The sequence below is a fragment of the Bufo bufo genome, chromosome 9 (assembly GCF_905171765.1).
Source record: "Bufo bufo chromosome 9, aBufBuf1.1, whole genome shotgun sequence".
Taxonomy (NCBI): domain Eukaryota; kingdom Metazoa; phylum Chordata; class Amphibia; order Anura; family Bufonidae; genus Bufo; species Bufo bufo.
In genome coordinates, this window is record NC_053397.1 from 19,382,049 (window position 1) to 19,939,710 (window position 557,662).

Here is a 557,662-nt window from a genome sequence, read left to right on the forward strand (position 1 = left end):
TTCTTGCTTTGTGACACCACTGTGTGCCTTACCTCTGCACTAGGACATTACAGTGTGCATTATACCTGTTCTGTGACATCACTGTGTGCAAGCGTACATATGTTGTGACATCACTGTGTGCATTATCCCAGTATTGTGACCTCACTGCGCACAGTATTCCCTTTCTGTAACTTCTTACGGTGACATCACACTGTGTATAATCTGATCTCTATCCTTTTACATATCTTTTTCTTCCAGGGACCCTCTTCTCGAAACCTAAAACTAAAATCTCTGTAGCAAACTAATTACTGCCCTTGTTTTGGGCCTTTTAGTCCTTGACCCGATTGATATGTTGTAAAAATAAAAGTGATGAAACCTGAATATCCGGCGCAGGTTTCTGGTCTGTGTGTAGGATTAACAGCTGTTTATTTTCCCTGTTTTAGTCTCCAGTTGTTGAGACCACCCAGGGGGCTTTTCTAACCCTGGCCGAGTCCGCTAGGTTCTATATGGGCAATAGTAACAGCTTTGATATGGACATCAATTTAATTTTTTTTTGCTTTTATTTGGAAACCCAATTTGAATAAAATGTTCAGTTCAGCACATGTAATAATTCTAAAAAAAATGTAAAACACTTTGATGAAAAATGAAATAATGAAATAAATTTCATCTTGCATGTAACAGATGTGGTAAAGTGCAGTGGTTGAATATTTGCCTCCCGAGCCCTGCAGAGATGAAGGCGCCAAGTGCTAAGAAAACTTTTCATCTCCCCCCTGTTCTGAAATTCGGCAGGCTTCCTGTGAAGATGGAGATGTCTGCTCGTGGTTCATATTTGCCCTAAATTCAGGGATTGTGCAACTATAGTCCTGAAGGTTCTGTGCCAATATTTCATTAGCACATTTTATTATAAAATTATATCCAGTAAAGTGTAACAGCAAAAAGGAAGTGGCTTATACGGATTGTAAATGCTGTTAAGAAAAAACCCTACTCAACTATTCAGTCCCCCGACAATCCAGTGCAGAAACTCCGGCAGCCCCCTAATCTGAGTTAACAACAGTCACCACTAGAGGGAGCCCACTGCATACAGATTTATACAGGTCCCAATAAATTCAATATTGTAGCCATATAAATCCATTAGTAGTGACCTCTAGGTAGTGGTGGCTACAGGCAAGAAATGAGAGCTAGAATCCGATTTGTTTCTATGGATAAAATGCTCCACTGATATTTGGGTTTGCCTGGTCAAATATCAAGCCACCCATCCCTCCTGAAAACACATTTTCTCTTTACTCCGAATGGCAATTTGCTTCTCTGCAGTCAACTCTTGTTTGCTCTGTTGTGGTAACTGCCTCCTACGAGTGCCTTTGAACTTCTCTTTGTTGGATCCTGATGTAATAAAAATGGACGGGGAGGGATGTGTGCAATTACTTACACAAATCCTATTATTTAAGCAATTTAGGGATTTCCTTTGGTTGAAAAGTCTATTATTGATGTGCCACCTCCCCACCATATAGTGGATCGAGAAACAAATAGCATGCATGTGTGCAATATGTGTATCATTTACTCAAGCTGCAGCCTCATGCGAGCATGAATGTAAAATATTGTCCTCTCTGAACAATAGGAATATAACTACTATAATACTGCCCCTATGTGCAAGAATATAACTACTATAATACTGCCCCTATGTGCAAGAATATAACTACTATAATACTGCTCCTATGTGCAAGAATATAACTACTATAATACTGCTCCTATGTACAAGAATATAACTACTATAATACTGCTCCTATGTACAAGAATATAACTACTATAATACTGCTCCTATGTACAAGAATATAACTACTATAATACTGCCTCTTATGTACAAGAATATAACTACTATAATACTGCTCCTATGTGCAAGAATATAACTACTATAATACTGCTCCTATGTGCAAGAATATAACTACTATAATACTGCTCCTATGTGCAAGAATATAACTACGATAATACTGCCTCCTATGTACAAGAATATAACTACTATAATACTGCCTCCTATGTACAAGAATATAACTACTATAATACTGCTCCTATGTACAAGAATATAACTACTATGATACTGCCTCCTATGTACAAGAATATAACTACTATAATACTGCTCCTATGTACAAGAATATAACTACTATAATACTGCCTCCTATGTACAAGAATATAACTACTATAATACTGCTCCTATGTACAAGAATATAACTACTATAATACTGCCCCTATGTACAAGAATATAACTACTATAATACTGCCCCTATGTACAAGAATATAACTACTATAATACTGCTCCTATGTACAAGAATATAACTACTATAATACTGCTCCTATGTACAAGAATATAACTACTATAATACTGCTCCTATGTACAAGAATATAACTGCTATAATACTGCTCTTATGTACAAGAATATAACTACTATGATACTGCCCCTATGTACAAGAATATAACTATTATAATACTGCTCCTATGTACAAGAATATAACTACTATAATACTGCTCCTATGTACAAGAATATAACTACTATAATACTGCTCCTATGTACAAGAATATAACTGCTATAATACTGCTCTTATGTACAAGAATATAACTACTATGATACTGCCCCTATGTACAAGAATATAACTACTATAATACTGCCCCTATGTACAAGAATATAACTACTATAATACTGCTCCTATGTACAAGAATATAACTACTATAATACTGCTTCTATGTACAAGAATATAACTACTATAATACTGCTCCTATGTACAAGAATATAACTACTATAATACTGCCCCTATGTACAAGAATATAACTACTATAATACTGCTTCTATGTACAAGAATATAACTACTATAGAAACATAGAATGTGTCGGCAGATAAGAACCATTTGGCCCATCTAGTCTGCCCAATATACTGAATACTATGGATAGCCCCCGGCCCTATCTTATATGAAGGATGGCCTTATGCCTATCCCATGCATGCTTAAACCCCTTCACTGTATTTGCAGCTACCACTTCTGCAGGAAGGCTATTCCATGCATCCACTACTCTCTCAGTAAAGTAATACTTCCTGATATTACTTTTAAACCTTTGCCCCTCTAATTTAAAACTGTGTCCTCTTGTGGTAGTTTTTCTTCTTTTAAATATGCTCTCCTCCTTTACCGAGTTGATTCCCTTTATGTATTTAAAAGTTTCTATCATATCCCCTCTGTCTCTTCTTTCTTCCAAGCTATACATATTAAGGTCCTTTAACCTTTCCTGGTAAGTTTTATCCTGCAATCCATGTACTAGTTTAGTAGCTCTTCTCTGAACTCTCTCTAGAGTATCTATATCCTTCTGGAGATATGGCCTCCAGTACTGCGCACAATACTCCAAGTGAGGTCTCACCAGTGTTCTGTACAGCGGCATAAGCACTTCACTCTTTCTACTGCTTATACCTCTCCCTATACATCCAAGCATTCTGCTGGCATTTCGTGCTGCTCTATTACATTGTCTTCCCACCTTTAAGTCTTCTGAAATAATTACTCCTAAATCCCTTTCCTCAGATACTGAGGTCAGGACTGTGTCAAATATTCTATATTCTGCCCTTGGGTTTTTACGCCCCAGGTGCATTATCTTGCACTTATCCACATTAAATTTCAGTTGCCAGAGTTCTGACCATTCTTCTAGTTTTCCTAAATCCTTTTCCATTTGGCGTTTCCCTCCAGGAACATCAACCCTGTTACATATCTTTGTGTCATCAGCAAAAAGACAAACCTTACCATCGAGGCCTTTTGCAATATCACTTATGAAGATATTAAACAAAATTGGTCCCAGTACAGATCCCTGTGGAACCCCACTGGTAACATGACCTTGTTTTGAATGTTCTCCATTGACTACAACCCTCTGTTGTCTGTCACTCAGCCACTGCCTAATCCACTCAACAATATGGGAGTCCATGCTCAATGACTGCAGTTTATTGATAAGTCTTCTATGTGGGACAGTGTCAAAAGCCTTACTAAAATCTAGATATGCGATGTCTACTGCACCTCCACCGTCTATTATTTTAGTCACCCAGTCAAAAAAATCTATAAGATTTGTTTGACATGATCTCCCTGAAGTAAACCCATGTTGTTTTTCATCTTGCAATCCATGGGATTTTAGATGTTCCACAATCCTATCCTTTAATAGGGTTTCCATTAATTTGCCTACTATTGATGTCAGACTCACTGGTCTATAGTTGCTCGATTCCTCCCTACTACCTTTCTTGTGAATGGGCACGACATTTGCCAATTTCCAATCTTCCGGGACGACTCCTGTTACTAATGATTGGTTAAATAAATCTGTTAGCGGTTTTGCCAGCTCCCCACTAAGCTCTTTTAATAATTTTGGGTGTATCTCATCAGGCCCCTGTGACTTATTTGTCTTCACTTTAGACAGTAAACTTAGAACATCTTCCTCTGTAAAGATACATGCATCAAACGATTTATTAGTCATTCTTTCTAGTGGAGGTCCTTCTCCTTTTTCTTTTGTAAAAACTGAACAGAAGTATTCATTAAGGCAGTCGGCTAGCCCTTTATTCTCTTCTACATACCTTCCGTCCTTTGTTTTTAATTTAGTTATTCCTTGTTTTAATTTCCTTTTTTCATTTATATATCTGAAGAATGTCTTATCCCCTTTTTTCATAGACTGAGCTAGTTTTTCTTCTGCCTGCGCTTTTAGAAGTTCTTATAACTTGCTTGGCCTCTCTCTGCCTAATCTTGTAGATTTCCTTATCTTCATTGCTCTGGTTTTTTTTATAATTACAAAATGCTAGCTTTTTATTTTTAATGATTTAAAAATAAATATACTATAATACTGCTCCTATGTACAAGAATATAACTACTATAATACTGCCTCCTATGTACAAGAATACAACTACTATAATACTGCTCCTATGTACAAGAATATAACTACTATAATACTGCTCCTATGTACAAGAATATAACTACTATAATACTGCTCCTGTGTACAAGAATATAACTACTATAATACTGCTCCTGTGTACAAGAATATAACTACTATAATACTGCTCCTATGTACAAGAATATAACTACTATAATACTGCTCCTATGTACAAGAATATAACTACTATAATACTGCCTCCTATGTACAAGAATATAACTACTATAATACTGCCTCCTATGTACAAGAATATAACTGCTATAATACTGCCTCCTATGTACAAGAATATAACTGCTATAATACTGCTCCTATGTACAAGAATATAACTGCTATAATACTGCTCCTATGTACAAGAATATAACTGCTATAATACTGCTCCTATGTACAAGAATATAACTGCTATAATACTGCTCCTATGTACAAGAATATAACTACTATGATACTGCCTCCTATGTACTAGAATATAACTACTATAATACTGCCCCTATGTACAAGAATATAACTACTATAATACTGCTCCTATGTACAAGAATATAACTACTATAATACTGCTCCTATGTACAAGAATATAACTACTATAATACTGCTCCTATGTACAAGAATATAACTACTATAATACTGCCCCTATGTACAAGAATATAACTACTATAATACTGCTCCTATGTACAAGAATATAACTACTATAATACTGCCCCTATGTACAAGGATATAACTACTATAATACTGCTGCTATTAACAATACTTGCTCTTATACTGCTCCCTAAAGGCATATGTATAGATAGTCCATTACTGGAAGTATACGTCTTTCATTATGGATATACCTATAATTGCTCTGATCCATTTAAATTTTTGTGAGATGTTTCTGTCCCATCATAGATTTAAAGTGTTGACCTATTTTTGCTGCTCTTTAGCTCATACACAGGTTCTGTATTTTCCATTAGGAGCAGAAAGAATGTGAGATCCGGTTTCTGCGCACCAGAAACGCCCTGTTCTTGGTAATATAATGATATCTACGGCAGAGGTCGTGTAACCACATGAAAATATAACACACTGTAACGAGTTAACCAGTTGAAAAAAGCCCAGTTTTCTCAGATCCTTCGCTCCGTGTCAGTACAAAGCTACTTATTTTCTAGGCCATGAAAATTTCCATGTAATACCATCTGCTGACATTCTTTCAACCAGTAATTTTTGGTTTTATGCTATTTCCAGCTTTTTTATTTTGTATTTTCAATTTAATATTATAACCAGTCACTGACATATTTTATTTATCCTATTACTCTTTAACGGTATATTAACTTCTGTGACCACCTTTTTATTGCTCCAGTGGATGTCAACTAAGAAATTAAGTGACTTTGCAAAGAGGTTTGAATAAAAATCTCCCAAAGTTTTGTGTATTCAGCTTCTATGGAGATCTTTGGGTTCCCATGGTTACAGACTACAAACAAACTCAGTGTAGTCAGAGCATGCCGCCTTGTATTATTACATTTCCTCAGCCCGTTGTGAGGAAGTGGAGAGCAGTTGTAGAGGAAAGGCTTAGTATATTGCCCAATTAGGGCTCATGCACACGAACCTATTTTCCTTCCGTGTCCGTTCCATTTTTTTGCGGACCGTATGCAGAACCATTCTTTTCTATGGGTCCTTAAAAAAAAACGGAAGTTACTCAGTGTGCATTTCCATTCCGCAAAATAATAGAACATGTCTGCATTACGGACAAGGATAGGACTGTTCTATTAGGGGCCAGCTGTTCCGTTCCGCAAAATACAGAATGCACACAATCATCCGTGTTTTGTGGACCGTAAAATACATACAATCGTGTGAATGAGACCTTAGTAGGAGAAACTGGCTGAACTTGACCCCTCCCCGCTCCCAATTAAAGGACTTGCTCCCTGGAACTGGTGCAGTAATACTACTGGTAATAGCCAGAGCGATCTCCAGGTGTGTGACAGAGTCACAATTGGGGCAGGATTAGAAAAACATGGCTGCCTTCTTCTAAAAATGGAGCCATATTTGTCTGGAGGTTACATTTACTGTAAGTCCTATTCACTTCAATAGAGCTGAGCTGCAATACCACACATGACCTGTAGAGAGATATGGCGCCATTTTTTTAGAAGGAAGCTGCCATATTTTTCTAATCCTGGGATCAAATTGACATGAAGACATGGACACCACTGCAGTTCCCGTTTCCATACAGATTTTTAGTTTATTGTACATTTGTTTTTATCTACAATGCATACATTAAGGTTTTGGGATATCTTTTGTTACATTTGTGTATTATTGAAAAGTTATTTGATACATGACATATACAATGGCAACTATACAAGACACATACTGGTTTAAAAAGGTTGTAATATGGATGCATTTTAAATCAACATTGTGGCCTCCCGCCTTGTTCTACTGTACCAACCTTACACTACCAAAGATACCTATGGTGATGTAAGTTCTGTTCAGTAGAACCTCATTAGGAGGTCTGGATTTTACATCAGATGTCCAGAGATCCAACAATAAAACACGACATATTGAGAAACGACTAAACCATCAGCTGTAGGCCACAGTAATAGGTGCCCTCCTTTATCTATGCATTTACATGTACCCAGCAAACAGGAAGACATGTTTCTATACTTTGTACCATTATTGAGTTTCTTCTGCAATTTTTGAGAGCCTATTGGGACCATTTTACATTGAGGTGGACCATACAGATGATGTCACACTACTGGTGATCTACTTTCAAGGTAAATACTTGATGTATACTTACTGCATATAATACTGATATTTTATAAATTTACGGCAGAGGAACCGTAACACAAGATTTATCCAAACTTCACAGTGTCCATTAAGTCTCCAGAAGCCACTGCCACTTGGTGCGATGTTCCTCCAAAACAAGTTTCCATAGGATTAGACCTGACTATGAATCCATAGTGTTCCCTGTTGCTTTCTTAGTTGATTTTGATATGACCTTCTTGTGGTTGGTCTGTTTTGGGTTATCGTTATGAAGACTTTTGTCTTTCTCCAAGAGGTGTTTGGATAGGACGTCTTTCTTACTGTCCTCTGTTGCCTGACGCAAGGCTCGTTTTAGGTTCTTCACCTTCTCTCTAAGATGTGCATTGGCCTTTTCTAAGAACCGAACTTTTTGGGATAAAGTTTTTGACCGTTCCTCCTCTTCCAGTAAGGCTCTTTGTACTGAATCACACATGAGCTTTAAGAAAGAGGATATAAGATAAATGCATCATGTATTTTGAGATCACTGTATGAAATGTGTCAGAAAACTATGAAATAAGTACAAAAAATAAGAAATTAAAAATTTCAGAGTGATATATCAAATTTAGAGAAGCTGGAGAAAAATGTTAAGATGCTAGAGAAGACTGTATGACATGAGTCAAGTATTTGGAAGTCCGAGATGTCACCGTGATAGGTTACATTTTAAGAATGTAGAGAAGACTCAACGAAATGTGTAATGTGTTGTGAAGTTGAAGAAGACACAGAGAACGGACTCAAGTTTTAAGCTGGAAAACGTCCACAAATTCTATCATGTGGAGCTGTAGAGGAAAGGTATCAGACTTGTTGGATGAGACTCTTGTTGTTTGTGAAGACTTCATGAAGTGTGTCAAGTTTTAAGAAGCTGAAGAAGACTGTACAAAATGAGTAAAAAAAAATTAAACGATTTAAAAATGTCAACATATGTCAAATTTTGAGAAGCTGGAGAAAAGATGGTAGAGAAGACTGCAAGAAATGAGTCAAGTATGTAGAAGTCAAAGATGTCACAGTGATAGGTTACGTTTTAGGAAGCTGTAGACTGCTGTACGACATGAGTATGAAAATAAGAAATTAAAAATGTCACCATATGTCAAGTTTAAAGAAGCTGGAGAGAAGTGTCAAGAGGTCAGAGATATCACCATGATATGTTAAGTTTTAAGACTACGTGTGAAATCTGTTAAGTGTTATTGGTTGAAGATGACCGTGAATGGTATCCAGTATTAAGAAAATAGATGATATGTTAAGATCACTGGAAATCTGTCCAATTCAAAGTTTTAGGACATCTCTTGTTGTGGAGTTAAGAAAGGCTGTATGAAATGTCAAGATGTTGGAGAACCTCGTGAAATGCATCACAAATATGGAGAACACACTGCTCAAACATTTGCTGTTGAAGAAGAGTGCCAAGTTTTCAGAAGGTAAGGAAGATGATCTGAAATGAGTTAAACAATAAGAAGTATCAAGAAGATCAAGCAGATCCTAAGAAACTGGTACTAACGAACCTGGAGAAGACTTGGTTGCATGTTGTGTAAGTAAGAGATCATGATTTGTGTCAAACGTTCTCAAGATAATCTAGAACAGTGGTTCTCAACCTGTGGTATGAGTACTCCAAGGGGGATATGATGGATGGCGATACAGTTGAATGCCGCAGTGAGGGAGCGATATCTCCCTGCCCCGCCATTCACTCTGATAGTCTTCAGGCCTAGTGCACATTATAGGGGGGAAAAAATTCTACTGGCACACTGGGCATTATTACTTAAGGAGCATTATTGCAATGGGGGCATTATGGTGGGCTTTATTACTAGCGGGGGACTATGGTGAGCATTATAGTACAATTTATTACTACTGGGGGACTATGGGGGCTATTATTACCTCTGGGGCACAATAGGGAGCATTATTACTTTTGGGGGCACTCTGAGAGAATTAATACCATTGGTCGGACTTTTGGGAGCACTATTAGTGTGGGGGGCACTCTGGCACAGTATCAACTTGGCATAATTATTTTGGGGGGACATGTTTATGGCATAATTTTTGTCAGATTTGCAGAACACAATTTTTTATTTGAAGGCACTGTGTCAATAATTTTTGAAGGAGGCACTTGTGTGGTACTCTGATTCTGCAGTATACTATTGGGCACAGTATTGGGGGTGGCAGGATGGGGTGTTTAGAAGGTAGGAGGATGATGGGAACCTAAGATGCCTGTGTGACAAACTTTGCAGAGATGAGACTTGGCTGAAAGAAATCATCATGGCGTTCGGGTCTGAATGGAGAAGACGAGAAAGGAGAGAGTCTACATCAGAGGAAACGTCACTGGATGTAAGAGGTATGACGTGCTGTATTCTCCTGTATGTTTGGTAGTGCAGAATGTAATAGTCATCCATCATGGGTCCTAATGTGATGTGTGTCATTTTGACAGGAAGATCAGTGCTGCATGCTGCGCTATTCTTTCTGTCAAATCTGAAGGAACTGCTGACAGAGGTTTAGAACAGAGCTTAGGACAGTGGTGCGATCACAGCCTTATTTCGTTAACATGTATCACTGCTCGCTCCTTTGGGGTACTCGGCTCGAACCTCTTGTCACTAGGGGGTACTTGGCGTGAAAAGGTTGAGAACCACTGCTCATGACCTGATTGTCATAAGGAACAAAAATCAGATGGCGATAAAGAACAGATGAACCTACAGGCAGAAGACATCATGTAGACAAAATGACACAAATCTCAAGAAGGTACATCATGATTGGAAAATATCAAGGCCCAGCCGTTTGCCCTCTCACCCTGCTGTCCTCTTGGGCCTCCCAGTCCGGGGAGTAAATCTGTGGATCTATTCCGGTCACACAATTGGAGAATTGGAATATACTTGCAAATATGCGATTGTTCTCTGGTGTGTTGGGGAAGATGGGATCTTGAAAATTGACTCCATGTGGAAGCAGATTATAATTTTCATCCATCCTGAATGGAGAGAGAAGATATTAGTCTGGAAAGCCAATTAGACAAACTGGACTTTATTAACTCAAGGCACGACTGAGTAGAGCTTATTTTGTAGATATCAGGTTTCTTCTCCTTTTGGGTGGCAAGTGCTTTAAAACCGTCCCGGGATTCACTCTGCAGTCATCCCAGTAGTTCAGCTGTGTCAAGGCCTAAATCTCTAGGATAATAAACACCCCAAGCAAAAGAATTCCAATGGCAGCAACCAAAAGCCTTGAGAAAAGCCACAGGAGGACCCCTGGAAGTACGTGATCTAGAAGATAACACACTGTGCTGTATAAAAGGGACGTGATAAAAAAATGTTCTGCTGTTGTTCCTACAGGCGTGTTGCTATAAAGGCCCCTTTCACACGGGTGAGTTTTCCGCGCGGGTGCAATGCGTGAGGTGGACGAACGCATTGCACCCGCACTGAATCCGGACCCATTTATTTCTATGGGGCTGTGGACATGAGCGGTGATTTTCACGCATCGCTTGTGCGTTGCGTGAAAATCGCAGCATGCTACTCTTTGTGCGTTATCCACGCAACGCAGTAAATGGGTCTGCGTGAAAATCGCAAGCAAGTGCGGATGCGGTGTGATTTTCACGCACGGTTGCTAGGAGACGATCGGGATGGGGACCCGATCTTTATTATTTTCCCTTATAGCATTCTTAATACAGAATGCATAGTACAATAGGGCTGGAGGGGTTAAAAAATATAAAAAATAATTTAACTCGCCTTAATCCACTTGCTCGCGCAGCCCAGCATCTCTTCTGTCTTCATCTTTGCTGTGCACAGGAAAAGGACCTGTGGTGACGTCACTGCGCTCATCACATGGTCCATCACATGATCCATCACCATGGTGATGGATCATGTGATGAGCGCAGTGACGTCATCAAAGGTCCTATTTCTCAAAGATGAAGACAGAAGAGATGCCGGGCTGCGCGAGCAAGTGGATTAAGGTGAGTTAAAAATGTATTTATTTTTTTAACCCCTCCAGCGCTATTTTACTATGCATTCTGTATTCAGAATGCTATTATTTTCCCTTATAACCATGTTATAAGGGAAAATAATAAAATCTACAGAACACCTAACCCAAACCCGAACTTCTGTGAAGAAGTTCGGGTTTGGGTACCAAACATGCCGATTTTTCTCACGCGTGTGCAAAACGCATTACAATGTTTTTGCGGAAAAATCGCGCATTTTTTCGCAACGCACCCGCATCTTATCCGGGCCAAAAACATGACGCCCGTGTGAAAGAGGCCTAAGGGATATACAAATGGCAGCCTAGCCCTGGTTCTTGATGGGATCCAGAATTACCAGTATTATAAATGGTCCAGGTAGGTTGAGGTCTCTGTTACAAATTTTGGATTGGGACCAGGAGCTTTAAGTTACATCTCTGTGTGCCAATGAAATCCCCACACGTCTAATCTTAAAAGTATTAGGCCCCTTTCACATGAGCGTGACGGATTGGCTCCGGATGCGTTCAGTGAAACTCGCACCATTTTGCAAGCAAGTTCACTCAGTTCTGTCTGCGATTGCGTTCAGTTTTTTCTGTAATGCGTTTTGATACGTTTTTCACGCTCGTGATAAAAAAACTGAAGGTTTACACAACATCTCTTAGCAACCATCAGTGAAAAACGCATCGCATCCGCAAGAATATAGAACATGCTGCGATTTTCAATCAACGCAGAACTGATGCGTGAAAATAAACGCTCATGTACACAGACCCATTGAAATGAATGGGTCAGGATTCAGTGCGGGTGCTGTGCGTTCACGTCACGCATTGCACCCGCGCGGAAAACTCACTCGTGTCAAAGGGGCTTTGTTTGTTTCGTTTGTAAATAAAGCTTAAAGGGGTTGTCCACTCCTTTACTATTGATCACCTGTCCGCTAGATAGGCCTTAAATAACTGATTGGCGGAGGTCTGACACCCTGCACCACCGCCAATCGAATGATCTCTGAGTAGCTCCGTCACCGGAACTACACAGCTTCGTCCACTTCAGTGGGAGCAGCACTGCAGTTATGCATCAGTGGATGGATCCGTGTAGTTCTGATCGGCAGGAGTGGGGGGCGTCAGATCCCCGATGATCAGATACCAATGGCCGATCTTGAGGATAGGTCATCAGAAGTAAAGGAGTGGACAACCCCATTAATCACAGTATAAATGAATCTTCAAATGAATGAAAACACCATTGTTTACATTCAGAGGCTGCAAACAGCGTTGGTCTGAAATTCCTTGGGCCCACCTGAGGAGATGATTCTCGGGGCCCACCCTCTGTGTATATCTGACGTGTGCCCACTTTTAAGTAATTCTTCTTGTCATTGCATATGCAGGACTTATCAATAAGGTTTAGGCCTCCCGCACACGAACGTGTGCTGCCCGTGCTGCAGACCGCAAATTGGCGTCTGCAATGCACGGGCACCGACTGTGGGGCAGCTGCATGCGGATCGCAGACCCATTCACTTGAATGGTGTCCGCCATCCGTCCGTTCTGCAAAAAGATAGAACAAGTTCTATCTTCTTGCGGAACGGAACACCACAGAAGCACTCCGTGGGGTTCCATTCCGCACCGTTCTGCATCTCCGGATTTGCAAAATGCACACGGAACGTTGCCCGTATATATTGCGGATCCAAATATGCGGTCCGCAATACGGCAGCGGGACACCTACGGTTGTGGGCAGGAGGCCTTAATAAGATATCTGGGGTTCCAAGGTCAGCTCCACGTGAAGCTGTCTTATGCTAGACCAGTGATGGTGAACCTTTTGGAGACCGAGTGCCCAAACTGCAACCCAAAACCCACTTATTTATCGCAAAGTGCCAACATGGCAATTTAACCTGAATACCAATACAGTATGTCTTCCATGTATCATTTGGCTACAATAGCCTGCTTACATTGAATGCTCTGCCTGTGCTGTTCATAGCGTGCCCTGTGCTGATAAATGGTAGGAAAAGTCTAAGGCAGGGATGCCCAACCTGCGGCCCTCCAGCTGTTGCAAAACTACATCTCCCAGCATGCCTGGACAGCCTATAGCAGGGCATTGTGGGAGTTGTAGTTTTACAACAGCTGGAGGGCCGCAGGTTGAGCATCCCTGCTCTAAGGCATATTGGTACGCCATAGATTTTTCCATGGTACGGATGCCCACAGAGAGGGCTCTGAGTGCCGCCTCTGGCACCCGTCCCATAGGATCCCCACCACTGTGCTAGACCTTAGGTGTCCTGTTTTATTAGGGGTTCATTACTGTGTCAGAGCTTGGGCCCACCAGAGGATCTTCTAGTTCTCTGGTGGGCCAGTTGGACTCTGGCTGCAAACCTGTAGCTAGTTCTGTTCTCAGTGGATACATTTGTATCCAGTCTAGACAATGCACTGTCTGGTCTCCAGATTGATACAGTGTAGCAAACTACCAGAGAGATTGGTGTAGCTATTGCTGATGTGTCATTGGGTACACTTCTCCGCTGAGAGCAGGACCAGCTATGGACAGCTTTACTGCCTGTGAATGTAACCAAGAGCATTCTCATTCACTGACAGCAAGAAAATATCTTGACAGCGGCAAAGAGCTAATAAATAAAGTATTTTAAAAAGTTGTAAAACTCATTTTTATAGTGATTAAGCTTTATAATCTTAGACACCACTTGGCTAGTGCTACAGGCTCACCCCCTCCGAAATAAAGGAGACAAAAAGGCCACACAACCAGTCTGACTCATGGTTCTGCCACCATACAGCGGCCACTCAAGGCATTTTGAGGGTTGACGGTGCTCAAGAGAACTGAGGGCATCTCTGTGGCTCTTAGGTGGCATAGATCCCACTGATGCACCCTATATGATATAGTCACTGAATGTGGTACTAGAACATGAGTGTGGGAGATGCGCTACCTACCACACGGGCACACGTACACACAAGTCCCTGCACTGATATGTTGCAAAGAAATTTGTAACCATCCCTGTCTCTGGGCCTATGGATTTCTACACACAACCGATGGTGCATCCTCAGGTACAATAATAGGGGACAGTTTAATAGTGTGAGACACCACCTGGTGAGCAGCCATGAAGCCCAGCAGACAAACCACCTTTAAATAGGATTCCCTCCGCCCCCCCAGGAGAGTCAGGTGGGCAGGCCAGCCAATGAGTGAATGACGCTTCACTATGACATCATCCACTGCTGCCGTCCCATTGGCTGAATGGGGGAAAACAGAGTGGAATATAGGGAAGCGTCCTAGGTTATCATGGGGATCTATAGGGGTGGCGTAAATATAAATCAAGACCATCCGGAAAATGGGTGCCAGAGACTACGTAGGTGCTAAGAGCGTGTAAAAGAAGAAAAATAAATGTGAAAATCCAGGATAAATAGGAAAGGGCCAAGATGTCTGGAAAAACATCTAGGAAGAACGGAGGACACTTTTGCCACACATTGGGGGCATGCATGAGTCTCCCATCCCAGGCAGAACCTCACACCACCCTGCTTAAAGGGGTTCTACAGTTTGTTTTAACTGATGATCTATCCTCTGGATAGATCATCAGCATCTGACCGGCGGTGGTCCTACACCCGGGACCCCTGCCGATCAGCTGTTTGAGAAAGCAGCGGCGCTCCAGCAGCGCCGCGGCCTTCTCACTGTTTACCACTGGCCCAGTGATGTCACGACTAGTATCAACTGGCCTGGGCGGGGCTAAGCTCCATTCAGCTGATCGGCGGGGGTCCCGGGTGTCGGACCACCGCCGGTCAGATGCTGATGATCTATCCAGAGGATAGATCATCAGTTTAAACAAACTGTAGAACCCCTTTAAGGGTTAATAGTTGCTCCTTATGCGAGTATAGGGTGTGCTGGTATGCACGTTTATGGAGATCGTCAAGGTATTACCTATAAAGAAATCTCTTTCTAAGGCCTCTTGCACACGACCGTATGGCTTTTCCAGTATTTTGTGGTCCGCAAATAACGGATCCGCCAAAAATACGCATGACGTCCGTGTGCATTCCGAACGGAACAGCTGTCCCCTGATAGAACAGAACTATCCTTGTCCGTTATGCGGACAATAATAGGACATGTTCTATCTTTAAACAGAAAGGAAAAACGGAAATACGGAAACGGAAGGCATACGGAGTACCTTCCGTTTTTTTGCGGATCCATTGAAATTAATAGTTCTGTATACGGTCCGTATACGGAACGCAAAAAATGGAACGTAAACAGAAAAAAAAAAAACGTTTGTGTGCAAGAGGCCTAAGGTTGTCCACTGCACAATCACGCAACATTGAACAATACCTTCTGGTCCTGACAGATGTAAGGGCCCTAGGATGCCAGATGTCCCATCTGAGTAAACTATTAGTCGTGGTGGATTTCCAAAAGATGTTGTTAGTAATCTAGCCATAGGACCACTAGTCACAGATACCACCAGAAGCTCATGGCTGAGGAAACTTAAGAAGCCAGAGATGGCATTGCAAAATTTAACCAGTTGCTGGAATTGACCAGTTCCTGACCAAACCTCTAGCCCGAGGATTATAGGACCTTCTACAGTTTTTATCCCAGGATCAGTTATAGTCATGGTTCAGCCTAGATTCCAGATCCACAACTCAAATACTCAATGCAAAGTTAGCTACATAATAACAGCCTAATTTTCCTGGATATTGTAACTCGTAGACTTATAGACCTTCTGGTAATTCCAGCTCTTTATTTTGTCTGGCACAGAAGTGAGGCCTTTAGATACATGGTCGGCACCACACATACACGGACAGGCGCATACTGAGTGCAGAACTCCAAGCTCGAAAATGTGTTATGTATCAACCTGCAAGTCATAAGGAGTCCCAGAGGGAGCTGAGCGCAGCTTCCTGCCCAGAGACTGAATGCTTATAGCAATTCTACACTGATGGGAAACAGAAGTTACAGGAGCCAAAGGGAGAGCAGAGAAGCCCTGAGTATTGCATGAAAATTGTATTTTTATAACCAAACTGGTATAACTATGATCAGTGTAGTGTACATGTTATGTGAGATTGTCAAAAGAGAGCCTGGGACTTCTGCCGATGACTAGAAGGAGGGGATTAGGGATTCAATGCCCTTAGATACAAGCTATACCCCCACATAATGGTAGCCTCCTACGTACAAGAATATAACTACTATAATACTGCCTCCTACGTACAATATAACTACTATAATACTGCCTCCTATGTACAAGAATATAACTACTATAATACTGCCTCCTACGTACAATATAACTACTATAATACTGCCTCCTATGTACAAGAATATAACTACTATAATACTGCCTCCTATGTACAAGAATATAACTACTATAATACTGTCACTATGTACAAGAATCTAACTACTATAATACTGCCTCCTATGTACAAGAATATAACTACTATAATACTGCCTCCTATGTACAGGAATATAACTACTATAATACTGCTCCTATGTACAAGAATATAACTACTATAATACTGTCACTATGTACAAGAATCTAACTACTATAATACTGCCTCCTATGTACAAGAATATAACTACTATAATACTGCCTCCTATGTACAAGAATATAACTACTATAATACTGTTCCTATGTACAAGGATAGAACTACTATAATACTGCTTCCTATATACAAGAATATAACTACTATAATACTGCCCCTATGTACAAGAATATAACTACTATAATACTGCCTCCTATGTACAGGAATATAACTACTATAATACTGCCTCCTGTGTACAAGAACATAACTGCTATAATACTGCTCCTATGTACAAGAATATAACTACTATAATACTGCTCCTATGTACAAGAATACAACTACTATAATACTGCTCCTATGTACAAGAATATAACTACTATAATACTGCTCCTATGTACAAGAATATAACTACTATAATACTGTTCCTATGTACAAGAATATAACTACTATAATACTGCCTCGTATGTACAAGAAGATAACTACTATAATACTGCTCCTATGTACAGGAATATAACTACTATAATACTGCTCCTATGTACAAGAATATAACTACTATAATACTGCTCCTATGTACAAGAATATAACTACTATAATACTGCCTCCTATGTACAAGAATATAACTACTATAATGCTGCCTCCTATGTACAAGAATATAACTACTATAATACTGCCTCCTATGTACAAGAATATAACTACTATAATACTGCCTCCTATGTACAAGAATATAACTACTATAATACTGCCTCCTATGTACAAGACTATAACTACTATAATACTGCCCCTATGTACATGAATATTACTACTATAATACTGCTCCTATGTACAAGAATATAACTACTTTAATACTGCTCCTATGTACAAGAATATAACTACTATAATACTGCTCCTATGTACAAGAATATAACTACTATAATACTGCTCCTATGTACAAGAATATAACTACTATAATACTGCTCCTATGTACAGAATATAACTACTATAATACTGCTCCTATGTACAAGAATATAACTACTATAATACTGCCTCCTATGTACAAGACTATAACTACTATAATACTGCCCCTATGTACATGAATATTACTACTATAATACTGCTCCTATGTACAAGACTATAACTACTATAATACTGCTCCTATGTACAAGAATATAACTACTATAATACTGCCTCCTATGTACAAGAATATAACTACTATAATACTGCTCCTATGTACAAGAATATAACTACTATAATACTGCTCCTATGTACAAGAATATAACTACTATAATACTGCTCCTATGTACAGAATATAACTACTATAATACTGCTCCTATGTACAAGAATATAACTACTATAATACTGCCTCTTATGTATAAGAATATAACTACATTTATGCAGCTATTACTGTTCAGTATGTTGTCTACAGAGATAATGTTCCTTTCTTCTTGCAGTATAGTCCACATCAGTGCTCTGAGATGTGCGGCTAGCCGTTGTGACACTACCACTCTCTCAGCGTGTTGTTAGTGCTGCACTGGTTGCCATTCCCTGATGTAAACACAGAGCAGGTGGACACTTCTCCATGTCTCGCTGGCCTCTCTATGCATTAGGTTGATAAGCCCCTGTACATCTGTCGGGTACACTTGTCCTGTCCACCCTGCAGCCATAGCACGGATTACTCTGCATTCCTGAGGGATTTATCTACCATTTATTTTGCGCAGTTGTTTTACCTTTGATCCTATGTATTGGTTTAGACGCTAAGATGGGCGCTGTCAGCTAGACTTAGTGTCCAATTACCAACATGTCTGCACGCTCCACAGTCTTCCCATCAGGTAACAGGACATTGTCCAGGATTACATGAACACATCCACTTTCTTCCCAAAACAGTGCCACTCCTGTCCACAGGTTGTTTGTGGTACTGCATCTCAGTCTCATTCACTTCACTGGAGATGATCTGCAATACCAGGTGTGACCCATGGACATGTGTTGGCGCTATTTTAGAAGAACCGTTGGTCTAATCCTATACAACCCCTTTAAGATAAAGCGTATTCTCACAGATTACATCGAAACCTGTCTATGGTCTGTGCGGTAAAAACAGCGGACCCTTATTTCATGCAGTTATATCAGCTACATTGATTTCTATTGGAAGGAGGAGAAGTTAGCTACTTCCTGCCGCACTGAATGACATTTCCCAGCATTCCTTGTTTAAAAAAAACTGTACAGACCTAATCCTTCTTAAAGTTGAAGGTTTGCTACAGTTGCATTCTATCTCGACAGTAGTCTGTAGAGCCTGATACATTATATCTGCACTGATAGGATTAAAGACTTGTTCCGCAGATATTTTAAAGGGGTTGTCCACCCATTAGAAAAAAAAAGTCTCGGCATGATATAAAATATCAGAAAAAGCGATACCTTACCAATGTCTACAGCTCACCAGTACACGTTAACCAGAACCTTGTGCTTCCGGCCCTGTGCATTGTATAGTTTCTGGTGCCGGCGACTGCCCAAAAAAGCTGATTGGTGAAGTATTGGACCCCCCCTGATCTGATATTGATGGCCTATTCTGAGGATAGGCTATCAATATCTAAGTAGTGCTGGGTTTAAAAATGACCCCTACGCACCATAGCCTTAGGGCTTCCAGTGCTTTAAACAGCAGATACCAGGGGCTAATGTCTGCGATCAGCGATAACACCTATCGCAGAGCTTTTAACCCATCAGATACTATCAGGACAGGATTAAGACTTGTTTCGCAGAGATATTAAAGGGGTTGTCTGCCTGTTTGCATTTTTAAACAAAGTCTCTGTATGATGTCAAGTATTAGAATTGGTGATACCTTACTGATCCCCTGCCTTTCCTGTTTTCTTTACTTCCTGGTCCATCTCCAGCCAATCACTGGCAGCAGCAGTGACCTGCCTCAGCTAGTGATTGGCTCAGCAGTGATTTCCTGTGTGTCAACAGGGACCAGGTAGTAAAAAGAAGTAGGGCACTGTAAAGCATCGTAGTGGGAGCAGTGGAGGACCGGTAGCATTTATTTTATTTAGATTTTTTTTTTTATGGATAGACTGGATACCATTGCTGCAGATTCTCAGTGTATAACGGCCTTACCCACAAAGAAAACTAACTGTGGGGCCGCTGATGAGTAACACAACGTATAACATAAACCTTCCCCTACTGTAAATATACAAAATATATACATGCAATGATTAAAGACTCCATTTGTGACATGTTCCTGGTGCAAAACCTGCCCGAGGGGGGTCACCAGGGAGGTCCTCTGTTAATTTTAAGGTCAAGTCAAGAATACATAGACGTAAATTATATGCAACTGAACTGAAAACCACAAAAGAAATCCAGAAACCCCACCGATCGCTGCTGAAAGGATGTGTTTATAATGTCCTTTTCCTGCTCGACATCTATGAATGGAATGGAAGGCGGTGGGACGGCACCATCAGCTGAAGGCACCTTCCACCCTCACACTACTTAGGTCTACTGGTTTGCCATGTCCTACTGCAACTTTACCAAAAGAAGGGAATTTTTTTAAAATAGTTTTTACCCCGGTTTTAGACATTAAAAAAAGTCAAACATTTCAGTGAGCGCCATATTTGTGCACAAAAATTTGCCACTTTTCCACTTTCAAAAAGTAGCAAGAAAATCGGGCGGAGTTTACCTGGGATGGGGCATGGCCAGGAACGTCTGCCAAATTTATTAAGTCTAAGGACAAAAAATGGCAAAAATTCAAGCGTGTACAAAATACCAGTCTTAGGGCTCATGTACACGACCTTATGTATTTTGCGGTCCACAAAAAACCCGGATGACGTCTGTGTGCATCACCGTACATATTTTGCGGAACAGAACAGCCTGCCTCTAATAGAACAGTCCTATCCTTGTCCGTTCTATTTTTGTGTGAAAAGGACTTACGGAAATGGAATGCACATGGAGTAACTTCCGTTTTTTTTGCAGACCCATTGAATCTAATGGTTCCGCATATGGTCTGCAAACAAAACGTAACGGACACGGAAAGAAAATAAGTTTGTGTTCATGAGCCCTTAGGCTGGATTCACATCACGTTTTTGTCATATGTTTAACGTATACAAAAATGTATACGTTAACGGATGACTCAGACTGATGCCATACACTGGCACCCATCCATTGTAAAAACAAAAATAAATTTAAAAAAAAGTATACTTTTTTTTTTTTTTTTGCGGGACTGGCTTAGTTTCCCCTTAGCGACCAATCAGATTCCATCTTTCATTTTTCAGAGCTCCTTTGGAAAATGAAAGGTTGAATCTGATTGGTTGCTATGGGCAACTGAGCCAGTTTTCTGTTGCATTAGTTAGATAAATCGGGGCCTATGACATCATCTTGACTTTGCGCTGATGTCTCATGCGTCCTGACGTTCTTTGGGTCAAGTCTCTCTAGTAATTTCAGAGTTTTTATCACTTGTGGAAATGGAAAGCCGTTCCTGGTGTTTACTCAGGGGGCTCATTATACACCGTATTATATGGTGTGCTGCATCGTGTAGGAAGGAAGCCGGGGTTAATATCCCCCCTGGTGCAGCTATGGGGAGAGGTTTGGCCTCTGCTCACGTTATTTCGACAAGGCCCAACAAGCTACTTTTTTACTGACACTGACTTACGTATAAACGTAATCACTGAACATCAGAAGTAACCGCACTCTAACATACCGTTATTGATATACACTAAAACCACGTGCAATAGAAATGTCAAATAATCAAAAATCTAATTATAAAAGTGTTAAGCAGGGTGGAGCTGAGTCAGGTGGGGCCCCTAACAACCAGATACGGTCACTTGAATGGGTCCGCAATCTGGAACTGCGCTACGGAGTGCTTCTGTGGTGTTTCTCTCCGTGCCTCCGCACCGCAAAAAAATAAAACATATTCTATTTTTTTACGGTGCGGACCGATCACGGACCCATTCAAGTTGAATGGGTCTCGATCCGTCCCGGCCGCCGCACGGACGTTTGCCATGCATTGGGGATCGCAAATTGCGGTCCCCAATGCGCGGAACGGCCGCACAACTGCTGTGTGCATGAAGCCTTAGGCATTCATGGTTGGGACAATCACCCTAAGGCTTGGTTCACACCTGAGCGTATTCGATAAGCACTGTTTACAGGCGTTTTTATCGGGCGTTTTTGAGGCGTATTTTGGGGCGTTTTTGTATTTTGGAAACACGCGTCGTACGCGCGTTCTTGCTATTGACCACAGAGGCGTACAATGAAAAACAGAGGTGTTACGCGCGACAATATGCCCCAAGGAAGCTCTTGTACTTCTTGGGGCGTAGAGCGTTTTACAGCGCGTTCGTACGCGCTGTAAAACGCTCAGGTGAGAACCATGCCCATAGGGAAACATTGGTTTTTGCCTGTACCTAGCCTTAGGCCTCCTGCACACGACCGTATGGCTTTTTCAGTGTTTTGCAGTCCGTTTTTCACGGATCCGTTGTTCCGTTTTCTGTTTCCGTTGTGTTTCAGTTTCTGTTCCGTTTTTCTGTATGGCATATACACTATACAGTAATTACATAGATAAAATTGGGCTGGGCATAACATTTTCAATAGATGGTTCCGCAAAATTGGAACGGAAACGGAAGACATACGGATGCATTTCCGTATGTGTTCCGTTTTTTTGCGGACCCATTGACTTGAATGGAGCCATGGAACGTGATTTGCGGGCAATAATAGGACATGTTCTATCTTTAGGCTCCATTCACACGTCCGTGGTGTGTTGCGGACCCGCAACACACCCGCCCCCGGCACCCCTATAGAAATGCCTATTCTTGTCCGCAAGCTGCGGACAAGAATAGGACATGCTCTATCTTTTGCGGAGCTGCGGACCTGAAGATCGGGGCCGCGCTGTGTGCTGTCCGCATCCATTCCGTCCCCATAGAAAATGAATGGGTCCGCACCCGTTCCGCAAAATTGCGGAACGAATGCGGACCCATTTGCGGACGTGTGAATGGAGCCTTAAACGGAACGGAAATACGGAAATGGAATGCATACAGAGTACATTCAGTTTTTTTTGCGGAACCATTGAAATGAATGGTTCCGTATACGGACCGTATATGGAACGCAAAAAACGGGCAGTAAACGGGGGGGAAAAACGGTCTTGTGCAGGAGGCCTAAGGGCCAAATCACACCAGTGATTTTGAAATTCACGCTTAAAAATAATCAGCACGGAATACACGTGTCTTTTTTTCAGCACAAAAAAGAGTGTTCACTTCAAGACAAAGCTGAATTTTTCAGCTTGAGGATTTTGAAGTAGATCTGCACCAAAAAACATGCACAAAAAACACACAAAAAAAAAGCATGGACTTTCATGGAGCTGTTTTATCTGCTTCCTATCCATTTCCATGGGAGATTCAGCGCTGATTCTGCCCCGAGATAGGGTGCGCTGCTGCTCTTTTTACACGTTTCTTTTTTACACGTGTTGCTTCCTATTGAAATTAATGGGAGGCTGTTTTGAGGCGTTTTTGGAGCTGAATTGACGCTGATTTTGAGGCAGAAATTCAGTGTGAACTGGTCCTAATATTGTCAAATGCCCCTGCCTAAAAGCAGAGTATTCGCCCCGAAAGGGTAGGCTCCACTTATAGGAGACCCCGCCTAACCAAAACACCCCGACGCTTTTCCCCTGTATAAGCAAGTGCAGGTTCATCAGGGGACAAAAGTTTTAGTGCGCAATCGCAAGAAAAATATCCATCAGCAAAGATGAGCGCTGCAGCCGGTCAGACAGCGCTATGTTCATTTATATAGTCTATGATAGAATTGACTACATTGACTATATAAGTCGACATAGCGCTCTCTGACCGGCTGTAGCGCTCATCTTTGCTGATGGATATTTTTCTTGCGATTGCGCACTAAAACTTTTGTCCCCTGATGAACCTGCACTCACTTAAAGGGAGTCTGTCACCACATTTGGGCATATTAGACCGATCAAATAGTGTTATATGTGCCACCCAGAACTTAAAAACAGTACCTTTGTTGTAGAAAATGGACCTTTCTTTTAGCCGAAAATGAACTTTTAACATTATGTTAATGAGCCCTCTCATGTGCCCAGGGCGGCGTCTCAATCCTCCGAGCCCCAGGCAGCACCTCCTCACCGGCTCATAACCCCGCCCTCCGTGTGCCTCTGCCCGCCCGTTTACTCCCCTCCTCTGTCCTTTTCCACTGCAGCTACGCGGTCAAATTCGTAGCGGGCGCATGCGCAGTAGGTATTGCGATGCCCTGCCAGGAGCGGGCATCGCATTGCACATGCGCCCGCTACGAATTTGACCGCGCAGCTGCAGTGGAAAAGGACAGAGGAGGGGAGTAAACGGGCGGGCAGAGGCGCACGGAGGGCGGGGTTATGAGCCGGTGAGGAGGTGCTGCCTGGGGCTCGGAGGATTGAGACGCCGCCCTGGGCACATGAGAGGGCTCATTAACATAATGTTAAAAGTTCATTTTCGGCTAAAAGAAAGGTCCGTTTTCTACAACAAAGGTACTGTTTTTAAGTTCTGGGTGGCACATATAACCCTATTTGATCAGTCTAATATGCTGAAATGTGGTGACAGACTCCCTTTAAGCCTCATTCACACGTTCGTGTCCATGCTCAAATCCGTGAGCAGGTGGTCAGTGATGCATCCGTGAAGCTGTCCGTAAATGATCCGTGTTGGGTCCGTGTGTCCGTTTTTTGCTGTCTGTGTTGCATCTGTGTTTCACCGACACTGAACAGCTGAAAAATTATTTTCAAAGAATCTCTTCTTGATGAGCAGTGAAACACGGACGGCATCCTCGGTTTTCATGGACCCATAGACTATATGGGTCCGTGATGGATGGGTGTGATGGATCTGTGAACACGGACAAAATAGAGCATGCATCCGTGCTAAAAAAAAATGGACCCACGGACCGTGCTAAAACACTGATGTGTGAATACACACATTAAAATGAATAGGGACGTGTGCTGTCCGTGGAGAACACGCACAGCACACGTCTGTGAAACAGTGATGTGTGAATGAGGCTTTATGCAGGGGAAACGCGCTGGGATGTTTTGGTTCGGCAGGGTCTCTCTTTTCCTAAGGGACAGCCACTGATAAGTGGGGCTGACCCTTTCGAGGCCATTACTCCACTTTTAGGCAGGGGCACTTGACAATATTAGGGCCAGTTCACACCGAGTTTCTTCCTCAAAATCAGCATTAAATCAGCTCCAAAAACGCCTCCAAACAGCCTCACACAACCGTATGTTTGTGTCCTCATCCGTTCTGCAATTTTGCCATGTATTACACCGTGGGCTATCTGCATCAGTATGTCCGTTCAGTAGCCCCGCAAAAGAGATGGAACATGTCCTATTCTTGTCCGCAATTGTGGACAAGAATAGGCATTTCTATAAAAGGGCTAGCCGTTCTGTTCCGCAAAATGTGGAACGCACACGGCCGGTATCTGTGTTTTGCAGATCTGCAATTTGCGGACCGTCATCTGATTGAGCCCTTAGGGACAGCCACCAATAAGTGAGCCGCCCCGAAAATTTACTCTGCTTTTAGGCAGGGGCACTTGACAGTATATAGGCCTCATGCACACGGCCGTACCCTGTTTTGTGGTCAACAAATGGCGGATCCGCCAAACACAGATACCGGCCGTGTGCGTTCTGCATTTTGCGGAACGGAAGGTCTGGCCCTCAGTAGACCAGTCCTATCCTTGTCTGCCATATGGACAAGAATAGGACATGTTCTATTTTTTTTTTTTGCAGGGCCGCGGAACGGAGGTACGGATGCGGACAGCACACGCAGTGCTGTCCGCGTCTTTTCTGGACCTATTGAAGTGAATGGGTCCGCATCTGAGACGCATTTTTTGCGGACCCAAACAACGTTCGTGTGCATGAGGCCTTTGACTGTCCCGACCATGATTGACTAAAGGGGATTTTTTAGATCCAGTTTTTTTTTTTTTGTGGCCACTCCATAACCTGCAGAAATCACAGGATTTGGACTGTGTGACTGACACCCTGACACCCTACAGGATCCTGAAAGTGCTCCAGTCCAGCCCTGTGGAGCGTCACAGATAGAATATACGCCAAGAGCCCTCAATATACCAATATACTGAGAGCCACTAATCAAGTCGGCGGACAACGAACCGCGAGTAACCGCCAGAAAGTAATACGTCCTAATTATAACCGTATCTGGTTGTTAGGGGCCCCACCTGCCTCAGCTCCACCCTGCTTAACACTTTTATTATTCGATCTTTGATTATTTGACATTTCTATTGCAGGTGGTTTTAACGTATATTAATAACGGGTATGTTTTAGAGTACGGTTAATTCTGACATTCAGTGATTACAAGGCCCAGCAAGCTCTCGTTTAGGATAAGTGCCATCTTTTTACAATCTTGGCAGCGTGTGCCACCTGTATCTCACTCTGGGCCTCAGATTACACTACGGTTTCTTGCCCGAAAACAATGGCACATTATAAAGAGGTAAAATCTGATTTATGAAACTGACTAAAAAAAGAAACCATCTTTGTTGCCCATAGCGACCAATCACAGCGCAGCTTTCATTTCTCAAGAGAAAAATACAAAATGAAAGCTGAGCAGTGATTGGTTGCTACTGGCAACAGAGATGGTTTCTCTTTTAGACATTTTCTTATATCTACCCAAAGGGGGTGATTTATCGAAACTGATGCGAAGGAAAACTGGCTTAGTTGCCCATGGCAACCAATCAAATTGATCCTTTCATTTTCCAATGGGGCACTGAAAAATAAAAAGTGGAATCTGATTGGTCATTATGGGCAACTAAGCTAGTTTTCCTTTACACCAGTTTTGATAAATCTCCCCCATAGTTTCTAGATGATATTGTAAGCTGCTTAAACCTAATAGATTTAAGAATAGGAGTGTTGTGCTCCTCTGTTACTGTAATGCCCCAGAGGTGCATTACCACTTCTGCACCCCGCCACTATCTCCTATGGTTAACATGAAGTCTTTCTGTGTATTAATTTCCAGGTCCTGCAAAACGTGTATTCATAATCCTGTGATATAACTGTTTATGTGTTATATGCCTGGTTCACCAGCAGGTAAAGGATATGGTAGTGAGCCAAATTAGGGGGACTGGTAGGTAGAAATACCCTCCAGGTCTCGCCTATTTGAAATATACCCTTTTGTTAATGGTTGGTATTTGGGCTTTGTATTTGTAAAATGAGCAGATTTTAAGGTGTAGGGGTGTGTATAGAGGTATCAATGTGTGTGGTAAAGACACATATATATATATACGCACATATAAAATCTGCACAAAAGTTCAAAAGATTGTACACATATAAAAGATCTAAAAAGTCTGCAAAAAGGATTAAAAGATAGGTAGGATCACTGCAAACCGTCTCGAGTGCCTAAGAGACCGTGTTCTGCAATATCGTACACTGTATAGTATGGTACAGTATGTAATAGGTTAAAAATCTGTATAAAAGGATACCAATATATATATATTAATAATATATTTAAAATAATGTGGTATCGTGGGTTCAGTTACGGCCGACCGCACAGATAGGCTAGAGACGCCTTCTCCCACATATGGGCGGTCCCCGAATGCTATTTTGGCGCCGTTTTTCGGCGCTCTTTTGCCAATTAGTGGCCATCTTAACAAACAATTCATTAAGACACCTAGGGTATATATACCTGGACCTATAGACAGGGACACTATTGCTCCTGATGAAGGGATGTGCCTGTCCCGAAACGCGTTGAGCCGGATTTATATGTACATGCAATAAAGACCTTTGAAGAGAAGCACCCGTGTGATTGGCTGCCTTCTTCCGTTAAAACTCTACAAGCGATCCAGGCTGGGGGGGTACTCGGTTTACAGGTGTATTATGCTTATCCTGGTAAACCGCCCAAACCCCCCCGTGAAGTGAGTAACTGAACCCACGATACCACATTATTTTAAATATATTATTAATATATATATATTGGTATCCTTTTATACAGATTTTTAACCTATTACATACTGTACCATACTATACAGTGTACAATATTGCAGAACACGGTCTCTTAGGCACTCGAGACGGTTTGCAGTGATCCTACCTATCTTTTAATCCTTTTTGCAGACTTTTTAGATCTTTTATATGTGTACAATCTTTTGAACTTTTGTGCAGGTTTTATATGTGCGTATATATATATGTGTCTTTACCACACACATTGATACCTCTATACACACCCCTACACCTTAAAATTTGCTCCTTTTACAAATACAAAGCCCAAATACCAACCATTAACGATCAACTGCTATTGGCGCCCAAAAGGGTATATTTCAAATAGGCGAGACCTGGAGGGTATTTCTACCTACCAGTCCCCCTAATTTGGCTCACTACCATATCCTTTACAGGCAGACACCTATGTCGACCTGACTATACCCGGAGCAGCCTCTAGTATCTAGCACCCTACCTTCTTTCCACTCCACTCCTATAAACCCAAGGCGCCTCAAGTCTTTCAGATCTAGTGGAACCCTTTCCAACAGATCCGTCCGACCCTCACACTTTCTTTCTCTCTCTTTCATACTCACCAGCAGGTGGCAGCATCAATGGCAGAGCTACAGGTCCATAGAATGGAGCTTTTCCTTCCATTCTACCACCCCCCTCTGTGGTGTGGTGGGCGTGTCCCACTTGCTGCAGGGAGGGAGGAATGTAGTTAGAGTTAGTCTAGCCTACCCCTTCTAGGGGAGAGGTTGAGTCTAGTATACCCCCTGCTAGGGGAAGGAAGCAGGAACATATCCGTGTTGGACCAGCCCTGTCTGAACCAGCTTGAGCACCTTCAGCTCAGCTGGATATGGAGGCCAAAGCTGGAAGCTTCTGAAACCAGGAGTAAATGTTGATTTACCTTACGGTAAAAGCTTACACTGGCGCTGGTAGGTAGAAATGTGACACATAAAATACAGTGGCTGGATGAATACGGCTCAGAAACGGCTCAGAAACGCGTCGGATGAACTTTGATCTCTGGGAGCACCAGTAGTACTTCGCGGTGACGTCACACGCACAGAAAATCCTGGACGCCGAAACCATAGTCTGCTCCCTCGCACCACGCAGCTACCGGCCGGAGCAGTGTGAATGCTAGCAGGTGAGCAGTGAAGTTCTTGCCTCTCTTCACACCCCTCTACACACAGGAACGGGAACCGTGCAAATATTTAAAGAACTTAGACTATTTCTCCAGCCCACATCCAGAGAAAAGGTAATTATCATTGCGGTGATTAATTCATTGGATTGTCAATGATATCCATCTTTTACTAAATCGGAATATTCATCCAGCCACTGTATTTTATGTGTCACATTTCTACCTACCAGCGCCAGTGTAAGCTTTTACCGTAAGGTAAATCAACATTTAATCAATTTTGTACCCTGGGCGTTAGCAGCAAAGCCCATTATATACACTGTGCAGCGGACCTTCAACTATAGGTTGGTAGATTTTTTTGTATGGGAGCGCAGGAGTGTTTTTGATTTTCTCTAATATTTCAATGAAACCAGGAGTAGTTACCTGGACAAGAGACAGACCAGACTACAAAGTGAAGTACAGCATAAAGAGGAAGCTGAGTTCCATAGCCATCCTGTTAGCACAGCAGAGTCAGAGAGCAACTGATGGAGCAGAGAGGAGTTTGTCTGCCACAGTTAATGCCAAAGCCTGCTGGAAACCAAGATAAAGCCTGTAAACCGTTTGGAAGAATGTTTATTGAAAGTAAAGCTGTAATCAACTTCATCACAAGGTCTGGACTATGGACATTTATTCTTCATCCCCTACTACTACTACCCCCTTTTTCTGCTTCGGACGAAAACGCCTGGGTTCCAGCGCCTGGGTCCCATTCATTTCAATGGGTCCGCAAAAAATGCAGACAGCGTACAGTGTGCTATCCGCATCCGTGTTTCCGTTCCGTAGCCCCGCCAATTTTTTTTTTAACATGTCCTATTCTTGTCTGTTTTAGGCATTGTTACAATGGATCCACCAAAAAAACGGATGGCATATGGATGTCGTCCGTTTTGTTTTTTTTGCGGACCGCAAAACACATACGGTAGTGTGCATGTAGCCTTAGCCAGATAGTCAGCACCTTACTTCTTTGTTTATGATGGACTGCCTCTGAGGACCTCTGGTACGTCACAAGCACGTCTTACATCACTATTGCTCATTATTGACTGCCTCTGAGGACATTAAATACTAATGATTCTTATGTGACCTTGTGTTAGATAGATTGTATTGCTACACAGGGGGAACCAAGTGGGAAGTCACAAGCAGATCTAAGATCCTCAAGAGTAATCCGGTGCTATTATGTGTCTGGAGAGATTAGAGAGCTCGGCCTCATCCTCCTAATGTGTATATGTTTTAAGGCCTTGTGCTTTGTCAAGCCTAGGAAAATGTATAAAAGCTACCTGGTCAGACATCAAGGTGACGAAGCATAAAGCATTACTAGACCTTGGTGCTAGGAAGGGAATACATGATGAAGTCATCCTTCTGTTTGCGAGCGTATCATAGCATGTGGAGGGATTACAGTATATGACACCCCCACGCTCCATATACGACTATGGCCACGTTGTGGAGTATTGAGCGCTTAGTGCAGTATATTTGGTTGGTCGGTTCACTGTGAGAGGGAAAACCGTGGTTAGACACCCTACTCACCCTACCCATAGGTAGCCGTCTTATTTGTCAGTCTATGTATGTATTTTCATGCAGCACTTACATTTTTCCCTGGTACACTTAGAGAATACATATATATATATATATATATATATATATATATATATATACCCTAAGCACAAGCCGAGGGCGGCTTGACTTTTAAGTAAGGGGGTATGTAATGCCCCAGAGGTGCACTACCACTTTTGCACTCCGCCACTATCCCCACATGTCACCCTGTGTATTAATTTCCAGGTCCTGCAAAACGTGTATTCATAATCCTGTTGTCACGGTGGGGAGTGGGGGAAACCCCCCACCGTGCGGTGTCAAAGGGTAAAAGGGGATCAGCCTGGCCAAAAGGAGTAATAAGGGAGCTGGTCACCTCCTACAGCGTCCCTAATCCTCTCCCTGACTCCTCACCGTATGAGCGGACCCCGATGGTAGGACGACTCATACTCAGGATTCCTAGAGACCCTAAGTCGCCCTGGTAGTCCCTCACCAAAGAGCAGGGGAGAGACGACCTGTTCATCTCAGTAATGGAGGAACAGGAGTCTCTATCTGAGGCCAGGCTGCAAGGAGAGGGGGACACATACAGCATAAGGAGATGGCAGGTAAGCGAAACCAATAACACACTTACCTGCCACAGACACACTGACTGGAACCCGTGCACTAGTGCTGCTGTCCACAGCAACATTAAAGGACACAGCACACAGCACAAACCACACAGGAACCCAGGACACCATAGCTGCAATAACATGAGACAGGGGAATGTCTGGTAAACAAGCTGGACACCAAACACCACCAGACATGTAACACCAAACTAGACATACAAACACCCTGAACATAACCCACTCCATACAAATAAGGACAGGAAGGGAAGGAGACACCGGGATAACATTGATGACCACAAGGATGGCCCTCACTGGACAGATGGTAAAAGCCAGGAACAGAGAACCACCAGCACACACCAAGGCTGGAGGAACACTCTGAGCGTCAGGCATCCAGCAGAGGCTAAATAACCCAAGCAGCCACACCCACACACACATAAACCCAGTGTTCACAAAGCACTAGGAAGGGAGTTAACCCTACCAACACCAGACAGAGGAAGGAAGCCACTAAAGGGGAAGGGCACACACAAGAATACCAAGCTACACGTTATCACCGGCAACAGCATGCGTGGCAACCATGTCACGGCAATCACCCAGAAGGCCAAGACACTGCCACCACATGCTCTCACAGCAACACGTTGCCGCGGGCAACCGCAAGTGTGGCAACAGTGTCACAGCGTACACCATAGGCCGTGACACCTGTGATGTAACTGTTCACGTATTATATGCCTGGTTCAAAAGCGGGTGGCAGCATCAATGGCAGAGCTACAGGTCCATAGAATGGAGCTTTTCCTTCCATTCTACCACCCCCCTCTGTTGTGCGGTGGGCGTGTCCTACTTGCTTCAGGGAGGGAGGAGTGTACTTTGAGTTAGTCTCTAGCCTACCGCTTCTGCTGGATGACGAGCCCTGTCTGAACCAGCTTGAGCACCTTCAGCTCAGCTGGATATAGAGGCCAAAGCTGGAATCCTGAAACCAGGAGTAAAGTTCCCTGGACAAAGCTAGAGACAGACCAGATTACAAAGTAAAGTACAGCATAAAGAGGAAGCTGAGTTCCATAGCCATCCTGTTAGCACAGCAGAGTTAGAGAGCAACTGATGTAGCAGAGAGGAGTTTGCCTGCCACAGTTAATGCCAAAGCCTGCTGGAAACCAAGATAAAGCCCGTAAACTGTTTGGAAGAATGTTTATTGAAAGTAAAGCTCTTATCAACTTCATCACAAGGTCTGGACTCCATTTATTCTTCATCCCCTACTACTACTACCCCCTTTTTCTGCTTTGGACGAAAACGCCTTGGTTCCAGCGTATCCAGGTAGGAGCACCGTGAGACGTGCACGCCAACATTAAGGGACATTTAGGCCATCGTTTATCACTCTGGCATTCGTACACCTGGGTACCACCATATCACTTGTTGCTTCACTGCAACTGGCGTCACGAAAAAACATTTACTTTAAGGGACCCATGGCCGTTGGCCCGTCCGTTGCATTACATCCGAAGAAATTAATAAACAACCAAGTTAACAACTGGTGTCACCATTCTCAACGGGTTTTGTCCCTGTACAGTAAAACATTATCAGCATTAATTGGACTATGGAGGGATGCACCCCATTGACAAGCACAGTGGTACTGTCAGTTTCTTCATTCATTTCCAGGAGGAATAATAGAAGAACGGTAAGAAAAGATAACCCCGAATTGTTATTTTTACGGGGGAACAGAAGCATATACTAAATCAGACATGTCAGGTGCTTTATAAAGGGGGATTCCACTTCATGTTAGAGTGCCTGTCTAATTATTGGAAGATAAATTAAAGGGGAAGGGGTGCGACTCCAGCACTCTGCAATATGGCACTAAGTATAGATTGTCATAATTCAGAGCTCTCACGTCACCTCTTCAGCGGGGCACAGGGGGCGTGCCAATGTGAGGAGAGGCAGGCATTTATAATTGATAACCGACACGACACTGTGGATTTCCCACAGTGGATATCTATTGCCTATTCACAGGACAGGGGAAAAAGTTACGGTTACTGGGACCCCCAACAGTCATTAGAATGTGGGAACTGAGCCACCGCGATCAAACGAAGTGCTGGTTACACATGCGCACTGTTGCGCCATTCAATGTCCATGGGGCTGACGGAAACAGCGGAGTACAGCGCTCTATGCTGCAGTTCTCCCTTATAATAACGGTCCCGCTCTCTTCTCCATCTCCCTCTCAATGAATCCCCATGACATGGTATTGCCCACGAGGCGCGGTAGAATTGCTGCAGCGCTCATGCTGCAGCCTGATTTTGCTGCCTCTCGTGGGCGTTCCCATGTTGTCATGGAAACCTATAGTAACCCTGCGATGGCAAATTCCCACAACCATTATAGCCCACGGCCTGTGGTATCTAATATCATTATACAGATCCTGGGTTGATTACTTAGTACAGTATAGCACTCACAGAACCCCCCTACCCCCCTCCACCGCCAAAATAGCTGCCCCCTTCCTGCAGTCCTATTAAGTTAACAAGCCTATGACTTATGGCCTGAGACGAGACTCATCACATGTGAGATAATTCAGCCTGATGTTTACTGTCCCGGGAGTCCCATCCCCGTCTGTGGATTTATGTCCCTCTGTTATAGGCTGCGTTGGTTGCTCCTCATTAAATCTCTGCTTTCACGTTTTTATGAGATCATCGCCGCCTAACAGGTCAAATATCGGGATCTGTCGAGGATCAGTCAGTCGTCTGCTGTCTGGAAACCAAATGTGCAGGCAGGTAAAGGTCTTTGGAGGTCTACCAGATGTTCTCCTGTTTCTAGCAGACATCATTTTAGGGATCAGTGACGCGGCCAATGCCGGGAAAAAAGACAAGCACTGGTCGATGATATAGTTGATCGGCGATCGTTTAAAATGCCTTTCGCACAACCCCATGCTAAGTGAAAAGGGAACGAATGATCGCAATTACGATCATTGGTCCCCTATACACTTTTTTTTTTAATTATGATTTTAGGTGCCGCATGAAAGATGTGATCACCTGGAGAAAATTAGTGTTTTGCTAGTTTTTTTGGTAATTGGCGGCACTTCTACATAAGACTATTATTGAGAACGAGCATTCATATTAACGTTATTTTATGATAATTGACCCGATCCTTGGCCGGTATACAACGCCCTAAGAAGTACTCCATGCCCTCATGATGGTACGAACCACAGAGTCGCAATGTTGCCTCATTAGTATCACGAAGTGGTGTAGTGGTGGCTCAGTAGTTAAGAGCACCAAGTATAAAGCCTCATTCACACTCTGTGTCCGTGATCAAATCCATGAGAAGGTGGACAGTGATGCGTCCGTGAAGTATCCGTGTGTCTGTTTTTTGCTGTCCGTGTGCCATCCGTGTTTCACTGACACTGAACAGCTGAAAAATGATTTTCAAAGCATCTCTTCTTGATGATCCGTGAAACACGGACGCAACACGGATGGCATCCGTGGTTTTCATGGACCTATAGACTATAATCGGCATGATGGATCCGTGAACACGGACAAAATAGAGCATGCATCCGTGCTCAAAACACGGACCCACGGACCGTGCTAAAACACTGATGTCTGAATACACACAATAAAATGAATGGGGACGTGTGCTGTCCGTGGAGATCACGCACAGTACAAGTCCGTGAAACACTGACGTGTGAATGAGGCTTAAAACAGTTTAGACTAATGGTGGACATGAATGGTGCCATATTTTGACCTGATGGTATAAAGTATATAGTATATACGGTAAGGTATCAAGATCTTCTGGTTGTTCTACCTTGGCGCAGAAGATTGGGGACATGTCCTGTTGGGCCACACTCCTGTGTACGACTGTGTATATGTCACCCAATTTGAATTTCTGACCTGACGAGAAGACTTTTCTATGATCATGGGTGGAGTAACTGGCACGGGTTTTGCAAAACCTTGAAACGCATCTCAGAAATGACCAAAATGTGTTTTGAATTTAACGAAAATATCATTGGCAAATGCACCAAACCAAACAACCACGTGTCCTACTGTTTAGTAATTTATGAAGGAAGTTCTCCCTATCTGATACAGAGCTCCAAATCTCCAGCATAGACAGAATGTGCAATGATAGAATTCTGTCTGCCCTCAGCCACCACTAGGGGGAGCTCAGGAGCTGACTGCATACTGTGTCATTATTGAGTTTGTCGTAGTAGTAGAAATCCATATGCAATAAGCTTCTCCTAGTGGTGGCTACAGGAGGTCTGAATTTTAACCATTTAATCTATGTGGGGTATTTGGAGTTCTGCATCAGAAATTAGGCAAAGTATGTAAAGAAATTTACATTTTTACTTTTATTTACTTTAAAGGGAGTGGTCCCCTTTTGGGGTGGTTTTGGCACCCCCCCCCCCCCCCCTCCTCCTTCCTGGGCACACATGCAAAGGGAAACATAGTTAGCTACTTCCCGGCACTTGGTCCCAGCTCCTTCGCTTCCCGGCCTTGGCTGCCTCGCTCAGGTCCCTCGCTGTCAACATCAACTTTGACTGGCCACAGCGGTGAACCTGCCCACCTTGCATCATGTCAATTGGTCACGTGACACAAGAGGGGCAAGTCCCCGCAGCAGCCAGTCATTGGCTGCAGCAGCATCAAAGCAGATGCTGACAGTGGGGGACTTGAGCGAGGCAGCCGAGGTCGGGAAGCAAAGGAGCTGGGACCCAGCAGAGTGGAGCAGGGAAGTATACTTCACTTTGCCATTCTGGCCCGGGAGGGGGGTTTTCCAACCTCCACAAAAGGTGGTCAACCCCTTTAAGGTCCACCAACAATAGAAAGTAAGACTAACCCCTTGTGAGACTGCACCTACTACTTGACACCTGCAGAGAAGTTCCCGGTATTCCTATCCGTTAAAACACACCTAAAATACTATTCAGACTTGTCTGTTTCTGGGAAAGCTGAGTGACAGACACATCAGGTCGCCACAACTGTAGTACTTTACATATTATTCAGAAAACTAAGAAAGCATTGTGCAAACTCCTGTGGGGGGCATTGATGGTGGCCATGTTGGATGTCACCCAGCTTTCCCGGAAGGAATAAGGAAAACAGTCGGATTATTTCGAATCTGAAGAGGACGATTCAACTTTAATCTCCCATTTTAATTAAATTGGGTGTAAAATGAAGCAATTTTGTTTAAAAGTCTCTCGTTTTGTGTGTACAGCACCTACGCGGACCCTGCATTCTTCGATTAGTCAGAAGTAGTGGACAGAGAGGTCTGAATGCAGGACACGGACTGGCGTGTAGACTGTCCCCATGGAGCTATATAGGACTGCAGAGGAGCTGTATACACAAAATAATAGGATATTTTTTAATGATGATTTGCCAGATGATTGCAAAAGTATAAGCACCCTTTAAAGGGCTATTCCTGTTGTGAGAAGTTATACCCTATCCACAGTGGGGGTCTTACGGCTGGGATTCCCACCAATCTCGAGAATGGGGACCCCGTGCTCTCGGAGCCCCTAAAAATGAAAGGAGCGACAGGTTGAGGATATGCCCTGCCGCTCCAGTCATCTCTATGGGAGTTCTGAAGATAGCCGAGTACAAGGCACTGCCGTTTCCGGAACTTCCATAGAGATGAATGGAGTGGTAGTTTGCATGTCTGACCTGCTCTGTTCATTCGGGGGGGGGGATCCAAGGGGAGTTCCAGAAATACCTATGTGCTGTAATCGACTGTCAAAGACATGGAGCGGTGGGATCGTCAGTGTGCATGCTCCACCTGCAGCTCCGAGGCTCCCTGTTCTTGTGATCGGTGAGAGTCCCAGCAGTAGGACCCCCACAATGTAATAGCTATCCCCTATCCACAGTATAAGGGCAAATTGCGGTCTGCAATGCACGGGCACTGTCTGTGGGGCAGCCGCATGGGGATCGCAGACCCATTCACTTGAATGGGTCCGCGATCCATCCGTTCCGCAAAAAAGATAGAGCAAGTTCTATCTTTCTGCGGTGTGCGGAGGCACGGAACGGAACCCCAGAGAGCACTCCGTAGTGCTTCGGTTCCACACCGTTCCCTATCTCCGGATTTGCGGACCCATTGAAGTGAATGGGTCCGCATCCGTGATTCGGAATGCACACGGAACGGCGCCCGTGTATTGCGGATCCGCAAATGCGGTCCGCAATACGGCAACGGGCAGCACGCGTTCGTGTGAATGAGCACTAACTTTTAACAACCAGAATACCCCTTTAAATTATTGATTTGCAAAATTGCTTTATTTAGGTTTTGAGATGCGTTGGAGAAATACAAAGATGGTTGCAAAAGTAAACACACCCTCTATGTAAAATCTTAAAGAGACGACCATGTCAGACACTTAAATCCCTTTCTAGACCTGGTTAAGGCAAGTATATATCATAGAATTATGTTACCTTAGAAATAAATAATAGGAGTTGTTCTCCATCACAGTGTACGAGTGACAGTTGAAGTAGCCCAGTCCGGTGACATTAAGTCGGGATCCAGCAGGAACCTCCAACATGCTCCCCCAGCCCTGGTCACACAGGAGTTCAATCTCTGCCGAATAGAATAGGTCCGAGTTGTACTGCCAGGGCAGGTAGTTGTAGACACTATAGCTATCCTGATGAAGAGCCAAGACCTTGGCAAAAACCACCGTCTCCACCAACTCCGCTCTGCAGGCTTCAGTCTGTGGTCTCCAATCTTGAGGCATCTGGCATCCTTTAAGGGCTCCAACCATGATGCCACCAACCACGATGAGCCCAAAGACCAGCATTTTATCTCCGACAGATGCCAAGAACAACGCTCTTCCTTCCTAAATCTCCTCTAAATAAATGTTGGCAAACTATCCAAGGACATTCGAGAGGAGCCAAGGACTCGTCAAGTTTAAAGAAACGGTTCCAGATGTCAAGAGCGATGCCAAACGAATATCAAAACCTGAAGGAATTCCCGAGATCAGTCAATGTCTTGTTTCACTGAAGGACTTTTCGAAGATGGGAAGATATCTTTTGTTTCGTCAGAAAGCGTCTAGCTTTGTCAACCGGCCAAACATGGACCGACCATAGGATGAAGAAAGTTCTTCTCCTCCAGGCTATATGGGATAAGTGTGCCAAGAGCTGTCTTTGTGCTCCAGGTCTCTGGCGTCCTTCCCTGGCTCCTTACTCCATCCCTATGAAGACAAGGACAGGGGGCACGAGAGGAGACACTTGTGGTTATGTTTGGAACACGTTCCAGGGTCTGTGTGATGCTGAGACTCTCCTTATGGCTAAAGTCTGTCGCTCATTAAAGTCCATTCAATCGACTGCAAATTCCTGGCCAAACAGGACAGATCAGTTTTCAGCCTCAGCCTGCTGCGTTTTGCAGCCTCCAGAATGTGGGTCGTCTGCAGAACCTTTCCTAAGGAATTACAGAAGCATCTCGAGAACTCTCCTCCTTGTTTGAGGACCCTATGGAGACAAAGAAATCTCCATTACACATCTTCCATGTTCCTTGAGATGGTCCTGACAGGCTGCAGACCTATTTAGGATTCAAGTGTAATAGGAGCCCCATCATCTACCCTCCCACTTTCGTCTATGAAACATGCATATTTTACTGATTAAGGGGTAAAAAAAAAAAAAATCTGTGCGACTCTTTAAGAAGTTGCTTCAGGACAAGAGACTGTAAGTCATGGGAGCAGAAACTTAGGCAAGAAACGTCCAAATATTAACCATACCAGTACCAAACAAAGGGGGGGGGGGGGTTCCTCCTTGGCATAGATAAAGTAGAAATATGGGCAAACAGAACAGATTCGTTCCCTTGTTTCAAGCAGTTTTACGGCAAATAACCTCTGAAATAACACCAGATCCCCCCCCACTCTGCAGTAGACGATTTATGTTCACATAGTCCTGTGTGGTAGACTGGTCCTTTGTTTCATAGTAGTCCGAGTAAAATAATAAAAATAACGGAAAAGTTTTGCAACTCTTTAATACGCTTTCTGATTCAATTCTTCAGCATCTTCAAAATCTCTGATTGCAGTCAGCGGATGGACTTCAGAAGCTATAGAATGCAACTGTATCCAGTCTAGACAATTCTCTGCAGGCTGGTACTTTTCACTTGCACTGATACACTGTAGCAAACTATCAGCACAGGAGATTTGTATTCTCAAAGAGGATTGTCCAGACTGGATACATTGTTAGCAAATCCTTAGCCGTGAGGAACATTAAAGGGCTTGTTCATGTTTCCAGCATTTTTTCAACAGACCCCACAGCGTGACCGACCGGACGCACAGCGGTTATCACACTTACCTGATCCCCGCCGCTGGGTTCTGACTCTACTTTTACTATTCGGGTCATGGATCTTCTGTGTCAACATCGACTGGCTGCAGCGGTCAAGTGTCCCCCATGTGGCTGCAGCGGTCAAGTGTCCCCCATGTGGCATGTCTCTGGGTCACGTGCCACATGCGTGATATGTGACCACTCATTGGCTGCAGCGGTCATGCGGCCTGGTGTCAAACCGGATGTTGACGCAGGAAACTCAGGACCTGCAGAGCCGGCGAGACAGCGATGGAGATGGAAGCCATCAGCGGGGATCAGGTAAGTATGATTAAAAATGCTAGAAAGGTGAACAACCCCTTTAAGTCAGGACAGTTTTACAATTCTAGTTATAAACACAGATGTTCCAATTCACTGACAGCAAGCGGAGATCTTGAAAATGTTGAGGCATTGGAATGCAAAGAATGCAAGAAAGTTGCAGAACTTTAACTTTTTCTCAGGGTTGTATGTATTAGGCCTCTTGCACACGACCGTATGTCTTTTTCAGTATTTTGCGGTCCGCAAAAATTGGATCCGCAAAAATTACGGATGACGTCCGTGTACATTCCGGTTTTTGCGGAACGGAACATCTGGCCCCTGATAGAACAGTCCTATCCTTGTCCGTTATGCGGGCAATAATAGCACATGTTCTATCTTTGAACGGAATGGAAAAACGGAAATACGGAAACGGAATGCATACGGAGTACATTCCGTTTTTTTTTGCGGAACCATTGAAATAAATGGTTCCGTATACAGGATGCAAAAAACGTTTGTGTGAATGAGCCCTTAGGTACATGTCCCATAAATAAGGCATTTCCCCCTTTTAAGTGGCTTGGTCAACGGGGATGCACTGACGCCCCCTAAATCCCTCAGAGATGATCTCAGCTGCAGCACACTAGGGGTTAACATTAAGCTGCCTTTTCCGGATTTATTGCAATAGTTGCAAGCATTATAGCGATATTTTATTTCCTATAGGAAAGCACTTATGTTTTCGTTCTTTATCACAAACTGGGGGTGACCTCATGTGGTCATGGGCATGATGGGGTCTGTCACACGAGATTTTGGTTTGGAGCCCAGGGCCTTGAAGTTACAACTCAAGGGGGCACTCTGTCTGTTTAGGGCAGGCATGCTCAACCTGCGGCCCTCCAGCTGTTGTAAAACTACAACTCCCACAATGCCCTGCTGTAGGCTGTACGGGCATGCTGGGAGTTGTAGTTTTGTAACAGCTGGAGAGCCGCAGGTTGAGCATCCCTGGTTTAGGGGAACACAGATTGAGGTTGTGATGGATGCACAGTAGTTGTCATGGGGGCAGGAGAACAAACAGAGGCCGTGTGGATGTTATTTATCCACAGGTGTCTGATCTTGGGGTTCTACCACTGAGCCCCCACCAATCACACTAACGGGGTCCGGAGTGGCAGTCAAACATGGGCCCTGCTCCTCCATTCATCTCCATGAGATTGCCGGAGAGTGTTGTTCTCGGCTATTTCCAGCAGTCCCATAGAGAATGAATGGAGCAGCAGTGTGCAGGACCCCTGTTCTCATGGTTGGGGGTCGGACCCCCTCCAATCAGACATTTATTTGGAAAGGGGATAAGTTTATATCTTGGAACAATCCCTTTAGGCATATACATTAATGCCCCGTGATAATAGCAACTGATCCGGGGATGGGGGCATCGGTAGGACCCCCATAGATTCTGCAATAGACAAATTGCTCCCGTTTGTAAAGAGAATAGTGGATAATTATTGGGAAAATACCGAAAATGCAACCCCCCTAAGGCCTTGTTCACACATCAGTGAATCACGGACGCGCACTGTCCATGTTCTCCGTGGGACATCCCATGTACCTATTGATTCTAATGTGTTTAACCACTGACCGTGGATCAGTGAAAAAACCACAGAGACATGCACTACTTTGGTCCCTGATGCGGAGCAAAAAAGCCCATTGAAGTCTATGGGGCACATTTATCAAACTCTGCAGTTTTTAGGGGAAAAAAATCAAACTGGCGCATTTTCTTCGTCTGTCATTTTTGTTCTAATAATCTTTTAAAGGTCGCGCAGAACTTCATGAATTAGACAAGGAGTATGGTTATACCTCTGGTGGTTCTTTTTCATTTCGACAGGTTCATATTCACTTAGACTGGTCTACTTTATTTGCGCAGGGAAAAAAAAGTTGCATCTGTGCGGAGAAAAGTTGCACGTCTCCCGGAAAGTGCGACTTTTAATGTAAAAAAGGTCGCACTTCACCACTCAAAACCGACAATAAAAAGTACGGCGGCCCCGGGGTGGAGTAGGAATTAGACTGTTTTTGTGACTAATTCAGGCTTAAAAAAAAAAGGCGGACCTGCATAAATGGATCGGTAAAAAGTTGCAAAAGTTAGAAAACTTCTGAGTTAGGGCTCATGCACACGACCATATGTATTTTGCAGTCCACAAAAACCGCATTTGCAACAAATATGGGTGACGTCCGTGGGCATTGCGTATTTTGCGGAACGGAGCAGCTGGCCCCTAATAGAACACTCCCATACTTGTCTGTAACGCGGACAATAATAATAGGACATGTTCTATTTTTTTGCGGAATGGACATATGGAAATGTAATGCACACGGAGTAACTTCTGTTTTTTTTTGCAGGCCCATTGAAATGAATGGTTCCGCATACGGTCCGCAAAAAAAGTGGAACGGACACGGAAAGAAAATACGTTCATGTGCATGAGCCCTTAACGTCAAAGGTCGAACGAGGCACAAAATCCTTCAAAACTGGCGCAATCTCAGTAATAGATGTGTAAAACAGCATTTGTACACCTAAAAAAAAGACGCAAACACTATAGTAAATGTGGCCCTATAAGTCTGTGAAAAACCAGACACTACACAGACCGGCATCCGTGTTCTGTCTGCGTTTCACAGAGCATTGGCAGGAGACGCTCCGGAAATGAATCTGCAGCCTAGCAATGCATATGGAATATGGATGACACACGGAGGGCAAAAAAACTGAGACGTGGACCAAATACGAATTCTTCACTCGCATCTTCGTCAAATAGAAATGGAAACCTGAATGAGGCCTAATAGGAGGAACTACCATTGATACAATGTAGCAATTATAACATAAATAAACCAGTGCAGTAACAAAGTATCTTCCTAATGTTTGATACATAGGACTCTGTGGGCAGTATCAGGGGAATTACCTGGATAGCATGCAGAGAAGAGACAGGAGAAGCCACAAGGAGCTGGCACAGACCTTAGAAGTTTCTTGATTCCTGCAGATCCTCTTCTGAGTGCACATCAACCTCCTCTTCCTCCTATGCAAACATTTGTGGCTCTGGTCTGGTTTTCATTTTTTATTTTTTTTATTGCTGCCTTTGTCCTCTTTGTAATTCATAAAGCAGATCCATGGACTTGAAATTCTCTCACCCCAGGGCAATGTGTAAGAATGCAATGTGGAATGTCATAGGGCGAGGTGCAGTTATGTTTTGTGGCCACTAGATGGGGCTCTTTACACACGCACAGAATAGCAAGGAGTATGTGTTGCCTTAGGGCTAGTTCACACTTCAGTGATTTCCATCAGCGATTCTGAGCCAAAACCAGGAGCGGAGCCTACAATGAGAGGAGGTAGAATGGAAAGATTGGCACCTGCTCTGTGTTTTTGACCTGCAACCGGTTTTGGCTCGCAATCACTGATGGAAATCACTAACCAAACCACTGAAGTGTGAACTAGGCCTTAGGCTACATGCACACGAACGTTGTTTGTTTCTGTTCCGTTTTTTTTAATTTTTTTTGCAGATTGGATGCAGACCCATTCATTTCAATGGGTCCGCAAAAAATGCAGACAGCAAACCGTGTGCTGTCCGCATCCGTATGTCCGTTCCGTAGCCCCGCCAAAAAAATAGAACATGTCCTATTCTTGGCCGTTTTAGGCATTGTTACAATGGATCTGCAAAAAAAAATGGATGTCATCCGTTTTTTTTTGCAGATCCGCAATTTGCGGACCGCAAAACACATACGGTCGTGTGCGTGTAGCCTTACAGTGACATAATTCCAGATCCCTTTAAATGGAGAATAAATTACCTCTGATGGCAGGTCTCTAGATGTGGCCCTTGCAAGATGCAAGCCAGAAGATATGATGTGTGAACCCTAGGGTTATTTGGATAAATCTGTCTTTGGGAAAGCGGGGTGACAAGCAATATGGCTTCTAGTACAGCTTCCATAAGTCCCGTCACCCAGCTTTCCCAGGCTCCTGAATAGCACATCTTTGCAGACATGCAGAGTGTCCAGAATAGGGCATGCGGCTCTGCATAAGGGCTCACGACCGTGTCATAATGGCACACGACACGGTCCGCACAACATGGATACCGTTCGTGTGCATCCCGCATTTTGAGGAATGGAACTGCCACCCAACAGTCCCATCTTTGTCTGTAAAGCGGACAATAATAGGACATGTTCTCCTTTTTTGCGGACATATGGACACAGAATGCACACGGAGTCATTTCCGTTTTTTTTTTTTGTGGCCCCGTTGAAGTGAATGGTTCCGCATACAGGCCTCAAAAAAACATAATGGACACGTGAAAAAATAAGTTTGTGTACATGAGCCCTAACTAGGCATATTTACCATTCAGACCTCTAGGAAAGCCGGTGGGGCGGTAATGGTGGATACAAGATGTGTAGAGGCAGATTTATGAGCAGGCAGGCCTGGGCGGATGAGCAGGCAGGCCTGGGCGGATGAGCAGGCAGGCCTGGGCGGACAGGTGCAGAGATAGCTGCGGGTATAAAACTACCAGGAGGATAGGAGCAAAGACATAGGCCCTGAAGGTAAGGGGCCTGCAAGAAAGTCCCAACATGTCCGCCCAGCCGTACTAACAGCCCCCTGAGACCCAGAGGTAACCGCCATGACAGAGTGGAAACCGCACAAACTATATACCGGCATGTGCACTGTAGAGACAAAGTAGTGGGTCTGGAGTAAAACCATGAATTTTTTTTTATTTCAAATATTTTCCAAAAAGTCCAAAAATGGCACATAGCAGGACGTCTCCCCACACCAGTCAACGCGTTTCGGACTGCACTCAGAGAGGTGCAAATGTCACATGATCCACTAATTATAGGGGAGTGAGGCGTTGGGTGGCAGCTAAAGGGGAGATAAGGGTATTAACCCTTGCAAATCCAGTAGAAAATCTAGTAAAACAAGAAAGTATGGTTGTAAACTGATACTGATCCAAAAATATGTGACTGCAGATAGACTGGTCTACCCGTATATCAGAACTTAAAATACATCGGCATGCTATCTTAGAGCCTGTTCAGACCATGTGAGTGGCGGCTTTGCAGAGTATCAGCTTTAGACCCCTTGCAGACGAGCGTTCCTCCCGCAGCGAGTCCGCAGCGCAGCTCCCAGCACTGATGGGGGTCACATAGCATTATATTGATTTATGATGGTGGCATTATGTTAGTGTTAGCCAATACATTCCAGAACTGTAAGGGTTACATAGCATCATAAATCAATATAAAGCTATGTGACCCCCATCAGTGCTGGGAGGTCAGGACGGGAGCTGCGCTGCGGACTCGCTGCGGGAGGAACGCTAGTCTGCAAGGGGCCTTATAGCCTGAATCTTAAAGCCTGTTCAGACCATATAGGTGTTGGCTTTATAACCTGAATAACATAAAATGGTATGCTGATAAGAATAATAAAATAAATGTGTATGACTGCAGGCAGACTGCTACACCTGTATAACATGAACTGACATGCGGATGATGATCTTGGAACCTGTTCAGACCATACGGGTGTCGTGTCGGTTTTGTAGCCTGAATAACATAAGCTAGTATGCTGATAAAAACAATAAAATAAAAGTGTATGACTGCCGGCAGAATGCTACACCTGTGCTACATGAACGGACATGCTGATGATGATCGCAAAAAATACATCACATCTTGTATATACAGTTTATAGGATGAAAAAGTTTGGGTTTTGTGGCCCCATCCAAGTCCCTCCTCGAGTGACGGTCTAATGGAAGCGGATAGAGGAGGTGCAGCACTTCTTTAGGGCTCGTTCACACAAACATTTTTTGCGTTCCGTATACGAGCCGTTTTTTGAGTTCCGTATACGATCCGTATACGGAACCATTCATTTCAATGGTTCCGCAAAAAAAAAGAATGTACTCTGTATGCCTTCCGTTTCCGTATTTCCGTTCAAAGATAGAACATCTCCTATTATTGCCCGCAAATCACGTTCCGTGGCTCAATTCAAGTCAATGGGTCCACCAAAAAAAAACGGAACACATACGGAATGTATTCCGTATCCGTTCCGTTTTTGTGGAACCATCTATTGAAAATGTTATGCCCAGCCCTATTTTTTCTATGTAATTACTGCATACTGTATATGCCATACGGAAAAATGGAACGGAACGACGGAATGGAACAGGAAACACTACTGAAACAAAAAATGGAAAAACTGATCCGTTAAAAACGGCCCGCAAAAACACTGAAAAAGCCATACGGTTGTGTGAACGAGCCCTTAGGCCTCCTGCACACGACCGTAGGTGTCCCGTTGCCATATTGCAGACCGCATTTGCGGATCCACAATACACGGGCACCGTTCCGTGTGCATTCCGCATCACGGATGCGGAACCCATTCACTTCAATGGGTCCGCAAATCCGGAGATGCGGAATGGTGCGGAACAGAAGCATGGAACGGAACACTACGGAAGCACTACGGAGTGCTTCCGTGGGGTTTTCGTCCCGTACTTCCGTTCCGCAAAAAGATAGAACATGTCCTATCTTTTTGCGGAACTGCTGGATCGCGGAGAAATTAAAGTGAATGGGTCCGCGATCCGCTGCGGCTGCCCCACGGTCTGTGTTCGAGCAAATTGAGGGCCGCAGCACGGCCACGGGGCGCACATGTTCGTGTGCAGGAGGCCTTAGCCTTAGTGGCGACAAACGCAGATCTGTTGCATATGCATGAGGTCAATCAAAGACGACATGCCGATTCTCCTGACAGGTCTACGGATTGTAAATAATTGTATTTCCTATCCTAGAACAATTCTGGATGGTCTTAGAATTCTGCGTCTGTTCCTCTGTTATTCCTCCTAGAAAAGCATGCATAGATTCAGATCTGAGTGTTACCAGTTAAGGGCGCGTCCCTGTACACTCTGACACGCTCCAATCAGTGCCGATAGTTCCAGACTGTGTAAGGACACATCTTTTTGACGAGGAAAATAAGCAACACACAGATGTCAATGTATGCATACATTTCTAGGAGGATTAACAGAGCAATGGCACAGCGCAGAGCTCTGAGAAGAGATGCTCCAGAATTGCTTTCGTTTTTGAGGATTTACTAAAACCAACATGTCAGGAGAGCGGACGGGTCCTCTGTAAAGCCTCTGTTGGCTGTTCCTTCAGATTTTGCAGAATCTGAACCCCATGATGAGTCAGAGGGGTCCGTCGGGTTATATTGAGATATGACGTGTGTTATGATCAGACACCTATGTGAACTGAGCACAAAATAACCCTCAAAGGCTGAGTGACAGGTTTAGAATTTATTGATATAAATACGGACATAAAACATCATATAATCAGAACAATTCTAGTGTAAAACGATATATTACAGGCGATCACCCATTGCAGTGTTTATACGTGGACGCCCCCCCCCGTCCAGGATCATACAGGAGCAACTCTGCGATTGTTTGCTTTAGGGCTCATGCACATGACCATGGTTTTGGTCCCCATCCGATCGCATGTTTTGCAGACCCTATCACTTCAATGGAGCTGCAAAAGATTCGGAAAGCACACCGTACGCTATCCGCATCCGTATATATGTCTTTTCCGTTGCACCCGGGGGAAAAAATACAACATGTCCTATTCTTGTCCGTATTACGGACAAGGACAGGACAGTTCTATAGAAGACAGTCTATCCATTCCACAAAATGCAGAACGCACACGGCCAGTATCTGTGTTTTGCGAATCCGTGTGCACGAGCCCTTACTCTGACCGTCCAATAATCCAAAATATTTGCTAACCTGCTTAAAATCCTGTTAATTTTACTATACACACAAAAATGCTTATTTCTGCGAGAGGCGCCATTATCTGTAGAGGTCAATAGATCTAGATGATGAATATAGCAAACATCCTAACTATAAAATAATAATAATAATAATAATAATAATAATGATGTGAAAAACACAAACATAGAAAAACAAAAATTAAGTGAAATTAGTTCAAACGGGGCCATTGAAATAAAATCCATGCTCTCTGGCGGACCACTCACCCGAACCGAACTAAGTGCATTCTACAAAGGCCGACCACGTTCATTGCTATGGGAGTTCCAGAGATAGGTGAGCGCTGGCTATCTCCAGGACTCCTATAGAAATGAATGGAGTGGCCAAACGCATGCGCAACCGGCTTCTCTCTTCATATCTGGGGGGCTGCAGGGAGTACGGGGCCCCCCTTTTCGCCATCAGCAACCAGTGAGGTTGAGGCAATCACTTTCCAAAGGACCGCTAAAAAAAAATGAGAGGAGGCATCTGATTGGTTAACAAGGAGCAATCAGTGGTTCTGAATCACATAGGAAAAAGGAAAGGCGAACTCTGATTGGTTGCTGTCGCCAAGTGATGCTGCCGAAGTTGACCAATCAAATGACATCTTTCATTTTTCAAGTTCAGTTGGACAAATTAAAGCAGTTACCTGATTGGATGCCTTAGGCACCTCCTCCACCAGTTTTTCTAAGTAAGTCCCAATGGATCTACTCCCATAAAGTCCTATCAGAAATAAGTACAAACAATACAAAAATAGAATATTTCTTAAGATCTGTCCTTATATGAGATCTAGATTAAATTACGTAAAAGTCACATGAACAATGTGGACACTGTTTGCTTTTCCTTAAAGGAACTGTCTTTTTTTTGGTTACAAAGGTCCTCTAAAAGTTCACTGATCTCAGGGTGCCCGGCTTCTGAGACCCTCAGAGATAAGTTGTAAACTGAAGGGGGGACTTTGCACTCACTTTGCTTCCAAACTTCTGCATATATTGGTGGACCTGCCATTTACGAGTCTGGCAGAGCTGTGTGGCTCCCTCTATAGTCCTTCAGAAAAGTCACGAGAATGAGATTCTTCCTAAACGTCATCACTTCATGCATATCTTATAGCTGGATGTCCATAGAATTACAATATAACAGTTAACAATAGGCGTAAGTAATCTTCAAGGACTTGCGTTTTTGGTTCTCAGATGGGGTCGTTGACCATAACTCTCACGACCTTGGCCGGTTCTTCAAATCATTGAGCGCCTCTAGAAACTCTTGGCTGTAACTGTAGCTATCGGCGCCACTGAGCCGGCGAAGCATTGGTGGAAGAGATCCATCCTCATCGAGGAAGACCAGCATACCATTGTGGGTGATGGGCGGGAAGTACAACTCTCTTTGCCAAGGAAGACTACAAAGAGCCGACAAGCCCACATGGTCTTTTTGAGGTGTTGGTGGGTCATAGACCATCGAAACTGAATGTCTTTTCTTTAAGATCGGCTTGGGCAATCTGTTTATGGATTCCTCTGGGGCGGATAGACGTCTTCTGTTCACCACCAACTGTTGGGAGGGTTGGAAGGAGACCTTTGCCTTTCTTGGGGTGGAGGAACTAATGGTTGGCAGAAGAGGAACTCTGGAAACATTGTTTTTTTCAAAATCTTCGGCCGTCCTTGGAGTTTTTTCAGAATTTAACGGCACTCTTGACACAGTTTTGGAGGTCATCTTGGCATTTGGCTTCTGCTGGACAGATACTGTACCTTTGTCCAGTTGATGGAGCAGGCTGGTTGGTTGTTTGGACACAAATCCTGAAAACTTCCTCCCAGACTTGGCAAAGAGGGATGTAGAAGTTTCAGTCCGCCGGTCATTAACCATATCTACCTTAGTTGTGTCTTGCTTTTTCAGTCTTGTCACAAGAGTATCTGCAGGAATGATCCAATCCCTGCCGTCCTGCCCTTAAATACTTTGTGTAAACTGGAGTCATAGGTCTAGAGGGTAGGTATTTGGAACAGGTACAAAGAGATAATCAGTACCTTTCAAAATGACTAATTGAACCTACTATAAATAACTCAGTCATGCTTGAAGACAATGGCCAGTATGAAGTCCCATTTATTCTCTTCACATGATCTACTTGACCCCGAGGGCAGAAAACAAATATCTTCCCTCAACCCATTCCTTATACCAGAATGTTCTGCTGAAGATTACATTCGCCCCCATATTTGCTCGAGGTACAGACAGATAAGATTATTGACATAACTTCCTGCTGCCCTGTGATATGTGCTCTCCGTTTATATTTGCGTGCTAACTCGTAGAAGCAAGTGACAATGATATAAGTGACATCCACATTATGTTTCTGGATTTACAAATACAAAAATGCAACAATAAAAGATTAACTAGTCCGTCGTCAAACACCAACTCCTGTAACTGCTTTAAAAAAAGGAGGAGGGGGGGGGGGGTGTAAATTTTTGCAATGAGCATTTATATTGCTCTGATGCAACTAAAATAAAATAAAAATGAAGCAAGTTTGCATATAGTTTTGTGTGTGTATATGGCTTTCATACAGGTTTATGTGTCTCTGTGGTTACAGACAAACAAACCGTGTGGTCTGATCCTACAATCTCAGGACTGCGCACATGGAGGCTGCACAGCTTCCTAGTATTGAGTGCAACAGCCTCCATGCCCCGCTGTACTGAGTCTGTCTGGCACTATATATAAAAATGTCAAAAATGAGGAAAAACAAAAAATGTAGACAGCACGTCCAAAGAATTGGAATTTATTCCAGATGCAACGTTTCGGCTTAGTGATAGCCTTTGCTTGACTGATGTTCCTGTCACTGCTGCCGGGTGTTCTACATTGGGTTTGTAGTTGGTGGACAACCAGCCTCGTCTGTCTCCTGTCCATTCCGGAAGCCCAGTCCAGGCTCTTCTTCTCATTAGTATTGGGTTGCCAAAGCTCCTGGTATCCAAAGTTGACATCATTAGTGACCTATTTGACCCTCGTTCCTGTCTCTGGACGCAGCCTGGTGATAAAGTATTATCCTAGAAGGTTGTGGACCTTGGATTTTCTTCTGCCGTACCTCTTGTATTACCACATGGACTTGCGCTTGTACTTCTGCACTCTTTGTCCCTGATACCTCTGCTGACCTCCTGTTGCTGACTCCTGCCTATTTCTGACTATTTTTCCATACTGCTACACTACCACCATAGGGCCCCATAGCAAAATTTAGTATGGGCTTACCATGCACCTAGTTTCCCAGTGTACACTTGTCAATTACTTCCAGGCAATGCAGAACATATGCAAATGCACCAGGTCTCTGACGAATTTACGTTTTTCTTTTTTTAATCAAGTGGAAATTTTAAATACAAATTGCAAAAAAAAAAAAGTTGCCTTTGACCTCAACCGCATTTTCCGACTTTTATGGCAGAACAGGTGCTTCAAATATATGGCGCTCATTCTGAACACAATATTTCTCAATCTAATTAGGTCATAAAAACTGGCAAAAATAAATTGAGAAATCTCCTGCTTCTCTTCTATTATAAAGCTGTCTGCCTGCAGCCACCACTAGGGGGAGCTCACTGAACTGGAATTAATACAACTACCATGGAAGCTTTAATAATCTCTTTGCATTGAGCTCCCCCTAGTGGCAGCTGTGTGAAAATGCAGCGTTTTCATGCGGGGAAGAAAATAGTCTCTGTCCCACAGGTGTCCCGGATTTGCTCCGGATGCGTCGCGTGTGCACTGCGGGAAACCCGCGCGAGTGCGCACGCAATTTCAGTCAGTTTTGCATTGCATTGCGTTGTTCAGTTTTTATTGCGTGGGTGCAGTGTGTTTTGCACGCGCGTGATAAAAAACTGAATGTGGTACCCAGACCCGAATCCGGACTTCTTCACTGAAGTTCGGGTTTGGGGTTATGTAGATTTTATTATTTTCCCTTATAACATGGTTATAAGGGAAAATAATAGCATTCTTAATACAGAATGCTTACTAAAATGTCGATTGAGGGGTTAAAAAAGAAAAAAAAAATAACTCACCTTATCCATTTGATCGTGCAGCCGGCATCGTCTTCTTTCAGGACCTGGAAAAGGACAAAAGGACCTTTGATGAAGTAGAAATCTTCTATCTTTATTCAGCAGGACCTGCGCTGACGTCACTGCTCTCACCACGTGGTGAGCGCGATTACTTCATCAAAGGTCCTTTTGCAGGTCCTGAAAGAAGAAGCAAGAAGACGATGCCAGCTGCGCGGACAAGAGGATGAGTTCATTTATTTATTTTTTTAACCCCTCAATCCACATTTTACTTAGCATTCTGTATTAAGAATGCTATTATTTTCCCTTATAACCATGTTATAAGGGAAAATAATACAGTGAATTTACTTTAATGGGGTCCGGGGTTGCATATCCTTATCATCTCCTAGCAACCATGCGTGAAAATCGCACCGCATCCGCACTTGCTTGAGAAAGCTTGCGATTTTCACGCATCCCCATTCATTTCTATGGGGCCTGCGTTGCGTGAAAAACGCTGAATATAGAACATGCTGCGATTTTCACGCAATGCACAAGTGATGCGTGAAAATCACCGCTCATCTGAACAGCCCTATTGAAGTGAATGGGTCCGGATTCAGTGCATTGCACCCGCGTGGAATTCTCGCCCGTGTGAGAGGGCCTAAAGGGTTAAAAGGTAAAAATCACAGGATCCCTCAGGGCCTAGTTCCCTTTTTATTGCCCCTTGGTCATCTGTCTCTTGGTAACTACCCCCCCCCCCCCCCCCCCCAATCCTATAAACATCACCTAACTGATTAAGTAACAGGTTAAACTTGTTGACTCCGAAGAATAAACAATAAAAGACCATGTAATTATATGTAACATTATCGTAATTATATGTAACTGATCTGTATCTGGAATGTATCCGAGGCCGGCAACTTATGTCAGCGGTGCGATTATGTCACCCAAATAACCAAACGTCCTTACACCTGAAGAAGACGCTGCCGAGGTCACAGTCAATCCTAACACAAGTCCAATGTCTATATTACTATAGAGCTCTTTCATTGGAGGTGCTGGTGATTATAAGTATGTGAACCCCCCCCCCCCCAACCCAGTAATAAGAAGTCAGTGACACACATGTATATACACTGCTCAAAAAAATAAAGGGAACACTTAAACAACACAATGTAACTCCAAGTCAATCTCACTTCTGTGAAATCAAACTGTCCACTTAGGAAGCAACACTGAGTGACAATCAATTTCACATGCTGTTGTGCAAATGGGATAGACAACAGGTGGAAATGATAGGCAATTAGCAAGACACCCCCAATAAAGGAGTGGTTCTGCAGGTGGTGACCACAGACCACTTCTCAGTTCCTATGCTTCCTGGCTGATGTTTTGGTCACTTTTGAATGCTGGCGGTGCTTTCACTCTAGTGGTAGCATGAGACGGAGTCTACAACCCACACAAGTGGCTCAGGTAGTGCAGCTTATCCAGGATGGCACATCAATGCGAGCTGTGGCAAGAAGGTTTGCTGTGTCTGTCAGCGTAGTGTCCAGAGCATGGAGGCGCTACCAGGAGACAGGCCAGTACATCAGGAGACGTGGAGGAGGCCGTAGGAGGGCAACAACCCAGCAGCAGGACCGCTACCTCCGCCTTTGTGCAAGGAGGAACAGGAGGAGCACTGCCAGAGCCCTGCAAAATGACCTCCAGCAGGCCACAAATGTGCATGTGTCTGCTCAAACGGTCAGAAACAGACTCCATGAGGGTGATATGAGGGCCCGACGTCCACAGGTGGGGGTTGTGCTTACAGCCCAACACCGTGCAGGACGTTTGGCATTTGCCAGAGAACACCAAGATTGGCAAATTCGCCACTGGCGCTCTGTGCTCTTCACAGATGAAAGCAGGTTCACATTGAGCACATGTGACAGACGTGACAGAGTCTGGAGACTCCGAGGAGAATGTTCTGCTGCCTGCAACATCCTCCAGCATGACCGGTTTGGCATTGGGTCAGTAATGGTGTGGGGTGGCATTTCTTTGGAGGGCCGCACAGCCCTCCATGTGCTCGCCAGAGGTAGCCTGACTGCCATTAGGTACCGAGATGAGATCCTCAGACCCCTTGTGAGACCATATGCTGGTGCGGTTGGCCCTGGGTTCCTCCTAATGCAAGACAATGCTAGACCTCATGTGGCTGGAGTGTGTCAGCAGTTCCTGCAAGACGAAGGCATTGATGCTATGGACTGGCCCGCCCGTTCCCCAGACCTGAATCCAATTGAGCACATCTGGGACATCATGTCTCGCTCTATCCACCAACGTCACGTTGCACCACAGACTGTCCAGGAGTTGGCAGATGCTTTAGTCCAGGTCTGGGAGGAGATCCCTCAGGAGACCGTCCGCCACCTCATCAGGAGCATGCACAGGCGTTGTAGGGAGGCCATACAGGCACGTGGAGGCCACACACACTACTGAGCCTCATTTTGACTTGTTTTAAGGACATTACATCAAAGTTGGATCAGCCTGTAGTGTGTTTTTCCACTTTAATTTTGAGTGTTACTCCAAATCCAGACCTCCATGGGTTGAAAAATTTGATTTCCATTTTTTTATTTTTGTGTTATTTTGTTGTCAGCACATTCAACTATGTAAAGAACAAAGTTTTTCAGAAGAATATTTAATTAATTCAGATCTAGGATGTGTTATTTTTGTGTTCCCTTTATTTTTTTGAGCAGTGTATAAAGCCAAGCCCCACTGGTTTATTATGCTGCCCCCATGTATTGCACTGCTCCTTGTAAAATTCAAGCACATACCGTGGATGTCCAGGATTACAAAAAATAAATAAAAAATCTGCATTATTCCAAAAACAGCACCACACCTGTCCACAGGTTATATGTGGTATTGCATCTCCGCTGCATTCACTGTAAGGGCTCATGCACATAAACGTATTTTGTTTCCGTGTCCGTTCCGTTTTTCATGCAGATAGGATGTGGACCCATTCATTTCAACGAGTCCGCAAAAAATGCACCATGTGTTGTCCGCCTCCGTATGTCCATTCAGTAGCCCCGCAAAAAATAGACAGAACATGTCCTATTTTTGTCTGTTTTTGCGGACGAGGATAGGAATTGTTACAATGGATCAGCAAAAAAAATGGATGCAATACAGATGTCACAAGGACGCCATCCGTATTTTTTGCGGATCGCAAAATACCTATGGTCGTGTGCATGAGCCCTAATGGTGCTGCAATACCGGACATAACCTATGGAGAAGTGTGGCGCTGTTCCTCATAGATTGTAAGCTCTTGCGAGCAGGGCCCTGACTCCTAGTGTATCAGTTGTATATTAGCAGAGTGCTGGATGCAGTGTGCGATCACATTTGCATTTTCCGTTTGTATATTAGCCAGTTACTTTTGTGTCGTACATGAACCCTATGAATTTGTAAAGCGCTGCGGAATATGGTGGCGATATATAAATACATTTTATTATTATTATTATTAATAAGGGTGACCACTTGTCCTTGTCCCTTTTCGGGCCTTCTGTCTCTCTCATCTCCATCTACCACCCTACTCCTGCTCTCCGTTCTGTTAGTGACCTAAGATTAATAACCTCCATAATCCGTACCTCTCACTCCCTTCTTCAAGACTTTTCTCGAGCTGCACCTACTCTCTGGAATGCTCTGCCCCGGAATACTAGGTCAATCCACGACTTCTACACCTTCAAACGGGCATTAAAAACACATCTTTTCAGGCAGTCTTATCGAGCTACCTAAACTGACTATTCCCCGACTAAACCTCTCCCCCAACTCCTCTGGCCTAAACTCGAGCCTCTAGTCCTCTAGTAGTCCCAAACCCCAAGCAGATCGTCCGGCACCGCTCCTGTCCGTTCAATAATAATGGCTCAAATCCTACTTATCACAATCAACTACCTTGTGTGTCACCCCCAAGTCCTCATAGATTGTAAGCTCTTGCGAGCAGGGCCCTGACTCCTAGTGTTTCAGTTGTATATTAGCCAGTTACTTTTGTTTCGTACATGAACCCTATGAATTTGTAAAGCGCTGCGGAATATGGTGGCGCTATATAAATACATTTTATTATTATTATTATTATAAGGGTGTCCACTTGTCGTTGCCCCTTTTTGGGCCTTCTGTCTCAGAGGGCTCTGGAGAGACCCAGCAGGATAACTTCATTTGGCCCAGCTTCAGTCTTGTTGGCGATTTTTTGTTCAAGTTCCAGCACCGCCGCTTCAAGGATGTCCCTGCTCCTGGCCATGCATTTCTTAGGCAACTTGCGGCATCCATCTCTCCCGTTCCTGTCACTGCTGCCACGTGTTCTACATTGGGTTTGTAGTTGGTGGACAACCAGCATCGTCTGTCTCCTGTCCATTCCAGAAGCCCAGTCCAGGCTCTTCTTCTCATTAGTATTGGGTTGCCAAAGCTCCTGGTATCCAAAGTTGACATCATCAGTGACCTATTTGAACCTCGTTCCTGTCTCTGGACGCAGCCTGGTGATAAAGTATTATCCTAGCAGGTTGTGGACCTTGGATTTTCTTCTGCCGTACCTCTTGTATTACCACATGGACTTGTACCTCTGCACTCTTTGTCCCTGATACCTCTGCTGACCTCCTGTTGCTGACCTCCTGCCTATTTTTCCATACTGCTACACTACCACCATAGGGCCCCATAGCAAAATATAGTATGGGCTTACCATGCACCTAGTTTCCCAGTGTATGCGTGTCAATTACTTCCGGGCAATGCAGAACATATGCAATGCCCCAGGTCTCTGACGAATTTATGTTTTTTTTTTTCTAATCCAGTGCAAATTTTAAATATAAATTGCAAAAAAAATAAATAATTGCCTTTGACCTCAACCGCTTTATCAAACTTTTATGACAGAAAAAGTGGAACAGGTGCTTCAAATATATGGCGCTCATTCTGAACACAATATTTCTCAATCTAATTAGGTCAGAAAACTGGCAAAAATAAATTGAGAAATCTCCTGCTTCTCTTCTATTATAAAGCTGTCTGCCTGCAGCCACCACTAGGGGGAGCTCACTGAACTGGAATTAATACAACTACCATGGAAGCTTTAATAATCTCTTTGCATTGAGCTCCCCCTAGTGGCGGCTGTGTGAAAATGCAGCGTTCTCATGCGGGGAAGAAAATAGTCTCTGTGCGGACCCCACAGCAGTCGAGTGGTCTGCCTCTATTGGAGTTATGCCACTGACCACCGCAAATCCGAGACTACTCCAGTCATCATGACCTGGAGTGAAGGCCAGATCCCTGTAAAGGGTTAAAAAGTAAAAACCACGGGCCTATTTCCCTTTTTATTGCCCCTTGGTCATCTGTCTCTTGGTAACTACCCCCCCCCCCCCAATCCTATAAACATCACCTAACTAATTAAGTAACAGGCTAAAGTTGTTGACTCCAAAGGATAAACAATAAAAGACCATGTAATTATATGTAACGTTATCGTAATTATATGTAACTGATCTGTATCTGGAATGTATCCGAGGCCGGCAACTTATGTAAACGGTGCGAATATGTCACCCAAATAACCAAACGTCCTTACACCTGAAGAAGACGCTGCCGAGGTCACAGTCAATCCTAACACAAGTCCAATGTCTATATTACTATAGAGCTCTTTCATTGGAGGTGCTGGTGATTATAAGTATGTGAACCCCCCCAACCCAGTAATAAGAAGTCAGTGACACACATGTATATATAAAGCCAAGCCCCACTGGTTTATTATGCTGCCCCCAAGTATCGCACTGCTTCTTGTAAAATTCAAGCACATACCGTGGATGTCCAGGATTACAAAAAATAAATAAAAAATCTGCATTATTCCAAAAACAGCACCACACCTGTCCACAGGTTATATGTGGTATTGCATCTCAGCTGCATTAACTGTAAGGGCTCATGTACATAAACGTATTTTGTTTCAGTGTCCGTTCCGTTTTTTATGCAGATAGGATGTGGACCCATTCATTTCAACAAGTCCGCAAAAAAAATGCACCATGTGTTGTCCGCATCCGTATGTCCATTCAGTAGCCCCGCAAAAAATAGACAGAACATGTCCTATTCTTGTCCGTTTGGCGGACAAGGATAGGAATTGTTCCAATGCATCAGCAAAAAAAATGGATGCAATACGTATGTCACACAGACGCCATCCTTTTTTTTTTTGCGGATCGCAAAATACATATGGTCGTATGCATGAGCCCTAATGGAGCTGCAATACCGGACATAACCTATGGAGAAGTGTGGCGCTGTTTCTGGGGAAAATCAGTCATGTTTTTCTAATCCTACCCCTTTTATTAAAAAACACTGCACTATCCTATAGAACAGGGGTCTCCAAGCTGTGGGCAAAACTACCACTCCCAACATGTTGGGACAGTTACACAGCTCGTAGCTGTAGATGGCGGATATAAGACCAGTCAATAATGCAGAAGTAGATAGATCTATATTGTATCATACTGAGTCTATAAGACCCCTAATGCAAAAATCCTATCTGAACTTTCTACAAGTACAGTGGATATAAAAAGTCTACACACCCGTTATAATGTCAGGTTTCTGTGATGTAAAATAAATGAGACAAAGATAAATCATTTCAGAACTTTTTCCACCTTTAATGTGACCTATAAACTGTACAACTCAATTGAAAAACAAACTGAAATCTTTTAGGTGGAGGGAAGAAAACAAAAAAAAACTAAAATAATGTGGTTGTATAAGTGTGCACACCCTCTTATAACCGGGGATGTAGCTGGGTTCAGAATTAAGCAATCACATTCAGACTCCTGTTAGATAGGAGTCAGCATACACCGGCCATCATGTAAAGTGCCTCTGATTAACCCCAAATAAAGAGCGGCTGCTCTAGTTGGTCTTTCCTGAAATGTTCTTAGTCACATCCCACAGCAGAAGCCACGGTCCACAGAGAGCTTCCAAAGCATCAGAGGGATCTCATTGTTAGAAGGTCTCAGTCAGGAGAAGGGGACAAAAGAATTTCCAAGGCATTAGATCTACCATGGAACACAGTGAAGACAGTCATCATCAAGTGGAGAACATATGGCACAACAGTGACATCACCAAGAACTGGACGTCCCTCCAAAACTGATGAAAAGACGAGAAGAAAACTGGTCTGGGAGGCGACCAAGAGGCCGACAGCAACATTACAGGAGCTGCAGGAATATCTGGCAAGTACCGGCTGTGTGGTACATGTGACCACAATCTCCCGTATTCTTCATATGTCTGGGCTATGGGGTAGAGCGGCAAGACTAAAGCCTTCTCTTACCAAGAAAAACACCCAAGCCAGGCTACATTTTGCAAAAACACATCTGAAGTCTCCCAAAAGCATGTAGGAAAAGGTGTTATGGTCTGATGAAACCAAGGTTGAACTTTTTGGCCATAATTCCAAAAGATATGTTTGGCGCAAAAACAACACTGCCCATCACCAAAAGAACACCATCCCCACAGTGAAGCATGGTGGGGGCAGCATCATGTCAAGGGGCTGTTCTTCTTCAGCTGGAACTGGGGCCTTAGTTAAGCTAGAGGGAATTCTGAACAGTTCCAAATACCAGTCAATATTGGCCCAAAACCTTCAGGCTTCTGCTAGAAAGCTGAACATGAAGAGGAACTTCATCTTTCAGCATGACAACGACCCAAAGCATCCAAATCAACAAAGGAATGGCTTCACCAGAAGAAGATGAAAGTTTTGGAATGGCCCAGCCAGAGCCCAGACGGAATCCGATTGAAAATCTGTGGGGTGATCTGAAGAGGGCCGTGCCCAGGAGATGCCCTCGCAATCTGACAGATTTGGAGTGTTTTTGCAAATAAGAGTGGGCAAATCTTGCCAAGTCCAAATGTGCCATGCTGATAGACTCATACCCCAAAAGACTGAGTGCTATAATAAAATCAAAAGGTGCTTCAACAAAGTATTAGTTTAAGGGTGTGCACACTTATGCAACCATATTATTTTATTTTTATATTTTTTCTTCCCTCCACCTAAAAGATTTCAGTTTGTTTTTCAATTGAGTTGTACAGTTTATAGGTCACATTAAAGGTGGAAAAAGTTCTGAAATTATTTATCTTTGTCTCATTTTTTTACATCACAGAAACCTGACATTGTAACAGGGGTGTGTAGACTTTTTATATCCACTGTATTTATTCAGTTATTTGATTTACTTTTAGCACTCTTTCACATCAGCGAGTTTTCCGTCCGGAAAAGTTGCTGCTTAAGTTTTTAAAATAGCAATTTGCATATACTCCAGAATGGTATGAAGAGTGATCAGATGAATTGCATAGTCCTTGTTTGCCATGAAAATTAACTTAATCCCAAAAAAACCTTTCCACTGCATTTCATTGCTGTCATTAAAGGACCTGCTGAGATCATTTCAGTAATCGTCTTGTTAACTCAGGTGAGAATGTTGACGAGCACAAGGCTGGAGATCATTATGTCAGGCTGATTGGGTTAAAATGGCAGACTTGACCTGTTAAAAGGAGGGTGATGCTTGAAATCATTGTTCTTCCATTGTTAACCATGGTGACCTGCAAAGAAACGCGTGCAGCCATCATTGCGTTGCATAAAAATGGCTTCACAGGCAAGGATATTGTGGCTACTAAGATTGCACCTCAATCAACAATTTATAGGATCATCAAGAACTTAAAGTAAAGAGGTTCAATTCTTGTTAAGAAGGCTTCAGGGCGTCCAAGAAAGACCAGCAAGCGCCAGGATCGTCTCCTAAAGAGGATTCAGCTGCGGGATCGGAGTGCCACCAGTGCAGAGCTTGCTCAGGAATGGCAGCAGGCAGGTGTGAGCGCATCTGCACGCACAGTGGGGCGAAGACTTTTGGAAGATGGCCTGGTGTCAAGAAGGGCAGCAAAGAAGCCACTTCTCTCCAAAAAAAACATCAGGGACAGATTGATCTTCTGCAGAAAGTATGGTGAATGGACTGCTGAGGACTGGGGCAAAGTCATATTCTCCGATGAAGCCTCTTTCCGATTGTTTGGGGCATCTGGAAAAAGGCTTGTCCGGAGAAGAAAAGGTGAGCGCTACCATCAGTCCTGTGTCATGCCAACAGTAAAGCATCCTGAGACCATTCATGTGTGGGGTTGCTTCTCATCAAAGGGAGTGGGCTCACTCACAATTTTGCCCAAAAACACAGCCATGAATAAAGAATGGCACCAAAACACCCTCCAACAGCAACTTCTTCCAACAATCCAACAACAGTTTGGTGAAGAACAATGCATTTTCCAGCACGATGGAGCACCGTGCCATAAGGCAAAAGTGATAACTAAGTGGCTCGGGGACCAAAACGTTGACATTTTGGGTCCATGGCCTGGAAACTCCCCAGATCTTAATCCCATTGAGAACTTGTGGTCAATCCTCAAGAGGCGGGTGGACAAACAAAAACCCACTAATTCTGACAAATTTCAAGAAGTGATTATGAAAGAATGGGTTGCTATCAGTCAGGAATTGGCCCAGAAGTTGATTGAGAGCATGCCCAGTCGGATTGCAGAGGTCCTGAAAAAGAACAGCCAACACTGCAAATACTGACTCTTTGCATAAATGTCACAGAAACAACTGAAACAAAGATCTAAAAGCAGTTTAGCAGCAAATTTTGTGAAAACGAATATTTGTGTCATTCTCAAAACTTTTGACCACGACTGTAGATTGTTATTTTGCAGTTTTTTGTTTCATGCGTGTGGAAAAAAAAAAAAAAAAAACGCATCAAAACTGATTAGACCCACGTGGAAAAAACTGAAGCACTGAACACAATCGCAGACAAAACTGGACTGAACTTGCGTGCAAAACCATCAAATTTTTGCTCAACAGATCCAGGCAGAATCCGTAACGCTCGTGTGAAAGAGGCCTTACTGCAGTAACCACAGAAACACCTGGTTCTGCACAGGAGCTGTATACACAAAACGGGAACGGAGCTTTTTGATCAAGGCTATTTGCAAAGTCACTTGATTTTTTTTTTAATCGGTTGCAAAAGTATGCACACCCCCTGCCAGACACAATATAGAAAAAAACGTCTTCGTAAAGTTAGATTTCCCCTGGAAGGGGATGACACGTCACGCTGCGCTCATCTGACCCCAAGGCCGAGCATCCGCTCTATTACTGATAATCGCAGGTACTAATGGAGCATGTATTTGCTGAAGGTTTGACTTGTACAAGTCGGGGCGAGTAGAAATGGATTAATACCATGTAAAGACGACAAGTATTGAGCAACACAGAACATTTCTCACTCCTCTACATCCGTCCAGTGTCTGAAGTGACTCCGTGTATAACCAGGGGCGTAGAAAGAAGTAATTGGGGGGGTGTCTATAGCAGCCATAGAATTAGGGGCTCCTCCTGGTTCATAGCATTAGAACCCTACATCCAGAGACAGCGCACCCCCAGTTCCATAGGCACAACTAGAAAACACTCCATAGGCAAATTTTTGAGTGACTGGCTGTGGTGATCATGTGGCGTCATCACTGCAGCACCGGAACCGTAGAGTGCCAGGAACGGTGGGGGATTGCGCACGTATGTAAGAGTTCTTTTTATTTCTAGTTTAGAATATTTTGCAAAAAAAGGTTTAGGGTCTTGGAAAATCCCTTTAATTATTGAGTCAGAGTAATCTTATATAACATTGACACCCAGGGGATATTACCGCCACACAGTGCTCCAGTACATGCAATACACACTTGCACTGTCAACATTCTTGCACTCACACTATTACATAAACAGGGGTGTCATTTGAAGCTCTTGGGGGCCCAGGATATGTAACAGGACGTCCCCACTTATCATGTGCCATTTATACTGGCATCTTATGTGCCTGAGGAGCCTTCGTGGCACACCATGGTCCTGGTGCGGCTGCTCTCTCTGCACCTAGGTTACTTTATATATACAGTGCCTTGCAAAAGTATTCACCCCCCTTGACTTTTTTCGTATTTTGTTACATTACAGCCTTACATTCAATGTTTTGTTAATCTGAATTTTATCTGATGGATCAGAACACAATAGTCTAAGTCGGTGAAGTGAAATGAGAAAAATATATAAATAAAACTATTGTTTAGAAATAGAAAACAGAAAATTGTCATGTGCGTATGTATTCATCACCCTTTGTTAGGAAGTCCATAAAAAGCTCTGGTGCAACCAATCACCTTCAGAAGTCACATAATTAGTGACATGATGTCACCTGTGTGCAATGTAAGTGTCACATGATCTGTCATTACATATACACACCTTTTTTGAAAGGCCCCAGAGGCTGCAGCACCTAAGCAAGAGGCATCACTAACCAAACACTGCCATGAAGACCAAGGAACTCTCCAAACAAGTAAGGGACAATGTTGTTGAGAAGTACAAGTCAGGGTTAGGATATAAAAAAATATCCAAATCTTTGATGATCCCCAGGAGCACCATCAAGTCTATCATAACCAAATGGAAAGAACATGGCACCACAGCAAACCTGCCAAGAGACGGCCGCCCACCAAAACTCACGGAGCGGGCAAGGAGGGCATTAATCAGAGAGGCAGCACAGAGACCTACGGTAACCCTGGAGGAGCTGCAGAGTTCCACAGCAGAGACCAAAAGTTTGGACACACCTTCTCATTCAAAGAGTTTTCTTTATTTTCATGACTATGAAGGCATCAAAACTATGAATTAACACATGTGGAATTATATACATAACAAACAAGTGTGAAACAACTGAAAATATGTCATATTCTAGGTTCTTCAAAGTAGCCACCTTTTGCTTTGATTACTGCTTTGCACACTCTTGGCATTCTCTTGATGAGCTTCAAGAGGTAGTCCCCTGAAATGGTCTTCCAACAGTTCCCAGAGATGCTTAGCACTTGTTGGCCCTTTTGCCTTCACTCTGCGGTCCAGGTCACCCCAAACCATCTCGATTGGGTTCAGGTCCGGTGACTGTGGAGGCCAGGTCATCTGGCGCAGCACCCCATCACTCTCCTTCATGGTCAAATAGCCTTACTTTCAAAGTTTTCCCAATTTTTCGGCTGACTGACTGACCTTCATTTCTTAAAGTAATGATGGCCACTCGTTTTTCTTTACTTAGCTGCTTTTTTCTTGCCATAATACAAATTCTAACAGTCTATTCAGTAGGACTATCAGCTGTGTATCCACCTGACTTCTCCTCAACGCCACTGATGGTCCCAACCCCATTTATAAGGCAAGAAATCCCACTTATTAAACCTGACAGGGCACACCTGTGAAGTGAAAACCATTTCAGGGGACTACCTCTTGAAGCTCATCAAGAGAATGCCAAGAGTGTGCAAAGCAGTCATCAAAGCAAAAGGTGGCCACTTTGAAGAACCTAGAATATTACAAATTTTCAGTTGTTTCACACTTGTTTGTTATGTATATAATTCCACATGTGTTAATTCATAGTTTTGATGCCTTCAGTATGAATCTACAATTTTCATAGTCATGAAAATAAAGAAAACTCTTTGAATGAGAAGGTGTGTCCAAACTTTTGGTCTGTACTGTACATAGGACGACAATAAGCCGTACGCTCCATAGAGTTGGGCTTTATGGCAGAGTGGCCAGAAGACAGCCATTACTTTCAGCTAAAAACAAAAAGTCACGTTGTGAGTTTGTGAAAAGGCAAGTGGGAGACTCCCGAAATGTTTGGAGGAAGGTGCTCTGGTCTGATGAGACTAAAATTGAACTTTTTGGCTATGAAAGAAAACACTATGTCTGGTGCAAACCCAACACATCACATGACCCAAAGAACACCATCCCCACAGTGAGACATGGTGGTGGCAGCATCATACTGGGGGGACTGGGAAACTGGTCAGAGTGGAGGGAGAGATGGATGGTGCTAAATACAGGGATATTCTTCAGAAGAACCTGTCCCACTCTGTGCGTGATTTGAGGCTCGGACGGAGGTTCACCTTCCAGCAGGACAATGACCCCAAACACACGGCTAAAGCAACACTTGGGTGGTTTAAGGGGAAACATGTAAATGTGTTATAATGGCCGAGTCACAGCCCAGATCTCAATCCAATAGAACATCTGTGGTCAGACTTAGATTGCTGTTCACAAGCGCAAACATCCAATCTGAAGGAGCTGGAGCAGTTCTGCAAGGAGGAATGGGCAGAAATCCCGGCGGTAAGATGTGGCAACTGCTCCTAGAGACTTATCCAAAGCGACTTGGAGCTGTGATTGCTGCAAAAGGCGGCTCTACAAAGTACTGACTTTAGGGGGGTGAATAGTTATGCACATTGACTTTTTCTGTTATTGTGTCCCATTTGTTGTTTGCTTCACAATAAAAAAAATTAAAAAAAAATCTTCAAAGTTTTGGGCCTGTTCTGTAAATTACATGATGGAAATCCTCAAACAACCCATGTTAATTCCAGGTTGTGAGGCACCAAAATACGAAAAAAGTCAAGGGGGGTGAATACTTTTGCAAGGCACTGTATTTGCTTAATGCCTACATATATGGTTTGGGTCCCTCCAACCTACTGGACCCATAGCAGTGTCATGGTCTGCCTTTGGAGGACTGAGGGGTAATACAACCATTGGAACTGTTGACAGGCATGGGTGACCTTTCCTCTGGATAGGTCATCAGTATCTGATCCCCCACCGATCAGCTGTTTGAGAAGGCACCTCTGCTTGCAGCAGCACCACAGCCTTCTCACAGCTTTTCCGTAAGGCCATACGTTTACCGATCACATGGCCTAGGGCGCAGCTCAGCCCCATAAAAGTGAATGGGCCTGGGCTGCAATACCAAGCACAGCCACTATACAGCGCTGTGCTTGGTGAGCAGAGAGAGGGCCACGTCACTACGGTGAGCGCCGATGCCTTCTCAAACAGCTTATTGGCCGCGGTCCCAGGTGTTGAACCCCCACCAATCAGGTACTCATGACCTAACCAGAGGATAGGACACCAGTAATACGCCTAAATAAAAAATAATGAAGCAACTTTGCAAAAAGTCTTGATGAAAAATCTATGGTTTTGTGCTTGCAGTTGGTATGTCTCCATGGTAACAGACTACACAGAAGTCTGACCCTGTAGTCCAGCGTTGCTCCACTCAGCAGATCATCAAGAAGGGACTAAAGGTCTGAAGTATTAGACTACACGCTGGGTATGTTGGCGTCTATGGAGAGACATCAGTCTGCACAGGAGCCGTATACACAAAAAGGTCAGATATCTGCAAAGTTTATTTATTTATTTTTTAAAGATGTATATAAATTATTGCCCAAGTAGACACGTGAAGATCAGAGATTTAGATTTGGGTGACCCCAATGTCTCATCTCTTGCAGAACACACAGATTCGCCTGCAAGGTCCAATAGGGAGGAAAATTCCACAGGGTTTTTTTTTTTTTTTTTTGTCAATTATGCCAAAAATATATAAAAGAAAAGTAAAAAATTAAACAGAATGAAAGGATAGGGAGTGCGACTGACTTCAAAGGATGCCTGGTCCACTTCTCCAGAAATATGTGTCGGGGCCATAAATCCTTAATGTTTTCTAAAAATGCGTAGGAGTGAAGGAGGAGGTGGAAGCGTCTGAACCGCAGCCACACCGCCATTACTGGCGCTTACTTACTGATAAGGTGGTGAACAGCTTTTCAATGTGAACACTGACTTTTCAGAAAAAAAAGCAGTATTTACATTACTGACCAGGAACGCCTCTAGTGGCCGCTCATCATTAAAGTTTACTACTCTACCAGGTGCGTGGATTTTTTTTTTGTGTGTGTTGTGGTGGAGGGCGTGATTGCATGCTAGGGTGTGGGAAGGCGGGATCCAGGGGGCCCAAGTAAATTCTTGCCCAGGTTCCAATCAATATTAAAGACGGCCCTGGGTCTGTCCGTTTTGCCAAACTGAAAGTAGTGCTCACCCGCTTCACTACGGGCTCCTCGGCAGTCGGCAGCCAAGTGAATCTTCCCCCGCCCATCTCAACTGCTATTGGCTGAGAGGGAGAGGGCAGCACTGCCATTGGCTGCCTGTGTATTTCAGCTTAGCAGGGCCTGCAGAGGCAGAAAAGAATGCGGCTTTACGATTTAACCTCACGAAACATCGTTGCGCGCCCCTCCCCCTTCCACCACGCCTAGAGGAAGAAGGCACGAGGACAGAGCACATCAGAACTGTAAGTACCTTTTCTATCTGTGATGCACCCCTGACGAGCGCTCCCTGCGTTACAAGCACCCCTGACCAGCGCACCCTGAGTTACATGAACCCCTGACCAGCGCACCCTGCGTTACAAGCACCCCTAACCAGCGCCCCCTGCGTTACAAGCACCCCTGACCAGCGCCCCCTGCGTTACAAGCACCCCTGACCAGCACCCCCTGCGTTACAAGCACCCCTGACCAGCGCCCCCTGCGTTACAAGCACCCCTGACCAGCGCCCTCTACGTTACATGCACCCCTGACCAGCGCCCCCTGCGTTACAAGCACCCCATACCAGCGCCCCCTGCGTTACAAGCACTCCTGACCAGCGCACCCCGTTACATGCACCCCTGACCAGCGCACCTTGCGTTACAAGCACCCCTAACCAGCGCCCCCTGCGTTACAAGCACCCCTGACCAGCGCACCATGCGTTACATGCACCCCTGACCAGCACTCCCTGCGTTACAAGCACCCCTGACCAGCGCACCCTGCGTTACACGCACCCCTGACCAGCGCACCCTGCGTTACACGCACCCCTGACCGCCGCATTCTGCGTTACAAGCAGAATAAGTAGTATTAGTTGCACAAACCAACAACACCCACAGGGTTATTTCACAAAAAGGTGAAGAGTTTGGGTCGTCAGGAGAAGTGAACAATATAGAACAACATAGTGCATTTGAAAAAAATTCTCTAATTCAGCTCACTTTCCTATTCAGTTATGTTGTCCTAGATTGTTCCCTTCTCCAAACTCTTCACCCTTCTGTGAATAAGCCTGTGAGCGTCTGCTCATTGGTCTTCTTCAGTGACATGTTTAACACATGGGATTATTTACACAGCCCTGGTGTTTGCTGAAACTGCTTTAAACTATAAAGAAAAGTTTTGGAGAGTGTTTCTCTCTTTCTCAGGTCTAAAGCAAAACCGAGGAAGAAAGGAAAACTCTTAAAAGCTTGTCTTTAAAGTATTAGGTTAGTGCAATAAAAAGGTATCCCTGCATACCGCAATAACGAGATTTTTGTGAACTCACCTGTAAAATCCTTCTCGTGCAGTTCATTGGTGGACACAGGACCGTGAGTATAGCTGCTTGCTGCCACTAGGAGGCGACACTAGGCTGAAAAGTGATAACTCCTCCCCTGCAGGCTATACCCCCTCCAGCCTGGAGAGAGCATATCAGTTTGTGCCCAAGCAATAGGAGTAGGAGAAAAAAAACATACGGTAAACAACCAATAACTGACAAACGTCAGTCGGATTGAACCAGAACTGAGGACCATACTGGCCCACCAACCGCCATAATTTGCGGCAAACAGAACACTGGGTGGGAGCTGTGTCCCCCAATGAACTACGCGAGAAAGAGATTTTACAGGTGAGTTCACAAAAATCTCGTTTTCTCGCTCGTATCATTGGGGGACACAGGACCGTGGGACGTCCTAAAGCAGTCCACGGGGAGGGAAACAAATCACAGGCCCATGGAGAAAAACGCCCTTGAGTATGCGTAATCCGCTGCCGCCTGCCAGACCTTGCTGTCCGGAGCAGCATCCGTCGATGCCTAGGAAAGCACCCGGTAAAACTCAGTGAACGTGCCGGAAGACCAAGACGCTGCCTTCTAGAAGCAATGCCTGAAGTAGATGAACCCGAGAAGTGCCGACCGCTGGTCGGGCAGGCCAAAACTCCGCTGGGCGGTGCCACGTCCTAGGAAGCAACTGTCAGGCAGACATCCCTGGAAAAACATCCCTTTGGAAGTAGTCAACTATGACAAGGACCTCCAAGAGAACCAGGTAAGGCCTCTTTCACACTTGCGTTGTCCGGATCCGGCGTGTACTCCATTTGCCGGAATTACACTCCGGATCCGGAAAAACGCAAGTGTACCGAAAGCATTTGAAGACGGAACCGTCTTCCAAATGCTTTCAGTGTTACTATGGCACCCAGGACGCTATTAAAGTCCTGGTTGCCATAGTAGTAGTGGGGAGCGGGGGAGCAGTATACTTACAGTCCGTGCGGCTCCCGGGGCGCTCCAGAATGACGTCAGAGCGCCCCATGCGCATGGATGACGTGATCCATGCGATCACGTGATCCATGCGCTTGGGGCGCCCTGACGTCACTCTGGAGCGCCCGGGGAGCCGCACGGACGGTAAGTATACTGCTCCCCACTGCACTTTACCATGGCTGCCAGGACTTTAGCGTCCCGGCAGCCATGGTAACCATTCAGAAAAAGCTAAATGTCGGCTCCGGCAATGCGCCGAAACGACGTTTAGCTTAAGGCCGGATCCGGATCAATGCCTTTCAATTGGCATTAATTCCGGATCCGGCCTTGCGGCAAGTGTTCAGGATTTTTGGCCAGAGCAAAAAGCGCAGCATGCTGCGGTATTTTCTCCGGCCAAAAAACGTTCTGTTACGGAACTGAAGACATCCTGAACGGATTTCTCTCCATTCAGAATGCATTAGGATAATCCTGATCAGGATTCTTCCGGCATAGAGCCCCGACGACGGAACTCTATGCCGGAAGACAAGAACGCAGGTGTGAAAGAGCCCTTAAAGTCCGTACAGCGGAAAGCGCTAGATATGGACCAGCAAATCTCAGAGGCCAAATTAGATGGCTGATGGAGAGCCCGCTCTATAAAATGTGAGGGAGAAAGAAGAGAAAACCATGTCTGAGATGACTTGGAAAGCGGCGACTACCTTCTGTAAGAAAGAAGATACTGGGCGGCGCACTGCCTGATGCAAATGACAAAGGAAAAATGTACGTACAAGAAGGCGCTATCAACTCGGAAAGCCGCTGGATGGAAGATCCCGTCACCCGGAATGCCGCCTTCCTAGAAATAAAAAGGAGAAGAAGTCCCAGAGCGAGAGCTTGTTTTTCACTGAAACGCCTCCAGCGATCCACAGGTCGTTGGGACGAAGCCGGTTGCTGGCCACAACTGTGGAAGCAGAACCAAAATCCAGGTCCGCAGGATCCTCCTCTGGTTAAAAGAACACCCCTTAGGAAGCGGTAAATTGGTAGACTAATGCCCCTAGAGCCATCGGGCTTGTGGTGAGACTTCTAGCGAGAGAAGCTGCTTGAGAAACTACTGAGAAAAAAATTCCTGAGCCAGGCATGCCCAACTGCAGGCCAAAGAACCAATACCTCGGATAAAGGTAGAAGCAAAAAACCGATGTGAGCATCACCGGTGATGGAAAGCCCCATAAGTGACATATATTGACCATGCGTAGGCACTGCCTGGAAGGGCAGATGACCAAGATAAGAGAATACTCTTCGTGAAAAAAAATTTATCCCGGATTCCATAGCCCATTGCTACCGGTCGAGTAGACCGAAGGGAAAGATGGTCAGCCATCCAGCTAGAGGAAGGACAGGAAAGAAAAGGGTTTTCCGTTCCAGGAATGAAACCCCTACCAGTGGTGGCAAGGTGTGACAGACACCCGCTCAGCCCGGCGTGGGGGGATCAGTAGTCCACCCCCGGAATGAGCAGTGAAAGGAATGACCACCATCGGCTTGAGGTGACACAGACAGTAATCATATCTGAAGAAAGGTATCACTGTAGTGGTAGACGAGTGCCGCAGGGACTAAGCTACCCAGTAGAGCGCACCCAAAGTAAGGTGCTGATAGCTATGGCATTTACGCCAATGCAAAGCCCGAGTTGACGACACAAGAACAACAGTTGTCAGAGCAACGGTCAATTAACAGTAGTGTAGACCATTAAGAGGCCAGGGCAAAAGCCCATTGCCATAGAGACTGGCACTTTACAGAATCTCTTGGTAATGCAATACACCGCCTGAGGAGGAGCCCATACAAGGGAAGCCACAAGAGTAATGATAACGCCATACTCCAGCTGAGGAGGAGGCCACACCATAGAGGATACCAATTCCAGAGTCAGAAGAAACCGCCATCTGACGAAGGGACTGTGCAGTAGGAACCCTAGCATGTAGTGGAGGTGCAAATACCCCTTGTACAGTAGGAGCTACAGCATGCTCCTTCAGCGTAAAACTGAGGGAGAGGCCTAAGGACACCCAGAAGTAGCATGGGACCATGCTGTCTCAGTCAAGTAGAGCCATCCTGAGGCACTCAGTCTAAAAAGGGGGTTGAACAGGAGCAACCGCCGAAGCAGTGCCAGGGTGAAACCCCTATCTGAGGGGGCTGACCCACTGCAGCGAGTACGATCTCCGGCCCTAGTGTGAAAACTTCCCTGCTTAGAAGAACACGCTGTAGTAGCCATTGCAGAATGCCAGCAAAACACCCTCACCTAGATAAGGAAGAGTGGTGACCCAGAATACAGAGTCAGTGCAACCTTGGGCTCGCTGGATCATAATCACAATACTTTGTATAATGGCGTGCACACCACACGTTGTAGAGGACCAATTCATGACCGACCTGAATGGTGAAGGCCCATGGGGATGGGGGTCTCTAGGGCACCTAAATGTTGCTGAGTGACCCCCCTGAGAGAACAAAGGTCGACATATCTGCGCCCCCAACCAGCACCGGAAGAAAAGGGAGGAATAGTATTCAGTGGTAGCACAATCCTCCGGTCAAGGAAGGGGTGGTAACAAGATAATCAGAACCGTATCCAACGGTAGTGTAATTACCCCTCCTATGGAGGGGGGTAATACCTACGGTAAGCACTGCACTCAATGGAAGAGCAATTACTCCACCTATGAAGGGGAGAAAAATATATAGGAAGTACTGTATCCTGAGTTAGCGCAAGTACCTAACCTATGGCAGGGAGTAATGCACCCAGTAGGAACTGAACCCAATGGTAGAGAATTACGCCCCTATGGAAGGGGGTAATTCATATGATTAGTCCTGTACCCGGTGGGAAGAGAAATTCCTCCACCTATGTAAGGGGGGAATGCTTACGGTAAACACTGCCACCAGTGATAATGCTACAACGTCTCCTATGAGAGGCTAATGCATACGGCCAGTACTGTACCCAGTGGAACAGCAAATCCGCCAACTACGGAAGGGGGGAGGCGAATGGCTGGCACTGAGACCAGTGCCAGTGCAGTCATTCCACCTATCCAGTTGTAGCGCAAATGCCGCCTAAGGAAGGGGGTAATGCATACCATCAGTACTGCTGGTCAGTATGGATGCAATCATAGAAGATTCCGCAGAACTGATCCCCCCCTTCCCTCAGAACCAACCCCTGCCGGAAGGGAGGGTTCTGAATATAACCCTATTAAGGAAGGGTGGAGGTGCGGAGGAGACCGAGGAGGAAATATGTCCTGCTCTGGCCCGCTCGTGCGCAGTTCTACCTCTCAGCATCTAGCCATGGCTGCTGCAGGCTGTGTCGGTGGTGATATAACAATCAAACCACCCAGGAGGTGGAATCGGCACCTCTACAGGACCACTCACTGGATTGTGTGGGCGGTACGTAATCAACCCACGACCCAGGAGGGTAGATTGGGAACTTCCAGAGGTCCTCAATTGGATTGCGCAAGTGGAGAATTATCCACCAAATGACCCAGGAGGGCGGATTGGGAATCCTACAGATGTGCTCCCCTGGATTTGCGCAGGTGGAGCATTATCAACCAAACGGCCCCGTAGGGCGGATTGGGAATTACAGAGGTCCTCCACTGGATTGCACAGGTGGTGGCATATCAACCAGATGACCCAGAAGGGTGGTTTGGGAATTCTTCAGGTGTCCTTTATCAACCAAACGGTCCCGGAGGGCGGATTGGGAAACTGTGAGCAATCCTCCACTGTCCGGATAGGACATGGGCCCAGTCTGGTATCACACCATCAGGGTGGTCCTGCGGTGATGTGGGCAGGACTACCTGTGATGCCCCCGTAAAATGAATAAGAGGCAGGAAGGGGTTACATTTCTTAAACTTAAGGTGTTTGGTCTGCAGAAAGGGGACACTGGAAAATCCAGTGTCGGCTGCAAAAATGCGGCTTACCATGAAGGGTTAACCCAGCTCAGAGGACCGGAGGCGGCGCTCAGCTGGCACCTGGGGGAGGGGGAAAGCTAGTCGGGGAGAATTCGCGCCTGAAGGATGAAACCGCCCCCTCCATAACCGGAATGAAAGTTGCGGCCCAGTAGGCCGCAAAGCCGGGACAAAGTTGGCGCCCGGCCAACCGGGACGTACTGCCGGCCAGCTGACTTGGATCGGTGAGCGGATGTGCCTGCTTGTGTCCACCTGCAGCGGGCCGCAAAAACAGCGCGGGCCGAGTACCGGAAGGCCCGAAGAGAAGCCGGCCGGGAAGCGGAGTGTCCGGAGCGGCACTCAAGCGCCCTGGTTGCATACCGGCCACGGGTGCTCACCCCGCAGGCCGGATAACGTGAGGCCGCGGAATGTTAGAAATGCGCCCTTTAGAAGATAGGGGAACCCAGGCCCCCAGATATGGACAGAAGCCCACACCTACATAGGGGGCTGAGGTAATGTGGGGATACTCACCCAATCCGGACTACTCACCGGCCTTCATCTGTGTTCTTCACCCTTCTGACATGGACCAGCAGAGCCACCTCTTCAGTCCCTGGCACAAGTGACAGGGACCGGGTTGAAGGGCAGGAACAGGTGGCCCTACGGCTGGGGGGAGCAGGAAGGTCAAGCCCTCCTGGTCCACTTTGTCTTCTTGTGGGAGGCAGAGCGGTGGAATAAGCATCACCGGTCAGCCCCCCCCCGGGATGCAGAGCTCTTAGTAGCCCTGGACCCCCAACCTAAAAGGAAAAAAAATAAAAATAACACTAAGCTAAAAACTGATATGCTCTCTCCAGGCTGGAGGGGGGTATAGCCGGCAGGGGAGGAGTTATCACTTTTCAGCCTAGTGTCGCCTCCTAGTGGCAGCAAGAAGCTATACTCATGGTCCTGTGTCCCCCGATGATACGAGCGAGAAACTCTCATATTTTGTAATCTTATTTGTGTAAAGGGCCGATTCATTGGCCTGTATTTGTGGGAGGGGCTTGGCCACCTACTTCAACGGCCGGCACCCTCCCACATGCGTACGACGTGCAGAGTTTCGCAGGAAGCGTGCGCTCGTACCTGGCTGTCCTTGGTCGGAAGTTTAGGTGAGTGGACGTCCGTGCGGTGGTTCAGCCCTTGGGTAAGTAGGGGCCGCCATGCGCCGGGCCACTGCGTGCCTAACTGTAGACAGCGGGGGGGGGGGCCTCGGCACTACGGGGGGCCCCTCCTGCCCGTTGCAAAACGGCGGTACTTCTTAGCCGCCGGCGGGGGTGGGGGTCCGAGCCTACCGAGACGCACCTCTCTCCTCCGCCGCCCAGGTCCGGTCACGGCTTCACTCCCCGGCGGGGGGGCGGGGCTCGTGGTCACAAGAGGACCTCCCCCCGCCCGCCTCCCCGGCCACTTCCGCCTCCCCGGCCGCTTCCGGCCTTCCACCTCGCACACACTGCCAGTGCTACCCCGCTCCCTCACGTGGTGGGCATACGCAGTCTGCGGTGGGCCGGCCCCCTAGCTAGGGGAGGCACCCCTGCGACGAGCGCCCTGCCGGGGAGCGGGGCGGCACCACGTGGCTCCGCCCATCACGACACGGAGTTGGGGATGAGCCACACAAGCTCCCCCGTTACCCCAAGTCTGCCAGCGGGCACCACCGTTCTCCCCACGTGGTGGAGGGGCCCAGCCGGCGGTGGGTCGGCCCCTCATGGAGTAGGGGGGCACCCCCGCACTGGGCACCCCATCAGGGAGCGGTGGGCCCCCCACGTGGCACGCCTTCACATAAGAAGGGGGGAGGCTGTGTCTGATAAGGCCTCCCCCCATGCCAGGGGGCAGCACCGTTTCCCCACGTGGTGAGGGGCCCAGCCGGCGGTGGGTCGGCCCCTCATGGAGTAGGGGGGCACCCCCGCACTGGGCACCCCATCAGGGAGCGGTGGGCCCCCCACGTGGCACGCCGTCACATAAGAAGGGGGGAGGCTGTGTCTGATAAGGCCTCCCCCCATGCCAGGGGGCAGCACCGTTTCCCCACGTGGTGGAGATGCCCAGCCGGCGGTGGGTTGGCCCTCAGAGGTAGGAGGGCTCCCCCGCACTGAGCTCTCCATCAGGGACCGGTGAGGCCCCCCACGCGGCATTTTCTAGTTTTGGCTAGGTGAGGCCCTCGATGCCGGGGGCCCCCCCTGTGTCAACTTCATGCCAGAGGGCTGCGCTGCTCCCCACGCGGCAGTAGTGCTCAGCCGGCGGGCGGCCCAGCCCCGGGACGGCGGGGGGCCCCCGCACTGAGCACCCTGTCAGGGACACGCGCTGGCTCTCCACGTGGCACCTGAGACATGTTGGCGTGGGGTGTCGGCCGTTGCCCAGAGGACCACCCCCACTTGGTTCACGGTGCCAGGGAGCCCCGCGCTCCCCACGTGGTTACCGTGAAGCACGGTGGGGCTCGCAGCGGCCCCGCTCCTCGCCCACACCAAAGTCTGGCACAGGCCGCTGTGCCGCTTAGACAGGTAGGGGTTTTCACCACCAACGTCGGGTAGTGGTCAATGTCAATCAGTACACCTACTCTCGTTAGCCGATCATACCTTCTACTCACAACCCACGTTCTACAATTGAGCCTTACGCATTGACTGGTTCTTTCGTTGTTCCGTTGTTGTTTTCCAGGTTCAAAGCAGTTATTAGTCAGAGAGAAGTTGGTTTGGATCTCAGTTGATTTTCCTTATCAACCAAGGTAGTGGGGGTACACCTTGGGGGACGGGTAGGTGCTGCCTTTGTCAGGCTTGTGTCTCATGCATTACTTTACGTACAGGTTGTTCTGTGTTCATTGATACTTACGCGAAAGTCAGAGTATAGTGCTTCTCAGTTGGTAAGTACGACAGGTCTCCTTGCATGGACTACCGGGTGGCGGTTCCTGGCCTCTCCTTCACGGCTCTTCTGGTGTCACGTACATTCCTCACGGGGATAGTTCACCCTTTCGTTACGTGGTTTAGACTGCTGCACGATTACCGGCGGTCATTTAGGCTAGACGGTCATTTTACGTTACTGTTTTCACAGCCACGATGTCACACGCGTCAGACATCGTCGAGGCGTCAGTGGACGAGGTCGTAGCAGAGACATCTGAAGGGGGCAGTATACCGTCCCTACGTGCTTGGACCATCCCCAGGCTTATGGCGGCGCTGACAAAGCAGGGCGTCCCTTTACCGGCATCTGCCAGAAAAGCGGAACTGTATCGCCTATGGAAGGACTCCCTGGTACCCAGTACCAATGATCCCCCTGTGGCCACGATGCAAACTTCGCTGACTCAGATACATGTCATGCTAAACAGTCTGACGTCTGCCGTCACGTCCATGCAGGCGAGGTTGGAGTCTATCAAGGCTCGCAGCGCAGTCCTACCAGTTTCCTCCCTCGAGGTTGCGGTCGCCTCCACCTCTGCCGCCGCAGACATTCGCTCTGTCCAGTCCGTCCCCAACGTGACTCCCTCCCACTTTGTCCCGATCAACATCAGGAAGGACATCCTGGAGGGTAGGGATGTCAATCTTGCGTCTCTATTGATAGCCTCCAGGGACCTATCTGACAACAAGGTCATAGCTTGCGGGGAAGTGTCAGTGGTACTGAGAAGCCGCGACCACCGGCTCAACCGCAAATTGTCCATACCGGAATTCGTCATGGCGTTCAGCCTTTTCAGGGATGTGATTTGCACTGCCAGGCCGGACAGGAGGGAGGAACTAGACCTGTATCTCTTTAGGGTCACAGAGTTGGGTCACAGGTATGGAGGGAGCGCATTCTATGACTACCACTGTTCGTTTTCAGCTAAGGCAGCAGCGGGTCTCTCCCAGTTCCAACAAGTTACTGACTGGTCCAACCTGGACACTGAGCTTTTCTGCAGGCATTTTGCAGGTCTGAAGGCTCCCTCCTGTTCCGCCTGCCAGTCTATCTTTCACTCTGTCGAGTGGTGCGACAAGTCCGCCGTCAGCACGGCATCCTACCCCTCCAGCTCTACAGCTGGTCCACTCGACGTCTTCAGACCCCCGAACTCAGTAGACAAGCTGGGCCGACCCATCGTTCAGCTAGGGAGGGCACAGATATGTAACAATTTCAATTACGCGTCTTGTAATTTCGGTCAATGCCGTCTGTTACATATCTGTACCAACTGTTTTAGGGCCCACCCCCGAGTAGCGTGCTCATTAAAGTCGGTGAAAAATTATATGAGTGTGGTCAATATTAGCCGTCTACAAGAGTACTTGCAAGGTCATCACAATCCAGGGTTCGTACAGTTCCTGGTGTCAGGATTTCATGAGGGTTTCCATACGGGCTTGATCACGACTCCGGAGTTCACACACGAATGCAGGAACCTTCAGTCAGCCGAAAGAAATCCCGCTTCGGTAGACACACTAATAGAGGCCGAGTTAAGCAAAGGGTTCTTGATCGGTCCCTTTAGTGTGCCCCCTTTTCAACGCTGGAGAGTCAGTCCCGTGGGGGTAGTTACAGGCAAGTTCAGTAAAAAGGAGAGACTCATTATTGACTTATCGGCCCCACACGGCTCCCAGGTCCCCAGCCTTAACTCCCTCATTCCTTCGGAGGAAGTGGGCATGAGATATGCTTCGATCGATCAGGCTATCGCCATCATCATGAAAACGGGCCCAGGGTCCATGTTGTCCAAAGCCGACATATCGGATGCCTTTAAGTTGCTTCCCATCATGCCAGCCCTCTGGCAGTGGCACGGCATCAAGTGGAGAGGCCTGTATTATTTCTCCACCAAGCTCACCTTCGGTTCCAAGAGCAGCCCCTGGCTCTTCGATCAGTTGGCTCAGGCGCTCCACTGGGTCTTGGTTCACAAGGTCCTCTGTGAGTTTGTCATCCACTATCTGGATGACTTCCTGCTGATTGAGAGGCCAGGGGCAGTTCCCCTAGGGCTGGGGAAGTTGCTGAGGTGTTTTTCCCAGTTAGGTGTCCCGGTTTCCCCCAAGAAAGTAGAAGGCCCGGCCACAGTCATCACCTTTTTGGGCATTGAGTTAGACTCCCAGCACATGTTAGCTAGGTTGCCTGCGGATAAGTTAACAAGGATTAGAGAAGTCATCCACAGGTTTACAGTCACAACCGTGGTCACTAAGGCTGACCTTCAGTCTCTACTGGGTATGTTAAACTTTGCCATGCGCATCATCCCGCAGGGCAGAGCGTTCATATCCCGCCTACTGGCGCTCTTAAGTTCCGCCCCGGAACAGGACAGCCCAGTGTGCCTGGACAGTCAAGCCCTAGCGGATCTCCACATGTGGGACCATTTTCTGAGCCAGTGGAACGGGGTGTCCTTATTCGTACCCGAGCTGTCTTGTCGGTCGCCTACAGTCTTTTCGGATGCAGCTGCGGGCTCAGGGTTTGCCGCCATTTTTGGCACCCACTGGGTTGCAGACGAATGGCCTGCCGAGGTGGGTCAAATTCCGGGGTTCCTCCAAACCTCGGCGCTGTTCGAGCTGTACCCCATCGTGGTAGCCGCCCACATTTGGGGCAGTCTTTGGGCGTGTCAGTCTGTTCTGTTCGTAACTGACAACGCAGTCGTGGTAGACATCCTTAACAGTGGGCTGTCTAAGTCTAGCCAAGTCATGTGTTTTCTCAGACTGTTAGTGCAGCTCTCCCTACGTCACCACTTTCATGTTTTCAGTGCCCATGTGCCAGGTGCGCAAAACGGGGCTGCTGACGCCTTGTCGAGGGGTAACTTCTCCCGTTTCTTTCAGATCATGCCAGAGGCAGACGCGACAGGCACCACCGTCCCTCCTCTCGAGTCCTTAAGGCTAGTGTAACCAACCACCTTGAGACAGCTCACGCTCTGATACGCAATTCCCTCTCACCTAACACAACCAGGGCATACAACACCGGGTGGAAGACGTTCTGCAGGTTTCGAGGGGAATGTCCTCAAGGGGACTCCAGTTTTCCAGAGTACATCCTGGCGTTCATTGGTTACTGCCACTCAGTGCGCAGGCTCTCCCACGGTACAGTGAGGTCGTACCTGGCGGGAGTGCAACACTTCCTCTCTGTTAGCCATCCCGAACTAGCGTCAGTGTTTACCATACATGCTGTCAAAGCCGCTCTCAAGGGTTTGAGCAAGTGCGGGCCGCAAAGCCAAGTACGCAGGCAAGCGGTCACCGGCCCTCTTTTCCGCAAACTGTCCGACGCCTTGGACGGTAATCCTTTCGGGGTTTTGGCCAGCTTGGTACTCAAATCCGCCATCTATCTAGCCTTTTACGGCTTCCTGAGACCTGGGGAGTTCACCTGTTCGCCAGGCAGTAGCAAGTTCCTCACGGTCAGTCAGCTGGTCCAGAACTCCGACGGGTTCATATTACTGCTCAAAACATCCAAGACCTCCCAGATGGGCCCCCCTGTTCCGGTATCCTTCTTTCCCACAGCACACCAATGGTGTCCGGTGACGGTGCTTCGTCAGTTACGGTCTGCCTTGTCCGAGGCCGGACCGAATAGTCCATTGTTACCCTTCGGGGGGGTTCCACTCACCACCCATCAGTTCATATCCCATGTAAGGTCACTCGTGGCCAGCACGGGCGGTGACCCTGCCACTATTTCGGGTCATTCATTTCGCATAGGTGCCGCATCCGCGGCCTCCAAAAACCGAGTGCCTGCGCATGTCATACAGAAACTGGGGCGTTGGCACTCGTCTTGTTTCAATCGTTACATACCTCACCCCGAAACAGAAATGTCGGCAGCCTTTCAAACTTTGGCTTTGTAATGACTTTGCAATAAATTACTTCTGCCTATCAGTATGTCTTTTTGCCCTCTTTCAGGCGTCCCTCCACGACGCGGTTACGGCACAACTCTGACCGCTTAGGGATAGGGTATACTAGGTAGGATAGGTACGTACTTGGTTGCCACGACCACAAGTGTAAAGGCCGGTTCATTGGCCTGTATTTGTGGGAGGGGCTTGGCCACCTACTTCAACGGCCGGCACCCTCCCACATGCGTACGACGTGCAGAGTTCTCCCTCCCACCCACCCCTTTCTTCTGTTACTCTCAAAGGGGATGCCCTCTTTTAGGCGTCCCTCCACGGCGCGGTTACGGCACAACTCTGACCGCTTAGGGATAGGGTATACTAGGTAGGATAGGTACGTACTTGGTTGCCACGACCACAAATATATACTTATTTCGTTTTTTTCAGTAGTATAAGTGGTGAAAATTATTAGTGCCCCCCCCCCTGTTTGACTGTGGTATCTTATGTGCCCCCCCCTCCCCCTATATATTGTTCCTAGAGTCGCCACTGCCCTGGAATTACACATCAATGGGTCACGCGTCCCTTGGGAGGACATGTCACCACTGCAGCCGGTCATTGGCAAACATGATCCCCGTCCATGCCACAAGTTTACAAGTGGGGACTAGCGCATGGTCAATGCAGCCGTGAACCAAAGGAGCCGGAAACCGAGCTGAACGGAGGAGGTAAGTATCCTTCCCTCAACAGGTATGGTGAGGAGGGGGGCAGACCAAATTTGTTAAGAAGCTGGAGAACCCATTTAAAGGTGTATTCCAGTTGTCTGAAGTTATCCCGTATCCACAGAATAAGGGATAACTATTAGATAGGTGGGGGTCCTACACTGATCACGAGAACCTTGAACCCCGTCAAATGAACGGAGCGGCCGGTTGCATGTGGCCGCTTCATTCATTTCTATGGCAGGTCTGGAGTACAGCGCTCACCTATCTCTGGAATTCCCATAGAAATTAATTGAGCCGTTGCACATGTGCCTGATCGGCGCTCTGTTCATTTAAGGGGGGCTGCACAGGGGTATGGGGCTAGTGGATAATTCAAAATAACCGGAATACCCCTTTAGGCCTCATATACTAGGTGCGTATGTACTGATCCCGTGGGACAGAGGGATAAAACTTAACATTTAATAAAGATAATATCTAAAATAGGTAGACACTAGAGGATGAGCCTCTACAACAAACAATATGAAAGACAGCCCTAAAGGCATAGACTGTACATATATATACACAGTGTGGCAAAGATGGTATAAAAAACAGGAACGTTCTCACCCAATTGTAGACCAGCGGTTCTCTCAGAGATGGTTAACAATGGAGACGGACCTGTAGTGCTTGGTAGCCACACTGGAAGGAGATAGGTATATGTGCCCCTTTCACGTGGGTGGGTGACAGGGTAATTAACGCTAGACAGCCCTAAGAAAAGGGCCAGGGGCTATTATGCCCTACCTACCTACAGAAGGAACTTGCCCCGCAAGGAGCGTCCCCGTCCGGATACCTGACCCTGTGGGGGCAGAATCCCTAATAAACCCTAAAAGAATGCTCCCTACGTGTCACGTTTCAGTTCGTGAAAGAAAATCATCAGGGGAGATCAATGGTGGTCACAGGGCTAAGGATGGGGCCTGTGCGACCAAAGAAAAGGGGGAAAAAGATGGTACATAAATGGATGGTATAGGTCAAATGTCAAAAATACTTCAATTACTCTTACCGGTAATATGTTTTCCATGAGCCCATGACAGCACCTGTGAGAGATCCTCCTCCTTCCGGACAGGAAACAGGAACTTCCCAGATCTTTAAATTGGTCCCATGCCTTCCACCTTCAGTATTTGACAAGATTCCTGGGACCAGCAACGCACCTATATATAGTAAACACTAACAACATAGGCGAGAAAACATAATAGAAAAAACTCTGCACCAAATATATGCCAGGCATATCTCTTCTTTGGCACTATACTAAAGAGTAAATTTCTCCTTCTCTCTTTTTTTTTTTTTTTTTTTCATCATCATTCTTTATAAATAAAAGTCTTATTATTATTATATATATATATATTTTTTTTTTAAATAAGGGAGGGAATTATGTAGGTGCTGTCATGGGCTCATGGAAAACATATTACCGGTAAGAGTAATTGAAGTATTTCCATTACGCCCCATGACAGCACCTGTGAGAGACTAGACTAGATAACTATTAGGGAGGGACTACAGCCTGCAGCACCTTTCTCCCAAAAGACATATCCTGCACAGATGAAAGGTCCAACCTGTAGTGCTTGTAAAACGTAGAGGGAGAACTCCACGTTGCAGCCCTACAGATCTGTTCTATAGTAGCACAACCTTTTTCTGCCCAGGAAGAGGCTACTGCCGTGGTAAAATGGGCTGAAAAATCTGAAGGGACCTGACACTCTGATAGTGAATATGCCAAACCTATCGCTCTCTTGATCCATCTGGCTAAGGTACGGCTTGTAACCTTTGAGCCCCTGTTCTGACCCTGAAATTGAACAAAGAGTTGCGGGGTCTTTCTAAAGTCCTTTGTAGACTCTAAATACTCACAGACGCACCTTCTAACGTCTAAAGTATGAAAGGATCTTTCTCCCTCATTCTTTGGGTCCTGACAAAAGGAAGGGAGAACTATCTCCTGAGACTTATGGAATACAGACACTACTTTGGGCAGGAATGCAGGGTCTGGTTTGAAAACAATCCTATCCTCCAGAATCTGAGTATATGGTGGGGAAGAGGACAAGGCGGACAGCTCTCCTACTCGTCTGGCAGATGTAATGGCCACTAAAAATACGGTCTTATAGGACAACATCTTTAAGGGGATGTCCCCCAGAGGCTCAAACGGAGCCTTGGTAAGAGCAGAAAGAACCAGGTTAAGGTCCCAGGGGGCTGACTTAGATCTAACCATAGGACATAGTCTAGAGGACCCCCTAATGAACCTTTTGACCCAAGGATGAGTAGCCAATCGAAAGTCAAACAGGACACTCAGAGCTGAGACCTGCACCTTGAGAGTGCTGGGTTTAAGCTTCTTGTTAAGGCCTTCCTGCAAAAAGTTCAAAATTAACGGGATGTTGGGTGAGCTCAAGTCTAAGCCTGGACCTGCAAACCGAAGGAAGGTTTTCCATACTCTCAGATAGATTTCGGAGGTGACTTTTTTCCTACTAGCTAGGAGAGTCCCGATGACCTGTTCTGATAGGCCTCTAGACCTGAAGAATGTCCTCTCAAAATCCAAGCCGTCAGGTGGAGGTTCTTGACTTCCGGATGATGTAGAGGGCCCTGATATAATAGGTCCTGTCTTTCTGGAAGCACCCAAGGATCGGCTATTGATAGTCTCCTCAACCAAGCAAACCAGACTCTTCTTGGCCAGAATGGTGCTATTAGTATCACCGTCGCCTGCTCCCCTCTGATCTTCTGGATCACTCTGGGCAATAGACTGATGGGAGGAAACGCATAGACTAGGCCTTTCCCCCACGACTGTGAGAGCGCATCTGTGCCTATCGACTGATCCTCCCTGCTGAGAGAAAAGAACTTTTTGCACTTTTTGTTTTCCACTGAGGCGAATAGATCTATCGTAGGGGATCCCCATAGGGCCTGTATTTGGTGAAACACTTCCTGATTCAGACACCAATTCGCCTGACTGAATCTGTGTCTGCTGAGAAAGTCCGCCTGGTGATTCTCTGAGCCTTTCAGGTGCACCGCTGAGAGGGACAGAACTTTCCTCTGTATCAACAAGAAAATCCTGGATGCCAGCTCCATTAGTTGATAGGACCTTGTCCCCCCCCTTGTTTGTTTATATAAGCCACCACCGAGGCGTTGTCTGATAGGATCCTGACATGCTTTTGGGACAAAAAAGGGAGACTTTTCTCTAGTGCGCACAGGACTGCTCTTAATTCCCTGGCATTTTGGGACTGAGCACTCTGGTCTCTTGACCAAGGACCTTGGAAAAACCCCAAAACTGAATGGGCCCCCCATCCCCAAGGGCTTGCGTCGGTGGTAATTATCAAGGGATCGTGTCTCACCCACTCTACCCCCTGACCGAGGTTCGAAGCCTTTAGCCACCAAGCTAGGGACCGGGTTACTGAACCCGGGACCACAATCTTGTGATCCAGGGATAGCGACCTCCCATCCCATTTGGATAGAATGAGCCGTTGCAGTATTCTGGACCTGAATTGGGCCCACCTCACAGCCGGAATACAAGCCGTCATCAGACCCAGAATAGACATAGCTTTTCTTAAGGGGACTTCCTTGACCTTGCTGAAAGACCTGATCTTCTGCTGAATCCCCTCCTTTTTGTCTGCTGGAAGATAAGATTTCTGAGTCTGAGAGTCTAACAGGATGCCGAGGAAAACGCATCTGGATGTTGGAATCAGGGATGATTTGTCCCAATTTATTAACCAGCCCAGGCTCATCAGGATCCCCAGGACCTTCTGTATGTGAGATTTCAACTGCTCTGGGGACTGCCCTACCAGGAGAAGGTCGTCCAGGTATGAGACTATAATGATGTCCGACCTCCTTACTTCCGCCATTAGCTTTGTGAAGAGCCTCGGCGCCTGTGATACCCCAAAAGGAAGTGCTCTGAACTGTAAATAGACGATTGATTCCCCCATCTTCACTGCCACCCTCAGGTATTTTTGGGACGAGGGATGGATGGGCACGTGGTAGTAGGCGTCCTTTATGTCTATTGAGGCCATCACGCAGTTGGGAAACAGATGGAGGACCGTGGAGGAGATGGACTCCATCCTGAACTTCTGGTAGGACAGATACTGGTTGAGACCTTTTAAATTTATAATCAGTCTGAACGTACCGTTGGGCTTGGGGACCAGAAATAGGGTTGAATAGAAACCCTCTCCTTGTTCGTCCATGGGGACTGGGACAAGGACTGCCTTTCCCAGGAGGTTGTTTATTTCCTCCGAAAGTGCCACCTGTTTTGGAGAATTTTGATTTAAAGAAGTAACTTTGAATGTCCTGGGTGGTAGTCTCTTGAAGTCTAGGCGATAGCCTTCCTTTATAATATCCTTTACCCAGGCGCTTGCAGTAATATTTCGCCAGGCTGGAAAAAATAAAGAAAGACGACCGCCCATCTGGGGTCTGGCGTCATTGTTGAGTGGAACCTGATGTTTGAGGTCTGGGTTTAAACAGGACACTTTTTGATTTATCAGATCTCCACTCCCTCCTTTTCTTTGGATCCCCAAAAGCCTTCCTTCTTTCATTATTCCGAAATGGCTTCCCCTGTTTAGGAAAGGACGGTGCTGGAAATCCTTTCTTTTTATCGGATGCCTTATCTAAAATGTCATCTAAGGCTGATCCAAATAAAAAATCTCCTTGGCAAGGTAAGGCGCAAAGCTTAGATTTTGAAGCTACGTCGCCCCTCCACCCTTTCAACCATAAGGACCTTCTGGCTGAATTGGATAGAGCAGCCGCCCTAGCGGAAAGCCTCAATGCATCAGCAGAGGCATCAGAAATAAAGTCCACTGCCCTGGACATAGTTGGTATTGCCTCAAGCAGCTGATCCCTAGGAGTCTTATTCTCTATATGAGACTCTAATTCCTCCAACCAGAGCTTTAATGACCTAGCCACCGAGGTAGTTGCTATATTTGGCTTAAAGGCAGAGGTGGAAGCTTCCCAATTCTTCCTTAAGTATGCGTCAGCCCTTTTGTCCATGGGATCCTTAAGGGACCCTAGATCCTCAAACGGAAGGGCTGACTTTTTATTTATTTTAGCTACAGGAGCGTCTACCCTTGGTACCTCCTGCCAAGCTGAGACCTCCTGATCATCAAAGGGGTACTTTCTCTTGACCGCTCTAGGGATAAATAATTTTTTATCGGGCTTCTCCCATTCACGTTTAATCAGGTCCTTGATACAGTCCTGAATGGGGAAAACTCTAGACCTTTTGGGCTTAAGGCTCTCAAACATCAGCTCTGGTCTAGACCTGGACTCCTTTTCCTCCCCCAGCTCCATCGTGGATCTGACCGCCTTCAATAGTAGGTCCGTATCTTCAGCTCTAAACAACGGCTTCCCTGTCAAATCCTCGGAAGAGGAATCTGAGTCTACAATAGCGCCCTCCTCAGACTCGGAGTCCGTAGTATCCTCCGCTACCGCCTGGGCCTTCTTATGCCTGGATGAGCTAGGCAGGGATTTTCTAAGCTCCTCTACGGACGAACGGACTTCATTTTTTACTAAATTCTGGATACTCTGTAATAAAGATGGCGACTCCTCTGCCACTAACTTATCCAGACATGGCTGACAACATGTCTTGGAGTAAGATGAATCCAACTTCCTCTTGCAGATTCCACACTCCTTAGCTCTTTTGTGGGAAGCTTTCCTTGGGGCCTCTTTAGCCTGCATTTAATAAAACATCCCATCAGTTTAACCTGACCAAAATAATAACTCCCCAAAGGGAGATGGTGGGGGTTAACCCCTCTTACCCCCAGGAGTACCATGCTGGGTTCCAAAAGCTGCTCCTGTCTGTCGGTGCGCTGTTGTACATCCCCTTCTTCCTGCATCATCATGCTGTGTAAAGGGGGGCAATCGTGGGATGTAGGTGCCGCTTGTGCCAGTCGATCCTGCTGCTACTCCCTCGACGCTGGCTGGCCGGCGTTCCCTTTTTCAAATGGGCCGCGCAGCGCCCGCCATGTTTTAGCTCCTCCCCTTCCGGCCGGTGGAACGCACGCGTCACTTCCGGCGCGACGCGCGCGTCCAGCACAGCCAGCCTCAATGAGAGGGAAGACGCAGCTCCCCCCTCATGCCGCGACTTCGCCGGCAGGCAGGGACACGAGGCAGCCCAGGCATCCCCCCATGGCTCCAAAGAAGGGAAGAAAAATGCAGACGCCGGGCTTCTCAGCGGCTCCTAGTGGAGACTTACGCCGACAGGTACCTCCACTAGGTTTCGTCTTAACCCTAGAGGTCCTGCAGCCACAAAATAGACCTGGAAAGAAATCCTCCTGTCCCTGGACAGGAAACAGGAAAGAACTGAAGGTGGAAGGCATGGGACCAATTTAAAGATCTGGGAAGTTCCTGTTTCCTGTCCGGAAGGAGGAGGATCTCTCACAGGTGCTGTCATGGGGCGTAATGGAAAGTTCAATACTGTTGTGTGTGTGGCCAATCAGGCTGGATCACACAGGACATGACCGCATCAGCAGTTTCTATCAAAAAGTATATACAGATGCACCAGTGGGTGCCATCTATAAAAAATAGAAAAGAAGAGCCACAGGATAGTCAATCCAAGGGGCGGGCTGTCGGCAGAGTGTACTCACCACCCTGTGTCTTTTAAATGTACTCCAAGAGCCGCCGGTTTTCCCTGTAGCTTCCTACTTCCGGACACGTGACTCTGGTGACAGGAAGTCACATGTCCGGTGGAACGCAGGGAAGTGAGCGTGCGTTCCAGCCGGACGCGGCCCGTGGTGCGCGGCGCCAGAGGATGACGCCGCACAGCAGGTGACCGAGATCACATGACTAGGGGCTGGTCACGGGGCGCGCCGAGCCGAGAAAGCCACGCCCACCGCCCAGGTGCCAATGTGGAAGCAAAAATATACACAGGGGGCGAGTTGGTGTACAGGGCAAAAATGATGAACACATCAGTGGATGCAATTCAATCAATTGCCAGAGGGACCCATGGTTAGAAGGATCCATAGTAACAATTAAATAAATGAACCAAACTATTAGAGGCAGGTTCACATAGACACCAGCCGTAGGAGGGGTATAGCCGGCCCAGTGAGGAAAGAGAGAAGTACAGAAGAATAAACAGATTTAGATGAAACAGCTAAAATTGAGCTGCTCGTTTAGGCCCAGAGGGGTCATTGTTTTCAAATAATAGATCCAGCTCAATTCTCGCTGCAGTATGGCGCGATCCCAATCTCCTCCACGTTTAGGGGCTAGAATGCGATCTATACCCATCACAGAAATACAGGCTTTCCCGTTATGCTGGCTGTGAACATGATTGACTGCCGACAGCCCACCCCTTGGATTGACTATCCTGTGGCTCTTCTTTTCTATTTTTTATAGATGGCACCCACTGGTGCATCTGTATATACTTTTTGATAGAAACTGCTGATGCGGTCATGTCCTGTGTGATCCAGCCTGATTGGCCACACACACAGCAGTATTGAACTTTTTGACATTTGACCTATACCATCCCTTTATGTACCATCTTTTTCCCCCTTTTCTTTGGTCGCACAGGCCCCATCCTTAGCCCTGTGACCACCATTGATCTCCCCTGATGATTTTCTTTCACGAACTGAAACGTGACACGTAGGGAGCATTCTTTTAGGGTTTATTAGGGATTCTGCCCCCACAGGGTCAGGTATCCGGACGGGGACGCTCCTTGCGGGGCAAGTTCCTCTTGTAGGTAGGTAGGGCATAATAGCCCCTGGCCCCTTTCTTAGGGCTGTCTAGGGTTAATTACCCTGTCACCCACCCACGTGAAAGGGGCACATATACCTATCTCCTTCCAGTGTGGCTACCAAGCACTACAGGTCCGTCTCCATTGTCAACCATCTCTGAGAGAACCGCTGGTCTACAATTGGGTGAGAACGTTCCTGTTTTTTATACCATCTTTGCCACACTGTGTATATATATGTACAGTCTATGCCTTTTAGGGCTGTCTTTCATATTGTTTGTTGTAGAGGCTCATCCTCTAGTGTCTACCTATTTTAGATATTATCTCTATTAAATGTTAAGTTTTATCCCTCTGTCCCACGGGATCAGTACATACGCTAATTAATTTTGGGAATAAATAGGCCTGGTCGCCAAATCCGGCCTCTCTGTTTCTTTACTCATATACTAGGTACAGAGCAGTAATACTCTTACTGGCGGTAGGAGAAACTGCAGAAAATGGCAAATTGTGCTGGTTACACAGGCAAATGGGATCAAGGGACTATATCGCAGCATTAAGACTCATTCAGGAAGGTGGGAAAGTTAGGGGGCCAAGTCCACAGGGTTATAAATTAGAGAAGAGCGAATTTCATATTTTAAAATTTGTTCACTCTTCGTTTACTGGTAAAAGGTGAACAGAATGCCTTTAGAGGTATTCCGTCATAATATAAGTCTATCCGTTATGCAGCCCATAGATTTCTATTATGACGGAATACCTCTAAAGACATTCTGTCATAGAATTGCGTTATGGTCCGTGGTAACCTTTTACCAGTAAACGAATAGCAAACGAATTTCATAACCGGAAATTCGCACATCTAGTTATAATAACCAGTCTCAGAGCTGTTCCATTGCAGCAGCGCCCCCTGGTGTCTGAGCCATGTATAGCCTATAGCACTGCAGCCAGCTATGCTTACATATGGTCCCAGCATAGTGCAGTTCACAGCGGTTCCTCCTCTGTCCGGTCAGGCGCTCACAGACATGGATGACAGAGGAAAGCGATTCCTGTCCGAGTTTTATTTTGCTGGGATGTTCCTCATAATGGGGGCTCACTTCCACTCCCCACGAATCACAGCAGATCAGACTAGAGTGAGGATTGTAGCAATACGTTTCATCTCGGCTTTACAAGAGCCTGTCTGACTTCAAAAGTTTTCGATAAAAGTCCTGTGCTCCCAACGCCAAAGCTCATTTTCACGCCATCTTCTTTGCTTGCCGATCCGGCGCCCCATCAAAGTCCAAGCAGAAGGGAAGGGGTCACAGCACCTGACAAAAATCCTGACAAACCCACTGGCAATATTAAAAATCTATCAGATGTGACAATCCCCATCTCTGCCCATAGAGGGCAGCATTACAGGAGTCTTGGTATTGTAATCATATCCGGTTTTATGTCACCATGGGTGTAAAAATGCGACACCATCTTTTCTGAGCCAGAAATGCGTTCACAGCAGTTGTCGCTTTCCTTCCCCCACTCCTTTGAACAGCTCATACAATACAAGAAATTCCTCAGAAGGGGGCAGCACTGAGCACAAGAAAAAGGATAAAGGAAGATCTGACAACCCCCGACATGTCTGTTTTAGTGACTACTTAAATTCTTAATGAAAAAGCTATTTCTTAGGACTATGCTGTGCCTTTCTACTGTTATTCCTCCTGAAAATATAGGAATATACTGGCAACCAGTCGTTACCACCCCTTGTTGATGGGGTGTGTCCCCTACACAGTCTATCGATAGAAGCACTGATGCCCTTTGCCAAGAGGAATAACACACTGTTTGTCAATCTATTCATACATTGCCAGGGGGAATAACAGAGGAAAGGCAAAACTTACCCTTTTTTGAAATGCTCCAGAATTAGGGAGACTCCAAAACTGGGGATGCAGACACTTACGGCATGTCCTGGCGATGCCATAAATATTGAAGATGAGAATACAATGTACAATTGCGGAATGTAAAAAAATAAATAAAATAAAAAACCTGTGTCCAGCCCATTAAAAGAATAAGAATCAGCCATTCCATATAGACGGGTTTATTTTCTAAGAACAATAAATTTTCCTTGTGAAATAAATATAAAACAAATACACAAGACGCCAAACATAATTATAAAAAACAACGAAAAAATAAAAAAGACGAAAGAAGAGAAAGTTCTACTGGACGTTGTGGTGCCCACATGATATCTGGATACATTCCTTCCTAATTCTACTGTGTAAAACCATCAACCTATACGGTAAAAAAAAAAAAAAAAACCCTCGTAATAAACAGCGGCAAAATGTTTACATCTACATAATTTACAAAGGTCAGACGGGGACCTGTATTCCTGTACCCCCGGCCTAAGTAGTAGCCATGCTGGGGGCTAAACCCACAGTCACGTCTGGAGCTTGTCACATCACTAGGATGTATGGGGATTGGCGCAGTTCACAATATGGCTTCCTGTATGGTGGGAGGGGCAGGGGCCCTTTAAGAGCAGCGCACCCGCATGGTATCGGACCCATTTTTGTGGAATAAATGGCGTTCTTAAGACCCCCAAAATGTAGGCAATGACAGGGAATGTTGGAAAATAACAAAAGGAAGCGTTAGTCACCTGTCAGATCCACCACCAGTCCCGGGGACCACACTGGTCCTGGTTTCTGCCGCTGCATCGATAATGTTCCTGACTACCCCAAGTGATCGCTGCAGCAAATCAATGGTCCCACTGGTCACATGGAGTAGTCGTTATCGCTGCAGAGAGACTAGCACTGCTGCCGTGACATAATAGACTACCCCCAGAGAGACTAGCACTGCAGCCATGACATAATAGACTACCCCCAGAGAGACTAGCACTGCAGCCATGACATAATAGACTACCCCCAGAGAGACTAGCACTGCAGCCGTGACATAATAGACTACCCCCAGAGAGACTAGCACTGCAGCCGTGACATACCAGACTACCCCCAGAGAGACTAGCACTGCAGCCGTGACATAATAGACTACCCCCAGAGAGACTAGCACTGCAGCCGTGACATACCAGACTACCCCCAGAGAGACTAGCACTGCAGCCGTGACATACCAGACTACACCCAGAGAGACTAGCACTGCAGCCATGACATACCAGACTACACCCAGAGAGACTAGCACTGCAGCCATGACATAATAGACTACCCCCAGAGAGACTAGCACTGCAGCCATGACATAATAGACTACCCCCAGAGAGACTAGCACTGCAGCCGTGACATAATAGACTACCCCCAGAGAGACTAGCACTGCAGCCATGACATAATAGACTACCCCCAGAGAGACTAGCACTGCAGCCATGACATAATAGACTACCCCCAGAGAGACTAGCACTGCAGCCGTGACATAATAGACTACCCCCAGAGAGACTAGCACTGCAGCCATGACATAATAGACTACCCCCAGAGAGACTAGCACTGCAGCCATGACATACCAGACTACACCCAGAGAGACTAGCACTGCAGCCATGACATAATAGACTACCCCCAGAGAGACTAGCACTGCAGCCATGACATAATAGACTACCCCCAGAGAGACTAGCACTGCAGCCGTGACATAATAGACTACCCCCAGAGAGACTAGCACTGCAGCCATGACATAATAGACTACCCCCAGAGAGACTAGCACTGCAGCCATGACATACCAGACTACACCCAGAGACTAGCACTGCAGCCGTGACATAATGGACTACCCCCAGAGAGACTAGCACTGCAGCCATGACATACCAGACTACACCCAGAGACAAGCACTGCAGCCGTGACATAATGGACTACCCCCAGAGAGACTAGCACTGCAGCCATGACATAATGGACTACCCCCAGAGAGACTAGCACTGCAGCCGTGACATAATAGACTACCCCCAGAGAGACTAGCACTGCAGCCGTGACATAATAGACTACCCCCAGAGAGACTAGCACTGCAGCCGTGACATACCAGACTACACCCAGAGACAAGCACTGCAGCCGTGACATAATGGACTACCCCCAGAGAGACTAGCACTGCAGCCATGACATACCAGACTACCCCCAGAGAGACTAGCACTGCAGCCGTGACATAATAGACTACCCCCAGAGAGACTAGCACTGCAGCCGTGACATAATAGACTACCCCCAGAGAGACTAGCACTGCAGCCGTGACATAATAGACTACCCCCAGAGAGACTAGCACTGCAGCCATGACATACCAGACTACCCCCAGAGAGACTAGCACTGCAGCCGTGACATAATAGACTACCCCCAGAGAGACTAGCACTGCAGCCGTGACATAATAGACTACCCCCAGAGAGACTAGCACTGCAGCCATGACATACCAGACTACACCCAGAGACTAGCACTGCAGCCGTGACATAATAGACTACCCCCAGAGAGACTAGCACTGCAGCCATGACATAATAGACTACCCCCAGAGAGACTAGCACTGCAGCCGTGACATAATAGACTACCCCCAGAGAGACTAGCACTGCAGCCATGACATAATAGACTACCCCCAGAGAGACTAGCACTGCAGCCATGACATAATAGACTACCCCCAGAGAGACTAGCACCGCAGCCGTGACATAATAGACTACCCCCAGAGAGACTAGCACTGCAGCCGTGACATACCAGACTACCCCCAGAGAGACTAGCACTGCAGCCGTGACATAATAGACTACCCCCAGAGAGACTAGCACTGCAGCCGTGACATAATAGACTACCCCCAGAGAGACTAGCACTGCAGCCGTGACATAATAGACTACCCCCAGAGAGACTAGCACCGCAGCCGTGACATAATAGACTACCCCCAGAGAGACTAGCACTGCAGCCGTGACATACCAGACTACCCCCAGAGAGACTAGCACTGCAGCCGTGACATAATAGACTACCCCCAGAGAGACTAGCACTGCAGCCGTGACATAATAGACTACCCCCCAGAGAGACTAGCACTGCAGCTGTGACATACCAGACTACCCCCAGAGAGACTAGCACTGCAGCCGTGACATAATAGACTACCCCCAGAGAGACTAGCACTGCAGCCATGACATACCAGACTACCCCCAGAGAGACTAGCACTGCAGCCGTGACATAATAGACTACCCCCAGAGAGACTAGCACTGCAGCCGTGACATAATAGACTACCCCCAGAGAGACTAGCACTGCAGCCGTGACATAATAGACTACCCCCCAGAGAGACTAGCACTGCAGCTGTGACATACCAGACTACACCCAGAGACTAGCACTGCAGCCGTGACATAATAGACTACCCCCAGAGAGACTAGCACTGCAGCCATGACATACCAGACTGAAGCGATCACATCGGGTAGTTATCATTTCAGTGCCAGAAACAAAGACCAGGGGGGAGCACAGGACCAGCGGCAGAGAATCGTACAGATGGATATTGCTTCTTTTGTTATTTTAGAACACTCCTTGTCTTTGAAGTTTTTAGGGTCTCAGAATAGTGGGGTCCAGCGCTCGGCTATTTTTGGCGCTCCCTTAGAAATGATTGGAGGGCGGCCGCGCATGCAAACTGCTCTCTTGTTCTCTTTGGGAGCGTCATTCTTCAGAGTTGGGACCCGCACCTATCTGGCATACTCTAGCAATATGCCACCAATGTTCCAGGTGAGACAACCCCTTTAACAGCACCTGTAGATGCCATTGATTACAGAGTGCATCCTACAGACAGACGGCCACTTGATGGAAGCTATAGAATGCACCCCATGGACCGATACAGAGCAGGATGCATCTAAAGTAGTGGTATGTGAGCACATGTCCCGCTCTCTTCTCCTGCCTAATGATTGAACATCCCGGTATACGGCATAAGGCCCATCCATGCAGCCAGATATTAAAGGGGTTCTGCACTTTGTTTAAACTGATGATCTATCTTCTGGATAGATCATTAGCTTCTGATCGGCGGGGGTCCAACACCCGGGACTCCCGCCGATCAGCTTTTTGAGAAGGCAGCGGCGCTCCAGCAGCGCCGCGGCCTTCTCACTGCTTACCGCCGGCTGAGTGATATCACGACTTGTATTAACTGGCCTGGACGGGGCTAAGCTCCATTCAAGGGAACGGAGCTTAGCCGCACCAAGGCCAGTGATACTAGTCGTGACGTCACTGGGCCAGCGGTAAACAGTGAGAAGGCCGCGGCTGCTTTCTCAAACAGCTGATCGGCGGGGGTCCTGGGTGTCGGACCCCCGCCGATCAGAAGCTGATGATCTATCCAGAGGATAGATCATCAGTTTGAACAAAGTGCAGAACCCCTTTAAGTCCACAAGGTTTCCATGAAAGACAAGTTAGAAAACCAAACAGCGCCTGTTTTTGTAAACACCTGTATCCGCTATAAAACCAAAAAAGAAGCATCTTATTTAGAACTCTGAGTCGTGCTGTTCGTCTGTTATTCCTCCACTGGGCGTTACCATTGCCTTTCCCAATAGGGTGTGTCCTGCTGGACACTGTCAGCACAGTTTGGACAGTGTTCATGGTAACACCCACAGTCAATTCTGTCACACACTGCAAGGAGGAATAAAAGAGGAATGATACCAGTTCTGCAGAGAACTAAGAAATGATGCTCCAGAATTGCTTTTTTACAGGGAATACATGTATTTACTTTACGTCAGGAGGGCGGTCAGGTCCTCCTTAAAAGGGTTTTCTGTGATTGAGTATCTAAATGGTGGGGGACGGAAACATGGGAGACCCGCTGATCAGCTGTTTGAACCGGCGCCAGCGCTTCTGAGTGCTGCAGCCTTCTCCCTGCTCCCCAAGCACGACGCTGTACACTGGATAGTGCTCGTGCTTGGTATCACAGCTCAGGCCCATTCACTTCTATGGTACTGAGCTGCTCCTAGGATACGTGACTGATGAACGTGTTGTCACTCGGCCTAGGAAAAGCAGAGAGAAGGCCACAGTACTACTGCAAGTGCTGCTGCCTTCTCAAACAGCTGATCGGCAAGGGTCCCAGGTGTTGGACCCCCACCGATCATATACTGAGGACCTATCTTGAGCATAGGTCATCAGTATTAAAATCCAAGAAAACCCTTTTAAGTAGTGCTCGGACTGCAGAGAAGCTGCACACAGCGATTCACTCACTTTGCTGGAAGTAAGGATGTCATTCTTCCTCCTCATCGATCTTCTGAGTGGACAGTCTTTATGAGCTATTTTTTAAGAAATGGGGCATCTCAAGGGGCTATATCTTCATCTTCCCATGAGACGAAAATCAGAAAACCAGATGTAAAACATCCATGAACACAAAAGTCATCTGTATTGTTCATAATTACCGGAAGTCCTAGAAAAGTCACATACAAGAAGATCCGCAGCAGATGGCTTGTAATCAGATGGTCAACCAGCGACCATAATAGCCTCCACTGAGAAACTCTATTCCCGGGTACTAGAACCGAAGGCAGAAGGGCTTCTCCTATCTACATTGTCAGCCCTAGGCGCCCTCCATTATGTTTCTTGATTAAAATTCTACACATTTTAAGGTAACAATTTTGGTTACCATAATTATTTTTTTTTGCTCATTGTAATAGCAGCAAAATAGAAAAGCGACAGTCTGTAAGACACAAGTATATGCCGCCCCGGAGGAAGGAAGAGGCTAATCGCTTTCACTGGTATCACTGCTCGGTGCACCCTGAACCTTATTGCGGTGCTGCACGGCCCGGTCGTAGGCAATCTGAACAGATTTACGAATGTTTGACTTCCTTCCTTCTAGCATCTTTTCCTTATCCAGTTCACGATTTATCCCCAGAGGAACCAGCTTTGTTCTGGGAAGCCACTGCCTGCAAAGAGGGGAGAATAGATTCATCACCAAACCATTCACCATTATGAGAGAAAAAACAAAACAGAGTGAATATGGCGACTGTGAGCTTCATCTGCCGGTATCATCAACAGAAAAATCACCATTATTTATCTTATTGTATGTTACAGACCATATTATACTCCAGAGCTGCACTCACTATTCTGCCGGTGTAGTCACTGTGTACTTACATTACATTACTTTTCCTGTACTGATCCTGGATTACATCCTGTATTATACTCCAGAGCTGTACTCACTATTCTGCTGGTGGAGTCACTGTGTACATACATTACATTACTTATCCTGTACTGATCCTGAGTTACATCCAGTATTATACTCCAGAGCTGCACTCACTATTCTGCTGGTGCAGTCATTGTGTACATACATTACATTACTTATCCTGTACTGATCCCGAGTTACATCCTGTGTTATACTCCAGAGCTGCACTCACTATTCTGCTGGTGTAGTCACTGTGTACATACGTTACATTACTTATCCTGTACTGATCCTGAGATACATCCTGTATTATACTCCAGAGCTGCACTTACATTACATTACTTAACCTGTACTGATCCTGAGTTACATCCTGTATTATACTCCAGAGCTGCACTCACTATTCTGCTGGTGCAGTCACTGTGTACATACATTACTTGTTGGAAAAATATCTTGTGTCTGACAACCAGCACAATTATGAATGCAGTTCTCCGGTAAGTCAGGATCAGTACAAGTTAGGCCTCATGCACACGACCGCTGTGTGCATCCGCGTCCGTTCCGGCATTTTTCACAGTTTAGCGAAGGTCCCATTAATTTCTATCGAGCTGTGAAAAAGAACTGATAGTGCTCCGTTTTTCTCTGCGTCCGTGATTCCAGTCCGTCGAAAAAATATAACCTGTCCTATTCTTGTCAGTGGAAAACGGAGGACGGACCCATGCAAGTCAATGGGTCCGTCAAAAAAAAAACGGATGCACAACTGGTATGTCATCTGTGTCCGTTTTTTTCTACAAGACCTTGGTGCAATAAAATTACACTTTTGATTAACCTTCCTTTTTTTCCCAGTCAGACAAAAAAAAAAGGAAGACACAAGGAAACACAACTGAAGCAAAATCGGACACGGACCACTGAAGCCAAATCACTGACAGTGAAAAAACACTGTCGTGTACATGAGGCCTTAGGTGATGTATGCACATAGCGAGCAGAATATCGAGCGCAGCTCTAGAGTATAATACATGATGTAAATCATATCAGAACAGGAAAATAATATGATTTATTTACAAAGTTACTCTAAAATTGTGTTCAAAGGTGACCATAACTTTTAAAGTGGACATTTCATGGGTTTTATATTTTAAAAGAATACCTTAGTTGCATAGCCTGTTCTCGTGAGATTTACCAAATCTCCCGAGAACAGCTCGTCTTCTCCCTGGCTGCGGAACGGTCCGCAGTGATTGGACAGTGTCGCAGGCGGGGAGGAGAGCCGAGGTCTGCTCCTCCCTGTACCGATGGTACTAATTAGCATATTTGGCGCCAGAACACACAGGGGGTACTAGTGGAGCAACAGCGTGGTCTATCGGGAAAAAAAAGCAATAGCATCTGCAGCAGGTATACTACGTACTAAGGTATCAGTTTTAAAAAAAATCCCATGAAAAGTCCTTTTTAAGTAAGCAGCTGATTTATACTACATTTGTATATTACGTGTGCACTGTACAGTAAACTGACATACAGCATGGATTTAGGAAATCTCTACCACCTTCAGGTTGCACATTTCCAGAGATCCATGTGTAGCAGACTCACACATTAAGGAGAAAGTGGTTTCTTACCAGGTACGTTTGTTGTCAAAAAACAGGACGAGGTAGAGGTGTTCTTGTGCTTCTTGAGTCATTTGTTCTCCTAACTTGAGTACATCTACGGGCGGCACAGGAATTGGGACGCCGTGGTGAAACACTCCGTCTCTGGGCATCTTTGGGTCGATAATCTAGACAAAGAACAATCGGGATGAAGCTTTTTGTTGTTTTCTAACAACTGTTGACATCAATGACTCTGACTCGGACACACAAGTGATTAGTTTCTACTATGATTTAGTTGGACCCATTGTGATCATGTGTGGATTACAATTATATCCATAACATCTACAACAACACGGAAAAATAATAGGGGAGGAACTGATGTCTACCAGAGCTGGATAGGAGGGGTATCCCCGACACTTGGCCCACACCAAGTCTAAGGCTTCTAGAGTGGAGTCTTCGTCTTCGGACAGCCACCCCGCCCCTCGTCCCTCCATTCCTTTGCGCACCACTATTGAACAACAGAAAAGAGCACAAGTCACAGGCCTGCTTTGGGTGCTCACATGATATACAATATATTAAGAGAGTCTAAAGTGTGATAGAACGCTGGTGGCAGCCATGTTGTGGGCGTGGCCATTATTCACAAGATCATTTCTAACCACGAGGCAGTATTTCCTGCTGAACCGACAACAAATTCCTATGAGTAACGGTTCAGTCCACGTAATGGCTGCTTTCACCTTTGTCAAATGTTTGGGTGTGTGACAACTTAAAAAAAAGAGTTATAAAAGAACTGAAAAGTTAAAACACGGGGTTAAATGTGCTGCACTCACTATTCTGCTGGTGCAGTCAATGTGTACAGACATTACATTACTTATCCTGTACTGATCCTGAGTTATAGCCTGTATTATACTCCAGAGCTGCACTCACTATTCTGCTGGTGCAGTCACTGTGTACATACATTACTTATCCTGTACTGATCCTGAGTTATAGCCTGTATTATACTCCAGAGCTGCACTCACTATTCTGCTGGTGCAGTCACTGTGTACATACATTACTTATCCTGTACTGATCCTGAGTTACATTCTGTATTATACTCCAGAGCTGCACTCACTATTCTGCTGGTGCAGTCACTGTGTACATACATTACATTACTTATCCTGTACTGATCCTGAGTTACATTCTGTATTATACTCCAGAGCTGCACTCACTATTCTGCTGGTGCAGTCACTGTGTACATACATTACTTATCCTGTACTGATCCTGAGTTACATCCTGTATTATACTCCAGAGCCGCACTCACTATTCTGCTGGTGCAGTCACTGTGTACATACATTACTTATCCTGTACTGATCCTGAGTTACATCCAGTATTATACTCCGGAGCTGCACTCACTATTCTGCTGGTGCAGTCACTGTGTACATACATTACATACTGTTTATTAACCCTGCCCTCAGTTATGTCCAGTTTTTTCTCTGGGGCTGTATTATTATTATAATTAGTAATATAAAGTTCTGTTGCTCTTGTTGTCTGTGACCAGCCCATGACTGCTTTGAATGACAGGACCAGGCAGTCGCAAAGCAGTGGGGGATGGGCTTACCCCAGAAATGAGTGGAGCTTGGGTGTAACAATAGTTAAGCTCTCATTGCACCAAAGGCCTAATTTGCATATTAAGAAAAAGTATAACTTGGGAACTGAGCTTTGTATCAACAAAAGGAAAACTGTTTAATCAGGTGAAGCACAGCTATGTGTATGCAAACAGTCTGAGTGCTCTTGCACATGAACGCATTTTCTTTCTGTGTCCGTTCCGTTTTTTTTCAGACCGTATGCGGAACCATTTATTTCAATGGGTCCGCAAAAAAAAAAAAAAAACAGAAGTTACTCCGTGTGCATTCCGTTTCCGTTCCACAAAAAGATAGAACATGTCCTATTATTGTCCGCATTAAGGACAAGGATAAGACTGTTCTATTAGGGGCCACCTGTTCTGTTCCACAAAATACGGAATGCACACAGACGTCATCCGTATTTTTTGCGGACTGAAAAATACATACGGTCGTGTGCATGAAGCCTTATAGAGAGGTCGCTCTTGACAAATTCCATTTAAAGGGGAAATCCATTTTTATAACCGACTGCACACAAACATAGCACTACAATACTGTGCACGGTCTAAATTCAGTCCCCGATCGCCAATATCACAACCATCTCTGACTACTACAAGTTCACAGGCAAGCCCTGTGAATAAATCATGGCTTCCCCTTTAATGACCCACTTAGATCAGGCGACATGTGACTAACCATTTTAGTAAAAGAATAGACTGGGTGGGCCAAGCTCTTATACGAAGCAGAGGATGTGGTATCTAAATACAAACGGCGTGCAGAAGATATACTTATGGGCATTAATGTTATCATCTGCTCGCCCTTCTTATCTACGCATTATTTGTAATAAGTCGCTTACAGCCATGCCCTGCTCGGCTCCCTATGGAATACGACTCATTTTCAGTGCCCGACGTGTCCTCGCTGCTATAGTCGTGGTAATTCTCTCTGGAGAACGACTGCTTTCCCCGTCCTTGCTTAGAGGGAGTCGTGCTGGAAGAGAGAAAAAGAGGAGAACAAGGACTTTTACTAATACATGATCTGTAGACAGTATGAAAATGAGCAAATCTGCACCCAACTTCCCCAGACCTAGTCACGTCATATTTAAAGGGTCCTGAAATGATGTCAATAGCTGTGTTTCTAACATAAGAAAATACATTTTCATCATTTTTGGCTTCAATCTGCCCCCCTTGGTGCTGCTATGGATGGATTTGGGATAGAATCAGTCTCCTTCCCCCTCTGACAGTTGACAATATAGTCCCTCATTACATTCCCTGCAGAATAGGTTTTGTCTACTGCAGAGGCTCTGCTCCTTCCCTGGCAAGCAGAGGGTAAAGCCATTTCTTTTGGCTGCCCTGCGGTGAACACAGGATGCCTAGGCAGAGACCCGGCTGTGGGGACACCGACTGAGGATGCGTGTCCACCAGCACTCGGCTCTGTAGATGGCTGTGCACAACAGTGCTATGTGATGTGAACACCAGGTGGCGCCATACTATAGGTAAATTAGAACACCGCTACTTCTAACAGGATGTGAATGTCAAATATGTGTCATTTTTTTAGGATCCATACAAAGAATGTGAGATTTAATGGTGGGTAAAACCCCTTTAATGAATAATTGCTGGGACCCAATAAAACCACCATTACAGCTGCCATCCGGCTTTCCAATTATTAAAGGGTATTCCAATTATTAGAAGTTATCTCCTATCCTGTGGCTAGGGGATAACTATCAGATCGGTGGGGTTCCCAGCGGTAGGACCCCCATCGATCAGGGGTCACTGTACCTCCTGCAGCCCCCCTGAAACAAACGGAGAGGCTGGTCGGGCATGCGATCTCCAGAACTTACACTGAAATGAATGGAGGGGCTGCACGATGAATGGAGGGGCTGCACGCATGCCCCATCAGCCTCTCCGTTCATCTCGGGGGGGGGCCCCAGTTATCTTTATCGGTGGGGGTCTCAGTGGTAGGACCCCTCCCCCCCCACTAATCTGATAGTTATCCCCTATTACAGACTGCAATATGCCAGTAGTCAGGTGATTTTTTTATTGACTTATTTAAAAGGTTACTTATGTGAAAAGCCACTTTATAAAAAAAACAACCACATACAATTTCCTTTCTTAACAGTTCCAAACTCTGCATTACCTGGTTCTGTCGGAGGCGGCGCTGCTGCTGCTGGTTGTGCTGGACTCCGAGTCTGAGCTGCTGCGGGGAAGATTACAGTCAGTGCGGTAGATTAAAAAACTTTTCTTCACCTGCTGGTTGCCGAAGCCATTCGTGGGTAAATCTTAAGTGAAAAGAACGGAAAGGTTCATTGAAAGCGCGTTCCTCACAATTAAGAACATTATTATTATTATAAACATATTAAAAAAGGTACAAACGAGTTAATTCTGTCCCAGGTATCCTAGTAAAAGTCAAAGTTCTCCCCCTGGTGGGAAGGGAGGATTATTAGAACATTCCACAAATGCAAGTGTTACAGGAGAGGGTTAATACAAGTCATTCCCCAGAGACTTATAAAATCTTGCTTCTGCTGCAGTTTAAATTTTTATGTTATTTCAGAAGTTAATGAGGACCTGTCCGCTCTCCTGACATGCCTCAGTATCTGATCAGTAGGGGTCCAACACCTGGGACCCCCGCCAATCAGCTGTTTGGAAAGGCACCGGCGCTCCTGTTAGCGCCACGGCCTTCTCTCTACTCACCAAGCACAGCGCCGTACATTGTATACTGGCTGTGATTGGCATGACGCTCAGCCCCATTCACTTTTTATGGGACTGAGCTTCGTCTAGGTCATGTGACCAACGAACGGGTCACTGGCCTAGGAAAAGCAGAGAGAAGGCCGCACCATAACTGCCTTCTCAAACAGCTGATCGGCAGGGGTCCTGGGTGTCGGACCCCCACTAATCAGGTACTGATGACCTATCCCGAGGATAGGTCATTAGTATTCAAGTCTCGAAAAATTCAGCAAAAATGTTGGACTTTTGCTTGCAAGGTCAGATGTACTGTAATGGCACCGCTGCAGGATTTAGTCCTTCGAACTATAGCAAGACTGTCCCCCCTGCCCCTCGATCACGACTCACCTAGAGATGCATCTTCTGCCGACTTGTCGCTGTCACTCTCACTGTCTGAGCTAGACGTAGGACGGGGACTTCGGACTCTTTTCCGTTGCCTCTGGGACCCCCCCATTATAGAGAGCTGAGGGGGTCCGATGGGACTGCTGATCTGCCTTGCGGTCAGCTGATTATCCCTGTTCTTAGGAGGCCTCCCTGGTCTCTTTGGAGGTCCTGCAGTTTTGGGATTCTTCTTTGAGAAAAGGACAGAGGTCCTTCTACCAACTTCATGTGCAGGGGTGGAAGAAGTGTTTGGGCCAAGTCCTGAGAGGAAAAAGAGACAGGTAGAGATAGCGCAGGATGTTAAGACCCAGAAGAGAAGACCGAGCGGTGAAGAACAGAAAAAGGGCAGAACAGAGAGGAGGAGGAGAAGGAAGGAAAAGTATTTATTTTCTCCAGAAAACACATTACAAACAGCTTAACAAAAAAAAAATTTAAAAAAAATTAAATCTGGAGTTTTTCACGTGATAACACAAACCCGGATGAAGCACTGACCCCGTCCTACGCGCTAAAAAAACAAAAACTGCCAAATCGGAAGTTTCAATAAACACGCTTTATTGGTAGAAAAAATTATGAAAACATTATCCAAAAGAAACGTTTCAAAAGTACAGTGCTCAATACAAAAACTGTGCGCAAAAAGAGCGACAAACTGGACAAACATACAAAGACAAAGAGAGAACAGCGAGCATTTATTACAGGTTCATTCTGAGCGGCGAGAAACACCAACGCTGAGCAAACATTCTCAAGACAAATCAACTTTTTGCAGCTAGTCTGGCCTGGGGTTTTCCAGGACCAGAAAACAATGGCTGCTTTCTGCCTATCCACAGGCTGGGTTCTGGCGTTACAGCTCAGGCCCATTCACCTCGAAGGAGCCGAGCCGCCATACCAGACACAACCCATGGACAGGGGGGGGGGGGGGGGTGTACTTGGTATAAAGCAGCAGTTACTAATCCTGGACAACCCCTTTAAAAGGAGGCGTTACCCGACCAGAATAAAGAGAATGGTCCCACTGCAATGTCTATACGGGCTGAGGTTCGGTACCAGACAGAAGCAAATGCAGATGGACGCTGGCACGTCAGGAACTGCACTAACAAGTCCATAGTGCTGGCCACACCGCCCCTCGTAAAATCCTGGAAAACCGCTAAACTGGGTCTACCAGTAAGACTTGACCCGCTGGCACAGACACAATCCACACTCTATGACGCAGACATAGCTAATATTTCAGTTTTGCATCCCATTAGGATTCTGTTACTCCGTCCTGAGCCAATTTACTCTTCTAGAGATTCATCAAAAGTAAATGATCCCCTTAACAGTGTTCGATGCAAATACAATCACAGGAACGTGTTCTGAGAAACCCGACCTTCTAGGAGCGTCTCCTCCACACTTGGCATGTACAGATAAGTGCTGGAATGGAGTCACTGCTGTTAAAGGGGGTTTTCAGAAACTCAATATCGATTATCTTTCCACAGGATAGATGGGTGGGGGTCCGACTCCTGGCAGCCCGCTGTGTGAAGACGCTATATGAAGCGCAGCACCATAGGCATTAGGCTGTATACATTGTGGACTGAGCTGCACAAGGGACTGACAGGATGTGACATCACAGGAAGAGGCCACAGCGCTTCCAACAGCTGATCAGCGGGGGATAAACGGAAGTCGCACCCCTATATATAGCCTGAGGATGGGTCATCAATACTGAATTCCCAGAAAAAAACCTTGAAATAAACAGATCCTCCGGTTTGACCGTTGCAGGTTTCTAATAGACTTCAGGGTCAATTCCTTGTCGTTTACAAGATCTCTGCTTGCCGTCAGTGAACCAAAATATTTTTACTTGTCTACAGGGGATGAAAACAGTCCTCACTGTCTACTTCTCAAAGCTAAGAGTTTGCTGTGATGTATCCATCCCAGGCAAGCTTGATGGATGTAAATCTCGCCAATACTTAGTTCAGGGCGGTTTTCTATTTTCCGGATGTAAACAAGAATGTTTCTACTCACTGATAACAAGCAGAGATCATGAAAATCATGAGGAACTGAAACACAAAGGATATTAAAGCTGCAGAATGTTTCGTCCGAGAAGCTTAAGATTGATATTTTTTTTTTGGTTTTATAGAAATAATAAAAAAAAACACATGCCCACTCCTGAAGGTCGTCTTCCCCCGGGACTATAAAGGGCACTATTATATCAGAGGAAACGAGATGTCCCATATTCCAGTGACTCGCAGGCGACCCCTTGTGGCCAAGGAGAATAATAATTTGTTGGAGGTGAACTGATATTTCTGGTCAGTTTCTTTTATGACCTGCTCAGGTCAAGTGAGGGGATTTCGGGCCCCCTTTTTGGAGAAGTGATGGATGAGCGTGTGCAAGGCTATCATCGCTCCCATCCCTTTAAAGGGGTTCAACATTGACAGCCTATCTGAAACATGGGCCACCAAAGTCTGATTGGTGTGGGTGCAACTCCCAGGACCTCCACCAGGCACAGCGCCACACACTTGGCAGTGTGTCTGTATGTCAGCTCTGTCCCATTCAAGTGGGCACAACCTATATCGGGACTGAGCCCATAATACTTCACATTCAATAGGAATCTATTGAAAACAAATATGACAGCAAAAGTTAAGGTGCCTATACCGAATTTTTTTTTTTATATCTTTAAACTTTGGTAAAAAAATAAAAAAAAATAAAGAAATTTCAGTGTACTTATCCTTCACAGTAATGTAGTATGGGATTTGTATCATCTCCCCCACAACAGGAAAAAACTGGTATCTGAAGCAGCTCATGGCCATCTATTCACACGTCCGTGGTGTGCTCTGGACCCGCAAATTGCACCCGGCCGGCACCCCCTATAGAAATGCCTATTCTTGTCTGCAGCTGCGGACAAGAATAGTACATGTTCTATCTTTTGCGGAGCTGCGGACCGGAAGTTTGGGGCCGCGCTCCGCAAATGCGGAAGCGGAGAGCACATGGTGTGCTCTCTGCTTCACGTCCAGGCCCATAGAGAATGACTGGGTCCGCACTCATTCCGCAAAATTGCGGAACAGGTGCGGATCCTTTTGCAGACGTGTGAATGGGGCCTTAAGGGGGTTCTCCGGGATTTTTATATTTTGGCCTATCGTTGGGATAGATCATCAGTCTGACATCCCAAATCCCTGCTATCCGCTGTCCTGTACTAGCTCCAGCTCTGGAAATACATTCACTGTGGTGACCCAGCTCAGCCAGTCAGCTTCTACTGTGAGCCGAGACTGGCAGGAAGCAGGGCCGATGGGGATCGCTAATATCATTATTTAATATTTTTACTGATCTGGGCTCAAATTACAAAAATTGTAAATTAACCCGGATGACTCCTTAATGGGCTTGGCCGCTTTCTGCTTAAATGGTCTAAAATCTCCAACCTGTGTGCACTAGCATAGGAAACTCCATGTCCCCTTCATTTCTTACCACAGCAACCCAGTTCAGGGTCACCTGCTGCCCATGGATCCCATCTGGAAGAGGTGGACGGTCACAAGATTTACATACGCTTCCTTGTATACGTGTCCTCTCCTGGACTAATCCTGGCAGCATTGTGTTCACGCTCAAAATAGACGCAGCGGTAATCTCACGTCTCTGTGCATTGGTTGAATGTTTTCAGCTTAACAGAGAAGAGGATGCAGGGGAGGAAGCGGTGACCTAGATAAGTCACGTGATCATCGCCATCTTGATGGCTAAGAACACAGTGGACTCTACCGTCCACTCTTTACAGGTGGAATCCATGGGCAGCAGGTGACCCTTAAAGGGGTATTCCGGTTGTTTGAAGTTATCCCCTTTAAATGGGATAGGGAAGAATTATTAGGCTACTTTCACACTTGCGGCAGAGAGATCCGGCAAACAGTTCCGTCGCCGGAACTGCCTGTCGGATCCGGCAAAACGTATGCCAACTGATGGCATTAGTAAGACTTAAAAATGCCTGATCAGTCAAAAAAAATGCAGTGTCATCCGGCATTTATTTTTTTCACCTTTTTTTCGGTCGGCGCATGCTCAGACCAGAAGGACGGATCCGGCACTAATACATTCCTATTGGAAAAAATGCCAGATCCGGCATTCAGGCAAGTCTTCCGTTTTTTTTTGGCCAGAGATAAAACCGTAGCATGCTGCGGTTTTCTCTTTTGCCTGATCAGTCAAAACGACTGAACTGAAGACATCCTGATGCATCCTGAACGGATTACTCTCCATTCAGAATGCATGGGGATATGCCTGATCAGTTCTTTTCCGGCATTGAGCCCTTTTGACGGAACTCAGTGCCGGAAAAGAAAAACGCTAGTGTCAAAGTACCCTTAGATCGGAGGGGGTCCTACCGCTGTGACCCCCACCGACCACAATAACAGGGACCCCATACCCCCCTGAAATGAATAGAGCAGCCAGTCGGGCATGTGTGCTGCTGCTCTATTCATTTCTATGGGAGTTCTGGAGATACCCGAGTACAGCGCTGTGGATAGGGGGTAAACTTCAAACAACCAGAATACCCCTTTAACTGTGGTAAGAAATGAGGGAACAATGGGTCGACTGTGCTAACAGCCACAGGCTTATGGCGTTGTAGAGATCACTTCAGGAAGCGAACCCCTTTAGATATTCCCCACGGTGATTATTCATTAAATGTATTCAGATCCCACATGACAATTCTTTCTGCTTTTCTGCTATATTTCGCCCTTATGTGCTCGGGCCGTGCCTAGTGCTGCCTCCACCATTCTGCATTCAGCGCTGGCTGCACACATTGACAACCGTTTCAAAATGTATTACCGCAGTAACATCAGGAAGAATAAGCATAAGGTGCTGGTAAGTAGTGGCATGGCCCTCAAATCACAGAACTGGTGTAGTGAGGTCACAGATCCGCTCTAGTAACACAATGCACATTTAACCACATGATCTGTTCTATGCAACATATATAGCAGCATTTTAAGAGGCATGTAAAAAAAAAAAAAAAAAAAGCCTAACTAAATAATCACCAAGCAATTCGCTTCACTCGCATGATTTAGCCTACTATAAAAGAAGGCGTAGAAATTACATAACATGTTGAGCCACAAATCTTTAGAAACCTGCAGTTCAAAAAATTCTTGCCTATCTGTAGTAGGAGAGAAAAAAATATATATATATATCTATAAAAAAAAAAGTGCCGTATGATAAAAATCACACACATGAATGTAAACAGATCTGGAAACTATACAGAGCTGCAGAAGAGGCCCCTGCCGGAATCAGAAAGCAGTCAACTAACACAGGTCAGTACCTTTCCCCGTCTCCTGACTGCTGCTCTCTTCTGCAGCACTGTCCGTCTGTCCATCCTTCTCGGAACGGCCATGCATAGGCAAGTTGCCTCTCCCAGCCATGCTGTGCCGCTCCATGGCTCCGTCCCTTCTGGACTCTTGTCGGTGGGACATCTTACGGCGGATGGAAGTTATCTCCTTCCGGATCATTTTCGCCCGACGCACCCTTCCTATGCTCTGCTTGCCTGCATTGACCTCGTCCAGCCGTGCGAGCTGGACTTTAAGCTGTTCTTCCAGAGGGGGAGGTTTGCGGCTGTCGGAGGGAGCCGTTCGTTCAGTATCTGAGGAAGAATTTTAAAGAAACCAAATTATTTATGAGCTTTTTTTTTTTTTTTTTTTATGTTAAACGTTTTTTATTCAACAAACAACCACCTAGATGCCCACCAATCCTGACAAGGATGCCATTTCCACATATGCTAACTTGGCTGTTTCTGTATCACCCCAGTGCCCCTTCCCCGTAGGAGTGCTCCTGATTTTGCACAGTTTTTTATAAGCTTGGCAAAAAAAATTATACTATCCTAGTATGGCTGCACAACTTACCAGTCTCTTTGCCATGACGTGCAATCTCATTCCCAGAGCCAACATGGGGCAAGTGCATTCCAGTCTCAAAGTCGATGCCAATCTTTTCTGCCTGACGACGAGCCTGCCTGATGATGGCCGCCCCCTGTTCCCGCAGCCGGACGGCCGCCCGGTAGAAAATGGTGTCCTTAGAGTTATACTTGATGCAGTTGTTGACTATTAGGTTAAAGTCGTCTTCAAACCGATCAAAGTTTTGGTAGCATAGTGCTTCAAGGTTAGCCTTCATCGTCTGAAAATCCATTGGCTTCTTGACATGTTCAAGGTAGTCCGGGACCTTTGAAGAAAGAAGAAAAAAAGCCAAGGGCTAAAAGAAAGGAAGAAGCTTGCAGGAGCCGCGAGCAACGTCAACAACATTACAAGACTGACTGCCAATTGCCGTAAGCAGATTTTTTTGGGATGAATGACATAAATTGGATTATACTGTAGTCATGCAGCCAGACACTGCAATATAAATACTACTGCACACTACTTGCAAAATGTAACTGGAGTGAGGTTTAATAAACCAAAGTACCATGCAATAACCAAAGCGGTTTCTAGGCTTAAAGGGGTTGTCCACTTTATTCATATCAGATCGGTGGGGGTCCAAATCCCAGCACCCCCGCCCATCAGCTATTTAAAGAGAAAGCAGCGACGGTGAGCAGGTGTAATGACAAGATCCTATCCCAATCACTTCTATGGGACGTCCTTGTAGTGTTCACTTGAATAGAATAGAAGTAAATAGGACGGCTTAGGTGCGGTTGCGACTGTGAGCAGGTAAACAATGAAGGGAAGGCAGCACCTTCTCCTCAAACAGCTGATCGGGAGGGGGGGGGGGGGGGGTGTGCTGGGAGTCGGACCCCCGCCGATCCAATATTGATTCATCAATATGAATAAAAAGCTGTTTTCCACATCACTGTAAAGGCCCATGATCAGGTAAACGACTGCACTTTTGAACGCTCATTCCTTATTATTGTGTCTACCGACCAGCTCAGACAACAAATGATCAGTAACTGACGGCTTATCCTAGACAAGGTGGTACAACCTCCTTTAAAGGGGTATTCCTATCTTAAGACAATGGGGGCATATCGCTAGGATATGCCCCCATTGTCTAATAGGTGTGGGTCCCACCGCTGGGACCCGCACCTGTATCGAGAACAGAGCGGGAAGCGCTGTAGCTGGACGATCCCAGATTTCCCGGGGTCCGTCCACCAGCAAGCGCTAATCCCTGCCTCTCCCATAGAAGTAAATGGGAGCGTGCCGCCCATGCGCGGCCCATGCTCCCACTCATTTCTATGGGGCAGACGGCAATAACCAAGCTCGGCTATTTTCGGCGGCCCCATTGAAATGAATGGAGGGCGGTTGCACAGTGCGCTCTCCTTCACTTTCGGAAGGGCTCCTTTCACTAAGGGCTCCTGCACATGACCGGATCAGTTTTTGTGGCACATTTATTTTTTACTCCTTCACAAGTGTCCTATCCTTGTCTGCAAAACGGACAAGAATAAGACATGTTCTATTTTTTTGCTGGGATGGGCATGGGGTGCTGTCGGTGCACAAATATGGCGTTACTGGTCATGGAAAAAGGATTTCTATAAATGCATAGGCTATGTTTTTTATTTTTTTTTGGTGGTTGCATTGAATTAACACGTTCAAACTTTTGATCCTCTAAAACTCAGGAAAAGACCACTGTCTCAGATCCCATTCAGATGAGCTCAGAAAATGCTGTAAATTTTCGACCCAACTTTAGGCTGAAGTCGAGGGTCACCCTAGCCCCAATCTTCACAATAAATATAAGATCTAAATGCTTATCTAGAGCATCCTGACAGTCCCTTGAAGCCTGAAATTGAAGCGGATTGGTTTGGCTTTTTCCAATCTGGGGCTGTTACAGATCATTTTTGCTGAGGTGAGTTTATGTATTAGGCTACTTTCACACTCGCGTTTGGTGAGGATCCGTCAAGGATCTGCACAAACGCATCCGTTCAGATAATACAACCGCCTGCATCCTATTCAGAACGGATCCGTTTGTATTATCTGTAACATAGCCAAAACGGATCCGTCTTGAACACTATTGAAAGTCAATGGAGGACGGATCAGTTTTCTATTGCGTCATAGAAAACTCATCCGTCTCCATTCACTTACATTATGCGCCAGGACGGATCAGTTTGACTCAGTTTCGTCAGACGGACACCAAAACACTGCAGGCAGCCTCCAAAGCGGAATGGAGACTGAACAGAGGCAAACTGATGCATTCTGAGCGGATCCTTTTCCATTCAGAATGCATTAAGGGCAAAACTGATCCGTTTTGGACCGCTGAGCCCTGAACGGATTTCACGAACGGAAAGTCAAAACGCGAGTGTGAAAGTAGACTTGGCTAGAAGTCTATAGCTAAAGACAGACAGGCTTGAAGAAAACCAAATGTTTATGACTGCATTTTACTTATTTCTGGATAAAAATCATATTTTCAATTGGCCTTTATTAAAAATAGAGCCTTCTGTCACAAAGGGTTAACTTTTTTTCTAACTGTGTGACCGGTACTTTCACTTTGGGGAAAAAATACACGAACCAGCACCTCCACAATAAGTTAATATGAGAACGCAGGTGCACGCTACCTTGGCTAAAACACACTTGGATTAGTAGAACTACAGGTAACAGCACTCTGCTAGTCAATTGCACAAAGATATAAGCAAACACTGAAAGAATAAATGCTTGGTGGTCATACTTACTGCAAATGCAGCTAGAAGCTCTTTGCGAATATAATTGATCAAAAATATTTCGGGCCCATCTACCGGTCGTCAAGGTCGCTTCTAATCAGATGGGTCCTACTCTAACATGCCTCTCCTGGGCTTACAGCCTACAATCTGGGCAAAGTAGTACCAAGCTGCATCCTACGCATGCCTCTCCCAGGCTGTGAGCCTGCAGTATGGGCTGGGTAGAATACAGCTGTACAAGCTATCTAATTAAAAGCACATGGTAAATGGGCTGGTGGTGCACGGTTCAATCTCACCACCAAGGGGAGCCACTCCCCTAGTGGCAGTGACACTGCTTTTAAATCAGATAGCTTGTACAGCTGTATTCTACCCAGCCCATACTGCAGGCTCACAGCCTGGGAGAGGCATGCGTAGGATACAGCTTGGTACTACTTTGCCCAGATTGTAGGCTGTAAGCCCAGGAGAGGCATGTTAGAGTAGGACCCATCTGATTAGAAGCTACCTTGACGACCGGTAGATGGGCCCGAAATATTTTTGATCAATTATATTCGCAAAGAGCTTCTAGCTGCATTTGCAGTAAGTATGACCACCAAGCATTTATTCTTTCAGTGTTTGCTTATATCTTTGTGCAATTGACTAGCAGAGTGCTGTTACCTGTAGTTCTACTAATCCAAGTGGTACTTTCACTTTGTCATCTAATAACCCTTATTTCTAAATTACTAAGAGGTCAAAAACACATATTTAAGCCACATTCTTATCATTAAGCCAAGAACTGAGCTATAATGAGTGTTTATAATGTCAGAGAGCAGAGATAAGGAACCCATTAGCTCCCCAACTGACGGAAGAGAGAGAAAATCCAGAGGCTGCTACTAAATCTCAATTCTGTACAGAAAAAAAAGGGCTTCATATTTTTAATAAAGACCAATTGAAAAAAAAGGATTTTTAGCTCAAAATGAGCACACTGCAACAATAAAAAAAAATGCCCCCAAAAGGTGTACATAGCCATATGCCCCCAAGGATCCTTGCAATGAAGGGGCCATAGCGCTGCCTCCCCTCCCGAGTTTTCCCTGCAGAACGGCGCCCCGGGCACAAGGCTGTTCAGGGAGCTGCAGTAAGGCCCTTTTCACTTGCATGAGGAGGTGCGGAAGTTCCCTGCACAGTGGGTGAATGGGGCGTGGAAATGAAAAGGAAAACAGTGGAGGGGATGCAGCACTAAAATAACGCTTCTGCCCTTTCCTTCTCAGGATCAGTGGGTTCCCAGAAGACATCAAGTGACAGAATATTTGATATCACTTTATTAAACAGGAATCCGTTCATGGTGCAATCAGAATGTTACTAGTGAGTGGAGTTGCTCTATAATGCATAGTTAAAACAAATAGTCAAATACCCCATCATAGCACACACATATACAAAGCCTAACAACCTATTATAATCCCCTGTTAGTTACCATTGTCAAATACTGCAAAACAAAAGTCACACCGGCAGAGACATGCACCATACAGACAAAATGACAATGAAATGCACATAAAATGTGGTGGGAGATTGGATTCTTACTTCGTACAGTTCTGTTACCTCAGACAGAGGAACCGGATGAGTAAATATATTGCTGGTATCTTTCTCCTGTAATAACTCCAGGGTCTTTCTCAAGAGAATGAGAAATGGAGTTAGCTGGACCTCAAGAGCCAACTGCTGGATTTTAATCTGCAACCGAAAAACAGAGAGAAAAACAGCGGTGTAAAGCACAGGACATGGAGAGGAAAGTCTTAGGGACGAGGAGGTATCGGGTGGCAGATGGTTACCGCTTCTCTCTTGAACTTCTCTCGCTTGCGTATCAATTCTACCAAAAGGCGCGCTCGCTCCAGGTCATGCCGGAGCCTCTGCCAAGATTTTAATTGTTCCTTCAGCATCCAGTGGTTATCAGTGGAGTCTTTCTGTTAAAAGAGAAAATGCGTTAACCAAAGCCAAAAAGTTAGACGTGATTCATCAGCCTAAGTAAGGTCGGTGGGCGACTACATACACATGGCTGCTGTGCCGCCATACCAGTTCATTAACATACATCCAGGGTAAACCAAAGTATGATTTTGCAACCGTTTTATAAGCTTGCACTAAAACAATACTGCAAATAGATAGATGTATGTAGCTGCTCACCCGTCATGATTTCCGGAATTAGGTGCCCTGTTAGGTAGGCTTACCCTAAAGCCTCTCCAAAAAAAAAAAATATATATACAAAAATAATTATATTAACACGCACTCTCTCATTTGGAACTGTATTAAAATCTAGTGCTTTAAACGAGTATTCCTATTGTGTATAAACATAAAATAATCATGAATAAAAGGAGAGAAAGAAAAAAATATTTAAAATCTCCTATGTTGACAGGTCAAGACTAGTAATGGTCAATATATAGAATATTTCATCGACCGCATTACATATAATCTTCTCACTATTTCATATTAAAAACATCATAATAAAAGTAATCCAAAGAAATACAAAAATAATGCAAAAGCAGCTCAATACTCGGTTTCTTTCGTCAAAGGAAAAGTCACCAAATTTGTATGTTCTTTTTGTCACTCCATAATTATATCAAAATCAAATGTCTTCACGGTTAAGGTAGAAAGTTCTTATTTAAACATGATTAATCAAGGGAATACAAATTATTGAAACCAGCGATTGTGGATACAAATATTTATATCCACAATCACTGGTTCCAATTATTTTTATTCCCTTGATTAATCACGTTGAAAGGGGTTCTACAGTTTCTTTTAAACTGATGATCTGTCCTCTGGATAGATAATCAGCATCTGATCGGCGGGGGTCCAACACCCGGGACCCCCGCCGATCAGCTGTTTGAGAAGGCAGCGGCAGTCCAGGAGCACCTCGGCCTTCTCTTGGCTTCCCTCAGGCCCAGTGACGTCAGGACTAGTATCAACTGGCCCGGGAGGGGCTAAGCTCTGTTCACTTGAATGAACTAGTCGTGACGTCACTGGGCCCAAAGGGAAACTGCCAGCGCTACTGCCTTCTCAAACAGCTGATTGGCGGGGGTCCCGGGGGTCGGACCCCCGCCGATCAGATGCTGATGATCTATCCAGAGGATAGATCATCAGTTTAAAAGAACTGCAGAACCCCTTTCAACATGATTAATCAAGGGAATAAAAATTATTTAAACCAGTGATTGTGGATATAAATATTTATATCCACAATCACTGGTTTCAATAATTTTTATTCCCTTGATTATTCATGTTTAAATAAGAATTTTCTACCTTAACCATGAAGACATTTTATTTTGATATAATTATGGAGTAACAAAAAGAACATACAAATTTGGTGACTTTTCCTTTGACGAAATAAACTGAGTATTGAGCTGCTTTTGCATTATTTTTGTATTTCTTTGGATTACTTTTATTTTGAATGTTTTTCATTATGATGTTTTTAATATGAAATAGTGAGAAGATTATATGTCTTACGGTCGATGAAATATTCTGCTAATTGTATCGATATTGACCATTAGTCTTTATCAACATTGAGATTTTAAATATTTTTTCTTTCTCTCCTTTTATTGATTATTATTTTATGTTTATGCACAATAGGATTACTCAGTTAAAGCACTCCTTTTTAATACAGTTCCAAATGAGACAATACTGCAAATAGTCTTGATGAATAATTTCCTACTGTTTTTGTGTATACAGCTCCTATGTAAAGCTATGTGTCTTCCAGGTAGCGGGCTACAAACAACACGTGTAGTCTGATTCTGCAGTCATCTGTTACTATCCTCCTTTCTACTGCTCGTCGGGAACCAATAAGATGGAGTAAGATCTCTACAGGATCAGATTATATGGGGTTTGGACTCCTAGATCTGCAGAAGATATTTCCCAAAAATGTCTAAAGTTGCGTTTTCTCTCTTTTTTTTTTTGCATCTCAGTTGCATTAACAAAGTGTAAAGTTGGAGAGACTACATCCAAGTCAGGCTCCAGCGACTAATTTTGAGGTACACTGACCTAGTGGCACTTATTTCCTATATCAAGATATATATCATATATCATAATGCAAGCCTGCATTCCGCTGACCAGAGCAACGGCATGAGCTTATTATAAGGTCGCTCCAGCTGGAAAAGTGATTTGTTAATTAAAGAGGCATTCCCAGCTTATAAAGTGATGGTATATCACTAGTATACTTTATCACTGGTGAGGGTCCAACTTCTGTGTGTCCCCCCCCCCCCCCCCACATCCTAAAATGAAGGGGCTGCAGAGTGGGACCCTGCAGGACTGTCCCATTCAAGTTACTGGGGCCATGCTGCATTCTCTGCACAGGGTCTGTAGAAACCTTAGCGGTGGGCGCAGCACTGAATCAGCCCCTTTATTCTTAGGATCCTGAAAGTCCCAGTGGTTGCACCCAACCCAACACCATCACTTAGGATATGGCTCCATGTCATGATTGTTGAGAATCAGACTTTAAAATATAGGAAATCCCTTTAAAATGCAAAATGGGATTTGCAGTCTATGCCTATATCAAAGGGAATGTGTCAGCAGGGCAGTGCCTCGTAGGGATAGCTCAGTTGCTTCGTTGTGGAGTAATTTTAATCCAGAGGCAAATAAGCAGTTCAGTGCACTGGGGGCGTGCCCAATGCACTCTGTGCACCCTTGCTCCTCCTGCTTCCTTTGCCAGCCTCTCCCTATCCTTGACTGACAGGGTTACGTTCCTGCATAGATATCCCTCCTGGCCCTGTCAATCAAGGAGGGGGAGGTCTGGCGAGGAAGCAGGAGAAGTAATGGTGGCTTGGGACCACCCTCAGTGCACTTAACTGCTCATTTGCATAGGGATTAAAAGTACAGTTAATCACAGGCTGGCTTGAATGTAATGTTCAGCTGCAAATTCTGAATGGGCTTCTATAGAAGCAGTCCGTTTAGCACAATCCCGTCTTCCCATGATTAGAAATGACATGCAGAGCCCATTTGTGACAGCTGCCTCCTTCCCGGGTTATGGACCATACAAAGTTATCTTCATAACCATGGACCCTCGGTCACCTCAACCTTTGGGTCTATGAAGCTCAAATGATTAAAATCATGAGAAAAAAAAAAAGGAGAACAGGACTGACGCTGACATATTAATTGAAAATCAATTTATTTTCTGTAACCATGATATGACATTAATGGGGTATTCCCATCGTATAGTGTTGCACAGGATATGCCATAATCGTGGGGGTCTGACTTCTAGGATCCTTGAAATGAAGGTGTTGGAAAGCTGTATGTCCTTCACCATTTTTCCCTGCACAGCGTCGCGCCGGCCACCTTCCTCTCCAGAGAATTGCAGCGTGGACCCCATTCAGCTGAACAAAGCGGACTACAGTTCCTCACCGGAGCCAAGAGCCCTGCTGTGCAGGGGGAATTTAGAACAGGACACATAGCTAAAAGCAGCACTGCAGCCCTTCATTCCCAGGACGAGAAGGGGTCCCTCTGATCAAAAGGTAATAGCACATCCTAGCAATATATCACCACTTTAAAATACAGGAATACCCTCTAAGCGTAAGGCCTCATGCACACGATCCTGCGGAACGGAAGGCCCATTGTAGAAATGCCTATTCTTGTCCGCAAAACGGACAAGAATAGGACATGTTCTTTTTTTTTTTTTGCGGGGCCGTGGATCGGAGCAACGTATACGGACAGCACACGGAGTGCTGTCCGCATCTTTTGCGGCCCCGTTGAAGTGAATGGGTCCGCATGTGACCCAAACAAGGGTCGTGTGGATGAGGCCTTATACAACTAACCCTGTGGCTGATTACTAGCACATGGACCCACACAATCAAAACTTTTCATAGGTCACTATGACATTAAAAGTTTTTTGAATTTGTGGTTAATATTCACTTTCAAATATCTTTAAAGTGATGTCCACTCTTGATCAGTGCCACCATAACTTACCAAAAATCCCCAGAAGGCATAATATAATGAAAAGGTGTGCAAAATTCAAAATTATGCTTTATGTTTAAACTCTGCACGATTGACTAGATCTCTGCTTGCCGTCAGTGAATAGACACACGCTTGTTTACACCAAGAAAGTGAAAAACTATCCTGATATCACCTGTCATGTCCCGCTGGACTTCCACTAAGGCCCCTTTCACACGGGCGAGAATTCCAGCGCGGGTGCAATGCGCGAGGTGAACGCATTGCACCTGCACCGAATCCGGACCCATTCATTTCTATGGGGCTGTGCACATGAGCGGTAATTTTCATGCTCTATATTGTGCGTTTTTCACGTAACGCAGGCCCCATAGAAGTGAATGGAGCTGCGTGAAAATCGCAAGCATCCGCAAGCAAGTGCGATTTTCACGCATGGTTTCTAGGTGACAATCGGGATGGGGACCCGATCTTTATTATTTTCCCTTATAACATAAGTAAATTAGGGATGGAGGGGTTAAAAAAATTAATATTAAACTCACCTCATCCACTTGTTCGCGCAGCCCAGCTCGTCTTCTTTCTTCTTCTTTGATGACCTGGGAGGAAAGGGACCTTTGGTGATGTCACTGCGCTCATCACATGGTCCATCACCATGGTTATGTACCATGTGATGAGCGCAGTGACGTCACCAAAGGCCCTTTTCCTCCAAGGTCATCAAAGAAGAAGAAAGAAGACGAGCCGTGCAGCGCGAACAAGTTGATGAGGTGAGTTTAATTATTATTATTATTTTCTTTTTTAACCCCTCCATCCCTAATTTACTAAGCATTCTGTATTCAGAATGCTATTATTTTCCCTTATAACCATGTTATAAGGGAAAATAATAAAATCTACCCAGCACCTAACCCAAACCCGAACTTCTGTGAAGAAGTCCGGGTTCGGGTCTGGGTACCAAACATGCCGATTTTTCTCACGCGCGTGCAAAATGCATTAAACCGCTTTGCACTTGCGTGGAAAAATTGTGCATTTTCTCGCAACGCACCCGCATCCTATCCGGCCCTCAAACGCGACGCTCGTGTGAAAGAGGCCTAAGAGCAAGTTTACATCTCACTACAGTGTGAGTCAACACGACCCACAGGTTGGGTGCCCGGCGTCTGGATATAATCAAGAATATCTCTACTCACTGAAGAGTGAAGGGTATACAGGAATAAATACACATAAAAGACTGTAAAAGGGAAATGGCCAAGAACGGGGTTGGACGACGGGTTTCAGCACGATGACCAGTAAAGTGTAACACAGTCACTAAAAGTAGGTGAAAAAGTTAGTCAGCTATGATCACTGTGTACTTTCTCAGAGGGTTGGATCTGCCGGATGATGGTGACGTCATAAACCTGCAAGTTTCATATCAAGGAAGACAAGACGTAAGACAAGTCAATGCAACTCAGAAGACTATCACTGCAGCGCAGCCGCCTTATAATCACCTTCATTGTTTGGTCCCCGTTCTCATCGTTTGATTTAGACACTGCCCCCGGGTGAACAGAGACATCATCAGATTTAGGTATTCTCCACTTCATCTCCTATTGGGAGAGTAAACGCTTTTATTCATCTGCTCTTGGATGATCCATCCATGAAATTAGTCTCCCCTCTCGTTCTACATAAGGGTCGGATGCACACGGCACTGTACAGCTGAGTTACTCGTATAGATACAAAGCTGGCCTCCTTTATCTCTGCTCCACAAAGATAATACAAATTTTTATTCTATAGTCTGCAGATTTCACAGATTTTGATGGGGATTGAGCCAAGAATGAAACTTATAACCAATGAACAGGATAGGTAAAAATTGTTTGAGTGGTGGATCCGAACGCAGGGACCCCAACGCTCACCAGAACTGGGGAACATGCATACCCTATTTGAATGGAACAGCGGTCGAGCATGCGCACTGCTGCTTTACTTCTCCTATCTTCAGCAGACTTTGGAGCTGCAGTATGCACGCTAAACCCTAGAAACAGGGGGAAACTCCAGTTCTCATGATCACTGGGGGTCCCGCTGATCACTTACCACCTTGTCTGTGGTTAAGTGATAAATTTGAATCTATTTCACAGCATTACCTGTTTCTGAGAAAGCTGGGTGGCAATCAATTTATATCTGTGCGGCGTATTCATTTCTACGGCAGTGCCGAAAATAAAAGAGCGCTGCGCTCAGCTATTTTCGAAGCCCCGTTGAAATGAATGGGAAGCCTCCATTCCATTTGCTTCTATGGGGCTTACGGAAATGGCCCAGCCAACGCTTGGGTATTTACAGCAATCCCAAGGAAATGAATAGAAGGCGGCCACCCATGCGAGGTGCATCCTCCGGCACTTTGCGGGCTCCGTTCTAAGTATAGGTGGGGGACCTGCACCTATCAGATATTGGGGGCATATCCTAGCGAAATGCCCCTAATGTCCAAGATGGGAATACCCATCTTAACCACTAAGAAAAGCTGGGTGACACTCTGCTTTCCTAGAAACAGATATGACTAAAAACAGCTGAATCCAACTTTTAACGGTGCGACAAAGGATGACAACTCTGTCTACTGGGGGCTTTTTACAATTATTTTATGGGCAAAAAAACAAACAAAAAAAAAAATACATGAGACCAGATGCCGCCTGCAGTTTTCTACAAAAGATGATGTCAAAGCTGGAAATTACAGACGAATATTGAGCAGATTTAAACTTTAGAAAACTGGAAAATGACATTTTTGCCAATGGTCACTGCAGAATCACAACCTTCCTGTAAACCATGTAAAAGCTCTACACAGTCGATTATATAAAACAATGTGGTCTCCAGCCCCTCCGTATGTCAGAGGCATTACTGAACGATAATGGGGGTATTTAGATCTGTGACGGGCAGTGTATAATTACTATCAGTGAATCTAAGCTTCACAAGCCAAGGTCCAGTTTTTCCGAATCCTGTCAAATGCAATAAACACACCACATCGCGTTCTGACCTGTTCGCAGTTCCTTTGAGACTGTAAATGTGTCTGTAGGCGGCGCAACAAGGGTACACCATTGCGGGATTGTCTCTTTAGTGTCCAGTAGCTGTGCAACCTCTGCATGAACTGGCTTTTCCTCTGTATAGTCAGGCAATTGGTGATCTTGCTGAGCCTGTAAGAAAAAGAAGACATGCGGCCAGATTAGAGTTGACCAGAATCTCCATCGACAGGCACGTGCTATATATCCAGTCTACAATCAGACTGTGCAGGACTACTAGAACCACAGTTATAAGGTCGTCCGGCTTCCCATGTCTGAATATAGCTGGATATGGGAAGGGCTGGACGGTGGGAAAAGGCCTCATACAAGTAAGAACAGTAATGTCGGCACATTTGCGCCCCTTCTGGTGAATTAGTGTATTGTATTCTCCAGGACGCAGGATACAGAATGACATTCATGGATGAAGAGGAGGCCAGAGGAAAACCCTGGACCAGAACATTTTTTGTTTTTCCTCTTTGCATTCCAGCGGTCATATTTCTTGTTCGACCCAGATGTCCGGAGCTTTGGTTTTAAGAGATGAGCTGTGCTTTACACAGGTGCCAATTTTTTTTTTTTTTTTCGCCAAAATATTTTATTCCTACAAACTTTTTTATTTATAAATTTATCGCACAGGTTGTTACAATTGTGACAATACCAAATGTGTTAAAGGGGGTTTTCCAAGATTTTAATACTGATCACCTATCCTCTGACACCCGGACCCCCCCCCCCCCCCCCCCACGATCAGCTGTTTGAGAAGGCAGCAGCGCTCACAGTAACGCCATGGTCTTCTTACAGCTTTCCCCATGGGATGTAACGTTCATCAGTCACGTGGCTTGGGCATAGCTCAGCCCCAAAGAAGTGAGCACCATGCCAAGCATGGACGCTATACTATGTACCACGCTGTGCTTGGTGAGCAAGGAGAAGGCAGTGGTGCTCGTAGTAGTACCATGGCCTTCTCTCAGCTTTCCCTGGGCCACGTGACGTCACCTTCATGGCCTAGGAGCAGCTTAGCCCCATTGTGAAGAGAGCCGAGTGCGATATTTGTAGTGCAGTTCCATTGAAGTGAATGGTGCTGATGTTCAACACCTCACCAGGGAAGGGGGCGCTCTTTCTGAAAGAAGGCAGACGTGTTTTTCTAATCCTGGAAAAAGGAGATTTTTTGTGAAACTCACCTGTAAAATATTTTTCTCGTCTTTTCCATTGGGGGACACAGACCATGGGTATAGCCTAGGTCATTACTAGGAGGAGACACTATGCAAATAGAAAAAGAAAGCTCCTCCTCCCTGGGCTATACCCCCATGTTCCACCGGGAGGACCCCAGTGCGTACAAAAGCAGTAGGAGAAGGAGACCAAAGCCATAGAGACCAGAACAACGGAACACCGCCATCGGACCGAAAACCTTCAGGACCCGAAGAACTAAACCAATCCTTCCTACAACAGGTAAGAATGGGAGGGAGCTGTATCCCCCAATGGAAAAGACGATTTTACAGGTGAGTTTCACAAAAAATCTCCTTTTCTCGCACATTCCATTGGGGGACACAGACCATGGGACGTCCTAGAGCAGTCCATGGGGTGGGAAAAACCGGCACCTCCAGGAGAAAACGCCCAGCGGTCAAACAGGAACCACCGCCTGCAATACCTTGCGCCCAAGGACAGCATCAGCCGATGCCAAAGACTGCAACTAGTAAAACTTTGTAAAGGTATGCAAGGAAGACCAGGTGGCCGCCTTACAAAGTTGAGATCCCAAGGCGCGATTACGCCTAGCCCAGGAGGCCCCCACCGCCCTGGTGGAGTGCGTGGTAACTCCGGCACGATAAGCCGTGGCAATAGCCAACCGAATCCATCGGGCTACCGAGACCTTGGAAGCCGCCAGACCTTTACGAGGCCCTTCTGGAATCACGAAAAGGGAATCCGTACGGCGGTAAGAGGCAGTCACCGACAGGTACACACGCAGAGCCCGGACAACGTCCAGGGAATGAAGAGCGCGCTCCTTGCGGTTCGCTGGAGATGGACAAAAAGAGGGCAGGACTATATCTTCATTAATGGACGGAGGACATGCAGCCTGCAAGGTCAGATTACAGACAGCCAGGGACTGTAGGTAAATGATTAAAGCCAGGTCCTCCCCAGCAGCTGATAACTTCTCCCTGTCCCTGCACTTGGCAGACGCTCCCTCACTCAGCAGAGCTGGAGGATGCAGAGCCGAATCAGCGCAGAGCAGGGAAGGGAGATCTGCCGTCTGCTCAGTGTATAAATGAAAGCAACATGTGGTAAGAGGACCCCTTTGTGCTGCAGGAGATTAACCCTTTAGGGGGGAGGGCTCTGGTTACTGACACTTTTGGGGGGCTATTGTTACTGGCTAGTGAGGGCAGGCGGGATTAGCCTCAGGGTGAGGGCAGTGGCGGCCATCTTAACTGAATGGTGAGATTGCAGTTTTATGCAGACTGATTGCTAAGGGCTGAATCTTATTAAATATGGGGTAAGTCAGTCTAATAGTAACTGATTCTGGAATATCATGTTATTAGCAACTACATATATGAAAATTGAAATTAGGGTCTAAATGTGACAGTTATCCTTTAAGGTGGAAGGCGGAGACCACCTTGGGCAAAAATGAAGGGACCGGGCGCAGCACCGCCTTATCCTGATGGAAGACCAAAAAGGGCTCCCTACAGGAAAGCACGGCCAGCTCCGATACCCTCCTGATCGAGGTGATCGCCACCAAAAAGACCACCTTCCAGGTGAGAAGATTCAAAGAAACCTCCCTCAAAGGTTCAAAGTGAGCCGCCTGGAGGGAAGACAGAACCAATTTCAAGTCCCAGGGGGGCAGGGGAGGAACATACGGAGGGACCGAATGCGCCACCCCTTGTAGGAAGGTCCTCACTGGACCGAGCAGAGCCAGGGATCGCTGAAAGAAAATGGCCAGAGCAGAGACCTGACCCTTCAGAGAGCTCAACGACATTCCCATCTCAAAACCCGACTGGAGAAAGGAGAGGACCACCGGAACCGAGAAACTAAGGGGAAAAACGCCCAGTTTCTCACAAAAGGCAAGAAAAGCCTTCCAGGTACGATAGTATATCCGGGGTGAAACTGGTTTTCTGGCCTTGATCATGGTCTTCACCACAGAGTCCGAGAAGCCCCTCTTCTTCAGGATGGCGGTCTCAACAGCCACGCCGTTAAAAGCAGTGACCGTAAATTTTGGTGGAAGAGCGGTCCTTGAGACAGTAGGTCCTCCCTGAGAGGAAGAGGCCACGGCACGTCTGCCAGCATCCGAGTGACGTCCGAGAACCAGGCGCGGTGCGGCCAATCGGGGGCGATGAGAATAGTCGGAATCCCTTCCAACGTGATCTTGCGAAGAACCTTCGGTAGTAGAGGCAGAGGTGGAAAGACATAAAGGAGAGGGAAGCCTCGCCACGGAGACACCAACGCGTCCACCCCGTACGCCTCCGGGTCGCGAGCACGGGCCAGAAACGTGGGAACCTTGTTGTTGAGCCTGGACGCCATCAGGTCGACATCCGGGCGGCCCAACCGGCGACAGATGTCCTCGAAAACTTCCGGATTTAAGGACCACTCTCCTGGATCCACCGTGTTGTGGCTGAGAAAGTCCGCCTTCCAATTGTCGATCCCCGGAATGTACACTGCCGACAGTACTGGAACATGAGTCTCCGCCCACTGGAGGATCCTCTCCGCCTCCTGCATCACCGTCCGGCTGCGGGTCCCGCCCTGGTGGTTGACTTAAGCCACGGCAGTGGCATTGTCCGACTGGACCCTTAGCGGGAGACCTGCCAGGAGATGAGTCCAGTGAGAAAGGGAGAGGAAAATTGCTCTGAGCTCCAGCACGTTGATCTGAAGGCGGGCCTCCGCCGCCGACCAAAGCCCCTGCACCGTCCGGGTCTGTAGAACACCACCCCAACCTAGGAGGCTGGGGTCGGTGGTGACGACTGTCCAGAAGAAAGGACCTCCCTGAAATCAAGTTTTGGGGGGAAAGCCACCACAAGAGGTCCGCCCGAACCCGAGGAGGCAGACGGACTCGAAAGGCCAGACCATGAGACGTCCTGTCCCAAAAGGACAGAATCGCCGCTGTAGAGGCCGAGTGTGAAACTGGGCAAAGGGGACGGCCTCGAAGGAGGCCACCATCAGCCCCAGAACCCTCATGCACTCCCGGATGGAGAGTCTTCGAGAGCGCAGTAGGAGAGATACCGACTCCTGAATTCGAGAGGACTTGGAACTCGGCAGGAATATCCAAGCTGCCGTGGTGTCCAGAACCATCCCTAGGTCGGTCAACCTCTGTGAGGGGAGAAGAGATGACTTCTGGACATTGATCAGCCAGCCGAACTGCTCCAGAGTCTGAACAGTGATCCGGACGCTGTCCCTGGCCTGGGGAAGGGAGGAAGCCTTTATCAGTATGTCGTCCAGGTAGGTCAACAGAGATATGCCCCTGGTACGGAGGAGCGCCAAGAGCGGCCCCAAGATCTTCGTGAATACCCGAGGGGTCGTAGCCAGCCCAAAGGGCAGGGCGACAAACTGGTAATGCTGCCCGCCGACAACGAAGCGCAGAAACCTGTGGTGAGATTCTGCTATAGGGACATGCAAATAGGCGTCTTGTATGTCCACCGACGCGAGGAATTCCCCTGGAAGAAGAGAAGCAATAACGGATCGGAGGGACTCTATCCGGAACCTCCGGACCCGCAGAGACCTGTTTAACAGTTTCAGATCTAGAACAGGACGCACCGATCCCTCCTTCTTTGGCACCACGAATAGGTTGGAGTAGAAACCTGCGCCTTGCTCCTCCAAGGGGACTGGAATAATCACTCCCCTGTCCAAAAGGGAAGAGAGCGGCTGCAAAAGAGCCGAAGCCCGGACCAGATCCTCCGGAACCCGAGAAGAGAAGAAACGCTCCGGAGACCTGGAAGCGAATTCTATTTTGTAACCAGATGTTACAATTTCCAGGGCCCAGGTGTCCTAGATATGATCTCTCCAAACCTGTTGAAAGGAGAGCAATCGGCCCCCCACCGTAAGAGGTGGGGGCGCCCCTTCAGGCGGAAGACTGCTTGGGAGCAGCAGGGCGGGTTGACTGTGGCCGCGGGAAGGCTGGGGCTTAAAGGCAGGTTTCTTATGGGAGTCCTGAGAGCCACCCGGGAAGGGGGCCGTCGCAGATCTGGAAGAGGAGAAGCGACAAAAGGACTGGTTCCTAGAACCGGAGGACCGACCTCCAAAAGGTGCGCTTGGATCTAGATTGGGGCAGGTTGGTACTCTTGCCCCCCGTCGCGTCCGAGATGATCTCGTCCAGCTTAGCACCAAAAAGCCTGAAACCCGAGAAGGGGAGGTTAGTGAGGGAACGCTTAGAGGAAGCGTCAGCGTCCCAAACCTTCAACGACTTCTCTACACTGTGTGACCGAAAGGGCCGAGATACGCGCAAAGAGAATGCTAACATCAAAGGAAGCTTCGCAGAGAAACTTTGTCGCCTGCGACATCTGGAGGACAAAATTCAAGGTGTTCGCAGAGGCATCCTGCTCCGCCAGGTCCTGATGGTGGCGCTGCAACCATACGGAAAGCTGGATACCCAGGCCGAGGCGAAAGCGGGCCGCAGGCCAGTGCTTGCCAGAGTGAAGTTGGCTTTGGACAGAGAATCCAAACGCCTGTCCACTGCATCCCGTAGAGACGAACCGTCCAAGACAGGAATGGCCGTATTCTTAGCTAATCTGGGCACCGGCGGGTTAACCTTAGGAGGAGAAGACCACTGCTGCACATTTTCTGCAGGAAATGGATAAAGAGTATCCATACGTTTCGTAGCAGAAAAACGATGATTCGGGCGGTCCCAGGCCTTAGAGAGGACCTTGTCGAACTCGCCATGTAAGGGGAATACAACGGTTTGAGGTTTCCTCGAGTGGAAAAGAGGGAATTCCTGGCTACCAGCGGAAGGATATTCCCCCTGGATATCGAAAGTATCCCGGACCGCCGCCACCAAGTCTGCCACCATAGTGGACAGCTTGGGCGAGGGCTCCAGCTCTGTGTCCTCGTCAGAACTGGATCTCTCCCCTTCCGATCTATGATCTCTGCGAGGAGGGGAAGTGTCTGAACAGGCCTCTAGGCGAGGAGGGGAAGCAGAATCATCCAAAAAAGGATGCTGCTGTGTACGCTGCCTCTTAGTGGATGAGCGTCCTCTGTGGGAACCACTGTGAAGCGGTATGGCGGTAGCTGCAGCATCCGTAGACGCCATGCGTTCCATGAAGGCCATGGCGGCCCGAGAGACTTGGGCTAAGTCAGCGGCCGCCCTAGAAATGGCAGAGGCCCAGGCGGGTTCCGCGTGCTCCGACAGGGCGGAGGGAGGACTGGGCTGAGCGAGAGGGGGAGGAGAGGATGATCCTGTCCAGAGGCAAGGCAAGAGTCACAGGACCCAGAGACCGAAAGTGGTAAGCCGCAAACTTTACATAGCCCCAGTGGGGCCGACTTTGATTTTTGTGAGGCCCCAGGTTTTGGCATGATGGCAGTAATCCTGTAATGGAAGGGGCCAGGGTCTCCTACCGTTCCTGCAGCACGCAACCGGGACAGAGTGGAGCCGGGAGCAGCCTAGAGCGCCGCCCACAAATCGCGTCAGGAGGCGCGAAACCCGCGCGCGGGAAATATGAAAATAAAAAGACGCGGCTGCCGGAAGGGTAGGAGGGTCCGCCCCCTAGACACCGCCGAGGGAAGCCGGGAAGTTGCCGCTTATGTAGTGATGCCCCAGACAGGTATCCTCTCCCCCTTTAAACCCCCCAAGCGGCCCTAGCGTCACACCGGGAGACAGGGGAGGCAGTGTACTTATCTGCGTCCTGTAGTCTTCGCCCTCAAATCCACACCAGCGGAGGTCACCTCTCAGTCAGCTGGCACAAGGAGTGGCAGTGATCTGGAGGAGGGCAGGAAGGTGACCCCGAATCTGGTAGGCCGAGCCCGGTTCCACTTAACTTCTGGGGGAGGGTGGGAGGTAGCCGGGGACGTCAATTCGACCCCGGCGCTTGTTCCACCAAGAGACCAGGGAAGCAGAATTGCGACCATGCGTCCACTGCAGAAAAAAAATAAACGGGAGTAGAGAGAATGTCATCCTCCTTATCCGACACTAAGCAAGAACTGGGGTCCTCCCGGTGGAACATGGGGGTATAGCCCAGGGAGGAGGATCTTTCTTTTTCTATTTGCATAGTGTCTCCTCCTAGTAATGACCTAGGCTATACCCATGGTCTGTGTCCCCCAATGGAATGTGCGAGAAACACTGTTTTCCTACCTAAGTATGCCAAAACAACAGGAAATAGACAGTCCTATGGTCCTTGGGTCGTCTCCCCGTGCTAGGTATGGACCTCGATCAGGTCACAGGGAGTCCATGTCTCTACCTCACAGTCTCTCCCTTTAAATGCAGTATCAGCATTGATTGCATTCAAAGGGTTAAATGGTAGAGATCTAAAGGTTCCACTAATCCCTATTTTTAGGCCGGTTTCAGTCCAGTAAACATGCTCTGTGTGTGAGCAGTAGGGATCGACCGATATTGATTTTTTAGGGCCGATACCGATACCGATAATTTGTGAACTTTCAGGCCGATAGCCGATAATTTATACCGATATTCTGGGAATTTTCATTTTTGAGAAAAAAAAAAATTCCTACACAAATCTGCTGAAAATTAATATGTTTATTGTTAATGTGTATTTTTTTTGTTTATTGTTAATGTGTATTTTTTTTTATAAATCTTTTTCATTTATACTTAATATTTTTGTGTTTTTTTTTTTTTTACTAACTTTTAACCCCCTTAGGGACTAGAACCTTTGTCCTATTCACCCTGATAGATCTCTATCAGGGTGAATAGGATCTCACACTGTCCCTGCTGCTCTGTGCATAGTGCACACAGCAGCATGGAGCTGAACATGGCAGCCAGGGCTTCAATAGCGTCCTGGCTGCCATGGTTACACAGCTGGGGCTCCGATCGGAGGAGCAGGGGAGAGGGGATCCTGTGGCCACTGCCACCAATGATTAATACAGGGTGGGGGGGGGGCGCACTGCGCCACCAATGTTTTTACTATTGGCCGGGATTGGGATGGGGGTGGGGGGCGCACTGCGCCACCAATGATTAATACTGTGGGGCTTGGGGGGGCGCACTGCGCCACCAATGAAGATAAGTCTCTCGATCATTCATATACAGGAGGCGGGAGCTGGCTGCAGAATCACATAGCCGGCTCCCGACCTCTATCAGCGGTAGCTGCGATCCACGGCACCTGAGGAGTTAACTACCGCGGACCGCAGCTATCGCTCATAGAGGTCGGGAGCCGGCTATGTGATTCTGCAGCCTGCTCCCGCCTCCTGTATATGAATGAATGAGAGGCTCATCTTCATTGGTGGCACAGCGGCCACAGCCCCTCCCCTCCTCTTATGTTCTATCCCCTCATTGGCGGCAGTGGCAGCAGCAGCACAGGGGGAGGAGACACTGCTTCCTTCTCCCCTGTGCTGCGGAGGGAACACAGAGCGCTGTCAGCAGCGCGTTCTGTGTTCCCAAAACGTTATCGGTATATCGGCAAAATAGATGCCGATACCGATAACGTTCAAAATCCTCAATATCGGCCGATAATATCGGCCAAACCGATAATCGGTCGATCCCTAGTGAGCAGTATTTCCTGGCCTGAACGCTGCTCCTGTGAAGTGAACTCACAAACTTGTAATGATTTATTATTTTGTGCCTTCCAATCTCCCAGCTGGTCTACTGCACTGTTATCATAAAATGCAGCGACTACAGTTCTGTAGACTGGTATTGAGAGTGGAATTAACATCATATCAACCATTATAACGTTGCAAGTCGACTTCATCAGAGCAGTGTCCAGGCCGGGAAATACGTTTCCCCCCCCCCCCCCCCAGATTGATAAGGATGGTCTGAAACTGCTCTGCATATTACAATCATTGTCCTGCCCATGCAATCAGCAGGACGATATAGCAACTGGCTGGCACTTGTGCTGAGCATACTCCACCTGTCCTATAGCCCTTATATTCCCTAGGTCGGACTTGTGGCAGGAGGAAGCATCGTGGTCATGTAGTTTCTCGTGGCAGCTCAACTTCAGGCCAGGCCAGAAAGAACCGATCACCCGTGTGATAGTAAATGCACCACAAACACTGCAAAACTGTACAGTGGAAAAAGGGAGTCTCGAGCTGTAACAGCCATGTGAAAGCATAGAAGGCCAAGGAGAATGGCAGCAGCAATCACAAGGCACACGGCTCGCTCTGCTAACTGGAGACCAGAATTAGGCAGATTACAATGGCCAAAATCGGATAACCAAGAACTAAAGTCTAACTGAGGTTTAACTCAGGAACTTAAAATGGTTTTCCAGGATTTTAATATCGATTACCTTTTCTTCAGGATAGGTCATCAATATCAGATCGTTGAGGATCCGACAGCCCCGCCGATCAGCCGATCAGCTGGTTGAAGAGAAGGCGAGCGCACTCTTCCCTTCATTGTTTACCTATCAGGTGTAATTTCAAGCCGTCCCATTCACTTCTATGGGACGGCTCCTTCCTATTCCAAGTGTATACTACACAGCCGTCCCACAGAAGTGAATGGGACGGCTTGTAATTACACCTGATAGGTAAACAATGAAGGGTAGGGTGCGCTCGTCTTCTCTTCAACCAGCTGATCGGCGGGGGTGTCGGACCCTCAATAAACTGATATTGATGACCTATCCTGAGGATAGGTCATCAATATTAAAATCCTGGAAAATCCCTTTAAAATAAAAAATAAATAAAAGGGTTGTCTCATCTCACCGATACTAAAGCAAGATGAGAGACAGTCCTGACCAGCACCCGACCGGGAAACATCGGAGCATGCGCTCTTTTTGATTGCGACTGTGTTTCATCTTGCCTTCGCATGGGAGAGAAGACAACGCCTGGCATACATTAAAGCTGATTTTTTTTTTTTTAATCATAGCAACTATTTACTCTGGAAGGACCATATATCGTCCCAAAGTCTCTCCTGGATGGCTTGACCGTCTCGCCAAGAGGGCAGCCCAATCTGAAAGCTTTGTCTCTTGCCGTCAGATTTAAACTTTTAGTGGAGGGAAAGGAACCTCAGGACCTTAGGCCCCTTTCACACGGGCGAGAATTCCTCGCAGGTGCAATGCATGAGGTGAACGCATTGCACCCGCACTGAATCCGGACCCATTCACTTCAATGGGTCTGTGCACATTAGCTGTGATCACTTGTGCGTTGCGTGAAAATAAATTAAACTCACCTCATCCATTTGTTTGCGCAGCCCGGCTTGTCTTCTTTCTTCTTCTTTGAGGACCTCGGAGAAAATGACCTTTGGTGACGTCACTGCGCTCATCACATGGTCCCTCACCACGGTGATGGACCATGTGATTAGCGCAGCGACGTCAAAGGTCCTTTTCCCCCAGGTCCTCAAAGAAGAAGAAAGAAGACAAGCCGGGCTGCGCAAACAAATGGATGAGGTGAGTTTAATTTTATTTTTTTAACCCCTCCATCCCTAATTTACTTAGCATTCTGTATTAAGAATTCTATTATTTTCCCTTGTAACCATGTTATAAGGGAAAATATTAAAATCGACAGAATACCTAACCCAAACCCGAACTTCAGTGAAGTAGTCCGGGTTTGGGTCTGGGTACCACATTCAGTTTTTTCTCACGCACGTGCAAAATACATTGCACTCGCGCGGAAAAAAAATGAAGAACGCAACATAGAAACATAGAATGTGTCGGCAGATAAGAACCATTTGGCCCATCTAGTCTGCCCAATATACTGAATACTATGGATAGCCCCCGGCCCTATCTTATATGAAGGATGGCCTTATGCCTATCCCATGCATGCTTAAACTCCTCCACTGTATTTGCAGCTACCACTTCTGCAGGAAGGCTATTCCATGCATCCACTACTCTCTCAGTAAAGTAATACTTCCTGATATTACTTTTAAACCTTTGCCCCTCTAATTTAAAACTATGTCCTCTTGTAGCAGTTTTTCTTCTTTTAAATCTTCTCTCCTCTTTTACCTTGTTGATTCCCTTTATGTATTTAGCAGTTTCTCTCATCTCCCCTCTGTCTCTTCTTTCTTCCAAGCTATACATGTTAAGGTCCTTTAATCTTTCCTGGTAAGTTTTATCCTGCAATCCATGTACCAGTTTAGTAGCTCTTCTCTGAACTCTCTCCAAAGTATCAATATCCTTCTGGAGATATGGTCTCCAGTACTGAGCACAATACTCCAGATGAGGTCTCACTAGTGCTCTGTAGAGCGGCATGAGCGCCCCCCTCTGTCTACTGGTAATGCCTCTCCCTATACACCCCAGCATTCTGCTAGCATCTCCTGCTGCTCTATGACATGGTCTGCCTACCTTTAAGTCTTCTGAAATAATGACCCCTAAATCCCTTTCCTCAGATACTGAGGTTAGGACTGTATCACTGATTTTATATTCTGCTCTTGGGTTTTTACGCCCCAGGTGCATTATCTTGCACTTATCAACATTAAATTTTAGTTGCCAGATTTTTGACCATGCAATCGCATACAAAACTCACCCCACTCGCAGGCAAAAATCGCACGATTTTCCCGCGACGCACCCGCATCCTATCTGGCCCTCACACGCGACGCCCGTGTGAAAGAGGCCTTAAGGGTTCACACGGTTTATATTCCATGTCCTGATACTTTCACCCACTTGCTCAGGACATTGTCAATAGCCATTGTATACGAGCAGACAAACCAAGTGTCAAGTAAGCAGTTTGGCTCAGATTCCAAGCAGACCTGCCAGAGAACTTCCATCCTAGGGCTCATGCACGCAGTCGTTGCCGTTTTGGCGGTCTGCAAATTGCGCAAAATGTATACTGGCCTTTTATGTTCCGCATTTGGCGGAACGCCATGCCCTCTATAGAACTGTCCAATACTTGTCCGTAAAACAGACAATAATAGGACATGTTCTATGTTTTTGCTGGGCCGCGGAAGGCACATATGGATGCGGACAGCAAATGGGTGTACTGTCTGGATCTTATGCGGCCCCATTGAAGTGAAAGGGTCCGCATCCGACCGGCAAGAAATGCGGATCGGATGCAGAGCAAAAATACGGGGCTTTAAAAGGTATATGCCAGCACGTTATGATCGATCTCTGGGGTCCCCACTGATTCAGAGAATGAAGCAGACGCATGGCTGGTGCAGTGCTATAACCCCTTTACTGTACACCCGCTGTGCAGTGAACTGCAGCATATTTCCATTTTATCGAATGGGGCTGTGCTACATTTTTCTGCACAGCTGGCTGTTCGGGAGCCCTGTGGTGCAGGTAAAACTTCAGAGCCTCAGCACCAAATCAGCCCTGCAGCCGCTTATTCTCGAGGTCGGAGGTTGTGTCAGGGGTCTGACAACCACAGATAATAAAAACACATGTCACCATTTTATCTGGTAGGATTAACCCTTTAAAAGGGTTTTCCCAGATTTTTATACTGATGATCTATCCTCAGGATAGGTCATCAGTATCTGATCGGTGGGGGTCCGACGCCCGGGACCCCCGCCCATCAGCTGTTCGAGAAGGCAGCAGCGCTGGCAGTAGCACGGCTGCCTTCTGTCAGCTTTTCCTAGGCCGTGTGACGTCACGTTCATCTGTCACGTGGCCTAGGAGCAGCTCCGCCCCACTGAAGTGAATGGAGCTCACAGCGATACCAAGCACAGCCGCTATACAGTGTCGGCACTGTGCTTGGAAAGCTGCGAGAAGGTCTTCTCAAACAGCAGATCGGCAGGGGTCTCGAGGGTCAGATACTGATGACCTATCCTGAGGATAGGTCATCAGGATAAAAATCCCTGGAAAACCCCTTTAAATGTGTTGTCATGCAGGTTTGCTGTGTTGAATACAGCATGTGCTATGCGCTAAAGCTGCTCTTTCTGAAAGAATGCAATTACTTCCTACTAGGAAAAGCCCAGCGAAATAAAGACAGAAAACCAGCAGTCCATTTAATGAACGCTTTATACATAATTGACCCCACGGCAGGTGCCGCTGAAGAGGACCTGCTGCTGCAGAGCGCTAAATGTCAATGGACAATACATGAATAATTAATACATTCTTCAAAGTATGGAAAAAAGAGCTCCGGCACTAAAGAGTTAAATTCCATTTTATCCGTGAGGGTTGTCAAGACAATCACTACAGCAACGCTGCACTGTACTGAAGCCATTTATGGCGTGAAGTTTCCATGGAAACAGACCCATCAGCTGCAAGTTAGACTATTTCCATTGTATTAAAGAGACAAATAATTTATCAAAATATATTTAACTGCCACAAATTTTAATTTAACCCTAAATAAAAGGGCTTTCCTTACTATAGTAATGCTGGGATGGGAACCCCATGACCCTTAGAGAGAAGGGGCCGCCGGACTAGATGAGCTCTGCAGCTCCATCACTGCATTTCCCTGCACAGCGACCCTCACAGTCACATTCACTTGCACAGTGGATGGACAGGAGCGTTACTATACTCAGGATAAGTCATCATTATTAGATCAGCAGAGGTCCGAGTCCCAGCACCCCCACAATCAGCCGTACATAGTACAGTGTAGGGTTGTTTCGGGTATCGAACTTTCGAGACCCAATCGATACTTTTAGCCCGGTATCGATACGATACCGGGATTTGTCTTTTATCGATACTAGGCGGTGCTACTGCACAGCCCAGTATCAGAGAACATGGATCGCGCTGCTCTCAGCGTGCGCCATGTTCCCTCAGCAGCACGGGGAGAAGGAAGCAGTCTTTCCCTCCCTCTGTGCTGCTGCCTCCAATGAGAGCGCAGAGGGGCGGAGGAGGGGAGGGGCTGTGGCCACTGCGCCACCAATGATAACTAACATTTAATACATTACAAATGCAGGCGGCGGCAGAAACACATTCCGCTGCGATCCGCGACACTTAACTTCCGCTGATCGCAGCGCCCTGTCAGAGGTCGGGTGCCGGCAATGTGATTCTGCCGCCGGCTGTATTTGTATATTAAACGTTAATTATCATTGGTGGCGCTGTGCGCCTCCCCCCCCCCAGTATTAAAAACATTGATGGCGCAGTGAGCCCCCCCCCCCAGTATTAAAATCATTGGTGGCAGTGGCCACAGAGTCCCCTCACCTCCTCTCATTGGTGGCAGTGGCAGCTTCTGATCAGAGCCCCAGCAGTGTAATTGCGGGGCTCCGATCGGTTACCATGGCAGCCAGGACGCTACTGAGGCCCTGGCTGCCATGGTAAGCTCCCTGCTGCTATGTGTACTATGCACAGGGCATCAGGGAGAGTGTGAGGTCCTATTCACCCTGATAGAGCTCTATTAGGGTGAATAGACAAGGTATTACAAGATCCCAGGTTCTAGCCCCTAAGGGGGGAAATAGTTATTAAATAAACTGAAAAAAAAAAAAGTTAAAAAAACCAAAAAAAAAAAACACACCAAAATATTAAGTATAAGGCCTCTTTCACACTTGCGTTGTCCGGATCCGGCGTGTACTCCACTTGCCGGAATTACACTCCGGATCCGGAAAAACGCAAGTGTACTGAAAGCATTTGAAGACGGAACCGTCTTCCAAATGCTTTCAGTGTTACTATGGCACCCAGGACGCTATTAAAGTCCTGGTTGCCATAGTAGTAGTGGGGAGCGGGGGAGCGGTATACTTACAGTCCGTGCGGCTCCCGGGGCGCTCCAGAGTGACGTCAGAGCGCCCCATGCGCATGGATGACGTGATCCATGCGATCACATGATCCATGCGCGTGGGGCGCCCTGACGTCACTCTGGAGCGCCCTGGGAGCCGCACGGACGGCAAGTATGCTGCTCCCCCGCTCCCCGAACCACTTTACCATGGCTGCCGGGACTTTAGCATCCCGGCAGCCATGGTAACCATTCAGAAAAAGCTAAATGTCGGCTCCGGCAATGCGCCGAAACGACGTTTAGCTTAAGGCCGGATCCGGATCAATGCCTTTCAATGGGCATTAATTCCGGATCCGGCCTTGCGGCAAGTGTTCCGGATTTTTGGCTGGAGCAAAAAGCGCAGCATGCTGCGGTATTTTCTCCGGCCAAAAAACGTTCCGTTCCGGAACTGAAGACATCCTGATGCATCCTGAACGGATTTCTCTCCATTCAGAATGCATTAGGATAATCCTGATCAGGATTCTTCCGGCATAGAGCCCCGACGACGGAACTCTATGCCGGAAGACAAGAACGCAAGTGTGAAAGAGCCCTAAGGGTACTTTCACACTAGCGTTTTTCTTTTCCGGCATAAAGTTCCGTCACAGGGGCTCTATACCGGAAAAGGTAAAAGAACTGATCAGGCATATCCGCATGTATTCTGAATGGAGAGTAATCCGTTCAGGATACATCAGGATGTCTTCAGTTCAGTCATTTTGACTGATCAGGCAAAAGAGAAAACCGTAGCATGCTATGGTTTTATCTCTGGCGAAAAAAACTGAAGACTTGCTGGTTTTTTTCACCATAGGAATGTATTAGTGCATTCAAAATACCGGATCAGTCCTTCCGGTCTGCGCATGCGCAGAGCGGAAAAACTGTGAAAAAGACTGCAAGATGGATTCGTCCATCCGCATGACAAGCGGAGAGATGGATTCGTTCTTGCAATGCATTTGTGAGACGGATCCGCATCCGGATGCGTCTCACAAATGCTTTCAGTCACATCCAGATCGGTGGATCCGGCGGGCAGTTCCGACGACGGAACTGCCCGCCGGATCACACTGCCGCAAGTGTGAAAATAGTTTAAATAACCCCCTTTCCCAATTTTACATATAAAATATATAAACAATAAATAAATAAAATATTACATATCGCCACGTCCGAAAAGTCCAAACTATTAAAATATAAAAAAATATCTCCTATGCGATGAACGCCGTAAAAGAAAAAAAAGAAAATAAAAGCTGCGTGATTCGCCTTTTTTATTCACCTTGTCCCCACAAAAAATAGGATAGGACTGTTTACGATTATGGGCCGAACGTTCCATAAAATGCGGAATGCACGCGACTTTTAATTTTTTTCGCGTGGTATCGAGTATCGCAATACTTTTTTATAGTATCGAAACCGAATCAAAATTTTGGTATTAAAACAACCCTAGTACAGTGGCTGTGCTTCGTATTGCAGCGTATTCTTATTGACGTGAATGGGGCTGAGCTGCAACTAGCCCATATGACCGATGTGCTGCAATGTCACATAGTGCTGAGCGCTTGGAATCTTCAAACAGCTGATTGGCAGCGGTCCTGGGTGTCGATCCCCCCGTGCTGACCTGATATTGATGACCTATCCTGAGGATAAGTCATCAATAATAATTACCAGACAACCCCTTTAAAATGTAATTTAAGATTACTAACTGACTGGAATAACTGAGTTTTAGCTATGGGTCATATATATTGCTGCATTAACGTATTTACCTGTGTGGGGGAATGCAAGGAACGGAAACAACTGGGGCCGCAGCTCTTTTTTCTGCAAGGATTTTCCGGGCTTTTTTCATTTTAATCCTTGACTTGGCCTTTGCCTTCTTCACTTTTTCCGAACTCCAGACTTTCCCCTCATCATCTTCTTCGTCGTCTTCCTCCTCGCCTTCGCTATGCGAGAGGGCAGGGAGTTTGCAGACAGAGCCAGGGGGTGTGTGGATATCACAGTAGGCCGTTTTGCGTACGCTGAAAGAAGTGCCATTGGCTCCCGTTTCCCGCACAGGTTCCATTTTCATGTAAAGTCCGGCCTGCTGAGCACACGTAACATGAAAGGCCGTGTAACAGTTTGCTTTGTGACACTGTATACAAGCCCCTGAGCCACGCTGTTTGCAGATATAGCACGTCAGCTTCCAGCGGGCCGGTGGAATATGTTCAATGCTGTCTATAGGTTCTAGGAAGACTGTGTTAGCAAAGCAAACCTCGGGGATCCAGAGAGCACAGACCACATGGGCCCAGCGGCCGTCATCTGTTTGCTTAAATGCGCCTCCTTTGTTAGGACACAGTGCACAATCTACAGCTCTGGAAGGTGACTGGAGACACCTCCTGCAAAGCCACTGTCCCTCCGGGATGTAAGGCACCCCATAGCACTCCTGGTGCACAGCCAGGTTACACATATCACAAAACAATATTACATTGCTGTTCTGACATTCCCCATCGTTGCAGATACAGCACACGGCATCCTCGTCTATTAACGCGTTTGGGTCCCCTTTGTTATGGCTCTCAAAGTACGACTCCTTCTCCAGTCTGTCCATTAAGTACTCAAAGATCTCCTGTGGGATGGAGTTGACTCCTTCGGTCTTTCGCCTTTCATTCATGATGTCAAGCCAGATGTAATCCTCCTCGTCCATGTCATACTCAACTTCTTCATCCAGCTCTTCTGCAGACTTCTCAATGTACCTTGAAAAGTAGAAGGGGAAGAATAGCCAAAAGCAAAAAACAAAAAATCAGCAGTTATCCCATCAGGAGTTCTCCACCCAGGAGAGAATTGTTAGTAAAATATACTAATATACTGATCTAATAGTTCTTGCGGCTTAAAATAAAGCAAATCTTAGTCTTAAAGGGGTTGTGTCATCTGGAACTTTGATGGCATATCGCTAGGATATGCCAACAATGTCAGATAGGTGCAGGTCCCACCTCTCTCCAGAACAAGCCCCCTGAAAGCAAAGGAGAGCGCAACACCCATGCAAGCTGTTCATTCATTTCTGTGGGAGTTCCGAAAATAGCCGAGCGAGTGCGCTTGGCTATTGTCAGCAGTCCCATAGAAATAAATGGAGGGCAGTGGGGCATGCACAGCTGCTTTCCATTCACTTCTGGGGTCCCGTTCTGGAGATGGGTGCGGGTCCCAGAGGTGGGACTTGCACCTATCTGAAATTGGGTCATATCCCATTGACTCAGATGAGACAACCCCTTTAATATTACTAGGAAAATATGCAAGGGAGTGTAAAGTGTAGGTTAAGTGGTCAACCAACAAATAAGAAATGTATTTGACCATGTGAAGATGCTATAGACGAGAGCTGAAATTAATAGGGTTGTGCAAAGTATTAAACTTATTCCCTATGCACATGATAGGGGATAAGAGTCTGATCAGTGGGGGTCTGACTGCTGGGACTCCAATAATCATAAGAAGAGGGGTCCGGTGTCCCCTGTATGAATGGATTGGCAGTCAAGTATGCGAGCTGCTGCTCCATTCATTCTCTATGGAAATGCAAGAGAAAACAGATTACAGGTCTAATGCTGGAAACAGACTAAACTGAAGTGCGAATATGTTGAAATACAAGTATGTCTGCACATCCAAAGGAGTGGAAAATATAATGCAGAAATCAAATCCTTTCACGCTGCTGTATTCTCTATACTACCCATGTCTGGAAATGGCGAACCACCAGCAGTGTGTTTGGAACCATCGGGAAGGTGGTAGAAAAATAAAAAATAAAAGACTTAAAGGGGTTGTCTAATCATGGACAATGGGGGCATATCGCTAGGATATGCCCCCCATTGTCTTATAGGTGCGTATATCAAGAACAGAGCCCCGCAAGTGAAGGAGGGTGCACTGAGCAGCCGCCCTCCATTTATTTTCTATGGGGCCGGCGAAAAAAGCTGAGCGCTGGCTCGGCTATTTCTGTCGGCCCTATAGAAATTAATGGGAGCGGTGGGCGCTCCTGTTCACTTCTATGGGGAGCCGGCTTGGTGGTGGCCGGACCGGAGTACTCCAGTCACCACCTTGCGGGGCCTCATTCTCGATATGGGACCAGCATGTATAAGACAATGGGGGAATATCCTAGCGATATGCCCCCATTGTCCATGATGAGACAACCCCTTTAATTATCACACTACAGGAGGCTTTGCAGGTACCTGTAATAAGAGGAAGGACGAGCAGGAGCATCTGGAGTGTCCTGGTCCAGCTCCCGATAGATGACCTCTGGAAGCTTTGGCGTGGTACCAGTGGACGAGCTGTGATGATGGTGATGGTTTGAGTCCTTTCTCTTGTCTTGATTCTTATGTTTTCCTGATTTAGGAGTTGCTGTCGGAGTCTCAGTGTTTTCTTTATTGCACCCATTCTCAGGAGCTTCCTCCGGAACATCGTCGTCTTCTGAAACTACATCCAGATTGTCCATGATACTTATCCGGTGCACCCTTCCATGCAGCTCCACTTCAACTAACCGCTGGGCCTGAGCATAGGTCATCACCTCTCGGCTAGGCGACTGGGACACCTCGGAGTGACTAGGCGATTGCTTGTTGGCGGAACGAGGCTGCCGGCCCTTCTTTTTGGATTTTCGGATGGGCGTATGCTGTTGGAGCGGTGGGTTGTCATGGTCGTAATGGTAAAGGTGATACTCAATCCCACTGTAGCTTTTATAGATCCTTCTGCAGGTGTCTACTGGACATTCATAGGGAGGTTTAGTGGCCCTCAGGTTGTGGCAAAATGTCTTCACATCAAAGTCCACACCCATTATGTTACATCTGCAATAAAATACAGAACAAGCAGGTCACCGAGTGATCCAAAATAACCAAATGGAAGCAGAGCAAACAAACTCCTAAAGCCTACAGCCAGTGAAGTCAGTGTGTCACTGCAGGCAACGTGCAGTTCTCGCCCTCTACTGTGAACGCAGCCAGATTAACCTGGCCACAGAGGAGATTTTACATTAGAAGAACCTGCCAATTTCTGAGGGACTGACAAACTATCTAATGTAAATATGGAGATGTCCCTGCTCCCCTGACTGCAGATATTAGCTAAAGGAGGATCAGGCATGCTGGACTTCCAACTTGGCAGTTTATCTTCCATGAGAAGAAAAAGATCAGACCACAGGTGTCTGGTTGCAGCTTATCCTCTCACCATCGACAGCACATCTATACTCGGCCTGGCCGAGCGTGCTTCTGGTCGCGTGGGGCGACAGGAATAGTGTCTGGGTCCACGGCCACCTTTAGGCTACTTTCACAATAGCATTGGATTTGTCCGGCAGGCTGTGGATCCGTACTAACGCTTGCTCATGTCCCTATAATTGGGATGGGCCAGAAGTCCGACTGCAGCTCGGCAAACACCGGACTTATACCGCAGCATGTCTGAGGCGCAGGCCAATCTAATGGCGGAAATAAGGGGTGGACGCATTGCTCTATTTGTAAACCATGTCTCCCCTCCACGATAACAAATGGTCATATTACGGGGGAAGTGGAGCAGATAGTACGTTGCACTATTGTGTCTTATGTGTTTGGTTGATATCACTTAAAGTGGTTGTCCAGCTTTTAAGTGATAGCCTATTTTCAGCATAGGCCAGCACTAGTTGATCGGCCGGGGTTTGACACCCTGCACCTCTGACAACCAGCTGTAGGATGTAGCTCCTGTGCCGGGACTACACAGCACCATAAGGCTACTTTCACACTGGCGTTTTTCGCTTTCCGTTTGCGAGATCCGTTCAGGGCTCTCACAAGCGGTCCAAAACGGATCAGTTTGCATTCTAAAGCATTCCGAATGGAAAAGGATCCGCTCAGAATGCCTCAGTTCAGTCTCCATTCTGCTTGCAGCGTTTTGGTGTCCGTCTGATGAAACTGAGCCAAACGGATCCGTCCTGGCGCACAATGTAAGTCAATGGGGACTGATCTGTTTTCACTGACACAATAGAAAACGGATCCGTCCTCCACTGACTTTCAATGGTGTTCAAGACGGATCCGTCTTGGCTATGTTAAAGATAATACAACCGGATCCGTTCTGAACAGAGGCAGGCGGTTGTATTATCTGAACAGATCCGTACAAAACGTGAGTGTGAAAGTAACCTAAACTGTGTAATAGAGTGAAGTCAATGGGAGCAGAGCTACAGTTACAAGCTCTGTCTGGACTTCCATTGCCAGGGCTCTACCCAAACAGCTGAGGTGCGCGGTGTCGGACCCCTGTCCGGAGGATAGGCCATCACTTAGCAAAAGCTGGACAACCCCTTTATTGCACCGATCATGTTTCGGACTGTTCTGTCTGATAAAAGGATGCCCTGTCATCTCTCCTGACTTGTCCGTTTCAGTAAATACTTTTGTTTCCGATTAAATTTTAACGTTGCAGCATTAGAATTCTGGGAGTCATTCCTCTGTTATTCCTCCAGGAATTGTATGGATAAACTGACAACTGTGTCTACGGGGGGGGGCCTTCCTACACAGCAGATTTTGTTGCAGAAATTTCTTGTTCATGGGAATGAGGTTGCTTTAATGGCAAAGCACACAGATTTCTGCGACCCCGATTCAGGAGAATGGAACCGGTTTTCAGTCGCAGAAATTTTCTGCGACAAAATCTGCCGCGTGTGAAGAGGCCCCAGTTTCTCATTAGACGCGCAGCCCGACGATCACATCCTGATATGTAAAGGGTTTGTTTGTGATGTGTAAATGTGCCCAGGAGCTGCACACACAGAACGGCAGATCTTTAACAAGTTATTTTTCTTCTTTATTTTAATGAACTGGAACAAAGCCTAAAAAAAACGGACCCCGTACGGGACAATAACTAAGGTTTAAACGTTTACTTTTTCCTGCCACTTAGCGCTGTACGTCTTTCCAGACATAACGACAGGATAACGACAGGATAGCGGCAGGTACTGAGGAGTTGGGGGTGTCCGGCCTCGGATTGTCGTCCCCCCTGGAATAAACATGCAGCTCAGCCAACCCCGGCGTGAATTTTTACGGAGATCGCTGACGGATGAACGCTCGCTATACTGTGTGTATATTGGGAAGCTCGCTCAGCAAGACACCCCTTTACAGATGCGCTTCCCCATTGATTAGTAGGGTCTGGATGCTGGAGTCCCTGCGGGGGGTCATTATATATAATATTACCTTCTGCTCCTGTCGCCTTACCTTATGTCAGGTATGGGGGTCATTCACTATGACCCCCCCCCTACTTCAGAAACTGGAGTATAAACATTGCAAACCAACCCACAGGTTGAGACTTTTTAAACGCCATTGCGCCTAAACTCAGGCTACTTTCACACTTGAGGCGGGGGAACAGCCTGCCGCATCCGTGCTAACGCTAGCCCACCGTGCCGCCAAAAGTCCGCTCCGGCCCCATTCACTATAATACAGCAAGCTGCGGTTTTTGTCCGGCTGACTCTCGGCTTGTTCGCCGTGCCGCGGCCGGACCTCCGGTCCGCCACCATTACAGTGAATGGGGCCGTAGCGGACTTCCGGCGGCACGGTGGGCTAGCGTTAGCACGGATGCGGCAGGCTGTTCCCCCACCCCAGAAATCCTAAGTTAACCCTTGGATTTCTGACACAGATTGATTGCTGCAAAAATGACCTGTGGCAGGGATTCCCATAGAAAACAATGGGGTGCAAGTTGTGAATGGATTCTGGCACAATGCAAAAATAAAAACGTCCACAGTGTGAACATGCCCTAAAGGATTGGAGGCTGGCATTGCCGCTAGTGACGTCACTGATGGGGTATATATGTAAACAGGCAGGCCTACGTACGGAGCCATTACAGACGTGACTTACCGGCCGGAGACCGCACTGATTCATCTCCAGGCAGTGCAGCCCTAGTACCGGGGAAAGGAAGCCTACGGCAACCGACGAGCAGGCCCCGAGTCCGGGCTCCCGGGAGCAGGGCGTGGCGGCTCCCGCCGAGGGGGTCACCGGGCACCAGCGCTTCTATCCCGGGACTCCTACACGTTGACCAGGCAACCAGGGGCCAAGTGCCGAGCCCGGGGCCCTCGTTCCGAGCCGCGGGAAAACAATGGAGTCTCCTGAGGGAGCTGCGGCCCTGACCGTGTAAAGTCAGCCCCTCACAGCGCCAGGCACGGCAGATTCGCGTCCGCCCCTCACATCTGACTCCTCCAGAAGAAAAAAATAGAAATCTAACCGAGTAACCCCGATTGTCCGCCCGCCATACACGTCGGGGGGTCTTTAGTCTCCTTTTTGAAACGAATGTTTTTTTTTTTGTTTTTTTTTGCTGTGACGAATCTGCCGCCGCCGATGGTTTCATGCAGCGTCCTGGAGTTGAGGGGGTGACACGAGGGGAGGCGGAGGGACGACGAGTGGTCGGGAAACCGTCCATTGTTTTCTGCTTGAATTCATATTTCTTTATTATTTCTGCTTTTTAAGGGTTTAAAAATGATTTTTTGAGAGGAGAGAGTGAACTCTGTGGCTTCAAGTCTGTGACTGAACCGCAGGGAAACGTGAACCCCCCTCAATGTACCCCCTGAGGCAGAAATGGGGCCCCACCCTCCATCTCTGTGGCACATGGCTGCCCTACACATGACTGATGGGCAGTGGTACAGGGTGTCAGCCAACCCATGGGCACCATAATGACTCTGGGCTGCCCAGTATCCACCTTCTCCGGACTCCTCCTGATGGGAGTTGTAATACACACAGATGTTTCGCGGCGCAGTCAGCATCGGCGCTGCTCAGGTAGCAGCAGGCAGCCATTAAAGGGCATCTGTCAGCAGTTCTGTCCCTATGACAATGGCCGACCTGTTACATGTGCACTTGGCAGCTGAAGGCATCTGTGTTGGTCCCATGTTCCTATGTGCCCGCATTGCTGAGAAAGATGGTGTTTTAATATATGCAAATGAGCCTCTAGGAGCAACGGGGGCGTTACCATTACACCTAGAGGCTCTGCTCTCCCTGCAACTGCCGCGCCCTCTGCACTTTGATAGGATCAGGCACTGGAAACCTCATCACACCTGGCCCTGTCAATCAATCTGGGGTTCCCTGTGTGCACAGCCCTCGTCAGGTCTTGTCACAGAGTCTCTATAGGGTTAAGGTCAGGACTTGGACTTGGCCATCTAAAAAAAAAAATTTCCACCATTATTTAGTTGATTTACTCGTGTGCTTTGGGTCATGGTCTTGTTGGGTCTCCTCAGCTGAAGGTCACGGACGCCGTCTTTACATTCTCCTATAAGTGACACCTAAAAGATATTGTACACAGGATAAGTAGTAGAATGGCAGAGATATATGTAGTGGCCCAGAGGGACACCACCACTCCGACATTCCTATTGCTAGCCTGCTTGCCGCCATTGTATGGGTTTGCACCACAAACTGTACCACCAGCAGCAAAGTGTCATTTTGTTATATGCAAAAACTGTTATGTTCATGTAATGTGCCTGGTTTACCAGCAGGTGGTGGTGTATTTGGCAGAGAGTACCTTTTAGATAGAATGGAATTTACCAATCCATTCTCCCCCTTTTTTGGCAGTAGTGGGCTACTTCTGCTTCTTACCAAGGGAAGGGTTGGATGAAGCCACGGTTGAGTTGAGAGTTGGAGTAAGAGAGTGAAGTAGCATGGTGTGGTGAGGGAGCTGAGCTTTGGGAAAGTAGCTCAGAGAGCAGCCCATTTGTGATAGATAAAAGGGCTTGGTGCCTCTGAGAGGGAAAACATTGCCAAATACCCCTACTCAACAAAATGGGTCATCGGATGCCTCACTCTCATAAGAAATGGTAACTGAAGCTGATAAGGGACCAGACTGAAGCCAGAGATTAGCACAGCAGAAGAGAGATAAAGCAAAGTATTCAGGTTCACCTGCCAGTTTACCCTTCGCCTGCTGGAGCCAAGAGAAAGATCAAACACTGTTAGGATGACGCAAGTTTATTGCAAGTTTTTTTTTCAAGTAAAACCATTAAACTTCACCAAGTCTTGACTCTATTCACCCCACCAGCTACAACTCCTTTGTTGCTACAGAGCCTAATCGGGGGGGAGGGGGGAGGGGGGGGGGCAATAGTATCCAGGTAGGAGCACCGTAACACAAACTATTAGGGCCACAACATACCACTTGGCATTCCTAAACACTGGGACTCGATCGCCCCTGGGGCGGGTGTAGCCCGTTGCACATAGCCGTGCTGACACGGTGCCCACTGCCCTGTATCCATACATGCGATGCACAGAAAATATCAGAAAGTATAAAGAGCTGGTGGTAAAACAACTATAGACTAACGGTCCATTCACACGTCCGCATCCGTTCCGCAATTTTGCGGAACAGGTGCGGACCCATTCATTTTCAATGGGGGCGGAATGTGCTGTCCGCATTTGCGTATCCGCAAAAAAATAGAACATGTCCTATTCTTGTCCGGACAAGAAAAGGCATTTTCTATGAGAGTGGCGGCGATGTGCGGTCTGCAAAATGCGGAATGCACATTGCCGCTGTTCGTATTTTGCGGATCTGCAAAACGTATACGGACGTGTAAATGGACCCTGATGCAAAGGAGAAAGTGCCTGGACATCAGATAAAAGATGTATACCGATCGCAGATCACCGCTCTCCAATGCCCGTTTCACGGATGCTTCGTCCGTGGGTGTCATCGTAGAATTTTGGGATGATCCCTAAACAAAAGGGCAGCTTTCCTTTAGTCTCTAATGCTCGAAATCTTAAAATTCCCTCTAGGGATAAGAGAATGTTTCTTAAAAGAGGAGATATAACTGGTGGTATTTGTGTCTTCTTCTGACCAACTGCCGACCAATCTCATTGAATTGAGAGGCGATAGAGAGAGAGCGATAGATATGAGATGGATGAATAGAAGAAACAAGTTCAAGTGGAGCCTCTGTAAGGCTGAGTTCACACGGGCGTTGCGGGAAAAGGTGCGGGTGAGTTGCGGGAACATGCGCGATTTTTTCCGCGCGAGTGCAAAACATCGTAATACGTTTTGCACGCGCGTGAGAAAAATCGGCATGTTTGGTACCCAAACCCGAACTTCTTCACAGAAGTTCGGGCTTGGGATCGGTGTTCTGTAGATTGTATTCTTTGCCCTTATAACATGGTTATAAGGGAAAATAATAGCATTCTGAATACAGCATGGATAGTACAATAGCGCTGGAGGGGTTAAAAAAGATTTATTTAACTCACCTTAATCCACTTGCTCGCGCAGCCGGCATCTCTTCTGTCTTCATCTTTGCTGTGTGCAGGAAAAGGACCTGTGGTGACGTCACTCCGGTCATCACATGATCTTTTACCATGGTGATGGATCATGTGATGACCGGAGTGACGTCAACCCAGGTCCTTTTCCTGCACACAGCAAAGATGAAGACAGAAGAGATGCCGGCTGCGCGATCAAGTGGATTAAGGTGAGTTATATATTTTTTTTTTTTTTTTTTTAACCCCTCCAGACCTATTGTACAGGGTGGGCCATTTATATGGATACACCTTAATAAAATGGGAATGGTTGGTGATATTAACTTCCTGTTTGTGGCACATTAGTAGATGTGAGGGGGGAAACTTTTCAAGATGGGTGGTGACCATGGCGGCCATTTTGAAGTTGGCCATTTTGAATCCAACTTTTGTTTTTTCAATAGGAAGAGGGTCATGTGACACATCAAACTTATTGGGAATTTCACAAGAAAAACAATGGTGTGCTTGGTTTTAACGTAACTTTATTCTTTCATGAGTTATTTACAAGTTTCTGACCACTTATAAAATGTGTTCAATGTGCTGCCCATTGTGTTGGATTGTCAATGCAACCCTCTTCTCCCACTCTTCACACACTGATAGCAACACCGCAGGAGAAATGCTAGCACAGGCTTCCAGTATCCGTAGTTTCAGGCGCTGCACATCTCGTATCTTCACAGCATAGACAATTGCCTTCAGATGACCCCAAAGATAAAAGTCTAAGGGGGTCAGATCGGGAGACCTTGGGGGCCATTCAACTGGCCCACGACGACCAATCCACTTTCCAGGAAACTGTTCACCTAGGAATGCTCGGACCTGACACCCATAATGTGGTGGTGCACCATCTTGCTGGAAAAACTCAGGGAACGTGCCAGCTTCAGTGCATAAGGAGGGAAACACATCATCATGTAGCAATTTCGCATATCCGGTGGCCTTGAGGTTTCCATTGATGAAGAATGGCCCCACTATCTTTGTACCCCATATACCACACTATACCATCAGTCTTGGAGGGATCTATCCAATGTGGGTTAGTGTCAGACCAATAGCGGTGGTTTTGTTTGTTAACTTCACCATTCACATAAAAGTTTGCCTCATCACTGAACAAAATCTTCTGCGTAAACTGAGGGTCCTGTTCCAATTTTTGTTTTGCCCATTCTGCAAATTCAGTGCGCCGATCTGGGTCATCCTCATTGAGATGCTGCAGTAGCTGGAGTTTGTAAGGGTGCCATTTGTGAGTAGCTAATATCCGCCGAAGGGATGTTCGACTAATGCCGCTCTCCAGTGACATGCGGCGAGTGCTACGCTGTGGGCTCTTGCTGAATGAAGCTAGGACAGCCACTGATGTTTCTTCATTACAGACAGATTTCATGCGTCCACATTTTGGCAAATCCAACACTGAACCAGTTTCACGAAACTTAGCAAGCAGTTTGCTAACTGTAGCATGGGAGATGGGTGGTCTCGTAGGGTGTCTTGCATTGAAATCTGCTGCAATGACCCGGTTACTGCGTTCACCAAACATCAACACAATTTCTATCCGCTCCTCACATGTTAACCTCGGCGACATGTCAATGGCTGTAAACAAAGAGAAACTTGTAAATAACTCATGAAAGAATAAAGTTACGTTAAAACCAAGCACACCATTGTTTTTCGTGAGAAATTTCCAATTAGTTTGATGTGTCACATGACCCTCTTCCTATTGAAAAAACAAAAGTTGGATTCAAAATGGCCGCCATGGTCACCACCCATCTTGAAAAGTTTCCCCCCTCACATATACTAATGTGCCACAAACAGGAAGTTAATATCACCAACCATTCCCATTTTATTAAGGTGTATCCATATAAATGGCCGACCCTGTACGATGCAGTCTGTATTCAGAATGCTATTATTTCCCCTTATAACCATGTTATAAGGGAAAATAATAATGATCGGTTCTCCATCCCGATCGTCTCCTAGCAACCGTGCGTGAAAATCGCACCGCATCCGCACTTGCTTTGAGTTTGGGATGAGAATTTGGTTCCTTGGGGATGGACAAGAAATTGTGCCCTTCTTCCTTGGCACCATAACAGGTGGTGCAGATGTAGCCATGGTCGGTGGCACTTCTGCACACCCAATCCTGATGTCTCCCATATATATAGTGAGTTGCTTGGACATTGATCACGTTCAACATCTCCCTCTCGGTCTCATTATTCACGCAGTTGGAACCTGTAGATCTACTTTTTCATAATGTTCTTAATTTGTTTCTACACAATGTTGATACCCTCTTAACTTTTTGGCTGACCTTGCTTGTTTTTTGTTTTGTTCTTTTATGTCCCAGTATTGCACATCAGTTCGCATTTTTAGACCTTTAGTTTACATGTACTTGCCATCGGGTCATGTGACTGTGACTGCCGGGTGCGCCCGCAACAGTCTCTCCCCTCCCCCCCCCCAGACGTGACCACGTTTCCTAGGAAGCGCTCACGTGATGACGCGCCTGGGTCCCGTGACCCGCGTCTCGGCGAGCAATGGTTTGGGACTGTGCGGACGCCGGGGCATGCCCTGAACGCTATGGCTCACACTGGAACCACCAACGAGGTAGTAGATGTTTGTAACTAAGGCTACTTTCACACTCGCGTTTGGTGCAGATCCGTCATGGATCTGCACAGACGGATCCGTTCAGATAATACAAACGTCTGCATCCGCTCAATACGGATCCGTTTTAGTATTATCTTTAACCTAGCCAAGACGGATCAGTCTTGAACACCATTGAAAGTCAATAGAGGACGGATCCGTTTTCTATTGTTTCATAGAAAACGGACCCGTCCCCATTGACTTACATTGTGCCCCAGGATGGATCAGTTTGGCTCAGTTTCGTCAGACGGACACCAAAACGCTGCAAGCAGCCTCCAAAGCGGAATGGAGACTGAACGGAGTCAAACTGAGCGGATCCTTATCCATTCAGAATGCATTAGGGCAAAAGTGATCCGTTTTGGACGCTTGTGAGAGCCCTGAACGGATCTCACAAACGGAAAGCCAAAACGCCAGTGTGAAAGTAGCCTTAGTTTATTTAAACCAGCTGTTACTGCTTTTTCTGTTCTGCAGATTTCACTTTTTCCCAGCAGGTGTTAATTGGTCAATCGCGCACGATGCACTTTATTTCAACTTTGTACATTTGTTGTTGTTGGACGACATGTATGATACACGAATCATGTAACACTCCAGATATTATTGTCCTGTGTTTTGAATCACAGTTTGTATAAAATGTAACACTATTTGGATTATTAGCAATCAATCATGTAATTATGTTGTTGTTAAGCACCAGTTTTATTTTTCTGGCGGAACGCACCGGAACGGCGTTCCGCCACCTTTTGACATGGCAGCCTGCCGTGCTCCAGCATGGCAGGCTGCGATGTATCAGCGGGGAGGGACTGGGAGGAGGAGCTGGGGGCCGGTGCGTTCACTGTGCTCCGGCCCCGCCGCTCCAGTACAGTTATACAATGTGTAATTCAATTAATAATGATTCCTGCTGCCCCCTCTGTAGTATAACATTCAATATATCCTACTCACAGGGCTACTGTTATATCGTAATGCAGGCCGGCCGAGTGACTGACTGACGTCACCTGCCTGCCCAGCCTACTTTATGAATGAAGCAGTCACTCTGCCGCTCGTCTGCCCGGCCGGCCTGCATTACGATATAGCATCACGTCCTACGGCCTTTGGTTGAGAGTCTTCCCTCCTATCTCAAAGACACCGGTGATATTTTACGGAAGCTGAATGGCACACAACTAGATGAGGATATGCTGATTGTTACCTGTGACGTAGAATCTCTCTACACTTCTATCTGTCATAAGGATGGGATGACAGCCGTGGCCCAGTTCCTTACCATGTCTGATGTCGAAGGTGATTATGCTTCCTTTATTTTGCAGATTTTGGATTTTGCCCTTAGGCATAACTTTTTTATGTTTAAGGGGTCCTTCTACCTGCAGCTCCAGGGAACGGCCATGGGGGCGGCATGTGCGCCGTCCTATGCCAACCTTTTCCTGGGGCTGTGGGAGAGGGGTCTTTTCCTTACTGATCCTATTCCCTTTATCGACAGGGTACATATGTGGAACCGTTACATCGATGATGTACTTATGATTTGGCAGGGCACAACTGGAGAATTGGATTCCTTCATGACAAACTTGAATAACAACCATCTGAATATTCACCTTACCTACAAATCTGGTCGAAGAGATATGGATTTCCTGGACGTCCTTTTACAGACAGACAAGGATGGCTATATTTATACTGATCTGTATCGGAAACCCACGTCAGTTAATAGTCTGTTACACGCTGGATCTGCACACCCTAGGAAACTAATCAAGGGTATTCCAACTGGCCAATTTCTGCGACTCAGACGAATCTGCTCCAATGATGATCTATTTGAAAAACGTGCGCAGGAGCTGACTAAAAGATTCAGGGAGAGGGGCTATACTGAGTCTTCGTTGAAGAAAGGCTACTTCAGAGCCAAGCAATCTGGCAGAGATGACCTTTTACAACAGCTGCCTAAGAAGCTTAAGAAATCTGAGAACAATACGGTACGTTTCATCACTACTTTCAATTTAGGTCATAATGTACTGTTGAAATCTTTGAAAACATATTGGAACATCTTATATATGGATCCGATTCTTCAACACCATCTACTCCCCAGACCATCTCTTACTTTTCGACGAGATCGAAACATCCGGGATGCTTTGGTCCACAGCCATTATCAGGCTACTAGTCCTCCTCGATTATTTGGGTCAAAGGGTCCCAAATGGGATTGCTGTCCCTGTGGGAATTGTGTGGCATGCGCCAACATTCTCACCACTACTTCTTTTTCTGATTCGACAGGCCAGAAGACCTATCAAATTACGCATACCATCACCTGTAACACTATTGGGGTCATTCATGTTGCGGGCTGCCCATGCGGTCTCCAATATGTGGGACTTACATCACGGGAGCTGAAACGTCGGACGAGAGAACATGTACTTGGGATACAGTCCGCGGCCAGTGAGGAGGATGATATCTGTCTCAAAACCATTCCTCGCCATTTTAAGATTCACCATGCCTGCAATAGCTCTCTCCTAAAGGTAAGAGGTATAGATAGGATTTTTGTAGGCAGTAGGGGTGGGAATTGGAAGCGTTTATTGGCTCAACGGGAGGCGAAATGGATTTTCCAGCTGAATTCAGTTACTCCCTATGGTTTGAATGAGGGTTTGAGTTTTGCCCCCTTTCTGCCATAAATTCTTTTTCATTTGCTCTATGGGCCTGTTTTTTGCGATACCTACTCTCTATCAGTACTTAGTATTTTGTTCCTTGATATATCCTCCTCTGAGTGTGTTTTTACATGAGTGGTCTTTGGGTCCGGTTTTGGATTCCTGGCCACTCATGGTTTATTTTAGGCTGGGCTTTGTGAGGATTCTCTCCTCAGCAGTCCTATTTGACATATCTACTTTTAACTGTGACTTTTTTTTTTTTATTATGTTCTTTTCTCTGTTAGCTTTAGGCGCGGCCGCTTCACATAAACCTTCTGTTATCTCTTGTCTGATTCTTCTACACGGAGGCCTTCACATGCTACGGACTGATTGACCATTGTGCACTAATGTATTTTTATCACCATTCCCTGTATACGTAGTCGTTTTTATTATACAGTATATATTTTTGATTACTTGATATGTCACTTGTACACCATTTATATTTTTATATATATTTACCTGTATTCAACTTTCACTATGTCATTATTGATTTATATCGATTTATTTATATATATTTATTGTGCATTTATATGCACTTGTCACTTTGTCTTTTAATTATGTATATTTGATTAACGTACTCACTCAATTTATTGTATGAATTGTTTTGTCTCACACATTGATAGTCCTATATGTTTTCCGGCTTCAGACAGTTTTGGTCCACCTGGTCATGTGATCAGTATTCTGTGTTTCACCTGGTCATGTGACTAATACTTTGCATCATGCCGGTGAAACGCAATCTTTATGTATCTGTCTATGTATGTTCATCTGGCCCGGCATATCCGCTTTGTGCTGGCTATGTATTTTATGCTGGTACTCGTTCGTACCCTGTGGTATGTGCGCTCTTGTGCGCATCGCTTCACTGTGGCATCCCGATGTGCTGATGGAACGCATTTCCGGTTTGCGTTCCACGTCGGTGGAACGCACTTCCGGTTCCGCCGAATCGGCATATCGGCTTGCTACAGTGAGGTGCTGCTTCACTTCTGGGCGCACATCTACTAGGGCTCACATGCGTAGTCCTCCATGTGTTCTGTGTCCTTCTGTTATGTTAGTACCCACTATTGGTTTTTCATATACTGATGGCGATGTTTCCCATGATTAGGACCGCCCCTCTTTGTAACCGGAAGTGACGCGATGCGTTCCAGGTTGGAACGCATTCGCTTCCTTTCTATGTGTGGCCACACATGCCCCTTTCTCAGCTGTTCATTATACAGATTAATTATCTAGCTATAAAGTCACTCTGCTAGCCTCCTCTATACACACTCTCCCCCCTGAAGAAGCTTACGCAAAACGTGCGTTGGGGCTCTGTTGGTTCACCACTCAGGTATTTACTTCATGGCTTTTCTATGGCTTTTTCTATGTGATATACTTATGCACTTTGTCATTCTCTGCATTATGCACTTTATATCTTGGCATGTATTGTACCTCACCCTGATCTAGGCCTGTTAGCCTTGGCTAGGTTTTATATATTTGATATTTGGCTTTGTGCCATACGTACATATTTTAGGATATTTTTATCATTCCTCTAGCCTTGATACGTTCTGTTATCCAGTGGTGCTCCATTATTCTGAGTGCTCCCCACTTACCATTGTATTGTTTTTTATGTGCATTTTAATACATTTTTGTCTCTTGTTGAGACTATAATAAAGTTTAGATCCATCATTATTTGTGCTAGCCTTGTTTCTCTTTTTTGGTGTTACATTATGATATGACAGTAGCCCTGTGAGTAGGATATATTGAATGTTATACTACAGAGGGGGCAGCATGAATCATTATTCATTGAATTACACATTTTATAACTGTACTGGAGCGGCAATAGGGGGTCTGTGGATGACACTGTTATGGGGTGGGGGGGTCTGTGGATGGCACTGTTAAGGGGGGGGGGGTCTGTGGATGGCACTGTTATGGGGTGGGGGGGGTCTGTGGATGGCACTGTTATGGGGTGGGGGGGGGGGTATGTGGATGGCACTGTTAGGGGGGGGTATGTGGATGGCACTGTTATTGGGTGAGGGGGTCTGTGGATGGCACTGTTATAGGATGGGGGATCTGTGGATGCCATCCACAGATCCCCCATAACAGTGCCATCCCCAGATCCTCCACCCCATAACAGTGCCATCCCCAGATCCCCCATTAACAGTGCCATCCCAAGATCCCCCATTAACAGTGCCATCCCCAGATCCCCCATTAACAGTGTCATCCCCATCTGGGGGGTTTCTTTGCTGGGCTGGACTTTTATAGCCCCCCCAAATTTTACTTGCATCCCTGTTCTCTAAAGGGACGGTTTTAGGGGGCGGTCCTAGGGGTGGGTAGGGGCGTGGCCAGGGAAGGGGGGGGGTGAGTTCCACCACCTTTTCTCTGAGAAAAAAAGCCCTGCTAAGCACTATGGGTATACAGTATATACTTGTACTGGACATCATTTATTTGCTTGACAAAGGCCTCAATGAGGCCTTATCTCTACAATTGGAGTGCTGCCTCATCATTTTCGCGATAGATAGATATATAGATAGGATGAGTCAAAAGTCCGGAACATACATCCGCCACCATATTGAATAAAGAGCAATTTTTTTCAATGGAAGGGGGTCATGTAGCATATCACAGAAGGCCAGAATGTTCTCAGTAATCGATTGCAGCAAACACATTTACAATATCTCTTGTGGTTCAAAAGTTATCAACACCGAATGTTCAAAACTCTTGAGCCTTCAGCACCAGGGAGAAAACACAGTGAACACATCAAATAGCTGTGCATCACAGGGAACGTTCCCAGTTGTTGCAACTTTCGGTGTTGATAACTTTTGAACCACAAGAGATATTGCAAATCTAATTGCTGCAATCGATTTCTGATATACTACGTGACCCCCTTACCATTGGAAAAAGCTTGCCCTTGATCCAATATTGGGGCCATGTCCCGGACATAGCCTAAAAGATAAGCCCCCCCCTCGCCCATTACTTGCTGGGGTATTCAGATATTTCATTTTCCTTTTCATTTCTGAAATAAAAGGGTGTCCTGAGACTTTTGACTCACCCTGTAGATAGATATGCAAGCGATAGATGGGTAGATATGAGATATAGATGGATATGAGATGTAGATAGGGAAAGTGATATCTTCCTCGCCTTCAAGCAGCCTTTGCATCCCCTTTTTAAATGTCCAGAAACCTACTCTGTCTCCAAAATATCAATTTAGAATTGCACAGTATGTAGCAGGCAGGGAGGAGGGGGATGCAGCTGCAGTGTGTTTCTCAGTCTGTGTGAGAGGGGAGGAGGAGGAGGAGCAGCACAGGGGAGACCTCTGATTGGTTCACATAACAGGAGTAGACCACCCCTGCTGAATAGACATAAGTGGCGAATCCGTTTAAAGTACCATCCGTTAGCTCTTCTCGGCTGAGGACTCATCCAGACACAGTTGACAGCGCTTCTCCTCTTCGTCTGCCCTCTTGGGGATCAGACTTCAGGAACACGCTGATGGTACAGGTGTCCCAGTTCTCCTAGTCCACCTTCCGAACATCTAACTTTAAAGACTCGATAAATGCATGCAAAGCGGTATACAGAGAAGACGCCGGCGGCGGTGCGGGAAGGTAAACATGATTATGCAAAATGTTGATAAGAGTCAAATCCCGTATCGAGTCTCTCGTTGCTGGGGGGGGAATAACCGTCAGATAGAAACTATGGAATGACAAGCCGTGGAGCAGGGGATGGGAGGAGAAGAACACACTCCATTACAGCAATCAGCGAGATGGCGGGCAGTGCCGGCTGCAGAATTCTTCTGGGACATTGTTATGCCGAGACGTTCTTCAAAAGCAGCAAGAAAAAAAATGATTACAGCGTAACGTCGTTTTCTTTCCGCATTCACATTTCTATATAATCATGTATTAATGGGTCTGAAACACTTAAAGAGGACCTGTCGCCTCTCCGGTTTTAGTAACTGCTTGCGTTCTCCATGTTAGGGTACTTTCACATTAGCGCTAGTGTGATCCGGCAGGCAGTTCCGTCGTCGGAGCTGCCGATCAGTGTGACAACTGACAGCATTTGTAGACGGATCCGTCTTGCAGTCTTTTTTTTTACAGTTTTCCCGGTTCGCGCATGCCGGATCCGGCACTAATGCAAGTCAATGGGCATTCCGGTGACTGATCAGGCATTTTGGACGGACATAATACCGTAGCATGCTGCGGTATTATGTCCGGCCAAAACGCCTGACGGTGACTGAACAGAAGGCATACTGATGCAAATACGGATACGGATTTCTATCCATTCAGAATGCATTAGGATATGCCTGATCAGTTCTTTTCCGGCATAGAGCCCTTTTGACGGAACTCTATGCCGGAAAAGAATAACGCTAGTGTGAAAGTACCCTAATAGCTCTGGAGCATCTATTCTTCTGACTCTATTATTCCTACTAATAGTTATTACTGAATTACCAGCAGTTCAGTTGAGGGGGTGCCTCTGCACAGTCCGACACCGGCGGCACTGATTGGATAGGGTCAGATTGTGCATGTACACCCCCCTCCTCCTCCCCAACTGGTAACATCCAGCTGGACCTTCAATGCAAGCTGCTAGTAATTTAGCAGGAATAATAGAGTAATGGCACAACGTCGTCAGATGAATAGATGCTCCAGAGAAGTTATTAAATGGGGAGTGCAAGTAGTTACTAAGAGGAGAGGGGCGAGGTCCTCTTTAAAGAACCCCCCCCCCCCCAAGCAAAATGTGCCCCTACCCAAACTATACCACTCTTCCTCCAGTGCAATGTATAACCGTGCAATAACCATGGCTGTCCTCGCTCTGTTATAAGCAGGGGCGTATCTACAACCATAGCAGTCGTAGTGGCTGCTACGGGGCCCGTACCACCAGGGGAGAACAGGCACGGCAGGAGGACTGTTTACTACAGGGTCCAAGCGCCCCCACAATACTGTGAGCCACAGTGCCCCCATACAATGGTACTATAACAGTGCTCAGCTGTAAGATCCCCATAATAATAGATTCAATCACAGTGCTCCCATAATAGATCCTGCTCCCATGCTCAAATAACGGTGCAAGAGTCAATCTCCCCCCCCCCCCCCCAATTGCAGATACAGTCCCTGTACCCTTATAATACCATCTGCAGTGCCCTCAGAGCAGAGCCAGCCCTTAGTGCCCCTTTAACAGGCAGCCAATGCTCACATAATAGTGCCAGACGGTGTGCGCCCATCACGCCACTTAATGCTGGAAAAATAAAATAAAAGTGGCCCCATGTTGTAGACGGGTCCAAATGGAGGCTTAGGACGTGAGATACAGGCGGCAGCAGTTGAATTCAGGCGGGCATGTGCAGTCGCTGGCCAGGTACATGAGTACCTTATTCTGACAGTGTTAATTACCCCGGAGAGCTCATTATGTGCCCGGCCAGCAGCAGAGAGGAGGGCTTGGGCGGTCCCCTGGGCATTGGCCCACCGTGAAATTTCCCTGTAGGGTCTATGACCGATCTGCCCCTGGCCCCCATAACGAGAGCCGCACCAGGTAGCATTTCAGCGCGTTCGTCTGCTTGCATTGTCTCGCCTGCAGGTGGCGCTGTTGCCTTACAGATTTTGCGTTCTCAGTGGGGGAACCTCCAGCGCCTCTCATCAAAGTCTCCAGTGATTCGTACGATTTCTGATAAGCGAGTTCATTCCCAGTTTATATAGAGAGTCCTTCAGGTTCCAGTCTTAGAAACGAATCCCTTGCACATAGTAAGATTTATTTGTAGCCTTTTTTGTAATATCGCGCCTTGCAGAAATCTCCCCCTTGCAGACCCCCAATAGCGTCTTCTTCCTCCACCCGGCAATGACACATTTACATCTGATACCTTCCCTTCAAAATAAAACATCTTCAAGTATGTAAAAACTGAGATGGATCCTTAAAGGGAACCTGTCACCGGGATTTTGTGTATAGAGCTGAGGACATGGGTTGCTAGATGGCCACTAGCACATCCGCAATACCCAAAAAAACTATTTGATACATATGCAAATTAACCTGAGAGGAGTCCTGTCCCTGACCCATCTCATGTTCAGGACTCATCTCAGGTTAATTTGCATATGTATCAAAAAGTTTTTTGGACACAATAAAAGCACACAGAGCAATGGGGACTGGGTATTGCGGATGTGCTAGCGGCCATCTAGCAACACATGTCCTCAGCTCTGTACACAAAATCCCGGTGACGGGTTCCCTTTAAAGCAATCCTTCGCCCTTGGACACAATTTTGATCTTCCTAATCTAAGGTTTTGCATTGATTGATTTCCAAGTATACGCAGGTAGAACTCCAGAGCCTAGAGCTAGATGTAATGCCTCTTTCTGCCACTAGGGGGAGCTTTGATGCTAACGTTCCATTGAACTGTTCTGAACGAGGGCCCTCCAGTAGGCTTGGTTCCGAGGGCCCATCCTACAACTACATGCAAATATTAACTATTCATTTTTGCGCATCGTGCCAAACAGAACCGTATTGTGCGCCGGTCCAGCCATATATCAGAACACGTTCTCTTTGGGACTTGGGGTAGCTAATCAGTGTTCTATTTGCTGGGGGGTCTGCCATGCCCCCTTCATTGTATAAGCAGGCACAGTGCTCATCTCATGCCCCCTTTTCACGACACGTCACCATCCCTTCAATGTACTTTTGGCACACATACAGTTAAAGTACACGGAGGGATTCTTTCCGGAAGTTACCTGGAGGCTTCTAAGGCACCCGGGAGACTTGTAAACTTGTCCAGAGGGTCTCTACCTTTTCCGTGATCCACTCGGACGTTCCGGGACAGTTGGCATATATGCCCTATAGGCGCCGTCCCGGGTTCTGCGGCTCAGTCACATTCACGGGAATTAAGGGGGGGCGGGAACATGGATTGAATTTGATTGATGCATTCTTTCCGTACATCAGTCTATCTGGTTCAGGGCTGACGGGCATCTTTTCCATGCCCACTCTTTCTAAAGACATTCAACGCTGCTGGGCATCCACGCTTCTCTTCCTAACCAAATCCCGACCCGCAGGGCTGGCACAATAGCATCACTTAGCAGTTTTCAAAAGGCCACCCCCCTCCAGGGGTAATACCAAGGGGGGGGGGGGGCATTACTAAGGTCCTTATAAAGAGCGGGCGCACAAGTCCACGGGTCCGTTTAGTGTAACAATCGAAATTTGGTGGCAGATTTCTAATTAGGTGGAAGCTTCAGAGGATTTTTTACCAGAGTATTAGAAGAGTATTTGGTTGAGGTTTCTCTGCTTCCTCATCGACTTCTATGAAATCCTCAATCAAATCTGCTTCAAAGAAGTAACATGTCAATTCTCAAGGGTTTTTCAAATCAGCTACTGGGAAAAAAAAACTCAACCATTTTACGCTGTGCGCACAAGGTGATGATTTTAATATTAAAGTCTATGGGAAAACTGATGCTGAATGTGGATTTAGCAGCTGAAAACGCCTAATTTCCGCAGCTGAATCAGTGGCAGATTATTGGCAGATTTTAGCCGTGTGAAGATACCCTTTACCTACCCTCAGGGGGAGGTCAAAAGCAGCAACAAAATTCAATTGTTGAGAAAATAGCCGACTACCCAGGTGGTCGCAACGTTTCAACTCATTCATAGAGCCTGCACCTCCATATTTACATTTGGCCTGCGGTGCTGCCATTGTCTTCTCTCTCTCTCTCTCTCTCTCTCTATATATATATACACTGCTCAAAAAAATAAAGGGAACACAAAAATAACACATCCTAGATCTGAGTTAATTAAATATTCTTCTGAAATACTTTGTTCTTTACATAGTGGAAAAACACACTACAGGCTGATCCAACTTTGATGTAATGTCCTTAAAACAAGTCAAAATGAGGCTCAGTAGTGTGTGTGGCCTCCACGTGCCTGTATGACTTCCCTACAACGCCTGTGCATGCTCCTGATGAGGTGGCGGACGGTCTCCTGAGGGATCTCCTCCCAGACCTGGACTAAAGCATCTGCCAACTCCTGGACAGTCTGTGGTGCAACGTGACGTTGGTGGATAGAGCGAGACATGATGTCCCAGATGTGCTCAATTAGATTCAGGTCTGGGGAACGGGCGGGCCAGTCCATAGCATCGATGCCTTCGTCTTGCAGGAACTGCTGACACACTCCAGCCACATGAGGTCTAGCATTGTCTTGCATTAGGAGGAACCCAGGGCCAACCGCACCAGCATATGGTCTCACAAGGGGTCTGAGGATCTCATCTCGGTACCTAATGGCAGCCAGGCTACCTCTGGCGAGCGCATGGAGGGCTGTGCGGCCCTCCAAAGAAATGCCACCCCACACCATTACTGACCCAATGCCAAACCGGTCATGCTGGAGGATGTTGCAGGCAGCAGAACGTTCTCCACGGCGTCTCCAGACTCTGTCACATGTGCTCAGTGTGAACCTGCTTTCATCTGTGAAGAGCACAGGGCACCAGTGGCGAATTTGCCAATCTTGGTGTTCTCTGGCAAATGCCAAACGTCCTGCACGGTGTTGGGCTGTAAGCACAACCCCCACCTGTGGACGTCGGGCCCTCATATCACCCTCATGGAGTCTGTTTCTGACCGTTTGAGCAGACACATGCACATTTGTGGCCTGCTGGAGGTCATTTTGCAGGGCTCTGGCGGTGCTCCTCCTGTTCCTCCTTGCACAAAGGCGGATTTAGCGGTCCTGCTGCTGGGTTGTTTGCCCTCCTACGGCCTCCTCCTGATGAACTGGCCTGTCTCCTGGTAGCGCCTCCATGCTGTGGACACTACGCTGAATGACACAGCAAACCTTCTTGCCACAGCTCGCATTGATGTGCCATCCTGGATAAGCTGCACTACCTGAGCCACTTGTGTGGGTTGTAGACTCCGTCTCATGCTACCACTAGAGTGAAAGCACCGCCAGCATTTAAAAGTGACCAAAACATCAGCCAGGAAGCATAGGAACTGAGAAGTGGTCTGTGGTCACCACCTGCAGAACCACTCCTTTATTGGGGGTGTCTTGCTAATTGCCTATAATTTCCACCTGTTGTCTATCCCATTTGCACAACAACATGTGAAATTGATTGTCACTCAGTGTTGCTTCCTAAGTGGACAGTTTGATTTCACAGAAGTGTGATTGACTTGGAGTTACATTGTGTTGTTTAAGTGTTCCCTTTATTTTTTTGAGCAGTGTATATATATATATATATATATATATATATGGTCATCAAATACTACCTCCACACCACAGCACAAATGTACCAAACTTCCATAAAGACCAATAATATCACCATGTTGTGGTAGATACCAGGACTACACTAGTGCTCTATACAGCACAGTATGATCCAGTGCCTCACAGGTGATGTCTTCTCTGATTAGGTTCATTCGCTTTATCTGTTCTCTTTAGCCCAGACCGCCATGATGACTTCTGTCTGCAGAGTTTTATTTTGGCTCAGATATCTTTGTTCCCTCCTGCTGCCTGCAAAACTAGTGTCATACAAGGTCCCCCCAAAATAACAGATTATACCCCAGATGGTAACTGTGCACCATTTATTCAGCCCCCTAAGTGCCCTACACAGTAATAGTACCCTCTATACAGTAATAGTAGCTCCCTATCTGCCACACACAATAATAGTGCCCCCTAAGTACCCCACACAGTATCAGTGTCCCCAAAATGTAATAATTCCTTCCACAATATACTAATGCTCCACTTTAGCCCCACACAGTAATAGTGCCCCCTATTTACCCTACACCGTAATAGTGGCCCCTTTGAGCCTCCCACACAGTAATGATGCCCCCTTATTTCCTGTTCCGCAGTATTGGTGTCTCCTAACAGTACTGGTGCTCCCAGAACAGTAATGATTTGCCTCACAGAATTGGTACCACATGCATGGCTGTGGATAGTGAGGGTTTTACTGCTGGTAAGAGAGGTGCACATAACGAGGGTCCCATCATATCACCATAGCGGTCCCAAGGACAAAAACAACATGGTGGGTAACTTACAGAACCCAGGGATTAGGTGAGGCTGATACAGGCAAAAAGAAAAACAGCTGCAGAGTAAGTTAACCTTTGCTGTGGAGCCATTTGTTGTCCCAAAATCGCCACCTGTTAAATTAATACTGAAGATGAAAGAAATGAGATCCATCATGAAAAGTCTTCCAGTCCAAAAATCTACACCAGTAAAGGGTGAGGTCTTGTCTTTAAAATGTGAGGCAATGAAGAGACTGGACATGGCTGAGCCTAAAAAAGAGGTTGTGAACGTGTCTGGTGAAAAGGAGAAGACCACCATCCATGGAACCTCAGCTCAGGACAGTCCCACCAGCAAAAAGAGCTGCATTAGAAGAGAATTGTGTCATGGTGCCACCAGTGCTAAGAAAACATCACCAGAAATTACGGCACCTAATACCCAGAGGCAGCAAAACATTAGCAACCTACCTCCAGAGCACTTATCTATTCTGACATCATCAGCACGGCCCAGAATCCCCTGCAGATTCAGTTTCAGGACTTCGATGGTCTGAAGCCCGACGCTGCTCTTCTAGTGTCCGGGTAAAGGAAGAAATGCTGTACAAATCCACTATGACGAGAACAGAGTGGATTGGATCACAATATGCTTCAAAAGTGGCAAAATCCTGGTGGCCAACAACATCCCAAGCAATCTGTCACCATCTATATGTGAGCAGATCAATAACATCTATGGTCAAGTGCTCCGAGACCCTCTGAAACGTGCATCTTCTCCAAGTAGATCAGCAAAGAAACTCCTATGACAGTGGGGTATTGGCATTAGCGTTTGCCTATGAATTTCTAGTACATGACGGAAAACCCACAGGAATTTACCAACGCAACCAGATGGGAATCGTCTTGTATCCTTGCTACAAAATGGCAGGATCACAGGATTTAAAAAAAAAAAAGTCAATTACTGATTCTGTGGCTACTGAGGAAGGGGCAGCCTTAAGCCCCGAAACGCGTCTAGCTGTAACAGGACCCCGAACTTTGAAAGAGTGAGGACCAACAGATAGTGCCAAACTACGTACCACACCGCTCAACACCACGATAAGGTTAAAGTATAAGAAATTTGTGACGGCCTACAGCAGAGACCAGGCTGCGCATGCCAAACTTTTACCTACGTGGGATTTCAACAACCTGACCGCTCATAATAGTCTGGAGGTAATTTATACAACGCGACCCAGCAGAGCGACGGTGTGCAGCGAAGTGGTGAGGAAATTTTTTTTCCGGTAAGGGCTCTTTCACACTTGCGTTCTTTTCTTCCGGCATAGAGTTCCGTCGTCGGGGCTCTATGCCGGAAGAATCCTGATCAGGATTATCCTAATGCATTCTGAATGGAGAGAAATCCGTTCAGGATGCATCAGGATGTCTTCAGTTCCGGAACGGAACGTTTTTTGGCCGGAGAAAATACCGCAGCATGCTGCGCTTTTTGCTCCGGCCAAAAATCCGGAACACTTGCCGCAAGGCCGGATCCGAAATTAATGCCCATTGAAAGGCATTGATCCGGATCCGGCCTTAAGCTAAACGTCATTTCGGCGCATTGCCGGAGCCGACATTTAGCTTTTTCTGAATGGTTACCATGGCTGCCGGGACGCTAAAGTCCCGGCAGCCATGGTAAAGTGTAGTGGGGAGCGGGGGAGCAGTGTACTTACCGTCCGTGCGGCTCCCGGGGCGCTCCAGAGTGACGTCAGGGCGCCCCAAGCGCATGGATCACGTGATCGCATGGATCACGTCATCCATGCGCATGGGGCGCTCTGACGTCATTCTGGAGCGCCCCGGGAGCCGCACGGACTGTAAGTATACTGCTCCCCCGCTCCCCGCTCCTACTATGGCAACCAGGACTTTAATAGCGTCCTGGGTGCCATAGTAACACTGAAAGCATTTGGAAGACGGTTCCGTCTTCAAATGCTTTCAGTACACTTGCGTTTTTCCGGATCCGGAGTGTAATTCCGGCAAGTGGAGTACACGCCGGATCCGGACAACGCAAGTGTGAAAGAGCCCTAAGACTATCTTTTTCATCGAATATTTGCTGGCAGGAGATTTAACAAGACTTGAATGTTATTCGCCCAGTGGGACGCTACTGGTGGAATCTGGAGCGGGACGCCGCTATACCTGTTTGTTGTGGGACTATCACGCCACGGTGCCTTTAATAATTGTTACTTTGGAGCTTCAGAATTCTATCAGTGAGTTTGGGAATAACTCCCAAGAGTGACATTTGGAGTTTTCCCAGTGAACATTCAGCGTCCACGCTATTTATGCGTTTTTTATTGTGTGAAATTTTTTTATTGTGTGAATTATTTGTGATTTAGCGGTCGATTGTACCATTTTTATTGCCGTTTTATTTTAGGAATATGCTATACTAGCTATTAGTACTTATCTAGATTCATAGTGCTAGTTATAGTGAGGAAGTGCTGTTTAGTACAATAGGAGGGCCATTTCTCTCTTTTTATTGTCCTTTCTTATTGTCTTATACATAATAAATATCTGTATGATCCCTATATCCTGAGAGTGCCCAGTTCTTTTATCCCAAGTTTTATGTCATTTTAGTGGACTGGGTGAGCCCACTTTACTGAGTGCACCTCTGGTTGGTCTTGGTGTGTTCCTGTGCGCCTCATTTACTATTTTTACTGTTCTATTAAACGCTTATACAAGTAGAGCCCCCCGACAGAGTGAGGAGGGTGTCAGCAGTAAGTTTTTGTTGACATCACTGATTATTTTGCCCTTCCTCTGATCCGTCAGAACAATAAATCCCAAAAAACGGATCCTGTCTGTGGAGCATCCACCTTCACTCGGTCAGCATTTAGTCAGTAATCCATCAGTATTGCTAAAGCCCAAAAAAAAAAACAGGAGTGGATCCAAAACAGAGATGACACGTGAATGGAATATTTGCATGTCTTCTGTGTTTTGTACCCACTCCTGCTTTTGCCTACCAAATCATAAGCCAATTCTGATGCAAAATAGGGACCATGTCATGCAGGCCTTACAGCTGTTACATAGACAGGATCCGTTGTGTGTCTCATTTTTCCTTCCTTCTGACACATCAGAAGAAGGGTCAAATAAATGATAATGTCAGCCAGGCCGAGAAGGCAAAATAATGGCCCAGTCATGATGTGTGGATGGTGGGAACAGAATGAGAAGTCCACAGAGTGGCCCTATGACATAGTGGTGAGATGGAAGCAGCACAAGGAGACCACAGAGTGGCACAATGACAGAGTCTGGAGGTGGCAGCAGCATCAGGAGGAGGCCACAGAGTAGCACAATGACAGTGTGGAGGTGACGGCAGCAGCATCAGGAGGCCACAGGGTGGCACAGTGACAGTGTGGCGGTGGCAGAAGCATCAGGAGGCCACAGAGTGACACAATGACAGAGTGTGGAGGTGGAGGCAGCAGCATCAGGAGGAGGCCACATGGTGGCACAATGACAGTGTGGAGGTGGCAGAAGCATCAGGAGGCCACAGGTTGGCACAATGACAGTGTGGAGGTAGCAGCAGCATCAGGAGGCCACACAGTGGCAAGTTGATATAGTGTTGAGATAGCAGCAGCATCAGGAGACCACAGAGTGGCAAGGTGACAGTGTGGAGGTGGCAGCAGCATCAGGAGACCACAGAATGGCAAGGAGACATAGTGTGGAGGTGGCAGCAGCATCAGTAGACCACAGAGTGGCAAGGTGACATAGTGTGGATAGTGTGGAGGTGGCAGCAGCATCAGGAGACCACAAAGTAACCCGATGACAGAGTGGGGAGGTGGGTGGCAATACCAGTACCAGCACCAGCTGAAGATGGTAGGTGAAAGAAGGAGCACTTGGCATCAGATGTGTGGCATCAGGCGGCTGGCAGCATCAGAATAGTAGCTGAGGTAGGTAGCCAGAAGAATCCAGTCTCTTTTGTCAAAGTGTTGGTGTGGCACCATGGATGATCTAGTCTGATGCATCAGGCATTGGTGGGTGGAAATCCTGGCTGATCCACGCCTGATTCATCTTGACAAAGGTCAGTCTCTCCACATTTTGGGTGGACAGGCGAGTTCGTCTTGGGGGAACTGTGGTCCCCGCTGCACTAAACACTCGGTCTGATGCCACACTACTGGCCAGGCAGAACAGCTTTTCCAGGGCAAACTCTGCCAGTTGCGGCCACAAATCCAGTTTGGCTGCCCAGTAGTCCAGCGGATCTTCAATGTGGGGTGGCAGGGTGCTGTCCAAGTATGCCACCACCTGCTGGTTCAGGTCCTGCTCCAGGTCTAGCTATTGCTGCTGCTGGTGAGTAGTTTCTTCACTAGGCGGGTGAAGAAAGCTGCTCATCAGCGACTCTAGACTCAGGCTGCTGCTGATGGAGCTGGAACTGCCCCTGCCACCCCACCCTGCCACAGCAGCCATGGCAGAGGAACGTGAGCGCAGAGGGCCCCCCTAGTCAGACCTGCGAGAGGATGGACGATGGCGCAGATAGGCAGCGGCCAACTGACTACATAGGATGTCTCTATAGTAGTTCAATTTGTCCTCCGTCTCAGCGGGTGTAAAAAAGGCCCCCATTTTGACCAGTAGCGAGGGTTCAACAAGGTGGGGAGCCAGAAGTCCTTCCTCTGACAAATGGTGACAATTCGGCTGTCACTACACAAGCAAGTGAGCTTGCATCGGGCCATTTGTGCAAGTGACTCGGAGGGACTCCCTGCCTCAGTCTCTATTGCATACTGCCACGGTGTGTCTGGATCCTCTGCCTCGTCTTTCTCATCGCCCTGTAGCTCCTCTGGCTGCTCCCGCTCCTCCTCTCCTGTCACCTGTGTAGAAAAACACATTGTTTGTGCTCCAATGTCCTCCTCCTCCTCCAGTTCAGCCCCCACAGGGCTTATGTGGCCGTGAGATCTAGGTACCACGTCTCCAGTCCCCTGACCAGCCATATTTACCAGCATCTGTCCCAGGACATGAAGCAGAGGAATGACGTTGTTCATCCCATAGTCCTGGCGACTGACAAATAACTTGGCCTTCTCAAAGGGCCTGGGCAAACAGCAGGTGTCACGCATGAGCTGCCACTGGCTGACATCGAAGTTACACAGGGGAGTACTCCTGTCCTCTTGGATCATCAAGAAATCGTTTATGGCCTTTCTCTGTTTCTCAGTTCCACCAAATTCCTTACAAATTCCTTACAAATTCCATATTGCAATTCAAATTGCATACAACCATACCAGATCATACTCAACCAATCTGCAAATAGTTACTTCTAACTGCATACTGCAAATTGCGACCAAATTCAGCAAGTGAACTATTAGTTAGACCTCAGATATACCTCTCAGAGAGATCATAAAGTGCTTAAATAACTTAAAGTGAGAGTACAGATACTGAAGAGAGAAATATATCCACCATTTTATGTTGAATGACAAGATTGAACAGATGAACCACCATTTTATGCATACCGCCATTTTATGATACTTTATTCAACACGTGGACTATCTGCTGCGGAGGCAGCAGTGTTATATATGAAGAAAAGTTATTTCAAGCATTTGAGGAATTACAGAGTAATAGACAGTCTGGTTAGACTAAAAGTCAGAGATATCAAAATTCTTCTAATGCCACAGCGCAAAAGGCACTTCATAGTGCTGCGCCTGCCACAAGATATATTTTATCTGCTGCATTAAGAGACAGATTCCGGGCTCGGTATCTGTTCTCACAACTGGACAAAGCATTACCAGAGTCTGTGCAGTTAAATATATTTTATCTGCGGCATCAAGAGGCAGATTCCGGGCCCAGGGTCTGTCCTCACCACTTAGTTCACTTTCTGCAGTCAGATCCATTGACAGAACAAGTGAATTGTCTGCTGCAGTTTTCTCATACCACACTGGCTCTCAAACCCCTTGCCCTGGGGAGGGGCAGTCCTTCAGCCAAGGCTCCCTAGATGTTTCCTCCATTTGGGGGTTGAAGAATGACTATGAGTTAGTGGTTTACCATCATCAAGGCCATTTTGTGACTGCTCTGATAAATATAAGTCAGTATCTGAAAGAGAAAACAATTTGTCTTAGACTCTTTATTGATTATTATAAGCAACTTATTGTAACTAATAGGGACTATGGATCTTCAGACACCGGACCGAGCTCTGGAGGTGATGTGAAGTAGGTAGTAATGACAGGGCTGGATCTTCCTATAGACATGTATGTATACTATGGTTAGCATTTTGTGGGCATTATAAATATCATTCTGAATGTTTAGCACCCATTTATAGAAGCTTATAAGACGGGGGTGGGACACATTTTTAGAGAACTTGCAACAGGATGTCAATAATATCTACAACACCTGAGTGTGATCAAGTTCAAGATTACTTAAATTCACGGCACAACATCCAGTCGCAGTGGCAGAGCGGTCATGAACTGAGTTTGGAGACATTATTTATACAAAAGTGGTTTCTCCGGATTTCACTTATCCTCTGTTGTTGAAGACAATGGACACAGTAGGAGTGACGCACTACCAGATGGGATCCCCAAGGATAATAGTTATACTTCAGCCTATAGCTGGTACCTGGTACCTGGTACCTACAGAGGCCTCTTCGGGTCACTGCGGTGCAAACGTCTACATTATATGACAAACCACCCCACCTCAGCAGCTGGCCGGTCACTAGTGAGCTCACCCTAAAATACACCTTATGGTGAAATGTTTGCCGGTGAGAACATCCATACTAAAGCCCACCAAATACATTCTGGGGGCCTACAGTGCAGCTCCATGGAAATATCATCTGAGCACCTTTTACAAATTCTGGCCATCACATCCCACAAACACTTCAATGAGATGGTAGCTGTGTGTTTGTATGCGGCCATGACTCCACTGAAGTTCACGAGAAAGCAGTGGGCAGGGACTGATGGACTTCCATCTCCCGGAACGGTGAGATTCCAGGAATGGCATTTATGGGTTATCTTGTAAATGGTGAGAAAATACGTAGCGGCCACAGAGTGGCAAAAACTCACGTGGCAAGCAGGTTTAGTGCATAAGGCCACTTTCAGATGAGCAAGTGTCGTGCTCCAGACTCGCAGCACAGCACCCGTCCTGAACTTTCAGCACTGCCGGGGTCGCATAGCACTAGGCCCCTTTCACACGGGCGAGTATTCCGCGCGGATGCGATGCGTGAGTTGAACGCATTGCACTCGCACTGAATACCGACCCATTCATTTCTATGGCGCTGTTCAGATGAGCAGGGATTTTCTTTTTTTTTAAACTTTCAAGTTTTATTGATTTTTCAGCATAAGAAAATCAGACAGTAAATATGTCACTTGCATAAGCCAGAACAATGTTAAGATTTGCATAGTACAACTTTGGCATTCATATTGTGATGCTACATAATATATGCAAAGCATAATGGTGACATATACAACAGATTGTAACATAGTCATTCCAAGAACAAAATTAATAAATTGAATCCAGAACTTGTGATCCATTTCTAAGATATAATTTATTCTATACTTTAGCGTGCCCCCATATGTGTTTACCTTACACCTTTATCCATCCGCCGTCCTCCGTCCACCGCTCTCTCCCGCCATATATGTATACCACCTCATCAGTCACTACAGAGCTATAGAATGAATCTTAACTGCGAACGGGCAAGAGTTCCACAATTCCCACCTTTTGTGAGCCCCTAGGCGTTCCGAGTGAGAGTCTGCATATATATATTCATGTTGCATATACTGGTTAACTAGTGAGATCACATCAGATACCTGAGGAGTAATGAGCGGTGATTTTCACGCATCACTTGTGCGTTGCGTGAAAATCGCAGCATGCTCTATATTCTGCGTTTTTCACGCAACGCAGGCCCCATAGAAGTGAATGGGGTTGCGTGAAAATCGCAAGCATCCGCAAGCAAGTGCGGATGCGGTGCGATTTTCACGCACGGTTGCTAGGAGACGATCGGGATGGAGACCCGATCATTATTATTTTCCCTTATAACATGGTTATAAGGGAAAATAATAGCATTCTGAATACAGACTGCATAGTACAATAGCGCTGGAGGGGTTAAAAAAAATAAAAAAAAATAAAACATTTTTAACTCACCTTAATCCACTTGCTCGCGTAGCCCGGCATCTCCTTGTGTCTCCTTTGTTGAAAGACCTATGGTGAGCATTCATTACAGGAACAGGACCTTTGATGACGTCACTCCGGTCATCACATGGTACGTCACATGATCTTTTACCATGGTGATTCACCATGGTAAAAGATCATGTGACGTACCATGTGATGACCGGAGTGACGTCATCAAAGGTCCTTTACCCAGGTCCTAAAGAAAGAATACAGAAGCAGATGCCGGCTGCGCTATCAAGTGGACTAAGGTGAGTTAAACATTTTTTTATTTTTTTTTAACCCCTCCAGCCCTATTGTACTATGCAGTCTGTATTCAGAATGCTATTATTTTCCCTTATAATCATGTTATAAGGGAAAATAATACTATTTACAGAACACCGATCCCAAGCACGAACTTCTGTGAAGAAGTTCGGGTTTGGGTACCAAACATGCACGATTTTTCTCACGCGCGTGCAAAACGCATTACAATGTTTTGCAATCGCGCGGAAAAATCGCGGGTGTTCCTGCAACGCACCCTAATAGTGATCTATGATGCTATGTAACCCTTACAGTTCTGGAAAGTATTGGATAACACTGACATAATACTGTCAGTGTTATTCAGTACATTCCAGAACTGTAAGGCCTCTTTCACACGAGCGTGACGGATTAGGTCCGGATGCGTTCATTGAAACTCGCACCATTTTGCAAGCAAGTTCAGTCAGTTTTGTCTGCGATTGCGTTCAGTTTTTTTCCGCACAGGTGCAATGCGTATTGATGCGTCTTTCACGCGCGTGATAAAAAACTGAAGGTTTACAAACAACATCTCTTAGCAACCATCAGTGAAAAACGCATCGCATCCGCACTTGCTTCCAGATGCAATAGAACATGCTGCGATTTTCACGCAACGCACAAGTGATGTGTGAAAAACAATGCTCATGTACACAGAGCCATTGAAATTAATGGGTCAAGATTCAGTGCGTTCACGTCACGCATTGCACCCGCGTGGAAAACTCGCTTGAGTGAAAGGGGCCTAAGGGTTACATAACATCATAAATCAATATAATGCAATGCGACCCCGGGAGTGCTGGAAGTTCAGAACGGGTGCTGTGCTTCGAGTCCTTAACGCGACACTCGCTTGTCTGAAAGTGGTCTAATGGTTCAGTTTTCAAACTGAATGTTAATGGTTGTGTGGTTTTTAAGGGAAGCAGCCATTAACAATCAATCAGAATGCTGATCAGCGGTAAAACCACGTCACCCTGATTTTCAGATGCAACGTGGCTGCTACTTATGACCTCTCCAGTGGAATGCAACTCCCAGGAAGTAGAGTCCAGGGAGGCTGGTTACTGGTCAGCCTGGGTTCCCAGTTTATTAAATCAATGCCTGCACATAGTGCTTATGCCAGGCACCAGTTGTGTGTGGGGCTTCCGACTCAATGACCCGCTGAGGAACTGCACCAGTTCTCCTGTGGGTCAGTTTGAGCCTGCTCCTGAGCCCACCTGCTCCTTCCAAGATACTGAACACTCCTGCCCTTGCTGCACTTGTTGAAACACTCAGCCATATCATAGAAATGGAAGATGCTGGCGCTACAGCTTGAGTTGTCTAGAATTTTACAATTGAAGGCCCATCCTCACGATAGGCCATCAGTATCTGATTGGAGGGGGCCTTGCACCCCCGTTGATCTGCCGTTATGCTTTTATTTGCATCCCTTTTATCAGGTAGGACCCAGGACTCTGGATCTCATGATTCATGGGGATCTCAGAGATCGGACACCCACTGATCAGACAAATTTCTGCTATCCTGTATTATAAACACATAGAAATATATAATAAGGTATTATAAACGGTGGGTAAACCTCTTTAATTTCAGTGTCTTCTTGTACTGCGGACACCCACTTGCCGTATCAGGCAGTCCCTGGGGGCTTCAGCTGCCAAACTGGAGATGATTAGCTGATCACCAAAGAAGGTCTATAGATAAGCCAATAGGGATTTACTACTAGCTCAAAAAACTCAATGGACATTTTCATGAAAGAGGCTGGGGGTTTTAGGCGCTGGCCTCTACATAACTTAGGCGCATCCACTAAATGTCTAAATCTACGACAGCCCCCTTGCAAACGTGTGGTCTCCTTCCTCTTGCCTATCAGCGACTGTCATAACCTGTCAAACAGAGACCCTTCATACTACTGGTATGTGGGAGTCCAGACATTTATGGTGCGTCTTGTCACCTCGGAAAACGTAGTTAATATGGAGCATGGGCAATAAAACTTGCATTATTAATAATGATCACCGTTTATTTATTTTTGTAGAGCGGCCCACCCCAATTGTGCCTCCTCCTTCTGGCTGTTGACTGAGTACTGCAAACAAGCCCAAATATTCTCCTTCATCTGACAGAACCATCCTCAGCGGACTCTCTCCCGTCAGCACATACATAAGATCCACTTTAAAAACATATTTCTCCCTGGAGTTAATTATTTAAATGATTTCCCCCCAAGCAAATAGAGTAGGTGGCTGCAGGTTGACAAACACAGTCTGCATCCGTATACAATGCGAGCAGAATCATCCGCAGATCACTAGCTCGCAGAGTAGACATGGTTCTTGTTCTGCATTAGACCTGTGTTTCAGGAAGAATTTTAATTCGGGGACACTCATGGCGGGCCCGGTGCAGTGACTCTACTCTAATACCCCGGGCCCCGCAACTGTTAAATACATTCAATCCAATCTATATCTAAATGTATACCGCACTGTTCGGTACTTACTGTAGTACCGTAAGTATAGCATTAAGACGGCACAGACCGGCAGCTCCCTCGGTCATGCGCCACCTGCCGCAGCTCCCTCGGTCTTGCGCCGCCTGCCCCGCCTGCCTGTTCATTTATAAAGTGAGATAAGCAGGCAGGCGGCACATGAGGAGGGGGCTGCGGCAGGCGGCGCCTGACCAAGGGAGCTGCCGGTCTGCGCCGTCTTAATGCTATACTTACGGTACTACAGTAAGTACCGAACAGTGCGGTATACATTTAGATATAGATCAGATTGAATGTATTTAACAGTTGCGGGGCCCGGTGCATTAGAGTAGAGTCCCTGCACCAGGCCCCGCTATGAGTGTCTCCGCCTCATCCCTCCACACTGATGCATCTGATGGGGGATCTCTAGATGACACTTATGGGGATCTGTGGCTGACATAAGTGTCATCCACAGAGCCCCATAAGTGTCATCCACAGATCCCCCATCAGTGTAATCCTCAGATCCTCCATCAGTGTCATCCACAGATCCCCCATCAGTGTAATCCACAGATCCCCCATCAGTGTCATCCACAAATCCCTCATCAGTGTCATCCACAGATCCCCCATCAGTGTCATCCACAGATCCCCCATCAGTGTCATCCACAGATCCCCCATCAGTGTCATCCACAGATCCCCCATCAGTGTCATCCACAGATCCCCCATCAGTGTCATCCACAGATCCCCCATCAGTGTCATCCACAGATCCCCCATCAGTGTCATCCACAGATCCCCCATCAGTGTCATCCACAGATCCCCCATCAGTGTCATCCACAGATCCCCCATCAGTGTCATTCACAGATCCCCCATCAGTGTCATCCACAGATCCCCCATCAGTGTCATCCACAGATCCCCCAACAGTATCATCCACAGATCCCCCATCAGTGTCATCCACAGATCCCCCATCAGTGTTATCCACAGATCCCCCATAACAGTGCGTCATCCAGAGATCCCCCATAACAGTGCGTCATCCACAGATCCCCCATAACAGTGCGTCATCCACAGATACCCCATAACAGTGCGGCATCCACAGACCACCATTAGTTCAAAACCTACTAAAAGCACACCTTTTGGTTCAAAATATTTTTTTCTTATTTTTCTCTTCAAAAACCTAGGTGCGTCTTATCATCAGGTGCGTCTTATAAAGTGAAAAATACGGTAAATCATTTCAGAACTTTTTCCACCTTTAATGTGACCTATAAACTGTACAACTCAATTGAAAACAAACTGAAATATTTTATGTGGAGGGAAGAAAACAAGAAAAAACTAAAATAATGTGGTTGCATAAGTGTGCACACCCTCTTATAACTGGGGATGTAGCTGTGTTCAGAATTAAGCAATCACATTCAAAATGATGTTAAATAGGAGTCAGCATACACCTGCCATAATTTAACCCCTTCCCGACCTTTTTACGTACTGTTACATCATGGGAACCACTGAGTTCCCGCAATTTGACGTAATAGTACGTCATAGTTATCGCGCTGGCGCCGGAGCGGTACGCGCGCGATCACTGCAGGGGCCCGGCAGTCCGTGGTAGCCAGGCCCCTGCTGTATCCGCCGGCATCGCTGTAAAAGCCGATGCCGGCGGATTAACCCCTTCTATGCCGCGGTTCGCACTGACCGCGACATAGAAGAGGTTTGTGTCAGGTGAACGATCGCATCGAGTCCCCGCGCTGCTGTGGCGGGGACCCAATGCGACACAAGGCAGCCCGATGCCGTGCAGAGGCTACCCAATGCCTTGCACGGCATCGGGAACTGCCTTCTACAGGAGCTGAGGAGATCCAGCCTCAGGCCCGGTCTCCTAGGCAACCTGTTAGTGTATGACTCAGGCAATGCATTACAATACAGATGTATTGTAATGCATTGCAGAGAGGATCAGACCCCCAAAAGTGAATGTCATAAATAAAGTAATAAAAAACAGAAAAAACAAACAAAACCTACACATATTAGGTATCGCCGCGTCCGTAATGACCGGTTCTATAAATAAATCACATGATCCACCCTGTCCGATAAACACCATTAAAAAAAAAACTGTGTAAAAAAAAAAAGCAATTTTTGTCACCTTACATCACAAAAAGTGCAACACCAAGAGATCAAAAAAGCGTATGCCCCCCAAAATGGTATTAATAAAACCGTCACCTCATACCGCAAAAAATGAGCCCCTACCTAAGACAATCGCCCCAAAAATAAAAAAAAACTATAGCTCTCAGAACATGGAGACACTATAACATCATTTTTTTTGTTTCAAAACTGCTATTGTGCGAAAGTGAAATACATTAAAAAAAATATACATCGCCACGTCTGTAACAACCTGCTCTATAAAAATATTACATGACCCAACCACTCACATGAACACCGTAAAAAATAAAAACTGTGTAAAAAAAATAAGACATTTTTGTCCCATTACATCACATAAATAGCAACAGCAAGTGATCAAAAAGGTGTATGACCCCCAAAATAGTACCAATCAGACCGTCACCTCATCCCGCAAAAAATGAGACCCTATCTAAGAGAATCGGTCAAAAAATAAAAAAGCTATGGCTCTCAGACTATGAGACACTAAAATATCATTATTTCGGTTTCAAAAATGCTATTATTGTGTAAAACTTAAATAAATAAGAAAAAGTAGACATATTAGGAATTGCCACGTGCGTAACGATCTGCTCTATAAAAAAGTCACATGACCTAATCCCTCAGGTAAACGTTGTAAAAATAAAAAATAAAAACGGTGCCAAAACATCAATTTTTTGTTACCTTGCCTCACAAAAAACTTAATATAGAGCAATAAAAAATCATATGTACCCCAAAATAGTACCAATAAAACTGGCACCTTATCCCGTAGTTTCCAAAATGTGGTCACTTTTTTGAGTTTCTACTGTAGGGGTGCATCAGGGGGGCTTCAAATGGGACATGGCATCTAAAAACCAGTTCAGCTAAATTTGCCTTCCAAAAACCATTTGGCGTTCCTTTCCTTCTGCGCCCTGCCGTGTGCCCGTACAGCAGTTTACGATCACATGTGGGGTGTTTCTATAAACTGCAGAATCAGGGTAATAAATATTGAGTTTTATTTGGCTGTTAACCCTTGCTTTGCTACTGGAAAAAATGGATTAAAATGAGAAATATGCCAAAAAAGATAAATTCAGAAATTTCATCTCCATTTTCCATCAATTCTTGTGGAACACCTAAAGGATAAACAAAGTTTGTAAAACCAGTTTTGTATACCTTGATGGGTCTAGTTACTAAAATGGGGTCATTTTTTGTAAGGCTCACAAAGTGACTTCAGACCTGAACTGGTCCTTAAAAAGTGGTTGCTTCCATACTTCTAAGGCCCCTTTCACACGGGCGTTGCGGGAAAATGTGCGGGTGCATTGCGGGAACACCCGCGATTTTTCCGCGCGAGTGCAAAACATTGTAATGCGTTTTTCACTCGCGTGAGAAAAATCGCACATGTTTGGTACCCAAACCCGAACTTCTTCACTGAAGTTCAGGCTTGGGATCGGTGTTCTGTAGATTGTATTATTTTCCCTTATAACATGGTTATAAGGGAAAATAATAGCATTCTGAATACAGAATGCATAGTAAACTAGCGCTGGAGGGGTTAAAAAAATAATAATAATAATTTAACTCACCTTAGTCCAATTGATCGCGGCCCGGCATCTCCTTCTGTCCCCTTTACTGAATAGGACCTGTGGTGAGCATTAATTATAGGTAAAGGACCTTTGATGACGACACTCCGGTCATCACATGGTACGTCACATGATCTTTTACCATGGTGATTCACCATGGTAAAAGATCATGTGACGTACCATGTGATGACTGGAGTGACATCATCAAAGGTCCTTGACCTATAATTAATGCTCACCACAGGTCCTATTCAGTAAAGGGGACAGAAAGAGATGCCGGCATCGCGATCAAGTTGATTAAGGTGAGTTAAATGATTTTTTATTCTTTTTTAACCCTTCAAGCGCTGTTTTACTATGCATTCTGTATTCAGAATGCTATTATTTTCCCTTATAACCATGTTATAAGGGAAAATAACAATGATCGGGTCTCCATCCCGATCGTCTCCTAGCAACCATGCGTGAAAATCGCACCGCATCTGCACTTGCTTGCGGATGCTTGCGATTTTCACGCAACCCCATTCATTTCTATGGGGCTTGCGTTACGTGAAAAACGCACAAAGAGGAGCATGCTGCGATTTTCACGCAACGCACTAGTGATGCGTGAAAATCACCGCTCATGTGAACAGCCCCATAGAAATGAATGGGTCAAGATTCCGTGCGGATGCAATGCGTTCACCTCCCGCAACGCATCCGCGCGGAAAACACGCTCGTGTGAAAGGGGTCTAAGCCTTCTAACGTCCCCAAAAAATAAAATTTCATTTTTAAAATGATCCAAACATGAAGTAGACATATGGGGAATGTAAAGTAATTACTATTTTTGAAGGTATTACTATCTATTATAAAAGTTGAGAAATTTTTAAATTTGGAAATTTTTCAAGATTTTTTGTCAATTTGGTATTTTTTTGTAAATAAAAATGCTTTTTTTTTTAACTTATTTTTACCACTGTCATGAAGTACAATATGTGACGAGAAAACAATCTCAGAATGGCCTGTATAAGTAAAAGCGTTTAAAGGTTATCACCACATAAAGTGACACATGTCAGATTTGCAAAAAATGGCCTGGGCAGAAAGGTGAAAACAGGCACAGGGTTGAAAGGGTTAAAGTGCCTCTGATTAACCCCAAATAAAGTTCAGCTGCTCTAGTTGGTCTTTCCTGAAATTTTCTTAGTCACATCCCACAGCAAGAGCCATGGTCCACAGAGAGCTTCCAAAGCATCAGAGGGATCTCATTGTTAAAAAGTATCAATCAAGAGAAGGGGACAAAAGAATTTCCAAAGCATTAGATCTACCATGGAACACAGTGAAGACCGTCATCATCAAGTGTAGAAAATATGGCAAAACAGTGACATTACCAAGAACTGGATGAAAAGACGAGAAGAAAACTGGTCTGGGAGGCGACCAAGAGGCCTACAGCAACATTAAAGGAGCTGCAGGAATTTCTGGCAAGTACTGGCTGTGTGGTCCATGTGACAGCAATCTCCCGTATTCTTCATATGTCTGGGCTATGGGGTAGAGTGGCAAGACGAAAGCCTTTTCTTACCAACAAAAACATCCAAGCCAGGCTACATTTTGCAAAAACACATCTGAAGTCTCCCAAAAGCATGTGGGAAAAGGTGTTATGGTCTGATGAAACCAAGGTTGAACTTTTTGGCCATAATTCCAAAAGATATGTTTGGCGCAAAAACAACACTGCGCATCACCAAAAGAACACCATCCCCACAGTGAAGCATGGTGGTGGCAGCATCATGCCAAGGGGCTGTTCTTCTTCAGCTGGAACTGGGGCCTTAGTTAAGCTAGAGGGAATTATGAACAGTTCCAAATACCAGTCAATATTGGCCCAAAACCTTCAGGCTTCTGCTAGAAAGCTGAACATGAAGAGGAACTTCATCTTTCAGCATGACAACGACCCAAAGCATACATCCAAATCAATAAAAGAATTGCTTCACCAGAAGAAGAGTAAAGTTTTGGAATGGCCCAGCCAGAGCCCAGACCTGAACCCGATTGAAAATCTGTGGGGTGATCTGAAGAGGGCTGTGCCCAGGAGATGCCCTCGCAATCTGACAGATTTGGAGTGTTTTTGCAAAGAAGAGTGGGCAAATCTTGTCAAGTCAAAATGTGCCATGCTGATTTTCTTCCCTCCACCTAAAAGATTTCAGTTTGTTTTTCAATTGAGTTGTACAGTTTATAGGTCACATTAAAGGTGGAAAAAGTTCTGAAATTATTTATTTGTCTCATTTTTTTTACATCACAGAAACCTGACATTTTAACAGGGTGTGTAGACTTTTTATATCCACTGTATGTAATATGGTGCCATAGAGAGACATTATATGGCGGCACATGAAGTTGGACACTTTGTGTTCCATCCTTGCACGTGGCAAGTCCCATGGTTGAATGCATATTCCACTTGAAGGCACTTGATTGCTTGAAATGTTTGCAGTTCTTAGCTTATCTATGTATGATGCTATAGTGTGTAAGTCATTTTCATATTATGCGTCTTCATCTCAACTTTAGGCTACTTTTGTCTTTAATATTAGTATTTTTTATGATTTACTTTCTCATTTTGGTCACATATTAAAGAGGCATTATGAGGATTAAAAAAACACGTCTGCATTCTTGTAGAAACAGCGTCACTCTTGTGCATGGGCTGGGCATACTTTAGCCCCATTCACTTCACTGCTGGAATACCATAGACAATGGGGCTGTTGTTTCTGCCATATAGCAGTCCTGTTTTTGCTGATCTTCTTCCCATTAGTGTCCTATGAACATTATACTTGTCACGTAGGTAGGGAACAGTGCACCCTCTAGTCTCCACCCAAACCACTGACCCTACCTACTTGGAAGAGCCACCTTAAACAGTGGCCCCCAACTGGTCGATGGTCCCTCTCCTGACAAAGTGTACAGAACCTAAGAGGGGTAAACAGACAAACTGTCACGGAACCATGAACCAGACGTACAACAAGAGATAAGTGAAAAAAAAGAAGGCTTTATTGAAAATAAAGCTGTAAAGCAAAAGTCCAAACGGATGGCGAAACCGAAGCAGAGTCTTTGCGAAGCCAGAGGTCAGGAACCAGAAGGGTAGTCAGACGAAGCCAGGATCAGGAACCAGCAGGGTAGTCAGACGAAGCCAGGATCAGGAACCAGCAGGGTAGTCGGACGAAACCAGGATCAGGAAGCAGCAGGGTAGTCGGACGAAACCAGGATCAGGAACCAGAAGCAGCAGCAGTCTAGAAGCATGTGAACACAGGAGGACCAAGCAAGGAACTGAAGCCACAGACCTCCTATATATATGAGCTAGGCATCCAGCTCCTCCCAGTGGGAAGGAGGAGCTGCAGGGTGGGAGGCTACAAGAAACCCAGAAACCAAGATGGCCGCCAGCACATGTCAAACGAAGGAGAACAGCAAGAAGGTAAGACCATGACAGTACCTCCCCCTCAAGGGCCCCTCCTCCGCGGAGTAAAGAACGGTTTCTGAGGGAAGCGTGCGTGGAAGGCTCGGAGCAAGGCAGGAGCATGGACATCTGCGGAGGGAACCCAGGAACGCTCCTTTGGACCATAACCACGCCAATGGACCAAAAACTGCACCCGACCGCGGACCAGGCGTGAGTCCAGGATATTGCTCACCTCATACTCCTCACGATTACCCACTTGGACCGGACGAGGCCGAGGAACCGAGGAAGTGAAACGATTACACACCAGTGGCTTCAACAGGGAGACATGAAACAAGTTGGAGATCCGCATGCCAGGAGGAAGCGCAAGGGAATAGGCTACCGGGTTTACCCTGCGAAGCACTCGGAAGGGACCAACAAAGCGAGGCGCCAGCTTGGGAGTGGGCACTCGAAGGTTGAGGTTGCGGGTGGACAACCATACACGGTCTCCGACCTGGTAGGAAGGAGCAGGCGCTCGTCTGCGATCAGCCTGGAGTCTCTGGCGCTGCGCAGAGACCTCAAGGGACTTCTGGATCAGTACCCAAGAAGCACGTAGGACGGAAAGGTGATCCTCCACAGCCGGAATATCCTGGGGAGAGAATACCTCCGGTAACACGGCAGGTTGGAACCCATAATTGGCCATGAAGGGAGACGTCCCAGAGGAAGAGTTCACCGCCGTGTTCCTGGCAAACTCAGCCCAAGGCAGGAGGTCAACCCAATTGTCTTGGTGATCGGAGACATAGCAACGAAGGAATTGCTCCAAGGCCTGATTGGATCGTTCTGCGGCCCCATTGGACTGAGGGTGGTAGGCCGAGGAGAAGGAGAGATGAATCCCCAACTGGGAGCAAAAGGCGCGCCAGAACCTGGACACAAACTGACTCCCCCGATCCGACACAATCTCCTTGGGCAAACCGTGCAACCGGAAGACCTCCCTGGCAAAAATCGTGGCCAACTCTTGTGCAGAGGGTAACTTCTTGAGAGGAACACAGTGGCACATTTTGGAAAACCGATCCACAATCATGAGAATGACCGTATGGCCTCGGGATGCAGGGAGGTCCACAATGAAATCCATCCCCAGGTGTGACCATGGGCGCTCCCCGGTGGCTATGGGTTGCAGAAGGCCCAACGGAAGGTGCCGAGGGGACTTACTCTGGGCACAAACGGAGCATGCCGCTACATATGCGGCGATGTCGGAACGTAGGGAAGGCCACCAGAACAGACGTGAAACAGCCCAGGACAGCTGATTCTTTCCAGGATGCCCCGCGGTCTTGGAGTTATGGTAGGTTCGCAACAACCTAGTGCGCAACTCCTCAGGCACAAAACATCTGCCGTTGGGTCTCCCAGAGGGAGCACCAGATTGAGCCGCCAAAATCTGCTCACCCAGGGGAGAGGTCAGGCTGGTGCGAATGGCGGCCAAGATCTGATTCGGAGGTATGACCGAAGTCGGAATCGACTCCTCCCTGGACAGCTCGGAGTACTGCCGTGATAAGGCATCCGCCCTGATGTTCTTGGAACCGGGTAGGTAGGAGACCACGTAATTAAAACGTGACAAGAACAGAGCCCATCTGGCCTGACGTGGTGTCAATCTCTTGGCCTCAGAAAGGTAGGTCAGATTCTTGTGGTCCGTCAGGATGAGGACCGGAACCACCGAACCCTCGAGCAAGTGCCTCCATTCTTTAAGGGCCTGCACGATGGCCAATAACTCCCTGTCACCAATCTGATAGTTGCACTCCGCGGAAGACAGTTTCCGGGAGTAAAACCCACAAGGAAGCAGAGGACCCTCTGGTGTTCTACGCTGAGACAGAAGGGCGCCTACTCCCGTCTCAGACGCGTCCACCTCGAGGACAAAGGGCAACCCAGGGTTGGGATGCGACAGAATCGGAGCCGACACAAAGGCGGACTTTAGAGCCTCAAAAGCTCGGATGGCCTCGAGCGGCCAGACCTGGGAATTACTGCCCTTCCTGGTCAGATCCGTGAGAGGCTTGGCTAGCATGGAAAAGTCCCTGATGAACTTCCGATAATAATTGCCGAAGCCCAAAAAGCGCTGCAGGGAACGAAGACCACTGGGCTGGGGCCACTGTAAGACAGCCGAAACCTTCTCAGGATCCATGGAAACCCCTCAGCGGAAATGATGTAACCTAAGAAGGTTACCTGGGATCGGTGAAATTTGCATTTCTCAAGCTTACCGAACAGCTTGTTCTCTCGTAACCGTTGCAACACTCGTCTGACATCCAGAATGTGGGCCTCCATGGATTCAGAATATACCAAGATGTCATCCAAATAGACCACCACACACTGCTGCAACAGGTCACGGAAAACATCGTTGATGAATTCCTGAAAGACTGCGGGCGCATTGCACAACCAAGGATTCATAATGACCGGTCCTGGTGTTAAACGCGGTCTTCCACTCATCGCCCGCCTTGATCCTTACCAGGTTATATGCCGCCCTCAGGTCGAGTTTGGTAAAGACCGTGGCCCCTTTAAGGCGATCGAACAGCTCGGAAATCAAGGGTATCGGGTAAGCGTTCTTGATCGTGATGCGATTGAGACCCCTGTAATTGATGCAAGGCCTCAACTCACCGCCCTTCTTTTTCACAAAGAAAAATCCAGCCCCTGCCGGGGACGAGGATTTGCGAATGTGTCCGCGTGAAAGCGCCTCCCTCACGTACTCCTCCATGGCATCATTCTCCGCTACCGACAGTGGATAGCCTTTGCCACGAGGAGGAACGGCACCAGATTGTAACTCTATGGCACAATCGTATGGGCGGTGCGGAGGTAGGGCAACCGCGCGCACCTTATCGAATACATCCCGGTACTCCTCGTATTCAGGAGGCAACAGAGAGTCCGAGGAAGTACACAGCAACTTGACAGACCCATGGATGCAACTAGCCCCACACTGCGGTGACCACGAGAGGATCTCGGCCGATCTCCAATCGAAAGTCGGATTATGCTTCCGGAGCCAGGGGTACCCCAAGACCACCGAGTAGTGTGGAGACGAAATAACCTGGAGGCAGACCGACTCTCTGTGAACGGCACCAATGGCTATCCCCACTGGAAGGGTCTCATGAGTCACGTGTGGCGGCAGAAGGGGTCTGCCGTCTATCGCCTCAAGAGCCAGTGGGGAACCTCGAGCCTGCAGAGGAATGGAATTGGCGGCAGCGAACACATTATCAATGAACAAACCACCAGCACCAGAGTCCACCAACGCCTGGGTCGTCACCGAGCCCCCGACCCAGGAGAGGACAACAGTGATCAGTGGTTTGTCAACACGGGAAACCGGGGACGAGGAGACTCCACCCAAGATCTGCCCCCGACAGGATCTCAGGTGCGAGCGTTTCCCGGACGGTTCGGACATGCCAACCGAAAATGCCCACCGAGACCACAGTACATGCATCGGCCCTCGCGTCTCCGGAGTACCCTCTCCCCCTCGGACAGGCGAGCAAACCCCAGCTGCATGGGTTCACCCCCAGACAAGTCATCCCCAGGAGGCGTGGGAGGAGAGGGAGGCACGGGTGGGACAGCAAACGTAGGCGCCAATCTGTTAGAAAACCTCCGCAGGCTCTCCTTAAAGGAAGGTCTCTCCCTGAGTCTGGTGTCAATCAAAATCAGGAAAGAAATAAGAGACTCGAGCTCCACTGGTAGGTCCTTAGCTGCAACCTCATCCTTCAAGGCATCCGAGAGACCATGAGAGAAAGCAGCGACCAGAGCCTCATTATTCCAGCCCACCTCTGCTGCCAGGGTACGAAACGCAATGGCGTATTCAGCTACGGATCGTGAACCCTGTCTGATGGACATAAGGAGCTTCGCAGCAGAGGCAGCACGAGCCGGCACATCGAATACCTTCCGAAGAGAAGCAACAAAACCGGAAAACTCGGCAACCACCGGATTGTTGTTCTCCCATAAAGGGCTGGCCCAGGCCAAGGCCTTGTCCGAGAGCAGCGAGATCAAGAAGCCCACCTTTGATCTCTCAGTAGGAAAGGCATGTGGCAGCAACTCGAAATAAATGCCCACCTGGTTAAGGAAACCTCGGCACTGAGTTGGCTCTCCCCCAAAGCGCTGTGGAAGAGGGGCAGAACCGGTCATACCCCGAAACACCGCAGGTGCAACAACAGGTGTCGGGGTAGACTCTGGCGCAACAACCGGAGCGGCAGTAGGAGCGGGCCCAGGAGCGCCAACCGACCCATCGGCAACGGGAGCGAAATGAGCCGTGCGTTCAAGCAGGGTTTGCAACGCCACAGCGAACCGACCCAACAGGTGATCCTGCTGATCAAGTCTGGCAACCAACGTGGGTAGCGAGGATGGCCCTGTACCGTCAGAATTCATGGCTTGGTCCTAATGTCACGGAACCATGAACCAGACGTACAACAAGAGATAAGTGAAAAAGAAGAAGGCTTTATTGAAAATAAAGCTGTAAAGCAAAAGTCCAAACGGATGGCGAAACCGAAGCAGAGTCTTTGCGAAGCCAGAGGTCAGGAACCAGAAGGGTAGTCAGACGAAGCCAGGATCAGGAACCAGCAGGGTAGTCAGACGAAGCCAGGATCAGGAACCAGCAGGGTAGTCGGACGAAACCAGGATCAGGAACCAGCAGGGTAGTCGGACGAAACCAGGATCAGGAACCAGAAGCAGCAGCAGTCTAGAAGCATGTGAACACAGGAGGACCAAGCAAGGAACTGAAGCCACAGACCTCCTATATATATGAGCTAGGCATCCAGCTCCTCCCAGTGGGAAGGAGGAGCCGCAGGGTGGGAGGCTACAAGAAACCCAGAAACCAAGATGGCCGCCAGCACATGTCAAACGAAGGAGAACAGCAAGAAGGTAAGACCATGACACAAACACAGAGTCAAATGTATAAGCAAAGTTAAAACCAGGAGATAACATCAGACAGACAGGGCAGCGGACAAAGACAAAGTCAGATAACAGGCAGCAGGTAAAATACCAGGAGGTAACATCAGCGGCAAACAAAAGGCAAAATCACAACACAGCAGCAGGTCTGAGATCCAGGAATCCAAAGTCAAAGTGAGACCAAGTGAGTGAGGTATGAAGACCAATCATAGACATCTGTGGCTAGCAGTTGCCTGTTTAAGTACCCCGCCAACAGGAAACATGTGATGCCTGCAGAGAGCCTGATTGGCCCAGCGTCTCTGCTCCCTGATAGGCTGGCGGCACCGTGGCAGAAGGTTTGGATTTGGCGCGGAGGCACGAGCAGGTGAGTATGTGACAATGCTCCTGTATAAAGTCGTGTGTCCTTGTCATGGAAGGCATTTTATGGACCATCACTGCCGTGCAGCAAAAGCCATGTAGCCCCTGCCTTAGGTGACTGGACATTTTTTCAAGTTATCCGAAGTACTGTCTTATGGCTTTATTTATAATAATGACTTTTTGCAGCAGAGCTTGGTACGGGTACAATTAACACACCTGAGAAGCCAACATGGATATCGAAAATGAGGTTGGATAGGAATTGCTGAGAGGGTAAAGTGTACATAGAGTACCATATTTTTATCAGTTTGATAAGAATTTATCTGTAGTGAGTGTTTAGGAGCTGTCAGGAGTTCAGATGCAAGGGCTTCACATGAGCCGTCAGAGCTGCCGTCTGATGGGTAAAAAGAAAGCCTTTTACTCAATACACAGAAGCTGACAGCTGTACAGGAAAAACGTCTGAAAATGCTAAATTGTCATGCCCTGCTCAGGTTATGTGCAGAGGTCTGCCAGCTTAGCAGCACGTGCGTAGCCTTTTGTTTTTGTTTTAGAGTTGAGCTGTATCCGCCTCCCTTCAGGTGCACTGGGTGGGGTCGTTGGTTTGAGTTTAAATTACATCCACTCCCAGTGTCCTGTGCGGGTTATAGCTTCTGTCTGGCTCAGAGGAAGGAAGGAAGGATTGCTGTTCCTGCTCAGTATCAAGATAAGTTGGTTTTTGTTTTCTTGTGGTTGTCTGTCTAGGCTGTTAGAGAGACGCCTGCCCTCTCCAGGTCCTGAGGGAGCAGGCTGCCTCTTTCCCCCTTTCACCATCTTAGGGATTTCAGGGAATCTTCAGCCTAGGCACGGGGACACGTTCATTCCCACCTTCAGGGTCTGAACGTGGGCATAGAAGTCTATGGATAGCTGGTAGGAATTTGTCAGGAGGTGACCTTTATCCCCAGCTTCTTGCCTAGACACTTATTTGGTTGTATTCTGTGTATCTTGTATCCTGTGACATTAATAAAGACGAACTGAAAAAACTATTTTTAACCCAAAAGGTGTCCCTTATCCTTGAATTTTTAGGGTTTTGTCTAGGGTCTCAATTTTTATCTTAGTGCTCTGAGGTTTGATTAATTTAAGGGGTCTGAGTCATTTTAGGGGTCAGGTCTAGGGTCTTAATTCATTTCAGGAGCTTGTCTGAGGTCTGAATTAAAGGAGATCTGCAACCATTTTATGCTGACCTATCTGAGGGCAGCATAAACTGATGACTGAGACCCTGACTCAAATGTTGGGTTCCGCTGGTGGCAATCTCCAGTGGGAACGGTTCTAGTACTGGAGTTTTTGTATTCATGAGCTACTTACTCCCTTGCCCTCCTGTGGATGATTGACAACATTATTTCTGTACTGTGTATTACATTAAATGACTTCTCGGATACCAACAAGGATTTCACGAAAGTGACTGGGCAAAAAAAAGGCCAACCATTTTAATCAGGGTCTCTGTCACGAGTGTATGTTGCTCCCAGATGGGCAGCATGAGTCTGGTGACAGATTTCCTTTAACTTTAGGGGTCAGGTCTCAGGTTCAAATTAGCTTTAGGGATGTGGTCTGAAGTCTGAATTCAGTATAAATGTTTGGTCTGGGGTCTGAATTAATTTTGAATGAGTTTAGAGGTCTGATCAGGGGTATGAATGATTTAAATGTTCTGTCAGGGGTCTGATTAAGTTTAGAGGTCTGGCCTGGGGTCTAATTAAGTTTAGGGGTCTTGTCTGGGTTCTGAATAAGTTTAGGGGTCTGAATGATTTAAAGGTTTGGTCAGGGGTCTGATTAAGTTTAGGGGTCCGAATGAGTTTAGTGGTCTGATCAGAGATCTGAATGAATTTCGGGATCTGGTCTGGGGTCTAAATGAGTTTAGTGGTCTAATCAGAGATCTGAATAAGTTTAGATATCTAGTCTAGGTTCTGGTCTGGGATCTGATTAAGTTCGGTGGTCTGATCTGGGGTCTGAATGAGTTTCGGGGTCTGGTCTGGGGTCTAACTAAGTTTAGCAGTCTGGTATGGGGTCTAAATAAGTTTAATGATCTAATGAGGAATCTGAATCAGTTTAGAGATCTAGTACAGGTTCTGGTCTGGGGTCTGATTAGGTTCAGGGGTCTGGCCTGATTTTAGTGTTCTGATCAAGGTCTTAATTAGTTTTGTGGTCCGGACTGGTTTCCCCACTAACCAATAATAGTTCTAAAAGGTTTATGAAATGTTAACGATGAGGCATCTTTAATGTTCAAGTGTTCATCTGCGCCTTTCATCTGACCACATACCGAGGGTAGCAGACCTTTACTACAAGGGGTTGACAACCCCTGGTCCATACACATTGATCTCCATGGAAATATTGCCCTGTTAGAATCAATGTCCTCATTGCCTACGGGTTCCATCTTCTTTCACATAAACTTGCAGATCAAGCAATGGAAAAAAAAATTCTAATATTTTCATTTTTGTGGTTTGCATTGTGCTGTTATCTAGCTCTATCCACGCGTGCGGCAGATGCATTGTCCCCTCTAGACGCCTGAGTCACATTCTCCAGTGCACAGCATTTCAGCACAATGTCCCGCTGATTTGTCGTCAAGCTGTTGATCTGAAAACACTGTCCTTATATTATTCTGAATCTGACGGCCAGTCTGCCAGTCTCAAAGCATTCTAATTAGACTGCAACCGATATTGTTTGTGAATACAGGACTCACCAATGCCTCAAGCAGATAAGAAACCATCCCCCCCCCCCCCCCCCCCTACAACCGCCTCCCCCATGCTTTTGTTCTGAAAGGTACATATAGAAAGTGAAGCGAGAATTTTTCCATTTAGTTTGCTCTGATGAAATGAATAGCCTCCCCGGCAGGAGAAATCAAAGGTAGAAGGAACAAGTCAAAATGGCATCAATAAAGGGACAGTGCATATTGGAGCTGAAGAAGGGACAACTACATGGGACATTTGCACCTGTTAGGTAGAGTTCACATCGGACTTGTAGGCTCAGATCAACGCCTTGTTATACAGACCGTCACATTTAATGAGAATAATTGGGCAGCATCCAGTTGTTTTCTCACAGGCAAAAATAAAGACATCACAAGGAAACCAGCAGATCCCATTTAAAGTGGCCCCGTCACAGTCCAATAGCCGTATCTTCAGTCGAAATTCACATTGGTGGTGGACGATGCAGCATTTAGAGAGTAGTCTTGATCGCGAATATTCTAATTGTGAATATTGGCACTTCGACAATTCGCGAATATCTAGAATATAGTGCTATATCTTCGTAATCTCGAATATTCTAGATTTTTTTTCATCAGTACCCATAATCCCTCACTGCTTCTTGCTTGTGGGCCAATGAGACGGCTGCAATATTTTTGACTTTAGGAGTAGTGTTGATCGCAAATTTTCGTATTGCAAATTTTCCGAATGCCGATTTTCGCAATCAAGAAAATAATGACTGGACATCCCACGAATATATGACGAATATTCGCCCAAATATTCGCGAAATATCGCAAATTCAAATATTGCCGCTCATCACTGTTAGAGAGTCATAAGATGGTAACTAGAAACTTAATAGCAAATAGTCTTGATTAAAAATATCTTACTATTCTGCGTAGACAGCTCCGTGTAGAGCTACAGTATGTCTCTCCATGGTTACAGAATACAAGCAAACCCCATGAAGTTTGATCCTGAGCCAAAAGAGGGGGAGGATGGGATAGAGTAATACATAGGGGGAGATTTAAGAAGACCGGAATTTCCCAACGCAAACATTCTTGCGCAAGTGCCATTTCAAAAGTCACAAACCTGGGATTTGCTACTTTTTTACTCCAGTTTTCTGGCATATGGGAAAGAAATCTGTCACAGTCTCTCCCGTGACAGGGGTCAGAAGATCTAAGAGACTGGCTGATGTGATCTGACAGCCTCTTTGGTTTCACTTCTTTCTGTGTTGTTGCTGGTTATGACCACACCTCTTGTCTCAGGTGTCGCTTATGTGGTCATTACAACTCCTCTATTTAGTCTGGTCTCACCCATCATGCTATGCGGTTAATAGCTCCTTTCTGGTTGTGGAAGTGCTGGAGTTGGTTCTCCAGTGAGTTCCTGCTCGTCAGCGTACTTCAGAGATAAGTGCCTTTTTCCTATTTCTTGTTTGTTGTATTCCCCTATCTTTTGATATTAGGCTTGAGGGAGTCTCCTGCTCCGTCAGCTGGGAAGGAACAGGTCATCTTTTGTCCTGACACTATTTCTAGGGCACTTTAGGGTCAGATAGGGTTCTAGGTTCCTGCGTATGAACATTCCTACCATCGAGTCAAGGCTCGGTTTAGGGATTCTCTAGATGGTGACCTTTCCCCCTTCCCTAGTTTCCAGGCATAGTACCTTTTCCCTTCCCTCCTGTGTTCGGTGTGGAGTTTACCACCCACACCGTACCGTGACAAAATCTCCCCCATAGCCTGTAGTCTGTAACCATGGAGATGCATAGACCTGCATTGGAGCTGTATATAAAAAAAACTGTAGGCTCATACTAATTAAAGGGCATCTGCCAGCAGATTTGTACCTTTGACAATGGCCGACCTGTTACATGTGCGCTTGGCAGCTGAAGGCATCTGTGTTGGTCCCATGTTCATATGTGTCCGCATTGCTGAGATAAATGATGTTTTAATATATGCAAATGAGCCTCTAGGAGCAACGGGGGCATGGCAGTTGCAGAGAGAGCAGATCCTCTAGGTGTAATGGTAACACCCCCGTTGCTCCTAGAGGCTCATTTGCATATATTAAAACATCATTTATCTCAGCAATGCGGGCACATAGGAACATGGGACCAACACAGATGCCTTCAGCTGCCAAGTGCACATGTAACAGGTCAGCCGGTGTCATAGGTACAAATGGCTGTTCAGGAACCTGGGAAAGCTGAGTGACAAACCTTGTGTTAATTTTGGACTTCAGCAGCAAAACACCATTTAGTTTAAAGGTTTATTTGTAGATATCTGGAGACAGATGAGGACTACAGTATACAATTCCTCTGAAAGCACAAATGTACATATTCTGCATACGTTTAAGTCTGAAAAAAAAAAAGTTGTTAAATACTGTACAGCATCACCCAGCTAGCACTGCGTACCCTCAAAGTGCAAAAATCAGCGGATCCCCCCCCCCCCCCCCCCACAACTGCGCATCCATCACTTCTGTCCTTCATCTTGGCTGGACCAGTAGAAAGCCCTGCCCACTCAGTCCAATCTTATCTATTGCAGAACCCGTGGTAATAGCCGGGGTCAGATACTCCAGAACGTATTGCATAACCCCTGAAAGATCAGGGTGCAGCTAGTTTATGAGAGATGCGATTAGCAGCCATGTCCCAATAACTAAGTAGATGCTGGGCCAAGGGAAAAGGAGAATGGGAGTTCAAAGCTTTACCCTGTCTTTTTTTTTTTTTTTTTTAGATGGTAGTGGGGCGCCCCCATTCTGTATGGAATGGAACAGCATGGTTGGTGCTCAGATGTGCGTGGGCAGGTTCTGAATGGGCGCGGAAGGCGGCAGTGGACGGGGCTTGATCTCACGAGATTTCATGTAGGAGAGGAACTGCTCTGGGATCTCGGCTAAAACATCCTTGGCAAGCCGGGCCATGCTGAGAATTTGGTTTCCGGAACGGTCCACGTAGTCGCGAAATGGCACAAACTGTAGAGGGAAGAAAATGTACAGTCAGCAAGGGAAGAGGTCGGGTGAGGATTTGGAAGATGGAGCATATCAAGTTTTTTTTTTATACGGGTTTCAATCCTTTAGGGCCCCCCCCCCCCCCCCCAAAAAAAGAAAGAACATGGTTGACAACTCATATGACAACTTCTATGTTTCCATGGTAACAGACTACTACAAAGAAGCCCTGGGTAGTCTGTTATTACATTCCCTTGCCCTTTTTTCTGTAGCAATAAGGATGGGGGGGTTAGAAGAAGTGGAGTAACACATGCAGAATAAGACTACACCCTGTTTGTAGTCTGTTACCATGGAGACACATAAGTCTGCCTTTGAGCTGAATACACACAACAGCCCGATGTTTTCAGTCGCCTAGCATTCGCTGCTTCATTTAGATGCTTAGGGCAATAAAATGTTTGCAAAAGTCTACATATCCTTTAATACTTCACCTGCACTATGTCTCTTTCTGCCAATCGGCCTCTGGAGGAAACGCGGACCTCATCTCCATCCAGTTCTTCCATTGCTGTGGACAACAAGACACATGAGTTTTACTACCAGATCAAAGTAAACCTTCTTCCAAGAGCCGGACTCCTAATGCCCACATTAATGCCCACATACCCTAATAGCCAGTGATGAGGCAGATCCAGGAAGATCTGCCTCATCACTGGCTATTAGGGTATGAGGCAGGTTGAGGCCCAGTGCCCTAAAGTATTTACTGTATACAGATACCGTAGCTCTGGGGCTCCTATTAAAAAGCTGTTACCTTAAAGGGGCAGTGCTCTCTTAAAATGAAAGTGGGCAACTGGACCCACAGGTTGGCTTTAAAGCATAGCAGTTCTGGATACAGTACTATCAAAAAAGTTTGAGTCAATTTGTGGAAATTGTTCAAATTATTGGATCCAACCAGTACTATGGTCAGTGGTCGGACCAACGGACATCGTCTTGGCCAACGAATGGCTTCCGTTTTAATACATAGGGCCTATAGCTGATCTATGACTATAGACCCACACAGCTAATGGTAAGCCAACTGGTAACCTGTATACCACCAATACCCAACTGGTGTCCCCAGGGCTCGGTGGTGACCCTCCATTTCCTGATGGCCACATACAAGAAATAATCTCTATATGCTACTGCTATAATGTCTATATACTCCAGCAGTGTATACAGCGCCCTGTCTATTTGGATATTGTTCCGGATGTTAGTAATTTGGGTGTAGTGGCCCTTTAAGAAAGTTACTCCTCTGCACCTCCGTTAATACTAACTAAAAAAGGAAAATAAATTGTACATGTGAAATTTATAGTTAGGCGTCTGGTGGCTGCGCTATAGGTTTTCTCTTCACAGAGGGAGATCTGCTGCCAGTGCAACCGCGCCAAAGCCAGAGACCACAGCGCTAAATCCCGGACAGGTAAGTTTGTGACAATACTACCACATAGCGGCCACGGAATACTTTCATATAATTCCCACACAATACTGCCATTCAGTGCCAAAATAATACCGCCACTTGTGTCAAAATACTACCATACAATACCTGACCAAGTGAAGGGGTTAGAGGTTGAAATAACGCCATTACAAGTGTCATAGACGCCATTTTACTGTGTGTAATGACCATGTAGCAGAGCTGTGTGTTTAATGGGCATGTAGCAGAGCTGTGTGTAATGAGCATATAGCAGAGCTTACATATCAAACTTTGTTATTGGTAAGGAGGCTGCTGATATGTCAATTTGGGTGGGCTGCCAGGCCATTTGCTGCGCCACTGTGGAGGACACCTAGGCAGTGGGCTTCCCATTACTGCCAGTGGAGTGGCGGCCTGGTGTGGTAAGCAGCCTCTTGCAAGAGGTGCTGTGGGCACTAGTGGATCTATAAGCATCTGGGTCTGAGGTGAATACACAGCAGGAATTGGGCAGGTATGCGGCCACTGTGTATGGCAGTGTTATGTGTAAAGTAGACAACCCCTTTAAGACATCTCCATGACATTTCAAAGTAAGCTATGTGACCCTAGTCAGGGCCACACTCCTACTGCCTGAAAACTTCCCTTTAAGCAGTTAGACTGTCTATCTCTCTTTCACCACTAGGGGGATTTATAATTGAGGTTATTCAGCGCTGTAAATAAATTACTGCAGAGCTCCCCCTAGTGGCAGCTGCAGAAATATAATATTTTATCAGTTACATTAATATGTGCGTGAAGGCAACGAGGAGATTTAGATGTTCAGATCTCTTTATCAGAAAGCAGAGCCCAGACCATTATAACATTATTAAATAAAATTGAATTATAGGTACACTTCCGTGCCCGAGACCACCACCACTATAAAGTAATAACAATAATATATAATAGTATAATTAGGATAAATGGTTAACCTCTAAACCTCAAGGGAAATAAGAAATTAACCCATAACCACAAAGTGTAATAATATAATACACCTTCTTCCACCAGGACTATTAGCGATCAACCGCTACACCACCCTAGACCACCAGGAGTATGATAGGAATAACTAATCACTAATTGAAACCAATGTGAACACGTTTGATGCCGTTTATGTAGAAATTTGTGGAAAGTCCATATATTCAGGGGAGTTTTGCTGCTTCTGTTGTGTCCACCAAGACACTTGGAACCCCCTGTGTTTGCCCCTGCCGGTCTTACCCTCCCACTAGGGCATTGTAAGGATAGCTAATGCCTTAATAAAGCCTTTTCTTCATAATAAAGGCAGAAGTGATATTAATATTGCACCAGCGCAGAGAGCGAGCGGGCTGCAGGGAGGGGGGCACTCATACTGCCATGTACATACATAATGCAGTGTGATGAAGACACATGATGTGACACCAGCGCGGTCCCGAGCATTGGCGGACGCAACGTTTCAATAATGTAAACGTTCCTTCTCCTATGGGAACAATGAACCGAGGAAACAGATGAGTCAGCCGCTTCTCATGCGCCGACCGCGCTGGAACGTATCATCAGCATCATATATTGTGCTTTTTGTTTAATTATTTTATGCATGAAGGAGCTTGAAGTAAATACAGGAATGATTGCTGCCGTACAAGACTCCATAATGAGGAAGCCTGTTGTATAGGAGTACATGGAGGCAGCTCTTACATTCCTATGCACTGCAGGTGAACTGTTCATACTAAGCTTCCTGGTTCATGAATGGAGCACCAAGACATCAGGATAGTCATAACTCTACTGTTGGGCCTCCTCTGGCCTGGATACAAGATGAGATACGGTAGGGCATGGAGGCACGCAGGTTCCTGGTCATATGCGATGGCTCCCCAGATCATCACTCCAGCAGTTGGGGCAGTGTATGGCTCCATAGTAAGGGCAGGATTAAAGCGCTCACCAGGAGGTCTCCATACTGGAACCTGAGCGCCATCGGATCCCAAACAGAACCTTGATTTATCGCTAAAGACGATACGGTTCCAGTCCGCAGCCGTCTAGGTTTCGTTCGCGACAACACTGCAAACGAAGGTGATGTGGCTGGCTGCCAATGACAGGACACAAGATGCACACCATGACACCAAACTTCCTTCTGCTAAGCGCCTGAAAATGGTCCGGACAGAGACAGGGTTGTGTAATGAAGGAGTCGCCTACGTGTGGATGGTGGACAACCAAACTGTGGGGGCTGCTCATGCTTGTCGTCGGATCAACGATCCTCTATAGTGGACATCTGTCTGGGCCGTCCACAGCCTGTTCGCCGTGTGTGTCCTCACCCAACCACTGCTCCCAACTCCTCCTAAGGCTACATTCACACGTCCGTGTGTGTGGATCCGCAAAACACTGACATCGGCGATGTTCGTTCCGCATTTTGCGGTCCACACATCGCCGGCACTTAATAGAAAATGCTTTTTCTTGTCCGCAATTGCGGACAAGAATAGGACATGTTCTATATTTTTCGGGATCGGAATTGCGGACCCGGAAGTGCGGATCCGCAATTCCAGGTCCCATAGAAATGAATGGGTCCGCAATTCCGTTCCGCAAAATGCGGAACGAAATTGCGGACGTGTGAATGGACCCTAACAGCGAGGTCTGAACAGCCTAGATGGTGGGCAATTAATTGAAACAACCATCCTGCTTCTCTCAGTCCAATGATGTGCCCCTCTCAAAGTCTGTCAACTGAGCCAAATGTCTTCAAGTGCTTCGTAGAGGCATGTCTAGTAGTCAAGATCTCTCACCAAGGAGTGCACCACCCAAAAGTGGCCTCTGAGAGCCTTTTTATAGGGCAACGGGGGAAGCACTTTTACACCCTTTTGTGGCAAGACCCTGATACATAACTGCATGGCAATTATGTATCAGACATTTCTATTTTTTTGTTAATCAGTTTATTGAATATTTGTCTATTGATCTATATATCTCCTATCTACTATATATCTATCTCATATCTATCTATCTATCTATCTATCTATCTATCTATCTCATATCTATCTATCTATCTATCTATCTATCTATCTCATATCTATCTATCTATCTTATATCTATCTATCTCATATCTATCATCTATCTATCTATCTCATATCTATCTATCTATCTATCTATCTCATATCTATCTATCTATCTATCTCATATCTATCTATCTATCTATCTCATATCTATCATCTATCTATCTATCTATCTATCTATCTATCTATCTATCTATCTATCTATCTCATATCTATCATCTATCTATCTATCTATCTATCTATCTCATATCTATCTATTATCTATCTCATATCTATCTATCTATCTCCTATCTATCTATCTATCTATCTATCTATCTATCTATCTCATATCTATCTATCAATCCATTTATCTTCTATCTATCTATCTATCTATCTGTCTATCTATCTATCTCATATCTATCTATCTATCTATCTATCTATCTATCTATCAATCCATTTATCTTCTATCTATCTATCTATCTATCTATCTATCTATCTATCTCCTATCTATCTATCTGTCTATCTATCTATCTATCTATCTATCTATCTCCTATCTATCTATCTATCTATCTATCTATCTATCTATCTATCTCATATATATCTATCTATCTATCTATCTCATAACTCTCTATCTATCTATCTATCTATCTATCTATCTATCTATCTATCTATCTATCTATCTATCATCTATCTATCTATCTATCTATCACATATCTATCTATCTATCTATCTATCTCATATCTATCTATCTATCATCTATCTATCTATCTATCTATCTATCTATCTCTATCTATCTATCTATCTATCTATCTATCTATCTATCTATCTATCTATCTATCAATCCATTTATCTTCTATCTATCTATCTATCTATCTATCTCCTATCTATCTATCTATCTCATATCTATCTATTATCTATCTATCTATCTATCTATCTATCTATCTCATATCTATCTATCGTATTGTATATTATCTATCTAAAAGCACACTTTTTCTATATGACAGATGCAGCTCTTGGAAGCAGTTCACATTGGCAGGCTTTTCGGGATGTATACTTGTACCCGTATATTTGCACGCTCCACCACCTCTTCTTTCACAACCTTTCAAGCCCTGTAATTTTCCTTAAATATTTTAGCGGTAATTCATGGTTAGTCCAGTTCTAGAATCACGTCAGGATCAGTGATATGTTATTTACCTACTAATTTGTGAGTGAACGGCCTGAATCTGGGTCAGTGCCCGACGCTGGATGTGCAGTTCTGAGGCCGCTAATTCAGTTCAGAGATAAATGATGTGACTTTCCTGCATCTACGTTGCTTTTGGAGATAAGAATTCGCATGGAATATCCACACACACGTTCTAATGTCTGGGGAGGAGGTTTGCTCTGATGGGAAAAGATTCAGATTTCTAGCGTATTAGAAGGCGAAGTTATTTTCACATCCAGGACCATATCAAGGTCTGTGGAGACCACCGGGAGCAGCATATTCGGGGTCTCTCCCTTCTAGTATTAATTTGAATTGCCACTAAAAGGGAATCCTAGAGCAGGGTTCTTGCTCCCTGTCTACATGACCACCATGTTTTACGTAAGCATTATATAATACTACATCTCCTGGTAATAATAGCTAAACACTGGCGGTTAGAGAAGCCGGACTCACGGGGATGAGATGATTGGCACAATAGTGCAGGTGGAAAAACCCTTTCAGACTGTCCAAATAATAGTGATGTAATGTGTATTACATACATAAGGTGAAAATGACAGGCAGTCTAGTAGCGCCATACAATGCTAAGTTTCATATAGTGGCCATATACTACTGCCTTACGAAGTTAATATAATACTGCCATACAATAGCAATTTAGTACTACAGTGCAGTGCCTTTATAATACAGTGCCCGTATTATACTGCCTTATAGTATCTACAGGTGAAACTCGAAAAATTTGAATATTGTGCAAAAGTCAAGGCCTCATGCACACGACCGTTGTTCGGGTCCGCATCCGAGCGGCAGTTTTTGCGGCTCCAGTGCGGAACCATTCACTTCAATAGGGCCGCAAAAGATGCGGAGAGCACTCCGTGTGCTGTCCGCATCCTTTGCTCCGTTCCGTGGCCCCGCCAAAAAAATATAGCATGTCCTATTCTTGTCCATGATGCGGACAAGAATAGTCATGTCTGCAATGGGCCGCTCGTTCCGTTCTGCAAATTGCGGAAGGCACACGGGCGGCTTTCGTTTTTTGCGGATCCGCGGTTTGCAGACCGCAAAAAAACTGCACGGTCGTGTGCATGTAGCCTAATGCAAATTAAAAGGAATTGTATTAATGCAGCTTAAAATTTGAATTTTGTGAAAAGGTTCAATATTCTAGGCTCAAAGTGTCGCCCTCTAGTCAGCTAATTAATCCATACCCCCTGAGCAAAGGGGACCTCAAAACTGAGACTTTGGGGTTTTCATAAGCTGTAAGCCGTAATCATCCAAATTATACCAAATAAAGGCTTGAAATATCTCGCTTTGCCTGTAATGAGTCTCATATCTTAGTTTCACCTTTTAAGTTGCATTACTGAAATAAATGAACTTTGCACGATATTCTAATTTTTTCGAGTTTCACCTGTATTTATTACTACCATACAGTGCCTATATAGTACTATAGTAAAGTGCATTTATAATGCTGTCACAGAGTGCATATATAATACTACCAGACAATGCCCATATACAGTGAGTGCAGAATTATTAGGCAAGTTGTATTTTTGAGGATTAATTTTATTATTGAACAACAACCATGTTCTCAATGAACCCAAAAAACTCATTAATATCAAAGCTGAATATTTTTGGAAGTAGTTTTTAGTTTGTTTTTAGTTTTAGCTATTTTAGGGGGATATCTGTGTGTGCAGGTGACTATTACTGTGCATAATTATTAGGCAACTTAACAAAAAACTAATATATACCCATTTCAATTATTTATTTTTACCAGTGAAACCAATATAACATCTCAACATTCACAAATATACATTTCTGACATTCAAAAACAAAACAAAAACAAATCAGTGACCAATATAGCCACCTTTCTTTGCAAGGACACTCAAAAGCCTGCCATCCATGGATTCTGTCAGTGTTTTGATCTGTTCACCATCAACATTGCGTGCAGCAGCAACCACAGCCTCCCAGACACTGTTCAGAGAGGTGTACTGTTTTCCCTCCTTGTAAATCTCACATTTGATGATGGACCACAGGTTCTCAATGGGGTTCAGATCAGGTGAACAAGGAGGCCATGTCATTAGATTTTCTTCTTTTATACCCTTTCTTTCCAGCCACGCTGTGGAGTACTTGGACGCGTGTGATGGAGCATTGTCCTGCATGAAAATCATGTTTTTCTTGAAGGATGCAGACTTCTTCCTGTACCACTGCTTGAAGAAGGTGTCTTCCAGAAACTGGCAGTAGGACTGGCAGTTGAGCTTGACTCCATCCTCAACCCGAAAAGGCCCCACAAGCTCATCTTTGATGATACCAGCCCAAACCAGTACTCCACCTCCACCTTGCTGGCGTCTGAGTCGGACTGGAGCTCTCTGCCCTTTACCAATCCAGCCACGGGCCCATCCATCTGGCCCATCAAGACTCACTCTCATTTCATCAGTCCATAAAACCTTAGAAAAATCAATCTTGAGATATTTCTTGGCCCAGTCTTGACGTTTCAGCTTGTGTGTCTTGTTCAGTGGTGGTCGTCTTTCAGCCTTTCTTACCTTGGCCATGACTCTGAGTATTGCACACCTTGTGCTTTTGGGCACTCCAGTGATGTTGCAGCTCTGAAATATGGCCAAACTGGTGGCAAGTGGCATCTTGGCAGCTGCACGCTTGACTTTTCTCAGTTCATGGGCAGTTATTTTGCGCCTTGGTTTTTCCACACGCTTCTTGTGACCCTGTTGACTATTTTGAATGAAACGCTTGATTGTTCGATGATCACGCTTCAGAAGCTTTGCAATTTTAAGAGTGCTGCATCCCTCTGCAAGATATCTCACTATTTTTGACTTTTCTGAGCCTGTCAAGTCCTTCTTTTGACCCATTTTGCCAAAGGAAAGGAAGTTGCCTAATAATTATGCACACCTAATATAGGGTGTTGATGTCATTAGACCACACCTCTTCTCATTACAGAGATGCACATCACCTAATATGCTTAATTGGTAGTAGGCTTTCGAGCCTATACAGCTTGGAGTAAGACAACATGCATAAAGAGCATGATGTGGTCAAAATACTCATTTGCCTAATAATTCTGCACGCAGTGTAATACTGCCTTACAGTGTTTATATAATACTGACATATAGTCTATATTTAATACTACCATACAGTGCCTATATAGTACTAGACTACAGTACAATACAGGGATGGACTGGGACAATAAAGTGGCCCTGGACTTCAGCCAGACCGGCCCACTTTATTTTTCCCAAACACACTAAAAAAAAAACATAAGTAAAAACATATAGCATAAGATGTTATATACGGTATGTATCATCCACAGATTCCCCATAACGGTGCCATCCACAGATCCCCCTCCATAACGGTGCCATCCACAGATCCCCTTCCATAACGGTGCCATCCACAGATCCCCCTCCATAACAGTGTCATCCACAGATCCCCCTCCATAATGGTGCTATCCACAGATCCCCTCCATAAGTGTCATCCACAGATCCCCCTCCATAACAGTGTCATCCACAGATCCCCCTCCATAATGGTGCCATCCACAGATCCCCCCCATAAGTGTCATCCACAGACCCCCCCCCCCATAAGTGTCCTCCACATGACAGACCCCCCCCCATAACAGTGCCATCCACGGATCCCCCTCCCTATAACAGTGCCGTCATCCATAGATCCCCCTCCCCGCCACTCACAGTAGTATACATTAATAAATCGGTATCCGGCTGCAGCAGGCTGCAGACAGTAACTTTAATTTTAACACAGCGCTCATGAGCTCATCTCATCTCTTTACTACAGTACCTTACATACATTCAGCTCCCGCCTCCAGCCTCCAGTAACAAGTGCGTGCGGCAGCGCTCACTCACTGACGTCACGCGCCTGCGCCGCCTAGTGGGAGGAGCAGGCGTGTGACGTCAGTGAGTGAGCGCCGCCCCCACACTGCCTGCTGTTACTGGAGCTTTACCCCCCTGATGGCGGCCCTGGCCGGCCCATAATTCGATCGGCCCACCGGGATTCTCCCGGTACTCCCGATGGCCAGTCCATCGCTGGTACAATACCTATTATAATAGCACCAGACAGTGCCATTGTAATACTGCCACACAGTATTGATATAACACTACCATACAGTATCCATATAATACTGCTTGTAGTATCTACTTAATACTACCATACAGTGACGATATAATAATATTGCCATATGTTACATATAGCATACTACCATACATTGTCTATATACTATTGCTATGCAGTCTTAATTTAATACTACCATACAATGCCTATATAGTACTGCACAGTAAATATATTAAATTACCTCAGAGTGCCTATATATTACTATGCAGTGTATTTATTATAATGCCATACAGTGTCTATATTCTATTGCCGTACATTATCTATGTAATACTACCATGCAATGTCTATTTAATATTACCATGTCTATATAATAGTGGCATAAAGTACCTACATTATACCGCCATAAAGTGCCTGTATAATACTTGCATACCGATCCTATATAATACTGTCCTACTGTTCATTTAAAATACCTCCTTGCAGTATCTACTTATTATTATAAATAGGAACATTAGAAAATTCAACAAAACCAAAATGCCTCGTACCTCCTTCTGGTTCTTATCTCAATCCACTGCACCACCACTAACAGCTATACCCCCCAGATCTGTAGTATTGAAGACCCCAAAGCACTGGATGGACAAGAGGCAGGGGCGTAGCTATAGGGGGTGCAAAGGTGGCAGTCGCTACCGGGGGAGGGGGGGGGGGGCAAAGACCCTTGTGCCGCATAAGAAGACACTGGTATTATAGAAAGTGCATGCTGGTCAAGTTACACCTCTGGCTGGAAGGAAGGGGTTAGGTCAAGAATTTGGCAAAGGCGAGGTGGGGGGGGGGGGGTTATTTTTTGCCTCAGGGGCAGCATGAAGGCTATGTGGCTCCTGGCCACAAACCACTGAGGGAAGGGGGGCCCAAGCTGAACTCTTGCACCAGGGCCCATGAGCCTTTAAAGGGAACCTGTCACCAGTTTTATGGTGTCCTAACTAAGGGCAACATAAATAAGTGACTAATTCTCTTAGCAAAATCCTGGGTCACTTTCTTTAATTGACCCAGTCAATCTGCCAACATCTTGTATTGAAAAGCTCCAGCTCATAATAATGAGTCCTGAATATTTATGAGCTCCTGACTCTCCCCGCCCACCTGCTGCTGATTGACAGTTATTTTCCATATGAATCAGCAGCAGGTGGGCAGGGGAGTGGCTATAGCTCTGAATTAAAAAAACGCTGGACTCAATGACATCACGCTGGACTCAAATCAGCTCATTAGCATGTGGCATCTTTGTGTGTATATTATGAGGTAACCATCTGTCACACCAGTAAGTGAATACATCTAAGGTACTTTTTTAGTAGTTAATGATTGTATATAATTAGTTAGATTATAATCAAATATCCACATGAAAGGTTCCTTTTAACTACACCCATGATGGGATGGGAGGGAAGTGGTAAGTGGTGTTTGGTGCAGGGACATTTGGGCAGTAGACCCTAGCACCACGTGGTGACTCCATGGCTGGAACGGCGCTGCTTACTGACTTCTCCATTGCTCACTGTCTCCTAGAACAATCCTTTTATATCCCGCTGCTATTACTTTAAATGTGTCTTCCTCTCCCCCTGCCTCTCTGCCCTTGCTCTTGCTGTAGGCCAGCAATAACCGGTAGCCATGAGGCTCGCTGACACACTCCGGCAGAGCTGACAAATGAGGTTAAAGTTGCCCCTTTCATTTTGATGTTAAAACGTTGCACTTAGAATCTCATTCTGATAGGAAATGACTTGTAGAAACGCCTCCGATGCCCTTGGAAGATTAATCGCCCCGTACCATGATGTCTGTAAATCTTCTTTGCACCGTGAATGTGATATATTTGCCGATCCGCTTTTATTACACTTTATCTGTCACTTAAAGAACGCCATCTTTATCTTTTTTTCCATTTTCAAAGCAGAAAGGAAATATAAGGAAATGTAACATCTCCTCTCACCACCATCTAATCTGAAAGAAATTCTTTAAGGAGCCCTCCATGTAAGTGGAATGGTTAGAAATCTCCTTTCTGAAATCCTTCAGACTTCTAAATGAAGAATTTTTGCAGCACTTGAATAAAGGCTGATAACGCCCCCAGCAGGTGACAACCCCAAGCCTCCATGACACTGTGCTATCAGGGGATCATATATATACGTGTCTGACTCCACTGCTTCCCCTTGAGATAAGCGGTGCCTGTGGTGTATGCTGGTTGGTTGGCACTGGAGCAATTAAAAGTCCAGTGGCCTCTCTGTCCCATAAGAGGACACCAGGTGATGTGTGATAGCATGCAAGCCAACAGTCACAAGTTTGCTGGGACAATCCCTGGACCTGGATGAAAAAGGAGCAGTTGGGTGGTTTATGCAAGACATGCCCAAAAAGTGTGGGACATTCTTGGGCAATCCCAGGGTAGGGCTGTCCAATTTTGGCCATGCAAATGTTGGTGAGTCAATGATGCTGACTACTGCAGGCAATATAAAATGGTAAAATAGGTAACTTACCATCGAACTCTGCGGGGCCGACTCCTACTATAATAATGGACAATGGTAATGATGACGCCTAGAAAAAAAAGTAGAAGGTTTAAAAGAGAATTGAGGTCATAGTAAATATCACTATACTCCCACCTCTGAGCTCCTACCACTGCGCTGTTACCACTGTGCTCCCACCACTGCGCTGTTACCACTGTGCTCCCACTTCAGTGCTCTACTACCACTAAGCTTCCAACTCTGCAATCCCACCTCTGTTCTCCTACCACTGTGCTCCTCTGTGCTCCCACCTCTGCGCTCTTAACACTGCTCTTCCACCTCTGCACTCCTACTACTGTGCTCTTACAACTGGGCCCTTTCCACTGCGCTCCTACCACTGCGCTCTTATCACTGCGCTCCTACCACTGCGCTCCTATCACTACACTCCCATCTCTGCGCTCCTACCACTGAGCTCCTATTACTGCGCTCCTACCACTGCGCTCCTATCACTGCGCTCTTACCACTGCACTCCTATCACTGCGCTCCTACCACTGCGCTCCTACCACTGCGCTCCTACCACTGCGCTCCTATCACTGCGTTCCTATCACTGCGCTCCTACCACTGCGCTCCTACCACTGCGCTCCTACCACTGCGCTCCTGCCACTGCGCTCCTGCCACTGCGCTCCTATCACTGCGCTCCTATCACTGCGCTCCTATCACTGCGCTCCTACTACTGTGCTCCTACCACTGCGCTCCTACCACTGCGCTCCTATCACTGCGCTCCTACCACTGCGCTCCTACCACTGCGCTCCTACCACTGCGCTCCTACCACTGCGCTCCTATCACTGCGCTCCTACCACTGCGCTCCTACCACTGCGCTCCTACCACTGCGCTCCTATCACTGCGCTCCTACTACTGTGTTCCTACTACTGTGTTCCTATCACTACGCTCCCATCACTGCGCTCCTACCACTGCGCTCCTACCACTGCGCTCCTACCACTGCGCTCCTATCACTGCGCTCCTACCACTGTGCTCCTACCACTGCGCTCCTACCACTGCGCTCCTACCACTGTGCTCCTACCACTGTGCTCCTACCACTGCGCTCCTATCACTGTGCTCCTACCACTGCGCTCCTACCACTGCGCTCCTATCACTGCGCTCCTATCACTGCGCTCCTACTACTGTGTTCCTACTACTGTGTTCCTATCACTACGCTCCCATCACTGGGCTCCTACCACTGCGCTCCTACCACTGCGCTCCTACCACTGAGCTCCTACCACTGCGCTCCTACCACTGAGCTCCTATCACTGCGCTCCTACCACTGCGCTCCTATCACTGCGCTCCTACCACTGCACTCCTACCACTGCGCTCCTACCACTGCGCTCCTATCACTGCGCTTCTATCACTGCGCTCCTACCACTGCGCTCCTATCACTGCGCTCCTACCACTGCGCTCCTACCACTGCGCTCCTACCACTGCACTCCCATCTATGCTCTCCCACCTCTGCTCTTCTGCCACTATGTGCCTAGTACAGCGCTCCTACCACTATGCTCCTATCACTGTGCTCCTATCACTGCACTCCTATCACTGCGCTCCTATCACTGAGCTCCTACCACTGAGCTCCTACCTCTGTGCTCCTACCACTGCACTCCCATCTATGCTCTCCCACCTCTGCTCTTCTGCCACTATGTGCCTAGTACTGTGCTCCTACCACTATGCTCCTACAGTATCTCTGAGCTCCTACCACTCCACTCCTATCTATGCTCTCCCACCTCTGCTCTTCTGCCACTATGCTCCCATCTCTGCGCTCCTACCACTATGCTCCTATCTCTGTTCTCTTACCACTGAGCTCCCACCACTGCACTCCTACCACTCGAATTTGGTTGTTTCTGATGCCCCCCCCCCCCTTCCCCATACATCTCAATGTAGAGTGATAGCCATACTGTTACTGGTATTTTAGTTTGACTGACGTCCCCGAGGCAGGGAGATATGTCATCTTGCCTCCGGTGGCATCCTGTGCATATGCAGTGAGATGAGGTGTACTGGCCTCGACCTCGTCTGTACACTGCGCATGCGTCAGGCCATGGTGCAGCTGGCTTAAGATGATGTACAGTATCCCGGCCTCAGGGATTTCAATCAAGCTAGAGTGGGCATGTTTAGGGCATGGGCACCGTGACTGTTTACATTAGGCGGTTACTGATAATATAGACAGGGACACGTTTAGTATGAGCCAGGGGTGGTGGTTTAGGGATCTGAGAGCTAGTGACAGGTTCCCTTTAAGAAAAAAAAAGGCAATTTTCAGCTAATAAGTAAAAAAAAAAAAGACGAAGTCAAAGCCCCAGGCCATAATTAGGAAACCCTGAAGTTCTTATGGTCCACTGACGAGAATAACGAGGCCTTTTATGACGGATCCCCTTGATGCCGCGCTGCATGGAGCAGACAAACCGCGAGTACAGTCGGCAAGCTTCTCCCTTCTCGTAATATCTTCTTTGTAGGCTTTTGCTCGGGAACACAGAGCCTCGCTCTTCTACAAAGCCTCCCCTCTCTCCCTCTACAGGATTATTATTAACCTTCCTCCATTTTAATTGGAATTAATGTCAACTCTTCATTAAGTCAGATTTTCATCGGCGGCGAGAAAGGATTTTTTTCATTTCCTAGCCTACTGGGAGGCTTGTATTGTGTGCGCCGGTTTTCAGATACTAATTGCCATTCTTCGCTCCCTCCTACATGGCCCAGAGGAAATATGGTGTTATTCCTCCTCTCTCCTAATTTCTCTCCGATGAGCGCTACCTGCTGCCCCCTGCCCTCTGTTATAGAGGACTTTACTCCCTTATCCTGGGCCTTGTATTCCTTATCACAACATAGCCTTGTAATGAAGCCACTTGACTACCTGTTCCTGAAAGGCAGGATATGTAAGTGCTTAAACACATAATAATGTGATATTTATGTGCTGTAATATAAAAAGGGTCTCTTTTTTTTCTAGCAACCCCGCCACTCTTGTCTGTTGGCTGTACCCGGTATTGCAACTCCATTCTAGGGAATGCAAGAAAAGACATACATTTGGTAGGTAAGCAAGAAGCAATGGACAGATGGAAGGGAGTATGACTGTGAGATCAGACTACATGCAGAGTTTGTTTGCAGTCTGTTACCATGGAGACAGATAGGTCTGCATAGGAGCTGCTGATATGAAGTGGAAGGAGATTTTTTTTTTTACCAAGGCTATATGCAAAGTCGCTTCATGTTTTATTTTAGATATGTCTTCTTGTCTCTGGTGGCATCCTGTGCATGTGCAGTGAGTTGAGGCACTGGAGCAATAAAACTGGTTGCAAAAATGGACATACCCTTTAACAGACTAACTATCATAGAGGAAGACTCTGCGATTTCTATGTGCCCGCAGCAGAAAAGGTATCTTAACTGACCTTCCAAGGGCACATGCAACATGCCTACCAGTAGGGTCTTGCGCTGGAAAGGGCCTTTTCCACTTTGGCGATTATGGTGGTATGTTCCAGGTTTTGCTATGGAGCCCCGTGGTTACTTTTTATGCCACTACTGACATAACTGTGTAATGCCAAGGAAGTAAAATAGGACAATTATGCCAGTATGGTGAACAATAATGGATCTAGGGCTCAAGGAACACCCTGGGCAGAGCTGAGATTGTGGCCCAGATTTACTATTAGTTACACAGGGTAAGCTTGGACCAGGCAGTGTAAAAATCCACCAGATTTATCGGTGCATCCAGAGAGCTAACTTTTGGTTGGCTTACTTTTTCAGCTAAGCCTCACCTCCATGTCGAGTGAGTGTAAAAACCTGTCTAAAACAATAGATGTGACTGTTTTCCCCAACTACTCCGCATTTTGTCAAGTCCCAAACACAATAGAAAAGCTAGGCCATTGAGTAGTGCCTAGTGCAGGGCCTAAGGTGGCGAAGCATGACAAAGAACACTAAAGAGGGAGTCCTTGTGTCATGTCCCACCCCTGAGGATCCGTATATCAGTTTTGCCTAAAGTGGTCTGCAATAATAGTAAATACAACTGTACTTACATTGACAACGGCCTCTTTGGTCTGTGCCATATCAGAGATGACTCCGTCGGTGATGATCAGGAGGACATAATACTGAGATCCATCCGTCACTTGACCTGCGGCACTTTGGAAGAGCATAGATAAAGGATAAATTCTCCTATCCAGCAGACTGTCGCACATGTGACTACTACTGTGTATATACAGTATATATATATATATATATATATATATATATAAAAAAAATCCAAAAAGCACCCAGCCCTCTATGTATAACTGCAAACATGCAGCATAACAGCAGATTGAATAAATACTAAAGGAATAAAAGTCATTGTAGATAATGGTCACATTGTAACACCCTTAAATCTACAAGCATGACAATAGCCTTTGTTTCCCCTGTTATAAGGTTCGCTTATTCTAAGGTTTGAATGATACTGCCGGACGACTATACAAAATTCCAATAGTCAAGTGGATAGGGTCAGCAAGTTGGAGAAATGTGATTAGGGAGAGGAGAACAACGACCTATTGTCCTCCTTCTTATGGCGACAACCTAATTATGACATGCTGGGATATATGGTACACGCGACCTTTTCATCAATAATACATTGCACTATTCAAACCTGCCTTTCTGGGGCTCAAACACTATGAAACTCAATGGGTCATGGTACTCTCCTGGGCATGGTGCTCCTTGTCAGGTTCATCACTGACTGCAATGAAGCTCTCATTCACTTCCTTTGATCTAGCAAAGAATTGGGATTCCAGTGTTCGAGCCCTTAGTGATATCAATACATTAAATTGCAATTTTATGCGCTTATTATTTTTTGATTCATCTTTGTTTTGTTTACAGCTCCATTTTCTGAGACATAGCTCCAAATAATCTACCTAATAAATGATAAAATTCTGTCTTCCTGCAGCCACCACTAGAGGGAGCTCAGGAGCTTACTGCATACTGTATTACCACGGAGTTCAGTGTAGGACTGGTATGCATGGGCCCTCAATACTGCAGAAACCTTAGATCACACATATAATATTTACTTACCTGGCAACCTGATTAATAACTGGCGCAAAATTGGTTGGCCCGTAAAGCTGAACCGTCCGCAGACTTTTAAAGTACGCCTCCAGCACGCCCTGAATCCCCACGCAGTTTGGATTTTCCAGGTCGCCATTCTAAGAGCAAAGTGGGGTGGTGTTAAAAGACGCGTTCAATGTAATAAGAAAGTATAACATTCCGTTAATGAAACCTAGAAGAACCTCTGGACCATTAGATGCCAGATTAAAGGAATTTTAATGTATGAAGAATATTGGTATCTTCTCTTTCCTGCAGGCTGCTCATACAGTTATCAGTATAGACGTCTGTTTTTTCAGACAGAAAATATCAGAAATGAATAATTATTGAATTGATGGTCATTTCAAGTCAAATGTAAAAGCAGGATGACAATGCCAGGATGAATTTGCTGTCATTGTTACCCAGGCAATCGTCAATGGGACTAAAATGTGGTTTGTAGAGTCCATAAGGGTTTTAACTCTTATGGACTCTATCGCCTTCTCTGGCCGATGACCTGTTCACGCTAAGGGACAACTTACTGTAAAGAACCATGCACCATAAAAATAATAATTTAAGGCGATTTTTGTTTTGTTTTTAATTGCTTCCAATATTTATTTCTTTATTATTTTATGATAAAAATTTGTATATTATAATCAAATGATTATAAAATAAAATTAACAATTGCAATACACACAAAAGATACATTGTATTTCTTACAGAAAAACAAAACGATAAAATAAAAACAAACAAACAAAAAAATGCTAAATAGTAGTTTATTTTTTGCCTGTCTGACAATGAATTATAGAAAATATGTCGCAAGACATTTACAAACCAGTGGGAACTCATGGGAAATCTTGCCATCTGGTGGGATCTTGGCACCAAAGCCATAAGCTGGGAAGAATTTGTCACTGTCATAGTCCTGGATAATCTCTCCGACAGCTTTCAATGCCATGCCGTATGCGTTCAGCTGGTAGGGATTCATGTAGTGGAGGGAGGTCGGCTGTGAGGGGTTACCTGGGGATGCAACAAAACAAAATAACCTTTACCTGAAGTGGTAATATCCCTTTGATGGTATTATTGCCTAGCCCTCTCTCTATCCTAAGCTGCAAATTGGCCTAGATATGGCAGTATGTTGCAGTATAATGGCGTGGACCTGCCCTGGACTGCTGCCACTGACAGGCGGGCTGCTTGAGTGAATGCTCACTGATGGTGAGGAAACCGCTAATGACTAATTGTAAGGGATCGACGGTTTGTTTCATCTGGAGCGCAGCACCAGCTCCGAACTTCACAGCGGCGTTTGCGTTCCAGGCTGGAACGCAACGTGCGCGATGACGTCATCGCGCAACGTGCGCGATGACGTCATCGGCTCCTCCCTCACAAACACAGCAACCCGATATAAGCGCCAAGGGAGCTATACACGGCGTTCCACTAATTTGGAGTGTACGCCGTGTATGCTTCTAAGGAAGCCTCTCCTCCGTAGACCAGAGCTGAACCACAACCTGCTGGGACACATATTGCTTACAGCACTACCTCGCCGGCAATCGGGACCTTCTTAACAAACCACCTAAACCGCAAGTATCAGTCAATTCATTGACTGAATGTAGCTGGACTATCATCTCCTTTATATGAGTAAATATTACTTCGGCACCCTGTGTCTGCTTACAGCTGTTGCAAGTGAGGGGGGTGTCATACTAAACAAGAGTTAAGGACGGTGCAACTGTCTCTCCACACCAATTGTATCACTGCATCCACCTGTAGAAGGTATAGAATATCACTGTTAATAATTGATATAGCGTAGGGAACAGGTGTATGATGTTTGGATCCCTAACTCTCCGTATAGCTGATTGAGAGAGCCGCCTGGGAATCCGTCACTGAACCTGATCTAATATACTCACTCTCGTTCTGGGCCGTGTACTGGTTAATGCAAAACGCCTCCGCAGTTGAGATCCTCGCCAACCAGTTCGGTACATTACATATTAGTGGAACCCAAATGGATCCAGCGGAGTTAGCAAGACACATGGTCACCCTCTCACAGAGGATTGAGAACCTCTCAGAGGATGTTCTGAACCTGCAACTTGAGAACCAGACATTGCGAGACCTTGTCGCACAGAACACAAACCCCCCAAGGGAGGCGCCCGAACCAATGGTCAGTCCGCCGGAACTATTCTCAGGGGATCGTAAACAGTTCCGTGATTTCATAAACGCTTCCAAATTAATGTTTGAACTTCGTCCTAGGACTTACCCTACAGACCGGATAAAGGTCCTCACAATGATCTCCTTCCTTAGGGGGGAGGCCAGAGGGTGGGCAAATACCTACTTGGAGAGACAGGACCCCGTCTTAGACAACTACCACCAATTTTTCACAATCATGGCCCTCTTGTATGAAGACCACAGCAAGCAGCAGACGGCGGAATGTGCCATCAGGAGCATAAAACAAGGCAGACGGCCTGTTGAGGACTTTATTGCTGAATATACGCGGTGGGCTCGGGAGACTGAGTGGAACGATATTAGTCTCAGAAACCAGTTCCGTCTCGGCCTTTCCGAAGCACTGAAGGACGAATTGGCAAGAGGAGACATGCCCCTCACTCTCGATGATTTAATGCAACGTGCCACCATCCTCGACAGGCGCCTACGTGAACGTAGAGTAGAGAGGTGCTATGGATATGTACCTCCCAGTAGACCAACCCAGATGCACCCCCCTGAAGAAAACATGGAGATAGGTGCCCTTAGGGGTCCTCTAACAGAGAGAGAGAAAACCAGAAGACGCAACTTGAATCTCTGCCTATATTGCTCTTCCGAAGGCCATGGGGTAGAAGATTGCCCGGCAATACGGAAGAAGTCCGAAGGTAAGCAACACTCTCTATGTAAAATCGTAGTTCCCCAGTTCAGAACCCCGGGTTACTTATACACCTCTCTTACTCTACAGTGGGACCAAAGTCGACTTACCGTTGACGCAATGGTGGATACAGGATCCTGCGGAAATTTTATCGATACGCTGTTGATTAAGCGAAATAAAATTCCATTGATTAAAAAGAACTCCCCGATGTCCGTGAGTTTTATTGACGGCACTACTTCGGCCTCAGGCCCAGTTCAAACCCAAACCCTACCGGTAATGGTGACGTGTGTAAACAACCACACCGAATTCATCTCTTTTGACATTATATCTTCCCCTTTATTCCCTATCATACTAGGTCTACCATGGTTAAAACTTCATAGACCAACACTTCTATGGGACCAAGGGAAGGTAGGGTTAGATTCGGGGTATTGCCAGGAGACCTGCTATCCTACAAACCCCATATTACTGGTTGGGGGCACCCAGATACCAGACCTCTACCAGGACTTCGCCGATGTGTTCAGCTCTAAGAATGCTGAGACGCTGCCGCCTCACAGGATATATGACTGTCCCATAGACCTTCTTCCAGGAAGTGAAATACCCACGGGGAGGATCTACCCATTGGCGAAACCTGAGTTGGACCATCTCAAACAGTATCTAGAGGAAAACCTGAAAAAGGGGTTCATTAGCCCCTCTACTTCACCCGCAGGGTCGGGAATGTTCTTTGTTCGGAACAAGGATTCCAGCCTCCGTCCCATCATCGATTATAGGGCCCTAAATAAAGTGACGGTAAAGAACAGGTACCCACTGCCTCTCATTAATGAACTGATTGAACGCCTCAGCACTGCCAATGTCTATACCAAACTGGACCTTAGAGGAGCTTATAACTTGATAAGGATCAGAAAAGGAGACGAGTGGAAGACCGCCTTTCGCACCCGCTATGGACTTTTTGAGTACTAAGTGATGCCGTTCGGACTATGCAATGCTCCTGCAACATTCCAAAATTTCATAAATGACATTTTTCGTGATCTACTGGATGTTTGTGTCATTGTCTATCTGGATGACATATTGGTATATTCAGATAACATCCAAGACCATAGAAGACATGTGCGTTGGGTATTAGCACGTTTGAGAGCCCACTGCCTGTAAGCAAAATTGGAGAAATGCGTAATCGAAACGACCACCTTACCGTTCTTGGGTTATATCATCTCCCCCGAAGGGATTCAGATGGACCAGTCCAAGATTGAATGTATACAAAATTGGCCCACTCCAAGTTCCAGGAAGGCACTTCAAAGGTTTTTGGGGTTCGCTAATTTTTATAGGAAATTCATCAAGAATTATTCTGCGACTACGAAACCGCTTACCAGTCTTACAAGCATCAATACGAGATTCAAATGGAGTCAAGAAGCTCAGGAAGCATTCCAACTACTGAAGCACAGGTTCACGTCCGCTCCCATCCTCACCATACCTGACCCTAACAACTTGTACGTCCTCGAAGTGGATGCATCCCAAAATGCTGTAGGAGCTGTCTTATCTCAACGCTCATCGTTAATGTCACTCTTACACCCGGTGGGGTTTTTCTCCCGGACACTCAATCCGGCCGAGGTCAACTACCCCATAGGGGAAAAGGAACTTCTGGCAATAAAAAACGCGTTGGAAAATTGGAGACATATCTTGGAAGGCTCGAAACACCCAATCACTATATACTCAGATCACCGCAACCTCCAATACCTAAAAACCGGTAAGACATTATCCTCTCGCCAAGTAAGGTGGAGTTTTTTCTTCGACCGGTTCGATTTTCAAATCACATACAGACCAGGCTCAAAAAACGGAAAAGCAGACGCGCTTTCTCGGTTGAATGAACCCCATCCAGGAGCAGATTTCCCTTCATGGGTCATTCCACCCGAAAAAATTATCGCTACTGTAACTCTACGACAAAAACTCAAGGACAACTTAAACCTAAATGAAAAGGATCGTCCCTCAGGACTCCGCATGGATGATGAGGGGTTCTACTATAAGGAGAATCATCTATACATACCACCAAAACTTACAACACAAGTAATTCAACTATACCATGATACTCCCATGTCGGGTCATCCGGGCACCTCCAAAACCGTTGATTTAGTCCGCAGATACTACTGGTGGCCCAACATGATACAGGAAATTGAGGAGTACGTCGCCTCATGCGAGATTTGTGCCACCTGCAAACATGACCGTAAGCGACCTTACGGTTTACTAATGAACCTCCCGATTCCCTCCAGACCCTGGGAGTGGGTATCAATGGATTTTATTGTTGATCTTCCCCCCTCACATGGTCATAATACAGTACTTGTTGTTGTTGACCTACTAACAAAAATGGCTCATTTCGTGGCTCTAAAGAAGTTACCATCCTCAACGGAGACTGCTGAGGTTTTTGTGACAAACATAGTCCGTCTACATGGTGTACCTACAAAACTGATATCGGACAGGGGCTCACAATTTACCTCCAAGTTTTGGAAGGCTCTATGTGGGAAACTCCAGATAGACCATCGGATGTCCACTGCATACCACCCACAGACAAACGGACAAACCGAGAGAGTAAACCAATGCCTCGAGCAGTACCTCCGCTGCCACTGCTCTTATCTCCAAGACGACTGGGAAAGCCTGCTTCCTCTCGCGGAATTTTCCTATAACAACTCCAAAAGTGCCTCCACCCTTTATTCTCCATTCTTTTCGAACTACGGTTTTCACCCTTCTCCTCTCATTCCGATGAGTATCCCTACTAACGTGCCAGCTACTGAAGATTACATCTCCACATTGCAGAAGACCCTCAAGGAGCTTAAAGAAAATCTTATCCGAGCTAGAGAGCGACAAAAAATTTATTATAATCGACACAGAAGGCCGAATCCCCCTTATCAAGTGGGGGACTCTGTCTGGCTGTCCACCAAAAACCTCCGCTTGGGTACTCCCTCTAAAAAATTGGGGAAACAGTTCATCGGACCATTCCGTATCGAGAAGGTCATCAACCCTAACACGATGAAGCTTATCCTACCTCCTCGATTTCAGATACACCCCACTTTTCATGTTTCCCTGCTGAAGCCTGTTCGTCCTAACCCTTTTCCAGACAGGAACCCTGCTCCGTCACCTTCGGTCATAGTCCAAGGTGAGGAAGAGTTCGAGGTTGAGGAGCTGTTGGATTCAAGAAAGAGGGGGGGGAGACTTCAGTACCTTATACGATGGAAGGGTTACGGTCCTCAAGATGATTCCTGGGAGGTGGCCGACGTTGTCCACGCTCCAAAACTGCAGAAGGAGTTCCACCGCAGGTTCCCCGGCCGCCCCTCCCCTTCTGGGGTACCCCGGAGGGGTTCCCTTAGGAGGGGGGTACTGTAAGGGATCGACGGTTTGTTTCATCTGGAGCGCAGCACCAGCTCCGAACTTCACAGCGGCGTTTGCGTTCCAGGCTGGAACGCAACGTGCGCGATGACGTCATCGCGCAACGTGCGCGATGACGTCATCGGCTCCTCCCTCACAAACACAGCAACCCGATATAAGCGCCAAGGGAGCTATACACGGCGTTCCACTAATTTGGAGTGTACGCCGTGTATGCTTCTAAGGAAGCCTCTCCTCCGTAGACCAGAGCTGAACCACAACCTGCTGGGACACATATTGCTTACAGCACTACCTCGCCGGCAATCGGGACCTTCTTAACAAACCACCTAAACCGCAAGTATCAGTCAACTCATTGACTGAATGTAGCTGGACTATCATCTCCTTTATATGAGTAAATATTACTTCGGCACCCTGTGTCTGCTTACAGCTGTTGCAAGTGAGGGGGGGTGTCATACTAAACAAGAGTTAAGGACGGTGCAACTGTCTCTCCACACCAATTGTATCACTGCATCCACCTGTAGAAGGTATAGAATATCACTGTTAATAATTGATATAGCGTAGGGAACAGGTGTATGATGTTTGGATCCCTAACTCTCCGTATAGCTGATTGAGAGAGCCGCCTGGGAATCCGTCACTGAACCTGATCTAATATACTCACTCTCGTTCTGGGCCGTGTACTGGTTAATGCAAAACGCCTCCGCAGTTGAGATCCTCGCCAACCAGTTCGGTACATTACACTAATGCAAGTGGTGGAGGGCCACTTCCAGAGACTGCAACGTGGTGGGCCCATGCCTAATACTCAGAGCGTATTGTGGACTGTCAGTAGAGGTCCTGACGAGTACACCATCACACTCGCTGTGGCCTGAGCAAAGCGACTGCCCTGTGGCTAGTGATGACTGCCAGGAGTGAGGGCAGACAGTGTCTGATGCTAGCATAACCGCCTGGAACAGGTACCCTGTGTAGAGTGTTGCAAAGTGGCAACCTCCTGTGGGATTTAGGGACTGTCCTGCTACCTGAGGCATCTGCCTGTGGAATGAGGGACTCTCGTGTTGCCTGAGGCATCCATAGATGACGTGGCCTCAATGCAAAAACCATTATGGTGTTGTGTATTGCTATCCAGGACAGAAGGGCTTGATTTTTTTTACCCATCCATGACCCATGGGCCAATTCCTCTCCTGCTACCTGAGGCATCTGCCTGTGGAATGAGGAACTGTCATGTTGCCTAGGGCATCCAAAGATGACGTGGCCTCAAGGCAAAAACCATTATGGTGTTGTGTATTGCTATCCAGGACAGAAGGGCTTGATTTTTTTTTACCCGTCCATGACCCTTGGGCCAATTCCCCTCCTTCTTCTTTGCTAAATTGCAGTCCTGCACAGGTTCTTATCACCCAAAGCAAAAGGAACGAGACTAATCAAGGGTGGGCATGGATTCCCTTAAAGGGGTTTTCATGAAGTTTCTATACTGATGGCTTATTCTCAGGATAGGCCATCAATATCAGATTGGTGAGGGTCAGACACCTCTAAAGAAGTAGGGAGCTCCATGGGCCAGTGATGTCACATTCATTGTGGTCACATGGCCTGTTCAAGTGAACGGGTCTGGGCTGCAATACCAGGCACAGCCACTATACAATGCAAGGCGCTGTGTTTTTTAGGCTATAAGGAGGCCGCGGCACTCACCAGAGAGCCGTGGCCTTTTCAAACAGCTGATTGTTGGGGGTGCTCACTAATCAGATATTGATGATCTATTCTGAGGATAGGCCATCAGTACTGAACTCCCAGAAAACCCCCCTTTAAAATACCATGGGAGGTGATAGCTCTTACGTTATCCAAAAACTAGACATTGCCCCATAATTTTTGGAGCACTAGTCAGTGATATAAGTGAGGGTATTAGATTCCACCTGTCCTTCCATTCTTTTCCATACCTGCTGCGATGGATTTTGTGACCTGGGCCAAAAATAACATCTAGTCTGTGGGCCCCGGGGATTTAAATGCACCTTTCATTGCAGACTTTTCCTCTGCAGCTTCCACAAATAGACCCGTTTGGCTCTTCTGCTGAAGGACCGGGCGTTCAGCAGCCTCATTAAGTGGGGAGGTGAATTGACGCCATCTGCAAAGCCAGTCACAGAGCTGGCCCCCGCCGGCCAACCCGCGTGGCTGCGTTAATTCACCCGAATCTCCCCCCACAGACACTTGTTATTTTGGTAGCAGTGAGAGTCCAGCAATTAATTGGAATGAAGGAAGAAAGTTGAGGGAGGTAAAAAATAGTCTTCTCTGCTCACCGTTCGAAGCTGTAAAATCGATGGCTACTGTGAAGTTTAATTGCGTCCTACGAAAAAAAAAAGCAGGAAAAGTAATTGCAGATATTTCGCCTGACTCATACGCTACGTGTGATGCGATGGCTGGATGATTTGCCAGGTTTTCCTCTGCTACCGACTGAACGCATTTTACCCTGATGTATGGGAGCACTGCTCACATACTGTACAAAGGCCACACGGATGAGCTACTTCTATGGCACCCTGTACAGAGATAGTCACCCCTCACATCAGCGCCTGAATCTAATGGGGCCCCCAGTCTAGTACCCCTACGTCCCAAACACTCACGCTTCATAGGAAACCAATTACATTATCAATACATCTTTACAATGCAGGACTAATTTGGAGAAAGTCCAGCAGGCATGAGAAGGTACTAGATCCATATACATGTTGCCCCTGCTTGGATTTGAACCCGGAACCTCAATTTTACAGTTTAAATTCTTGAGTCACCATTTAGAGACCCTAAAGGGGTCCTCCGGGCTTTTAATATTGATGACCTATCCTCAGGACAGTTGAAGTAGAAGAGTCACCGCAGCATCTCCGTTTTTTTTTCTTTTTTATTGCAAAAAAGGGGAAAAAAAAACGGAGATGCTGCTGTGACTTTTCTACTTCAACCTTCTGGCATGACCGCTGTGGATCCGCGTTTTTTTGGCGGCTGATGCATTCTGGTGACCCGATGAGACCGTGTGTGCTGCTTTCATTCCTTTTTCTACTATCCTCAGGACAGGTCATCGATATCAGATCAGCTGTATGAAGGGAAGGCGCGCGCAGCGTGCAGGTGCCGTCTCCCTTCTCTCTTCCTGCTCTCCGCTGTATGCAGTGTTTCCCAACCAGCGTGCCTCCAGCTGTTGCAAAACTACACCTCCCAGCATGCCCGCACAGCCAAAGGCTGTCCGGGCATGCTGGGAGTTGTAGTTTTGCAACAGCTGGAGGCACGCTGGTTGGGAAACACTGGTCTATGGCAAAGCAACAGCGAGCAGGAAGAGAGATGGGAGACGGCACCTGCACGCTGCGCGCGCCGTCTCCTCATACAGCTGATCAGCAGGGGTTCTGAGTGTCGGGCCCCCCGCCGATCTGATATGGATGACCTATCCTGAGGATAGGTCATCAATATTAAAAGTCTGGAGAACCCCTTTAAAGGGTTTTCCAGGACACCTATATTGATGATCTATCCTCAGGATAGGTCATCAATGTTCATCATCCGACACTCCCGCCGATCAGCTGTTTAAAGGGGCCTCCTCATGGCTCACCAAGCACAGTGCCTTACATTGTATATTGGCTGTGCTTGTCATTGCAGCTCAGCCCCATTCACTGTTGAACGTGACCTCACTGGCCTAGGAAGAGGCCACAGCACTCACCCCAACGCTGATTCCTTTTTAAACAGCTGATCAGCGGGGGGTACTGGGAGTCGGACCCCCACCAATCAGATACCAATGACCTATCCCGAGGACAGGTCATTAATAAAGGTGTCCTGGAAAACTTATTTTAGGTCTCCAGCTACAAAGTAACTGCCCACTGTTTAATATCAGGTCATTTTTAGTTTTATCATAATTTGCTTATAATTTTTTTTAATATTTCTTTTTTTGTGGCCAGAGCTCGATTATTTCTGATACAGAACTCCAAATTTACTGCAAAAAATTAATTACCTGATAAAATTCTGGCTACCTTCAGTCACCACTAGGGGGAGCTTAAGACTGCCTAAATACATTATACACTAAACCCCACAATATATAAAAAAAAATTCCATAGGAGGTGTGAATTAGGTAGTCAAGGATTTTTATTAATTACCACATTAATTTTGTGGTGCATGTGATTTTCTGTCCTTCTGACAGATTTTATAGGAAAAACCATTTGCAATCTAGGCGAAAGATTCCGGGAACATTATCATTCTATTACAACAGGTCACGGACCAACGGGATTAATTGAGCACGTGAAAGAGGTTTACGCAGGAAATCGTAACGTTTTGTGGTTTGGAGGCGTTTTAAAAGTAAAACCCATTGCCAAAGGAGTCGATTACTGCAAATAGAGGCCCGGTAAGTAAAGCCTCATTCACACGTCAGTGTTCGGTCAGTGATTTCTATCAGTGATTGTGAGCCAAAATCAGGATTGGAGCCTCCACAGAGATAAGGTAGAAGGGAAAGATCTGCACCTGTTCTGTGTCCATCACTGATGGAAATCACTGACCAAACACTGACGTGTGAATAATAGGCATAATACAAACCAGAGCCATGGGTCCAATAGGTTTCACTGACAAAAATGACCTAAGTGTGTTCCGTTAAGTAGAAATTGCAATGTGTGATTTTGCATGTTTGCTTTGACGTGGGATGCGCATGGCTATTTCATACCGGTACGTAACCAGGTCATTGTGCAGGCTTTAAGGAAGCGCTGATCAGCGTGAAACTGCTGTGGCCTGGGTGCCCCGCGTCTGACTACCCTGTGTGCTCAAATAGAGAAATAAAGGAAGTGGATTTTATGCTGGTGTCGTCTTTGGACAAAAATAAATCCGTATACAATAAGCTCCCTCTAGTGGTGGCTGCAGGCAACCAAGATTTTATCATTTACCCCTATGTCTATGCAGGGAATATGGAGCAGGAGGGGGTTCTCCATGGTTCTAGATATCAGATCGGTAGGGATTTGATGATCATGACGTTAGACCATGTATGGCCAATAATAGATACCTTGGGGACATTTATCAAGACTGGTGTTCCCATACATCAGTCTTGATCCCCCTGCGCTGGAGTAAGATGCACCTATATTTAATAAGAGGCAAATGCCTCTTAATAAATTAGTCATATCTCTGGCACTGCACGCGTCGGAAACTGAAGCCTATGCCAGCCAAGAGCTGGCATAGACGTGAGCTATAATTTACATAAATTTCTGGCACAAGTTATGGTTATTCCAGTGGGCACCCCCTCCCGCTAAGCCCTGTTCCCTTTCTTGCCACTTCAGAAAAGTGTCGAGAAGCTAAAGATTATGTTGCAATCATTGAATGTGACTTAATTATCAACTATTTTTACACCATAACAGTAGTGTAAAAGCTTTAGTAAATGTCCCCCAATGTGTCTCATCTGGCCGCGACCACTGTCTGGTATAAGCAGCGACCTCGGAATGTAATGTCTTCTGTGCTAAAAATTGGTCCCTTTCATGTTCAAAAATTTCTACTTTCCCCTAAATTGGGGAAAATTATGAAGATTATACTCACCCTCCTTTGATGTAATCCACAAAAGTATATTCAGATTCGGCTTTGAAGGACAGAAGTGTCACCTGTGAAACATGAGAGATGTCTTAGCTGTCACTGCTCTACACAATCATCAGGGTGCGGTACCAGGGGATCCTCTGGGGGGCCAAGGTTCTGACATCATCACAGTGGCCCCCAATGGGCCAGCTCAATCCCTGGACATAGGTATGGTCAGTGACTCCAGCTTAGGCTACTTTTACACTAGCGCAATCCTCCGGCCGAATCCGTGCTGCCGTAGTTTTATTCCTATCACCTCTCGGCATGTTTTCCGTGCTGCGGCCGGACCTCCCATTATGGGGCCGGAGCGGACTTCCAGCGGCACGGTGCACTAGCGGCAGCACGGATCCGGCAGGCTGTTCCCCCGCCGGTGTGAAAGTAGCCTTAGCTGCACGGTTCATTGGGCGTCTATAGTAGCCCTAAATACACCGCTTATGTCATACTGCTGTTCAGTGCCTTGCTTTACAATGCAGCTCTGCTTTTTAAGGGGTTCTACGGGCTTTTAATATGGATGACCTATCCTCAGGATAGGTCATCAATATCAGATCGGCGGGGGTCCGACTCCCAGCATCTCCCCCCGATCAGCTGTATGAGGAGACAGCGAGCGCAGTGTGCATGTGCCGTCTCCCTTCTCTCTCCCTGCGCACCGCCCTTGTCTATGGCAAAGCAGCAGTGAGCAGGAGGAGAGACAGCACGTGCACACTGCGCGCTCTGTCTCCTCACACAGCTAATCGGTGGGGGTGCCGGGTGTCGGACCGCTGCCAATCTGATACTGATGACCTATCCTGAGGATAGGTCATCAATATAGGGGAACCTGGAGAACCCCTTTAAGTCAGTTCATGGAGATTAAAAACTACACTAAGCTAGACTTGGAAGAGATATGCTTTAAAAGGCGTACATATCTTTGTGGCTGCGTCTGGTACTGCAGGTCAGTCCCATTCGCTTGAGTTGCAGTACCAGGAACAGCCTCAGCCAAATGTACGGCGCTGTCCTGGGTAGAGTCAGCAGATTTGTCCCTATGACACTGGCTGACATGTTACATGTGCACTTGGCAGCTGAAGACATCCGTGTTGGTCCCATGTTCATATGTGCCCGCAGTGCTGAGAAAAATGAAGTTTTAATATATGCAAATGAGCCTCTAGGAGCAACGGGGGCGTTGTCATTACACCTAGAGACTCAGCTCTCTCTGAAACTACCGCACCCTCTCTACTTTAACAGGTGTGATGATGTTTTCACTGCCTGGTCCTGTCAATCAAAGTGCAGAAGGCGCGGCAGTTGCAGAGAGAGCAGAGCCTCTAGGTGTAATGGAAACACCCCCGTTGCTCCTAGAGGCTCATTTGCATATATTAAAACATCATTTTTCTCAGCAATGCAGGCACATAGGAACATGGGACCAACACAGACGCCTTCAGCTGCCAAGCGCACATGTCACAGGTCAGCCAGTGTCATAGAGACAAAACTGCTGACAGATGCCCTTTAAAGGGGTTTCCGATACCGTCATATTAATAGCCTCTTCTTAAGGCAGGCCATCAATATCTGATGGGTGTGGATCGGACTTCCGGTAACCTCACCAATCAACTGATTAATGGGACGGCTCCAGCGATTTGCAATGTCCACTTCACTCTACCCAGGACAGCGCCGTACACTTGGTTGTGGCTGTTCCTGGAACTGCAACTCAAATGAATGGGACTGAGCTGCAGTTCCAGACACAGCCACAAACATATGTATGGCGCTGTCCTGGGTAAACAATAACGGGAATGCTGTGACTGATGTTCTGCAGCAGCTTCATTCAACTAATCATCAGGGAGCAGACCCTACACCTTTCAGTTATTGATGGCCTGTCCTAATATTACAATTCTGGAAAATCCTTGAAATTGGTGGTTTTGCCCCCTTAATTCAAATCGGTTGTACGTTGCTAAAGATCTATAGCCTCAATTTGTAAATCTCGGAGAAAACATGCCCCCCCCCCCCCACCACCACCTCCCCGCGGATGACAAGACAAACAAGTCTTCTGTAAGCTCGCGGCGTGGAAGACACATTGTAATGTCCTTCGTACGCTAATGATTTCCTTATAGACATTGGGTCTTTGGAAAGTTTGTCTCACCGTTCCGGAGTTGATGTATTTCTTCTTTTTGCACTTCTTTTTCGGATTTAATACCTACGGAGAGAGGAATGACACATCAAGGATGCCCCTCCTGTTACTGTCAGCGCCGGAGCATTCATCTTCATTAGCTCAGATACTGGAGCATTCATCACGGAGAGCGAGCGCTGCGTCCTGTTAGACCTCTGGACCCGCAGTCACAATTAAAGTGACACATGTAGACCATCAGGGTGAACGCAGAGAGTAATGGCTGCGGCGAGGGGAGCCGCATTCGCGGTTAATTCTGTTTGTCGCCTAAAAGTGCGCGCCGGTACTGACTTATACAATGTTGCGCTAAATGTATCACCGCCCACTTCCTTTCCAATTTCTTTTACGTCAATGTGGACTTTGGGGCTCGAGCTCCATGGCAACATTTGATCGCCTGCAAGTTGCGTTACAATGGCGGCATTAACGAGACTCGTGCGGAACTTAATGTTTCTCTATCTCAGGAATTTTGTCAATTCTTCTCCCATAGAGAAGCATTTTAACGATTTTACCACAAGCAAGCGTCACTGTGAAGCTAGGCAACTGCTTGGTGGCCATGTTGTTTATGTTGTTTTTTTTTATTCACCGTTGCTCTCGATGGAGAATGAGCAAGCAATACACAGACGGTTGATAGATTTCTATGGGCACAGTGTAATGCATCATTCAGCCTGTGGTGGCGCTATAGGGGAATCACTGATTTCCTCCACAGATTACACATAGGGGGTCTCAGCAGTGTTACACTCCGGTATTTTCTAGGGACCCTGCCAACAAAACAGGATTGTAAAAAGTGGACATTAGAGGAGTGGCTGACAACAAGCTTGCTTATGACAACTTCGAATGACAACTAGCAGAATTATGAATGCAGCTCTGGAGTATCAGTACATGATAAGTAATGTATGTACACAGTGACTGTACCAGCAGAATAGTGAGTACAGCTCTGGAGTATAATACAGGATGTAACTCAGGATCAGTACAGGATAAGTAATGTAATGTATGTACACAGTGACTCCACCAGCAGAATAGTGAGTGCAGCTCTGGAGTATAATACAGGATGTAACTCAGGATCAGTACAGGATAAGTAATGTATGTACACAGTGACTCCACCAGCAGAATAGTGAGTGCAGCTCTGGAGTATAATACAGGATGTAACTCAGGATCAGTACAGGATAAGTAATGTATGTACACAGTGACTGCACCAGCAGAATAGTGAGTGCAGCTCTGGAGTATAATACAGGATGTAACTCAGGATCAGTACAGGATAAGTAATGTAATGTATGTACACAGTGACTGCACCAGCAGAATAGTGAGTGCAGCTCTGGAGTATAATACAGGATGTAACTCAGGATCAGTACAGGATAAGTAATGTATGTACACAGTGACTCCACCAGCAGAATAGTGAGTGCAGCTCTGGAGTATAATACAGGATGTAACGCAGGATCAGTACAGGATAAGTAATGTATGTACACAGTGACTGCACCAGCAGAATAGTGAGTGCAGCTCTGGAGTATAATACAGGATGTAACTCAGGATCAGTACAGGATAAGTAATGTATGTACACAGTGACTCCACCAGCAGAATAGTGAGTGCAGCTCTGGAGTATAATACAGGATGTAACTCAGGATCAGTACAGGATAAGTAATGTATGTACACAGTGACTGCACCAGCAGAATAGTGAGTGCAGCTCTGGAGTATAATACAGGATGTAACTCAGGATCAGTACAGGATAAGTAATGTAATGTATGTACACAGTGACTGCACCAGCAGAATAGTGAGTGCAGCTCTGGAGTATAATACAGGATGTAACTCAGGATCAGTACAGGATAAGTAATGTAATGTATGTACACAGTGACTGCACCAGCAGAATAGTGAGTGCAGCTCTGGATTATAATACAGGATGTAACTCAGGATCAGTACAGGATAAGTAATGTAATGTATGCACACAGTGACTGCACCAGCAGAATAGTGAGTGCAGCTCTGGAGTATAATACAGGATGTAACTCAGGATCAGTACAGGATAAGTAATGTGATGTATGTACACAGTGACTCCACCAGCAGAATAGTGAGTGCAGCTCTGGAGTATAATACAGGATGTTACTCAGGATCAGTACAGGATAAGTAATGTATGTACACAGTGACTCCACCAGCAGAATAGTGAGTGCAGCTCTGGAGTATAATACAGGATGTAACTCAGGATCAGTACAGGATAAGTAATGTATGTACACAGTGACTGCACCAGCAGAATAGTGAGTGCAGCTCTGGAGTATAATACAGGATGTAACTCAGGATCAGTACAGGATAAGTAATGTAATGTATGTACACAGTGACTGCACCAGCAGAATAGTGAGTGCAGCTCTGGAGTATAATACAGGATGTAACTCAGGATCAGTACAGGATAAGTAATGTATGTACACAGTGACTCCACCAGCAGAATAGTGAGTGCAGCTCTGGAGTATAATACAGGATGTAACGCAGGATCAGTACAGGATAAGTAATGTATGTACACAGTGACTGCACCAGCAGAATAGTGAGTGCAGCTCTGGAGTATAATACAGGATGTAACTCAGGATCAGTACAGGATAAGTAATGTAATGTATGTACACAGTGACTGCACCAGCAGAATAGTGAGTGCAGCTCTGGAGTATAATACAGGATGTAACTCAGGATCAGTACAGGATAAGTAATGTATGTACACAGTGACTCCACCAGCAGAATAGTGAGTGCAGCTCTGGAGTATAATACAGGATGTAACTCAGGATCAGTACAGGATAAGTAATGTATGTACACAGTGACTGCACCAGCAGAATAGTGAGTGCAGCTCTTGAGTATAATACAGGATGTAACTCAGGATCAGTACAGGATAAGTAATGTAATGTATGTACACAGTGACTGCACCAGCAGAATAGTGAGTGCAGCTCTGGAGTATAATACAGGATGTAACTCAGGATCAGTACAGGATAAGTAATGTAATGTATGTACACAGTGACTGCACCAGCAGAATAGTGAGTGCAGCTCTGGAGTATAATACAGGATGTAACTCAGGATCAGTACAGGATAAGTAATGTGATGTATGTACACAGTGACTCCACCAGCAGAATAGTGAGTGCAGCTCCGGAGTATAATACAGGATGTAACTCAGGATCAGTACAGGATAAGTAATGTAATGTATGTACACAGTGACTCCACCAGCAGAATAGTGAGTGCAGCTCTGAAATGTAATGCAGCTATATACACTGTAAAAATGGACATACCCTTTATGTATGAAGTCCCGAATATTAAAAACATTATATCATACTTTTATAGTTTAATATAATATTAGCAGTTTTGCAAAGTTTTAAAACTGCTGCCAGTGCGAGACCCCCTTAATTACAGTAGTCCGGCATTATCAGATGTACAGGATGGATGAACTGGAGGTTTGGAGTCTCCATGCAAATCAGGAGCTTGTAGTGAACGGGCTGTGGGCATGAGACGGGGATAATACGTTTAGCTTCACTGCACAAACTCCTGTACTAACTGAAAATAATGAGATACTGCGCTGATTAATCCTCTCATCATTCACGTCGCTCAGATTAAACATTCAGATAATACTTTCATCGGTATCCAGACCGCGTCCCCAGTGTCAATAACACGATCAATGTCATCGGGTCTCAAATGTATCCAGCAGAATGTTACAGTTCAGAGGAGAAAATGTAAATTCATGTAAATGGGCATCAGCGGTGGTGCCCAGAGTGCAGCCGAGATGCCTCCAGCAGGGGGTGCAGTTCCATGTCTCAAGACAATAATACTAAATCCAGACTTTTCTACTAATTACTAATGGTAATTTAAATTGCATATCGGCCTTTTATCATCATATTGTTCTTTCCGTCCCATATTCAACACTAATTAATTATTTAATATATCTTTATAGCCACCACAGCTGTGTTTTTCTGATACAGAGCTCCAAAATCCCATAAATTATTTGCCTGCAGTTACCACTAGGGGGAGCTTAGATGCTTACTGCATACTGGTTTTAATGAGCTCAATGTATAGAGTGTATAGCCAGCTCCCCCTAGTGGTGGATGCAGGAACAAAATGTTATCATGTATCTCTATGCCTGTGTGGCTCCAACCACTGTAAGATATATATAAAAAAAATAAAAAATCAGCACAGAAGTTTAAACTAGTATGTACAATATGAAAATTAATTGCGGATACTCTCTATATACAGGAAGCTATTTGTTGTGGTCCTCACAATGTAGAGCTGCTTTAGCTGACTTGAGTTGAGTTCGCCTGTGACGTGGAGGAAGCATGGTCAGTGATATTTCCTGATCTGTAGAGATCACTTCTCAACAGTCATATCATTATCATCCTAGGCAGGATGACAAAGCCAGGTAACATCTATAGATAGATTACGCTGGATGCACCATTCACAATAAGTGATGGTCACAGCTTATCTGCTCCACTTTCCTGCACAGTGACCTCTGCACAGGTCACAGAGCATGCCCACAACGCTCTCCTGTAGAAGTTTATAAATGTCTTTTGTGATGGTGATGGTAACAGCTTATCTACTCCCCTTCCCTGCACAGTGATCTCTGCACAGGTCACAGAGCATGCACGCAGCACGCAGTCAATAAATGCCTTTTGTGATGGTCACAGTTTATCTACTCCCCTTCCCAGCACAGATCACAGAGCATGCCCACAGCACTCTCCTGTAGAAGTCAATGAATGTCTTTAGTGATGGTGATGGTCACAGCTTAGGCTACTTTCACATTTGCGTTGTCAATTCCGGTATTGAGATCCAGCAGAGGATCTCAATACCGGAAAAAAACGTAGTCCTCATGCATTCTGAATGGAAAGAGATCCGTTCAGGATGTATCCGGATGTCTTCCTTTCTGGCAGCATTCCGTTTTGTGACCGGACACAAAACCGGTTTTGCGTCCGGTCATAAAAAACGGATCCGGCACTGAAAACAATGTAAGTCAAAGGTGATGTTTTTGTTTTTTTAGGAGCCTTAAAAACCGAATCCCACAGATCTGCTTTCTTCCGTTTTGATTTCACACAACCGCATCCTAAGGGAACGGATGCATCTTTTTATGTAAAATCAAAACGGATCCGTTTAATTCCAGCATTGAGATCCTCTGCCGGATCTCAATACCGGAATTAACAACGCAAGTGTGAAAGTAGCCTTATCTACTCCCCTTCCCTGCACAGTGACCTCTGCACAGGTCAGAGAGCCTGCCCACAACACTCTCTCGTGGACGTCAATAAATGTCTTCTGTGCGGCACTGTGCCTATCATCCATAATCACGTACAGAGAATAAGATTAAAAAAAAAAAAAAAAAACATATTTGAGAAAAAGGAATGTTTCCCCATCTGGTTTAAATTAGCAAAAAAATATATACAGTAGGTGACACAATCCCTTTAAGACTCTGCATAAGTGTATGGAGAAGCCTCCCCCAGAGAGAAAAAAAAAATACATTTCTAATGACACGTTATAAATATGGTGCCAGGCACCCTACACATAGTCCATGCCCTGGAGGAATAGTAATCTGACATATGATGCACCAGGTCCATTACCGCCTGGTAGTGACAGCGTCTTACAGCGACATGACTCATAAAGTGACATTTCCTAAGGACACCGATCTCTCACCTCATAGACACTGAACTGACTCTGTCCTCTGGATAACTCTCTGTAACTCGTGGTAAATTCCCCGATGAAGTCGTGGCTGAAAAAATAACAATAAAGTAAAGTTATAGCTCTTCAATGTATCTGTGCTTATATGAAGGGTTGTTACAGATGAGACAAACATGGCAGCTATCTTCTAGAAACAGCGCCACTCTTGTCCATGGGCTGTGTCTGGTATTGCAGCTGAGCTTCTTTAACCTGAATACTGCAATACCAGACACAACCTATGGACAAGAGTGGCGCTGTTTCTAGACGATAACAGCCATGTTAACTAATTCTCCTGTAGAATACGTAATGGCCTCTTCAGATAAGTCCATGCTTCCCATTAGGAGTAAGAATGGGGTGAACCTAAGTCTGATCCCCCTTTCTATCCACAAGGGGCGTAGTTATAGGGGAAGCAGACGCATATTTGCCAATAGTCCTGATTCTGGCGAGACAAACCCATGATCCGGACTACAAAAGGGTGAGGTCTAAGCAAACCCGCCCAACAGTGGGTGTTTTAGGGTGTTCACGAGCAACTAAAACATTGGTAAATATGTGCAGAGGTAGCAATTACATCCGGACCCTGGTGCTTGATGGGGCCCAAAGAAGACACCGGTATTATAAATGGTACATGGTAGGTGGGGGCCAAGTTACAGATCTTGCACATGGTCTCAGGACTTACTTCTCTGACTTTACCACACTCACTTAAAGGGGTTATCCAGGACTTAACAAGCCCTCAGAGCATGGCTGACCCGCGGTGGAGTTCATACTTACCTGGTTCCTGTTGCTGGGTTCAGGCTCCATTTCTCCACGCGGCTCTGCCATGCTCTAGCATCAACATCCTGTTGACGGACTTCACGTGACCACTGAAGCCAATTGCTGGCAGCAGCAGTGACCTTTCATACGTGCGGCATGTGACCCAGTGACATTCCGCATGGGTGACAGGTCACCGCTGCAGTCAATCACGTGACGCCCGTCAACAGGATGTTGATGCCAGAGCATGGCGGAGCTGCAGAGATGGAAAAATGGAGCCAGAACTCAGTGGTGGGTCGGCCATGCTCTGAGGTCTTGGTAAGTCCTGGATAACCCCTTTAAGCCATGCCCATTTTTAGAGCGGTCAGCCTTAATTTGCTGGGACTGTCTCTGAAAATTTTGGACAGTCCCTGTAAATTCAGGACTGCCGGCAACTATATAAAGATGTGCCAAGTTTATCACAGTGGCGCATGTTGTCACACTTTTAGTCACTCCCCTCCCATCTTAACCACACCCATTTTGCCTCTAAGCCACTCCCCTTGTCTATGGTGGGGCTAAACATGGAGGCCTGTTTTTTTGGGCACATTAAGCAGTAAATCTCCACCGGTGTCTCCCAAAGGCCTTTGGTAAGGGAACATTTTTATGCAAGGAGCAGAACGTCAGACTCAGGCCTCCTGCACACGACCGTATCCGCTTAGTGGTCCACAAACCGCGGATCTGAAAAATACGGATGCATTCTGTGTGCATCCTGCACTTTTCGCAGCAACACTGAAAAAATGCCTATTCTTGTCCACAAAATGGGAAGTATAGGACACGTTCTATATGCGGCCTGCACGGATACAGACAGCACAGTTTTTTTAATAGAAATGAATGGGTCCACGATCGAACCACAAAAATTGTGAATCGGACGCGGACCAAAAATACAGTTGTATGCATGAGGCCTTAGACTTCATGCACACAGGTATATCAACCTCCGAGTTGTACAGAGGTGTAATAAAGCAGCTATAGAAGCCTATGGGGCCCATATGACTCGTGGTATTTTTTGAAAATATCCCTTTAATTGACCAGAAGCTGGTAGATATCAGCAATAACATGGCATACCTTCCTCCCCTGTCCCAGTCATACACGTCCACTTTCACCGTCCTGTAAAAAGAAAGAAAGCAGTCAGTCCGGTTACCCATAATGCACCAATCTAGGATAGCTACCCTCCATCTGGTGGCATTAGACTGGGTTCACATCACGTTTTTCCCTTCCGTTTAACGTATTAAAAAAACGGATGCCTCAGACTGATGCTATACAGTCGCATCCGCTCACCATAGAGTTCCACTGTAAAAAAAAAAAAAAGGACTCTGCAGGATACAAGAACGCGGTGTGCTACGTCTTTGGATCCTTTTTTTTTTTTCTAACGTATACATCAAACGGAGGCATAAAACGTGATGTGAATCCACCCTTAGAGGCAGAACTTGCTAAGTGCTGATTTGCATATCCTCTTCCCAGAATTCCAAAGGCCTATAAGACTCCTCATGCCGAGATATAGTATATCCCGAATCCATAATGCACCAGTCCGTATATTGCAAAATGGCTGGAGAGAAGGATCCAGGAGGGGACAGTGAAGTGGACAGCGTGCGCATCGTCTGCTGCTATTTTCAGCGTCTCTTCCCTGACAACTGACTCATAAGAGGGGCGTCTTCCACACTGTCACATACCGCCACTCGGGTAATACAATGACATGCTGCTGATGTCTTCTGGAAATATCTACACCGTTTTCTCTCATGCATGGTACACGCACACATACATGCACCCACTTTCGTGTGAACATACATTGATATATACACACACAAAACTACATACACAAACGGCAAACATACTGTATACACGCATACGTTTTTATATATATATATATTGTATAATACAAGGGCACATATACAAGTACACACACACACACACACACACGCACCCACATTCGTGTCTGTGAGTATACATTGATATGCACACACAAACAACAAGCATACTGTATATACTCATACATTAAATGTACAGTATATATAATACATGTACACACACATACAGTACAGACCAAAAGTTTGGACACACCTTCTCATTCATAGAGTTTTCTTTATTTTCATGACTATGAAGGCATCAAAACTATGAATTAACACATGTGGAATTATATACATAACAAACAAGTGTGAAACAACTGAAAATATGTCATATTCTAGGTTCTTCAAAGTAGCCACCTTTTGCTTTGATTACTGCTTTGCACACTCTTGGCATTCTCTTGATGAGCTTCAAGAGGTAGTCCTCTGAAATGGTTTTCACTTCACAGGTGTGCCCTGTCAGGTTTAATAAGTGGAATTTCTTGCCTTATAAATAGGGTTGGGACCATCAGTGGCGTTGAGGAGAAGTCAGGTGGATACACAGCTGATAGTCCTACTGAATAGACTGTTAGAATTTGTATTATGGCAAGAAAAAAGCAGCTAAGTAAAGAAAAACGAGTGGCCATCATTACTTTAAGAAATGAAGGTCAGTCAGTCAGCCGAAAAATTGGGAAAACTTTGAAAGTAAGGGCTATTTGACCATGAAGGAGAGTGATGGGGTGCTGCGCCAGATGACCTGGCCTCCACAGTCACCGGACCTGAACCCAATCGAGATGGTTTGGGGTGAGCTGGACCGCAGAGTGAAGGCAAAAGGGCCAACAAGTTCTAAGCATCTCTGGGAACTCCTTCAAGACTGTTGGAAGACCATTTCAGGGGACTACCTCTTGAAGCTCATCAAGAGAATGCCAAGAGTGTGCAAAGCAGTAATCAAAGCAAAAGGCGGCTACTTTGAAGAACCTAGAATATGAAATGTTTTAAGTTGTTTCACACTTGTTTGTTATGTATATAATTCCACATGTGTTAATTCATAGTTTTGATGCCTTCATAGTCATGAAAATAAAGAAAACTCTTTGAATGAGAAGGTGTGTCCAAACTTTTGGTCTGTACTGTACGTGCAAAAAATACAAACGCGGCCTAAACATAAATACAAACACAGAATTACACACGCATGCAAATATTATACACACAGCATAAATGCACATATGAACACACACAATACATACACAGTACATATAGGAATACATCCAGTCATCCACCAGCCATGTCTATTTCATTTTCAAGATTTGAAGCTTTATATTTTTGGGGAGGAGTCGTAGATATATTTTGAGCAAATATATGGTTGCATTAATTCTGCCACAGTTTTTTTTTAATACATTTACTATGTTTTTATTTAATTTCTTTTTATCACTTACTGTATATAGAGCTGATATATTCCACAGTGTTTTATACACATTATCATCACTCGCTGTGGCTCACAGTCTAAGGCCCCTTTCACACAGGCGAGTATTCCGTGCGGATGCGATGCGAGAGGTGAACGCATTGCACCCGCACTGAATACCGACCCATTCATTTCTATGGGGCTGTTCACATGAGCGGTGATTTTCACTCATCACTTATGCGTTGCGTGAAAATTGCAGCATGTTCTATATTCTGCGTTTTTCACGCAACGCAGGCCCCATAGAAGTGAATGGGGTTGCGTGAAAATCGCAAGCATCCGCAAGCAAGTGCGGATGCGGTGCGATTTTCACGCACGGTTGCTATGAGACGATCGGAATGGAGACCCGATCATTATTATTTTCCCTTATAACATGGTTATAAGGGAAAATAATAGCATTCTGAATACAGAATGCAAAGTAAAATAGCACTGGAGGGGTTAAAAAAAAAATAATAATAATTTAACTCACCTTAATCCACTTGCTCGCGTAGCCCGGCATCTCCTTGTGTCTTCTTTGTTGAAGGACCTGTGGTGAGCATTAATTACAGTTCAAGGACCTGTGATGACGTCACTCGGATCATGTGACGTACCATGTGATGACCAGAGTGACGTCATCACAGGTCCTTGAACTGTAATTAATGCTCACCACAGGTCCCTCAACAAAGAAGACACAAGGAGATGCCGGGCTACGCGAGCAAGTGGATTAAGGTGAGTTAAATTTTTTTTTATTTTTTTTTAACCCCTCCAGTGCAATTTTACTTTGCATTCTGTATTCAGAATGCTATTATTTTCCCTTATAACCATGTTATAAGGGAAAATAATACAATCCACAGAACACCGATCCCAAGCCCGAACTTCTGTGAAGAAGTTCGGGTTTGGGTACCAAACACGCACGATTTGTGCAAAACGCATTACAATGTTTTGCACTCGCGCGGAAAAATCGCGGGTGTTCCCGCAACGCACCCGCACATTTTTCCGCAACGCCCGTGTGAAAGAGGCCTAAATGTTCTCTATCAGTCTGTCTTTGAAGTGCGGGAGGAACCGGAGAAGCCGGAGGAAACCCACGCAAACAAGGGGAGAACATACAAACTCCATGCAGATGTTGTCCTTGGTCGGATTTGAACCTAGGACGGTTATGACTTTGAATAAAATAAAGTGACTAGAAAATTGTGTTTGTTATATTGTTATGGCAGTCATGTACTTTATTTTTCAAACAATGTACTGTCTATGTCTATATAATAGTATTGTTAGTACATGTGCCTTTAAAGTGACATATACTGTACAGAATGCTCTAACAGATGCTGTGACTAAGCAGCCGAGGGGGTCTTCATCAAGCCCAGGGCTGTCATGGTAACTCTTCAGCCTTGCAGGGGGATAGGATAAAGGAAGCCCTTCTTTGTCTGCACCACAATTGGCATTGATCGTGGAGCTAAAGTGGTTGTCCCCTTCAGGAAATGGCATCTATCATGTAGATAAAGTTAATACAAGGCACTTACTAATGTATTGTTATCATCCATATTGCATCCTTTGTTGGCTGCATTTATTCTTCCATCACATTATACACTGCTTGCACAGGTACGAGATGGCTGGGACAGGAGCTGCTGCGCATGAATGCCCTTGTGTGCTCCCAAAGTCCTGGCTACTAGAGATTCCGGTGCCTTTTCCTATAGTGTGCCAGCATGACCACCACTGCTGGGTTGCAGGTCGTAAACCCCTGTATATGAGCAGTGTATAATGATATAGAAAAATGAATCCAGCCAGCAAAGGAGGCAATATGGATAATAACAATACATTAGTAACTGCCTTGTATTAACTTTCTTTACATGATAAATGCCATTTGCTGAAGTGGGACAACCCCTGTAATGGGTTAAACAGCTACAATCAGAGTTTACTCCAGTCCTGGGCATAAGGTTAGGGCTACGCGGCTAGGGCCCGACAAAAAATGTACAACTAGGGTGCAACAAAAAGTGTAGAACTACTGTACATTGCGACATTCGTGTCGCACTAATGTTGGGCGACATTTATTGTAATGATAGTCTACGGTGTCACACTGCGACATTCTGCAAGACGCGACGGGATGGATTTTTTGTGGCTGCCGTGTTGCATTCATTACAATAAATGTTGCGATACACATCACAGCTGTTTTCCATCAGTTGATCACGTGGGACATGATAACCATCACATACATGTACATCGGTGTGCGTGAAGGGGACTCTTCCTGCGACATATATGTAAGATACAATGCGGGAAAGTGTTAAACATACATATAAATGCGCATAGATATATATCCAATCCATGCATAAATATACATACATGCATACACTCACTCATAAGAACATACTCATACAGCACATACACACACATGCTTATATATACTCACATAAATACACATACATGCATACACACACATAACATACTCACACATATACACAGATACATAACTACACATGCACATTCAAACGTATACTCATATATACACATACATACGAGGACCTGTCACCACTCCTGACATGCCTGTTTTAATAGCTTCATGCATTCCCCATGTAATAACAATTCTGGAGCATCTATTCTTATGACTCTACATTGTGCCATTCCTATATTATTTCTACTAGAAGTTATGACTGAATTGCTAGCAGTCTGCAGTAAGGGTACAGAGGGAGGTAACCAGTTGGGGGCGTGTACCTGCACAGACTTACTCTATCCAATCAGTGCTGCCATTGTCAGACTGTGCAGGTACACGCCCCCAACTGGTTACCTCCCCTCTGTGCCCTTACTGCAGACTGCTAGCAATTCATTCATCACTTCTAGTAGAAATAACACAGGAATGGTATAACATAGAGCCATAAGAATAGATGCTCCAGAATTGTTATTACATGGGGAATGCATGACGCTATTAAAACAGGCATGTCAGGAGCGGAGAGAGGACCTTTTTAAATATATACACTTTCAAATAACTACCCATATGCGCAAATACACTTACACAGAAATATATACACTCACACATAAATACACACATATACACCCACACATACACATAAATAAACATACTCTGGTAAAGTCCTGGAAGGGGTGTATATCCCACCCAGGTTCCTCAACTGGGCGAGGTAAGTAAAATCCAGGAAGATGGTGCTGGCTTCAGCAAACGTAGTTGCTGGAGCTATTTTTGTCAAAGTTCAAGGGCTGGATTTTATTTGAACTGGGAAGGTAGGTTTGGTAGTGGGACCTCCCCAGTCCACCTCTATTCCAGGGCATGTTTTCCCCTAGCCTGAGGGATCCCTAGGCGCAGTCCAGCTGGGATTGTTAGGGGGAAATAAAAGCACATCCCAGACTGTCAGTCTGGGAAGGAGTTATGCCTGGAAAAAGCCTAGAAAGCTGGCTGCCTTGCTGGCTAGTGAAGCCTGATGTATGACCTGCGCTCAATAGGTGAGCTAGCTCAGAACTCTGTGTTAGTTAGAGCCCAGATGGGCAGGAGTTTATTTTGTTTTGTTTATGTTTTGGCGGTGCTGGAACCTCACCTCACCCCACCCAGTGAGTTAGAACTGGGAAGGAATAACCTGTATTTGCTGTGGTGCCTAAAAATAAAGCACAGTTTGGACATTAAATCCGTTGTCTGAGAAGGAATCTGTCATCGCCGCGTGCTTGAGAGAGCGATCCCTTACAATACATACACGCCTATATACACTTACACATAAATACAAATATATACACTCTCACACACAAATACACATACATACACACCCACAAATAAATACACAGATACAAATGCACACACTCATGCATAAATACACATACTGTACATACAGTACACACAAATATATGCACACACTCACTAATAAATACACAGATACAAATACATATACTCACACATACATTCACACAAATATACACTGCTCAAAAAAATAAAGGGAACACAAAAATAACACATCCTAGATCTGAATTAATTAAATATTCTTCTGAAATACTTTGTTCTTTACATAGTTGAATGTGCTGACAACAAAATCACACAAAAATAAAAAAATGGAAATCACATTTTTTAACCCATGGAGGTCTGGATTTGGAGTCACACTCAAAATTAAAGTGGAAAAACACACTACAGGCTGATCCAACTTTGATGTAATGTCCTTAAAACAAGTCAAAATGAGGCTCAGTAGTGTGTGTGGCCTCCACGTGCCTGTATGACCTCCCTACAACGCCTGTGCATGCTCCTGATGAGGTGGCGGACGGTCTCCTGAGGGATCTCCTCCCAGACCTGGACTAAAGCATCTGCCAACTCCTGGACAGTCTGTGGTGCAACGTGACGTTGGTGGATAGAGCGAGACATGATGTCCCAGATGTGCTCAATTGGATTTAGGTCTGGGGAACAGGCGGGCCAGTCCATAGCATCAATGCCTTCGTCTTGCAGGAACTGCTGACACACTCCAGCCACATGAGGTCTAGCATTGTCTTAGATTAGGAGGAACCCAGGGCCAACTGCACCAGCATATGGTCTTACAAGGGGTCTGAGGATCTCATCTCGGTACCTAATGGCAGTCAGGCTACCTCTGGCGAGCACATGGAGGGCTGTGCGGCCCTCCAAAGAAATGCCACCCCACACCATTACTGATCCAATGCCAAAACGGTCATGCTGGAGGATGTTGCAGGCAGAAGAACGTTCTCCACGGCGTCTCCAGACTCTGTCACGTCTGTCACATGTGCTCAGTGTGAACCTGCTTTCACCTGTGAAGAGCACAGGGCGCCAGTGGCGAATTTGCCAATCTTGGTGTTCTTTGGCAAATGCCAAACGTCCTGCACGGTGTTGGGCTGTAAGCACAACCCCCACCTGTGGACGTCGGGCCCTCATATCACCCTCATGGAGTCTGTTTCTGACCGTTTGATCAGACACATGCACATTTGTGGCCTGCTGGAGGTCATTTTGCAGGGCTCTGGCAGTGCTCCTCCTGTTCCTCCTTGCACAAAGGCGGAGGTAGCGGTCCTGCTGCTGAGTTGTTGCCCTCCTACGGCCTCCTCCACGTCTCCTGATGTACTGGCCTGTCTCCTGGTAGCGCCTCCATGCTCTGGACACTACGCTGACAGACTCAGCAAACCTTCTTGCCACAGCTCGCATTGATGTGCCATCCTGGATAAGCTGCACTACCTGAGCCACTTGTGTGGGTTGTAGACTCTGTCTCATGCTACCACTAGAGTGAAAGCACCGCCAGCATTCAAAAGTGACCAAAACATCAGCTAGGAAGCATAGGAACTGAGAAGTGGTCTGTGGTCACCACCTGCAGAACCACTCCTTTATTGGGGGTGTCTTGCTAATTGCCCATAATTTCCACCTGTTGTCTATCCCATTTGCACAACAGCATGTGAAATTGATTGTCACTCAGTGTTGCTTCCTAAGTGGACAGTTTGATTTCACAGAAGTGTGATTGACTTGGAGTTACATTGTGTTGTTTAAGTGTTCCCTTTATTTTTTTGAGCAGTGTACATACTCACACATCAATCAATACACACATATACACACACACACACATATATATATATATATATATATATATATATATCCAACAAAGAAAAACAGAAAAACAGCAGCACTATATAGTGAATACTGGTGCAAATTCCTCCAACCACGGGCAAAGTAGTCATCAATGGTAGTAGTTCTCCAAAAAAGAGGCAGCACTCCAATGTAAAAAGTGAAAAGACCCAGCAGAGGGAAATAATTAAGCGGGTCTTTTCACTTTTTACATTGGAGTGCTGCCTCTTTTTTGGAGAACTCTATATATATATATATATATATATATATATACACACACAATAGAGATGAGCAATTTCATATTTTGAAATTCGTTTGCGCTTCGTTTGGTGGTAAAAGCAGAATTGCATTATGGATTCCGTTACCACTGACCATAACGCAATTCTATCACAGAATGCATAACAGAATGCCTTTAGAGAATGGGCTGCATAACGGATCCGTCCCGTTTCCGTTATGCAGGGGAGTCTACACATACATTCACATAAATATACATACACACATAAATACATGGTGCAGAGACATATAAATGCACATTACTACATATAATGTACACATGTCCATATAAAATACACACACTTGAGTACATCATATTATAGGTGGAAAGATGCAGTTGTGCACACAGTACATACACGCATACACACGTATGTGCGGTTTAATGTATATGCACATAGAGAAGGGAGGGGGCGAGAGCTCAGAAGACACAGGCAGTGAGTTACGTCTGCCTGCCGGGCCTGGGTTATACTGGCATCGCCTGGAATACAATAGTCACTGACTACAGAGATAACACCTGGAGAACGGATGCAGGAATTCCCGGACCTGTCATAGTCACCGTTGCACAGCGCTCGCACAGGGATAGTGAATGGCTGCCATACTGGGTTCAACGTGTTCTTCACCACTTCTGTTTTGTGGCAAATTGTGAACCTGAAACATAAAGGGTTGATTCTTTCATCATGATAATCATTTTGAACCTCTCTATTTACATTCACAGCTCCTGTTGTTTCAGAGTATCAGCGCAGGTAAATGCTACCAGCCTGGAGAGACATACAGTACAGACCAAAGGTTTGGACACACCTTCTCATTCAAAGAGTTTTCTTTATTTTCATGACTATGAAAATAGTAGATTCACACTGAAGGCATCAAAACTATGAATTAACACATGTGGAATTATATACATAACAAACAAGTGTGAAACAACTGAAAATATGTCATATTCTAGGTTCTTCAAAGTAGCCACCTTTTGCTTTGATTACTGCTTTGCACACTCTTGGCATTCTCTTGATGAGCTTCAAGAGGTAGTCCCCTGAAATGGTTTTCACTTCACAGGTGTGCCCTGTCAGGTTTAATAAGTGGGATTTCTTGCCTTATAAATGGGGTTGGGACCATCAGTGGCGTTGAGGAGAAGTCAGGTGGATACACAGCTGATAGTCCTACTGAATAGACTGTTAGAATTTGTATTATGGCAAGAAAAAAGCAGCCAAGTAAAGAAAAACGAGTGGCCATCATTACTTTTAGAAATGAAGGTCAGTCAGTTTGCCGAAAAATTGGGAAAACTTTGAAAGTAAGGGCTATTTGACCATGAAGGAGAGTGATGGGGTGCTGCGCCAGATGACCTGGCCTCCACAGTCACCGGACCTGAACCCAATCGAGATGGTTTGGGGTGAGCTGGACCGCAGAGTGAAGGCAAAAGGGCCAACAAGTGCTAAGCATCTCTGGGAACTCCTTCAAGACTGATGGAAGACCATTTCAGGGGACTACTGTACCTCTTGAAGCTCATCAAGAGAATGCCAAGAGTGTGCAAAGCAGTAATCAAAGCAAAAGGTGGCTACTTTGAAGAACCTAGAATAGGACATATTTTCAGTTGTTTCACACGTGTTTGTTATGTATATAATTCCACATGTGTTAATTCATAGTTTTGATGCCTTCATAGTCATGAACATAAAGAAAACTCTTTGAATGAGAAGGTGTGTCCAAACTTTTGGTCTGTACTGTATTTAGAGCCTGATACATTGCAACAAATTGCAGCCGAGACTAGATCAGAGCAGCAAACAGAGATTTAAAAAATAGTGAGAAATTAAAGGGGGAATTCATTTTTTGAATTGTGCCGATTTCAGCTGTAAAGAAAATTGGCATATTTGTGCACCAATTTGTGATTTTAGGCCTCTTTTGCCACTTTTGAAACATGGCCGCAGTTAATTATGTTAATTAGGAGTATGCACAATCTTACTCAGGTAGGACTGTGACATTTGATAAATTATGTCAAGCAAAACTAACTTTCATTTTTTCCCTCATGATAAATTGCCTGAACTGTGTTGCCCATAGCAACCTATCAGAGTTCAGCTTTCATTTAATAAATTGCCATGTAGAAATCAAAGCTGCGCTGTGATTGGTTGCTATGGACAACGAGGCAGTTTTGTTCCTAGGCAGTTTTGATAGATGAGGCCTAAAGAAAAGTACATTATGGCATCACATGGAGAGCCAAGGGAGGGCAGGATGGGCATGGGGACAAGTATTTTTCTGGTCAGACATCTTATTGAAGCCTCATGCACACAGGCCTAATACTGCTTCATACCAGATGTCAGGACATGGGGGTTTCTTGTACCTCCATGTGCTAACTGGTTCTGAGGAAATATTTCGGAACTCGTATGCTACCCATACCCAATACAGTCAAAAATATAGTACCATACAGTGGGTATACATACAGAGTGCTGATTGGTGCCAAATTGTTAACTTGGCTTCAAAAATGTAATTTAAAGGGGTTTTCTGGGACTCCTCTATTGATGACCTCAGGATAGCTTATCAATATCTGATCTGTGTTTGAAGAGCCCTCTGGGGAGCGCTGCGGTCTCCTCGCAGCTCACCAAGCACAGCGCTGTCCACTGTATAGTGGCTGTTCTTGGTATTGCATAAGACTGAGCTGGTCTTAGGCCATGTGACTGACGAACGTAAAGTCATTGGCCTAGGAAGAGGTTGAAGCGTCACCGCAGCCTCTTCAAACTGCTGATCGTGGGGGTTCCAGGATTTGGACCTCCACCAATCAGATATTTATGACCTATACTGAGGATAAGTCATCCATATTGTACTCCCAGAAAACCCCTTTAAACGTAATGTCCTTTTAGGGTATGTCCGGACCAGACGACTGAGCTGCCATACCAGACACAACCCGTCAACAGGTGTGGCGGCTATTTTTGGAAGAAAGCAGCCATCTCTTATGACAAGTTATAATCAATGTGTGGAAAGTAATTGTTGCTTAATTGTCACATGGAGACGGGAGCCTCTCGAGAACGTGCCCTTTCTTCCACCCCGTACCACATCTTGCAGTTTATAAAAAGGAGCCACCAGTCAGACTTACGTGCCGTCCTCATTACTGCGGTAGAATACGAGGAAAGGGTCTGACTTCCCGAAGAAATCTTTCTTGTCCAACTTATTAGCGCACAGCTGCAGAGTGACGATGTCCTATAAATGGAGAACACGCCGGTCACACTAATGCACCTGTAATAATGGCCTGCGGACATCCGAAGCCGCACAGTGGTCAAGCTGCAGCTCTTATTTCTCATGAAACTGCTTCGCACTTGCACTTTGCGGTGCTTTATACAAACCCAAGAAATTAGGGTTCACCCAGAAACATAACTTGAAGATCTTGGACTCCGATACAAAAGCTGTAACTTACGTGGAAGAGTGGCGTTTAGACCTGTCAGGCACCAGGGTAACCTGTGCACTCCCTACAGGTACACTCATTGGGCCAGATTTATCATTAGCTCAGGTCAGAATAATGGAGTGAAAAAGTCCCCAAAAAAGTCCCAAACGCTAAAACTGCGCACAAATTTGCGACTTTTTTCTGCTCTGCACTATGCTCGCCAGTTTTCTGAAAGTGGGCGTGTTTTCTTATGTAAATGAATCTCTAGACAGATTTACTATTGGGACTATTTAAAAAGTCGCAAAAAAGTCGCAATTTCACTCCAGTGAGGACCATGCTTATCTTAAGAGACTTTTTAATAGAACATGCGACTTTTTCATAAAAACGTGCGACTTTTTCGTAAGGTGTGCGACTTTTGTAAAGCTGCTTACTGACGGATAAACTGCTACCGTCAAACCACATTTATTACAGTCTTAAAGGGCCGATCATAAATCTGACTTGGCTAAAACTGACTTTAGCCATATGTTAAAGTGGAGTGAGCTGTCAGAGTCATGATAAATCTTGCCCATTGTGTTCATTGGGGGTTATTTATTAAGGGACTTGCGACTATTTTAGTAGAAAAATAGTCGAAAGTTGCATTCTTTTCACCGGCTGTGCAACAATATTTAGTTGCACAGCCGGTTTAACGCTGTGTTCTGCAGTTGGGCTGGATGGGGGCATGTCGTTGGACTGTGCCAGGACTCCACCCCTTTAGAACATTTACGCCTGGCGTAAATGCTTTTTTATGCTTACAGCTAACGGCTTACGACTGCCATAGATGCGCTTAAATTATGACAAGACGCATGCCTCGTCAAAAATTACCCTTCTCCTACGGCAGCACAGGGGGAAATCTAAGACTGGCGTAAAAAGCCAAGCCAGACCAAGCCGAGCCAGCCAGAGCACCTTCAACTCTGCTGGGTGTGGAGGCCACAGCTTGAAGCCTCAGGAGCCAGGAGGAGAGTTCCCTGGCACATTTCATAATTAAGAGTCTGACTACCAAGAGAGAAGTTGCAGCATAAAGAAGAAGCTGAGTTGTACAGCAGGCCTGTCAGCGCAGCAGAGTTAGAGAGCAACAGATGTAGCGGAGTTGAGTTTGCCTGCCAGAGTTTTAATGCCAAAGCCTGCTGGGACCAAGACAAAGCCTGAAACTGTTTGGAGAAACGTTTACCAAAGTAAAGCTGCTATTCAACTTCATCACAAGGTCTGGACTCAATTATTTCTTCAAATTCCTCAACTGTTCCCCCCTATTTGTCTGCTTCGGAGCCAATGCCTGGGGTCCAGCCGTATCCAGGTAGGAGCACCGTGACACTCTCATACAACATAAAGGGACATTTTAGGCCACCCTATACGACTCAGCCATTTCTATACTGGGTACCGCCACCCATTACAAAAGGGGCCCTGGCCGTTGCCGCTGCGTTGCATTACCATTGCACTTCTGCAATTAAAATGTAACTGAAAAAGCCAATGAAGAGGTAACGTGGCTGACGATAATTGCTGGGAACAGCAACACCTTACCGTGCCTCTGCCTGGCAATCACAGCATCAAATTGTGCCAAGATGGCATCCTCCCCGGGTTCTGTCTGTGAAGCCCCTGATCGCAAACAGCTGAAGCTTGGAACATTTTCAATCAAAAGCCTTTTCGCAAAGCATCATCATGTGCACAAACCGTTCTGATTTAAACTTTTTTTGCTATTTTTAGGGAAGAAAACACCAGAGAGGGGTGAGAGTATACGGTTTGCAGAGGTAGAAGTTAGGGCTCATGCACAAGAACGTATTTTCTTTCCGTGTCCATTACGTTTTCTTTGCGGAGCGTATGCAGAACCATTCAGTTAAATGGGTCTGCAAAAAAAAACGGAAGTTACTCCATGTGCATTCCGTTTTCGTATGTCTGTTCTGCAAAAAAATAGAACATGTCCTATTATTGTCCGCATTACAGGCAAGGATAGGACTGTTCTACTAGGGGCCAGCTGTTCCGTTCCGCAAAATACAGAATGCACACGGACATCATCTGTTTTTTTGCGGATCCGTTTTTTTGCAGACCGCAAAAAACATATAGTCGTGTGCATGAGCCCTTAGGCTTAAGCCCTGGAACTTGTGAGAGGCAAAAAAACACTCTTCTATATAAGAAGACACCAATATAATAAATGGCACATGGTGGTGGTGGTGGTGGTGGTGGTGGGTGTTCTTTTATTCCTCCTGGAAACGTATAAAGGAATACATTTGCAATAAGGTGTGTCCCTACACCATCTTACACTGTAAGCACTGACAAGGGCAGTATCAGATTGTCTAGGGCAGGGATCAGCAACCTTCGGCACTGCAGCTGCTGTGAAACTACAACTCCCAGCATGCAAACATGCTCAGCTGTTCTTCTAACTCCCACAGAAGTGACTGAAACATTCTGGGAGTTGTAGTTTCTGAACAGCTGGAGTGCCGGAGGTTGCTGATCCCTGGTCTAGGGGCACGCCTTATTGACAAAGGAAATTGTTACTTCGTGGCTAGAGTTGAGCGAATCCGAACTGCAAAGTTCGGGTTCGTACCGAACTTTGCGAGTTCGGGTACCCAAACCTGAACCAGGACTTTTTCACTTTTCCGTTATAACATGGTTATACGCCTAGATCTCACGGCCACATGAGCCCTGTGGGGGGCTGAACTGGAGGAGGAGGACATTGGAGCACAAGCAATATGTAGCAAAATGAGTGGTTTTTATACACAGGTGACATAAGAGAAGGAGCAGCCAGAGGAGCTACAGGGAGATGAGAAAGACGAGGCAGAGGATCCAGACACACCGTGGCAGTATGCAATAGAGACGGAGGCAGGGAGTCCCTCCAAGTCACTTGCACAAATGGCCCAATGCATGCTCACTTCTGGCTCTCCACCTTGTTGGACCCTCGCTACCGGTCCAAAATGGAGGCCTTTTTTACACCCCGAGAGGGAGAACAAACTGAACTACTATATAGACTATTCTATGTAGTCAGTTGGCTGCTGCCTATCAGTGCCTATCAGTTCATCCTCTCGCAGGTCTGACCGGGGGGGGGGGGGGCCCTCTGCGCTCACGTTCCTCTGCCATGGCTGCTGTGGCAGGGTGGGGTGGCAGGAGCAGTTCCGGCTCCATCAGCAGCAACTTGAGTCTAGAGTCGCTAATGAGCAGCTTTCTTCACCTGCCTAGTGAAGAAACTACTCACCAGCAGCAACAACAGCTAGACCTGGAGCACGACCTGAACCAGCAGGTGGCAGTATACTTGGACAGCACCCTGCCACCCCACATTGCAGATCCGCTGGACTACTGGGCAGCCAAACTGGATTTGTGGCCGCAACTGGCAGAGTTTGCCCTGGAAAAGCTGTCCTGCATCAGAGCAAGTGTATAGTATGGCGGGGGCCATTACCCCAAGAAGAACTCGCCTGTCCACCCAAAATGTGGAGAGACTGACCTTTGTCAAGATGAATCAGGTGTCGATCAGCCAGGATTTCCATCCACCAATGCCTGATGCATCAGACTAGATCATCCATGGTGCCACACCAACACTTTGACAAAAGAGACCGATTTCTTCTGGCTATCTGCCTCAGCTACTCTTCTGATGCTGCCACCCGCCTGATGCCACACATCTGATGCCAAGTGCTCCTTCTTTCACCCACCATCTTTAGCTGGTACTGGTATTGCCACCCACCTCCCCACTCTGTCAACAGTTCACTGTGTGGTCTCCTGATGCTGCTGCCACCTCACCACTCAGGTCTCCTGATCCTACTGCTGTCACCTCCACACTGTCATTGTGCCACTCTTTGGCCTCCTCCTAATGCTGCTGCCACCTCCAGACTCTGTCATTGTGCCACTCTGTGGCCTCCTCCTGATGCTGCTGCCACCTCCAGACTCTGTCATTGGGCCACTCTGTGGACTTCTCATGCTGTTTCCACCCTCCCCACTTCATGACGGGGCCACTATTTTGCCTTTCGGCCTGGCTGACATCATCATTTATTCAACCCTTCTTCTGATCTGTCAGAAGGAAGGAAAAATGAGAAGCACAACGTATCCTGTCTGTGTAACAGCTGTAAGGCCTGCATGACATGGTCCCTATTTTGCATCAGAATTGGCTTATGATTTGGTAGGCAAAAGCAGGAGTGGGTACAAAACACAGAAGACATGCAAATATTCCATTCACGTGTCATCTCTGTTTTGGATCCACTCCTGTTTATTTTGGCTTTAGCAATACTGATGGATTACTGACCAAAGGCTGACCGAGTGAAGGCAGATGCTCAACAGACAGGATCTGTTTTTGGGGGTTCTTGTTCTGACGGATCAGAGGAAGGGCAAAATAATCAGTGACGTCAACACACACTTACCACTGACACCCTCTCCACTCTGTCGGGGGGCTCTACTTTTATAAGCGTTTAATAGAACAGGTTCTGTAGACATCTATGTGGAATCGGTATAGCGCTCTTTCACGCTATAGTAGGATCTTGGGCCGTATGCGTGTTACTGCAAGGCGCAGTGTTCTACACCACTATAGCAGCCAGGAAATAGCCGTTTTTTAACGCAATTTGCCGCAAATAAATTCGTATCGAACTGATTTTTTTAGGAAAATTCAGCTAACCGGCCGAATCAAATTTTTGAGAAATTCGCTCATCTCTAATTGCCAACAAAGGGTTTTCAACCAAGTATTAGAAATTAACACTTTATTTAAAATTATTTATTTTGTCCAATTTCTTTTGAGCTTCTGAAATGAAGGGATTGAGTTTAAAAAAATGCTTTAGTTCCTCACATTTTTAGCCAATCATTTTGTTCAACCGACTGAATTAAAGCTGAAAATCTGAACTTCAACTGCATCTAAATTGTTTTGTTCAAAATCCATTGTGGTAATGTACAGAACAAAGATTAGAAAAATGCTAGTTCAGTTTTGATAGAGATGGTACAGATGTTGCAGTCCAATGATCTCCAACCTGTGGCTGCTGGGAGTTGTAGTTTTGAAGAACATATAGAGTCCTATTCTAACAGAAACCTGTCCTAGCCATTCAAAATAAAGATTTAACAGGAGAAGGAATTTATAGATAAGATTTGGGGTAATCAAGGCCGACAAGAGGCTGAGAACTTTTCTGTTTTAGCCGCTCTCTGATGTTCGCAGGTTATAAATATGAATTTAATCAATGACACTGTTAATCAAAAGTGAAATAAATTATTTGGTTGGTGTGAGAAGAAATAATGATATATGATGAACTCCGAGAACTTATTATTTACAGTAATTTATGGTATAATGTACCCCTTGACTGTAAATTATACATAGGTGACATATTACAAATCCCTGAGGAGGTCCAAAAATTTACAGAGGTCATAAAGTTACTGGATGAATTCTAATTTACTGGAGGGGTACATTATATGCTGTCATACATACTACAACTGCTGCAGAACCTCTTTTTGGAGTTTATCCAGGAACTTTACAGTGTCATTGTTTGACATAGAGTACTTTCTCTTCCTGACGAGGTTCTGCAGCATTTTAGGAGATGTATTGTAGAGTTCTTATTGATCTAAAGTCCAGGGGCGTAGCTAAAGGCTCAGGGGCCCTGGTACAAAGGTTCAGCTTGGGCCCCCCTTCCCTCAGTGCTTTGTGGCCAGGGGACAGGGAAGCTGCCTGAGACAGCCCCCACTCCCGCCCGCCATGCCAAATTCTTGACCTAACCCTTCACCTCCAGCCAGAGGTGTAACTTGACCAGCATGCACTTTCTATAATATCGGTGTCTTCATATGTGGCACAAGGGTCTTTGGGGCCCCCACAGGCTTCTGGGCCCGGTAGAAACTGCTACCTCTGCACCCCCTATAGCTACGCCCCTGCTAGAGTCCCTACCTCTAAGGAGGAACTGCTAAGAAACAGTAGTTCTTGCTCTGGAGAACTGGACGTACTGTATCCATTCATTTGAATGGATGCAGTGTAATACTGCATTTTCCCTGTAGTGGCCGCTGCTTTCTTCAGTGAGATCAGCTGATCGCTGTGGATCCATAGATTTAGCCTTACCTAGTCCTGATGATGGATCCATTATGAACATTTTGGAAATGGACTGGATCTCAACGGATCATGTTGGATCTCACTGGTTTTGTCAATTTTCCTTTTTATTGTACTGCATAGAACAGCAGCATTCCACCAAAAAGCGAAGGAAGCTAAAGGATATAGTGGAAGTGCGAACAGAGCTTAGTTCTTTCTGAGCTCCTACAATAATCAATATCTGTTACTTACTTCGGGGACAAATAGAAGGGAGCATGACTGCAGGATCTGACTACACAGGGGCTGTGTGTTGTCTGTTACCATGGAGACACAGGAGGGTAGGAAATCTTTAAAGGCAACCTGTCATCAACTGAGGGCAGCATAACTTAGTGACAGAAATGCTGATGTCAGCGCTGTGTCACTCATGAGCTAAAAGTAAGTGGTTGCCAAGAACCAGCATCATAATCATTGCAGCCCAGGCCTTGAAAAGAGTCACATCTACCTGAGAAGAGTCCTGGTTATTCCTAATCTCCTGCTCTCCTCGCCCATCCGCTGATGATTGGCAGTTCTCTACTAGACAGAAAGAGAGAAAACTAGGTAGAAGACCGTCAGTCATCAGCAGGTGGGCAGGAGAGCAGGAATTCATGCCATGACTCTTCTCAGGAGGCCGTGACTCTTTTCCAGGCCCAGTCTGCAATGATTGTGATGCTGGTTCTCGGCAACCACTTACTTTTAACTTATAAATGACCGACCGCTGTAATCAACTCACCTGTCTCTACTGTAGGCTGAATGCACACGGCCGTGTTCCGCGGCCGAGAGCGGTCCGTGGTATGCCGGGCTGGATTCCTGTTCAGAGCAGGAGCGCACGGCGTCATTGGTTGCTATAACGCTGCGCGCTTCATGCCGCCGCTGCACTACAGCAATACACTCGTGTCATAGCAACCAATGACGCCGTGCGCTCCTGCTCTGAACAGGAATCCAGTCCGGCATCCCACGGACCGCTCTCGGCCGCGGAACACGGCCGTGTGCATTCAGCCTTATTCTGCTGTTAGTATGGGCAGCACAAAGTTGATGACAGGTTCCCTTTAAAGAAACTATTTGCAAAGCTGCTTCTATTTTTCATTGTAGATGCAGTGGAGCAATAAAACATTGTTATCATGGTTGGACGTCAGTGCCAGTGTCATACAGCAGTGATGTGCTGCTCTAGTGTTCCAATGTATAGAAATGTATACCAACCCGACAGTTGCTGAGCTCTTCGGCAGATAAGATTATGTTCCCACATTTCTTTCCTGGAATCCCCCTAGGTGAGAAATGAAAAAAAAAATGAAAAAAAGAAATACATAAATAAAAGTAGAAAAAAAGAAGAGACTGAAACGCGATCATTTATCAACAGCGACAGCTGATTTTTATTGCTTATAGAGACCCAGAAAGGATGACAGATTGAGGTCTAAGGCCATTGTGGTGCAGAAGACATGCAATTACTGTCTGTCTATCCTTCCCCTCTAAGGTTTAGTGCTGCCCCTTTAAAGCTTGTTAGGCGCAAATGACAAACGCAGTGGAGAAAATACAATACAATCTCGGCAATCCTATAGAGGCCGGGCCCCGGAGCCCAGAACATTTTCCTCAGCTTTACCTATGCTCGCCTCGGCTTCATCTCTCTTCATTTATTCCTGTTCTTTGATATGGATAAAAAGATTTCCCTCGATTCACTCCAGAATAAATCTTTATTGTGACCTCTTTTACTTCTAATTTACCCAAGATGAGAAAAACGTTACAAGGTCCACCTAGTTCCTCCTGATTATCAGAGTTCTCGGCTCTTCACATCATAGGTTAAAACTTCTTAAAGTCTTACAACCTTCTGGTGACTTAGAGGGGTTGTCCAGGATTGTTTTTTTTTTTTTGTATAATCCTAGAGTGGTACCTGTGATGAAATCTATACTTATGTGCTTCACTGGGCTTCTGGTTCCCTGCTGTGAACTGAGACATTGGCAGTTTGTGTGCCCCCAAAGAGTGCATGGTTTCAATATTTTGTAGTCACCTTAAAGGGGCCCTCCAGGATTTAATAAACACCGCTATAATAACTAAAGACACCTTTATATCATTTGTCGGCTTGATCCGTAGCCAGAGGTCTGAAAGAACCTCATCCAAAATAATTGCTTTATGAAATGGAAATAGTCAGGGGTGTACACAGAAATCATTACATAAGAACTCAGAATACGCTCAACTCCCAAATGCCCCATTGTGTCCTGTATGTAATATAATATATAGGTCATTATCCATGTACTGACATCACTGTGTTTATTATCCCTGTACTGTGACATCACTCTGTTTATTATCCCTGTACTGTGACACCACTGTGTTTATTACCCCTGTACTGTGACATCATTGTGTTTATTATCCCTGTACTGTCACATCACTGTGTTTATTATCCCTGTACTGTGACATCACTGCTTTTATTATCTCTGTGCTGTGACATCACTGTGATTATTATCCCTGTACTGTCACATCACTGTGTTTATTACCCCTGTACTGTGACATCACTGTGTTTATTATCTCTGTGCTGTGACATCATTGTGTTTATTATCCCTGTACTGTGACATCACTGTGTTTATTATCTCTGTGCTGTGACATCACTGTGATTATTATCCATGTACTGTGACATCACTGTGTTTATTATCTCTGTGCTGTGACATCACTGTGTTCATTACCCCTGTACTGTGACATCACTGTGTTTATTACCCCTGTACTATGACATCACTGTGTTTATTATCCCTGTACTGTGACATCACTGTGTTTATTATTTCTGTACTGTGACATCACTGTGTTTATTATCCCTGTACTGTGACATCACTGTGTTTATTATCCTGTACTATGACACCACTGTGTTTATTATCCCTGTACTGTGACATCACTGTGTTTATTATCCTGTACTATGACACCACTGTGATTTCTTTCCATGTACTGTGACATCACTGTGTTTATTATCCCTGTAATGTGACATCACTGTGTTTATTACCCCTGTACTGTGACATCGCTGTGTTTATTATCCCTGTACTGTGACATCACTGTGTTTATTATTCCTTTATAGTGACATCACTGTGGTTATTATTTCTATACTGTGACATCACTGTGTTTATTATCCCTGTACTGTGACATCACTGTGTTTATTATTTCTGTACTGTGACATCACTGTGTTTATTATCCTGTACTATGACACCACTGTGATTTCTATCCATGTACTGTGAAATCACTGTGTTTATTATCCCTGTAATGTGACATCACTGTGTTTATTACCCCTGTACTGTGACATCACTGTGTTTATTATCCCTGTACTGTCACATCACTGTGTTTATTATCCCTGTACTGTGACATCACCGTGTTTATTAACCCTGTACAGTGAAATCACTGTGTTTATTATTTCTGTACTGTGACATCACTGTGGTTATTATCCCTGTACTGTGACATCACTGTGTTTATTATTCCTGTACTGTGACAACACTGTGTTTACTATCTCTGTACTGTGACATCACTGTTTATTATCTATGTACTGTGACATCACTGTGTTTGTTATGCCTGTACTGTGACATCACTGTGTTTATCCTGTACTGTGACATCACTGTGTATATTATCCCTGTAATGTGACATCACTGTGTTTATTGTTCATGTACTGTGACATCACTGTGTTTACTATCCCTGTACTGTGACATCACTGTGTTTATTATACCTGTATTGTGACATCACTGTGTATATTATCCCTGTACTGTGACATCACTGCGTTTATTCTGTACTGTGACATTACTGTATTTATCCTGTACTGTGACATCACTGTGTTTATTATCTATGTACTGTGACATCACTGTGTTTATTATCCCTGTACTGTGACATCACTGTTTATTATCCCTGTACTGTGACATCACTGTGTTTATCCTGTACTGTGACATTACTGTATTTATCCTGTACTGTGACATCACTGTTTATTATCCCTGTACTGTGACATCACTGTGTTTATTATCCCTGAACTGTGACATCACTGTGTTTATTATCTATGTACTGTGACATCACTGTGTTTATCCTGTACTGTGACATCACTGTGTTTACTATCCCTGTACTGTGACATCACTGTGTTTATCCTGTACTGTGACATCACTTTGTTTATTAGCCATGTGTAGCGATATCATTGTACTTTCCAAGTTTTGTGTAAGATTTAGTCCTGAGGATAGAGGATTAATATCGAAATACGGGAAAACCCCTTTAATATCACCAGTATCTGTACTGTGCTCTTTAAAGGGGTTGTGCAGCGCAAAGATATTGATGACCTGTCCTCAATCTGATCTGATTATCAATACCAGATCGGCAGGGGTCTGACTACCGGTAACCCAGTTGATCAGCTGTTTGAAGGGGTAGCGGCCATCATGTGAGCCCTGCTTCCGCTTCAAGATTACCTGTGCGTCTCCTTGCTTGTGGAGGCAACACAATGTAATTACAAATGGCCATCCCTTTCAGAATGGGTTGAGCAGTTGTAATTACACTGTGCCATTGCTCTGAAGGAAAAGATGTCACAGACGTTCCCATGACAGGTGGCAGGAGATCAGTGAGACTGGCAACACGTGGTTTGATCTGACAGGTTCCTTGTGGATCAATTCTTGCCTGTCTTGTTTCTGGTAATGGCCACATCCCTTGCCTCAGGAGTTGCTTATATGGTCATTTTACCTTCCCTATTTATTGTGGCTTCTCCCACCATGCTGTGCGGTTTATCGCTTCAGTCTTGTTGTGGATTGCTGGTGTTTGGATCTCGGCAGAGTTCCTGTGCTTCCATAGCCATTTAAAGTTAAGTGTTTCCTTCCCCTGTTGTTTTATTGTTTGGGTTTTCTTGTGTTTAGGCCTGAGGGAGACTCCTGTTCGTCATACCGTTTGGAGGAACAGGTTGTCTCTTGTCCTTGCATTGGTGCCAGGGTCCTACAGGGTGAGTTAGGACTCTAGGTTCCTGTGTATGAACTCACCTACCTCTGGGGGCAGTTTATACTTGCAGTCAGTCAGGACTTGGATTAGGGTTTCTCTAGGAGGTGACCTGCTTCTTTCCCTAGTTTCCAGGCCTTTCCCCCTCACCCCTTTCCCTCCTATGTTCGATGTGGGTTTCCCTCCCATACCAAAGCGTGACAAAAGGTCCACAGGTAATTCTGAAGCAGAAGCAGCGCTCGTACAAGCTGATTAACGGACTTCCTTCCGGGAGTCAGACCCCCCGCTGATCTGATATTGATGACTTATCCTGAGAATAGGCTATCAACATCTTTGTACTGTGCAGCCCCTTTAAATGGAGTCAATACCTTATATTCAAGATGTTGCGCAGGATACAGAGAGCTCATGTTATGGAGACCCTCAGCAGACGTACATGGTATGTACAGCAGACCCTTAATAAGACAGGTGTCCGGAGGCAAAACAAACTGAGAGGCTGTCACCCAGCACAAATCACAAGGATTATCTTATGCCATCTAAACGAGGAGCTCATTAGCGATGGCACTGTGTGCACGATCGGCTACAAGTCGTAGTCTCAAAAGAACAACAACAACATTTGACAGTTCATTAGCAAAGTAGGAAAATATAAAATAAATCAACATCGGAAAACAAACTGGCATTTCACAGCCTAATGAATTAATGTTCCCAGGGAACGGACGCCCTATCACCAAGCGTAAGTGGAACCACTGGCAGAGACGGTATCAAAATTGGTCTTCTTGCCCACTGAGTCCTCTTGTCCTGCTCTCATAGGAGCGAAGTGATATGTGTGAACCAACATGATGGAAACCACCGTCTTAATGAAGTCTCCTCTCCTGTCTAATAAGAGGTTAAGAAAAAAATGTGTTTTTTTTTTTTTGTTTTTTTTTAGAAAAGCTCCACTGTAGTCCGTAGGCTGTGTCTGGTATTGCAGGTCGCTTGAATGCTGGAAACTCTTCTAATCTCACACAAGCTGTTTAAAGTTATATTTTTTATTTAATACGGTCCAAAATATATATTTAATTAATTAATATATCTGTTTTTCTGATTCAGATCCCTTGCAAAAATTAAAATCTCCTGCATAGACATTAAATTAAATGATAACATTCATTCTACCTCCTGCAAACACTAGAGGGAGCTCAGGAGCTTTTTGCATACTGCTTTCACATTAAGCATTAATTAATTTTTCTATTCACATAGCTGTATGAGATCTTGTTTTTTTTGTGGGACAAGTTGTAGTTTCTAATGGCACCATTTTCTATTGCATATGATGTAGTGGGAAGCTGGAAAAATATTCAAAACGGGGTGGAATTGGAAAAAATGCAATTCTGCCAGTTTTATGTTTTTCCTTTTTTATGGCGTTCCCTATGCACTAAAACTGACCTGTTCCCTTCATTCTCCGAGTCAGTACGATTACAGCGATACTGCTTTTCTTGTGTGTTAATACAGTAGTAAAAAAAAAAATTGGATTTTTTAAAAATTATTATTACAGTATATAAATGAAAGCGCCTTTGGGACAGGATGATGCTAATAATCTTTATTTTTTATCATTTATTTTTATTATGATTTGAATTTTTACGTTAAAGGGCTTCTGTCACCCCACAAAAGTCTTTTTTTTTTTTTGGATAGTTACATTCCTTATAGCGCGATATAGGAGAATATAATGGTCTTACTTACTTTCATGCGGCCGTTTCTTTAGAAAACGAAGTTTTATAATATGTAAATCCGGGCTCTACCAGCAAGTAGGGCGTCTACTTGCTGGTAGCCGCAGCAGAAAACCGCCCCCTCGCCGTGTTGATTGACAGGGCCAGCCGTGATCTCCTCCTCCGGCCGGCCCTGTCAGTATTTCAAAAATCGCGCGCCTCTGTTCATTCGGCGCAGGCGCTCTGAGATGAGGAGGCTCGTCTCCTCAGAACTCCCTCAGTGCGCCTGCGCCGATGACATCACCAAAAGGGAAGACGTCATCGGCGCAGGCGCACTGAGGGAGTTCTGAGGAGACGAGCCTCCTCATCTCAGAGCGCCTGCGCCGAATGAACAGAGGCGCGCGATTTTTGAAATACTGACAGGGCCGGCCGGAGGAGGAGATCACGGCTGGCCCTGTCAATCAACACGGCGAGGGGGCGGTTTTCTGCTGCGGCTACCAGCAAGTAGACGCCCTACTTGCTGGTAGAGACCGGATTTACATATTATAAAACTTTGTTTTCTAAAGAAACGGCCGCATGAAAGTAAGTAACACAATTATATTCTCCTATATCGCGCTATAAGGAATGTAACTATCAAAAAAAAAAATATGACTTTTGTGGGGTGACAGAAGCCCTTTAATTTTTACGTTAATTTTCTAAATACCTTTGAAAACGTTTTTTTTAACCTTTATATTAAGTCCCCTTAGGGGACTTGAACATGCGATCTAGATCGCTTCCCCCATAGATTGCAATGAATTATCATTGCAGCCTATGGGACATTCCATATGATAGACAGGGCTCCACAGGAACTATTGCTGTGGTAGTTGCGGATCTTTCCCTAATCTCAGTGTGAGGAAGCCAGTCAGGCTTGTGTGACCACGGCAGCTGAGGGGTTAACACATACATTAGTCCTGGGTGTCTGCTGTTTAAAACAGCAAAATCTCTAGGGAGTGGAAGCCATCTATAAAGACCCGACTTTGGTAGTACAGCACAGTATGAAGTAAGCTCCCTCTAGTGGTGGCTGAAGGTAGTCTCTATTTTAACATTTATATCTATGCAGGGGATTAGGAGCTCCAACCACTATAAAGATATATTAACAATTAATCAGCACTGAACTGGGGACCTTAAGATGACATGGTGGTGGATATTCCGTTTAGGAGGTTTGGAAAGAGGTGACTGATAAAATTAATGGAACATATACAGTGGTATATAAAAATTCTTCCCACAGGTCTTCTCTGATATGTCCTGTCCCCCCGGGCTCTTTTATTTAGCCTGACTCTCTTTATTTTCTTATGTAGAAGTCCATGAAGAATATGGAGCTATCACACAACAACAGGAAACATCTTTGAAGTGACATTGACAATTCTAATCCCAGTCCTATCATTCCTATGATCACAGGTCCGTATTTATGGCTGACACATGGACGGAAGTGTCTCCGCTCCAGCTGGTTTGGACATATGGTTACAAAAGCTTCAATAAAGGCGTGTTTTGTTCTAAAGCTTGTTTTTTTACAAAGCGTTGTCCTGTCTGGGGTTGTAGCTTCATATATATCTATTGTGGCATTCAGTGCACTGAATAGAATTACTGCAACTGCTGCATAAAAAGTGACAATGTTTAGAACGTTTGACTTCCAGGCTCCATATCTCACCATCCACTAAATTGGACTTGCAACTATTTAGCATATGATTAGTTCTGCAGATTCTTGTCACCTAACTGCATTGTTACTGTTTTGCTCCTAAAATTCTAAACTTTAATTTTTATTATTTTGTAAATCTACCTTTGGCTTTCCACACTGCCTGAAATCCTTCAGATTCAAGCATGTCTTGACTGAAATCTGTTCCCAGGTCTTTTCTACGCGTTCCCAATGTTGATGTGTACTGGTGGACTCACTTGGGTATGAATATAGCTTTTTCTTCACCTCTACCCACAAGTGTTCAATTGGGTTGAGGTCTGGAGACTGTGGGGGCCAATCCAGCACCTCAACTTTTTATTTAACAACTTTATTGGTATATAAAACAAATACACATGGAAAAAGGATTTGAGTAATAATTCAATATAATTCATATTTTTTAACCCACATTTATTTAACCATATAGGGGGTAACATATAGTCTATGATAGATATTAAACTGTACTAAAAGATGGTTAAAATTATGAGATAATAAACCTAAATTAATAAAAAAAATATTACGCCACCCTTCTAATTGTATATTTGGACAATCCAACTCCCAGGCCCTTTGTCCTGGCGATTGTGTCTCACAAAATCGTGCCTTAAGTAATAGTTTATATATATTTATGATCTTCATTCTTAAAGGTGTCGTCCCTATCCATTTATTTAAAAGACAGGAGTTATCTATGTCCAATAGTGATTTATCATCCAAACTAAATAGTGCCGGCTCTACATAGGGGGAGTTTCAACCAAATCCCTATTTTTGCCCTAATTTTCGTTATCAGTGGGATCAGATTGAGTTGTACAAAATTTTCAACCTTGGACGATATCAGATTCATCATACCCAAGTATTGAAAGGTGTCAGCAACATCCAGCTGGGTTATCAAAGCCTCCTTTTGGGATACCGGGTCTTCGACCAGTTTATATGTAGACCGGATACCTCACCAAACAATTTAACAGATCGGATAATTCTTCGGAGAGTTATTTCCATATGATCTATAAAAAAGAGGACATCGTCCGCATATAGGGAAATACGATCTTCCACTCCTAGTGTTCCAAATCCTTTCATTTGATCGTCCTGCCTAATGGCCAAAGCTAAGGGCTCAATGTAAATGTCAAATAACAATGGGGATAGTGGACAACCCTGGCGAGTTCCTCTATTTAGAACAAAGCTAGTAGTCAAGCTCCCCATGAGACTCAACTTCGCCGTAGGGGATCTATACAGTAATTTAAGGATATTTATACATTTCTCCCCAAAGCCCATCCTGGCCAGAACCCTCCACAGGAATCACCATTCCACCCTGTCAAAGGCCTTAGAGGCATCCAGTGACAGGATGGAGCGGGCGCCCCCCCCCAGGGGCCTGTATATTGGCAAAAAGCCGATGAAGATTGTGATGAGTGCCCATATTTTGGATGAAGCCATTCTGGTTCGGATGGATAATGCAGGGAATGACCCTGGAGAGCCTTGTGGCCAAGATCCTTGCCAGGAGCTTTATGTCTGCATTTAGCAGTGAAATCGGTCTATAAGATCCCAAGTCTGTGGGGTCCTTGCCTTTTTTTGGAATTCATGTTATTACGGCTTCCATCATTGAATCCGGCAGATTCCCACCCTCCACCGATTCAGCAAAGACCCCCAACAATCTAGGGAGAATAATCTCCTTATATTTACTATAAAATTCATATGGGAGTCCGTCTGAACCGGGGGTGGAGTTGCCCGAACATGATTTAATTGCCCCTTCAAGTTCCTGAATGGTGAAGTCCACCTCAAGTGCTTTTTTTTGAGCCAAGGTAATAGTTGGAAAAGCAATACCATCGCGGTAGGAATCCCTCATTTCATCCGTAATCTTACAGTTAGCTTTATAAAGATCTAAAAAGTAGTCCAGAAAAGCTTTCTCTATGGAATTTTGTCCACTAATCATCCTACCATTAGCCAATCGGATATTATCTATATATTTTTTGGATTCCTGACTCGAGATCACTCTAGATAGAAGTTTCTCAGGTCTCCCCGACTCTGTAAAATATTTTTGACCTTTAAAGAATAGACTCTGTTGGGCCTTCTCCAACAAGAAGTCGGAGTATGCTTGTGTAGTCTTCTGCGTAATTTCCCTATTTTCCTCTGTCTTATTTATATAAAAGGATTGTGTAGCTGAGGACGCTAGTTCTTCTAAAATTTTCTCCTTTTTCCCATACTCCTTTCTCAGGTTCGCAATGTTGCTGACCATTATTCCCCTCATAAAGGCCTTAAAGGTATCCCATACCACCTGGGTTTTTGTTGAGCCATAATTAGTATCCCAAAATTGGTTAATTTCCTTTTGTACTGTTTCATGGCTCTTTATTACTGATAACCAATAAGGGTTTAATCTGAATGGGGGCCTCTCTATATATTTATCGTGGGTCAGACAAAGTTCAAGGGATAGGGGTAGATGGTCCGAGAATGACCTTGTCTCGTACTTCATTCGTTTTACATATCTCACATATTTTCTATTCATCAGGGCAAGGTCTATTCTGGACATAGATCTACCTGATTTACTGATACATGAAAAAACCCTTTTCCCATGACCCAAACGCCCCCAAACATCCTCAAACCTGGCCTCAGAGCAAAAGCGTGCCAAGGGGGACCCCTGAACAGGAGTGTCTCCCTTGACACCCGTAGAGACCCTATCCAACACAGGGTTAATAACACAGTTGAAATCTCCAATAATCAGTGTTGGACGTTCTGGCCATTTATCCATAAATGATAACAGAGAGTGGAGGACTGAGAAAGAGAATGGAGGTGGGATATAGACAAAGGCTAGAATACATAACTTCCCCGCCAGCCTGCAATATAGGAAGACAAATCTCCCTTGCTGGTCAACAGAGGATGCCTCGCACACAAAATCAATCGTTCTATGTATGAAAACCGTCACTTCCCTAGAATAGCTAGAGAAAGTGGAGTGGTACGTGTGCGTAGCCCATCCCCTGGTGACCATCGTGGAGGTCTCCCCAGTAAGGTGTGTTTCTAGCAAACATACAATTGCTGGGAGGTGTATCCTCATCAGATCAAAAACCGCTTGTCTCTTTCTTCTGTCCCCCAGACCCCGTACGTTCCAGGTAAGAGTTCTGATTGACATTATGGAAGACAGTTAGATATATAAAAAGGAGAAAAAAAAGAAAAAAAAGGGGGACGCATCCCAGCCCAATCCCAACCCCCACATACAAGTAATCCACCACATATTGCAGCAGATCTCTCACCTATGACCATCCCTCCCACACTCCCCCCTGCTCGCCACCTCCCCGCTAGTTAGACAAAGAAAGGGAAAAGTATAAAACACCATCTGCCAGTTGTTATTCCCACCAAGCCCTTAAAGAATTAAGTCACATGTTATTTTGTTCAAACCAATCCGCGGCTTTATCTGGAGTATCAAAAAAAAGAGTTGTATCCTTAAAAATAATCTGGAGAATATCTAATATCCCTTTCTCTTAACCTCTTTTTAACAGTCATAAACGAGCATCTCTTTTCTTGGATATCTTTTGAAAAATCGCGGAAAAAGGCCAATCTGTTCCCATCATATAGAACGGGGGAGCATTCCCTCGCCCTTCTTAATACCGTATCTCTGTCCCTTGAAACCAGCATCTTAACGAGGAGTGTCCGTGGTTGTCTCCCATGGATTGATTTGCCACCTGGGACCCGATGGGCTCTTTCTACCAAAAACAAAGGGGAAAAGTGCTCCCTCCCAAAATTTTCAAAGATCATCATCTGTATAAATTGGGTAGGGTTCTTATCTTCCGCGCCCTCTGGGATCCCCAGAATTCTCACATTATATCTTCGTGATCTATCTTCCAGATCCACCACTTTTCTTTTAAGAAAATTAAGCTCTGTCTTCAAGGTGGACATCTCAGTATTTCTTTTTTTGGATTCATTCTGTATAGTAGCAATAGAGCTCTCCACATTGTTAACTCTATCCCGGATTTTGGACAAATCGTCCCTAATCAATCCCACATCGGCTTGAATTAACCCAAGCTGGGTTGTGATGACTTGTATTAAATCCCCATTCTGTTTTACTGCAAGTAATATTTCTTTTAGCGGTGGAATAGTTGGTGTTAGACATATCTTCTCCCTCTATTCCCTCTTCCTCTTGGGGATACCCGGAGACTTTTTGTTGTTCTGCTTCCATCGCCTCAAAATTATCAGTTCTTTTAGAACTAGTGTCCTTTTGCCCACCTCTTGTATTAACCCTTGGGGACCTCAAAAATTGGTCTATTTTTATTCCTTCAAAGGATTCAATGGCCGGTTTCTGGCCAGAGAGGTCCGCAGAGCGCCTACTAGCTTTTGGGGCCATTCCGCTTTCCCTTTTTCTCCCTCTTTTTTCTCTTTTTTTTTTTCCCCTTCCCTCTCCTTTACTCTCCCCCTTTCCCTTCTTCCCTCCCCCCCCCCTCTTTTCTCTACGTATACTTTAAAGTCCTTTAATTAGTTTGGTTAATTTGGTTGGTTAGTCAGTAGGAGAACGGAAAAAAAGGAGAACAATAAAGGAACAGTCTCACCGGTCTTCGCTTTTCAGCCTCTAGAAGGGCCCATCTGGAGGACACGCAGGGGTACACACGCAGAGACGCTGCAGAGAAGCTGGAAGTGCAGAGGAATGGCTGGAAGAGACCACCAGAGAAAGCAGCCGACCAGGTTCCGATGGACACTGCGAAACACCCAGGGCACACAAGACTCTTCAGGAGACGTCCAAAGGGAAAGGAGTACCGTTCCTAGAAACCGGCAGGCATCGGCGGGCACGAGGGGACCAGGAAACGCTGGCGGGCAGGCACAGAGGGACCGAAGACCACGGCCACAACAGAAGCCCCCCAACCCAGTCAGCCGACCACGCCACAGCCGGACACCGCCAGACGAGGAGGCAGAGGGCCGAAGCAGACAGAAGCAGACAGAGGCAGGCAGAGGCAGGCAACAAGGACGAAGTCCACGGTCCAGACGAGGAAATCTGGAGAGAAGCAGAGACCCGGAAGCGCTGTCAGGCAGGCACGGAGGGATCGGAGACCAAGACTGCGGCAGAGGTCACCCGACCCGAGGGGAACAGGAGAGGCAGCAGAGACGCTACAAGGAGCGAGGTAGCCGAGCCACGGGAGGAGGAGAGAGCGTGACGTACTACGTCCAACGTCATCCCGTCTCTCACTTAAGTGTCACTGAACTATTTCTTCGCCAATCTCGACGTATTCTTCGGGTCATTGTCCTGCTGGAACACTATGTCGTCCTTTTCATACCCATAGTACTCGAGTGTACGAAGTAACTTGTCTTGTAGGATACTCACATATAGCTCAGCATTGAGACCACCATTGATCCTGGTTAAGTATCCAACGGCTTTGGCTGTGAAACAACCCCATATCATCAGGCTTCCTCCACTGAACTTGACAGTTCCTTCGATTTCTTGATCCGTTAGCCCCTTTTCTCTTGTTCCTTGCAGGCCCATTTGCACCCATCAGAGCCCAGTCTATTGACTTTCGTCTTATCGCTCCAAATCACCTGTTTGCAATCTTCTACTGTCCACTGTTTGCACTTTTTAGCAAACTCGAGCCAACACTTTTTATGACGATATTGAAGTCGAGGCTTCTTCATCTTTTTTCGGGCCACCATTCTAGACTTGTGTAATACATGTCGCTTGCATAGACGTCTGTGATCTCACTATTATGAAGCATACGATCCACCTCCACTGCCGTGTTTGTCACAAAAGATCTGATAGACCTTATGATGAGCCGACTTGTTGACTCTAATATTTTGCCTGGACGTCCACCATCTTGGCTTTGGAATTGATGGACGGACTTCATTCCGTATTCTTCCATCTGTCATGGCGCTCACATGATGCAGTTTGGCAATTTTCTTCGCTGAGATACCGCTATCGTTGAGCTGAATGATGCTGTTACTCTTTTCTTGGGAAATCTTCTTCATGGCTGCTCCTGGATTCAAACCAGTGACCGTTGGGGATCAACCTAATAACACACTGAGCTATTGGGGAATGTGAGAACAGGTTGTAATTTGTAGAAGAAAAAGATTGTTCCACCACCAGGAGCAAAACAGTAACAATACAGATACAAGAGAAGAATCTGCAGAACTGATCATATGCTAAATAGCTGCAAGTCCAATTTATGTATGAGATAGCCGAGATCATGGTCTATAAAATGATGGTAGCCTCACGTTCCAAGCTGTAGTGGATGGTGAGAGATGGAGCCTGAAAGTCAAAAGTTTAAAACATTGTTACCCATTTGCTCGTCAGTGTATTCACTGAACAGGTAAATGATGAGCCTATAAGATCTATCTATCTGTCTATCTATATCAGCGGTGGGGAACCATTTTGCTGCCAAGGGCCATTTGGATATTTGTAACATCATTCGGGGGCCATACAAAATTCTCAATAAAAATTTTTTACTGCTGTATTTGGTCAAACATATAATTGACTTAGGGATAAGTTACAGAAATTGCACTTCAATTAAAATAATCTAGAGGGCTGTATTTTTGCAGCACAAAATAGCGCCTGCACTATATATATACAGTATATTACATACAATACAGGCGCCATATTGACCACACATAGCAGTCTAATTTTTAAGTTCAGAATGTTACTTATTTGAAATTAATGGCAGGAAGCTAAACCCAGGGGGTCCAGAGAGGGGTTCACCCAGCTTTCACTCTCCCTGCCTCTTTCTTCGCAACTGTCCCTGCCTTTGTCCCGTTCTCAGCAAAATATCTGCCCCCACCTCCATCAGCCTGAAATCAGCCTCCTATCAGACCCCCCAGGCCTACATCAGCCTCAGATCAGACTCCCATCAGACCTCTAAGCCTCAGATTAGACCCCAATCAGACCCTTCCTAGCTTCAGATCAGACTCCCATCAGACCCCCAGCCTCAGACCAGACCCGGATCAGACGCCCAGCCTCAGATCAGCCCCCATCAGACCCCCCAGGGTCAGATCAGCCCCTATAAGACCCCCCAGCCTCAGATCAGACCTTCATAATACCCTCCCTAGCCTCAGATCAGCCCCCATCAGACCCTCCCCAGCCTCAGATCAGCCCCCATCAGCCCCCCTAGTCTCAGATCAGACCCCTATCAAACCCCAGCCTCAGATCAGACACCCCCAGCCTCAGATCAGACCCTCCCAAGCCTCAGATCAGACCCCCATCAGACCCTCCCCACCCTCCTTTAGCCTCAGATCAGCCCCAATCAGACATCAGATCAGATACTGTATTTAAGATAAACAAATAAACTTACCTCTCCAGCTCCGTACGGCGCTGCCTCTTGGCAGATTCACTTACCCTCCCTGTTCTTCTTCCTGCCGCACTATATTGTCACCTCACACCGCACAGCGTCAGGTCATAGTGCACGTCTACGTGCACTGCGTCCTGACGCTGGATGTGTCAGGACACAGTGTGGGGCTGAAAGAAGACCAGGGAAGGTGAGGACAGCCAGTGCAGTGCTGTTCTCACCTTCCTGTGCCTCCCGTATGCTGATGACCGCTTCCATAATGGAAGGGGTCATAAGCATTTTCACATTATGTTCTGGCAGGGGGCCGGGGGCCACATGAAATGATACCGTGGGCCGCATACGGCCCTCGGGCCGGAGGTTCGCCACCCCTGATCTATATCTATATATAGATCTAAGAATAAGTAACACTTTAGGAAAACCAGCATCTTGTAAATCTCTCAGAAAAACGGCAGAACACTTCACTGAGCCCGGAGAATAGCAATTGTAATACATAGAACAAATAAGCGCCATGTGGCTTCTCATGAAACACCAGGAGAACCTGTTAATAAGCTATCAGAGTAGGAACCCAAGAACCCATACGAGTCCGAAATCCTTCTGTGTTTTGTTAAATTGTGCGCTCGCACAGACGCTGTGCCAACCAGCTCCTGCGGGAGCCTCCAAAACAGCGCCCAATGGAGAAACAGATGCTCCAACATGCCCAGATGTTCTACCCTACCCACAGCGCACACATGGCGGAACTTCAAAGAACTGTGCGATAACCTAACCCCCGCGTCACACTGCGCTCAGAAAGGAGTCTGCAATAATAACATTTTATAGTTAAAGATGAACTGGGGGTGTTGTGGTTGCAAAGCAGAGCTGAGCGGGTTTGTCTTGGCACAACTCATGATATAATGCATTACCTGTGATTTTACATAGGGCTGCAGGACACTTACATTATCTATTTAATCATGGTACAATGCGTTGCGATTTTACACAGGACTGCAGATAAATCTATTACGTTATCTAAATTCAAATGCCCCAAATGCAGCTGTAAATTTAGATTTTATAGATCCAAGAGCCAGAAACTGATATCTATTTATTTTCCTCACTTATATAGCGCTGATATATTCCAATGTGCTTTACAGACATTAGCATCACTTGCATTTTGCAGGAGCTCACAATCTAAGGTCCTTATCAGTCTGTCCTTGGAGTTTGGGAGGAAACAGGAGAACCCAGAGGAAACCCACGCAAACACGGGGAGAACATACTGTACAAACTCCATGCAGATGTTGTTCTTGGTCGGATTCGAACCCTGGACCCCAGCGCTGCATCACTGAGCCACCTATCTATCTATCTATCTATCTATCTATCTATCTATCTATCTATCTATCTATCTATCTATCTATCTGTAACACCCCAGAGTGGTGTTACCACTCCTGCACCCTGCTACTGTCTTTATTGGGCTAACACCAATGTCATCTGTATATTTCTTTCCAGGTCCCTCAACACTGTGCATTTATAGTAATGATATGTAACTGTTCATGTAATGTGTCTGGTTCACCAGCAGGTGGCAGCAAACACGGAAGAGCTGTACTTAGACTGGAGCTTTCCATTCCATTCTAACCCCCCCCCCCCCCCCCCCTCTGTTGAGAAGTGGGCTTGCCCTACTTCCTGCAGGAAGGGTGGGGACCAGTTAGAGTTAGTCTAGAGGAAGGGTGTGCAGGGGCATGTCTCTGCTGGACGTGCCCACGTCAGCCAGAGCACCTTAAGCTCTGCTGGCCATGGAGGCCAAAGCTTGAAGCCTCAGGAGCCAGGAGGAGAGTTCCCTGGCATAACCTAGAGTCAGACTACGCAGAGAAGTGCAGCATACAGAAGAAGCTGATACAGCCAGCCTGGCAGTACAGCAGAGTCAGAGAGAAACAGTTATAGCAGAGTGGAGTTTGCCTGCCAGTTTCATGCTAAAGCCTGCTGGAACCAAGACAAAGCCTGTAAACCGTTCTGGAGACCGTTTATGCAAAGTAAAGCTGCCATTGAACTTAATCTCAAGGTCTGGACTCGTTATTCTTTTATCCCTCAATTATTCTCCCTATTTATTGCTTCGGAGCCAAAGCCTGGGGTCCAGCGGTATCCAGGTAGGAGCACCGTGACACACATAAAGGGACATTTTAGGCCGTATTATACCACTCGGCATTCCTACACCTGGGACGCGTTATAGAGGGCCCTAGGGGGAGGCGCCGGTTGCATATCTCCCTTCTCATTCCTCTGATCTAATCTATTTTTAATTCCTATTGACTAAGCAGACAGGCGGTATCTATGTGATGTGTACATCTTCCACCTCTCTGGAGGTAAGGAGTCTTCACTCTGTGTAATTGCAGTCGCACATTGTACACTGTAATATATGGAATGCATTACCGGCTGTAGAGAGGACCCGTCCCCAGCAAATCCTTTTCTCCCTCATCTCTATGGAGAACTGCAAGCGGCAAAACACATAATTGCTAATCTGTAATTTCCATCTAATTTGTGAGAAGGGATGCAGTTGATGAATCCATTAGTAGCGCAGCACAGTAGGGGCGAGCATTCATGGCGATATCCTCCACCACCAGAGATTAGCAGCATTGTGTGCGTTTACCGCACCCAGAGCGCTTCTCATTCAGCACCATGGAGAGCGACACCTGAAAAATGGGAACTGCTCTGGATAACTTCCACTGACAACACAAAATGTGGTTATTTAGTTATATCTGTCTCTGGGAAAGCTGAGTGACAACCAATATATCCATTATTAAAGCTCTGATAGGATTTGTATAACGCCCCCATCCCCAGAAATATATAAAAAAACTTCCCAGTGAATACCAGTCGTTCGCTTCTGTCAATTTGTTAAATATTCTATGCAGCTCCCAAGGAAAGCTGACAACCAATATGACATCCACTGCAGCACTCAAAGGGTTGTCACCCAACCTTTTCAGATTCTGAAATGGCAAATCTGTTGCAGCAATGATGGCGTAAGGGAAGCATCACTCACAATGAGGCCTACTGCACGCGAACGTGTGCGCTCCGTGGCCATCTTGTGGACCGCATTTGCAGATCCGCAATACACGGGCACAGTTCCGTGTGCATTCCGCATCACAGATGCGGACCCATTCACATCAATGGGTCCGCAAATCCGGAGATGCGCAATGGTGTGGAGCGGAACCCTGCGGAAACACTATCTTTTTGCAGAACGGCCGGATCGCGGACCCATTAGAGTGAATGGGTCCGCGATCCGCTGCGGCTGCCCCATGGACGGTGTTCGTGCATTGCGATGCAGCACGACCACTGGGCGCACGCGTTCGTGTGCAAGAGGCCTCAGGCAGATTTACAGTTTTGTCACCCAGCTTTCCCAGAGACAGATTTAACTAATAAATGGCTGAATAGGATTGTAAAAAGATTGAATGATTTAAAGGGGTTGTACAGGATTAGAAAAAATGTTGCTTTCTACAAAACATAAAGCGCCACTCCTGTCCACAGGTGGTATTGCAGTTATTCACTTCAATGGAGAGGAGCTGCAGTACCTGACACCACCCGTGGACAGGTGGGGCACTGTGCTGGGAATAAAGCAGCCATGTTTTATAACCTTGGAAAAGCTCTTTAAAGATTTTTTTTTATTATAGGAGGGAATTTTAAAGAGGTTTTCCAAGATTTTGATACTGATGACCTATCCTCAGGATAGGTCATCAGTATCTGATCGGTGGGGGTCTGACACCCTGGACCCCTGTCAATCAGCTTTTTGAGAAAGTACTAGTGCTTCTCCATGCTTACCAAGCACAGCGCCGTACATTGTATAGTGGCTGTGATTGGTACTGCGCTCAGCTTCATTCACCTCTAAGGGGCTGAGTGCGATACCAAGCACAGCCACTATACAATGTACGGCGCTGTGCTTGGTAAGCATGAAGAACAGCTGATCGGCGGGGGTCCCGTGTGTCGGACCCCCACCAGTCAGATACTGATGACCTATACTGAAGATTGGTCATCAGTATCAAAATCCCGGAAAATCCCTTTAAAGCATTTTTAAAGGAGTTGTTGAATTTGCCTTCTACGGACATATGGTCATCATAGAGAAGGTTCCTGATCTGGACTCCATCTATTATCCAGTGCGGAGTGACACTAACAAAGAACATCTCCTGCTCTGGAGGACTCATGGGGACCACAGATTTAAGGGGTTTTCAAGGATTTTATATATCGGTGGACAATCCTCAGGATAGGTCATCAATATCTGATCGGTGGGGGTCCTACTCCAGGGACCCACACCGATCAGCCAAGGCCATGTGACGTCACGTTCATCGGTCACACTGGCTGGGTGCAGCTCAGTCCTATTCAAGTGAATGGGGCTCAGCTGCAACACCATGCACAGCCACTGTCAAATGGACGGCGCTGTGCTTGGCAAGCTGTGAGGAGTCCGCAGAGCACACTGGAGCTCCGGGGCTTCCTCAAACAGCTGATCGCTGGGGATGCTGGGAGTTGAACCCCAGCCGATCTCACACTGCTGACCTATCCAGAGGATAATCAATATGTAAATCCCAGAGAACCCCGTTAACCATTCATTCAAATAGATGACTTGTAATACCAAATGTCTCCTGTAGTGGCCGCTGCAGCCACACGGCAATAACAAGTGATCAGCACGGTTTTCATGGATCTGCCGATCCTCATTTAAAGGGAACCTGTCACCGGGATTTTGTGTACGGAGCTGGGGACATGGGTTGCTAGATGGCCGCTAGCACATCCGCAATACCCAGTCCCCATAGCTCTGTGTGCTTTTATTGTGTAAAAAAACCGATTTGATACATATGCAAATTAACCTGAGATGAGTCCTGTCCCAGACTCATCTCACGTACAGGACTCATCTCAGGTTAATTTGCATATGTATCAAATCCGTTTTTTTACACAATAAAAGCACACAGAGCTATGGGGACTGGGTATTGCGGATGTGCTAGCGGCCATCTAGCAACCCATGTCCCCAGCTCCGTACACAAAATCCCGGTGAAAGGTTCCCTTTAAAGAATATGGACAAACCCTTCGAGAGCCAGCTGACAACTCTTGTAAGAGCTAGAAGCGGCACTATCAGTTGTCACCTAGCATTCCCAGACACTTCAAAATGGTTGAATAAATCCCCAAAAAGTAAACTTTTATTTATTTTTTATTTCAAGGGGAAATTTTTAGTAGAAAGTGACACATTCTCTTTGACGGTGGGTTGCATTGAAACAACTCCACCCATCATGCACCCCCTCTGCTTCCTCTACCCTGCAGACTGTTCACTAAATGGAAACAAGTTGGTTCCGGGCGGATGGATGTTGGTTATTTTCAGGTATTCGACCAGCGCTCCCGGGAGGCCGCAGTTTACGTGTCTGAGCATCAGCAGTGGCCTTTTCGGGCTTTGCTCACATGAATATCTCCTGACAGATTCCAGTGTGATACGGATGTCATTTTCTGCCCGGTCCTGAGAGACGCTGCTGCGCGGTTCACTGCACTTTCTTGCTGGCGTTAGATTCATTTAGATGTCTGCTGATAACCGCGTGCGGCTCCATCTCTCTCTCTCTTCGCAGCCTCGGTCTGGGGCGGAATGGCCGCAGCTGAAGTTTTCCTCACTTCAAGCTGTTTGACCTTTCTGCATTATGCATCAGACAGCAGCGAATGCGCTGCGCTTGCTCATGAAACGGCATCATTTATTATAATTAGCGTAGGGGGTTTTCGGGTGGAGGAACCCCTCTTTGAACTTAAAGGGGAACCTCACATGAAGGGATTCTATAATATAGACAAATAAGAAACCTCTCTTTTTCCTGTTTTTGACCATCCCTTATTTTTAGAACAGTCCTAGATGATGATGATGATGATAATCTAATCCCAAGGTGTCCTGGCACTGAGACCCCCCCCCCCCAGCGATCAGCCTTGGGACCAGCAGCAAAAGTTTAATTTTCCTGCAGCGCCAGCGCTGGAGAAATGAAGCGTTACACAGTTCCCATTGAAATCAAAGGGCTGTCCATGTAATGTAGGGATACCCAACCTGCGGCCCTCCAGCTGTTGCAAAACTACAACTCCCAGCATACCTGAACAGCCTACAGTTATCCTGGCATGTTGGGAGTTGTAGTTTTGCAACAGCTGGAGGACCGCAGGTTGGGCATCCCTGATGTAATGTATAGACGTGCCAGCTACTCCACAGTGAGAAGCTCTGCCCGCTAGTAGTGTCATTTAGTAGGACTGGCCCGTACAACGGCACTTCACTTATTGTTGCGCAACTCTATAAAAGGTGACACGTCAACACCTCCGTAACACGGCGCGAAACAGCAGAATTCGGATCTGGAACAAGTTTGGTGACACAAGCCTCTCTTAGGCTAAATGCACATGATCAGAGTTGCGTGCGGCAAATCCGCACCGTAGGTCATGTACATGGTATTCTATGAGAATTTGAAAACCTCATGCACACGATGCAGATTTTTTCCGCACGGATTTTGACCAACGGTGCGGATTTTATCATGCGCAGCACGTCAATTTATTTTATTTTTCCTGACCGTATTTTTTTCCATATATCCGCATGCGTAAAATCCAATTGATGCGGATTGACAGCGCGGATTTCCCTGCGAACACCTGTGGATTTCAGTGCGGATTGTGCACTGCACCATGGTGCTCAGGCGGGCTGTTGGTGCACCAGGTGCCTCCTGCTTTTTGCAGAACTCCTCTGCAGACTGGTAGCCTTGCTGCTTCTCACACTGCCTGGTCTGTAGCTTTCTAATCCGCTTTAGTGACACAACTAGTGGTGAAACCCACACGCAGGCTACACTGTTCTGCTCTGCCCCCTACTGGACCCACACACACATTGCACATAGGATCGTGCCTTCTACAAAACTCTCATCTCATGAGGTACCCTCTAGTACAGGCTTCTGAAACATGAGCCCCCACTTCTCCCCCAGGCACCACCTTTATCAGGAGAGCAGACACATGACCCTGAGGCTCCTGGGTCTTTATGCAAAATGTGTAACAGGGCCCACGGCAGAAGAGTCATTGCGCCCCCTCCAGGTCGTAGATGTGACTTCAGCCTCTGCGCCCCCATAGTTGTTCCTCCATGATTAAGTGCCTTATGGCTCAGTAATTTGCTAAATTGATGTAAAAACCTCTTTAACCGTCCATAGGCAGCAGCCTGTAGAGCCTAATGATTCATCCAGTCCTACTTTCCACACTTTAATAATGATGTCATTATTCACTGTCATTTTTGAATGATAATTGAATGTACCCTAGCTAGGGGCGACATGGCCCTAACCTGACTTTGATTTTTGCACCTTCAGGCTCCTCCAAACGAACCCTGAGACTACTGGCGGCCTTGCACGTGGATTCTTCATGCGTGATCGCTTTATGGATCATCGTGTTTGCCTGCACCCAATCCTTTCCATACACAGACGAGCTGCCAGGTGGGAGGATGGGAGTGATGATGGGGACGGTGCTGCAGCTCCACCAAGGAAATACCACAATACCCTCTATCTCACCTTGGCGCACTCGTCAGAAGAAGTCGGAGGAGTTTGCTTTGTGACTGCTGCGCTGAGGGCAGCCTATCAATATTTGACTAGGCTATTTTTACCGGAGGGCAATACCACCGCTAAACCGCTGACTGGAAGTAAACACGGCATTCTGACAATGTGCAGCAGACGCTGGCAGTACAGATCTTTCCCGCGCCATCTCAGAGTGGCACACGCCGGCTCAGAGCACGACATTAACCCATCGTTACCCAGACTGATAAAATAAAAAACCCTTTATATTCTATGCCGTGCTTAATTAACCTGAGCAAATATTTGCTCGATGTATCACTGTATTCTTCCGAGACTGCGAGGCACAGGCCACGTGTACCTCCCACCCCGAACAGACTAATTACTTATCCGCCTCGTGGCATTTATAAGCAGAGGTATTTTGCCATGATATCTTGTTTAAAGGGGAACGCCACCCAAAATTGAAGGTTTAGTTGAGTTTCTAGTCAGGTCCCAACACATGATAATTGAGGGTAACCTGCTTTTAGAGTAGGCAGAGTTTGGGGTGTTAGAGATTGCTGGATTCCAACTTTAAAATTTTGGGTGGAATTCTTTTTCTAAAGAGTAAAATTCAATCGGAACGTCCTTCTGATCTATCATAGACAGCAAGTTCTATCTAGAACCCCCCACCCCACCCCCACCCCTTGGGCACTGTTCATATGAATATATCAGATTTCCAGAAATAGTCATTGTAGAGTCATAGCAAAGGGGTTTAATCTCCTCTGCGACCTCCGACACTCCAGGTGCTGTGAAACTACAACTCTCAGCATGCTCCATTCACTTCTATGGAAGTTCCAAGAACAGCCGAGCAAGCTGTGCATGCTGGGAGTTGTAACTTCACAACAGCCAGAGGTTGCTATAGAGAGAACAAACCCATTTTCAAATAATCGTTACTAGAGATCCTCATCTATCAGACAGAGCGGACAGCGACTACAAAGAGCATCTCTTGCTGTTGGGGCCAGGAGTGAGAGGGAAGCCTGACATTGAACCCCTTCCTATTTTCCTCAAATAAATCTTTGCCATTTTTCAGCAGCCACCACTAGGGGGAGCCCAGTGCAAATAGATTTTACAGCTTCCATCGAGTTCAATGGTAAATGTATAAATTCCTATCCATTGAGCTCCCCCTAGTGGTGGCTGCAGTCAGCTTGTTTTACTATATAATATGTGAGGGGAAGCAGTAGACATAGATCTGTATGGGGGAGATGTATCAATGTAGCTGCAGGACACTCTGTGATCAGATATTTATTTGGGGGGGGGGGGGGGGGGGTGTTTACTTCTACCAACAAGAGCTAAGAGATCTGATCGTTGCGATCATTTACAAATCCTTTTTCATCATGACAAAATCTGCCAAGTATAAACCAAGACATAATTAAGAGATTTTGCTTTCTGCGTATAATTAACAGCATGTTAGAAAACTTATGTCCTTTGGGAGCCTGGAGTGAATCAGATGTGTAAATGACAATTGGTGGAGGCAGATACGATGCAATTGTCTACCTACCGCGTGACGCTCGTCTACTGAAAATACCAACATGTCCAGCTGTAGAGTATGGCATAGAGAATAGGTGCTAACTGTATACAGACATTTTATTGAGCTGAATGTATATAATATGCAGCCTGCTCTTGAGCTCCCCCTAGTGGCGACTGCAGGAAGCCAGAATTTTGCCATTGACTCTATGACGAGTATTAGGCCTACCTAAAACCCTAGTAGCATGGGCTCAGGTGCAACACAACGCTGCAACCCTTTTAGCACTAAAATGTTTTTTGTTTTTTTTTCAGGTTTCTGAGATTACAGAAAGTATACAACTAATAACATTTCCACTTTTTTAATGATCTTGGACATAAGTTTATTTTTCCGGTGCTCTTCACTGTGGGTTGACAAGACAAGAAAGTACATTATCTAATCTTAACCAAGAGATGCAAAGTAGCGCAGATAACATCAGTGTGACACAATGATTAAGTACCTCGTATTATTAGATAATCAGTCTGTCCACAGCCGCATCCACTATTCTGCTACCAGTAGATCGGATGCACCCAGTTCTATTTTACTTAAAGGGACCTGTCTCAACATTTTCCCCCTTTAAAATAAGCATAGGGAATAGAGACAATGGTAGGAGTTTCCTCCTTTGATTGTGCAAATTGCCTCATAGGAGTGATCGAAGCCGCAAAATCTCATATTATGCTTGCAGGTGTTAAGGTCCCTTTACACGGAACGATGAACCAGTAGATTACTCGGGAGGGAAGCGTTCCTTCCCGACAATCTGCTGATGGCTAGCGGAGGAGACCACCGCTTTTGCATGCACCGATCTCCTCCAGAGTATGGAGAGGAGTGATCGCTAATGCCATCGCTCTTCCCCATACAGACTCGTTCTTTCCCGGCGGCCGATTTACACAACTTGATCTGCCACCGGGAGAAGAGGATTTTTGTGCTGCACCAACGAACGATCCAATTAAAAAGAAACGCTCTTTCATCGGGTAATCGGCGGTACATTTTCACCACCAGATCATCGCTAACGGGCGTTACAATGAACCCTTGTTAGCAATGATCTTTTCAATTCTTGGCCCTTTAGGGTTAAAGGGGTATGCCATAGGATAGACAATAACTAATTGATCGGTGGATAGCTGACTGCTGGGACCCCAAGAATCCCAAGAACAGGGATTTCATGTTCCCGTCCTCATGTAGCTGCAGGTCCATCGTGCGCCCCCGCCCGTCCATTGGAGATTCCACCGGCACACGAACATGGATCGTGGGGGTCCCAACGGTCAGACCCCCACCGATCAATTAGTCATCCCCTATCGCGTGGAGAGGGGGTACCTTTCATACTATGGGCCCCATAAGTTGGGAGGTTATGGAGGCAGTGAAGAGTTTTGAAACTCAAAACTATAACGGAGAAAGCCTTACTAAAGAGGAATCACTTCTCCACCTTCTTTCTTCATCTATAGTTTGTTGAATAGACAGGAATGCTCAAATATGGTGGTGGTGGTGGGGGGTCCCAGAGATGTGGGAGAGCCATACCAGAGCCCCTTGGCTTCAGGTTGTACCCACCAGCCCCTGATGCATGATTACTACCCATCTCTTTTGCCAGTTTAACCCTTTTCCCCCTTCTTACTGGCTGTTTCCAAAGCACTGAAGCTCTGCGGTGCTCGAGGAGTTACCTCATGTTGGCTCCACAATGATTATGGGATCAGGATACACCTGACTGGGCCCTTTATTTAAATAATGGAAGAGAATTGTAGTTAAGAATGACATTAATAACTGGAGCAGAAAGAAGGTTTGGGAAACAGATGTTATCGGAATGAATGGCTCAGCCGACCGGTAAAATGCAGATATTCCGCCCCGCTCACTAGGCTTAAATCTCTTAAAAACCAGAGGCGAGCGTTTACCACAGACGTGAACGCAGAACTCTCCTTGACTCCGGTATAGAGGTGAACGATCATATAGACAGCTGTGACCCTGCCTCATACTACTTATTAGGAGGCTGACCTATAAAATATTATTCCTGTTCTCCATGGTTAAGCACCAACCTGGTGGCACTGGCTAAACTAGAAGAGACACTAAGGACTACATTGTCCCAAGGGGCTTTTATAACTTGCTTAAAACATTTTATCTACTGTACCTAACTGAGAAATAGCTTGCAAGGTCAAACTAGCCCATCAGAAGATCCACCAAGGTTGGCAAAAAGTCTAGCAGAAGACAACCCCATTAATAGTTGATTTGGAGACAGTTATTTGCTACTAGGGACATCTATTTTGATGGTAGGCCTCCAGAATTGTTTCATTTGGTGGACCCTTGCTATGTGTAGTCTGACTGCTATTCATCATACTTGAGGTATTACCCAATATATGCTCATTTTAGGTCTTATGACTAGTCAATGGTCTAGGTTCAGACAATTCATGTCTGACTCTTCCACCGAATCCAGTTATCTTCTGTCAAGCTTGTTGATCATCCCCCAACAAAGCAACGGAGGCATCAACAGTGGTGTATAAGAAACATGGCTACTTATAATACATTCAAAGAAAGGTTTTCATAGCATCTGTCCTGTTATCTATGGTGTCCAACTGTCCATAGCTCAATATAGCCCACAACCTGCTCACATCTGACAGTAATGGCAGTCCCTGACCAACGGGAATAACCCAGCCACACATGGTACTACCACAAATTGGGATAATCCTAGTCATATTTGTGTTGCCAAGGGTTAAAAACCCAGCACAGCCATAGTTCAGGTTACTGGAAATACTGACGTCACGTAGGACAAGAGGCACAACTAAGACAAGAAGCCTAAGAGCTGCCATTTCCCAGTGCAAGCCAGGCATCTGCTAATGAATCGATGGAAGCTTTTTTATTAAAGGGGTTATCCCCATATCATCCATCCAACATTGGGACCCTCACAGTGGATAGGTGATCACTAGAAAGGGGGTCCCGAGTCCCCCATTCTTCCTCATTACACAATCACAATTGATTTAAGAACACTAGATCATTATTACTACTGTTGAGATTTGATAGACAGGTGAGCAAGAAATAGGAGTCCAATTTGGACATGATCCTCCACAGCAAATGTCTTCAATATTTCAAATGCATAGCCACCAAGAAACAACATTTTGTGCTAATTAAGTTCTTAATATACGTGATTAGAATGCTGCGTTCCTGATACAGAGCTCCAATTCCCTTGCATAACCATAGCCTTCCACCAGAGGGAGCTGACTGCATATTGATATATTATTTTGTTCAATGTATGAGTTGTATGCAGTGAGCTCCCCCTAGTGATGGCTGCAGGCAGACTGAATTTTATCACTTACCTCTCTATCTACGCAGGGGATTTGGAGCTCTGTATCAGAAAAACAGAGCTTAAACTTATATTGCGAAATTAATTAGCACAGAATTTTGCATCAGGTAAGATTAAACTATACAAGAAAATTCAGATTGATTTTCAATGGTTAAAGTAGTGAATACATATTATAGAACACCTGTTATTGAGAGGCAGGGACCAATGCGAGGCCATTTTTTTTCCAGTTCAGGGGGCTAATTGACAACTAAACAATGATAAATGACCTTCATAAGTCTGCAAGGTGTAATCATATTCAGAAATCAGAACTATTCAGAGTCTGTTATAATATATGTGAATGCGCCCGGCTCAGTGATCAGCCTCAAGTTGCTGAGTGAAAGAATTTCGTTTTGTTCTAACTGTGTCTCAGCGATGCAACAATGTAACGAGGCGCGATAATGACACTCGCTGTAATATTTGATAAATATAGAGCACTTTGTGTGTGCCGAGATATTAATCCTCTGCCTGCAGGGAGCATCAGATCTGTCTCTTAATAGATGCTGCACATGTCGACGTTGGAGACTACCCATGATCCTTACAGCTACTGTATGTCTCATTATACAGTGTTACAATGGGCAGATCTTTCATTTGGGAATTGCAGCTCATTTGACACAATGCGGCAGACAAATTAAGGACCCAAATAAGATTATTCTAAGACGAGGTGCAATCTGTGCTAAATGTTAAAAAAAAAAAAAGAAGAATTATTAACTATGCTTTTAGTTAGGCTACAGTACTCTTTTCATGTGTGGCCAGCAGGGGGCGTCACATGAAACTGTGCTCCACTACAAGGGGCAGAGACAACACAGATCCACAATCGGGGCCTTCACTAGTATCTCTTGGAGCCGCTGGCACATCAGTGTCCAAATGACAGCCTGTAAGAATGGAGATGAAAGGATGTGCATACTTTTGCAACTAAGTTTTTTTTTATTGCTACAATGCATCTAAAATAATTAGAAAGACATTTTGCACGCAACTCTTATGTGTTTCCATGGTTACAGACTACAAACAAATCCTGTGTGTAGTCTGATCTTGCAGTCGTGTTATTCCCTGTCCCTAATCTGCTTTCTGTAGAGATAGTGGAGTAACACCTGCCTACAGGATCAGATCTTCACACATTGTAGTCTGTAACCATGGAAACACATAGCTCTGCCTAGCAACTGTATACACCCCTGTTCTCTATCTGTAGCTTTCATTTACTAGATTTCTGGAAAGCTCTTGGGATAAGAGACTGTGAGTTTTAGGGAAGGTCATTTAAGGGGTTATCCCATTTTATAAAGTGATGGGAAATCTCTAAAATATGTCATCATTTTATGACCGGTCCAGCCTCTGGGACCCTCACCAATCCTGCCAATAAAGGGCCTGCTGCACCGGGCATGGTGCTCCATTACCTGCATCGTTTTCCAATTGTCACGCGTTGCACAAGAGAACTGCTCCGCAGAGAACAATTACAAGAAGATGCAATGTTACATGAGCAATGTATTATTATTATTATTATTAAAGCGCCATTCATTCCATAGCGCTGTACATATGAGGAGCGGTGCACATACAGTACAGACCACCTTCTCATTCAAAGAGTTTTCTTTATTTTCATGACTATGAAGGCATCAAAACTATGAATTAACACATGTGGAATTATATACATAACAAACAAGTGTGAAACAACTGAAAATATGTCATATTCTAGGTTCTTCAAAGTAGCCACCTTTTGCTTTGATTACTGCTTTGCACACTCTTAGCATTCTCTTGATAAGCTTCAAGAGGTAGTCCCCTGAAATGGTCTTCCAACAGTCTTGAAGGAATTCCCAGAGATTCTTAGCACTTGTTGGCCCTTTTGCCTTTACTCTGCGGTCCAGCTCACCCCAAACCATCTCGATTGGGTTCAGGTCCGGTGACTGTGGAGGCCAGGTCATCTGGCGCAGCACCCCATCACTCTCCTTCATGGTCAAATAGCCCTTACTTTCAACTGACCTTCATTTCTTAACCACTTCCCATCTGGGCCCTTTGCCCCCTTCCTGACCAGGCCAAATTTTGCAAAACGGACATATCTCACTTTATGTGGTAATAACTTTGGAACGCCTTTATTTATCCAAGTCATTCAGAGATTGTTTTCTCGTGACACATTGTACTTCATGATAGTCATAAATTTGAGTCAAAATATTTCACCTTTATTTATGAAAAAATCCCAAATTTACCCAAAAATTTAAAAAAATCGCAATTTTCTAAATTTCAATTTCTCTGCTTTTAAAACAGAAAGTAATACCTCATAAAATATTTATTATTTAACATTCCCCATATGTCTACTTTATGTTGGCATCATTTTGGAAATGTCATTTTATTTTTTTAGGACGTTAGAAGGCTTAGAAGTTTAGAAGCAATTCTTCAAATTTTTAAGAAAATTGCCAAAACCCACTTTATAAGGACCAGTTCAGGTCTGAAGTCACTTTGTGGGGCCTACATAGTGGATACCCCCATAAATGACCCCATTGTAGAAACTACACCCCTCAAGGTATTCAAAACCGATTTTACAAACTTTGTTAACCCTTTAGGCGTTCCACAAGAATTAATAGAAAATTGAGATCAAATTTTTAAATTTCACTTTTTTGGCAGATTTTCCATTTTAATCAATTTTTTTCTCTAACACATCGATTGTTAACAGCCAAACAAAACTCAATATTTATTACCCAGATTCTGCGGTTTTCAGAAACACCCCACATGTGGTCGTAAACTGCTGTATGGGCACACGGCAGGGCACAGAAGGAAAGGAACTCCACATGGTTTTTAGATGCCATGTCCCATTTGAAGCCCCCTGATGCACCCTTACAGTAGAAACTCCCAAGAAGTGACCCCATTTTGGAAACTAGGGGATAAGGTGCCAGTTTTATTAGTACTATTTTTGGGTACATATGATTTTTTGATCATTCAATATAACACTTTATGGGGCAAGGTGACCAAAAAATTGGTTGTTTTAGCACAGTTTCTATTTATTTATTTTTACAGCGTTCACCTTAGGGGTTCAGTCAAGTGACATTTTTATAGAGCAGATTGTTACGGACGTGGCGATACCTAATATGTATACTTTTTCTCATTTATTAAAGTTTTACACAATAATAGCATTTTTGAAACCAAAAAATTATGTTTTAATGTGTCCATGTTCTGAGAGCTATAGTTTTTTTATTTTTTGAGAGATTTTCTTATGTAGGGGCTCATTTTTTGCGGGATGAGGTGACGGTTTTATTGGTACCATTTTGTGGGACATACGCGTTTTTGATCACTTGGTGTTGCACCTTTTGTGATGCAAGGTGACAAAAATTGCTTGTTTTGACACAGTTTTTTTTTTTTTTTTTTTACGGTGTTCACCCGAGGGGTTAGGTCATGTGATATTTTTATAGAGCTGGTTTTTACGGACGCGGCAATACCTAATATGTATACTTTTTTTTATTTGTTTCACTTTAACACAATAATAGCATTTTTGAAACCAAAAAAATTATGTTTTAGTGTCTCCATGTTCTAAGAGCTATAGTTTTTTTATTTTTTGAGAGATTTTCTTATGTAGGGGCTCATTTTTTGCGGGATGAGGTGACGGTTTTATTGGTACCATTTTGTGGGACATACGCGTTTTTGATCACTTGGTGTTGCACCTTTTGTGATGCAAGGTGACAAAAATTGCTTGTTTTGACACAGTTTTTTTTATTTATTTTTTACGGTGTTCATCCGAGGGGTTAGGTCATGTGATATTTTTATAGAGCTGGTTTTTACGGACGCGGCAATACTAAATATGTCTACTTTACTTTATTTTTTCTATTTTAATTTTTTTTTTTTTATTCCTAACTTGGGAACTTTTTTTTTTTTTACATGTGAAACTTTATTTTATTTTATTTTTTCAACCCTTTATTTTTTTTATTTTTTTTATTTTTTTTTACACTTTTCGTCCCCCATAAGGTCATACAAGACCTCTGGGGGACATTTGCTTCACTTTTTCTTTTTTTTTTCACAGTTGATTTCTCCTGTAACTGGGGCTGAGATAGTAGCCCCAGTTACAGGACAAATGCACCCCTATAGAGGCTGTACAGCATAATCCTGCGCTGTACAGCCTCACAGCAGGGCTGATCGAGGTCTCTGAGAGACCTCACACAGCTCCTGCACACTCCGGTCACGGCGGTCACATGACCGCCGGGCCGGAACAGGAAGCGCACAGCGCTTCCTGCTCTGCAGACACAGCGCTCGGTGAGCGCTGTGTCTGCAGCGATCGTGAAGGCAGGGACACCTGGGCACTGTCCCTGCCTTGTCTTAGGGTTGCCCTGCTGTCACTGACAGCGGGCAACCCGATCAGCAGCTGCACGATTAGCGTGCAGCTGCTATTTCTGACAGGACGTTTTAAAACGTGCTGTCAGAAATAGACGTCCACCCATAGGACGTTTATATCCTATGGGCGGACGTGAGGCGGTTAAAGTAATGATGGCCACTCGTTTTTCTTTACTTAGCTGCTTTTTTCTTGCCATAATACAAATTCTAACAGTCTATTCAGTAGGACTATCAGCTGTGTATCCACCTGACTTCTCCTCAACGCCACTGATGGTCCCAACCTCATTTATAAGGCAAGAAATCCCACTTATTAAACCTGACAGGGCACACCTGTGAAGTAAAAACCATTTCAGGGGACTACCTCTTGAAGCTCATCAAGAGAATGCCAAGAGTGTGCAAAGCAGTAATCAAAGCAAAAGGTGGCTACTTTGAAGAACCTAGAATATGACATATTTTCAGTTGTTTCACACTTGTTTGTTATGTATATAATTCCACAGGTGTGTCCAAACTTTTGGTCTGTACTGTACATAATACAGACAATTGCACTAAGCATAAACAAGACGAGTTACAGACTGGTACAGAAGGAGAGAGGGCCCTTCCCGCGAGGCTTACAATCTACATGGTATGGGAGAAGGACACAGTAGGTGCGGGTGAAGCTAGTCATGGCGGTATAGAGGCAGCAGGGTCACTGGTTGTAGGCTTGTCTGAAGAGGTGGGTTTTCAGGTTTCTTTTGAAGGATTCCACTGTAGGGGAGAGTCGTTGGGGCAGCGAGTTCCAGAGTTTGGGGGATGCATGGGAGAAATCTTAGAGGTGATTGTTGGAAGAGGTGATGAGGAGAGGAGAGAAGGAGGTCTTGTGAGTATCGGAGAGTGCGTGTGGGGATATATCGGGAAAGTAGCTCAGAGATGTAGGGAGGGGACAGGTTATGGACGGCCTTGTATGTATTTGTTAGTACTTTGAAGTGAATTTGCTGGGCAATGGGGAGCCAGTGAAGGGATTGGCAGAGGGGAGAGGCAGAGGAGTAATAGGGTGAGAGGTGGATTAGTCGGGCAGCAGAGTTGAGGATAGACTGGAGGGGTGCGAGAGTGCTAGATGGAAGGCCACAGAGGAGAGTGTTGCAGTAGTCTAGGTGGGAGATGATGAGGGCATGTACAAGCATTTTCGCAGATTCAAAGTTAAGGAAAGCACGGATGCGGGAGATGTTTTTGAGTTGGAGGCGGCAGGTGGTGGAAAGTGCTTGGATGTGCGGTCTGAAGGAGAGGGCAGAATCCAAGGTCACTCCAAGGCAGCGGACTTGGTTGACCGGGGAGAGTGTGCAGCCATTGATAGTGATAGATAGGTCTGTTGGGGGAGTTGAGCAAGATGGGGGAAAGAGGATGAGTTCTGTTTTATCCATGTTAAGTTTTAGAAAGCGAGAGGAGAAGAAGGATGATATAGAAGATAGACATTGTGGGATTCTGGATAGTAAGGTGGTGATGTCTGGACCAGAGAGGTAGATTTGTGTGTCGTCAGCGTAGGAGTGATACTGAAAGCCATGGGACTCTATGAGCTGTCCCAGGCCAAAAGTGTAGATAGAGAAGAGCAGGGGTCCTAGGACAGAGCCTTGCGGACACCAACAGAGAGTGAATGAGACGAGGAGGTGGTGCGGGAGTGGGAGACTCTAAACATCCGGTCTGTGAGGTATGATGTGATCCAGGAGAGGGTCAGGTCAGTGATGCCGAGAGATGAAAGAGTTTGCAACAGAAGGGAGTGGTCAACAGTGTCGAAGGCAGAGGACAGGTCAAGGAGAAGGAGGACAGAGTATTGTTTCTTGGTTTGGGCTGTTAGTAGGTTATTGGTGACTTTGGTAAGGGCAGTCTCAGTCGAATGGTGGGGTCGGAAGCCAGATTGTAGGCGGTCAAAGAGGGAGCAGGAGGAAAGGTGAGAGGACAGTTCAGAATGGACATGTTGTTCAAGTAGCTTTGAGGCATACGGAAGCAGTGATATGGGGCGATAACTGGACAAAGAAGATGGGTCAAGTGAAGGCTTTTTGAGGATGGGTGTAATGGTAGCGTGTTTAAAAGCAGAGGGGAAGACACCAGAGGTTAGTGATAGGTTGAAGAGATGAGTTAGGGCTGGGATAAACACTGTGGTGAGGTTAGGGATCAGGTGGGATGGGATTGGGTCAAGTGCACAGGTGGTGAGATGTGATCTGGATAGTAGAGTGGAGAGTTTTTCTTCTGTAATGGTGGAGAAGCGGGTTTTGGGAGAAGAGGACCGAGCAGTTGTGTAGAGGGTCTGTGGGGACTGTGTAGTGAAGCTTTCTCTGATGTTGACTATCTTTTGTTTGAAATATTTGGCAAAGTCCTCAGCTGAGAAGAGAGGAGAGGGTGGGGGCGCTGGGGGACGGAGAAGGGAGTTAAAAGTGCTAAAAAGTTGTTTAGGGCTGTGAGCTCATGAACTTTCATACAACAAACCCATCGCTGGTACGGCAAAGGGAAGTTAGGAGGAGAGGAAAAAAGCATAGGTCTGTCAGCATCTTTTCCCTGTAGCTCCTCTCTGCTGTTATATTATAGTGTGAGACAAATTTTGTGGCGGAAATACACTTTTCAGAGTCTGAATACTTTGGGGTAGTCCAGCTCTTACAGACTGTCCCGACAAGTTGGCTGGAAATTTTGGGAACATGATACTTTCTGTGGTACCGACGTTGTGAATCTCCAATCCTTTGGTTGATAAGAAAAATATGTCCTTTGGTGTGTCTCTTTTAATCAGAGTTGGTCCAACTTTCGTAAAGTAAACTTTGAACCACATTTCTTCCTCCCTAGTTAGCACAAACGAAGTAACTTGTTACGTAGCGGTCTTGTGATTTCGAACACCAATGATAAACCCCGCAGTATCTTTATAGGTGTGTTGGATCCTGTCTTTCCACTCAGAAACAGACATATTTGCCACTACACCTGGCCTCTGTAAATGTTTGAGGACCAGCAGGGCCTCAAGATGATAAATGATTTCAAGTTTTGAATGTGTTTTTTAGGATTCGTCCTTGGGCAGCCTTGATTGCGTCTAAGAAGTAAGAAGAAAGGTTTACCTACATCCCTTTCATTCTCAGGATCAGTGGAGGCCCCTCAGAGGCTGAACCTCTACTGATCATAAAGTAATGGCATATCCTAGCAATACGCCACCGCTTTATAAAATGAGAATACCCCTTTAAGGCGAGACCCAAGCATTAGTTATACATAACACGAGTAAAGCTTTCCAGAATATAAGTGGATAATAAAATGACGGACTCAATATCATCATTTATCAAACTGCATATCTACCAGAGGACCTTTCACCTACATTTTTCATGCTGATTTTGAAAATCAGTTCATTAAGTCAGATTTCTGTGACATTTTCTCATCCGCTAAATGAACATCCTGCAATTGCTACCATTGGACAGGCGCGCAGGCCAAAGGGTTATTTTGGGAAGATGTTTAAAATTTGATTTATTCTCAATTATAAGACTCCTCTGTGTTCAAAATATACAAAAAGTAAGAAGGGGAAGGGGTGGAGATATACGAAGAAGAAGATGGGAAAGAGAAGAGACAGGAGGAGAGGAAAAGACTAGGGAGAAGATAAGAGGGAGGAGAGGTGAAGAGAAGGGAGGAGAGGAGGGAAGGAGATGGGAAGAAGAGGATTGGGAGAGGAGGAGATAGCAGAAAAGAAGGGAGGAAGGGAGAGAAACGGAAAAGAGAGGCAAAAGAAACAAGAGTGGAACAGATAGAAGGAGAGAAGGGAGAGAAAAGAAGAGCAGAAGAATAGGAGGAGAGAAGTGGAGAAAGGAAGAGATGGGAGGAGAAGAGAAGGAAGAGAGCAGGAGAGATGGAAAATATAAGAAGGAAGGAGAGGGAGGAAAGGGGAAGAGGAGATGGGAGGAGAAGGAAGGAAAATGATGAAAGAAGAGCAGAAGAATAGGAGGAGAGAAGTGAAGAAGGGAAGAGATGGGAGGAGAAGAGAAGGAAGAGAGCAGGAGAGATGGAAAAGATAAGAAGGAAGGAGAGGGAGGAAAGGGGAAGAGGAGATGGGAGGAGAAGGAAGGAAAATAATGAAAGAAGAGCAGAAGAAGAATAGGAGGAGAGAAGTGAAGAAGGGAAGAGATGGGAGGAGAAGAGAAGGAAGAGAGCAGGAGAGATGGAAAAGATGAGAAGGAAGGAGAGGGAGGAAAGCAGAAGAGGAGATGGGAGGAGAAGGAAGGAAAATAATGAAAGAAGAGGTGAGAGAAGAGGAGAGGGAGGGAAGGAGACGAGAGATGAGATGGGAGAAAAAGAGATCAGGAAAGACGGAGGAAAAAGAAGTAGAACTGAGGGGAGAGATAAGGAAATAAGAGAAGAGAGGGAATAGAAGAGATGAGGGGCAAGATAATAGATTGGAGGAGTGAACAGAAGAGGATAAGGAGGTGACAAAAAGAGAGGAGGTGGAAGGAGAAGAGTTGTGAGAAGGCAAAGAGAGAAGAAAGCTGAAGAGAAGATAAAAAAGGAGAACAGAATACAGAAGAGAGAAAGAATGAGATGGGAGAATAGTAAAAGTGTGGTAAGAAAATAAGAGCAGAGGAGTGAGGAAGAGAAGGAGTAGAGAAGATAGTAGAAAAGGTTATTAGAGAATATGACAATAGAGGAGAGGAGAGGAGATGGGATGAGAGGAGGGAAACATAATACATGAAATACTTTTGATTAAGCCATAAACCACCACCAGTGCCCGTTCTAGTATGATTCTTGACATACGGGTCTCACAGTACGATCTTGTTTGCATTATCAAATATCCATGCAAATTAATTAAGAAAACAGAAGCAGTACCAACAGATGATTATGGATCACATACTGCTCTATATTGGTTCTCATATTCCTCTTTACTGGTTCACATACTGTATACTGGTTCACCTACTTCCCTGTACTGGTTCAGATATTGGTTTATGTATTACGCTCATCTGTTTACAAAGTATCAATTTCAAAGATATACAAAGTATCTAACTGACCAGCAGAACACACCTAAATAATAAGACTTTGTAAGTAACAGTGGAAGCCGCCCAAGATCTCACTCACTATACGAGCAAAGTAATGTTCGTTGCCATCTGAGAATACTGATCTACGCTGCCATTTGGTTACATAATCATGGAAGGATATTATAGCTGTTAAGCACTTTTCTGCATCCCATTGCGCAATTTCAAAAGCGGCGTGAGCCACCTCCAGCATTTCACACTCCACATGGCTGTAAACAGCCAGACTCCTCTCTATATAATGTCTCTTCATTTGACTGTGCGGAGCTCATAGTCTTAATCTGAACCCCTGCCGCATTCTCCCAGCTCACCTGGTCCCTATATTGTCATACAAATGCACCAATGTCAACACAGGACAAGTATACAAAGAACAGTATTAATGTTACCAACATGGGTGTTGGTAACATTTTTTAGAAATACCATGAAGAACAAGGAAAACATAAGTAGCGCTGCCCCAAGCAAACCAGACGACAACTGGAACCCAAAGAAGGCTTAATAGGACCTTAAAGGGAACCTGTCACCATGAAAGTGCAATGTAAACTGAAGACGGCATGTTGTAGAGCAGGAGGAGCTGAGCAGACTGATATATAGTTTTGTGGGAAAATATTCAATATAACTTATAGTTTGTTCATTTAAATTCCTGCTGATTCTGGGCTTTGAAGTCCAGGGGGCGGTCCTATCAGTGATTGACAGCTGTCTCTGTATACACAGTCATAGACTGTCAATCACCGGGAAGAGGGAAGACTGTCAATCACTGATAGGAACGCCTCCTTGACTTCAAAGCCCAGAATGAGAATTAATTTAAAGAACCCTTTCAGCCCCAGAGGGTTTTCCATTTTTGCGCTTTTTTTAACTCCCTGCATTTATTTTATTTTTTTCTATTTACATAGCCGTATGAGGGCTTGTTTTTTTGTGGGTCATCCCGCACTTTCTAATTCCACTGTTTAACCACTTCAGCCCCCAGTGCTTAAACACCCTGAAAGACCAGGCCACTTTTTACACTTCTGACCTACACTACTTTCACCGTTTATTGCTCGGTCATGCAACTTACCACCCAAATGAATTTTACCTCCTTTTCTTCTCACTAATAGAGCTTTCATTTGGTGGTATTTCATTGCTGCTGACATTTTTACTTTTTTTGTTATTAATCGAAATTTAACGATTTTTTTGCAAAAAAATGACATTTTTCACTTTCAGTTGTAAAATTTTGCAAAAAAAACGAGATCCATATGGAAATTTTGCTCTAAATTTATTGTTCTACATGTCTTTGATAAAAAAAAAATGTTTGGGTAAAAAAAAAATGGTTTGGGTAAAAGTTATAGCGTTTACAAACTATGGTACAAAAATGTGAATTTCCGCTTTTTGAAGCAGCTCTGACTTTGAGCGCCTGTCATGTTTCCTGAGGTTCTACAATGGCCAGACAGTACAAACACCCCACAAATGACCCCATTTCGGAAAGTACACACCCTAAGGTATTTGCTGATGGGCATAGTGAGTTCATAGAACTTTTTATTTTTTGTCACAAGTTAGCGGAAAATGATGATTTTTTTTTTTTTTTTTTCTTACAAAGTCTCATATTCCACTAACTTGTGACAAAAAATTAAAACTTCTATGAACTCACTATGCCCATCACGAAATACCTTGGGGTCTCTTCTTTCCAAAATGGGGTCACTTGTGGGGTAGTTATACTGCCCTGGCATTCTAGGGGCCCAAATGTGTGGTAAGGAGTTTGAAATCAAATTCTGTAAAAAATGACCTGTGAAATCCGAAAGGTGCTCTTTGGAATATGGGCCCCTTTGCCCACCTAGGCTGCAAAAAAGTGTCACACATCTGGTATCTCCGTACTCAGGAGAAGGTGGGGAATGTGTTTTAGGGTGTCTTTTTACATATACCCATGCTGGGTGAGATAAATATCTTGGTCAAATGCCAACTTTGTATAAAAAAATGGGAAAAGTTGTCTTTTGCCAAGATATTTCTCTCACCCAGCATGGGTATATGTAAAATGACACCCCAAAACACATTCCCCACCTTCTCCTGAGTACGGAGATACCAGATGTGTGACACTTTTTTGCAGCCTAGGTGGGCAAAGGGGCCCATATTCCAAAGAGCACCTTTCGGATTTCACAGGTCATTTTTTACAGAATTTGATTTCAAACTCCTTACCACACATTTGGGCCCCTAGAATGCCAGGGCAGTATAACTACCCCACAAGTGACCCCATTTTGGAAAGAAGAGACCCCAAGGTATTCGCTGATGGGCATAGTGAGTTCATGGAAGTTTTTATTTTTTGTCACAAGTTAGTGGAATATGAGACTTTGTATGAAAAAAAAAAAAAAAAAAAAAAAAAAAAGATCATTTTCCACTACCTTGTGACAAAAAATAAAAAATTCTAGTAACTCGCCATGCCCCTCACGGAATACCTTGGGGTGTCTTCTTTCCAAAATGGGGTCACTTGTGGGGTAGTTATACTGCCCTGGCATTTTCCAGGGGCCCTAATGTGTGGTAAGTAGGTAAATGACCTGTGAAATCCTAAAGGTGCTCTTTGGAATATGGGCCCCTTTGCCCACCTAGGCTGCAAAAAAGTGTCACACATGTGGTATCGCCGTACTCGGGAGAAGTTGGGGAATGTGTTTTGGGGTGTCATTTTACATATACCCTTGCTGGGTGAGAGAAATATCTTGGCAAAAGACAACTTTTCCCATTTTTTTATACAAAGTTGGCATTTGACCAAGATATTTCTCTCACCCAGCATGGGTATATGTAAAATGACACCCCAAAACACATTCCCCAACTTCTCCTGAGTACGGCGATACCAGATGTGTGACACTTTTTTGCAGCCTAGATGCGCAAAGGTGCCCAAATTCCTTTGAGGAGGGCATTTTTAGACATTTGGATACCAGACTTCTTCTCACGCTTTGGGGCCCCTAGAATGCCAGGGCAGTATAAATACCCCACATGTGACCCCATTTTGGAAATAAGACACCCCAAGGTATTCAATGAGGGGCATGGCGAGTTCATAGAATTTTTTTTTTTTTGGCACAAGTTAGCGGAAATTGATATTTTTAATTTTTTTCTCACAAAGTCTCCCGTTCCGCTAACTTGGGACAAAAATTTCAATCTTTCATGGACTCAATATGCCCCTCACGGAATACCTGGGGGTGTCTTCTTTCCGAAATGGGGTCACATGTGGGGTATTTATACTGCCCTGGCATTCTAGGGGCCCTAAAGCGTGAGAAGAAGTCTGGAATATAAATGTCTAAAAAATTTTACGCATTTGGATTCCGTGAGGGGTATGGTGAGTTCATGTGAGATTTAATTTTTTGACACAAGTTAGTGGAATATGAGACTTTGTAAGAAAAAAAAAAAAAAATTCCGCTAACTTGGGCCAAAAAAATGTCTGAATGGAGCCTTACAGAGGGGTGATCAATGACAGGGGGGTGATCAATGACAGGGGGGGTGATCAATGACAGGGGGGGGTAATCAGGGAGTCTATATGGGGTGATCACCACAGTCATTGATCATGCCCCTGTAAGGCTTCATTCAGACGTCCGGATGCGTTTTGCGGATCGGATCCATCTATCAGTGCATCCGTAAAAATCATGCGGACATCTGAATGGAGCTTTACAGGGGGGTGATCAGGGAGTCTATATGGGGTGATCACCACAGTCATTGATCATGCCCCTGTAAGGCTTCATTCAGACGTCCGGATGCGTTTTGCGGATCGGATCCATCTATCAGTGCATCCGTAAAAATCATGCGGACATCTGAATGGAGCTTTACAGGGGGGTGATCAGGGAGTCTATATGGGGTGATCACCACAGTCATTGATCATGCCCCTGTAAGGCTTCATTCAGACGTCCGGATGCGTTTTGCGGATCGGATCCATCTATCAGTGCATCCGTAAAAATCATGCGGACATCTGAATGGAGCTTTACAGGGGGGTGATCAGGGAGTCTATATGGGGTGATCACCACAGTCATTGATCATGCCCCTGTAAGGCTTCATTCAGACGTCCGGATGCGTTTTGCGGATCCGATCCATCTATCAGTGCATCCGTAAAAATCATGCAGACATCTGAATGGAGCTTTACAGGGGGGTAATCAATGACAGGGGGGTGATCACCACAGTCATTGATCACGCCCCTGTAAGGCTTCATTCAGACGTCCGGATGCGTTTTGCGGATCCGATCCATCTATCAGTGCATCCGTAAAAATCATGCGGACATCTGAATGGAGCTTTACAGGGGGGTAATCAATGACAGGGGGGTAATCAATGACAGGGGGGTGATCAGGGAGTCTATATGGGGTGATAACCACAGTCATTGATCATGCCCCTGTAAGGCTTCATTCAGACGTCCGTATGCGTTTTGCGGATCCGATCCATCTATCAGTGGATCCGTAAAAATCATGCGGACATCTGAATGGAGCTTTACAGGGGGTTGATCAATGACAGGGGGGTAATCAATGACAGGGGGGTGATCAGGGAGTCTATATGGGGTGATCAGGGGCGATCAGGGGTGAATAAGGGGTTAATAAGTGACAGGGGGGGGTGTAGTGTAGTGTGGTGCTTGGTGCTACTTTACTGAGCTACCTGTGTCCTCTGGTGGTCGATCCAAACAAAGGGGACCACCAGAGGACCAGGTAGCAGGTATATTAGACGCTGTTATCAAAACAGCGTCTAATATACCTGTTAGGGGTTAAAAAAAACACATCTCCAGCCTGCCAGCGAACGATCGCCGCTGGCAGGCTGGAGATCAACTCTCTTACCTTCCGTTCCTGTGAGCGCGCGCGCCTGTGTGCGCGCGTTCACAGGAAATCTCGGCCATCGCGAGATGACGCGTATATGCGTGACTCTGCGCAGGGCTGCCACCTCCGGAACGCGATCCTGCGTTAGGCGGTCCGGAGGCGGTTAATATTGCATACGATGTAGTGGGGAGCTGGCAAAAAATTCCAAATGGGGTGAAATTGGAAAAAATGGGTTTTCTTTTTACGGCGTTCTGTATACAGAAAACTGACCTGTTACTTTTATTCTCCAGGTTAGTACAATTACGGTGATACCACAGATGTATAGTTTTTCTTGCATTTTTATACTGAAAAAAAATAGAAACTTTAAAAAAGTTTTTAATCTTTTCATCGCCATATTCTGACCCCTATAACTTTTTTGTAGTTATGTGTACTGAGCTGTGTAAAGGCTCATTTTTTGCAGGGTGATCTGTACTTTTCATTGATACCATGGGGTGTGGAAGTCTTTTTGATTACATTTTATTTAATTTTTTGTGGGAAGCAAAATAATGGCAAATTGGCCATTTTTACTTTTTTTCCCGTTTCTCCATTTGCAGTATGGGAAAAATATTTTTATATTTTAATAGTATTAGCGTTTTCGCATGCAGCAATACTCATGATGAGTATTTTTTCATTGTTTACTTTTTTTTTTTTACATTTTGGGGAAAGGAGATGATTTGAATTTCTATAATTTTTTATTTTTAAAAACATTTTTTATACTATTTTATAGTTCCCATAGGAAACTATAACAAGCAATCATCAGATTGCTTTACTCATACACTCCAATGTATCAGCATTGAAGTGCATTAGAATTTCAATGTACTGTACAGTCAGGTCCATACATATTTGGACATCGACACAGTTCTAACATGTTTGGCTCTATACACCACCACAATGGATTTGAAATGAAACGAACAAGATGTGCTTTACCCGCAGACTGTCAGCTTTAATTTGAGGGGATTTACATCCAAATCAGGTGAACGGTGCAGGAATTACAGCAGTTTGCATATGTGCCTCCCACTTGTTAAGGGACCAAAAGTAATGGGACAGAATAATAATCATAATTTAAATTTTTAATACTTCGTTGCAAATCCTTTGCCGTCAATTACAGCCTGAAGTCTGTATTTCTATAGAGCCCTGCCGCAGGCGGGGGCCTCATAGGAACTAATGTGCGGCAGCTTCAGTTCATTCCGGATGGCTGAAGCTGACGCACAATCCCTCCAGCTCCCCCCATCTCCGCCGGAGCACACCTGGATGCGCGCGCTTTTGGGTTTTAACGCCATCAGATGCCGTGGTCAAGCATTTGAAGGGTTAACAGTCCGCGATTTGCATTACTGCCAGTCGCGGACTTTAGAAGCAAGTGTCTGCTGTATGAAACAGACAGGAGCGGGTGCTTTGTTTAAAGTCCAGGCCAGCGCAGTACATGTACAGCCCTTGTCGGGAAGGGGTTAAATGGACAAATTATAAGTTTAACTGAATATTTTCCCACAAAGCTACATATCAATCTGCTCAGCTCCTGCTGCTGCCTGAAGCTCAGACACCATGTTGAACCCGACAGGTTCCCTCTAATAGAAAAAGGCAATGATCTTGGAAAAATAAAAGGGAAATCGGGGCAATGATCAACAAGATGGATGGACAATCAGAAGAAAAGTCCATAGACCTAATCAGTTTGTTTCGTGTCCGTATGGCTGCATGTCCACTGCGGAAAAAAAAACAAAAAAAAACATGTCCTTTTATTGTCCACATTACGGACAAGGATAGAACTGTTCTATCATGGGCTGGCCGTTCCATTCCGCAAAATGCGGAGCGCACTCAGCCGCGGATCACCAATTTGCGGACTGCAAAACAACAATGAACCCTTAAGAAATTGACTAAGACTATTTTGTAGAAACAGCGCCACTCTTGTCTATTGCCTGTATCTGGTATTGCAGCACAGCTTTATTTACATCTTGAAACACTGCACACTGCAGTACCAGACAGAACCTGTGGAGAAGAGGGGAGCTGTTTCTAGACAGAATAGCAGACTTTATTTCATAAAGCCCTACCCTAATCTAATGAGCCCTAATAATTTGATCTCGGAAGCACTTTTTGCCCTGAAATGTGATGATATCTGTAAACCCGACTAGACTTTACCTCTGCGTATATGATCTCTAGAGGGTAGTCTGCTAAATCTTGATTGAATGACGTGGTGTAATTAGGAATCCCCTTAGGATGGGGATCATTAAAGCTTCAGTACAGACGTAATTATTACACTTCCTATGTTACAGCGTCTTTGGTATAACCTTATTGCGGTTTTAATTACTTTTTTTTCTCGTTCTTTCGTACATCCATCTGTTTCTGAGCAGTGAACCCGCCTGAACCTGAGGATCGCTCTGTTCTGCGGATCAATAGCTGGAACGAGATGGAACAATGACACATTTCTCTGTCATTTTATTTTGAGTCTAACATATGTTTTTTGGTGTTCAGTGCCTGAACGGGGCAGTTTGCGATTCTGACAGAATAGGATCTAGAAGGATCGAGGTGTCATTTTTGTAGCCACAAAATTCTAAAAAAAAGAAAATACGGATAAAATTCTAAGGGGGTCATTCAAGGTCTCATATATTCTGAGGCGTACACAGAAATCAATGGGACCTATAGCATAACTCAGAATGGGCCCCATTGCGAGCTCTAACCAAATGTGCTACATCTAATTCCCACAATCCCCGAGTTTATCCGAATTAATAAATGATACAATCCTGTCTGCCTGCAGCCACCACTAGGGGGAGCTGGTCACAACACACATTTCCTGTGGATTGATTAAGTCAAATAAGACTTAAAGGGGTTCTGCGCTTTCATTTAACTGATGATCTACAAGTATCCTCTGGATAGATCGTCAGCTTCTGATCGGCAGGGGTCCGACACCCGGGACCCCCGCCGATCAGCTGTATGAGAAGGCAGCGGCGCTCCAGCAGCGCCGCAGCCTTCCCACTGTTTACCGCCGGCCCACTGACGTCACGACTAGTATCAACTAGGGTGGGCGGGGGCTAAGCTCTGTTCACTTGAATGGAGCTTAGCCCCGCCCACGCTAGTTGATACTAGTCGTGACGTCAGTGGGCCGGCGGTAAACAGTGTGAAGGCCGCGGCGCTGCTGGAGCGCCGCTGCTGGAGCGCCGCTGCTGGAGCGCCGCTGCCTTCTCAAACAGCTAATCGGCGAGGGTCCCGGGTGTCGGACCCCTGCCGGTCAGAAGCTGATGATCTATCCAGAGGATAGATCATCAGTTAAATGAAAGTGCAGAACCCCTTTAATCAAGTCTGGATCCAGTGGGACAGTCCCGATTTTCGGACTCTGTCTCGCTTTCCTGGGACGGCTGCCCCATGCCCTGATTTCAACTGAATCTGTCTCTCTCTCTCATCCAAAATAACAGCGCTGCTCAATTAATCGACTTGCAAGGATTGAGTCTATAGCATCAATAATCCGGGCCATAATTACGATTCCGTTACATCCGTTAAATCACTAATTAAAATGTTCTGAAGCAAGTCGTCAGGAAGGTGACGGAGTTTCCACCTCCCCCTTGGCTTGGCCTCCGGGGACTCAGCTCCAGTCTAAAAAAAAAAAGCCTCTTAATTGCTGAACAGGGATTTAAATAACCATCCCCACCATCTTGTCATTTGTAGCTCTTCTCTGGAACTAACCTTCAAAATCCTTCCTCGGCTGCTGAGATTGAGTTTCACATTTAGCCGGGGGGGGGGGGGGGGGGGGGGATCAAAGACAGCGAGAGGATATTCCATCAGTTTGCTACAAATTAGGTGCTGTGACTGGTCTCCCAATCAATATTCTGCAATTTAGTCTGGATCAGACAGAGATCCTGTCTGGTGTGAACGGAGAAGGGCTCGGCCTCATTCTAGCGGGAGGAGAGAGGTAGACACATCTGCGGGGACGGCGGAGGCAATGAGTGATTACATGCACCAAATTAAGGCTCCCTTCTCGTAGGGCGATCACGGCGCGCCCTCTGTACCTAGCGCTCTTCATAACCTTGGAGATAGCGGGAGGTGACTGTTGTATAGGAGGCATTGGGAGAAAGCATAATTGCATTTCTTGGTTGTTTGTGACGTACTAATGACATTAAGTAAATAAATGCAATAATAGCGACACACTCGGGAGGAATAATGCTCTGCCTCGAAGCTTTTCCACATTAAGTGCAATCCTATGGGCGTGCAATCAGCATCGCTGTACAAATAGAGCATTACGGGGTGATTTTTTTTCATGGATTGGGACCCATCAGGGACATAATGATGGGTGCACAAAAGCCCCTCCATTAAGCCGGCCATACACATTAGACTAAGGTTGTCTGAATCCACAGATTTTGGCAGGAATGGCCGAGCATCTAATGTGTATGGGGGCCTCCCAACCAGGCGTGCACCTAGCCCTTCTGCTGCCTGAGGCGAAAAATTAAATGACGCTCCTCCCTCCCCAATGCCAGTTTTTTAACCTAACCCCTTCCCATGGCCCTTCCACTGCCCCCCTTCTCTTGCCCCTACCTGGTGCTGCCTCACCTGGCCTCATTGGTGGTGCACCCCTGCTCCCAGCGCTCTCCGATGTTGGGGAAGAAAAGGATCGGGTATGTTACATTTCAATATGCTCCATCCATTTTATCTCGGGGGGAGGTTTCTGAAAACAGCTTTCTCTCATCTGCCGAGCATGCGTGTGTATGGGCTGGGTCGAGAGAGATAGCTGTTGTTGAGGGATCAAGTTGAGTGCTTGCCTGTTCGGGCTAAAAGAGTGGGGTCCTGAGCAGAGGACAAGCCTCTATGACATGGGGTGTCCTAACGGGACAACAGGCTATTCTAACCTTTCCAGCTATTATTTTTTATTGTCCCAATGCATCTAAAATGAAACAAGAAGCAACTCTGCAATAGAATTTAATTAAAGTCTCCTATCGTTTTGTTTCTACAGCTCTTATACAGATTGATGCATCTCCATGGTAACAGACTACAAACCCTGTATAATCTGAACCTGCAGTAATACTCCCTTCAGTCTGTCCCCAGTTTTATGCCAACGTGCATTTGGGGGGTTAAGAAGAAGTAGGGGACAGAAAGAAGAGGGTATGACTGCAGGATCAGACTACAGAGAGTTTGTTTGTTGTCTGTTGCCGTGGAGACACAATGGTCTGCATATAAAACTCCTATTGGTCTTCACGGATCTTGTTACTTCCTGAGAAAGTTTTAGGTTTTCTGGCATAAGAATTTTTTACTTCCCTTTTCTCCCTCCTTCTTCAGTTTGGGTGGGAAATGGGGAATATATATGCTACTATTATTTATTTATTTTTTTGTACTATGAATATTTATCTATTTAAAAAAAACTGTTTTAGATGCATTAGGGCAAATAAATTGATGGCAAAGGCGGACATTTTTCATTCACTGACTGCAACAGAGATTCTGAAGAATTGTAAAAATCCAGAACTTTTCATTATTCAACAATTGAAGCGAAGGGGAGCAGCTCTGTAGTAATCAGCTGCGTCCACTACACAATGGATGGCGCTGTGCAGTACCTGCGCCGACTACCAGCACCGCAGCTTACCTTACCCCGCTGATTGGCATGGGTGCAGGGTGTCGGAGGATAGGCCATCAATTATAAAATCCAGGAATAAAAACTAGAAAACTCTAGAAGGCTTTCAAATAGAAATTTTATATTGAATGGGATAAAAGAAAATGAGGAGATCATGATAAGGGCTCGGCAGCACAGAGCCGCGCCGACCTCAGGGACCCCGTGTGCGGCCATGTATACTATATCGTACTCATAAATAGCTCAGTATCGGATTCGTTTTTTGAGACAGTGTCAGTGCACAATACTTAAACCCTAGCAGGAACAATTTATCACATAAAAACCCTTCCCTCTCGGGAGTCGGCAGGCTGCACTTCTGGACACAAAAGGAAAAGTGAAGATAACAACCTCCTGGAGACGAGGGGACGGTCTGTGGGGATGGAATAAGGGAGCTGTACCGTACAGCAAGCGCCTCTCCTGACCTGCTGGGGCATTGTACCATCACAGGGAGGGTTAGCAGCCAAGAAATCTCGCTTTGCTTGTCTCTCACTGGTTAAACAGCCTTCTATTCTTAGAATGTTACCATGCAAATATACTCATAAACTCATCTATATATAGAAGCACCAGGAAATACAAAGTATCATCGCCATATACAGGATCAATGCAGCAGAAAATCATGAAAGGACACTATGCAAAAGACACTGTTGTATATACACTCACCTAAAGAATTATTATTTCTCATTAATGCAATTATCTAGTCAACCAATCACATGGCAGTTGCTTCAATGCATTTAGGGGGGTGCTCCTGGTCAAGACAATCTCCTGAACTCCAAACTGAATGTCAGAATGGGAAAGAAAGGGGATTTAAGCAATTTTGAGCGTGGCATGGTTGTTGGTGCCAGACGGGCCGGTCTGAGTATTTCACAATCTGCTCAGTTACTGGGATTTTCACGCACAACCATTTCTAGGGTTTACAAAGAATGGTGTGAAAAGGGAAAAACATCCAGTATGCGGCCGTCCTGTGGGCAAAAATGCCTTGTGGATGCTAGAGGTCAGAGGAGAATGGGCCGACTGATTCAAGCTGATAGAAGAGCAACGTTGGCTGAAATAACCACTCGTTACAACCGAGGTCTGCAGCAAAGCATTTGTGAAGCCACAACACGCACAACCTTGAGGCGGATGGGCTACAACAGCAGAAGACCCCACCGGGTACCACTCATCTCCACTACAAATAGGAAAAAGAGGCTACAATTTGCACGAGCTCACCAAAATTGGACTGTTGAAGACTGGAAAAATGTTGCCTGGTCTGATGAGTCTCGATTTCTGTTGAGACATTCAAATGGTAGAGTCCGAATTTGGCGTAAACAGAATGAGAACATGTATCCATCCTCTGATGGCTACTTCCAGCAGGATAATGCACCATGTCACAAAGCTCCAATCATTTCACATTGGTTTCTTGAACATGACAATGAGGTCACTGGACTAAAATGGCCCCACAGTCACCAGATCTCAACCCAATAGAGCATCTTTGGGATGTGGTGGAACGGGAGCTTCGTGCCCTGGATGTGCATCCCTCAAATCTCCATCAACTGCAAGATGCTATCCTATCAATATGGGCCAACATTTCTAAAGACTGCTATCAGCACCTTGTTAAATCAATGCCACATAGAATTAAGGCAGTTCTGAAGGCAAAAGGGGGTCCAACACCGTATTAGTATGGGGTTCCTAATAATTCTTTAGGTGAGTATATGTTCATATGTAGATGGAATTCATAGGGCCCCATACCTGGGGCAAGAATGGGCCCCTGCCTCGTAAACTGAACTGCGGTAATGCAAACAGCAGCCTAACGATAGTAGTCAATGATAGTAGTGTCCTGTAGCATCCCTTTTTGTACAAAGGAGAACACACAAAGCAGTACTGCACCAGAGTGGGCCCCACAGCAACAGCTATGACTGTCCCTCTCTCTGTCAGAAGGCTGATACCCTGGCCAAAGTGCTGGAGACCCAGGGTCTTTTACTCAGTTTTCCATCTGGCTCTCTGGTCAAAGGGCTGGTGGCCCAGGGTCGGTGTCTTCTTCTGGGCACTCATGCAGTCTGGCAGAGTTTATTCCACTAAACACTGGTACCTAACTGCAGACAACTAGGGGCTCTGACTGATCTCCTTATATAAAGTTTCTAACTGGACTAGAACCTTCTACGGGAGAATCACAGCCTAAACAGCAACATTGTTGCAATTTCAGTCTGCCCTAGATGTGCATAGAATTTCCATACAAGTCTATGGGAATGACTAAACGGTTAATGACTAAGCGGTTTTCCCAGAAATAAACAAGTCTTCAGATATAAACAACAGAGCTAAACCAGACAGTCAGAAGGTCAGTGTGTCTGTTTTTTAACTTCCAAAACTTTGCATAGTCCATTATGGTATCTGTGGAAGATTTATAACTTCTCAGTGCACAGATAAAAGGTTCAAAAGTCTCTCAGTATTAGCTGGCTGTACATTAAACCTTTCCACAACTCAGCGTAGATATAGGGCAATAACATTGGAAATGAACAGCATATATTGCAATAAACATATAAAATGCAGTTCAACAATATAAGTGTAAACAACATAAACCATAGTGCAAGTTAACCCTTCAAAGTGCAATAAAGTAAGGAGTTTATGGCATTGTGTAGTAGCAATAGGGGCAAATGTCCACAAACATCCATAGTCCAAAGTACTCTTGCTCCAGGGCACTACACTATCCTATGGCAGAGGAACTTTCAGGTACATTAGGTGCCAGGGCCAAGATGGGACTGCAACCCTAAAGCTGCATTCCTGAATCCTCTGCTAAGGCGTTTTGGTCTTCCACAATGGACTATAGATAGTGGAGGGGAGAGGGGGGAGCTGCAGAGTGACACAGATAAACATGCTGCCCATAGTCTAAGGGAGGGTAGAGGAAGAGGAGCAATAGGAGTAAGGGTGGTATCACAAAGTCCGATCTTCAGGCAGTGCGAAAAAACACATACTAAATGTTGGAGGAACAATTGCAACTGCAGTTGTTTCTCCCTCATTCTGTTTTATTCATTATCAGATTTGCTGCCGACAATCGGGCATCTTTCCTCCTGATGAAAGATGCCCATCGGCCGATGAAGGAGCGTTCTTATTCCTGATAATTGGCCTGAAATCATGCAGTGTGATAGGGCCTTAAGAAACAAGCTGAGAGACACATACAAAACAACTGCTGTAACCTTGTGTAAGATTTCTTTTTCAAGTGCTTCATTCACATCAATATAGTTCAGTATTTCTCTATAATGCCCTATACAATGCTTCTGGGTGAGGATTAGGCACTGTATGGGAGACATGATAGCAGCTACTAGGAATCCACCACTAGCTCAGGGAAAACTATAATTAGAGATGGAGCCTCCAGAGAGGAGATGGAGAACACAAGTCATGTAATGATGTGATAGGATGTGAGTGACAACAATCTCTGTACTCCGGAATATGTAAGTGCTATATGAATAGTGTCATTCCTTATGTACACAGACATAGCAACTTATTTACAAAGGTGGAGGTACTCGTTAACTGCTGTAGGTCAGATGCAATTTCTGGTCACTCATTAACCAGACCCGTGATTGACAGTTCTACTACTTGGCAGGTTTTGTGGTAGCTGCTGGCATTACTGCCCTCTACGATGAACATCTGACCTCCCATGGTGGACAATGTAATTAAAATCCGAGAATATTATTCAAGCCAATGTCTTCCTAGGGGATGATCCTATACTACTGCTCATTATAAATGTAACAGCAGATTTAATTACCAGTAGTAGTAATGTGATGGAAACCCTTGAGGAAGTAGTGGAAGGAAGGAGTATAATTACCTATGGATATACTGACTGTACTTAAAGGGATTGTTTGCACTAAAAAAATCCCTTTTGGTTGAAAGGATCAGTATGGTGATCAGAGAGTGTCTTGCTGGTGGAATCTTCAGCGATCAGTTGTCATCTGCGGAGGATCCTCACAGCAAGTGTTAAGTTCCCCTGCAGTGCCACCACAGGCGAACAGAGACATTACATGCTGTTCACCTCCTAAATTAATGGGCTGTGGGCATTTAGGGTCCTCCAGAGATGCCCTTTATGGCTGTTCGCCACTCCTGTAATGGATGGAGGCCCAAAATGAAGGATCCCTCTAATAACTCAAAATTTCCTAATAAAATATTTCAAATGGTTTCTATAAAATAGACAATTCCTTTAAAATTCTACATTAAAGGGATGTGTTTTTTTATACATAGGGGGTGGATGAATGGGCCCAGAGAAGTTGTCACTTCCCTTCCCCCACTTTTTTTGGTATGTCATACATTGCTCGTCACGGGGTCTTAAAAAATGGAAACAAAATTAATTTCAGTAATGGAAAGCCCCCAGAAATAAATGACAATTATACCAATTTTTTCTTTTTCTGCTTCTTTTTCTCCCCCTCATCTCACTCTTCCTATCTCGGCAGTTACAGTAAAAGCAGACCGATAGCTCACTGCTGTCAACCAACCCCCTAGGGCGCTGTCATATATCCTCCTTAGGTTTTGCATGTGAATGTCCAGGTCCATGAGGTGTCCTGTGGATATGGTGGGGTCACATCATGTCTGATGACTGCAGGAATCATTGTATTGGAAGCATCAGCCACTGATCCAAAACTAAATGTGACAACTGAGCGAGCGGAAAATTGCTGGAGAATCCTGGATGAGGCTCAGGGATGTACGGTATATAATGTAGGCGGCCATGTAGTATTCTTGTGATCCACACCACTGGTTATATTGCAGAGTCTGGGGCCCAACTCATAGACCTCCACTAATATCATCATCTCCTTATCTAAGGGTGGTGATTACCCATTGTTCTCTCATCTAATTGCTATACTACATTCCATATATCCAGCAATGGACAGGGCTAGTCGTAGTGTGGCTGGCAAAGAGGTAATATATGTTGCGTTGCTGGTTCTGCCCAGTGAGGCCAACTCTGATGGAAATATTCCCAGAAATCTGGTTTAATGGTGCCCATAGAGAGCCATGCAGCGCTAGCGACGTGAACGTGGAAAAAGACCATCAGCAATGACGGAGCCCTGACTGTCTCATGTGAGCCGGACTTATGTCATCTCAACATCTAGATATTACTATATTATAGGACTACTCCAGCCAATGTTTATACCGACTCTGTTGTTATCTATCATCTATCTATCTATTCAGGGGCAGACTGGGACCTTAAAGTGGCCCTGGAAAAAAGCCTAAAAATGGCCCCATGTATATCTAGCTACAGTCCTGATCAAAAGTTTAAGACTACTTGAAAAATGGCAAAATATCATATTTTACATTGTTGGATCTTAACAAGGTTCCAAGTAGAGCTTCAACATGCAACAAAAAGAAATGGGAGTGAGACAAAACATTTTTTGAGCATTCAATTTAATGAAAATAACGATTAAATTGAAACAGTCTGTTTTTCAGCTGATCCAAAGTTTAGGACCACATGCCTTTAAAAGGCCAAATCTGTGCAAAGATGTGGATTCATTGTCCTTTTCTGTCAGGTAGTCACACGTTGTGATGGCAAAGGCAAAAAAACTCTCCCTTTTTGAACGTGGTCGGGTTTTTGAACGGCATAAGCAGGGTCTCTCACAGCGCGCCATCGCTGCTGAGGTGGGACGCAGTAAGACAGTCATTTGGAATTTCTTAAATGATCCTGAGGGTTATGGAACAAAAAAGTCAAGTGGAAGAGCCAAAAAAATGTCATCAGCACTGAGCCGGAGGGTCCAATTGTCTGTCCGTCAAGACACTGGACGATCCTCGACCCAAATTAAGGCCCTTACTGGTGCTGACTGCAGCCCCATAACCATCAGACGGCACCTGAGACTGAAGGGCTTCAAAAACAAAAAACGTCTTTAAAGACCTCGTCTCCTTGAACGCCACAGAACTGCTCGTTTGGACTTTGCAAGAGAGAGCACCAAACATGGGACATTCAAAGGTGGAAGAAAGTTTTATTCTCTGATGAGAAAAAATGTAACCTTGATGGTCCTGATGGTTTCCAACGTTACTGGCAGGACAAGCAGATCCCACCTGAGATGTTTTCTACGCGCCACAGTGGAGGGGGCGCCATAATGGTCTGGGGTGCTTTTTCCTTCAGTGGAACAATGGAGCTTCAGGAAGTGCAGGGGCGTCAAACGGCCGCTGGCTATGTCCAGATGTTGCAGAGAGCATTCCTCATGACTGAGGGCCCTCGTCTGTGTGGTGACGACTGGGTTTTTCAACAGGACAACGCTACGGTACACAATGCCCGCAGGACAAGGGACTTCTTCCAGGAGAATAACATCACTCTTTTGGCCCATCCTGCGTGTTCCCCTGATCTAAATCCAATTGAGAACCTTTGGGGATGGATGGCAAGGGAAGGTTACAAAAATGGACAACAGTTCCAGACAGTAGATGGCCTTCGTGCGGCCGTCTTCACCACTTGGAGAAATGTTCCCACTCACCTCATGGAAACGCTTGCATCAAGCATGCCGAAATAAATTTTTAAAGTGATAAACAATAACGGTGGAGCTACTCGTTACTGAGTTCATGTTTGGAAGTTGGATTTCTGTTTTGGGGGGGTTTAGTTTTTTGGAGGTGTGGTCCTAAACTTTTGATCAGCTGAAAAACAGCCTGTTTCAGTTTATTCGCTGTTTTCATTAAATTGAATGCTCAAAAAATGTTTTGTCTCACTCCCATTTCTTCTTGTTGCATGTTGAAGCTCTACTTGGAACCTTGTTATGATCCAGCCATGCTACATAGGATTTTTTGCCATTTTTCAAGTGGTCTTAAACTTTTGAGCAGGACTGTATGTCATATCTTATCTATCTATCTATCTATCTATCTATCTATCTATCTCATATCTATCTTTCTTTCTCTTTGTTTGTCTTTGTTTCTCTTTCCTTTTCTTTCTCTTCCTTCCTTTCTTTGTTTCTCTTTCTTTCTTTCTTTCTTTCTTTCTTTCTCTCTCTTTCCTTTTCTTTCTCTTCCTTTCTTTCTTACTTTTTCTCTCTCTTCCTTTCTTTCTCTTTGTCTGATTCTGATGATCGTCGAGGTTCAGTCAGACCCAATCAGACAGTTATTCTCTTTCCTTTGGCTGGGGGATAAGTCTAAATCTTAGGAAAGCCCCTTTAAAGCCTGTATTGTGTAACCACCAAGAACCAGAGCCTCCTGCTGTAGTAAAGTTGTGTTCTTCACCCTTTCCTGCATCTACTGCCTGTTTTCTGACACCTCTCGCCTTCTGATCATTAACCCTTTCTTGACCATCTTGCAAATTCACCAAGTATTTCTGACGCAGAACGAGTCCCAGGGTTTACTGCAATAATTACCATAATGGGGCCAGAAGACAGTGTTTTCATGCCCGCTTGTAATTAATGCCGCACAGAGCAATGCAAATGATAATCTTTGTCCCAAATATGTCTCCTCCAGGCGCCGAGCGTTCACCGAAGAACAATTCTCTCTGATACAAAGACATATAGACAGGCAGTGTTATCGGCCGGGTACAGATCTCATATCACACCAGCTATATTTATCCCGGTGTGTCCTGTATGTATCACTTCCCTGTATCATGCACTGTGTGCACCTAGGGTGGCCGAATTGCACCAGGATGGATGTTTGCAGATAGCCATCATCTTCTCGCCCCTGTTTTCTCAATCTTATCCCTTTGGTAATGCTGCAGGACAAAAAGGTCTAGTTAAATGGATCGCAAGCCGCATCACGCATTTCAAGCTGGAGACAATTTCGGCTCTGTCACTCACCTTTCACTTTTCTGGGAAGGAAAAAAAAAAATTTCTCTTAGCCCGGCAAGTTAATCTCTCTGCCAGACAGTCACAAGTTAGGAGCAATCCAAATATGATTGCACCGCCTGAAAACCTGACTTATCTTCCAGCCAGACGGTCATCGCCGGCCCGCTGTGCTAATGAAAGCCTTCTCCACAATGCAGGATAGGACTTTACTCCGGCGTATTTAAAAGAGACGGCCAAATCGAATATAGGCTGTGCATGGGTATAAAGAGGCAGAAGGCGATGAGATTCTGGGCTATATGACATCAATAGGTTCAATTTATACTCATGTATGAAAGAAAACGGAGCTTAAAGGGCCCTCTCCTAATTTCCTCCAGTAAGTCTTTGCCTGAGGTGAGGGGAAGCCTAGCTAGGACTCCCCCCCCCCCGTACTTCCAAAACCAGTACCCACCTGCTAGACTCCCTTCACCTGGGGCAAAAATTTGATCTCCTCCCCCAACCATGGTTTCTACATATTCTATATTTTTCAAACCAGCACCTGAATACTTTTGTAATTGCATGTCATTAAAAATGTAGTATAGCTACTGATTTTGTATAGCACTACCACCTGCTGTTTGTTCCTTTCCTTATTTCCCTGTCCACCTGGCTGAGGTGGTCGCACACTCTCAGTTCCATCCTTCAACTGCCACCTGCTGTGACAGTTACAGAAATGACACGCTGACTGAGAAAAAAAGACGCTCCACCGAGAAAGGACATACCCCCTGAGAAATAACACATCCCTGGGAAAGGACCCCCCCCCCCCCCCCCCCGAGAAAGGTCACACTCCCTGAAAGAGAACATGCCCCCTGAGAAAAAAAATCACATGCCGTAGAAAGGACACCCCTCCTGAAAAAGAATATGACCTCTGAGAAAGAACACATCCCATAGAAAGTACACAAACCCTGAGAAAGGACACCGCTCCCCCCCCCCCCCCCCCCGAGAAAGGACACATGTAACGTCCCAGAGTGGCATTACCACTTCTGCACCTCACTACTATCTCCTATGGTTAACCTAATGTCATCATACGTATTTATTGCAGGTTCTTCACTATGTGCATTCTCTATTCTGTAACTGTTCAAGTGTGTTATGCCTGGTTCACCAGCAGGTGGCAGCATCAAAGGCAGAGCTATCTTAGAGAGAATGGAACCCTTCTTTAGGGAAGGGAGGAGACTAGTTAGTGAGGAGTTAGTTCAGCTTACCCCCTGCTAGGGGAAGGGTCTAGAGTACCCCCTGCTAGAGGAAGGCAACAGGAGCCCGTCCCTGTTTGATGAGCCCTGTCTGGTCCAGCTTGAGCACCTTCAGCTCGGCTGGATAAGGAGACCAAAGCCTGAAGCCTCAGAGACCAGGAGTAAAGTGTTCCCTGGACAAAGCTAGAGACAGACCAGATTACACAGCAAAGTACAGGCAGCCTATAGCTGAAGGTAAATTCTATAGTTATCCTGTTAGCACAGCAGAGCCAGAGAGCAACAGACGTAGCAGAGAGGAGTTTGCCTGCCACAGTTAATACCAAAGCCTGCTGGGACCAAGACAAAGCCCAAGACGTTTATTCAAGTTAGGCTACTTTCACACTAGCGTTCGGGTGTCCGCTTGTGAGCTCCGTTTGAAGGGGCTCACAAGCGGCCCCGAACGGATCCGTGCTGCCCTAATGCATTCTGAGTGGACGCGGATCCGCTCAGAATGCATCAGTCTGGCAGCGTTCAGCCTCCGCTCCGCTCAGCAAGCGGACACCTGAACGCTGCTTGCAGCGTTCGGGTGTCCGCCTGGCCGTGCGGAGGCAAGCGGATCCGTCCAGACTTACAATGTAAGTCAATGGGGACGGATCCGTTTGAAGATGACACAATATGGCTCAATCTTCAAACGGATCCGTCCCCCATTGACTTTCAGTGTAAAGTCTGGACTGATCCGTTCAGGCTACTTTCACACTTAGAATTTTTTTTAAACTATAATGCAGACTGATCCGTTCTGAACGGATCCAAACGTCTGCATTATAGGAGCGGATCCGTCTGTGCAGACATCAGACGGACCCGCTCTGAACGCTAGTGTGAAAGTAGCCTAAAGCTGTTATCAACTTCATCACAAGGTCTGGACTCAATTTATTTCTTTATCCCATTCATCACCTACCCCCTTTGCTCTGCTTCGGACGACAATGCCTGGGTTTCAGCGTATCCAGGTAGGAGCACCCTAACACGTGCACCAACATTAAGGGACATTTAGGCCACCCTACACCACTCTGGCATTCCTGCCATCAACCACAGTATCACTAAAAAGGGGCCCTGTGCCCTTGTTGCTTCACTGCAACTGACATCATGAAAACAAGTACACTTATTTCTCTTAAAGGGACCCCTTCCCGTTGCCGTGCGCCGCACACACTCCCTGAGAAAGAACATGCCCCCTGAGTAAAAAAAACACATCCCGTAGAAAGGACACCCCTCCTGAGAAAGAATATGACCTCTGAGAAAGAACACATCCCATAGAAAGGACACATCCCTGAGAGATAAACCTCCCAGGCTGTGACGCTCTGCGCTGTGATTGGACAGCCTACAGCCAGGGAGAAGGAACGCCCAGGGAGAAACAGGGCAGACTCCTCCCTGGTTTACCGATAGTAGCAATTACCATACAGCGCGGGAGAAGGTAACGGGGCCACAGCGGGCGAACGGAGCAGCACCCAGGGATAATAGTAAGTGCAGGGAGATCCCTGGGCGCCGCTCTACATGTCCAGATAGTTATCTTAAAATGTTTGGACCCATAAAAGGTCCTCTTTAAGCCACTTTGTAACCAGTTTGGCAGTATGTTTCGGGTCATTGTCCATTTGGAAGACCCATTTTCGCCCAAGCTTTAACTTCCTGGCTGATGTCTTGAGATGTTGCTTCAGTATTTCCACATAATCTTCTTTCCTCATGATGCCATTTCTTTTGGAGTAATGTCTTCTTCTTCCTGGCAGAGTGGCCTTTCAGCCCATGCTGATACAGTACTCGTTTCACTGTGGATATTGACACAATCTTACCAGCTTCCACCATCGTCTTCACAAAGTCTTTTGCTTTTGTTCTTGGGTTGATATGCACGTGTCGGACCAAAGCACGCTCATCTCTGGGACACAGAACCCGTCTCCTTCCTGAGCGGTAGGATGGCTGGACATTCCCATCTTGTTTATACTTGCGTATAATTGTTTGTACAGATGAACGAGGTATCTTCAGGTATCTGGAAATTGCACCCAAGGTTGAGCCAGACTTGTGCAAGTCCACAATTCTCTTCCTGAGATCTTGGCTGATTTCTTTAGACTTTCCCATGATGCTACAGAAAGAAGCAGTGTGTTTCAGGTGTGCATTTAAATACATCCACAGGTGTGTCTCTAATGAACTCAGATGTTGCCAACAAACCTAACAGAAGCTTCCAACACATGACATCATCAGATGGGCAGTCCAGAATTATTTAAAGGCATAGTAATCTTTGTGTATGTAAACTTTTGACATTGCAGAAAGTAATAAAAATGCCTTAAAACATTCTCTCTCTCATTATTCTGGCATTTGGCAAATAATAATAATTATGGTAATCCTAATTGACCAAAAACAGGAAAGGTTTATTCTGATTTCATGTCAGATATTGAGAAAAACCTGCATATGTGTCTATTTATATAGTGCATGTAAACTTCTGGTTTCAACTGTAGAGAAGGCGCACCCCTGAGAAAAAACACATCCGTGAGAAAGGACATACTCCCTGAAAAAAACACGGCCCTAAGGGCTCATGCACACGACCGTATGTATTTTGAGGTCCGCAAAAAACAGATCTGTAAATTATGCTCTTCGCCCCTTCTCTTATGGCACCCTTGCAGCATCCCACGCCTTTGTTACTTGTCATGTCCCCATTATGCAATAAAGCTCAGAAAAATTACAATGCAGATTTATCAACCCCCCCCCCTACTATCTTTGTTGCCCATAGCAACCAATCACTGCGCTGTGACTGGTTGCCATGGGCAACAAAGACAGCTTTTATTTTAGACAGTGCCATAAATCTCCCCTTGTATCTTCGAGTCCAATGGCACTGAGCCTGACGTGGATGGCACCATTATAAGGGATGTCGCTTTCGTGGCTGTGTAGCTGGCGGTCATAGAAGAAAAGCCAGTCTGCAAGGAACGAATGTGAACAACGTTCTTAAAAGTCCAAGTCTGGGTTGTTTCAAGATAACAAAGGAAATTAGGATAGCGAGGGATAATGAGTGGGCCGTCATCTTTTCGGTGTGCGGCCATTTCTGGTTGTACTGAAGATGTGTCTCTTCATCAGCGGAGTGCTGTATTGATCGAGGCCTAGTCACACCAGGTTGTTATGGCAACGGGCTAAAATTCCCTGTGAGGTGATGTGAGGCTGAAGAAAACTTGCGAAAGGACCTCACCAAGGAAACCTGAAAAGAAGACTTGCCGCCTCAGGCACCAGGGCAGCCATTTTATTTTCAGTCAATCCTATGACACTGCACAGAGATACCTGTGACATCACTAAGGCTACTTTCACACTCGCGTTTGATGCGGATCCGTTTGTATTATCTTTAACATAGCCAAGACGGATCCATCTTGAACATCATTGAAAGTCAATGGGGGACGGATCTGTTTTCTATTGTGCCAGATTGTGTCATAGAAAACTGATCCGTCCCCATTGACTTACATTGTGTGCAAGCAGCGTTTTGGTGTCCGCCTCCAAAGCGGAATGGAGACGGAACGGAGGCAAACTGATGCATTCTGAGCGGATCCTTTTCCATTCAGAATGCATTAGGGCAAAACGGATCCGTTTTGGACCGTTTGTGAGAGCCCTGAACGGATCTCACAAACGGAAAGCCAAAACACCAGTGTGAAAGTAGCCTAATGTGTCAGTATCTATAGGGGGCACAGAGTTAGCAGTCATACGGTGCTATGGACACCCTTGGGGGCAATTTTTTTTATGATTGTATTTTACTCATTTTGGGATAAAATCATTTTTTTCAATTCGTATTTATTAAAAATATTGAGCTATTCTGTCACAAAGGGTTAAGTGTTTGTCTAGCTGTGTGACTGGTGCTTTCCCTTTGTGCCGGTCATCTAATAATCCTTATCTCTAAACTACTAAGAGGTCATAAACACTTATTTAGGTCATATTCTTATCAGCAACATTGAGCTATAATGAGTGTTTATAAGGTCAGAGATCAGAGATAAGGAGTCCTCAGCTGAGCTGCCTGACGGAACAGAGTGAAAATTCAGAGCCTGCTACTAGAGAATCTCAAGGCTGCACAGAGCCAGGGGTTCAACATTTTTTAATAAAGACCAATTGAAAAAATATATCTTTAGCTCAAAATAAGTACAATGCAATAATAGCCTTTAAGGGGTCCAAAAGCCCCTCTGTTACAATGGCACATAGTGGTGGTGGTGGTGGTGGTGGTGGTGGGGTGGTGGTACAGATTTAGCATTGGGGCCAGATACACTTCTGAATGATCTTGTTGTACATAAAAAGCTTTCACAGCGGTTTGAGGACAGGCTGACGTCTTCACCATAGGGGCTCAAAACTTATGCCTACTTACCTACACTGTAATTTGATACATTCGGGCATACAAGCCCTGCCCCAAAAACGCCCAAACCTGCCAGAGACCACCCACTTAGAGATGGGGATTACCTGTGGGCTCTGCCTTTTTTTGTCCCGGGAAAGCCTAAAGTTGCCAGGACTGTCATGGAAAATTAGGGACAGTCCCTGCAAATTTTGGACCATTGGCAACCATGCTTATGATGTCAAATGCCTCCATATATGAAGACATCACACTATATAGGATCAGTATATAGCATACTTGCCAACAGTGATACGGTAGAGGTTGCTACACGTGCAGACCGCCACCAGATTTTTTTCACGTCCCCTCACACAGACCGCACCCATTTTACAGTAGAACCGCCTCCTTTACCAACATGTCCACGCTGACCATGCCCTTTTTACACAGGCCTCACCCCTTTTACTGTCCTCAATTTGTGTCTGGCATCTGAGACTGCATTTGATGATGCAGCCCCAGTTCCACACACAATTAGGGGTTCCCTTACTGGGAGGTACTGGGAGGCTTTCCTAGTACCCAAGAGAGTTGTCAACTTGTCCAGGAGGATGCCCATTTTTATGGGAGTGTTGGCAAGTTTGTTATACAGTAGAAAATGAAGGGTTCAGTCAGGGGCGTGCACAGAGGTGAGACAGCTGGTGGCTGGGGTTTTGCTCGCACTGAAAGGAATGGGTAACCAGCTCCATCCACTATATGGCGCTATACTCCCGAACAGCTGATTGGCGGTAGCGCTGGGTGTCAGACCCCTACCAATCAGATACTTATGGCTTAGGCCTCATGCGCACGACTGTATCAGTTTTGCGGTCCACAAAACACGGATACCATCAAGGGTCCTTCTGCAATTTCCCGTTCCGCATGTCCCACAAACGGACAGGAATAGGACATGCTCTATGGTTTTGGTTTGTTTTTGTGGGATGGCGGAACGGACATATGGTTGCAAACAGCTCACAGTGTGCTGTGCTCAATTTTTGTGGCCCCTTGAAGTAAATGGGTCCACCTCTGATCCCCAAAATGCGGACCAAAAATAAGGTCTTCAGTATAAGAATCCCAGAGAAACCCTTTGATATGGCAGGATGTTGGCCACTATTTGGCAGCCTATGCATACATTGCGGGTTTATTTTATATACTGTATACGGTGGGTAAATTAGAAAACATACAGTACAAGCCACATTCACACTGTATAATATCTGTAGACTATGCTATATATCATATTGTTATGCTGGAGTTGCCAGTAATTGCAGAACATAGGGTCTCACTTCAAGTACAGAACACAAAGCCCAACATTTCCAAAGCCGTCCGCACCACCAGAAGAAAACCTCCTTCCAAATGCAATTTACATCGAGAATTTTTTCGCACACATTAGCGCAGCGCCGTCCAATAGGAGACAGGCTCATTGTCTGCCTATGCTTCAAAAATAGAACCAAATCAATCGGCCTGAACTCCCAGGGCTTACAAAGCTTTGGATATGAAAGGTATCGGATTTGTCAATGCTGCACTACGAGGCGTTCACACTTGTGATAGGAAGAATGGAAATGCAAAAGGTTTGTCTGAAGCTTCTCGGGCCTAAATCACAATGGCGAGATAATTCTCTAGGGATGTATTTGAACAGTATATTTTCTGTTAAATTACTATGCATATACTATACTGAATTATACTCCATTCACAACCAGAGCTGCAGAAACAAAAACAAAAAAAATCGGTTGGTATCTTGCAGGTTCAACTGGCAGATTTAACAGAACTAGAGGAGTTGCTCATCGTGACCAGTGCTCTGAAATATCAGAAATGGAATCCGATGAGCTGCCATGGGATGCTGGTACATGTTTCCCTAGCACTACGTTTGGTAAATCCCTTGCAAGGTCTCCAGAAAATAAACTCTGTGATGGTGCAGCCAACAGATGAAATGCAGCTTTGCGTGTGACTGGTGAGATTGCAAAGTCCTACGGACAGCTACTCTTCTTGACTCCCCCATACACAGGCATGCTCGGCCGGCAGCAGTGGGGACAGGGGATTAAACTGGTTTAAAAGGTTTGGGCATGTTGAAATCCAACATGCCTGATCCATCTACTGACAGGGGAGACCCCATACACATTGATCAGTCGGCCGATCCCGCTCAGACTATGACCAATCCAGGTGTCTTGAGTTTGTCCTGCTGACTACCCCCCAGCAAAGTGAGTGCATACAGATTTTATTTTATCTTATTTTATTCTATTTTACTATTTATTGATGCTTATGCCCATTTTAAACTGCTAGCGTTAAATATTTTATCTGTGTATTTCTCTATTGGGACCTGGAGTCTTTGCCTTCACTAAGCTACTTGTAACTGTATCCCTCTGACTGAGTATACTATATCCAATATTAAGGGAGTGGCCCTTATCATCTCTTACTTTGTGGACATTTACTTTCGTTTTGGTGTAACCCCATCACCACACGACGATTTCTTGTCGAATTTCCTTATTACCTATGTCTAAGTGTTTGACGTTATCTAACACTCCTCTATGAGCTGCCTTCCCCCCACCTATATTAGTTACCTTCTTTTCTTTTGCTCTCATCTCCTACCAAATCCACCACTGTTGGCGCCCTAACCTTCTTCATTCCTTTTGGGATCTCACGATCCCCCTGGATTGGATTAACTTTTTTTTTTTTTTTCTGTTTTCACTGTACCCACGGAAGACAACAGTGGTGGATGATGGTAGAATAATTACCATGGTGAAGAGAAACCCCTTCTCAACAGCCGACCAAGTGACCAACACTCTCCAGGATATAGGCTATCAATATCCAAATCTACCATAAAGAGAAGACAGCATGAAAGTAAATACAGAGGGTTCACTGCACGGTGCAAGCCACTCATCATCCTCAAGAATAAGGCTAGATTGGACATCTAAAACATCTTAAAAAACCAGCAAACTTCTTGAAGAACATTCTTTTGACAAATGAAACCAAGATCAACCTCTACCAGAATGATGGAAAGAAAAAAGTATGGCAAAGGCACGGTACGGCTCATGATCCAAAGCATACCACATCATCTGTAAAACACGGTGGAGGCAGTGTGATGGCTTCGGCATGCATGGCTGCCAGTGGCCCCGGGGCCCTAGTGTTTATTGATGATGTGACACAGGACAGAAGCAGCCGGATGAATTCTGGGGTTTTCAGAGTAATACAGATGGACAATGACCCAAAGCATAAAGCCAAAGCAACCCAGGAGTTGATTAAAGCAAAGAAGTGGAATATTCCTGAATGGCCGAGTCAGTCACCGGATCTGAACTATCACGGTCGGCGTGGCTATCACATACGTGACACAGAGGGAGGGAACGAGGAAGGCCCTGCCCAAGTGAGAGGGAAGATGGTGACCCCTGACTCACCTGGCGGCTGGCACCTGGCTGCCCTGACGTCCCTAGACGGGTTCCTCACCCGTACGCCGATCACGTGCCTAAAGCCCTGGCTTTCCCTGAGCTGAGCCCTAGGTAGTGAACAGGGCGATGGGAACACTAGTCCGCACCACTAACTCTAAGGGAAAACACCAAGGGGAGGACAGACAACACAGACTCAACATATATTCCCAGGTGGGAGACAACAGGAGACAACAATAAGCCCAACAGGGATCCGGAGGGTAGCACTCAGGAACGACAACCAGGATTAACCACTCCAGTGGGTCAGTATAGATGTCCAGGCAGGAAGCTCTATAACTGGCAACTAGAGAAGTGTGAGGGGAGAATATAAGGAGGTAGGGAGTGGCAGACAAGAAACAGCTGAGGAGGAGAAGCTACGGATCCCTGAGAGAGACAAAAAGGATAGCAAGGCAAACACAGAAAACAATCACAAAGAAACAACGTGATCTTTAGATATAGAGCGCGCAGCCACCCGCTGCGACTTCCTGACCCCGGGTATAACGGAGTCAGACGTGGCTCTTGATACCCTCGTGACAGTACCCCCCCTTTCACGAGGGGCCTCCGGACACTCAGGACCAGGTCTCTCCGGATGAGAGGCATGGAAAGTCTGAATTAACCTGTTGGCGTTTACCTCTGACGCTGGAACCCACATTCTTTCCTCGGGACCGTAACCCCTCCAATGCACCAGATACTGAAGAGAGCGGCGGACCCGACGAGAATCAACAATTCTGGCTATTTGAAACTCCAGATTACCAGCCACAATGACAGGAGGAGGTGGCAGCGGCGATGGTTCTAGAGGTGGAACATACTTCTTGAGTAACGATTTATGGAAGACATTATGGATCTTAAAAGTCTGAGGTAGCTCCAGGCGAAAAGCCACAGGGTTAATGACGGCTACTATTTTATAGGGACCAATGAACCTAGGACCCAGTTTCCAAGAAGGAACCTTCAACTTAATATTCCTAGTAGACAACCACACATAGTCATTCACTCCTAGGTCCGGACCTGGCGACCGTTTCTTATCGGCCATGCATTTATATTTACCACTCATCTTTTTCAAGTTAACTTGCACCTTCTGCCATACCGATGAAAGAGATGAAGAAAACCTTTCCTCTTCGGGAACCCCAGAAGACCCCCCCTCTTTGAAAGTACAAAATTGGGGATGAAAACCGTATGCACCAAGGAATGGTGACTTGCCAGTGGACTCCTGATAATGATTATTTATGGCAAACTCAGCTAACGGTAAATATGATGACCACAACTCTTGGTTTTCAGACACAAAACACCTTAAATATGTTTCTAGGTTTTGGTTGGTACGCTCAGTCTGTCCATTCGACTGAGGATGGATAGCTGAGGAAAAGGACAAGTGAACCCCCAAACGGGAACAAAAAGCTTTCCAAAACTTAGAAATAAACTGGGTTCCCCGATCCGAAACCACATCGGAAGGGACCCCGTGAAGCTTCACGATTTCACTGATAAACACCTGAGCGAGAGTTTTAGCATTAGGAAGTGCGGGTAGCGCAATAAAGTGTACCATTTTGCTAAACCTGTCTACTACTACCAAGATAACTGTTTTACCCGCCGACAACAGTAAGTCAGTGATGAAATCCATTGACAGATGTGTCCATGGCCTATTGGGGATGAAAAGTGGCAATAAAGACCCTGCTGGACGTGTATGAGAGACTTTCGCGCGTGCACAAGTAGAACAAGTAGACACGAAATCCATTACATCCTGACGCAACCTTGGCCACCAAAAACGACGAGATAAAAGCTCCAAGGTTGCTTTACTACCCGGGTGTCCAGCAAGTGCCGAATTATGATGTTCTTTTAATAATTCAAGACGCAGGTTTAACGGTACAAACAATTTCTCTGAGGGGCAAGAGGCCGGGGCGTCCCCCTGAGCCTCTAACACCTTTCCCTCCAAAACAGAGTGTACAGCAGAGACAACCACTCCTCTTTGTAAAATAGGTACCGGATCACTAACATTACCCCCTCCAGGGAAACTACGAGATAATGCGTCTGACTTGGTATTTTTTGCCCCAGGACGATAGGTGATTACAAAGTTAAATCTGGTAAAGAATAGCGACCACCTAGCTTGTCTAGGGGTGAGACGCTTAGCCGATTCTAGGTACAGAAGGTTCTTGTGATCCGTAATCACCGTGACGGGGTGGATTGCTCCCTCTAAGAAGTGACGCCACTCTTCAAGCGCCAGTTTAATCGCCAACAGTTCCCTATTTCCAATATCATAATTCTTCTCCGCAGAAGATAATTTTTTGGAAAAGAAAGCGCAAGGACGCCATTTGCCAGGAGACGGACCCTGAGACAATACAGCTCCCACCTCTGACGCATCTACCTCCTTTAGAGAGGAAAATGCATCTTTAGCGGCGCCAGACCATTTGGAAAAATCCGTCCCCTTCCTAGTCATGTCGGTAAGGGGTTTAACGATCACTGAATAATTTTTAATGAACTTTCTATAGAAATTAGCGAAACCCAAAAACCGTTGTAGGGCTTTAAGGTTCTCAGGAAGATCCCAATCTAAAATTGCCTGGACCTTCCCAGGATCCATGCGGAAACCTGAAGCAGATAATAGATATCCCAGGAACTGTAATTCCTGAACAGCGAAGACACATTTTTCAATTTTCGCATATAATTTATTCGTCCGTAGGACCTGCAGTACTTGCCTGACATGCACCTCATGTGTTTTCAGATCAGCCGAATAAATTAAGATATCATCTAGGTAAATGACTACAAACCTGCCGATGAGATGACTAAAAATATCATTAACGAAATGTTGGAAGACAGCAGGGGCATTGGTCAGACCGAAAGGCATAACTAGATTTTCATAATGCCCCTCAGGGGTGTTAAAAGCTGTCTTCCACTCATCCCCTTCCCTGATACGAATCAGATTGTAGGCCCCCCTAAGATCAAGTTTGGAGAACCACTTAGCACCCGCAATCTGATTAAAAAGGTCAGGAATGAGAGGAAGAGGGTATGGGTCACGGATGGTTATCTGGTTTAACTCACGGAAATCTAAGCAAGGACGCAGGCCCCCATCTTTCTTTTTAACAAAGAAAAACCCTGCAGCCACGGGTGAAGAAGAGGGTCTGATGTGTCCCTTAGCCAGACTCTCGGAGATATAATCTTTCATGGCTTGTCTCTCGGGACCCGAAAGATTATACAACCTGGACTTGGGTAATTTTGCCCCGGGAATCAGGTTAACCGGGCAATCATAAGGACGATGAGGTGGTAGTTTCTGACAACCCTTTTCAGAAAAAACTTCCTCAAAGTCCGAAATAAACGTAGGTAGGGAAGCTATGGAGGCGATTAAGCAATTGTTATTTAAGCAATTCTCTCTGCAATGCTCACTCCACTCCAATATCTCCCTGGCCTGCCAATCCACCACTGGATTGTGCGCTACCAACCAGGGAAGACCCAATACCACCGGAGAGGGAAGGCCCTCCAGAACGTAACATGAAAGACACTCCCCTACCCGAAGGTGTAAATTACGAACAATGTGGGTGAGGTTTCTCTGAGACAGAGGAGCAGAATCTATAGCGAATACGGGAATAGGTCTCTGCAGCATACAGAGAGACAAACCCATAGTGCGGGCAAAATGGGCATCAATCAAGTTTACCCCTGCTCCACTGTCTAGAAAAAAAGAAATAGACTCCGTCTTAACACCAAAAACAATGACCGCTGGTAACACAAATTGAGATGTTCGTATGGAGGAAACGTATACCCCCCGGCTGACATCCTCCGCACAGCCTGGGGTTAGTAGTTTTCCGACGGTCTTTTGTTTTTGAGAAAGGAGGGACAGACATTAATGAAATGACCCCTCCCCCCACAGAAAAAACAAGCCCCCCCCCCCCCTACGGCGAACCTCGGGAGGACGGACCTGACGAGAAGTTCCGCCTAGCTGCATAGGCTCATCTAAGTCAGTACAGGCTGACTGTTGCTTGGGAGAGGTAACCAATTGCTCCGGAATTTTCGATCTCTCCCTAAGACGTCTATCTATTCTGATAGAGAGGGACATAACAGCATCAAGGGAAAGGGGGGTCTCATACAGCGCCAGTGCATCCTTAACCCTTTCAGATAACCCAGAGCAGAACTGACTCCTGAGAGCCGGGTCGTTCCACTGAGTATCCGTAGCCCACCTACGGAACTCTGAGCAATATTCCTCTGCTGACCGATCTCCCTGTAGGAGTCTCCGTAACTTCGACTCAGCCAGGGCGACTCGGTCAGGGTCATCATATATGAGACCCAAAGCCCCAAAAAATCCCTCCACTGACCGAAGAGCCTGAGAACCAGGGGGTAACGAGAACCAGGATTGCGGATCCCCCTGAAGCAGGGAAATGACAATCCCTACCCGCTGTTCTTCATGACCTGAGGAGTAAGGGCGCAACTTAAAATATAATTTGCAGGCCTCACGGAACGTCGCAAATTTGTCCCTTCCCCCAGAAAATCTGTCGGGAAGAGCAACCTTGGGTTCAGTGACAACCTGGTTACCCATAGCAACCGCTGGGGGTGCGGTCTGCTGCATTTGCTGCTGTTGTTGGAGAACAGACGCCTTCAATCCTGCCACCTCCAAAGACAGGCCTTGAAGCTGTTCTGCCAAGGCATCAATAGGATCCATATTGGATTCTAAGTAGAGAGAGAAAAAAAAAACAACAAACAAAAATTATAATTTTTTTTTTTTTTTTTTCTCAAAAAGTAAGGGCCAGTTATAATATCACGGTCGGCGTGGCTATCACATACGTGACACAGAGGGAGGGAACGAGGAAGGCCCTGCCCAAGTGAGAGGGAAGATGGTGACCCCTGACTCACCTGGCGGCTGGCACCTGGCTGCCCTGACGTCCCTAGACGGGTTCCTCACCCGTACGCCGATCACGTGCCTAAAGCCCTGGCTTTCCCTGAGCTGAGCCCTAGGTAGTGAACAGGGCGATGGGAACACTAGTCCGCACCACTAACTCTAAGGGAAAACACCAAGGGGAGGACAGACAACACAGACTCAACATATATTCCCAGGTGGGAGACAACAGGAGACAACAATAAGCCCAACAGGGATCCGGAGGGTAGCACTCAGGAACAACAACCAGGATTCACAACTCCAGTGGGTCAGTATAGATGTCCAGGCAGGAAGCTCTATAACTGGCAACTAGAGAAGTGTGAGGGGAGAATATAAGGAGGTAGGGAGTGGCAGACAAGAAACAGCTGAGGAGGAGAAGCTACGGATCCCTGAGAGAGACAAAAAGGATAGCAAGGCAAACACAGAAAACAATCACAAAGAAACAACGTGATCTTTAGATATAGAGCGCGCAGCCACCCGCTGCGACTTCCTGACCCCGGGTATAACGGAGTCAGACGTGGCTCTTGATACCCTCGTGACATGAACCCAATAGAGCATTTCACTTGTTAAAGACTAAACTTCAGACAGAAAGGCCTACAAATAAACAGCAACTGAAAACCGCGGCAGTAAAGGCCATGGCCGAGCATTAAAGAGGAGGAAACACAGCGTCTGGGGATGTCCATGAGCTCAAGACTTCAGGCAGTCATTGCCAACAAAGGGTTTTCAACCAAGTTTTAGAAATTAACATTTTATTTACAATTATTTAATTTGTCCAATTACTTTTGAGCCCCCGAAATGAAGGGATTGAGTTTTAAAAAATGCTTTAGTTCCTCACATTTTTAGGCAATCATTTTGTTCAACCGACTGAATTAAAGCTGAAAATCTGAACTTCAGCTGCATCTGAATTGTTTTGTTCAAAATCCATTGTGGTAATGTACAGAACAGAAATGAGAAAATGTTGTCTGTGTCCAAATATATATGGACCTAACTGTATGAACATGCCTTTAGCTGCCAAGCGCACATGAAACAGGTCAGCCAGTGTCATAGGTACAAAACTGCTGACAGATGCCCTTTAATATATAAATGGATGTCCATATAGACTAGACTAGATACATAAATAGACCCTAGGACTCTAGATCACATTTATCACATCAATAATCAAATAATTCCCCTACAATCTACATTACAGCCTGTCTAGTTCTCTGTTGTCAGAAACAGCGCCTCCCTTTGTCCATAGGCGTGTCACATATTGCATCCACTTGAAAAAGGCTCAGCTGCAATACCAGACTCCGCCATGCACAAGAGAGGCGCTGTTTCTACACGTGAACATCCATGTTTGTCTAATACCTGTATCAATAGCTGCTGAGCCTTGTACCAGCATAACCTTGTGTATTACACAGAATTCTCCTCTTCTAGCGGCTGCTACCCATATGGCAAAAACGAAATATGGAGAGAAGAATCACAATAAATAAAGCCCATGGGAAGCATGTAGAGGCATGTAAATGTAGAAGAGAGCTAACAGCAGGCAAGGTACATGAACAATACACGACGCGCGGTATAAATAAAATGATTTCACCTAAATTAAAAGCCCCCCCCCAACCCCTCCATATCTAATTAAGCCACGCAGTGGGTGCAGGAAAACACAATAGCTTGATGTTACTATTAGAACTGTATCTATTTCGCAGGAATTCAAGACCCTATAATTAATGGGGAGGGGATAGGCAAAGCAGTCTAATCTGAATTGTGTGCCAAGCTGCAGGGTACTGCACCCACAGCGCTGGCAGCGGGGTCGTCTGGTGCAGTAAAACCCATTTTGTAACCTAGTAGGAAATTTAAAATTAATTTAAAGGGGGGTCTTGTCTATTATACAAGCAGAGAGACACTACCGAGAGGTTACGTTGCTCTGGAGGACTCGGCACGTCCGTGCATTATATGGACAGCTCATTTATCTCTATGGGCAGAGTGCAATAAGGTCAAATATGGCTCAATTATTAAGGAGTTAATGAACTATAATGCAGATAACTTCGAAACAGACACCCAGTGAGAGCCAACGGGGGAGATTTACTTGGACTGGCGTTTCATACATCAGTCTAAACCCCATGTGTCACAATAGGTAGGGAAGGGAACAGCAATCTGAAAGACAAACTGAACAACGGACTAGGACCCACAAACTAGGGAAAAACAAGGTCACCTCCTAGCAATCCCTGACACACTTTCCCTAGGCTGTTAAGCCCATGTGCATACCTCAATGGTAGATATACACATGTCCCTGTGCCTAAGACTATAACACAGTAAACAGACCCTCAGCAATAGGGAAAAAGGGTAAGAGACACCCAGCGCCTTTTACCACTGAAGGCGCTAGCGTCCCCACTAGAGGCCTAGACAAAACAGAAACCAAAAGGGAAAAGAGAAGGGAAAAGACTTATCTGATACGAGAAAAAGCAGACGATCCACCAAGCATCCAAGGCTCACACAAGGTAGAACTATAACCTGCAAAGGCTATAGGGAAAAAGGGAGGTACAAATAGCTTCACTAATCACAAAAAGAACACCACCTGGGAGAAGGTGGAACTGTGCTCAATCCCACAACAAACAAACTATCAGGTCGAGTCACGTGCAGCAATTCTCAAACCATCCACAGGGCAGGGCGTGACACCATGGCACAAATTTCTAATGTGAATGCATCTAGAATGTGACGTGAAATTCAACACATTTTGGTGCATTTATGTCTCTAAATACATTTTCCAAAAGACAATGAAATCAGGTATAATTGATATTAAATTTGTTGGCGCCTGAGTGGCCCCACCCCCTTCCGCTAAGCCCTGCCCGTATTTCAAAAACTGATGAGAGCTGCAGCTTATTGCACATTTTTGAGTAAAATGGTAAATTCTCTCCAATGTTTATACATAAAGAACCCCAGCGAAAGAAAAAACGCTGTGTATTATTTCCTTGCTCTCCTTGGATTCCGAGCAGCGATGATGATGAACATTATAAGCCTATAACGGCTTCATCACAATTATATAACATAGCCCTCAATGGGATCATATTACTCGCTGGTTTTTTTTTCTTTTCTTTTAAATGCAGTGGCACTGAGAGCAGGGAAATGGAGGTGAGTCAGGCTGCCTTTGTCACACACGCCATTAGTTAACATACTGCTGAACTGTAAATGTAAAATATACATTCATTCATTTATACGGTCTATTGTAGAGCAATCCTTTTTTATTAGATATGCCCCCTGAAAACAATCGCTCTCCCACTACTAAAATCCCCAGTGATCAGCGCTGATCTGTGGGGGTGGACCTACAATCAAGAGCTCAGTTTTCCTGCAGTGCCACCTCAGGAGAAATTAAGTATTACACAGTGTTCATAGTAATGAATGGGCTGTTTGTGTAATGCGTGACCTGCGGAGAGAGAATCACTCCATGGATCACCCCCGAGGTACCCCTTCCAGTATTTAAAGCTGGATTTTCTATATCAAGCAACCCCTTTAACTTCAAGGTCATCAAATTAGGATATAGTCATGCTACAGTCTAGCAGACGCAGCCATATACGACTCGGTGTTCATCCTTAAAGGAGTTTTCGACTGTTTTATACTGATAAACTACCATATCCTAAGGATCATCGGTATATGATCGTTGGGGGTCCGACATGCAGGACCCCTGTCAATCAGGTGTTTAAGCAGTCTGCGGCAACTCAATGAGTGCAGAGCCCTTCTCTCAGCTTACCCTAGGCCAGTGATGTCACCTTTATCGGTCACATGGCCTAGGCGTTGCTCAGCCCCATAGAAATGAATGGGACTGAGATGTGGTACCAAGCACAGGTGCTATACAATGTAGGGTGCAGTTTTTGGCAACCTGTGATGAGGCTGAGGTTACCCACAGTTTTATTGCCAGATATATCTGGTTAAAAATGGAAGAATCAATCTGGCCGATTTACGGGATTTTGGCAGGATGCCGAAATGTACAATTAATCTGATCAAAAACATATACTGGGGGCGGCTCACGAAAGTGATAGGTCAATAAATAATTAAATATACATAGAAAGGTCGATTAGGTATGAACCTCTGACCAAGCTGCTAAGGCGCCCAGGGGAGGGAGGTCCTGGCAATGAACTGCTTTTCCTATTCCCGGCCTAGATTTATAGCATTTGCCTACAGCCACCACGAAGGGGAAGCTCAGCACCTCGAGATTCTACAGTTTGCATTCATTTCAATGGTAACTTTAGGAATTCCTATGCACTGAGCTCCCCCTAGTGGCGACTTTAGGCAGTCAGTTTTGTAATATATTTCCCAAGGGGGAGCAGAGGCTTTAGAATAGTATGAGGGGGGGGGGCTTTATAAATTTTATTTATGACAGTTATTTGGTGTAAATACATTGACATATATGGTGTCCAGAATGAGCGCCATATTTAAGGAGCCTGTGTTCATAGAAGTCTAGTAAAGTGGGTAAAGCAGAGGATGGTTATTTTTTTTATTCAAAAATTCCTCCATTATTTTGCTTAATAAATAAAATTGTACAATAAATTGTTTTCACTGCAGGAAGAAAAGGGGGGCATACTGAATTTTGCAACGGGACCCTTTGAGATCTGTGTATGAACTAGGTCTGCACCTCAGCCTCTTAGGTAACTGATACAATCGGAATGATATCTCGTCAGTAATGTACTACTACATATGCTATCTTCAATTGAAAATCTGTATCTATGACAACCAATGACTCTCTTTACATTCTATATCTATAATCAAGGCTACAGCTCTATATCACCTGCATATACAATAAAACAACATTAAATAGAGAACCTTCACGGATTAGAAATGATAAAGCCTGGGGAGCAGCCTGGTAAGAGAATACCATCGGGATGGAAGAGAACAGGTTAAATAAGCCTTAATATTTCCTATTAAGCTATCTAAAAGGCATATTCCAATAAAAGTATTCATTGTTATTGGCCTTAAAGGGGGTTCTCTGGGAATAATGAGTTTTTAGTATCCGCAGCCTGCTGCTGCACTCCTCCACCCTGCCTCCGCCGGGTTCATGTTCTGGTCCCTGCAATGTTGATATCACATGCCCCGATGCAGTGGTAACGTGCTGCTTGTGGCCACACCACTGCTGATGCCAGTCATTGGCTGCTGAGGAGAATATGACCATGGCCATGCTGCAATGGATGGCATGGGTGGGGTCGGGGAGCAGGTAAGTATGAATCTTCTGTTTAGACAGGCTGCGGGCACTTGCTCAAAATTCATTCATGACCGGAGAACCCCTACAAGAAAATGAATGACTCCAAGAATCAGAACCAAATATTTTCTCTCCTTCACTTATTGCACAGGTTACAGAGGCTGAAGAATCACAAAAATAAGAAATTCTCAGCCCAAAAGACTGCTACAATATCACTGTCCTGAGCTTTTCCCACAACATTTTGGCGTAACCGCCGGGATGAAACTTTGTGTTAAGTGACAATATAAATAAATTTAATAAATAATATATATACAGTACAGACCAAAAGTTTGGACACACCTTCTCATTCAAAGAGTTTTCTTTATTTTCATGACTATGAAGGCATCAAAACTATGAATTAACACATGTGGAATTATATACATAGCAAACAAGTGTGAAACAACTGAAAATATGTCATATTCTAGGTTCTTCAAAGTAGCCACCTTTTGCTTTGATTACTGCTTTGCACACTATTGGCATTCTCTTGATGAGCTTCAAGAGGTAGTCCCCTGAAATGGTCTTCCAACAGTCTTGAAGGAGTTCCCAGAGATGCTTAGCACTTGTTGGCCCTTTTGCCTTCACTCTGCGGTCCAGCTCACCCCAAACCATCTCGATTGGGTTCAGGTCCGGTGACTGTGGAGGCCAGGTCATCTGGCGCAGCACCCCATCACTCTCCTTCATGGTCAAATAGCCCTTACTTTCAACGTTTTCCCAATTTTTCGGCTGACTGACTGACCTTCATTTCTTAAAGTAATGATGGCCACTCGTTTTTCTTTACTTAGCTGCTTTTTTCTTGCCATAATACAAATTCTAACAGTCTATTCAGTAGGACTATCAGATGTGTATCCACCTGACTTCTCCTCAACGCAACTGATGGCCCCAACCCCATTTATAAGGCAAGAAATCCCACTTATTAAACCTGACAGGGCACACCTGTGAAGTGAAGACCATTTCAGGGGACTACCTCTTGAAGCTCATCAAAAGAATGCCAAGAGTGTGCAAAGCAGTAATCAAAGCAAAAGGTGGCTACTTTGAAGAACCTAGAATATGACATATTTTCAGTTGTTTCACACTTGTTTGTTATGTATATAATTCCACATGTGTTAATTCATAGTTTTGATGCCTTCAGTGTGAATCTACAATTTTTATAGCCATGAAAATAAAGAAAACTCTTTGAATGAGAAGGTGTGTCCAAACTTTTGGTCTGTACTGTATATATATATATATATATATATATATAAATAACATAAATATATAAATAATTTATGTTAAGTGACAATATAAATAAATTCAAATGGAAGTTGCACACATATTATAGCATAAGGCTACATTCACACAACTGTTTTAATATCAATGGTCGTCTATGGGGTTATTCACACTGCTGTTTTTTTGATGGCCCGTTAATATCGGCAGTCAAAAAATAGGGCATGTCCTATTTTGCCCCTTTCCACAGACCGACAGCCCCCATACAATTGAAGAAGACCATTTTTTATGCGAGTTTCTCAGAAAGGTATCAGTGAGAAAACGGCAGTTAAAAAAACGCACCGTTTTTCCATTCACACTGTTGTGTGAATGTAGCCTCAGGACTAAGTTACATGTCCGATGGATAGTACAATACAGAGGTCTGGCGCTTAGGGGACGCAAGCCAAAAACCTGTCAGGGTGGATTTTTAAATGTTAGATTCAACATTTATGAGGAATGTGAAAAGTGGTGAAGTGAGCTGCACTCTTACAGTAGGGAAGCAAACCCCATGGAAATAAATGCACTTTTATCGCACTTTACCAGAATCACAGTCAACGGCAAAATCACATGGCAATGTGCACATTTTATGTTGTAGTCTTACTGCAATTCCAGATAAAAGATAAAATATCATATAGCATAAGAGATAAAAATATCATAAAGAATATGTGACCCGCACTACTAAACGGGTCTCCTGTTCAAAATTCAAGGAAAGGTGGATGTCGATATAATGTGAGAGTTGTAAATATGGCCATAATCTCACCCAGCTCTTGGAAATAGATAGAACAAGAAATGGCTGATCTGTCCTAAGCACTTTGACCTTCACTGTGTTGGCGTAGCCGGCAGGATGATCATTTGCATTTGTATAGAAGACAGGAGAGAGAAGGAGGAGGAGGGAGGTGAAGCTTTAGTTTCTCATTCAACCTTTCAGTGAGGGGAATCAGCAGGGGGAATTTGATTGGTCAGGTCACACAGCACAGCTCTTACATCACAGGAAGACACCCCCCCCCCCCCCCGCACTCAGCAAAGGGGGGACCCAAAAATACTCAGGGTACACATACGTTTGGAAGCCCTATATCTCATATACATCTATAACTGTGCAGGTCTTACCATCAGGGCAGGTGGTACTGCTGTCAGGGGCCATTCATTCAACCCCCACCTTCATTGTTGCATGGGCTCTAGGAATAGAACTAATGCAAGCCTAGTTCCCAATATGGTGCCCTTCATTTTATGAAATTAGAAATGCGCAGATCCCAAGTTGTGTTCTGACTCCCCCCCCTCATCCATGGGAGACTGAGCTTGAGTATAACAGCCCACCAATACATGCAATAGGATACAAGATGGAGGTTGACATAATATGGAGTTTTGGGGCTCTGACACTTCTGATGGAGGCCTTACAATTTGCAGCTCTTCTAATGATGGATGCACTTTATTGGTCCAAATGTAATGCCACGTAAGGAATGAATTTTGACTCAGATCTGAAATTTTAGTAGAAAAAGCACCACAAAAAAAAAAAGTATCCGCAAAACTGAATGTATTAACATATGAAAAGAAATCATCACTTTTTTAGTCATCTCTTCTGTGGATTCAGAACAAACGTGGATTTTTTTCATAATTAGATTCATTTAAATTTAAATAGTGAAACTTGCAGCAAATCGGATTCACCTCCAGCTGGAGAAAATCACTTGGCGGCTGAAATTAACATTGCCGATGAAACACTCAGAAGCCGAGCCTTTAATTATTCATTAATTGGAATCAGCCAGTTACCTAACGAAGAATTAGACCTGTCGTCGACGTTCAGGCGAGGCTGAGCATTATGGTACCCATGCAGTCAAGGTGTCAGCTGCAGCATCATGCCTGGTCCTCGGAAACATTTGTCCACACAACAGGTCCCTAGCCCCGCTCTGTGGGAACGGCTGAACGTCTCTCTGCCATCTGTGTTCGTGTTTTGGAAATGTACAGAACACATTATACCTAAAACATTTTTGCCTCGAAATCCAACTAGGCCAACTGTCCAGGAACATGTATGGAATTAACATTTTTTTATGGCCACTTTAGGACGAGGGGTTCCTTAGCAAAAAAATGGGCAACATGCTCGTTCATGAGACCAGCCTCTTCCAAATTCTTGTACAAAACTATTGGACCAGTTCTGTTTTCTCTAGTTTGCTGCCAATATGGTGACCTGTGTTGGTTCCCTCCAGCCATGGAGAAGACCATACTGAGATGTCTTTTACCTCCTGGCCACCATAGAAGACATATAGACTGCTTTTTATGGCACTGGTGCAACTGGTTTTCTCAAAGATCTATATTGGGTAGACCCTTTGATCGAAGCACGAGAAATAAGGGTGTTGTAGGAACATGGATGGAAGCACAAGGTCTGGTTGGTGGAGGAAAATGTGAAAAAGGCAGATGGCTCCAATGGATTCTGTAATGCGATCCAGTTACTACTTTCTATCAGAAGAGGAGGCAATGAGACTGGTGAAGCCGCATCACCGTGGACCTCTCATTAAACCCCTGTAAGTCCTTCCTTTCTTTAGTACCCAGCTCGTACAGAATTATAATGATGCTTTCTCCTAGAAACGGTGCCACACCTGTCCGCGGTTCAAGTGTGGTACAGCCATAGTTGGGAAAGGGAGTTGCAGGACCGCACACAGCCAGGAGACAGGTGTGGTGCTCTTGTTCTAATCCTGTGCAATCCCTTAAAGGAAATATTTTTGTGTTTGGTTCTCCTTTAAGAGCCCCCTCCCCTCATGTGTTATAAGCTCTCTGTCCAGCATTCAATGTAGCGAGAGGGGAAATAGAATTACAGGGCTGACATTATGTTACACAACGCGCCCTGCGCCTCTAATAACGACTACAGGTTCACCCGATGATTGTGTTTGGTGGCCATAGCAACAGATGGAACAAGGTATGATTCAACTGCTTTGTCCTGAGCACTTTTATGATTTTATCCATCTCCTCTTCTAAAATAATGTTCCACTACCCAACTGTAGAATTACTCCAATCAAGAACATGACTATTACCGCAGCTAGGATTCATCATGGTGAAGCAGAGGTGTATGCAAGATTCTGTGGATCTGATGGCGATGTGCTCGCTATTCCCGTCAGAATTGATTGTCAGCGTGCATGCCCGACCAACGATCCATTCCGATGGAGGACACTGGATCTCCACTCTCAGGATTGTGAGGGTTCCAGCTGTCAAACACTAATCACTTATCCGGTTCGTAGGAATACCACCTTAAAGGGGTTTTCCGGGAATAAAATATTCAGGATAGGTCATCAGAATCCCGGCATCCCTGACGATCAGCTGTTTGTTATCAAGCATAGCGCCATACATTGTATAGTGGCTGTGCTTGGTATTGCAGCCCAGGTCTATTCACTTGAATGAGACTGAGCTGCACATAGGCCATGCGACAGTTGAACACGTCATCACATGGCCAAGGAAGAGCGCCCACTAGAGGTCTCTTCAAATAGCTGATCAGTGGGGAGTATGCTGGAAGTCAAACCCACAGTTCAGATATTGATGATATGTCCTGAGGATACCTCATCAATATCGTAGTCCCAGAAAAAACCCTTAAAGGGGTTCTCGAGAAATTAAAAAAATGAAAATACTTAAATATTATTTTATAATAAATATATTCACAAATACCTTTTATTACTTAGAATGGTTTGTTTTGTCTAGGGAGCAATCATTAGGAGAAATAAAATGGCCGCCGTCCTATCAGTAAACACAAAACCCGTCCTAATCACACAGGAGGACAAGTTACTTCACCACAATGAGCCATAGTGCTGCCTCATCCTCCTCTCTGCTTGTCAGGAATCATGATCCTGAATACAGGTGAATCTCCCGGGGAATGGAGAAGATGAGGAGACATAAGAGGAGGGTGAGGTGAGGCTAATGAGCAGCAGCTCTTGTCTGCAGTCTCCATTACCACAGTCTGTCCTGTCCGTCCTCTCTGTACTTCATGTCTCCTCATGAACTAAATTCACCAGAGATTCAGCTAAAGTTCTTATTGTCTGTATTTAGGATCATAATCCCTGACAAGCAGAGCAGAGAGGAGGAGGATGAGGCAGCTCTTTACCTCAGTGTTGTAAAGTAACTTGTCCTCATGTGTGATCAGGACAGGATTTGTGTGAACTAAGGGGACAGCGGCAATTTTGTTTCCCCTGACGACTGCTCCCCAGACAAAATGAGCCATTATAAATAAAGAAAGGTATTTGAGAATATATTTATAATAAAGTAATATTTAAGTATTTTCCTTTTCTTAATTCCCGGAGAACCCCTTTAAAGAGGCATTTTTATACATTTGTTTTATCATTTATTGAGCCTATATGTGAATGTTTATGTAATTTATTTATATATATATTGTATATATATTTATATAAAAACAGGTGGATGGTTTTCTGGTTATAATTTTTGGATGCCCCTCCATGTATTCTACTTCCGGTCCTGGTTCTATAACTTCCTCTTTCTTTGGACAGCAGACAGTCTCTCCTAACTCTCTCAGTCAGACCATTACTGCGACCAGAGAGACACACACATTGCACTAATCAGTACCAAGTTTTGGACCCTCTTCATGTTATTAAAGGTAGAACCAGCAATTAGAGAAGTTTAGGTTGGCTTTGCTGTTACTCACGTGAGCGGCTTCTCCAGTCGGCTCCTCTGTGACCCAATGACTTCTCCAAGAGTGCAAAAGGCCTGACCCAGAAAGTCCTGAAGAAGAAGTGGAGCAGATGAGGTAAAACCGTGATATTGTGCAAAATACACCACAATCTTTATGGTATCACTTTAGACTTTTAAGACTTATTGAATTGATGACCTGAAATTTACTTGAAGGCTGAAGGCTCTGCTGATGGGTAGAACATTTGTTTCTTCGAAGTTTACCAATTTTTACAGCATGCTAGAAAATGTACGAGTATTTGTGGGTGTATTGGAGGCCGTGGACCATCACTGGTGGAGAAACGTGGAACAACTTGGTGACTATCCAAGTAAAGAGGTAATACATGATCATGCTGAGTCCACCAGAGTGGAGACTCCAAGGCAGCATGCACATGGTAGAGTCCTGACGGCGGGACATGGGGTCCTTACAACAGTTATATGGATCTGTAGACACTCATTGTGCCGCCATATCGTGCCTTTATTTTGTGGAGATATTCCGTTCTGTATGGAATCCTTCTGGAGAAAGAAAGCTCCATAATATGACATAAAAAATGGCAGTTTCTATACATTGTAAACTGAGAACCGATAACTATTCTTTTTTTTCTTTGAAACACTTTTACTTATCCAGGCCATTCTGAGATAGTTTTCTCGTCACATATTGTACTTCATGACAGTGGTAAAATTGAGTCAAAATATTTCTTTTTTATTTATAAAAAAAATGCCAAATTTTCCCAAAATTTGGAAACATTTGCAAATTTGCAAATTTTTTATTTCTCTACTTTTATAATAGATAGTAACTCCAAAAATAGTTATTACTTTACATTCCCCATATGTCTACTTCATGTTTTGATCATTTTGTGAATGACATTTTATTTTTTGGGGACGTTAGAAGGTTTAGAAGTTTAGAAGCAAATCTTGAAATTTTTCAGAAAATTTCCAAAACCCACTTTATTCAGGACCAGTTCAGGTGTGGAGTCACTTTGTGAGGCGTACATAATACAGGTTCTTCTCAAAAAATTTGCATATTGTGATAAAGTTCATTATTTTCTGTAATGTACTGATAAACATTAGACTTTCATATATTTTAGATTCATTACACACAACTGAAGTAGTTCAAGCCTTTTCTTGTTTTAATATTGATGATTTTGGCATACAGCTCATGAAAACCCAAAATTCCTATCTCAAAAAATTAGCATATTTCATCCGACCAATAAAAGAAAAGTGTTTTTAATACAAAAAAAGTCAACCTTCAAATAATGAAGTTCAGTTCTGCACTCAATACTTGGTCGGGAATCCTTTTGCAGAAATGACTGCTTCAATGCGGCAATGTGGCATGGAGGCAATCAGCCTGTGGCACTGCTGAGGTGTTATGGAGGCCCAGGATGCTTCGATAGCGGCCTTAAGCTCATCCAGAGTGTTGGGTCTTGCGTCTCTCAACTTTCTCTTCCCAATATCCCACAGATTCTCTATGGGGTTCAGGTCAGGAGAGTTGGCAGGCCAATTGAGCACAGTAATACCATGGTCAGTAAACCATTTACCAGTGGTTTTGGCACTGTGAGCAGGTGCCAGGTCGTGCTGAAAAATGAAATCTTCATCTCCATAAAGCTTTTCAGCAGATGGAAGCATAAAGTGCTCCAAAATCTCCTGATAGCTAGCTGCATTGACCCTGCCCTTGATAAAACACAGTGGACCAACACCAGCAGCTGACATGGCACCCCAGACCATCACTGACCCCTGGGTACTTGACACTGGACTTCAGGCATTTTGGCATTTCCCTCTCCCCAGTCTTCCTCCAGACTCTGGCACCTTGATTTCCGAATGACATGCAAAATTTGCTTTCATCCGAAAAAAGTACTTTGGACCACTGAGCAACAGTCCAGTGCTGCTTCTCTGTAGCCCAGGTCAGGCGCTTCTGCCGCTGTTTCTGGTTCAAAAGTGGCTTGACCTGGGGAATGCGGCACCTGTAGCCCATTTCCTGCACACGCCTGTACACGGTGGCTCTGGATGTTTCTACTCCAGACTCAGTCCACTGGTTCCGCAGGTCCCCCAAGATCTGGAATCGGTCCTTCTCCACAATCTTCCTCAGGGTCCGGTCACCTCTTCTCGTTGTGCAGCATTTTCTGCCACACTTTTTCCTTCCCACAGACTTCCCACTGAGGTGCCTTGATACAGCACTCTGGGAACAGCCTATTCGTTCAGAAATTTCTTTCTGTGTCTTACCCTCTTGCTTGAGGGTGTCAATGATGGCCTTCTGGACAGCAGTCAGGTCGGCAGTCTTACCCATGATTGCGGTTTTGAGTAATGAACCAGGCTGGGAGTTTTTAAAAGCCTCAGGAATCTTTTGCAGGTGTTTAGAGTTAATTAGTTGATTCAGATGATTAGGTTAAGAGCTCGTTTAGAGAACCTTTTCATGATATGCTAATTTTTTGAGATAGGAATTTTGGGTTTTCATGAGCTGTATGCCAAAATCATCAATATTAAAACAAGAAAAGGCTTGAACTACTTCAGTTGTGTGTAATGAATCTAAAATATATGAAAGTCTAATGTTTATCAGTACATTACAGAAAATAATGAACTTTATCACAATATGCTAATTTTTTTAGAAGAACCTGTAGAAACCAAGGTATTCAAAACTGATATGGTTTTTGGAAAGCAGATTTCACTGGGATAATTTTAAGCTGCCATGTCACATTTGAAGACCCCCTGATGCACCCCTAGAATAGAAACTCCAAAAAAAGACCCCATTTTGGAAACTACGGGATAGGGTTGCAGTTTTGTTGGTACTATTTTAGGGTACATATGATTTTTAGTTGCTCTATATTACACTTTTTGTGAGGCAAGGTAACAAAAAATAGCTGTTTTGGCACCGTTTTTATTTTTTGTTATTTACAATGTTCATCTGACAGGTTAGATCATGTGGTATTTTTCTAGAGCAGGTTGTTATGGATGCGACAATACCAAATACGACTATTTTTTTTGGTTGTTTGTTTCAGTTTTACATAATAAAGCATTTTTCAAAAAAATAATTTTTTAGTAACTCTATATTCTGAAAGCGATAGTTTCATAGTTTATTTTTTATTTTTTGGGTGACTGTCTTATGTAGGGACTCATTTTTTTCGGAATGAGATGAATTGGTTGGATTGGTACTATTTTAGGGTGCGTATGACTTTTTTGACATATATATATATATTTTTTTACGGTGTTCACCTGAGGGATTAGGTCATGTGATATTTTTATACAGCAGGTTCTTACGGACGTGACGATACCTAATATGTATACTTTTTTTTATTTATGCAAGTTTTACACAATGATATCATTTTTGAAACAAAAAAAAATTATGTTTTAGTGTCTCCATAGTCTGAGAGCCATTGTTTTTTCAGTTTTTGGGCGATTGTCTTAGCTAGTGTATAATTTTTGCAGGATGAGGTGACGGTTTGATTGGTACTATTTTGGGGTGCATATGACTTTTTGATCGCTTGCTATTACACTTTTTGTGATGTAAGGTGACAAAAAATGGCTTTTTTTACACTGTTTTTATTTTATCTTATTTACGATGTTCACCTGAGGGGTTAGGTCATGTGGCATTTTTATAGAGCAGGTTGCTACGGACGTGGCAATACCTAATATGTCTACTTTTTTTTTTTTTTACATTTAACACAATAAAAGCATTTTTGAAAACAAAAAAAATATAATTATTTAGTGTCTCCATAATCTGAAAGCCATAGTTTTTTTTATTGTTTGGGCAATTGTCTTAGGTAGGGGTTCATTTTGTGCTTGATGAGGTAACGGTTAGATTGGTACTATTTTGGGGGGCATACGCCTTTTTGATCGGTGTTGCACTTTTAGTGATGTAAGGTGATCAAAAAACATTTTTTTTTCACTTATTTTTTGTCCCACTTTTGGGGGTCCGATCCCCTTTACATTGCATCACAATACTTCTGTATTGTCATGCATTGGCTGTAAGTGTATTACCAGTGTAATACACTTACAGTCTGCTTGCCTGTGAGATCCAGGGGGCTGGATCTCACAGGCTGTCACGGAAGGCAGCCACGATGCCTAAGGAAGGAATAGGGCTGCGCTCCCTGCCATCGGGCCCCCGTCACAGCAACGCGGGGAGCCGATGGAAGCTCTCTCCCTCCCTCCACCCATCGCACGTGCCACGGTCAGCGCGGACCACGGCACATCAAGAGGTAATGCGCCAGCATCGGTGTTTTCACCGATGCTGGCGCATACAGCAGGGGTCCGGCTATCAGTCACTGCCGGACCCCTGCTGCTGATCGGGCGGGCGCAGCTCCTTCACCCGCACGATCAGCCCGCCGTAATAATACGGCGCTGGGCCGCAAGTCACGTCCCGCTGCACCGTACTATTACTGCGCTGGTCGGGAAGGGGTTAAAAATAATAATATCTATGTATAGGTGTTATCAGTCACTGTAGTCCTGCCTTGATGATAATGAAATGACTGCTGAGAAGTGATGTCTATAGACAGAAGTGTCAGCCAATTATAAATCTCAGTGGCCAGTTTGAAAACTGCAGAATTAAGTTATCAATAATGAAAGGAAAATTGCAGTTTCTGTACAGTATAGCCTATTTTATTTTTTTACTAATTAGATTTAGTACCAGATATTGATATCTATTCTTAGTTTTTTTTCTAATCCATTTCTATTTTCTCATTGTAGATTTTTTATTCTGTGGTAGAGTGTTGTTGGCATGCTCTGTGTTCTGTGCAAAGGTCATTGTGCAGAGAGGGGGAGGAGGTGAGCTGTGATATCACCTATTGTGCATGGTAGATATTGCGTTATCTATATTTAGGTATTACTTGTCATTGTAATCCTGCCTGTGATGATAATGAGATGACTGCTGAGAAGGGATGTTTACAGAACAGAATTGTCATCCTATCTCATTGAGTTTCTGTACATTATTATAGAGTGGCCACCTTTTCCGAGCTGCTGTTAGCAGCATTCAGAAATGTGCTTGGCCATAGGAACCTGTAGAGTTGACGTCTATGGGATTCAATGACCTGTGCAGAGATCATTTGGCAGGGAGGGGTAGATAAGCTGCAACATCAACTATGGTTAATGGTGGATCCTGTATTATCTATTATAAGCTCTTGCAGGTAGGGTCCTCTACCCCTGTGTCCCAGTCTGTTAATACTTTCTTGTTTATTGTAGTTTATATTTTTGTAACCCGTCTGGATTTACAGCGCCATGGAACTAATGGTGCTTAAAAATAATATTATTATTATTATTATCTATGTATAGGTGTTATCAGTCATTGTAGTCCTGCTTGTGATGATAATGAGATGACTGCTGAGAATTAATCTCCACAGAATAGAAAGTGCCAGTTTATTATGAGGCTTAGTGGTCAGAGTGAAGACATCATACAAACAACAGGTCATTTTCTGACGATACAGTCCCTTGAAATAAGGCGACCAGCTGTCATCCATTTTTGCGGTTGTATTTTGCATGTAAACGAGGAGAGGAAAGTTCCCTATTTAAATAGCCAAGCAGTCAGCTGAGAACAATTAGCTGTAGCATGAATATTCTCTGCCAGTGCAGACGGGCCAGAAATAGAAAACCTAAAATTACAGCTAATGCAAATAAATTTGCGCAGGCTGTGATGTTTCAAAGATCTTGATTTACCCGGAATCACTGAGCGGCTCCAGCGCTTCCTAGCATGAAAACATTTTGTGTTTCGAATCAGGATGCTGCAGATAGGAACGGCTGGAGGGCCGGGTGGTGGGCGTTCATCCCGCTGACTGTGATGAATAGTTCTGATTTTTTATTTTCAAATAAGGATTAAATGCCCCCAGAGAGAGCGACTAGTTAAATGAATAAATTAGTGTAAAAGGGGCGAAATTATGCAAATATTGATTTCTGCTTCTTCTTGGCCAAATTAAGAATTATTAGTTGAAGATGGGAAAACAGACTTTTATACTGAGAGCGGGAGTCTTGGTGGAGGGAGGTTCCCTCAAGAACACTTTGGTCGAGATGATAACACAGTGTCATTCTCCTGGAAATAGATGCAGAAGGAACTAAAACTGGGCTTTAGACAAAAATGCGCTTTTGCTAGAAGTACCCCCTGATAATGAGCTGATTGCAGGAACCCCCAGGGATCAGCTGTGATCGGTGAAGGACCCTGTCAGAAAGTTTCTCTGCAGTGACACCGCAGGAGAAATGAAGTATTACACTCTGCCTATTGAAACCAGTGGACTGTCCATGTAATGGAGGATGTTCTCTCTAACCACCCTCTGCTCTGGCAAATGATCTGAAAGGAGAGTCCCTATAAAAAAAAGGTGGAGAATAATATAATGTTATATGACCATGACTATACATTTTAGGAGATAGACCCAGGTTTCACTTCTAGAATCCACTGCTATCTCAAGAACAGGGCCCCGTCGTGCATGAAGATAAGCACGCTGCACGTGCCTGATGATGTTCTTTCCATTCAATGCTACAGGACTCCCAAAAATAGTTAAGCAAGTGGGACCCACACCTATTAGACACTTATAAAATATCCTATCAATAGGCCTTAAAGGGACTGTCCCACAACAAATATTCTACAAATTTCAAACCAGCACCTGGATCTGAATACTTTTGTAATTGCATGTAATTAAAAATTTTGCATAGTCAGTGAGTTATTCAATAAAATATATCTGTATAGCGCCACCTGCTGTTTATTCTTTTTCTTATTTCTTTGTCCTGCTCACTGAGATGGCCGCACATGCCTCCTAAGTTGTGATAGGGAGAGCATGGACACGCCCCCTGAGCTGCAGCAGAAAGGACACTCCCATTGTCAGCTTGATATAAATCTAGCAGAGTAATGAATGGGGAGATCTTTGGATCCATGTGAGGTACAGGGCTGGTTCCATGGAGTTTCTCTCTGTGCCTCCGCACTGCAAATAAATAGAACATGTTCTTATTTTTTTGCATTACGGACGGATCACAGATCCATTCAAATTGAATGGGTCTGGATACGTCTGTGGCAGCCGCAGGGATGTTGCTCGTGCATTGGGGACAGCAAGTTGCGGTCCCCAATGCAAGGGATGGCTGAGCAATGGCCGTGTGCATATATAACATAGGCGTTGTTTGTATATTTTGAAATGACTCCTACTCCTATCCTCCAACAGTGGCCACTGATTTGCCCTTTATTATCTCAGCAGAGTCCACACACTGCTTATTGATCCATCGAGGACGGTGAGCGCTATTCATTTCAGCTAATCTCTCTTTGTTGTAGCAGAGGCAGGATCTGGACTTGCTGCGTTCCCCGTGCGGCTCTATATATAGCCAGCAATCATTACGGAATAGCCCTCTCTCCACACAACTTGTATTGCATCTTCAGCTCTCTGTGCCAAGCACTCCCACCCGCTCTCCCCCAGCAGATTGCAAGAAATGTCCTTGAAAGCCTCAGAGGTGTATCTGGAACAAGTTTGCCCATATAATGCATTAATCTACTTCCCAGTGTCAATAGTGTTGGCAGAAAGCACAGGAAGATAATGAAATAATAGCAATATAATTATATTATCTGCTGCAGAGTTACACGCCAGTCTGCTTATATCTATATAATACGTGGCTTTCTAAATTTATGGATATTAGACAGTACAGGTGAGTCCTCTCTCCATATAAAGAAGGAAGGAAGGAAGAACAGAAGGAAACGGGAAGGAGAGGAAAGAGAAGGGATGGAAGAAGGGAGATAGCAAGGAAGGGACGAAGGAAGGAAGGAAGAACAGAAGGAAAAGGAAAGAAGAGGAAAGAGAACGGAGGGAAGAAGGGAGATAGCAAGGAAGGAAGGAAGGAAAAACAGAAGGAAAAGGAAAGGAGAGGAAAGAGAAGAGAAGGGAGGGAAGAAGGGAGATAGCAAGGAAGGGACGAAGGAAGGAAGAACAGAAGGAAAAGGAAAGGAGAGGAAAGAGAACGGAGGGAAGAAGGGAGATAGCAAGGAAGGAAGGAAGAACAGAAGGAAAAGGAAAGGAGAGGAAAGAGAAGGGAGGGAAGAAGGGAGATAGCAAGGAAGGGACGAAGGAAGGAAGGAAGGAAAGAAGGAACAAAGGAAGGAAGAACAGAAGGAAAAGGAAAGGAGAGGAAAGAGAAGGGAGGGAAGAAGGGAGATAGCAAGGAAGGGACGAAAGAAGGAAGGAAGGAAGAACAGAAGGAAAAGGAAAGGAGAGGAAAGAGAACGGAGGGAAGAAGGGAGATAGCAAGGAAGGAAGGAAGAACAGAAGGAAAAGGAAAGGAGAGGAAAAAGAAGGGAGGGAAGAAGGGAGATAGCAAGGAAGAATGCAATGGGAGGAAGTAAAGAAGAATTGAAGGAAGGGTGGGAGAGAGGTAGGACCAAAGGAAGGGAGAGCAGGAGGGAGAAAGGAAGGAAGAAAGTAAAGTGTGGAAGAAAGGAAGGAAGGAAGTTAAGAAGGCAGAACAGAAAATAAATGAGACAGGAATATAGGAAAGAAAAGATGGATGGATGGAAAGAAGGAAGAAAGAACGTAAGGAAGAGGAAGGAAGGATGTAAGAAAGGGAGAGAGGAAAGAACGAAGAAATAAAGAAAGGAGAAAGGGAAGGGAAGGAGGAGGAAGAAAAGGAGGCAGGAATGAAGGAAGGAATAGAAAGGAAGGAGAGAAGGAAGTAGGGAAAGATAGAATATTGTTATAAATCCAGTTCCTATCAGATGTATTGTGTATGATAATATAGAGACGTACCTTCTGTATTTCCAATTTAAATGATGCAAAGAAAGAAATGGTGATAACGGGGATTAATGGTCAGAATAAAGTCTGCAGTTCAGATTAGTATATATCTATATGTATCATTATGTATCTGTCAGTACTTATCTGTATACAACACAACATATCTGTATACCTCAGTATAGATCTGTACACAGTATATAGATGTATACATTATAATACAGGGTGGCCCATGGAAAAGTAGGCGCCTCCAGAGATAGATCGACCAGATGAACGGGCAAGTGGATTGTTTGTTTTCAATTACCCACAAGTCACAGAAGATACTGAAGGTGGTCCCCGTCCAGGTCTCTGCATCTCTGGGCAGGTCGGGTTATGGTGGCCGATACGGCTTGTGATGCTGTGGATGGTGTTTGTGATCTTCTCCTTGAGTTCCTCCAGGGGATGTGGATTGTTAGAGGGCACTTTCTGTTTTACATTTCCCCACAGATAAAAATGGCATGTGGACAAGTCTGGGGGACGTGGTGCCCATAACGCCTCGCTCACAGTTCGCTCTTCCGTAAACGGTTCATGACCCTGTGCCGGAGAGTCCCGTGAGGTGCGGCATGTGGCCTCGTCTTGTTGGAAAAAGCAGGTCATTTAGCGTTGTCGGACTCTCTCAGTTCCTGCACACATGTTATTCGGTTTCAGGTTCAGAGATTTCAGTGCTCGTCTCAGTTGCTGAGATGGTTTTGGAGTTGATTTTTGGGGGCTACTTGCAATGTGCTGCTGAAATTCATGCACAACTTCAGCCGTCCTGATCGATGGAGGCCTCGGTTCCTTCATGTTTGATGCCATTTCCGAACCAGACTCTGAATACAACGTTTAGCCGGTGGTTTTGTTGCTGGCTACTTGTCGGCAAAGGTCTCTTGCATTTCTTTCATCGATCTGCTTTGCACATAGCCTTCCACCATCACTACTCGCTGTTCCGGGGAGAATGCCATCTTTCTGACACAATAGACCTCTTTTATCAAACTCAAAAACAAATCTGTCTTAGTTGTTGCCCACAGCAGCAAATCAGAGCTCTGCTTTCAGTTTCTACAGGGCTCTGAAAAAATGAAAGCTAAGCTCTGATTGGTTGTTGCAAACAACTAAGACTGATTTACTATTAGGCAGTTTGATTTGGAGATATTGGAGGCGCGCTACTCAGTACATGTACATGTCAATATCCATCTGTACACATACCTATACATATCAACTTGTATCTGTATATATAATTGTTTATCTGTGCACATCGGTATATAGTTGTACACATGAGTATATATCAGTATATAGCTGTATACATGAGTAGATATCAGTACATAGCTGTATACATGAGTACATATCAGTATATAGCTGTATACATGAGTATATATCAGTATACATGAGTAAATATCAGTATACAGCTGTATACAAAAGTATATATCAGTATATAGTAGCTGTATACATGAGTATATAAGAGTATATAGCTGTATACATGAGTATATATCAGTATACATGAGTATATATCAGTATACAGCTGTATACATAAGTATATATCAGTATATAGTAGCTGTATACATGAGTATATATCAGTATATAGCTGTATACATGAGTATATTCCAGTATATAGTAGCTGTATACATGAGTATATATCAGTATATAGTGGCTTATGTTTAGCATGTCAGGGTGTAGGGTGACAGCTGTACATTATGGATGGACGACTAAGCAAAAAACCCAATTAGCAGTAACGACTGACTGACTCACGTGTTTTGATATATTGCAGCTTCGGGAGTCCACATTGAACCTGTAAAGAAACAATATGTGAGAATATGAGTTAATATTATATAATAGCAGAGCCTTATGGAGGTATGTGCACTATATGGGGGAACGTCCACCTATTTTAAGATATACAGAGCATTTATAGGGCATCTATCACCGGCAAACGACAACTGATTGGATCAAATTATAAAGTTAAACATATATTTGTATTATAAATCCTGAAATATTCCAGTTTTCACCCCGGTCTTTAATCCCCTAGGGCTCATGCACACAAGCATGTGGCTGCTGCAGACCGATGCAGACTCATTCAACTTGAATGGGTCCGTGGTCCGTCCGCACCACAAAAAAATAGAACATGTTTTATTTTTTTTGCGGTGCGGAGGCACGGACAGAAAATCCATGCCGCCATTACGCACCACACCCTCTGGATTGAGGACCCATTCAAGTGCCCGTATATTGCGGACCCGCTGTTTGGAGGCCGCAATACGGCGCCAGCCAACTACGGTCGTGTGCATGAGCCCTTACAAGTAATTCTATTCAGCTCGTGCTGTGTACATGTCATGACATAATATACTCACTACATCCTCTTACTTAGTATGGCTGTATAGCTGATCCGGGACGGCTTTTACTAGGAGTAGTCAAAGTGCTGGATGGGTGACTACTCCCCATGTTCCAGGCCAGGTTTTGCCAGGCCTAAAATCCAGCCAGCACTGAAGGTGAGAAGGATTACCTCAGTCTGACAGTGGAGCTCAGGAGGTGTGTGTGCTGGGATCTGAGGCTTGTGCCGTGCTGGAGGGCTGAGACCCGTCTGTAAGGGAAATGGGCCCCCTAAAAGCCTGCTAAGGACTGCAGGAGGCAGAACTGCCAACAAGGTGATTTTTGCTATGTGGACTTTCCATTGTGTGTGAACTAACACCAAGACTGCAAAGTGACGTTTTGTTTTCGCTTTATGTGTGAATAAACACGGAAGTTTGATTTAAGAACTGGTAATTTGCCTCTGTCCTGCGTCCGCACACCCTGTCTACCAGAGCGAATCCCCACAGTGTATACACTGTGTGTATATATCGAAGCACACTAGCTGTATCTTATGGAGATCTATGAAGGTATACAACATATATATGAAGTGTGACACAGTGAGAGGTTTGGTCTGGGAAAACAGATACCGTACTTTCCTCCCAGCATGTGCTGCTGGGCTGATTTACAGCCAGGTGAGGTCAAATACCGTACCAGATTTTAAGTGCGGGTCCGGGGTTTTGGCAGCACCTGGCTGTACTTAAATAGGCAGCTGGGCTCATAAGCCAGGTCTCTGTGTTGGGATCTGTGAGCCTTGTGTCTGGATAAAGGCTTGCTACCTGTTTGGCGTGAAAACAGGTTGGTGTTGCTATGGTCAAGGACTCTGAGGCAGAATTGCCACATGGTGTGAATTACCACCAACACCGCAAGGTGACTTTTTGCTTGTTTATGACTGCTTGTTTTGTCACTTGCCAACATGTTCTCGGGGGTCACCTGGGGCTGCAGAAAACTCAGGATCGTATTCTACAGTGGTTTTACTGGCCCAGCATATTCAAAGAAGTGGAAGTTTTGTAAGTATTGCCCGACCTGCCAGATAACTAGACCCCAGCCACATTTCCGTAGTCTCCAAGTACATCTCCCGATTATCAAAGTACCGCTTGACCGAATAGCTATGGACCTAATAGGCCCAGTACCGAAGTCCGCCAGAGGGCATCAACACATCTTAGTCATTCTAGACTACGCCACTCGGTACCCGGAGGCAGTGCCACTGCGACATACCTCTGCCAAACTCATAGCTAAGGAGTTAATGGAGATGTTTTCCCGAGTGGGACTACCTAAAGAGGTTCTGACCGACCAAGGGACCCCTTTTATGTCCAAGATGATGAGGGAACTCTGTAAGTTGCTGCACATAAAACAACTATGGACGTTTGTTTGCCACCCGCAAACGGACGGTCTGGTAGAACAGTTTAACCAAACATTAAAAAATATGTTCAAAAAGGTAGTGTCTAAAGATGGGAAGGACTGGGACCTCCTTCTTCCCTTTCTCATGTTCGCAGAGCGAGAGGTGCCCCAGGCCTCTACTGGGTTCTCGCCCTTCGAACTGCTATACGGCAGACACCCTCGCGGTCTCTTGGACGTGGCCAAAAAGGCGTGGGAAGAACAACCCACTCCACATAAAAGTGTAATTGAGTACGTTACCCAGATGCAAGATCGGATAGAGACAGTGTTGCCTCTTGTTAGGGAGCATATGGAGGCAGCTCACCGAGCCCAGAGTCTTTAACCCAGGTGATCAGGTTTTGGTTCTGGTGCCGACCGTGGACATTAAGTTCCTGGCTAGGTGGCAGGGGCCCTATAAGGTACTTGAGAAAATTGGAGATGTAAACTACAAGGTACACCAGCCAGGGCGGCGAAAGCCAGAGCAGGTTTACCATGTGAATTTACTCAAACCGTGGAAAGACAGCCCGCGGCCGGGTTTTCTAGGGGAAGAGGTACCGACCCCTCTGTCTGATGCAAGAGAAGCGGCTGCCACAGTGAAAATTGCTAACAGCCTCTCCTCTAAACAGACTCAGGAGGCCAGGGAGTTAATTAGTCGGAACACGGATGTGTTCTCGGACTTCCCTGGACGCACTTCCATAATCCAGCATGACATTGTCACTGAGCCTCAGGCAAAAGTCAGATTAAAACCATACCGGGTACCCGAGGCTCGGCGACAAGCCATATCGGAGCAGGTGCAGCTAATGCTGCAACTAGACGTCATTGAGGAGTCAAAAAGTGAGTGAGCCAGTCCTATAGTATTGATACCCAAGCCGAAAGGGACGTTGCGGTTTTGTAACGACTTTCAAAAACTTAACAAGGTTTCCAAGTTCTATGCGTATCCCATGCCCCGGGTGGATGAGTTTATCGAGATGTTAGGACAAGCCCGGTATTTTTCTGTTTTGGACCTCACGAAAAGGTACTGGCAGGTGTCCTTAATGGAGGCTGCCAAAGAGAAATCTGCCTTCATCACGCCTGAGGGGCTGTATCAATATAAGGTCTTACCCTTTGGTCTGAATGGCGCCCGCTCCACTTTTCAGCGACTAATGGACATTGTGCTTCGTCCACATCGTCGGTACGCTTCGGCTTACCTGGACGATATCGTCATCCACAGTACCGACTGGGAAAGTCACCTACCCAAAGTGCAGGCTGTAGTGGACTCCCTTCGGAAAGCTGGACTGACCGCTAACCCCAAAAAATGTGCGATAGGGTTAGAAGAGACTAAGTACCTGGTGTATGTCATTGGGCGCGGAGCCATCAAACCCCAAGTGAACAAAATAGAGGTGATACAGAATTGGCCCGACCTGTCACCACTAGGCAAATAAAGTCATTCCTGGGAATGGTGGGCTATTACATGAGGTTTGTTCCCCACTTTGCTACTCTAACTGAGCCCTTGACAGGACTCTTGAAGGGACTCAAGTCAACGATGGTTCGCTGGGAAGATCGGGCGGAAGAGACTTTCTCTGATTTGAAGTCGGCCCTGTGCGGGTCCCCGGTTTTGGTGACGCTCGACTTCAAAAGGGAGTTTATAGTACAGACCGATGCCTCCGAAGTAGGTCTCGGTACTGTACTGTCTCAGGAAATCAATGGGGAGGAACATCCCGTTGTCTTCCTCAGCCTTAAGCTCACCCCAGCTGACACCCGGTATAGTATAGTGGAGAGAGTGAGAGTGCCTGGTCATCAAGTGGGCACTCGAGTCTCTCCGCTATTATTTATTGGGGATAAAATTCCGCCTGGTGACCGACCACTCCCCTCTCAACTGAATAAGCCAGGCCAAGGACATAAATGCCTCACAGCATGTGCTGCTGGGCCGATTTACAGCCAGATGAGGTCAAATACCGGACCAGATTTTAAGTGCTGGTCCGGGTTTTGGCAGCACCTGGCTGTCCTTAAATAGGCAGTTGGGCTAAGAAGCGAAGTCTCTGTGTTGGGATCTGGGAGCCTTGTGTCTGGATGAAGGCTTGCTACCTGTTTGGCATGAAAACAGGTTGGTGCTGCTATCAGCAAGGACTCTTTGAGGCAGAATTGCCGCATGGTGTGAATTACCACCAACACCGCACGGTGACTTTTTGCTTGTTTTGTCACTTGCCTAAAGTGTGAATAAAACACTGAACTGTTTGATCCAAAGAACTTGTTGTTGCCTCTACACTGCGTCCGCTAATCCTGTCTACCAGAGCGAAACCCCACAGAAGTTACACCTAGATATATTGCTTGCATTCTAGTGTCAGACTATAGGCGGTATGTGCACGATTATGCTGTATTACATAAATTTTTCTAATATTTCTATACTACATTTTTTTTCTGTGCTCATATGTTGCTCTGCACCTTGTACGTGTGTTATTGTTCTATTTCTCGGTCTTTTAATATAAATTATTCATTTAAAAAAAAATGTATAGTTACTTCTCCAGCATACATGTGTCTTCAGGCGAAACAGCCGCATATCACATATTACTTCCCGTGTATCCAGAGAGAGTGACCCGGGTGATCCCAGCTACAAGAAAAGCCTCTCATAAATGAATTATGGGCTGACTACAGCTCATCTCCCCGACGAGCGGGATCCTCCTGTTTATCGAGCTGACGGAGCGGCTTAATTAAATGTAATAACGAGATATCTGTAAATGACTGAGATCTCGCCAAGATTCCTCCTCCCCGGTTCACTCAGAAACAATTAGACACCCGACATTTCCTCTAAGGGGGCAATTTGCAGATTCCTTGGCTTCACTATGAGTCAAGAGGCGTTGTGAATCACTGACATCAGCTTTCTGCCAGTGGGCACTGTACCCTCTGCCAGGCGCACAGTCATCACACAGCCGCTCATAAACCACCGTCATTTGCTTGAGATTGTTCTCGTTTTGAATGAATCATTTCCATTTTTGTTTAAAAAAAGAAATTATAATAATTTAAGGGATTGTTCAGGATTAGAAAAAAGGGAGACCGATTTTTCTTTCTAAAAACACAGCGCCACCCTCACGCTTGGGTTGTGTCTGGTACTGCAGCTCAATCTCATTCACTTCAATAGGGATGGGCTGCTATACCAGACACATCCATCATATTACTGTATCCCACGCACCATGTGCCATTTATAATACCAGAGTCTTCGTATGTAGGCGAGGGGCCTTTGGGCCTCATCGGGCAGCAGGGTCCAGATGCGACAGATACATCTACACCCCCTATAGATTCACTCCTGACTCCTGCACAGTTCATTTATTAAAGCTTGCACCTGCTTTAGTTGTCAGGAGTGCCACGTACCTGTGCCCATCAATAGTGTAGAAAGCAAAATCAAATTGAAGCCTACTGGCCCCATCCAGAGCATGAAGCACCCATCCTTGTTAGTCCCATACTTGGCATCAGTCCCCCTTTTGCTGGGACAGTCTTGCCGACTGGGCTATAAATTGAGCAAGACTTGTGCAAACCCCACCCAAAAATGGACATTTCATGGGCATTCTTGGGGCTCAACTGTCCTGATTTTGACTTTAAACGTTGGTACCTTAGGGGCTTAGGTTCTTACAACCCAATAAGAACTAGGATGCAGCGAGCCCGAGCTGGGGTCCCTCTTTATTCTGTAGTCCCTTGACTGAATGGGTGGCATCTATGGCATGTAGGGTAGAGATGAGCGAATCAATTCTGAAATTCAACCTGAATTTTGTAAAAATTCTGATTCTAATGTGTGATCGATTTGGGAGAATCAAAGAGACTGCGAGGGAAAGAGGGGAGAGGGAGAGAGGGAGAGAGAAAGAGAGGCAGAGAAAGGAGAGAGAGAGAGGAAGACAGAGGGAGAGAAAAGAAGAGAGGAGAAGAGAAAGATAGAGAGATAGAGAGAAAGTGAGGGAGGGCAAAGAGAGGAGAGAGGTTGAGAGAAAGGAGAGAGATGAGAGAGTGGAGAGAGATAAGAGAGAGATTGAAGAGAGGTAAAGAGAATTTAAAGGGAGGAGAGAGGGAGGGAGGGGAAGAGAAAAAGCGAGAGAGACAAAGGGAGAGAAAAAGAGATGATGAGAGAGAGGAAAGACAGAGAAGGGTGAGAGAAAAGAGAAGGGAGAGAGAAGCGTAGAGAAAGGAGAGAGGAAAAGAGAGCGATAGAGAGAGGGAGAGAGAGCGCGCATTCCAGGCAATCAGAGCACTTTCGATTTTGGGTAGAATTCATTTGGATTCATCTAAATTGGACCAAATTTTTTCCATCTCCAATGTAGGCCCTTACACTACCCAATCTACCTATTTTATTAATTGTCCTGGGCCTGGTCTGAGATGGTTGTGGTCAAATTGAGGGGTCTTCAAGGGTCACTTATAGCGGAGGGGGGGTGGGGGCTCAGTATAGATTTTTTACTGGAGCCCAGACCCTTCAGATTGTTCTTCTCCCCAGAGATAATGTCTCAGAACTGGGAGATAAGAAGTCATGCCACTGAGCTATTATCTCAGCCTTCTCCAGGGCGAGAATTAAGCCCACCTGGGTGCCTTCTCCCACACCTATGTACTAGCCTGGCCTCGTCCGTATAGCCTCCGCGGTCAGATCGCGTACCGCGCCGCATCCTTCCGTCTGACATTTCACCGATGTAAATCTTCCTCCTGCATCTGCTGCTATATTTGGATGTGTGTATAATCAGGTATTGCCGGCAGAGGACGACGCGCCTGACCCCGTTTCCTCTTTTCTAGCTAATTAATTTCAGTGGAAATGCACTGGAAACATTTCTGGCAAATTTACTGTGAAATCTTCCTCGTCCTGTAATTCATTAGCACAGCGTGAAGATCCGTCTCCCGGCCCCTAATCCTACTATTTGTTCGAGAGCTCATTTAAGTCTAGGACTGCACTGAAGTACAAGGCACGCTCGCCCGTGAGGAAGTTCCGCTGCGGGGGAGTTAATGAGGCTTTCTATGGCGTCTCATTAATGGCTAATGTGGGAGACCACTTCACCCACAACTTGTAAGTGGTCTGTGACCAACTGGCGGTGACAATATTTGTAGTCAGAAAGGGCATACACATGGGCGTTACTGCCAGGAGAGCAGCTATGGGGGTCTATTTCCACATAGACATAAGGAGTAGTTAATGGGGTTTTCTAGTAGTTAAAGAATTTGTTTTTAAATATTTAATTTCTTCCCCTTTAGCAGTACCTGTGAAGAGATCTATACTTACCTTCTCTTTGCCACTCCATGTCTTCACTGTACTTCCCGTCCCCACAGGTCACGTACACCAATGGCACTAATGACTGACCTCAGTGGTGACGTGTTCCAAAATGGCAATTCACTGCTGGGCCACGTGTTGCTTGGGGACACTGCTGAGGCCAGTCACTGGCACCAGCAGCACATCTCACTCTGTCCATGTGGAAGTTGACTGGTGGAGATGCAGTGAAGACAGCGCTTGAGCCGGAAAGGAGCAGGGGGAAGCAGGTAAGCATAGATATTTCTATATGTATTGCTAAGATCCTGGAAAACCCCTTTAATGACCTATCCTTGGGATTTTATCTATATCAGATCGGTAAGGTTCAAAATACTACTACCCTCACCAATCGCTTTGCTGCAGCTCTGCTCCCATTTGGAATCACTCAGCTCTATCCACTGTGTAGTGTCCGGGCCTGGTTACTGCAGCTGTATTCCCAACCAGAACCCCACAGCTCCATCCACTGTGTAGTGTCCGGGCCTGGGTACTGCAGCTGTATTCCCAACCAGAACCCCACAGCTCCATCCACTGTGTAGTGTCCGGGCCTGGGTACTGCAGCTGTATTCCCAACCAGAACCCCACAGCTCCATCCACTGTGTAGTGTCCGGGCCTGGTTACTGCAGATGTATTCCCAACCAGAACCCCACAGCTCCATCCACTGTGTAGTGTCCGGGCCTGGGTACTGCAGCTGTATTCCCAACCAGAACCCCACAGCTCCATCCATTGTGTAGTGTCCGGGCCTGGTTACTGCAGCTGTATTCCCAACCAGAACCCCACAGCTCCATCCACTGTGTAGTGTCCGGGCCTGGTTACAGTAGCTGTATTCCCAACCGGAACCCCACAGCTCCATCCACTGTGTAGTGTCCGGGCCTGGGTACTGCAGCTGTATTCCCAACCAGAACCCCACAGCTCCATCCACTTTGTAGTGTCCGGGCCTGGTTACTGCAGCTGTATTCCCAACCGGAACCCCACAGCTCCATCCACTGTATAGTGTCCGGGCCTGATTACTGCAGCTGTATTCCCAACCAGAACCCCACAGCTCCATCCACTGTGTAGTGTCTGGGCCTGATTACTGCAGCTGTAGTCCCAACCAGAACCCCACATCTCCATCCACTGTGTAGTGTCCGGGCCTGGTTACTGCAGCTGTATTCCCAACCGGAACCCCACAGCTCCATCCACTGTGTAGTGTCCGGGTCTGGTTACTGCAGCTGTATTCCCAACCAGAACCCCACAGCTCCATCCACTGTGTAGTGTCCGGGCCTGATTACTGCAGCTGTAGTCCCAACCGGAACCCCACATCTCCATCCACTGTGTAGTGTCCGGGTCTGGTTACTGCAGCTGTATTCCCAACCAGAACCCCACAGCTCCATCCACTGTGTAGTGTCTGGGCCTGATTACTGCAGCTGTAGTCCCAACCGGAACCCCACAGCTCCATCCACTGTGTAGTGTCCGGGTCTGGTTACTGCAGCTGTATTCCCAACCGGAACCCCACAGCTCCATCCACTGTGTAGTGTCCGGGCCTGATTACTGCAGCTGTAGTCCCAACTGGAACCCCACATCTCCATCCACTGTGTAGTGTCCGGGCCTGGTTACTGCAGCTGTATTCCCAACCGGAACCCCACAGCTCCATCCAATGTGTAGTGTCCGGGCCTGATTACTGCAGCTGTAGTCCCAACCGGAACCCCACATCTCCATCCACTGTGTAGTGTCCGGGCCTGATTACTGCAGCTGTAGTCCCAACCGGAACCCCACAGCTCCATCCACTGTGTAGTGTCCGGGTCTGGTTACTGCAGCTGTATTCCCAACCAGAACCCCACATCTCCATCCACTGTGTAGTGTCCGGGCCTGATTACTGCAGCTGTAGTCCCAACCGGAACCCCACAGCTCCATCCACTGTGTAGTGTCCGGGTCTGGTTACTGCAGCTGTATTCCCAACCAGAACCCCACAGCTCCATCCACTGTGTAGTGTCCGGGCCTGATTACTGCAGCTGTAGTCCCAACCGGAACCCCACATCTCCATCCACTGTGTAGTGTCCGGGTCTGGTTACTGCAGCTGTATTCCCAACCGGAACCCCACAGCTCCATCCACTGTGTAGTGTCCGGGCCTGATTACTGCAGCTGTAGTCCCAACCGGAACCCCACAGCTCCATCCACTGTGTAGTGTCCGGGTCTGGTTACTGCAGCTGTATTCCCAACCGGAACCCCACAGCTCCATCCACTGTGTAGTGTCCGGGCCTGATTACTGCAGCTGTAGTCCCAACCGGAACCCCACATCTCCATCCACTGTGTAGTGTCCGGGCCTGGTTACTGCAGCTGTATTCCCAACCAGAACCCCACAGCTCCATCCAATGTGTAGTGTCCGGGCCTGGTTACTGCAGCTGTATTCCCAACCAGAACCCCACAGCTCCATCCAATGTGTAGTGTCCGGGCCTGGTTACTGCACCTGTGCTCCCAACTGGAAACCCACAGCTCCATTCACGGTGTAATTTGCGGTCCAGGTTACTGCTGCTCAGCTCTCTATTGGAACTGCACAGCTCCATCCACTGTTTAGTAGCCGGGCCAGATTACTGCAGCTGTATTCCCAACCAGACCGCTACTGCACCATCCACTGTGTAGTGTCCGGGCCTGGTTACTGCACCTGTGCTCCCAACTAGAAACCCACCGCTCCATCCACTATGCTGTGGCCAGGCCTGATTACTGCAGTTCTGCTTCCATTCACTTTGGTTTTAATATATGATAATAATTAAAACTATGATATTGTTAGTAATATTGTTTGGGAATATTGAGGAATCAGCAGTCGTTTGTAGGTTTATTTTTTTGTATCTGAGATTTCCTGCTACTTCTGATATTGTACTAATTGGGTTCAGACCCCTCCCCACGCATTATTTTATAGTTTAAAACATATACACTGTTAGGGCTCAAGCACACGACCGTATGTATTTTACGGTCCGCAAAAAAAAGGATTCGCTAAAAAGAAGGATGACGTCCGTGTGCATTTACGTATTTTGCGGAACGGAACAGCTGGTCCCTAATAGAACAGTCCTATTCTTGCCTGTAATGTGGACAATAATAGGACATGTTCTATTTTTTTGCGGAACAGAAATACGGACATACAGAAATGGATTGCACACGGAGTAACTTCCGTTTTTCTTTTGTGGACCCATTGAAATGAATGGTTCCGCATATGGTCTGCAAAAATTTTTTTATGGACATGGAAAGAAAATACGTTGATGTGCATGAGCCCTTATGTCTAGTATGGGATCTGCAGGGGCGGGGCAAAATCCAGTGTTAGGCTCCACCCCAGCAGACCCTGCAACAGACATAACAGTGTATAGGCCTGGATGACAGGTTCCTCTGAAGGTTCCTGTGCAGTTTGGGCTTTGCCTTTCCTGTCGCTGTAATGTGACAATTGCTTTTCCTATATTAGCCTTCCAGTTACCGCTAGTTAAAAAATATATATGCAGCAGAGATCAAGGTAACGGTGTGTGCACCACATTCCTACTAGCAGAAGATAAAAGATTCTCCCTTTTGCATGCTTCCAGTACAATTCCATTATATGAACATAAAAATAGACCCTTTTTTGAATCCTACACGCACGATTCATTCACCGGGAGCGTGCAGCCCCCACTGACTCATCACCGTTGTGTTGAATGGCGTTGTGCGTAATGATGTACCTTGACTTGCAAATTTGCTTCTGTCTGTTGACTTGACAGTGGGAAAGCTTAGAAAATGTCACAAACGTCCTGAATTTTTCATTTAGATGTGAGAAACAGACTGTGAGGGAAGAGCGGGGTTTCGGATATAATTAGGTGCAGGACTCGTCTGCACGGCAGGGAGAGTGGCCGGGAGGAGACAATGCCCAGGCTGGTCTGACATATTCGATGACTTCCTTTCTCTGTCTTCCAATATTTTTTTTTTAAAGGGCTTGTCCAGTTTTTGTCCTCGATGCTAAGCTGATTGCAGGGTGTGCTGATGGTGGCACCCCCTACGATCAGCTCCAATCTGTAGCGGAACCTGGCAGTAAGTGTTTGATTTCCCTACAGCGCCACCACAAGGGAAATGAAGCATTGCACAGAACCCATTGAACTCAATGTGTAATGTGCATACATCCTGGGTCCTCCAGAAGGAGAGACGCTCTAGGTAGCCATTCTTTACTCTGACTATAGCTGCAGGGGCCATGAATTAACTCATAAGAATTTAAACATGGGTCTTCTAAATCGAGGGGACACGTGGCCCCTGTTCTTGTCCCAGTGGTGGAACCTCCAGCGATCAGACTCTGATGACCTACCCTATAGCATGCTGTTTGCTGGGCCAAAAACCATTAAAAACCTGTGATATACTCCAGGAGTGCATTCACAATTCTGATGGTTGCCATTGGATTCTGTCAGCAGCCTGTCGACAGACATACCCCTTGTAATAAGCAATGCAAAAGGTGTTTTTTTCTTTTTTGTTTTCAATCAGATTGCCGCATGTTGCCTGATAGAAAGACTAAGGCTACTTTCACACTAGCAGCACGGACCTCCGGCAGGCTGTTCCGTCGGGTAAACAGCCTGTTGGATCCGTCCTGCCGCTAGTGACCGTGTGCCCCTGGACTGCTGCTCCGTCCCCATTGACTATAATGGGGGCGGTGCGGAGTTCCGGCGGAGGCAAGGCAGCGCACGGCGAGAGGCTGTCGGAATAAATGTCGGACATGTCGTAGTTTTATTACGGCAGCCTCTCGCCGTGTGCTGCCGTGCCTCTGCCGAAACTTCGCACCGCCCCCATTATAGTCAATGGGGATGGAGCGTCAGTCCAGGGGCACACGGTCACTAGCAGCCGGAAGGATATGACAGGCTGTTCATCTGACGGAACTGCCTGCCGGGGTCCGTGCCGCTAGTGTGAAAGTAGCATTAAATTGCGTAAGAGACACACCATGTAACTGCTAGGGCCCGAGGTAAAAAGGGGGCCTGACCCTGAACTTCTTCCCCTACCTCCCATCAGACGGCCATAGGGTTTTTATCGGCAGCAGGGAGAGTTCGTCTATACAGATTTATGTCTATTGAGAATTATATCAGCCATATGATTCTATATCTAGTTAGCGCCCTCTAGTGGTGACTGCAGGAAGCCAGAATTTTATCATTTACTTCTATGACCATGTGAAAGCAAGCAGGAGATGGAAGTTTTGTGTGATTATGGACATTGGGCGGAGGGTTCCTTTCTATTTTTATCTTCGGACTCATTCCATAGCTAGGAATTATGCAAGTACATATGTATATATATACACTGCTCAAAAAAATAAAGGGAACACAAAAATAACACATCCTAGATCTGAATTAATTTAATATTCTTCTGAAATACTTTGTTCTTTACATAGTTGAATGTGCTGACAACAAAATCACACAAAAATAAAAAAATGGAAATCAAATTTTTCAACCCATGGAGGTCTGGATTTGGAGTCACATTCAAAATTAAAGTGGAAAAACACACTACAGGCTGATCCAACTTTGATGTAATGTCCTTAAAACAAGTCAAAATGAGGCTCAGTAGTGTGTGTGGCCTCCACGTGCCTGTATGACCTCCCTACAACGCCTCTGCATGCTCCTGATGAGGTGGCGGACGGTCTCCTGAGGGATCTCCTCCCAGACCTGGACTAAAGCATCTGCCAACTCCTGGACAGTCTGTGGTGCAACGTGACGTTGGTGGATAGAGCGAGACATGATGTCCCAGATGTGCTCAATTGGATTCAGGTCTGGGGAACGGGCGGGCCAGTCCATAGCATCAATGCCTTCGTCTTGCAGGAACTGCTGACACACTCCAGCCACATGAGGTCTAGCATTGTCTTGCATTAGGAGGAACCCAGGGCCAACCGTACCAGCATATGGTCTCACAAGGGGTCTGAGGATCTCATTTCGGTACCTAATGGCAGTCAGGCTACCTCTGGCGAGCACATGGGGGGCTGTGCGGCCCTCCAAAGAAATGCCACCCCACACCATTACTGACCCAATGCCAAACCGGTCATGCTGGAGGATGTTGCAGGCAGCAGAACGTTCTCCACGGCATCTCAAGACTCTGTCACGTCTGTCACATGTGCTCAGTGTGAACCTGCTTTCATCTGTGAAGAGCACAGGGCGCCAGTGGCGAATTTGCCAATCTTGGAGTTCTTTGGCAAATGCCAAACGTCCTGCACAGTGTTGGGCTGTAAGCACAACCCCCACCTGTGGACGTCAGGCCCTCATATCACCCTTATGGAGTCTGTTTCTGACCCTTTGAGCAGACACATGCACATTTGTGGCCTGCTGGAGGTCATTTTGCAGGGCTCTGGCAGTGCTCCTCCTGTTCCTCCTTGCACAAAGGCAGAGGTAGCGGTCCTGCTGCTGGGTTGTTGCCCTCCTACGGCCACCTCCACGTCTCCTGATGTACTGGCCTGTCTCCTGGTAGCGCCTCCATGCTCTGGACACTACGCTGACAGACACAGCAAACCTTCTTGGCACAGCTCGCATTGATGTGCCATCCTGGATAAGCTGCACTACCTGAGCCACTTGTGTGGGTTGTAGACTCCGTCTCATGCTACCTAGAGTGAAAGCACCGCCAGCATTCAAAAGTGACCAAAACATCAGCCAAGAAGCATAGGAACTGAGAAGTGGTCTGTGGTCACCACCTGCAGAACCACTCCTTTATTGGGGGTGTCTTGCTAATTGCCTATAATTTCCACCTGTTGTCTATCCCATTTGCACAACAGCATGTGAAATTGATTGTCACTCAGTGTTGCTTCCTAAGTGGACAGTTTGATTTCACAGAAGTGTGATTGACTTGGAGTTACATTGTGTTGTTTAAGTGTTCCCTTTATTTTTTTGAGCAGTGTATATCAGTCCAGTGTGCCTTTAAATTTAGCTCATTCCCCCGTCCTCTAAATTCCTATGGCTTCTCAGCTTCTTATGGCGAAACGAAATCACCTCCGTCCCTCCACCAGCAAAAATCTGTCATCTCCTCAAAGCGACAGGAAGCAATTAGCATAAATTAGCATGAGACAAGAAGCGCGCACATGGCTCCAAAAGTTAACGCTCTGAAGCCGTCACATCAGAAATGACCATGTATCTGCCAGCGCCCGCGCCGAACCGCGCCGGAGAGTGTGAAATTATTCCAATAGCCTCGCGCGCGGCAGAATGCATGACTGGCACTTGGCAGCTCTGTAAATCCCAGCGGTACGGTCCATTCACTGGCACGTTACAGAAGTTTGACCTTTTCGGCCTAGCGCCAGCGAAGAAAGGGTTTGGATGGCGGTTTCGCACTGTCACTCAGAGGCCGGGGAGACTTTTTCTATGGTTTGTCATCAGCATCCCAGACGCTACTAAATATTTATGTGTTGTTTCTAAGAGCAAACTTGCAGGCTTGCTGAGTGGAATAAAGCTGCCAAGCTCCCCACCCCCATTGACATATTTTTATATTGGCACTGATAATAATAATCTACCTTATGCCCAGGGGGTTAAATATAATTCACAGGGCCCCATAGCAAAATAAGACGGGGCCCCCACCATCTATCGTAAGAAATTTTAATCAGCAGCATAAGTAGCAATAATGAAAGGAATGTAAAACAGCAACATATATTAGAAAACCAACGATAAAAGCCGCCATATTGTTATTCCCCCAATTCTTGAACCTCTGGACCCCATAGCAAGTGCCGTGGCTATAGTTATGCCCATGCTTATGTATGCTAGAGGTCTCCCTAGACTGCAGCCAGATCTCTTTCATACCTGTAGTGGGATATTGTTCATCCTGATCTCCCTAATTCAAGAATATAATGCCAAAGCTACAGTAAAGACTGACACTTACAGAGTGGAGGGTAAGCTGGGAAAAGTTGCATTTCACATACAAAAAGAATGAGATGGAAGGGGTTGGATTTTACAACCATTTTACAACCTGTAGGAGGACATTGCTCGTCCTGATCTTCCTGAATTAGGCCTCATGCACACGACCGTATGTATTTTGCTGTCCGCAAAAAACGGATCCGCAAAAAAATACGGAACAGCCGGCCCCTAATAGAACAGTACTATCCTTGTTCGTAATACGGACAATAATAGGACATGTTCTATTTTTTTTCTGGAACGTAAATACGGACATGCGGAAACGGAATGCACACGGAATAACTTCAGGTTTTTTTGCGGACCCATTGAAATGAATGGTTCCGCGTACGGTCCGCAAAAAAACAGAACGGACACGGAAAGAAAAGAAGTTTGTGTGCATGAGCCCTAAGGTTGATTTCCATACATGTTTCTGAAGTGGGGTACTGTTCATCCTGATCTAGTTGATCCATGAATATAAGGTACCTGATTCGCAAATAGAATGTAAAAATGACAGTTAAGACTGACACGTATAAAAACATTTTGGTAGAAGAGAGTAAGATGGGATAGTTAGTGTAGGTCTTCTTGACTTAGAAATATAATGCCAAAATGACAGTAAAGACTGACACTTATATAGGCAGCAGGCTCTAAAAACCCTTTACATTAAGCAGTTACATTCAGGATATGACTGTCTGGATGAGTGGTGTCTCTTCACTTGTATCAAGGTGTCATCTAATTGTACACAGGTCGGCAATATCTGTGCTTGCTTTATAATTAAATGACAATAATTACAGTAAAACATCTGGGATCCGCACATCACAAATCCCATCGCCAGTGGATTTAATTGCATACAATACAATATGGTTATTTGCTGGCTGCCGTGGAGGGGTGTCTCATCGTCTCTGGGGACTATTCATCTTATTGCTCCAGATACCAGACCATAAACAGTCCTCGCCCTTTTGCTGGAAATCTAATTAACCACAGCTCAGCTCCATGCTCTGACGGTCCGGGAAAGAAGAGAGGGGGAAGACGCTGTGCAGTGAACACCGACGGGTGGCGCTTTAATGGGATCCATATTCTTAATTATTTACACCAGACACCTGCCATAAATGCATCTCCAGCTTCCCCATGATACAGTATACCAGCTGCCTGTAGCCACCACTAGAGGGAGCTCAGTGCATGGTAATTCATACAGTTGCCACTAAACTCAATGGAAGCTGTAAAAAGCTCTGGGAACTGAGCTCCCCCTAGTGGCAGCTGCAGGAAAATGCTATGGTTTCATGTACGGAAGAGTCCTGCCTTGCGTTACACAGATACCCCACTGATTTCAATGGACACTGTGTAATGCTTCATTTCACCTGTGGTGGCGCTGCAGGGAAACTGAACACTTACTACCACAACAAACAAGCAGGAATTATCCAAAATAGACAACATTTATTTATGGCCTTGTGGGAAAAAGAGGTCATAGAACCTATTTTATTTAAAGAGCAGCAGGGGGTAAATGAACCCTATGGAAACGCTATATCAGGGTCTAGAGGAGTTTAGTGCTGATATCAATAAAAATTGTTGGAATCTGTCATTTACGAGTACAATTAGTTCTGATTCAATTAACTTTTTAGATTTGATTATTTTTACTGAAAATGATTCTATCAAAACCAAGACTTAAAAAGAATCCACTGCTCCTGCGCAGATCCTGAACACCACGCTGACGCCGATTTTTCCTTCCCTGACAACGTTCAGCTGTTTTCCAGCCTGAAATGAGCCACTTAGAGATTGACAAGTCAATGTGCGTCTCTCCCCCAGGTTCTCAGGTCGATACAAGTTGTTTCCTGGGGGGATTCTCCTCTCGAGCAATTCACGCCGCTCCCTCGACGCCAACGTCTTGACAGGCAGGAGCATCTCAGTCCCTGCTGGGGGCCCCGATACCACGCAGATCATTTGCATTATGGCTGCAGATGAGCAAGGAGATCCCAACGTCCTCCTGATGCTCCTAGGCACTTGTAGTATTCAATACGTTTCCCCCTCGTACAAAGAGAAACGGTTTTATTTCATGTCACTATGGAAAGGACGAGTCACGTGACATAGCTTGGGGCCCCGATGGAAAATCTCTTAAAGGGCCCTGATTTACCATGTGTCATTTATAATGCTGGTGGCTTTAGGACCTCTTAGACACCAGAGCCAAGTGGCAACTGCACTCTCTATGGCCATGTCCAGTTAAAACCCCACCCATTTTCTGTTGGACACACCCCCAAATTGACTAAGCGTGCACAAGGATGGACAAACCCCACCCCCTTTCCAACCCTGATCACAGGACACGCCCCTGAAGATCGCGACCATAGGCAAGTAGGGGTTCCACCCCATCACTGATATTAGAACATGCACCATAAGGATGTTTTTTACTCCATTAGCAAGAATATCTGCAGTCATGTCTTTCTGATAAGTATTCAGCCACTAGGGGCGCTATTCTATTTGTCATAAGCTGATATACACAGCAATAAGGCCTAATGGCAGGCAATGATATAACATCTCGCACTAATTATCTATAGAGATGAGGTCAGAATAATATACCCCCCTACGCTGCTTATTATTGTACCTGGTGCCCTGTGCTTATTACAATTCTGTCACATTATAATTGCACTATAATTCGCATGACACAAACAAAATCACTGCTCTCCTAACATAAGAAAACACATTGTCTCCCCCCTGGGGGGAGGGCAAAGGGCATGTAACCATGCAGGGAGGCAAAGAAGTGGTTCCAGCACTAGAATCTTGTAATAAAAGATTCTTTATTGAACATGATTTAAAAAGTCCATATTGCACACAGCGAGACATCCCCCCACACCGGTCTAAACGTTTCGGACTAAGCCTAGTCCTTATATTCTTGACAAGGATATATAACCAGGCAGATCTGTGAAAGAAGAGGCTGGGAGTAACAGGAGTCTGACCAAGTGTGGATATGCAGACAGAAGGAGAAGGGGAGGAATGCTGCAACGGCTGGTCATGATCAAGAGGTGAGTTTAATCGATTTTGACTCCTCCCTAGTTCACGCCCCTGAGTAGCTGATCCTTCCCACTAGGGAAGAGGGAGAACTATCACCTTGCTCGGGTGGAGGACGTGCACACAATAGATGATGTTTGGTGTTTTCTGAATAATGGCATGATGTTGAAAGGAGACCCAACCATCTGAATAGCTCAGAATGCTTTATTTATAAATGGATGCTGAGAACATATAGGATTAGATCAATACTTTATTTTATAGTTTATATATTGTAATTAGCAGTGATGCAGAGAGGTGACTAGTAGAGGGATCATGGCACCCAACAATCAGCTGTAATCTGTTAGAATCTGTCAGCATCTGCTGACTATTATCTATCTATCTATCTATCTATCTATCTATCTATCTAAAGCCAAAAATTACCATGGCACTTCCAAAAGTAAAATTCACCAAGCAGCTTGTCTTTTACTTTTGGAAGTGCCGTGGTAATTTTTGGCTTTGTATTTTGGGGATTGAATCGCTCCCATAACCGCTGGCACCTGCCTTCTAAATTTTTTGCTGTGCCGCTCACAACTTTTGGACTATCTATCTATCTACTATCTATCTACACTGCGTGCAGAATTATTAGGCAAATGAGTATTTTGACCACATCATCCTCTTTATGCATGTTGTCTTACTCCAAGCTGTATAGGCTCGAAAGCCTACTACCAATTAAGCATATTAGGTGATGTGCATCTCTGTAATGAGAAGGGGTGTGGTCTAATGACATCAACACCCTATATTAGGTGTGCATAATTATTCAAAAGAAGGACTTGACAGGCTCAGAAAAGTCAAAAATAGTGAGATATCTTGCAGAGGGATGCAGCACTCTTAAAATTGCAAAGCTTCTGAAGCGTGATCATCGAACAATCAAGCGTTTCATTCAAAATAGTCAACAGGGTCGCAAGAAGCGTGTGGAAAAACCAAGGCGCAAAATAACTGCCCATGAACTGAGAAAAGTCAAGCGTGCAGCTGCCAAGATGCCACTTGCCACCAGTTTGGCCATATTTCAGAGCTGCAACATCACTGGAGTGCCCAAAAGCACAAGGTGTGCAATACTCAGAGACATGGCCAAGGTAAGAAAGGCTGAAAGACGACCACCACTGAACAAGACACGCAAGCTGAAACGTCAAGACTGGGCCAAGAAATATCTCAAGACTGATTTTTCTAAGGTTTTATGGACTGATGAAATGAGAGTGAGTCTTGATGGGCCAGATGGATGGGCCCGTGGCTGGATTGGTAAAGGGCAGAGAGCTCCAGTCCGACTCAGACGCCAGCAAGGTGGAGGTGGAGTACTGGTTTGGGCTGGTATCATCAAAGATGAGCTTGTGGGGCCTTTTCGGGTTGAGGATGGAGTCAAGCTCAACTCCCAGTCCTACTGCCAGTTTCTGGAAGACACCTTCTTCAAGCAGTGGTACAGGAAGAAGTCTGCATCCTTCAAGAAAAACATGATTTTCATGCAGGACAATGCTCCATCACACGCGTCCAAGTACTCCACAGCGTGGCTGGCAAGAAAGGGTATAAAAGAAGAAAATCTAATGACATGGCCTCCTTGTTCACCTGATCTGAACCCCATTGAGAACCTGTGGTCCATCATCAAATGTGAGATTTACAAGGAGGGAAAACAGTACACCTCTCTGAACAGTGTCTGGGAGGCTGTGGTTGCTGCTGCACGCAATGTTGATGGTGAACAGATCAAAACACTGACAGAATCCATGGATGGCAGGCTTTTGAGTGTCCTTTCAAAGAAAGGTGGCTATATTGGTCACTGATTTGTTGTTTTGTTTTTGAATGTCAGAAATGTATATTTGTGAATGTTGAGATGTTATATTGGTTTCACTGGTAAAAATAAATAATTGAAATGGGTATATATTTGTTTTTTGTTAAGTTGCCTAATAATTATGCACAGTAATAGTCACCTGCACACACAGATATCCCCCTAAAATAGCTAAAACTAAAAACAAACTAAAAACTACTTCCAAAAATATTCAGCTTTGATATTAATGAGTTTTTTGGGTTCATTGAGAACATGGTTGTTGTTCAATAATAAAATTAATCCTCAAAAATACAACTTGCCTAATAATTCTGCACTCCCTGTATATCCATCTAATATCTATTTTCTTTCTCTCCTTCTTATATTGTGTTTGCAGGTCACTGTCCCCACAGATATATATTATAAATAGATATCTTTCTCAGGCCTCATGCACACGGCCGTTGCCCGGCCGTGGCCGTATTGCGGCCCGCAAACAGCGTGTACGCAATATACGGGCACCGGACGTGTGCTCCCCGCATCATGGATGCGGACCCATTTACTTGAACCCGGAGCTGTTCTATTTTTTGCGTTTCGGACGGATCACGGACCCATTCAAGTTGAATGGGTCTCGATCCGTCCCGGCCGCCGCACGGACGTTGCCTGTGCATTGAGGAAAGGAAATTGCGGTCCCCAATGGACGGAACGGCCGCACAACGGCCGTGTGCTTGAGGCCACACAAGTTTCAGTCCCCCAGGCACTGAAGGGTTAATAGGCGTCCTCCCAGCAGGACTGGGGATGTTGTTGCCACAGTAACAAATATCTCTCCATAGATCCTGACTGTCCCACTTTCTCTCAGGTCCCTAATACAGACATGCACGTCATACCCATCACGGTTTGTGAACAGCCCAGTGTGTGGCGTATAACATTGAATGGATGAGGACAAATAAGGGGTTAAAAGCTTTTGATTTTTGTAGGAATCATTTAAAGGGGTTGCATAAGATCAGAAAATAAGTTTCTCCTGTGTATTATAGGCCCTGCAGCACTTACTGATAAGGTCAATGTCTGCAGGGAGTACACAGGTGGGTGGCTGTGCAGTAGGCACTGGCACTAGGTGGCGCTGGTGGGTGAGTTTTTATGGGGATATAAATTGGGGGGTAATCAACATGATTGCAGAAGGTTCCAAACATTTTAAAAAGGTGTAAAATACTCACACGTCAAACCTTAAATTCTGCTTCTCTTCAAAGAAATAATCCAGCACGAACTTGCGGACAAAATCTGGACTCAGGGTGTTGTCGATAACCTCTGTCCGGCCAAACTGTGAGAAATACAAAATATATTGTCATTGTTCCGTATCTTTTAAAGGCCCTGCCTCATGTATTTGTAGCTTAAAATAGTTCTTCAACTTTTAACCTCATGTCTTCATTTTATTCTCTGATACAGAGCTCCAAATCTTCTGCATAGTCATAGGAATACATTATACAGTTTTCACTTCCTGCAGCCGCCACTAGAGGGAGCTTACTGCTCATGCAGTAACACAGTCTGCAGTCAGCTCCTGAGTTCCCCCTAGTGGTGACTACAGGCAGAAAGAATTTAAAGGGGCTTTTCCTGGACTTACATATTGAAGAACTATCCTCAGGATTGGTCATCAATATCAGATCCAGAAGAAAACCTCTTTAAAACTCTTTAACTACATCTTTGCAAGGGATTTGGAGCGCTGTGTAAAAACCAAAGCTATAAAGATGCACGTGGGCATGAATATTGGACAGAAGCGTAACAAGGGGTTAAAGAGGGCGCGTCACTTCTTCTGACATGTCTGCTTGTATTCCCCATAAAATAGTGCAGTATCTTTTCTTGGAACTCTGCATTGCATTGTTCCTCTTTTATTCCTCATAGAAATGTTTGGAGAAACTGACAAATCGGTTTTCATATTTTTCTTGTCAGTAGAAACTGTAGTAATGTCAGAACTGATCAGACAGAATGTATTGGGGAGACACTTCATTAGCCAGGAAAATGCTAACACCCAGCTGTCAGTGTAGTCCTAGATTTCCAGGTGCAATAACAGAGGAACAGAATAATGAAAAGATGCTGCAAAGCAGTTATTTCTTTGGGAATACAGTGAAAGGGGCAGAGTATGACACAAGGATTCTGCCTATGGTGTTCTTTGTCATGCTGCGCCCCCCTCAGTCCTTACACTAGACATAACACAGTGAATGCATTTTACCTGTACTGTCTCTTTAATTCTGCACAGTATCAAAATCCATTTTGTCTCTCTGACCCACGTCTGCTGCAGGATGAACCATGAGTATAAGTGATACGTCAATATACCAAACAATCACATTTTTTAATTAAGAAAGTTACAGGTAGCGCAGTATCGACACAGCGCATCTTCGGGGGAAATAGATCATTAGCAGCAACCATTATCTAATACATTGATTTCAGGTTACTGAAAAGAGCAGCCAAAGCCGCTGGGAAAGCAACCAATCAGGAGGCTTGGATTTTAATGACTTTATAACAGCAGACGCACATTAAGTTAGGTTAATAATTTTAATTCTATTTAAATTTCCTGCAGATCCTGCAGCCAATTAGGACAATGTCCCTCCATAATCACTGCCGTTAATGGAGCTAAAGGGCAGCAGCGTTCATAATTAGGGAAGGAATTAACGTCTATTTTAAGTGCAGTACGGCGCTGTGAATATCATTACCTTACTCAAATATATGACGACAATCTATTGTACAACGAAGCGCCAGCCGTACATGATACACCGGCCTCAGAAAACCTCTCACAGGTGTCAAGTGGGTGCAGACCCACTGCATTATAAGGGCACTAAACCTTGGAGTGAAGTCTAAGGGTTCCCCTGGTTTTACTCTTTAAGCCCTGTACAGCTAGTGACACCTGGATGTCGTACATAATTGATAGTCAGAAGTCGTGGTCAGATGGGCAGAGTTCAGGACTGGCAGAGTTCAGGCAATACAGTAGACAGGCAGAAGGTCAGGGCAGGAGCAAAACAGAAAGAACATAGTCAGGACAAAGCTGCGTCCAAAACAGAAGTAGCCAAGCGAAAATGTAAACTTAACATTATTTCCATACCACCTAGATGATGATAATCATAAAACCTCTCACAGGTGTCAAGTGGAGACCCACTTTGTTACAAGGGATTTGACTTAGCACTAAACCTCGGAGTGAAGTCTAAGGGTTTTAAGCCCTGTACAGCTAGTGACACCCATATGTGGTACTAAATCGATAGACAGAAGTTTTCAGATGGGCAGACTTCAGGGAATACAGTAGACAGGCATAAGGTCAGGGCAGGAGACAGACAGGCAGAACGTAGTCAGGAAAAAGCTGGGTCCAAAGCAGAAGTAGACAAGCAAAATGTAACCCTAGCATAGAACTGGAACAACGTAGCGTAGAGTCCCCTTGAATAGACTGGGGTTACAAGGAATAAGCTCGGGCGACCAGTATTGGCACAAGCTGACCCTTTAAGAAGCCAGTAAGCAGAAAGAATGTAGGGACAGAGAGCCGAGCCGAGTGGATGCTAAACAAAGCGGCGGGAAGAGAAAGAAGGATGCCGCCTTTGCCGGTGGATCAGTACTTATATCATTTAGGGCATCTCAATTTCTGGCACAGGAAGTAGCTGCCTGACATCCACTTCCTGTCAGCCATGTTGGCTTTCAAAAGGCTAATTAATGTGTCACCTGGTCCTACAGGGCCAGGACAAAGGGTATCTGAACTAGGCATCCTCTTAAGGCACTTGCTGTCATCGGAGACAAAGTATGGGAGTGTGCGCATTCTGAAGTTCCTGCCTTGAGTGCCAGGAACTCCTCCTTTTGTGGTCACATAGTGGGTCGTCCGCCTCCCTCTTTCAGGTCTCCCAGTCACAGTAAGAGATCCTTCCCTATTTTTGTCTGCTTTCGACTTTCCCTATCCATATGGTCTATAAGAGCCAGGACTCCCCCCGAGATCCCTCATTGGAGAGATGCTTATCCAACTGGACAACCCTTGTAACGATCACCAGGAGCTTTAGGTCCTCTCACAGCCGAGCATTCAGACTAAGCCGGGCCTTTGCTGCTGTTACTTCAGAGCGTCCGTTTTAATTTCCTTCTTTAATCAGGCGGTGCAGCAGATTATCAGCAGGCGGCTAAGTCCACGGCAGCAGGTCGCAGATCATTGCTGGACATGTGGGACCTGATTAATTGCGCGTGACATAAAATATCCATGCAGAATTATTTTTAAAGTCCGGTCAACTTTCTCATTGAATACAACCTGGTTCCATCAAATGCTCATTTTCTCGGGGTGTAAAATTGACAAAGGCAATCGTGTGAGAAAAAACTACTGCTGCAAGATTCTTAGGCAGCAGCAGCGGTTGTCAAAGCCACACCGCCTTGAGCTATTCGGTACAGAACAATGATGTCACTGCCCTTCCTGGCCTCCTCCTATTCTGCTTATACGGTAGCTGGACATCTCTCCTGCTCCTGCAGCGGGTAGAGAATGATGGGAGTTGTGGAGAGCCACAGGTTGGAAACCCCTGATCTGGAGGCTGAAAGTCCTGTCCTGATCTGATCATGTCCAAGTGCGCAGTGTATCAGCCAGGGCGAGACCACCCTGAGCGGCCATGACGTGGTCACGATGGCGGCCAAAATGGCAGTGGTGTGACTGGCCAAATAATTTTCTGTCCTATTTGTTTTTGGCAAAATCGTGGGCCCATTTTGCAGAGTATTAAAAAACCATGCCAAGGCAGTTTTTGGCCATGCCGCGACCACGTCACTGCTGCCCCGTGTGGCCTGACTCTTACCTCTTGTGATGAATGAGGTGCCTCTGCCATGATCAGGATGGATCTGTAGTCTCAGGCTTTAAATCAATGTGTGATTCAGTTCACTCGCAGCAAGCAAAGGGCCCATTCAGACGGCCGTAGTGCTTTGCGGATTAGCAATTTGCGTATCTGCAAAACGCGGATACCGGCCGTGTGCGTTCCGCAATTTGCAACCATAATAGAAAATGCCTATTCTTGTCCGCGTAGGGCATGTTCTATCTTTTCTGCGGAGCTGCGGAATGGAACCACGGAGGCGGACAGCACACGGCGTGCTGTCCGCATAATTTGCAGCCCCATTGAAATGAATGGGTCCGCACCCGTTCCTCAAAATTGCGGAATGGATGCGGACCCATTCATACGGCCGTCTGAATGAGCAAAGAGAGAGAATTAATTTAAAGGGGTACTCCCATCTGAGCAATTGATTGCATAGCCAGCTCTGAACCCCCCCTCCCACACACACACACACACACACACTGGAAGAACGGGGGTCTTGTTGTATCAAGTACAATGGGGAGGTGTCTGGATCTTCCGGATATATCTGTACATACAAATGAAGCCTGTACGGCGCAGATCTTCCCAAAATCACGCAATTAATTCTGTGTACAAATACCAACAAGAGCCTGATATCGCCGAGGAATGCTAATGAACCTGAAATCTGACATTGGTAATGTAGGCATCCTATGATCACTTACAGTAATGAGCCATTTAAATGCAAATTCCAATGAGCTGCATTTTTGTTGCAAAAAAAAAAAGTTTTGATTAATTAAAAACGTCCAAACTTGTTTATATTGCTGAAAGGGAAAGTCAAAAAACACAATCCTACTGCACGAAGAATGGTAAATGGGTTGTCGGAGATTTAGATTGCTGTTTTTATTTTATTTTATTAAGATAGCGCCACCCTTGTCCATAGGTTGTGTCTGGTACTGCAGCCCTAATCACTTGGACAATGCAATACAAGAAATCACCATGGACACAAGTTACATTGTTTCTTTTTACTTTCCTACAACCAAATGAGTCTCCTCAATGTCAAAAGTCGTTATGGTGGATGCCAGATTTCTAGAAGAAGGTGTCAAGGAATATCTAAAAAATGAGACGTGAGCTCTATTTTTATTTTTTTTAGACACCAAACCCCCTGCATAGGCATACAGTACATTTGGAAAGTCCTCAGACCCTTTCACTTTTTCATATTTTGTTATGTTGTGGCCTTTATCCAAAAAGTTTTCCCCCTTCAATCTATACCCAATGGTCACTCTGGCTGAATGGTGCCCGTGTACTGAGGATCCGCAATACACGGGCGCCGTTCCGTGGGCATTCCGCATCACGGATGCTGACCCATTCACTTGAATGGGTGGTCCGCAAATCCGGAGATGCGGAATGGTGCGGAACAGAAGCACGGAACCACTACGGAGTGCTTCCGTGGGGTTTCGTCCTGTACTTCCGTTCCACAAAAAGATAGAACATGTCCTATCTTTTTGCGGAACGGGCAGATCGCGGACCCATTCACTTTAATGGGTCCGCGATCCGCTGCGGCTGCCCCACGGTTGGTGTTCGTGCAAATTGCGGGCCGCAGCACGGTTCGTGTGCAAGAGGCCACACGTTCAGGATTCATTCCGCACTGAAATCCTCAGGTGTTTGCAGGCAAATCTGTGCAGTCAATCCGCATCAATTGCTGCGGATTTGCCTGGGGATTTGGTACGGATTTTCCGCATGCGGATTTTACTAAGTGAATGAAGAAAATCCGGTCAGGAAAAATAAAATAAATTGACATGCTGCTAATTTTTAAATCTGCACCGCAGGTCAAAATCCGAGCGGAAAAAAAAATCTGCATCGTGAGCATTGAGAATTTCAAATTCTCATAGAATACAATGTACTTTACGGTGCGGATTTTCCGCACGCAATCCTGATCGTGTGCATTTAGCCTTAAAGGGGCTTCAGCTAAGTCCTGAGTAAAGGGTGTGAATACTTATGTCAATGCACGATTTTCTTTTTTCTTTTCAATAAATGGCAAAGATTCGTCACATTCTGTTCTCACTTTCTCATTATGGGGGATTGAGTGCAGAATGAGGGGGGGGGGAACTGGATTTTTTTTGTTTACTTTAGCAAAAGATGCAACAAAAAATGTGAAAAAAGTGAAAGAGTTGGAAGACTTTATGAATTCACTGTGAATATTAAATGTTATCTACCTACAGCCACCACTAGGAGGCGCTTCAGAGCCTATTGTATATCATGAGTTCAATGTGTAAACATAGACATGAGCGAAGTTTTGAAAAATTTGATTCGCCGAAGTTCACCCCAAAAATTTGATTAGTTACTAATTAATTTGTCACAAATCGCTATAAATCGGGTATTCCGTGCCCAATCTGCCTAATCATATTATTCCCACTTGGTGGCCCAATCTCAGTGTGAATGCTTGGAAGTTAACCCGTTCCCGACCGATTACAGTAAATTTATGTTGGCAGCCAAGAGCGGACACTTGGCACTAATGTCTGCAACAGGCTGTAATGCCGGGGACTTTTAACCCTTTAGATGCCATGGTCATCTGGACGTGGTCCGGCTCCCCCCGGCAGGGAGCATGTATGCCGCAGCAACTGTCCTCTTGTGTGATGGTACCAGAGATGGTGCACAGCATTGAGACGGGAAAACCTTCCTAAGGCTACTTTCACACTTGCGGCAGAGTGATCCGGCAAAACGTATGCCAACTGATGGCATTTGTAAGACTGATCAGGATCCTGATCCAGTCTTAAAAATGCCTGATCAGTCAGAAAAATGCATTGAAATGCCGGATCCGTCTTTCCGGTGTCATCCGGCAAAACGGATTCGGCATTTATTTTTTTCACCTTTTTTTTCGGTCTGCGCAGAATGCACTAAAACATTCCTATGAAAAAAAAAAATCCGGATCCGGCATTCAGGCAAGTCTTCAGTTTTTTTGGCCAGAGATAAAACCGTAGCATGCTGTCGTTTTATCTTTTGCCTGATCAGTCAAAACGACTGAACTGAAGACGTCCTGATGCATCCTGAACGGATTGCTCTCCATTCAGAATGGATAGGGATAAAACTGATCAGTTCTTTTCCGGTATTGAGCCCCGAGGACAGAACTCTATGCCGGAAAAGAAAAACGCAAGTGTGAAAGTACCCTTAGGGCTCGTTCACATGACCGTATGTCTTTTTCAGTGTTTTGCGGGCTGTTTTTCCCTTATCCGTTTTTCCGGGGGGTTTTTTCAGTAGTGTTTCCGGTTCCATTCCGTTTTTCTGTTCCGTTTTTCTGTATGGCATATACAGTATACAGTAAGTACATAGAAAAAATTGGGCTGGACATAACATTTTCAATAGATGGTTCCGCAAAAACGGAACGGAAACTTAATGCATACGGAGTACATTCCGTTTTTTCTGCGGAACCATTTAAATGAATGGTTCCGTATACGGACTGTATACGGAACGCAAAAAAGCCCTTAAAGTAATAAAATTGAGGGATCCACAACAGGGATGAACATAATCCCATGTGGATCCCTCCATAAGATCCGGGATCCCTCCCTGCTATGTACATAGTAGTATTTTGCTTTTAAAATATTAGGGTTTAGACCAGATGGGCCGAACATGGTGGATGTTTAAAACATGGCCGCTGGATTATTGCAGCAACACTGTCCCTAGAGCATGAGCCCTTGTCACGTCTCTCCCTATGCTCAGATCGCGCTGGCGGAGATCGCTTGGGATCATTGTTTTATAGGGCTGTGACATCACAGGGGGTGGCTACCGGCAGATTGGCTGGCTGGGCGGCATTATTAGTCATATCACGTTCCCAAGCTTCTTCCTTTCACTTTGTAATATGTGCAGCCGCCATTTCAGGAAAAACTGATTCGTTACCACGTAGCGCAAGGAAATTCGGCTCCGTTCCGAATTGAAGTTCTCCTAAGCTTCGGACCGAATTCCACTTCAGATGCTTTGATTCACTCAACACTATGTAAATAGTATGCAGTAAGCTCCCTCTAGTGGTGGCTGCAGGAAGTCAAAATTTTACAATTTAACGCTATATGCATACAAAGCATTTGGAGCGCCATCTCAGAAAATAAGACAGCTTTCACCTCTAAAATATATATATAGGAAGAAATTCTTCTGGATATAATGAAGATGCTACAATATATCAGTGCCAGCAGGGTCTACAAGGCAATGTGCCAGCTTTGCAGAAGTGGGTGACAAAATGCTTCCGATCAATCCCTATTATGGAAGGATCAGCGAGAGTTCAGGCTCGAGAAGACAACACCATGGATTGCACTCTCTATGTGTTATGTTTGAAGCGTTGGGCAATCCTCCAGCAAATCATTACTTCCAAGTAATGGGGAATTCCTCGGCCATCTGCATTACATTGTGTGGCAGGATTGAGGTTAACGTGCCGCCTTTGTATCTGCTGAATCCTCCCCCCTTCCGCCTGGGTATTTAGCAGGTCTCCGTCTTGCATTTATTCTGCTCTGTTTAACTGCATAACTTATTCAGCTCATCACATGAAGTAAGCTCCACTTACCTGCCCTAGCCTGCTAGAAAGGTCTGTCGCCAAATCTTGCTTACCTATTATATCCTCGCTTAAGTATAGGTGACCCTTGATACAATACTTTAACACCATGTCATTTTAAGGTTTAAATATGACTCATTTTATAATATAAGCTTTTCGCTGTCAGAGCTCTGTTTTACACATACAAAGCTCCAAATCCCCTACAGAGCCATAGAAATAAATTTAAAAAGCTGTGCTTCCTGCGACCACCACTAGGGGGAGCTTAGGAGCTGCCTGTATACTGTGCTATTATTGAGATCAATGTGTAAACAGTATGCAGTAAGCTCATGAGCTCCCTCTAGTGGCAGCTGCAGGCAGACAGAATTTGGATATACATTTTAGGGAAGGGGGTGTGGCTAAGTAGAGAAAGTGGAGGAACTGCTGTGCACCAAAAGCCTAGGGCACGCCCCTTGGTGCCCTGAAGCCTTAATTAGCATATTCATAAAAAATCTGTGCAATGGCATTTCTGACTTGGGTGAGGAAGGTATCGTTTTAATTAGTCCTGCCATGCAGACTGCTTGATTTGATAGGGTTGATCCTGCTGATAAGTCCTCTTTAAGCCATGCCAGAGGTATCTAGAAACATAGAAACATAGGATGTGTCGGCAGATAAGAACCATTTGGCCCATCTAGTCTGCCCAATATACTATCTGGTCTGGCAGGACTTTTCTCCCCTCTCCCTATTCAGGACACATGCATCCTTAGCCACAGTAATCAGTCGATTAGTCGATAAAGGTATCGTTTTTATCGGCAGGATCAACCCCTCCAGGCAGTGTGATTTGTATAATAGGGTTGATCCTGCTGGTGGGTCCTCTTTAAGCCACTGCTAGAGGTGTCTGGCAGTCATTTCCCCCCCCCCCCCCCCCTCTCCCTGTTCAGGACACATGCATCCTCAGCCAAGCATACATGCGTATAGGAGGGTCAGAAGCTATAGTCTGCAAGAGCATATCTACAAGGTGTGCACAGATTGCAGGGTATGCATTATTCACAAGTGGTCTTGGTGCCAGTATTAGCGCGGGGTCCCTGCTATGGATTTTGCACAGGGGCCCAGGTTACGCCTCTGACAGCCTCTGTATAGTTCCGGATCTGTATCTACAGTATGTTGTATAATTTGTTGTAAATCTGTTTTCAGTACTAACAAAAAGGGAATCCCATAAGGAAGGGAATTGCATCCAAAACTAGGAGGCGCTGATTGGGCGTCATTGGTCACCGGGTTTCGAGAAGGAAAGAGCCGCGTTAGGAAACATGCAGACATACTCCAGAGCAGATGGAACCGAGGACTGAGCGAAGACTGACACACGAGCCCCGCAGAATACATAGTAACAGGGAGCAACAATGTAAATGGATAACATAAAAAGGCAACAAACTTCAAGAGCGAAAACGAGTTCAGTGCAGTAAACCTTCATATCAGATCTGAGGTACATGACCCACGGACAGTTTTGGGTGGGGGGGGGGACAACCTAAGAACAGAACTTGGAAACCTTAAAGGAACAATATTTATCACCAAACCACAGGACAGGTGATAAATGTATGACCACTGGGGGTCTGGCTACTAAGACCCCTCCAGTCACCAGAATGGCGGTCCTCAAGTCAAGGGGAACTTTTAAACCCCCGTTTTTGTGATCGCAGCAGTTGGTCTCCCAGCGATCGTACATTTATTACCTATGCTGTGGACAGGTGATCCATCTTTTAAGTTCAACCTCTTTAAAAGGTCACTGAGTTTTGGTAAAACTTTTGATAGGTCATAGATCGGTGGGGGTCTTAGCGCTGAGAATGCATATCACACTCTCTCTCCTCGCTGCAGTCTATGGGCCTCGTTCTAGCGATCAGTGGGGGGTGTCAGCGCTAAGACCCCAAGCAAAACTTTTGCTATGTATCTATGACATATCAAAATTTTACCAAAACACAGTGACCCTTTCATTGGTCTGGGCCACCAAATACTTTACCATTAATCCTTTCACTGGCCTAGACCACCAGGGATGTACCATTCACCATTTAAAGGGGGTTTCCCATCTCAGACAATGGGGGCATAACACCATTGTCTGATAGGTAAGGGTCCCACCTCTGGGACCCACACCTACAATGAGAACAGAGCTCTGAAGGTGGTGGAGGCGCAGTCGCCCTCCATTCATTTCTATGAGGTCACCGAAAATAGCTGAGTGCTGGCTCGGCTATTTCCATTGGACCCATAGAAGTGAATGAGAGAGGTGGCCGGTCTTCACTTCTATGGGGAGAACGCTTGGTGGTGGTGGCCGGACCCGGGGACATGTGGGGTCCTCCAGCCACCACTTTCCACACTCCGTTCTCGCTATAGGTGCGGGTCCCAGCGGTGTCTCAGATAGGAATACCCCTTTAAGCACTGGCAGTTTTATTTAGGTGCTAAATATGTGCAGTATGACGTGGCAACTGTATTGCATGTTTATGCGGACACTATAGGTTAGTATTATTGGATGGTGGTATTGTATGTTGTCATCATTTGGGCACAGAATGGTGGTATTGTATGGGTACTGACTGGAAGTATTATTTGGCACTGTACAGTATGTCAGTATAAAACTTCAGATAGAGAGGAGGGGGAGGGGCATTATATGGCACCCATTAGCTTTGGCCAATAAAGGTGGCGGAGTGCTAGTACAAAGAGAGCTGTCATGAAATAATTAGCCTCTAACGATAATGAGATGACTCTGCTCATTCTGTCCCAGTCTATACGGCAAAGTTGACAAGTGAACTGCAGAAAACAGGAAGATAATAGATTCCCTTTTATTTGTAAGAGTTTTGTCTCTTCAAGTCCCATTGCTGACTGAGTATCTTACACCATTTCATTCTAGCTGCACGCCCGTGGACTCTTGCTGTTTAATATATCGAAAATGAACCCTTTGCGGTATATTTTATACATGTATTTAAACAGAAAGAGCAGGAGGGGGTGTGGGCTAATTAATCAAATCAGGCCAGACAGAAACGAGCTAAATGAAATGCATCAATTAGGTTTTCTGGCGGCCGTGACCGAAACTAAATTTCCCAGTAGATGCCGATCTCATTTAGTTTTCTTTCGGTTTGTTCATCTTCAGCTCCAGTTTATTAGAAGATATTATCTGCCGGGGTATTCTGTCCCTCACATTATACCCCAGGCCGCAATGAGGGTCTCAACCAGCTGTGATCACTACACTGAACAGCCGAGGAATGTCAGTCAGGCTCGTCACTAATCCCCTGGATATCAGTTCTCCAAGGTCTACAGCTCTGGGCCATTAGATATGACCATAAGGCCCCATAGAACATAGAATGGAGGTCCTCTCCAGAAAGACCACCATTAGCAGCCGGTAGGTTGAGGATAATTGTTATGGTCTTCAGCCCAGAACAGATGTCAAAGTGCATTCAAGTTTAGGAGGCCCATGGTGATTTGGGTAAAAAAAAATTCTAGCCCAGAATGGGATAGATGTGAGGTCCACTGCGACACCCATGGGTCTACATACTCCTGTACCTGGCCACAATTACGTTGATTCCAACCCTTTTTCCTGGGTCCAATGCCTCCTAGTCCATAGTTAGCAACAGTCCCAGAAAGGATGTGGGTCCAGCAGCTAAGGGCCATAAATAGTGAGGGGTTCATGTAAATTTACCTAAAAATGGGCATTTTTTTTTGTGTATTCCCTGGGCGTTTTAAGTATGTTTTGGAGGTGATCTAGTGAGCAGAGCTTTGAATTTTGTTGGCAACCATGCAGTTCGTAGATCGTCAACTTAGGCACATTTATCCCAGCAATATATGGATACTTCCACAAGTCGTAGATCGTCAGATTTTGCTAATTTTTTTCTTAAAAAATCAAAAAAGTGCAAAAACTATTTGTAATGTCACAAGACGGAATTTAAAACCCTGGGGCCCCCAAACTAAAATCTACCAGTTGGCCCCACGAACATGAGCCATTTACAATACTGGTGCCTTCTTATGTGGCAGAGGGGTCTTTGGGCACCCTCAGGCACCAAGACCCTAGAGGCCAACAGTCCCGAATTTGAGTGGACTGTCCCTAACTTTCAGAGGCAGTCCTGGCAAATTTGGGCTAACCGGTGCAAAAAATGGTTAGGGTCTTTGTAAGCACTGCCCATAATTGGGAGGTCCCACTTGGTTTAGGGAGGTTCCTAGGGCCGGGCTTACATACCCCGAATTTACCAAATATAATGTTGGCCAGTATGCCAGACCGTAGTGCACCCACTAAACGCTGTCCGTACTGAGAATGCCGGATTATAGGAATTTTATTGCCATTCATGTGTAATAATTGGAGTCTGGTGAAAGGGGGGAAATCATTTTAGGGCCAGGGGAACTGTATATTCAGATACACATGGTGTAGGTGTAATCTGTGGACGCAATTAGGGAAACACGATGCAATGAGAAGAGAATATAATTTATAATTATGCCGAGACACAAGCAGTGTAGGCGGCAGCACAAATACATGGTAATATTACTCTCCGATCCTCACGGCTTGTACACAGGTAATGTAATAAATCCCCTTCTATGGGGAAATAAGAAAGGAATTTACCGGGGTAATTCATAGTGCGCCGTCATGTCCTCCAGATACTGACTAATTGTGACACCGTCAATTCTACATAGCAAAAGCTCAGAAGTATAAACCTGAAGCCCTATGGCCCCCAATACAAAATCTGTAATTGGGCCCCTACCTATGGTGTGCCATTTATAATACGGATGTCTTCATAGGTGGCAGGGCCATTGGGACCCCTCAGGCAGCAGAGCCCAGGTATGACCGCCATCTCTGCATCCCGTATAGTGATACCGCTGTACCCATAGGCAAGGAATGATTGTGTTATTTCCCCAGAATAGTCCACTGTGTGCAGGAGGGATATCCTCCCTGAGAATCCAGTGTAATACTCCTGCTCCACCTGTTTCATGCTGCACAAAGGGACTCCGACCACAGCTCAGCGTCACATCCCAAGCAAAGATTATCTGCTTTCCAGGAAAAAAGGAGTATAGAATAATTGCCTGATATATACAGTAACAATTCTGTTTGGGTGGGACCACATGTAACAAGATGTAATACCGCCCCTGCTACATCCACTGAAGTAGAGGAATTCTTTGATAAAAGCAAAATATTATACTAGATACATTCTCATACATAGGAGCAGTATTATAGTAGTTATATTCTTGTACATAGGAGCAGTATTATAGTAGTTATATTCTTGTACATAGGAGCAGTATTATAGTAGTTATATTCTTGTACATAGGAGCAGTATTATAGTAGTTATATTCTTGTACATAGGAGGCAGTATTATAGTAGTTATATTCTTGTACATAGGTGGCAGTATTATAGTAGTTATATTCTTGTATATAGGAGCAGTATTATAGTAGTTATATTCTTGTACATAGGAGGCAGTATTATAGTAGTTATATTCTTGTACATAGGAGCAGTATTATAGTAGTTATATTCTTGTACATAGGAGCAGTATTATAGTAGTTATATTCTTGTACATAGGAGGCAGTATTATAGTAGTTATATTCTTGTACATAGGAGGCAGTATTATAGTAGTTATATTCTTGTACATATGAGCAGTATTATAGTAGTTATATTCTTGTACATAGGAGCAGTATTATAGTAGTTATATTCTTGTACATATGAGCAGTATTATAGTAGTTATATTCTTGTACATAGGGGCAGTATTATAGTAGTTATATTCTTGTACATATGAGCAGTATTATAGTAGTTATATTCTTGTACATAGAAGCAGTATTATAGTAGTTATATTCTTGTACACAGGAGCGGTATTATAGTAGTTATATTCTTGTACATAGGAGCAGTATTATAGTAGTTATATTCTTGTACATAGGAGCAGTATTATAGTAGTTATATTCTTGTACATAGGAGCAGTATTATAGTAGTTATATTCTTGTACATAGGAGGCAGTATTATAGTAGTTATATTCTTGTACATAGGTGGCAGTATTATAGTAGTTATATTCTTGTATATAGGAGCAGTATTATAGTAGTTATATTCTTGTACATAGGAGGCAGTATTATAGTAGTTATATTCTTAACCATATTTCTTTTTATTGAGGTAAGAAAACAAGGCCACATGCCTACATAAGACATCAGTATCATAACATTAAAAGTTACAGTAGTTATCCAGCATACAAGTCATGAGTAGACAATACTAGCGATTATCATCATCATCATCACCATAAAACAAACATCAAAAGGAGGAAAAAAGGGGAGGAGGGGGAGACAATGGGTTAGGTGGGGGAGGGGGCAGAGAAGTGAGGGAATCCTGCTCTATCATGTGAAATTCCTGTGTGATTTCCATGGGGACCATAGCTTTAGGAAACAATGGCGAGAGTTTGTTTCCCAATGCGCCAGTTCCTCAAAGCGGTAGACATGATCTACCTTGTCCGTCCACATATCTAGATTTGGTGGGGAATCAGTTTTCCACAAAAGGGGAACCAGTAATCTCGCAGCTGTGATCAGCATTGTAGGGAGATTATTCTTAGCAGGGGTTATCGTGCTATTAGGGCACCACAGTAGGATGAGTTTGGCATCTAATAGGACTTTAGTTTTGCAAACGCTATTAATCATTGATTCTATCAATTTCCAAAACGGTTGAATCTTATGGCAGAACCACCAGATGTGTGATAATGAACCGGTTTCTATGCCACACCTCCAGCACACCTCAGGTACCTCAGGATTAAGTTTGTGCAAGAATTCAGGAGTTTTGTACCATCTACTTAGTAGCTTAAAAGAATTCTCCTGAATTCTTACACAGCGACTGAAGCCATGAGAGTGGGCTAAAACAAAGGCTCTCTCTGGTTCCGTCAGGATCATAGAAAGCTCTCGCTCCCATGAAGTCACATAACCGAGCTCTGGAGGTAAAGAGGAGAGCAGTTCCTTATACATCTGGGATAATGGCCTAAGAGGAGGCCTAGGGGCCAAGACTTTCTTTTCAAGCCAGGAAGGGGAGCTATTACTAGCAAAGTTCACTACGCATAACTTAGTATCTCTCTTAAAGTCTGCTAAGTGGAAAAAAGGAGCTGACTTGATTTCGGGGCGATCCATTATTAAATCCCATTGCAAACTACCATCCGGGAGAAGGACATCCCGCAGGGACAAACCAGCGAGCCTTGACCAAATCCCGGAGGGGTTTGACACAGAAGGATGAATATAGCTCTGTAACAATTTAAGAGGCATACAGGGGTTAGGAAAGTTAAACTGCTGGGATTTGACCATTTTAGACCATTCTACTAGCATTCCTTTCCAAACCTGGGAAGAGGCGTAGTGATTGGCCGAAAAGGGCCTAACACCCCATAGAGTGAGCTGATCTTGGCTGGTGAGTAGTACAGATTCGAGCCGTGAGCAAAGAGAGTTAGATTTGTGGGTCAGGGCAGATATACATCTACATAACTGAACAGCAGTATAATATGACTTTACATCAGGCATCCCAAAGCCTCCAAATTTCTTGTCCCTTGTAAGGACAGAGTAGGCAATGCGTGGAGACTTACCATTCCAGAGGAAGCGCGTGAACACTCGGCGGACTTCTGAGAAGTATGAGTTTGGCAACCATATGGGAATGGCTTGCAGCAAATAAAGAAATTTGGGGAGAATGAAAGTTTTCAGATAGTTTTTCCTCCCTATCCACGAAACAAAAGGGAGTTTCAGATTCTGTAGGTGAGTGCGAACCTCTTGTAGGAGTGGAGCATAGTTAAGGGATGCTAGGTCTTGAATATTGGCCGAAACACGTGTTCCTAAAAATGTAATGTCTCTGGAGGCCCAGGTAAATGGGGTGGCACGTTTTAGACTATTGACTACAGATTGGGGACATGAAATATTAAGTGCCATGGATTTCCCATAATTTATTTTAAAATTGGATACAAATCCAAAATCCTCAAAAGTATTCAACAACTTGGGCAAGGCCTCTGCAGGGTTGGAGGTCATGACTAAAAGGTCATCCGCGAATGCTGCAGTAACATGGGTTTGCGGGCCAATCTGAAGGCCTTTAATAGCAGGATCTGACCTAATTTTACACAAAAGGGTCTCCATGACCAATACAAATAGTGCCGGGGAGAGGGGGCACCCCTGTCTTGTCCCGTTGGTGATGCGAAATGGTGGGGACAATGCTCCATTGACTTTGACCATGGCAGAGGGGGCCGAATAAAGGGTGTTAACAGCATTAATAAACTGGTCCGGGAGGCCAAACTTCGACAGGGTCCGCGACATAAAGAGCCAGCTGACCCTGTCGAAGGCTTTTTCCGCATCCGTACTCACCAGGACTAAAGGCTTAGAGGATCTCTTGGCCCAATTCACTAGATGTAGAAGCCGCACCGTATTCTCCGACCCCTGTCTGCCATGGACAAAACCTACTTGTTCCTCATGTACAATGTCAGGGAGGACATCCTGAAGCCTGGTAGCCAGAATTTTCGCCCACCACTTCACATCATTATTGAGTAAAGATATTGGCCTATAGTTACTGCAGCATGTTGGATCTTTGTTTTCCTTATGGAGGACAGTGATGTGCGCCATTAAGGAATGAGGAGCAAGAGACCCCCCTGTCAGAAGGTAGTTGCACAAGTTCCTGAAACGTGGGATTAACACATCCTGAAAGGATTTATAATATGCAATGGAAAATCCATCCGGTCCGGGGCTTTTGCCCGATGGGATAGACATAAGGACCTTGCGCACCTCCGAGTCTGAAATAGGCTTAGTCATGAGGGAAGTTTTTAATGGGGATACAGAGGGAAGATCCAGAGACTGCAAGAATTTGTCAGTAGCCTCGGATAAATCTCCTGGTGTAGTCCCATTAGGGGGTGGCAAATTATATAAGGCCTCATAGAAGGCACAAAATGCTTTAGCAACATCTGGAGTGGACTTATGTATTTTGCCCTTGGAGTCTTTAATAGAGGAAACAAAGGAGTCAGAGAACTGCTTCTTGGCAATTGCCGACATCAGTCTGCTTCCTCTATCCCCATGTGCATAGGCCTTAAATCGGGAACGAAGTACCAACTTTGCTGAGGTGACATTCAATAGATTTTTTAGTTTTGTTCTGGCTTCAGTTAGTTCTGCTAGGGTGCTTATAGCCTGAGATTCCTTATGGGAGGATTCTAGACGGGTTATGTTCGCCAATAAGGCGTCCAGGGCTAGTGTCCTTTGTTTTTTCAAAAAAGCTCCCAAAGCTATAAGCTCCCCCCTGAGGACCACCTTATGGGATTCCCATAGTATAGAAGGAGAAGGAGGCGACTCTGGGGTATCATTAAGCGTGAAAAATTCAGATATTGAGGCCTTAATTTTATCTGCATGTCTGGGGTCTATAATCAGGGTATCATTGAGACGCCACAAGCGCTCCCTTCTCTGTGGTCCAAACAGGGAAAAATTAACAATGACAGGGGCATGGTCGGACAATGTTATATTACCTATCCGGGCTCCAGAGACATTACGCACGTGAGAACTCGACAGGAAAATGTAATCCAATCTGTGGAAAGACAGTTTAGCATGTGAATAAAAAGTATAATCTCGGCCATTGGGGTTTAGGGCCCGCCAGACATCTAATACTTTAAGTTTCCTCAGGGAAATTTTTAATCTTCTCAGGAGCCTGTAAGATACTGAAGGTCTGCCCGCCGAGGTGTCCACCGCTGGCTCCAGGGCAACATTGAAGTCGCCCCCCAAAACTAGTAAGCCCTCAGAGAAGGAGGATAACGCATTAAGGGTCTGAACGAGCCATGGTACTTGGCCTTTATTGGGAGCGTATAAGTTAGCAAAGGTCACTGGAGATTCGCCCAGTAAACCCTTTACAAAAATGTACCTGCCCTCAGGGTCCGCTGAGATAGCTGAGTGCTTAAAGGGGAGGCATTTATGCACAGCTATACTAACCCCTCTACTGGTGGAATCATGAGTACTGTGAAACCACTGGACAAATTTCTTGGGGGGAAGTTTAGGAACTTTGCCTGTTCTGAAATGGGTCTCTTGCAAAAAGGCCACAGAGACCTTATCTTTCAGAAGGAGAGATAGAGTTTGAGACCTTTTACATGGCTCGTTCAGCCCGTGCGCGTTTAGTGAGGCGACCACTATAGAAGACATTTCTGAATACAGTGGGGGAAATAATTATTTGACCCCTCACTGATTTTGTAAGTTTGTCCAATGACAAAGAAATGAAAAGTCTCAGAACAGTATCATTTCAATGGTAGGTTTATTGTAACAGTGGCAGATAGCACATCAAAAGGAAAATCGAAAAAATAACTTTAAATAAAAGATAGCAACTGATTTGCATTTCATTGAGTGAAATAAGTATTTGAACCCCTACCAACCATTAAGAGTTCTGGCTCCCACAGAGTGGTTAGACACTTCTACTCAATTAGTCACCCTCATTAAGGACACCTGTCTTAACTAGTCACCTGTATAAAAGACACCTGTCCACAGAATCAATCAATCAAGCAGACTCCAAACTCTCCAACATGGGAAAGACCAAAGAGCTGTCCAAGGATGTCAGAGACAAAATTGTAGACCTGCACAAGGCTGGAATGGGCTACAAAACCATTAGCAAGAAGCTGGGAGAGAAGGTGACAACTGTTGGTGCGATTGTTCGAAAATGGAAGGAGCACAAAATGACCATCAATCGACCTCGCTCTGGGGCTCCACGCAAGATCTCACCTCGTGGGGTGTCAATGGTTCTGAGAAAGGTGAAAAAGCATCCTAGAACTACACGGGAGGAGTTAGTTAATGACCTCAAATTAGCAGGGACCACAGTCACCAAGAAAACCATTGGAAACACATTACACCGCAATGGATTAAAATCCTGCAGGGCTCGCAAGGTCCCCCTGCTCAGGAAGGCACATGTGCAGGCCCGTCTGAAGTTTGCCAATGAACACCTGAATGATTCAGAGAGTGACTGGGAGAAGGTGCTGTGGTCTGATGAGACCAAAATAGAGCTCTTTGGCATTAACTCAACTCGCTGTGTTTGGAGGAAGAAAAATGCTGCCTATGACCCCCAAAACACCGTCCCCACCGTCAAGCATGGGGGTGGAAACATTTTGCTTTGGGGGTGTTTTTCTGCTAAGGGCACAGGACAACTTATTCGCATAAACGGGAAAATGGACGGAGCCATGTATCGTGAAATCCTGAGCGACAACCTCCTTCCCTCTGCCAGGAAACTGAAAATGAGTCGTGGATGGGTGTTCCAGCACGACAATGACCCAAAACATACAGCAAAGGCAACAAAGGAGTGGCTCAAGAAGAAGCACATTAAGGTCATGGAGTGGCCTAGTCAGTCTCCGGACCTTAATCCAATCGAAAACCTATGGAGGGAGCTCAAGCTCAGAGTTGCACAGAGACAGCCTCGAAACCTTAGGGATTTAGAGATGATCTGCAAAGAGGAGTGGACCAACATTCCTCCTAAAATGTGCGCAAACTTGGTCATCAATTACAAGAAACGTTTGACCTCTGTGCTTGCAAACAAGGGTTTTTCCACCAAGTATTAAGTCTTTTTTTGTTAGAGGGTTCAAATACTTATTTCAATCAATGAAATGCAAATCAGTTGCTATCTTTTATTTAAAGTTATTTTTTCGATTTTCCTTTTGATGTGCTATCTGCCACTGTTACAATAAACCTACCATTGAAATGATACTGTTCTGAGACTTTTCATTTCTTTGTCATTGGACAAACTTACAAAATCAGTGAGGGGTCAAATAATTATTTCCCCCACTGTACATTCAGGTGAGTAAATGCATAATACATCCATGGAAGTATGGAAGAGCACACAGATGATATGAGCAGGAGAAGGGAAAAAAGGTAGGGGAAGTACAAAAGAACAAAAAATGAGTAAGAGAACATTAAACATGTCAAGTTGACAAGTGAGTAACTCAGACTAGATACCCGTCCGAGGAGGGTTAGGCACTCTACCTATCACCAGCCAAGACAGGATTGGACTGGCGAGGGGGCAAGTAAAGCACCTGTGGTCTAAACAAAAGAGACCAAAAATAGAAAAAGTGTCCAGCATCTTAATCCGTCCGGTCATCACCCTGCAATGAGGAACGAAGTGTAATACTCTAGAGGTAGTATCCTTTAGCGACATAGACAAGGTGCAAAAACATTCAGATATGACACAATAATAAGCCCAATTAAAAGGTAGGCCATAAAAATAAAACCGTAAAAATGCTGAAAACATAGAAAATGTAAAGAGGCTAAGTCTGCCTTTAGAACCTGTATATCGTAGAGGTGAGCAACAGTCATCTCCATTTCTGGGGAGGTGGAAATATCAGCAAGGAATGCTTCTAAGTGCTTCTAATCAGGTGGGATCTCTGTCAATCCTGCTGCGGCCCGAGCGATCCGTCTTGCCTGTAGACGCCGTCTGCCATGCGGATACACGAGGTGGTGTGGGAAGAGCGCCATCTTGGTCAGCTGGCAGCCATGAGGGAATTTCCACCGGAGGAACGTCCAGAGACCGCCAGACAGAATCCAGGTCTGCAGGTGAACGCACGGTGAGTAGCTTGCCATTTCTGGAAATTGCCAACCCAAAGGGGTATAGCCAGCGGAATGGGGTCGAGGTTTTCCTTAGGATTTCCAGGAGAGGTCTGAGGAGACGTCTTTTGGTCAGAGTGGATGGCGCAATGTCCTGGAACATCTGAATCGGGGTATTTTCATACTCCAACACTTCCATCTCTCGTTGCCTTTTTAGGAGGGCCGCGGTGTCTACATAGCTCAGTAGGCCGCAAATTACGTCACGTGGTGGTTCTTGTGGTTTAGGCCTAGGGCGCAGCGCCCTGTGTATGCGCTCCACCACGATCCCCTCCGCTCTGTCTGGCCCAAGCATTTTGGAGAACAGCTCACGCGCCACAGTCGGTAAGGCCTCCGTCGCAATCGACTCAGGTAGGCCGCGTATGCGTATGTTGCGCCGGCGACTCCGGTTCTCCTGGTCTTCTAGTTTTAGGAAGGCCTCATTCAGTAGGGCTTTGTGGGATGCCAATACTTCTGATGCTTTGCCTTGATAGGCTATAATGGCGTCCTGCGTGCCCTCTAGCGTGACCACTCTCTGGCCTAGGTGCTTCATATCGTCTTTGATGTCCGCCAGATCTTGTTTAAGAGGTGTAAGGGCCGATTCAAGGACCCGGCGGAGGGTCCGTTCTGATAAAGGCGGGTCTCTGGGCCTCCTGTCTGAAACATCAGAGCCGCTACCCGCATCAGATAGCTCTCCTGCGTCAGAGTCCTGGGCAATAGCCGCCGCCATATTGGCGCCTTTCTGCGCGGCAGCTCTCGGTGCTTTTCGTAGGAACTTCTCCATCTCAGGCTGTCTGGAGCGCAGTGGGGTAGACTCTGAGCTTCCTCTGTTCTTTTCTCTGCCAGGTTTCCCCATAATCAAGCAAATTATAGGCTTATATAGGGCAAATGGGCCGGAATGCTGGAGGAGCTCAAGCTCGTGCGGCCATTCAGCAGCGTGGCTAGGCTCCGCCCCTATAGTAGTTATATTCTTGTACATAGGAGCAGTATTATAGTAGTTATATTCTTGTACATAGGAGCAGTATTATAGTAGTTATATTCTTGTACATAGGAGGCAGTATTATAGTAGTTATATTCTTGTACATAGGAGGCAGTATTATAGTAGTTATATTCTTGTACATATGAGCAGTATTATAGTAGTTATATTCTTGTACATAGGAGCAGTATTATAGTAGTTATATTCTTGTACATATGAGCAGTATTATAGTAGTTATATTCTTGTACATAGGGGCAGTATTATAGTAGTTATATTCTTGTACATATGAGCAGTATTATAGTAGTTATATTCTTGTACATAGAAGCAGTATTATAGTAGTTATATTCTTGTACACAGGAGCGGTATTATAGTAGTTATATTCTTGTACATAGGAGGCAGTATTATAGTAGTTATATTCTTGTACATAGGAGGCAGTATTATAGTAGTTATATTCTTGTACATAGGAGGCAGTATTATAGTAGTTATATTCTTGTACATAGGAGCAGTATTGTAGTAGTTATATTCCTGTACATAGGAGGCAGTATTATAGTAGTTATATTCTTGTACATAGGAGCAGTATTATAGTAGTTATATTCTTGTACATAGGAGCAGTATTATAGTAGTTATATTCTTGTACTTAGGAGGCAGTATTATAGTAGTTATATTCTTGTACATAGGAGCAGTATTATAGTAGTTATATTCTTGTACATAGGAGCAGTATTATAGTAGTTATATTCTTGTACATAGGAGCAGTATTATAGTAGTTATATTCTTGTACATAGGAGCAGTATTATAGTAGTTATATTCTTGTACATAGGAGGCAGTATTATAGTAGTTATATTCTTGTACATAGGAGCAGTATTATAGTAGTTATATTCTTGTACATAGGAGCAGTATTATAGTAGTTATATTCTTGTACATAGTAGCAGGATTATAGTAGTTATATTCTTGTACATAGGGGCAGTATTATAGTAGTTATATTCTTGTACATAGGAGCAGTATTATAGTAGTTATATTCTTGTACATAGTAGCAGGATTATAGTAGTTATATTCTTGTACATAGGAGCAGTATTATAGTAGTTATATTCTTGTACATAGGAGCAGTATTATAGTAGTTATATTCTTGTACATAGGAGCAGTATTATAGTAGTTATATTCTTGTACATAGGAGCAGTATTATAGTAGTTATATTCTTGTACATAGGAGGCAGTATTATAGTAGTTATATTCTTGTACATAGGAGCAGTATTATAGTAGTTATATTCTTGTACATAGGAGCAGTATTATAGTAGTTATATTCTTGTACATAGTAGCAGGATTATAGTAGTTATATTCTTGTACATAGGAGCAGTATTATAGTAGTTATATTCTTGTACATAGGAGCAGTATTATAGTAGTTATATTCTTGTACATAGGAGGCAGCATTATAGTAGTTATATTCTTGTACATAGGAGGCAGTATTATAGTAGTTATATTCCTGTACATAGGAGCAGTATCATAGTAGTTATATTCTTGTACATAGGAGCAGTATTATAGTAGTTATATTCTTGTACATAGGAGCAGTATTATAGTAGATATATTCTTGTACATAAGAGCAGTATTATAGTAGTTATATTCTTGTACATAGGAGGCAGTATTATAGTAGTTATATTCTTGTATATAGGAGGCAGTATTATAGTAGTTATATACTTGTACATAGGAGCAGTATTATAGTAGTTATATTCTTGTACATAGGAGGCAGTATTATAGTAGTTATATTCTTGTACATAGGAGCAGTATTATATTAGTTATATTCTTGTACATAGGAGCAGTATTATATTAGTTATATTCTTGTACATAGGAGCAGTATTATAGTAGTTATATTCTTGTACATAGGAGCAGTATTATAGTAGTTATATTATTGTACATAGGAGGCAGTAATATAGTAGTTATATTCTTGTACATAGGAGCAGTATTATAGTAGTTATATTCTTGTACATAGGAGGCAGTATTATAGTAGTTATATTCTTGTACATAGGAGGCAGTATTATAGTAGTTATATTCTTGTACATAGGAGGCAGTATTATAGTAGTTATATTCTTGTACATAGGAGCAGTATTATAGTAGTTATATTATTGTACATAGGAGGCAGTATTATAGTAGTTTTATTCTTGTACATAGGGGCAGTATTATAGTAGTTATATTCTTGTACATAGTAGCAGGATTATAGTGGTTATATTTGTGTACATAGGAGGCAGTATTATAGCAATTACTGTATATAAATAGTTATATACATATATGTATTATTATTATTTAAAGGGAGTCTGTCACAACATTTTGACATTATAGACCGCTTACATAGCGCTGTAGCATAACTGTAGATGATTCAAATGGTACCTATGTTGTGTTCTTGTGAAGTTCACCCGAGGCAAAAACGGACTTTTATTAGTATGTAAATGAGGGCTCGCAAGTGCCCAGGGGCGGCGTTCACTTGGTTGGAGCCCAGGCTGCTCTGCCTCTTTTGCTCATATCCCCGCCCCAGCCTCTGCCTCTGCCCGCCCTTCTCTTCTCTTGCGTCCTCCTTCTCTCCAAGCGAGATCCCGCGCCTGCGCTCTCCAGCAGCTCGGCTTTCCTCCTCTTCTCCTGCGCGCCTCTGGTCCGCCTCCTTGCCACTTTTTTCACGCCATTGGCTGGCACATGCGCAGTAGCTACAGTGATGCCGTGCCCACAATGGGCATCGCAGTGCGCATGCCCCGGCCCAGCGAGGGAGAGTGCAGGCGCGGGATCTCGCTTGGAGAGAAGGAGGACCCAAGAGAAGAGAAGGGCGGGCAGAGGCAGAGGCAGAGGCTGGGGCGGGGATATGAGCAAAAGAGGCAGAGCAGCCTGGGCTCCAACCAAGTGAACGCCGCCCCTGGGCACTTGCGAGCCCTCATTTACATACTAATAAAAGTCCGTTTTTGCCTCGGGTGAACTTCACAAGAACACAACAAAGGTACCATTTGAATCATCTACAGTTATGCTACAGCGCTATGTAAGCGGTCTATAATGTCAAAATGTGGTGACAGACTCCCTTTAAAACAAGGATCCATATTGGTGGATTTGAAAGCATAGGATAATTCATGGATGCCCAATTGCCAAACCAGAATGAACCCATAAACTCATTCACCTCAACGTACAGTCTTTTTTGGAAGTGAAACACTTCATTTACTGACTCTTAGGTCTCTTGTCCCCCGTGGCCGTTTTGCGGCCCGCATACGGCGGGTCCGCAATACACGGGACACTGGCCGTGTGCATTCCGCATCACGGATGCTGACCCATTCACTTGAATGGGTCCGCAACTCCGGATATGCGGTGCGGAACGGAAGCACTACGGAGTGCTTTCGTGGGGTTCCGTTCCGTGCTTCCATTCCATAGGACAAGTTCTATCTTTTTGCGGAACAGACGGATCGCGGACCCCATTCAACTGAATGGGGTCGCGATCCGCATACGGCTGACCCACGGTCGATGCCCGTGCATTGTGGACCGCAATTTGCAGGCCGTAGCATGGGCACGGCCAGCACACGTTCTTTTGCAAGAGGCCTAACTCTTCATTGTATGAGGACATGGATCCCTGGTGCTCATGCTCTTCTGGAGCCCGGGACTGTGCAGACACAACAACCTCCTCGTCTTACAGGGAAACCAACCACACACATTTTACCGTCAGGCTAATGATTAAGGCTTGTGACTGCCACCTTCTAGTTTAGAAATTCCTCCCAGGTTGAGACGATGCCATGCACTGACATTGCTCTACCACGTGTGGATTGCCCTGTTCTATGGATAGGAAAACTCAAAATCTGAAATGAAAATACTGTATACAGAAGCTGTTTTGATGAAACGCAGCCTACCCTTTTGTGTATTCAGCTCCATTCATGTCCATGGTTTGTATCAGGTATAGCAGCTCTGTTTCATTCATTTAAAGGGGTTGTGACTTTGGGGGGGGGGGGGGGGGGGGCGTTGGTAATCCCCCCTCTCCCTCCGATTTGACAGACCTGTGAAGGGAAGTCTACTTCTACTTACCTGCTTCCCAGTGCTGGGTCCTCACTCCTTCTCTTCCCATCCATTGCTGCTCCACTACACTGCCAGGATGTCAACTTCTATTTTGACTCTGCTGCAGCCAATTGCTGGCCATAGTGGTGACCTGCTCCACTTGCGGCATGTCAAATGATCACGTGACTCAAGAAGAGCGGGTCACACCAGCGGCCAGCAATTGTCTGCAGCAGCATGGGTCACCTCTGTCGCCAGCGATTGGCTTCAGCAGCGTCAAAATGGAAGTTGATATCCTGACAGTGCAGTGGAGCAGCCGAGGTTGGGGAAAGAAGGAGCGGAGGAAGCAGGTAAGTAGGCTTCCCTTTGCAGGTCTGCCAAAGAGGGGGGGTGTTGTCAAGCCTCCTGCTCACAAAGGTGCGCAACCCTTTCAAGTGCTGCAATACCAGACATGGCCATGAACAAGGGTGGCGCTGTTTCTGGAAAAAAAATATGGCAATGTTTGCTTATCTCATACAACCCCTCAAAGCAAAAGAAAAAGACTTCATCACTCACCTCGGTCCATTCTTTGTTCCCAACCCCCTGGACGTATAAGACGACCACTGGAAAAGAAGAGGAAGGTTAGTGGGTACTGGACCGGTTACAGGAGGAGACATACTTAGAACTTGGTCTGTGCCGCAGAAAAATATCTTTATGGTCTTAGGCACCCCCCTTCCCCCCAGGTGCCGTTGAGATCCGGGATCTGAATATTCGCGAAGCCTAATCTCTGGCTTCATTATCCCAGTGGCTATAATTTTATACTTATATGTAATACTATGTCAATCAGGATCCATCACGGAGACAGGATATGTATTCTGAAAGCATCCGCTTCTTCTGTATAGCTTTGTGTGAGACTGACAACTTCCACCGTAATAGACTGATCATAAAAGGTTAGTGAATTTTCCAATACGCTTAATTTTTTAATAGATCACTTTTTTTTCAAGAGCTTTGCTTGCAGTCAATGAATGGAAACATTCAAATAGTAAATGCAGCTGCAATACAAAGCTCTGTTACAATGTGTCAGTCTAGGAAGCTCTGTGTAAGCTAAACACAGCTGCAGTAAGGATCTGTTACAATGTGTCAGTCTAGGAAATTCCCTGTAAGCTAAATGTAGCTGCAGTCCAGATCTGGGTTACAATATATCAGGGTAAGAAATTGTGATCCAAACACAGTTGCAATACAGATCTCTGTTACAATGTGTCAGTCTCGGAAATTATCTGTCAGCCATATGCAGCTGCAGTACAAATCTTTGTTACAATGGGTCAGTCTAAGGCCTCTTTCACACGGGCGTCATGTTTTTTGCCCGGATAGGGTGCGTTGTGGGAAAATGCACGATTTTTCTGCGCGAGTGCAAAACATTGTAATGCGTTTTGCACGCGCGTGAGAATGTTTGGTACCCAAACCAGAACCCGGACTTCTTCACAGAAGTTCGGGTTTGGGTTAGGTGTTGTGTAGATTGTATTATTTTCCCTTATAACATGGTTATAAGAGAAAATAATAGCATTCTTAATACAGAATATATAGTACAATAGGGCTGGAGGGGTTAAAAAAAATAAAAAATTATTTAACTCACCTTAATCCACTTGTTCGCGCAGCCCAGCTTCTCTTCTGTCTTCTTTCTTCAGGGCCTGGGTAAAGGACCTGTGGTGACGTCACTGCGCTCATCACATGATCCATCACATGATCTTTTACCATGGTGATGGGTCATGTGACGGACCATGTGATGAGCGCAGTCACGTCATCACAGGTCCTTTACCCAGGTCCTGAAGAAAGAAGACAGAAGAGCAGCCGGCTGCGCGAACAAGTGGATTAAGGTGAGCTAAATTATTTTTAAAAAAAATTAACCCCTCCAGCCCTATTGTACTATGCATTCTGTATTAAGAATGCTATTATTTTCCCTTATAACCATGTTATAAGGGAAAATAATAATGATCGGGTCTCCATCCCGATTGTCTCCTAGCAACCGTGCGTGAAAATCGCACCGCATCCGCACTTGCTTGCGGATGCTTGCGATTTTCACGCAGCCCCATTTACTTCTATGGGGCCTGCGTTGCGTGCAAAACGCACAAAATAGAGCTTTCTGCGATTTTCACGCCACGCACAAGTGATGCGTGAAAATCACCGCTCATGTGCACAGCCCCATAGAAATTAATGGGTCCGGATTCAGTGCGGGTGCAAGGCGTTCGCCTCACGCATCGCACCCGCGCGGAAAACTCGCCCGTGTGAAAGGGGCCTAAGTGTTTCAGTCTAGGAAATTCCCTTTGAGCTAAACACAGCTGCAGTACAAATCTTAGTTAGGCCTCTTTCACACGAACGCTGTGCGCTCCGTGGGCGTATTGTGGACCGCATTTGCGGATACGCAATACACGGGCACCGTTCCGTGTGCAACAGAATCTCACATTTTTATTTAGTGTGGCCCACTGTATGGAAAGCGCAGTCTCCTGTGCTTTCTGATACAGTAAAAAAAAAAGGCATGCCGAATCTTTTGGTCTCTGTCTTGTGAATTGGGTCCTATGGCTACACTCGGCATATGTGCCAGGAGCTTCATCATGGCATACGCCAAACCTGTTCACATAACACGATGTGAACAGAAGAGCTCAAAGCTACATATGTTTGTACACAACCTGCAGTTGTACGAAGGTGGGACTAGATCTGTAGAGGTTTCCATTCACTAACACCAGTGATCTAGAAAATGTTGAGGTTCGTTATTCTACAATAACTAGGTTTTATTTACATAAGCCTGGAAATCTCCTGTCTCATTACAGACTCGAGCTGCTAATTTCTCCCCTCCATGCTTTACACTGCCAGGTTGTTCTGTTTAAGCTCAGGGTGTGACTAACATAAAGCAGATCAGCCAGCACTTACCTGGATCAGACTTGGAGAATGTATCCATGTCCAGTAGATTCCTACAAAACGATAAAATATGTTAAAATCTACCATTAGGAGTCTTAAAGGGCATCTGTCAGCAGTTTTGTACCTATGACACTGGCTGACCTGTTACATGTGCTCTTGGCAGCTGAAGGCATCTGTGTTGGTCCCATGTTCCTATGTGTCCGCATTGCTGAGAAAAATGATGTTTTAATATATGCAAATTAGCCTCTAGGAGCAACGGGGGCGTTTCCATTACACCTAGAGGCTGAGCTCTCTCTGCAACTGCCGCGCCCTCTGCACTTTGATTGATCAGGCCAGGTTTGATGATGCTTTCACTGCCTGGCCCTGTCAATTAAAGTGGAGGGGGCACGGCAGTTGCAGAGCCTTTGATCACGATTTGCGTGCGGATTTGCGTGCGGAAAATCCGCACCGTAGGTCATGTACATTGTATTCTATAAGAATTTGACATTCTCATGCACACGCGGATTTTGACCTACGGTGCGGATTTTAAAATCCACAGCATGTCAATTTATTTTATTTTTCCTGACCGGATTTCCTTTATTCACTTCAATGGGGTGAGCAAAATCCGCATGCACAAAATCCGCACGTAAATCCGCCCCAATTGATGCGGATTGACCGCACGGATTTCCCTGCGAACACCTGCAGATTTCAGTGCGGATTATCCGCACATAAATTCTAAACGTGTGCATTTACTTAGGAGTAATGGTAACGCCCCAGTTGCTCCTAGAGGATCATTTGCATATATTAAAACTTGATATTTTTTTTTTAACATGGGACCAACACAGATGACTTCGGCTGCCAAGCGCAGACGTAACAGGTCAGCCGGTGTCATAGGTGCAAAACTGCTGACAGATGCCCTGTAAAGCAACACACCAATCATAACAGATAGTGGCACATAAGTGTTAATGCTCCCTAGGCGGACGGCCATTAATTATACAAAGTTCCTGTTACTCTTCCAAGAATCCATTACCATCTCTTTAATACATATATATACATTGCACATTCTCATACTGTAAATGGAATCCTACTCCTATGGAAAATGTATGAGGTATTAATAATGCAGGTACCATATCTCCCGGGTATTCCCGATGCGGCCTCATCAAGGACACTCGCTCATTAATATTTAGATTTTAATTATGAGATCTTCACCTACGATGACCTCATTCCATACGTCTCCCAGTTCTTTATGGATGTGCCCTATAAACTGCCAACTAGGATTATATTCAGTCCACATTGCATCCCTATGGTGCAAACAACATCCCATTCAAAAATAAAACATGGCACCAATGACATGCCCTGGTACACGGACTGCGGGGCTGAGCATGATCGAGGAGGAAACCCAGGTACCTACTACCTATAGGAGCGTGTCTATCTCTCTAGAGCAGGGATGGCCAACCTGCGGCCCTCCAGCTGTTGTAAAACTACAACTTCCATCATGCCCTGCTGTAGGCTGATAGCTGTAGGCTGTCTGGGCATGCTGGGAGTTGTAGTTTTGCAACAGCTGGAGGGCTGCAGGTTGGGCATCCCTGTTCTAGAGGACCTGACACATCCGTGTATTACATGAACAGCCCATTAGAGTCAATGCAAACTGTGTGATACCTCATTTCCCCTGTGGTGGCGCTGCAGGAAATTTTTACACTTGCTGCCAGATTCCTCCACAGTTTACAGCTGATCGCTGGGACTACTTCTGATAGACTTCTTGTGTGTGTGTGGGGGGGGCACTTCCTCATCCACACGGTGCCCACGTTTTTAGATCTGCCGTGAGCAGGGAAAGTTGCAGAGTGCTATGCAAAAATTCTTTGCGCCGCAATCTGCGCCAGAAATACCCCTAATATAGGTTGTATTTCTGGATAGTAAATTACCCCCTAAGAATACTAACGGCTGTAGTCACAAGACAGAACAATGCTACTGGACAGTGTCTGATATAAAGATTACACCACACCGATAGCAAATCACCAGATAGACAGTGAACTAATATGGAATGCTAAAAGATGTTAAAATTAATATCTGCAGAATAATGAGTGCAGCTCTGGAGTATAACACAGGATATGATCAGGATCAGTACAGGATAAGTAATGTAATGTATGTGCACAGTGACTGCACCAGCAGAATAGTGAGTGCAGCTCTGGAGTATAATACAGGATGTAACTCAGGATCAGTACAGGATAAGTAATGTATGTACACAGTGACTGCACCAGCAGAATAGTGAGTGCAGCTCTGGAGTATAATACAGGATGTAACTCAGGATCAGTACAGGATAAGTAATGTATGTACACAGTGACTGCACCAGCAGAATAGTGAGTGCAGCTCTGGAGTATAATACAGGATGTAACTCAGGATCAGTACAGGATAAGTAATGTAATGTATGTACACAGTGACTGCACCAGCAGAATAGTGAGTGCAGCTCCGGAGTATAATACAGGATGTAACTCAGGATCAGTACAGGATAAGTACCGTAATGTAATATATGTACACAGTGACTGCACCAGCAGAATAGTGAGTGCAGCTCTGGAGTATAATACAGGATGTAACTCAGGATCAGTACAGGATAAGTAATGTAATGTATGTACACAGTGACTGCACCAGCAGAATAGTGAGTGCAGCTCTGGAGTATAATACAGGATGTAACTCAGGATCAGTACAGGATAAGTAATGTAATGTATGTACACAGGGACTCCACCAGCAGAATAGTGAGTGCAGCTCTGGAGTATAATACAGGATGTAACTCAGGATCAGTACAGGATAAGTAATGTAATGTATGTACACAGGGACTCCACCAGCAGAATAGTGAGTGCAGCTCTGGAGTATAATACAGGATGTAACTCAGGATCAGTACAGGATAAGTAATGTATGTACACAGTGACTGCACCAGCAGAATAGTGAGTGCAGCTCTGGAGTATAATACAGGATGTAACTCAGGATCAGTACAGGATAAGTAATGTATGCACACAGTGACTCCACCAGCAGAATAGTGAGTGCAGCTCTGGAGTATAATACAGGATGTAACTCAGGATCAGTACAGGATAAGTAATGTAATGTACACAGTGACTGCACCAGCAGAATAGAGAGTGCAGCTCTGGAGTATAATACAGGATGTAACTCAGGATCAGTACAGGATAAGTAATGTATGTACACAGTGACTGCACCAGCAGAATAGTGAGTGCAGAGTGAAGAATAGTACTGATGAAGTGGAGGGCAATGATAAAAGTGGGGTTGGGGCTGCTTCTAAACAGGGTAAGCATGCTGCCTGGCCCCTACACAAGGGACTTGTGGCCTGTCCTTTGGAGGCAGCTCTGGCTCCGGGGCCCAGTGATGCTGAGGCACCAAACCTTACACCAAAACACACCGGTTCAGCCAGTATGAGTGAGCGATTAAGTGGAGGGGAGAATGTGGGAGGAGGTTGGGGGGAATGATTTTGTTAATAAAAATGTGTCTGGGGGTTTGGATGGAGGAGTGAGTGGTGGTAGGAGGGAAGGAAGGGTGGGCACAGCGTTCGTTATAAGTGAGGCTGGTTTGGTGATGGAGGATATGGAAGTGGGTGGTGGAGAGTCTTTGGTAAGTGGGGAGGGTGTGGGACCTGGTCCGGTTGCCCCCCTGGATGTCGCAGCCGGGGGAAATAGGGGGCCCTCCCTGTCCTCTGGCTCTGGGGATGGTGTTTTGCATCAGTCTTCTGGAGGCTCTAAAGCAGGCATCCTCAAACTGCGGCCCTCCAGCTGTTGCAAAACTACAACTCCCAGCATGCCTGAACAGCCTACAGGTATCAGCCTACAGCAGGGCATTGTGGGAGTTGTAGTTTTACAACAGCTGGAGGGCCGCAGTTTGAGGATGCCTGCTCTAAAGAGAGGGGAGAGAACAATCAATGTAGAGGGTAGGGAGGTTGATCTACTCTTCTGGATACAGAGGCATGGCCGCTCAGCCTTCTGAGAGGAAAGGAGCAGGGAGACCTCCCGACAGCTGGGCAGGGTGGTCCCCGTAGGAATGTGGTCCATCTGAGGTGGAGGGGCAGTGATACATGTCCTTCAAGATCAGAAGTAGTTGAGCTCCTGCTAAAGATGGGTTTCAAGGTGACTGACATCTACGCCTTGATACATCCCTATGAGGCCCCCGAGTTCAATGTCAGCTTTGTTCGGCCGGAGGGGATTGAGCTCTTCTGGTCTAACTATGAGGTGGCAAGGAACGAGCCCAGCTGGCGAGACTTTGCCGTCCAGGCAGAGTCTCGTCAGAACAACGTCAAGAGGGTGACCGTTTTAACCCGTAACGAGTCACTTTCGTGTATTGAGATAATGACGTGGCTTGGCCGATATGGGGAGGTGGTGGAGGTTTCCAAGAAGAAAAGGGATAAGAACAGGGATGAATATGGTATCTGGTCTGGGGCCTGGACGTTTATGGTAAAACTTACCAACTTACCCACATACCATCTGCAACCTTCTTTGGAAGGGATCGCATACAGATTTTCTACTAGGGTCAGCCGAAGCTCTGTCACAGATGCGGCAGCCCCACTACAGAAGTGGAGAGATAGGTCACCTCGCTGCATCATGTGCGGAGACTGTATCACCCGTGTGGTGACTTAGGTCACCCATTCAGTCGCTGCCCTCATTCCTTTGCCAATGCGGTCAATACCCCAGCGGGAGAAAGCCGTGAGGCCAATTCTACTGGGGGAGAGGCTGGCAGAAGTGAAGGAACAGAGGAGCCAGGGAGTAAAAGTAAGCAAAAGACGCCTGCCCAACTGAGGCGTCAGGTAAAACGCCAAAGGGAGAGTGAGACGGGTGAGTCTCGGGAGCCTCAGGCAACTTGGGAAACTGGGACAACCTCTGATCTCGCCCCTGTGGCTGTGGCTACTTGTGAGGCCCAAAGGGACAGTGAACTGGATGAGGAAATTAGGAGGATCCAGGAAGAGAAACGTGCCATCTCCTCAATATCCCCTCATGACAAAAGTATGGACGGGAAAAGTGGGGTATGGCAAGAGAAAAAGCAGGGTAAAAAACGTATAGGGAAAAAGGGAGATTTAAGGTCTTCTCCCCCCCGCCAGATGACAAAGGAAGGTACAACCAACCCCCCTCTGATTAGTCTGTCAAAACGGTTCCAAGCCATCGGTGACACCTCCCCCTCTTTGGGGGAGGGAGCCGGGGAAAAGGTTCCGGGAGTGGCGATAACACCGGGTCCTGCTGGGGACACCAAACCTCCTTCTGGGGAAAATATGTCCTATGGGGTGGGGGCTGGCCGGGAGTCAGAGCACAAGGAAGGAGGTCAGATGGACACATCTGTTTCTTTGAAAAGTGATAAGCCATCATTTGATGGAAAGGATGGCATGGGCAGTGTAAAAAAGAAAGCCGTCTAATTCAATCACGCATGATGGCGGCACCCACTCTGCTAGATTTGCAGCCTTTGATTTTTTTCAGCCGGGTTGAAGCTGACATTTTATTTTTGCAGGAGACCAGGCTGCCAGATTTGGCGGCCGTATGTAAAGCTAAAAGAGAGCGGAGGCGCGGAGCCTCCTACTGGTCTCTTGCGGCCGAGCCATATAGCGGGGTGGCGGTCCTTTTTACCGCACCGGTAGAATGCCGACAGGTTATTGAATTAGAAATGGGGAGGTGTCTGATCTTGGATGCCCTCATGAAGGGACAAGAACTTTGTCTAATTAACATCTATGGTCCTCAGTCCAAGTGGGACCAGAAGTGTCTCTTTATGAGGATCAAGCCCCATCTTTTTACAAGTCGGCAGGTTGCCTTTGTAGGGGACTTAAATACTTTCAAAGGCCCCATAATAGGGGAGGTTTCAGGGACAAACTGACTTATGACAGCGTCGCGCTCAATAGTATAGCTATCATAGGGGTAGTTGTAGGTCTAGAATAGATAGGCGTTATTTAAAGGAGGAAGCTGTCTCTTCAGCCGTGTCTGCTGTGGAGGTGGAGTTCTCCGACCACTGTTTGATTTGGTTTTCTCTGAATGTTACAGAGAACCCCCAGATGGGAAGAGGCTACTTGAGGCTCAATTCATCTCTCTTGGAAGAAGCGGAGATAAGACAGTCCTTTGAGGATTTCGTTCAGAGCCAGGTACCATTGCTGGATCTCTGCAGCAGTAAGTCTGAGTGGTGGTGGGAGATGTTCAAGGAAAGGGTGGGGAGATTTTTCCGCCAGCTCTCGAGCCTCAGGAGTCTGAGTAGGTACCGCCTGTATCAGGGCCTGAGGAGGAAACTCGAACGTCTTGTCTCGACTGGGGGTAGCCGTGAGGAGATCTCCAGAGTGAAGTCTTTGCTTATGAGGTGTCAGTACGATAGACACATCTTTTTTTTATTTAATTTTTTTATTGTTCCATGATTAAAACATACCAATGATTCTTTAGTAGTAGGGAATACAGCAAACTCATGCCGCCAGGCCGAACTACATAATTATATGCAAAGTATACATCAATACATTACAATAAATGCCCGTGCAATGTCAATTGTGCAATAAATAAAAAAATATAAGTGAAACCTAAGTAGATTAGCAGCAATGCATTCCTAAGCTGTATTCCAAAGATGTAGTGAAAAAAAACAAAAACATTCAATGGCAGTACCTGGCAACCCGCAATGCTAATTTCTATAACTGAAAGGCCATGCATCTTTGGTTTTTGATAGGGATTATGGCGAATACCGCTCGCCCGACCCTTACAGAAACTGCAGGATGTCAGTGAGTAGTAAGATTGTGTCAGGACTGATTGATAGTACAGGTTCCCTGAGAAGGTCCAGATCAGGGATCTTGGAGGTCGTCAGATCCTTTTACTCATATCTCATGGCGAAGAGGGATCTTGATCGTGATAAGATATTGGCTTTTCTGGCTGAAACTGTTCCTGCACCAGGAGTAGACCCCTCTCTTGATGTTTTGACGGAAATGATCCAGAAAGAGGAAGTCAGTCTGGTGATTGAGGGGCTTGCTCCCAAAAAATCACCAGGTCCAGATGGCTTAACATCTGAGTTTTATAAGACCTTTAAGGACACCTTAGTTCCCCTCTTGACTGAGGTATTTAATGAGTGTCTCTCCTCGGGTACTCTACCAAAGTCAATGAGGAGGTCGGCCCTGATCATTCTGTCAAAGAGTAATGATCCATTCCACATTGAGATTGGCGTCCATAGCGCTCCTCGATGTGGACAGAAAGATTCTGGCGAAAGTGCTATTTAATCGGTTGGTGAAGTTTGCGCCCCAGCTCCTTTCTGGGGCCCAGAATTGCTCTGTTCCAGACCATGGTACTTTTAGTGCTGTGCTCAGTGTCCGGGAGGCCGTGGAGCAGGGCAGGTAACTGGAAGGGGTACATGCTGTCCTTGGATCAGGCAAAAGCATTTGATCACGTTGACCACGAGTAGCTCTGGTCTGTCCTTCTAAGATATGGGTTTTTTTGATTGGCTTAAGACCTTGTATGCTGGAGAAGAGAGTTTCCCACTTGTGAATGGTTGGATTGGCCGCCCTTTTGAGGTGGGATCTGGGGTTCGCCAGGGTTGTCCTTTGAGCCCGCTATTGTACGTGTTCGCGATTGATCCCTTTCTTAGAAGGGTTGATCGTTGGCCGCTGGCGGGTGTGGGGATGGACCGGGCAGCCCCAGGGACCACATTGAGGGTGGGGGCGTATGCTGATCATGTAACTATCTTTGTGTCTTCGAGAGGGGAGGCAGAGTGGGTGCTGCCGGAGGTAGAACGCTACTCAGAGTCATCTGGGTCCAAGATCAACCGGGATAAGTATGAGAGTCTCTGGCTGGGCGGTGGAGATACTGGTTTTGATCTCCTGGACACCCTTCCAGAGCCCCAGGAGTCTACAAAAGTCCTCGGCATTGAATTTGGCCAGGGGGATTACCCCCATCAAAATTAGAATAGCAGGCTTAAGATTGCCGCTCAGAGGGTGGACCAGTGGAAGGGTTGGTCTTTGACCCTCAGGGGAAAGGAGGGTGAACATTATCAAAACCTACCTGATCCCCTTGCTGCTATATCTGGGCAGTGTGTGCTTCTTGCCAGAACCTTTCTGGACTCGGGTCTACAGTCTGTTCTTCCAGATGTTATAGGGAAATAGACTGAACCTTGTCAGGAGGGAGGTTACTTACCGTACGAGAAGACTAGGAGGGTTGGGTATGGTCAACCCTGTGGTGTTCCTGGTGAACACCTTTATTAAGATTCATCTCGCAAGCCTCTGGAAAGAAAGGGCTCCTCCGTGGAAAGTTTCAGCCTTTCTCCCAGAAATGGGAGACAGAGGGGCAAGTGAAGGATCTCCGCACACCGCATGGGCATCTCCCAGCTTATGCTGCCCTGGTTCTAAAGGTATTGCGTCGGTGGGGTCTGGGGATGTGGGAAATCAGGACTTGGTCAAGGAAACTCGTTGACTAGAGCGCTCTGTTGACCCATTTCCAGAAACCTTTGGCCCTCAGGGACTGCCCAAGTTGGGATCTGGGGGTCAGGTTACGGCTTTTGAATTCCATTAGGATCCCTTTGAAGTTTTTTTACTTGACTTGGCTCTGCTTTGTTGGTGAAATAAAGCATTAAGGATCAAGGCTGGAGAGTGCTGCAGTTTTTCTGTTACAATTGCATCTGCACCAGCAGAATAGTGAGTGCAGCTCTGGAGTATAATACAGGATGTAACTCAGGATCAGTACAGGATAAGTAATGTAATGTATGTACACAGTGACTGCACCAGCAGAATAGTGAGTGCAGCTCTGGAGTATAATACAGGATGTAACTCAGGATCAGTAAAGGATAAGGGCTCATTCACATGGCCGTTTTTCGGCCGTTCCATGCTTTGGGGACCGCAAATTGCCGCAATGGATTCAGACCCATTAAACTTGAATGGGTTTGTGATCCATCCTCACCGAAACAAAATAGAACATTTGCTTCCGTGGGGTTTCGTGCCTCCGTTTTGCAACAACCTTCCGTATTATGGACCCAAAATGAACCATTATAGCTAATGAAATGTATTTGCGACTATATTTACAGTATACTAAAGTAATATTTAAGTATTTTAATTTTCTTAACTCCCGGAGAACCCCTTTAAGTACTGTAATATTTGTACACAGTGACTCCATCAGCAGAATAGTGAGTGCAGCTCTGGAGTATAATACAGGATGTAACTCAGGATCAGTACAATAGTAATGCAATGTATGTACACAGTGATTCCATCAGCAGAATAGTGAGTGCAGCTCTGGCGTAGAAGGCTAGTTTCACACAAGTGCTAGCTATCCAGCAGGCTGTTCCGCCAAATATACAGAGAATCAGCTGGAAGAAAACCGCAGCGCACATATAAAGTTCCAATATCTGTTGCAGCTTTAAAACATTATTAAGCCCTTCTATGGATATAATCCCACATGGCTTGTGTTAAAGATGTAAAGCAAGACTCATATAATGAGTAATTATCTGCTGACAACATAATGTGTATGGAAAACCTCAAAATCTTCCATGCTGATAAATTAAACAGATTTCCTATGTAGGCGTATACATGATTAGCATGTTAATACATCCCATGCCTTACTGGGCTGCGCCTCTAGATGGCGCACTGGATGAAATAATATAGTGAGCAGGGCTGGGGTAGTTGACTCTGTCATGCCTCATTGTCAGAGCTGAGATATATGGTGCTGTTTGATGGAGATATCACTCATGTGCCTGGTTCTGGTCAATGCGGTAATACCTTGTGAGCCAAGGGTTTGAGGGGTCCCAAGGGCCACTCCGCCTCATACCAGGACACAAGGACTGTAAATGCCAGTCAGGAGAGCAGTGTTGCAGATTTTGTATTACGAACACTAAGGCTCAAGTTACAGCTTTTGGTAACATGCAGGAGATTAGGGCACCAGCAGCACAGAGCACTTCAGGACACGTGTGTGCAAACCTTGTAGGCGGCAGTAACCGGTTTATGGATTAGTGTCATATGTTAAAGGAGCAGAATCATGATTTGAAGAAAAAAAAAAGAGTAATATAAAGGAAGGAGCACTGTCATCCGCAGCACAGAGTATTTCAGAACATATACAAAATAATATTGTGAAGGCCACTATTTAAAAAAAACGTGCCCCATTACACAAAAAGCAACCCAAAACCTGACTGAACTTTTCCTTTTACTCTAAACGCACTAAATACCTCTAAAGGTTCTCAGCACTAGAGATATATGAGAATTTTGGTGGTATTTTTTTAGGTGACTATTCAGGTATATTATATAAAAATCTTGAAGCATTGCAGTTCTCCCACTGGCCACTAGAGCATGCACAGTAAGGTGGCATTGCTATAGACATTTCTCCGCACTGCTGTGTAGACCTGGGACAGAGTCAGCAGAGTCATCTCATCTCAGCCCTAAGGCAGGGTATTATGCTACACACACAGATCAGGCTCCGTATGCAGCGCCCATGCAGTTCCTGGAGACTGTATTAGTCTATGGACATGTTCATGTTCCTTAAAGAGAATCTGTTAGCAGGATTAACCCTATTAGGCCTCGTGCACACGACCCACAAAAAACGGACCTGCAAAAAATACGGATGACGTCCGCGCGTGCATTCCGTAATTTTGTGGAACGGAACAGCCGTCCCCTAACAGAACAGTCTTATCTTTGTCCGTAATGCGGACAATAATAGGACATGTTCTATAATTTTGCGGAACGGACATACGGAAACAGAACGTACATGTAGTAACTTCTGTTTTTTTTGGCGGTCTCATTGAAATGAACGGTCCTGCATGCAGTCCGCAAAAAAAAACAAAAAAATGTAACAGACATGAAAATAAAATACGTTCTTGTGCATGAGCCCTTACACAAAGCATACTGCCTGGTGGGGTTGATTCTGCTGATTAAAATGATACCTGTCTTGTGAGAATCGGTTGCAGCATTCCCGATGAAAAAAAAAGACACTTCATGCAAATTAAGGGCTAATGCAACATCAGTATGAATCTGTTCAACCCTTGGGTTGCAGGTACAAATCCCAGCAGGGTCAACCTTCATCCTTCCGAGGTAGATAAAATGAGAACCATCAATTGGTGGGCAATAATAACATCTATTACTGTTCGGCTGCTGATTTGGTTAATTCCAAGAGCGTGCTCTGAAAAGCGCTTTGAGTCCGTCGGAGAAAGGTGCTAGTTATTATTATTATTATCGTCACACAATCACTTTTGGAATTGCATGTTATTTAAAAATAAAATGTATCATGTTTATTCAATAAAATCTGTTTGCATAGCACCACCTGCCAGGGGTGCAAGGAGTCGGACCTTTGCCGATCAGATACTGAAGGCTGTGGAAAGGCCATGATGAGTATAATCCCAGACTGCCCCTTTAAGACTGGCGCATAAAATGTCAATCTCTGTAAATTTCCCAAAAGTATAGTAGAAAGTTGCAGGACTTGACATTGCACCAGGAGTCAACAACCTCCGGCACTCCAGATGTTGTGAAACTACAACTCCCAGTAGGGCACACTTGCTCAGCTGTTCTCGGAACCTCCAAAGTGGTAAATGGAGCATGCTGGGAGCTGTAGTTTCAACGACCGGTGCTGGCCCCTTGCGTACACAGTAGCTCAGCTTCATTTGCAAAATTCCGGTAAATCCAACCGTAACCCAGGGAGAAAGTTGTTAATCTTTTCTGCAGGTCTCATGTTCCTCGGAGAGCAGTAGAATTGATATGGACCAGTGCACTAATAGGCAATGAGCTGGCGGCGAACACAGTACTGATCACCTCATAAGGAAGTCTGAGTTTAACTTGTCCCCCCGAACCCCCCCCAGGGCAAAACATGAGTGCGATTAATTAGGGAGCGTGAGATGAGGTATTACATTCCATGTAGCCGCCGTTATACAGGAAACGCGGCTTATACATTCTGATAAAAAGTTGCTTAAAGCCTCTTCATCCTCTAGAGGTCTGGCCTCAGAAAGAGCAGCTCTGTAACTAGAACTATCCAGCCTGTGGAAACTACAACTCCCAGCATGCTGCGAGTTATGGTGTTGCAAAAGGTTGCCCATAGGCAGTGCGTACAAGAGAATTAGCCCCATAGCAAAGATTAAAATGGAACCCACCCATTATAGTGCCCAGTTTTGCCACCCAGGGCAGAATGCTACATGGGGTGCAAAGGAAGCAGTTGGGTTTGGGTCCCTTAGGGACCCAAACACCTTTCTGCCCCATAAAAAGTCAACAGAATTACAAATGACGCATGGAAAGTGGGGGTCCTATTACGGATTGTGCAATGGGACCTACGAACGTCAGGTCCTAAGAACGTCCTCTGCCCAGTGTAGGTCCACAACCCTTGGGTCATTTCTATATCTCAGTTTCTTTCGAGGGGGGAGTTCTGCAAAAATTCTCACCACTCAGTGGCAAAACGATGAAACAACCAGAGATGGAGGACCCTCTTGCTCCATGGACCCATGCCAAACTCATAATCTGCCTCTATGGTATGTATGCCTTTGGCCACAGGTTGGAGACCACTGCTCTAGATCACTAGAGACCACTGCTCAAAATCACTGGAGAACACTGCTCTAGATCACTGGAGACCACTGCTCTAGATCACTGGAGACCACTGCTCTAGATCACTGGAGACCACTGCCCTAGATCACTGGAGAACACTGCCCTAGATCACTGGAGAACACTGCTCTAAATCACTGGAGACCACTGCCCTAGATCACTGGAGACCACTGCTCTAGATCACTGGAGATCACTGCTCTAGATCACTGGAGATCACTGCTCTAGATCACTGGAGATCACTGCTCTAGATCACTGGAGACCACTGCTCTAGATCACTGGAGACCACTGCTCTAGATCAGACAAGTAATAAAAATGAGATGGGTGGGGGTCCGGCTACTGAGACCATGGAATTTTATTTCTTAATGGCCTTGCACGCTCTCATTAAAGTGGCAGCATCATGAAGACAACCCCTTATCCAAAAGGAGCCACCCTGGTAGTCATCATCTGATATCTCCGGTGGCAGTTTTGTCTGTCCACGTAGAATTACAGGATGACCACTGAAATGACTAGACAGAGTCCACCAAAGCGGTTGCTACTCTTAATTAGTGTCTTTGTCATGGTTGAAAGAAAATCTAGCGTTGACCGTGGGGAGCCCATCAGATCCCCCACCACATACTGTAGGTAGGTGACATAATGGTTACTATGTCAACGGAATACACAAATTCATGGCATTTTTTTCACACAGATTTACAGAATGATGATGGTAGCATCACAGGGTGCATGGTTTTGGTATACTAGACATTATCTGCAGGCCTGAAGAAGGCCTTATGTGGCCAAACCATCACCCCAATTGATAATCCTGTGCTCTATTTGTAGGCCTCTGGGTGAAGCAGGTTCTGTTGAGAAGCCTGGATTGTCTTGTCATCTGATGGCTTTGTATTTTCCTTGACTTGATAAATCCGAAGATGTTCCTGGGCTGAAACACAGCGCTACAGACAGAATTCCATTGTAAAGTATCCGCTTTACGCTCAGCTGTAGACTTAATCTCCAAGAATCTTTTTCTTACATTAACCCTCGGCAGCTTTTTCACGGCTTTCAATATGTTACCGGTAGGAGAGAAGGTAGAATTAAAGGCCAAAAACACAAGGTTTACTGAAAAAATTTTGGGTGGTTACTGCCTAGTGACAATGAACAGCATTAACGTTCCTAAGTGGGATGACAAGCAAAATGGACACCATCATGTCTTATATTGATTGTCTGATTACAGGATCTCCTACTGGCAAGATCACCGGCGATCAACTGCAATCTTTGGGGAAACTGGGAGGCAAGTGTTCACTTTCCCTGCAGCACCACCACTGGAGAAAGTAAGTATTACACAATTCTCATTGAAATCAATAGACTGTACACGTAACGCTAGGACATGTTTGGTCCTCCAGAGTGAGATGCTCTTTGTAGCCGCTCTAATAAATGGGAGCCCCGAATGTGCAACCCACCTCCATTAACCCCTAAAAGACGTAAACTATTTATGCTTTCATGGTGCAAATATTACATCTAAATTCATTGAGACATACTGTATTTTTCGCACTATAAGACCCACTTCTTTCCCAGAACATGGGAACAAAATGTCAGTGCGTCTTATAGTGCGAAGCGGCAGGGACTCACTATAATAAAAATAAAGTATGCGCCACATATCGCTGGTAAGGTCAAGGGGAGTATTATAGGTGTATATAACATAGAAACTCATCATAGTGTACATAGAGCAGCAGAGGAAAGAATCATGGCGCATTGAGTGGTGCGTAAGGCACATGTACCAGAAGGCAATAAATGTACTAGAGGAAGGTGGAGGAGTCGGGAAACTGAAAAGGTACCGCATTGAGGGAAGGAGCTACATGCGCCAAGTGTGCTGCGCTAGTGTACCGTAAAGGGGAAGCGGAGTATAACTGTGGGAAACTGGTAAAGCATTTAGCGGCATGCGTCAAGTGCAAGACGCTAGTATACTGAATATAGTGAAAAATAGACCCTCAGCTCCAGGTAGACACCTAAACTGCAACATGGACAAATCGAGCCGGGGGTAGGGACAGCTGTAGGGGATGAGGGATAACTAAGGTAAGGGGTTAAACCACCCATAAAATGAATGCAGAATATAGAAGAAAAAAAAGAAAACACAAGGCAATACTAAACCATGAGGGTCACCAAAATCTACCCATAAATCACGTGGATAAAAGCAGCATGAGGTCATAATAAGACGTGTACGTCAAGGGTAGTAGAAGATAATCATAGAGGAAAATCATAGATTTTTACAGATAGACCAGCGATTTGTTCATTGCTGTATCCCTGGCATCAGAATGATTAGATACTATTAACCGTCTGCAAGAAAAAAAAAATTAGGACACCATTTGCTTCAAAATATTTTTTTCTTATTTTCCTCAATGAAAAAACTTATAGTGTGTCTTAGGGCTCATGCACACGACCGTATGTATTTTGCGGTCCGCAGAAAACGGATCCGCAAAATATACGGATGACATTCCGTATTTTCCGCATCGGAACAGCTGACCCTTCATAGAACAGTACTATCCTTTTCCGTAATACGGACAATAATAGGACAAGTAACGTCCCTTGTTTTTTTGCGGACCCATTGAAGTGAAAAAAAAAAAACGGAAAGAAAATACATTTGTGTGCATGAGCCATTATAGTGTGAAAAATTCGGTAACTTTTTTCATTTTCATACGAGGGCTTGGACAAGTTTTTTAATGGAAGCAGTTTCGGTTATATGTAATATATTTTAAAAAAAGTTGTTTTTTTTGGGGGAGGGGGGTAATGGAAAAAACATCAATTCCGCAAATATCTTGGGTTTTATTTTTTTTGTTTTAACAGCATTCGCCGTGCAGTATAAATGACATGTTACCTTAATTCTGATGTGGTTAATACAAATGTTTTTTTTTCTTAATATTTTTCACATATTAATAAAGCATTTTTAATTGGAAAAAGGTTTGTGTGCTTTTTTAAACATTTTATTTTACTTTTTCCTCTGTTTTCAGCCCCTCCAGGGTACTTGATCGATCATATAATAAGCTGCAATTCTTCTGTGTCACGGATCAGCGGATGTGCACCCACTGCGCCACTGACTGGCTATGCTCTGGAGGGGCGTGTCTAAGCAACTACCTGGTTTTCACTAGAGCCTCAGATGGTGAGGATAGACTTGAGCCGCTAGGGTAGTTGCCAGGAGCTAATCCAGAGCAGTCCCCGAGTCAGAGGCAGTTGGTCTGGGCGGACCAGGAGATACCTGAGTAGGTACCATCAGTACAGCGTAGTCAGGCAGGCGTGGAGGACAACAGTGCAGGACAGGAGGATGAGGCAGAGGCGTAGTCAGAGAGGCGAAAGGTCAGGGCAGGCGGCACAGGTACAGGTCAGGTAATTTGTGTCGGCAACAGGAGAGTCACTGCAAGCAGGCAGGAAAGAGACAAGAAGCAGAGTCCAGGAACGAAGCGTAAATCAGGAGCACACGTGAGTATCAGGAACTTAGCAAGCACAAGGACCTTGACACTGAGGCATCTGGGAAGGGGGCCGAGCCACCTCAATACTTGCCGGAGAGCCTGGTTTGCTCAGGGAGGTCACATGACCCAACCCCTGCAGCCCAGGGAGTGATGTGCGCCACCCCCAGGGCAGTGAAACCAGACACCAGCAACAAGCATGCTGTGGCCAGGGCTGAATGGAACCCGTGGAGTGGAATCCTCAGCACCACAGCACGTACAGGCGACAGAGTCCAGGACTGCAGCGGTGGACAGAAGAATCATCGCTGAGCACGGCGCCCAGGTCCACGGCGGTAAGCGGAGGAACAGCAGCGGACTGCAGCCACTGTTACCTTCTGTATTGCAGTGTCTTAGGCCTGTCAATGTAGCGCTGACAGGCATCCCTTTAGGCCTTGCTAATAGGTTCACTAAAATGGCAGACCTGGGGGCCATCAGTTTGTCCCCAGATGCAATGACCACCCACTGACACCCTGCGATCGTGACATGGTGGCCAAAGGGGGCGTGTCACAGCCGACCTCTGCCTTATATAAAAATTCTGGATTCCTGAAAGTTCAGTCCTTATGAAGGGTGCAATCTATTATGCGTCTTGAAACCATTTACTTTTTTCTTTAGTGACCTCTGAAAGACTTTTCACTGACTTTGTCGCTAAATGAGGGTATTTCTTGCTCTGCCTGAAACTTCAAGACGCCTTAGGGTCTATGGGAATTTCTGTCTAATTCCGACTCCTGCAGTCCTCACTATTCCTTGACATTGCGTTTTACTTAGTCCGTCCCTCTGTTCCTAGCAGACAAAACTCTCAGCTTCACAGCCTGCACTTCATACGCTGCCTTTCTGTCTATGGTTCCTTTTATGCAGACAGAAATTAAATCCTATAGAAGAATTCCTGTGAAGTAGAAGATCAAGAGATGTTTGTAGAGTCACATACTAATAGGAAGCTGTAGATAAAGACTACGGCGGTCCATAGAGAGCCATATGGCAGCCTGGTGAATAAAGCGTGACGTAGGGCAAGGTTATCTAAGCTGTTCTCTGCCACAGTGAACCTCTAGATTACAAATACAATCTGAGAAGCAATTTAAGGCACAGAGTTGGTGAGATCAGTGGAAAAGACAATTAGGGATAAAATATATAAAAGAATACAACTACTATAATACTGCTCCTATGTACAAGAATTCAACTACTATAATACTGCTCCTATGTACAAGAATATAATTACTATAATAATACTGCTCCTATGTACAAGAATACAACTACTATAATACTGCTTCTATGTACAAGAATATAACTACTATAATACTGCTCCTATGTACAACAATATAACTACTATAATACTGCCTCCTATGTACAAGAATATAACTACTATAATACTGCTCCTATGTACAAGAATATAACTACTATAATACTGCCTCCTATGTACAAGAATATAACTACTATAATACTGCCTCCTATGTACAAGAATATAACTACTATAATACTCCTCCTATGTACAAGAATATAACTACTATAATACTGCTCCTATGTACAAGAATATAACTACTATAATACTGCTCCTATGTATAAGAATATAACTACTATAATACTGCCCCCTATGTACAAGAATATAACTACTATAATACTGCTCCTATGTACAAGAATATAACTACTATAATACAGCCTCCTATGTACAAGAATATAACTACTATAATACTGCTCCTATGTACAAGAATATAACTACTATAATACTGCCTCCTATGTACAAGAATATAACTACTATAATACTGCCTCCTATGTACAAGAATATAACTACTATAATACTGCCCCTATGTACAAGAATATAACTACTATAATACTGCCCCTATGTACAAGAATATAACTACTATAATACTGCCCCTATGTACAAGAATATAACTACTATAATACTGCTCCTATGTACAAGAATATAACTACTATAATACTGCTCCTATGTACAAGAATATAACTACTATAATACTGCTCCTATGTACAAGAATATAACTACTATAATACTGCTCCTATGTACAAGAATATAACTACTATAATACTGCTCCTATTTACAAGAATATAACCACTATAATACTGCTCCTATGTACAAGAATACAACTACTATAATACTGCTCCTATGTACAAGAATATAACTACTATAATACTGCGTCCTATGTACAAGAATATAACTACTATAATACTGCCTCCTATGTACTAGAATATAACTACTATAATACTGCTCCTATGTACAAGAATATAACTACTATAATACTGCCTCCTATGTACTAGAATATAACTACTATAATACTGCTCCTATGTACAAGAATATAACTACTATAATACTGCTCCTATGTACAAGAATATAACTACTATAATACTGCTTCTATGTACAAGAATATAACTACTATAATACTGCCTCCTATGTACAAGAATATAACTACTATAATACTGCTCCTATGTACAAGAATATAACTACTATAATACTGCCTCCTATGTACAAGAATATAACTACTATAATACTGCTTCTATGTACAAGAATATAACTACTATAATACTGCCACCTATGTACAAGAATATAACTACTATAATGCTGCTCCTATGTACAAGAATATAACTACTATAATACTGCTCCTATGTACAGGAATATAACTACTATAATACTGCTCCTATGTACAAGAATATAACTACTATAATACTGCCTCCTATGTACAAGAATATAACTACTATAATACTGCCTCCTATGTATAAGAATATAACTACTATAATACTGCTCCTATGTATAAGAATATAACTACTATAATACTGCTCCTATGTACAAGAATATACCTACTATAATACTGCTCCTATGTACAAGAATATAACTACTATAATACTGCTCCTATGTACAAGAATATAACTACTATAATACTGCTCCTATGTACAGGAATATAACTACTATAATCCTGCTACTATGTACAAGAATATAACTACTATAATACTGCTCCTATGTACAAGAATATAACTACTATAATACTGCTCCTATGTACAAGAATATAACTACTATAATACTGCTCCTATGTACAGGAATATAACTACTATAATCCTGCTACTATGTACAAGAATATAACTACTATAATACTGCCTCCTATGTACAAGAATATAACTACTATAATACTGCTCCTATGTACAAGAATATAACTACTATAATACTGCCTCCTATGTACAGGAATATTACTACTATAATACTGCTCCTATGTACAAGAATATAACTACTATAATACTGCTCCTATGTATAAGAATATAACTACTATAATACTGCTCCTATGTATAAGAACCCAGATCTTGAAGAATTTTCATATGTGAATGGAATTGCTTCTTATCTATTCAGACAGAGGTGTCGGGCGTCTCACGCTGGGTCTTATGATCTCACGGTTCGTTCTGATGTCTCTTGGTAACAGGTAATGTGCGGCATCTGGAAAATATCATGTTACCTACCACTGCTTTAAATGGTCGTCTGAAAACTCATTGCCGCTCTCCAATTCTTCCTCACAGCGCTATTCTTCTTTGGTCTATAAACAGATTTTAAATGAAAGCCTTGCAAAATGGATGTCACCCCGCTGTGAGGCCGTCCAGCCCCCCTCAATGTGAACTGTCCAAAATATTATCACAGGCAAGAGATCAGATATGAGGAACAGGAAATGACAAGATTCCCCCCCTGGATTCTGCGTCATCACAGCTGGCGATCCATGATCGAGGGGGTGTAAAGGTGAACATTCAGGTATCCCTTCACCTGCCAAATAAATGCGACTGAGCCGTATGTAACTGTCCCACTGATGTCTGATTTAGAAGACCCATTTCCGTACGCCCTATTATAAATTAATAGAGTGAAGGGGGGGGGGGGGGGGGCGTGACAAAGAGTGTCTCTCGATCTGGAGGACCTGCCCTGTCCTGTATTACACAGATAAACCACTGATTTGAATGAGCATTATGTAATGCTTACTTTCTCCTGTGGTGGCGCTGCAGGGAAACTGAACACTTACTGCTGGTTTTCCCTACAGATCACAGCTGATCGCTGGAGGTCCCACCAGTTTATTATCAAAGGAGTGATTTTAAAGTGGATTATGTCATGATTAATGTGAAAAAGAAAATGAAAATTCCACTGGTAGATTTATTTCATGGTGGTAGCTCAGAAGACATGTCATTTCTCAGAAGGCATGTCCTTTTTGCTGCAGCTCCTTCCCCATCACAGATGAGGGGGCATGTCCTTTCAGCTGCAGCTTTCTCCCTGTAGCAGTCACAACTTGTAATTGAAGATAGGGCTAGTGACAGTTGAAGGATGGAATTGAGCATGTGCGTCCACCTCAGCGAGGTGGACAAAGAGATAAGGAAAAGAACATACAGCAGGTGGTGCTATAAAGATAGATTTTATTGAATAATGCAATTTTTAATTACATGCAATTGCAGATTTTAGATCCAGGTGCTGGTTTGAAAAATGGAGAATATTTTTAGTGGGAGAACCCCTTTAAAACGTCATTCTAGATAGAAATGGACATTTAGAAACGTCATTTCAGTGGAAAGCTAGAGCCGATCCCCCAAAAAGAACCGGTCTCGTTCTCTAAAGTTGTCCATCTACGTGTGGTCACTAACTTAAGTACTTGTAGATTTTTGTAGCTTTCATTCAAATCATTGGAAACCATGCATGAGCAGCCTCCCAAGGGCGCTCTAAAATTGGTGATGGCCCCAGTCGGTAGACCACTACTAGGACATGTCTTCTGGGAATCCTCTTAAGTTGCCCCTCTTGGAAGTCTCGTCCTGCCAGACAACGACCACTACAGGACAAATGTAGTATTACACGGCGCCCTTTCAAATGGATGAGCCAGCATGTGACAGCGAGCTCCGGAAGAGCACAGTACAGGATGGGAGTAGTAGTGACCCTGATGAAGCATTGTGTCACTGTGTACTCCCTCAGGACGCTGCTCTCTGGGGTCTGTTGCAGTGGCAATGTAGTATTGAAGAATGAGGCCAGAATTAAACTTAACACAGTCTTTTTACTAAGTGCAATGTAGAACTTCCAAGACATTCAGCAGCAAATCTTCTCTGGCACCAGTAAGGATTATGGAGGCAGGTGGGTGGGTGGCAATTTAGCACTTAGGTGGTACTGGCCCAGTAACGTTCTGGGTGACGGGTGTCTTTGCTGTAGTCCTTCACCTTGCAGCAGTGTCTTTAATGCTGGTCATAGCAGTTCGCTCTGCTGCCTGGCATCTCAAGACTCCACTTGAGGCTTTGAGTAAGCAGAGAATCCTCTTTGCAGGAGATCTGAAGTGTGCTTCCTCTCTCCTCTGGACAGGAACTCCCCCTCCTGGCAGGAAGATGGACCAGCCCACTGCTACTAAGAGAGGAGGGACAGGGTGATTAGCCCTGTTCCCTGCCATCCACTCCTTACTGGTAACAACCAGAAGCATAAATTAAAACACACAAAATTACAATACAAGACTATTTACAATTGTAGTACCCCTAGGTCTGGAGTACTACACATGGTTGGGCCTAGTCCATCGGAGGGCGTTCCACTCTTGGCAAGTAGATGAAACTAGCAGCCTTCGTTCAGTGAGGGTCCGATAGGTCGTATCTCACCAGGCCGCGTCTCACACAGGCCGCGTCGCAGATGATCAACTTTTCCGCTCCATGCTTCACTTATAAAAATGCTAAAAAGTGGTTTTATAAATAGCATTAGCCTATAGACATGATTAGCAGACGAGGATCCTTCCAATCCCCCCTAATAAGCGCACAAATTACATTCAAAAGGCGTCTCAGAGCAAATTAAATAAGAAAAGTGTCTAATAGTGACTTAAGGAAAGATTTCAGGATGCAAATGGTGCTAATTTAAAGGGGCACACCACCCTAAAGGGGCTGTCTGCTGTTTATAGTCTCTTCCTCCTAGGCTGATGATATGCTGATCGTCCCCACTGACGGGGGCGCCCCCACAATCGGCTGTATAATCTGTGGAGGACGTGCTTAGCAAGTGTTTAATTTCCCTGCAGCGCCACCACAGGTGAAATGAAGCATTACATGGGACTGAGTCCTCTGCTCCATCTCCCATTCGCTTGGAGAGTCGCCTCTTTTCTGCCAGGTATGAGAATCGGGGAGCCCCATTCTTAGGACCACTGATGGTTCCAGTGCAGGAGGGTTCTGAGGGACCGATGAGGCTGAGATAAGACGGTAGTTGGCTCGGTGATGGGTGGACTGTAGGCACAGGTTTTCTAGGCAAAGCTTTGCGCTATTTTGCTCTATCTGGACCAAGTAGGGCATTAGAGGGGCACAGTATGTGCACATGCAATATGTGGGCAATGTATGGCACTACCTAGAGGGGCATAAGCTATATGTTTGGCAGTATGTAGACTCAGCATGGCAGTATGTGGTGATAATAGTATCAGTGATGGCCAGTTCGCCGTGTTCGCCTGCGAACACATGCGGGCTGCCATCTTGACTCGCAAGTCCGGCGATGCACAGGTAAGCCCTTACCTGTGCCTGTGCCGCAAGCCAGTCTGAAATCAAATGCGGTCAACGGGAGCAGGCAGTTCCGAGAACAGACACCGGGGGCCTTCATCGGGCTGTTCTCGGAACTGCCTGCTCCCTGTGACCGCATTTGATTTCAGACTGGCTCGCGGCACAGGCACAGGTAAGGGCTTAACTGTGCATCGCCGGACTTGTGAGTCAAGATGGCAGCCCGCATGTGTTCGCAGGCGAACACTGCGAACTGACCATCACTGAATAGTATGATAATGTTTGGACATAGTATGGTAGTATTTAGGCACATTATGGTAGTATGTGAGTATAGTAGTATTTGGGCACAGTATGGTAGTATATGAGCACAGTATGTGGATACAGTATGGTACTATGTGAGCACAGTATATGGGCATAGTATGGTGGTATGTGAGAAGAGTATTGTAGTATGTGGATACAGTATGGTACTATGTGAGCACAGTATAAAGGGAGTCTGTCACCAAAATATGATGTTATACACCACTTACATGGCTCTCTAGAACACCTATCCATGACATTTAAACTCTACCACTGCGGTGACAGATGCATCCCTTATAGATTACCTGAGATTATACAATCCATACTGGAAGGCCGGAGGTTGCTGACCCCTGCTCTACTGTAGAGCAGGGGTGTTGCTAGGATCTCAAAAGATCTGGGGCCCAAGCCCCAATGCATATGGACCAATTCTCTGAGTTGACCAAACGCACTCCCCCAACCAAATCCCCCCTTGCTATACAGCAGCACGTACCTCTCACATCCAGGGCCTCCAGGTGACGTCTCCTCCGATGTAGATCTTCTCTGTCATCATCTTCTCCATTTGGTCCGGACACTTCTCTCAGCCGCCTCGTCTCTGTACAGTGCGACACACAGACATCTTGGCTTCCTCACATTTCTAGCATCATCTCCCAACCTGGAGTCCCCACAGTGTTATCCTGCTGCTCGCTGTACCCCCCAATACCCCCAAATACTATCCTGAAGGAAAATGTGTGCCCCCCATAGTAATAGTGCGCCTCCTAGTCCCACCAATAGTAATTCCCTTCTAGAATGCCCTTATTAGTAATACTGCCCCCTATAGTGCCCCCAACCGCGATAATGCTCCCCAAGAGTGCCTCCATTAGTCGAAGAGCCCTCCGGTATTAATGATGCCCTTACAGAGCCCCCAGTAGAAATAAGGCCCCCCTATTGTTCCCCCAGTGGTAATAAAGCTCTCTACAGACCCCTCAGTAGTTATAAGGCCCCCATAGTGCTCCTAGTAGAAATAATGTGAATCTATAAGTCCCTCCTATAGAGATCCCTGTAGTAATAAGAACGCCTAATGTCCCCAGTATTTATAATGCCCCTAATGTTATAATGCTCACCCAGAAGTGAGCCCCCTACTATATTGCCCCCTACTGTTATAATACCCCCACAGTGCCCCCAGTATTTATAATGCCCCCTGTAAGTGCCCCAGTAATTATATTGCCCCCTACTGTTATAATACCCCCACAGTGCCCCCAGTATTTATAATGCCCCCTGTAGTTATATTCCTCCATTTACTGTCCTCAGAATTTATAATTCCTCAGCTCCTCCAACATACAGTCCCATGTAAATACCATCACCCCCTCAATATTCAGTCCCATGTAATTATCACCCCCCAGACACCTTCAACATACAGTTCCATCTAAATAAAATCACCCCCTCCCACCTCCAACTAGCAGTCCCATGTAAATAGCATTACCCCCTCAACTTTCAGTCCCATGTAAATAACGTCACTCCACCCACTGTCCTATGTAAATAACTTTCCTCCCTTCAGCCCTAACATACAGTCCCAGCTAAATAACTACAACTCCCAACATTGCTTTGCCTCTCACACTGAGTAATCTACCCCTTCACTTACCTCTCCTCATGTACAGACCTCACCACAGCTTCTTCTTAGGACTTCTCTTCACTGCTGAGCCGTCCTCTCCTGCACTGGTCACATGATGGTGACATCATCGCAGGTCCTCTTCAGCTACTGCATTAAGAACTGATCACATGACCTGTGATGTCATCACAGGTCCTTCAGCTCTTGCAGGGCATTCGATTCAATTGTATTGCAGTCCTGAGGATGGCAATACAGTTGTATCTATCTGGCAGGCAGGACATTCGGGGCCTGGAACAAAACATCAGGGGCTCAGGCCCCGAATGTTTTAACCTAGCAATGCCCCTGCTGTAGAGTCCTACATTCTAGGCTCCAGAGGTAACTAGAATAATTTTAAATGCAGATTTGGGTGTAACTGGAGAAGATATCTGTGCACAAGATTCAGGAATAGAGAATGAAGGCAAATCATGACGGACAAGAGCGGAAACATCAACGAGTGTTCATTCACTGGCGCTGGTCTCCGGGCATCACAGGTGGAGGTGAGAAGAACGTAGAGAAGTAAATACTGATTGTATTTGACGGGAAATCTACCAGGAGATGCAATTCTGACCAATGAGCTTACTAATTCATGAGCCGCCATTACACATTTATGAGACAGGCAGCGTCACTGCAGAATGTAAGGGAATTCGTGAGAATCCAGAATCCAGAGGGAAAAAGCAAGACATTACTAGGAAGTGAAAATACCGGAAAAGTGGCAAAACCCAAACCGCGCAGGGTCCCCAGGTTGGCAGACTAATGGTATATGGATGGCAAATGTTGCACTGCCTTTCACTTTGGTGCATTCAGGTCCCCTATAGTAAATTATATACATTCATGCATGATTCACTTGTGCCTGAGTGAATTTATAAACCATCCAATGCCTATTAATTGGCTGCTTCATAGCCCTAGGGGTGGGCACTGCCATCTGCATCATGGGTAAATACATGGCAGCAGAAAGGACTGGCATCTGCTTCCATACCTATTTGCAGAGGACTATAAAGTTTTCACATAAACTTAACATATTTCCCCACAAGGTGGCAGCAAAGAGGTGGAGATATATCCCTTTAAGGTGGTATCACAGAGTTCTTCATCTTTCACCACTAGGTGGCAGCATAGAGATTGTATAGTTTCACCACAAGGTGGCAGCAGAGTGGGTTCATGGCAGAGATGGGGTCAGAATTCCAGATAGGGAAACAGAACAGAGGTAGCCATTTTTCACCACAAGGTGGCAGCAGAGGGGCGGTCATACTACCCCACAAGGTGGCAGCAGACATGTGTTTATATTTCCCCACAAGGTGGCAGCAGAGATATGTTCATAATTCCCCCACAAGGTGGCAGCAGGGAGGTGGTTATAGCAGAGATGTGGTCATACTCCCCACAAGGTGGCAGCAGAGAGAGAGATATAGAATATTTTTGTCCTCCTAATATTAAAGGGGTTATACCTTGATTGATGCAAAAATAAAAATCAGACATCCTATAGTACATGGCAATCTCTTTCTAAGAAAGCTAGAACCAGCCCTGTACCTCACATGGATCCAGAGATCTCCCCATTCATTGCTCCAATTGCTGTGCTAGATTTATTTCAAGCTGGCAGCTCAGGGGGGCGTGCACTTTCTCAGGGGGGCGTGCACTTTCTCAGGGGGGCGTGCACTTTCTCAGGGGACGTGCCCTTTCTCAGGGGGCGTGTCCTTTCTGTTGCAGCTGATGACAGTTGAAAGATGTAACTGAGCAAGTGTGTCTGAGTGAAATTAGAAAATCAGCAAACAGCAGGTGGTGCCATACAGATAGATTTCACAGAATAAATCACTAGCTATACTAAATTGTTAATTAAATGCAATTACAAAAGTATTCAGATCCAGGTGCTGGTTTGAAAACTGTAGAATTTTTATTGTGGGACAACCCCTTTAAGCCCATGTAGGTGATCTACTATTAGGCACTACTAATATAATACACCACTAACTGAATATTAGTGTTAAGTCCATTTGCTAGATAGTGCCTCCAACAGTCCTCTGTACACAGATCCGTCGTGTCCTCCTGGTCTCTTTAATGCATCCTGTTCCATAGAGCATAGACGTTACATAGTAGAAGCCCGAGCTGTGTGACCACTGCTGATCCTGTATCCACATGCACTGAAGAAGTAGTCACTCGAGGAGAAGCCATTAGTATCAGACTGGAGGAGGTCTGACTCCCGCCGACCGGCTGTTTGAAGGGGCTAAGGAGCTTCTGCAAGTGCTGCAGCCTCTTCAACATTTACCTTGGTTTGTCTACCATCTACTTAGTAGCGGCGGCACAAAGTATGGCAGCTCCGTTCCCTTCCCTTGAAGAGGAAAAAGCTGCAATACCCTGGACGGTCACCACTACTATATGTATACCGGTAGATGGATCGAGGTGAACACTGACCGCGGCCCCTTCAAACAGATGATCAAAAGGTCAGACCCTGATATCAACATGTTGTGCCCGGAAAACCCCTTGAAAGGGGTTTGTTAGCAGTACAATATTGATGAACTCATCAATTTCAGATTGGCGGGGGTCTGACATCCTGCACCCCCGCCAATCAGCTGCTTGAAAGGGCCCCAAGACTCGGATGAGCTTGCCAAGCACAACGACGTACACTGATATGTCAACCTGAACCCATTCACTTCAATAGGACTGAGCTTCACAATATGGCCATATGACCGATGAACGGGACATCACAGGACCTAGGAGGCGCCTGCAGCGCTCAAAGAAGCTGCACAGAGTCAGACCCCCTCTGATTTGATATTGATGACCTATTCTGGTCGAGAAGAGAGAAGAGAGGTAGTCATATTACACCACAAGGTGGCAGCAGAGAGGTGGGCATATTTTCCTACAAGGTGGCAGCAGAGAGACGGACAGAAACTCTCTCGCCCTCCTAATATCAGGCCCCACTACTACTGGACACTACTATATAATATACTGTAACATAAACTGAATATCAGTGTTAAAGCCTATGTCTGACTCCTGTTTTTGATCCTCACCTTGTTCCTGACCTCAACCTACTTCTTTGGCCTGAACCTCTGGATTGTTTACTTAGATGACCATAAGGTTCTATGGGGATCTCAGTTCTGCAGGCCCTACGTAACCAACCTTAGGTACCCTCACCTTTGAAGCCTAACCCACAAATCCATATTCTACCAGGAGCTTACACGATAGCGAGTCAGTGATAGAAATGCAGCTTTAGACTAGATATGAAGGGGTTAATTAGATGTGTAAACCCACGTAATGCCCCAAGGGAACGGCATTTTTCAAAGTAAAATTATCCTCGCAGGGTTCTGTGACGCCATGGCCAATGGTGCTCACGTTCTTTATGATTTATTAATGGAATCTATGAATCCCAGCAACGTGTTTTAGTTGGCAATTTGTTTGCACCTCTCCAGGAGCGCGGCCTGGGATGGAATTTCATAGACCTCATGGAATGGGAAACAAGCGAATTAATTAAGTTTATTGCAATGTGGGGAAATATATATTTTTGGCAGGGTTTACCTGCATAATACGCCGCTCGTGCAGAATAAAGAGCTGCTAGGCAGCAGTGTATGGCGGCACTATCAGAGGAATAGATGGCTTCCACGATGGCGGCCACGAGAATTTCTGCAAATCATCCAGAAATCACATTTTCTGTATAATCAACAGGACTTCTAGGTATAATAGACCCCGGCGCATAGATGGTACTAAGATTAGACCGCAATCACCAATCAGTTGCACAATGCAGAGAGGCTTGTTTTGTAATTTTATGCCCTGAGCCCACCATGGTCTCAGTGCAACTAAGCCTGGGACCCTGGCCTTGGGCTAGGACCCCATAAAATGTTAGGAATGAGCCCCTCCTAATCTAAAATAAAGCAAACAGAAGCACAACTACTTTTACTTGAGCAGCAACTGAAGGATGGATAGTGGCGTCATATAGAGATAGGCAGCAAATATCCACCACTGACAGTTTTCTCCCACATAAAGGACCATTCCTGCATTCCAGTGCTCTTAGAGGACAGTTATAACTCAGTTGTTAGCTCACATGACTGACTACAGGTAAGCTGCTGTGTGTTTCCAATGGAAACCAATAGAATTGTTAATTAAGCTTTTTACATGACTGGAAAAGAAAGGAAAAAAAAATAAAAAAATGTAAATGAAAGTATATACAGTGCAGACCAAAAGTTTGGACACACCTTCTCATTCAAAGAGTTTTCTTTATTTTCATGACTATGAAGGCATCAAAACTATGAATTAACACATGTGGAATTATATACATAACAAACAAGTGTGAAACAACTGAAAATATGTCATATTCTAGGTTCTTCAAAGTAGCCACCTTTTGCTTTGATTACTGCTTTGCACACTCTTGGCATTCTCTGGATGAGCTTCAAGAGGTAGTCCCCTGAAATGGTCTTCCAACAGTCTTGAAGGAGTTCCCAGAGATGCTTAGAACTTGTTGGCCCTTTTGCCTTCACTCTGCGGTCCAGCTCACCCCAAACCATCTCGATTGGGTTCAGGTCCGGTGACTGTGGAGGCCGGGTCATCTGGCGCAGCACCCCATCACTCTCCTTCATGGTCAAATAGCCCTTACTTTCAAAGTTTTCCCAATTTTTCGGCTGACTGACTGACCTTCATTTCTTAAAGTAATGATGGCCACTCGTTTTTCTTTACTTAGCTGCTTTTTTCTTGCCATAATACAAATTCTAACAGTCTATTCAGTAGGACTATCAGCTGTGTATCCACCTGACTTCTCCTCAACGCAACTGATGGTCCCAACCCCATTTATAAGGCAAGAAATCCCACTTATTAAACCTGACAGGGCACACCTGTGAAGTGAAGACCATTTCAGGGGACTACCTCTTGAAGCTCATCAAGAAAATGCCAAGAGTGTGCAAAGCAGTAATCAAAGCAAAAGGTGGCTACTTTGAAGAACCTAGAATATGACATATTTTCAGTTGTTTCACACTTGTTTGTTATGTATATAATTCCACATGTGTTAATTCATAGTTTTGATGCCTTCATAGTCATGAAAATAAAGAAAACTCTTTGAATGAGAAGGTGTGTCCAAACTTTTGGTCTGTACTGTATGTAGTGCCCTCGAGCAAGGGTACTATCTGGTTTAGCTCTGTTGTTTACGTCCGAAGACTTGTTTATGTCTGGAAAAACTGCTTAGTCATTCCCATAGACTTGTACTGAAACTCTATACAAGTCTATAACAGACTGAAATTGCAACATTGTTTCTGTTTAGGCTGCGCTTCTCCACTCCACCCTCCTGCTAGAAACTGTATATAAGGAGAGCAGTTAGAGTTGTCTGCAGATAGGGACCAGTGTTTAGTAGAAAAGACTCTGCCAGAGTGGATGAGTGACCAAAAGAAGACGCTGAGACGAGGATACTCGGCCACAGACCCTGGGTCACCAGCCCTTTTGGGCATCCTTCTAAGAAAGAGATTGACAGCTAGCTCAAGCCTTTCCTCAGCAGAGAACCTTCTTCTGCCAGGGAGGAGACTGAAAAAGCCAGCTCAGTGCACTGCCTGTATTGTTTTGCACTTGAGTTCTTTCAGCAAAGAAGCACAATAGTTTACTACAGACCCTGACTATCTGGACTTATTTCCCTTTGGGGTGCACCATGCCTTACCATGTGGTGTGCACCCCAAATGGTGCCGGGGGTACACAACGTAGCTTTTGCAAAGTTAGTCAACTCAGTATGTCATTAAGATTGAAGACAACGATAGAACAGTGCTATGTGTTCCTAAGTCGTCATGTACATTGAATAGGGGAAGTGTTAGATTGGACCCTATGATCATGATGAGAGTAGTCCCCCGTCCCCCATTTGATTGGAGCGGCAGTCGGGCATGTGTAGAGATAAATTGAGCAGCAGTGCACAGGCTCGACCACCGCTCTATTCTCATACGGACTTAGGACCCCCATTTATGTGATGTGAAGGGGTCTGAGTGGATGTAGAGGGTACGGGATAACTTCTTGTTACTGGGATACCCCTTTATGAGCTGATTGTGAAAGCATAAACCAAAAAGGGGGCATTTCCATGGCCAAATATCTCCAGGGACAAGGAGTGGATTAACCATTTGAGCATTAGGGCCGTGACCAGGGGACCATGACCAGAAGGCGACCCACCGCCGCGGAGTGCAAGGTCTGCATGAGATGAATGCTCCCCGAAGGCATTGTGTATTGTGGTCAATAAGGAGCCCATGTATGGAGGCTGTCAGTTCGCACCTGTCAGTGACTATATTTTTTATTAAAACCTGGGTCTTTTGCTTAAAGGGCATCTGTCAGCAGACTTGTCCCTATGAGACCGGCTGACCTGTTACATGTGCGCTTGGCAGCTGAAGGCATCTGTGTTGGTCCCATGTTCATATGTGCCCGCATTGCTGAGATAAATGATGCTTTAATATAAGCAAATGAGCCTCTAGGAGCAACGGGGGCGTTGTCATTACACCTAGAGGCTCTGCTCTCTCTGCAACTGCCGCGCCCTCTCCACTTTGATTGACAGGGCTAGATAGTGAAAGCATAATAGAGCCTGGCCCTGCCAATCAGAGTTGAAAAGGCGTGCCAGCTGCAAATAGAGATGAGGCTTTAGGTGTAACGGTAACGCCCCCGTTGCTCCTAGAGTCTCATTTGAATATATAAAAAAAAATTCTCAGCAATGGCGGGCACATATGAACATGGTACCAACACAGATGTCTTCAGCTGCCAAGCGTACATGTAACAGGTCAGCCAGTGTCATAGGTACAAAACTGCTGACAGATGCCCTTTAAAGATTCTGACAAGCTGATGGGCAAGGAAGACATAAGTGACCCATTAAAGAGGGCTGTATAAGACATAAACACTGCTGATTTCTCCAGAAACAGCGCCACTTTTGTCCATATGCTGGTACTGCAGCTCAGGTGAGTGCTGCATTACCAGACATGGCTCATGGACAAAAATGATGTAGCTTCTGGTATAAAACTGCAGCCATGTTTTTCCAATTCCATGCAATCTTCTTAGTTGCCCATAGCAACCAATCACAGCGCAGCTCTTATTTCATATCCTGCTGTGAAAAAATGAAAGCTGCGCTATGATTGGTTTCCATGGGCAACAAAAGCAAATGGTTTTCAGGAAGCCGCCCCAAAGTGTGTAGTTTCATAGAGAGGAACGGAAATGTCAGGGGCGATGTAATTATTAGTGGCGGCTCAGCTATCAGCCCCTGCTATCGGGATATCTGCTCTGACTCATATACCTGAATATATTACATAGACACAGCACTGGAGGTTGTCAGACTAGCACCCTGCAGCGTCAATCACTGCATAAGGCCTCCACGGACAGCACCTGTACCCAATGACTTTAATGTGTGTGGTTTTCCGTGGGTCGGTTGTGACACTACGGAAGCATGCCGTAATCTGTCAATGAAAAATCATAGTCGATAGGGGGAAATTTTCAATTTATTAAAGGAAAACTGGCTTGGTTGCCCATAGCAACCCATCAGATTCATTTTTCGTTGAAAGGTGGAATCTGATTGGTTGCTATGGGCAACTAAGCCAGTTCTACTTTACACCAGTTTGATAAATTTCCCCTTATAGGTTTGTGAAAAACCACGGACACAACACGGATGCCACGCGTGTTTGGTTCATGGTTTTCACAGACCATTGGTAGGAGTAGTAGCAGTTCCCATGGAATATGAATGACACACGGAGGGCAAAAAACGGACCCACGAACTAAACACGGATCCTATGGTCGTCTGGTCCTGTTACTCACTGCAGGCTATCCCAGTTCACGTGTGGGTGCCGCCCCTCTAACATAACGCTGATATTACCAAGCAATAATAGGATGAGCCGCCACAAGCCGCTTCAAGCTCCACCGGGGGGCTTTCAATCAAGGAGGATAATGTAATGCCGCCCTAAAATCTGACGGCTTCCATTAAAATAACATGACCCCGGGGAACACACCGATCATTCACTAACTGTAAAACGAGCAAAATGGCTGCACTCCTATTACATCTGAGATAGGGGGTGGGGGTACCTTTAGAAGGTGAAAAGGCATCAGTTTTTAACCCCTTCCCCCCCCCAAATAATATACAAATCTTGATGGAATGCAGTCAAACCAGTGCAAAAATGTTTAAAAATATGGATCCGAATGACGGGTAAGGTCACTTTCAGGCAGGAGCATAACATGTTCTGTTGACCCGGACTTGGATCACTATAGGATCCCATTAAAATAATGTTTGGGGGGTCCAGGCACTGCGGCTGTAACACTGCGGCTGTTTTTTTTTTGTGGGGGGTTGCAACATTTTGCCAAATTTTGCCACATTCAGGAAACCATGCCGTTTTTCAAAGTGATCTATGTTTAAAGAAGCACTCCTACAAAAATGTTTATTCTATGACCATGATGTAAACTGTGCTGAAGGTCTTACCAGAATCTTCTTACCAGAGACTGTATTTGTGAGTTATAACCTTCCTTCTGATCCTCAGCTGTGTCATGTATTTCTATGGAAGCCTCAATGTCCGTCTCATAGGAATAAATAGAGAAGTAACTGATTTCCTGTCCTGTGTCAGTTCCATAGGAATACATTGAGTTATAACCTCCCATGTGATCCTCAGCTGTGTCATGTGACCAGCACTCTGACCTCTAAATGACACAGGACAGGAAGTCAGCTACTTCTCTATTCATTCCTATGAGACTGACATTGAGACTTCCATAGGAATACACAGAGAAACTAACTTCCTGTCCACATATACGTTGCTGGGTTATTTGGAGAGTCAGAGTGCTGGTCACATGACACAGCTGAGGATCAGAAGGGAGGTTATAACTCACAACAAATACAGTCACTGGTAAGAAAATTACCTTCACTACAACAGTGTACACCATGTACCTTTCTAACAGGTCAGAGAATAAGAATTTTTGTGGGAGTGCTTCTTTAAATCAGAAAAGTGAGATTAGACCTGGATTATGGCACATTTATCATCTGCGACACTTGGAAATATTGCAAAAAGGTTTCATTCTATGCCAGGCAGTCCCCTGGTGTATTTTTTAAGACTAAGTCATACAACACAGTGCATTCGCGCCAATTACATGAAAACTGTGCACCATTTCTTAAATTTGAAGCAAACATAATGTTTCACAATGCAAAACCAGACAAAGTGTCACAAAAATGATCAATACGTATTACAAGCATCTTTTAAAATCCGCTGTGTGCCAATTGTTTGCCTTTGCGGCTAATGTATTCCGGTTTCCCCCCCCCCCCCTAGCCTTTAATGAGGTTATTAAAACAGACAGAAGATCCACAGATCGATAACCAAGATATATAGTGCGGATTTATGATTTTTTTTATTTTTTGTGTGTGTTTCATGTACAATTTTCCACATACAAATCTCCACTATGTGCATATAACCTAAGAGACTCCTTAAGTCACCCTATGGTCACTTTCCGTAATATGGGCCCTTTTTTTGTGCCGGTATTAAGCACGCAAGACCCGGATCTCTCACTGTCCATCTGCATTGGAGTTAGAGCGCTATAGAAGCCTATGGTGCTCTAACTCCGGGTCTGATGAACTGCAGGGGTCCGGGTCTTGCTTCTTCAAGGCCTCATGCACACGACTGTATGGCTTTTTTCAGTATTTTGCGGTCCGCAAAAACGGTTCCGCAAAAAATACAGATGAGTCTGTGTGCATTCCGTTTTTTGCAGAACGGAACAGCTGACCCCTGATAGAACAGTACTATCCTTGTCTGTTACGCGGACAATAATAGGACATGTTCTATCTTTGGAAAAACGGAAATACGGAAACGGAAGGTATACGGAGTACCTTCCGTTTTTTGGACGGATCCATTGAAATGAATGGTTCCGTATATGGAACGCAAAAAACGGAACGTAAACGGTGCATGAGGCCTAATACGGGCAGAAAAAAGCACCTGTATTACAGCTGCCTGACAGCGGCCATAGGCAGAGGCCTAACTGTAACCACGTCCCACCAACTATCATGTGTAATACTGGTCTCTTCATATTTGACAGATGGACCTACTGGGTCCCCCTAAACTACAGGACCAGGGCGTGACTGGCCTGAGGCTCTGTCAAGTGCAGGTGTGCCGCCATACGATGCTCCATCATGTGCCATATGTCTGCATTATTCTCTCCTAGCTTTAATGCTTCACAGTTATAGATGGAGGTACAGTAAGGCCCCATACACCTCTATGGGTGTATTATTACAGCTCTATACAGAATGGAGCCGAGTGCAGATCAGCTGTATTTGTGGATTTTGTGGAAAGGGTTAACTCCCCTATTAATAAGGGTATGATTGATGACCAAACAACTAGATGGAGTAAGCCAAAGTTTCCACCCCCCTCCCCCATAACTCCATATATATAAAACCCTATGGGGTAATTATCTCGTAGTAATAAGGCTCCCGCAGAGCGACGCTGCTGTAAAAATGCAGGCGGCTGACAGGAAGAGTTGACATAATTGTGCAACGATTCGCTGTTTGTCAACAGCTATAATAGAGGGCAGCGGATAGGAACGGTGTGACGTGGGCCCCGGCGCTGCGTACGGTCCTTTGTAGGTGACTGTAAATATGATCTCCATATATCTGCCCTGTGGATGATGAAAGATGCTTGGATTGTAATCATGTCAACAGCTGAGCGGAGTGGTGGGTCTATGAATGGTTTATGAGCCCGAATGTAGTGGGGCTGCATATGTCAGGTGTAGTTGAGCTGTAATTGGCTTGTGTAGCAGAGCAGAGGTTATTGCTAGCGGTCGGCGCTGATGTGGGAGAAAACTGTGGTGACTGCTGCGGTTCTCAAACCCAGACAGCTGAGGGCCCGTCCTGTGCAAGAACAGTGTGCAGCTGAATTTCCAACCTGTGGCTCTCCAGCTGTTGCAAAACTACAGCTCCCATCATGCCCTGATAGCTGCAGGCTCTCAGGACATGAGAAAAGTTGTGGTTTTGCAACAGCTGGAGGACATTTCTATAGAGCAGGGATCAGCAACCTCCAGCACTCCAGCTGTTCTGAAACTACAACTCCCACAATCCTCCTTTCACTTCTATGGAAGTTGCAAGAACAGTTGAGAAAGTGTGCATGCTGGGAGTTGTAGTTTTACAGCAGCTGGAGAGCCTAAGGTTGCTGATCGCCGCTATAGAGCGCTCTTCTTCCCTCGGAATGGTGAAAATCACTCGCTCAGTCCCTTACTGTCCTATGGGCATGGCCGCAAATGTCACAGATTTGGTTGCGGAATACACTGCGGAAATGTGGCCAGTATACAGCAGATGTCGTCATGGCAAAGGGTGAAATCTGCTGCAGAGATCAGAAAACAAAACAAAAAACACAAAAAAAAAGACTCCTGCAAATACAAGGCTAGTTCACACAGGGTTTTTTTTTTTTTACCCTGATTTCAACGCAGAAATTGGGTCAGAACCAGTATGGAAAATCACCTGCAATCTGCCTCTCGATGTTTTCAATGGGAAACAGTGACTTGTATTTTTTTTTCCCAGCTCTATGAAAAAAGGAAGGATCCTGCCCTATCTTGCCTCCGTTTCCACCCTGGAAACTGTGCTGAGACCATGGCGGGGGGCCACACACTGATTAGCTCCATCGAATAAGGCTAATCTGCATAAGGCTAAAGAACATGGCTTTCTGCTGAAGGTTCCACGGGTAAAATACTTGCCTATGTGATCTAGTCCTAAAGGTGGTTTCATTCATTTGAAAAAAAAAAAAAACTTTTTCATGTAGTTTTTTGAACCAAAGTCAAAAGTGGATTCAAAAGGAATAGTAAATATAAAGCAAGGACGTTCGCCTCCTTCTTCCTGCTGGAACTACTTCTAGCTTTGGCTAAAAAAAAGACTGAATCAAAAACTGCAATGCTTCCCCCCGGCCCATCCGTGTCTGTGATGACATCCCTGGCAAAATGGTCAGTGGTTCATCCGTGACGATGTCTATGAAGGGTTCATGTTTCGTCCGTGTGTCCATGGACCCGAGGTTAGACACATATTAAAGGGAACCTGCCACCGGGATTTTGTGTATAGAGCTGAGGACATGGGTTGCTAGATGGCCACTAGTACATCCGCAATATCCAGTCCCCATAGCTCTGTGTGCTTTTATTGTGTAAAAAGCCAGATTTGATACATATGCAAATGAACCTGAGAGGAGTCCTGTCCCTGGCTCATCTCACGTTCAGGACTCATCTCAGGTTAATTTGCATATGTATCAAATCGGGGGTTTTACACAATAAAAGCACACAGAGCTATGGGGAGTGGGTATTGTAGATGTGCTAGCGGCCATCTAGCAACCCATGTCCTCAGCTCTATACACAAAATCCCGGTGACAGGTTCCCTTTAAAGTCAATGGGTACATGTGCTATCCATGGAGACCACGGGCAGCACACATCCGTGATTCACTGAAAGAGGCCTAAATCTACTACCATAGAGCTCCACGGCCATTATAGATGTTACTTTGCTCCACTCGTCCACTTAGATTCGCCCTCAATGTCCCTACCTATGACAACTGGGCCAGTGCCCCAAAAATGTAGTCCCTCTGTAGAACAGATTGTCAGGACTGGCTCCCTTCTCTCCAGGGGCCCATAGTGGTTGCACGGGCCGCCTCTATTGTATGTATGCCCTTGAACCTCTGACACTTAAAAAATGCTTCCTTCTAAAAAGGTCCTTCTAAAAAGTCACTGGTATTTCTTGTCAAATTGTTAAACATTTTGCAGGATCATTTCTTCTGTTTCCAGCCAAAACCAACATGGAAGCCAGTAAAACCTCAATAAAGTATGCAAATAATGCTGCCATATTGTGTCCCCATATATTGCCTACAGTACACATTACTGCCAATCAATGCCCAAAGAAAGCTGCCATGCTGTGTTCAACTAATACTGCCATATAATGCATGATAAACCCTGCTATACAACACCCACAAAATACTGCCATATTATGCATAATAAATGCCGCATTACAGCGCCCACAAAGTACTGCCATATAATGCGTAATAAGTGGCGCACGACAGCGCCCACAAAGTACTGCCATATGGTGGAATATACCGTACATATCACCATAAAGTGCATCTAGGGTCCAAAGAGTACTCCCTAAAAGAGCCCACATGGCACTGCATACAGTTTTCACGCATTGATGGTGAGGAGCATTCCATTAATTAGGGCTTTTTCTGCACGCTGGACAGACAGCGCTTCTTCTAGAACAGTCCGTGGACTATACGGTAGACTCTGCAATTACAAATTATAATTATCCCCAAATTAGAATCAAGGGTACGTTTGTCATCCTCCCCATTCACGACTGTGCACGGCAGGTCGGCTAGAACATGATGGATGCAGATTTAGATAAGGTCACATTTGACCATGTGTGAAGACATTGAGAGAGCAAGGAAGGTATTAGAGGGCAGTAAATCAGCGGCTTCAGGCTGTAATTAATAACTCTGAAATTAAACCGTTTCCACAGTAGAGATGGCTCGTGCTTAAAGTGAACATGACACCATTACTCAGTGAAGTAACACTCATAGGACCATATGGGCATCTGCATATTTATCGGGCAGCCTTAAAGGAGAAATCCTGCAGCATTCTCGGCTACTCTATCAGAAGATAATATAATCGAGAGTCCATGTGCTGGGACCAATATGGCGTCGCTACATGGAACGGTTAAGATATTTTTGAATACTCTTTCATTTTGGTTCTGTTAGTGGCAACCTACAAGAAAATACATGGATGGAGCAAAGCGTTCTCCTGATAGACGATGTCCTATCAATGACCATGCATGACCTTATTTACAAAGTGGGGCAGGATCTATATGAAACAGATGGACAGGATTCTCAGGAGACAAATGGGCAGAACATGTGGACAGGATCCTAGGGGAAAAGGTGGATGGGATGTGGAACAGGTGAGTGAGATCTACATGAAAGAGATGGACAGGTTCCATGAGGAACAGGTAGACATGATCCATATAAAACAGATGGACAGCATCCATGAGGAACCCAGGCGGATGGATGGCACCCAAGTAGAACACGTGCATAGGAGCCATGTGGAACAGGTGGATGGGATCTATGAGGAACAAGTGGACATGATCCATATAAAACAGATGGACCGCGTTCATGTGGAACATGGATGGAATCCAAGTGGAACATATGCATAGGAGCCATGTGGAACAGGTGGACAGGATCTATCAGGAACAGGTGGAACAGGTGAAAGAAATCCAAGTGGGACAGGTGCATGGGATCCATCTGAAGCAGATGGGCAAGATCCATATAAAACAGATGGACAGGATCTTTGAGGAACAGGTGGAAAGGATCTATGTGGAAAAGATTAATGGGATCCATGTGGAACAGGGTGACAGGGTTCATGAAGGGTGGGGAAGGCACAACTGGACCATTGAGCATGGTCTCTATAGAACAGGTAGACAGAATCCTTGGAAGATAGGTGGATAGCATATAGAACAGGTGAGTGAGATCCATGTGAAACTGATGGAAAGGATGCATATTAAACAGATGGACAGGATCCATGAAGAACAGTTGGATGAGATCCAAAGGGAACAGATGCATAGGAGCCATGTGTAACAGGTAGATGGGGTCCATCTGAAACAGATGGGCAGGATCCATGAGGAACAAGTGGATAGGATCCAACTGAAGCAGATGGACAAAATCCATGTAAAACAGATGGACAGGATCCAAGTGGAAAAGTTGAATAGGATCCATGTGGAACAGGTGGATCAGATCCAGGGTGACATAATATATATGAAGGGTGGGGAAGGGTCCATTTGAGAAGGGTCTTGATGGAACAGGGGGATAGAATCCATGTAAAAGGTTCTTCTTGATATTCTTAAAACATAACTTAAAAAGTAGATCTACTGTGAGGTCCACAAAATATCTCCATATACTTTGATAAATGAAGGAGCTTTCACTATACTCGTCGTTACTGGACCCAGTTAGGTCACCTTCTCAGTATAAATCATTCCATTATTGACTCCACCATGATGACATTACCACCGAGCAGTGACACAGGCTCAGGCTCCATCACGTTGCTGCTCAACTCTTATAAACAATGCAATAAATCTTGGCGTGATGAGCTGGAGACGCTCGACCGGGTGGAGATGACGAGACAGATTTCCATATAGATTGGCTGTACATCTCTATATTCATAAGACGCCTTGGGACATCTCTGTGTGTAGAAACTCCCCATTGTTCACATGCCAACCATGGATAATGTAAATGGACATTTCCAACTTATTTTTGAAGAATTACGTCTCAAACTATAGTCTCTTCAGTCAAGCCATTCCTTGGTGAAATCAGTTTCTGGAAAAGTTGAGTGACCACCAACTGGAGTTGTCACCCAGCTGTCCAAGACTCCTGCACAGCAACATGTTCCTTAAGGGGTTCTCTAGATTACAAAATCCATCTTCACATCCTATTAGGGAATTTTCAGTTAATATAGGGGGGTTTGCTGTTCAGGACTCTCATCTTTTGACCAGGGTGGTACAAAGAGTGTCCCATGCTCTGGAGGACCTGTCCTGTCCTGCCTTACAAAGAGTAGCCATTGATTTGATTGAGGACTGTGTAATACTTAGTTTCACCTGTGGAGGTGCTGCAGAGAAATTAAACATTTACTGACAGATTTCCCTGCAGATTAATGTTGATTGCTTGGAATCAGATATTGTGAACCAAGAGGAAAGGTGAAGGAGAACACGTCTGTATGTGCAGTGGCGGCTTGTTGAGATGTTAGCTGTGGGCACCTCTGTATCTGTATGCCACTGTAATTGACAGCAACGTGTTTACAGCTCGCGTGCCAACTGCTCTGAGAGCCATAGAGGTGCCTATAGTGCAGGGATGGCCAACCTGCGGCTCTCTAGGTGTTGTAAAACTACAATTCCCACCATGGCCTGCTGTAGGCTGATAGATGCAGTCTTTGCATGCTGGGAGTTGTAGTTTTGCAACAGCTGGAGAGCCGCAGGTTGGCCATCCCTGCTATAGTGTATTCATGGAAGCCCCTATGTTATGTGCATGCTGTATACTACTACTACTCGGCTACTCCATGTATGAATGATGCAATCGTACATGGTTTAAATTGCCCTTTAAATACACAGTGGCTTGAAGCGCGAGAGTCTAAGTGCATTCTCTGGAGTTTGCAGCGTTTGTGAAATGCGCGAGTCAGGCCAAGATTCCCCGTAACACGTCTCTGCTTGTACTCCAGTTCCTCTCATCTACTGCTGGGGAGAAAGTTCAGCTCACAACTATATATAAAGGTGCAGACTGGGAACACTGGAGGCTGACCAGCTAACATTTAGGGTCCATTCACACGTCCGTTGTTTCTTTCCTGATCTGTTCCGTTTTTTGCTGAACAGATCTGGACCAGATCTGGACCCATTCATTTTCAATGGGTCCTGGAAAAAATCAGACATTGAGCTGTCCGTTTTTTTCCAGGACCCATTGAAAATGAATGGGTCCAGATCTGGTCCAGATCTGTTCAGCAAAAAACGGAACAGATCAGGAAAGAAAAAACGGACGTGTGAATGGACCCTTACACTGACGGCACTGCCTGCTGTCATATACATATATGATAGATAGATAGATAACCAAAGAAGTAATAGCAGCACTCAAGGGATGCCAGGTGAAAAAATCCTCGTAAAATTCCGGAGAAGAGGAATCCACAGCAAGCAAGGATGGATAACAAGGCAGCACTCAATGCATTGGGCTTAATAAATATCCACCTTTTTCACTGAGGACCGGAGTGCTGCCTTCTTATCCATTCTTAGGGCTCGTTCACACGAACGTGTGCTGCCGGCCGTTGCCGTATTGCGGACCGCATTTGCGGATCTGCAATACACGGGCACCGTTCTGTGTGCATGCCGCATCACGGATGCGGACCCATTCACTTTAATGGGTCTGCAAATCTGGAGATGCGGAATGGAAGGAAGCACAGAACGGAACCCTACGGAACCACTACAGAGTCCTACCTGGGGTTCCGTTCTGTGCCTCCGCACCGCAAAAAGATAGAACATGCTCTATCTTTTTGCGGAACGGAGGGATTGCGGACCCCATTCAAGTGAATGGGGTCCGCGATCCCCATGCAGCTGGGCCACGGTCGGTGCCCGTGCATTGCGGACCGCAATTTGTGGTCCACAGCACGGGCTTCACACAGTGATACAAAAATAGATAGATAGATAGCCCTTAGATACAAAAATAGATAGATAGTTTGATAGGGTCCTCACTTCTTCCGTACCAGTTTGTAACTTGTCTTGTTCATGCTCATTGCAATTGTTTTTTATTATGTATGTGCACACATTTCCATATACACAGCGTCATGGAATGAATGGCGCTTTAATAATAAATAATGATAGATAGTGAGAGAGATAGATAGATAGATAGATAGATAGATAGATAATGATAGGTAGATAGACAGATAGATAATGATAGATAGATAGATAGATAGATAGATAGATAGATAGATAGATAGATAGATAGATAGAGAGATAGGAGATAGATAGATATGGGATAGATAGATAATAGATCGAGGATAGATAGATAGATAGATAGATAGATAGATAGATAGATAGATAGATAGATAGATAGATAGATAGATAATGATAGATAGATAGATAGATAATGATAGGTAGATAGATATACAGATAGTAGATAGATAGATAGATAGATAGATAGATAGATAATGATAGGTAGATAGGTAGATAGATATGAGATAGATGATATCTAGGTAAGTAGGCAGATATGAAAAAAATATACAGCAGAACTCCTATGATGCCGGGTGCAATTCCCAATTGTTCCTAGGACCTGGAACGATGATTGTAAGGAAAAGGGATAAGGCAGCACTCCGGTCTTCCAGTGAAAAAGTGGATACTTTATTACACCCAACAGCAATAGGTAAGTGGGCATATAGATAGATAGGAGAAAGATAGATAGACACCGTAGATAGATAATAGATAGATAGATAATAGATATGAAATAGATAGATAGATAGATAGATAGATAGATAGATAGATAGATAGATAGATAATAGATATGAAATAGATAGATAGATACATTGAAAGATACATAGATACTGTAGATAGATGATAGATATGGATAACAGAGAAGTAAATATTTATTGACTATTATCTTATTGTATTCTCCGTACAGTATATATTATTACAGGATTTCTGGAGGTCTGGTGTCTTCTCCTATGGCTGTACCTCCAGATAATTGCAGTATATATATCCGCCGCACACGTTATTACAGCCCTGTAGATGTCTTTTCCTCCCTGGAGACGGGGACACCAGCGCACAGACCTCCAGTGTTTTCCGCTCCGCACAGTGTGAATTATTTTCCAATCCCTGTCCATATGCTGCTCCTGTTCCCCCTCACTGCCGAGTCACAAAGCCTCTCTAGAACATTTCATGCTGTTTTCTATGGGCGCAGACATGTAACAAGAAATGTTTAACCTCTCCGCTGCCAGACTGGGGCCATGGCCATGCAATTCCTGCAGCTCCTCCATACTGTAGAGCTCCCCAGTTCTGCAGCCCCCCCCCCCCCCCCCCCCAGTGCCTCCCTTTAACCCTTATCTAATAGCAATCTGTACAGTTATTTTCCACCCCAGTGGATCTTGGATTGGAATCCAGCGTTAATTGAGCGAGTACAACAATCCGCTGAAGCCAGCAGAAGTAATTAAGAGGGATCCAGAAATGAGTTTTTTTTTTTTTCTCCCTAATGTCAGCTGTGATTAGGGATAAGCGAGCTGTCTATACCGTCTATAATGAAGCACATAGGATGCCCGGGATTACAGAGGAAATAATCCAGAATGATATACATTACTAATCTTGCAGCCCCTTATAATGAACTTATAATGCACCAATATGTGCTGTGGTATAGGAAGTAGCAGATGTAGCAGAGCTGAATTTGTCTTTTCAGCTGTATTTTGGTTCACTGTGGTAACGCTCTGTGATCAGACTTATTTTAAATTTTGTCCAGCCACATGACAACCTCAGCTCTGCTATGTCCAATACACCTTGTCCTACTCTATATCAACTTGCAGGATAATAGGCTGAACGGGATGGACAGATGTCTTTTTTCAGCCTTGCAAACCATAAAAACTATATGAAAAACGTAGCGCTACTATGTTCAACGCATCACATCCTACTACGTAAGACCAACTCGGCCCAGCTATGTGTCCTGTTACATATCACAAATGTAGCTCTGCTACGTCTGACACAACCTGTGCTCCTACAATATAACAAACCCCTTCCTACTTTGTCACAAACATCATGTCGTACTGCACATGTCAAACTCAGCACTGCTATTTTTGACCAAGTCAGTCTTGCAAAATCTGAATAGAATTGGCTTTTTCAGTTCAATACACTCAAACCTGCGACATACACAAGCTCAGCTCTGCTGTGTTTAATAAACCCAGTACACCTAAATCTGACAAACTCAGCTCTACTACCTCCCACATACCTCATGGTACTACATCTGACAAACCCAGCAGTTCCATATCTAACAAGCCCAGCCCTGCTACATCTGACAAACTCATCTCTGCTGCCTATGATGATGCCTTTGATCTTTATGTTGCCAATCATTCATCTCAAAATGTAACTCCACCCCGGCTGACTCTCCAGCTGTTGGTGGATACAACTCCCAGCATCCCACTTGGTCATACTGGGAGTTGTAGTTCTCCAACAGCTGAAGGGTAAGACCGCTGCCTTAGGGCTCATGCACATGAACGTATTTTCTTTCCGCTTCTGTTCCGTTTTTTTTGCAGACCGTATGCGGAACCATTTACTTTAATGGGTCCGCAAAAACAACGGAAGGTACTCTGTGTGCATTCTGTTTCCGTATTTCTGTTCCGCAAAAAAGTAGTGCATGTCCTATTTTTGTCCGCAAATTACGGTCCGAGGCCCCATTCAAGTCATTGGGTCCGCAAAAAAACGGAACACACACGGAACACATCCGTATTTTGCGGATCCATACTGTAGAACTGCTATGCCCAGCCCATATTGCTCATGTGTTTGGTGATTAATAAGTTACTGATTCTGTTTCTGATCCGTTTTTGCCCATACGGAAACCATACGGATATGTTTTGTGGAATAACGGAACGGAAGAGGACTTAATTCAGAGGAAAAAAAACTCCGATACGGAACAACAGATCCGTTAAAAACGGACCGCAAAACAACAACGGTCGTGTGCACGAGCCCTTAAACAAGAGGATTGGGGTGAAGGACCTCATTATGTATTATAAGGATATGTTCACACAGAGTTTTTTCATGGTGGGTTTTGGAGCAGATTCCGTGTCAGATCCAAATCCAAACTTCCTATTGAAATGAGCAGGATCAAAAATCTGCTTAAAAACTGCGTTGGAATAAAAACTGCCCCCAAAAAAAAAAAAAAAAAACGCAAGGACTTTAAAGGCTGATTCTGCATCAGTTTTTTTCTCGGTACACTAAAAAATCTGCGTGAACATACCCTAATTCTCCAACTGCCCATCGGACATTATACCGTTAGTTTTTACCGTTGTTTTTTTTTTTTTGTTTTTGGCGGGAGGGGGGGGGGGAGCATACAATTTAAAGGGGAAATTAATTCAGAAAAAAATCTTCCGATCCACATGAAAAGATCTCTGGCGAAGTATCCGACCTCAGACCACCACTGATTTCCAGAATGCAGAGGCTCTGTTTGGTTAAACCCCTTTGGCACTGCTCAGTTACTTCTCATTTCTTTTACTACAAAGGTCTATTCACAGCAATGACAATTTGCTTAGACTGTTGGTGTGGATCTCCAAGCAGTGCAGAATGCCTCTGATCTCTTTATAGATCCCTTTTATTCTAGAGAGATCAGTGGTGGACCAAGATCTAGGACTTCATCAATTACACGTCTGTTTCCAGCCTGGTCACATCAATGGGGGAGCAGGAGGTCCTGGGGGTGTTGTGTATGGTGTCCTGACAATGTGATGTAATGGGCCACATACATCTCTATGTCCTGCCCTTGCTGCTCTCCCAGTCCTGGGATCTAATGACCTGGATTCAGAGGACAAGTGGATTTGGATGCTGTGCATGTTTATATCCCATGTTGGACCCTGACTTCATACATTGCTTTGCTCAGATCCTTAGCGGACCTTTAGTCCATGCATTGGACCTTCATCAGTTTAGATACCTGGAACTTGATTCATCTTTGCCTCCCACAACAATAGATCTACATGCAGTGCTCCACACGTTGGATGTGCATTTGGAGGCACACACAATTGACCAAGGTGGAACTGGACCAATGCCCCCTTTAGATGCTGACTGAGTGCCCTACACAATGAACCATGATACGATACCCAAGATACTGGACCTGATCGACCACTTGATGGACCTTAGTCCAGTGATCTAGATATTTCACCTGGAGTTTCAGCTCCATGGTGCACTACACAGCTTACTGGACCAATGCCCCACTGTGTATATACCTATCACCTTGGACCTTGATGACCACATGTTGGACCTTGATCCAATGCTCTACAAAGTAGACCTGAATCTGCAGTACCACACAATGGACAATGGTACACTGCACAGTTCACTGGACCAATGACCCATCACATTAGACCTTGAAGACGACATGATGGACCTTGACCCAATGCTCTACACATTGGACATGAATTTAATAAATTGGAATAATGCCCCGCTAGAATACAACACATGTATGCCCATCACCTTGGACCTCGATGACCACAGATGACCCACTTTGAATACTGTATACTCATCACATTGGACCTTGATAACCACTTGATGGACCTTGATCTAATGCTCTACAAATTAGAATCAGCAGTACCTCACAATGGACCATGGTCTATTAATTGGACAAATTACCCACTATGAATACCCCACCTTGTATACCCATCATATTGGACATGGACAAACACATTATGGACCTTGATCCAATGCTCTACACATTGGAACTCGTTTTAATACATTGGATTAATGCTCCACTGTGAATACAGCACCCTGTATACCCATCATCTTGGACCTTGATGACCACATGTGGACTTTGATCCAATGCTCTACAAAATACAACTGAATCTGCAATACAACACAATGGACCATGGTAGACTGCCCATTAACTAGACAAAATGCCCTACAGAGAGGACCCACTATGAACACCGCACCCTGCATACCCATCACAATGGACCTTGATGACCACATGACGGACCTTAATCCAATGCTCTAAAAATTAGAATCTGCAGCACCACACAATGGACCATGGTACACTGCCCATTAACTAGACGAAATGGCCCACACAGAGGACCCACTATGAATTCTGTACTCTGTATACCCATCACATTGGACCTTGATGACCACAAGATGGACCTCCATCCAATGCCCAACACAATAGACCTTGTTGTGAAGCTCCTGCTGCCAGGTGTAATGTCCTGCACACTATTACTACGCCACAAACGTTGGCACCTGAAGCAATGCCCAACACAATAGATAGGTACAAAATACCACACATAGACCCGTATTTGAATGACCCAACCCACCAGAGCTGGACCCACCACCCCAGACCTGTGTCTACACCCTGCATAAGCTTCTACTCTCCCCAAAAAAACTCTTCAGATAGCTTCACTTCTGAAGAAATTCCTACCTGCATGATACTGTGATCTCGATCTTAGTGGCTGGCACGCTGGTGTGTACAGGGTCAAAGTCTCCAATAGATGCCATTCTCCTGGAGTCTGCAGGTCCACCTGCTGCTACAGACTGTCTATGTCCTGTGGTGATCTTCAGCTATGGTAACACTTGACTCAAGGCTGCAGGGCTGTCATCAAGATCTTAAGAAGAGGTCCGAGAAGCCAGTACATGAAGAACTACAACAGAAGAAGACACAACAACATAGCAAACTCCTTGCAGCTTTCTTGGGTGGAAAGAGTCTGAGATGCTTTCTGAGACAGGGGCTGCCATCCTTTTCTAATCCCCAGGTGGCAGGATTTCTAGAGTAACATCCTGATTTATCAAAGTCACTCCATATCTGTGTCACTGGAGCCTATTAACCCTATCAGAGAAGTAGGACACGGTCAATGTTCTGCACTCGTTAGGGGATTGCACCCCATCCCCCTTTCTCACCTCCTCCTAATCAATACCCATCCCTCTATGGGTGCAGTCCATCGGGTATGAGTGCCCGCTTAGCTATGCAGTAATACTGGCATTTTCCATGTGCAGCTTGCTGGTGTAAGACCAGTGCCATACTGGGATTAAACCGCCACAGATGTATCAGGGAATTAAATTCTATCTGAAACACTGAGCTTTCCCCTCTGCTACATCTGTTGCTGCTTCTTCCCAATTCTCAATCACAGACCCCCCTAAAAAAATTGCTGAATATTCAGCCTACAGTCAGTGAGGAGCAAAGTTTCTGAGCAGCACCAACGGATATCAGGGAAGAAGCTGAAAGTCCCCAATAATAACCAAGGAGGGGTAGGGAAGGCGAACCCAATGCATTAAAGTTCTCTTTACCTGTGAAGTTGGAGGGGGAGGCAGTTGCTGGCTGGATCCCTGCTGGAGACCCCCCAATGCATATGGTCCTCACTCAGCGCTCTCATATACATGCCATTATCCCCGGCTTGTGCACTAAATATAGAGGATGGGAGAAAAGAACCTGTATCCCTGAATATTGTACACAGAATCCCTCAATGGATAGGAGTAGTGGCTTGTGATGTCAATAGGCCACCTAGTGGTCAGAAGTGGTACTGCGGCTATTATGAAAATGGTCATGCTTGCTTCACAGATTTTAAGCTTTGGATGGTGGATCTGGCTGTGGCTCTCCCTGCCTGGTTTTTAACTGCTGCCTAGATATATGATTACCTTGTGCTTTGCTGAACATTTAGATTGCCTTGAAATGAGCGGTACGGTAATTGCATTCTGCGCATGTGGTTAAAGAGCGATGGCGATAATAATACAAAAATAACATTAGGAAATTGCCTTTTATGCTTTTTGCAAAAATATATATAAGGAAGATATTATAGCAACTGCCTGACGTGCGCCATGTGTTTGCACAGATGAATGAATTAAAGGGGGTTTATTCGGGATTATGATATGAGATCTGTGGGGGGGGTCTGACTCCCGACAACCCCTGACGATCAGCTGTACTAAGAGGCCGGAGTGCTTAGGTCTCTTCGTAGGCCATGTGACGATCACATTCAAGTGAATGGGTTGTAATACCAAGCACAGCCACTATCCAATGGAGGGCGCTGTGGTGGATAAGCTGTGAGGAGGCTGCTGCGCTCACCGGTGATCAGCGGGGGTGCTGGGACTAAGACCCCCGCCTATCCCGAGGACAGGCCGTCAATATGAAAATCCCTGGAAACCCCTTTAACACTTATTGTGGCCGCTGATGCACATCTTAAGGGACTCCTGACTACAGATTGCCATAAAATTGTCATGCTGTAGTCAGCGGGGGATGGGTGGCTGTCATCATTTGGAATTCCTGCAGTTGCCAGCTTGGCACCGGCAGCTCGTGTAGCGGGTCGTCATTCACCATGTGCCATTTATAATACTGGTATCTTCCTATGGTCTTTGGCTCTCCAGTGTATTGACCCCACACTTAGAGAAGCTGAACATATCTACTGGTTTATTACTATATAAAGCAATTTAAAAAGTTTTACATTTACACTTACAATTTAAAATTCTGTATGATGATTTTCTCCATAAAAGAGGGGGGTTCTCAGATTTAGGATCTTCCTCTAACAGTCAGTTTGCTCCAAAAAGAATTTCTTGCTCTGGAGGACCCAGGACATCAACAGCCCATTGATTTCAATAGGATGCTGTGTAATACATCATTTCCCCTGTGGGGGTGCTGCAAGGGAACTGGACGCTTGCTGCAATCTTATATATGATCACTGGGGGTCTCAGAAGAAGGACTCCCCATGACAAGCTTATTATCAGGGGACTGAAGCGAAAAAAGGATTATCTACAGCAGAGGACCCCTTTAACTTACAAAAACTTCCCAAAAAACTGCTCCTGAGCTTCCAAAACCTGAATAAATGAAGTTCCTGCACGCTCTGTGATCGCCCTTTGCATTAATGACTTTCACCTCTTTCTATATCAGGTGGCAGTTTCGTGGCATTTAAGAGTTTCTTAACTTACAGCCTTAAAAGAATGCAATCCAGATCCCAGCATGGGGCGATAAGCAATTACCAGCATCCCGGAGGAGGCTCGAGAGACGCCCGGATATTGTACCGAAAAGCGCACAGAATGGGGATTTTATTACTTTAAGTATCTGACATTCAAGAAAAAGAATCATAAAAAGAACTGATTTGTCCTGATAATCACAGAATGTGACATTTTTACATAATAAGGTGTTTTACATATTACAGGGAAGTTAAAACATTGTATCCGATATTCATTGATTATCAGGGGACCCCAAGGTTAACAACGTGGGGTGTAATTTTCCAAAATTTGTATAGGGATTCCAGCATCCTTTTCTGCCACACAGCTCCAAGTCTTCTCCATCCCTTCATACAGTATTCTGGCTGCCTATAGTCACCACTAGGGGGAGCTCATTGAATATGGATTTACACAGTTGGTTCTTCACTCATTGGGAGCTGTAGAAATGCAGTGAGCTCCCTCTAGTGGCACTGTTGGTAGTACAAGGGCAGTGAGCACCCTCTAGTGGCACTGTTGGTACTACAAGTGCAGTGAGCACCCTCTAGTGGCACTGTTGGCACTACAAGTGAAGTGAGCACCCTCTAGTGGCATAGTTGGTACTACACATGCAGTGTGCTCCCTCTAGTGGCACTGTTGGCACTACAAGTGAAGTGAGCACCCTCTAGTGGCATAGTTGGTACTACACATGCAGTGTGCTCCCTCTAGTGGCATAGTTGGTACTACAAGTGCAGTGAGCTCCCATTAGTGGCACTGTTGGTACTACAAGTTCAGTGAGCTCCCTTTAGTGGCACAGTTGGTACTACAAGTGCAGTGAGCTCCCTTTAGTGGCACAGTTGGTACTACAAGTGCAGTGATCTCCCTCTAGTGGCACAGTTGGTACTACAAGTGCAGTGATCTCCCTCTAGTGGCACAGTTGGTACTACAAGTGCAGTGTGCTCCCCCTAGTGGCACAGTTTATACTAAACGTGCAGTGAGCTCCCTCTAGCGGAAGATATAGGTAACAAATATTTTCTCATTCAACTGTATGATAAGGTGTAAGAAATGCCAGGGCCCCTCTCACCATGGGCACCAGTAGCCGCATGGGCCACCACTATGGCAGGTATACTGCTGGATCTACATCCACACCACAAACAGGGTGGTGAATGAAAAGTAGGGTGTCCCTCTTATTGGTCATTCCCGCCGATCTTAGGCCATACCTTTGCTTTAGAGGAGGTGCCATAGTGGGCAACATAAATCTGCCCCTTGAACAAGCCCCAATTTCAAAAACAGTGCTTGGGTGGTTCATCCCCAGTGCTGCCCCCATAGAGCTGCTAGTAGGGGTGATAAGGGCCCAAATCTGTTCTTCTATGGGACATCAGCCAGAGGAATCTAGATAGATAAGCAGAATATCATCAATTCCTCTTCGTTCAGATATTTTAGGTACACCGGCCCTTTAACAGTGGTGGGCGCAATGCACTGTATGTAGGAACTGGAAACATTCTCTCCAGTTTTAGCAATGCCATAAGGAAAGGGTTAAGGAGACAAGTTAATGAGGACTGTACCCTAGGTGGCGAGGAACTACAGGGAATTTGCAGTAAGTGTCAATTTTTAACTCCCTCCTTGCCAGATTGCGCCAATTAGGATGAGGGGTCCGCGGTCCTCCGGGAAGCCCCTTCTCCCCCCATTGTGTTCCCAGTGACCCCGACTCTAGCGGAACACATTGCAGAGTCATTCAGGAAATGTTTACACATGTTGAGACATATTGGAACAAATGATCTCCGGCTCTTACCTCTCCGCTCTGTCCTGCGTGATCCGCTAATTAAGAAGTGACAGAATTGGGACACCTGAACTCTGCGGGGAGCTTCTGATGAGACAGATATGAGCGAGAGGAAAAAAAATCTAACTGTGCCTGTAAGTGGGGCAACGCAGGAAACGGAGGCGTGTGAGATCCGTACGATTACGGGTCATTCACATTCCTATACGCCGATGTAGCAGAGCTGACTTGGTCATGAGCGGTCTTTATTGCATATGTTAAATCTCAATCATTGGGCAATTAAAAAGTTTAGCAACTTTCCAATATACTTTTCGTTTTAGTTCCTGAAAATTTTCAAGATCTCTGCTTGCTGTTTGTGAAGGCAGGCGCTGACATACAGATCTATTCAGACATGGCAGATTTGTTGCAGAAATTTCTATTCGTGTGAATGGAGTTTGCGGAAATCCATCCCCATATGGATAAAGGGGATTCACGGTCAGCGGCATCCATATGGTCAGCGGCATCCCCATATGGTCAGTGGCATCCCCATATGGGGATTCACGGTCAGCGGCATCCATTTGCCATGTGTGAATATAACCTCACGTTAAAAAAAAGCATGTCTGTATCTGCATTGACTTTCCACAGCGGAGTGTTTGCTTCAGTTGTACATTTGTCAGGTAACTACATGGACAGCTCAGATTGCTCTACATTTGCTACAATGTATCAGCGCAGGTGAAAGGTATCAGTCTGGAGGCCAGGAAGTCGATACAGTTGAAGGAAACCTTCATCCCTGAGGCCTCGTCCACACTTCAGTTTTTCACGGACGTGTTCTGTCCGCATTTTCCACGTTTCCTGTTCACACATCAGTATTTTTTTTCTGACTGTGGGTCGGTAAAAAAATAAATCATGGAGGCATTCACTACTTTGATCCGTGATGCGGCCTAAGCATGCCCATAGAAGTCTATGGGTCCGTGAAAATCGCGGATGGCAGCTGCGGTGCGTCCATTTTCACGGAAGACAGATAGAAAATGCTCTTGAAATTGGTTTTCAGCTCAGCAACGTCCGTGAATTACGGATGACACGCAGAGGGAAAAAATGGACACACGGGCCCGTCACGGATCACCTTCACAAATGATACACGGACGCTTTTTTTTTCAAGGACGTGACACTGACACAGAAGTGTGGACGAGGCCTGAGGAGCATTTAAATCTGTACAGCAGGGATCAGCAACCTCCGACTTTTACCTGCACCGACACATTGTAGCAAACTATCTGTGACCAATCTGAATGGGGTTGTTGTTGGCGGCCGGGCACGTGGATTTCAATCAGTCGCAGTAGTTCGTCTGCCATGTGTGAATTCGCCCTTACAGGACTGATGGTGACCTATTACCACTCCCGGAGGCGAAGCGAAAACCAGATCTGTAGGACTACAAAAACTGAACGTGGCTTCATCTCGCTGACACCAAGGTAAAAATAGAAAAGGAGCATATGGAATTATTCATTCCTCTTCCGGTAATTATCATACATCGTTATAAAATGCTACAATCCAGTCCTCAGCAACAGTACAGCTCACTCAGATGCAGCAGAGCTGGAAGCGATGAGTTTGTCATTGGCACAGTTGTAGCTTACCACAGGACTGTAGGGAAACCTGCTGAGCTGTATCAAACGCCAAAATAGGTCAGTGACAAATTCAGCTCTGCTATATCTCCATGTAGAACATCATATGTATGATATCCTTTTTAAAGGGAGTTTGTCACCGGTCAGATGCCTTTAAGAAAAAGCAGCAGTAAGATCACATAAGACAGTTCAACCTGCTCAATCCAATCCTCTTTCTTAAAGGGCTTTTTCTGACGATAGACTCCCTTTCAAGAGGACGGGGCATTTCTCCTGCCATGTCTGTTTCAGTAAATACTTGTATTCTCCCATGAAGTAACCATTCTGGAGCATCTTTTCTTAGAAGTTGGCATTTTGTTGGCCCTCTGTTATTCCTCCTGGAAATGTATGAATACATGGGCCACTGAGTGTGTCGCTGCCTGTTCTTACACTGTCCACTCTCATCACTGTGTTGATGATATCGGGCTATGTAGGGACACGCCCTATTGAGAAGGGGAAAGGTGACGGCCAATTATCAATATAAACGAAAAATACAAATGTGATCGCACACTACATCCAGCACTCTGCCCTGCCTCCATGCTGGATGAGGCATTGGTGTACATTTTGGCCAAAGCGTAATAAGCCACTCACCACGTCAAGGTCGCCTTTACTTGAGTGGTCCCTAACACTAGTTCCTACCTGTTTATGGGCCATGACAGCCACACAAAGTCCAGGGAATGCAGGTCAGCGTGCACGCCAAGCACACTCTGCTTTTAACCCCGTCCGGTGCCATTACAGCTTTTATCGGATCCAGGGATGCAAGTACCAACATGCATGCTGAGCCCACTATATACTTCTCCTGGAGCCAAATGGCCACTGGTAGGCGCTATAAAAGCAGACTCAGTTTTATACTGACTTTAAAACCAGCCTCCAGGACAGATTGACTGGTCAGGTGTGCAATGACTCCAAGGAGATCGCCACACCTCCAATATAAACTACAAAGAAAAAAATGACCCAATTCCCCACAATTATCAATATAGTCACACATTTCCAGGAGGAGCTGCAGAGGAACAGCACAATGCAGCGTTGTTTTTAGAATTGCATGAGAGAAGTATAATATGGGACATTTTAGGACCATGGATGGTGCTTACTATAATATGGGACATTTCAAGAACATAGATGGTGCTTCAAATAATATGGGACATTTCAGGACCATAGATAGTGTTTACTATAATATGGGACATTTCAGGACCATGGATGGTGTTTACTACAATATGGGACATTTCAGGACCATAGATGGTGTTTACTATAATATGGGACATTTCAAGAACATAGATGGTGCTTCAAATAATATGGGACATTTCAGGCCCATGGATGGTGTTTACTATAATATGGGATATTTCAGGACCATGGATGGTGCTTACTATAATATGGGACATTTCAGGACCATGAATGGTGTTTACTAATATTATAGGACATTTCAGGTCCATGGATGGTGTTTACTATAATATGGGCCATTTCAGGACCATGAATGGTGTTTACTATATTTTGGGACATTTCAAGACCATGGATGGTGTTTACTAATATTATAGGACATTTCAGGCCCATGGATGGTGTTTACTATAATATGGGACATTTCAGGTCCATGGATGGTGTTTACTATAATATGGGCCATTTCAGGACCATGAATGGTGTTTACTATATTTTGGGACATTTCAAGACCATGGATGGTGTTTACTATAATATGGGACATTTCAGGACCATGGATGGTGTTTACTATAATATGGGACATTTCAGGACCATGGATGGTGTTTACTATAATATGGGACATTTCAGGACCATAGATGGTGTTTACTATAATATGGGACATTTCAGGACCATAGATAGTGTTTACTATAATATGGGACATTTCAGGTCCATGGATGGTGTTTACTATAATATGGGCCATTTCAGGACCATGAATGGTGTTTACTATATTTTGGGACATTTCAAGACCATGGATGGTGTTTACTATAATATGGGACATTTCAGGACCATGGATGGTGTTTACTATAATATGGGACATTTCAGGACCATGGATGGTGTTTACTATAATATGGGACATTTCAGGACCATAGATGGTGTTTACTATAATATGGGACATTTCAGGACCATAGATGGTGTTTACTATAATATGGGACATTTCAGGACCATAGATGGTGTTTACTATAATATGGGACATTTCAGGACCATAGATGGTGTTTACTATAATATGGGACATTTCAGGACCATGGATGGCTCTTGCTATAATATGGGACATTTCAGGACCATGGATGGCTCTTGCTATAATATGGGACATTTCAGGACCATGGATGGCTCTTGCTATAATATGGGACATTTCAGGACCATGGATGGCTCTTGCTATAATATGGGACATTTCAGGACCATGGATGGCTCTTGCTATACTATGGGACATTTCAGGACCATGGATGGCTCTTGCTATAATATGGGACATTTCAGGACCATGGATGGCTCTTGCTATAATATGCGCCATTTCAGGACCATGGATGGTTCTTGCTATAATATGGGACATTTCAGGACCACGGATGGCACTTACTAATATTATAGGACATTTCAGGACCACGGATGGCACTTACTAATATTATAGGACATTTCAGGACCATGGATGGTACTTACTATAATATGGTACCATTTCAGAACCATGGACAGGACTTTAAAGATTCCAGCATCAGCGATGCCATACACCAAACTTAAAGGGGTATTCCAGTTACGTAACGTTATCCTTTATCCACAGGATAGGAAATAACTAGTAGATAATTGGGGGTCCTAGCACTGGGAACTCCACCAATAATTAGAACAGGCCCTACCAAAATGAATGGAGCGGCTAGTTGGGCATGCCCGCAGTATTTGTATGGGAGTTCTAGAGATAGCCGAGTACAGCACTCTAAATCCTCTGCATGGGCATAGAGCTGGATGATAAAATTCTGTCTCCTTGCAGCCACCACTAGAGGGAGCTCACTACATACTCTGTATACATATACAGTTAGCTCAATGACAAAAGCTCTCTCTAGTGGTGGATACATGTAGCCAGAATTTTTAACATTTAATTCTATGACTATGCAGGAAATTTGGAGTTTTTTGTTATCAGAATAACAAAATAACATAGTTTGGAAGGTGGTTATCTAAACAAATCAAGACACATTAAAGGGCATCTGTCAGCAGACTTGTCCCTATGACACCGGCTGACCTGTTACATGTGCGCTTGGCAGCTGAAGACATCTGTGTTGGTCCCATGTTCCTATGTGCCCACATTGCTGAGAAAAATAAGTTTTAAAATATGCAAATGAGCCTCTAGGAGCAACGGGGGCGTTGGCATTACACCTAGAGGCTCTGCTCTCTCTGCAACTGCTGCTGCCTCTGCACTTTGATTGACAGGGCCAGGTGTGATGACATTTTCACTGCCTGTCTCTGTCAATCCAAGTGCAGAGTGCGCCACAGTTGCAGAGAAAGCGGAGTGTCTAGGTGCAATGGCCACACCTCAGTTGCTCCTAGATTCTCATTTGCATATATCAGAATTTCATTTTTCTCAGCAATGCGGGCACATATGAATACGGGACCAACACAGATGTCTTCAGCTGCCAAGAGCACATGTAACAGGTCAGCCGGTGTCATAGGTACAAAACTGCTGACAGATGCCCTTTAAGAAATGAATCAGGCTAAAATGTTGAACCTAAAAATGACACCATAAAAGATGAATATTAAAATGTTTATAAAGAGAAGTACTTGGACTGGTCTATATAAATAGACTGGAGATATGGTGGTGATCGTAGGATTATTATTAAAAATGATCCAATCTGAACTGGCTGATAACAGGGAGCAATAGTCTGCATTCAGCTACCCAGCCAATGGAATAGAGATATAGATATCTAGGCATATTGGACAAGTAGTAGTAGTGGTAGAGCAGTAGTAGCAGTCTATTGCACCCTGTTCTGCAGTGCACCTGCTTAATGTTGTGAAGTGCACCCCCCCCCCCCCTCCCCCACTCATCAATCCCGGGGCTGAGATCTGTCATGCGATTTCCAGCTCTGATAAGTAGCGTCTCTGCACAACTCCACAAAAGCTCTTTAAAGAGTCTTTAGAGACTCACAGATGTCGCTCATTACACATATAAAGAAAACCGCAACGTCCTGACGTTCCCTCCATTTACCGATAAGGGAAATCCATTTTTTTTTTTCTAACAGGCTGATTACAAGTCAATCTACGGCCTGAATTAACGATGCTGCGGGTAATGAATGAACTGTTCCGGACTCTCTGAACTCGTCTACGTGGAGCTGATAATGCGGTCAGCAAATTATTTATGAATTTCAATGAGGATTTTTGTGATTTCTTTCTGTTCTCATCAAGGTGAAAGATGTCAGAAGAGCGGGGGGGGGGGGGGGGCGGGGTGGAGGACGGAGGAAGGGGGAGGGGGAGGTGGATTTTTATTCCGACCGTTATTTGCCGGATGATGATTGCTAACCAGTTTGCAGGCGGCAGCTGAGCCGACCTGTAACATACAGAGGGATTTGGACACAGCATTTATTTTTAAAAAATGGACTAAAAGGAGACTTTTGGGTAATTTAAAAAGTTGGGAGCAAAGTTTCTTGGAGAATAGGGTGCATTGCATGGGGGGGGGGGGTTACAAAATGTGTGCAGATTCATTTCTGATATTTTTTTTTATAGAGGTTTGAGTATCATTTTCCTGATACAGAGCTCAAAATCTCCTGCCTAAATTCTACAATTCTCACCCCTTGCAGTCACCACTAGAGGGAGCTTTCTGCTCATATGTTTAACTCAATAGTAACACAGCATGCAAGACAGCTCCCTCTAGTGGTAGACGGCAGGAAGTAAGAGTTTTGTGATTCCGGGATGGAAATGGAGCAAAGAGGTACAGCTCCAAGCAGAGTGTGTAGGTTTATGTTACTGCTGCTCAATAATTTGCACCTAGACAGTGCACAAATTGGCTGCCTCCGTTGCAGGCAGTGGGTTCACTTTAGGTCTCTGAGCTCTGCAGTAAAACCATAGAAATCTTCCTTTGACTTATGAAAGAAGACAAGGCTGGAGATGAAAGCTCTTCTGTAATCCGTGTGAGCCAGGAAGATCAGACTGCATACCAAATGCCATTGTGCTGGACTGGGGCCTACTAGACTGGGTTGGATTCCATGGCGGTCCGGGGAGATCAGCGGGAAGTATCCGTCCTCTCCTACCGGGGTGTCAGTCTACATCATCTTGCAGATGCTGAATGAGCAGAGCTGTGACAGTACAAGGACAGGACTTGGCAGATGACTAGAATAACGTCGTGAACCGTCTCTAAGATGCTTCCCAGGATATGAAGTGTTTGGGGACTTATTTTCAAAGACCACGTTATGACTCATAGACTAAAACGTGCAAAATTGTGATTGTTTTGCATCTGGAGTCAGTACTGAGCAAGATTTCAACTGCTGATGAGGCTGTGTTTGGCTTAAAGTTGTCTAGGCTGATACATTGTAGCAAACCATCAGCTGTGTAGGCAGGACAGGGAATAGCATGCAATTCCATACAACACGATCTAATGTCATGCCTGGGTAAAATCACTGTGTTGCCTTGGTGTTCAAGGGCGTGTCCACTTTTTCAACCACTTTGTTGCTGTCGTAGTGAGGGTAAAGTAAAAAATGGACCAAGTAGAAATCGGCTACCGTTCTGCGTATGCAGCTCCTAGGCAGATGGATGCATCTCCATGGATAGAGATTACAAACCTGGGGAGTTTGCTCCTCTTCTTGGTGAACCCTCAGACAGAAGGAGCAGATACAGAAAAAAGTTACACACAGCTGCAGCATCTGACTACACAGAATTTGTTTGTAGTCTGTAACCATGGAGACACAAAGCTCTACATAGAAGCTGCATATGTAAGTGAGTAGAATTGCAATCAATACTGTGGTCACAGTCGCTTTGAAACAATAAAAAAAAGGGGTTGCATTTAATAAGCAGTGAATGGAACGAATGAATGAGACATCTAACGGGATGCCGCTGCTGCGTATACCAAAATAAAAAATCTCGTATCCTAGCTCGGGTTGTGATTTGCGCCTTAAGTCCATTGGCTCGCCGCACGTATCCAGTGCAGACGAGACCTGTTTTTATATATTCCAATACCCACCCAAGTGGCGGTTTCGGCCCCCGCCCAGGGTTGTTTCGGACACCATTCGGCAGCACCAACCCAGACAACCTCAGCACTTCGAACCTCCCTCCACCAAGGTTGCACCACAATCAGTGCAAACCAAACCAGGTGAGTAATTTCACTCATCTTGGTTAGGGGGAAGGGACATCTATCTGTTTACCCTCACCTATGAGCGCCTTCTCTCCTCTCTTGGCCATCTGATCAGCGTATACCAAGTAACTCCCTTCTTATTCTTGTATATACTCTTTCCCTCCACCAGCTCTAGCATCGGGTCAGTGATCATCCAGTGTTCTTTGGTCTGTGGCTGTCAGAGCATGCTGGGAGTTGTAGTTTTGCAGTTGCTAGAGAGCCACTGCTTGGAGATACAATATGTTTCCCTTTCGCGCCGAGTCTCTTCCCCCCGTGGCCGGTCGCCGTCCTGTCACGTGGCTCCGCATTATCTGTAATACATAGATTAAAGATGACAATCCCTGACAGATCAGCCGGAGATGTGCGTTTGTAAGCAGCGACAGATGTGGGGAGCTGGAAGTTCACTGGAGCACCGGGGATTTCAGAAATCGAGATCTAGAAGGGATTAAAATAGACGTCCGTTTTGGAAAGCGGGAAGAATGTCTAGAAATAGATACAATGTAACAGTAACAGGATGCATCATGATACATTATCTGGGAAAGCTGGGTGACAACCAATAGGCTCGTCGATACTGCTCATACCAAGCTTTCCCAGACCTTCTTCCCTCTCGGGGTCATACTTCTGCTCCTGTATCACTACATAACTCGGCAGACTTGCCCGTTGCCTTTCCGGATTCTAGAAAAGTTGGGTGACATCCTTTTGACAGCTTTGTCACCCAGCGTTCGCAGACTTCTCCTGCATCACTACGTGACTAAGCAGATCTGCCATTCAGGATTGGAGAAACATTGGGTGACAACCAATTTGTCCACTTTAAAAGCTCCTACAAGGGTTGTCACCCAACTTTACTATAATCCTGAATGACAAGTAGTGATGCAGGGGACGTGTGACTGTACCAATAGGCGGTCGAGGAGTCTGGGAACACTGGGTGACAACCAGTATGACCAACCTCGAGCTGCCAAAGGGAATTACACCCAACATTTCTAGCATCTGGAATGGCAAGTCTGCTGGGTTATGTAGTGATACAGGAGCAGAAGTATCATAGTAACTTCATAGATGAGGACAAAGCCTTCAAACTGCGGCCGATAGGGGATGTTAGGGGTTATAGTAATGCTGGAGAGCCACATGTTGAAGATCACTGGTTAGATCAGGGGTAGGCAACCTCTGGCACTCCAGCTGTTTTGAAACTACAACTCTCAGCATGCATAATTACTCTTCTCCAAAATCCAATAGAAATGAACGGAGCATGCTGGGAATTGTAGTTTCACAGCAGCTGGAGTGCCGGAGGTTGCTGACCCCTAGGTTAGATTACCATTCATGGAGGGTGGATGGGGGAGCACTGGTTCTCTAGTATCTACACACTGCAGATGCACAAATTCTAATTCCCGGAATCTGGTATCCTCCTCCTACTATACACGGATTATGGCTCTAGTAAGTGGTCCAGCTGCTGCTTATTGTACAGATGCAGCAGAGCTTAGTTTGTCATGTGACCCAGTGATATCACAAGAGTGTTATTTCTAGTTTTCTATAGACTCCCAGCAAATCTGCTGCAAGGTAAGCAAAAGATAATACAGTTGAGTATAAAATAATAGCAGTCAGACATCACTAACCTGATCAATCACTGTTTTTGGTAGAAATGATATTTCTACATGGCAAATAATTTACTAGCAGGTGTAGTAGAGCAATAGAAACCCAACAGTCATGACGTGCAGGCTGCTGATTCTCTGTAATTCAATCACTTATTGAAACAGGCATGTTCAAAATAATAGCAGTGTGGAGTTCATTGAGTGGGGTCATTCATTCTTTGAAAAACAGGTGGCAATTATTGCCCTTATTTAAGGAAGGAAGGCAGCACATGTTGTACCTGCTGGTTACAGTGCATTTCTTTCTGAAATTCTGAGGAAAATGGGTCATTCCAGACATTGTTCAGAAGAACAGCGTACCTTGATTAAAAAGTTGATTGGAGATGGGAAAACATATAAAGAAGAGCAGAAAATGATGGGCTGCTCCGCTAAAATGATCGCAAATGCTTTAAGATGGCAACCAAAACCTGAAAGACGTGGAAGAAAGCGAAAAACTACCATTCGGATGGATAGAAGAATAGCCAAAATGGCAAGGACTCAGGATCAGCTCCAGGAAGATGAAAGAAGGTGTAAAGTTCCCTGTGAGTCCTGTTACAATGAGAAGAGGCCGATGTGAAGCCGAGCGATCTGCAAGAAGCCCCCGCAAAGTCCCACTGCTGGAAAAAAGACATGTGCTGAAGAGGTTACAATCTGCCAAAAGCACATTGACGGCCTAAAGAGACATTCTGTGGACTGATGGAAGTAGGATTGCTGATTTTTGGGTCTAGTGGCCGGAGACAGTTTGTCAGACGACCCCCAAACACTGAATTCAAGAAACAGTGCACTGTGAAGACAGAGAAGCATGGTGGACAAGCATCATGATATGGGGATGTGTCTCATACTACGGTGTTGGCCTATTTATCGCAGACCAGGGATCAGTCTGAATCCATCAGAATACTGGAAGAGGTCATGCTGCCTTATGCTGTAGAGGAAATGCCCTTGAAATGGGTGTTCCAACAAGACAACGACCCCAAACACACCAGTAAACGGGCAATATCTCGGTTCCAGACCAACAAGATTGACGTTATGGAGCGGCCGGCCCGATCCCCGGATCTTCATCCAATAGAAATCTTGTGGGTGACATCAAAAATGCAGTTTCTGGGGCAAAACCAAGAAATAGAGAAGAACTGTGGAATGTCGTCCGATCATCCTGGGCCGGAATACCTGATTACAGGGGCAGAAGGTGGTGACTCCGAGCAGCACAGACGACCAGCAGTTCTCAGAGACAGCGGTTATACAACTAGATATTAGTGACGGGATTCAGAGGGAAGCAAAATCTTCAAACATTCTTCAGTTTATATAGTGAGTGTTTGAGTTTGTAAAGAAGAATACAAACACTGCTATTTTATTTGAACAGTCTAATACTCACTTTTCTTCAACATAAATTAGATATATTTTTTCATGTTTTAATTTGGAATAGATTGTGTAGTGTTCCCAATGCATTTGTGTGGATGGAAATAAAAGCTATTAGAAGGATTTTGAGCTTTATTCACTTTTTTAAACACACTGCCATCATGATGTACGAGTGTACAAGGAGTTAAATGACATACTCAGCTCTGCACTTATCAAATGAATGTCAAACCATGCTGCCCATCGAGCTAATATGGAATGGGTTCCTAAAGGTGGAAGCTCCTCTATAAAGTCCTGGCATCATCTCATGATACACTCACCGACAATTTTTTTTTATTAAATACCGCACCCAGATAGAAATGTCAGATTGCTGCAAAACTCGGCATGCAGTTATGTCTCAGACAAATATGTACAGTCGTGGCCAAAAGTTTTGAGAATTACATAAATATTGGAAATTGGAAAAGTTGCTGCTTAAGTTTTTATAATAGCAATTTGCATCTACTCCAGAATGTTATGAAGAGTGATCAGATGAATTGCATAGTCCTTCTTTGCCATGAAAATTAACTTAATCCCAAAAAAAACATTTCCACTGCATTTCATTGCTGTCATTAAAGGACCTGCTGAGATCATTTCAGTAATCGTCTTGTTAACTCAGGTGAGAATGTTGACGAGCACAAGGCTGGAGATCATTATGTCAGGCTGATTGGGTTAAAATGGCAGACTTGACATGTAAAAAGGAGGGTGATGCTTGAAATCATTGTTCTTCCATTGTTAACCATGGTGACCTGCAAAGAAACGCGTGCAGCCATCATTGCGTTGCATAAAAATGGCTTCACAGGCAAGGATATTGTGGCTACTAAGATTGCACCTCAATCAACAATTTATAGGATCATCAAGAACTTCAAGGAAAGAGGTTCAATTCTTAAGAAGACTTCAGGGCGTCCAAGAAAGTCCAGCAAGCGCCAGGATCGTCTCCTAAAGAGGATTCAGCTGCGGGATCGGAGTGCCACCAGTGCAGAGCTTGCTCAGGAATGGCAGCAGGCAGGTGTGAGCGCATCTGCACGCACAGTGAGGCAAAGACTTTTGGAAGATGGCCTGGTGTCAAGAAGGGCAGCAAAGAAGCCACTTCTCTCCAAAAAAAACATCAGGGACAGATTGATCTTCTGCAGAAAGTATGGTGAATGGACTGCTGAGGACTGGGGCAAAGTCATATTCTCTGATGAAGCCTCATTTCCAATTGTTTGGGGCATCTGGAAAAAAGGCTTGTCCGGAGAAGAAAAGGTGAGCGCTACCATCAGTCCTGTGTCATGCCAACAGTAAAGCATCCTGAGACCATTCACGTCTCTACAATGCACACAGACATTTTGCCCAGTTTACAGACTTTGAGAAGGGGCGCATCAATGGACTGAGAGAAGCAGGATGGTCGTTTTGATGAATTGGCCGCCATCTAGGCCATTCTGAGCTGTTAGATGGTGTTGGGAGCAGTGGTTACGTGAAGACACGCACACACGGCGACCAGGCTCCAGATAGGCCACCAGTAGGATCGTGTGCCGAGAAGCATGAGCAACTCCCAGTTTGGTCGTCCACTATCCACACACAGGTGGCTACTTCATTACACACCCTTGTTTGTGGCCAGAATATTTTGAGGTACTTGGCAGAAGTAAATTTTTGGCGTCGCGGCCCCATTACACGTCCTGTCATTGACCGACAGCCACGCGGCCTTTGTTTGCAGTGGTGTCGTGAACGAGAAACCTGGACTGCTGTGGACTGGACCCGTATCGTCTTTAGTGATGAATCAAAGTTCTGTTTGGGATCTGATGACTCTCAGGTTTCAGTCTGGAGGCCTCGTGGCGAGCGCTTCAATCCTGCCTTTGCTGTGGCGCAGCCACGCGTCGCATACGACAGTAATAGTGATACACACAGAGTAGTGATACGAGGGGCACTGACAGCTCAGTGATATGTGCAGGACATTCTGCCGCCACGTGTTCCACTCATGACAGGACTTCCAACTGGCATTTTTCGGCAGGCTAATGCTCGTCCACACACAGCGAGGGTTTCCCAGGAATGTCTCCTCCAGATTACAACACTTCCTTGGCTGCCGGGTCACCAGATTTATCTCCAATCCAGCACTGATGGGACCAGCTGGGTACCAGCTACACTAACCTACGAGTGTGCAGGACCTACAGGCCCAGCTGAGTGTATCTCTGTGTAGGGCTTAGAGCTCTATTTTTTGGATACAGAGCTTCAAACCCCCTGCATATTTACAGAATCTAATTCTAGCTTCCTACAGGCACCACCAGGGGGAGCTCACTGCAGTTATCTCCAATGGAACTCACTAATTAATCTGTAGGCAGTAAGCTCCCTCTAGTGGTGACTACAGGCTAAGCCAGAATTTTATCACTTGACAATATGGCTATACGGAGGATTTGGAGCTCTGTATCAGAAAACCCCTATTATAGCAGTTGTCCAGGGTTAGCAAAACATGGCTGCTATTTTCCTAAAACAGCACCACACCTGTCCATAGGTTGTGTCTGGTATTGCGACTCCCACTGAAGTGAATAAGGCTGAGCTACAATTCCAGACACAACCTGTGGACAGGTGTGGTGTCGTTTTTCTAATCCTGGAAAACCCCTTAAAGGGATACACACCTATTTTGAGAAGTCAGCTGAAATAGCAAGTGGAATTCGGTAAATAGGTTACACCAAGCAATACACCAGTAAGCCCCCATCATGCATCAGCGCATCCAGACAGTTTCTCTGTGTGCTTATTAGTTGCAGTTTTGCTTGCAAGTATGTCAGCACTACAGCGAACGCGATTACATGTGCTCCTAGGTGAGCACTTTGCAGAAGGTCATAGAAAGGTTCATTCTTCTCTCTATTAAACTTATTTCACATGACGGCTGCAGTATTATGCAATTTCTTGTGCAAATCAGAAAGACTGGACATACAGGAGATGTACTTGTGTGCCCACAGCTCCTGCATGTCACAAGACAGATGCAAAGCACGTGGTTATTATAGGCTTAATGTCAAAACCATAGTCCAGATAAAAGTGAAAGGGACCGACAAATTAACAAGAGCAAAACCCTTATATTTTAACCTATTCTGTGCTGATTAATTTCTTACCGTATCCTTATAGCAATCTGAACTCTATTTTTCTGATAAAGAGCTTCAAATCCCCTCAGTGTCGCAGAATTAAATGATGAAATTCTTGCTGCCTGAAGCCACCACTAGAGGGAGCCTAAAAGGTGTTTTCTGGATCTTCTATACTGATAACTTATCCTCACGATAGTTTCATCAATATCGATATACGAGACCCGGCACCCCCGCTGATCAGCTGTTTGAGAGACCTCTGAACTCCGGTGAGCTTGGCGCTTGGTATTGCAGCTCATGCCCATATACTTGAACGCAACTGAGCTGCAACCGGGCCATGTGACTGATGAATGTGACATCACTGGCCTTAGAAGAGGCTGTGGAGCTCACCAAAGTGCCATGGCCTCTCCAAACAACTGATCAGCAGGGGTGCTAGGAGTCAAAGACCCAGCAATCAGATATTGATGACATATTCTACAGAATTATAAGCGTGCTTCTTCTAGTGGTAGCTGCAGGCAGACAGAATTATAAGTGAGCTCCTTCCAGTGGTGGGTGCATCCAGATAGAATTATAAGTGAGGGTCCCCTAGTGGTGACTGCAAGCAGACAGAATTATCAGTGCCCTCTAGTGGTAGATGCAGGCAGACAGATATATAAGTGAGCTCCCTCTAGTGGTGGCTTCAGGAAGACAGAATTATAAGTGAGCTCCTTCCAGATTTTATATATATATACATACACACACACAGTACAGACCAAAAGTTTGGACACACCTTCTCATTCAAAGAGTTTTCTTTATTTTCATGACTATGAAAATTGTAGATTCGCACTGAAGGCATCAAAACTATGAATTAACACATGTGGAATTATATACATAACAAACAAGTGTGAAACAACTGAAAATATGTCATATTCTAGGTTCTTCAAAGTAGCCACCTTTTGCTTTGATTACTGCTTTGCACACTCTTGGCATTCTCTTGATGAGCTTCAAGAGGTAGTCCCCATAAAGGATTTTCACTTCACAGGTGTGCCCTGTCAGGTTTAATAAGTGGGATTTCTTGCCTTATAAATGGGGTTGGGACCATCAGTGGCGCTGAGGAGAAGTCAGGTGGATACACAGCTGATAGTCCTACTGAATAGACTGTTAGAATTTGTATTATGGCAAGAAAAAAGCAGCTAAGTAAAGAAAAACGAGTGGCCATCATTACTTTAAGAAATGAAGGTCAGTCAGTCAGCCGAAAAATTGGGAAAACTTTGAAAGTAAGGGCTATTTGACCATGAAGGAGAGTGATGGGGTGCTGCGCCAGATGACCTGGCCTCCACAGTCACCGGACCTGAACCCAATCGAGATGGTTTGGGGTGAGCTGGACCGCAGAGTGAAGGCAAAAGGGCCAACAAGTGCTAAGCATCTCTGGGAACTCCTTCAAGACTGTTGGAAGACCATTTCAGGGGACTACCTCTTGAAGCTCATCAAGAGAATGCCAAGAGTGTGCAAAGCAGTAATCAAAGCAAAAGGTGGCTACTTTGAAGAACCTAGAATATGACATATTTTCAGTTGTTTCACACTTGTTTGTTATGTATATAATTCCACATGTGTTAATTCATAGTTTTGATGCCTTCATAGTCATGAAAATAAAGAAAACTCTTTGAATGAGAAGGTGTGTCCAAACTTTTGGTCTGTACTGTATATAATGTGAGCTTCCTCTGTTGGTGGCTGCAGGCAGACAGAATTATAAGTGAGCTCCCTCTAGTGGTGGCTGCAGGCAGACAGAATTATAAGTGAGTGTCCCCCAGTGGCGGCTGCAGGCAGACAGAAATATGAGTGCCCTCTAGTGGTAGATGCAGGCAGACAGAATTATAAGTGAGCTCCCTCTAGTGGTGGCTGCAGGCAGATAGAATTCTAAGTGAGTGTCCCCTAGTGGTGACTACAGGCAGAATTATAGGTGAGCTTCCTCTAGTGGTGGCTGCAGGGAGACAGAATTGTATCATTTAACTCTATGTGTATGCAGAGGATTTGGAGCACTATGTCAGGAAAATTGAGCCCTGACCACTATAAATATATATTAAAAAGTTAATCCTCACAGAATGTTGAACCTAAAATGATACAGTGCCTTGCAAAAGTATTTACCCCACTTGACTTTTTTCGTATTTTGGTACCTCACAACCTGGAATTAACATGGATTGTTTGAGGATTTCCATCATGTAATTTACAGAACAGGCCCAAAACTTTGAAGATGTTTTTTTTTTTTTTATGTGAAGCAAACAACAAATATGACAAAATAACAGAAAAAGTCAATGTGCATAACTATTCACCCCCCTAAAGTCAGTACTTTGTAGAGCCGCCTTTTGCAGCAATCACAGCTCCAAGTCGCTTTGGATAAGTCTCTAGGAGCAGTTGCCACATCTTACCGCTGGGATTTTTGCCCGTTCCTTCTTGCAGAACTGCTCCAGCTCCTTCAGGTTGGATGTTTGCGCTTGTGAACAGCAATCTTTACGTCTGACCACAGACTATCTATTGGATTGAGATCCGGGCTGTGACTCGGCCATTATAACACATTTACATGTTTCCCCTTAAACCAGTCAAGTGTTGCTTTAGCCGTGTGTTTGGGGTCATTGTCCTGCTGGAAGGTGAGCCTCCGTCCTAGCCTCAGATCACGCACAGAGTGGTGCAGGTTTTGCTCAAGAATATTGAGCACCATCCATCTCTCCCTCCACTCTGACCAGTTTCCCAGTCCCCCCAGTATGATGCTGCTGCCACCACCATGTCTTACTGTGGGGATGGTGTTCTTTGGGTGATGTGATGTGTTGGGTTTGCGCCAGACATAGCGTTTTCTTTGATATTTTTTTTATAACCTAACCCTGACTTGTACTTCTCAACAACATTGTCCCTTACTTGTTTGGAGAGTTCCTTGGTCTTCATGGCAGTGTTTGGTTAGTGTTGCCTCTTGCTTTGGTGTGGCCTCTGGGGCCTTTAAAAAAAAAGGTGTGTATATGTAATGACAGATGATGTGACACTGAGATTGCACACAGGTGACATCATGTCACTAATTATGTGACTTCTGAAGGTAATTGGTTGCACCAGAGCTTTCTATGGGCTTCCTAACAAGGGGGGTGAATACATACGCACATGACAATTTTCTGTTTTCTACTTCTAAACAATAGTTATATTTATACATTTTTTCCTCATTTCACTTCACCGACAGACTATTGTGTTCTGATCCATCACATACAATTCAGAATAAGGCCTCATGCACACGACCGTATTTTTTTGCGGTCCGCAAAACGGGGTTCCGTTTTGCCATGATCCGTGACCGTTTTTTCGTCCGTGGGTCTTCCTTGATTTTTGGAGGATCCACGGACATGAAAAAAAAGTCGTTTTGGTGTCCGCCTGGCCGTGCAGAGCCAAACGGATCCGTCCTGAATTACAATGCAAGTCAATGGGGACGGATCCGTTTGACGTTGACACAATATGGTGCCATTTCAAACGGATCCGTCCCCCATTGACTTTCAATGTAAAGTCAGGAGTCCCTTTTACACCATCAGATCGGAGTTTTCTCCAATCCGATGGTATATTTTAACTTGAAGCGTCCCCATCACCATGGGAACGCCTCTATGTTAGAATATACTGTCGGATTTGAGTTACATCGTGAAACTCAAATCCGACAGTATATTCTAACACAGAGGCGTTCCCATGGTGATGGGGACGCTTCAGGTTAGAATATACTAAAAGAACTGTGTACATGACTGCCCCCTGCTGCCTGTAGTTAACACATTGGTGGCCGGGCCCCCCCCTCCCCTGTAGTTAACTCATTGGTGGCCAGTGCGGCCCCTCCCCTCCAGTTAACTCCTTGGTGGCCAGTGCGGCCGGCCCCCCTCCATCCCCTGTAGTTAACTCGTTGGTGGGCAGTGGGCCCCCCCCCCTCCCTTCCCATGTAGTTAACTCGTTGGTGGCCAGTGGGCCTTCTCCCCTCCCTCCCCCTCCTAATTAAAATCTCCCCCCTATCATTGGTGGCAGCGGAGTGTACCGATCGGAGTCCCAGTTTAATCGCTGGGGCTCCGATCGGTAACCATGGCAACCAGGACGCTACTGCAGTCCCGGTTGCCATGGTTACTTAGCAATTTGTAGAACCATGATACTTACCTGCGAGCTGCGATCTCTGCGTCCGGCCGGGAGCTCCTCCTACTGGTAAGTGACAGGTCCGGCCGGGAGCTCCTCCTACTGGTAAGTGACATGACCTGTCACTTATCAGTAGGAGGAGCTCCCGGCCGGACGCAGAGATCGCAGCTCGCAGGTAAGTATCATGGTTCTACAAATTGCTAAGTAACCATGGCAATCGGGACTGCAGTAGCGTCCTGGTTGCCATGGTCACCGATCGGAACCCCAGCGATTAAACTGGGACTCCGATCGGTACACTCCGCTGCCACCAATGATAGGGGGGAGATTTTAATTAGGAGGGGGAGAGAGGGGAGAAGGCCCACTGGCCACCAACGAGTTAACTACATGGGAAGGGGGGGGGGGGCCCACTGCCCACCAACGAGTTAACTACAGGGGAGGGAGGGGGGCCGGCCGCACTGGCCACCAATGAGTTAACTACAGGGGGGGGCCCACTGGCCACCAATGAGTTAACTACAGGGGAGGGGCCGCACTGGCCACCAATGAGTTAACTACAAGGGAGGGGGGGCCGGCCACCAATGTGTTAACTACAGGGGGGGGGGGCTGCCCCCTGCTGCCTGGCAGCACCTGCCAGGCAGCAGGGGGCAGTCATGTACACAGTTCTGTTAGTATATTCTAACCTGAAGCGTCCCCATCACCATGGGAACGCCTCTGTGTTAGAATATACTGTCGGATTTGAGTTTTCACGAAGTGAAAACTCATCTCTGAAAAAGCTTTTATGCAGACGGATCTTCGGATCCGTCTGTATAAAAACTAACCTACGGCCACGGATCACGGACACGGATGCCAATCTTGTGTGAATCCGTGTTCTTTCACGGACCCATTGACTTGAATGGGTCCGTGAACCGTTGGCCGTGAAAAAAATAGGACAGGTCATATTTTTTTCACGGCCAGGAAACACGGCTCACGGATGCGGCTGCCAAACGGTGCATTTTCCGATTTTTCCACGGACCCATTGAAAGTCAATGGGTCCGCGAAAAAAAACGGCACAACGGCCACGGGTGCACACAACGGTCGTGTGCATGAGGCCTAACAAAACATTGAACTTAAGGCTGTAATGTAACAAAATACGGAAAAAGTGAAGGGGGGTGAATACTTTTGTATAGTGTTAAAATGTGGACTTTCACCTACACGTATCTAAACCCTCCTAGCACTGCTCAGTTGCTAAGGGGAGGGGCCACATCTCAGACCGCATGACCTCATTAGCATACAAAGTCTAGAGGTCCAACGATCATAATCTTGAGGTTCATTAAGAGGGCTGTTTGATATTGGAAAAACAGGGCTGCTATCTTGCTGAAACAGTGCCACCCTTCTCTATAGGCCGTTCCTGGTACTGCAATATATGAAGTGAATAGGGCTGAGCTGCAATACCAGACACAGCCCATGGACAAGAGAGACAGCAGGTGTTTCAGAAAGTCAGCAGCCATATTTATCTAACTCTGTACACCCCCTTTAAGCCATTAGAGCCCCTGATTTCAAATCCGAATAGGATTCTGTATAAAAAAATAAAATAAACAATATGCTTTTTTAATTGAACTGATTGCAGAATTAAATAGAAACCAATAAAAACAACAAGAGGCAAATAAGCAACGTGGTAAAATAGAAAAAATAAATCCTGACTTTGTTCATCAATCACAGGAATACAAGGAGGACGTAAAACAATCATAGTGTGCAGCAAAAGAAAAGGGCTGGAGGTTGTACTGTGGCTGCTGAACTACAAATCCCAGGATCCCTAGTGGAGCTCCGGACAAAACTGTAAGGAATGCACCAGGCATGAAAGGCAGAGCATGACAAAGGGATTCAAGGAACATCAGAGAGCCTCTCTGTGTCATGCTCCGCCCCCTCAGACCCTGTACTAGGTATGGCACAGAGCATCAGTCTTACTGAGGGTTCCTTTAAACACCCTCCACCACTTCAAGGTGTTCACAGTCTGGCCACATACAATTTTCTGGATGACAACATATAATAATTTCATTATTGCAAAACTACAACTCCCAGCATGCCCCAACAGCCCCAAGTTCAGCTGTTTCAGTGTAGCTCTGGAACTAACTGTGTAGTGGATGGAGCTGTGTATTTCCAGAGGCGGAGCTATTCTGAAACAGCTGATGATCAGGGGTGGAGTGTGTCAGACCCCTGCAGATCAGATACTGACGGCCTAGCCTGAACATGGGCCTTCACTTGTAAAAAGCTGGATGACCCCTTTAAATTCTGAGTTGCCTACAGTCACCACTAGCAGGACCTTACTTGAAAAGTAATCTTTTCAGTGAGCTCCCCCTAGTGGTGGCTGCAGGTAGCCAGAATTTTCTCTATAGCTGCTTAAGAGGAGTTGAGGATCTGGAGCTAGGTATCACAAAGAGAAGAGAAGATTGTAATTAACTGCAAGGTGCATAGATTAAGAAAAAGGGGCACAGTAGGAGTCCAGCTAGCACGGCATGCTGGGACTTGCACTTCTGAGCCACGTTATGTCTTCAATGCAGTCTTATCATAGTCGTGTGATTAAATATATCCATTTCCTATAAATAAAAAGCTACAGTCTTATAATCTTCAGGATTATGTGACAATGGACACAGGTGAATGTAGATATAAAAAGCTACTTTACAATTCATCAGCCCTTGAAACCGTCTTGGCCGCTGATTGATCAGATTTCTATGATTGGAAGATCCGTTCCCTTTGATTAGCATCTCAACATTTAAAAGAAGAAGACCGAACAAGTCCTGGAGATTGTCTTACAGGTCTTCTATACGGCTCAGTGTAGAGCACAAACGAGGTCATCATGGCTTCTGGATTCCCAGGTTTCTGGAAAGTTCATCACACTATAGCACTGGCTCCTCGAAGGCCCACGCCTCGGGCGAACTGTTCGAGAAGACCACTGATTGCCCCCGATGGGCTTGGCGGCACGGTTCTTAGGCCTATTGTGGTATTGTAGGCTGACAGAAAGATGGACTGTACAGCTTCTAGCCGTTGTGCCCTCTCTGTCTGTGTTGTATGCCTGAAAGAGAGAAACATATACTAAATATTTCGGTCACCAAAAGAAAAAAAAAAAGCAAAAAAAAAAAAAAAAAGGATCCTCCTTTGCAAACAATTCTTTGCATCTCCTAAAGGCACCAAAAAAATGTAGAATGAAGCAATTTTGCAACAGGTCTGATTAAAAAATTTCCTACGGTTTTGATTCTACAGTTCCTGTGCAAACTATGCATCTCCATGGTAACAGACTACAAACAAACCATGTGTAGTCTGATGCTGCAGTTTTACTTCCTTCCATCTGTTCTCAACTTCTGGCAGGGGACAAATGGAATAAAGTGCAAGCTGCAGGGTTGGTTGTCGGTTACCATGGAGATGCATAAATCTGCCCTGGAGATGTAGATACAAAATGGTAGGGAATTTTCAATTAACACGATTTTTGCAATGTCTCATTTTAGATTAATTGGTACAATTTAAAAAATAAATTGATTGCAAAGGTGGACATAACCTTTAAAGTTTGCTGAGGTTACGTGTTCTGCACTCAGAGCTGAAATCAAAATTCTACAGGTTTCTCCTTAGGATGTCAGCAGTGTGCTGATGGACACACCAGTATCAGTTTCCATTGTACATTTCTCCTTCAAACTCATATATGTAACATGTCATATTATTTTCAATTGTAAACCTAATTCTCAAAAACTGATTGTATTCCTACTGACACCAAATGCTGCCTTGTTCATAAAAGTGAAGGCGAGCAAGAGGTTGTCACAGCCCAGCCCTTCTGTGGGGTATCACTGATTAACGGCAGCAAAAGCCCTATAAAACTATAAAGCGGATTAAAGTTGCAAATCCCTGTAAAACTATTCTTTTCTTTGAATGATGTGCTGTTGCTCTGTTATTTCTCCTGAAAACATATACATTGACTGCTGGGTATTACCGCTACCCTTATCGACGGTGGGTAGCCCTACAAACTTTAACGCTGCTCAATAGCCAGTTATGTGCATCCAAATGAATCAGTAGGCAATTTTTTAAATTCATTTCCAGGAAGAATAATTGAGGAATTGCACAGCGCATAGTTCAGAGAGAAGTATACAGGCTACTCAACTTCAGTTTCAGTGCTAGGGTTTCAATGCTATATGGCCCTCTCATAGGTGACCCTGTGCATCCTGAAAGGCGTAAGTGACGTATATGCGTTATTAAAGGCCATCTTCACCGACAAGGTCTGCCTGCTTGACAAGGAAGAAAATTAGAGCTTACAATTTTATTCTCCCGTCCAATGTAGTCCAAAACTACTTTTAGTTTGGGAAGAAGTAATCTCTAATGGAGCCAGAAAACAACGGCGTTGACATCTAAAATCTGAAGATTACAAGAGCGTCTCATCTTTAAGGAATACAGAAGGGTCTGAATGTACAGACGAGACCCCCGAATATTGCTGCGGGAGATTCCCACTGTTACATTACATCGGGCGACTCAAGAAAATATCATAGTAAGAAAACTCAATTGTGAGAAAATGGTCGTATCCTGCAGTCACTTGAGATGCGGTTCTGATATATTACTGCTATTTTCCAATTATACAAGTCACATAGCGATCCTAAGATACACGCTGTTAACGACTTCCCGCAACTGTAACGCCGAAAGGCGTCATTGCGGCGGCTCCCCCAGGCTACGCTAACGCCAATAGGCGTCATCTCGCGTGAGCCGAGATTTCCTGTGAACGCGCGCACACAGGCGCGCGCGCTCACAGGAACGGAAGGTAAGAGAGTTGATCTCCAGCCTGCCAGCGGCGATCGTTCGCTGGCAGGCTGGAGATGTGTTTTTTTTAACCCCTAACAGGTATATTAGACGCTGTTTTGATAACAGCGTCTAATATACCTGCTACCTGGTCCTCTGGTGGTCCCCTTTGTTTGGATCGACCACCAGAGGACACAGGTAGCTCAGTAAAGTAGCACCAAGCACCACTACACTACACTACACCCCCCCCCCGTCACTTATTAACCCCTTATTAGCCCCTGATCACCCCTGATCACCCCATATAGACTCCCTGATCACCCCCCTGTCATTGATCACCCCCCTGTCATTGATCACCCCCCTGTAAAGCTCCATTCAGACGTCCGCATGATTTTTACGGATCCACTGATAGATGGATCGGATCCGCAAAACGCATCCGGACGTCTGAATGAAGCCTTACAGGGGCGTGATCAATGACTGTGGTGATCACCCCATATAGACTCCCTGATCACCCCCCTGTCATTGATTACCCCCCTGTAAAGCTCCATTCAGACGTCCGCATGATTTTTACGGATCCACTGATAGATGGATCGGATCCGCAAAACGCATCTGGACGTCTGAATGAAGCCTTACAGGGGCATGATCAATGACTGTGGTGATCACCCCATATAGACTCCCTGATCACCCCCCTGTAAAGCTCCATTCAGATGTCCGCATGATTTTTACGGATGCACTGATAGATGGATCGGATCCGCAAAACGCATCCGGACGTCTGAATGAAGCCTTACAGGGGCATGATCAATGATTGTGGTGATCACCCCATATAGACTCCCTGATCACCCCCCTGTCATTGATTACACCCCTGTCATTGATCACCCCCCTGTAAAGCTCCATTCAGATGTCCGCATGATTTTTACGGATGCACTGATAGATGGATCGGATCCGCAAAACGCATCCGGACGTCTGAATGAAGCCTTACAGGGGCATGATCAATGACTGTGGTGATCACCCCCCTGTCATTGATTACCCCCCTGTAAAGCTCCATTCAGATGTCCGCATGATTTTTACGGATGCACTGATAGATGGATCGGATCCGCAAAACGCATCCGGACGTCTGAATGAAGCCTTACAGGGGCGTGATCAATGACTGTGGTTATCACCCCATATAGACTCCCTGATCACCCCCCTGTCATTGATTACACCCTTGTCATTGATCACCCCCCTGTAAAGCTCCATTCAGATGTCCGCATGATTTTTACGGATGCACTGATAGATGGATCGGATCCGCAAAACGCATCCGGACGTCTGAATGAAGCCTTACAGGGGCGTGATCAATGACTGTGGTGATCACCCCATATAGACTCCCTGATCACCCCCCTGTCATTGATTACCCCCCTGTCATTGATTACCCCCCTGTAAAGCTCCATTCAGACGTCCACATGATTTTTACGGATCCACTGATAGATGGATCGGATCCGCAAAACGCATCCGGACGTCTGAATGAAGCCTTACAGGGGCATGATCAATGACTGTGGTGATCACCCCATATAGACTCCCTGATCACCCCCCTGTCATTGATTACCCCCCTGTCATTGATTACCCCCCTGTCATTGATTACCCCCCTGTAAAGCTCCATTCAGATGTCCGCATGATTTTTACGGATGCACTGATAGATGGATCGGATCCGCAAAACGCATACGGACGTCTGAATGAAGCCTTACACGGGCGTGATCAATGACTGTGGTTATCACCCCATATAGACTCCCTGATCACCCCCCTGTCATTGATCACCCCCCCTGTCATTGATCACCCCTCTGTAAGGCTCCATTCAGACATTTTTTTGGCCCAAGTTAGAGGAATTATTATTTTTTTTTTCTTACAAAGTCTCATATTCCACTAACTTGTGTCAAAAAATAAAATCTCACATGAACTCACCATACCCCTCACGGAAACCAAATGCGTAAAAATTTTAGACATTTATATTCCAGACTTCTTCTCACGCTTTAGGGCCCCTAGAATGCCAGGGCAGTATAAATACCCCACATGTGACCCCATTTCGGAAAGAAGACACCCCCAGGTATTCCGTGAGGGGCATATTGAGTCCATGAAAGATTGAAATTTTTGTCCCAAGTTAGCGGAACGGGAGACTTTGTAAGAAAAAAATTAAAAATATCAATTTCCGCTAACTTGTGCCAAAAAAAAAAAATTTCTATGAACTCGCCATGCCCCTCATTGAATACCTTGGGGTGTCTTCTTTCCAAAATGGGGTCACATGTGGGGTATTTATACTGCCCTGGCATTCTAGGGGCCCCAAAGCGTGAGAAGAAGTCTGGTATCCAAATGTCTAAAAATGCCCTCCTAAAAGGAATTTGGGCACCTTTGCGCATCTAGGCTGCAATAAAGTGTCACACATCTGGTATCGCCGTACTCAGGAGAAGTTGGGGAATGTGTTTTGGGGTGTCATTTTACATATACCCATGCTGGGTGAGAGAAATATCTTGGTCAAATGCCAACTTTGTATAAAAAAATGGGAAAAGTTGTCTTTTGCCAAGATATTTCTCTCACCCAGCAAGGGTATATGTAAAATGACACCCCAAAACACATTCCCCAACTTCTCCTGAATACGGCGATACCACATGTGTGACACTTTTTTGCAGCCTAGGTGGGCAAAGGGGCCCATATTCCAAAGAGCACCTTTACATATACCCATGCTGGGTGAGAGAAATATCTTGGCAAAAGACAACTTTTCACATTTTTTTATACAAAGTTGGCATTTGACCAAGATATTTATCTCACCCAGCATGGGTATATGTAAAATGACACCCCAAAACACATTCCTCAACTTCTCCTGAGTACGTAGATACCAGATGTGTGACACTTTTTTGCAGCCTAGGTGGGCAAAGGGGCCACATTCCAAAGAGCACCTTTCGGATTTCACAGGTCATTTTTTACAGAATTTGATTTCAAACTCCTTACCACACATTTGGGCCCCTAGAATGCCAGGGCAGTATAACTACCCCACAAGTGACCCCATTTTGGAAAGAAGAGACCCCAAGGTATTCGCTGATGGGCATAGTGAGTTCATGGAAGTTTTTATTTTTTGTCACAAGTTAGTGGAATATGAGACTTTGTATGAAAAAAAAAAAATCATCATTTTCCGCTAACTTGTGACAAAAAATAAAAAGTTCTATGAACTCACTATGCCCATCAGCGAATACCTTAGGGTGTGTACTTTCCGAAATGGGGTCATTTGTGGGGTGTTTGTACTGTCTGGGCATTGTAGAACCTCAGGAAACATGACAGGTGCTCAGAAAGTCAGAGCTGCTTCAAAAAGCGGAAATTCACATTTTTGTACCATAGTTTGTAAACGCTATAACTTTTACCCAAACCATTTTTTTTTTACCCAAACATTTTTTTTTTATCAAAGACATGTAGAACTATAAATTTAGAGCAAAATTTCTATATGGATCTCGTTTTTTTTTGCAAAATTTTACAACTGAAAGTGAAAAATGTCATTTTTTTGCAAAAAAATCGTTAGATTTCGATTAATAACAAAAAAAGTAAAAATGTCAGCAGCAATGAAATACCACCAAATGAAAGCTCTATTAGTGAGAAGAAAAGGAGGTAAAATTCATTTGGGTTGTAAGTTGCATGACCGAGCAATAAACGGTGAAAGTAGTGTAGTGCCGATTTGTAAAAAAGGGCCTGGTCTTTAGGGGGGTATAAACCTGTGGTCCTTAAGTGGTTAAATAAGATGCCTGCTATAAACTGTCCTTGGATGGAAAGAATAGAGAGAGATTAAAGAGAGAGATTATAGAGAGGGATTAGAGAGATAGGGAGAGACAAGATAGATGAAAGAGAGAGACGATACTCCACGGACTACTATACACCGACCCTGGGTGTGTCCCCATTTCTCAACCCCCTATTTCCCACAAGCTTTGGCAATACTAATGTATAATTTAGACCTGCCAATAAAGCTTTTTTGATTGATAGATAGATCCACCTGTAGGAGGTGGAGGATGAGGCCCACTTCCTGATATACTGTCCCAAATACTCAGCAGTGAGGGACATCCACTTTAGGAGACTCTCTGATCTCTGCCCAGACTTCAGCTCCATGGAGGAGGAAGAGAAGCTGCCCATCCTGCTGGGAGAGGAAGAGAACACTGTGGACATAGCAGCACAATATATATCAGTGCCTCTCACAGACTGAGAGGAGCGTGATATGCCATGGACTCCGATACCCTGACCCGGGGTGTGTCCACACCCCCCCCCTGTCATAATATGCCACGGACTCCTATACACTGACGACCCCAGGTATGTCCCCATTTCTCAACCCCCTTTTTTCCACATGCTTTGGCAATAATAATGTATAATTTTAGACCTGCCAATAAAGCTTTTTTGATTTGAGAGAGAGATATAGAAGAGAGATGAGATAGAGAGAGACGAGATAGAGAGAATAGAGAGATTAGACAAACAGATAGATAAGATCGACAGACAACAGCGGAGACAGGTACAACCCAGCCAACTATCCAGGGATAGCACTCTGGGGGAACTCCAACAGTTTTCTGAATAAGAGAATCCTCAAAATCCTTACCCAGCACAATGTCCTCAGCAAAAGCCAAACCACCACACCATGGACCACATCTACACCCTGCACAGCCTCCTAAAGAGCTATGTCCAGACCACCGCACCACAGACCACATCTACTCCCTGCACAGCCTCATCAAGAGCCACATCCAGACCACCGCATCATGGAGCACATCTACTCCCTGCACAGCCTCATCAAGAGCCACATTCAGACCACCGCATCATGAAGCACATCTACTCCCTGCACAGCCTCATCAAGAGCCACATGCAGACCACCGCATCATGGAGCACATCTACACCCTGCACAACCTCATGAAGAGCCAGGTTCCGACCACCGCATCATGGAGCACATCTACACCCTGCACAACCTCATGAAGAGCCAGGTCCCGACCACCACACCACAGAGCACATCTACACCCTGCACAGCCCCCTCAAGAGCATAGGCTCATCAAGAGTCATGACCAGACCAACACACCATCGACCACATCTACTCCCTGCACAGCCTGATCAAGAGCCAGGTCCAGACCACCACACCACAAAGCACATCTACACCCTGCATAACCTCAAGAGCTACGTCCAGACCACTGCATCACAGAGCACATCTACACCCTGCACAGCCTAATCAAGAGCCACATCCACAATACAAAGCATGGAAAGATCTATGCCTTGTTTTGTGGACTTTAAGAAGGCCTATGACTCAGTGTGGCACCCGGGCCTATTCCTGAAACATCTGGAAAGTGGGATAGGAGAAAAAATATACAGTATGATATCATCAGAAGCTCCTAAACTGAGAACAGATGCAGCGTGACGGTAAATTGGAGCTTATTTCCAGCAGAGCCGATTAGTCAGACAGGGCTGCAGCCTCAGTCCATACCTCTTCAACATATACATCAATGAGCTGGCAGCGGCTCTGGAGTCCTCCTCAGTACTAGGTTTTACCTCTCATGACACCGAGGTGAAATTTCTGCTGTATACTGATGACCTCCTGCTACTGTCTCCAACTAAGAAAGGTCTCAAAACTGCAAATCCTGTATAAATTCAGCACCACCACATGTGATTTGTCTATCAATCTAAAGAAAACCAACATCATGGTGTTCCAGAAGAGAAACCAGCCGGGCATCCTCACTTCCTGCTAACTAACTGTCCACTTTCAGAAACCTACAGGTACACATACCTGGGACAAGAAATTAGCCCGTCAGGGAGCTTTAAGAAACCTAAAGAAACACTAGACAAGGCGTGCAAAACCTTCAATGCCATTAGAAGGCGTCTGCACCATCTCAAACGACCAGTAAACATCTGGCTTAAAATATTTGATAGCATCATCGTCCCATTCATCCTGTATGGCAGCGAAGTCTGGGGTCCGGATACATATCCTGACTGGTCAAAGTGGGATTCTGGGCCACCAGGAATATTCCACTTGGAATTCTGCAAACACCTTCTCCAGGTTCACTGGAGCACCTCAAACAGAGCACATTGTACCTTGTCCAGAAGAGGGCACTATCATTCAGAGCCTATCTATATCACAGCAGTCCAAGCTCCTACCATCACAAGGCCTTGCCGCACCAAGAAGCCCCAGGAAAAGGAAGCACCCAGAACAGTTCACTCAAATCCATCCTGACCAAGCCACCAACCAGTACAGCCTGAAAAAGTGGGGAACATATCAGTGTCGGGAGGAACGACATAAGAGCCCCACAGAAGCTGAAATATACAACAGCATACACAGGGAATACAAGCTGCCCCATATCTGGAGAAACTACCCAACCACAGAGACTGACAGATCCCTTAGCCGCTGCATTATGATTGGGGGGGGATCTGTGGATGGGACTGTTATGGGGGGGGGGGGGGGGGGGGATCTGTGGATGACACATATAACAGTGTCATCCACAGATCCACCACCCCATAACAGTGCCATCCACAGATCCCCCCATAACAGTGCCATCCACAGATCCCCCCCATCATAATGCCATCCACAGACCCCCCCACCATCATGCCATCCACAGACCACCCCCCCATCATAATGCCATCCACAGATCCCCCACATAACAGTGCCATCCACAAATCCCCCACCCCATAACAGTGCATCATCCACAGATCCCCCATAATAGTGTCATGCACAGACCGCCATTAGTTCAAACCCGCCAAAAGCACACCTTTTGGTTATAAATATTTTTTTCTTATTTTCCTCCTCAAAAACCCAGGTGCGTCTTATGGGCCGGTGCGTCTTATAGGGCGAAAAATACGTTATTTAGTAGAGATATTTAGATGAACAGGGCCATCAATAAAAATCAAAACGGGGTCATCATACTGTCTTAAGACACATCAGCACAAGAACCATTGAAAGAGATATACATTGAGTTCCCAAGATCTGGCAGCTAGACGTAAGCCTGGGGCATTATAACACAATGCCAAGCGCATCTTGGTTTGGTGGATCCTAGAAGACTTATTTCCCAAATGCAGAAGGCCAACAGTAAAGTTTCATGGAGAAGTAATGATCTCTGTGGATGCTTTTTTAATGGTTTGGGCTCACTGGTTTTAGTGAAGAGAACACGCAAGGTGGCAGAGTTAAGTGTTTATGACCTTCACTGCACAAATCCCTGACCTCAACAGATCGAATGCCCACTATATGCCAGGCCCTATTTCCCAACATGGCACTTGTGGCTGAATACATTTGAATCTCTGCAGTCTTTCCAGAAAAGTAGAGGGCATTATTGCAGCAAAGGGAGACCAACGCCATAGAGCCTCCCCTCCACAACATGGGAGTTGGACCCCCCCCCCCAACTGCTCGCTATACCATAGGAAGATCCGCTGCAAAGCTCAAACTGACTGGCTGGCTTTTTCTGCTCATGCATGAAGTACCCACATATGTTTCCCCTCCACCCGCTAACCATGACCATTGGAGAGATCCCCCATTGCACTGGAGACCTAATGGTCATACAAATGCCGCCCACCAACTCTATACAGGCCTCATGGCATCCGAGTAGTCTGCCTCTGTATTATATATGCCCTGGTTGTCCCACTTCAGTAAGTGGCATTTATCATGTAGAGAAAGTTAATACAAGGCACTTACTAATGTATTGTGATTGTCCATATTGCCTCCTTTGCTGGCTGGATCCATTTTTTCATTACATTATACACTGCTCATTTCCATGGTTACAGACCACCCTGCAATCCAGCAGCGGTGGTCATGCTTGCACACTATAGGAAAAAAGAGTCAGCCTCTCTGGTGGCCGGGAACGTGGGAGCGCACATAGGCTAGTGTTTTTTTTCCTATATTGTGCAAGCACGACCACCACTGATGGATTGCAGGGTGGTCTGTAACCATGGAAACAAGCAGTGTATAATGTGATTGGAAAAATTAATCCAGCCAGCAAAGGAGGCAATATGGAGAATCACAATACATTAGTAAGTGCCTTGTATTAACTTTCTCTACATGATAAATGCCACTTACTGAAGTGAGACGACCCCTTTAAGGTTACCCGTTTCTGGGGACGGGGGGGCCCAATGCATTATTACATGGATAGAGAAGCTGAGTTTCAGCCGCCCCTCCATGGACCACACAGCAGCAGAAGCCACCATTACGGTACGCATATCCATAAAGTCTTGACTAGTAAGTCACTGTCAACAAGTAAATCACTGGATATATATGACGTACATCTGGTATACCTACAGCCTATTGTGGGTTAACCCCTGAAAGCACGCGATCACTTATAACAAGGACAAGCTGGTTCAGAGCCATCCACCGTGCATTACCGCCCTGTGGACCGACATGAGCGATTACAGTGGAGCCTCCGCACTTACACAACGCCGGGTCTATGGGGACTCTGCTAGCCAAGTACACTTCTCCTAAATTGCTCTACTGCAGTCAGTCAAATGTCAGGTGCTTTATTTTTAGAAGCAGCTGTTCCCTGGTCGCTCCAGCTGCTTGAAATATGCATATGTGAGCATCTATAGCGCTATGTATTCCTCTCCTGCACCGCCACAATGTAAACTGCTGGAAACTCTCTTGATATCCTGAGAATGCTTTCCAGACAGGGTCTGGTGTCTTATCCTGTGCATAGGAGCAGTATTATAATAGTAATATTCCTGTACATATGAGCAGTATTATAGTAGTTATATTCTTGTACATAGGAGCAGTATTATAGTAGTTATATTCTTGTACATAGGAGGCAGTATTATAGTAGTTATATTCTTGTACATAGGAGCAGTATTATAGTAGTTATATTCTTGTACATAGGAGCAGTATTATAGTAGTTATATTCTAGTACATAGGAGGCAGTATTATAGTAGTTATATTCTTGTACATAGGAGGCAGTATTATAGTAGTTATATTCTTGTACATAGGAGCAGCATTATAGTAGTTATATTCTTGTACATAGGAGCAGTATTATAGTAGTTATATTCTTGTACATAGGAGCAGTATTATAGTAGTTATATTCTTGTACATAGGAGGCAGTATTATAGTAGTTATATTCTTGTACATAGGAGCAGCATTATAGTAGTTATATTCTTGTACATAGGAGCAGCATTATAGTAGTTATATTCTTGTACATAGGAGCAGTATTATAGTAGTTATATTCTTGTACATAGGAGCAGTATTATAGTAGTTATATTCTTGTACATAGGAGCAGTATTATAGTAGTTATATTCTTGTACATAGGAGCAGTATTATAGTAGTTATATTCTTGTACATAGGAGCAGTATTATAGTAGTTATATTCTCGTACATAGGAGCAGTATTATAGTAGTTATATTCTCGTACATAGGAGCAGTATTATAGTAGTTATATTCTCGTACATAGGAGCAGTATTATAGTAGTTATATTCTCGTACATAGGAGCAGTATTATAGTAGTTATATTCTTGTGCATAGGAGGCAGTATTATAGTAGTTATATTCTTATACATAGGAGGCAGTATTATAGTAGTTATATTCTTGTACATAGGAGGCAGTATTATAGTAGTTATATTCTTGTACATAGGAGCAGTATTATAGTAGTTATATTCTTATACATAGGAGCAGTATTATAGTAGTTATATTCTTGCACATAGGAGCAGTATTATAGTGGTTATATTCTTATACATAGGAGGCAGTATTATAGTAGTTATATTCTCGTACATAGGAGCAGTATTATAGCAGTTATATTCTTGTACATAGGAGGCAGTATTATAGTAGTTATATTCTTGTACATAGGAGGCAGTATTATAGTAGTTATATTCTTGTACATAGGAGGCAGTATTATAGTGGTTATATTCTCATACATAGGAGGCAGTATTATAGTAGTTATATTCTTGTACATAGGAGGCAGTATCATAGTAGTTATATTCTTGTACATAGGCGGCAGTATTATAGTAGTTATATTCTTGTACATACCTTAAAGAGGACCTCCTCTCGTCTGTCCTGACAAGTCTGTTTCAGTAACACTTTGCATTTCCCATGTGATAAATCTGGAACATCTATTCTTAGGACTCTATACTGTGCTATTCCTCTATTATTACTGCTAGAAGTTACAAATGAAATGCTAGCAGTTTGTCATGAAGGTCCTGATGGGTGTTACCAGTTGGGTGTGTGTCCCTGCAGTCTGACACTGGCAGCACTGATTAGTGCAGGGACACAACCCTAACTGGTAACATTTATCTGGACCTTCATTGCAAACTGCTAGCAATTTATTGGTAACTTCACTCTCTCTACAGCACCAATGGCAATAGATAAGCGATGAAATCCAGATATGCGTCTTCGACTTGAGCTTATATCTTTTACTATATATTTATGTCACTTACTATGCCGTATTATCTAGAACATTTCTATAGTTATTTTCCTCTGGTCTATACTTTCAGATATTTCTACTTTTGAATGCTGTAATTATTGATATACAACTCATTCCTATATGGACAGGCCATTAAGCGGATATATATAATGGAGCTCCTCTGATGACATGTAAATGATAAAGTTAATCGAGGTATACTATATAACTACTCGATTATATCTTTTTTGATAAGGACATGCATATGATGGACACATTATGTTGATGCAATTATCAGCTACCTATATTGTAATTCTCCATTGCTTAAAATGTTTCTACCTTATTTCATTTATGTCAAAACTGATGTATTTATACCTGTTTTCACCTGTAGTGTTTGATAAAGGTCATCCTGATTGAATCTGTATAAATTGCCTTAAAAAATTCCAATAAAAATATGCGCTTATTTACCTTGATTATGGAGCGCGGAAGTGTGTGTTCTTAAAGGGGTTTTTCCTTTAAGAAAATAGCCAAGCTAAATCCATCGTCAGACAGCTGTTCCGGGGTGCTTGCCCCTCGTCAGTACGGAGTAGGATTCTGTCTGTGGATGGATATATGACTTGGCTATTTTCATGATCAAATAACGAAAAAAAAACTTGACTTATAGGGAGCCATTTCCAGTAGGTGGCACTAGCGAGATGGTTCTCTTTCTCTGGGACGTACGTCTTTGCATATTATGTTCCCATGGTGCATTGCCAGTAGGTTTCCATACACAGCTGGTCTCCTTAAGGATAGCCAGTACCTCTCCTAAGCTTCTTGCCATGAGGATATTCCCAGGGAAGTTTTTACCTTTGGACACAGAAAAAGAGAGGTCCAGCCTTACCCAAATTTACATCATATCTTCATATTATAACTGGCCCTGAAATTTTTGGATCAGGAGATTATCGTCCCAAGATAATGTTGTTTGTAGAATGCAGATTATCAATGCTTGGAGTTGGAGGAACTTTTACGTTTCGTGCTGCTCAGTACCATTCGATATCTATAATGTGGACACCTCCTATAGTTGGAGGATCCACAGCTGATCACCGTTACCTATACCATGGGGCAATACAACAGTCAGCAAGCTCATTCACTGAAGAGAAGAGCAGCCGACACTCTGGATCCACTTACAGGCCACTGCTAGGTTTCTCATCTGGGAAGCTGAAGGGGAGGAAGGTACCGGCGCTGAGGATACCATGGTCATGAACACTCCCACCCTCCGATACCATCTGCCAGCTGCCATAGTCTGTAGAGACGGAAGATCCAGGTAGGGAATGGTCCGCTGACCTGAGGCGAAGAGAGAGAAAGGGAAGACCGTGGGATGAGTTTCTTCTACTAAAAACAGAAAAAAAAATAAGACCTGTCCCCTTCATGCCGCTGAAGATGCCGCGTGCATAAGCTCTTGTCACTCTGCATCAGTGAAGAGAACTAAAGATGGTGCTGTCCACCACGAGGAGCGGGGCCCGAGGAACTGCTCTCCCCGAGAGATGGTCAACAGTTCTCTTACAATACGGAGCTACTGCGAAGCCAAGGTGCATGCAGAAATCAGCACACCCAAAGCGTGAGGACTCAGCCGATGACTAGGGCCTCCATATTAAGAGATATTAAAAGGTATCCCGACCAGATGCCATAAGCAAAAATATTCAAATAGGAAGAAGAAAAGATACACCACTGCCCGAAAGGAAAAGATTTAGAGGGAGAAAAAAAAAATCTTCAGTCAGGGTCATGATTAGTTGATGATTAAGATTTCAAGGCAAATTATTTCTTTGGGTTTGCACAATAATAAACGATTAGTACAATGTGAACTGATTTGACTGTAAATGTATCTTTAGTCTATAAACATTTTTTATTTTTTTTTGAGAGAGGCCCAATAGGGCTTCAAAGACCCTGGCAGATCAATGGCTGCAGGTGACCACTGTGGGTCCATCTTCAGAAACCCCTGACGATCAGATCCTAGGATAAGAGAAGCCATCTCTGACCATGCTTTTTCCCTACAGTGGCCACTACAGGGGAAAAGTGAAATTACACTCCACTTGTTCAAATGAATGGGCATCTACGTAATACATGGATGGGCCAAGTCCACTTGAGCGACAGTGGCTCCTTATCATCGCTCCCTGGTAGGGTAGTCATTAAAACCTCATCAAACCAACAGGTAAGAGCTGCCTACGAGTTTACAGCTGGACCATGAGTGGCCCATTGGTTGTGTTTCTGACCAGGATAACGTCCTATTTCTTCTTACCAAGCATGGCGATCATAATGTACAATCTTTGCACCAGTCTGACCAGTGTTTCCTATGTCTTGGGGCCGTAAGGGCACCTTGAAGTGAATGAGCTAAGCCCCCAATGATCTATGTAAAGAAGAAAGAAAAGTGCTAGATTTATTTCCTTTTTATGTAATATGTGCCCCCGACCTTATTCGCTCCTGGAGGTAATAGGCAAGTTATTTTATGCAATATATAACAATTTGTATTGAATCGTATAGAGAGTTTTCCATGAAGCCTTCGATGTGCTTTAGTAAGACACACATGCATCAGTCTCCACATGCAGAGAAGGACCGAGGTAAGTCAAATGCAAGGTGACAAAAGCGTCAGCACTGACAGTGACAGCAGAGCTCAATATAGGACGTTTGCTGATGGTATGTCCCTTATCAGCTGCTCCCCCTCCCCTCTCACAGCATCTGCAGCTGCATCCCCCTCCTCTCCATTATTTTTTTTTACTTTAGTACACTGAGGAGGTTTCTGAAAATGTACAGGCTGCAGAGAGTTGAGGAAGATGCCATTTTTCCCTAAGACATTACGAATATTTATGTAGTCACATGTTCAATTATAACTACCTATGCTCTAAATAATTCTTATATAATCATGGAAAGGCTGGCATTGGGCATGGGTGCCAGCAAAGTATGCAATTTAAAGAAGACCCGTCACCTGTCCTGACATGTCTGTTTTAGTAAACACCTGTGTTGCCTATTAAATACAATTCTGAAGCATGTTTTATCATTGCTCTGCGCTGTTCCTCTGTTGTTCCTCCTAGAAACGTATCAATAAATTGAGTCTAACAGTTGCTCTTGTCAAAGGGGCGCGTTCCCACACAGTCAGATACCGTCAGCTCTCATTGGACAGTTGTCAAAGGGGCGTGTTCCCACACAGTCAGATACCGCCAGCTCTCATTGGACAGTTGTCAAAGGGGCGTGTTCCCACACAGTCAGATACCGCCAGCTCTCATTGGACAGTTGTCAAAGGGGCGTGTTCCCACACAGTCAGATACCGCCAGCTCTCATTGGACAGTTGTCAAAGGGGCGTGTTCCCACACAGTCAGATACCGCCAGCTCTCATTGGACAGTGTCAGATAGCGCAGGGACGACCCCCCCCCCAACACCAAGTTGTCAATTTATTCATTACATTTCCAGGAATAATAACAGATGAACGGCACAGCATCGTGGGATAAGGAAAGATGCTCCATAGGTGATCACTTTTGGGGAATACAATTATGTACTAAAAGAGACAAGTCAGGAGAGGGGACAGGGCCCCTTTAAAATGAAAACTAAACACATGCATTCAATAAATTCACACAGCAGATATTTATATTTTCGCCTAATATTCTAGTAAAATATTCCTGTGGATCAGAAAATCAACACACCGCTGCAAAATGAGGTCAGCCTTCAGCGTCTCTGCTAATCTGGGAATAGGGGACGCGTGGAGAGCTGCAGCCGGGGCCGCACCACCACCGCACCTGCCATTACTAAAACACACGCCAACTCGCTGCTTTCTCTATCCGCTCATGCCGCAGGATCGCCACTGGGGAGCCGAGCGCAGCGTGGAGGGAGCTGGAAATACAAAGACTAACTGGCCGTAAAATCAGGATTCAGCGTCAGACAGCTGCAGGGTCACACTGTAGTATAAGCCATAGCAGGAACATGTGCTCCGGTAATGATGTGTTATGTAAGCAGATTACAATGTTACTGCCTCTACGTGACACCGGCTGCAAACAAAAACCAGTCCGAATCTCAATTGGAGTAAAGAACTAAAGTGTTGCTCGGAGAGGCTTACATGGGGTGTCCACTTTACTACTGATGGCCTATCCACAGGATCAGCTGTCCTGCAGTAGCTCCAGTGAGGGAAGTCGCTGCCTGGACTACAAAGCCCAGTCCATCGTGTAGTGAACGGCACCGATTACTGCAGCACTACTCAATGAAAGCAGCGCTGCAGGAACACGATGCACTCACCACACAATGGACCGAACTGTGCAGAGCCGGCACTGACTTCTGGTGCCGGAGCTGATCGGCAGGTGTGCAGGGTGTCAGACCACCGACAATGAAGTACGGATAGGCAATCAATTGTAAAGGAGTGGACTAACCCTTTAAAGCCAGTGATAGGCAAAAGAGAGAAACCAGCTAAAATAGGGTCTGTATAATAACACAGCTCTTGATCTCATCGGAATGTCTCAGTAGTGCAGCCTCAGGCTTAGGGCCTGCAACTCCCTGTCATTATATCTCAACCTAGAAAAACCATATTAAAAAGAGGTTTTCATGTTTTATGTATACTGAAATGCATTTGATGATTTTTTTTTTTTTTTCAGGTGGATCTCCTTTACATCAGTTTAACACGAGCAGCATGTGATCTGTGATGCAGATGAGCCATGATCAGTACGGGAAACACGGCCATCACGCAAACTGTATTTTCCAGACTGAACACGCTCATGTGAAACTGCCCTTAATTAAACTGCCCTACTGTTCAGGCGCTCTCGAGATCAGGAAATCGGCAACAAGGACCCATGTGAGAAGGTGGACAGCAGCGTGCATACCAGGTATAAAGTGAAAATACAGTAGGCACAAGACGATATTAGGGTTCACTGAATCCTAAGATGGACAATTAGACCGCATTCACATCATGTTTAGGCCTATATTTGACGTATGCACTGGAAAAAGCTCAAGGTGTATAAGCCAAACGTAACTATACACTTCACTTACCCAATGGAGGAAATTTTTGCGGTATGATGTAATGCGGTAGGCTATGCAATGCAATAAAGAGGAACCCAATAAAAAGAAGAAAACCAAGTGGTATATATTCTTACTTTTACAATAGGTGCCTATGGTTATGTATCTCACTATCTGCCTATGCCGTGGAATATGTTGCTGCCTTCCATCAGAGGTATACCGCAGGAGATCCTGGCAGCATAACCGTCCAATGTCAGCTCTAAATGTGATGTGACCAGAGCCTTACCAACACACAATGTGGTAATATCAAGTGAGTAGCAAGTCATTTCATCCGACAACCAAATATCTATATTCTGTGTAAACACCTGGACACTTCACATATATACTACTCAGGAGCTATTCTGCTGGGACTTACCATACGAAGGACAAGTAGAGTGCCGTCAAACACTGCAAGTGGCATGGAAGTTTCCTTATGGCCTCTGTCTGGCTGGTATACGTTGGCATACCTTTTTTTTTTTTTTTTTAGCTGTATGGAATAGTCTGTTGTGTTATACCATAGAGCAGGCATGCTCAACCTGCGGCCCTCCAGCTGTTGTAAAACTACAACTCCCACAATGCCCTGCTGTAGGCTGATAGCTGTAGGCTGTTCAGGTATGCTGGGAGTTGTAGTTTTGCAACAGCTGGAGGGACGCAGGTGGAGCATGCCTGCCATAGAGCATCCTGCAAAAAATGTATACACACAGTATACATTTTTAAAAATGGGAGCCAATGGGCAATGTATGTCACCATGTGGCCATACGCTGGAGGTAAACGGTGGGAGATCTATGACATGCGCTGCAAATAGGTGAAATAAAACTAAAACAATGTAGCTGTTGCGCTGTAATATATCTGTGGCTATCATTGTACACAAAGGACATATAAGGTCTATGGGTATTTGAGAATCATCCCGTAAGAAATAGACCCTAGTGCCGACTACCCCCTCCAAACGGGGCCGTCTTCTGCTGGATCGAATATTGTATCAGAGCCGTGGCCAGCAAGAACATTCCCTTGTATTCTGGTGGGCAAGTCCAAGGCTGGGTTAGTCACTAATTCTGTCTCGTATATGCTCCAATATACCTTACTTTGTAAACCTATGCATCTACGTCATACAAGGCATCATCATTACAACACCTTTGTATATAAAATAGTGACACGTACGTTGGAATGGCTCGCCACGTGTCCCACCTGCGCTGCGGCACCTCCAGAGGGCTACTCCCTGCTCTCAGGAAGATGTCTGAGTGGTTGGATGAGGAGGAGCTGGAGGATTTAGCTTCAGTTCCTAATGGCTGGAGAAGATGGTCTTCCGACATCCGGTTCCAGACTGCTGTTTGTGGGGAGGAGGTATGAGTCTTCTTCCTGGCATGGTGGGTGAAAAGGAGGGAAGCAAATCGAGTCACCAAGTAATAATATGGTTAGAAAAAAAACAATACTAGATCATAGTGCCCAGCGTTCACATTTCTAACAGCTTAGGCTGTGTATGCAAATGCGTCGGTGTAGCCATAGATCTGATGGAGGTCAAATGAATGTCCTTTTGGCCTCCATCAGGGTGGTACGGATCGCCATATACATTTTTGTATTTATATAGAAATGTGGCAAACTGCACATGTCTTAGGCCCCTCATTCACCTAACAGAGGCAATAAGAGCGTCCTTTGACCTCCGTCAGGCCTGTTTCAGTACAGAATACAGCATTAGGAATAAAATCGAAACCTTACCAGACTGCATGGCTCTGCGCCCCGAAATTTATCAGGTCTACAGATTCACAGTTTGTATTTCCAAAGGCACTGGGAGAGTCTTCAGTGATCACAGAGAAGTCACTACTTAGACTGGTGGCGCTGCCACGATCTCGAGGTTCTAGCGGAAAGGAAGAAAATCAATTTATACACACATTAACACAAAAACAATCCGTTTAGGGATTCACACGACAGCGGCCGTCACACAGCCATTTTCAGAGTCAATTAAAGGCTATAAGGGCTATTGACGTGGCCGTCTTTTATAACAGCCACTGAATATCAGCGATCATAAAATAGGAAATGTCCTATTTTGGCCATTTTCACGACCAGATGGACCCCACTGTAATCAATGAGCTAGTTTTTAACGTCCGTATAGACTGGAGTGCACCCATCTATTGGCCATTAAAGATGGCCACCAGGGTGTTTCAGAAGAAAAAAAACTCACCTCATCCACTTGGACCCCCGAACCCTCGCTATTCACTGGATGCAGAAAGACCTGACGTCACGTGGGTTCGAGGAACGATGGGGGAAGGCAATGGGAATTTTATATGAGGGCGAGATATATATATACAGTACAGACCAAAAGGTTGGACACACCTTCTCATTCAAAGAGTTTTCTTTATTTTCATGACTATGAAGGCATCAAAACTATGAATTAACACATGTGGAATTATATACATAACAAACAAGTGTGAAACAACTGAAAATATGTCATATTCTAGGTTCTTCAAAGTAGCCACCTTTTGCTTTGATTACTGCTTTGCACACTCTTGGCATTCTCTTGATGAGCTTCAAGAGGTAGTCCCCTGAAATGGTCTTCCAACAGTCTTGAAGGAGTTCCCAGAGATGCTTAGCACTTGTTGGCCCTTTTGCCTTCACTCTGCGGTCCAGCTCACCCCAAACCATCTCGATTGGGTTCAGGTCCGGTGACTGTGGAGGCCAGGTCATCTGGCGCAGCACCCCATCACTCTCCTTCATGGTCAAATAGCCCTTACTTTCAAAGTTTTCCCAATTTTTCGGCTGACTGACTGACCTTCATTTCTTAAAGTAATGATGGCCACTCGTTTTTCTTTACTTAGCTGCTTTTTTCTTGCCATAATACAAATTCTAACAGTCTATTCAGTAGGACTATCAGCTGTGTATCCACCTGACTTCTCCTCAACGCCACTGATGGTCCCAACCCCATTTATAAGGCAAGAAATCCCACTTATTAAACCTGACAGGGCACACCTGTGAAGTGAAAACCATTTCAGGGGACTACCTCTTGAAGCTCATCAAGAAAATGCCAAGAGTGTGCAAAGCAGTAATCAAAGCAAAAGGTGGCTACTTTGAAGAACCTAGAATATGACATATTTTCAGTTGTTTCACACTTGTTTGTTATGTATATAATTCCACATGTGTTCATTCATAGTTTTGATGCCTTCATAGTCATGAAAATAAAGAAAACTCTTTGAATGAGAAGGTGTGTCCAAACTTTTGGTCTGTACTGTATATATGTGTGTGTAGGCACAACTTGGGCCATAATATATTTATGGGAGCACAACTTGAGGACTATTCTAACCAGGCCTGTGGAGTTGGAGCTTCCTTTGGTTGCATTCGGACTAAAAAGATACCAACTCCAGCTTAAACAAAAAATTCTCTTAGGAAGTTTACAAATGTTAATAAAATATATTCATGTTCTATCAATCTCATTTTGAAAAACATGTCTGCCGGGCTCTCTCCAGCCTCCTTCTCCAGACCCGAGGATGCCAGAAGGCCGTCGAGAGTTATGAAAACGGCATAGCTTCCGGGGCTAAGTCACTTAAGTCAATGGGAGTTACCAAATTGCGTAACTCCGGCGCTTTGGCTTCCTCGAGCCCCCTGGTGTCCCCAGGTTGGGATTAAGAGAACCCTGCGGCCATGTTTTTCAATATGGGAATACCCCTTTAAGTGCCCTATTCACTCCTCTTTGACCAGTCACTGCGGCAATAAAAAAGCATTCCGGCCACTGACAAGTACAGTAGACGTCAATACAGTCTCGCCGCTTTCATCCCTACGCAGCCATGTCACCAGTTTGCTATGTGTTTTCCAGGTGACACTTTCCCTTAAAGTTATTTGTTCATTTTGTTATTTGTTCAGAAATTGTATTCCAACAAATCTGCTTTATGTTCTATCTAAAAAGCCTGATTATTGATATAATGGGGAGAAAAAGCCAGATATTACCATTTTATTACAGGGAATTTGTTATTACTAATTATTGGCCATTTATGAAGGAGTCGGAGTCAGACTATGATAAAATAGAGGAGTCGGACCTTTGGCATACCGACTCCACAGCCTGGTTATAACTATCTATTCTGGGGCACAGATGGGGGCAATTATAACTACATGGGGCACAAAAGGGTGCGTTATTTACACTGGAGTCACTATATATATATATATATATATATATATATATATATATATAAAATGTATACACATACATACACACATATACATTGAGGCCACTGCAGGAGTTGGGCTTTTAAATTAAATAAAAAATCCAATGAAAATCATAAATTTTTTTATTGCCTTTTTCACGGCTTTTAAACATGGATGCAATATAGTTGAAAGATGCCCATGCAAAAGGGAATAACTATTAGATCGGTGAAAGTCCGACCTTTGGGACCTCGAGATCACGACCCCCCCTTCCCGTCTTGTGGACAGAGGCTTACTTGATATATAACTGGCATACAGTTTTTTTTTTGCCTTCCTCTGGATCAACTTGCAGGATAACAGGCCGAACTGGATGGACAGATGTCTTTTTTCGGCCTTATCTACTATGTTACCCCTTTAATCCAGCAATGGGACCACACAGATGCCATATTAAAGGAAAGTCCCTGTATTCATATAGGTTTTCTCTGATTTGAGTAACTATATAATAAAACACTAATAAGACACTGAAGTCAAAATACATGTACTGAACGTACAACACCTACTTAATGCACAGAAATCTTCTAATGTTAATCCAGGATCTCGCGCCTGTGAACTTTTCCGCCTGCAAGATAGAAAGATCATTACACCCATCATTCACCTTGTTCCTGCACCATCACCTGCCCGGTGCCACATCACCCCCACACATATGGAATCGGATGTACACATCAGTGTTAAAGGGAACCTGCCCCATTTCTGACACTGTACACATAATATGGTCCTGCTTCTTTTACTGCGCGGTGCACTTCCATACACACCTCCATGTGAGGCAGGTCCCGGACGGGGAAGATTTCCAGCAGAGAATAAATTAAACAAACTGGGTCAGGACACTAGAGGTTTCATGGCCTCCATCGATATCCCATCACCAGTTCTGCTAACGAGGTCAGCAGCTTTCTCTCTACCGTTACAGGCGCAAGTCAGCTTACCGTGTTTTTCTCCCCGATGAGGAGAACTCGTCTGAAGTGATGTGCTTCAGAAAATTGAAGCAGAAGAAAAATATCTGGAAGGGGGAGGGAAATGGAATCGTTATTAATTGCGGAAAATCAGGAAAAACAATCACAGTTAATGAGCAAATTATGTACAAAGAATTTAAAGGGGTCTCCCATCTTTTAAAGTGATGTGTATATAGCTAGGATATGCCACGACTATGTTTGTGGGGGTCTGACTTCAAACTCCCATGAACATAGGAATGAAGGACCCATAGTGCTGCGCCCATTCTGCAGGTAAATGGGGCTGGCTGCAGTTCTCTGCACAGCCGGGTTTCTGAGATGTCTCTGTGCTGAAAAAACAGCAGAGGAGCTGCAGGCTTCAACCAATGCTGTGGCCCCTTCATTCTCAGGATCGGTGGGAATCCTAAATCTGACCACCGCCCATGAAGGGTGGCATAAATACAACGATAAATATTCCCCATACAGCTCTAAATATTCTGCTTCCGTTCACACAGTATATTATAAAGTTGTCTGCCTGCAGCTACCACTAGGGGGAGCTCATTGCATACATATGTATACAGCTACCACTGAACCCAAGTGAAGATGTAAAGATCTCTATGTTTCTATGCACTCTGCTCCCCATAGTGGTGGCCACCGGAAAATGCGGTGAATCCAGAAAAGGAGTTCAGCGTTGGGTACCCCTTCCTCACCATGGGATCAATAGCAGTGGCTTGGTATACTTCCATCTCCATGCTACATCAGAGATCTATCCAGGCTTGTGGGGACAAATCTCGTCTATTCTTCAAGTACCGGACACGCAGTCTCCTAATAACTGCACTTATTACAGCAGAGGGCGCCAGTGGGGTTATTGGTGCAGGAGGACTACTACTCCCAGCCAGAGCTCTGCCTTTATGTACATTGATGCATGAACTCCTCTCTTCTTTGGTTTGCCTTTGCACGGCTACAAATGAGCAGCAGCCCGTTCTCGCTCGCAGTCTGATCGTGGATCGGGTTTACGTCAATGATTAAAAGGAAGCAGACACGGAGACAAGAAAGGGAATGAAAAAATTTTGCAGCCGACTGCTGAGCGCTCGCAGACAGATGCTGGTTGGGTTTGTGGAAAGAAGTGTTTTCCTTTGACGAATCTTGCTCATTAGATCGAGGAAAGAACGTCGAATGTCTATATACAGCTGCCTGTCGGAGAGCGCCGTCTTTCATCGTACACAAGCAGTCGCTACGCAATTACAGCAGAAATGTACTTCCAGTAAACCAGCAATGTGCAAACACAACCAGAACCACCCAACGTGGAGAGAGAAATTAACAGCGACATAGCAGAGCTGAACTTGTAGTGGAAATTACCATGGGCTGTTGGTGGGTTTCCATTGCTGTGCTGCCTTGTGAAGACTGCAAGCTCTTCTTATGGAGAGGCCGTTAGTAAAGCGTCTCAAAGACAATGATTCCTGGGAAAATTATGCAAAATAGGTCTCTCCAGCGCCACCTATAGGTCATTGTCAAGAAGGAAACTGCATCCATCCAAAGCTTTATTGGGGATCAATGGTGGGGGGAGGGGTGTATGCAGAGGTCATAATAAAACTTAGTAAGGGCTTCCCTCCTTGTGATATTATTTTGCCAAATGTAATTTTTTTTAGACAGGGTCGGCTTTCTGAACACCGTATGTCTCAATGTATTTATTTACATCAGACCACTGGCATAAATACAGTGATACATCTCTCCCTGTCCTCCACTTCCTCTCACAGAATGTATTACAAAACTGTCTGCCTGCAGCCACCACTAGGGGGAGCTCACTGCATAAAAATGTACAGTTACACTGAATTCCACTGGAGCTCTAAGATCTCTATGCACTGGGCTCCCCCTACTAGCAGCTGCAGAAAAATATGGTGGTCTTATGCCAGGAAGCAAGAGAAGGAGTACAGCATCAGGCCCTTTCTCCACCCAGGCCCCACTGCACCAACCTCTATGACCACTAGAATGAAGTGTTTTTTTTTTTCCAACAGATAGGATAGGCTGCTGCTGACCTTCAAAAAAGCTGTATAACCCCTTTAAGGACAATTCCTCACAGCTGTGGTCTCCATCCTGTGGCTCTAGGACCGTTGTATAACTACAACTCCATGCATGTTCAGATAGTCGCAGACTTTCGGAATATACTGGGAGGTTTAGTTCTGCAACACCTTGAGAGCCATAGGTTGGAAACCAGGGGTCCACAATGAATAACTAATTACCGTTATGGAGGAGGGAGTACAAAATCAGAAAAACGTGTGCCGCCTTCCGTAGTATCAGCTGGCTGGTTGTCAACCTCAGAACTGTTCGGGTATTTGTCAGGCAGTAATTGACTGAAGTTCTAAAGGGCATCTGTCAGCAGACTTGTCCCTATGACACTGGCTGACCTGTTACATGTGCACTTGGCAGCTGAAGGCGTCTGTGTTGGTCTCATGTTCCTATGTGCCCGCATTGCTGAGAAAAATGATGTTTTATTATATGCAAATGAGCCTCTAGGAGCAACAGGGGCGTTACCATTACACCTAGAGGCTCTGCTCTCTCTGCAACTGCAGTGCCCTCTGCACTTTGATTAACAGAGCCAGCTGTGATCATGTTTACACTACCTGGCCGTGTCAAAGTGCAGAGGGTGCGGCAGTTGCAGAGAGAGCGGATCCTCTAGGTGTAATGGTAACGCCCCCGTTGCTCCTAGAGGTTCATTTGCATATAATAAAACATCATTTTTCTCAGCAATGCGGGCACATATGAACATGGGACCAACACAGATGCCTTCAGCTGCCAAGCGCACATGTAACAGGTCAGCCGGTGCCATAGGTACAAAACTGCTGACAGATGCCCTTTAACGTATAGAAAAGAACAATATGCAGAACTCACCTCTTCACCCTTAATAAGGCGATCTACCAACATGTGCCTGAAAGTGAGCAAAAGGGCATAATGAGTACAAGACTGGGGGTGCAATCACACATTGATTCCCCCTAATGTAAAGCGTTTTTTTTTTTTTAAATATGTCCAACGACAGGAAATATATACTGTATATAAAACCCAAACAACTGAAGTGACTCACCCAAAGAGGTACCAGTCATAGGCCACAGTCAGGTAAAGGATCTCGGCTGGCTCCAACGAGTTGTGGACCACCCCGTCCTATAAACAGAATTACCAGTAAAGTCAGTAAGCAGTGTGCCTACATCTGCTAACACTATAGTGCAAATATAGTATGCCTACACCCACCACTAGGGGGAGTGTAGGAGCTTACTGCATACCCTGTTACACTGAATTCAATAATAAATCCGATTGCAGTAAGCTCTTTTGCTCCCCCTAGTGGTGGCGGCAGATAACCCCTTAAAAAATCAGGTAGACATTCACTAAAATTTACAAGCAAAATATCTGGCAGGTCCTAAATAGCCCTGGCCGTACAAACTGACCCTCAACGGACCACCACAGAAGAATACTGCATCTGGAGTCGACGTAATCATTACAGTTTATATCCTATCAGATAGATGTGGGAGTTTATAAAGGCATCAGAGGAAGAAGACATGGAGTAATGGAGGTCTGCACAACGAGGAGTACTCAGAGTGCTAAACCAACATCACCGCTATGCCGTCCACCGCGTAGCTTCTTTTATGGCACATGGTAGGAGGCATACGCCCCTTGATCCCTGCACATACATATCTGCTGCTTTGATGCTAAAATGGACTTCTTGCTGAATCATGCAATCATAAATGGGCAGCACGGTGGCTCAGTGGTTAGGACTGGTGCCTTGCAGCGCTGAGGTCCTAGGTTCAAATCTGAGCACAGACATCTGCACGGAGCTTGCATGTTCTCCCCGTGTTTGCGTGGGTTTCCTCCCCCACTCCAAATACATACTGATAGGGAACTTAGATTGTGAGCCCCATTGGGGACAGTGTGACGCTAATGTCTGTAAAGCGCTGAGGAATATAGTAGTTCTATTTAAGTAATATAAATAAATGAAATCGCTTTCACAGTGCTTAACCCACCTGCCGACAAAGTGCCTTGTAAGAAGCATAAATTATAAATAATCTGCCGGCATAAAAGAAAATTCTAGTCCTGACGAGAACGAGGGATCGGAGGGCAGTTTATACGGAAGATTAGAAAATCCCACTAAGAATGCAGCAGCTGTAAAACGCGTTGGTCAGTTCATCCAAATTAGTGTCAAATCAATATTCATGTCGGCCGGGAGATCCCCGTCTGTAATTATACATATATACATACACATACATATAATGTACATCCTCCCCTATCCCTTGATGGACTTGTCTTTTTTTCAACCGTATTAACTATGTAACTGTACACACACACATATACACACACACACATACATATACACAGAATAGAAGAAAGGCTCCAGCACCAGACAGACGTAGTAAATAATCCCGATCTTTATTCGTCACCAAAATTCAGGTAGGTACAGCAAACAGTGACACTGGCTCCCACTTATTCCCAAAGATCTACGCGTTTCGAACAGTAGTGTTCTTAGTCAGGATCATGACTAAGAACACTACTGTTCGAAACGCATAGATCTTTGGGAATAAGTGGGAGCCAGTGTCACTGTTTGCTGTACCTACCTGAATTTTGGTGACGAATAAAGATCGGGATTATTTACTACGTCTATGTCTGGTGCTGGAGCCTTTCTTCTATTCTGTGGATTACTATTGAGGACTGGCTTGAGTCCGCCCCATGCACCGCTACACAGGACAAGAAGGTGAGCTGGCTGTAACCTCTTCTATACTATACATACATATACATACATACACACACACACAACCTTACCCTTTGAACACAACTTTTCTAAAGGTTCCTATTGTTTGATGAATTATGAATACAGCTCTGAGCCGAGTTACAAGTCATTTTTTGAACAAAGAAAGATCTAATTATAAGAATAGAATAAAACATAACCAAAGAATGAAAATTTAACCACTTTTGGTAGGAAAGGTGCAAGTCTTTTTAATTGTCATTTACGGCAATGGCTTAGATTCAGTGAGAAAAATAAAAAGTGACCGATCCTTTAAAGAAGTTGGCTGAAATTATAAAACGTTATCCAAAAACAGCGCCACCCTCTAGGCAGAGCCCGGTATTACAGCACAGCCCCAATCACTTGTAAGCTAATCTTCTTAAGGCTGTGTTCACACTGGCTTTATTGCAGGATATATAATAGATCCATTTTGTACTCCAATTGACTTATAATGGGTCAATTTGAGCATATTTAGAGGAATTTTTGGCCATTCCATAGGATAGACTAACTCGCTGAAAGGAATCGACGGTTTAACCCTTTCTACCCCGAGCCAGTTTTCACCTTCCTGCCCAGGCCATTTATTGCAAATCTGACATGTGTCACTTTATGTGGTAATAACTTTGGAACACTTTTATTTATCCAAGCCATTCTGAGATTGTTTTCTCGTGACACATTGTACCTTATCATAGTCATAAATTTGAGTCAATATATTTCACCTTTATGAAAAAATCCCAAATTTACCAAACATTTTGAAAAATTAGCAATTTTTAACATTTCTATTTCTCTGCTTTTAAAACTGAAAGTGATACCTCATAAAATATTTATTACTTAACATTCCCCATATGTCTACTTTATGTTGGCATCATTTTGTAAATGTCATTTTATTTTTTTAGGACGTTAAAAGGCTTAGAATTTTAGAAACAAATCTTAACATTTTTAAGAAAGTTTCCAAAACCCACATTTAAAGGACCAGTTCAGGTCTGAAGTCACTTTGTGGGGCTTACATAGTGGAACCCCCCCCCATAAATGACCCCATTGTAGAAACTACACCCCTCAAGCTACTCAAAAAAGATTTTACAAACTTTGTTAACCCTTTAGGTGTTCCACAAGAATTAAAGGAAAATAGAGATGAAATTTCAAAATTTCACTTTTTGGCAGATTTTCCATTTTAATCAATTTTTTTCTTTAAAGAGGACCTTTCACTTGTAAAAACTATGTGAACTGAGTATGCTGCCATATAGAGCGGCGCCCGGGGATCTCACTGCACTTACTATTATCCCCGGGCGCCGCTCCGTTCTCCCGTTATAGGCTCTGGTACCTTTGCTCCTTAAGTTATAGTAGGCGGGTCTTCCCTTGTCCTGTGGGCGTCTCCTTCTCCTAGGCTGCAGCGCTGGCCAATCGCAGCGCACAGCTCACAGCCTGGGAGGTTTTTTTCTCCCAGGTTGTGAGCTGTGCGCTGCGATTGGCCAGCGCTGCAGCCTAGGAGAAGGAGACGCCCACAGGACAAGGGAAGACCCGCCTACTATAACTTAAGGAGCAAAGGTACCGGAGCCTATAACGGGAGAATGGAGCGGCGCCCGGGGATAATAGTAAGTGCAGTGAGATCCCCGGGCGCCGCTCTATATGGCAGCATACTCAGTTCACATAGTTTATACAAGTGAAAGGTCCTCTTTAACACATCAAGGGTTAACAGCCAAACAAAACTCAATATTTATTACCCTGATTATGTGGTTTACAAAAACACCCCAGATGTGGTCGTAAACTGATGTACGGGCACACGGCAGGGTGCAGAAGAAAAGAAACGCCATATGGTTTCTAAAAGGCAGATTTTGCTGAACTGGTTTTTAGATGCCATGTCCCATTTGAAGCCCCCCTGATGCACCTTTACAGTAGAAACTCCTAAAAGTTGACCCCATTTTGGAAACTAGGGGATAAGGTGGCAGTTTTATTGGTACTATTTTGGGGAAAAAATGGCTGTTTTGGCACGGTTTTTATTTTTTAAAACATTCATCTGACAGGGTAGATCATGTGTTATTTTTATAGAGCAGTTTGTTACGGACGCAATAATATCTAATATGTCTACTTTGTTTGAGTTTTACATAAAGCATTTTTGAAAAAAAAGTATGTTTTTATGTCTCCATTTTCTGAACGCCATTTTTTATATTTTTTTCTGCTGATCGTCTTGTGCAGGGGCTCGTTTTTTGCAGAAAGAGTTAACATTTTTATTGGTACCTTTTTGGGTACATATGATTTTTTGATCATTCATTATTACACTTTATGCGGCAAGGAGACCAAAAAATTGGTAATGTTGGCAAAGTTTTTATTTATTTATTTTTCCAGAGTTCACCTCCTGAGGGGTTAGGTCATGTGATATGATTTTATAGAGCAGATCGTTACGGACGTGGCAATACCCAATACGTATACTTTTTCTTATTTATTTAAGTTTTACACAATAATAGCATTTTTGAAACCAAACAAATGATGCTTTAGTGTCTCCATAGTCTGAGAGCCATAGCTTTTTTTTATTTTTTGACCGATTGTCTTAGGCAGGGTCTCTTTTTTTGGCGGGATGAGGTGACGGTTTGATTGGTACTATTTTGGGGGGCATACGCCTTTTTGATCGCTTGGTGTTGGAATTTTTGTGATGTAAGGTGACAAAAATGGCTTTGTTTGATACGGTTTTTATTTTTTACGGTGTTCACCTGAGGGGTTAGGTCATGTGATATTTTTATATAGCTGGTTGTTACGGACGCAGTGATACGTTTTATTTATTTCACTTTAACACAATAATAGCATATTCGAAACAAAAAAAATAATGTTTAGCAATTTTCTTATGTAGGGGCAAATTTTTTGCGGGATGAGGTGACTGTTTTATTGGTATCATTTTGTGGGACACACGCCTTTTTGATCACTTGGTGTTGCACTTTTTGTAATGTAAGGTGACAAAAATGGCTTTTTTCGACACAGTTTTTATTTTATTTTTTGTATGGTGTTTATCGGACGGGGTGGATCATGTGATATATTTATAGAGCCGTTACGGACGCGGCGATACCTAATATGTGTGTTTTTTCTTTTTTATTTAAATTTTTTTATTATAAAATCAGGGGAAAAGGGGCGTTTTTTCACTTTTCACTTGAAACTTTGTATTTTTTTTATTAAAAACACAAACTTATTTTTTTTTTTTTTTTTTTACTTTATTTCGGACTTTAACATTTGGGGGTCTGATTTTCTCTGCAATGCATTACAATACATCTGTATTGTAATGCATTGCCCGTTAGTGTATTACACTGAGTCATACACTAACAGGTTGCCTAGGAGACCGGGCCTGAGGCTGGATCTCTTGGGCACCCGTAGAAGGCAGGTCCCCATGCCGTGCAAGGCATTGGGCAGCCTCTGCACGGCATCGGGCTGCCTTCGCACCCATCGGGTCCCCGCCACAGCAGCCCGGAGACCCGATGGGCTCACTTACCCGCAGCAAACCCCTTCTATGTCGTGGTCAGCGCTGACCAAGGCATAAAGGGGGTTAACGCGCCGGGATCAGTGTTTTCACCGATGTCGGCGCATACAGCAGGGGTCCGGCTAACGGCAACAGCCGGTCCCCTGCAGCTGATCAGGCAGGCGCAGGGAAATTCTCCAACCCCCACAGTTTAAGTGGACAGTCAGCTGGCTGTTTGTACTAAGTGGACAGTCAGCTGGCTGTTTGTACTGTGTCCAGTGAGCCAGAGCTGATCCACAGTCACAAAACCTCACCGCTAATGCGGTAACAGTGATCAAGCTGGGACTCTGACTGTGTCCAGTCCCAGTGCTGTCACTCCAGTATTAAATAGCTTGCGTCCCTAAAGCATCAGATGAGACCCATGCACTGTATTCGATTCTATGATCTCACGGGACCCTTGCTACTGCTTTGGTCTAAGTCTGGCTAATAATCATACGCCTTGCTCGACGCGTTTCTTATAGCCCTGTGACGGGCCGTTCATCAGGAGCTCATAGGGCATAAAATGATAGAGGCTAACATAGTACATAGGCTAACAGACAGAGCTGACGACTGATGCAGCACCGGCGCTAGTATGGCCATTCCATAGGATAGGTCATCAAGATCAGATTAGTTGGGGTCCCACTCCCAAAACCCTCAGGATCAGCTGACTGAAGGTCTGTAACACTCCAGCAAGTGTGGCATCCCCTTTGCTAACCAGGAACAGCGCACTATATTCTATAGGGCTGAGCTGCAGTACCATGTGCAGCCACTACAAAAGGTGCAGCGCTGGAGAGGACACGGTCGTTGCCGGAGTGCCACGACCCCTTCTGTCAGATGAGAGTTGCGGGTGCCAGGACTGGTTATAAAGATATTTTGCCACCTCAAATTTTGAAAAATCTGATAAATGCTGCAGGCCAAGACAGTGAAGTGTTGCCATGCAATGATATATACTAGACTCCAATTTATAAGCAGTGCAACCCTAACAACCCGTCCGTCTTGGCGTTTCAGCAAAAATAATAAGACTTTTTTTTCTAACCCTGGACAACTCCTTTAAATGCAGGCATCTTCAAAATGGCTGCAGAGCGTCAATGCTGATTGGAGGAGAGGCACTGACTGAAAAAGAACCCCCACCCCCAAGCATCAATCGCATGCCCTTTCATAGAGAGCCCCATTGTTCAAGTGGTATTTGCTGGGGTGTGCCATTACTTTCCGATTGGAGGACCTCTGGGACCCACACCAATCCCCAGTGCTGGTATAGATCTGCACCCCCTTACCTGCTTTCACCCGGAACAGTGACACCCGACACCCTGGCTGCGCAGGGTACTGCAGCCCCATTCATGCCAGAACCGCACCGAACATAAAGTGAGTGCATATCCTAGCAATATACTATCAGACTCTATCAGAGGGGAACACCCGTTTAACTGCTCGAAGGTAGCAGCAACTTAAAGTTGCAGCATTTCCTTGACTGGTTCTCTCTAAGATTTTCCAGGACATGGTAGTATTCATTACAGAAAACAGCGAATAGGGGTAGAGGCAGAGTAAAGTCCTTTCCGATTGCAGTCTCTTTTACCCCACGTCCCTCTGGGTGGTAGAGGACACGTTCATCTGCCATGCTTGCCTGAGACTTTCCCAATCTTTCATTTACAGCTCCTCTCTGCGATATTCTCATTAAGGAAAGCAGCGATCCCTTAAAAGACGTACTCGGGACTGCGAGTTCACAGCTTGCATTTACTTCTCATTTTTGTCTTAGCATTCAGGGATATAAACTGGCTCAATGGCGCAGCAGGCTCGATGTTCAGCCTCTCAGCAGGACTGGAGCACATCGCTCATTATATGCATCAGCACCGCCAAGGAGTCTTACAAGGCAAATAGTTTGGAGCAGATATACGTTTATTACCAGCTGCGATCGAGTTTGTAGGAGAACGGCAAGATGGACGCTGAATTACACGAAGTTTACCTCAGATACAGAAAAATTGCTCTAATCCATAATCCATCATGGGAGCAAACATTACCAAAATATAAAAGGGACAAGTAAGTAAAAATCACTATTAAAGGAGTTCTCCGGGAATGACAAACTGGTCGTCAGCAATCTGTTCTCGAATCTGAGCAGTACTGGTTGCCACCAATAGCAGAGCTGCCTAGGAGGGTGAGAGGCCTCACTACACTGCTCTATAATAGATGTAATGACGTGGCCCTGCCTATGATCCGCCACCATGGAAAACTCACTAATATGTACTATATGCAAGTACCAAGGTGTATTGTGTAGGGAGACCCCCGACCCCCTGACTCACTCCCCCCCAGGCAGCTCTGCCAACACTTTTGTCATGCCCTACATCGTTGACCAATATTTGTGTTACTTCTTATATTTTCTTCATCTGCTTTCTCTTTTAAATTTGTTTGTGAAGCTGCAAGTTCAGGGCTCAGTGGGTGTTCCCTGCCCTTAGGAACTGCAAGTTCAGAGCTCACTGGGTTTTTCCTTTGGGGCTGCAAGTTCAGAGCTCACTGGGTTTTTCCTTTGGGGCTGCAAGTTCAGAGCTCAGTGGGTTTCTCATGTGGAGCTGCAAGTTTAGAGCTCAGTGGGTGTTCCCTGCCTTGAGGAACTGCAAGTTCAGAGCTCACAGAGTTTCCTTTGGGGCTGCATGCTCACAGGTCAGTTGGTTTTCCATGGGCAGCTTCTCTTTCTTCCCTTCCCTTCTCTGTAGCCTGTGCCTCCCTCCCCTGGTGCATCTCACGCTCTGGCCAAGCAGTACAAGCCGTGATGTCTGTAAACTGCAGCTCAGATGTACCGTCAGGCATTTATAACCTGCTCTGTGTGATTAACACCTGAGATGTTGACTATGAATGCCTCTACAGCAAGAAGCAAGAGTAATCAATGACTGCGGGATCAGACGTCACACAACGCTTGTAATCTGTAACCATGGAGAAACCGCTGCATCAACCTAGTATGCATAGATATGCATAGTATCTACAGATACTTGGTAAGGCACCCGAACCCCATGGGTGCTGGTTGATGTTTCTGTAACTTCATGGTGGAGATGTAGGAGTTGCACACATGTGACACGAAGTCTCGGATACCAACGGCTTTAGCACAGCTGTGCTGGATATTCTGAAATCCTGGAAATCTTTAGGCTAGGGCAACATGGCAACTTTGGGTGCCACAAACATCACACAGCCAAAGGTCGCAGTGCATCACAACTACCGAAAGTGAATGGGGTTGTTTTGTGGCCCCAACAAGTTGTTAAAGCTGCGACATGACAGTCACAAGAAATCCATCAGATTAGGATTCCTTGCAACTGTGTCACATTAGCGTGTGGGTCTTCATTCACTGCAATGCAGGCAGCACCACACAACGATTTTTGACTGCGCAATGAGCATCAACGATGTCTAGAAATCTACTTACAGCCCAGAGCGAGAGTCTCAGGAGTGAAATGAAGAGCGGCGTGCGATCCCAGCCGGATATACAGTGCACCAGCAACCCACTGTTATCTGCAAGGAAAGAGAAGAGAACGCCTTAAGTCAGTTCCGGGTTTATATTCATTAGGTATAATTGTACTCCAGATTACAATTCTCCTGGCCCTCAGGGTCAGCCCTCTGCCTTTCTCTGGGGCTCACTGACCTTACATACATGGTAATGTAACTTCACGCGGCCGGGCCACCTACTGACAAATGCATCATGTCACCATTCACTGTGAACACAATATTACTCAGTCTTTATAAGTTTTTCTATTTCTTACAGGTTTCCAGGAGGTTGCAAACCACTTAATATGGACCTGAAGCGTAGCATGTAAGGTAGGGGTTGTCCAGGATTAGAAAAACATGGCTGATTCTTCCCAGAATTAGCGACACACCTATGCATGGGTTGTCACTGGTATTTCAGCTCCACCCTATTAATTTTTATGAGGCTAAGCTGCAATACCAGCCACAATGCATGGACTGGTGTGGCGCTGTTTCTAGTAGAAAGCAGCCATGTATTATTACCCCTGCCCACAAGCAATCTATCCGTTCTGTCATGATAATGCAACGCTCTATTTTACGTCTTATTTCAATTTCCCCATTTTCAAAGCCACTGCTTGCCGTCAGTGGTTTTACATTCAGAGGCTTAAAGGCTATGTACACTTTCGCAACCTTCCTTATTGCTCCGAAGTGTCTGCAAGGAAAAAAGCAGCAACACTGCAAATAGTCTTCATTAAAAATTTCCAACAATTTTGTGTGTACACTTGCTATGCACTTATAGGTCTCCATGGTCGCAGATATTGCAGTCATACTGCCTTCCATTTATTCCCTGCTTCTTCCTAACATATATTTGGCATTTCAGCAGGATATAGGGAACATAATGCAAAAAGCACAGGACTGCAGGATCAGACTACACAGGGTTTGTTTGTTGTCTGTTACCATGGAGATGCAGAAGTCTGCATAGGAGCTGTAGATACATAGTGACAGGAAACACTGAAATTAAAAGTTGCTTCTGCCATAGGCATTGCAGTAAAATAATAGAGCCGTGAAAAAAAAAGTGTATATTGGTTTTAAAATCAGCCCAGATGTACTTGTTTCAGTCAAACCTGACGTTTCCCTACCGGGGATCTGTGGATTTTGGGATTCTTTGGAGACAGCAGAGGAATCAGATAGTTGTAGAGGTAGCCCATCCAAATGTAACCTGCCTAGTTATCTATTGATGTGCCCAGACACGGGTACGGCCAAGCATTACAGCAAAGTGAACACATCCTCTTAAAATTTTGCCGGGTACTTGATAATGTATTCAATGCTCCCGGACTCAGGTGGCACAAACAAGTGTGAAATGAGAGCGTTCCTCCCTCTCCAAGAGCTGCATTTCAGGTTCAGCCATGTGTGACTTCACTGCCGGGCCCATGTGAGCGCTGGCGGAGACTCTGCATGTTTAGGGAGCATCTGAAGGACACAAATTCCCATTACCTGACTCATCCTGGAGGTGGATATAAGATTCCTTTTTCTTACATTTAAAGGGGTTGGCCACATTGCAAAGTTTTTCTGTAACTCACTGTACGATGGTCACTGCTGCTGAGGTGCTAAGCACCTTCCATCCATATTCTGTTTAACCAGATCTTTTGTTCCTCGGCGCTGCTCCTGTAAAGAGTGGCTGTGGTGTGCTTTGCCACAGTGGCCCTTACATCCGCCGTCATTGTCCATCCGGCATTGAGCCATCCTGTTCGTTCTTCTACTGTGCAGGCCTCGAAATGAGCAATTGGCGCCTGTGCAGCACAAACATTCTTCTCTGCCTCCAGTGTCCCGTCCTATGTTCTTGTGCGCAGCTGACAAGTGAAGCATACTGTGCAAGCCCTCGTTCAGGCGCCTGCGCAGTATAATACAGGACAGGAGAGTGCAATGCCGGATGGACGGGTGCAGGAAGGCAACAAAGGCCATACAATGATGTCAGCCACTCTTTACAGGAGCACCAGCAAGGAAGAAAAGAGCTGGAAAAACTGAATATGGATGGAAGGTGCTTAGCACACCAGCAGCAGCGACTACCATACAGTGAGTAACAGAAAACATTGGCAAGGTGGCCACCCCTTTAATGCTGTGCTCAGGGTATTGCAGCCTTCACCGAATTAAATTCCATGTGCCGGGATTGTTGTCTGCATGCGGTGCATTGTTAAACACCCACTTTAAATCTACTTCCCTCCTATATCTTTTACTGATATTGAAAGTATCAAACTTTAAAAAGTATATGCCGCCAGGATCAAGCTTATTAAACCAAGCACACTGTCCGCTTGGTTTAATTGGGTTGATCCTGCTGGTCGACTTTGAAAGTTGTGAACGTTGCTGGAAATTCTATGAAGTACATGGCTGTCCAGAGCATCCAGGAGTGGACTACATCCACATTCACATATAGCGTTACCGGTGGGGATCTCGAGTTAGTCGGCCCTAATCTTTTAGCATTTTTTTTTACTACACATTCCAGATTTTCTCCATTTTCCTGGCAACACTTTCAAAGGGAAATCTTCTATTCAGACAAGAGACTCTCACCATCCCAGTTGATGATGTGAATGAGGAGCCTCAGGTAATTCTGCGTCTGCTTCACCAAGTCCCAACTCTGTAAAAAATGGAAGAATGAAAAAAATAATTTAAAAATTTAATGTGACCAACATAACATACACACACACACACACACACATTACATATACACAGCATTACCTCCCCAACTATGCTAATCCCAGGGTGTGTCCTCCATTAGGGAACATCTACGAGCTGTCTACTGGTGTCTGAGATAGTCTGAAATCCACCGCCTACATCATTACAAGCTCAGGTTGTTGCTTTACACTGCAGCTCTGCTCATGTGCCAGGAATTCAATGCATGGGAGGTAATTTCCAAAAACTACAAGCAACTAAATCACCAGTGAAAATAGATGATTATCAGTTAACGACCTTTCTTATAGACTAAAGGTGCGCAAACACCTTCAACAACTGTTGGTTCTTCCTCTCGACACCCCCCATACACATATATGAATGCATGTGTTTTCAATGGCAAGGGGAGACTCCTCTGGCAGTGGCTTATCTCCTACTAGAACAAAAGGACGGGCATTGAGACAAAAGGGCCAGATCCGACCCTCGTTCTGCTTAGATCATCTGCTTGGGGGCAGTCAGGAGACCCCCACACTCGTTAGATAGTTAGCCACCCCGCTGAAACTGAACATACTGTTTAATATATTAAAGGGGCTCTCCAGGCTTTTGATATTGATGACCTATCCTCAGGATAGGTAATCCATATCAGATCGGCGGGGGTCCGACACCCAGCACCCCTGCCGATCAGTTGTATGAAGAGAAGGCGTGCAGTGTGCATGTGCCGTCTCTCTTCCTCCTATGTCTATGGCAAAGCAGCAGCGAGCGAAACGGCACAAGGACACTGCGCAAGCCTTCCCTTCATACAGCTGATCGACGAGGGTGCCCGGTGTTGATCTGATATTGATGACATATCATGAGGCAAGGTCATCAATATTAAAAGCCTGGAGAACCCCTTTAATATATATGTACTTGGAATAGTTAAAGCATTGTCCATTTTGGACAGCCCCATCTCATTAAAAGACTCCCTTTAAATGAATCCGGTAATCTGAACGGATGGAGCGAGTGCTCAATTATCCAGCAGCGCCGTCACAGAGGAAATGAAGCATTACACAGTTTCCACTGAAATTAATGGGCTGTCGATGCAAACCATGGAGGTCCTAGGTTCTCCAGAGAGACGCTCTTTGCAGTGGCTCTCCCTTCTAAGCTATCGGACTGCAGGACGGACCTCACCCGCCGTTCACTCTCAAATATCTAACAGTATATACGAAAAAAGGGTTTTCGAACCCCAAGGCGTATTTTTGATTGGATAAGGAGAGGCAGAGGTGAAAAGTAATTGTGTTTTCATGACATATATATATTTCTCTGCGTGGCGCTTCCCTGGGTGATGCTTGTGCAATGTATATCAGCTCAAAATCACTCTCTAACAAGTGCCAGCTCAGCACTTCCCGCTGCCTGCTGGGCTCTGTCCTAATTCTGCCTGGTGAAAGATGATTAAATCGTGGGCCTCCCTTCTGCAGGATTTTGAGAGGAAAACTTGATCAAGAACCTGCAAACATATGACCGAAAAGCAAGAATCAAGGACATCACTACGAAGACAACTCCGGTACAAGTATGTCAGTTCCTCTGCGGCTTTGTTAGTTGCTCCGTATGGGATCCGTACGACGTGCGCGTGCATCCTGACATGAGGAGGGGATGGAAAAAAAAGGACCTGTTCGCTCTCCTGTCTGTTTCAGTAAATGCTTGCATACCCCATGAAATGACAACTGTGGGGCATCTTTTCTTAGAACTATGCGTGGTGCTGTTCCTCTGTTATACCAGTGCATTACTGTACTGCGGCGGCAGCAGGAAGCGCACGGCGTCATAGCAACCAATCCAGAAATCCAGGCCGGAATCAAACGGTCCGTGTTCCACGGACGTGTACATGAGGCTTTATACCTGTACGTGTTAATAGGGGGTGTGCCTACACAGTGTGAGACTGTCAGCGCTGAGAGGATGCTGAAAAGGAGTATGGTAACACTCACCTATCAATATAGTCACACATTTCCAGGAGGAATAACAGAGGAAGGACACAATGTGGAGTTGAATACAGAGAGGAAGGCAAATAATTACTAACAAGTAGTGTTGAGCGAACTTGTGTTTTAAGTTCGGCGTCTAAAGTTCGGGTTATCGAAGAATCGCTTTATGGATTCCGCTACCGCGGACCATAAGTTATGGTCCGTGGTAGCGGAATCCATAACGCGATTCTTCGATAACCCGAACCCAAACTTTAGACGCCGAACTTAAAACACAAGTTCGCTCAACACTACTAACAAGGACTTGTCAGGAGAGCGCATCAGTCCTCCTTAAGATGCAACTATGTGTCAAGACCCAAAATAATGGTTGGCAGTACTATACCCTAGCCCTAAAGGGGTTTTCTGGGATTTATATATTGATAATCTATTTTCGTGATAGGTCATCAATAGGAGCTTGAGGGGATCAGACTCCTGGCACCCCCTGCTAATTAGCTGTTTAAAATTATATACGAAGCACAGCGCCATACATTGGATAGTGGCTGTGCTCGGTATTACAGCTTAATCCCATTCACTTGGGACGGAGCTCCCCACAGGCCATGTGACGGTTGGCGGTGACCTCACAGGACTAGGAAGACGCTTATGCAGCACTTCCATGCACTTGCTGTGTAGCATATGCAGGACAGACGGCACTTTGCAGACAACCCTTGACCAACTTCCAGCTACCCCTGCTTCCCAGTACTCGCCGCTCTTAGCAATACATGGCGCTCCAGATTTCAAAACCTATGCCCGACCAGCGGATTTGGTCACCTAAAAGGGGTGGTCTTTGCTGGCAGCCAGAAAAAATGTGGGGTGCAAATTTTTAATAGTACACAATTGTGATATATTATAGCTGATGATGGACATAAGTGTGTAATAGCTGCGCTACCCCTTTAAATGAATGCAGAGTAATGCTGTTCACTGCAGGCGGTCTCTCTTTTATAGTAAAACACAGAGTATAAAAATATAATTTTATATGTAGTCCTGTCCCTGTAGACTGAGAAAAGCACCTCAATTCGATTTTTTTAAGCAAAACCCATTAATATGAGCAGCCTGCAGCGCTTCCTGCCATGTGCTGACCCATTTTCTCCTGCTCAGCACATGCCGGGTCCCCAGTTCTGCTGGAATATCCCAGAGGCTTAGGAAACCTGCCCTACCAGGACGCCGAGCGATGATGGAGAGGCGCTGCTCCTGACTGTGTCTACTTTAATCATTTTGTCTGCTGCTGTGCAGCCCCTGGGAGGGTATGAAAAAGGGCAAACGACAGCACAGCCCGCATCTGAAAGCAGATGTACGAGGGGCGGCGCACAGCGAAGAGCAGGGCATGTCACATGACTCTCGTACTCTCTGTAATCGGGACACACAGTTCATCAGATTCTTACCTGGTATTCCCTCCAGTCAATGTTTAGGTGTCTTGTCAAGCAGAGTGGGATGCTTAAAGGGGCATCAACATAATCCTGGAGGGTAGAAACGGTAGATGTTCATTCATTGATATATATTATATATAGATTTTTTCTAAACCCCCCCAGGCATTTAACTGCAACTCCACTTTGGGGCCAGAGAGCTACTTGTGAGGGCAATTGGCAATGTGGCAGGTAGGCTTGAGTGAATCGAGCTTCGGATCATAGTTCAGAAGTTGACTCATTAAAAAGCTGTTTGTTTGTAATGCTGTTCCCGTACAGCATTAAAATATATGGGCTCTGTCTAGCAAAAGTTTGTGTCGGCCGAAGTTGCGCGAGACTTCGGGGAATGATTTCGGTATTCATATCTGCATATTTAAATTTTTTTTTAAATAGGAATCCAAAGTCGTCTTTGGTACCAAGGAAGCAGCCAGTACAAAAGCCGGCTTCGGATTCTTGTTTTAAAATGTTTTTAAATATGCAGATAGGAAAACCGAAGTCATTCACCGAAGTCTGGCGCAATTTCGGCTGAAACTAAGTTTTGCTACACGGAGCCCATACATTTTAATACTGTAAGGTAAACAGCATTACAATAAGATTGTTAATGAATCGTTATCTATGATCCGAAGCTCGATTCGCTCAAGCCTAGTGGCAGGTCTTCTACCTGTTCGCACCAGTAGCAAAAAAAACAATCCTATAACGTTATACAGATGCCCACCAGAGTGCCAACCACAGATCACCAAATGCAGCACGCTGAAGGAGCCAGTACTGTGCAGTATTTGCTCTGTCTCTAAAATGGCACTGGTCCCAGGCATAGAGGGATCTGTAGTTCGCATGCCCTCTTCATGCAGCCTGTGTGATTGGCACGTGGACTGGAGGACACTGAGGCACCGCCTGTGATATTAGTCGTTATCTGATCCAAGGTGAAGCTTACGGTAATAATATACAAGTCTTTGCCACAAAACAATGCGTTAATCGGTTTTCCTGGAATTAAATACTGATGACCCAATCTTCAGAATAGGTCATCAATATCTGATCGGTGGGGGTCTGAGTCCCAGCACCCCCTCCAATCAGCTATTTGAAGAGGCAAGAGTGCTGCGGCCTCTTCATATATACCAAGCACAGCACTGCACATTGTATAGTGACAGTGAATGGCTCGCGGGTCACATTTACTTGAAGTTGGGGCTGCAGCGCACACCAGAGCATCGCGGCCCCTTACTGCTCAGTGACAAAAGTCCAACCTCCATTAATCAGATATGGATGACTTACTCTGAGGATACTTGCAATTTACCAAACCAATACCTCACAATAATCGCCGATACCTGGATCTTACCATAGCCACACTTACCTGTTTCCAGTTAAACACAAGCCCTTCGGCAGCATAGTCTCGATCTTTGTAATCTTTAAAAAATTCACAGCCTTCAAGAAAAGAGAAGAGCATCAATGGCATGTGAGCCCAGTACATGGGCAAGATGTAGATTACACAGATAATAGCTGCCGGATTGGTGTGTGTGGGGCGGACACAACTCAATGTCAACAGAATAAAGAAAGAAAACCCTGCTTGGTCCACTCCACTCCACTACATAGCAGGGCGGTATGTGGTTTGGAGGACCTTTCACACAACTAGTCAGCTGTCTTCAATGGGCACTGTGTAATTCCTAATTTCCCCTGCGGTGGTGCTGCAGAGGAAACCTTGCTGCTGGATCCGCCCACTAACAACTGATCGCTGCGGAATCGGCGGCAGCAGCAGATTAACCTGGTTTAAGCTGGAGAACCTCTTTAACCACCTCAGCCCCCAGTGCTTAAACACCCTGAAAGACCAGGCCACTTTTTACACTTCTGACCTACACTACTTTCACCGTTTATTGCTCGGTCATGCAACTTACCACCCAAATGAATTTTACCTCCTTTTCTTCTCACTAATAGAGCTTTCATTTGGTGGTATTTCATTGCTGCTGACATTTTTACTTTTTTTGTTATTAATCGAAATTTAACGATTTTTTTTTGCAAAAAAATGACATTTTTCACTTTCAGTTGTAAAATTTTGCAAAAAAAACGAGATCCATATAGAAATTTTGCTCTAAATTTATAGTTCTACATGTCTTTGATAAAAAAAAAATGTTTGGGTAAAAAAAAAATGGTTTGGGTAAAAGTTATAGCGTTTACAAACTATGGTACAAAAATGTGAATTTCCGCTTTTTGAAGCCGCTCTGACTTTCTGAGCACCTGTCATGTTTCCTGAGGTTCTACAATGCCCAGACAGTACAAACACCCCACAAATGACCCCATTTCTGAAAGTACACACCCTAAGGTATTCGCTGATGGGCATAGTGAGTTCATAGAACTTTTTATTTTTTGTCACAAGTTAGCGGAAAATGATGATTTTTTTTATTTTATTTTTTTTTCTTACAAAGTCTCATATTCCACTAACTTGTGACAAAAAATAAAAAGTTCTATGAACTCACTATGCCCATCAGCGAATACCTTGGGGTCTCTTCTTTCCAAAATGGGGTCACTTGTGGGGTAGTTATACTGCCCTGGCATTCTAGGGGCCCAAATGTGTGGTAAGGAGTTTGAAATCAAATTCAGTAAAAAATGACCTGTGAAATCCGAAAGGTGCTCTTTGGAATATGGGCCCCTTTGCCCACCTAGGCTGCAAAAAAGTGTCACACATCTGGTATCTCCGTACTCAGGAGAAGGTGGGGAATGTGTTTTGGGGTGTCATTTTATATATACCCATGCTGGGTGAGAGAAATATCTTGGCAAAAGACAACTTTTCCCATTTTTTTATACAAAGTTGTCATTTGACCAAGATATTTATCTCACCCAGCATGGGTATATGTAAAAAGACACCCCAAAACACATTCCTCAACTTCTCCTGAGTACGGGGATACCAGATGTGTGACGCTTTTTTGCAGCCTAGGTGGGCAAAGGGGCCCATATTCCAAAGAGCACCTTTCGGATTTCACTCCTCATTTTTTCCTGAATTTGATTTCAAACTCCTTACCACACATTTGGGCCCCTAGAATACCAGGGCAGTATAACTACCCCACAAGTGACCCCATTTTGGAAAGAAGACACCCCAAGGTATTCCGTGAGGGGCATGGCGAGTTCCTAGAATTTTTTATTTTTTGTCACAAGTTAGCGGAAAATGATGATTTTTTTTATTTTATTTTTTTTTCTTACAAAGTCTCATATTCCACTAACTTGTGACAAAAAATAAAAAGTTCTATGAACTCACTATGCCCATCAGCGAATACCTTGGGGTCTCTTCTTTCCAAAATGGGGTCACTTGTGGGGTAGTTATACTGCCCTGGCATTCTAGGGGCCCAAATGTGTGGTAAGTAGGTAAATGACCTGTGAAATCCGAAAGGTGCTCTTTGGAATGTGGGCCCCTTTGCCCCCCTAGGCTGCAAAAAAGTGTCACACATCTGGTATCTCCGTACTCAGGAGAAGTTGAGGAATGTGTTTTGGGGTGTCTTTTTACATATACCCATGCTGGGTGAGATAAATATCTTGGTCAAATGCCAACTTTGTATAAAAAAATGGGAAAAGTTGTCTTTTGCCAAGATATTTCTCTCACCCAGCATGGGTATATGTAAAATGACACCCCAAAACACATTCCCCAACTTCTCCCGATTACGGAGATACCAGATGTGTGACACTTTTTTGCAGCCTAGGTGGGCAAAGGGGCCCATATTCAAAAGAGCACCTTTCGGATTTCAAAGGTCATTTTTTACAGAATTTGATTTCAAACTCCTTACCACACATTTGGGCCCCTAGAATGCCAGGGCAGTATAACTACCCCACAAGTGACCCCATTTTGGAAAGAAGAGACCCCAAGGTATTCGCTGATGGGCATAGTGAGTTCATGGAACTTTTTATTTTTTGTCACAAGTTAGTGGAATATGAGACTTTGTATGAAAAAAAAAAAAAAAAAAAAAATAAAGCATTTTCCACTAACTTGTGACAAAAAATAAAAAATTCTAGGAACTCGCCATGCCCCTCACGGAATACCTTGGGGTGTCTTCTTTCCAAAATGGGGTCACTTGTGGGGTAGTTATACTGCCCTGGCATTTTCCAGGGGCCCTAATGTGTGGTAAGTAGGTAAATGACCTGTGAAATCCTAAAGGTGCTCTTTGGAATATGGGCCCCTTTGCCCACCTAGGCTGCAAAAAAGTGTCACACATGTGGTATCGCCGTATTCAGGAGAATTTGGGGAATGTGTTTTGGGGTGTCATTTTACATATACCCATGCTGGGTGAGAGAAATATCTTGGCAAAAGACAACTTTTCCCATTTTTTTATACAAAGTTGGCATTTGACCAAGATATTTCTCTCACCCAGCATGGGTATATGTAAAATGACACCCCAAAACACATTCCCCAACTTCTCCTGAGTACGGCGATACCAGATGTGTGACACTTTTTTGCAGCCTAGATGCGCAAAGGTGCCCAAATTCCTTTTAGGAGGGCATTTTTAGACATTTGGATACCAGACTTCTTCTCACGCTTTGGGGCCCCTAGAATGCCAGGGCAGTATAAATACCCCACATGTGACCCCATTTTGGAAAGAAGACACCCCAAGGTATTCAATGAGGGGCATGGCGAGTTCATAGAAATTTTTTTTTTTTGGCACAAGTTAGCGGAAATTGATATTTTTTATTTTTTTCTCACAAAGTCTCCCGTTCCGCTAACTTGGGACAAAAATTTCAATCTTTCATGGACTCAATATGCCCCTCACGGAATACCTGGGGGTGTCTTCTTTCCGAAATGGGGTCACATGTGGGGTATTTATACTGCCCTGGCATTCTAGGGGCCCTAAAGCGTGAGAAGAAGTCTGGAATATAAATGTCTAAAAAATTTTACGCATTTGGATTCCGTGAGGGGTATGGTGAGTTCATGTGAGATTTTATTTTTTGACACAAGTTAGTGGAATATGAGACTTTGTAAGAAAAAAAAAAAAAAAATTCCGCTAACTTGGGCCAAAAAAATATCTGAATGGAGCCTTACAGAGGGGTGATCAATGACAGGGGGGTTGATCAATGACAGGGGGGTGATCAATGACAGGGGGGTGATCAGGGAGTCTATATGGGGTGATAACCACAGTCATTGATCACGCCCGTGTAAGGCTTCATTCAGACGTCCGGATGCGTTTTGCGGATCCGATCCATCTATCAGTGCATCCGTAAAAATCATGCGGACATCTGAATGGAGCTTTACAGGGGGGGTAATCAATGACAGGGGGGTAATCAATGACAGGGGGGTGATCAGGGAGTCTATATGGGGTGATCACCACAGTCATTGATCACGCCCCTGTAAGGCTTCATTCAGACGTCCGGATGCGTTTTGCGGATCCGATCCATCTATCAGTGCATCCGTAAAAATCATGCGGACGTCTGAATGGAGCTTTACAGGGGGGTAATCAATGACAGGGGGGTGATCAGGGAGTCTATATGGGGTGATCACCACAGTCATTGATCACGCCCCTGTAAGGCTTCATTCAGACGTCCGGATGCGTTTTGCGGATCCGATCCATCTATCAGTGGATCCGTAAAAATCATGCGGACGTCTGAATGGAGCTTTACAGGGGGTTGATCAATGACAGGGGGGTAATCAATGACAGGGGGGTGATCAGGGAGTCTATATGGGGTGATCAGGGGTGATTAGGGGTGATCAGGGGCTAATAAGGGGTTAATAAGTGACGGGGGGGGGGGGGGTAGTGTAGTGTAGTGGTGCTTGGTGCTACTTTACTGAGCTACCTGTGTCCTCTGGTGGTCGATCCAAACAAAGGGGACCACCAGAGGACCAGGTAGCAGGTATATTAGACGCTGTTATCAAAACAGCGTCTAATATACCTGTTAGGGGTTAAAAAAAACACATCTCCAGCCTGCCAGCGAACGATCGCCGCTGGCAGGCTGGAGATCAACTCTCTTACCTTCCGTTCCTGTGAGCGCGCGCGCCTGTGTGCGCGCGTTCACAGGAAGTCTCGCGTCTCGCGAGATGACGCGTATATGCGTGACTGTGCGCAGGGCTGCCACCTCCGGAACGCGATCCTGCGTTAGGCGGTCCGGAGGTGGTTAACACTGCAGTGACAAGCTTGCTCAAAGACCTACTGGCCAAGCAATCAGTATGTGCGCACTAATGCTCCATTCAGTGTCCATAGAAATGACGGAGATAGCCAAGCACAGCGCTCAACTATGTCAATCAGTCCCATAGACCCCCCAGCAATCATATACTTATAATAGGGAAACCCCTTTAATGTTCTCCCACACAAAGCAAGTCATTCAATACATATGAGAAATGAATTACCTGGGTAAGGAATAGACAGAAGTGTGAAGTCTGCATACCGCTGAGCTTTATCCACCTTTTCTGAGGAAGTAACACTGGATAAAAGATAAAAGCAGAAGCTGATGTTCATTTCTAACAGAAGGATTTGGTTTTACAAAATTCCCCTTCCTTTGACTTCAATAGGGAGAATCCCAGCAAAGAAAAAACCAGAGCAGTACTCCAGCTCTATAGAAGGAGATCTATGCCCACTTCCCTAGACCTAAAGCTGCAGTTGTGGCAAAATTGTAATAAAATGAAGACAAAAACTTACTTGAGCCCGAATTTCACCTTCTTGTTTTCTACCATGAGATCACAGATGTATCGGATGGACAAGTAACGCAGCAACTTAATGTCATGGCCCCGGACTTTGTCGAACTGCGAGTCTCCATTCCTGGGAGAAGAAATGAAAATCAATGTGTTAGTAAAAGAGGTTGTTGCTAGAATATGCCCTATATGTGCGACAGGTGTGGGTCCCACCTTTGGACCTGCTCCTACCCCAAAGTGAGTGGAGAGCAAGCCACGTATGGGCAGCCAAAGTGAGCGGAGAGCAAGCCAACCCTCCAGTCATTGCTACGGGTCTTCAGAAAATAGCTGGGATAAATGTATGGGCGGCCACACATGGACGGTTTGCTTTCCATTCAGTGCTATGGGACAATTTTTGGAAGCCCCATTGCAGTGAATGGAGAGGAGCCCAGTTCCTGAGATAGAAGCGGGTCACAGAGGTAGGACCTGAACTTCTTAGACATTTATGGCATATCCTATTGATATGCTATAAATGTCCAGATGGGAATACCCTTTTACTGGATGATTTAAGAGGCACATTTGCAACAGACGCGACAAAACTGCTAAAGAACCCCCCAAACTGATAGCTTATCCTTATAATAGGTCGTCAACAGCAGATTTGTCAGGGTCAGACTCTCAGTACCCTTGATGATCAGCAGATTGAAGAGATTGTGGCGCTTCGGCACATTGACCATGCATAGCACTGTACTAGAGTAGTGGCTGTATCTGGTACTGCATCTCAGAGCAATGGAGCGGCCAGTTGGGCATACATGCGGCCGCTCAATTCATTTCTATGGAGATAGACCTGTGCTGTACTTGGTTATCTCCAGAACTTCCATAGAAATGAATGGCGTGGCCACGCACACGTATGACTGGCCGCTCCATTAATTTCAGGGGGGTTGCAGGGGATACAGAGCCCCTTTCTCGTGATCGGTGGGGGTCCCAGCAGTAGGACTCCCACCAGTCTTCGTTTTCCCCTATTCTGTGGACAGGGGATAACTTCTAACAGGGAATACCCCTTTAAGTGAATAGGACTGAGTTGCAATACCAGCCACAGCCACTACTAAAAGTACGGCGCTGTGCTTGATAAAAATCACCAAAGTGCTGCAGCCCATGGATCAGCTGATTGATGGGAGTGCTGAGAGTCCGACCCTCACTGACGTGATATGGATGGCCTGTCCAGTAAGGAATACTGAAGCTTCTTACACATACCTGGCCACAGACTCATCCTCGGCAACTTCTGTATCCCCCAAGGCATCGTCAGCGCCCCCTGCAGCAAATCCACACAAGTGACAGGATGAAAGTCATATCAATAACACATCACGGAAAAAAATATATAAAACATCCTGCACGATATGATAATGAATGTTGCGGTATGTACATGGCTACATTTATACAATCACAGAAAATAATGCACTATAATAATAGATGCAAACATAACATATGGACTAAGCCCTCACTCTATTGATAAAATCTGAGACACTTAGTCAATACATTTTGATCAAAACACATCTAAGCCCACCTACCAAGCGACAAGGTGGTCTCAGGTCATTTTTTTCCGTGAATTGTTTAACTTGTCTTGAAGGAGTGGCACCTTCATTTGTGAATACGCTCCTATTTTGGGAGTAGTATTCATGTGCACTTTTGCCCCACCTACAGTACAGACCAAAAGTTTGGACACACCTTCTCATTCAAAGAGTTTTCTTTATTTTCATGACTATGAAGGCATCAAAACTATGAATTAACACATGTGGAATTATATACATAACAAACAAGTGTGAAACAACTGAAAATATGTCATATTCTAGGTTCTTTAAAGTAGCCACCTTTTGCTTTGATTACTGCTTTGCACACTCTTGGCATTCTCTTGATGAGCTTCAAGAGGTAGTCCCCTGAAATGGTCTTCCAACAGTCTTGAAGGAGTTCCCAGAGATGCTTAGCACTTGTTGGCCCTTTTGCCTTCACTCTGCGGTCCAGCTCACCCCAAACCATCTCGATTGGGTTCAGGTCCGGTGACTGTGGGGGCCGGGTCATCTGGCGCAGCACCCCATCACTCTCCTTCATGGTCAAATAGCCCTTACTTTCAAAGTTTTGCCAATTTTTCGGCTGACTGACTGACCTTCATTTCTTAAAGTAATGATGGCCACTCGTTTTTCTTTACTTAGCTGCTTTTTTCTTGCCATAATACAAATTCTAACAGTCTATTCAGTAGGACTATCAGCTGTGTATCCACCTGACTTCTCCTCAACGCCACTGATGGTCCCAACCCCATTTATAAGGCAAGAAATCCCACTTATTAAACCTGACAGGGCACACCTGTGAAGTGAAAACCATTTCAGGGGACTACCTCTTGAAGCTCATCAAGAGAATGCCAAGAGTGTGCAAAGCAGTAATCAAAGCAAAAGGTGGCTACTTCGAAGAACCTAGAATATGACATATTTTCAGTTGTTTCACACTTGTTTGTTATGTATATAATTCCACATGTGTTAATTCATAGTTTTGATGCCTTCAGTGTGAATCTACAATTTTCATAGTCTTGAAAATAAAGAAAACTGTTTGTGAGAAGGTGTGTCCAAACTTTTGGTCTGTACTGTATCTAATAGGCGACCTTGATTAAGGTGGTACATATAGTTGTGTGTGCTCCTTCTCCCACCGGTTGCTGTTGCACATGGAGGTAACTAGGAGCAACACACTATATGTGCGGGGTCTGCGCTCCTGAACATAAATGCATAACGGCATAGGCAGGTTTAGCGTAGGACCCGCCTGAACTGAGACCACCTTGTCGCTTGGTAGGTGGGCTTAGATGTGTTTTGATTAAAATGTATTGACCAAGTGTCACAGATTTTATTAATAGAGTGAGGGCTTAGTCCATATGTTATGCTTGGATCTATTATTATAGTGCATTATTTTCTGTGATCATATCAATAACACCCCTTAAAATATCCATAAATTAAAGTGCTAATCATATATAAAACCCATGAATAGTCTCAAATATTCTATTGTAAAAAAAATTATATATATATTTTTGCATTTTACTATTTCTTTGTAAGGTAACTGCTTTTTAAATGAAACATTTTTAGTTTCTGTTCACATTCGCTTTGCGGTTTTCATTTATAATGGAAACCAGGGAACAGTGTCAGATCCATTATAATTCTGATACCACCGGGACCTGAATGACCCCACCCCATCAGATCTACCGCTGAAAAATAAAACTGCTGCATATTCTTCCTAATGTGAACTATATATTGCAAACATACCTGAGAATATGTAATTATACCCCGTGCGTCCATACAACTCCCCCCATCCGGCCAGTGTTGCCGACCTGCAAATGTGCTGCAATGGAAAGAGGGAGACATCATGAGGACACTTAGAAATCTGCAGCATGCCCTGAAATAGCGCACATCTCCTGAAAACCTGCAATTTGTGGCAGATTTCAAGAAGGTGATATTTCCATCTTATGAGGTGATGGCAGATCGCTAGGCTATGTTATTACTTTATGATTGGCGGGGGTCTGATCCTCAGAACTGATGCTGCACCTCCTCTAAGTTCTCCTCGCACGGCGGTGCTCCCAGCCACTCGACTACACTGACCGAACGCATTGACTACATGCTGAGATTATAAGTAGATGTCAGCTCGCTGATTGACATGACCTTAAAGGACAACTCCACCCAACATGCTTCTTGCCTAACTGCTGCTTGTTTTTCAGAACTCATTCATCAAGATTCTTGTTGCCTTTTGAGTTGTCTGAGAATAATGAGAATGTTCTGCTGAACGTCTAATAGCAGAGGACTCAAGAGAGGAAATAGTTACCTTTCCCTTGTAAAGAATAACGGGGCAGACGAAGCGTCCTCTACAGCGCGCCATTTTGCTGCGGTTTACAAGGTCTTGTAACTTACTGACCTGCACCGTGCTCTCAAACCTGGAACATAAAACCAGTGACAACTATTACTGTATGATAGATGATAGATAGATAGATAGATAGATATGAGATAGATAGATAATACCTCTGCAGATAGATAATACATCTTGCCTTAGATAACTGGCCTCCTATATAACCTACTTATCTATCTAGATATCATTCATTTCTCCTGCAGTCCACAGTTCGCCCAGATTACACGCGTGTCATAAGAGGACGTTTCTAGTTACACAGAGGATTACAGCAGAGCGGACATACGTCCAGACGAGATACTTCGGGGAGAACTTATGTATTTAGCTCAGGCATCCTCAAACTGCGGCTCTCCAGCTGTTGCAAAACTACAACTCCCAGCATGCCCGAACAGCCTACAGGTATCAGCCTACAGCAGGGCATTGTGGGAGTTGTAGTTTTACAACAGCTGGAGGGCCGCAGTTTGAGGATGCCCGATTTAGCTAAACCTGATGCAGTTTACAGGTTTCATTTTCCAGGGAGGTGCTGCCCCCTTCCTGCAGAGAGGTAAATGTGAGCCCAAAAAGAAAGCTGCTCAGGTGCCTTACACATTCACTCCTGGAGGAAAGGTCCCTGAATGCAGCATCCGGGCAATCAGCAAATATTCTGGATTATTGGGCAGTCACAGAAACGCATCTATAGCAAGGGTAACACTTTAACATAAGGGCTGCTGCTCTCACTGACCGGTTTTCTTCTGGTCATGGTACATTCCAGTTCTGTGGAGGAGACAACTGCTGGATTATCAGACTGCCAGGAGAAGAAGGATTAAAGGCTATGTACACGTTTGGGGGCAATTTTTCTTCATGATTGCATTTTACTCATTTTGGGCTAAAAATCATGGGGCATTCTAGACGCAGGTCTTAATAACCCCTATACCTGGGGATGGATCCGCCGGAGTTATGAAGAGGCGTTGGCCTCTACATAACTTTGGTGGATCCTCCGCCAATTCGAAATATAAGACAGTTTCCGTACCGTCTTACATTTAGACCATATTCTACGCCTAGAACAGGCGTAGAAAACGGTAAATGAGACGGGCCTGCCACTGCCCCTTTTTTAGACCTGGCGTGAGAGGGGAGAAGTCACAGATTGTGTATTTCTGTTTAATAAATGACCCCCTATGTTTTCGATTGGTCTGTATTAAAAATATTCAGCTGTTCTGTCACAAAGGGTTAACTGTATGTCCAGCTGTGTGAATGGTGATTTTAATTTGTGCCGTCATCTAATAACCCTCGTCTCTAAATTACTAAATGGTCATTAACATTATTAGAAAGATAAGAATTGCGCTATAATGAGTGTTTATAAAGTCAGAGATCAGGAGCCGTCAGCTGAGCTGCCTGATGGAACACAGTAAAAAAATACAGAGCCTGCTACTAGAGAATCTCAAGGCTATACAGAGAAAAGGGCTCAAAATATTTAATAAAGACCTATTGCAAAAATCATTTTTCGCTCAAAATTATTTCAATACAATAATTTTAATAAATTCCCCCAAAGGTGGACATAGCCTTTAACAGAATATGTCATAAATGCCTGATAGGTGGGAGTCGTGCTTTGAGAACAGGCATCAGGGAACGCCATCACCCCTTCTGCCAATTCTTACTGCCAATGTAGAGGTGGTCGCGCTTGCATGCATATCTCTCTATAGAGGTCTATAGGGGTTACAGAAAGAGGGATTATCAAGGCAGGCGCGGACCTCAAGAGCAAATCTAATTATTTCATGAACAAGAGTTCTTCTCCTGCGAGGGGCTATCCCCACTTCTGAAGAAGCTCCCTCCGCTGCTTGATTGACCGGGCCGGACATGGCCCACTTCCAGATAGTGGAGCATGAACAGTTGCTGCTCCTGAAGTGAAAGCAGAACTACTGCACTTGCGTTGCTACTCGGATCAGCGGTGCAGATGCGAAATTGTCAGGTCCGGGCGGGTTGTCAGGCCCTGTCAATCTAGTGGCGGGGAAGCTTCTTGACCAGCGGGAACAGCCCCTCACAGGTGAAGAAGAGAAGAATCGATTCGCTCATCTCTACCTGTGGATATGCCATAAATGCCACAGATGGGCATACCCCTAGAGTACCCCATCACCTTATAATTGGTGGTGATCTGACTCTGGCACTCCTACCAATCCGAAAAATTAAGGGGGCACAGTGCTGGTTTAGTGCCGCATTCCTCTTTTAACCTTTTTCTCCCTTCTTTCTCAGCATCAGTGAAGGTCGCAACCTCATCCTAGCAATATCTCATTACTTCACCTCTTTAAAAGGGTCATTCGGGTCTAGATAGTGATGACCTATCCTCCGAATAGGCCACCAATATCAGACTGATTGGGGTCTGACACCTGGCACCCACACCGACCAGCTGTTTGCGGCAGCACAGGAAAGAAACACATTAGACAAACCCGGACGCAGGGGCTCTGTCCACTGTACCGCAGCATTTAAGTGAATGGGAGCTGAGCTGCACTATGAGATTTCTGCTTCCTGCACCATACACTTTGTTATCTCCGAACATGAACAGCTGATCGGTGGGGGTTGCTAGTAGACGGGCCCCATTGATCTGGTATTGATCACCTATAATGAGGAGGATCTGCAATATATGTACCGGTCACATACATGTGCTTGTTATCTTCTGTGCTCTCGTACTCCAGGAAGACGATCTGTCGGGGGTAGTGGCTGCACAGCTCCCCGTTCGGGTTCTGGATGAGGCTGTAACAATAATCTCTTCCGAAGAGCTCCAGACATTGCTGTTCGATCCTCTCCACCTGCGGAGCGACAAGAGAAACCCGGTGACTGACAGTGGCTAGGTACAAAGCGTGGCTCCTCTGCATGACATGTTACCCCTTCCATTAGAATCAATCATCTTCAGTTAAAGGGGTTGTCCAGTTTCAGGAGGAAACCAGACAACCCCAGGATCCTTCTAAAATAATGGTAGAGGTAAGTACTTACCTCACAGATCCTGTGTCGCTGCTCCTGTCCTCCTGGCTGCAGCGGTGACGTCTTGTCGACAACACGTGACCGCTGCAGCCAATCACTGGCCTCGCTGGGAGCGATGCAGACATTTCTGACACTGGTTCGGTCAACGCTGCTCTTCCCAACTTGACCCGACGGAAACACCAGGCTGAGGGTGGTCACCCTTATGGTCAGTGATTGGCTAAGTGGGCCTTTCCTGGAAATTAAATCCGGGACCAGGAAGGTGAAGACCAGCGTCAGCATGGCAGTGGATCAGTGGCATATCTTATAGAAAACCCCTTTTACTACAGTGATAAACTGTGACAAATCTGCAGCTGTGTGAAGGCAGGAGTAGTTCAGGATACGTTTTCAGCCTCTGAGTAAAAACAATGAACGTGTCTATTCACTGACAGACGACAACAATTAGTAATGTTTGACGTTTAACTCCGCACAGGTCCACAAGTCGGCTCTGATGGCATAACATAGCTTTATAAAGTGCAAGGGTATCAATTTTCCTGATACAGAGCTCCAAACCCCCTGCTTCTCTACACTGAGTTACGTCAGAAAATTCTGGCTGCCTTCAGCCACCACTAGGGGGAGCTGTGCAATAAGAATACAGTGGGCTCCCCCTAGTGGTGACTGCAGGAAGAGATAATTTTATACAATGGCTTATGGACACTTTTGGGTGCAAATGTTTTTATTATTATTGTATTGTACTCATTTTGAACTAAAAATATTTTTTTTCGATTGGTCTTTAAAACAAATTTTCAGCCCCTTTCTCTGTTCAGCCTTGAGATTCTCTAGAAGCAGGCTCTGTGTTTGTACTGTTTCCCATGAGGCAGCTCCTTATCTCTGATCTCCTGACCTCGTTATTGCTCAATTCTTATCATACTGATAAGAATATGGATTAAGTAAGTGTTTATGGGCGGTTAATGCTTCGAAGATAATGGATATACAAAGCCGTCTCAAGAAGAAAGTGAAAGTAAGATGCTCACAGCCAATTGAAAAAATGATTTTTAGCCCCAAATGAGTAAAATACAATTATAAGAAAAAATTGCCCCCCAAAAGTGTTCATAGCCTTTAAGTGTGTGTCTGTATCAGAAATATGGAGCTTTGCCCCTACATACAGATATCAGGGCAGCTTTATATACAGCTTTTATCCCCCTACTCCGGCAGCTCTTATGCCCCCCCCCCCTACTCGGCAAGCTCTTATGCCCCCCCCCTACTCCGCAAGCTCTTATGCCCCCCCCCTACTCCGCCAGCTCTTATGCCCCCCCCCCACTCCGGCAGCTCTTATGCCCCCCCCCCCCCCCACTCCGGCAGCTCTTATGCCCCCCCCCACTCCGGCAGCTCTTATGCCCCCCCCCCTACTCCGGCAGCTCTTATGCCCCCCCCCCTACTCCGGCAGCTCTTATGCCCCCCCCCCCTACTCCGGCAGCTCTTATGCCCCCCCCCCTACTCCGGCAGCTCTTATGCCCCCCCCCCTACTCCGGCAGCTCTTATGCCCCCCCCCCTACTCCGGCAGCTCTTATGCCCCCCCCCCTCCTCCGGCAGCTCTTATGCCCCCCCCCCACTCCGGCAGCTCTTATGCCCGCCCCCCCCCTACTCCGGCAGCTCTTATGCCCCCCCCCCTACTTCGGCAGCTCTTATGCCCCCCCCCCCCCCTACTCCGGCAGGGGGTGGACAGTCCTCTGCCACCTGCTCTGCTTGCTGCTTCTCTGTTCAGGACTTTGCACTCTGCTGACCTTTTGGAAGAGAAACGACGATGCGAGTGGCCAGCGGCGATTGTGAAATGGCTCCAATAACGAGATATCCCAGCCTGCCAGAGTCAGCAAAGTAACCACAGGAGGAAACGAAAGAATCGGCGAGAAGAGAGAACCCTCAAATCTTAATTTCACTTCCCCCTGGAGGCTCATGTCCTCCTAGAATCCCCTGTTGGTTGTCAGATTCTGCCATTTAAAAAAAAGTGTTTTCAGCCTATTGTTGAATATGTCTGCACCTGGGAAAGCTGGGTGACAACTGATATGGCTGCCATTACAGCCCCCCCCCCCCCCCCATGGTGCAGTCACCCAGATTTCTTAGGATCCTGATGGGCTAACATTAAAAGACAAAAACATGCAATGCGATAAACTCACTGCAATATAGAGTACAAAATTGCATAATAATTACAAGTGCTACACTATAAGTGAGAGAGACTTGGCAAATCGTTTTGTACAAAATTATTTGAGCCCGTCTGCCGCACGTCAAGGCGATCTCTGTTAGACGGGTTCCAGATGGGCTATGCAAGGAAATTTATCACCGAATGACTACAAATTTCTAACAGACTTTGAGCTTTAGTGCCTTGTCAATTTCAAGATCTCAACTTGTTGTCAATGAATGGAAACATTTACGTTAAAGGGGTATTCTGGTGGTTAGAAGTTATCCTCTATCCACAGGATAGGAGATAAATAGTAGAACATGGGGGAACCCCACTGATCACGAGAACAGGGGCTCCGTAGCCCTCGGAGGCAGAGCGCCCAGAAATTAACGGAGCAGCAGGTCGAACATGGGAACTGCAGCTCCATTCATCTCCGGAAATGGCGGAGCCCTGTACTCGGCTATCTCCGGAACACACTTAGAGATACATGGAGCAGCAGGAGCATTCACAACCTGCCACTCCGTTCATATGGGGGGGTGGGGGGGCTCCGAGGGTTACATGGCTCCTATTCTCATGATCGTTGGGGGTCCTACCGATGGGTATAACAGTTATCCCCTATCCTGTCAAAAGAGGATAACGCGTAACAACCGGGAGACCCCTTTAACATGCAGACCTAATATAATACATCCCATAGCTGAGGGTTTGCTACAGTCGCATCCAGTACAAATCTCTCTCCTCTGCTGTTTATGACAATGTATCAGCCAGGAGTCCACACCTGGTAACGACTGTAGCAGACTTTCGGAAGTGATTAGGTCTGTATGAGCTGTATATAAGTGTTTACATTCGCTGACAACAAGCAGAGGTCCTGATAGGAACAAGCTGATTATTCGGGGTCCGGCTGCTGATCACTGGGAGCCATATACAATAGATATGAAGGCTTACGGATAATAGAGGGTTAACTGGGTCCGTCTATTGATATATAAAGTTGCCGTTCACATGGAGGTAATAAAGATACTTTCCCGTATTGATACAGACGGTCCAGGTTACTATGTTACAAGTTCTCACCTATCAACGATGTTCCAAAAACCGTTAGTGATACAGCGCAGGTAATCGTCTTATTCCCTCCTGAGTGTAGGCGTTAAAACACTGGGTCTTCTTGCTTCCCCTCTCCTGCGTGCGCCGCTCCGGCCGCTGGCGTACGCGCGGGGAAGCAAACAGAAGTTAGTCCGGGAGCGTTCCCGTGTGACGTCACACTTGCAAGTACGGATGCCTCCAAAAGGTAAAAAGATCTTCCAACACGTTTCGGAACATGCGTGTTCCTTCGTCAGGGGTAGGTAAGTATCTTCGTCCTCCTGGTTAAATAGGCGTTCTGTTCCCATGACAACTCCTGCATGATTCAATGGGATTAACCGTTTACCTGCCTCCATTTCCAGCAATCGGTTTTCTAGACTATGACGTTTTTGAGAGATCTCTGAAGGAGCTTCTTATGGATGATTTCCCTTCATCTACTTTCCAGAGGCACATAATTAATGAAAAGCAAACACCTCTGGGTGCCAGGCTATTAACCCTATAAATCCACCTACCTTCACCCCTCACATCCATTTTTACTTTCTCAATCCCTCCAAATGAAGAACCTAAAAACTGTCCTCCATGATGTTCCGCGTAGTGACGTGATAAGGGACGGTCGTCATATTTCTTTTGTACATTTTATATGTTCTCTTATTCTTATATTTAGGGCCCTTTTGGTTCGCCCTACATACATTTTCTCGCAGGGGCATTTTATGTAGTATATTACTCCTGTATTACATGTAATATGGTCCTCAATTTTATGTTGGTCCAGGACATCCCTAATTTCTCCGATAGTCCTTTTATTCTTTAATAATCTGCAGTTTTTACACATTTTACAGGGAGAAAAACCTTTTTTATTATTCAGTTTTGATGTTTGATTTATACCTATAGAGGGGGCTACTAAGGGCACTTTCACACTAGCGTGTTTCTTTTCCGGCGCTGAGTTCCGTCCTAGGGGCTCTATACCGGAAAAGAACTGATCAGTTTTATCCCCATGCATTCTGAATGGAGAGCAATCCGTTCAGGACGCATCAGGATGTCTTCAGTTCAGTCGTTTTGACTGATCAGGCAAAAGATAAAAGCGCAGCATGCTACGGTTTTATCTCTGGCGAAAAAAACTGAAGACTTGCCTGAACGCCGGATCCGGTATTTTTTCCCCATAGGAATGTATTAGTGCCGGATCCTTCCTTCCGGTCTGTGCATGCGCAGACCGGTAAAAATGTGAAAACAAATACAAGACGGATCCGTCTGTCCGCATGACAAGCGGAGAGACGGATCCGTTCTTGCAATGCATTTGTGAGACGGATCCGCATCCGGATCAGTTTCACAAATGCTTTCAGTCACATCCAAATCGGCGGATCCGGCGGGCAGTTACAACGACGGAACTGCCCGCCGGATCACACTGCCGCAAGTGTGAAAGTAGTCTAAACTGGCCAGATTACGTGCTTTTTTGAAAGTGAAAATAGGGTATGTCGTTACTTTTTCCCCTATAATTTTATCCTGTTTGAGGATGTCCCAATGTCGTTTGACAATTCTTTAAAGATCCTTTCTTTTTCACTATATTGTGTTATAATTGGGACTCTAATAATTTCTCCATCCTCCTTATGTTCTGCTTTTATAGTACGGTATGTGGTTTTTTTCTGCAGTAACGTCACGGTTCATCTTCTTTATTTCTTCTTTTGTGGGCTCTAGTTTGTTAATTTCATATCCTTTTTCCTCAAATTTTCTGTGTAATTCTTTTACTTCCTCTTCGAAATGTTCAATTGTACCACAGTTTCTAATATACCGACTGCGGGGGATATTTGCTAGCCATATGGATAAAGGACGGCTAGTTAATGAAATAAAGCTGTAAGGCTCCATTCACACGTCCGCAAAATGTGTCCGCATCCGTTCCGCAATTTTGCGGACCCATTCCTTCTCTATGGGGACGGAATGGATGCGGACAGCACACAGTGTGCTGTCTGCAGCCGCAATTGCGGAGCGCGGCCCCGATTTTGGGTCCGCAGCTCCGCAAAAAGATAGAGCATGTCCTATTCTTGTCCGCAGCTTGCGGACAAGAATAGGCATTTCTATGGGGGTGACGGGCTGGTGTGTTGCGGACCCGCAATTTGCGGGTCCGCAACACACCACGGACGTGTGAATGGAGCCTTGGTGTCTGCAGGTTTGTGGTAGGTGTTAGTTTGGATCGGACCATCCGTAATAATAATAGTGAGGTCTAAAAACGGTATTTCTGGGCGACTCCAGTTTGGAATAAAGTGCAAAATGAAGTCATTTTTATTTATATCCGTTAAAAATGGTGTCAATGAAGCCTCGCCCCCTTTCCAAATAAAAACAACGTCATCAATGGATATTTTCCAGAGGACCAGGCCCGCGCCCAGAACGCCCTGGGGATATATCATTAGTTCTTCCCACCTCCCCATATATAGGTTAGCGAAACGGGGCGCGAACCTGGTCGCCATTTACGTCTGAAGGTAAAATTCATTTTTGTATTTAAAATAATTATGGGTTAAAATTAACATAATACATTCCCCTAAAAAATTAATCTGTTCTTTGGGCGTCCGATTTTCTTTTTCCAGAAAAAATTCTATAGCTTTCCTCCCTGTATTATTTTTTATTATAGTATATAGGGAGGTGACGTCCAGGGTCCCTAGAATGTAGTCATCCTGCCATTCTATATCACTTAAAGGGAACCTGTCACCTCCAAAAACCGTCCCAAGCCGCCAGCAGTACCTGACAGTAGCCAGCAGCGTGTTTCCGACGCTAAAGCTCAGAAAACGTTCTTTTATCCCCCGCCGGCGCGCTTCTCTAGTCATGCTTCAAGTCAAGGGGGCAGTGGCCTCCTTGCTTCAAGTCACGGTAACCACGCCCCCTTCCCTGCCCCCTCGCTGTGACTGACAGCGCTTATGCAGAGAGTTCGGCAAAGCCAGACGGTCAGTCACAGCGAGGGGGCAGGGAAGAGGGCGTGGTTACCGTGACTTGAAGCAAGGAGGCCGCTGCCCCCTTGACTAGAAGCATGACTAGAGAAGCGCGCCGGCGGGGGGATAAAAGAACGTTTTCTGAGCTTTAGCCGCATCGGCCTTCAGGAAGAAAATGGCGCTGCTGGCTACTGTCAGGTACTGCTGGCGGCTTGGGACGGTTTGGAGGCGACAAGTTCCCTTTAATAATTGTAGAATGTGTTTTGTATCTTTCAGATACGCTGGAAGTTTCCATACATAATCCTGTAAAAACACATCTATATATCTTGATAAATTAGAGGTAAGACCCCCAATCCCTGATATTATAGGCCTCCCTTGTGGAGGGGGATTCTCGAGTTTTGGTTGTTAATATAAATGGCTTCCTTGGTTGTCAATATTCCTTTTTCTTTCCCCTTTTTGACTAATTTATTTAGTTCTTTTGTATTGGTTAGTGGGGTTAAAAAGGAGTTTTTTATATGTTATTTGTCAGTCAGTAATCGTACAGATTCCTTGTGATATGCCTCCTGATCCAAAATTACTATCCCCTCCTTTATCTGCAGGTATAATAATAATAATAATATCATTATTCATTTGTAGTGTTTTAATTCCCCTTTTTTCTTTTTTTAGTCAAATTCTGTGGACGTCTTCTTTATTTGGGGTTCATTTTCCTTCGGTCTCTTAGTACCAAGGTTTGAAAGGTTTTAAACTCTAGGTTTGGATCTAGGTTTGAAGTCTGAATGATTGTACGTAACTTCTTTACTCATCCCTTCTTTACTTTGGTCTTTACTTATATTGCGATTTTTATTTGTCAAATCTTTTTTAATGAAATATTTTTTTAAAGCCAAGTTCGGTAGGAATTTTTTTTATACTGATAAAGGCATCAAAAGGACAAAATTTTGAAGAAAGGGGCAAATTTGAGACCTTTATGTAGCAGTTCTAGTTCTTTAGTTAAAGTGCATTTGCTCAAATTATATATTCCTTGTCCCTTCCTTGTGCTATTTTTCTTTCTTTTCATTAATCCCCTCCCCCCTTCTCCTCTCTGTTGTTTTCTTGATGGTCTTACCTGCTAAAAATCCTTCCTTACGGTTTTTCTTTTTACATTATTTTTATTTATAACATCTTTAGTTGTTTGATTTGTCTTGGGTATTAATTTCGGCGTTTCTCTTTTAGGCTACATGCACATGACCGTGCCGTTTTTTTTTGCAGTCCACAAACTGCGGATCCGCAAAAAACGGAAGCCGCCTGTGTGCCTTCCACAATTTGCAGAACGGAGCGGGCGGCCTATTGTAGACATGCCTATTCTTATCTGCAAAACGGACAAGAATAAGACATGCTATATTTTTTTTGCGGGGCCACGGAACGGTGAAACGGATGCCGACAGCACACGGAGCGCTGTCCACATCTATTGCGACCCCATTGAAGTGAATGGGTCCGCATCCGAGCTGCAAAAACGGCGGCTCGGATGCGGACCCAAACAACGGCCGTGTGCATGAGGCCTTAGGGTTAGTATTCCCTCTTTGTACGATGGCGCTATAGCTAGCCTTTTTTCAGTCTCTTGGGAATTAGTATTCTGCAGATTAGCATTAGTAGCCGTTCCATCCCTTATCACGTCACTACGCGGAACATCATGGAGGACAGTTTTTAGCTTCTTCATTTGGAGGGATTGAAAAAGTAAAAATGGATGTGAGGGGTGAAGGTAGGTGGATTTATAGGGTTAAAGGGGTTGTCTCCTCATGGACAATGGGGGCATATCGCTAGGATATGCCCCCATTGTCTTATAGGTGAGGGTCCCACCGCTGGGACCCGCACCTATATCGAGACTGGAGCCCCGCAAGTGAAGGAGGGCGCACTGTGCATGCGCAGCCGCCCTCCATTCACTTCTATGGGGAGCTGGCTTGGTGGTGGCCGGACCGGAGTCCTCCAGCCACCACCTTGCGGGGCTCCGTTCTCGATATAGGTGCGGGTCCCAGCGGTGGGACCCTTACCTATAAGACAGTGGGGGCATATCCTAGCGATATGCCCCCATTGCCCATGATGAGACAACCCCTTTAATAGCCTGGCACCCAGAGGTGTTTGCTTTTCATTAATTATGTGCCTCTGGAAAGTAGATGAAGGGAAATCATCCATAAGAAGCTCCTTCAGAGATCTCTCAAAGACGTCATAGTCTAGAAAACCGATTGCTGGAAATGGAGGCAGGTAAACGGTTAATCCCATTGAATCATGCAGGAGTTGTCATGGGAATGACACATCTATTTAACCAGGAGGACGAAGATACTTACCTACCCCTGACGAAGGAACACGCATGTTCCGAAACGCGTCGGAAGATCTTTTTACCTTTTGGAGGCATCCGTACTTGCAAGTGTGACGTCACACGGGAACGCTCCCGGACTAACTTCTGTTTGCTTCCCCGCGCGTACGCCAGCGGCCGGAGCGGCGCACGCAGGAGAGGGGAAGCGAGAAGACCCAGTGTTTTAACGCCTACACTCGGGAGGGAACAAGACGATTACCTGCGCTGTATCACTAACGGTTTTTGGAACATCGTTGATAGGTGAGAACTTATAACATAGTAACCTGGACCGTCTGTATCAATACGGGAAAGTATCTTTATTACCTCCATGTGAACGGCAACTTTATATATCAATAGACGGACCCAGTTAACCCTCTATTATCCATAGGTACATACTTTTGGGAGTCTGGGGAGGAGACTATTTTGGAGAACCAGCAGCGATTACCGGGGAAGGAAGACACATAGAAAAAAGCGGCAGCGCAGGTGTATATTCATTACTGTTAGATATGAAGGCTTATCCAAACTGAACAACCCCTTAAAGGAAGGGGGGGCGCAGACAGCCCGTGTGGTCAGCTCCTCCCCCCGGACAGCCCGTGTGGTCAGCTCCTCCCCCCGGACAGCCCGTGTGGTCAGCTCCTCCCCCCGGACAGCCCGTGTGGTCAGCTCCTCCCCCCGGACAGCCCGTGTGGTCAGCTCCTCCACCCGGACAGCCCGTGTGGTCAGCTCCTCCACCCGGACAGCCCGTGTGGTCAGCTTCTCCCCCGGACAGCCCGTGTGGTCAGCTCCTCCCCCAGACAGCCTCTATGGTCAGCTCCTCCACCCGGACAGCCCGTGTGGTCAGCTCCTCCCCCGGACAGCCCGTGTGGTCAGCTCCTCCCCCGGACAGCCTGTGTGGTCAGCTCCTCCCCCGGACAGCCTGTGTGGTCAGCTCCTCCCCCGGACAGCCTGTGTGGTCAGCTCCTCCCCCGGACAGCCTGTGTGGTCAGCTCCTCCCCCAGACAGCCTCTATAATCAGCTCCTCCCCCAGACAGCCTGTGTGGTCAGCTCCTCCCCCAGACAGCCTGTGTGGTCAGCTCCTCCCCCGGACAGCCTGTGTGGTCAGCTCCTCCCCCGGACAGCCTGTGTGGTCAGCTCCTCCCCCGGACAGCCTGTGTGGTCAGCTCCTCCCCCAGACAGCCTCTATAATCAGCTCCTCCCCCAGACAGCCTCTATAATCAGCTCCTCCCCCAGACAGCCTGTGTGGTCAGCTCCTCCCCCAGACAGCCTGTGTGGTCAGCTCCTCCCCCGGACAGCCTGTGTGGTCAGCTCCTCCCCCGGACAGCCTGTGTGGTCAGCTCCTCCCCCGGACAGCCTGTGTGGTCAGCTCCTCCCCCGGACAGCCTGTGTGGTCAGCTCCTCCCCCAGACAGCCTCTATAATCAGCTCCTCCCCCAGACAGCCTCTATAATCAGCTCCTCCCCCAGACAGCCTGTGTGGTCAGCTCCTCCCCCAGACAGCCTGTGTGGTCAGCTCCTCCCCCAGACAGCCTGTGTGGTCAGCTCCTCCCCCGGACAGCCTGTGTGGTCAGCTCCTCCCCCGGACAGCCTGTGTGGTCAGCTCCTCCCCCGGACAGCCTGTGTGGTCAGCTCCTCCCCCGGACAGCCTGTGTGGTCAGCTCCTCCCCCAGACAGCCTCTATAATCAGCTCCTCCCCCAGACAGCCTCTATAATCAGCTCCTCCCCCAGACAGCCTGTGTGGTCAGCTCCTCCCCCAGACAGCCTGTGTGGTCAGCTCCTCCCCCGGACAGCCTGTGTGGTCAGCTCCTCCCCCGGACAGCCTGTGTGGTCAGCTCCTCCCCCGGACAGCCTGTGTGGTCAGCTCCTCCCCCGGACAGCCTGTGTGGTCAGCTCCTCCCCCGGACAGCCTGTGTGGTCAGCTCCTCCCCCGGACAGCCTGTGTGGTCAGCTCCTCCCCCGGACAGCCTGTGTGGTCAGCTCCTCCCCCGGACAGCCTGTGTGGTCAGCTCCTCCCCCGGACAGCCTGTGTGGTCAGCTCCTCCCCCGGACAGCCTGTGTGGTCAGCTCCTCCCCCGGACAGCCTGTGTGGTCAGCTCCTCCCCCGGACAGCCTGTGTGGTCAGCTCCTCCCCCGGACAGCCTGTGTGGTCAGCTCCTCCCCCGGACAGCCTGTGTGGTCAGCTCCTCCCCCGGACAGCCTGTGTGGTCAGCTCCTCCCCCGGACAGCCTGTGTGGTCAGCTCCTCCCCCGGACAGCCTGTGTGGTCAGCTCCTCCCCCGGACAGCCTGTGTGGTCAGCTCCTCCCCCGGACAGCCTGTGTGGTCAGCTCCTCCCCCGGACAGCCTGTGTGGTCAGCTCCTCCCCCGGACAGCCTGTGTGGTCAGCTCCTCCCCCGGACAGCCTGTGTGGTCAGCTCCTCCCCCGGACAGCCTGTGTGGTCAGCTCCTCCCCCGGACAGCCTGTGTGGTCAGCTCCTCCCCCGGACAGCCTGTGTGGTCAGCTCCTCCCCCGGACAGCCTGTGTGGTCAGCTCCTCCCCCGGACAGCCTGTGTGGTCAGCTCCTCCCCCGGACAGCCTGTGTGGTCAGCTCCAGTGTACGGTGCACCCTGTCACCCACTACCCAGGTGTAAACAGGGCGGAAGTGCCAGAGAAGGCGGTCATGTCAGACTTTGGACAGCAGGAGGCGCTGTCCCCGCGCATTTCTAGAGCCCAGTCCCCTGCGGTGCACGCCCCGCTCACCCCCTTGTCTGCGCCTCGCTGCCCTGCCCTCTGCTGCCCCCCTGTGGTCTGTACCGAGCGACTCACCTTTGCCCCCACATCCTTGGCCCGGAACTGAGCGCGAGAAAACTCCTCCAAGAGCTCCACCAAACCGTTCGTACGTCCGGGGTCGTCCATAGCGCCCACCCTCTGGCCCCGGTATCAGAGGGCGTAGCCCATGTCCGAAACCGAAGCACCGGGACCCGCCTGCCTGACAGGACATCCGCAGCACCGCGGCGCTTACTGATGACGCGACGTGACAGCTTGTCAAAGAGGAAGGGGGGGAGCGCGCGATGATGACGTCACGGCCCGTCGCCATCTTGGTTGAGGGAGATATTTAAGATGAGAGGCTGTGGGACAGTCAGTGCCTGTGGCTTTTTTCGTGAGTGGTAGTTTTATCCCAGGCGGTTCTCGAGGAGCAGGGAGAGACCAGAGAGGATTTCTTGCTGCTTCACAACTGTAATCACTTTTACCAGGCAGGGAATGGTGGAGATATTGTTGTAATACCGCGTGTGGCCACTGTTCGGCAGTGTAGAGCGTTACCTGCCTGAGCCATAACAATAAAACCAGGCGCAGGAGAAATGAATGGCAATGGCCCCTGTTAGGGGTGGGGGGGGAGATTTGACAGAAAGTGAACAGTTTTTAAGGTCGACACGTTGGAAGCGAGAAAAAAAAGCAAGCGTAACAATCTGAGTGACTGACGGACAATAGCGAGGCGTACATGACTGCGGCGGAGCACCTCCAAAATGTCCAGTCTTGTGGGGTGTCCCTGGACTGCAGGGGTTAGTACCGACCAAAAGTGGGCCGAGGAACGGCAACCGGTGAAGCCTAGCCCATCAGGTCCGATCCCACAGACGGACTACTGTACAGCAAATAGCTGACAACCTTTCTGCTGCCTATGACTGAAAGGTGTCAGGATATTGCAGCTCGCTGTGTAGCCGCACACTGGTCCGGGTGTCCATGCTTACCCCTGTCCACCACCAGCAAAAGCGAATCAGGATTGGACCCCGGAACAATGGAAAAAGACAGCCTGGTCTGAGGAATCATGTTACAGTATACAGACAGCTGGGTGCAGGTGAAGAGATGGCACCAGGTGCACTATGGGAAGAAGGTGCATGGGGAAGAGATGGCCCAGTGCGGGGGCGTCACTTACCTGGAGAAGAGATGGCACCAGGTGCACTATGGGAAGAAGGTGCTCTGGTCTGATGAATCAGGTTGCATCATGCGGGTGGCAGGGTGCATGGGGAAGAGATGGCACCAGGTGCACTATAGGAAGAAGGCAGTCTGGTCTGATGAATCATGTTACATCATGTGGATGGCAAGGTGCATGGGGAAGAGATGGCCCAGTGCGGGGGCGTCTTTTACCTGGAGAAGAGATGGCACCAGATGCCCTATAGGAAGAAGGCAGTCTGGTCTGAGGAATCATGTTGCAGTATAAAGACAGCTGAGTGCGTGTGCATCACTTACCTGGAGAAGAGATGGCACCAGGTGCACTATGCAAAGGAGGTTCTCTGGTCTGATGAATCAGGTTATATCATGTGGATGGCAGGGTGCATGGGGGAGAAATGGCACCAGATTCACTATAGGAAGAAGGCAGTCTGGTCTGATGAATCACGTTACATTATGTGGGTGGCCGTGTTCGTCACTTAACTGAGTAAGAGATGACACCAGGTGCACTATGGGATGAAGATGGCCTGGTCTGATGAATCACATTACATCATGTTGACGGCCCGATGCATGAGCGTCACTTACCTGGGAAAGAGATGACACCAGGTGCACTATGGGAAGAAGGTGGCCCTGTCTGACGAATCACGGGTGGGTATGCGTCACTTACCTAAGAAATAGATGGCACCAGGGTGGGACCTACTAAAAGGAATGACAGAGTGGAATGCCAATAGAGAATAATGGAAATGTAATATTTGAATGAGAGACAAAACCATTTGACATATCTAATAATTATGTAGCAGACTTACTCTCCAAATTCAGTGGGATTATTTAATGTTCAGATTAAGTGGAATTATCACAGTTTTATGCAGAATGACGAGGGTGAATGACACAGTGGAATGCCCATAGACTATAATGGGAAGTAAACTATAAACTCATTTGCAGGTAAATCTGTGTTATGTAGGACATTAACCTTTACTGCAAGTGTTCCTGGGTAGAGTAGCATATTGTAAAATGAAAATTACCTTGGATTATAACCGTTTTCTATAGAATGCAAAGGTGATGGAATGCCCATAGGCTATAATGGGAAGTAAAACGTGACTTGGTGCCTGAACCATTCAACATATCAAATAAATCTGTAGCAGATTTAGGCTAAATGCACACGATGCAGATTTTTTTCCGCGTGGATTTTGACCTGCGGTGCGGATTTAAAAATCCGCTGCATGTCAATTTATTTTATTTTTCCTGACCGAATTTTCTTCATTCACTTAGTAAAATCCGCATGCACCGAATCCGCGCGCAAATCCGCACCAATTGATGCGGATTGACCGCACAGATTTGCCTGCGAACACCTGCGGATTTTAGTGCGGATGCTCCGCACATGAATCCTGAACGTGTGCATTTACCCTTACTCTTCAAGTTCAGTGGGATTATTTAAAATTGAGATTAAGTGGGATTATCATGTTAATGTCCTACATAACACAGATTTACCTGCAAATGAGCTCAGAGTTTACTTCCCATTATAGTCTATGGGCATTCCTTTGTGTCATTCTGCAGAAAAAGGTGATAATTCCACTTAATCTGAACATTAAATAATCCCACTGAATTTGGAGAGTAAGTCTGCTACATAATTATTAGATATGTCAAATGGTTTTGTCTCTAATTCAAATATTACATTTCCATTATTCTCTATGGGCATTCCACTCTGCTCCATTATTCTCTATGGGCATTCCACTTTCCTGTTAAAGTCTACGGGCATTCCACTCTGTCATTCTTTTTAGTAGGTCCCACCAGGGTGCACGAGAAGAAAAGCTATTGGAGGCAGTGTGATTCTGTAGGCAGTGTTCTGCTGGTAAACCTTGGGTCCTTGCATCATGTGGATGTGACACGTACCACCTACCTAATCATTGTACAGACAAGTACCCCCCTGTTTTTGGCAGAGGTACCTCTCAGCAGGATACCAGCCACACGCTACACATTTCTCATCCAGGCTAGAGACATCAGTACACAGTCAGCCTGCGCCCTCTAGTGGCCACTAACAAACATGACAGTATTTGAACTGGGCTGAACAAGCTGGATCCCGATACGTGCCATTGATGTGTTCCTTGTGCCCTCCTATATTTCAGCAGGGGTGTGTCAGAACTTCCTCTTCACCCTACAGCACCTTGACTTCTACACTTATTGGATGTAAAAAAAAATATCCATTAATTTGTCCCTCTCATGTATGATGTATTAACACTTTAATCCTTATAAACCACCAATATTATCAGAAGAGATCACGTATTGCAAGGTAGACAGGTTTTCCTACATTAAATGTATGTACACAGCAGCAGAATAGTGAGCGCAGCTCTGGAGTACAATACAGGATGTAACTCAGGATCAGTACAGGATAAGTAATGTATGTACACAGTGACTGCACCAGCAGAATAGTGAGTGCAGCTCTGGAGTATAATACAGGATGTAACTCAGGATCAGTACAGGATAAGTAATGTAATGTATGTACACAGTGACTGCACCAGCAGAATAGTGAGTGCAGCTCTGGAGTATAATACAGGATGCAACTCAGGATCAGTACAGGATAAGTAATGTAATATATGTACACAGTGACTCCACCAGCAGAATAGTGAGTGCTGCTCTGGAGTATAATACAGGATGTAACTCAGGATAAGTAATGTAATGTATGTACACAGTGACTGGACCAGCAGAATAGTGAGTGCAGCTCTGGAGTATAACACAGGATGTAACTCAGGATCAGTACAGGATAAGTAATGTATGTACACAGTGACTGCACCAGCAGAATTGGGAGTGCAGCTCTGGAGTATAACACAGGATGTAACTCAGGATCAGTACAGGATAAGTAATGTATGTACACAGTGACTGCACCAGCAGAATTGGGAGTGCAGCTCTGGAGTATAATACAGGATGTAACTCAGGATCAGTACAGGATAAGTAATGTAATGTATGTACACAGTGACTGCACCAGCAGAATTGGGAGTGCAGCTCTGGAGTATAATACAGGATGTAACTCAGGATCAGTACAGGATAAGTAATGTAATGTATGTACACAGTGACTCCACCAGCAGAATAGTGAATGCAGCTCTGGAGTATAATACAGGATGTAACTCAGGATCAGTACAGGATAAGTAATGTAATGTCTGTACACAGTGACTGCACCAGCAGAATAGTGAGTGCAGCTCTGGAGTATATTACAGGATGTAACTCAGGATCAGTACAGGATAAGTAATGTAATGTATGTACACAGTGACTGCACCAGCAGAATTGGGAGTGCAGCTCTGGAGTATAATACAGGATGTAACTCAGGATCAGTACAGGATAAGTAATGTAATGTATGTACACAGTGACTGCACCAGCAGAATAGTGAGTTCAGCTCTGGAGTATAATACAGGATGTAACTCAGGATCAGTACAGGATAAGTAATGTAATGTATGTACACAGTGACTGCACCAGCAGAATAGTGAGTGCAGCTCTGGAGTATAATACAGGATGTAACTCAGGATCAGTACAGGATAAGTAATGTATGTACACAGTGACTGCACCAGCAGAATAGTGAGTGCAGCTCTGGAGTATAATGCAGGATGTAACTCAGGATCAGTACAGGATAAGTAATGTAATGTATGTACATAGTGACTCCACCAGCAGAATAGTGAGTGCAGCTCTGGAGTATAAGGCTGCGTTCACACGGGCGAGATTTTCGCGCGGGTGCAATGCGGTAGGTGAACGCATTGCACCCGCACTGAATCTGGACCCATTCATTTCAATGGGGCTGTTCAGATGAGCGATGATTTTCACGCATCACTTATGCGTTGCGTGAAAATCGCAGCATGCTCTATATTCTGCGTTTTTCACGCAACGCAGGCCCCATAGAAGTGAATGGGGTTGCGTGAAAATCGCATGCATCCGCAAGCAAGTGCGGATGCGGTGCGATTTTCACGCACGGTTGCTAGGTGACAGTCTATACACTGTAATTTTTTCCCTTATAACATGGTTATAAGGGAAAATAATAACATCTACACAACACCGAACCCAAACCTGAACTTCAGTGAAGAAGTTCGGGTCTGGGTACCACAGTCGGTTTTTTATCACGCGCGTGCAAAACACATTGCACACGCGCGATAAAAACTGAACATCGGAACGCAATCGCAGTCAAAACTGACTGCAATTGCATTCCTACTCGCGCGGGTTTGCCGCAACACACCGGGACGCATCCGGAACTAATCCGGACACGCTCGTGTGAACCCAGCCTAATACAGGATGTAACTCAGGATCAGTACAGGATAAGTAATGTAATGTATGTACACAGTGACTGCACCAGCAGAATTGGGAGTGCAGCTCTGGAGTATAAGCAATCAAGCAGAAGGATGAATACACTTGGAGTCCATGCTGAGGAATGGGGAAAAAAGGTGATAACCACCAGACTACCCTGTACCAGGATGGGCAGAGTCTGGTGACATATACACCAAGAGTGGAGCAGACCACCAGAATTAGTGCTGGGCCATTGCATATCCTGCAAGATGACAGCTTTTCCTGTTTCTGAAGGCACCGCTTCCGTAGCTGACACCCCTGTAGATATAGGTGAAGATGCGACATTTTTGGGCTGCATACTTACCTGCAAAGGCATGCAGCAAGTTTTAAAGGGGTATTACGGTAGCTCCAGCACCAGAATCGCACAGCTGTGTCCGTTGTGTAGTGGACGGAGTTGGTTGCTGCTGCGCTGCTCCCATTGAAGTGAATGAAACCAGTTCCACCCACTGCACAATGGACTGTGCGGTTCTGGTGCTGGAACTACTTCGGACCAGCTAATTGGTGGGGGTGCGGGATGTCAGTTCCCTGCCGATGTGATATTGGTCGGCTATTTTTTTAAGAAGGTGACTATTATAAAAACAAAAATCGCTCCATATACTTCGCTGATGACTCCAAGTGCGTCTGCTCGGGTCTAGCACAATGGGCACGGATTTACATGCCAAACGCAATAAAAATTCAGCGCGCACCTGCAGCTCGGCTGCTCAGTAATGACCTTTACTTCATCTACCTCTAATACAATAAGGCGAAGCAAGTGCAATCCTCAGAATAATGTCCCGCCATTCATGCAGAGGGAGATAAGGCCGATCATTTTGTCATTATACCGCTGGATTAATGTCTCCCTTCTTGTAATGTATTGTACCGCGGGTCCCTCTGCTCCCCGGAGGGCAATTATCGCCGAGGCGGAGATACATTTACCATTAACTGGAGATAAATCCATGGCTGGACCCAACATGTTAATCCGTCTGCTCTTGTCATCCTGAGTTGGTACAGTGTGACTGATGGCGGTGGGCTGCGGCAGCTGCCGGCTGTCTTTTGCCAACATTTCTGCCACCTTTCCAGTCGTCACTCATTTGTGCCAGCTTAGTGCGCAGGACGGATCTCCAGCTGCTGCCTCTCTGACCTGCGAGGCCCTGTGCCCCCTTGGAGAAAGAACACCAGCTTCCGCGAGACCATGAGAGGCTTGTGCGGGCCCGCAGGCCAGTGTTCACACCTCGGTGTGCTAGGAGAGCTGTTCTGACATGTTGCAGGGACACAGTCGCCTTGAAGATGTTCAGGGACGAGTTACTCCAAGGCTTGGGGGACAGTAAACCATGGTTGATAAACTATACGTATACTAATGGGGAACGCCGGTCCTCACTGGTAGACTATAGCTGTGGAGATGAAATAGTTACACTCGGTGTCATGGACATTTCCGTGCCAGGAGATCTGTGAGACTGGCAACACGTGGTTTGATCTGACCGGTTCCTTGTGGATCAATTTGTGTCTGTGTTGTTTCTGGTAATGGCCACATCCCTTGCCTCAGGTGTTGCTTATGTGGTCATTTAACCTTCCCTACGCTGTGCGGTTTATAGCTTCAGTCTTGTTGTGGATTGCTGGTGTTTGTATCTCGGCGGAGTTCCTGTGCTTCCATAGCCATTTGAAGTTAAGTGTCTCCTTCCCCTGTTGGGGTTTTCTTGTATTGCTCTTTTCCCTGCCATTTGTGTTTAGGCCTGAGGGAGACTCCTGTTCGTCCTACTATTGAGAGGAACAGGTTGTCTCCTGTCCTGACATTGGTACCAGGGTCCTACAGGGTGAGTTAGGACTCTAGGTTCCTGTGTATGAACTCACCTACCTCTGGGGGCAGTTTATACTTGCAGTCAGTCAGGACTTGGATTAGGGTTTCTCTAGGAGGTGACCTGCTCGTTTCCAGGCCTTTTCCCCTCACCCCTTTCCCTCCCACACTGAAGCGTGACACTCAGGCCCTGGTGCACTAGGGGGTCCGATGATACATCAGTGGTGCCATGAAATGTCTCCCTTTTTGTAGCAGTCTCTTTTTATTGAAAAGTGAGACTTTACAAAGCCTAGAAACTGGTAAACGTCACATAAATCATATGAAACAGTGTTGCCCCTCCGTACAAAATAAACACGGACCATCGATCCCGCTGTAGGCCAACCATGAAATGGATGGCGGAAAGTGAAGAAAGGCTCAGGAATAAGTGTCCATCAGTCACACACACACCGGGCCAGTCCATTACAACAGACATTTCTGGGACCCCTCTAGCAGTATAAGTAAATTTGTATAGTGGCAAATCTGCATTTATTAGTTGTGCCCGCCGGCAATGGAGGGAGTCTTAGGCTACTTTCACACTTGCGGCAGAGGATTCCGGCATGCAGTTCCGTCGCCAGAACTGCCTGCCGGATCCGTTAAAACGTATGCAAACTGATGGGATTTGCCAGACGGATCAGGATCCTGATCCGTCTGACAAATGCATTGAAATGCCGGATCCGTCTCTCTGGTGTCATCCGGAATGACGGATCCGGCATTTATTTTTTTCACATTTTTTGCTGTCTGAGCATGCGCAAACCGCAAAAACGGATCCGTTTTCCCGGAACACTCCGTGTGCTGTCCGCATCCGTTGCTCCGTTCCGTGGCCCCGCGGACAAGAATAGGCATTTCTACAATGGGCCGCCTGTTCCGTTCCGCAAATTGCGGAAGGCACACGGGCGGCTTTCGTGTTTTGCAGATCCGCAATTTGCGGACCGCAAAAAACGGAACGGTCGTGTGCATGAGGCCATATATGGTAGAAATTAAAGGGAACCTGTCGCGTTGAACCTGGTATAGAGCAGATTCATTCCATTTACATTCCTGCTCGCTCTGGGCTTTGAAGTCCAGGAGGCGGTCCTATTAGTGATTGACAGCCTTCCCTCTATGACTGTGTATACAGAGACAGCTGTCAATCACTGATAGGACCGCCCCCTGGACATTAAAGAATAAGCAGAAATAGAAATGAATGAAATACAAGTTTTACTGAATCGGTTCCCACAAACCTATATATCAAGCTGCTCCATTGCAGTTTGTCCAGGCAGCTGAATGCCCCCATTAACAGTGCTACAACACACACCCTAATAATCTACCAGCAGAATGTCCCTATAAGCAGTGCCAAAACAGTGCACCCCACGAATGGAGCTAAAACACTGCCCCTCATAACATACAGAATTGCGTAGCAGAATGCCCCCCCCATGCACAGTGTCAGAAAACTACCACTTACAGACCCAGCAGAGTGCCCCCATAGATTGTGCGAGAGAACAGTCCCTCGTTACCAATGCTGCTATCAGCGAACCATTAATAAACAATAATGCAGAATCCCCCCCATAAACAGGGTGAAGATTGGGGCACATTTATTAAGACCAGCGTTTTAGACACCGGTTTTAATAAGCCCCTAAGCTGGCGGTGGATCCGCCGGAGTTATGAAGTGGCGCCAGACGCCAGTTCTAAATGTAAGACAGCTTCCTTGCTGTGTTAAATTTAGACCATTTTCTAAGCCTAAAACAGGTGTAGACAATGGTAAATGCGACGGTCCTGCTGGCCCTTCCCCGCCCAATTTTTTAGACCTGACGTGAGCAGACAGAAGTTGCAGATTGCGGCACAACTAGCTCTTGTGCAGCAATCTGCACCTGAAATACACCTAATATAGGCGTATTTCAGCTTAATAAATGACCCCCATTATTGGCCCCAGTAAACAGAGCTGGAAGGCTACACCCTCCCATAGACAATACTGCAAATAGTGTCCCCAATAAATACTGCCATCAGACTGCCTCCCTTTAGGCAGCCACAAAAAATCCACTACAATCCTTGCTGCCACCAACCACCACTAGAGGGAGCTCACTACCTACGTATTTATTCAACTCCTATTGAAAAATGGATGTCACATAAATATGCATAAAGCAAGCCCTCTCCCTAATGGTGGATGTCGGAAACATTTAGCAGGAGCTCCCCCTAGTGGTGCCTGCCAGCAGCATTGTGCAGGAGCTGCCCCTAGTGGTGGCTGCCAGAAGCATTGTGCAGGAGCTCCCCCTAGTGGTGGCTGCCAGCAGCATTGTGCAGGAGCTCCCCCTAGTGGTGGCTGCCAGAAGCATTGTGCAGGAGCTCTCTCTAGTGATGGCTGCCAGTAGCATTGTGCAGGAGCTCCCCCTAGTGGTGGCTGCCAGCAGCATTGTGTAGGAGCTGCCCCTAGTGGTGGCTGCCAGAAGCATTGTGCAGGAGCTCCCCCTAGTGGTGGCTGCCAGCAGCATTGTGCAGGAGCTCCCCCTAGTGGTGGCTGCCAGCAGCATTGTGCAGGAGCTCCCCCTAGTGGTGGCTGCCAGCAGCATTGTGCAGGAGCTCCTCCTAGTGGTGGCTGCCAGCAGCATTGTGCAGGAGCTGCCCCTAGTGGTGGCTGCCAGCAGCATTGTGTAGGAGCTGCCCCTAGTGGTGGCTGCCAGAAGCATTGTGCAGGAGCTCCCCCTAGTGGTGGCTGCCAGAAGCATTGTGCAGGAGCTCCCCCTAGTGGTTGCTGCCAGCAGCATTGTGCAGGAGCTCCCCCTAGTGGTGGCTGCCAGAAGCATTGTGCAGGAGCTCTCTCTAGTGATGGCTGCCAGTAGCATTGTGCAGGAGCTCCCCCTAGTGGTGGCTGCCAGCAGCATTGTGTAGGAGCTGCCCCTAGTGGTGGCTGCCAGCAGCATTGTGTAGGAGCTGCCCCTAGTGGTGGCTGCCAGAAGCATTGTGCAGGAGCTCCCCCTAGTGGTGGCTGCCAGCAGCATTGTGCAGGAGCTCCCCCTAGTGGTGGCTGCCAGCAGCATTGTGCAGGAGCTCCTCCTAATGGTGGCTGCCAGCAGCATTGTGCAGGAGCTCTCTCTAGTGATGGCTGCCAGAAGCATTGTGCAGGAGCTCCCCCTAGTGGTGGCTGCCAGCAGCATTGTGCAGGAGCTCCCCCTAGTGGTGGCTGCCAGAAGCATTGTGCAGGAGCTCTCTCTAGTGGTGGCTGCCAGCAGCATTGTGCAGGAGCTCTCTTCCTAGTGGTGGCTGCCAGTAGCATGGTGCAGGAGCTCCCCCTAGTGGTGCCTGTCAGAAGCATTGTGCAGGAGCTCCCCCTAATGGTGGCTGCCAGTAGCATTGTGCAGGAGCTCCCCCTAGTGGTGCCTGTCAGAAGCATTTTGCAGGAACTTTTCCTGCTCTGCCCACAGTAGATAAGTATGAAACCAGTTTATTTCCCATTGTGTTTTTGGTCTGAGCAATGAAACCAGAAAATCTATATAAGAAAAATGTACCCACTCTTTGCCCGCTTTGTCATGACTAAAGTCAGGCCGAGGTGCCCACCACTACGAAGCAGCCCTGTGCCTGTATACGTCCAGACCACACGGGCACCGCACTGTAAGGCTCAGCCTCTCGATGCTGTCAGCGCGGTTCCTACTTGTGTCTGTTTCCATTATGGAGAAGGAAGAGACTTCACTGAACTCCATCTTAAGTAGTCAACTGAGCAATGAATATATCCTCGGGGCACAGAGCACAAATAAATTGGTTGCAAACACTGCAGTGTTCCTGACGTTTATCTGGACACATCAATATTAGATGCGGCCAGTGAGGAGACTGGGAAAATACCAGGAGTCACTGACGGGCGCGCACTCCCAGCAGTGCCCCAGGGCTATCGGGTCCAATCAGCGACATTATAAGGGTATATGGCGGCACAAGGGGAGGAAAGTCCTTGGTTTTCTATCAACAGTTCATTGAGATATGAGGCGTGCCGTTTTACTAACGGTATTAACCCTTTTCAGCCGTGCCCACTGTCCGTGGTGTATGGTACCCGCCTAGTGGTCACCCTGTGCTATATACAGTATCCAGATAGTGGTGATGTAGTGATATACACAATATCCATACTGTCTGCTACTTACTGTCTCCAGCATCATGCACACGACCGTAACCATTTTGAGGTCGGCAAATCTCAGATCCGCGAAATCTGGATGCGGTCCATGTACCAGCTGCATTTGTTTTGCAGTCCCATTGACTCCTATGGTCCGTAGTCTGCATTTTGCGGACATATTCTATCTTTTAGAATAGATACGGAAAGCACGTGGCTGATCCATGTGCTTTCCGCATCCATATGCCCGTTCCACAAAAAGATAAAACATGTCCTCCACTTGGCGGCAAAATGGGGACCACGGACCATTGAAGTCAATGGTTCCATAGCATGTACGGTACCTGTATTTTGCTGACCCTCTAGACTGGCACCCTTCAAGCCAAGCGTTCCTTTGGCACATGGAGAAATCCAGCCCTGAATGGTAAGTACAGTATGTAGGGTTGGTAGTATATGCGGTGTCGATGTTGTGGTGGACCAGTAGGATGTACAATGTCTTACTGGTATTAGTGGTAATTAGTACAACCTCTTTAAACATGACCTGTCAAGGCCACCGTCTACTAGCACTAAAGGCACTGAATAATACACATTTCACTCTGAGAGTGCCACCATGTGTTGGCACTGCTCCGTGTAATACCACATTTGCCCCATAGTGGCCGCTGTCCAAGAGATTAGCTTCTTCACGCCTTTCATCTCCCTGATCAGTGGTGATCGCCAGCGGGTCCTCATTTGGAAAAGGTAGCGGTGGGGAATGGATTATTATCACAATCGCTCTGCCCCGCCACAAGCGTTATTCCCATCCAAATATTATATTAGAGAATTATTTCCTGAATAAATTGACCGGAGAATCCTAATGAGGAGGGGGTTCATTAAAACGGAAACGCCGTGTAGTAAGACATCTGCTCATGTAAGGGTTCTTCTCAGTTCTGGGTGTCATCCACAGACACCCTCTGACGCCCCACTTCATGCCACCCCTATCCGTGCCAATGACACTGCGTTGCCTGTCACATAGCAGGACCGCGGTTTTCCGCAGCAGAGGAGATGTTCTCATGAAGGGAGCTCACAATGTCTGCAGCATAACAATGAAGTCCTGGAAATATAAAGTATGAAATGAATTCCCACCGCCACAGACGCGCCCTTTCGAATCATGTGTATGTCTTATTACCCCCCGCTGAACAGCACCCTGCGCAGGCGCTTCCCCAAATCCAGACCCGTTGCTGCCCTCTGTGGTGTCAAGAGCTTTCTTGGCCCTGTTTTGGCCTCATGCCGCTGAATTTTAGGGGTCTCCTCTTCAGGCTGGGCAGTGTGCTGGCTGTTTGGGTGCTCCCGTGCACCCACCACATGGGCCAGCATGTGGGCAGTGGGGTCCCAGCATTTGCTGTCCCTCTGACATCACCCATGCCAGGATCGCTCCTGGATGGTGTTGGGTGGCACCAGCTGGGAGGAGGCGGTCACGTGGCGATGCACCTCTGACCATGTTCACATTTTGGGAATTTGGGTGGTTGTCGGGTCCCATTGTAGTCAGATGAGGGCCAGTACTGGGTGCACCATTGTCTCACTGCTGACCAGGGCACGTGGTGCACTCTGTAGTGGTCATCCAGACTCAGGGCACTTACTGTAAGTACCACGATAGATTTTTAATAACTTTATTTACATGTAGGGGCTGTCTTTAGAACTCTGTGTTGTTCCTCTGTTACTCCTCCTGAAAATGCATGAATAAATTGACAACAGGGCGTTACCATTTTGTCAATGGGGCAGGTCACTCTGCACCCTGACACTGGCATGATAGTGTCATACTGGGTGAGAAGACCTTATTAACAAGGGGGATTGGTAAGACCAGCTGTATTTTCATTCACTTCCAGGAGGAATAACAGAGAAATGGCACAACACAGAGTCCTAAGTTATTTAAACAGACATCTCAGGGCATCTTTAAAGAGGACCTCTCCTGACACACCTGTTTTAGTAACTACTTGCACCCCTTATGTAATAACATTTCTTCAGCATCTATTCTTATGACTCTATGTTGTTCCATTCCTCTATTATTCCTGCTAGAAGTTATGAATGAATTACTAGCAGTTTTCCATAAAGGTCCAGATGGGTGTTACCAGTTGAGGGTGTGTCCTTGCACAGTCTGACATTATCCAATCAGTGCTGCCAGTGTCAGACTGTGCAAGAACGCCGCCCAAGAAACTGGTTACCCCCTTCTTTGTAAACTGCTAGCAATTCATTCATGGCTTCTAGTAGGAAAAATAGAGGAATGCAACATCACACAGTTGTAAGAATTACTGCCTTAGAATTGTTATTGCATGGGGAATGCAAGTCGTCAGTAAAACCAACATGTCAGGAGAGGATCCTGTAATATTCTGCTTTGTGACCTTCTCACAGTCCCTTCCATTGATGCCTGCAGGCGGCCTGACCTGATCTGTCGGAGGCCGGGGACAGAATGGCGGGTTTATATATATTCTGTATTTATCAGGGAGCTCCTGATTGCATTAGAATTACATGATTCCCATTATTTTTTGCCGCCTGTGGTGTCGGGTTAATCAAGGGAGTCAGTCTGGTATCTGCACAGCTTCACGATATACGGTATATCCAGTATCATAGATTTGAGCTCTGGCTTGTGAACCCCATGAACCTAGCAATTTCGGCAGGTTTGGTTGACCATCTGAAGGCTACATGCACACGACCGTATGTGTTCGCAAAAAAAACAAACGCATGACATCCGTATGCCATCCGTTGTTTTTTTTTGCGGATCCATTGTAACAATGCCTAAAACGGACAGGAATAGGACATGTTCTATTTTTTTTGCGGGGCTACGGAACGGACATACTGATGTGGACAGCAAAAAACGGAACGGACATGGAAACAAAATACGTTTGTGTGCATGAGGCCTTATATGGTGGGCTCCTAGCTCTCCCCCAATGGCAGGGAAGCTAGGATTGGACAGTTGTACTTCAACATGCCCAATCTTTTTGTTCTTATTGACATAAACGACCACCAAAGCAGTCTCGTTGCGGTTTTCTCCCATTTAGGACATATTCCTGCTCAGCCGAGCCAAGTATGCGCTCTGCTTAGCCAAGTATGCACGTGTTAGGAGCGGTCAGGAGAGACAGCTGTCGCCTCTCCCAGTTTGCATGCCGCCACTCCATTCAGTCTCTTTCGGACTGCGGAAGATCGCCTAGTAGAGCGCATGGTTCTCTTCGGCAGTCCCATAGACTTTGCATAGAGCGTCAGAGTGCATGCTGGACCACCAGACAGGTTTCCCATTCTAGTCCCAGCAGTCAGACCCCCACTGATCACTTATGCTTTCTGCTGTGGTACAAGCCCATTAAGGAGTGCTGTATTTAGCTGTATGCAATGAGCGCCCCCTAGTAGCGGCTACAAGTATTCACAATATTATAATTTGAATCGTCACTTTAGACATTTGCTTTGGATATGATATCAGGGCTGACCTATTTTCTATTTTATGGTCATGCTAGCTGCTAAAGCCACCCATCTGTATGTAGATGTCAGTACAGTCTGCGATCACCTACCTGTGGCTTGTCCATCTGTAAGGCTAGGTCTACACCACAACATATGTCGCGCAACAATAAGTCGCTCGACACATAGGGCACAACTACACTGCAACATTTGTTGCACCAATGTCGCGCAACAATTTTTATAATGATAGTCTATGGTGTCGCCATGCTACATGCTGCGACTGCGACGCGACAGTTGCAGAAAAATCCTTTTTGAATGGATATTTTGTGACTGTCGCGTCGCAGCATGTCGCATAGCGACCCCATAGACTATCATTATAAAAATTGTCGCGCAACATTAGTGTGACCAAATGTCGTCGTGAAGACCTAGCTTTAGGCTAGGTCTACACGACAACATGTGTGGTGCGACAATAAGTCGCGCTACAGATAGGGCACAGCTACACTGCAACATTTGTCGCGCAACAATTTTTAGAATGATAGTCTATGGTGTCGCAATGTGAAATCTCGAATGGATTTTTTGCGACTGTCGCAGTGCGACACCATGGACTATCATTATAAAAATTGTCGTGCGACAAAATGTCGCGTAGACCTAGCCTTAAACTACAACTCCCAGCGTGGAGGGGGAAAAGCTTTGCAATAGCTCAAGAGTCAGCAGTTAAACATCTCTAGTCTCAGTTAATGGAGCAGGTGGCTACAGTGACTCCCATGAGCTGCAATACCAGACACAGCTTATAGAGAAGAGGGGCGCTGTTTCTGGGTGATCAGGTCCTCCCAGTGCCACCATGGCTGCTGCAGCATGATGTCTGCCCATGATACAATCTCCATACAGATCCCATCCACTGTGGACTGTGCTGCCACGTCATTGATCAGCATTTCTGCCCCTCTCCTCAATGATTGGCAGCAAGCGTTCCAGGTGGCATCTCCATGCGCCTGCCGTGTGCAGTATCGAGCTGTATACTGCTGCGCGGGCTCACACGGCTCTGCTTACTGCCGAAATCTGCTGTGCAAGTAAGCAGAACATTTTGCATATGCTTTAAAAAAGATTTCCCCTGGGGATCACGGAGTCATTCTGCGGAGACTGTGATGTAGCTAGGCAGCGAAATGTTAAAGAGGACCTGCTGTCTCCTCTACTGACATTTCTGTTTTAGCAAATACTCGCATTCCCGGTGAAATAACAATTCTGTGGCATCCACCTGCATTGTGCTGTCCCTCTGTTATTCCTCCTGGTAATGTATAAATACAACTGGGTGTCACCATTCCCCTCGTCGATGAGGTGGGTCCTTACAAGCCATCCACTGGTGCTGACTGTGGGGAGATACGTTACTGACCATGGGAATGGTAAAGCCAGCTGTCCAAGAGGAATAGCAGAGGAACAACAGTCCTAATAGAAGATGTTTCAGCATGCTAATTTCATGACGAATGCAAGTATTTACTAAAATGTCAGGAGAGGGGACTGGTCGTAGTTAAAAAGAATTTAGTACTTAAGGAATGTGCCCAATATGGCTCTTATTACACCAGCTTTCCCACACTTCTGTGATCCAGCGGTTCAGCTCCACCTTTGTATGTTTATCCAGGCAGAGTGACCCCCCTATAAATGTGGCTGTAACTGGTACTGCGGCCCCACTCGCTGCATTACCGGCCACAGCCACAATCATATAGAGCCAGGGGCGCACAGCCAATGAGGTGAGCTGAGGTGATCGCAGCACCACCTAGTCAGGGGCGCACCACCAATGAGGCCAGGTGAGGCGATCGCCTCAGGCAGCACCACCTAGTCAGGGGCGCACCACCAATGAGGCCAGGTGAGGCGATCGCCTCAGGCAGCACCACCTAGTCAGGGGCGCACCACCAATGAGGCCAGGTGAGGCGATCGCCTCAGGCAGCACCACCCAGTCAGGGGCGCACAGCCAATGAGGCGACGGCCTCAGGCAGAACCACCTAGTCAGGGGCGCACCACCAATGAGGCCAGGAGAGGCGATCACCTCAGGCAGAACCACCTAGTCAGGGGCGCACCACCAATGAGGCCAGGAGAGGCGATCACCTCAGGCAGAACCACCTAGTCAGGGGCGCACCACCAATGAGGCCAGGTGAGGCGATTGCCTCAGGCAGCACCACCCAGTCAAGGGCGCACAGCCAATGAGGTGAGCTGAGGCGACGGCCTCAGGCAGAACCACCTAGTCAGGGGCGCACCACCAATGAGGCCAGGTGAGGCGATCGCCTCAGGCAGCACCACCTAGTCAGGGGCGCACCACCAATGAGGCCAGGTGAGGCGATCGCCTCAGGCAGCACCACCCAGTCAGGGGCGCACAGCCAATGAGGCGACGGCCTCAGGCAGAACCACCTAGTCAGGAAAGCACCACCAATGAGGCTAGGGGAGGCGATCACCTCAGGCAGAACCACCTAGTCAGGGGCGCACCACCAATGAGGCCAGGAGAGGCGATCACCTCAGGCAGAACCACCTAGTCAGGGGCGCACCACCAATGAGGCCAGGTGAGGCGATTGCCTCAGGCAGCACCACCCAGTCAGGGGCGCACAGCCAATGAGGTGAGCTGAGCCGACGGCCTCAGGCAGAACCACCTAGTCAGGGGCGCACCACCAATGAGGCCAGGAGAGGCGATCGCCTCAGGCAGCACCACCTAGTCAGGGGCGCACCACCAATGAGGCCAGGTGAGGCGATTTCCTCAGGCAGCACCACCCAGTCAGGGGCGCACAGCCAATGAGGTGAGCTGAGCTGACGGCCTCAGGCAGAACCACCTAGTCAGGGGCGCACCACCAATGAGGCTAGGAGAGGCGATCGCCTCAGGCAGCACCACCTAGTCAGGGGCGCACCACCAATGAGGCCAGGAGAGGCGATCGCCTAAGGCAGCACCACCTAGTCAGGGGCGCACCACCAATGAGGCCAGGTGAGGCGACGGCCTCAGGCAGAACCACCTAGTCAGGGGCGCACCACCAATGAGGTGAGCTGAGGCGACGGCCTCAGGCAGAACCACCTAGTCAGGGGCGCACCACCAATGAGGCCAGGTGAGGTGATCGCCTCAGGCAGAACCACCTAGTCAGGGGGGCACCACCAATGAGGCCAGGTGAGGCGATCGCCTCAGGCAGCACCACCTAGTCAGGGGCGCACCACCAATGAGGCCAGGTGAGGCGATCGCCTCAGGCAGAACCACCTAGTCAGGGGCGCACCACCAATGAGGCCAGGTGAGGCGATCGCCTCAGGCAGCACCACCTAGTCAGGGGCGCACAGCCAATGAGACCAGGTGAGGTGATCGCCTCAGGCAGAACCACCTAGTCAGGGGCGCACCACCAATGAGGCCAGGTGAGGCGACGGCCTTAGGCAGAACCACCTAGTCAGGGGTGCACAGCCAATGAGGCCAGGTGAGGCGATCGCCTCAGGCAGCACCAGGTTGGGGTAGGTTAAGAAATTGGCATTGGGGGATGCCGTTTCAGTTTTCGCCTCAGGCAGCAGAAAGGCTAGGGGCTAGGTGCACCCCTGAATAGAGGTCACTGGTTCTCTATAAACATTGAAGGGGCGTAGGTCACTCTTCTGAAGATCAGTGAGGATGTCCTGGGATCTGACCCTTGTCTATCACACATTAAGAAGCCATTAAATCTGTGATGGGACCCCTTTCAATAATGTGATGGTAGTTGTATCCCTCCCCCCGCCACCTCCATCACATTGAAAGTATAAATGACAAACTGATGAATTCCTTTATGAAGCCTTCAAAGCGACGAACAAAATGACAGCGGCTCGTCTCCAGATTCCTCCAGTAACCCCGCTCCCTGTACCTCCATTAGCAGACCGCTCTGTTCCCAGACTACAATGATAATGAAATCCCAATTCCTATTCAGATGACGAGGCTTCTCGACATCCGTCTCCTTTCTTCTTGTCAATTGCACAGTGACGGATATGAAAATTTCATCAGACAATTCTTTGTACTGACCTTGAATATCTCTACATGTTAATTAGGTCAAATCCAAGGCGTCGTTTACCCAGAATAAACCAATCTGTCTGCCATATTACCGCTTCAGATATAAAACATATCATGCCTTATTCATAGCTATAGCAAACAGTATTATAGTAGTTATATTCTTGTACATAGGAGGCAGTATTATAGTAGTTATATTCTTGTACATAGGAGGCAGTATTATAGCAGTTATATTCTTGTAAAAAGGAGGCAGTATTATAGCAGTTATATTCTTGTACATAGGAGGCAGTATTATAGTAGTTATATTCTTGTACATAGGAGTAGTATTATAGTAGTTATATTCTTGTACATAGGAGCAGTATTATAGTAGTTATATTCTTGTACATAGGAGCAGTATTATAGTAGTTATATTCCTGTACATAGGAGCAGTATTATAGTAGTTATATTCTTGTACATAGGAGCAGTATTATAGCAGTTATATTCTTGTACATAGGAGGCAGTATTATAGCAGTTATATTCTTGTACATAGGAGCAGTATTATAGTAGTTATATTCCTGTACATAGGAGCAGTATTATAGTAGTTATATTCTTGTACATAGGAGCAGTATTATAGCAGTTATATTCTTGTACATAGGAGGCAGTATTATAGCAGTTATATTCTTGTACATAGGAGGAATATTATAGTAGTTATATTCTTGTACATAGGAGCAGTATTATAGTAGTTATATTCTTGTACATACGAGGCAGTATTATAGTAGTTATATTCTTGTACACAGGAGGAGTATTATAGTAGTTATATTCTTGTACATAGGAGCAGTATTATAGTAGTTATATTCTTGTACATAAGAGCAGTATTATAGTAGTTATATTCTTGTACATAGGGGGCAGTATTATAGTAGTTATGTTATTTTACATAGGAGCAGTATTATAGTAGTTATATTCTTGTACATACGAGGCAGTATTATAGTAGTTATATTCTTGTACACAGGAGGAGTATTATAGTAGTTATATTCTTGTACATAGGAGCAGTATTATAGTAGTTATATTCTTGTACATAGGAGCAGTATTATAGTAGTTATATTCTTGTACACAGGATGCAGTATTATAGTAGTTATATTCTTGTACATAGGAGGCAGTATTATAGTAGTTATATTCTTGTACATAGGAGCAGTATTATAGTAGTTATATTCTTGTACATAGGAGCAGTATTATAGTAGTTATATTCTTGTACATAGAAGGCGGTATTATAGTAGTTATATTCTTGTACATAGGAGCAGTATTATAGTAGTTATATTCTTGTACATAGGAGGCAGTATTATAGTAGTTATATTCTTATACATAGGAGCAGTATTATAGTAGTTATATTCTTGTACATAGGAGGCAGTATTATAGTAGTTATATTCTTGTACACAGGAGGAGTATTATAGTAGTTATATTCTTGTACATAGGAGCAGTATTATAGTTGTTATATTCTTGTACATAGGAGCAGTATTATAGTAGTTATATTCTTGTACATAGGATGCAATATTATAGCAGTTATATTCTTGTAAATAGGAGGCAGTATTATAGCAGTTATATTCTTGTACATAGGAGGAGTATTATAGTAGTTATATTCTTGTACATAGGAGCAGTATTATAGTAGTTATATTCTTGTACATACGAGGCAGTATTATAGTAGTTATATTCTTGTACACAGGAGGAGTATTATAGTAGTTATATTCTTGTACATAGGAGCAATATTATAGTAGTTATATTCTTGTACATAGGAGCAGTATTATAGTAGTTATATTCTTGTACACAGGATGCAGTATTATAGTAGTTATATTCTTGTACATAGGAGCAGTATTATAAAAGTTATGATCTTGTACATAGGAGGCTGTATTATAGTAGTTATATTCTTGTACACAGGAGGAGTATTATAGTAGTTATATTCTTGTACATAGGAGCAGTATTATAGTAGTTATATTCTTGTACATAGGAGCAGTATTATAGTAGTTATATTCTTGTACACAGGATGCAGTATTATAGTAGTTATATTCTTGTACATAGGAGCAGTATTATAGTAGTTATATTCTTGTACACAGGATGCAGTATTATAGTAGTTATATTCTTGTACATAGGGGGCAGTATTATAGTAGTTATGTTATTTTACATAGGAGCAGTATTATAGTAGTTATATTCTTGTACATACGAGGCAGTATTATAGTAGTTATATTCTTGTACACAGGAGGAGTATTATAGTAGTTATATTCTTGTACATAGGGGCAGTATTATAGTAGTTATATATAGTCTTGTACATAGGAGCAGTATTATAGTAGTTATATTCTTGTACATAGGAGCAGTATTATAGTAGTTATATTTTTGTACATAGGAGCAGTATTATAGTAGTTATATTCTTGTACACAGGATGCAGTATTATAGTAGTTATATTCTTGTACATAGGAGGCAGTATTATAGTAGTTATATTCTTGTACACAGGAGGAGTATTATAGTAGTTATATTCTTGTACATAGGAGCAGTATTATAGTAGTTATATTCTTGTACATAAGAGCAGTATTATAGTAGTTATATTCTTGTACATAGGGGGCAGTATTATAGTAGTTATGTTATTTTACATAGGAGCAGTATTATAGTAGTTATATTCTTGTACATACGAGGCAGTATTATAGTAGTTATATTCTTGTACACAGGAGGAGTATTATAGTAGTTATATTCTTGTACATAGGAGCAGTATTATAGTAGTTATATTCTTGTACATAGGAGCAGTATTATAGTAGTTATATTCTTGTACACAGGATGCAGTATTATAGTAGTTATATTCTTGTACATAGGAGGCAGTATTATAGTAGTTATATTCTTGTACATAGGAGCAGTATTATAGTAGTTATATTCTTGTACATAGGAGCAGTATTATAGTAGTTATATTCTTGTACATAGAAGGCGGTATTATAGTAGTTATATTCTTGTACATAGGAGCAGTATTATAGTAGTTATATTCTTGTACATAGGAGGCAGTATTATAGTAGTTATATTCTTATACATAGGAGCAGTATTATAGTAGTTATATTCTTGTACATAGGAGGCAGTATTATAGTAGTTATATTCTTGTACACAGGAGGAGTATTATAGTAGTTATATTCTTGTACATAGGAGCAGTATTATAGTTGTTATATTCTTGTACATAGGAGCAGTATTATAGTAGTTATATTCTTGTACATAGGATGCAATATTATAGCAGTTATATTCTTGTACATAGGAGGCAGTATTATAGCAGTTATATTCTTGTACATAGGAGGAGTATTATAGTAGTTATATTCTTGTACATAGGAGCAGTATTATAGTAGTTATATTCTTGTACATACTAGGCAGTATTATAGTAGTTATATTCTTGTACACAGGAGGAGTATTATAGTAGTTATATTCTTGTACATAGGAGCAATATTATAGTAGTTATATTCTTGTACATAGGAGCAGTATTATAGTAGTTATATTCTTGTACACAGGATGCAGTATTATAGTAGTTATATTCTTGTACATAGGAGCAGTATTATAGTAGTTATGATCTTGTACATAGGAGGCTGTATTATAGTAGTTATATTCTTGTACACAGGAGGAGTATTATAGTAGTTATATTCTTGTACATAGGAGCAGTATTATAGTAGTTATATTCTTGTACATAGGAGCAGTATTATAGTAGTTATATTCTTGTACACAGGATGCAGTATTATAGTAGTTATATTCTTGTACATAGGAGCAGTATTATAGTAGTTATATTCTTGTACACAGGATGCAGTATCATAGTAGTTATATTCTTGTACATAGGGGGCAGTATTATAGTAGTTATGTTATTTTACATAGGAGCAGTATTATAGTAGTTATATTCTTGTACATACGGAGCAGTATTATAGTAGTTATATTCTTGTACACAGGAGGAGTATTATAGTAGTTATATTCTTGTACATAGGGGCAGTATTATAGTAGTTATATATAGTCTTGTACATAGGAGCAGTATTATAGTAGTTATATTCTTGTACATAGGAGCAGTATTATAGTAGTTATATTTTTGTACATAGGAGCAGTATTATAGTAGTTATATTCTTGTACACAGGATGCAGTATTATAGTAGTTATATTCTTGTACATAGGAGGCAGTATTATAGTAGTTATATTCTTGTACATAGGAGGCAGTATTATAGTAGTTATATTCTTGTACACAGGAGGAGTATTATAGTAGTTATATTCTTGTACATAGGAGCAGTATTATAGTTGTTATATTCTTGTACATAGGAGCAGTATTATAGTAGTTATATTCTTGTACATAGGAGGCAGTATTATAGCAGTTATATTCTTGTACATAGGAGGCAGTATTATAGCAGTTATATTCTTGTACATAGGAGGCAGTATTATAGTAGTTATATTCTTGTACATAGGAGTAGTATTATAGTAGTTATCTTCTTGTACATAGGAGCAGTATTATAGTAGTTATATTCTTGTACATAGGAGCAGTATTATAGCAGTTATATTCTTGTACATAGGAGGCAGTATTATAGCAGTTATATTCTTGTACATAGGAGGAGTATTATAGCAGTTATATTCTTGTACATAGGAGGCAGTATTATAGCAGTTATATTCTTGTACATAGGAGGCAGTATTATAGTAGTTATATTCTTGTACATAGGAGTAGTATTATAGTAGTTATCTTCTTGTACATAGGAGCAGAATTATAGTAGTTATATTCTTGTACATAGGAGCAGTATTATAGTAGTTATATTCCTGTACATAGGAGCAGTATTATAGTAGTTATATTCTTGTACATAGGAGCAGTATTATAGCAGTTATATTCTTGTACATAGGAGGCAGTATTATAGCAGTTATATTCTTGTACATAGGAGGAGTATTATAGTAGTTATATTCTTGTACATAGGAGCAGTATTATAGTAGTTATATTCTTGTACATACGAGGCAGTATTATAGTAGTTATATTCTTGTACACAGGAGGAGTATTATAGTAGTTATATTCTTGTACATAGGAGCAGTATTATAGTAGTTATATTCTTGTACATAGGAGCAGTATTATAGTAGTTATATTCTTGTACACAGGAGGAGTATTATAGTAGTTATATTCTTGTACATAGGAGCAGTATTATAGTAGTTATATTCTTGTACATAAGAGCAGTATTATAGTAGTTATATTCTTGTACATAGGAGGCAGTATTATAGTAGTTATGTTTTTTTACATAGGAGCAGTATTATAGTAGTTATATTCTTGTACATAGGAGCAGTATTATAGTAGTTATATTCTTGTACATAGGAGGTAGTATTATAGTAGTTATATTCTTGTACATAGGGGCAGTATTATAGTAGTTATATTCTTGTACATAGGGGCAGTATTATAGTAGTTATATTCTTGTACATAGGAGCAGTATCATAGTAGTTATATTCTTGTACATAGGAGGCAGTATTATAGTAGTAATATTCTTGTACACAGGATGCAGTATTATAGTAGTTATATTCTTGTACATAGGAGGCAGTATTATAGTAGTTATATTATTGTACACAGGAGGAGTATTATAGTAGTTATATTCTTGTACATAGGAGCAGTATTATAGTTGTTATATTCTTGTTCATAGGAGCAGTATTATAGTAGTTATATTCTTGTACATAGGTGCAGTATTATAGTAGTTATATTCTTGTACATAGGAGCAGTATTATAGTAGTTATATTCTTGTACATAGAAGCAGTATTATAGTAGTTATATTATTGTACTTAGGAGCAGTATTATAGTAGTTATATTCTTGTACATAGGGGCAGTATTATAGTAGTTATATTCTTGTACATAGAAGCAGTATTATAGTAGTTATATTCTTGTACATAGGAGCAGTATTATAGTAGTTATATTATTGTACATACGAGGCAGTATTATAGTAGTTATATTCTTGTACACAGGAGGAGTATTATAGTAGTTATATTCTTGTACATAGGAGGCAGTATTATAGTAGTTATATTCTTGTACATAGGAGCAGTATTATAGTAGTTATATTCTTGTACACAGGATGCAGTATTATAGTAGTTATATTCTTGTACACAGGAGGAGTATTATAGTAGTTATATTCTTGTACATAGGAGCAGTATTATAGTAGTTATATTCTTGTACACAGGAGGAGTATTATAGTAGTTATATTCTTGTACATAGGAGGAGTATTATAGTAGTTATATTCTTGTACATAGGAGCAGTATTATAGTAGTTATATTCTTGTACATACGAGGCAGTATTATAGTAGTTATATTCTTGTACACAGGAGGAGTATTATAGTAGTTATATTCTTGTACATAGGAGCAGTATTATAGTAGTTATATTCTTGTACATAGGAGCAGTATTATAGTAGTTATATTCTTGTACACAGGATGCAGTATTATAGTAGTTATATTCTTGTACACAGGAGGAGTATTATAGTAGTTATATTCTTGTACATAGGAGCAGTATTATAGTAGTTATATTCTTGTACATAAGAGCAGTATTATAGTAGTTATATTCTTGTACATAGGAGGCAGTATTATAGTAGTTATGTTTTTTTACATAGGAGCAGTATTATAGTAGTTATATTCTTGTACATAGGAGCAGTATTATAGTAGTTATATTCTTGTACATAGGAGGTAGTATTATAGTAGTTATATTCTTGTACATAGGGGCAGTATTATAGTAGTTATATTCTTGTACATAGGAGCAGTATTATAGTAGTTATATTCTTGTACATAGGAGGCAGTATTATAGTAGTTATATTCTTGTACACAGGATGCAGTATTATAGTAGTTATATTCTTGTACATAGGAGGCAGTATTATAGTAGTTATATTATTGTACACAGGAGGAGTATTATAGTAGTTATATTCTTGTACATAGGAGCAGTATTATAGTTGTTATATTCTTGTTCATAGGAGCAGTATTATAGTAGTTATATTCTTGTACATAGGTGCAGTATTATAGTAGTTATATTCTTGTACATAGGAGCAGTATTATAGTAGTTATATTCTTGTACATAGAAGCAGTATTATAGTAGTTATATTATTGTACTTAGGAGCAGTATTATAGTAGTTATATTCTTGTACATAGGGGCAGTATTATAGTAGTTATATTCTTGTACATAGAAGCAGTATTATAGTAGTTATATTCTTGTACATAGAAGCAGTATTATAGTAGTTATATTCTTATACATAGGAGAAGTATTATAGTAGTTATATTATTGTACTTAGGAGCAGTATTATAGTAGTTATATTCTTGTACACAGGAGCAGTATTATAGTAGTTATATTCTTGTACATAGAAGCAGTATTATAGTAGTTATATTCTTGTACATAGGAGCAGTATTATAGTAGTTATATTCTTGTATATAGGAGCAGTATTATAGTAGTTATATTCTTGTACATAGAAGCAGTATTATAGTAGTTATATTCTTGTACATAGGAGGCAGTATTATAGTAGTTATATTCTTGTACATAAGAGCAGTATTATAGTAGTTATATTCTTGTACATAGGAGGCAGTATTATAGTAGTTATATTCTTGTACATAGAAGCAGTATTATAGTAGTTATATTCTTGTACATAGGAGGCAGTATTATAGTAGTTACATTCCTGTACATAGGAGCAGTATTATAGTAGTTATATTCTTGTACATAGGAGCAGTATTATAGTAGTTATATTCTTGTACATAGGAGGCAGTATTATAGTAGTTATATTCTTGTACATAGAAGCAGTATTATAGTAGTTATATTCTTGTACATAGGAGCAGTATTATAGTAGTTATATTCTTGTACATAAGAGCAGTATTATAGTAGTTATATTCTTGTACATAGGAGGCAGTATTATAGTAGTTATATTCTTGTACATAGAAGCAGTATTATAGTAGTTACATTCCTGTACATAGGAGCAGTATTATAGTAGTTATATTCTTGTACATAAGAGCAGTATTATAGTAGTTATATTCTTGTACATAGGGGGCAGTATTATAGTAGTTATGTTATTTTACATAGGGGACATACTGGGTTATTTGTAACCATACTCTTTCACTGTTGCAAAACCACAGCTCCCATCATGCTCTGAAGGTCTGCAGCCTTTCACAGAGCACTGAGATTTGGAGACCACTCGCTTTAGAGAGCTGTCAGTAGAATGAATGGTTGGCAACCACCTAGCAGCCCAATTGTCTTATTATCCAATCGTGTTTTAGCCACCAGTCAGTAATAGCCGATTGGTTGCATTATGACAAGTTCCTTCCGAATGTTGCATCTAATGGCTTTGCATTAGGTCCTGGTGATTAATTGGGTCTATCATGTTTAATTGGGTTACGAGAGTTATCACCCTCCCCCAGAGATTTGATGTAATTTCGGCCATGAAATTCTCATTTGCAGGAAAGAAAACAATTTGGGTGATTAATTACCCTCATGAGAGTATTCTCACAATGTCCCATTGGGGCACATTTATAAAAATGTTCCCTCTGAAAACCTGTGGAACCAGATTGTCTGTGTGTCTGTCCATCTCCTATCTATTTACTGTTTAAAATACCTAGATTTTTGGTTTGAACATGTACCGACCCAAATCATCAGAACTTGTCTTTTCCATTTTACAAGTAAGATAATATGATTGCACTTGAAATTCCTATGGGTCTGTATTATGGACCCATACTCACTCTGTACAGATTATCTGACCAATATCTGTCCAATAAGACCAATAGTTGGTGTGTATATCAAAAGATCTGTCTGTGTATACGGCCATCTGAGAAATGATTGGTCAGATAATCTGTTGGTGTAATACAAGGGACTATACTGCCATTTGGGCCGCAAAAAATGCAGATGCATCACAAACTGTATCCGTATTTTGCAGATCCGCTATTTACGGACTGCAAAATGCATATGGTCGTGTGTATGAGGCATTAAATAGACAAAATAATGGGGAAATGAGAAGTTTAAGGGGTTAATCAGATAAGAAAGTATTGGCTTCAATCTACTGGAAACAGTACCACTCTTTTCCACATGCCTCAATGACTTCAATAGGACTGGGCTGCAATACCGGGCACAGATTACAGTGGTTCTGTTCCTGGAAGGAAGCAGCCATGTTTTTCTAATCTCATACAACCATTTTTTTCCAGTTATTATATTGATGCCTTTTAATGAGAGCATAACTATTCTGAAGGGGGCACAAAGAGGGTATAACTACTGTGAGAGGGGGCACAATGAGGGCATAACTACTCTGAAGGGGGCACAAAGAGGGTATAACTACTGTGAGAGGGAGCACAATGAGGGTATAACTATTCTGAAGGGGGCACAGAGAGGGTATAATTACTGTGCGGGAGGCACAATGAGGGTATAATTGCTGTAGGGGGTCACAGAGAGGGTATGACTGCTATGAGGGGGCACAATGAGGGCCTAACTACTATGAGGGGACACAAATGTTGGCATATCTACTGTGAGGGGGCACAATGAGGGCATAACTTCTGTGTTGGGGCACATTATAGGCATATCTGCTGTGAGGGGGCACAATGAGGGCATAACTACTCTGAAGGGGGCGCAAAGAAGGTGTAACTACTGTGAGAGGGGCACAATGAGGGCATAACTACTGTGAGGGGGCACAAAGTTGGGTATATCTAATGTGAGGGGGCACATTGTGGGCATATATACTGTGAGGGGGCACATTGTGGCATAACTACTGTGAGGGGAGAACAATGAGGGCATAACTACTGTGAGGGGGGCACAATGAGGGCATAACTACTGTGAGGAGGCACAGAGAGAGCATAACTACTGTGAGGGGGCACAATGAGGGCATAACTACTGTGAGGGGAGAACAATGAGGGCATAACTACTGTGAGGGGGGCACAATGAGGGCATAACTACTCCGAGGGTGCACAAAGAGGGCATAACTACTGTGAGGGACAAAAATGAAGACATAACAACTGTGCATTTTATGACCCCCACCCACTCCCCCAGCACAAGACCCCTTTCTACCATCCTATTGTGCTAAATCATTTTACTCTTCTCCTTCATAGCTCAGCTTGATGCCAAGAAGAGAATGCCAACTATGCTTCGTGCTTTGAATATGAATGTCGGTGTGTAACCCAGCCAGGCACAGGTCATATACATGTGCCCTGCTGACGGTGATCTTTTCCATCTCATCGCTGTTGCTACGCCTGGGACTCGCCCGTGTTCCTAGACTGGCGTATCTGGTGTTTTAACACATCACGGATGTGTATCCTGGAATCTCCATGTCTGATCTGCAATACAAGATTTCCACCAGCAGAGGGCCCTACATTGTTAGCATGGTTTGGAGCTGTAGCAGAGCTGAGTTTGTCCTCTAAATTCTTATTTTGTTTGGTTGTCAAGTAGTCCTATTGTAAATCAACCCTTACATTAAAATATCACATGCAAAATGAAAAACTCAACTCTGCTACATCCTTCCTCAGAACACCACTGAGACTTGGTTTTATATTATGGTCAGCTAGTATAATGAATGGCAACGCAGAAGGTAAGAAGGCCCTGCCAGTACCTCTACCGCCATATACGCTGCACTATTCCTTTTGTATTAAATTCTGTAACACATATACAATGTGGCATTTATTCCACTGGTGTGACGTGGCGGAGTGAGACTTCCCTCCAGGTGCCAGGGGCTGGGTGCAACCAACACCTTAGCCCCCCCCTATAGATACGCCCGGATTATAATGTTTTCTGCAGTAGTCATATAAGCCCAATAATGAGATCTCAGCCCTGTGCAATTGATGCCTTGAAACCCGCCATAAGACCCAGATCCTATAGAAAAGTGTGACATCGAGGAAACAATTGTCACTTTTCATCAGGCTGCTACAAGCAGTCATAGATTTGTGCTATAATGTACGGCAACTCTTGCCATCAATTACAATTGACAAAAAGGAAGAAAAAAAACCGCACCCAAATAAAAATGTTGGATTGCTGCTAAACCTGGCATGCAGTTATGTCTCAAGCAGGTATGTAAATGATTACAGGTGAGACACTGGGTTTTGCCACTAGAGGGCGTAAAAGTGCTTCCCTATAAAGAGGCTCTCAGAGGCTACTTTTGGGAAGTGTACCTCTTGGTGAGAGATCGTTGACTGGTAGACATGCGTCTACGACCTTTTGTCTGGGGTCTGTATTTGTTTAGGGGGTCTGTATTTGATAAGGCGGTCTGATCTGGGGTCTTTATTTGTTTAAGGGTCTAAATTTGATTAGTGGCCTGGGATCAGCAACCTCCAGCACTCCAGCTGTTCAGAAACTACAACTCCCAGAATGCTTCATTCACTTCTATGGGAGTTAGAAGAGCGGCCAAGCAAGTTTGCATGCTGGGAGTTGTAGTTTCACAGCGGCTGGAGTGCCGAAGGTTGCCGATCCCTGGTTTGTGGGGTCTGGTCCGAGGTCTGTATTTCTTTAAGGATGTCTATTCTTGGCTCTGTATTTGTTTAGGGGTATAGTCTGCAGTCCATATTTGCTTAGAGCGGGCATGGCCAACCTGCAGCCCTCCAGCTGTTGTAAAACTACAACTCCCACCATGCCCTGCTGTAGGCTGATAGCTGTAGGTAGTATGGGCATGCTGGGAGTTGTAGTTTTGCAGCAGCTGGAGAGCCTCATGTTGGCCATCCCTGGCTTAGAGGGTTTGGTCTGTTATCTGTACTCATTTTGAGGTCTTATGAAGGATGGTGATACGCACTACTTGGGATACAAATATCTTAGGGTGAAGGCGCATCCTATACAAAAGGGTGGGGATTGTTAAATAACGTGTGCGCCTTTTCATACATCGCTTCTCTCCCTGGTGTCCCTTTATAAATGAGGCCAGCACGGTATACCCATAGCTTAAACCCCGATGTACACAATAGAGTCTTATATACTGTATATATATATATATACACATATCACTTCTGGTCGTTCTCCTTTTACATCATTTATCATGAAATACATTTCAGGTAGCAGGACATTGTTCCCGTTCTTAGAAGTATTCACCTTCAGGTTATTAAATTGACCCGGTCTTGAAGGCTTTCACTCCTGCCGTACTGAAGAGAGGATCCCATTAGGAGTTACATATTCTGGAGAATACAATCTGCACTAGAAATGATATATTGTGATGCACGCAGGCCGGCCTGACTCATACCTGACTCATATCCCACATCTGCTTTACCTTTGTAGTTCCTTCCTGCAGACATTTTCATATGTAATTTGCTAATGTTATTAAAGAGAATCTCTAGCCGGGGCTCCATCTTCTGTACTGTTCTGAAAATAATGCTTTTCCAGGACCGGCATCAGCTTCCCCATGCCTCCTCTCCAGCCTACCATTTTGAATTTCCTATAAAGCTAATAGAGGCTACCCCCACCCTCCGATTCAGGTGACAAATAGCATTTTTTTTTTTGTCTGGAGGACCCGGGGCTTCCAGTCTATTGATTTTAATAGGAACTGTGTAATACCTCATTTCTCCTCCGGGGGTGCTGTAGGAAAATTAAACACTTGTTGCCAGGTTCTCCCACTGGTTACAGTTGATTTACATGTAAGCAGCATATCATAAAGGGGACCCTTGTAACAAAAAAAAGAGATCGTTCAAAGTTGTCCACCAATAACCCCCTTAAAAGCTGGTTCCACTTATGAAGTGATAGTGGGAGAAATGGGCAACCTCCAAGCCTATAACTCACAGTCTGCAACTGACCACGTGGGCTGGGAGCGAGAGCCACGTTGGTTATCGACTCAATTTCAGCAGGACCGGTCAACCATGTCAATAGTTGGTGGGGCCTCCTGCCCCTCGATGGCAGGAGAGAAGGATCAGTTGGGTTTCAGCATGCTTGATTCTTTTGTTCTTGGGGAGATAAGCAGTTGCCGTTGATGTCTAGCATTCACAACACATGCATGCTCTGCCCAGCCAAGCATGCATGTGTGTAAAGGGGTCAGCCGTATGAGCATCCCAATTAAGGCAGTTCAGAACCTAATTTTTCCCCCAAATTCCGCTTTGCCTGGCGCGTCTACAGCATGGCGTTGGCAGCAGTGTAATGGCCTGTGGTGCCTCCACCGGTTTTTCGTTATATAAAGATATCAATGTAACAGCTCATTTAACACGGGCAGTCAGAGCGAGCAGAGAATGTAATCTTATTACTAAAAATTGTGCGACAAAGTTGCTGACACAGGGGCTGCGGCGAGTAGCGGGCTCTATAAAGCAGAGGAGATCAGATGTAATTGGCCGAGGTCCAGTTCTGTTCCTTTGCAGTCTGCACCGTACGGCTCGTCTCGTGTCGGCTTTGTGTCTTTACCCAGAATCAAAATGACTTTGTCATGGCGGTGAGTCAGCGGAGAGTCCCCCGACCAAAAATACAGAGAGAAAATCCTTTGTATATTAGTGGACTGGCACAAATGCATGCATGGCAAGAAAAAAGGAAGCAATTAGAGTTGCAAACAATGACCCAAAACGGACCAATTTGTTGATATTTAAAGAGGACCTGGCAGCAGTATTTGAACTGGAATTATTTTAAAAAAAATCCCGCACAATAGCGGAGTCAATCCACCACCCATGTACAAGAGGATGCAGGCTCTGGGATGGATCTACTGGGGAGTGTGTGACCACCAACCCTGGTGGACCTTCTGAGTCATAATCAGCAAAAGGCCGACCAAGGGCAACATTGCATGGAGTTTGTGTGTCCGCCCTGTGTTTGCCTGGGTTTCCTCCGACACTCCAAAGACATACTGATTGTGAGCTCTGTTGGGGACAGTGAGTGATGACCATGGCAAAGTTGCCGCGATGCTAGGGAGGCTCGCCCCCGTCGCCACCATTGGCTAACCCACCCCCACACCGGATATTTTCATCCGCGCACGGGGAGAAGCAGCGGCGGCCGTGCTGGAACCAGGAGCGACGCGGGTGCCAAGGAGCAAGATAAGTATATTGTGTGTGAGGGGCCCGAGCTTATGGTGCAACATTTCAAGGGTTGGATAACGCCTTTAATGTTTATGCTTGTTTCCAGGAATAAATGATTATTGAAATCTACTCCATTTAGGGACTGGAGTTGATTTCAGTCTAGGTGGACGGACTGTCGGGGGATGCGCCTAATTTATGGCGATGCATGGCAGCGCAGGGGCTATCAAAGACCAACGTAAAAAGCTGGTGTTTGATAAATGAATCCCAACATCTGTAAAGCGCTGTGGAATGTGCCGGTGCTATAGAAATAAGTAACACAAAAATAAAATAAAAAAAGTAGACATTTTTATACCATGATTACAATTTAAAAAAAAAAAAATTATTGTTTTACCCAATCTTATAGAGAAACACACAGCTGTGGTTCACCTGATTAAAACACAGGTTTTTTTTTTGTTGTAGATCCGAGACTCCGTTCCCGAGTTATGATACTTTTTCCTAATATGCCTATTAGGTCTTTGGTGCAACAAGGGTGTCACCGTTGCTCTTGTGACACTCTAGCTCCACTTGTTTCTGTGACCAGCCCCTCCCTGGCTGCTTTGATTGACAGGGCCAGGCAGTGAGAAAGCAGCAAGGGAGGGGCTGGACACAGAAATGAGGGGAGGTTGGGTGCAACAAGAGCAATGGTGACACCCTCATTGCACCAAATGCCTACTTTGGATATTAAGAAAAAGTATCAGAACTTTGAAACTGAACCTCGGATCAACAAAAGAAAAAACACAGTTTGATCAAGGGAACCACAGCTATGTGTCAAGAGGAGTTCGCTGGTGACCGATTTTCTTTAACCTCTTCCTGACATCCGCCATAGATGCACAGCGTATTTCTCATCTTTAAAGAGGACCTTTCACCGATTCTTACCCTATGAACTAACTATACAGACATGTGGAGCGGCACCCGGGGATCTCACTGCACTTACTATTATCCCCGGGCGCCGCTCCGTTCTCCTGATATGCCCTCCAGTATCTCCGCTCACTAAGTTATAGTAGGCGGAGATACCAGTCCCTAAGTTATGGTAGGCGGAGTCTGCCCTAGCGCTGGCCAATCGCAGCGCAGAGCTCACAGCCTGGGAGGTTATTTTCTCCCAGGCTGTGAGCTCTGCAATGCGATTGGCCAGCGCTAGGGCAGACTCCGCCTACCATAACTTAGGGAACGGAGATACCGGAGGACATAGCAGGAGAACGGAGCGGCGCCCAAGGATAATAGTAAGTGCAGAGAGATCCCCGGGCGCCGCTCCACATGTCTGTATACTTAGTTCATAGGGTAAGAATCGGTGAAAGGTCCTCTTTAAGGCTTCATGCACACGACCGTGCCATTTTTTGCAGTCCGCAAAAAAACGGAAGCCCCCCATGTGCCTTCCGCAATTTGCGGAACGGAACGGGTGGCCCATTGTAGAAATGCCTAATTTTGTCCGCAAAACGGACAAGAATAGGACAAGCTATATTTTTTTTTTTTTGCGGGGCCTCGGAACGGTGCAACGGATGCGGACAGCACGCGTAGTGCTGTCCGCATCTTTTGCAGCCCCATTGAAGTCGTGTGCATGAGGCCCAAAGGTAACACTGATCACAGATATTTAACCCCACATATGCTGTGGTCAAATATGACCACAGCATCTGAGAAAGGAAAATCTGGGATCAGTGTGATCCCGGTGCCGAAATGCATTGCCCTAGTTGAGATCGGTGAAGGTGTTCCTTAGTAGTAATAGGCATGAGCCTGTACATGGCTGCCAGGCCTAGAGGTGGTAGCGCTGCATTGGAATATACAGAATTTTCTATTTAGTAATGAATAAAATCCCATTACTGAATAGAAAAGGCAATCTGTTGATTGCATATTACAATAAAAAAAAAAAAAAAACTTCATAGGCATCACCGCATCTTAAAACGCCCACACTATATTAAAAAATCAATATAAAAAAAAATCTAAATGGCTGGTTTTTGTTGCTTCACCTCTCCCAAAAAAATGAAATAAAAAGTAATCAAAAAGTCATACACACTCCAAAATAGTATCAATAGCAACTACAGATCAGTCTGCAAAAAAGGAGCCCCCACACAGCGACGAAATATGGCGATGAAAAGAAAAAAATTATTTTTTCCTAAAGTTTTATTTTTCAGTATTAAAACATAAAAAAACAATATAAAAGTGGCATCGTGGTGACAGGTCAGTTTTACTACATAGGGAACACTGGCAAAACAAATCCCAGAAAACTGTGGCAGAATTGCTCTTTTTTATTTTTTTTCTAATTCTACCCCATTTGTATTTTTTCCAGCTTCTGACTGCATCGTATGCAATAGAAAACAGAGCCATTAGAAAGTACAAAAAAAAAACAACAAACCCTCATACGTCTATGTGAATGGAAAAAAAAGGTTATGGCTCTGGGAAGGCAGGGAGGAAAAAATAAAAAAGCAAAAACAGAAAATTGCACGGTCCTGAAGGTGCTAAACCCCTATACACACCGCTTAAGGGATTACTGAATGTGTGAGATTTTAGGATTTTCCATTGTCCTTTGCGATTGATCTTATTACATTACCACTGCATGTAGAGGACATGTTTGAGCTCGGAAATCAATGATAATCATCCTGCCTCAGACCCACCTGAGCCTTATAAAATGCTGACATGATGGTACGCTCTAAGATTCATTCACATTAATTAATGAATCTGGCGCTGGCCGCCTCCATGGATATGGAGTAAGTGGTGGGAGGGCATAGGAGGATTATGGAGAGGATGGAAGGGGACATGTCTCCCTGTAGGCACTGTCCATTCCACTGTGTGCCCAACAGGACCTTCTGGCATTAAAGGGGTTGTCCCATGAAAAGTATTCTACAGTTTTCAAACCAGCCCCTGGATCTGAACACTTTTCTAATTGCATGTAATTAAAATTTTTGTAGAACCACTAAGTTATTCAATAAAATGTGTCTGTACAGCGCCACCTTCTGTTTGTTTTTTTTATTATTTCTTTGTCCGGCTCACTGAGATGGCCGCACATGCTCAGTTTCATCCTTCAACTACCTCCTGAGCTGTGACAACTCTAACAAGTAAAAATTCACATCAACAGTATTAGAAACCATATTTAAGCAATGGTTGCTGTTTGACCCTCTTACACATGCATGCTCGACCTGGCTGAGCATGCGTGTGCTCTCAGTAGAATGAAGGGATGCAGCCTCTGCCAGAAACGTATCCCCCCAAAAAGCAAAAGGATTGGGAAACTGAAATCTAGATATTTTTTTACATGGATTTTGGTGCAGATTCCACGCTCAGAAACCCCGCCGGAAACAATTGCAATTCATCTCCATTGAATAAAAATGGCAAACTGCTTGTTCATTCTTATGATGCTTTTATCCACTTG

General features: G+C 45.2%; 5 protein-coding genes across 17 annotated transcripts; all 5 read right to left on the bottom strand.

The window, feature by feature from the left end:
• Positions 1-7,077: 7,077 nt before the first annotated feature.
• Positions 7,078-42,671, bottom strand: LOC120979403 (coiled-coil domain-containing protein 3-like). Of its 2 annotated transcripts, XM_040408140.1 has the most exons (4): positions 42,657-42,671; positions 37,606-38,634; positions 10,429-10,603; positions 7,078-8,101 (listed from the first exon to the last, which is right to left on the bottom strand). In XM_040408140.1, exons 2-4 carry the CDS (start codon positions 37,962-37,964, stop codon positions 7,811-7,813), a joined length of 825 nt encoding a protein of 274 aa, XP_040264074.1. In that variant the 5' UTR covers positions 37,965-38,634; positions 42,657-42,671; the 3' UTR covers positions 7,078-7,810. The 2 variants fall into 2 exon arrangements, with proteins under 2 accessions (XP_040264074.1, XP_040264073.1); XM_040408139.1 differs by lacking the exon at positions 42,657-42,671 and having other exon boundaries at positions 37,606-38,687.
• Positions 42,672-94,079: 51,408 nt separating this feature from the next.
• On the bottom strand, positions 94,080-141,828 carry BRPF1 (bromodomain and PHD finger containing 1). 6 transcript variants are annotated; one of them, XM_040408512.1, is made up of 15 exons: positions 141,551-141,828; positions 137,942-138,550; positions 135,530-136,489; positions 119,141-119,297; positions 117,636-117,731; positions 112,071-112,202; positions 111,826-111,972; positions 107,549-107,861; positions 106,972-107,289; positions 101,694-101,987; positions 100,762-100,903; positions 99,485-99,615; positions 97,423-97,544; positions 97,070-97,224; positions 94,080-95,238 (listed from the first exon to the last, which is right to left on the bottom strand). In XM_040408512.1, exons 2-15 carry the CDS (start codon positions 138,538-138,540, stop codon positions 95,055-95,057), a joined length of 3,750 nt encoding a protein of 1,249 aa, XP_040264446.1. In that variant the 5' UTR covers positions 138,541-138,550; positions 141,551-141,828; the 3' UTR covers positions 94,080-95,054. The 6 variants fall into 6 exon arrangements, 4 of the variants coding, with proteins under 4 accessions (XP_040264446.1, XP_040264449.1, XP_040264447.1 ...); XM_040408515.1 differs by lacking the exon at positions 135,530-136,489; XM_040408513.1 differs by lacking the exon at positions 97,423-97,544 and having other exon boundaries at positions 95,101-95,238.
• Positions 141,829-188,616: 46,788 nt separating this feature from the next.
• LOC120979760 (copine-9-like) lies at positions 188,617-214,498 on the bottom strand. Its single transcript, XM_040408716.1, has 7 exons — positions 214,459-214,498; positions 206,810-206,991; positions 205,972-206,099; positions 204,957-205,059; positions 200,953-201,010; positions 189,261-189,334; positions 188,617-188,799 (listed from the first exon to the last, which is right to left on the bottom strand). The coding sequence occupies exons 2-7, from the start codon at positions 206,957-206,959 to the stop codon at positions 188,617-188,619; spliced, it is 696 nt and encodes a 231-aa protein (XP_040264650.1). The 5' UTR covers positions 206,960-206,991; positions 214,459-214,498.
• A 4,851-nt stretch (positions 214,499-219,349) lies between these two features.
• LOC120979761 (copine-8-like) lies at positions 219,350-431,834 on the bottom strand. Its single transcript, XM_040408717.1, has 13 exons — positions 431,732-431,834; positions 384,878-384,918; positions 382,529-382,575; positions 356,392-356,495; positions 335,368-335,407; positions 324,909-324,985; positions 245,949-246,012; positions 238,424-238,527; positions 235,891-235,995; positions 227,349-227,390; positions 225,477-225,552; positions 219,831-219,884; positions 219,350-219,463 (listed from the first exon to the last, which is right to left on the bottom strand). Exons 1-13 carry the CDS (start codon positions 431,806-431,808, stop codon positions 219,350-219,352), a joined length of 945 nt encoding a protein of 314 aa, XP_040264651.1. The 5' UTR covers positions 431,809-431,834.
• Positions 431,835-455,631: 23,797 nt separating this feature from the next.
• Positions 455,632-521,879, bottom strand: MTMR14 (myotubularin related protein 14). 7 transcript variants are annotated; one of them, XR_005774101.1, is made up of 20 exons: positions 521,678-521,879; positions 510,097-510,245; positions 507,388-507,496; positions 506,835-506,910; positions 504,790-504,847; positions 503,567-503,686; positions 503,278-503,351; positions 498,316-498,386; positions 496,950-497,024; positions 493,484-493,550; positions 490,884-490,969; positions 482,323-482,399; positions 482,133-482,169; positions 479,241-479,314; positions 478,821-478,879; positions 475,849-475,987; positions 475,294-475,491; positions 470,296-470,451; positions 469,597-469,974; positions 456,983-457,107 (listed from the first exon to the last, which is right to left on the bottom strand). XR_005774101.1 is itself a non-coding variant. In XM_040406629.1 (19 exons), the coding sequence occupies exons 1-19, from the start codon at positions 521,765-521,767 to the stop codon at positions 456,927-456,929; spliced, it is 1,869 nt and encodes a 622-aa protein (XP_040262563.1). In that variant the 5' UTR covers positions 521,768-521,879; the 3' UTR covers positions 455,632-456,926. The 7 variants fall into 7 exon arrangements, 6 of the variants coding, with proteins under 6 accessions (XP_040262563.1, XP_040262562.1, XP_040262567.1 ...); XM_040406629.1 differs by lacking the exon at positions 469,597-469,974 and having other exon boundaries at positions 455,632-457,107; positions 475,321-475,491; XM_040406628.1 differs by lacking the exon at positions 469,597-469,974 and having other exon boundaries at positions 455,632-457,107.
• Positions 521,880-557,662: the final 35,783 nt, after the last annotated feature.

Bases quoted from the DNA above. Each gene is read 5' to 3' on its own strand.
- MTMR14 (XM_040406628.1), bottom strand. From the start codon at position 521,767: ATGGACGACCCCGGACGTACGAACGGTTTGGTGGAGCTCTTGGAGGAG. The intron at 475,988-478,820 runs GTAGGTGTTGTA...CCTTTCCGCTAG, and splicing joins AGAAGATTTCTGTGCATTAA to AACCTCGAGATCGTGGCAGC. The intron at 470,452-475,293 runs GTACGTGTCACT...TCTTCGCCTCAG, and splicing joins ACGTGGCGAGCCATTCCAAC to GTCAGCGGACCATTCCCTAC.
- LOC120979761 (XM_040408717.1), bottom strand. From the start codon at position 431,808: ATGGCATCTATTGGAGACTTTGACCCTGTACACACCAGCGTGCCAGCC. The intron at 235,996-238,423 runs GTAAGTCTGACT...TTTATGTTTCAG, and splicing joins CGCAGTAATGAGGACGGCAC to GTTCACAATTTGCCACAAAA. The intron at 219,885-225,476 runs GTGAGAGATCGG...CTCTCTCCGTAG, and splicing joins GTCAGTTCAGTGTCTATGAG to GTATTAAATCCGAAAAAGAA.
- BRPF1 (XM_040408512.1), bottom strand. From the start codon at position 138,540: ATGGGTGTGGACTTTGATGTGAAGACATTTTGCCACAACCTGAGGGCC. The intron at 107,290-107,548 runs GTAAGTTGTGCA...ATTCTTCCTCAG, and splicing joins ACGTCATGGCAAAGAGACTG to ATACTGAACGAACGGCTCCC. The intron at 99,616-100,761 runs GTAATGCAGAGT...TCTCTCTTCCAG, and splicing joins GCCGCCTCCGACAGAACCAG to CACGACTCCCTCTAAGCAAG.
- LOC120979760 (XM_040408716.1), bottom strand. From the start codon at position 206,959: ATGAATCCCTACCAGCTGAACGCATACGGCATGGCATTGAAAGCTGTC. The intron at 201,011-204,956 runs GTAAGTACAGTT...TTTTTTTTCTAG, and splicing joins CCAAAGAGGCCGTTGTCAAT to GCGTCATCATTACCATTGTC. The intron at 188,800-189,260 runs GTGAAGTATTAA...TTCCCTCTACAG, and splicing joins CAGAAAGAGACATAGTGCAG to TTTGTGCCATTTCGCGACTA.
- LOC120979403 (XM_040408140.1), bottom strand. From the start codon at position 37,964: ATGCTGGTCTTTGGGCTCATCGTGGTTGGTGGCATCATGGTTGGAGCC. The intron at 10,604-37,605 runs GTAACATAATTC...CTCTCCATTCAG, and splicing joins TCCTATTATTTATTTCTAAG to GATGGATGAAAATTATAATC. The intron at 8,102-10,428 runs GTGAGAGGGCAA...TCTTTCTTAAAG, and splicing joins AGGCCCAAGAGGACAGCAGG to CTCATGTGTGATTCAGTACA.